The 576,716-nt window shown below is 45.8% G+C and overlaps 6 protein-coding genes across 41 annotated transcripts; 4 read left to right on the forward strand and 2 right to left on the reverse strand.

Annotated features, from left to right (window-relative positions):
• The first annotated feature begins 52,203 nt into the window (after positions 1 to 52,203).
• ZMYND8 (zinc finger MYND-type containing 8) lies at positions 52,204 to 162,020 on the forward strand. Of its 33 annotated transcripts, none has more exons than XM_081150095.1 (26): positions 53,055 to 53,147; positions 54,259 to 54,327; positions 62,169 to 62,239; positions 87,761 to 87,909; positions 96,471 to 96,689; positions 99,636 to 99,749; positions 102,291 to 102,383; positions 103,520 to 103,607; positions 104,762 to 104,817; positions 107,951 to 108,028; positions 108,955 to 109,070; positions 109,980 to 110,048; positions 111,881 to 111,958; positions 113,963 to 114,444; positions 123,352 to 123,495; positions 132,277 to 132,429; positions 135,092 to 135,601; positions 139,960 to 140,337; positions 142,475 to 142,665; positions 147,591 to 147,671; positions 149,951 to 150,029; positions 151,881 to 152,120; positions 153,611 to 153,771; positions 154,781 to 154,847; positions 158,598 to 158,668; positions 160,492 to 162,020. In XM_081150095.1, the coding sequence occupies exons 1-26, from the start codon at positions 53,134 to 53,136 to the stop codon at positions 160,714 to 160,716; spliced, it is 3,996 nt and encodes a 1,331-aa protein (XP_081006221.1). In that variant the 5' UTR covers positions 53,055 to 53,133; the 3' UTR covers positions 160,717 to 162,020. The 33 variants fall into 33 exon arrangements, with proteins under 33 accessions (XP_081006238.1, XP_081006244.1, XP_081006247.1 ...); XM_081150117.1 differs by having other exon boundaries at positions 96,546 to 96,689; XM_081150123.1 differs by having other exon boundaries at positions 53,057 to 53,147; positions 139,960 to 140,199.
• A 7,845-nt stretch (positions 162,021 to 169,865) lies between these two features.
• Positions 169,866 to 371,860, reverse strand: EYA2 (EYA transcriptional coactivator and phosphatase 2). Of its 2 annotated transcripts, none has more exons than XM_081149090.1 (16): positions 371,785 to 371,860; positions 302,493 to 302,608; positions 289,497 to 289,542; positions 286,496 to 286,638; positions 281,525 to 281,641; positions 240,771 to 240,838; positions 238,872 to 239,049; positions 233,283 to 233,425; positions 227,406 to 227,489; positions 201,535 to 201,624; positions 188,854 to 188,912; positions 184,176 to 184,336; positions 180,154 to 180,268; positions 179,777 to 179,898; positions 176,326 to 176,426; positions 169,866 to 170,618 (listed from the first exon to the last, which is right to left on the reverse strand). In XM_081149090.1, exons 2-16 carry the CDS (start codon positions 302,596 to 302,598, stop codon positions 170,538 to 170,540), a joined length of 1,614 nt encoding a protein of 537 aa, XP_081005216.1. In that variant the 5' UTR covers positions 302,599 to 302,608; positions 371,785 to 371,860; the 3' UTR covers positions 169,866 to 170,537. The 2 variants fall into 2 exon arrangements, with proteins under 2 accessions (XP_081005216.1, XP_081005215.1); XM_081149089.1 differs by lacking the exon at positions 371,785 to 371,860 and adding an exon at positions 371,512 to 371,645.
• Positions 371,861 to 461,124: 89,264 nt separating this feature from the next.
• Positions 461,125 to 477,141, reverse strand: SLC2A10 (solute carrier family 2 member 10; the record flags this gene model as incomplete). 2 transcript variants are annotated; one of them, XM_081149088.1, is made up of 5 exons in its annotated part: positions 461,125 to 464,523; positions 466,743 to 466,878; positions 469,483 to 469,605; positions 470,177 to 471,460; positions 477,021 to 477,141. In XM_081149088.1, 5 exons carry the CDS (start codon positions 477,022 to 477,024, stop codon positions 464,445 to 464,447), a joined length of 1,626 nt encoding a protein of 541 aa, XP_081005214.1. In that variant the 3' UTR covers positions 461,125 to 464,444. The 2 variants fall into 2 exon arrangements, with proteins under 2 accessions (XP_081005214.1, XP_081005213.1); XM_081149087.1 differs by lacking the exon at positions 477,021 to 477,141 and having other exon boundaries at positions 470,177 to 471,554.
• A 3,847-nt stretch (positions 477,142 to 480,988) lies between these two features.
• Positions 480,989 to 484,419, forward strand: TP53RK (TP53 regulating kinase). The gene is made up of 2 exons (XM_081149972.1): positions 480,989 to 481,309; positions 483,344 to 484,419. Exons 1-2 carry the CDS (start codon positions 481,027 to 481,029, stop codon positions 483,820 to 483,822), a joined length of 762 nt encoding a protein of 253 aa, XP_081006098.1. The 5' UTR covers positions 480,989 to 481,026; the 3' UTR covers positions 483,823 to 484,419.
• A 13,942-nt stretch (positions 484,420 to 498,361) lies between these two features.
• Positions 498,362 to 556,881, forward strand: SLC13A3 (solute carrier family 13 member 3). 2 transcript variants are annotated; one of them, XM_081149970.1, is made up of 14 exons: positions 498,362 to 498,538; positions 518,220 to 518,485; positions 521,011 to 521,174; positions 528,216 to 528,282; positions 530,038 to 530,103; positions 531,233 to 531,418; positions 533,492 to 533,617; positions 535,305 to 535,400; positions 536,274 to 536,378; positions 541,030 to 541,127; positions 544,697 to 544,809; positions 551,775 to 551,936; positions 554,337 to 554,474; positions 556,616 to 556,881. In XM_081149970.1, the coding sequence occupies exons 1-14, from the start codon at positions 498,428 to 498,430 to the stop codon at positions 556,793 to 556,795; spliced, it is 1,878 nt and encodes a 625-aa protein (XP_081006096.1). In that variant the 5' UTR covers positions 498,362 to 498,427; the 3' UTR covers positions 556,796 to 556,881. The 2 variants fall into 2 exon arrangements, with proteins under 2 accessions (XP_081006096.1, XP_081006097.1); XM_081149971.1 differs by lacking the exon at positions 533,492 to 533,617.
• A 7,706-nt stretch (positions 556,882 to 564,587) lies between these two features.
• On the forward strand, positions 564,588 to 570,324 carry OCSTAMP (osteoclast stimulatory transmembrane protein; the record flags this gene model as incomplete). Its single annotated transcript, XM_081148311.1, is given in 6 exon segments — positions 564,588 to 564,631; positions 567,305 to 568,295; positions 569,075 to 569,394; positions 569,396 to 569,558; positions 569,560 to 569,641; positions 570,317 to 570,324. Coding segments are annotated over 6 exon segments (1,608 nt in total).
• Between the last annotated feature and the right edge of the window lie 6,392 nt (positions 570,325 to 576,716).

The following is a 576,716-nucleotide window of genomic DNA, read 5'->3' on the forward strand; positions in this document are numbered from 1 at the left end:
TTTCCCCCCAGGCTATTTAGCTCTTGACATTAAAAACTGGTTCAATTTGCTCTTTTGTCTGGAAAACAATTGTGCGATCACATCAATGTCCTTTGATAGGTTTGCAACCTGTTCCTCCCTTCTCCTCATCAATACCACCAGTAGTATTATTCAGGTCTTAATTGTTGTTGGGATTTTAGGGGTCTTAATAAGCAACCTCTTCCCCCTTCCCTCACCCAAATTCAGAATAAACTGGAAGACAAAGGCTGATGTCAGAGAACAAAGATCACCATTATCCCTGATAAAGCTGATTGGAGAACATGGTTCCAACATGTGGACAAGTGGGCTTGCAAACATCTCACCCCTGAATGTGAGAAAGCTGTTATTAGTTACGGTAACTCCAGGGTAACTGATAGATAAGTCCCAAATCTTGGTGGTTTGGCACAATAGAAGCTTAATTCTTGCTCCCATAAATTCCTGAGCAGTGGAGCTCTTCTCCAACTGAAGATTCAGGAATCCATATTCCTGAATTCCCATTTTGTGGCTTCACCACTGTCTCCAACACAAGGATACACATCTGCACCAAGTCGGAGAACATGGGAGTCACAGGAGCTCTGGAGGGAGAGTGTTCTTGGCAGACAGAGGGTGCCACAAGTGCAAAGGCCCTGGCATGTGTGCAAGCCTGGTGGTGCACAAGGGGACAGCGTGGTGTAGGAGTGGAGGAGAGCCGGAGAGTGATTTGAAGTTTCAGGAAATTTTAGAAGTATAAGACAGACATGTCCCTGACTCCTCTCGAGGAAAAGACGGACACTAAAGAGTAAACATAAAGGAATGGAGTGGGCCATGTAGGGGCTGGGGTGAGGGCATGACTCCTAAAGGAGGCCCTCACTTCTCAGCTGAACCAAGAGTTGAAAGGCAGGACTGTGGGCCCAATAGAGACAGTTCATCTGATTTTTTTAAAGAATGGATATTGGGAGGAGACAGTCTCAGAAAGTCTTATGCATAAAATGCTCATGGGCTTGTGCTTTATCCTGTAATCGCTGGAGCCTGTGGGAAGCTGTAATATTTAGTGCAGCTAGCTCACTGCCATCCAGGCTCAGGTAGGCGGGCCGATGTGAGGAATTCTGGCCAATGAGTTGTAAGTGGAAGAGATGTGTCACTCTGGCTGGGGCATTAATTGCCAGTTCAGGACTCTCCAGACAGCTCTCTGTTCCTCTGGTTGCATCACCAGCAGTGTTCAAGTTGGTGGCTGCTTCATGATTCCAGGTCCATGAGTAACTGCAATTTCCAGAGCTAGCCCCCCCAGCCCCCACCACAAAGCAGAAATGAATCATCGAGATTTGGGGGTTACTACTGCACACCCCTGTGATTCTCCACCTGAGAACTGTCTCTGGCATGTATGGGCCTCGTTCAGGGCAGGCCCAAGTGCCAGGGACTGTCCCAGGAGCAGCCCTCAGCAACAATGATGATGCTCACCATTCAAATGGGACAAATCTGGTGTTTATGTGCCTCAGAATCTTCCAGAAGCCCCAGAGAAACCCTACTTGGTCACTGTTCACTAATACTCCTGGTGAGGGCTCTCTTCTCTTCCCTGCCTCCCTTGCCTCACAGGACTACCCCCCAAATGAGCTGTTGCACGGGAATCTTTGTCTGTGGTCGGCTTCTGGAGGAACCCAACCCCAGACACCATCTTCCTGAAGGCCCCCCTCCGACCTCACTGGGGGGCTGACAACAGGAGCCAGAGCAAGGCAGTGGAGCGGGAAGCAGGCCGGACCTTCCCAGCTCAAACCAGATGCTGTGGCTCACAGGGTGTCTCAGAGGTTGAGAGCAGCCCAAGCCACTTCCCTTTTCAAATTATGAAAAAGAAAAAGAAAAACAAAAAAATGCCCACACAGGGTTACCAGCATCATGGCTGACTTTCAAAGCTCGGGCCTGCCAGAGGTGAGCTGGAGGGGTCAGTGGGACCTGCCGCCTGCCCCGTGCTAAGTAGCGAGGGTTCGTATTTCTACTCTGTGCAGAGGGTTTGGTCTGAGCGGTGGAGAGGGAGGAGGGACAGGGAAGGTGCGCTGGACGGGGTGGCCCGGAAATCACTCCTGCTCCCCTCAGCTCCTAGGCCCCTCTAGTTGAGCAGTTCAACCCAATTTCTGCAGGGTGATGGAGTTAGGGTGCCCCTCTCTTCCTGCTGCTCGTCTCCCAGAGTGCATTTTCCTTGTGTGACAGGAAGGAAGCCCGACTGTGACACAGCACTGCACAGTGCCGGTTATGTGGACCAGCAAAGCCATCTGTGAGTGATCTCCTTGGTCAGGAGTTACACACTCCCCTATATCTCACAACATGAGAGAACATCTTAACCCTCCTTGAACTCACACCCAGAAAACCCAGCTTACCACTTACTCCCCCGCTGCCCCGGGAGCAGCCCCTCCCTCCGGGTGCTAACAGAGCACAGTGGTTTGGTTTTATGGCTCAGGTTTCAGAGCTCTGCTTTCTCCCCAGCACTGCCTTCCTTTCCAGCCCCTACTATGTGGGGACAATTCACACTTTAAGAGCTGCCGGCACTGAACAGTGCAGCGGCTGGGGACTGTGCAGAAAGGAATCTGGGAAGAAAGGAGGGAGGGAGTCCTGTCTGTATGTCCTTAGAACTAAGGAAGAGGGTGCAGGGAATTGGATGGAAAGTCACTGAGATCTCAGGAGAAAAAAGCATCTTGAGTCAGAAACATTTTGTTTCTGGATTTTCATAGTAAATGTGTATTACACACACAATGTGCATGATTAGTCCTGCTATTAAAAGAACGGAGTTCGCAGTCAGATAAGGCCAAACTGCCTCTTTAACAAATACTGTCATCAGCAATAGTAGGGACCTTTTGTTTTTCCTAATCCTGTATCTGTCCTTTGTTGGGGCCAAGGGGGGCCCTGGCCTCTGCTGGTCTTTAGCTGGGGACTGATGAGCATGCTCCAAGGAGTGTGGTTAGGTCCCATCCCAGGGCTTTCTCCTTCTGCTGCCCACGTCTATGCCGCCCAGTAATGGAGCCCTCCCTGAGTTTCTGCTACAGCCTCCACCCAGGCCCTGCTCAGTCTGCCCATCTCCACAGCCTTACTGCAGGGTGACCTGGAGCCTGGCCACAATCCACCCCATGGCAGGGAGCATGCAGGAATGTCTCGGGAGTGCTCTCTGGGCCTGTTCTCTGCCTGTCCATGCCTCTGTTCTGTCATCAGCTGGGGCAGCTATTCAGAGCCACACTGCAGAGTCTGCATCAGGCGGGGCTGAGGCCCTTCTCCCTGCTACCCGTCCATCACACGCTATCTCCCCTCGGGGCCTTCAGCCCTCTGATCAGCGAGTCCCCAGGCACAACCCACTAAGCCAGAAAACGACCTTCAGGCTTCCTCTTCCCCTCTCTTCATTGTCTTCCAGCTCTTTGGTCACATATTCTCAAGGCCTTTTCAAAAACTATGGGAATACTTGCACATTTGTTAAAAATCCAACATCTTAAATAGCTGAATAGGATGTACTGCTGGCATACTGTAAATACTGACATCTTACAGCAGTTCATCCCAAAAGAATATCAACAGCATAATAATTTGATTTCCACCATCATCCATTAAAAAGAACCCGTGAACAAAATAGAAATTTTATTTTGTCCCCTTTGTTTCTTTAATTTACATTCCACTCCCCCTGCTCTCGAAGTTTTATCCTAATGTATTATGTGTTTGTTTTAAAGTCTTTTAGTGATCACTCTTGTGTACTTCTTGGAAATAATACTATGTTTAAGAATTGATATTAAAAAAAAAAAAAAGAATTGAAATTAAATTAAAATTTTTAAAATTTCCATAAAGTGTTAACATTGAGAAGTTTTTATAATTTTCTCCTGGAGAGAGTAAAAGAGAATGATGGTCACCAATATCTGAAATTGGCCTTTTGTGTGGTGCCCTGGAAGCTTTTACATCTTGGGACAATGAATCCCAGTAAAAGTCAGGAATGGCAAGTGTGACTTTCTTTTGTGAAGGGAGAGAAGAGCCATTGTGCAGAGAGCAGCAGGAAAGCAAAGCTGGCGACAAAGGGACAAAGGGAAGTTGAGGAGCTATAAGCTGATTCCCTAAACTCTCTCTGGCTCCTTAGGAATACCTGCACCCAGGTTTGAAGCCTGCTGTTCTAAATCATGCTCCCACAAGGGGACTCGAACTGGGACATCAACTCTCCAGATTTTGGGCTTGTCAGTCTCCATGATCATGTGAGCCAATTCCTTGCAATAAATCTATATATATATCCCCTATTAGTTCTGTTTCTTTGGAGAATCCTGATTTACAGAGACTTTTTCTTTACATTTAAAAAATATTTTTTCTTTTTCTCCCCAGCTTTATTTGATATGCAATTTACACACAATAAAGTTCACCAATTTTAAGAGTACCTTTCCCTAAGTTTGGGCAATTGTATTCAAGTGTGTAACCACCAACACTTTCAATATTTTTTCTTTTGTTGTTGTTTTTTAATTTATTAGGGTAATATTGGTTAATAAAACTATAAAAATATTTTTATATGCATATATTTTTAAAAATTAAATAGAGTTAGCCCTGGTCGTGTGGGTAGGTCGGTTGGAGTGTCATTCCGTACACCAAAAGGTTGTGGGTTCAATACGCGGTCAGGGCGCATACCTAGGTTGTAGGTTCAATCCCCAGTGGGGGCGTGTAAGGGAGGCAACCAACCAATGTTTCTCTCTCTCTCTCTAAAATCAATCAAAAAAACATATCCTCCCATGGAGATTTAAAAAATAAATAGAGCTATGTATCAACTTAAATCTGTTTTGGCCATAGTAAAGGCAATGTAAAAGAACAGAGGCCTAAATAACATGAAGGAAGGTGTGAACCATATCAGGCACAATTCACAGTATCTTCCTTGGGAGGATTGATGTTTTAAACAAAAAAGCTAATCACTCAGTCTACCTGCTCCTAAAGCTCATTTTGGCAAAGTTTTCTCATCTTAGGAGCTTGGATACTTAATTGGCTTAAAGTATAATAAACTGTATCAAATTCTAGAGAACATGTCCTACGATCATCCTGAAAAGCACAGGTTCTGTGTGACAAAGTGAGCCCAGCTATTTTAAGGATGCTATACTCTGAAATGTATTACCTCATGGCTTATATTTTCAAATGTACCCACATCCTGCATTAATATAATTGTGTTTTGTTGTAGAAACTTTTGGCATTATTTTTGTAATTTAAATTATTAGATTATTATGCATTGAATTTGCTATTAGCCATCGCTTCTTGGCAATTACCACACATCACTTTGCTTGCAAAGTGAGACGATCTAACCAACAAATTGCTTTCCCTATGCAGGGGCATTTTTATGAAGGCTGAATCTCACAATTAGTAACGCTGCTACAAAATTATGTTGTTTTTTGTTTATTTGTGGGACATCAATTTGTTGTCCCACTTATTTATGCATTCATTGGTTGATTCTAGTATGCGCCTTGACTGGGGATCGAATCCACAACCTCGGTGTGTCAGGGCAACACTCCAACCAACTGTGCTATCTGACCAGGGCCTAAAAATTATATTTTGTAGTAGTCATAGTAATTTCTGTTTTATGTTTTTCTTTTTGTATTTTGCAGTCCATACATTTGCCCTTCTTTTTTAAGATCTCAGGCAGGGTCTGAAAAAACTAGATCCTGAGCACTGTGCACATGTATTAGAAATGCACTTGGGTGCAAGTAACAAACAGCTAAACATACAGTGGCCTCAACAAAAGAGAATTCTTTCTCTCCCAAGACAAGAAATGAAGAGGTGGCAGTCCACGGCTAGTATAGTGACTCAAGGAGGCCGTCAATGTCTTAGGCTCCTTCTACTTTCTTGCTGCCTCATCTTTAGCATGTTGGTTTTCATCTCCTAGTTGCAAGGTGGCCATGCACCAAAAGGCATCACCTCCATGTTCCAAACATAAAAATGGGAAAGGAAAAAAGGCCTTGCTAGTTGCATGTGTCCCTATTTATGTTGGGGAAGGGGAACAAAAGCTTTTCCAGGACCCCCTCGGCAGGCTTCCTCTTATATAGCCACCCCTAGCTTCAAGGGGAGAAAGGGTCTGGAAAACCTCCTGTTTAGCCTTCTGGTTTCTAGGTAAAGGAAAAGAGTTTTAAGAGTGAATGTTGAGAGAATACACCTGCAGTGGCTACTATAGAAGCTATACGAGCGACGGCATAAAACAACCTGAATGGCTAAGCTCAGTGCCAGAAAAGTGCTTGCTGCTTTTGTAACTAATGAGCAACTTGCTCTTATTCAAATTCCAAGTCTCTAAGAAAACGGTTTCTGGCCCTGGTCAGGTAGCTCAGATGGTTAGAGTGTCACCCCAATACGCCAAGGTTGCTGGTTAGATTCCCGGTCAGGGCACATATAAGAATCAATCAATGAATGCATAAATAAGTGGAACAACAAAAATTGATGTTTTTCTCTCTCTTTCTCTCTCTCAAAGGTCACTAAATTTTTAAAAAGTGGTTTCTGAAACTGAAGTATCCAATAGCTTTCTCCTGTATGACTAAATATTACTATATTCTAACCCAAGGATTCTCAGACTTATGTGTGCATCAGCACCACCTGGAGGCCTTGTTAAAACACAGCCTGCTGGGCCCACCCAATAGATCTAGAGTAGGGCCGAAGAATTTGCATTTCCAACAAATTCCCAGATGCTGCTGCTAATCTTAGAACTACATTTTGAAAACCACTGTTCTTGCCAATCTCTTAATAGACATTTGTGCCATTTTCAATCTTTTGTCTCTCCTGCCAGAGCTATGAAGAATAACCTTGTTGTCCGGTTGAAAAGTGGGAGAAGGGCATGGCATGCAAAGGGAACAGTACAGATAATGGGCCTGCCACGGACAACTTGTTTTTGCGAGCCAGCAGCCACTTTCCTTCTTCTGGTAACAGCACCTTGGTTTCCATTTGGGGAACTCCCTGACTGCAGCACTTGAGTTCCTGGTGGGGCAGATTCCTCCTCTGGTGCTGGTAAGAAGGGTGGAAAACATGAGACCAGGACTCACTAATCAGTGTATCTAACCATTTCTACACACAGCAGTTGGTTCAGGGTTGGTCACTTCACCCCAGATGATTCATTGATCCACAGGACCTCTGCAACTGGGAGGAAGTAAGGGGACTCCTTCCACTAGGGTAGCTAATTAGGATGCAAGCTTAGACACTCATCACCTCCCTTTGGGGAGACTGATAGTGAAGATCATACAGCAGAGACTAAAGGCAACCAACGGAGACTAGAGCTGTCCACTCCTGAATCTAGCCTTCTCCGGATGTTTTATGTTGCACGAGCCAATACACTGTCTTTTAGGCTTAAGCCAGTTTGAATTGGGTTTCTGTCTCTTGTAACTAAAAGAGTTCTGACTAACCCAGAACAAGACCGGAAAGGGCTTTGTGCAAGTTTGAGGAAGTGAAAGAAGGCACAGAGACCAAGGGGAGTAGCTAAGGGCCAGGTCACAGTCGGCTTATAGGCTACAGTAAGTATTTTGAATTTTTAAAAATATATGTTTATTGATTTCAGAGAGAGGAAGCGAGAGGGAGAGAGAGATAGAAACATCAATGATGAGAGAGTCATTGATCGGCTGCCTCCTGCACGCCTCCTATTGGGGATCGAGCTCGCAACCCTGGCAGGGAATCGAACCATGACCTCCTGGTTCATGGGTCGAAGCTCAACCACTGAACCATGCCGGCCGGGAAGTATTTTGAATTTTTAACTCAGTGAACTGGGAAGCCATTGGATGGTCTGAAGCACAAGTCATATAAAAATGACTTCTTTGGGGTTATAGGGCATCAAAGCCTGTGGTTATTAGCTTCTCGGAGCCAATACACTCGGTTTCAATGTGTTGACTTGAATGAAACTGCTGTTAAGGGCACTGGCTGCTAGAATTTTCGTGTCCAAACACCTGGGTTGGTCTCTTTGGATATGAGCCATCAGAAAGAGGGCAGAATAATACAAAAGTATTTCTGTCATAACAGCTACCGGAATAAACTGATCCCATTCTTAGGATTGTTTTTTGAGGTTTTTTTAAAGGAAGGTAGGAACTGTGTGTGTTTGTATTGATTGAATGGAAAGACTACACCAAGCTGGTAATGATTAAATGGAGGAGTGGGCTTTTTTCTTCATATACTTCAAAACAAGCACGTATAATTTTTAAAATTAATAAAGAACAAATATTCTAACTGCTGGGAGGTAATTATGTCAATACCCATTAAAATTTTTAACACACATACCCTTTTTTTTTAACCAGCATTTTCATAGTGGGGATCCTATCTTATGAATAGGGGTTAGCAAACTTTCCCTGTAAGGGGTCAGATCATAAATATTTTAGGCTTTGTGTGCCATCCAGCCTCTGTCTCAATGATTCAGCTCTGCTAAGGTAGTGGGAAAGCAGCTATAGACATTATGTAAATGAGTGAGTTTGGTTGTGTTCCATTAAAACTTTATTTACAAAAACATGTGCTGAGCTGGATTTGGTCTAGGGAATGTGGTTTGCTGACCCCTGCTATAGAAAAGAGAACATATAAAGATATAAGTGCCGGGATCTTTATTGCAGAAAAGTTTGAAGAAGAAAAAAAAAGGGAAAAGACCTGATATAAACATCCATCCATTAGTAGAATGGCTGGCAAATTGTGGTATGTTTATACCAGAGAATTAGACACAAATACTAGTAAGAACCAGCTACATCTATACCTATTAACCAGGATGAATGATATAAGGCATTAAGTGAACAAAGATTTGTAGACTAAAACAAACAATACCTACAGTAGCTTTTCCCTAACTCGTGAGAACCAAGTATCTCTGCAGGACTCCCACTGTGGGCAGAATACACTTCCCAATCTCACTGTTGTGTTTGGCCATGTGACTGGCATTGGTAAATGGAATATTAGCAAATGTCCTGTGAGCAAAGCCTTCCATGCGCTTGCACAGTTTGACTTGGCCTCTGGAGCTCCTGTGGGAGCCTTGAGAAGAACATGTCCCAAGTAACCACTGGCCCAAGGATAATGAGGAGCAGACCCAGCCCAGTGCACCTGCAGCCCAAAGCAGAACTGCCTAGCTGAGCCCAGCTGAGACCTGCAGACTCATGAGCATGAGAATAAAGGCTCATTATTATAAGATTTTGAGGTCATTTCTTATGCAGCATTAAGGCTAGAGTATAATTGATGGACACCTGTTGTTTTGCCACTCTAGCACCCTGATTTTCCTTTAAGAAACCACCCTTTTCTCACTGTCTGTCCATATGGAATGCATGGGTGGCTAAACTGCCTGGGCTAAAGGGGCAGCATGTGAGCCAGCAGTGAGCTTCAGTTGGCTCAAACAAGCTCACAAGAGCTGATGGTGAAATGACAGTTTTGCAAAGAAGTTGACGTCACGTTGGTAACTTGATTTGACTATGCCGAAAGTATTTACACCGCAGAAATTGGCAATAAAAGTTTTTATTTTCCCAAAAAGCCAGTTGTTAGACAGTTATCAGCACACCATTGCATGGCACTCATCTGGTTAATCAGAGGGCCACAACTCCCTGGCTATAGAGCACAGCTAGGCATGTAACCTGAGTCAGGCCATCAGAGTCAGCCCAGGTACTAGAAAAAAGGCATTAGGTTCTACTGGGGTTCCTGGACAGGAAGGATTAAGCCTGGAGCTGCCAGGAGCCGCCTGTGGAGATGAAAGCCAACAGAGTGTAATAAGAACTAAAAGTTGGTGACAACCCAAGTCCTGTTGGCATTATTTGAGGTCCTTGATCCAGCACTCCCTGTTCTATAAGCAATATATGTATTCTCTTTGTAGTAGATCTCTTGGTGCCCCACCCCAAATCCCACCAGGGGTCATCCTCAACAGAAGGGATACAGGACAATGGATAAGTACCCCTGCTTCTCAGTTCCCTGGAAGGACAATCCCCAGAAGGGTTTTTTCTTTTCCCACCTGCATCAAAAAAATGCAGGAAGCCCATGCATCACACCCTACCTTCTGCAGTTCAGGTTTTTTAATTTATTTTTTAAATATGTTTTTATTGATTTTAGAGAGAGAGGAAGGGAGAGGGGAAGGGAGTGAAACATCAATGGGCTGCCTCCTGCACACCCTCCACTGGGGATTAAGCCTGCAACCTGGGCATGTGCCCTGACTGGGAATCGAACCAGCAATGTATTGATGCACAGGATGACTCTCAACCAACTGAGACACACTGACCAGGGCATGCAGTTCAGAGTTTTTTAGACGGTGCTAAAACCCAAACGCATACCTGGTTTTAAGGCTTAGGTCTTCATGAAACTAAGCTTTGGTGTCCCACAAAACCCTGGTTCGTCGTGCAAGAAACATCCAACCTGGGGAGGATACTCTGTCAGTGGCTGATCTGCCCAGGAACAAATTGAGGCTGAAAATAGCAAACTAAAGTTAGCTGAGATGTTCTGTTTCAGGGCCTCCTTCAGGAACATCCTGTCCAGAGGAAAGGATATTTAAGGAGAAAGGAAGCAGTGTGAGTTCAACTCAGCCAAGTAACAGGAAGACTACCTCAAACACAAAGTAAGGTTCTGGTCTGTGGATGTTTGTACTGTGTATATCATTGTCTTCCTATGTTTTTAATTTTTCTTTTGCTTATTTTTCTCTCCTTTTTTTTAAAAAAAATAAAATATGTCTTTATTGATTTCAGAGAGAGAAAGGGAGAAGGAAAGAGAGAGATAGAAACATCAATGATGAGAGTCATTGATCGGCTGCCTCCTGCATGCCCTCACCTGGGGACCGAGCCCGCAACCCAGGCATGTGCCCTGACCAGGAATCGAAGCTTAATCTCCCAGACCCTAGGCCGATGCTCAACCACTGAGCCACACCCGGCTAGGCTACTTTTCTCTCCTTTCATTGCACTTTAAAGTAGGTTTTATTATCCCCCTTTACTGAAACTAAGCCTCAGAGCATTACACCACTTGACAACACTAAACAATGGCAGAACTGGGATTTGAACCTGAGCCCTTTCCTCCAGGTTGACAGGTGATCAATAAATACTGTGTATAAGTAAAGAAAGCTCCAGCTTATAGGAAGGGAATCTAAATCTATAAGGATTCTTGATCACATGGAATTCTCCTCAACTCCAATTTATAGCAAAAACTAATTAAGATAGGAATACTTAATGCAGCAACATTGAGAATCTGGTACTGTGTTTATAACCATTTTACAGATGAGAAGACTGAGAGTCAGAAAAGTTAATTCCCCCCTATTAGGCATGGCAATATTTTGTCTTGCTTAGGACTCTACATATTGAGCCTGATACATAGTTTATGCAAAGTTCTTTCCAATTCATTAATCTGTGTATAGCTCTTTTTTAAGTGAAAGGAATTTCTTTTTCCATACTTCACTAGTATACCCTCTCTACTCATCCACCATCAAGACAACCTGGAAATTCAAGGAAAATAAAAGAATATTCAGTTAAGTCTCTTTCAGTTGCAAATAAGAGAAGCCCAGCTCATACTGGCTTAAGCATAAAAGAGAGTTTTGGTAGTCCAGATGTCAGACTGAATTCAGGTATAGCTGGATCCAAGAGCTCAAACAATGTCATCAGGAATCTGTCTTCTCCATCCCTTGGATCTAATTTCCTCTGTTTTGACTCCATGCTCAGGGAGACTCTCCTCTTGGGGACCCTTGGAACACCAGCCTTATACTCACTTCATCAACCCCTGCAAAGGGGAAGTCACTGCTAATGGCTCCAGAAAAAGCCCAGGTCTGAATCTCAGTGGCTCTGATAGGCTCGATTTTGGTCACAAGCTTGTCTCCTGAACCAATCACCGCGGTCAGGATGACAGAATGTTCTGATTGACCAGGCCTGCTTACAGGCCCATTCCTAGAGCCAAAAAGTACGCTCAGCTCCTCTATGTGCATGAATTGAGAGTGAAGGAGAGTCTCCCCAGAGAAAATCAGGGTCCTGCTGATTTGATATAATTGTACTATGGATTACTCAAATTTTAGTCAACAGCCATCACCACATAATCTAAGAATTAGACTTGGACTTTCTAGTTCACTAACATAACCCCATCCCTCTGACTCGCTTCTCTCTCTCTCTCTCTCACTCTCTCTCTCTCTCTCTCTCTCTCTCTCTCTCTCTCTCACACACACACACACACACACACACACACACACCATGGAGCAGAAGATTGAATTTTAGGAAAACACAATGCATATTAACACTGTCACACCCTATACTGGGTTGAATAATGTCTCCCAAAGTAATATCTATCCAGAACCTCAGAATGTGACCTTATTTAGAAATAGGATCTTTGCTGATATATCAAGTTAATATAAAAGTGGAAAAATCTCTTTTCATTCTACCCTTCCAAATTTTCAGCTGGAGCCCTTATATTAAAAGACAGATTAACAAGAGAAAAGCATACAAATGTATTCAATAATATAAGTTTTATGTGACATGGGAGCCTTTATAAGGAAATGAAGACCCAAAGAAACAGTTAAAATTGAGTGTTTTATACTAGATTTAATGATGAGTAGAGAGATGTCAGAAAATGTGATAGGATAAAAAGGGATATGAACCAAGAGCAGTAAACTGGGGGAAACAGCAAGGCCTGCTCATGCAGATTCCTCAGGGACCCTCAATCTGCAGAGATAAGGATGCCCCTTTCTTCCAAGTAAAGGGAGGGCAGCTCTCACATGAGGGTCCTTGGACCTGCTGCAGGGAAAGATTAGAGAGTACTTCCTGGCCCTGGCCAGATACCAGTTGGTTAGAGTGTTGTCCCAAAACACCAAGGTTGTGAGTTTGATCCCGTCAGGGCACCTACAAGAATCAACCAGTGAATGCACAAATAAGTGGAACAACAAATCCATGTTGTTGTTTTGTGTTTTGTTTTCTCTTTCTCTCCCTTTCTCTCTCTCTAAAATCAATTAAAAAGGGGGGTGGGGAGGAGAGAGATTAGCCAAAGAACTTACATGCATGTATGCATAGCCCATGGACACAGACAATACTGTGGTGAAGGCCTGAGGGGGAGCAGGTCAATGGGGAAAAAATGGAGACATCTATAATACTTTCAGCAATAAAGAAAAATAAAGAGTGAGGAGACAGAGATGGGATAGAGACTTTCTACCATAAACACTTCTGTACATTTTGAATTTTGATTATGTATCTTACTTTTTAAAGAAATAAATGATTATCTTAAATGCTGCAAAAAATAAAATATAAGATAAAATAAAATAAAAAAGAAAGTCAGTCTTTCCTGCACCTGCGCATCTCAAATTCCTTCAGTTTATAATATTCAGTATGCCAGAATGCCATATTTTGGGGCAGCACATCTTGAATCCCACCATTAAAATGAAGTCATGCTGGCCCAGCCGGGCGTCGCTCAGCAGTTGAGCGTCGACCTAAGATCCAGGCGATCGGGGTTCGATTCCCGGTCAGAGCACATGCCCAGGTTGCCGGCTGCAGCCGATCAATGACTCTCTCATCATTGATATTTCTATCTCTCTCTCCCCCCCTCCTTTCCTCTCTCTGAAATCAATAAAGATATATTTTTTATAAATAAATAAATAAATAAATAAATAAAATGAAGTCATATTGGATTAGAGTAGGCCCTAATCCAAAGACTGGCGTCCTTGTAAGAGGAGAGACACAGACACACAGAGAAGGTTATATGACAATAAAGGCAGAAATTGGAGTGATACAGCCACAAGCCAAAGAACAATAAGCATCACTGGCAACCACCAGAAGCCAGAAGAGAGGCATGGAACGGATTCTCCCTCAGAGCCTCCAGAAGGAACAATCTGCAGACACCTCAGTTTTGGGCTTCTAGCCTCCAGAAATGTGAAGGAATAAATTTCTGTCATTTTAAGCCTCCAAGTTTGGGATGAGTTTTTGTTAAAGCAACCACAGGAAACTGATACACACCTGTTACAATTTCTAAAGAGGGAATGATGAATTCAGTCACATTCTTTTTAAGTTCGTGCAAATACATTTCCTTCCAAAAACTTTATTGAATTGATTTTTCAAATATCAATTCAAATTAAAGTTGAGTCAAATTCAGTAACATTTTTAAAAAAATTTTTTAAATGTTTTTACTGATTTCAGAGAGAGGAAGGGAGAGGAAGAGAGATAGAAACATCAATGATGAGTGAGTCATCGATCAGCTGCCTCCTGCAAGCGCCCTACTGGGGATCGAGCCCACAACCCAGGCATGTGCCCTGACCGGGAATAAAACCGTAACCTCCTGGTTCAGAGGTCGATGCTCAACCACTGAACCACACCAGCCAGGCAGGATCAGTCACTTTTTTCAATGCCCACTTTGGAGGCTTGGAGGAGGCTTAGCTTAATTCACCATTTATCATTGCAGCTCTCTTTCCTGGTCCAAGTGACAAACCCTTGAGTGCAAATTCCACCCCCCTCCTCTGCTCCCTTTGCTATGGTTAGAAATAATACCTATAAAATATGAAATTGAATCTACCCTACAAAGACAATTACACAGCAATTAGGTATTCATTTGGGCAGGGACAGGGTAGGGACACAGGAAAATGAAATAAAATATACAATAGGGAGGTGGACTATGGGTGTTGTTAAATATTACTATGGTCACCTTAGTGGTTAAGAACAAAGATCTTGAGTTAGCCATACCCACGTTCAAATCAGTCACAACTTACCAGAGTAACTTCACTTCTCTGAGCATCATTCCCCTCTGTAAATTGGGGTTTTTACTCTTGCTTCTCAGCATTGGGTTTAAATGAGATGATACATGAAAAGCCCTCAGCATAGAATCTGGTACTTAACAAGTGCTTAACATATTTTGGCTTGAAAACTTTTCTATTTAATTTTTTAAGAGAAAATACATTCATAAGGTTCAAAAAGAAAAATGATACAAAAAGGAAAACAGCAAGATAACTGACTTCCACCCGTTCCTGTCCACCCAGTTCCTCCCTCTCCCCCACCATTGGTAAACATCTTTGCTAGTTTCTTGTGCATACATCCTGTATTTCTTTAAGCAAATATAAATATTCAGCCCCCTTATACAAAAGGTGGCATCCTGTATAAATTTTTTCTGCACCTTGCTTTTTTTTATTTAACAATATATCCCAGAAATCATTCCCTATCAGTAAAAAGAGAGCTCCTGCCTGGTTGGGCGAGGCTCAGCCATTGAGCATCAACCTAGGATCCAGGAGATCGTGGTTCAATCCCCAGTCGGGGGTGTGCAGGAGGCAGCCAATCAATGACTCTCATCATTGATGTTTCGATCTCTCTCCCTCTTCCTTCCTCTCTCTGAAGTCAATAAAGATACATTTTTAAAAAAAGAGAGAGCCTGTCCGGGCGTGGCTCAACGGTTGAGCGTCGACCTAGGATCCAGTAGATCAGGGTTCGATTCCCGGTCAGAGCACATGCCCAGGTTGCGGGCTCGATCAATGACTTTCTCATCATTGATGTTTCTATCTCTCTCTCTCCTTCTCCTTTCCTCTCTCTGAAATCAATAAAGATATATTTAAAATAATAATAAAATTAAAATTAAAAAAATGAAGAGAGAGAGAGAGAACTCCCTCATCCTTTATTTCTACATACTATTCCATGTGTGGCTATGTCATTTCTCATAGATGAAAACTTTGGTTGTTTCCACTCTTTTTTTTTTTTTTTTTTTACTTACTGATTTGAGAGAGAAAGAGAGAGAAACATCGACTTGTTTCACTTATTTATGCATTCATTGGTTGCTTCTTGACCAGGGATCAAACTAGCAACCTTGGTGTATTGGGACAATGCTCTAACCAACTGAGCTACCCAGCCAGAGCTGCTTATTCCTACTCTTGCAATGACCAATAATGAATGCTGCAAAGAAAAACTTGGTACTCATTTCTCCTGTATGCGTGCAGGTGCATCTGTGATAGAAACACCTGAAAGTAGAATTGCTGGGTCAAAGGGAAAATGCCAGTGTACTTTGGACACATACTGGTAAATTATACCCATAAAGGCTGTATCATTTTACACTAGAATGTGTCAGTGTCTGTTTTCCTACAGCCTCACCAACACAGTATGTTTGAAAGGGGATTATTATTTTGGTGGTTGTTGCACTATTATTTGTGCAAAAACCTTTTTTAAACACATTTTGTCTATAGATATGTCATCTCTAACTTTATTTAAAGAATGCATCTCAGAAAAAAAAAATTTAGCCAAGTTAAGAAAAAAAACTTATAAAATGTTACCTCAGAAAAAAAAGGCGGCACCCCAGAACAAGAACAGTCTATAATTAAAGAGAAGCAATCAGAGAAAGAACAGGAAATGGTTCTTGGAACTATGGGTACTGGAAAACATTTTATATCCATAAATATGCTAGAAAATAGAATAAACATGGCCAAAGACCAAATTAGTGTTTGGGAATATCAGGGCAAGGAAATTCTTCCGAATATGGAGCTAAAATTTTTGAACAAAAAGTGCTTTAGACCTATGTTTCCGTATCAAACAAGCATAACTCCTCTAACAAAAAAGAATTCAAGATGTATGCCAGAAAAATAAAAATGGAAACTAAAACAAGCAGAAGACTTGGTATGCAAGAAATGATGGAATTAACCTAAGAATGCATGACATATGGGCAGCAGGCCCAGCAAGACATGAGAACAAGAAATTAGAACATGAAATCAACAAGCCCTACGACAAATGCCATAAAGAAGAAAGCTGATTTCTTTTCCACACAAATTATATTCTTAAAGATCTAGGATGTTCTAAAGGTAAAAGAAATGCATCTTTTTTGTCAACAAGTTTAGTGTCTTGTTAGTGAAGGCAGAATAAATACAGTGGGAATTTGGCGCAGAGAATTGGTTACACAGGTGAGGGAAGATTTGAGAAGCCAAGAGGAGACCAAGTCGCAGCCAGGGATTAGAAACAACAGTAAACAATGATGTGCTGTTAAATGCTCAACGCCTGGATCTTGGAAAGAAGCCCTGATTTGTCATATTTTTCAATTGTGGGCTGTAAATACTACTACCATTGCCAGCTTTGAGCTACCAACATGAGATCACTGAGCGTGGAGTTGGGAAGAGATATGTACAATCAGTTTCTGTGAGCTGGTCCTTGCCAGTTCCAGTACACATTGGTAGAAAGGTCCCTCCACACTTTGGGACAAAAAAAGATGTTACTGAAGCCCGACCAGTGTGGCTCAGTGATTGAGCGTCAACCCATGAACCAAGAGGTCATCGGTTCAATTCCTGGGTTAGGGCACATGCCCAGGTTGCAGGCTCGATCCCCAGTATGGGGTGTGCAGGAGGCAGCTGACCAATGTTGATGTTCTCGCTCATCTATCTCATCTATGTTTCTTTTTTCTTTTTTTAAAAATATATCTTTACTGATTTCAGAGAGAGGAAGGGAGAGGGAGAGATAGAAACATCAATGATGAGAGAGTCATTATCAGCTGCCTCCTGCACGCCCCCTATTGGGGATCCAGCCCGCAACCCGGGCATGTGCCCTGACCAGGAATCGAACCACGATCTCCTGGATCCTAGGTGGATGCTCAACTACTGAGCCACACCCGGCCAGGCTCATCTATAATTCTATCTCTCTCCCCCTCACCCTTCCTCTCTCTCCAAAAATTAATAGAAACATGCTAAAAAAAAAAAAGATGTTACTGGAGCCCTGGAACCAGGGCCACTTGGTAGATGAGACCACAGAGGAAGTCTCATTTTCCTTTCTGTTGGTCCAATAACATAGTTGTTCTACAGTGGAAAATATTTACATAAACATATTATTATAGATGCTGTTTATTCAAATTTAAAAATCAACAACCATCACAATATAATCGTATTAAGCATCCTACTGTGTGCCAAGCAAGCAATCATCCTAGGTACGAGGAATACAGAAGTGAACAAAATGAAGTCTCTAAGTTAATATACCACAATTTGTTTATCCACTCACCAACTAATGGACATTTGGGTTGTTTCCAGTTTGGGTAGCTATGATGAAAAGAGTTGCTATAAACATTGTTGTACAAGCCTGTGTGGTCATCTGCACTCATTTATCTTAGGGACATACTTAGGAGTGGAATTGCTGTGTTGCATGTTAAATGTATGTTTAAGTTTAATAATCACCAAAGAGTTTTCCCAAGTGGGTGTACCCTTTTATACTCCCCCCAATAATAGAGGAGGATTCTAGTTGCCCCACATCCTCACCATTACTTGTTATTGTCAGTTGTTTCCTGTTTGTTTTAAAGTTATCGGTTAATTGAGGTTTTACATATAATAAAACTCATCCTTTTTAGTTCTATGCGTTTGACAAATACAGGGGTGGGCAAAAGTAGGTTTACAGTTTTAATACAAATAAATAATACAAAAATTAGTAAGTAATAATACAAGAATAAACTCTGTTTTGCGTTCTCACAACCGTATTTTTGCCTACCCCTGTATATACAGTCATGTAATCACCATCACAATCAAGATATGGAATACCTAGGTAGGCTTACTGAGTTGGATAATAACTGTGTTTAACTTTGTAAGAAAATACCAAACTCTTCCAGAATGGTTTTGCATTTTGCATTCTTACAAGCAGTGATTGAGAATTCCAGCTGCTCCACATCTTTGATACCACTTGGTATTGTCTGTTTTTTAAAAAGTCATTTTGAGCCAGGCTGGGTGTGGCTCAGTGGTTGAGCATCAACCTAGGATCTTCTAGATCCCGGTGTGATTCCTGCTCAGGGCACATGCCCAGGTTGCGGGCTCCATCCCCAGTCAGGGGCCTGCAGGAGGCAACCGATCAATGACTCTCTCATCATTGATGTTTTCTCTCTCTCTCTCTCCCTTTCCCTTCCTCTCTCTGAAATCAATAAAGATGTATTTTTAAAAATTAAAATTAAAAAATAAAAAGTCATTTTGATAGATGTGTCATGGCATTTACTTATGGTTTTAGTTTGCATTTCCCTGATGACTACTGATATTATCTTTTCATGTGCTTATTGGATATTCATATACCTTTTTTTGAAGTGTCTGTTCAAACCTGTTATCCAATTTTTTGTTGGGTTGTTTATCTTTGTGCTATTTAATTGCAAGAGTTCCTTATATATTCTAGATACAATTGTCACATATATGTACTATGAATATTTTCTCTAAGCCTGTGGCTTGCCTTTTTCTTTTCTTTTTTTTAAGTGATTCATTTTTATTTTGTTTTTCAGTTGTATTGGCAATAATGTCTAATATTATATGTACTTGGGAATCCTAAAGTTTTGCAATCAAGCAATAGGATGCTCATTAAAATTTGTTATTAGCATAAAACTTACATAACATAAAATTCACCATTTTAATCATTTAGAGTACACCATCCAGTGGACTTTTTATTTTCTTAACAGTGAATTTTAAAAAGCAGAATTTTTAAATTTTGGTAAAATCCAATTTATAACTTTTTTTATTTTATGCTTAATGCTGTGGCATCCTAGCTAAGAAATCTTTGCTCATACCAAATGGGCCCTAAATTTTCTACTAGGAATTTAACATTTCAGCTTTAATGTTTAGGCCTATGACCTATCTTGAATATTTTCAATGTATGATGTGAGGTAGGAGTGAAGTTCATGTTTTTTAGTACGAATATACATTTGTTCTAGCAATATTTGTTGAAAACCAAAACTTTTTTTTCCTCACTGCATTATTATTTTGGTCCATTTGTTGAAAATAACTTGGCCATAAATATGTCCGTCTAAACTTGCTTCTCTATTATTTTCCATCGATCTATTAATTATTCTTACTTCTTTTACCTTTCCAGAATCCAAATTGGCCCAGGTTACTCTATCATACAAACAAAATAGGCCTTGTTCATACAAGTCTTTCCTGAGCCTAGTCTGTGCCAGGCTCTGGAAACATAATGGTGCTCCAGACCCAACACCTTCCCCTCCCTCATGGAGCTTGGGGCAGTGAACATACGCTGGCTTCGCCTGCTCAGAACCCTCTCCCCCTCTTCAAGCAACAGCTTCTTAATTCTTCACTGGGGACCCACTGCCCCTCCATTTTCATCCCATGTGGTTCGGATGGGGCTGACCTCAACATCCCCTCCCTAAGGTGGACCAGTGAGCATCAGCACTGAGACGTTTTTCTAGAACTGCTGGGAAAATTGCTTTTCTTTTTCCTGTGGTTTCTGAGGCAGGGGAGCTGAAGAGGGCGACTACTGCCTGAAAAGGGTGCCAACATCAGAGTTTACAGGTAGAGGCTGACAGCTACCGTCATTTGAGCAGCTGGTTCCAGCTGTGCCTGAAGCTTATAAAACTCCTGGGTTCTCCTATTCTGATTCAAATTTATTTTTTTTTTGTACTTAAAGAAATTAAAACAGGCAATAAGGGAAAAGGCAGGGTCAACATGGGCACCTCAGGGAATTTCCCTGGCCAACTTTTGAGACGATTCTTGCTGAATTCCCTTCTCTTGGTTACCTCGGTCCTGCCCCTCTATCCAATCTAGCACATCCTTAGAGGGCAGTATTTTTCACACTGACGATAATGAGCCACTAGTGAGTCATGAAACAAATTTAATGGGTTATGGCCAGCACTTTTTTAAATGAAATAAAATAGAATAGAAGGAATAGAAAATATCAGAGTATATTGCATGTTATAAGTCTAAATATTGTTTTATAAAACTTTTCTTTCTGATGTATGCATTGTGCAGTGTATGTAAAATGTACTTTTTCCTGTGGGATACTGTCAAATAAGTTTGAAAACCACACTATAGAGCAATTTGTGGCAAACTCTGGGAGTTGACTATAGAACCAACAGCCACTCTACTCTTTCTCCTTACTAAGACAACTGTGATTTTGTTCAGGAATGGAAGCAGCATGTATTTATAGGGAAGTTGAGCTATATAGAGTTAGGGGTAGAGGCTAACCCCTTCATAGCCCAGGAAGTGAATTTTGATTGATCTAAGCCAGTGTTTTCCAAAGTGTGCCCAAGAATCCCTGATGGTCCCTGAGATCCTTCCAGGGGGTCTATAAGGTCCTCCTTTTTGCAACAACATATCTATGTGAGGACGAAATTTCTTCATATATTTCAAGCAAAACAACAGACACAATGGATGGAAAGTAGAAGCAGAAATTAGAATCCAGCTTTTAATACTAAAGAGATCAAGAAAAATGCAAAATGGTGCCACACTTTTCACTAATTTTTTTGTTTTGGAAAATATAGCTATTTTTTATAAAAATTGTTATTTATGTTAACATGTAAAGAGTAATTTTAAATAAACTAATAAATACATATAATTAAATTTTTCAGTTTTAACTTCTAATACAGCAAATATCAATTGATATAACCATGTAAACTAAAGCTCTTTGGGGCCATTAACAATTTTTAAGAGTATGAAAACTACTGATTTAAGCCCCTCATGGTTGTTTCCTTCCCATTGCTAGTGATTTTATTAGGAATCTGACACAATTCCAGAAAAATGCAACTTGAAGTCTGATGACTTCTGAGAAAGTTTTCCCTCTTGAAAAAAAAAAAAAAAGAAGAAAAAAGAGCTGTGTGGGAGAAAGAGTCCCATGAGTCCCATGTTATTCTCCTCTACTGGGTTAATGTGCATGCAGTGTGATCCCTGGAGCAGTGGCAGCCATTTTGTTACAAAACAGAGGACAAAGTCTACACACTGAGGATGGCAGAGTGAAGCGATGGAAAGAATATAGGTCCTTAAAGACAGTGTTAAACCTCTGTAGCTACCAGCCCACGACCACCTATCTCTGAATTACTTGTTTTGTGATATAACAAATCTCTCTCCAACATATTTGCCAAGGATGTATCTGACAAGGGGCTAATTTCCAAAGTGTACAAAGAACTCATACTACTCAGTAAGAGGAAGACAAACAATCCAATTAAAAAATGGGCAAAGGACTTGTATAGACACTTCTCCAAAGAGGACATACGGATGGCCAAGAGACATATGAGAAAACGCTCAACGTTGCTCATCATCAGAGAGACGCAAATTAAAACCACAATGAGGTATCACTTCACAGCTGTCAGAATGGCTCCATCAACAAATCAACAAATGACTCCTGCTGGCGAGGGTGGGGAGAAAGGGGAACCCTAGTACACTGCTGGTGGGAATGCAGACTGGTGCAGCCACTATGGAAAACAGTATGGAAGTTCCTCAAAAAATTAAAAATGGAGCTGCCTTTTGACCCAGCGATCCCATTCCTAGGAATATATCCTAAGAATCCTGAACCACTAATCAGAAAGAACATATGCACCCCTATGTTCATAGCAGCACAGTTTACAACAGCTAAGATCTGGAAACAGCCCAAGTGCCCATCAGTAGGTGAGTGGAAAAAAGCTGTGGGACATTTACACCATGGAATACTATGCAGCTGCAAAGAAGGTTCTCATACCATTTGGGACAGTAAGAAGGGACCTAGAGAATATTATGCTAAGTGAAATAAGCCAGGCAGAGAAAGACAAGCATCACATGATCTCACTTATATGTGGAATCTCAAGAACTTAATAAACTGATGAACAGAAATGATTCAATGACATGGAAGCATGGAGCAGACTGAGGAATCTCAGAGGGATGGAGGAGGGTGAATGGGTGGAGGGGGAGAGAGTAACCAAAGAACTTATATGCAGGTATGTACAACCCAAGGACATGGACAATGGTGTGGAGAGGGACTGGGAGGGGTTGGGAAGGGGTGGAATAGATCATTGGAGAGAAAAGGGACATCTGTAATGAACAAAATTTTTTTTTTTTTAATATATCTTTATTGATTTCAGAGAGAGGAAAGGAGAGGGATAGAGAGAAACATCAATGATGAGAGAGTCATTGATCGGCTGCAGCCCACAACCAGGGCATGTGCCCTGACCGGGAATCGAACCCGGATTGCCTGGATCCTAGGTCGACACTCAACCGCTGAGCCACGCCCGGCTGGGCTGAACAAAAATTTTTAAAAATACATAAATAAATCTCTTTCCACTAGAAAATAAAATTCATGATGGCAGAATTTTGTTTCAGTTTTCATTTTTTGGTCTGTTTTAATTGTCACCATAGTGAATGATAGGTAAATATTTATTAAATAAATAAATGACTCCCTAAAGATAGTCCTTGTCAAATTTAGTTGTTACTTATAACCAAAGAATCCTAAGTATCCAATACTACTCCAATTTCCATCTGTCGGTATCCTTTTCAGGGATCCTCTTCAATAAGCCTTCTATCAATCAGCATCCCAGCCTATGCTGAGCAAGCCCTAATTTGTAGCCTTACAACACCATGGGGTTATCTCTATTATAGCACTTGTCACTTTTTTTTTTTTTTTAACTACCTCTTTATTGGCTCAAAATCAAGTTTATTTTCCTCTCACTTACCAATCCAGACTCAGGTGGTACTAGGGTAGTAGCACTGACAACCTTAATACAAAGCTTCCATCTCTGGGTCCAAGGTAGCTGTTCCAGCACCTGCCATCATATCTGTATACTGGCCAATGGGAAAGGGATAAAGAAAGGGCAAAGCCAGAACATATCCATTCCTTTTAATGAAATAACCTGGAAGGAGCATGTATCATTTCTGCTTACATCTCACATAAACTCACATGAACATCTCAGAACTTAGTCACAGAACACCTAGATCCAAAAGAGGCTTGGCCAGGTAGCTCAGTTGGTTAGAGCGTCATCCCAATATGCCAAGGTTGCAGGTTCCATCCCAGGTCAGGGCACATACAAGAATCAACCAATGCATAAATAAGTGGAACAACAAACCTCTTTCTCTCTCCCTTCCTCTTCTCCCTCTCAAAGTCAATAAAAATAAAAAGAATAATAAAATAAAATAAACGAATTTTTCAAAAGAGAGGCTCATAGAATGTACTTATCAACTGGACAAACACATGGCAGCTAAAAGTCAAGAGTTCCATTATTAAAGATGGAAGAGGAGATATTAGTGGTAAACCAGCTATCTCTGCCATAGTACTTGGTTTGATTTGCCCAGAACAGGACTTGGCACATAGTAAATGTTGAGGAAATGTTCAATGAAAGAAAGAACAAAGGAGAAAAAAACAGAACTCAAGATTCCTGCCCATGATGGATGTACCATTAATCTGGAGTGACAAAGGGAACCCAGATGAAGAGCTAATATACCACAAACAACACAAAACAACACTTGGTGACGCGTTAAATCAATTAACATTGTCCCTGTGGGATAGATCATTTTGTCTGGCTCCACAAGAACACTCAACCCCCTCATTTCCACAGGAGCTGACCCACTCTGTGGGGCAAAATTTCCATGGCTCATCCCTTTACCCGTATCCACTTTCTAATGGACAAAAAATGTAAGGACAACAATGGACAGTAACTGGACAATTGTAACCCTCATGAATTCAGGGACCCATATAGGTTTAGCCTTGGTGATATGTCACATTCAAGAAACACAGTTCAACAGCCAAAAGTAATTAAAAAGGAATCGAATTTCCCCCTCACATCTTTCGAGAACACTAAAAGAAATTCACAGCAATACTAATTAAAAATCCCTGTCCTTTTCTAGCCACTCTCCCCACCTGCTCTGCCTTGCCAGGCCCCTCATTCAGCCCCTAGCCCATTCTCTTCTCCTCCGCCCCCCCTCCCCAATCCTTTAGATGAGAGGTTCTCAAAGTGTGATTCACGGGCCAGCAGTGCATCTGGGAGCTTGTTAGAAATGTGAATTCGTGGCTCCACCCAGACCTATTCAATGGTAATCTCTAAAGTGGGGCCTATGTGAACCTTATGCACACCAAACTTTAACAAGCTCCTGACCTGGGTCAGTGATTCTCAACTTAGGCTGCTCGTTAGAATCATGTTGGGAGTTTAGAAAAATGTGGACGCCCACCCCACATCACAGGTCAACTAAGTCAGAATCTGTGGTGGAGGCACGCAAGCTCCGGTATTATGCAGCCAGGTTTGAAAACTACTAGACCAGGACTCAGTCCTTCCTCCTTTCTTCCCTTCTCTTAGGGCTCTTTCTCAGAACCATGAACCAATCAAACTCAAACTGGCTAAAGAGAAGAAAAAAAAGTTAGAAATTTCATGACTTGTAGAACCGAAATAAAACGTCCAAAGTAGTTCTACCTCCCAGCACTGCGGCTCCAGGTGCTCAAAGATGGCGTCAGAATCTTTTACTCCCTCGAGCTTCGCTTTCTCAAGGTGCCGGCAAAGACGGCGGAGGGGTTTCCAAAAAAGGAGCGTCTCAGACGTTTTCAGTAGAGTCGGTAGGCAGTGAATTCTCTGATTGGTCAGATTGGATCATGTGTTCAGCCCTGAACCAATCACAGTGGCTAGGTGAATGGCGTCCTCTGATTGGCTAGACCTGGGGCACATGTTCACACCGGAAACTGACGGACCCAGATGTGGACAGGAGGAACCAGGGAACGGCAATGAGGGCGGGAGCGTCCCCCGGAGGAAGGCTCGGCGGGTGAAACTGGGCATCTGCCGCAAAGCTCCATTTGCGGCCGCCTCCTGCTTCATTCGCGGTATCTTAAAAGTCCAGGGAAGCGGGTGGGCTAAAGCGGTCTTCCTGAAGGGCCTCATTGCCCAGCGGGCAAAGGCTGGATGCGCTTTCCTTTGGGGGCGGGGGTGCTGTAAACATTTATATTAATTATTTAATCACGTAAATTAATGTGGGGGATTCTGGATATACTTTAGGGGGAGATTCTGAATAATAAAAATAAATTTAAAAATGAGAAAAAGAAACAAATGTCTCCTTGTGATGAGAACTTACAGGATTTACTGTCTTAAAAACTTTCCCGTGTCTCATGGAGCAGCGTTAGCTGGAGGCATTCTGTGCATCACATCCCTAGTACTTATTTACTTTGTAACTTCAAGTTTGTACCTTTGGACCAACTTTCCTCCAATTTCTTCTCCTCCCACTCTCAAAGTCTTTATACATGTATGTGCACATGTATATAATTTTACCTAAAATTACAAAGGTGACCCTATCTTACGTATGGGGGGGTTCCTTTTCTAATGAAATATTTTTGTAGTTCTCTTCTTTTTTCTGGTTGGCTTTTCCCTTCTCTTTTCTCCTTTTCTTCCCCCTTTCTCTAATCTATATACTCCCGACTTCTTCTCCATTCCTATGTAATTTCATACAAATACACATACACACATGTATTTGGATATGTAGAGATATACAAATACATATATATAAGAAGATACACCTAAATATACCCACGTATACATACTAGATACACAAGAGTTTATATAAATAAGATCATGTGGACCTCATTTTTCTGCACCCTGCTTTTCTCATTTAACAGTGTCACGTACAAATCCCCCCAGGCCACCTGGCAGAGAGCATTTTAATGATTATGCAATATCCCGCAGTGTGGCTATACCATGATCTCTTCAACCCCCATTTTGTTTGCCCTTTTTGCCACTATAAACAATACTGCATAAGTCTTTTTGCATACATATCCTTACATATTGCTTCCTAAGAGTGGAACCTGTCCCATCAAATGTTAAAAGATATTGCCCAAAGGCCCTAACAATATACAAATGTAGAAGGATTTCCTCCCCATGGCCACCAGCAGTAACTGTTACAGCTCTTCCTTCCTTCTTTCCTTTCCTTTCCTTCCCTTCCCTCCCCTTCCCCTTCCCCTTCCCCTTCCCTTCCCCTTCCTTCTCCCTCCCTCCCTCCTCCTCCTCCTCCTCCTTCTAAATTGAGGTAAAATTCACATAACATAAAGTTAACCATCAGTGGTATTCAGGAGTCCCAGTGTTGTGTAACCATCATTTCTATCTGGTTCTCCTTTTTTGTCCACCCCCCATCTAGTTCTAAAACATTTTCATCACCCAAAAAGGAAATCCCCCCCATACCAATTAGCAGTCATTAATCTACTTTCTGTCTCTGTGGATTTACCTATTTTGGATATTTCATATAAGTGGAATCATACACTATATGGCCTTTCATGTGTGACTTCTTTCACTTAGCATGATATTTCCAAGGTTCACCTATGCTGTAGCATGTATCAGTACTGCATTCCTTTTTGTGACTGGATAATAGTCCATTGTATGGATATACCACATTTTTTCATTGTTTATCCATTCATCAGCTGATGAAAATTTGGGTTGTTTCTACTTTTTTGGCTTTTGTGAATAGTGCTGCTACGAACATTCATGTACAAGGATTTGCTTGAATACCTTTTTTCAGTTATTTGGGGTCTAAACCTAGGAGTGGAATTGTTCAATCATAAGGTAATTTTATGATTTTTTTTTTAATATATTTTTATTGATTTCAGAGAGAGGAAAGGAGAGGGAGAGAGAGAGAGATAGAAACATCAATGATAAGAGAGTCATTGATCGAGCCCACAACCTGGACATGTGCCCTGACTGGGAATCGAACCCCGATCGCCTGGATCCTAGGTCGATGCTCAACCACTGAGCCACGTCTGGCCAGGCTATGATTCATTTTTTGAGGAAGTGCCAAACTGTTTTGCACAGTGGCTGTACCATTTTACATTCCCACCAACAGTTTACACAAAGGATACCAGTCATTGGATTAGGACCCACCCTAATCCAATATGACCTCATCCTAATTTAACAAATTGCATCTGCAAAAGACCCTATTTCCAAATGAGGTCACATTTACAGGTACAAGAGTTACATTTTTTTATGTTTTTATTGACTTTTAGGAAGGGAGAGGGAGAGAGAGGAAGAAATATCAATTTATTCCCTTTCACATGCATCCTGACCAGGAATCAAACCCACAACCTGGGTATGTGCCCTGACTGGGAATCAAACCTGAGACCTTTCGATGTATGCGATGATGCTCCAACCAACTGAGCCACACAAGCCAGGGCCTATAATAGCTTTTTGTACACAGGAAATAGAAGCAGCTATTGAGAAGCATAACTAATTCAAGATAACACCAATAACAAAATGTCTTTTCCTTAAATTGTAAGAATTTCAGCTATTTGTGCAGAGGCAAGACCATCAGGCATTGAATGGCAGCCAGATGGACTTGGCAGAACACTGATGTGGATGTGTTGGCTAATTTTAGTTCATGAATACCAAATTTTAATAACCCTTACCAGCTCACGTCGTGAATTACTATTAAGTCTCCTGTGGATAGATACAGACATGAAAAATTATGACAATGTCCTTCATTCAGGTGCAAGAACTGAAGGAAGGATAAGAGATTTCAATATTACAAAACACTATGGCTGTTCTGATGTTTCTTGTAGCAGATACAGCCAAATGGCTGAGCCAGCTACTGTTCCCAGCCTCTGATTCTCTTCTCCCTCTTATTTTAAAAGCTGGAAAGCTTTTTTGCAGTCATGGTTGCCAACTATGCTGCTGGATTTCCAGGAATATGTTTGCTTTCTGATAAAAGGGACAAACACAACTGGTTCCAGCCCTTCCCCTGCCTCTTCCTGCCTTGAACATGGCCATGAAGCCTGGAGCTGCAGCAGCCATCTTCCTGCACCACGAGGAAAAGGCCACGATGATCACAGAGTAACTGGCTCTCCTGTCATTCGCCCAGCGACAGCAGCTACCTGATTCCTTGTTTGGGGAGAAAATGTAAGCCACTCTGAATCAAATTTTTCTGCTGTTCATAGCCCCCAAACATTCCTAACTGATTCATTTCTTATGCTACTTAAACACAACAGTACAATGCCATAATTATATCTATGATTTCATTTTGCTTGGCAATTCAAAAGCCCATTCCCCAATGTCAAATCTTAATGGGATCCTTGAGAGTTGGTACCTCCAGGATTTATTTTTTAATGAATTGGAAATTCAAGTCTTAAAAATAGAGATAAAAACAAATCAGACCCTCCCCCATCACAGAGGCTAATCTTCAAAGGGATCACCTAAGTGCCATGGGGGACCAGTTACACCAGCATTACCCAGGTGGCTTTCTTCTCTCCTTATCCAGGACTGTAATGAGACCCCTGAATTCTGTAGGGGTGCGCACAGGCCACTGGCAGTGGTTAGATGTTCTTAACCTCCTCCACAACCCTGCAGAGTATGCAGAAAGTCATTCACTCTTGGCTCAAAATCTTCCTCTTTATGTTCTTTGGGCACCTTGCAACATACAGTCTTCTGGGCTATTGTTAGAAGCATCAACTGAAATGATCTTTTAGAAGGAAATTTAGCAAGATATCTCAAAATTACAAATAAAGAGTCCTTTCTCTCTATCACCTGGACAGGCGGCACATGACCTGGGCAATCAGATGTCCCTGCCCAGGTGTTTCAGATCTTGAGCCAGTGAAGCTAAGCTAAATGTACAGTGAGTTTAGATTTACACTGCACGTGGTGGTCAGGAGTCAGCAGCTATGTGCTTAGTCAGAGGCAGTGTCTGGCTAAAAATGTCTAGTGGTGGCAGCAATATTCACCTGGACAGAATTTTCCATGCTTGGCCTCCCTCATTTCCTGCTTGCTCTTATCTTTCCTGTGATCCTGTAAGCTCCCACAGCTTTCCAATAGATCCCCTTGCTGCTAAGTTAGCCGGTGTAAGTCTCTGTTGCTTGCGATCTAGAACCTTGACTGATAGAGCTTATACATGCAGAGGCTCTCTGGGAAATGGCAAGAGAAACTGGTGATGTGGCTGCTTCTTTCTTTTATTTTTATTTACTGATTTTTTAGGGAGAAAGAGAAAGGATAGGAGAGAGAGAGAGAGAAACATCGATTTGTTGTGCCACTTATTTATGCATTAATTGGTTGATTCTTGTATGTGCCCTGACCGGGGAGCAACCCAGCAACCTTGGTGTATTGGGACAATGCTCTAACCAACTAAACTAGTCAGCCAGGGTGTGGCTGCTTCTTGAGAAGGCAACTGGGGTATTGAGTCAGAGGTAGAACGCATATGGCCTGGCATATATGCCCTTCTGTTCTGCTTGACCTTTGGTCATTTTAAAATCCAATATACAGGTAACTTTTTAATGAATAAAAAATTCAAATACCAAAAACAAATTTTATTTTAGTTCAAATCATTGTCAGATGAATGACACCAACGTGCTCACTCTTTGGGTTGCTCAGTACCTACATCATTGCACTTTTCATAAAAGTAAGCACAGCCCAGCCGGGTGTGGCTCAGCGGTTGAGCGTTGACCTGGGATCCAGGAGATCAGGGTTTAATTCCCAGTCGGGGCACATGCCCGGGTTGCGGGCTGCAGCCAATCAATGACTCTCTCATCATTGAGGTTTCTATCTCTCTCTCCCTCTCCTTTCCTCTCTCTGAAATCAATAAAGATATATTTAAAAAAATTAAAAAAAAAAGAAAAGAAAAGTAAGCACAAAGGAAAACATCCCTGGAAAGCTATGGAAGAGAGAGTCTTGTGCCTGCTTGTCTCATCTCTATCCCGCTAGTGGGAACGTGGCTGTTTTTAAGTTACCTTCCTATAGTAATAAGGGTTACCTGATTGAGCAGAAAAGAAACGAAACTGAACCACAGTGAATGAGTGTACACATGTCTTGTTTAGCTCTAGAATTTGAATTCAGCGAAAGGAATTTTTTAAGTCCATTTTCTTACTTATGGGACTTCCCAGAAGTGTTACTTCATTTAAACTCCTGGAGAGCTCATGTGGATATTTATACATCACATGTTTCTCACATCTCATTTATTCCCACACATGGGCTCACTTTTCATTCAACAAACTTTTGTCCTGTGACCTGCTGTGTGCTGGGCAGCAGGATGGGTAGGGCAGGAGCTGTGAGTTAGTTGAATTCTTTTGGCTGTGAGTAACCTAAACCCAACTCAAATTGGCTTCAGCAGAAAAGGAATTTATTGGCTTATGTAACTGTAAGCTTCAGTGCACATTGGGTTCAGGCATGGCTGGTTCCAGAAGCACATCAGGACTTAAAGTCTTCATTTCTCAGCTATGCTTTCTTCTGTGAAGGCTTCACCCTCAAGCAGCTTCTCCCCTGAGAGAGTAGCAATGATGGCCTCCAGCAGCTCCAGGCTTCCTAGCTTAGCCACCCCCAGGGAAAGAGAGAGCCTTTCCCCGATTAGGTACAGTAAAGGGCCTGTACTGACTCTAATTTGGCCTGGCTTGAGTCATGTGCCTTCACTTGATTGATTGGGAAAGGCAAGATGCTGACTGGCCACTGCTCAGTCACATGGTCAAGCCAGAAGTGAGAGCAAGGTCAGTCCCTTCTGAATCCCAGGCACTGAGAATAAGGGACATGTAGTTCCTCTAACAAAACACTAGAGTACATTGATCAGAAAAAGGAAGAATGGATATGGCCATGAAAAAACAACAGATGTCCAACTACAGGTGTAACCAAGAGGAATAAAATACCTTTCCTGGGACTAGAAAAGCCCATGGCTGCTGGAACCAGTAAAGACAGGGAGCAGCTATGCTAGAGAGTAAGCGGATGGTACTTGTCACCCACACGCATTATGACTGGGCATCTCCTCTCCTGGATATAGGTCCCACAGAACTGCTCATTCATTCCACAGGGGGCATGCAATGCCCAAAGATGCCCATTGCAATGCCACATGTGTAGGCAGGGAGCTGGAGGTGGAGGCAGGGATGGGGAGCCATTGCTAAGAGAGAGCATTGGTAAAATGTGGTGGCTGCACAGAGCACAGGGAAGCAGAAGAAATGGACTAGATGTTCACAGACACAGGAGTGGGCAAAACAGAGTGAAAATAAAACCCAAATGAACTCTACGCCACAAGATGATTTGTGTAAATGTAAAATATGTGCCTATACCGTGTGTAATCAGGATAAAGTTATCCTTGCAGATGTGACTACAAGAAAGCACACAGCTGCCAAATTAAAGAGTACATTTCCCAGCTTTGCTTGCAGCTAGGCGTGGCCACATGACAAAGTTCTGTTCAACAGGATGGGAGCAACTCCTGGATGAAGGCCTTAAAAAGAAGGGAGAGCCCTGGCCCGGGTTTCTCAGTGGTTAGAGCATCGGCCCTCTGACTGAAGGGTCTCAGGTTCAGTTCCGGCAAGGGCACGTACCTCGGTTGCAGGCTAGGTCCCTGGCCCCAGTTGGGGTGCTTGCGGGAGGCAAGCAATTGATGTGTCTCTCTCGTATTGATGTTTCTCTCTTTCTATCCCTTCCACTCTCTCTGAAAAGCGATGGAAAAAATATCCTCAGGTGAGGATTGAAAAAAACAAAGAGTTCATTAGATGTTGAGCTATGTTTAAAATGTTAAAGGTAATAAAAGACAACCCTAAGAATTTCAGAGGGGACAGAAAAATTTTTTTAAAAAATCTGGGCACTGAACAAGATCATCCAGAAAGAGGGCGGTACCCAAGAGCCAAATCCTGGAGCCATCCAAGATCAACATGCACATGAGTCTTACTATTTCTTATCCACCTGGACCCCTCCCCAGATGTCATTCCTAGGGACTGCCCATTTTTCTGCTCCCTTTTTTCAGTAAAATTTCTCAAAGGCTTGTTTATAGCTACTATTTCCCCTTTTTCACCTCTTGTTCTCTCGTCAATCCACCCTGATAAGACTGAAATAAGCAAGTTTTTGAAAATGACTCAATTTAATAAAAATGATTCCATTATAATAACAGGGTAAGTGGACCCTGGATAATAAAAATATATATCCCACTCTATTATCTAGAGCCTAGTCCAAGTCCTCAAATGTGCCAAACATGCATGCCCCAGGGCCTTTGCTCTTACCATTCTCTCTGGAACATTCTTCCCCCAAATAACTGCTTCTCTTTACCTTTCCTCCCTCTGACTTTTGCTTAAATGTCATCTTCTCAGTGAGGTCTGGAGACCACCTTCCTCATTTTTCTAAATGTGTTTTATTCACCCTGGTGGGGTAGTTCAGTTGGTTAGAGCATCATCCCGATACATCAAGGTTGTAGGTTCCATCCCCCGTCAGGGCACATACAGGAGAATGCATAAATAAGTGGAACAACAAATCGATGTTTCTCTCCCTTCCTCTCTCTCTCTAAAATCAATAAAAATTAAAAATTTATAAATGTGTTTTATTCATTCACACATTCATTGATCATTCTTGGGCAGGAGGGCATTCATCAAGGCAGGGGTACAGACCGTTCTGTTTATTTCTGTATTCTCAGCACCTAGAATAGTGCTGGCACATAGTAGGCTTTCAAAAATATCTGCTGAATGAATAAATGAATGAACAAACGGACCAGATGATGAAGCAGGCACTGGCATTCAGAGAACACGTGGCATTTTTATAACAACCCCATAAGGTTTAGTCCCGGAAATTCCTCAGCAGGAGTCCCTGGGAGGGTCAAAAGGTCAAAGTCCGGATTGTTCTCAGCTTGCGGTCACCGTCCTTATCCTTTCGCCTCAGCCCCCTGCGCTCCCCAGGGACGGTCCACCGCCCTTCCTTTACATTCCTCGGCTCCGAAGGCCCCACCCCCTTTCAACACCCTGCATTCCTTCTGACGAGGAATGGACTGAGTAATATTTTCCATGTTAGTGATGGGGCTGAAAAATGCTGATGGCTCAAAACAGCAGAGCGCCCCGCCAAGGGAGCGGAACGCGGTTCTCCAAAGAGCCGCGAGGGGGCGCCATTCCCCCACGGAGTTTAACAAAGGCCGTTTGCGAGAAGCTGCAGTTCGAGGGAAGGCGAGAAGGCTTTTGCCTGTAGTGCGTAGGCTTTAGCTGTGCAATGTGGATTTGCAGGTGATGGGAGCGCTTGCTTTGATGCCCAGAAAGAAGTCGATTGCACAGGTTCTCTCCTGCCTTTAGTTGGATAGACCAGCGTTCAAACCCAGACTTCAACAATTTTCTGGCTGTGTGACCCTGGACAAGTCACTTAATGTTTGGGAGCTTTGGTTATCTTATCTATAAAATAATGACAATAATGAGACCCTATTGTTGTGAGGCTGCAATGAGAAGCATCTTGCAGGTAAAACTGATCGAGGTTGTTAGTTACGGTAATCAACTACAAAGCAAGCAGCTCTCCAAGTGTATTCTCTGGGTGGCTGCAGCACCTGGAACTTGCTCGAAATGCAAATTCTGTCCCGAGTTCATCCCTCGGTCCCGTTCCACCCCCCACCCCCCACCCCCGCCCTTTTGATTAAGCTCTGGGGTGGATCCCTCAATTAGTGTTTAACAAACCCTCTAGGTGATTCTGATGTGTGCTCAAGTCCACTTAGAGAGGTAGAGATTTCCCACAAAGCATAGCTGTTTGAAGAGTGAAATTGGAATTGAAAAAAATTGTCTTTCTCACTGCAAAGCTACAACCCGGAGCTGATGTCTGCGTGCGCACATGTGTGTGCATGTGCATGTCTCATTAGCGTCTAAAATTCAGAAACGCCCCTTTGCGTTCTCTTTAGAACTAGTTTAAAGCTTTTAGTGCTCTAAAACAGTGATTTTCAACCCTGGCTTCACATTACAATCAGCTGGGGCTCTTTCAAAACTGCCAATGTCTGCCTGGCTGGTGTGGTTCATTTGGTTGGAGCTTCCTCCCCCACACCAAAAGGTGATGGGTTTGATTCCCAATCAGGGCAGGTACCCAAGTTTCAATTTCAGTCCCATGTTGGGGCGCCCAGAAAGCAGCCACTCCCCCCTCTCCTTCTCGCTAATGAAAAAAAAAATTTTCCTCGGGTGAGAATTTAAAAACCCCCAACAACTACCAAAGCCTGGGGTTCTGCCCTGGCCAGTGTGGCTCAGTTGGTTGGGCACAGTCCCATGCACCAAGAGGTCACTGGTTCAATTCCTGGTCAGGGCACATGCCCTGTTTGTGGGCTCTGTCCTCAGTGGGGGGCATATAGGAGGCAGACAATGATGGATGTTTCTCTCTCCCTCTCCCTTTCTCTAAAATCAATCAATTAAAAAAAAAAAAAAAGGACTATGGAAAACAATATGGAGGTTCCTCAAAAAATTAAAAATGGAGCTGCCTTTTGACCCAGTGATCCCACTCCTAGGAATATATCCTAAGAATCCTGAACCACTAATCAGAAAGAACATATGCACCCCTATGTTCATAGCAGCGCAATTTACAATAGCTAAGATCTGGAAGCAGCCCAAGTGCCCATCAGTAGATGAGTGGATAAAAAGCTGTGGGACATTTACACTATGGAATACTATGTAGCTGTAAAGAAGAAGAAGAAGGTTCTCGTACCCTTGGGGACAGCATGGAGGGACCTGGAAAATATTATGCTAAGAGAAATAAGCCAGGCAGAGAAAGACAAGCATCACATGATCTCACTTATAAGTGGAATCTAAAGAACTTAATAAACTGATGAACAGAAATGATTCAATGACATGGAAGCATGGAGCAGACTGAGGAATCTCAGAGGGATGGAGGAGGGTGGGTGGGTGGAGGGGGAGAGAGTAACCAAAGAACTTATATGCAGATATGCACAACCCAAGGGCACGGACAATGGTGGGGAGAGGGACTGGGAGGGGTTGGGAAGGGGTGAAATGGGTCACTGGGTAGAAAAGGGACATCTGTAATATTTTGAACAATAAAAATAAATAAATAAATAAATAAATAAATAAATAAATAAATAATAAAATAAAATAAAGGACCTGGGGTTCAAGTGCCTGGCTCAGCTACACTTTGAGCCTGGTTTTCTTTTTTTTTTCTTTTTTTAAATATATCTTTATTGATTTCAGAGGGAGGAAAGGAGAGGGAGAGAGAGAGATAGAAACATCAATGATGAGAGAGTTATTGATCGAGCCCGCAACCTGGGCATGTGCCCTGACCGGGAATCGCACCCTAATTGCCTGGATCCCAGGTCAACGCTCAACCGCTGAGCCACGCCCAGCCAGGCTGAGCCTGGTTTTCTTATCTGTAAAATCAGAATTGCTTCACAGGCTTCTCTTGTGTCTGTGAGGATGAAACTAGAAAAACCACAGAAAGTACCTGGCTCAGGACTTGGCTCTGGGAAGAAATGATAATAAGGGGCAGCAAACAGTTAAGCACTTGCAGTGTGACCAGCACTGTGTAAACCCTTTTAGAGCCACCATTTCATCTAATGCTCACTGAGATGCCTGGTTCATAGCTAAAGACCCTGAGACTGTGTATCAAATGTCATTGGGCCTGGCCCTCTCCTGATCAGTCACAGAGCCAGGACTCTTCAGCCCCCGGCTGGAAAGCTGGGCTGGGAGCAGATGAGGCAAGAAGACTCCCAGAAGACAGCAGCTAAGGAGATGCTCACACTCAGGGTTGTGCTAGCGCAGCGCAGTGTGGGCACCTGACGGAAAGCCCCTCCTTAAATATGGGGCTCAGGCCAGTTGGCCTCCCCCTCGTCTCAGCCGGGCCCAGAGGCTGCCTTCTAAGTCCCGAGGGTAGGTCCCACTCTGTAGAATGGAGGGGCAGGGAGCAGGCGGGCTTCTGTTGAAAAGCCTACATTTTGTTATAGCAACAGAATTTTCTTCCTTTTAAGCCAGAACAAATTAATATGTAAAAATATAAATGCATGCCAGGAGGTGAGAGAAGGACTAGGCCAATTACAGTGGGCCTATAGTGCAGCAGCTGGGAGAAGTTCAACTTTTCAAAACTTCAAAGCCTACACCCTAATGCTCCCAGAATGAATGGAGAACGAGTTTACTAAGCAGCTAGACGTGAGCTCCAGAGCAAACGGAGCAACCCCATAGCCGACGTCTACCCTCCAGAAATTGAGAGCCACTGGTCAGAAAAGCAGATTAACTTGGAGACCTCACATGCAGGTTGAGAGACAAAGTAGTGGATCCTCATTCTAAAGCCTTTTAATTTACCCAAATACATCGACTGGCATACTTTGCCCAGAAACCTAAGTGTGTTAACATTTTATTTTTAACTGAGTGTATTTTCTTAAATAGGTAATATATTTGCATAGTACAAAATCAAAAAGTTCAAAAGAGTAAATAGTGAAGTCTTCCCTCTTCCCCTGCAACCCGCCTCCCAGGGTCTCATCCCCATAAGCAACCCCAGTTGCCCATTTGCTTCTTGTGCATCCTTCTGGGAATATTCTATCGATTTTCACTAATTAAAATTTTGTACCTGAGTCTGTACACCATCTATCCCGCTTGAATTTGAGGAAAGGTGTGATGGACAGTCCCAGTGTCCCTCTCCCAGGGCGGCAACCTTTTAGGGTCACCAACTGTCCCAGTTTGCCTGGGACTGAGGGGTTCTTGGGATGTGAGATTTTTCAGTTTTAAAATTGGGACACCCCTGGCCAATGTGGCTCAGTTGGTTGGGTGTTGTCCTGTGCACCGAAAGGTTGCCGGTTTGATTCTCAGTCAGGTCACATGCCCGGGGTTGTGGGCTAGATCCCTAGTATGGGGCGTGCAGGAGGCAGCCCATTGATGTTTCTCTTTCTCTCTCCCTCTCTAAAAATCAATAAAAATATTAATAAATTAATAAATAAAATTGGGATAACCCCAGGCAAACTGGAAAGACTTGGTCACCCCAGTCCACTCCTTATACTAAGTGTGATTCTAGCAATTAAAGAGGCATGTTTTACCCTACCCATAGTTCAGTTGATTAGAGCATCATTCCCTATACGCCAAGGTTATGGGTTTGATTCCTGGTTAGAGCACATACAAGAATCAACCAATGAATGCATAAATAAGTGGAACAGCAAATCAATGTCTCTCTCTCTCTCTCTTAAAAAAAAAGGCATGTTTTGCATACAATTTACCTCTTAGCAACTGTTTCATCTGGAGCTCAAAGAAATAGTTCTTTTCTTCCAGTGGAAGAGGGAGTGGGAGCTGGCCAGGTTGGACCCACTGTGATGTCAGGAAGGGGTGTTTCAGGACAATCTTACAGTATATGATTTATGTTTAATAGGCCGACATCAGAATTGACTTGCCCATGTAAGTTTCTTTCTATAACAGGCAGTGGATTCATTAGGATAAAGCTGGATTGCTGTAAAAAAGAGATGCCAATGTCAGCTTTTGACTCCTCAAAGCAATAACCAGAAAAACCTGCTATTCAAGCACAAGCACAAGCATGTTGAAAGAGTCAGTAGTATCTCAGAAAGGGGAAGTCAGGGGAGAGGACTTACAGAGTTTTAGGGTCCTAACTGGGTGATTTCAAGACAGGTCTTGCAAGACAGGGAACTGGTTAGAATTGACAGCTTTTGACATACAGCTTTGGACTGGGGGGAACAGCAAAGCAAGGGTCTTAAAGTGAGTCTGGACAAGCAACTTATTCACCTTGATTGGTAAACTATCTTAGTTGGTTCACAGTCACATATTCCAGGAACAAGTGTTTCCTGGAGCAAGTAGCTGGCTCCCAGACTTGTTTAGCACAGAAGCAGGAAGAAATGTTGATCTCAGTTTGCCTGACAGGCAGCTCTGCTCCACATGGTCATTCAGGCACCTCAGTTCCTTCCATGTTCTTGCTCTGCCATCCCCAGGGTATCCCACTTGTCTGCATGGTCAGTGCCAGGCTACCCCTTGTCCTCACTCCAGCCTGGATACACTCACGCAAGAGAGCACCTTGATGCCTAGAAGGTTGTCAAGCAGGTTTCCTCCTACCTTGCTCAGGAAAGAATAAGACAGTCCTGGATTTAAAGCTAGCTCTGCTACCTTCTGGCTCTATGACCTGGGGCAAGTCACTTCCTTTCTAAGCCTAATAACAAAGTTGGCTGCACCTTAGTTATGTGGCCACACCTGGCTGCACATGTGCCATGGGTGGGACCTGTGTTAGGCCAGGTACTCCCTGCAAAAAGATATGCAAAAAGGTCAGTGCATGCCCTGGCTAATTTGGTTGGAGCATTGGCCCGTACACCAAAAGGTGGAGGGTTCGATTCTTGGTCAGAGCACATTCCTAAGTTATAGGTTCAATCCCCAGTCAGGGTGTGTGCAGGAGACAATGGATCCAGGTTTCTCTCTCATATCAATGTTCAATGTTTCTCTCTCCCTCTAAGATTAATAAAATTTAAAAAACAAACAAACACCTAATGGGTAGCAGATATGCATACTGGCATTCTTTTTTTTTTTTTTTTTTTATTCCTCACCTGAGGATATTTTTTTCCATTGCTTTTCAGAGAGAGAGAAAGAGAAACATCCATGTGAGAGAGAGACACTGATTGGTTGCCTCCCACACATGTCCCTACGGGGGCTGGGGATCAAGCCTGCAACCAAGGTACATGCCCTTGGCCAGAATCAAACCTGTGACCCTTAAGCCTGCGGGCCGATGCTCTAACCACTAAGCCAAAGTGGCTAGGGCCACACTGGCATTCTTATTGTTCTCTGGCTTTGTAATTTAATTCTCTTATGAGATCTGACTTCATCTCCTCCCACTAGACTCTCAGTTTTTTGAGGACTATCTCTTTGCATGTCCTAAGGGCTGAACACTGAGCTCATACAGTATGGTTTGATAAATATCTATTTTGCCAATGAATGTTTCAATCCAGTCCCTCCTGCTGTCTTCCCAGCAGGTCCTTCCCTGCTCTGTCGAAGGATGAACATGTTCCTTAGAATGTCCAGCCCCAGGCTGAAGACTCTCTTCAGAAGTACCCAGCACTCTCAGGCCTCAGGGATTGTGACCCAAAACTTGCCCCCACCCCAACACACACAAAATGAAGCTCCTAAAAAATTGCCTTCATGTCCCTTCTCTCATCTACAGCTGAGAAGCGTGCACATCAGTAATGTGGCATTAATGTCACATTTTAAATACACACAGACTCTTACATATATTTACACCAAAGCTTAAAGGTACCGAGACCCATTGACCCAGCAATTCCACTTCTAGGAATTTTCCCTCTGGATAACCCTTGCCCAAGACGGATGAAAAAGGATATTTATTGCTTTACAGTCCATAATAGCCAAAGGCTGGAAACAACCCAAATGTCCATCAATTGGAGATGGCTGAATAAATTATGATACAGCAGCACAGTGGATGATACTACTACACAACCATTTAAGAAGAACAAAACAGGTCTAGGTGGGGTGATAGGAAGCAGTTCTCCAAGATAAACCGCTGAGTTCAGAAAGCAAGGAGCAGAGCAGCGCGCGTGGCGTGTCAGTACTTCTTTCAATAGGAGGGGAAGGTATTGCGCTTGCTTTGCACAGGCACTTTCTGGGAATAGGTATTGCCTCGGGGAGGGCGTCAGGGGTCAGGGGTGGGAGGGAGACATTTCCCTGGACAAATACCTATGTCTCAATTCTTTATCACGTGCAGGCATTTCTTGTTGAAAATCATTTTAAAATTAACATAATATATGCCTTGTATCTTTGTCAGAGAGCAGCAAGGCTTTGGACTTCACATTAACAAGGACATACCTTTCTTGAAAGGTTGAGAAATCCCAGTCTGTTTTCTGCTGAGCGATGTCAGCAGAAGCTGAGCAACCTTGAGAGCTGGTTTCAGTGGAGGTGTCTTTAACCACAATGCTCAGCCGGCAACCATCCCTGGCCCACATGAGGCACTTCACAGTTTATGAGGCTGAGAGGCTCTTTACTTTTTATGATCTCATCTACCCTGACAACGTTGGGGAGTGATTAGGGTGGGCAGGAATTTGTCCAAGCACACACAGTTAAAAACCGTCCAAACCAAGCTTGAAGCCATATCTCTATCTCTGCTCCTTCCCCATGGTTTGAAACAAGTGGCAGTCTTTGGAGGTCATCTGAGACATTCCATCAACTAAGATTTATCAAGTGCTTCTGCATTCCAGTCACCTGTGACCACCACGTTGCTAAGTTCCAAGAATCAATTCTTAGGCCTTGTCCAACTTGAGTGGTCAGGAGCATTTGAGGAGGTGGTCATCCCTTCCTCCTACAAACACTTTTTTCCCTAGGGTTCTAGGATACCCCTGTCCGGGTTTTCTCCAACTCACTGGAAACATCTTGTCGTTTTTGTAGGTTCACTGTCACAGCCAAATGTTCTCACTGTGGTTCTAACTGTGTGGTTGGCCCTTGATCTGTCTCTGTCCCTAGAACGTCCTGTTGTAGGTGATCTCGTCCTATATCACGGCTTCAAATCCCATCTGGATGCAGATGCCCCCCACATTTATACCTGCAGCCCAAACTGCCCCCGGTACTCCATCACCCAACTGCCTCTCCGCTTGGATGATCAATAGTTCATCAGCCCTCACATGTCCTCCCCTCTTGCTCTTTACACTGCTGTCCCCATCTCAGCTGCCACCAACCCCATCCTCCCAGCTGCTCAGGCCAAAAACCTTTAAGTCACCCCTGCCACCCCCCCAGCCCCGCCACACACACATGAACCCTGCCAGCTGGACTTTCCAAGGAGCCCAAAATCTTGCCTCGTCTCTCCATCTCCACAAGTCTGAGCCCCCTTCACCTCAGGCCTGGAATATTCCACAGCCTCCTCACTGGTCTCCCTACAATCTGTTTTCAACCTCACAGCCAGAGTTAACCTTGCAGAACATATCAGTCTACGTCTCTTCTCTCCTGAACAGTGATTTCCTGTCTCATTTAGAATAAAACCCGAGCTCCCTCGTATGGCTTGAAAGGCCCCTGCCTCTCCCTTCCTGGGGCCCTTCGACCTCCACCAGTTTCCTCCCACAGCTGCGAAACCAGCCTGAGCTGGGCTCTCGCTCCAGCACCAACGCCCGGCACTCCCGGGGCGGGGGGGCCCCCTCTCCCCTCTAGTCTTTGGCTCCTCAGCTTCATGCTGTGGACATGGGGCTGGGTAACTCTCGGTAGTGGGGGCTGCCCTATGCACTGAAGGATGGTCAGCAGTGTCCCTGGCTTCTACCCACTAGCTGCCAGTAGCATCTCCGTAGCTCCCCAAACTGACAGATGTCCCCTATGAACCACTGCTCCCTGGAATGCTCCCCCAGACATCCCCAGGCCTCCTCCCTCATCGTGTTCCAGTCTGGACTCAATTGTCCCCTCCTTGTTGTATCCTCTGTCCACCCTGATTCTCACCACTGCCCACCCAAAACTTCCCATCTTCCTCCCCACTACATTTTTCTTTTTCTTTCTTTTTTTGTTGTTTTGTTAATCCTTACCCAAGGCTATTTTTTTTCATTGATTTTTGGAGAGTGAGGAAAGAAGGGGGAAAGAGAGAGAGAAACACACACACCCAAGACTTCCTTTACCACCCCCATGGCCATCCCATCCTTACCACCAAATAAAGAAAACATAAATGAGAAATAGAAAATAATTTCCTAAGTCAGACCCCAATGTTCATTTCTGACTTCCAGTCCAGGTGGGAACAAGTAAGAACAGGTACCATGAATGTTCCTGTTTACCATTAGGGAGGGTTCTCAGGCTTGGATTCAACACGTCTCTTCAAATACCCTAGAAAATCCTTTCCTCCTGGGAATTAATTTATCCCCTATTTATGGTGATTTTCCAGTATGGTAGGTGTTTATTTTATTTTTTTAAATATTTTTATTGATTTCAGAGAGAGGAAGGGAGAGGGAGAGAGAGAAACATCAATGATGAGTCATTGATGGGCTGCCTCCTGCACGCCCCCTACTGGGGATCGAGCCCACAACCCGGGCATGTGCCCTGACCGGGAATCGAACTGTAATCTGGATCATAGGTCGATGCTCAACTGCTGAGCCACACCGGCAGGGCTGGTAGGTGTTTAAACAAATGCTGAATGCAACTGTGTTGAATCAAGTTCTCTGAAGCCCCTTCTCCACAGCTAGAAAACCACCAATGTGGCTGTTCGAGCACTCCCATGGTCATGTTTCTTTCCTTTTCATGCTCCATTTTATTATTTTGTTTCACTTTTGGGAGAAAAGCCAGAAATTTGATTTAAACCTAATCTTACCTTCACGTAGTTGGGGCTAGAGAGAAAGCACAGGAAGACAGGCATGGGTTCAACACCCAGAATGAGGGAGGCAGAGAGAGAGAGAAAGAGAGAGAGAATTCTCTTACTATGTTACGGAGACTCTGGTGGGCTTGTGTTCACTCATTCCACGAATATATATATATATATATTTTAACATGCCCTTGCCGGGAATCAAACCCAAGATCCTTCAGTCTGAGGGTCTATGCTCTAACCATTGAGAAACCCGCCCAGGGCCCCATGAATATTTATGTAGGGCCTACTGAAACATTGTGCCGGGCCATAGGAGTCCATTATCAAAACCTGCCCTCCTGTGGCTAACAGTTTACTACGCATTCACATCTGATTAGGTTCAAGAAGAGCTTTAGCATGAGAGTCCCACTTTGTTTCTTGGCCTTTTCACTTAATAGCCATCCTCAGTTTTCCTCCGGTGAAATGAGTTCAGCCATCTATGACTTGTATCTCAGAAGGGTTTGTGGACAGGCCCCCAGGAGACGGCAAACAGGACAGTGAAGGATGGCCATACTGGATGTTCTTTATGGCATCTGTATTGAATACTAAGACCTGGGTAGGTAATTTTCTTGGAGTCCTTAACCCACCCTAAATGGCTGGTGCTGTTACCTCCTTTACCCAGAGGCAAAAATGGGTCAAGAGAGGTTTAACAAGTTATTCTTCGTAGGAGGCTCTGGATTCCAAAACAGAAAGGTAGCAGAGCCCTCTGTGGCTCAGTGGTTGAGTGTCGACTAGGTCACGGATGGATCCTGGGTTTTGGGATCGATCCCCAGTATGGGGCATGCAGGAGGCACCTTACCGATGATTCTCTCTCATCGATGTTTCTATCTCTCCCTCTCCTTTCCTCTCTCTAAAAAAATCAATAAAAACATATTTTTAAAATGTTAAAAAAAAGAAAAGAAAAGTAAGGTAACGGAGAAAACACTGCTGGGGAGAGTTTGATGAGGCCTGAGAGTCAGGGATGTCAGATTAAATACAGGATATACCTAGACTGAAAAATTGTTCATTGTTTATCTGAAATTCAAGCTTAACTGGGCATCCTGTATTTTTATTTGCTAAACCTAGCCACGCTTCAGGAGTTCTGATGTCAGGCTGGTGGAGGCCTGGGGTATACAGCAGGGACAAGAGGCAGCAGGGTGAGACCTGGTCCTGGGGCTGGAGAGCCAGGGGGTGGGTAAGAACAGTGAAAATGGGCAGAGATGGGAAGGCCCAGAACCCAGGCAATTTCTACAGCCTCCTTACCCCAGAGAAACACACCCCTTCTGCCTGGGACTTCAGCTTCGGGCATTTTGCCTGCAGCTCCTCAGCTACTCCTCTGAGTGGCTCTAGGTGAACACCAAGTAGGCTGACCTGCCCCTCAAGGGAGCTTCTTTGGGCCACTCTGAGTTTGCTTCATGTACAAATGACTGTAGCTTCCTTTTGTAGCCTGGTTACCACCAGTGGGTTTCAGTTTTCCTTCTGCCATAAAACTTGACTTTGCTAATTGGACTTGAAAACTGGGGATTAGGGCAAGCATCCTCAATGTTGATTCATTCAGCCATTCCCTGTTCAACATTCCCCAAGTTATTTTTGAGCACTTACTATGTGCAAGGAGATACAGAATTGACAAACACACTAAATAAGAAATCAGTTACAGGAATTTATACCCAGTTATTAGACATGTATTAAGTATTAACTTATGATTGCCATAAGCACCATGAGGGCAAAATATGTATAAGCAGGGGGATGTGATTTATTGGGAAGTGAGTCCAGGAATGCTACCCTGAAGAAATGAATTTTGTGGTGGGTTTTGAAGGAGGAGTAGGAGTTAACTGACAATAACAGTGATTGCTAGGTAGTGTCAGACACTACAAATAAGCCATTTTACTACAGGAACTAGTTTAATCCTGACTACACTCTAGATGTTATCCACATTTTACAGGCCCAGAGAGGTTAAGTTACTTACACAAGTCACACAGTGCGTGAATGACAGCATCAGAATTTGAACTCAGCCTTCCAAGACGTCTGGAGTCTGGAGCTCAAAGACCAGAGCTTCGTTGGAGAAGGGAATCTTGCAGGTCCCCCCCCCCACCCCCCAAGGCTTGGTTAGGAATTTGAGGCTGGCCTGAGAACAATGGGAAACCTTTGCAGGGTTTTTGATGCAGAGGTTGGGGGATGGGGGTGTGTCCTGGTCCAAATTGAAATTTCAAAAGATCCCTCTGGCTGCTGAGGGTGGGGGCGGGAGCTGACTGGGTCCTGGGGGCTGGTGGGAAGCCTGGTCCCTTCCTGCCCAGAAACACAGGTAATGGTGGCTCTGAGCAAGACACGAGCTCTGCAGAATGGTGCTACGCAGCCGGAATCGACAGTGGAAGACGCTCAGAAGGTAAATCCCACAGGGCTCCAGGACAGGAGGTGGGAGAGGGAAAGGTCAAGGGTGACGTCCAGGTTTGCGGCTTGTGGAACTGGATGGGAAATTCTGGGAGGGGGCAAGGTTTGGTCACCTGAGAGAGCCCCTGAGAGTTGAGTTTTCATCAAATGTGCCTGTGCCTGGGATTTCCTTTTTGCCTTGGTATTGTGTTTTTGCTGTTGTTGTTGAATGGGTTCCTGATCGCCTTTGCCTTTGCATGTTTCCCGTCAACTTTGGTCCCCTTTCTGCATAGTATTTGTTTTCTGGAATTTTAGAGGCTGAGAGGACTCAGACTGAATTTTTCTTATTAGTGTCATCACTTTTTCAGATGGGTAAATGATTAAATTTTTCTGCTCCTCAGTTTCCTCATCTGTGATTCACAGAGTTGCAGGGATGATTAAATTAATTAACATGCAAAATGTGCTTAGAACAGGGCCTGGCCTGCTTAAGGCTCCGGAAGTGCGGCCCTCGTACAGGTGACCAGGATGCTGATGTTGTAACAAGGAGGGAGATGGGGGCAGGGGTGGCTGGAAAAAAGGGTGGAAGCCCATAGAAGTCACTCCAGTTATTTAGCAAGTACATAGGAAGCATCTTTTTGTTCCAGTAATAAGCAACGTATTTTAAAAGGATGGACCGAAACTCAAGGAGTTTACATTAGCTCAAATGAATAAACATCAAGAAGCTCCCAAATGCTGCACCTGCTCTAGGCCTGGGGTTACAACCGTGTATAGGAAAACAAATTTCCTGCCCTGAAAAGCAAATACAACACCTCATTTTAGGATGTGCTAAGTTCTGGGAAGAAAAGGAAACCACTGTTGTGACATGATGTGATCCCCAGGGGCCTCCTGGAGGAGGTGACATTTGGTCCTGGGTCTGAAGCATCAGAAGGAGCAAGTGCAAAGGTCCGTAACAGGTTTGGTCAAGATGGCTGGAGTAAACAGTTGAAGGAGAGAATTAGCTGGTTATATTTCTGCATATCACCGTAGATGAAATTACTGCTATTCAAATTTTATTCATATACAAACGGAAACGTCATACAGTTCAACTTAATAGATTGTGCAAAATGGTGCTAAATCCATATTAGGGCCATGATTGATCTAGTGGAGATCTTGTACAGAACCAACTTTATGTAAGAAGAAAATGCCATTCATTGGACAAATATTTATTGAGCAACTACTGTGCCCCAGGCCTGTACTAGCCCTGGGAATACTGGCGAACAGATGCACAAAGTCCCTGTCTTTGTACACAGACAGAAGGTAAAGTGAACAAATAAGGTTCTTGTATGTGGTGCTAAGTCCTAGGGAGGAAATAACAGTGATGTCCCAGAAAATGTAAGGACGTTGGCCTCAGGTGGATGGTCAGTAAAGGCCTCTTGGAAGAGTGGCATTTGTCATGGGACCTGAGTCATGAGAGGAAGCTGCCATGTGAAATGGTGTTCCAGGTTGAGGATACTGTGGGTGTATAGGACCTGTTCAAAAACAATTTATTTTAACAGCTATATACAAATATAAAATGAACACATCAGAGATTTTACCTAAATGAGAGCACTTGTAAGATGTTATGACTGATTCACAGGTGGATTCAAAGGACTGCACATTTGAGGAATGCTGGCATGAATTTACAAATAGATGCAAAAACTGGCAAAACTTTTCAATATCCACAAGTCAATAATCCATTGCATTCCGTGGGACTATTTGCATTTCTATGAATGAGAGTCATTTGCATTACTGTAAGTCTTCTACAATTTATAGAATGTGAAATAGCTCAAAACCCTCCAGGGGGGCAGGTAACCCAATGGGGAAGCTAGCAGGGCTACACACTGATCTTTTTTTGCCTGTTTCATAGTCTTTCACAATTTCCCCAATATTACAGTTATTAATTTGTTTTTGAAGAAGTAATCCATTCACAGGATTGAAATTCAAAAGGGATAAAAAGTTATAATGGTGCAAATCTCCTTCCCACTCCTGACCCCTGGCCACCCAGTATCCCTTGATGCGACCATTGTTAGCAATTCGTTAAGTGCACTTCCAAGAGATTCTATGCATAATAAGCAAGCGTGTTAAGAAAAAAGATACATGCACACACACAGGGGTTTGCCTATTTTTAAAAAATGGCATTATATTCCACATACTGTTGTGTTTTTTTAACTCAACGATATATCTTAGAGTTTGTTACACATTAGTACATAAGAGTTCCAAGATTCTTTTTTCACAGCTGCATAGTATTCTGTCCTGTGGTGGGACCATGTTTATTTAATCAGTCCCTTATTGATGGCATGGTGACTTCCGAGTAACTAGCTAATCGAAAGGCATTAAGGAGTGGGTGAATACTGAGGCAGAGACTGGAAGAGACCTTTGATTGGGATGGAACTATCAATAGGTCCTACCTCAGTTTCCTCATCTGGGAAATGGGGTTGATGATTATAATGGTACGCATAGAGTTGGGAAGGCTAGTTCATGTAAATTGCTTAGAACAGTACTTGACGCAGTGTTTGGAACATGTTAGCTATTAGTATTTATTGGTATCCTCCTTTGCAAAGTCTGGTGGTGAAGGGAAGAAAACTGAGTTGGAAGCATTCAGAAAATACCATTTTAAGAGTAAGCAGAGAGGGAAGTAACGACAGCAACTAAATGAGTGCTGACTGTGCTGTGTTCTTGATAGGACTGGTCCATCCAATGTTTCCAGGTAGGTGTTATGATGGCTCCCATTGTGCAGATGAGAAAATAAAGGCACAGAGAATTTCGTACCTCAAGCAAGACTGCCCAGTTGGCAAGTGGGGCGGTGGATTCACACCCATCAGTCTGATGCCAGCAGCCACTCCCTCAACCATTGCACAGTTCTGCCACTTGATGTGGGGAAGAAAGGGAAAAAGTTAACGGTGTGAGAGAAAGGAGGTGGATTGTGGAGTCAGGGCTCGGCTGGGAAGGCATCTGAGAGCGAGCGGGGAGGAGATGCCGGGTTGGGCTGGAGAATCCTCCTTTCTGCCTTTCTGAAGCAGGTGAGAAGGCAGGAAGGAATATGCAGACACATGAGGCCAGAGAAGGGAAATGGCTTACTGTTAAGTGGTTTGGGGAAGTGTGGAGATCGCCTGGGAGGAGGGGCAGAGTGCAAGATCAAGTGCAAAGGCCTGGGGGAGGCAGGGAATGAGGCTGAATCAGGCGGTGGAAAGAACAGATGGATGATCAGAGTGGCGGGATGGGAGTGTCAGTCCCAGGAGCAGGGAAGGAGAGGAATGAAGTCACAGATCAGGAGGAGGGCACTGATCCTGTAGGGAGGCCTGAGGGCCATCTTTAGCACTTGGGCTTTTACTCTGAGTGAGGGGGGAGCTACTGATGGACTTTGTGCAGAGGAGGGATAAGAAGTGACTTGCTCTAAAAAGATCACTGGCGGCCTCTGTGTGTGTATGCAGTGTGCATGTGCATAAATATTTACAAGGGCAGAAGCAGGAGGCTCAGGCTGGAAACTACTGCAACCATCCAATCCGGGGGGGGGCATGGTGTTTCACTGAGCTCTAGTGCGTGTGGAGCACAATGTTAGATGCTGAGAGAGAGCACAACGGTGACGAATTCTGACAAGGCCTTTGTCTTGAACTCTCAGTGTAGTTCAGTGTTCTCAATCTGAGCAGTAGTGACACTTGGGGCTGACTAGTTCTTTGTTGTGGGTGGTGGTGGGGCATCCTGTGCATGGTAGGGTGTTTAGCAGCATCCCTGGTCTCTACCCTCTAGATACCAGTAGCATACCCTTCCTCCAGAGGTGGCAACTGGAACCGTCTCCAGACATTGCCACTGGTCTAGTGGGAGAGAGAAACAGAGCACATAAATATGTGCTCTTCTTTCCATAGTAACTGCTAGGGAGTAAAGAGAGCGGGGACGTGGAGGACCAAATCCTCTCTCTTCATTTTCATTTTGTTCCTGCATCCCTTACATTTCTCCCCACCCACACTGTGGCCATCTGCCTGATGGTCCTGTACCATCCCCCCATCCCTTCCCTTCTCCCTCCATTTGCCTAATCCTGCCAGCCCCTCCTAGAAAGAAGTAAAAAAAAAAAAAAAGAAGTAAAAAAAAAAAGGCCTTCCAGGGGACACCTCCTCTCCTCTCCAAGGTAGGGAGCCCTAATTGCCTCTTTGTGGCTGTAACATGACTCCTTGCTCTGAAGGTGAGCCCTGCTGTCACCCTGCCTGCAGCTGGCCTCAGTTCCAATTGGTCAAAAAGGAACAAAACAAAACAAGACATTTAAAACACATCCCGGACTCAGTCCGCATAAGGGACTGAGAGGCCTGCTGCTAGTTTGAGGCAGATAACTTCAAGCGTGCTCATGTTCATAGTCAGCCAGCTATCTCGGGATGCAGCTTGCCGAGGCCGCTCCTCCTGCCGCTGCCTGGCTGCAGGCCAGCAGGAATAGAGAGCCATTTCAGGGGGGCCAGGCGTCCACTAGTTAGGGTGCCTGGGGAAGGGAGCTGGGGCCAGCCCTTCCTCTCCTGGGAGGCCAGCTTTATCACTGAGACTCTGCCTGGCTTCCTATAGCCTGGTTTTGTCCCCCGATTCTCTCCGTCCCCTGGGAATATTAAGAGAGACAGGCGTAATCTATTTTTATTAGCTCATTGCTTATTAATATCACCACAGAACCTGCTTGTTTAGGCCTGTGCTGACTTTTCTATCCAGAGGCACAATGGTTGTATTTTTTCCATCCTTTTACTTTAAGCCAAGGATTCCCCACCATGGCACAATGGGGGGTGGGGGAGGGTGGATCACATAATTCCGTGTTGTGAGGACTGTCCTGTGCACTGTAGGATGTTTAGCAGCATCTCTGGCCGCTCCCTACTAGATGCCAGTAGTGACAACCCTCAAATCTACAGACATTGCTACATACCCCTGGGGGGCAAAACCACTGCTGGTTGAGAACTACTGATTTCAAGAAATATAAAAGCCTGATTTTAGAGATGGCAAAGCGATCCCCTTGACATCTTGCTGAAGATTTATAGGGAGAGAGGAGGTTTCTCTGGTCCTTTTGTTAGTCTGATCTAAAATTCTCCCAACTGCATCATTCAGGACTTAAAACTCACTGTCAAAGGAGTCAATCTCCTAAAGAAAATACTGATCATGCTTCTCTTTTCTTTCTTTAGAGGCAAGAGAAGGAACAGGGTTTATCGATGTGGAGTCCTAACTGGGTTGGAAGTCTGATCTCTGGCCCTTGCCAGCCGTGTGACCTTGGGCAGCTCACTTCACGTCTTTGGGCTGAGTTCCATGTCCGTCACCATGCTCCCTGTCTCCAGGAGTCAGTCTGTGTAAAGTGTTGATTTAGCACAGGGCCTGGCCCACTGTGAGCATTTGGTAGCTGCCAGGACCATTCTGTGCAGAGAGGGTTTGAGAAGGGCCACTGAATGATCTCTAGATGCAGACCAGCAACATTGGGCTGGCCTCTTACCAGCCATATTCCATCAAGCCCAGGAATGGCCCTTAGTGGGCCTGCCCTGGCCTTCCTTTTCGATCCCTCACTCTCCCAGGATTCCATCTGCTACCACCATACCTTTGTCTCTGTCCCCAGCCCAACTGCCGTTTTCCAGATAACCTCAGACCTACCCGAATGCCAACAGCATTCCTCAAACAGAGCAGAGCTGCCAAAATAAGCCTGCAGCTTCCTGCTCTTTGCCCCAGAAAACATTTCAAGTGATCAAGTGATCAGAGAGAGGAGGGGAGGAAGGGGGGGGATGCTGCAGCTGTTTATGCAACAAGCTTTAATCCCTGGGTAAAATCCACCACGCAGCACCAGTGGCATATTTCATTTCCTCATTGGGTCGAGAAGTTAGCTGCACATAAGATCCACCACAAACTCACAGTCACATTTGTGTCCCCTTTCCCCCCAAAAAAGTAGCACCCGCAGAGACAAACAGAATTCCTCATGGGATGGTGGTGGAGGAAGCAGAGTCCAATTAGCTTTGGCCTACGACTGTCACCCATTTGGTCTCCCTGTATGACTGAGCAAGCTTCCACCCCCAGGAAGGAGAGGCCCCTCCCTTCTGGTGAGGCCCAGGCCTGTTGTCCTGAGTGTTGGCCCACCCTGCATCTTGGCTTCTTTAGCCTAAAATACAACAACAGCAACAAAATCCCCTCCCTTTTCATAAAGCCTGGGCCCTGTCCCTGCAGTACAGTGTGTGTGGATTCTTGGCTTGTTCCCATTTGATAGAAGATTCCTCGGCAGGAAGAATTGAATTGACGTACACTCGGTGGGCATCTGTTGTCCATGTGGGGGTGGGGGTGGGGAGAGCAGGCCATCAGCTCTGTTTTCTTTGTGGGAACCAGTGCTGTGGGACAGGAAAGAAAGCCCACGAATCCTAATTTTAGGAGAGTCAGGACACTTTATTGGGCCATAGTTTTACCTCCTGGAATATGGCTGCGTTACCTTTGGAAGCTTTCTGCAGCCTCTAAAGAATGGTGTTTATTTAGCTTCTGTTGTTCCAGCTTGTTGTTTTTTAAAAAAATCTTGTTAATTAAGCACCTTGTCTTAAAAGAAAAAGGAGAGCAAGCATGGACATTTTGAGATCCTTTTGGGTTTGCATCTTCTCAGGATACAGGCCAACTACAAAGGCAGCTTTCAGGAGCAAACAGGCAAAGACCACCTAATTCTATTGAAATGGGTGGAATTATAAGCAGCTCCGAAAAACTAGTTAATATTTTACTGGGGAGCAGTGCCAGAGATTGGGGGGGGGGCTGCCAAGTGTAGGGCTGTGTGTGAAATAGCTGTTCCATCTGCCTTAGGGGACAAAAAGAAGCCGTTCTCTGTGGAAATAAATTTCAGCAAGAATCCTCATAAAGCTCATGGGATTTGTCTGCCCACCGAGGGCCCAGCTCCCCAAGTACATACATACAGGGGTGATTGTGACAGGAAGGGCTAAGCAGTGGGTGTAGGCCTGACTAATAATGGGGGTTCTTGTTCCCTCGCCGAGTTTGACATCTTTCTTTTTCCCTCTGGATTTAAATGGCTTCTCAGACCCAGAGGCACTGCCTGTGCCCTGGATTCAGAAGGTACACGCCTCCTTGGGAAGCAAAGGCGAGAGACAGCGGCTCACTCTCTCTCTCTTTCTGCATCTGCCGGGGGAGCTGCAGCTGGTATTTTTCCACAGGCCTTTTCTGCGATCTCGGGGCCTAGTCTTTCCCAGCCAGGCCCAGAGTCCGAGAGAGGGTTAATAGGCAGGAAGCTGAAGGCATCGCAGACTAATACGGAAGTCAGATTTTTGTTTAACTGACAGGTTTAGCAGGCCTCAGCCGTGGGGGAGGGGGCTGGGAGGGGAAGGGAAGTTTGTAGATCTAGGCATGTGGCCTGCTAGGAGCGCATTTGGCTTTTCTTAGGGTAAGGACGGAGAGGGGGGCCGCCCCTTGGCATCCTGGCAGGGAGGCAGGAACCCATTTTGGTTTTTCCTTTGAGTCCTGGCTGAGGGGGACAAGAAGACAGATTCTGTGCCGGGAAAAATGGCCCTCTGGCCTGCTTTTCCAGGAGGCATTTTGACAATGACTATGCAAACTTGACCACTCTGCTCCCCTCCTCCCCTCAGCAGCCCAAATCCTGTCCTCTGAGAAGTCAGGGCTGCTCTTTAGCGATTTCTTGGGGCTTGCCTGTCCTGTCTGCCTGCCCCCCAGCTCCACAGAGGCCTGCCTCCAGCCCCTTTCTCCTGCCCCCTTGGCTCATTTTCTGGGGCTCCCCACTCCTCAGCTTCACCTTCCCCCAGGGGGAACCATTCTGCTGGACTGTTCTAGAAAAGAGCCAGCCTTCCTCTGAGCAGAGAGCCCCTTCTGTGGGGGGCAAGCAAGGGTGAGCCCTGTCAGCTCACCCCAAAAACTCTCTTCCCAGTGGCATCTGGGCCTCAGGCTTTGCTGGAGCAGGTCAGGCTGGCTGCACTGGTTTGCCCGTACTGGGAAATCTAGCCAGGACGTGGGAGAAGTGCGTCTGGGGGCCCCTTTTCCAAGTTTTTCTTGCTGCAAAAGGCCTAGCTTAGCCTGTCTTTTTCTATGCACAGGATGGCTCTTGCTCACCAGAGCCTCACAAAGATAATCGCTCAGGAAGTGTTTCAGCCAATCCCGGGCCGCCTTACACTCCGATTTGCCGGGCCAGCCAATCGGGGATGAGCTCTTATTAGGCGGCCAGATCATCAAGCCGAAGTGCCAAACCCTTTTTCTGTGAGAACTAGGAGCCTGTCCTCCATGTTTTATAAGTATTGACATTACACAGTGTTAACAATGCATCCACAGAGGTAAGCTCGACTTTTTAACCATCTTTTCTCCCCCTCCCTCTGAGACATCCGAATTGTGGGCGAGCAGTGTGATTTCTCTGTGGCTGGCCGTGCCACACTCACCCCCACAGCACTTAGGTTAACTTGGAACTGTTTAGAGAGAATTTTTTTGCTTTCTTGGGTCACATGGCTAAGTAGCCATTAGCCATAGCTCGATTTTGCAAACTGGCAAGGGCCTGGCACACCTTTTCTTCCACCAGGACATGGTGTTTCTGGAATAGTTTGAAGTTAGATCCTGGTATGCCAAAAAAGAAGCTTTTTTTTTTTTCTCCTCTCTCCTCTTTCTGTCTCTCTCTCTCTCTCTGAGCAGTTTCCCCCCCTGCACTATTGTCTTCTCTTGTGTCACATGCCTGCTGGGGGAAGAAAATGGAAGGTGAGCAAGCAGGCTCCTCTCTAAGGAGAGCTCATGGCAGACAGCAAAGCAGGCAAGTTTTCCTCTCCAAAGAGGTTCTGGGAAGGCTGGACTAAGTTTTGACCAGAGAGGACGTGTGTTTTTAAACAGAACCAAGCCCTCAGCAGAGCAGGGCTAAGGAGAGCTCCTAGCTCCTGGGGCCTAGGTGGGTGGTGGTGTCTCTACATGGTCTTTTCTCTCCCTACAGGGTTTCTTCACTTGAAACTACATTGTTCAGCCTTTTTTCCTGACTTCTGTTGATAACAGAGTGTTCTTCTGCAAGCCAGCCTACAGCCAGCAAATGTTTCTGAAAGTGTTTTCTAGGCTTTGGAGGAAGTTTTTGGAGTAGGGATGGGGAGTGGGGGTGGGGGTGTGTGTGGGGGGAGATGTTGGACAACATCCTGCAATAAATCTGTGAGGACTCTTTTGGATCCCTTAGCTCTCTATTCTTGCATGATTTTCAATGAACTAATGCATCTTTTATCCTATCCCTTTTCCTTTCCCTTTTTTTTCCCCCCCTCATTGTATCATCCTCTGCCCCCCTGTAATAGTGCAGAGGAAATAAAATCATGTGTGTGGCTCATGACAGCATTCCCTATTCAGTTGTGTTGTGTTGTTGTTGTTTTGTGTGTTTTTAATAATCCCATGTAACTGTTTAAAAAAATTTCCTTTTTGATCAAGTCCCAAATCTGCCAGCCTGTTCTCTCTTCTTAACTCTGGAAAAATGAGACGGTTGCTTGAACATGTTGGGTAAGTAAAGCGATCCATTTCCTCTGTGACCATGTCTAAAGAGTTTGGCGAACATTTGGGGTCTGTTTGTAGCAGGGGGTCTTGGCTATAGCAGTGGAGGAACCAAACAAGGGCTTTTTAATAGTGTCTTATTTTAGGTGACTGTTTGAATCCACTGTTTGTCCTGAGAACCTGCAGCTAGGATTGAAGATTACACTTCCTGTTAACCCTCAGACTGGGGAGACATGTGCAGTTCATTGTGCAGGACTTGCCTGGAGACCTTTAATTGGGTTTGTTTGGATATTAGATAGAACTCTGGGTAGGTGATCTGCTTTTTGAAATATAAGAAAGTGCTTGTTCTTAGAGTCACAGAGCCTTAAGCAAGTGGTGGGGGCAGGAGCTGCTGGTGGTGGTGGTGGTGGTGTGTGTGGGGGTGGTGGTGTGTGTGGGGGTGGTGGTGTCAGTACTCAGGTTTTAAGATACTGACACTGAGTGCAGAATTCCACCCACCAGCAAACTTGATTTGATTCAGGACTGCATTACAGATTCGGCCTTTTCCAAGCCAGACCCACACACACATCTGTATGCATGCTTGCCTTTACTTATGAATTATTTCTTTTTACATTTCCCCTGATCTCTTAATGCTGCAGTTACAACTTCAGAGTGAAAAAAGTGGACTCTTGTTTAGTGTTAGCTTCAGAATTTCCCTAGAAGTTCACTGCATCAATTTCCAGCCTGGAGACCAATCCAGCATGACCGTAAATACTGGAAATATATTCAGTTGCTGTGTTATGCCAACCTGATGGAGTCAGTAATCTTTTTTTCTTTTAAATTAGTGTCTAGCTTTTAGCACCAATTGGAAAAAGGCTCATTTAATAGTGAGAAATGTACCAAATTCTAAGTTACAAAAAGTCTGTGGAAGGCCAGCTTCTTAGAGTATAATTGCTAGGAGTTAATGATGTTTTATATACTTAAAACTGAACAGTTGTACTGCCCCACACAAGTAAGTTCAGACACTTGGCTATTTTTCTTTGTTCTTATCTCCTGGCTGTAAATGGAAATTACATATTGAGGTTCTTGTGGCCTCCCTAGAAGCAGTATCTAATCACAAGACTCCTGGTTTGGTGCCTTCAGCGTTTGCGTAATGTTGTATTTGTTGGGCTGGAAGGAAACCTAAGGGCAAGGCATTTGTCCTCTAAAAGCTCACATTAAAAATGGCTCCCACAGGTTTGCAAAGCCAAGATCTGTTTTCACATGTGCAGCCAGCCCCAGCAAGTTCCCAGCCTGGACCAAGCTAGCTACTTTTCCTGGGCACTGTGGCCACCACCAAGCATGAGTCTGTAAAAAGTCAGTTGCTTTCAAAGTAGCATTATTTTCCAGTTTCAGTTAGGGGGTAAAAATGTCTGCATTGCAGCAGGACTAGGTAGGCACTGCTGGCTCACAGAGCAGCCCAATGGGGCTCCTCTCTCCAGCTTTTGAACCAATAGACTGGGAGGAAAGGTTACAGATTGACAATGGTAGTGGCCGAATTGAGACTGGGCCTTCTGGAAATTTCTACCATCTTTGTTCCTTTTAGGAAAAGCAGATCCACCAAGCTGAAGAGTCTCCTGCATTCCATTCCTAAGGCATCTCACCCTCCCCCACCTTTTTTACATCAAGGTAGAATGTTCTCTGCCACCGGTGCAGACTGCAGAGGGAGGGACAGCACATTGGGCTGTTTTCCTTTTTCCTTCTGCCTCCTCGGTCCCCAAAGAGGATGCACAGCTGCAAGGAACAAACACAAACACACTGGAGCTTTTGATTCCTCTCTCCCCCCTCCCTTTTTTTTCCTTCAAGACCCTCCAGGATGGATTCACTTTCTGCTTTGGGAAATTAAGTGGCATTCACGTGGGGGAGGGGGAGTAACTGCTTTTATTAGCTCCAGAAAATGGTCAGTGTTCTGTCTGTAACTAGGAATTAATTATATATAATCACTCAGTAAACTTTCTACAGAGTTTTTCTAATTGCTGTGCATGAACATGGTTAGCCTGTTGGAACCCCGTCCAGTTACTTTTATAATTACCAGCTCAAAGATTTGAGTCAGAAAGAAGGAAACAATGGGGCATCTTGAGTTATAAATTAGGGATGGAAACAATAGCTTTTCCCCCCCTTTCTTTCTTTCTTTTTTTCTTTCTTGTAACCCTTTTTCTTTCCCTGGGAGGACAGTGGTGAACTGCTCCATGTCTTAAATAGGAGAGAGGAAAATGAGTTGATCTGTAAAAAGCCAGGGCCACAGTAACCCAGAAAACCCTGAAGGCAGAGGTAGGTTTTTTGAGTCCAACCACTTCAAATGTGTGATCTCTTTGTTTCTTTTGCCTTCTTTTCCCTTCTCTCTCCTGTGGCAGAGGCAACAAACATTTGTCAGCTGAGAAGCCCTAGATCTGGCTTTGCCTCTGGTTGACCCTGAAAAGAAAGACACACGCAAAAGTGCCTTTGCCACCTCACAGCTGAGATTTAGTAAGGGAATATGTTTAAAAGCCCTTATGTTGCTCTGAAATGCAAAAACAAGGATTCACCCTTGGCTTTTCAGGTTGCCTAGGCTATGGCTGCCCTTCCCCCTCCCCAATCTCCAGATAAACAAGCAGGCGGGAGCCATTTCAGCCCCGCAGCTAGCTGCGCTGCTAGGCTGTCCCTCCTCATCAAGATTACCCACCTATCGGCCGGCGAGGAGCCAGCCGCCCGTCCTCGCCCTGGCACAGCCTTGGGCACCGTGCCCTCCTGTCTCCCCTGGAGCTAAAAAGCAGTCACCTTGAAACTCCCCACTCACAGCACCACAGTGCTGAGGCCAATGCTCAGACCTGTAACAGTAAATTACATTATCCACTATGAGGCTATTAGTTTGGCCTCTGAAAGCGGGTTTTGCAAAACCAGTTGTTAATTTTCAGGGCTCTGTTGGGGGTGGACAAAAATCTAATTTGTGAGTATCCTGTGCATTGGCTGAGCGAATGTTTTACTGTTGTGTCTCTGCAGACTCCGATTGTCTTTCCTTGCTGCTGTCTTAGGACCGGCTGGGTATTTGGTGGCCGTTTTCAGGCTTATACACAGCCTTTGGATTTTTACCTTGGCCTCAGACTGGGGTGCAGCCCTTTAGCTTGGCTTTTCAGATGCCTGCTGTCCTTGAGGCACTTTCATTTTACCTAGCTCCTTTTTGGTATGGATGCAAAGCTGGTTTTTAATATACCAAGGGGAAATGGGCTTCCTTCCTTCCCCTCCCCAGCCTGCTGCCTTTTAACATTTTTGTGTTTGGTAGACACCTGTCTGTCTGCAGCTTATGCCACACACACAGCTGCATATTTCCTCACCTTCACCCGCCTAATTCGAGGGCAAAGGGGGCCTCTTCTCAGAGCCTCATGGTGAAGGCTCAGGATCTGAAAGGGAAGGGTTTTCCTTAGGAACCTGTGACTTCACAAACTCCCCCTGTCACTGCAGGTTTTTTTTTTTTTAAGCTTCTAAACGTTGGGTTGTTGGTGTCCTCTGGTTGAGCTTTGCCTGGTTTTGATATTTAGGGAGGGTGGCTTTGAAAGTAGCAGGGCTGCTTAAACAAGAGCTGCAGCTATTGAACAAACTGCTACCATTTTAGCTTCAATCCAGGAATGAGGCAGTGTTGCCAGACGCCATTTTAAGAATCCTGCATAAATAGCTTAGCTACCGATGACTCTGCCTGTTTTAGGTGAGTGCTTATATAAAGCTGCTCTGCTAACCATTCCCTCCCCCCCACCCCCAATTAAAAAAACAAAAAACGAATTGCAGATTTAGGGAAGCATGGTTTTTAAAATTTGATGTTGGCTATTTTGTGATCTAGAAGAGGAAGGTGTTGTGTCTTGGGGATTAACTATTTCTTACAGCCTGGACCAGTTTGGTATTTTGAATGAAAGTAAAAAGCTGAAGGAAAAGTCCTTTGGAATGATGCATGATTCTTGAATTGCTGCGGGATGATCCTCAGCTGTAGAACCACAGAGTCTTGTGCATGCTGGTTGTATATTCTAGACGGATTTAGATATTCTTGGTTAAAAGTCAGATAGTAGGACTTGGGGAAAAGAGAGATCTGGGCATTGTGTATCCAGGCATTTTTCTGTCAAAAGTAGATTTTTTTTTTTTTTCTTTCTCTCTTGGAAGTGTGTTCAGGGGATGGGATTCCTGGGAATTACGGACCAGCCTTGAGTCCTCAGAATTAATAATCAGAAGACTTAAAACATCCTGGAGGTGCAGCAGTTCATCTACAACTTTTAATTGCTCTTTTTCAAAAGTGCATGCAGGTTAAGAGCTTAAGCATAGGTTTTCTTGCTCAGGCATTGGGGGAGAAATCTTTTATTCTTTCTGGGACCGGATGGGATGGTCTTGGTTGTATTTGCAGGCGCTGTTATTTCTTGAATTATCTGAAATGTATCAGTTTGTGAAATCCAGAGGCAAGTGACTTAGGGTAAATGTGAGTGCAAGAAGTGGTGGTGGTAACATTATAATGTATACAACTAGTTGATGGTGAATTTTCCTGTTGGGATGAGAGACTGTTGTTTGATTTTCAGCTAGTATTACCTTTTCCTTGTGTGGGGCCCCCAGCCTCCCCTGCAGACCTTAAAAGAAAAAAAAAAAAAGTAATGTCAGTTTAAAACAAATGCTTGTTTTTCATTGTTTTTGATTTAAATAGTCCCGGGTTGCTGGAAGCTCACAGATAGGGAAGGAAAGATGCTGTATATTTCCTAAGACTTTAATGTGTTAATGACAAGAGTTCAAAGTCTTTTCTCCAGATGCAGCTGCCTTTTCTTTTTAACAGTTATTGTTATTTGTTGTTGTTTTTTCTCCAAATGACTGCTGAATAGTTCTTAACCTAATTTGACCAAGATCTGTGGGGCATTCACACAGGTACAAATCTTTTCTCACCACCACTTTTGATGTAATATAAATAGTTTTTTCCCCTAATAACATACTAATACTTAAAAGTAAACCAAAAAAAAAAACAACAACCAAAAAAACCCTGAGTTCAGTGGTATAGAAAAAAGGAAGTCCCTTTAGATGTGGCTATGTAAAATGACTAATTTTGCATTCTGGTCTTTGCTTTTGTAAATGAAATTTTTTCCCTTTTAATGCATAGACACTGCAATTTCCTTTGGCCAAATACAAGTTATTGTGTGTGTGTGTGTGTGTGTGTGTGCACGCATGTGTGCATGCATGGGTTCCCTTGGAAAGGATGGCTTTGTGATCTGTGAAAAAGATGGTTTTCTGAAATTATTGTGCTTGAAATCCTTGCTCTAAAGCTGGTGGTGCTATTGCGAAAGTTAGGTGATTATGGTGCCCACTTGTAATAGTTGGAAAGATAAAACAGCTTAACTCCCCCCTTCTTTTCTGCTCCAGAATTGATTATCTTAAACTCAGCAGCAAATAGCCCCCACATCACTAGTTTGCATTTTCCTAGCCTCTCTGCAGCATTTCTGCCTGAAGTATTCAACTCCTCTAGGCTGTTACAAGCCAAATCATTGTTCTCTTGAATACAGCTCTCCTCCATGGTCAATATACCTTTGACTGTTTTCATCCCTGCAGAAATCCTTCAAGTGGGTTTTTGGGGCTCTATTTTGCATAATTGTTTCTTTCACAACCGGACATTTTGGTTGAATCCCAGATTAGCATTTTCCTCCATCCCTCTAAATAGGGGATTGGTGTCAAGAAGTTTAGGATTTCACATACTTCATGCTAGAGGGGGAAAGAATTCTAGTTGGTAGAAAGATCAAGGTGGCTATTTGTTCTTTTGAAGTGGACCATCTACCAGGCTCTGAAGGCTGCACGGGGCTTTTTGTTAAAATTTATTTCCCATCACCCCAAGCAAGAAACCACCACCAGTGTCTATTTGGACAACCTGTGTATGCGGCAGGCAGGGTGTGTTTCTGAGTTGAGAATGTGTGCCTCTTAAATTGGAGTAGAAAGTGTTAGTGCTAAAATCACCTTCCACCATCACCATTGTATTATTGCATGTTAGCGATGTGTTTAAATTTAAAAGGCTGCTTTCTTCTGATGAAAACCATTTGTGACAACCTGTCAGTTGTTTCTTTGGTGATTTGTGTCAGAGCCTTTCTCTACAGATGCAGTGCAAATGAAATTGTTAATGGGGTTCAGTATCAGAGAGCGAAAGGTGTTAATATTCTGATTTAAAACCAAACTACCTTTCTTCTCTGCTGGGACTAGTTAAGTTTGAGGCCTCTAAGTTCTTTCTAATTTAATTCTGAGCTATCATCTCTTCCTTTCTATCTAGTTCCTATTCTCATGAATCCTCTTCCCCCAACAAATGTGGAACTCCCCTGAACATATCTCCATGTGACCAGGCATTTTTGGACTTATCTTTTGTCATAGACAGTCCCAGAGCATGGAATACAGAAGGGACATTTAAAAAAAAAATCTTTATTGATTTCAGAGAGAGAGAGAGAGAGAGAAACATCAATGATGAGAGTTACTGATTGCCCCCTACTGGAGATAGAACCTGCAACCCAGGCATGTGCCCTGACGGGGAATCGATCTCTTGGATCCTAGGATCATAGATTGATGCTCAACTGGTGAGCCACGCTGGCCGGGCAGAAGGGAATCGAACCGTGATCTGGTTTCATGGGTCAAAGCTCTACCACTGAGGCACGCTGGCCAGGTTTTTTAGTTTTCTTTTTGTTAATTCTCACTGGAGGATATTTTTTCCATTAATTTTTAGATAGAGGAGACGGGGGAGGAGAACAGAGAGAGAAATATTGATGTGAAACATGTTGATTGGTTGCCTCCCACTCATGCCCTGAGTGGGGCCAGGGATTGAACCTGCAACCCAGGTTTGTGCCCACCCTTGACTGGGAGTTGAACCCGAGACTCTTAGGTGTGTGGACCAATGCTGTAACCACTGAGCACAGCAGTTGGGGCTGTTAAGCTTCTTACTATTTCACTGTCGGGAAAGTTCAGTACCTTACAACTGGCACCTATTGAAGCACACCTTGACTGGCTTGGCTTAGGTGTGTGTGTGTGTGGCATATGAAATGGCCTGCACTCTATTCAACAGGGAGTTCCAAAAGAGGAAGGGAGAGAAGATTCTGGTGGACCTTCCCAGCTTTCCTGCCTCTCTCCCCAACCCCCAACTCTCAGCCTCTCTTTCAAAGACTCCTTCCTCATTCTACTTTTGTGGTGGGGATAATTAGTCACAGCTCAAAAGAGTGCCGAATGCTTTCTCTAAGTCATTCCTGCCACCCAGAGGAAACATCCCGGGGGTGGGAGTGTGGAGACCCCAATCCTAGTTCCTGGGATAAATGCCGGTGGCTTGAATGTTTTGAGACCAGGCCTTTTGCTACTAGCCTGGGCAAACTTTTCTACTTTGAAATTCTGTACATTTTTTTCCTGTTCTTGCCTCATCTCGAAATTGTAAGATGTAGCAGGGAGGTCTGAGAAATGCCATTTGCCTTACAGAATTAAGACATCAGAACTCTGCCTACCCTGCAAACCACCTCCTACCTGAAGCCGGTGTTAACAATGAGAAACTTGTTTACTCCAAGGCTGGGTTCTCATTGGCCCATGGGGGCAGATTGTAATTGTGTGTCTAAAAAAAATGCTTTTTTGCATCCCCCACTTGCCGGATAACTGGAATAGTAATTTGCCTTAAAAAAAGAACAACCTGGTGTTTTAAAAATACTCCTTTAGGAGGATTAACACTTTGTTTGCAATCAAATGTAGGTTTCTTCCCCCCATCCCTACATAAGGATGGGGGGAATGTCTTAAAGTTGGGTTTGTTGTTAGGACTTCTAAATAACTACCCCCATGGGGCAAGTTCTCAGTCTACCTAAACCTGAACATAATTTGCTCTGTTTCAGCTTGGCTGAGGAGGAGATCAAAACAGAACAGGAGGTGGGAGAGGGCATGGATATCTCTACTCGCTCCAAAGGTGAGTAAAAATCTTGTATTATCTATTCCATCCAGATCAGAGGAGGAAATTGGATTTCTTTTTCTTGTCGTGGGGCAGTGAAGTGTGGCTCTGTGCGCCGAGGTTGTAACACTCCTCCGATTTTTGAGATGTGGGACCTTAGATAGATGAACCTCATTTATGGAGAAATCTCCCTTTGCTTTGCTTTCCCGTGCGTGCCTGTGCAGGTATCCCAACTTGTCTGGGATTGTCTATGACCTCAAATTTTATATCTTTACTGAAGGTGGCTGGCTGGCTGCCTCTCTGCAGGGTGACTTTCAGGAATCAGAATTTAAATGAAGTATGTTCTGGAAGCAGCCCATCTCCAGCTGCTGCTCGATTTCTGATTTTAATAAACGGCCTGTTTGGAATCACAGAAGTGGAAGAAACTGTAGAACTTTCTGGAATGCTGGGGCTAGTATTTGCATTTAGGACAAAATTGAGAAAGTTAGAGGGAACATAGTTGGTGTTTTCTAATACTGAAACCTGTTTTAGACGCCTCAAACTTCCAATTGAGGGATTGGTACTTTTCCTTTGGTGTGTGTGAGGTTTTATGAGGCTTCCCCAAAAGGGAAGCAGTTACTCACTTTTGCCTCCAGGGTGCATTTAAAAATGAGCTACTGGAGTATTTGTCATGTCTTTGGTTGATGAAAATGCTCGTCTCTAAACTTAATGGTTGTACCACTGTGTTATTCCTTCGATGAGGCGCTGAGTGCCTGCTCTGAGCACACAGCCCGGTGCTCTGGGGTATGGGGAAGGCGGAAAGGGCTGTGGAGAGGGTTGTTAACAGACTCACCCAGAAAGATTTCCATCTAGCTAGTTAGAGAGCTGCACAAAAAGTGGCTTCTTACAGGCATCTGGAATAGCAAAGCTTTTTGAGGATTTTTATAAACTTGTCATTTCGGGCAAAGATAGGGGTCAGATAGTCGTGACTGTGACCTGGGAGGTGGGAGCTGGCTGTTGCTGGGGCTGGCCTGACAGATGGGGGATTGGCATGGTTCAGAGAGGAGGCAGGAGGCACAGGCTGCTCATGTGGGTGGTCTGTGTCTAGGGGGTGGGGAAGGAAGAGAGCCACAGGGAGGCAAGGAAAGGTTGGGAGGTTGGGCGCAGTCCATGGACCCATCATCCTTCATTACAACCCCCATCTAGCCCCATCTAGGGGGGTGGTCATCAGCAGGGGAGTTTTGAGCAAGGAAAGAACCTTCCTGAAGGGTATTTTTGCAACAACTGATGAGGGGAGTGTGTGCTTCCCCCCCTTGTTGTGGTCAGAATGTGGAGGGAGAACCCAGAGAAAGGAAGCTGGGAGATGGGGGTCTCTTGTTCTGTTTCCCATGGGGCTTAGACATCTTCTGTCTCTGTGCCTCCCTTTTCTTATCTGTAAAACGGGGTGTTAAGTTGGATTCTAAAATTCCTCCCACTTTGGGCTCCTCTTGTAGAAAGAATACTTAGTATTTATGAAACTGTACTTGGACCAGGAGCTTTCTCTTACAGAATTCTTCTAATCCCTGTATGAGGGAGGTGTTGTTCCCATTTTGCAGATGAGGAAACTGAGGCTCCAAATGGTAATGTCTCACAGGTAGTAAGTGGCAGAACTGAGCAAGGCTCTGCCTTCAAGGAGGTGCGTCCTTCTTGGACCCCTCTGTGAAGACTTATCCAAGAGAGTCAAAGCCAGGGATTGTCACCTGGGGTGGGAGGCGTGCTCTGATCAGGACAATCCGCCCCCTTCCCCGAGCGTGTGGAGCACCCTGTTCTCTTCTTTCATCTCTCTAGATACTCCTAGCTCTTCACCAGGTGGCATCTTCCTCTGACTGTTACCTGAAGCATGACCATTCTTGGGTGACCATTGTCCCTCTTATCTGCCCCACTCCAATCCTCTTCCTATAGCAGCTAGGGAGATCTAAAAAGCAGAGATGAGATCTGTTACATCTTGCTAACTGCTTCCACTGACCTCCAGTGCCCTGAGGCTCAAGTCTGAGGTTACTATGTCCTACCTAGCTGGGCTGACTTGTTTACCTGTGACATTCTGTTTGCCTCCTACTCTTGCTCTCCCTGACTCCACTTGAGCTGCCTGGCCTCTTTCCCTTCTTTCTTGCTCCTTAGGGCCATGTGTATTCTGCGCCCTTTGCTGGGAACATGGCGCCCTGGGTCCTGCTGCCTATTTCTCATCTCTCAGATTCATCTCAAACGTCATCTCCTTTAGTGGCCACTCAGTCCAAAGGAACCATTTCATCATTTTTTGTTATTTTTAATAATAAACTTCTAATTTTAGATTTCCAGATAAGTTGTGAAGATAGTGCAGAATATTCTCATATCACCCCTCACACATACACACACAGTTTTCCTCCTATTATTAACTTCATGCATTAGTATGGTTCATTTGTCACAATTAATGAATCGATATTGGTATGTTATTACCAACTAAAGTCCATGCTTTGTTTAGTTTTCCTTAGTTTTTTACACTAAGGTCCCTTTTCTGTTCCAGGATTCCACCCAGGAAACCACATTAATATTTAGTTACATCTTCTTCAACTTGTTTTGGCTCTGACAAATTTCTCAGACTTTGTTTTCAATGACCTTGATAGTTTTGAGGAGTAATCATCAGGTATAGGGTGTCTCTCAACTGGGATTTATCTGATGTTTTTCTCATGATTGGACTGGGGTAGACTGGAATAATGGATTTTGGGGAGGAAGACCACAGAGTAAAGTGCTGTTTCATCACATCATATCAAGGGTACATATTATAACCTGGTGATATTGACCTTGACCACTTGGCTCAGGTAGCATTTGTCAATTTTTCCCCCTTCCATATGTACTCTTTAGAAGGAAGTCACAAAGCCCAGCTCACATGGAGTGGGGAGTTAGATTCCTCTTCCTTAAGGTCAGAATATTTATTATTTGGAATTCTTCTGTATGGGAGATTTTTCTCCCCCCCATTTATTTATTCATTCATTTATTTATATCATCATGGACTCAGTTATTTTCTACTTTGGGTTATATAGTCCAATACTACTTGTTTACTTTATGGCTCAAATTACTTCATCTTTGGCCATTGGGAGCATTTCAGTATCCCTTTGACGTCACTGGGTGGTTGATTGACTGATTGAATACTTTCTTACTTTATGCCACTAAAAGGTGCTCTAGGTTCATCTTGTATATTTTGTGTCACAGCCCTAGAATTAGATGTTTCCCCAAGGAATCCTACTTTTGTTTATTGGAGAACAGCATTAGAAACCAAGATCTGAGTGCTCAAGTGTGCTCCTTGCTACTGATGCGTCTTTGCTCCTAAGTCTTCTCGGAAGACAGCAAGGAAACGTGTTACTAACCCATCTGTATACACATATCTATAGATGTTTCTATCTTTATATCAAATTAAATGAGTTCATACACTTGTCTCCAGTTCTGATCCATTACCGCATGAATCATTCCAGCCTTCTCCCCTTACTTATCTGTAGCCTCCCACCATCTGCCATTTGTTTACTATTTTCTGGTACATTTTAAATCTTTGGTGTACAGCTTGATGAACTTCTAACACCTGTGCACTCATGGGACCACAACCCAGAGCAAGATAATTGAACATTTGTGGAGTTCCAGAACGTTCCTCAAAATCACTCCTGATTTTCTTCATATCCCTTGTCCATGACCTTGTAATTCTAATTTATTTGTTTGTTGATGGTCTTCTCTGCTAGGATGTAGGCTCCTTTTCTCCCTAGGTCCTATGCCCCCTTGCCCAACCCCTCCCTTCCATTTGAGATGCAGGATGGCATAAAGATTTAGAAAATCCTGGCTTTTAGAGCCAAGCTCCTCCGTTCATATTCTGGCTTATGCCTTGCCTAGCTGGGTTATTCATTGTGACTCAGTTTCCCCTTGTACATGGGGATGGTGAAAATAGAGGGTTTTGGTGAAGATTAAATTTGCTCACACATATATAGAGTGCTCAGAATGGTGCCTGGGACATAGTATGTGCTCAGAAATGTTAGCCATGATTAGAACTGGCATGAACTGGGATGAGCTTGTATTGGTAAGCATGTCAGGTAGAGGTCCTACTTACCACATTCTACTACTGCCCCCACTTATAACCTCTAGGAAGTGCGCTTAGAGGTAGATACGGAAGCTATGCCCAGATAATGAAGAATTGTACAGGGTGAGCTGGCAGGCAGGCTCGGACAGGATTCTTGTCCTGTTGGCCTCTGAGGTATTTGAAGAAAGCTGGACTGATTTTCCCAGGGCGTTTGGGGCCCCTGTTCTAGTGGGGAGTCTGTGAACAGGGGAAGGGGTCACCTGGTTTCCAGGGAGACCTTTTCCCCCAGGGGCTGCCTCAGATGGCTTTCTTTGTGTAGAACTGAGCTCCTGTCATCCAGGGGCTGCCTCTGTGTCTAGGGAACCTTTCTGACAGCCTCTTGGGTCAGGCAAGGAAATTGCAAACACACAGGCCTGGAGTTATGAGACTGGGTTGCTGGGATGGTCAAAATGTGAGGTTTGCAGAAGCTGATGGGATGAAGTCTTATCTCTCAGTCCTAATTATCCCCAAATCCGAGGTGGGATCTGGGCTCAGTAAATACACACTTAATCCTCCAGCCTGTTTTTCTCATGGTTTGGGAAATTCACTGATTCAGTCTCGGCGTGACGTCATCCCTGTCAGGGTTCTTCGGTTGTAAGCAGTGGAAGCCCCTGGTTAACTGGAGAGAAAGGGGATGGACAGGAAGGTGGTCAGTAGGCTCAGGGGAAGGCTGGAGGTCTGGGACTGCTCTGGGGAGTGAAACTGTGTACAGCTGCCTCAGGAGTGACAGGGCAGAGTCCTCAGGGAGAGCCTCACCCAGTGTCATGTGCCTGCACTTTGGCCAGGGAAGGGCTGGTGTCTGGACACCAAGACCCGCCAGCACAGCCCACATCCGGGAAGAGATAAATCCCTAAGAGAAGATGAAGTGACTACTCAGGCATCTTGGGAAACTGGCAGCAGTATTCCCATCTTGTAGGTAGAGAACAGGCCTTTTAATGTACTCTACTTGGGAAACTTAGAAATGCTGACAATAATTGGCTCCAAATTCTCAAATCCTATTACTACACCTAGTCCATATGACCTTCCAGGTTCTCTGGCTAAATTTTAGTGGGTACACCCTCTTACCCCTGACACATACTCACTTATGAACTGAGTAATTTCCAAGCTAGCCTTTGTTGTTGTGCCATCCTTGGTATTTACGGAGCATTTGAGTTCTCAGGAGACCAAGCTTTCGAGTTTCTAAGATGTCAGGTTGACATTTTTGTCTGAAGGTAATGATCTGCAGAAAGATGCTCAGGCATACTTTGGAGTACCATCTAGATGTCAAGTTTGTTTGCCTAGCTAATATTTTCCGAGTGCATATTAGGGGCTAGGTATTATATGCAAGTTACTTCATTTGATTCTCACCATAATGCGACGATATAGGTGTGTTGTTAGTCCCATTTTACAGTTAAGGAAACTGAGACTCGGGGATTAATGAAGTAGCAAAGTGGAGAACTTGGATCAGGTTTTATCTTTGGATTTAAACCTTTGGACTTGGTCATGAGCTGTGCCCCAAGGATTCCAAATCAGGTGTCTGCAGGGGCCAGCAGGCAGACCAGTGACTATAGCTGGCATCTGGGATTTCTGGGGTCTTTGGTGAATAGCATAGTGCTTGCACCAAAGGGGGAGGGTGCCTCCAGCTGACCCATCCCTGATCAGCAGGAATGTGGATCACCCAGTTTGCCAGCTGGGATATTTTTCTATAAAAGTACCTGATAGAAATATGGTCTATGCAGCCCATTTTCTGAAAGCCCATGCATGAACTCAACAAAAACACATCTCTGGGTCAGAAGTGGCTGAGGGTTGTCAGTTTGCATTCTCTGCACGAGACTGGTCACAGCACTGCTGGTTGCAGGATTTTGGCCACCCTTTGCATGAGTCAGAATAAGCCCTTCAGGGGCTGGGGACGTGAAGTCTGAAAAATGATGGACCCTGTGAGTTCACGTCTCTGTACAAAGGCTTCCCTGTTTGGGCTGCTTGCGTCTTGATCCCGCCATGTGTGCATTTTGCGGTAATGATTGTGGTGTGGGGATGCTAGGCTGCCAAAGCTGAAACCGTTTTTAAAAAATGTCTGTGTAGTATCACCCGCACAAGGGAATGAGCCACTTGGAAACATACACAGATGCAGCGGAAGCCCAAGATATTAAAATCTTGAACAGTATCATTCTTGCTGAGATTTGCCTGGGTATGGGTATGTTTTCTGAGACAGGATGCTGGAGAATATGCAATTATAGCAATTTGCTAACCAGCCCCAGACCTTAATTAGTACAGGAGCCTCGTTCTCACTGTTGTATGTAAATTAAGACTATTTCACAAAGGGATTGTTTATGAGGATGGAGATGAGCTAGAGACCTTCTGTCATTTTTTTCAAGGAAACTCTTTAAGAAAATATAACCATAAACACTCTTAAATCACAGTGTAATGCAGAAGTGCTGAGAATTTTTCTTTAAAAAAAAAAAAGAGCATCTGTATTTTTAACTCTATTTTGGCTCGGCTACATCTCCTACAGCCCTAGAAGTGCCATCCATGTACTGTGCAATGGAAAGAATTTATTTTCGAGTTAGATAACTACCAGATTGTTCCTCTCCCAATAAGGTCTAAAATGCCCGGAACTCTGAAGATGGCAGATAACGGCTTTCCAAATCTTTACCTTCTCTTGGCCGGCATAGCATCCACTGTGCATCTGTTCCCGGAGCCCTGTCGGCACCGTCTGTGCAGTTTAGCTCTGTGGTTCACTTGTGCAAAGCTGTGTCCTCGCCCCATTTTTGAAGCTTGACCCACGTTATGGGTTTATGAGACTCCTACTATTCTAGAATACTGGACTCTAAAATGGACGTTTTCCAACCTTAGTTTAAAAAGAAGTGTCTCTTGTTTTTCCTCTAAGTGCCCGTAGAATGAATGTTCCATATCTAAGGCCTTTTAGAGATCCTGGTACTTTTTTTTTTTTTTTGCCTGAGTGGTGGTGTTTTTTTTTAATATGTCTTTATTGATTTCAGAGAGGAAGGGAGAGGGAGAGAGAGATAGAAACATCAATGATGAGTCATTGATCGCCCGCCTCCTGCACGCCCCCCACTGGGGATTGAGCCCGAAACCCAGGCTTGTGCCCTGACTGGGAATCGAACCATGATCACCTGGATCATTGGTCGATGCTCAACTGCTGAACCACTCCAGTTGGGCTTTTTGCCTGAGTTTTAAATAGTAGTTACTTCATTTTGCTCCATGGAAGGTGGATCCTTGACTGTTGACTTGAGAGGAACAAGTTTGGAAAGGCTACCTCTCTTAGTGGGGGTGAATGCAATGTCACAAGCCCCTCCCAGCACTTCCCCCTCCCCACTCCACCCTGTGTTCCCTCCGCCTCCCCCAGCTTTCCTGGGAACCTAGAGATCTAGTAGTTCACAGACTTTTTTTTTTTTTTTAAAGCTCTATTGAGATAGTATTCACATATTGTACAATTCTCCATTTTAAAGTGTACACTTCAGTGGTTTTTAGTATGTTCATAGAGTTGTGCAAACATAATGACAATTTTAGAACATTTCCTTCATCCCAATAAGAAAACCCATACCCATGAGCTGTCACTCTCCTTGCCCCCTTACCTGAGCCCCTGACAGTCGCTTATCTACTTTCTATCTCTGTGGATTTGCTTATTTTGGACAATTCATAAAGTGGAATTATAGAGTATGTGGCCTTGTGTATCTGACTTCTTTCACGTAGGATAATGTTTTCAAGGCTCATCCACATTGGAGCACTGAGTACTCCATTTCTTTTTATGGCTGAATAATGCTCTATTGTGGGTATATCACAGTTTGTGTATCCATTCAGCTGTTGCTAGACATTGGAGTTGTTTCCACTTTTTGGCTATTATGAATGATGCTGATATGAACATTGATATATGAATTTGTGTGTGGATGTATGTTTTCATTTCTTTTGGCTATAGACTTAGGAGTGGAATTGGGTGGGGTCATTGGTTAACTCTGATTAACCTTTTGAGGAATGCAGTCTTATTTATTTATTTATATGAAATTTATTGGTGTTACTTTGGTTGATAAAATTATATAGGTTTCAAATGTGCAATTCTATGATATATCTTCTGTATGTTGCATTGTGTGTCTACCACCCAAAGTAAAAACTGCACAGCCTTTTGAACACACTCAAGTCTCTCCCACATTTATTCCCATGATCTGTTATCTTCCTGCCTAGCAACTCTCCTGTTGCTATCCTCTAATGCCAAACTTTTTAGGAGAAGTGTGTGTACTCCAGTTTTGGGTTCCTCACCTCTTGTTTTGTGCTGCCAGCTGCCCTGGGGCTTCTTCCCAGTTCCTCTCTATGAACAGTTATAGCTGAGCTTCCTGCAGACTCCATGTTGCTTTTTCTGGGATAGGTGTTCAGTACTTAATCCACCTTGATGTCCTAGAGGTATTGGGCATTGCTGATTGTTCTTATAGGAACCGTCTCTTCCTTTGGCTTTTTTTTGCCACTGTGGTCCTGGTTTTCCTCCTGTTTCCCTGGCACCTTCTCTTCTCTCCAGCCTTTAAATGGTGGAGTTGCTGAGAGCTTGGCCCTGTCCTCATCTCCCCCAGCATGTTTTTTCCCTGAGGGATCTCCCACATCTGTAGCTTTATGACTTATAAATTTTTTATTTCCAGTCTAGATTTTTCCTAAGTCAAAATGCAGAAGGCCAGCTGCTCACCTTCCCTCCCTACCTATTGTTCATGGGTGTCTCAAACTTGACATGTCTACTACCGATTTCATATCCCAACCTTCCCCCCTGCGGCCCCCCCCTAGAACACCTGCTTCTCTGTCACGATGAATACCCCAGGACTCTGCCAGTTGGCTAGGTCTGGGGATATGGGACTTATCCTCGATTCTTTTGCCCTTTTGTCTTTCTGTGCCACTTACTTAGAATATTATATTCTAAATGTCACTATTCACGCTATCACCATCGAACTGTAGTAGTCTTAGCTGGTCACGCCATCTCCATCCATCCCACCCTCCCAATCTTTCTGGGCAGTTATCTCTTCTGGCGAGCCCCTCTTCCTTTAAACTCTTAAGTGCTTTTTCTTGGTTTTGGGATGAAAATCCTAAAATCCTCATGTGCTGGTCACTGCCCACCTTTCCAGCTTCCCCTCTGCATGTTTCCCTTTCTCTCTGCTCGAGTCACACGGGTCTTCCAAATTCTTAAAAGAGCCATCTGGTTATCGGGCCTTTTTGCTTGTCTGGAAAATACTCCTCTCTCTTTTCTTCTAGCCTCCCACCCACCTTGATTCTAAGGCTGCAAATGAGGGTGGGTCCTGCCTTTTGTTTTTGCTCATCTTATTTTGCCCTGTGCCCTTTTTACTACCAGTGTGCCTGTTCTGGTTGATGCACAGTAAATATTTATTTTTAATGGATGAGTGAATGACTTGACTTTGTCTATCAGATGGATAGAACTTTTTTCCTGGAGAAGGAAGTAAAAGCTTTTTTGCTAGAGAAGATGGCTTTGTTTCCAACATAATCCGAGCCTGGAAATAATTACAGAAGCTCAAATGTTTGCTCTCTCAGAAACGATTGGTGGCCTGTCTCTCTTTTCCCCCAGGGACATGGTACTCTTTGAAATGGCCACCTTCCCTTTGATTTCTTTCCTTCCCCAGGTATTAATGGCACTTCTAGCAGGCTCTTTCTAAAACATAGTCCAGTTGTTCTGTTCCCCTGCTTTACATTTCCAGTGGCTCCGAGGTCTTGAGTGGAGATTAAGGCCCCTGCTCTGCTGCCCCTCCCACAGGCCGTATGTTGGTCCTTGGTGTGCCAGGGTCTCTCCTCCTCACCCAGTCATACTTTTGCAGATCCACACTTCTGTCCCTGAGGACCGCCTTCCCCTCACCTTCTCTACATTCTTGGGGACCCAGGCCCCCCTCTTCCTGAGCCTTCATTTATACCTCTTACAGTGGAGTTCTTTAGCTTCCAAAGTCAAAATCACCCTGGAAAGCCCCGTAAATTGCCCATGAATGTACACTAATCAGCTCTGATCAGACATTTTTATGCATACTAAAGGTGTGTGAATTTCCAGGCTAGGCTAAAGGAGGAATCACCGGCACATCCATATTAGGTTGCTAGGCATCAAATCATTGTGCCTAGAGGCATTTAGGATGGGAGGAGGTTTCTACTGTGGCCTGCTCCCTTGTCAGGCTTGCTTGCTTCATTGTCTGTTAAATATTGAGCTTCCACAGCTACACTGTCCAATCAAGTGGCCAGGAGAGCTGTATGTGGCTGTTTAAATTTACATTAATTAAAATGAAAAATTGGTTCCTTAGTCTCACTATCCACGTTTCAGGTGCCCAGTAGCCATGTGTGCCAGGAGGCTGCAGCATTAGGCAGCACAGGTGAGAACCCTGCCACCATTGTGGAAAGCTCTAATTACTTTAATACATTAATGCATTTGTTGTGAGTGCTGAGCTGGGTGCTATAGGTGAAAATATTGAATTAGCCAGGGACTGGCACAGCATAGAATGTGCTCAGTAAAGGATTATTGTATTGAAGTCTGAATTTTGCTTGATCTTGTTGGGCCTGCTCTGTTTTGAAAAATTCTGCAGAGAGCCCTGGCTGGTTTGGCTGAGTGGTTAGAGTGTTGGCCCTCGGACCGAAGGGTTGCAGGTTTGATTCCTGGTCGTGGACCTCGGTTGCAGGTTCCCCGTCCCCAGTCTCTGCTCGCGCGTGCAGGAGGCAACCAGTTGATCGACATGTGTCTCTCTCACATCAGTGTTTCTCTCTTCCCCCCAGCCCTTCCTTCCTTCTCTCTCTAGAAGTCAACGGAAAACATATCCTTGGAAGAGGATTTAAAAAAAAAAGTTCTGCAAGGAAAAAAACATGGCTCTCTTCTTGTCTTCCAAGTTGGCATTTCTTGTTGAGGCCCCACTGAACTGCCTTCCTGTCAGGCCCTTTGGCATGTTGGCATTGGCTGGGGAAAATACCATAGGATATGCTGGTTTGCCTTATCCCCAGCCTTCAAAGTGCTTTATTGTAAAATTTATTTACTTGTATGTCTCCTCACCTGGACTGATATGGAGACCAGGTCTCTGTCACGTCTTTGACAAACATAGGGCTGGTGATTTTTTTTAGTAGCTGCTCAATAAATGTTTTGTTTTAATACTCACCCGACGACATGCTTAGAGAGAGGAAGGAAGACAGAGAGAAACATTGATCTGTTGCCTTCCGTATGCTCCCTGGCTGGGGATCAAACCTGCAGCCCAGGTATGTGCCCTGACTGGTAAACAGGCAACTTTTCAGTGCACTGGATGGTGCTCAAGCAACTGAGCCACGCTGGTCAGGCTCAAATGTTTTTTGATTTTAAAAAAAATAAAAAATCTTTATTGCTTTCAGAGAGAGGAAGGGAGAGAGAGGGAGAGAATTGAAACATCAGTGATGAGAGAGTCATCATTGATCGTCTGCCTCCTGCATGCCCCTGACTGGGGATCGATCCTGCAACCTGGGTATGTGCCCTGAACGGGAATCGAACCTCGATTTGGATCCTAGGTCGATGCTCAACTGCTGAGCCATGTTCGGCCAGGCTCAAATTTTTTTGAATAAAATTATCTTCCAACAAATAGAAAGTAATTAAACCTAAGGGGGGAAAACGGGTTATTGGATTTTCCTTTTCAAATGATAAAATCAGTATATTTCCTTGCAATAAGCCAAAGTACACAAAGAAAAAACTAAAAATCCTCTCCTGCCAGGTAATCAGTGTGAGCAGTTCGCTATGTTTTTATCTATACTTTCCCCCTTCTGTGTATCAGAACATTTAAAACTCAAACCGTGATGGCATGGAACTTTCTAGAACCTGGCCATTCTAGCATCTGAAAGGTTATGGTTGGTGGTGTGCGGGCAGGCTAAGTAGCCATCTCAGACAGGTGAATAAAGAAAAATTAAATTTATTGAAAGAGGATGGGGATATTCACAGGGAAGGGCTACACAGTACTGAGTCAAGGGTATTGGGTCCATGACGGCAGCAAAATATACTTAGGATGGTGAAACAAGGAAGAGCATAGAAGCAGCAACAGGGGAACCTAGGCTGGGCTGCTTTGGCTCACGGAGAAGTCAGAGAGAGAGAAGGGGGCCTTGGAGACAGGTTTTGGGATGTTGGAGATAGGTTCAGGGGGTAAGCCCGGGGTGAGCTGTCACTGCCCATTGCTCCCCTGCTTGCAACTCTCATGGGGTCCCCTCAGAAGGATGGAGATGGTGCTGGCATGCTCCCCTGCTGGGGAACGAGCACTGGGTCCTTTTTCCTGAGTGTATTTCTCTCTTTCTTGCAGGTGGGAATCTAAGGGGAGGTCTCAATAGACTATTCATCAGCTTTCCAGGTGTGCTCTTTCAGGGTTGTGGTCTCCACTGATTGGTGGTGCCACGGAAGGGGGTCATTAGTCAGTGTATCTGGTCTTGAGTCAGCCAAGGTGGCACTTGTCTGGTTTCACTGCTTATCTGGGCCTGGAGCTGAAATACAACTGAGGCCTAGATGTTATCTTTAGGGAGGAATGCTCAGGGGGTCTAAACCGAATGACCAGTGATATGCTAGGGGAGGATAGATGACTCTGGGGACAAAGTTCTTGTTTTCCCCTGCTAGGCATTTGGGGCTTCCTGCCCTGGTGAGTTTCTGTACCCTAGTTTCCCTACCTGGGTCTCTGTACTTCGCCCATCTAACAGCATCCCTTATCTCTCACTCCTCTATTTATCTTATTGCCTTCTCCACTTTACTCTGCCTTTAAGAGATTTTCAAGGTTAGATTTAATTATCTGAAAGTTAAGAATAACAGAGACCTTGGCAAAGGGGAATATACCTTCCATCCAAAGGGGGCAGCCTGGAGTGCCGCAAGAATTTTAAAACATGCAATTCCTAACTATTTAGTCAGGCACTGACCTCTTTTCCCTTAGATTGTCAAATTAAAAAAAAAATGACAACAGCCAACACTACAATAGCTGCCTGGTGTAAATGAATCAGAATTATACCTGTTTTTTTCTCAGATTGGCAAAAAATTTATTTTTGGTGTGTTGCAGAATTTTAGTAATTAGTTTTTGTGTGCCATGAGATGACAAAGGTTGAAAATCACTGTCCTAGACTGAATCCTGGTGATTGCTTCCTTCTTGATCCCTGGACCATCTTATCAGCTGTCACTAAGGCCCTTTTCTGAATAAGGCTGACTTAGTTATTTGTCCTTCACCGCCTTAGCCACCCTCTAATAACTTTCTGTCTCCACCCGGTAATCGGGGACTGCCTTTCCAACCAGGTTGTTAATTGCTGGGTTGGTACCAGGTATGCTAGTAGTTGGTGAGAGTTGTTTGACAAATAGGAGTCTTTAAAATCTAGACTTCATCTCAGGGATTAAGGGAGGTGTTGAAAAGAGATCCTCAGATTTAAAAGGGTCTGATAAGAAAAAGGGCAAAGAATCAGGACTAAAAAATTTGATTAAAGGGTCATCACAGTGGGGAGTTTCCCAGTGGGGAGCACAGAGTGTTTTCTCTGGAGAAAGTCATTCCTCCTTTTTTTTTTTTTTTTTTTAAACACTAAGTGATCTTAAAACAATAGCTCTCCCCAGGAAGAATGGAGAGAGCTAGGAAATGGTTGGCCTGAAAATACCTCCTGAGTTTTCCCTCTTTGGTTCTCAGCAATTGTGCATAAGCCCATCATGTTTAGGATATAAATTCTTACTTAATTCCCTGCATTTGGGGAAATGGGTTCTTTTAGGCAAGAAACAAGAATGGCTCAGTACCTGTTGAAAGGGCATTTCCTGCTCTTGTTTCTTTTGGGCCCTGAAATGGCTAGTCTGCCTTTTGTATAATCTTCCCTGTTGACTTCGCAACCCTCCTGCCTTCTTGCTTTGCTGAGGGAAATTCTTAGACTGGGGAGGAAAAACTGGAGTTTCCTGTGAGTCAGGTCTGCTCTGTGCACCTCGCAGCTTTGTTAACCCTCTCCTGTTGCTCACACATTTAGCTGGTCAGATGTGCGTTTAGGAGCACGTTTGAGCCAGGCCACGTGCCAGGCACTGGGCCCCAGGAAAGAAAGAAAAACTGAGAGCAAGCTTACACTCTGGAGTAGACGCTATAAACAAGTGAACCAGCAAAAAAGAGCTTAGTTTTGGACTAGAGGTGACTGCAATGAAGGGAAAAAAAAGACTTCAGGATGATACAATAAAGTGACTAGAAGCTGGGTAGTTAGGGAAGGCTTTTCTGGGGAGGTGACATTTGAGCCAAAACCTGAAGTTGCCAACTATGGGAAAATTAGGCATAGAACATTCTAGAATGGAAGGTCTAGGAAGTGGAAATGAGTTTAGCTTATTTGACTGGAGGAGAAAAGGTGAGCAGGGCCAGATCCCTGGGGGACATTGTAGGTCTTGATAAGAGGTTGGGTGTCTAAGCCCTTAGGCTGGTTTTATACAGGGGACTGCTTATTTAGTTTTGAAGAAGGCTGCTATAGGGGTGCAGGGAGCTTGGATCAAGGTGGCAGCTGTGAAGGTTGGACTGAATCTGAACAGGCATAAGTGATGGGCAGGGGAGGAACACGCCTTTGCCGAGCACGTGCTACATGCCAGGCGCCACGTAGGCACTTGCTTTCATCCTAACCCTGCAAGGTTTGGCATTCTCAATGCATTTTGCAGATTACTGGAATTCTGAGGTCAGTTCCCTCCCAGGCTTCCTGAGCCTCTTTTGAGTAGGGAGGAGAGTGCCTTTGGAGGAGTCCCCGGGGTGAAGTTCAATCTGGAAGGGTGGAGCTGGCACTGTGGGCCACCTGGAGCCTGCTGCTTTGATCTGGGTGAAATCCTGAGCCCTAAAGGGCTTTTGGGCCTGGTTTGGTTGAACCTGTGCCAGCCTGAGAGGGCTTAAAAGTTTGTGATTCTCATCAGTGAACCCTTTCCAGAAGCAGGCCGGGAAGAATGAGGCTGATGTAAATCAACTTGAAGATACCAAAAGATTTGGGGAAACTGGTTTGAGATTTCTGGGTTACTGTTTTTTTCCTCTGCCCTGGCTCCTCCTTCCCCCACAGGGGAGTAGTATTAGTAATAACTGGTGGTGCTTTGTGCCAGACGCTGTTCATCGAGCATGCATTGTCTCATTTAATCCTAATAGCCCTTTTAGGAGTATTCTAACAGTTACAGCTGAATTGACTGAGGCACTGAGAGGCTGAGTAACTTGCCAAAGGACACACAGCTGGCAGGTGATGGGGCTTGGAGTCCAACCTAGTGGTGTGGCTCCAGAGCCCACACACTGAACAACGGTGTTGTGTTGACAGTGATCAACACCAAGCATGCCCCTAGTGGTGGAGAATTACAAGGCGGCACTCACAACCCTAGGGAAGCATGCTGCTTTGACCTGTGTGCCGACTTTGCCTGTCTGAGTCTCACTCATAAAATGTGTCCAAAAACGCCATTCCTACCTCGTGGATTCTTGGGAAGATTAGTAAAGTAGCTTCTTAGGAAACAATATCTGTGAATTGCATGAGCCCAGTTTGAGAAAGAAATAGAGAAATATTTTCCTTGCTGTCTTTTCTTCCCCAATACATATTCACTAATTCCTGGTATTTCTCCTGCTGCACTTTTTGTTCATCAGTAATCAGTTTCTTATTCTATGTTTTTATATTGAATATATTCTATATTTACTAGCCACTTCATCATGGGCTTGGTTTTCCCTGAGCCTCAGTTTTCTCATCAGTACCATGGGTATACATAGGCCTGATCTCCTTGTGGAACCATGTGGTGAGGAGTAAGTAAATTGATCATTGTATTTAGAACAGTGCCTCACAGATAAGTGGTCAACAAAGGTATCTATTACTACTATTACTTGTTTTCGGGCTGTCCCTCTCACAAGGGCAGGGACTTTTCCTACAGTTTCCAAGGTAGCCATGATGCCCAGTGATTATTTGCTGACTGACTGGTCCCATTGTTTTCTTCTCTTTGAAATCGGAAGTCAGGCTGCCAGGTGAAACATTGGGCATCATTTTCCTGCTTAATGGATGCAGATGCCTCTGTGGGTGTTGTACTTACACAAGGTTAGACCTGCCTGGCAGCTCACTGGGAGTTTCTTTACACCAGGGTTTGTCAACCTCATCTCTGTTGACAGTTTGGGCCTGATTATTCCTTGTTATGGGGCTGTCCTGTGCACTGTAGGGTATTTAGTAGCAGCCCTGGTCTCACTACCCACTAGATGCCAGCAGCAACGCCTCCTTTTGCCTTGTTGTGACAACCAGAAATGTCTTCAAACATTGCCAAGGGTCTCCTGGGGGACCTGGTTGAGAACTGCTGCTTTACACTGTTCTAAACACCTGAGCCCCTTAAAAGCAGCACCTGATTGATTTTGGGGGTCATGTTCTGAGCTCCTCCTGTGTGTGAGGTGCTGGGAATGCAGATGTGGGTCCCTGGCTGGGGCAGTGCCTGGTACATAGTGAGAGTTAATGTAGATATTAAATATTATCCATTTCCCCCATAGCCATTAAAAAATATCTTACATAGTTAAATATGTGAATGTGACCAGAAAGAATTAAAAAAGGAACTCAGTGTTTCCTGGTTTCCTGGGTGTTCCTGCAGGCCTTTGAACACCCAGAGCCCACGCTGCCTTGTTTCATTGGGGTTTGTTCTATGCACTACATAAAGATGTGATTCATTGTTACTCCATTTTATGGCTCTCACAAGTTTTTGCATGTCAGTCCCATGTTGATGATATTGAAGTTGCTTCCCAGCACCCACAAGGGTGCTGCAGTCGCTATACCGACAATCCTTCTCCTTCTGGGCACTCCCGGGCCTGTGGGCCACAGGACACATTCTTAGAATCCCCCCACTGATACCCAGGTGATGGTAAGCACCTTTTTGACCAGTGTAATTTGGATGCCATTGTGGTCTGAAATCTTTGCTTCCCCAAAGGAACAAGGCAAGGTGACTGTAGATGGCCTGTCCCTTCTTCCCCGGTTTCTTAGAGAATTTTCCTGTCCTCATCAATGAAGGTGGCTTTTAGGGTGGCCGGACCCCCACCCAGGACATATGGGGAACAGTGCCTGCTTATTAGCAGCACCTCTTTATTCACCTTCCCCCTCCTGAAGTCTCCCTTTTCTGCTTGTAGCCCCGCGTCTCTGCTTCAGCTGCTGCCATAGGCCGAGTTGGTTTTTTTGTGTTGTTTCTGAATTGGCCCTCTGATGCTGCAATTCCCCATTGCAATTTGAAAGCCACCTAGCACCTGAGCTTTCTAGAACCTGATCTGGGCTGGAGGGTGGGGCCCACCGCAGTCCCTGCAGCCTGGATAAATAATGCAGAACCTGCTCCTCCTGTGAAAACGTCCTCAGCCAGCTGTGATGCAAGGGCCAAAGGCAACCGGTTATTCCACATTTTCTTTATGGTGGTTTGACTGTTTTAAGGGCTTCAAATATGTACACATATGGGACAGGGACACAGCCTTTGGGGCTTGGGCCTGCTGATAGGGTGGGCAGGGTACAGTGGCTTCTTGTAGGGAGTTGAGTCCTGCCTCTTCCTTCTTTGCAAATTTTGAAAAAGCTTGGCATTCTTGAATCAGGAAATTCCTGTTGAGATGTTGTCGTTTTTTCCAGAAGGGCTTGTCCCAGCTGAGGAGGAGAAAGGACTGGTTGCAATTGCCTCTAGTTGTTGAGGGCTCAACAGTGAATTCATTTGTAAATCAGCCTCTTTTCCCTAGAGTGAAGCAATTTCTGTCCTGCCAGGAGGGTTTGGAAGTTCACCTTCTACATATGAATGTGCCCTTTAATCACCATTTCTGCATTATTCACACACACACACACACACACACACACACACACACGCACGCCAGAAACCAAGAGAGACCCTGCCACTGCATAATTAGTGGGAAGATGGTTTTCTCATTTCTAGGAGAGGCACATCAGAACTAAAGACAATTTGGAAGAATAAACAATTATTAAAAAACTAAAAACACCTTTGCAAACCACCGCAGCTCCCTTCTGCTATGCTCACTCCAGCCAGCAGAACAAATGAAAGTTGTGTTCATTCACATCCGGGGAAATAAATGGCTCAGTGCACTGAAGCCATTCAGCTTAGCGGAGCTGCTGTCTGTCCAGGGCGACAAATTAGAGCTGAAAGCCCCTGGACACGAAGGCATGTCACCCTGCCCCTGACTGCTCGATTGTAGAGAGGTGAGGGTGTCCTTGCCCACTGGGAGACCCGGTGCGCACAAGACCAGGGCTGGCCTGGTAAGTGGTGACTCGTAGCCTGTTCTCTGCTTCTTCCTCCTCCCCCTGGGAGAGGCTGCTGAGGATCCGGAAGCAGGAATGTCTGCGGTGTGTGAGCCTCTGTTCTCTTTCAAAGAGAGGCTAGGCCCTCTGAGCAGCAGAGCTTTCTCAATGGCAGGTAAGCTCCCCTCTTCCCAGGGCTACTTGCCCTTTGCTTGCTTTGCCTCCCAGGTACCTGGGATCCTTCGTACATGGACATGTACCCAAGTTGAGAATGACCCTTTTGTTCCACGGCCTCATTTCTATTCCAGCCCTCCTTTTCCTGAGCTGGATGAGAAGCTCACATACACATGCGGTGGGAGAGCCCTTCAGAAGCCCAGCTTAGGCCAGAGTGCAGCCTATCTGGAGGCTGTGGCTTTGTCCCCAGGATCCTGTGGGTCTAGGAGATAATTCCGTGTGTGAGCAAATGTTTTGATTGAGAGTTGATTTCACTTGTGTTCCTCGTGACGGGCATTCTCCACCATAAGAAAAAATATGCGCCATACCCCCATCATTTGCTTCTGATTTCTCATTTCTGCTCTGGGCCTGGAGGAAGTTCAGGGCTTCTGTTTCATTATGATGTAATTACTGGTTGGAGAGGGCCCTAAGATTCCTGGGGAGGGAGGCCTGCCTGGGTACCTGCTCTGTGTCTTTGGGAAATGCTTTGAAATGATTAACTGTGCTCTGCTTTGCTGCCTCAGGGAACAGCATGTGGTCATGTTTGAAGTAGACTCTGGTGAGGCCTGGCCATTGCACTTGGTGCTGAGCCAGTGCAGGCCTGTGCCTCTGACCCTGCCTTCGCAGTTTACCCGAGGAAACCTGGACTTTTCACAGTCCTGGGTTGATTCCCGTCTCCACTTTGTAGCCTGATGTTTCCATAACTTTGAAGCTGCGGCATTAACTTAATAGAAGCGGTTTGTTTTTGGAGAGGGTGGTAGAAAAGGAAGATGAGGAGGATTGTTGGTTTAAAAAAAATAGCTACCTTTTATTGAGTACACACTCTTTGCCAGGTGTTACACCAAGAGCTTCACATGAATTAACTCATTCAGCTCTTTAATAACTCCACAAGTACTGTGAGGTCCATCTTATGGAAGAATGGAGGCACAGAGGTTAAGTAGCTTCCTTGAGGCCACACTGCTGGGCAGCAGCAGAGCTAGGCTTCCGGCCACTGTGGCACCCTGCCTGTATCACCGGGACCAGGTCTATCAGAGTATGTGTCCCCTGACTTCCATGTAGGGTGACCAGCTCATCCTGATTTGCCTGAATCTATCCATCTTCGGCCAACCAACGGTTGGTCACCATACTTCTGTGGCCCGTGATACCTGTTGACCAAGTTTCTCTTTTCCTTCAGGCTATGGCAGCCTTTGCTGTTGACACGATTAAGGAAATTTACCACCCACAAAAACACCACAGGACTGCTCCTTGGGGAGAAGCACCCGGCCTTTCAGCTGGGGCCCTTTCCCTCTCTGGAGGACACAGTTCCCTGTAAAGATGTGTCATTTCCTAGACTCTGGAGAATGAAGAGTGCTGTGACTCAGGCTCCGGATGTGGGTGGGGCGGGGCGCCTGCTACGGCCTATCTGGGAGGCCTGGATGGAGATTGGAAAGAACTACCAGGGGGAGGGGAGATGGCCTTGGAGACACCCTCCAAGCCTATTTTGTGGCATAGGCCAGGTTCTCCTGCCACCACTGGAAGGTCGGGAGGTGAATGTGCTTCCTGGGGACTGCCTTTGAGCGACTGTTGTGCATCATCACTGAGTGACAAACATGATTTTCTCTCTTTCTCTCAGTTAGTTCCTGGAGCTCCTTATTGAACTTCCCTCTACCCCCCTCCTCTCCATACCACCATCTGCAGTGGAGAAAAAGGCAAAATGAGAGTATGCTCTTAAAACATAGACCTGAGTTAGAAAGTCGTCTTGCTACAGAGCTGAGACAAGCCTCTCCCTGGCATGAGGCCACGCGTGGGCCTCAGGGTCACGGCTGCCTGGGTTCAAGTCTCAGCCCTGCCACTTGTGTGATCTTGGGCGATGACTTAGAGGGAAGGACACAAAAGGCATTTTGAACACTGCCTGGTACATTGTATGTAATAGAAGAAAGTCTTAGCTGTTAATACTGTGGCTCAGGAAAGCTAAGAGGCTGGGCTATCTTGAAGTAAGGCATACCTAAATCAAGGGACATCTGGGAAGTGCTACGAGATTATTCCTGGGGGTCCACAAGACACCAGTTCCGGAACCATCTAATTACATGCTCGGTTCCTAATACCCATAGACCTTCCCATATTATTAAGATTTCAGTGAAATGTCACAAGGAAGGGGACATTCTGCTGCTTCCCGTTCTATGCCAAGCTGTTTTCCTGAGTCACTGCTCTGTCCTTTCCCTCCAGGCAGCTTTCCTCCCTCGCCCACATTAACTCCTTCAGAACCAGACTTATTTTTGGGAGGTGAGGGTGGAAAGCATAGGGTTGCCTGTAGGCCAACACAGTGGAATCACAAGGTCCTGCTACCTCACAGAAAGGTCTTTCAGATCAAGGGTGAACCATTTCCCTGGTGAATCAGTCTACAGAGGCTGTTCGTCGTCATTCCAAGTTTAGAGATGAAATGTGTTTAGCAATACATCCCCATCAGAATTAAATCATTAAAGAAGGAAAAAAATACTTTACTCAGCTTTCTGGAAAAGGTCCTTAAGGTGGCTTTGTTACCATGACTACGGCAAGGTCCGCAGCACCCACCATCTAATCACCACCAGAGGCCTGCCCCCTCCCCCCCCAGTGGGCAGGTTTTTATGTCAGAATGCTGACCTGCTGTCTCATACCTCCGAAGGCTGCCATTGCCCAATTTTTCTCCCTAAGAGCCTTCATTGAAAGCTGTTGCTGTTGATAGATGTGCCTGTTGTTTGGAATCTATTAAATTTCTACCCTTTGGATGCAGCCGCCGAAGTCTCATTAACTCTGGAGGGAGTTGGTGTATTTGTAACCAGGAACAGAACTGAGGTCTTTATGTTTGGCCTAAACTAGAAGGTTGGGATCCTTTGAGGTGCGGGCAGCTTTGGGTCACACTCCTTGTCTTGCCAAGCAGGTCCCAGTTTCCCCTTTTGTTTCCCGATGGGCTGCTTAGTTGTAAATTGCGTATGAGTGCATTCATCCCCTTATTTCCCATGGAATTAAAGAATTTGAAAGTTCAAAAGGGACTTTAAAATCCTCTAGCCCTATACATTTATTTATTTATTTAGAGCAGGGGTCGGGAACCTTTCTTCTGCTAAGGGCCGTTTGAATATTTATAACATCATTTGTGGGCCATACAAAATTATCCATTTAAAAATTAGCTGTGAGAAAAGCTCCTAGATTTATTGAGTTTTGAGTCCCACCTGTGGTTGCCTTGGCAGGGCCAGAACAAATGATTTTGCAGGCTATATATGACTCATGGGCCATACATTCCCCACCCCTGATTTAGAGAGAGAACGTCAATTTGTTGTTCACTTATTTATGCATTCATTGGTTGATTCTTGTATGTTCCCTGACTGGGGATCAAAACCATAACCTTGGCTTATCGGGAGGATGCTATAACCAGCTGAGCTACCTAGCCTAGCCCTGTACTTTTTAATCTTTACTGCTGATGACACCTTTGAGACGGTCAAGTAGGCATGGCCCTCTTCCCAGGAAGTTGCATCTGCGTATAGGACTGTGACTCCTGGATCATGGGTCCCTGAAGCACATTCATGGGCTCCAGGTAAGAAATTCTGGTTTGACTACTTTCTCTCCTCTCCTCCCACTTTATAGGTGTGGCCTAGGGCCCTGAGAAGGAGAGACTTGCCTGTGCTTGTCTCCTATTTAGCTGTTTTTATTCTCTTGCCTTGCCTCCTTGCTTGACTTTTATTTTCTCAGTCCCGGACCAAACCCACAGGTAGCGGTGGGAAAGAGAGGAGATTGGCCTATCAGGGTGGAAGAGAATTTTCTAGGCTTGAGAACTCAGAGCCCATCCCTCCAACACCCCCCAAGCATCTCAAACCAGGGAGCATCTGACTCCTCCAGGGCTTGTGAAACCATATGTAGCTGGGCCTGTCCTGGAGTTTCTGATTCTGTAGATCTGGTGTGGGGCCCGAGAATGTGCGTTTCTAGCAAATGCCCAAGTGAGACGGCTGCTGCTAGTCTGGGGACTCCACACTGGGAACCATTGTTGCAGGGATCGCAGCTGCAGGGGGAACTGCCCAAGGAACTGGTGCCGTCTCTGGCGTCCGAGGTTGACTCCGTGTGGGCTGGGCTGCCCCGTGTTCCAGCTCAGCAGTAGCACTCCTGGGAGTGTTTAGGAGATGTGTGGGGGCGCCTTTTGTTGTCAGTGTTTGGGAGTCCTGATGTCATTGAGTGGGTGGGAGGGTGCTGAGGTAGTCCTTGGGATGAGGAAGAGCTGTCCCTTCCAAAATTCAGCAGTGAGTATTCCACCGAGAAACATTAAAATACACTACTTAATTCCCCCCCAACATGCCCTAATTTTCCCATTGGTGTGTCTTTCCTCATGTACTTTTTTCCTTCAAAATTTATCCACAAATGGAGCAAAACACACAAAATCAAAACCTCTGCCCAATAGCTTTCAGTTTTTGCCTGGCCAGGATGCCATTTCTTCTGGGACACATCTCCTCTGAGTTCCTAAAACACCTTTCTTAAATACCCACACTCTGACACCTGAGCAGAGATACTTGGCTTATCAGGGCTGCATAGAAAAAATTCCGAACACCTTCCTTCGATCAGCCCCAACTTTGTCCATGTGGTGACTTTTTTTATTTTGAATCAGGCCTCTGTCATCCGCTCATTACTGGCTTTGGTTTGCACCTGCTGCTTTTTTTTTTTTTTTTTTTAAATGTGAAATTGAACCTCCTATTTCATTATTTTATTTTGATAAAGTTGTCCAGGGACATGGTAAATACCATACACAAGGGTTACACAGTGTAAAACAATCTCTTTTCCACACCCAAGTGGGGTTTCCTCCCCTGAGACCACCAACCACTCATTTATTTATTATTTATTTATTTATTTATTTTATTTTTTTTTTGAAATATATTTTTATTGACTTCAGAGAGAGAAAGGGAGAGGAAGAGAGAGATAGAAACATCAGTGATGAGAGAGATTCACTGATCAGCTGCCTCCTGCACGCCCCCCCCCCCGAGGATTGAGCCCGCAACCCAGGCATATGCCCTAACCTGGAATCGAACCGTGATCTACTGGATCCTAGTTTGATGCTCAACCGCTTAGCACACTGGCTGAGCAACCACCAGTCCCCATTTAGAGTTCTATCGCATCTTCATGTCCATCCAGGAATATTCTAGGCTTAGGCAGAGAGACACATATATTACATTTTTTGGGGGGTGGGTGGGGTGGGTATGTGTATTAGTCTGTTAATGGTGCTAGACATGTGTTGCTTTTTCGAACCTGGTTCAGAAGCTTGGAGATCGCCAGACATCAGTCCATGTAGAGGTGCCTCGTTTCTCAATGCTGCAGAATAGTCCACTGTGTGGCTGGAGTGTATTATTAGACCAGCCTTTATTCGTGGGCATTGAAATCGTTCCCAGTCTTAGGTATAGTATAGCACACAGCGCTGAGGTGGAGTCATCTTGTTTGTGCTTTGTCCCTCAGTGACTGTGTCTATGGACCTGTTTTTAGGAGGAGATCATTGGGTCAAAGACTTTGTGAGAGTTTTGATGGTGGAGTGGGTGCGGATCCCTGCGAGAATGAGAAGTTTTCTCTGGGGAATGTGCCAATCCCTGGCTGCACCTTTTGAGTGAGTTTTCTCATTAACTAGCTGCTGTGTGCCTCTGGGTCAGCCATTTGGGCTCCCCAGGCCTCCGTTTTGATGTCCATGGGATGATCCCCTAAACTCTGGGTTCTGTTCTCCCTCAAGGTGTCTGTGGTTAGCATTTAATTTCCTCTCAGGGCTGTGTCTCAGCGAGAGACCCTGAACATTGGTTCAGGATTTTCCTGAAGCCTGCCTGGTGAGACTGGAGAGTTCCATGGCGGGAACTGGATTTTGTCACAGCAGTTCATTGTCTTGCTTTGTGAGCCTGCCCCAAGATGCTCCACCTTCAGAACAAAGTAAATCATTGAGAGCCTGTGGCCGTATTGGACCCTGGTAATCTGCCCCCTAAGACTCCTGTTCAGATACGGAGGATGGTGGCACACGGTGCAGCCTGCATGCTGGGACTTGCCTAATAGTTAAAACTGGAGGAGGAACGTTGTCAGGCTGTCTTTGGGGATAACTATCTTTCTGGATTCCACGTCCCATTCCATCCCGTCACCTGTCCTCTTCCGCATAGCTCTTTCCTCTTCTGGTGCCTGTAGCCTTCATTTCTCAGCATGTGAGGTGTGCCAGGCCGTGCCATTATATCATCCCTAAGCTAACAAGACAGCTCTCGGGCATGGAATGGATTCAGTCTTGCAGGTGAAGATTGGATGGTGGTGGAAGTATATCTGTGTTTAAATGAGTTTCTGGGAGAATTAAAATAGAAAAGAGTGGATTGACAAAGGTGAGGTTGGCATTTTACAGATGAGACTCAGTGAGAAGGTAATTTGTGTTGATCTCTTTGGAGGAGAGTTGCAAACATAATGCCCACCAGTGGCTGAGCCATGAGGATTTCTGGTGGTGGCTTATATTTTTTTGCATAGTTGCGCGATGTTCGCCTGATAAACATGAATAAATGTTGTTGTCTTCCACAAAGGGCTATGTTTTCCTTTGTTTTCTTAAATGTGTGGCCTTCCTGGTCTATCTTTCACGGTTTCCTGCTTTTGCCATCAGGAACACATGTGGAAAAGAAATATTTCTTTGGGCTAAGGACGATACTGGTGCCTGTGTGACAACTCATGGTAGCTGGGTCATAGCCTCGTCAGCAGAGAACAGTAGGGAAGGGTAGAAATTGTGGCAAAATGGAGGGCACATTTTCATGTAAAAATGGCTGGCCAGTATTCAGATCTACTTGTTGCCATAAGGCCCTCAAAGACCCTGATCTGTTGTTTTTTTTAAGAGAAGCCAAAAATCTAGGTTATTTTGTGAAGTCTCCCAATTTTTATATTTTGGTAGCAAGTTAAATTAAACAAAAAGTTATATAGATCAAAGAAAGACCACCTGACCCCTGAGATAGGTAACAGAAAGAGGGGCCGGTGGGTGTATTCTAACAGGAGGAACACTAAAACGAAATGGGTTGTATCCTATCCTCCCCCCTCAAGGGGGCCTAGGCCTCCCTGACTGCTTTAAAATGTGTGGTCCTGTGTGTCTCTTTCAGATCCTGGCTCCACAGAGAGAACAGCCCAGAAAAGAAAGTTCCCCAGCCCTCCACATTCTTCCAATGGACACTCGCCACAGGACACATCAACAAGCCCCATTAAAAAGAAAAAGAAACCTGGCTTACTGAACAGTAACAATAAGGAGCAGGTAAAGGGCCACCGGGAATGTGTCCGCACCAGTGGGACAAAGGCTGTAGTGAGAAGTACTACAGCTCTCGGGGGTTTATTTAATGCCGGTGTTCTTGGCATTTAACAAGCTGCCTGACTCTGGCTGTCATTGGCATAGGACAGAAAAGGGCAGCTTAAAATGGGCCTGTGTTGAAATTTCTGGCAGGTTTTCAGATCTGTTTTGGAGACAGGGCAGTGACCCAGATGAGATGAAGACACTGTGCTTTAGGGTTTGGGCTTTTCCTTGGGTTTCTGTTTCACACTTTAGGACTGTTTCCCCCATGTGGCCAGAGGATATTTCCTTCTGTGCCAGACAGCAGGATGGTTCTCACCTCTGCCTGGAGGTGTTTGTATGCCTGAGGCATGCTCCCTTCTGGTATCATTTTTCTCATCTGTAAAATAATGGGCTTAGGTCTGTGGTGAGAGACAGCTGCTCTCCCCACTCATTGCTCACTGTAGACTTTGGTAATTAGTCACCATTCTTTTTCACTGTGCATAGACCTTGGCTGCAGACTCCATCTTCCCTGGGCAGCGGGAGCCAACCAACTAGATAGGAACATCTATTCACCATCTCGGATCACGCTAAAGAAACTTAGCTTTAAAGTTCTCTGATGCAGGTTAAATATATTTTCAATTTAAAAAAAAAGAGGTGCTTTAGTGGACCATGAGGCCAAATCCTGGCCCCGGATGAGACAGGGTGACCTGTGGTTCTGGTACCACTTAAGCAAGGAATCCTTGGATATGTTCATGCATTTCTTGCGTTACGAGTGCCCAAGTGGGCTCTGGGGATTTGAGGTTGAAGGAAACAAGATTATTGCTTTCACAGGAAGAGACCTAGCAGCGGTTAAATGCCCAGAAGTATGAGAGGGTATGTTGCTGCACACTAATCTATTTTCATTCTCAAATTATATAGCGAAATGCCAGCTCTGCTTTTGCTCTTTGGCTGTGGGCGAGTTAACCTCTTGGTGCCTCTTTTTCCTATCTACTGAAATGGGGATAATGACACTCCTACTATTGATTTCCTAAGGTTGTTAAGATGAATTGAGCCAAGTGACATAAATAATAAAAATAAAAATTAAGCGAGGCTCTACACTAAGTGGACTAAGCACACAAACTACATATGAAATAATTCAACAACAGCTCTAGAAATGTCCTAGACCTGTGCTGTTCAGTATGATAGTCACAAGCCACATGTGGCCATTAAGCATTTGCAAATGGCAAATGTGACCAAGGAACTGAATTTCTAATTTAAATTTATGTGGCAGTCTGTGGCTTGAAGCTGCCATGTTGGACAGTACAGGTCTAATCCTGTTAGAGGAGAGAAACTGGTGGGTCAGAAATAAATTTTGGGGGGGAATGCAATGTGAAAGACATACATAATAGTGTTGGTAATAATCTAAAAGTAGTGCTTACATTGTGCTATATGTCCTGTTGTAAGCACTTTCCTGGATTAATCTTTAAAATTTTTTTTCTTGTACTGAGCTATAATTGACATAGGACATTATATTAGTTTCAGATTTTTCCCCTTCGCCCCATTTTCAGGTGCCTATGTTAATGTTTATGATGACCCTTTGAGTAAGGGCTGTAATCATCTCCATTTTATAGATGAAAACACAGGTTCAGAATGGTTAAGTTACCTCCTTGAGGTCTCAGAGCAAGTAAGAACCTGCTTTTGAGCTTAGGTCTGCCTGTTGATATTAAAGACTAAGAGAGAAACATGAAGGCCACAGATAATCCCCAAACCTTAACTTAGCCAGTCGTTAACTTCCTGGGTAACACTTTCTCACCAGCTACCCAATCTGTGTCCCCCTCTGGAACTGTCGGCCTCAGAAAAGTGTCTGATGGTTGCTGTCTCCCCAGAGTTTGACCCAGGATGGGAATTTATGAACAAAGAATGTGCTCAAGATGTGGAAAATAGCAAAGCATGGGTGACGAGACATGGTGTGCGATTATGCTCCTGAGTAATCCGTCATCTTCAGTCCTGGTAGAAGAGCTTATAGGATCGAGGCTCTGGAGGGAAAGTGTTGCAGACCAGGGGACTGGGCTCTTTTTGCCCCACTGCATCTGGGGAACTGGCTGTGTGACCTTGGTATTGTTTTTTTATCTCTGAGCTTCAGTTAACGTTGTAAATAAGGGTTTAGACTGGGGACATTATTAGGTTGCTTGTAGGTTTGTTTTTTAGATCTAAAACTCCCTGGGGCTGAACAGCCAGGAGGTAGCAAAAGAGAAATTAAATTAGCCTTAGCTGTAAAGAGAAGAAATGGCTAACCCTTGACTCTATAATTCATTGTAGCATATAAAGTTTGCATGGTAGGGGCAATCTCTCTCATGCAGAGCCTGCTTTCCTAAGAGGAACTTAAATCCTTTGTAAAAAAAATTCTTCTGGACAACCCTCCCTTTCTTGGCCTCTTTCTTTCTTTTAGAATTTTGGAATTAAAACCAAATCATAAGTTGCAAATGCTGTGATTGACCAACATAATTCCTGTTAGTCACCAACATTTGAAAATGGTGAGATTTCAGGTAACAACTTATATTTCTAGGTTCCTATAAAACTCAGAATTCTAGCAACAGCTGGAACTGAGTAGATCTTGCCCCTTTAGACGCAGGACCTGTGTGCTCCGGTTTGCAGTACTCCCCACCCCCTCCCTATGGTGTTATACCCCACCTGCTTTGCTTGTTCTTTCTGCCTCAGGCTCTCTTAGGTGTTTGAGTTCTTTGCATATATCAAGGTTCTCCACCTCCTTCCTTTTTTTCTTCACTCTAATTTCTCTTCTGTATTCTAGTGTTCTAAAAAGAAAGCCATTCTGGCCTTAAAAAAACTAAAAAAACTCCACATTTTTCCAATTTTGGTAGTGACTTTTTATTACCAAGTGGAGATGTGGGTTGAGTTTTCAGGTTGGGAGCCTGTTTCACCCATTTTTCATATATTGGGGATTTGATAATTTTAGGGGAGTTTCAAGAAGAGCTTTTAAACATGCTTTATTTTTAGGGGAAAAAGTATTCTAAGGCTTAAAATTAATTTTTAATGCCTCTTGGTTCAATGTTTTTATCCCTTAGGAAAGGTGAAAACATGTAGGTGCTTTTTCTTGGGATTGCCAGAGGGAACATCCCAAAGCCTGGAAGGGTGCTCCTGGCATTTTGTGGAGGAGGGTCAGGTTGCCAAACATCTTGCAGTAGATAGGACAAGAAATACCTTGTCCCCAAGTGACATTAGGGCCCTGATTGCAAAATACCACTCTTACCTTTAGTTATTGGGTCATTTGAGTTTGAAGAGTCCTGTTGGAAGAACCAACCCTTCCTTCCTTCCTTCCTTCCTTCCTTCCTTCCTTCCTTCCTTCCTTCCTTCCTTCCTTCCTTCCTTCCTTCCTTCCTTCCTCCCTCCCTCCCTCCCTCCCTCCCTCCCTCCCTTTCCTCCCTCCCTTTCCTCCCTCCCTCCCTTCCTTTCCTCCCTCCCTGCATGAAAGGATTGAGAAATAACTGCTAACAGACTTGTACCAAATGGCCTTAGATATACTTTGATCAAATATGGCAGAGAAATCCTGGGTTCCCTCTTCATGTCTGAGTGCAGGGTATATACATATCATAAATGGATGGGCTAGGACTTATTTTGTTGGGTCCATGCATTGTCTTAAAAACTCGGATGTTTCACAGAAATCCTTTGTTGGGCAGGGACAGTGTATGAGCAGTTGAGCCAGTTCAGGGGACAGCAGGATTGCTGGCATTGTCCTGAGATCAGGCAGCACTGTGGTATGTGCCAGCCTAGCTGCCTTGGCCCTGGAGCTGAGTGGAAGTGCTCCCCTGTGGTGGGCGTGAGCTCTGCCCCTGCTGCTGTCTCCTCCAGGGTGAATGCTAGGGCCATTCCTCATACTCCAAGGCCAGGTAGTTTGTCTTATTTTGCAAGACCCATGCTTTTATCCAGTGCGGGAGAACAAAAGCTGGAGAAGGGGACTATATTTATTTAATTTATGTTATCTATGTCGCCCCTGTAGGAATTTGAATTTGTGTGTCCCCCTCCCCCCGACATGTACCCTGTGCTTACACAGCAGCCAGAGTACCCATTCTCTAGCTTAGGTAGACCAGGTGTCACAAACTATACTTGTTACATGATAGTCTAGGTGCAAACTCTAGTTATTACTATACTCTGAGCCTGTTTCTGTAAATAAAGTTTTATTGGCCTACAGCCACATTCATTCATTTACATACTGTAAAAAGTTTGCCAGCTCCTGGGGCAGACTAAGGTATTCCAGAAACGAATGAACAAGCCTGTCTATTTTCTTGTTAAGCTTACCTGTGGGAGAAGCAGGGAAATAAGAACGTTGCTCACAGAGCCTGCAATTATCCTGTAATAACACAGGTTGCAACCTGTTTGCCTTACCAGCAGGCTGGTAACACACCTTATACTTGTGGGGGTGAACCTGAAATGATTTGCTTTTCCTGTTTTAAATGTTCTATATTGGTTATCAGATGATTTTGATGGAGCAGGAAACATTTACAAGCAGCAGATAAGGCAGGTATCTGATTGACAAGGAGATTACCAGGGAGCTAGGCCTCAGCAACAACGTCACTGCTCCAGGAAAGGACAGAATCTCCTGAAAAGAGCTTGGAGCAGCCTGACACTCAACTCCCCATGATCCTCCCAGGATCACCTGCTCCCCAGCCAGGTGTGGGGCAGGGGCAAGGACATGGGGAAACCTAACTTCCTAAGTGGCAGTCCTCTGGCTCCTATGAGATAGAAAGGACTTGGGTTACCCCTTAGGGAGATTAGCTGTCATATTAGAATTTTCTTGTTTTCTTTCGATCTTAGTGATTCCGATTCTTTCTGTCCTATTAACTTACTGGGTGGAAGTCAGGCACTGGACTATAGCTTACTGCTGTCTTGCAAAAGCCACGAAACATCTTAGATGACCCTACTCAGGTTAGAGATAATTTCTGCTTGCTTGATGTGTATAGTTTATCTTTCTTTTTTAAAATATATATTTATTGATTTCAGAGAGAGGAAAGGAGAGGGAGAGAGAAACATCAATGATGAGAGTCATTGATTGGCTGCCTCCTGCATGCCCCCTGCTGGGGATCGAGCCCACAACCTGGGCATGTGCCCTGACCGGCAATCGAACCCTGGTTGCCATTCCTGCTGGGCATGTAAAGGATATGATTTTCTAACCACTATGGTGTACACCTGAAACTAACACGAAATAGCGTGACCGGGCGTGGCTCAGTGGTTGAGCGTCAACCTAGGATCCAGGCGATCGGGGTTCGATTCCCGGTCAGGGCACATGTCCGGGTTGCGGGCTCGATCCCCAGCAGGTGGCGTGCAGGAGGCAGCCAATCAATGACTCATCATTGATGTTTCTCTCTCCCTCTCCTTTCCTCTCTCTGAAATCAATAAAGATATATTTAAAAATAAAGAAAATCATATACTTTACAGAGTGATCCCCAATATTTCAAGTACCCATCTGGCACCATATATATATTGACTGTATTCCCTATGCTTTATTTTATATCCCTGTGACTATATATATACACATACATATATATTAATTTTTTTTATCCTCACCTGAGGATATTTCTCCATTGCTTTTCAGAGAGAGTGGAAGAGAGAGAGAGAAACAGAGAGAGAGAAACAGAAACATTGATGTGAGAGAGACACATAGATTGTTTGCCTCCTGCACTTGCCCGACTGGGGCTGAGCCTGCAGCCAAAGTACGTGCCCTCGGCTGGAATGGAACCTGGGACCCTTTAGTCTGCGGGCTGATGCTCTAACCACTGAGCCAAACCAGCTAGGGTGCCATGACTGTAGTTTTTAAAAATGTTTTTATTGTTTTAGAGAGAGAGGAAGGGAGAGGGAAAGAGAGAGAGAGAGAGAGAGAGAAACATCGATTAGTTCCATATGTACCCTAACCCCGACTGGGGATCAGATCCACAACCTGGGCATGTGCCCTGACTGGGAATTGAACTGGTGACCTTTTGGTCCACAGACGATGTTCAGCTGAGCCACACCAGCCAGGGCCCTCATGACTATCTTGTAACTCCCAATTTGTACTTATAAATCTCTTCACTTTTTCCATCCAGTTCTTCCAGATAAGTCTTTTTAACCTGGCTTTCTCACCTGTCAAGTAAGACCAGTAGTGTCTACCCTGTGTACCCCTCTGGGTGGTTGTGGGGATAACATGAAGATGGTGTGTGTGATAGTATGTTGAAAAACATAACATGGGAAGAATATTGTAGCAATGATGTTAATTTCTGGAAACCAAGTGAATGGTCTATCTCAAATGTTGAAGTGCAACAGGGACATAACTGGGCTCAAGAATTACATATTCCCTGGAGTTAGGTTTTAGAGCTCTAGCTTACCTGTGTCTCTGAGCTTGATGCCATTTTCTTAAACTAGTAAGTCTCTACTTTCTTTGCTGCAAACTTCTGTTTGTGTTTTATTGGGCTTTGGTGCATGCAGGCAAATGGATGCCATTAGCCCGGTAACAATTTTGGTGCCAAACTTGGGGCTATTTTGCCTGTGGATTTGGTGACCCCAGCTTGGGGCTTGCCACTAGGCCCCTGCCAGCAGGTGCCCAGACCTATTATTGGCGGAGGCTCAATGGCAGTCCATAACTGGGCGCCCCCAACCTATGGTGCTTTTGTTTGCAGCATAAGAAATGAGGAATTTAAAAGGCCTAGATTTGGAATTTGCTCTGGTTTTGGAAATGGAAGATGTCTTATGCCTCAGACCCATGAAAGTGGACAAATACCACCTACCACACTATCATTAAACTAGAGAGAAAAACTCCATGGTTGACATGAGGACCTGATACAATGATTAACCAATCAGTGTAGCCCCTGATTTTTATTTTCTGGTCAATGAATTTTATTTAATTTTGTTAAGTGAACAGTAGCCACGTAAGATTTATTAAACCAGTAATGAAAACATGTTACTGTTTTGTCAATAGACAAACAGACCAAAAAAAAGGTCAGACACTACCTCAAATACATATGGGAATTTAGGGAGCCAGTTTAATCAGAGCAGGTAAAGATAGATTTTCTACCTTGTTGGACCTTTAAGTTTTTATCATTTCACTAAATTTTTGATTCTTTTTTTAAAAATTACCATGATTAATAATTTTTCCTGTTTATAATCTATCCCCATGTAGGCCATCAGGGAACCAGGTTTTAGAGTACTAGCTTACCTGTCCCCAGGTTTGGTGCCATTACCTTAAAGTAATAAACCTCTACTTTCCTTGTCTCTCTCCGCCCCCACCTCCCAATGCAATCACTCAATAAACTATTAGAACTGTTTATATATAGGGACAATTAAAAAATCTACCCGCATTTCTATGTACCACCAATAACTATTTGGAAAATATAATAGAAAAAGATGCCATTGACAGTATCAACAAAAATTATGTAGTCTCTAACCAGTATATGAGATCTTTATGGAGGAAACTGTAATATTTTACTGAAGGACAGGGAAAAAGCTTGTTATACAAGGAAGTTTATTCAGAGGTGGTTGTGGCTAAGCTATTATCCACAAAATCGAGGTTCAACGTGGGTTGAGTAGCCTTCTTAAGGTCGCACAGTGAGTTACTCCAGGTCATTTTGATGCTTACCTCCAGACTTTCTCATCCTTCCTAAGCAGGATTTCTTACTGGTTTCCGGTACACATTTTGCTAATGAGTTTCATCTGAGTGATTTTATGTGTGTGGAGTGCGACTTTGCTGGATTCTATATCATTAGGGAAATAATTGCTCTTGATAGTTTGGGATAAGAAGGGGTCTGGCTCCTGTGAATTGGCCACCCATCTCATCTTTCTACCATTATTGGTTCTAAGTAGGTGATGTAGCTCCTGGTAGATGAGGACCTACCATGTTTAAGAATCGTGGCTTTAGGAAGCCTCTTGTTGGGTCAGAGTACTTCATGCATTCAGGAAAGACTTAAAAAACAGGTGATCATTTTTTGGTGACTCAAATCCAATTGATCTATTCTCCAAAAGCCTGATGTTGAAAGAATCCCAGGGCAAACTGACGTTATTTGTTGGCTTTGAACATTTAGACTTCCATATATTGGGCTCTTAACTATATCAGCAGTATTAGTAATGGCGGCACAGTGTTAAATGCATATATTGCACCATCCCATTTAATCCCAACCCAGTACCATGAAGTTCAGTATTATCATGCCCATTTATTTTACAGATGAGAAAATTGAAGCTGAGAGGTTAAGAGACCTGCCAAGGGTCATGTAGCTGGTAGAGCTAAAATTTGAACTCAGGTATGCCTGAGTTATGTAGCCATTAGGCTATCCTGCCATAGGACTGCCTATTGAGTCTTGGACATCAGCTTTTCAATCTATGTCCTCTTAAAATAGAAGCAAGAAAAAAGTCTTAATATGTAATGATCTGTAAACCCTGTATGTAGTAGAGTAACCCAAGATAGCTTTTTAATGAATGTATGAAATGCTGTAATTGTCTTTTGTTGTTATTGATGTATTTGTTCAAATTCCTTTTGAGAATGCACATTTGTTTTGAAACCAAACCTGTCTTTCTTGCCTACATTTCAGTCAGAACTAAGACATGGTCCGTTTTACTATATGAAGCAGCCACTCACCACAGACCCTGTTGATGTTGTACCGCAGGATGGACGAAATGATTTCTACTGCTGGGTTTGTCACCGGGAAGGCCAAGTCCTTTGCTGTGAGCTCTGTCCCCGGGTTTATCACGCTAAGTGTCTGAGACTGACATCGGAACCAGAGGGGGACTGGTTTTGTCCTGAATGTGAGGTCAGTTCTGATGAATGAATGCATTATCTGCCTCGTTTCTTCTCCTTTCTCTTCCTCCCTTTTATTTTTAACTCTTCAAATCATCCAGATTCAGGGAAAAAAGAAATTTCTTGCCTTCCACCTGCTCTATTCTGGTCATCTCCTTTTTGGACCAACGTTGGCAGTGTGGCCTCTTGGGAAGACATTTTCACTGAGTATTTTTGATTCTTCGTGGGTCTTTGGATCATTTTGAGATCTGCAACCTTCTCTGATCCTTTGGTAATGAACATTTCAGAAGTTAACTGATGAATCTTCACATATTTTGAAAAGATTTCATGCTATTTTTCCCCTTCTTGGATGTTGTCTTCCTGCTCCATCATTGAATCATCGGCAGTAGCCACTTTAGGAAGACCAGTTTTGGTTGTATGTTCCATGTGGTTGCCATCTGATGCTTCCATTCAGACCACACCTACTTGTGCACTTCTTAGGTGCTAGGGAATTGGCAGTAAACAAAAAGAGGCATGAGTCACATTCTTTTCAGGAAGAAAGGCCAAAAACCAGGCTAATGAAAGCTATATACAGTATGTTAGAGGAGGAGTGTTCTGGAAAAAATGAATTGAAGATGACAAATAGGGAGCAAGGAGGGTGCAGGGTGTTCCCATTTTAAACAAAGAGGTCCAGGAAGCCTTACTAAGATTTGAGAAAGACTTGAAGAAGAGGAGGAGTGAGTCATGCAGCCGGGGGGATGACCCTCTAGGCAGAGGGGACAGCAAGTTCAAGACCCCAGGCAGAAGCACACTGGCATAGTAAAGGGAATGTTATATTTCATTTGTAGCAAAGTCTATGAACACTCCTCACTAAAGCAATTATTGCGGTTTCCATTATCTGGCGACTTCCAAATATGATGCTTTTTCAAAATGCTGAAAGTAAGAATGTCCTCTACAAAATAATTTACTATGGGATGTCACCTGCATTCAAAGTATGTTGGAGTGAGATATCAAATGAGGGAAGCTTTCTATGTGTCAAATGGAAAGTTCTCCCAGATGTCATTAGTGGGGGGGGAAGCAAGCTATATATAGGACAGTGTCTATGGTACCATTTTTGTATAAGAAAAGGAGAAAAATAAGAAATATAAGAAAAGAAATTAGACATTCAGCTGATAGGATGATGACGTCTTAATGACGTCCTGCCCCTAAAACTGTAAAAGATGGCCTTTGATTCTCTGCGGGTTACTCTAGATGGAGAGATGTGTAGGACGTGTTTGCTTAGCTACACCCTCCTGTTCAGAGCCTCAGCTCATTCTTCTACGTTTAGTGTGGGAATTGGAGCCTTCACCTATTTCTTTTTGTCTTGGCCAACCCTTCCCTTCCTTAAAATTATTGTTTAATAATTTTGCAAAAAAGGTAGTGGTTCAGAGAGGATACTTTTGCTGCAAATAATAGGTCTTGGTAAAAGGTGACTGAAACAATAGGGTTTTGTTAGCATGGGTAGGAAAAACCCAGAGGCAGGGCCAGGCAAGAGCTTGTTCAGAGCCAGGCTTTCCATTCCATCGCTGAGGCCATGTTGTCCCCATGTGGCCCTATGATGGCGACTGGGGATTTTATCACAGTAGCTAGACAAAAATCCCCTAATAGGGGTGTCTCTCTTCACATCCTTTTTTATCAAACAGAAGGACTTTGCCCATCAGCCTCCAACTGACTGATTTGCCCTTGGGTTCATTGGTCAGGTCTGGATCATTAGTCCTTAATCAAAAAAGGCTTGAAAAATGCGTGTCCAGCACTTTTTAGTCTATATTGTGGGAACCAGGCACTGCCAGCCAGGAGGAAGGGATTGGAGATGTGGGGCAGAGAAGGCGAATGACAGTTGAATGACATGCAGCCCAAGTGTTTGCCATGGATAAGTTACCTGGAAACGAACAGGAATTCAGGCAAACAGGCGTGCTATGTCTAAGATTTCAAGCCCCAGTGTTCTTACGGGGTGACTTGGTAGGGCGCTCAGCTGAGAAGACGAGCTCTGTCAGGCTCTGGTAGCCAAGCAATTAGATACTTGCATCATGTACTGTTTTCGGCTTCAGAATGACTCTGTGTTGCCCATTTTCCTCGACAACCAGACACATCTGAAAGTTCCTTTTGGAGGATCCAGAGATAGGAAGAGTGGAAATGAAATCCAAATTAATTGGAGAAAACTTTTCTCAGCTCTCTCCCCACAGATGGCTCAAGAATGTTCCCTGCCATCATCAGACTTCGCTATTTTTGTTGTTGTTGCTGCATAAAGATTCTGAAGCGCTGACATATAGCACCAGATTTACGTAGCAGAATCCGAGTCTCTTCTTGGATGGGAGTTTCCCTTACAAAGTGACATTTATTGCCCATGGAGATAAGACAGCTAGGCTGTGCTCCTCGCGCAGTTGTCCTGAGTGGGTTCACATCAGTGGTGACAGAGAATTAAGTCATATTTATTATTAGTTCACCACCATCCCTTGGATTCTTCCTATCTTGAAGACGGTCCCTTTCCATCAGTGATGTTGCTGAGTAAATGCCTTGCCAGTTTCCTGAAAGATAGCCCAGAACCTTAAGAAGATCAAGATAAGTGGCTGATTCATTGTATGAAGAGATCACCCTGAAAGCATCAGTGGCCTTTCCTCTCATCCCATTCTTGAAATTCAAGATTGTAATAATGACTATTTTCAGGGCCCTGCTCAGTGGCATCTTTCTTAGATTTTATCATCTTCATGAGCATAAAACACTTCTAATAAAGTAATCAATGGATTGGTGTGCTTCTAACTTTTATCCACTGATCCAGTAAACGGATAAGTAGATTGGAGTACTTGTCAAGCGAAACGACTGGTCTCACTTGGAAATTATTATTTTTTATGTGTGAGCTTAATGGAAAATTAGGAGAAAAGGGAAATCAGTTTACGGATAGTAACTTTTTCTAACTGGCCATCTGTGTGATTTTGACTTATAGAAGATTACAGTAGCAGAATGCATCGAGACCCAGAGTAAAGCCATGACAATGCTCACCATCGAACAGTTGTCCTACCTGCTCAAGTTTGCCATTCAGAAAATGAAACAGCCAGGGGTAAGAAGAAAGTTCCTCTTGGTATAAAGTGTAAATGGAAGTAGTGACTTTTGTTCTGTTAACCTCTTATTCCAGGTAGCTTTAGCTTTTCAGACACCTGTGCATGCTGGTTAGGCCTTCTTATGTGCCGAATTCCAACAACTGTAAATGAAACGTAAGTTACGACAGCATTCAGTTCTCTATAGTGTGTACTGTGTGTCCTCAAGGACTTTAGTTGGGAAATGATGGGGATTTAAAATTCTGATTGGTTATCTAGTGAAACCACCCTCATATCCCATCAGGTAAGGGGAAGCTGACTCCTTCCCTTGTGAGTTAGTAAAATTCCATTGCAATGATTGCTGAGTACAACCCAGTTTATTTATAAACAAGGTCTGACCATGGAACCTTCAAGTAAAACTCAACCAGTGAGATTTCTCATAAAGGGTGAGAATTTGATTGGTTCCTTCAATGTTGAAATGGGATTTGAGGTACAGCCTGTTCCCCTTAAGGAAAATATTATTATTTTAATTTATTGATGAGAGAGATCAATTTATTGTTCCACTTACTTATGCACTCATCGGTTGATTCTTGTATGTGTCCTGACTGGGGATCGAACCTACAACCATGGTGTATTGGGATGGCATTCTCACCAACTGAGCTACCCAGCCTGGGCAAAGAAAATCTGTATGTGAAAACAGGGCTGCCACATTCTGCTGGCAAATTGTGTCCTTCCAGTGGTTTCCCTCTTGAGTGCCAGTCTGATCGTAGCCATGGTGGTTTTAGTTTTTGTGTGACAGTTTTCAGGAAGATGGCAGTAAAATGCTTTGCTTCTAAAAATAATCCATATGTTATGCCAATATAATCTATATATTATGACATTTTTTTCCTTTAGAAACTTGAGGCTGGAGTTCTCTTTTTCTGATTTGCACAAAGGCACTATATGGACCAGTAGTGATCCTTTGTGACTCTTTAGAGTTTGCTTTTTCTAAGTCAGATGCATCTATAGAAATGTAGAATCTCAGGGTATTTAGTAGCCCCTGTGGTTTGATTCTTTATAAAAGGAAGCTTTAGTTTTGAGATTATATAGTGGGATTTGGTATCATGATGAAAAAGATTGAGAGCATGCCAGTTGGGTATTGCTAAATTGGGAACCTATTTCTTTTTAATAAAATGCCCGTCAGTGGAAGCAAAAGCATAGCCTCAGTTTGGTTAAAACGACAAACTTTTAAAACTATGGAGTTTTCTATTTTGAGTGACAGAGAATTACTTCCTGCTTTTTGTAGGCTGAATCATATCTGCTGAGGACTGTTTACAAAGAGAATAGACTCATGTAGACTTGTCAACACTGTAGAATTATAAACCAAAAGGAAAAATCAGAGACGACGTTAATTTCTCACATAAATTCTTTGATATAAAATCAATCAGTGTAGAAAGTCGCTGATTTTGTGGTAGCATCTCTGAAACTTACAATGGCCACTCATTCATTCTGGGTAAAAGGGCTTGGCTGACTGTAAATGGTAACCCATTCAGATGCCTTGCTTGAGTATAATTTGGTGTTTAATTAAATCTTTTAGATTTTTTTTATTGATAAGTAAATACCACCTATCAATAAACCAGGCTTACGTTTTCAGCTGATTCATGTAGGACTTAAGAAAATGGATCAAGATGAAAAACTTTTACACAGTTCCTGTGTTGAAGGTAATTTGGCTTCTCAAAGAAGGAGCAAAACCTCACTATTTAAATTTTCCCCCATGTGTAAAATAGCTGTTGGCACTTTGGAGAACCTTATCTGGTGTTTCTTTATTTGGTATAGCCAGATTTTAGCCTCAGGCAGTTTTGATTATGGGCATTTGCAGTGTATACATAAGCTTCGTTCAGAGTTCAGGTCTAAAGGAACTGATAGAGTGTTGTTCTTGTCCATCTTAATACAGGGTTGGGCAAAAGTACGTTTACAGTTGTGAGTATGCTAAACACAGACTTCATTCTGGTATTATTATTTATTAATTATTGCATTATTTTTCATTTTTTTAAAAAAAATATCTTTATTGATTTCAGAGAGAGGAAAGGAGAGGGAGAGAGAGATAGAAACATCAATGATGAGAGAGTCATTGATCGGCCGCCTCCTGCACGCCCCCGACTGGGGATCGAGCCTGCAACCTGGGCATGTGCCCTGACCAGGAATCGAACCCTGATCGCCTGGATCCTAGGTCGACGCTCAACTGCTGAGCCACGCCTGGCCAGGCTGCATTATTTTTCATACGAACAACTGTGAATCTACTTTTGCCCCACTCTGTTTACAAGGACAGGACCTGTTATTTGTGTATGTCTTCAGAAGGAGACAAAACCAGAACACAGTTGGGCTCGTAATTATTGATAATCAGGCATAATTAGAAAGGGAACCTATTTGGAGAGCTCCTCAGGATCATTCTTTGTGAAAATTTTAAAAACCATATTGTCTGAAAAGTTGTCTGCATTTTAAAGTGCTTTGTTGGCATTAATGCTTGGTTTTCCACAGCAGTGATGGGTTTGTGTCTGTGTGTGTGCGTATCTTTTCTTTTATAGACAGACGCATTCCAGAAGCCTGTTCCATTGGAACAGCATCCCGACTACGCAGAATACATCTTCCACCCCATGGACCTTTGTACATTGGAAAAGGTTGGCCTCCATCAAAGAACCTCACCGTTGTTGCCCACAGTTGAGATGACTAAGGATCCTCCCTCATTTTTCATTCCCCATCTCAAGTTAGATGGTTTCTCTACATTTCCTCTGCACTATTTTTATTGGAATGGAAGAACTTTTATTCCCTAATGCCTTCTGTAACATTCTTTTAAGGATTGCAATAGAGTGTCGAAGTCCACTGATTAGCTCTAAATATTACTTCTGCAGTGATTCTAGTTCTTTATAGGAAGAAGTCATAGCTTCTAAGAAGTAGCAATTTGATGGATTTGAGCCTTACCTTTTCTTTCCTTTTGGAGATGCTAGTGAGAACAGCAGGAGAGAAGAGAAAATTAAGTGTCTGAGAAACCTTCACATTAGCAATACATTAATGGCTTCATAGAACTTGACTTACTCTACCGATAAGGGTATTTCTTTAATGCCCGGAGGTGTTTTAAAAGTTCATGCTAGACCTCTATGCTGAAAATGACACGTGTAACCCTTTAGATTGTGCACAACTTCTTGGTGCTGATTTTCAAATTGTTGGCACCAAAATCTGGATCAAGAAAGCATGTATGAGGAGAAAACATCACTTCATATTGTGTGCATGGATGAACCCCAAACAGTAAATCTCATTTGCTTTTGGAAAATTGCACACACTCTCATGGTATTCCAAAAAGACGGCATTCAAAAAAGACAGGGTTGGAATTCTAGCTTCCTAAATTAGTAGCTTTGAAACTGGAGAGATATGTTCCTTAACCTTTCCGTACCTTGGTCCCCCGTCTGTAAAATGGGAATGATAATGACTGCTTCATTGAATTCTCAGTCAGGAGGCTAATGGGAGACTATTACAAGTAACAATAAATACATAAATATATATAATGTCTGTTCACTGGAGTAAGCTGCTTGATAAAGGACAGCTGCTGTAAAATGAGAAAATTCAAGTTAGCGTGAGAAATTCAGTGGATATATTTTTAGAGTTATAGATCCTGACTATAATAGCATCTTGGGAAATGAGTAAAAACATTAATTAATTTGGCAAATGACTGCTAAGAAAATTATGTGGGGGACGCAGGTGCTACTGGCTGTGGCTTGTGTAGACTCACTGGTGATTATGCTCTGGCTTGTCTCCCCAGAACGCTAAGAAGAAAATGTATGGCTGCACAGAAGCCTTCCTGGCTGATGCCAAGTGGATTTTGCACAACTGCATCATTTATAATGGGGGTGAGTGGCATAGATGACATCTAGAAAAGAGAATAAGCTGTGTGTGTTGCCCATTCTTCCACTCTCCATAAAAATTCAGCCTCTGAAGAGCTTCCCTTCGTGACCCAAACCATATGATATGCTCTTATTAGGGGCTGTCACAGTACCTGTTTGTTGGATACAGAGTTATCAGTCTTCTGAGTTTTCAAGACAAGCCGGAAATCTAGAGTGTGTGTGTGTGTGTGTGTGTGTGTGTAATCTCTTTGCCAACAAACACAGTTTCTGAAAGTAAAATAACATATGAAGAAAACGTGGCTTTCTGACCATCTTGTCTCCTCTGGTTTATTGCAAAGGTAAGGGATTTAGAGTTAGATCTGGGGCCAGATCTTTAACTCATTAGCTAAGTGGGCTCGTGCAAGTGATGGCTCCTGAGCCTTGGCTTACTCATTGATGAAATGGGAATATTCATATCTGCTCCCTATTATGGCTTCTTGAGGGGTTAACAACAAAATGTATTTTGGCCCTGGCCGGTTTGGCTCAGTGGTTAGAATGTTGTCCCACGGATCGAATGGTCCCAGGTTTGACTCTGGCCAGGGGCATGTACCTCGGTTGCAGGCTCAATCTCTGGCATCACTGGTCAGTGCACGAGGCAACCAATCGATGTGTCTTTCTCACATCGATTTTTTCTCTCTCTTTCTCCCTTCCACTCTCTCTGAAAAGCAATGGAAAAAATATCCTTGAGTGAGGATTGGAAAATTAAAAAATGTATTTTGAAGCATGGGTACACAGGAGCTACGTAATTAAATGCCTTCTTTCCCCCATACTGTTCTTGGGTTGGAGTTTGGAACAGCGGGTAGAGTAGGACTCCTTTCCACTAACTTGAGCCTTTAAAATGTAAAAGCATCTTTCAAATATTAATCCATAACTTGTAGGGAAACATCACAAATTGCTCAGTTTCAGAAAAGATGGTATCAAGGCACCAGGGACTGGCTGACATTCATGAGAAACGTCACATAATTTGAACTGGCATTAGAAGCCAGAACCTTCTGGATTTTAGCCTTTAAAAGCTTCATCCTGGGGGAAAACAAGTTAAAAGGTTGTTAGTGGAAATGCAATTGAAAGGCTGGGTGTTACATGTTTTCATTAAAATTAATCCTGTTTTCTTATTCCCTTAGGAAATCACAAATTGACGCAAATAGCGAAAATAGTCATAAAAATCTGTGAGCATGAGGTATGTTTTTCCCACTGTTGTGTGTTAAATGTGTCCAGAGTGAGGGTTGGGGTGGAAGAGATTTCCATGTGCAGAACCTCCCAGTGGGTAGCCAGAGTGATTTTAGAATTTGTTTAGACAGAGATGGCTCCCCCTCTCTTTAAGGAAAAGTTAAAGTAACAAGGAGGGGACCCCCAATATGTTGTAGAGAACCCTCATCTTAGACATCAGCTAAAGGAGATGGAAATGACCATTTATTTTTTAGCTTTGAGTCATGGTCAAGCACCAGACATCCTGTGTTTTCTTGGTTGCATAGATAAAGTTCATAATTTTTCACCCCACAGTCCGTGACTTTGAGTCAGGTCCTATTCAGTCTCCCTGCAGATGATCTTTGGTTTTTGACATTGTTTGGGGGAAAGGTCCTGACTCTCTTACAGAGCAGCCCAGGTGTCCTGGAGAGTCTGTTCCTTTTGCAAATACCAATAGGTTTGATGGTGTGGATGAAACCAACCTCCTGGGCTGTGCACCCCAAGGCTCAAGTGGTTGTGCGACAGGCTGGTGGCAGAAATGGTATGAGGAAGGCTTTCTTTATTAGATCCCCATTGTAAGAGGGAAAAACTGATGTAATGGCCTTCACCCTGTCTGTGCATTCGTTTATTCATTGATTCGAAAACCTTTCGGCATCTTAAGGTATGCTTATGCCTATATATTTACATTGAAAGAGTTTTATAATTTACATTTTTCACTTAGTTTAAATGTTTTCCCAGGTAATTAAACACATAGGAAGAACAGAATTTTTCATGGCTGTTCTGATGGGTTCCTTAGTGTAATTGTTAGAAGTGTACCTACCAAGTCCAAGGTGGTAAACATGGCAAAGACTTTAGGTAGATAATTCCAGATCGTCTATTGGAAAAGCTGTAGCAACTTACACAGCAACCTGGAATGGAGCGTGGTTGTTTCTCTGCATTCTTTCCAATACTGGAAATTCTATTGAGAAAAAATACATGCACATAAGTTTCCCCTTAATGTGATCAGTGAGAACAGTGGCACCGCACTGTGATTTTGGTTTGCATTTCTCTGATGACAAGTGATCATGGACGGTTTGTAATACTGTTAATTGGTGATTTGGAGATTTGTGTGGGTGAGTTTTTCAGTTCTTTTCCCCTTGAGGAGTCATTTGTTTCCATGCATTTGGGAGCTGAGGCGTAGGCCTTTAAGTGGTGGGGTGCCCTGAGGTGGAATTTATTGAATCCAGATACTCTCTGTATGGCATTTTTAAGCAATTTTTTTTTTTTTTTTTTTTAAATTCTCACCCGAGCATGTTTTTCATTGATTCTAGAGAGAAAGGAAGGGAGAGGGAGAGAGTAAAACATTGGTTGGTTGCTTCTTGTATGCTCCCCGACCCAGGATCGAACCTGCAACCTACGTATGTGCTCTGACTGGGAAACGAACCCCACAGCCTTTTGGTGTATGGGACGATGCTCCAACCAACTGAGCTACCCTGCCAGGGCTCTGCTGAGTTTGCCTGTTGGCATTTTTGAATTTGCCTGTTGGCAGCATACTGTTGGTTTGTGGGCTCCAAGGCCAGGGCTGTCCTGGACCTTGTGTTATCACTTTGTTCTACCCAGTACCATAAGAATAGAAGTAGACTGGATAGAAAGAGGTAGTATGTCCTGGCATTCTTTTTTTTTTTTTAAATACATTTTTAAAATTTTATTTCAGAGAGGAAGGAAGAGGGGGAGAGAGATAGAAACATCAATGATGGGAGAGGGTTATCGGTCAGCTGCCTCTTGCACTCTCCCTGCTGGGGATTGAGCACGCAGCCCAGGCGTGTGCCCTGACTGGGAATCGAACTGAGATCTCCTGGATCATAGGTCAATGCTCAACCGCTGAGCCACGCTGGCCTGGCCCTGGCATTCATTTTTCAGTTATAATTATAAAATTACTACTTAATAATTAATTGAGTATCTGCTATATATTTGGCACCTTGTAAGATGCAGGACATAAAAATAAGTCTCATGGTGAAAAGAAGATGTAGCAACTAATAGGGCAATGGCGAAGTGCATGGGCTTTGGACCCCAACTGCCTGGGTTCAAATCCTGGCCCTGCCACTTTGCCACAGTGAGACCTTGGTTGGTCATGTTACTTGACTTCTTCTTGGGGCCTCATGCTTTTCCTCTGATATAGTGGAGTCTGAATTCAGATCCATGATGTTAGCTTCTGGGGCCCTTGGTTCTAAGACATGATGTTACTTTAGGGGAATACGCTTTCTCAAGAGGGAGAAGGAGCCCTGGTTGGTGTGGCTCAGTGGTTGGAGCATTGGCCCAGGAACCCAATGGTTGCAAGTTTGATCCCCGGCCACGGTTGGGGCATGTGCGGGATGCAGCCAATCAATGTCTCTCTCTCTCACATCGATGTCTCCCCTACTCTCTCTAGAAAATCAATGGAAAAAATGAAGTTAAAAAAAGGAAGGATAGTAAGTAATATTATTTTCAGATTGTTGTCAGTAAAATAGGGCAACATGGTGTTAACTAACCACTCTGGATAGTGTGAGTAGAGATGCACAGAAATTGAGTATTGCAAGTGGAGGCCAGAGTGGCAGGAAGGCAATGGGGTGGTCGGACAGATGGGTTGAGGCCAGATCACACCTGGCCTTGAAGGAACTGATCAGGTGTTTAGATTTCATTGTTAGTTTCTCAATGTTGGCACTACTGACATCCGAGGCTGAAGAATTTTTTGTTGTGGGGACTGTCCTGTACATCATAGATACCCTGCCAAAATTGTGATAACCAAGATGTCTGTTGTGATAACCAAAAATGTCTCCAGACATTGCCAAATATTCTTGGAGGTGTTAAACTGCCCTGGTAGAGAATCACTAGTATTTAGATCAAGATCTAATTTATGTTTGTAGAAGGTAGCTTTGGCTGCTGAGTCTATGTGGGGAGTGAACCATAGTCGAAGCTGGGAGATACGTTCCAGAGAGAGATGATGGTGGCCTGGGCTGGGTGGAACTGTTGTGGTTGGTGAGAGGTAGTTCCCCATTGTGTGACTTTGTTTAGCGAATATTATTTCCCAATATTGTCTTGCATTTCTCGAGGGCCTAGAAATGTAAGGCCCCTGGGATGCCACATTCTAACATCTTTCTGCTTTACAGATGAATGAAATCGAAGTATGTCCAGAGTGTTATTTAGCTGCTTGCCAAAAACGAGATAACTGGTTTTGTGAGCCTTGTGTAAGTTGGATTTCCTTTCCTTCATTTTCTGAACTCTGTGCCTGGTTGCCTACCCAAGACAGCTTTCTCTAGGTGGCTTATTCGACCAAACTTAGGATGACATTTTAAAATAATTTTTCTACTGATATAGTTAGGGCAGAGTAAAAGCAATGCAGGTAGGAAAAACCTCTTCAGAGAGAGTTGGGATTTACCAAAGTAATGTAGGTAATGACACAGTGTTAAATGAATGTCCATTTACAAATCTATTTTAATAGGTTTGGAAATACCTCCTTGGATTAAGTCCATGGTCTCTCCAAATGTGTTGGTGGTGGTGGGTTGGGGGAGAAAAATCACCCTTGTTTTCCCCCATGGATCTGCATTTACCAGACTGGGGTTCTGTGTAGAGAAATGCAGTTTAGGAGTGGGCTGGTGGTGGTGGGGGACTTCATTGGGGGCCAAGATCGGGCAGGTAAAGTTGAGAATGAAAACTCAGTTTGTGTTTCTCCTTGCCTTTGGAGATTAACAACTGAATCGTTAAGGGTTTGAGTAGCCCTCCATAAAGAACAAAAGTGTGGCTAATACTGTCCCTTATTACATGCTAGATGTAATGCACACTTAATCTTCCACCTTAACAGAGGCCGAGAGTATTACTGTGTGTTGCACAGAAAGGCCACCCAGGTAATAACAACACAACCTGGATTCAAATCTGGTTTTGTCAGTGCTCAGTTCTTAAGGGTTTCACCATTTAATCCCATTCCCATCTCCGCCCAGGCCTACCGGCCACATGCCTTCAAGGTACTCCACCTGGGGAGACTGTTTGAAACAGTTCTCTTTCACTTCGTGGCCTCTATCACCTCTGCTTTGCTTTATCCCCACACACCAAACTTTATGTGTGTATCTTGCTGTCAAATACATTCAGACTCTGGATTTTGTTTTTCTTTTCCTAGAGCAATCCACATCCTTTGGTCTGGGCAAAACTGAAGGGGTTCCCATTCTGGCCTGCCAAAGCTCTGAGGGATAAAGACGGGCAGGTTGATGCCCGTTTCTTTGGACAACACGACAGGTGGGAGTTAAAAACGGGCTACCAATGTGTGGCTTTCACTGAACCTTTGATAACGGTCAGTGGGTACGAGCAGGAGCGGACGGTATGGCTGTCATTTTGTTGATTGTCATGATACCCACCGGTGATCTTGTAGTTTAAAAATACTGTCCTGTGCTGTGTTAACCCTGAAAGGGATGCGTGGGCTTCAGTTTTTTCAGGTATATTAGAAGAGAATCTTGCTTTCTTGCTTTTGTTGATGAAACCAGCACCAGAATAAGGTTCCATGGCTGTTTCAAATGCTGCTGTTCTTTTTATTTTATTTTTCTGGAATAAATCAAACCGTTGTGCAAATTGGTTTTCAAAATAATGCTCTCTGGGATCAGAAGCGTTTTCCCAGATTACCAGTAAATGGATCTCCTATCATTGTGCTGAGTAGTTCCCCCTGTTCCCTTTTCTCTGAAGCTAAAATGGGAAATTATAAGGGGTTGTTGTTTTGACAGGTGTGAGCCCTCCCTCCCAGCCGTTCTGCCTTCCCTTTCCTTCGCTCACAGTGAAGTGAGTTATTCCAGCGATTAGCAGTTCCCTTTAAAGCACAGCCTCCCGCGTGCTTGAGAACAACGGGTAGACCAAGATGAGCAGCAGTTAATATCTTAGCTCTATTTTAGCAAGCTAAGTTATGATTAAATAAGGTAGAAGCCCTTTGGAAGCCCCACCAAGCAGTTTTACATAAGCGTGTGAATGTGTAGGGGAGAATATGTAAAAGACAGAATGCTAAATATTATGCACAGCCACAGAGTGTACAGACCATGCAGTTTATAATTTTATACAACACCGGAATCTGCAATACCGCTCTCTGTTAAATTTTGCCTGTCATCTTGCAAATCAAAGAAAAGAGTGAATTCCAAAGTAATCTACAAAATCATTTACTAGGAATCCAGGCCGTCCAGTGTCAGGAGGCGGAATGGAAGTTAGCCGAGATGATCGTGGGTTTGATAGGAGGTATTATCCTTTATTTGATTTTGACCGTTTTTGTTGGAACTCTTTTAAAAATTCATTTATTTGTTCATTCAGAGAAATATGTATTTGGTGCCTGCTGTGGGCCAGGCTGTGTGCTGGATGCTGGCGGTTTAGGGTTGGGTAGGCAGACACTGTGTCTGTCTGTCTAAAGGGTGGCATCCCAGTAGGGAAGACAGGTAATACACAATTAAACAGACCAATGCTCAGTGAAGATCTGGGTGGAGGGGCCAGAGAAAACAGAGACTCAGGACGGAAGGGCCAAGGCCCTTTGTGCTCAGGAAAAGCCAGGAACACAGTGTGGTTTGGACCGGATGAAAGAGGAGAGGATGATAAAGGGGAAGGGGTTCGGGGGTTGGGTAGGGCCCGGATCACGTGGGCTGTTGTCAGGAGTCTGGCTTTTATTTGAAGAGCAAAAGGAACTGGTGGCAGGTTGTACATCTTCCTGCCTCTTCATTAGAACATGCACGTATTAACCATCTTGATGATTTAGGATTATTCTTATTCTGCAGTACAGTGTAATATGGGTAGACTTAGGATACAGGTCCATATGCACCAAATGTTCCCAGACCCTTACAGTCTTGGGTTCTGCTTTTATCTGAGCCACTCTGCATGGACCTCTTTCTCCTACCGAAGCCCATTGAAGGTGACTAGGGGCATGAACTTTGCTGGCTCTGTTTCCAGAGGCTGTTTTCTCTGCAGCTAAAAAGACAGCAGCACAAGTCTGACGTCCATGAGGTTTTCTTGAGCCCCTGTGATAACCTCTGTCCCCTCAGAGGGAACGTGCTGAGCTGTTTGGCTTATTTTGGGTGAGGGATGTGCATTGGGCAAGGTGGTCCAGACACATGCAGTGGTGGAGTGACAGTGTGTTGGCCTTGTAGGACTGTGTCAGTTGGCCTTGGGCAGGGAGTCCTTGACAGCTTTGGGGGAAGCCACTCCTAAAAGGATGAGCGTTCCTCCCTTTCCTGAGATGCCCTTAAAGCAGAAAGGGGCGGGTTTGTCCACAGCTGGCTCTGATCAGACCCAGGAGCACCACGGGGAGACTACAGGGAGGCTGCAAGATGGGTAACATGCTGTCCCTTTTACAGGGAGTTTGCTTTGGGGGTTGTAGAGCCAAAACGTGACCCTGGACAGGTGTCAGTGAAATAGGTCCAGACAGCAGAGTAGGAATATCACAGACCATTAATTACATGGTCACCGTCAAGTTAATGAATACTGGAGCCTGGGAAGGCTCTTATGCAAATCAAGGCATGTTCTCAGGTGTCTCATCACGTGCCTTTTGTCCTTTAAAATACTTTGATTTTGCCTGGTTGGTGTGGCTCAGTGGTTGAGCATTGACCCATGCACCAAGAGGTCACCGGTTCAATTCCCGGTCAGGGGGCATGCAGGAGGCAGCCAATCGATGTTAATATTTCTCTTTCCCTCTCCCTTCCTCTCTCTCTAAAATCAATAAAAACATATTTAAAAATACACACACAACTTTAAATGCTATTTTAAAAAAATTATTAAAAATTTTGATTTTTTTGTGTTTTATTTCACAGACACACACAATATTATGTAAAAATACAGAAAATATTTTATTAAATTCCTGCAGAGCTGGCATTAACTGAGGGCCAACTATGCAGCAGGCACTGTTTTAAGTGCTTTTTGTAGAACCTGCTTTTATTCCCATCTCACTGGTAAGAAATCTTTGGCCCAGAGCTAGGAAGTACTTCAGCTGTGTGACTCTGTGGCCTCTCATGACATTGCCCCCCACAGGCTTTATATTGTTAAGCAAATCTAATTTTCCTTTAAATATTTCCTGGGCCTGCTTAAAGGAAAAGAAAGAGTCACTTTCCTGAAATCACTTGCCAAGCAACTTCATTGAAGGCACTTAAGAACCTGGGAAGAAACAGGTAAGGCCCTGATACCAGATAACAGTGTGGGGGAGACGCGGTCCCAGTGACCGACTGGCTGATCAGCTCCTGGTGGTACCGGGACTGGGGCATTTCGTTTGCTCCCCTTGGAACCCCTCCAGGTTGGGGCTCCTCTATTTTACTGATGACAGCGCTAAGGCTGGCTCAGGGAAGGGGAGTCACTTGTCTGCATACAGCCCTGGGGAGCTTGACTGCCCCATAGCTCTGTCCTGTCTGGTTCGGACTCTTGCCCACCCAGTTGTAATACCTGGAGTCCAGGTCGTTCCACCTGGCTGCAGATGTGGTTCCTTAGGTCTCAGCAGAAGGGCAGCAGCGAGTTGGAAAGGATGAGAAGCTGGTCACTTCCAGCTCTCTGAGAGAGCAGATACTTTCGGGTGGTCAGTTTTAGTTTGTGTCGCAATCTAGCATCACCAAGAGTTGCAAACACAGCCTGTGCCCTGAATTCTGCCCCATGCACATGCTTTATTTCCCCAGGGTTGCTTTTTCTTTTAAATACAGGAACAAGATGCCAACCATTAAAATTTGGGTAAAACATAATAGAAGAAACTCATATTTTGTTTCTCTTTGAAACCTTGGGATGCTTGGTAGTGTTGGGTTCAGATTCCTACATGGGCACTTATGATAGCACTTGGGTGGGTGGTATTTGCATTAGACTGGCTGTGAGTTTAATTCCTCCCCACAGTTCACTTTGCGTCCTACGTGATACCAGGCTTGAGTTTATGGTCTGTGAAATACAAAAGGCCTCCTTGGAAAGCTCACTCCCACCAGATTCCCAGCCGCAAACTGGGTTGAGGTTGGGGGATGAAATGTGACCCAAGTTACATCTTGGATGTTCCTGTGTCGGCTCTGCCTTCCCCAGAGTATGGGGGCTGAATGCCCATCTCCTGCCTGTTATCATTTGGGTCACTGATTCCAGGAAAGCAGCTCATTTTCTCACGAAGTCTGCAGAGCATTTGGGGGTGTGGGGTGATGAGGGTAGGAAGACGGAACCAGCCTGGGAAGTGGAGGACTCATACCTGAAAGCAAAGGGGCTGTTTTTTATTTTCTATGTGAATTTTCTCACATTCAAAACCATGCGCCTCCTTTTAGGGTTATGGTTTTCCAACATTTCCTCCTAGTTCCATGGAGAACCCCAATTTTAAAAGAGAAAGCTTTTTATTGTTTGAGTGCAAAAGAGTGGGCTCGGGGAATAATTTTCTCTTGGGAGGTGTGGTCTAGAATGCAGTGACTTTCTTATTCTCTGCCAACCCAAAGCCAAAGAGGCGTTATTATTATTTTAATAGATTAAAATGACTAAGTCTGTTGAGCCTTTTAATGTTTTCGTTAAGTTCATGTTCACATGCAGTCCTGATGACAGAACACGTTTGGTAAATGGATCATTTATTAACCATTCAAGCCAAGCCATTTTTTAAAAAAATGAAATGTGCATTTAAGAATCCTGGCAAGCATACTAGGCTAATTTGGTTTGCGTTAAGGAAAAAACAATTCTGAAAACAACCTGAATGTTCCATTGACAGATGAGTGGATAAGGGAAATGTTGTATGCGTACATAGTGGATACTATTCAGCCTTAAAAATCATGCCACAACATGGCTGAAGCTTCAGGACAATATGCTAAGTGAAATAAGCCAATCACATAAGGACAAATTCTGCATGATTCCATTTATGTGAGGAATCTATGTCAAATACACAGAATCAGAGTGGAATGGTGGTTGCCAGGGGGCAAGGGGAGGGCAGGTGGAGAATTGCTAGTTAACGGGCATAAAGTTTTGGTTACACTATAAATATGCTCTAGAGATCTGCTTGCTGTACAACTTGTGCCTGTAGCCAGCAATTCTGTGTTGTACACTTACATATCTGTTATGAGGGTAGAACTCATCTTAAATGATCTTTCTACAATGAAGTAATTTTTTAAAAAGTTAAAAAACAAGTCTTGGAAATGACCAAACTTTATTTAAACTCTCTTTCTCTTTTGCCCTCCTAGGGCCTGGGTTCCAATAAATAATTGCTACCTCATGTCTAAAGAAATTCCTTTTTCTGTGAAAAAGACTAAAAGCATCTTCAACAGTGCAATGCAAGAAATGGAGGTTTACGTGGAGAACATTCGCAGGAAGTTTGGGGTTTTTAATTACTCTCCGTTCAGGACACCCTACACGCCCAACAGCCAGTACCAAATGCTGCTCGACCCCAGCAACCCCAGCGCTGGTGCCGCCAAGATAGACAAGCAGGAGAAGGTCAAGCTCAACTTTGACATGACAGCGTCCCCCAAGATCCTGATGAGCAAGCCCATGCTGAGCGGGGGCACCGGCCGCAGGATCTCCTTGTCGGATATGCCTCGCTCCCCCATGAGTACAAACTCTTCTGTGCACACGGGCTCTGATGTGGAGCAGGACCCTGAGAAGAAGGCCATGTCGAGCCACTTCAGCGCAAGCGAGGAGTCCATGGACTTCCTGGACAAGAGCACAGGTCAGCCCTGGGCGGGAGAGGGTGGAGGGGGCCCCCGGACCCTGAGTTTCCCCAGGCGCCACACCTGGCGGGCCCAAGCTGACCATTGTCGCAGAATCAAAGGACCCTTCATGAGGTTTCAGTCTCATGGAGCAAGTTTTAAAGTTTAAATGAGTGACGCAGTTGGATTTTTGCTGTTGGGGACCAAAAAATGACAAAAGCATTTCCAACAGTCCACCTTGCAGGTCATTCCTAGAAGTGGGCAGAGATGGCTAGAAATCCTTCAGAGTTCAGCTCAGATGCCTCTTAGAGTAATCACACCAACTTCCCCTAACAGTTTTCCTGTCTCAAGAATTTTATTTTAATTGAAACATTATTTTTCTATCAAACCCATGCACTTACATGCTTAAACATCAGAGAAACATGCAAGGTAAACAATAATCCTCTTTCCCCAAGAGCTGTCTTGCTCCTTAAAAGTCATCTAGTTTGACAATTGTCTTGCATTTTTGAAACTTGCTATAGTTGAGTGGTTAAGAATGACGACACTGGACTCAAATTCTGGTTTTGCCACTCCTACTTATGTGGCTTAGTCAAGGTCCCTAACCTCTTATGCCTTAGCTTCCTCATCTGTAACATGATGATAGAAATAGGACCTGCCTCATAGATTGCTGTAAGGATTAAATGAATCAATATACACAGAGGGCTTAGAACAGCGCCAGGAATAGCAAATGCTAAAGTGTTGATGACTCTGTTATTTCTTATGGTTGCTGATCAAATGCCTGTGTGTGGATTCAGAGAGGTGATGCAGAAGAGGTACTCTGGCACAGAAAGTCATGGCGACTTGAATTCTTTCTACCCAGATGTAATCTGGTTTGCATGTTAAATACTTAAGAACTTGATTACTTCCATTTGAAAATGAGCTTACTGTCATTTTTCTTGAAACATGGCCTTCGCTGTTTGTTCGTTGTTGTTCTACCTTTGAGGAACTTGGGCACAGAGAGCTTCCACACTAAGGGGAGACTGTTGAGGGGGCTGGACCGGTGAACCCCAGGGCATGTGCCCTCTCAAGGGCTTCAGCCCATGGTGGCCATGCAGGAATGTGGACTCATGGTTTTCAGATCTTAATATTCTTCCAGAGACCTGGGAAATCTGCATTTATTACTTAAAATTTTTAATGTAAACTCCAATTATTAAATGTCAACTCAAAATATATCTTAGAATATTTTCCAGAATGAATGAAGCACCACCACAGGTTGGACCTTCTGCATTAGAATTTCTGCCAGAGCTTTAACCTCAGATAGCTTTTCAGGACCCCCCCTTAGTTTTTACATAAAAACTAAGGAGCAGGCATCAGTTCTTTAAGAGACCACAGAAGTCCCCAGAAGATAAAATGATAGGGACTTAATTGTGAACTCAATTTCGCCCATTTTGGTTGTGTTGTTTCTTGGTTCTGGTTGGTTGGTTATTTTCAGATACTGCTTGTAGCTGTTCCCAAAATGGCTGTGGGTGGAGTAGAGAGAAGTAACTTCCAGTGGCTTCTGGTTCTTGATAATAAAGCCTTGCAGTCTCTTTCCCCAGTTCTGATCATAGCCATGGAGTTGTAGAGCTTTGTTCTCAGACGACGTAACTTGTGTTGACGTAGTTTCAGAAAAAACTTCCCTTTTGCCATTTAGTTTCTGACCAGAGTCCTTAAAAGCTTCCTTTTATTCTGTGACCTGATTCCATATAAGCCCAGTTAACAGAACATGGTGCGTGACCACACAGGCTCCTCAGCCTGCTGCTTCCCATGGAGAACTCGCTTTTGAGAAAGGTTTTTAACCTGGGCAGCAATCCCGGGAAGAATCACTGTTGCCTGAACTTTCATTGCCATGATTTTTGCCGCATTCTAGTACCACCTATTTTATTACATTATTAAACATTAAACCTCCTACTTAGCTTCACCCTAAGCTGAATAAAATGTATAAACATGTGCTTAAATTGCTTGTATTTTTTTCCTAAAATACATGAAGTGAATACATAACTTGTAAAATAACACCTGTTGGTCCATGAACCCACTATCAGTTCTCCTGCACTGCATTTCAGAAAACAGTTTTATAGGAATATGAGAATACCTATAATGTGTTGAATTTATTAGCTTCTTCCCTTCGGAGGTACAGAGGTTGAAATGACATCAGGAGTCCTGACAAAATTTCTCATCATTTGAGTAGCTTTTGAGGTGCTAAGTTAGTAGACTTTAAAGTCCTCCCAAAATACAGTCCCCTTGCTGGTATGTGCTTGGGTCATTTTGCTAATCCTGAGTTGTACAGCCAATGAGTAGTACAGGAAGAGAAGGTGATATTCAAAATTGTTTTAATCTTACAAATTATCCCCTTTTTTGTAAGGAGCCAGATAGAAATATTTTAGGCTTAGTGGGTCTCTGTCACAACCATGCAACTATTCAACACTGTCATTGTTACTAAAACAGCCATAGGCAGTAGGTGGCTGTGACACTAAAATGTGAATTTCATATAATTTGTATGTTTTGTGAACTGTACTAATCCTTTTGATCCCCGCCACCCCCAACCATTTAAAAATGGTAAAATAAATACCCTTCTTAGTTTGCAGGCCATATAAGAACAGGTTGGTATGCTAGATTTGGCCCATGGGTCAGTTTGCCAACCTCTATTGTAGACTAAGAGAAACTGAGTCAGTCTCCCCATTTTACAGAAGGCAAGTTGAGGTCCCTTCAGAGAGTGTGGGGAGGTGCCCAGGTTCCCACTGCCCCATCCTGAATCTAGACCATCTGGTCTGCTTTTCTTTTCACTGCGCTTTACTGCCCTCTGCTGTTTGCAGTGATAAGAGCATTTATTGGAAGAAGAGGAATATTTATTGAAATGCTCCCACAGTCAGACAAGACGGTGATTTATCCAAAACTGTATAAAAAAGAAAGATTGCCATAGGAACAGAAAAACCATATAGTTACAGCAGTGAAAAATTTCTAACCAGCAACATAAAATTGAAATACGTTATTAAATAAAACTTTTATGAGAGTTTAGAAACCCTTCTTTGCTCGTGCGCGTGTGTATTGAGGAGCTCAGAGTCGTGTGTCTGTGACCTCAGAACTGGATTTAGCTTCCTGAGATGCATTTTACTCAGCCTGAAGCCTTGTCCTGGAATCTCATCGTCTTAATGGTCAAAATGGTTTATATTCTCAGTGATTTTTTTCTGCTTCCCCCTTTATCTAGATCACCGGGCCAGAATTGATGCCTTTGTCAATATTTGCTTGTGGGATCCCAGTTTAAGTCATTAATATGTATTAGGGTGAGAGTCCTGGGTCCTGTCTGTCACCATCCTGTGAGCTAATGGTACTTCAGTCTTTATAGCTCTGTATGGGTTACTGCTTAGGGAGAAGGGAAAACATTTTCATAAACTTGTTTTTATTGTGAAATCAATATGTATTTGTTGTAAAATAATTGTTATTTACAAAGACCAAAGTCACAGACGATACCATCTTCCACAGTCAGCCCTTAGATAATTTCCAAGACTTTTTCCATGTTAGTTTAAAAGTCTTACTATTACGTTGAAAACTCAGATACATTCAGAGGTCAGGCAGGTATGGAAGTGAGTGAGGCTGGTAGGGACTTGGGTGAACCAAAGCAGAAATTCATGACTCATTACATGTACACACATGTGCTTTTGTGTGCAACACTTCCCAAAGCAGTGCAGTACGTACAATCTGATACATGATGCTCTTAGCTGTGGCTTTTTTTTTTTTTTTTTTTAAATATGTCTTTATTGCTTTTTAGAGAGAGAGGAAGGGAGAGGGATAGAGAGATAGCAACATTGATGAGAGAGAAACATCATGGATCAGCTGCCTACTGCACACCCCCTACCTGGGGATTGAGCCTGAAACCTGGGCATGTGCCCTGACCAGGAATCGAACTATGACCTCTTGGTTCATGGATCAATGCTCAACCACTGAGCCTCACCAGCTGTGCTATGCCTTTTTTCTAAAGGGCACTGGGCCCTTTTCCTCCTCCTGGTTGTAGCCATTTGGGAATGGGGGTTCAACATTGCCTGATTTCTGGTTGTTCTAGAGAAGTCTCATGTCTTTTTAAATGCAAACTACCTTGACTTTTATATATTGGCTCAAATAAAGAAAAAAAACCCCCACACAATATGCTACGTCAAGTGCATCTGTGCACTACTTGGTTTCTGGATCAACTGTTTGCAATGTCTGGTATAGACTATTTGGAGTTTTTTGTTTTACCTTAACCTTGTGTTCTGAATACTTTTTCATGGTGGTCAGTAACCCTTCAACACAGCATTTCTGTCCCGTCAGAGACTGTCCAGTTATGTTCCACTTTGTAGCTCATCTGTGCGCATCACCAAGACTTGTGTAAGACTTGGCAATTTGAACACATAGGTTGTTTCCAAGGTTTTATAAGTAGAGGAAATTTAGCATGAATCAGTACCTCCTTCACCCCCACCCAGGGGGCCGGGGTGTGAGAGGGAGGAGGGAGATTTTTTTCTAATTCTAAGACTCATGTTTTATGTAGTCAGAATAGCACTTAGCACAGGCTAGGATTTTGTAAACGTAGATAATAAATGATGTGTTTTAGCCCACACCCGTGAATTGCACATCAAAGTATAAAATCTTATTAAATTATTGGTGACTTCAAAGGCTGTTAGTTCTTCCTTTGGGCAAGATTTATGGCTTTATAAAAGGATTGGCATCTGTTTCAAAGCTTAATTGAAACGAGCATTTCCCAATATCCTTTTGCTTTTGAAAATTCTTACAGTGATTTAAAACAGGGTTTCTCAGTCTTGGCATCGCTGACACTTTGGGCTGGATAACTCTGTGGTGTGACTGTCTTGTAACTTAACAACATCCCTGGTCCCTACCTATGAGATGCTGGTAGCACACCCTGTTCATAAGACAGTCAAAAATGTCTCCAGACATTGTCACGTGTGCCTTGAAGGGCATAGTCACCCCTCCAGTCCCCATTGAGAACTGCTGATTCAATGTCCCACGCTTTTGAATTTTAGCTCTGACAAAATTCTGATTGCTTCACATTTATCTTTGAAGCTCTTCAATATTACATTTAATTTTGTCTCATTTTTTTCTTGAACATAGAATATCCCTTTTAAAATTTAGTATTATAGAATTAATAGCACATCATTCTATCCTAAAAGGTGGCAACTGTTAAGAATTGGCCATTCTTTCAGATTTTTTAATGTGTATAATCACATTGATGATGATAAATTTTTTTGTGGTGGAATGCGATCATACTAAGTAAGCTTTTTGTTTCTTAGCAAAGTTTCTTTGACTTCTTTCTATGTTAGCGCATATAATTCTAATTTTCAGTAGTATATAGATTGTAATGTAACAGATGTTGGGGTTGTGACTGAATTTGGGGGAGACATTACTTGGAGGAAGAAACCTTGGTTTATGAAGTAATTTGAATACACATGTTTTAAATGGATATACCAATTTGTTTTCTTAATGTAAGTTTTACATATATACGTCCTTACTAACTTTCTAACGCCCAATGCTGTAGGCATTTTGGCAAGCCTAGTATTACATGGTTTCTCTAGGTGGCCACATACAAAGCCTGAATAAGTTTTCAAGAGCATATCTATTGAAGCTCACTGGAGTCATACAATTACAGAATCATTTCTTTATTTACATTTTTCTGTGCTACATATTTTTCCACCTTTGGACTATTGTGAATTGTGCTGCTGTGAATATTTGTGTACAGGATTTGCTTGAATACCTGTTTTGAGTATATACCTGGGAATGGACCTCCATGAAATGTAAAGTAATGTATATCTGCTTTTGTGCTGCATGTATTTCTCTGCTTTATACATAAGGTGCAAGATTTTTTTCACCTTCTAAAAACTGCTTTTTATCCCTTGAGGGCCATATTGCCCCCATTGAGAATGCGTGGACTAGGGTGATAGCAGTGGAGATGGCGGTCAATGGAGAGGTTTGGTGTATATTTTGGATGTGGTGTGCAGTGGCCTTGCTGAAAAGTTGGCTAAGTTGAGGCAGGAGGAATTGAAGTGGTCTTGAATTGCCTGGTAAGTGGTCGTAGCATTAACCGATAGGAGTTGAAGCAGGTACAAGGTCTGTTGCCAATCGGGCAGATAGGGCTCGTGGCACTAAGGGGTGGGCAAGAGCCCTGGCTTTCTCAGGGCTAATTTTTGGTGTGGGATCTGTGGCTTGCTAGGTGACTCCGAGGGGCTGCTCCTCTGTCAATGACATGGAGGATTGTGGTTCTAGATGCCTCTGAGGGTGGCCGGGGGGAGAGTAAGGCAGACCTTTCTCCATGGGAAACCAGTGTTCTTCTGTCACCCTTATTTTTGAGTGTCAAATGCTATGTTTTGAAGAAAACTTAAAACCTGTTTCTTAAACTTCAATATTGAAGTTTTATTAACAATGGAAACTTTATGTTCTGTGAAATTAAAGGTTTGCTCCAGTTATTTATTTTTATTACACACACACACAATTATAAAGATAACGCCTTTACCTGTGTCGTTGCTAAAATCCTCTACAGGACCACAATGGGGCAGGGCTCTGTTAGGCGCCTCCCGGCCTCTGCTTACTCGATCTGTTAAGCTGGGAACCGCTGACTCACATGGTTGACGTCTCTTGTGACAGTGCCTGTGTATGTTATTTTGTTCTTGCTCCCTTTAGAGTTAGGATTCTGTGTCAAAGTTCCCCGCAGTCCCCAGCAGTGCTTTGATAGTGTGCTAAGTGAGACCCCCTCTGCTAGACCTGCTTGTTAGTTTGTTTTAGAGAATATAATTAGAAAAGCCTGGTCTGTAGTCCTCATGGGAGCACGTTATACCGACCTTTTCAGCCACTGCAAATCTCTTGGAAGAAGGTAGAACATAAATGAATGGATTAAAAACAAAGCAAACAAACAAAATAAACCCCACAAAGAAACCAAACATCCTAACACTAATGATTTATTGGAAATGTTTAAGTCTTTTTAAATGCCTTTAACTTCACTTATTCTTGTTTCTCTGTGTAACAGGCGCTTTAGTTCTGCTTGTTAGTACAAGTGGTTAGAGTACCAGGTTGGTACCAGTAACAGCCTGCAGTTGAGAGAATGCTGGGCCAGGCATTCATTCATTCTGACAGTAAAACTGATTTAATTTAATATTTAAAAAAGCTGAATTCTCAAAATAATTTCAAATGTCTCTTGAGCACTTGCTAAACACCAGTTGACGGGATTACCTAATCTAGTCCCCACCTCCTCCCTTCATTTCCAGAGGAGGTGAAGGATTCCCAGAGGCACAGCTGCTTCGTCCCCGTGTGGGCTGATTAGTCTCAGCACTGTTGACAATTGGGGCCAGAGATAATTCTTTGTTCTGGGAGGTTGTCTTGTGCCCTGTGCACTATAGGATGCTAGCAGCATCCCTGGTGTCTACCTACTACGATGCCAGTAGCACCCTGCCCTTGGTCGTCTGACAGCCAAAAATGTCTGCAGACATTGCCTGTGTCCCGGAGGACACAGTCCTGGATGAGAACTGCTGGCTTAGATGATTAAAACCAAAGTCCTAGAGGTTGATGGGAAGTAACACTAAGAGCAAACAGTGGTATACAATATAGTATTTAATAGATGCCAGGCAACTGTCCAGACAATTAATTTATTTGGTCCTTACAACTTGATGAGGGTAGGTACTTTTACCCTCCCGTTGTATTATATTGTTAGTATTCTATTCCTCTTTGTGGCTTCCAGGAAAGGAGATTCAGAGACATCAGGTAATTTACTCGAGGTCACACAGCAAGTCAGTAACAAAGCTGGGATTTGTGCCCAGTCTGGCTTCCCATCTATGCTTGAGTTCACTTCTCTCTAGGTCTAGGGTCCTCCCCACTGTATTACGTCGAATACAGCATTGGCAGGTCCTGGCACTGGAGGTGAGCTTATCTCGTGTATATTGAGTAGCCAAGCTGGTGTATAAGTTATTGAATCCTCACTTTGAGCAGGTGAGGAAACAGGCAAGTGCCCACCCAAGTATCTGAGCACTTTTGAAGTCCCCATGATGTCTTGATACCTAATGCCTTTGCCATCAACAGATTTCTCTTAAGGACCCGATAGAGTCAGTGTTTCATGTGCATCTGAGTGGAGCTGGCTATTTTGCTGCCTGTCACACATTTAGCAACAAGGACAGCCCCAGTAATGTCGGGGCGCAGGATCTAAAGGATCCCTGGGAGGCTGTAGCTGGACCATCTGAACCACCTCCTTTTGTTAAATGGTTTGGTTTCTGGCCTTCCTCCCCCAACCCAGTGAATGAGGTTAGGGGAGCAGGATGCAGGTAGTTCTGAGGTATTTTTTAAAGCCCTGGGCATAGGTATGACTCTCCACCCTCCTGTTTAATTTTGAAACACAGTAAAAGGGAGGTAATTTAGTCTCATCACTCCATCTGGGGCTGAATTTAGCTTCCTTCAGTATTGCAGAACCTTTGAAATGGGCATCCCTAGCTCTCCCGACGGGTCACGTTGGCCCTCGGCAGGTGCAGTGCTGGCCCCTACGTCTCCCACAAGCGGTTGACATGCCATTTGTAGGCCTGGCTCTGGTCTCTGCCTCTGGACCGTGGCGGGGGCTGCTTTAATCACTATTTATTTTGAGATTTTTACACCCTTGAATGGGCCAAACCAATTTCAGTGGCAGCTTAGCCGATTTGTCTTAGAGCTTTGTGTTTAATAGAAGAACTGAGGAGGCCTCCTTCCTTTTTGGCTTGAACGGTTTAACACTGGGAGAAAGCCCTTTGCTTGGAAATAAATGGCCAGCCCTGCCCGCTCTTCCCCAGCTGTGGTGCTCTGGTTCCCTTTTGAAATCAAATATAATTCTCTGCTCTCCCCCACCCCACACCTACAAGTTTGATTTGTTTATTTCTTTGTAAACCTGTCTTTTAACAAGTGCCATACCTTTTCAGCGTCACCGGCCTCCACAAAGACGGGACAAGCAGGGAGTTTATCCGGCAGCCCGAAACCTTTCTCTCCTCAAGCATCCACGCCAATCACGACAAAAATGGACAAAACGGCCACCACCACTGGAAGCATCCTGAATCTTAACCTGGGTCAGTTGGAATTTTTGGAAGTCTCTTTCTGGGGCACCTGAATATTTTTCCAGGTTGTGATTTCCTTTTTTGTGTGTGGTTCTTGAATTCTGAACTCTTTGAGCAAACTGTTTAAAAGGTACAGTGGAGGAACATGAACAGAGATCAGTAAAAGGAACAAGTGAGGGATTTCCTGGGGTTTGTTGACATGCAAAGCTGTTCTATCTTGAAGTACCTTAGGCCAATGTTTACAGCCTTACTTGCCCTTGACCATAGTAACCCAGTTCTCATACGTCTAAATATATATATTTGAAGTTTTAAATATATTGTGTGTGTGTATACATATATATGTATATATATGCACATATGTATATACTTGATGTATATCAAGTATTATGAATCAGTATTTACCTTTACTATGTGCAGTATATTCTGATATATTGTTTCCTTAATTCTTTACTAATTTTTTTTTAAAAAGCACTATCTTAGCCCTAGCCAGTTTGGCTCAGTGGTTAGTGTGTTGGCCCACAGAATGAAGGGTCTCAGGTTTGATTCCTGCCACGGGCACATACCTTGGTTGCAGGCTCAGTCCCCCGCCCTGGTTGGGGCGCCTGCAGGAGGCAACCAATCGATGTGTCTCTTTCACATTGATGTTTCTCTCTCCTCTCTCTCCCTGCCACTCTCTCTGAAAAGCAGTGGAAAAAATATCCTAGGGTGAGGATTAAAAAACAAAACAAACCACTACCTTAGGCCAAAGTCTTCAGCATTGGAAATGCTAATTACCTAACTTTATATGAAATTATTATTTTACTGATTCATTCCTTCCCAGTTTTTATTGAGCATCTATTATGTGCCCTGTACTTCCTTAGGCATGGGGCAGAGTGTGGTGAGCAAGGGCGCTGCTCTTGTGGCACTTGGGTTCTAGAAGGGGACAGAGAATTATCAAGGTAGATAAACGGGACAGTTCATGCCATAAGGTAAAATGTGTTAATATGGTGAGGAGAGAGATGGGCGGGATGGGGGTGGGGAGAAGAGGCATTGGTTCACTGGGTGGAAGGGTTAGGGAAAGGCCTATCTGAAGTGGAGGGTTGCATGACAGGAAAAACCAGCCATGCCAGGACCAGGAGGAAGAAAATTCTAGAAGGAACAAGAAATTTACAGGCCCTAGGGTAAGGATGAACTTTCTGTGTTATAGGAGTGTCAGGGAGGCCTGGGTAGTGTGGGGAGGGAGAGGTGAGGCCAGAGAGCACAGGGATCTTAAGGAACCCTGGTTTGAGCAGTGGAAGGACGTGAACTGACTTAGCATTTTAGAAGGACCTCTTGGCTGCTAGGTAGAGACTAGCTCATGTCTACTATTTCCAAACTGGGGTAGTTCCTCCCTCCCCCCAAGAGACACTTGCAGTGTCTGGAGACATTTCTAGTTGTCACACTTTGGGGTGGGGGATGCTGCTGGCATCTAGTGGGTAGAAGCCAGGATGCTGTTGACCACCCTACAGTGGATAGAATAGGCCCCCACAACCGGGAATTACTGGGTTGTGCCAGTAACTGTTGACAGATATGGTTGTGGCAGGAGAATTAGGAGCCAAGAGTTCAGCTTTAGATTCTGTATGTTTGGTGCCCTGAGGCCAGGTCAAGGCAGGAGGTATAATTCTGGGAGTCTTGATTTATACACAGGATTGGGTTAGAGCAGTAGTTCTCACGGAGCTGGGCAGGGGGATGCCTGCTACTGGCATTTAGTGATTTAGTGGTTGCAGGTCAGGGGTGCTGTTACATCCTACACTGCCCAGGAAAGCCCTCTCCCTCCCCCCCCCCCAAAAAAAAAAACAACCCAGACAAACACACACAGGGAGTTATCTAGTCCCAGTGGCAGTAGTGCTGAGATTAAGACCCTGGTCTAGGGCATAAAGGAAGAGTGAAGGCTCTGGGACACTTGAGCGTGGAGACATCAAGAAAAGGGTACATCAGCAGAGGAGGTTGGGAAGGAGCGGTAGATGGGAGAAAGCCACAGTGTGTGTGTGTGTCTGTGTCTGTGGAGGCCTCTAGGACAGGGTTTTGGGAAGGATGCTCCACCGTGAATACAAAGCCTTTGGTGGCCAGTGCCTTCCGGGTTCGCCTTGTCCTGCAGTGCCCTGTTCAGGTGGAGAATCTGGGGTCTGGAGAGGTTTCTGGTGCTCAGAATTGCAGGGCCTGAAGGGGGTGGGCAGGCCTGTGCCTCCATGGGGGCCAGTGCCTTGTTTACCCCGGGTCCCCTGTCAGTGTAGCCAGGTGTGATTGAACCGTCGGATCGTGGGTTTAGGGGCTCCAGTTCAGATTCACGGGTAGGAATTGCTCACTTGAACCAGAGAGCGACCCATTTGCTGTCCTGGGGAATAGTCATCCTTCTCAGCAGTGTGGTTTGCTTTCCCATACTGTCCTCCACCTCCACACCCCGAAAAGAAATGCTGTGTGGAGGCGTTCTCACGGTCGCATTTCCTCTTTGCCAGTCATGCATGGCAAGAATAGCTCCTTCCCTAACCAGGCATTCCTCGGGCATCCTCGTGACCCTGTGGGTCTTTCAGTTCCGCCTGGCCCCGGGTGAGAGTGCGCGGTTTCTTCCTGTCCTGTGTTCGGGTGGTGGACACAGCAGAACCGGGCCTCTCCTGTGCAAGTGCTCCCGCTAGTTCTTCCCGTTCTGGGACACAGGCCTCATTTTGTCAGTGGGAACTAAAGCGTTGGGAATGTGGGAGTTTTAGGGTTAGGGTTTCAATTACCTACTGGAAAGAGGGTCAGATAGGGACCCGTGAAAAGGGTCATGGATAGGTAGAAAAATGGGAAAGTGGAGGGAAATGCTAAATCTCAAGCATCCCAGTGATGGGGCAGATGCTTTTTGGGGCTTGATTATTTCTATTGTCTGTGTGACTACTTTGAGCAGACAGAGATGAGGCAGTGTTAGGGAAAATGATGACATTATTATGCCTAACAAAATTTTAATTAAAAAATTACACTGGAAAAGGCAAAATTATAGAGATGGCAAACAGATCATTTTATTGCTGGGATTTGGGGGTAGGATATGGTTCGACTACAGATCACAGAGGGATTCTGTAGCAGAGGGAATTGTCCTGCACTCTGTGGTGATGGTTACACCAGTCTCTGCAGGTATTAGAACTCAGAACTATATTCCCCAAGATGTGAATTTTACTCTCTGTAAATGAAAACTGCTCAGAAATTATAAGAACCTTCAAAAGAAGGTAAAGCACCTCATTTTACAAAATAAGGTTGCTCAAGTCAATAAGCTACCATAATATTCTAACAAGGAACTACCAAAAGCCAAGGGGCTGTGATCAGGTCCCTGGTAATAGAAGTTCAGTTTAGCCAAATACAATTATTTTTCTGGAACTTTCAGCTGCATTCAACTCTCCTCTCTGCCACAGGGGGAAGAGAAGGGCTGCTCTCTCATTTAGCTCACAGTAGCTTAAAAAGTTTATTGGGTTTTTATAAGTAATGAATGCACATGGCATCCAGTGGGTGGAGGCCGGGGTTGTTGCTAAATATTTTACAGTGCACAGGACAGCCCGCCCTTCCACTGTCACCTTCGCCAACAAAGACCTATCCAGTCCTGAATGTAATCCTGGGCAGGTAACTTTACTTTCTCTGGGCCTTCTGTGAAAGGGGGCTATTACCTACCTTGAAGGTTCACACATGGTTCAAGGTTAAGTTTGGCCTTTAGACTGAGGCCTGTTTTGCTGTATAGTTTGGGCTCTTAACCAGGATACAGGAACTGAAATGCTTTAAGACAGGGCCCTGTTTTGACTTTCATGTGCCCTTGGACAAGTTGGCCAGCTGTGAGGGTCAGGGGTAAGGTGATGACTCGGAATGGGCAATCACACAGAGGACAGAGTGCTTTTTTTAATGGCAACTGCTCCCACCACTTGAACTAGTGTCAGCAGCTCCCACTACTTTGAACCTGAGTTGTCAATCAGATTCTGAATTTTCAAGAAACAGAAATCCAGTTTTTATGTGAATTCCAGTTTTTAAAATCTGGCATCTACTTCATCAAAAAACAAAAACTCTATTTAGACCAAATAAATACAACTAAAAATACAAAAACCAGCCTATGTGTCATCCATTGGTTACTTTAAGTATTCTTATGCTTTAATTTTGGTGCATGAACAAGAGGAGGTTTCTGCACAGCCAGCCCTCACCCTGCTGTGGACACATGGCCTCTTCTCTCAGCTCCAGACAAGGAGCTGAACCCTGGAGGATTGTCACGGCCCCTTCTGTGACTCTATGGTGATTATAAATAAGTCATAAATAAGAATGAGTTGGTGAGACTAGGAGAGAGGAAGAGGCCCCGATTCTTCTAGATTCCAGTTTTCGTTCTCTGCAAATTCTCATCTCTTATCTCGCAGAGGGTGTCTGCTTGGGGCTGAACACATGCGGCTGTTCAGCGCGCCTGGTAGTGACAAAAATGTGCCTTGCTCTCCCTGAGGTGCCGACAGCAGGGGGAAGTTGTCAGAATGGAGCATTTCTGCTTGTTTCTTTCTCCGCAGTGGCTGCTGGGAGGCGGCCTTTCTTTGTCCGCACAAAGCAGGCCGGCGGAAGCCAGGCATTCTTTGAGAGCCTGGATGCAGAGCAGGGGCCCGGGTTTCCCAGGGGTTGTGTCTTGATTTTTGTTTTTTACAGTGAGTGAAGCGAGGAAGATCTCTGCTAGTGGCCTTGACGGCTAGGAGAGCACCTGCCCGGTCTCTTGTCTGAATATTGCTCCCTTGAAGGAGCTGCCATTTTGCAGCCCCTGGAAGTCTAGCCGACAGCCTTTGAACAAAGGGTTTTTTTGTTTGTTAACTGAAAAAGAAGTGCCGGCATTGAGAAACCCCAAGAACACAGATGTATTCATATCTGTATTCCATTTCCTTCTTTCTCCCCCACCCCAATTTTGTTGCCTTTTTCATTAAAAGGTTGGCTGTCTTTGTAGCACAGAGATCTGCTACTGTTTAATTTTAGCAGCTGCGTTTTAATCCATTTCAAGGTGAACTGTACCTTATTTATCCAGGCACCTTATTTATGGACTCTAGGTGGTTTTCCCTTTTTTTTGCTATTGAAAACAGCTGCGATAAAGACCCTTTTGCTCACATGGGAGTGTGTATCCATAGGATAAATTCCCAGAAGTGGAACCCTGGGTCGGAGGCCACGTGCAGCTGACGTTTGGAGAGATGGAGCCAAATTACCCTCTAAAGGGGCTCTTCTGATCTAAGCTCCCTCCAGAAATGTAAGATCGTGCCTCCTTCTCTAGCGTGGATATTTTTTTATCCCTGGTTTCCATTTGTAGCCTGAGCTATCTTCATATCAGCTGAAAAGTGCAAAATGTTGGCAGCAAGAGTGGATTGTGAAGATATTCCCGATATAGAAGGGCAGGGGTGGAAAGAGCCCTGATAAGCTACTGTGAGCTAAATGAGAGAGCAGCCCTTCTCTTCCCCCTGTGGAGGAGAGGAGAGTCAAACACAGCTGAAAGTTCCAGAAAGATAATTACATTTGGCTAAACTGGAGTTCCGCTCTCAGGGACCTGATCCCAGCCCCTTGCTTTTGGTAGTTTCTTGTTAGAATAAACATTATGGTAGCTTATTGACTTGAGCAACCTTATTTTGTAAAATGAGGTGCTTTACCTTCTTTTCATTTCACTTGATTATCAGGTGTAGGTCTCTTCCTATGACCCCTAAGGTTTAGAAGAGTGGTTCTGTTACCACAGTTGCGCCAGGGTTCAGGCAGATCATGAGGAGTTTCCTACACTCACATTGGTCTAATACAGGGCTCTCAACCTTAGCTGCCATTAGAATCACAAAGGGAACTTTTAAAAGGCCAGTGCCCGGGCCGTACCTAGGCCAGGTAATCCAGAGTCTCCGGGGATGGTGGCCAAGGCATTCGGATTTTTAAAAAAAATCTCTATAGATAATTTCCGTGTGCAGCCAGGTTAGCAGTCACTGGGACTCATATGGGGGATGTCAGATTTTACAGCCTGCAGACCAAATCTGGACCCTCCACCTGTTTTTGTAAATAATGTTTTATTGGAACACAGCCGTACCCATTTGTTTACATATTATTTTTTTCCTGCTTTTGCACCAGAGCCTGTATAGTTCACACAGCCTAGTTTAATCTCTGGTCCTTTACAGAAAAAGTTTGCTGACCCCTGGTATAGTAATTGTGTTTTTTTAATAACTGCCAATGTGGAATCTGTTACCTGTATCGGAATGTTAGAGAGAGGAAGGAGGAGAGAGAGAGAAACATTAATTTGTTTTTCCACTTATTTATGCATTCATTGGTTGCTGCTTGTATGTTCCCTGAGCAGGGATCGAACCCGCAACCTTGGTGTGTGGGGACAACGCTCTGAGCAGCTGGGCTGCCTGGCCAGGGCTGCTGCCTCGGTGCTCAGAGCAGACGTTATCAGGCAGACCTCGTGTTCTTCCTTTTACTGCCGCATTCCGAGCTTCGCCGTGCTGTCTTTAACTGGGTCTGTTTGGCTTTGTTTCCCTGGTGGTTGTGGTCTCCCTCCGCCTCGCCCTCCTCGCTGTTTTCTCGCTGCTTCCCTCCGTCTTCTCTGAAAGGGGCTTCTGCAGTACCTTTGAGCGAACGTTCTGCCCCCTCCACAGTGGCCGTGCACTCACACCTGCGAGCGGCTTCAGTCCTGGTGCCGACAGGCTCCCAGGAGCCCCTGGTCGGCATGCGCGTGCGCACGGACACACGGACACTGATATTCTCTAGGCCCTTTTCTCGCATGACGAGGATGCTGCCTCTGTTTCCTTGGGGCACCCACTCCTGGAATCTTCCTGGCAGCCCACCCTGAGTGTGTTTTTGGGAAAAGGCCCTTCCTAATCTTACCTTGGCGGAGGCCTCATTACGGTGATAAAGTCAAGTCTGGGCAATTTGTTGCTCTGGTCGCCTGTGAGTGTGTTGGGTGGGGCATTTGGGAGGCCGCCTGTGGTCACTTTAAAGGAATGAGTCTGGGCGTGCATTGTGGGGAAGTGCCCTGTTCCTGGGCTGAGGAGAAGGTGCGTGAGTTGGGAAACAAAACAAGATAGGAGAGAGTACAGCCCCTTGTGGTCCAGCTCTCAGTCTGTATCCTGGGCCTCTAACAGCCTGGGAGAGGGAGGTGGTGTTTGGGTGGGTGTAGCAGGTAGATGGAGGGAATTTAGGGTGTGAGCTCTGAGCTGGTGTGAACAGATCAGAGGTAGCTATTCCTCTATGTCCCTGACTCGATGCCACATGCTTTCTGACTTTCTTGGATCAGTCCAGATAGGGCAGATGCCAGCATTGTCTGCTTGGGGCTGGTCAGAGAGGATGCCTGAGGGTGGCAGGCAGGGTGAGAGACGGTGCTCCTGCCTGCAGATCTCACGGCTTTCTGGACCTTTGCAGCCCCCTTCATTTTGTCTCCTCCTTATGTTTCCAGGACACTAGAGGAGGCAGCTGAGGAGGTAGGGAAGGAATTTAAGAAATGCAAACTCGCCCTGGCCATGTGTGGTTCAGTTGGTTGGGCCACATCCCATGTACCGAAAGGTTGAGGGTTTGATTCCCAGTCAGGGCACATGCCTGGGTTTTGGGCTCGATCCCCAGTAAGGGGTGTGCAGGAGGCAGCCAGTCAATGTTGCAGTGTCATGTCGATGTTTCTCTCTCAAAAGCAATTAAAAATCTTTAAAAAAGAAAAAGACTTATTAAAAGATCGGTAAAGGCAAAACATTTGCATTAAAAAAAGAAAAAAAAAGAAATGCAAACTCACGGAATCTGGTCCAGTTGGTAAAATAAAGAGCTCATAGGAGAAGTAGGGTGGGGGCAGGACGTCAGCCTGGGTCATCAGCAGTCAGAGGCCTTTGCCTGGGACTAGGGTGAGGAGCTTGGACTCTTACCTGAGACACAAAACACAGATTGAATATCCAGGGCTAACCTGTTTGCCTTTCCTCAGATGCTGTCAGCCAAAGGGAGGTACAGCAGGCTAGATGGAAGGAAGATCTGCTTCTTTTCTATTTTCCCTTCCTTTCTACTTTGAGCCCCAGACTAGGTTGAGTAAGAATGAAGAATGAAGCCTCCATGGTAAATGAGGAGCCGGGGGCCCTAGTTATCAGGATGTTCTCAGAGGGGCTCGGCATCTCTCTTCGATACAAGCCCTCTCTGATCTGGGCCTGGAGTTCAAAGCACAGCCTGGCCAGACTCGGTGTTACTTTATCTGCTAATATTGAGATTGAGCATATCACTGTAATCTTTGGCTTTCGAGATTCCCTAATGATGCTGAGTGCCGCAGACAACCATCTGGTTGGGACGGTGCATTTAAAATACCGAGTAGCTCTAGCCAGTTTGGCTCAATGGTTAGAACATCCGCCCAAGGACTGAAGGGTCCCGTGTTTGATTCCGGCCGAGGGCACATACCTCAGTTGCAGGCTTGCTCCACGGCCCCCAATTGGGGAACGTACAGGAGGCAACTAATTGATGTGACTCTGACATCGATGTTTCTCTCTCTCTCTCTGCTTTCCACTCTCTCCGAAAAGCAGTGGAAAAATATCCTTAGAAGAGGATTTAAAAAAAAAAAAGAATAAACCTCATTTAAAATAAATAAATAAATAAAATACGGAGTAAACCTGTCGAATGTTTTCTCGGGCTGTTATCTCCAGGTGAGCCCGTGTCGCTGAGCAGACGATATTGCTGGGACAAATGACAAAAAATGTTTTAGTTCCTTTTCTTCCCATGTTCCAAAATGTGTGTTTGTGAGGATGTGAAATCATGAGAGTTGTTTGCTCGTTCCTCCAATGCCTGCTCTTATGAGGATGTGATGGTGTCTTCCAGATCGAAGCAAGGCCGAGATGGATTTGAAGGAGCTGAGCGAGTCTGTCCAGCAGCAGTCTGCCCCCGTTCCCCTCATCTCTCCCAAGCGGCAGATCCGCAGCAGGTTCCAACTAAATCTTGACAAGACGATAGAGAGTTGCAAAGCACAACTAGGTATGTCTTTTGGTTTGCTTCATCATTGTCATCATCATCGTCGTCGTCGTCATCATTTGTAGGGATACCACCCAGGTGAAATCAAAGTTGGATCCTGGCTGTATTGAACCTTGAGTTGTTTGTTCAGTTAAAATATATTTTTGCTCATGGCAAAATATTTCGGATTTGCTAGTTAATTGTTCAGACGGGCTCCTTGAATTCCTCCAAGTTTATTGTTTGGTTGTGGCAGCCACAGGCTCGAGGTACAGGGCGTGAGATGCTTTAGAAGCAGAAAGGTCCTCCTGCATCTGCCTCTGCACACCCTCTCAGTACAGGGTAGTGTCCTGAAATCAGGATCAGGTCTGTCCCACAAGTGTCAAACACAAACCCTCTCCAGACTGGCCTTCTCCACCCGGCAGACCCATCCTGCTTCCTTACCTGTTGCCTCCCTCCCTCTTCCCCCATGCTGCCTGCCTTCATGTTGCCTACCTGAATCCTGTCCCTAATGCTGAACTTGGTGTCACCTCCTCCAGGAAGTCTCCTCTCACTGCTCTCCCCATCTGCCCACCTTCTTTGATACTTCATTGCTCAGAAGCAACAGTGGTCCCTTTGTTTGGGGGTATCCATCCCAATCTAGCCTAGAAGCTCATTGAGGGGAGGGAGGCTGCCTTAAAAGTATTTGCCTTCTCCAAGGCACTTGGTCTTGTGCATATAATAATGCTCTGGAATGTTGGTTGAATAAGTAAATAAAGACAGAGGGCATTTAGAAAGAAATAGGGGATAGCTGGGCCTCAGGAGAGAGAGCCGATTTCTGGAGAAGTTTGTGTGTTAGTGGGTGCTTTGGACCTTTGGGTGAGAAAGCAGCTGTAGTTCAGAGTCATCTGGGCTGTCAGAGAACATTCCTTGTTCGGTTGCCTGTTTGGTTAGGACACTGACTGGCAAGGATGAAGTCTTGCAGTCCATTTAAATGTCTCTTTTGGGTCCTTCCACACAGTTGGTCTAACTTCTTGATTTTTTTATTGTTGTTAATAAGAATTTTAATATTTCCATTTACTGAGTGCTTCCTGTGCACCCTGCACGGTGCTAAGTAAGCACCGTGCAGAGATTGTCCTGGGAGGTTGATACTATTATCAATTCCTTTTTGCAGATGAAGAAACAGGCTCAGAGAGGTACGTCCCTCACTCGTTCAGGGTTACATAGCTAATCAGAGCAGTGGAGCAGGATTTGGATTCCTATCCTTCGGGCTCCAGTACCCATGCGTTTTCTGTCACATGTGTGATCATGCAGTCATGCTGGTCCCCCTTATGTCTAACCATTAGCTACAGTAGCATAAGATCCAGGATCCAGAAATTATACCAGATCTGGGTTTTCGTATTTTTACTTTTCCTGTTTTTTATTGAGCCTTGGTAGAGGCAGATGTAATTCACCAATGATTCTAGTGCCCTGGGCTGTTCATGGCTCTGTCCTTCTGCGAGTTTACCTTCAGTGTGTCTGGGTCAGGTCAGTGAGCCCACTCGTGGTGTCATTGCTGTAGAATGAAGATAACTCAAAGATTGATTGGGATTTCCTCTTTTCAGGATTTTAGGATATAGTATTATTCACCTGCTGCCTGGTAACTCATTACTGGTAGCAGGAGGCATAAATGGGTGAAACTGAACTACTGTTAGAAATATGCTTCTGCCATTATCATTTGTGTGTGTGTGTGTGTGTGTGTGTGAAACACCTGTCACTTTGCCTGTTTCCCTTTTGATAGAGACATGGAAATAATGTGTTTTTCCTCTTGGCTCCATTATAAGTGGCCGAACAATACAAACACACGGCCATCCCCTCTGCAACAGTGTGGAGAGCGAGAGGGATGCGGCCAGCTGGGCCACCTGGAAACGGTGCTTCCCCACCTAAAGGGGCTGGTGGCTTCTCTGCCCCAGCCAGCCCTTACATTGCAGGCCTCTTGACCAGAGTGGCCAGGTCTGCTCTCTCAGCAGAAGCCTGCCATCTTGATTTCTATGTGAAATTTCCTGATTTGTGAATTGGGCAACAGGTTCCAAGTTAAAAAAGAAGAGCAAACAAGAAGCTATACCCTATGGGCCCAACCATTGCTTCCCAAATAAAATGTGTTGGCTGGTCAGATGTGGCTCAGGGGCTGAGTTTGTAACCTCTGCTTTAAGGCGTTGGCTTGTTTCTTTGGCCCTGGACACAAAGGATGAAGGCTTTAATGCTTTGGGGATGTGTGAGAACAGCACTCGAAGAGTCAGGATCCAGGGTTTTGGCCTTGCCTCTGTCTTGGTTTTCTTTGTATCCTAGGACAAGTGATTGCTCTGGGCCTCTATTTTCTACTCTGTAAAATGGATCCATTTTAAGTTTATCTCTGTTGTTTTCTTCTACCCCTCCCATTTTCTATATCCCAATTTTTATCAATATTGCAGAGATTTAGCTCCAGATAAATTCAAAATTAATGTTGTTTGGTCCCATGTTGCCTTTGGAACTCTCTCCAAACATACGTTCCATTTGTCAGCAGACCTCTGTGGCAACTTTAGTTCACTGCTAACTGCACCAGGCCAGTGTGATGCAATTTGAAATATATATTTTTTTATTTCCAGCACTTGGTGTGGGAAATGTTTGCTTCTTTGGTCCTGCTCATTATTTTGTGACTATGCCACATGCTGGGTTTTCTTTTTGAATTTAGGCATAAATGAAATCTCGGAAGATGTTTATACGGCCGTAGAGCACAGCGATTCAGAGGATTCCGAGAAGTCAGACAGTAGCGATAGTGAGTATATCAGTGAGGATGAGCAGAAGTCCAAGAACGAGCCCGAAGATGTAGAAGACAAAGAGGGCAGTCAGCTGGACAAAGAGCTGTCTGCTGTCAAAAAAAAGCCCAAGCTGGCCAACCCGGTGGAGATTAAAGAGGAGCTGAAAAGCACGTCACCACCCAGCGAGAAAGCAGAGCCAGGCTCAGTCAAGGAAAAGGCAAGTCCCCAGCCTGAGAAGGACTTTTCAGAGAAAGCCAAACCCTCGCCTCATCCCACAAAGGATAAACTAAAGGGGAAAGATGAGACGGATTCCCCAACAGTCCATTTGGGCCTGGACTCTGATTCAGAGAGCGAACTTGTCATAGATTTAGGAGAAGACCATTCTGGGCGGGAGGGTCGGAAAAATAAGAAGGAACCCAAAGAGCCATCTCCCAAACAGGATGGTAAGTGACTGTACCAGTTTCCAGTTTCTTGATTTGGTTTCGAATGCCACCATTCATATGTATGATCAAACGCTATGTGACCCTCTAATATCACCGGAGGAGGCAGAGCAGAACTCTGGCTCAAGGTCACCTAGCTGGTTATCCGATAGGACCAGGACTTAAACCGGGCCTGCCCACTTCTCACCTGCAGTCCTCAGCGTGGTTGATTTTGAGCACAGAAAAGTAATTCTCTTAGAAAGTGGTAGTCAAGTCATTTTTAGCCTAAGCAGCTTCTTGCCTGATACGTTTAGTCATCTTCATAAAGTGGTCGTCAAAACTTAGACATTTGACAAGGCTGAAATTGTTAAAAGTGTTCAGTTTGAAGATCTTGATAAGTTTAGCTTCCCTTCCCCTCATGCTGCTCATGCATCTCAAGGTGCGTTTTCTTGCTAGAATATGACACCATTGTGGTAGGTGGTACTAGAATGGTGAGCGCTTCTTGGCACTAGAAATCCGAGGGGCATTGTGTGGTGCCCTCCTGAGTTGGTAGTCCACCATATTTGCATTTAATCCACCTGATGCCAGGGTTTGTCAACACTGGCACTGCTGACATTTTGTGCTTGGTAATTCTCTGTCCTGTGCGTTGAGGGATGTTGAGTGGCAACCCTGGCCTCTCCCCACTGGATGCCAGTAGCACCCGCCCAGTTGTGGCAGTTAAAAAGTGTCTTAACATTGCCAGATGTCTCCTTGAAGGCAAAATCTCCCCCTCGTGGTTGAGAATTGCTGTCTGAGTCTCAGCAGTGCTCGTATTTCTGGTCTTACAGACTGGACCAGAGTAGCTGCCCTCAAGCCTGCCGTAGCCCAGCCATGTTGGCAAAACCCCCAGACGGAACGTGTGAATGATTTGAAGGGTATCCTTCCCATTGACAAAGCAGTCAGCACATTTTTCAGTTGATTTGGTAGGGTAGTGAGGGGAATCCAACACGCCCAAGAAAGATTGCGAAGAATTGAGGGCCCAGGAGAAACATTGCCTAAGGACAAACTATAGGTTGTAGCCATAAAATCTTATCTACTTTGTGAGTAACTTAAGGGATAGGCAGATTTCAGTTTTGACTATGATAGGAGCTAATTTCTGAACCAAACCCTCGAGAAGGTGTGATTCTATGACCCTTTTAGTCTGGCTGCTTGAAAGGCAAGTTAGGGATGGGCCTTGAGAATCTTTCCTCTGTGGTTATATCAACCTGAGCTGCTCTGGAACCTCCATCCTGCAGGTCATCAAAAGAGATGGAAATGTCTCTGGATGTTGCGATGGAGGGAGGGAGAGCAAACTGAGTGGGACAGGAAGGATAGACCACCCCACACCATCCCAGAGTCATCTCTTAGATTTATGGATGGCCTCTGAAAAATTTGATCATGTCGTGGAATGGAGTTTGAGGGACCTCCTCTAATGTTTCAAGGAACAATAGGAGTAGCATTTGTTCTATTTGTGGGACTATTTGGGTACAGATGTCAGTGCTTCTATGAATGATATATTTATACTGTCCCTTTTTGTCTGGAACAAATTTTTTGATTGGTTTTATATTCCTTCCTTTTCCAGAAAGGACTTGTGACAGATTGATAAGAATACACAATCATGAAACAAAATGCAAATGAAATCACAATAAACGATGGCGGGAGAGTAGTGAGAGGTTTGGGGAAAGTTTATATACAGAAATACATACTGTTTCAGCCTCTAGACTTAGCGAAGCTGGGCTTCCATTTTTGGCTGTGAGCTTCCCACCAGTCAAAGGAAAAAGAGAAACATAGTCTGATAAAAGATGTCATATTTTCCCAAAAAACCCAAAAAACCCATTCAGTTGATTAAATGAAGTAGAGCTCTTCCTTGCACTCATATCTGAGGGAAGTTTTTCCAGGAGACCCCAAGTGTGTGGTGGATTAAGCTGAAGGTGATTCTAAAACATTATTCAGTTAGAGCAGATTCCTAGAGCAGATTCCTAGAGGTTGGGGCAAAACTGACTAGTCTTAAATTCAGAGCTCCCTGATGATGGTTTGGGTCTTGAAGAATTGGCTTCATGTTAGACTCTGCAGTAGAGAGAACATCTTTTCAATGATGGGCTTTTACTTATAAACTTATTACAGTGAAGGGCATTTTGGAATGTGCTGTGGTGACCTCCAACTTACCTTTAGCTAGGAATGTAGCTTATGTGTAGAATATGAATCCACAGATAGTAAAACAGCTTTTATAGCTAGTGGTCTCAGAACAGAGGCAAAGGGAGCTCTCTTGGAGACCTTTGCTATGCTTACCTGTAACATCAGTAATTTCTACCCTTCTCTTAAAAGGTCCTCCTTTACGCACAACAGTGACTGAACTCTGGAATAAGTAAATTAATTTGATGGGGCAGCTTCTGGTGTACTGGCCTTTAAGAGCTTCATCCTTTGTTGGGCTATAGGTGATTGATCAGACACTCTGAATTTCTAGGACAAATGGAATTTTCCATAAGCCTTTTTTCTTTTTCTCCACAAACCATCAGAATCCCCTAGAAATTAAAATATTTTAGTTCTAAATTATAACCCCTAAAAAGCACTTTGAATCAAATCTTTTTGGATTGCACTCCAGGTTTTTATTTGAAAAAGTGGGCCAGGGATGATTCCGTATACAGAGCCCTCTGTTTGCTTTTATAAATCAGGAGAGAGAAAACGACCTTTTCGTGGTTGCCCTTTGCGCCAGGGGGGAATTAGGCTAGCTAATCAACAATAACAGTATATTTTTTGGTCACATGGTAGAAAAGGGGGAGGCATTTGAAGGTACTTCTGTGGTCTCTTAGAAGGGGCTGGTTTAAAGCCACCTGTGCCCCTGGAAGGGGCGGGGGCTCTATCCAATGTCTGGTAGGCCATCCTGGGAATGGATTGGGGCTCCTCACTGTAGGAAGAATTCCCTTCCAGCCCCACCTCATGCTATTGGCCTTGAACTTGGTTGAACTCTCCTCTCCAGAGGATCAGGAGGGCCAGCTAGATGTGAAAACCACCAAGAAAGCCCCCGAAGTCAGAAAAGTCAGCTTATCTTTTCTTCTCACTTTCCTTGGCGATCCAAAACCCACAGCTCACTGAAAATCTTCCCTAGAATAATCTAGCACATATCTTTCCCAGGTGATGTCAATCTAAAAAGACAGATGGAGTCCACATTAAAAGGAGTTTGATGTTCAGGCACATTGTCTAAGATCGGGGTGCTGACTTGCACCCATGTTTTGGTGTGAACCTCAGGGACTCCTTCCTGGGTGGAGGCTCCCTCACCGGTGGCTGAGACCTCTGCAGTGATAACCGACTGACACCCCTTTTACAAACGAGCCCTCACATGGTCATCCCCTTCTACAGTACTCAGTGCCTCTGATGCTAACCTGCCTTCTGGCCATCCTCACTGCCTACCCTCACTTTCCGAAGTGCAATGCTCCCTATTCCTAAACACATCTTGGCTAATGCTGTTTTGCTCCAAATTCTCACCTCAGCCTGTTGAAATCCTACCCTTACCTCCATAGCCCTGCTCCTCCCAGAAGACATTCTCCATAACACAGCTTTTTTCAAACCTGAGGCATTCATGTTTGCTATTTTTGTCACTCCCAAGTCCTGCTTATATAATTACTGACTTAATATTTTTATTTGAAGCAACCTATTCTTTAAAAAAAAAAAATTAACCCCTTTTTAGACTTAAATTTGACCACCACACAATAAGCTAAACCAGTATTGTGTGCCATAGCCAAAATACAAGACAGGAGTAAATACATTCAAAACAAGAGTAAGACTCCCAAATTCTAGACAAATACCACTGTGTTGGGAAGGTTCTGGTCTTTGGGCGGAAGTCCCTTTAGTGTTAGGTGTCAGGCCTCCACCATGCTGAGACTTTGTCCTGGAGGGACTCAGAAGAGGTTGGAAGGATACCTTTGTTTCTGAAAGATTTAATGTTATTCAGTGCTTTGGCCATTGGGCAGCCATCTGGGTCTTCCAGGCACCTGCTGCATCCAGCCAAGGGGTTTCTCTTCATCTCTGGATTAACTTTGGCTGGGTCTTTCTCAAAGCGCTTGCCCAGTTCTAACTTTGGAAAACGAGGCACTTGTGGTGATCTGTTTATTTCTGTGTAACCACCTCCTCATCCTCAAATCTGTGGGCAGCTCGAGGGCAGGGGCTGGGTCCCAGTCCCCCATTTCCCCCGGGGCCTTGACTGGTGTCTCACAGTGAGGTGCTCAGTAGTTAAGGTGAGAGTGTGTGAATTTGTTGGGCGTTCCTGGCCTTAGGTTGTTTCCCCCAGAACTCGCTGGCGTACAGACCCTGCAGCAATCCTGACTCAAGTCCACTTTTTGTTTGTTTTTCCCCTGCATTGGCTCTAGTTGTAGCTAAAGCTCCACCACTGTCCACTCTGGCAGGCAGCCAGTCTCCCCCCGAAACGCCGGTCCTCACCCGCTCGTCCTCCCAAACTCCCACGGCTGGTGTCACGGCCACCACCAGCACCACGTCCACAGTCACGGCCCCGGCCGCCGCCGCCACGGGAAGCCCGGTGAAAAAGCAGAGGCCGCTTTTACCGAAGGAGACTGCCCCGGCCGTGCAGCGGGTCGTGTGGAACTCATCAAGTAAGTTTCAAACGTCCTCCCAAAAGTGGCACATGCAGAAGATGCAGCGCCAGCAGCAGCAGCAGCAGCAGCAAAACCAGCAGCAGCAGCCTCAGTCTTCCCAGGGGACGAGATATCAGACCAGACAGGCTGTGAAAGGTACCGAGCTCCCCTTCTGCTCTCCGTGGCACCCGGTCCCTTTTTGCCACATTGACAGGAGAAACAACCCAAAAACCATTGTTTTATTTTTTTCAGTTCTCTTTTGTTTCCTGGCCTCTGTATCCCGAAGGCCATATGCATTCCACTTGGCATTATTTTTAAAAGTTGTTTCGCAACTCGATTTTTTACTTTAATTTTTTTTTCATTTTGCAAACAATACATGTGTATATTCTCCTTAGAAAGGGGGCAAGATAATTTACACAAAAGTCTATTGTCCCAATTGACCTTTCATTTTATGCTTCTCCCTTTCTCAGCGGCCACTGTGAACCGTAGAACCCTTTTTATGCATGTATGCATATATATTTATACATATATATGACTCTTCATAAAAATACTTTTTTTTCCTTTTTTCCTTTTTTCAAACATAAAAATGGTACCATTTTTTTTCACCCATCAGCATGTTTTGGAGGTCCGTCCATTCAGCACATACAGCTCTGCCTTATTCTTATAGACTGCTGCGTAGTATTCCATAGTTTATTTAAAGCATCCCCTACGGATGGGCATTTAGGTTGCTTTCAGTTTTACCCTGTTGTAAGCAGTGCTGCAACGCATACCTTTGCGTAAGTTTCCTGTGCACACCCGAGAACCTCTTGGTGTTATTTTGGAAAGAGCACAGTGAGAAGTTGGTAGCAAAGGCTACCTTAATGACTAGAACTAGCCACATCCACAAGAAGAGCCAGACTCAGGAACCAGTTGCTGAAGGTGCAGATTCAAAATCTCCAGCTGTGCAGGGGTCTCCACCTGGAGCTGACGAAGGGGCGAACCACTCATTGTATGGGTACCTGTTTGCCCAGCTTTTGTGAGCACTGGCATAGACCTTATTCCATGGGGAACCTGCATCTAGACCCTTGAAGATTGGGCTCCATGATTGAAACTCTCATGTAGTGAGTGCATCCTAGTGAGTAGTACTCTTTTTTGTTTTTAAGCTTCTCTCTTTTTTTAAAAAAAATTGATCTTAGAGAGAGGAAGGGAGAGACATTGATGTGAGAGAAACGTCAATCAGTTGCCTCCTGCACGCACCCTGATCAGGGATTGAATTTCCAGCCTGGGTATGTGCCCTAACTGGGAATTGAACCTGCCACCTCTGGTGTATGGAATGATGCTCCAGCCAACTGAGCCATACAGGCCAGTGCTGTTAGATCTCGTAAGAGTAGCATTAGGACAGGAGGTTGAAAGGCAGCCCAATCTTGCATTGGGCCCCCCATTGAAACCCTTCAAAGATTGGGGAGGCAAAGTTGTGGTACAGCTAGATTGATCTCACTATTTAAAGAATTGGGGGGGCAGAACCGAACCTCGGGCTCTGAGATAGGAACGACCAGTCTCAGGCTTCTATCTTCATACCCCATTAGCATTATGAGCCTCCATAGGGGAATTTAGGCAGGAAGAGGTTCCAGTGGTATGGTTCTCAATTTTCACGTTGTCTTGTGTTAAATATTAGCAAAGCTGGACACTAGTTAAAGTGGTAAGGATATAATTTAATCAGTAATATACTGTTGCAATAGGGAAAGAAGTCAATTGTGAACTGAAATCAACTTTTATTTGTAAAGAGGTGACTGGGCATTTTCAACAGAAGATGAAGCAAGGGGGGTGAGTGGGGACTCAATAGAGTCAAGGAAGTGAAATTTTACAAAAAATGGGAGGTTGGGGTTGTTCCCTGTAAAACCCATCTGGGTTTGCTGACTGATACCTATCGAAGTTAGGCCCCTACCTTCCCACAGAGGTTGGGAGACAGGTGCCTTATCTTTAGGTTTTGGCTTGAACAGTCAGTTATTTGGGTGGCCTCGAGTTCTCTCAGGCAGGCACTTTAAAGGGGGCTGGGGTCATCCTAGGGATGATGCCTTGAGCTGTTAGAAGCTATGTTAGTGTTTGTTCAGGCCTTTATAGGCCACGTTTGAGGATTAGTCAAGAAAAGGCTCAGAGGAGCGTGGCTAGAGTTTGGTTAAGGAGAGAATACCTATCACTTGAAAGTAGAAAAGCTCGCAGGGTGTTTATGGGGTTTCACTCCCTCACCACAGCTGCGTGTTGGGACGGGCCCTTCCTGCAGCAGTGTGGTGACCAGGACCCTTTGTTTCCCTAGCTGTCCAGCAGAAAGAGATCACGCAGAGCCCGTCCACCTCCACCATCACCCTGGTGACTAGCACTCAGTCGTCACCCCTGGTCACCAGCTCGGGGGCCACAAGCACCCTTGCGTCTTCAGTCAACGCAGACCTTCCTATCGCCACAGCCTCAGCTGATGTCGCCGCGGACATCGCCAAGTACACTAGCAAAGTGAGTGCCAGCGGGCACCTGGTGGGATGTCAGAAGACCAGCTTTCTGATGGGAACTGTTAGGGTCATGTCCTCACAGGTTTTAGGGGCTGTTTAGGAGGGAAGACCCTGTTTTTACTGAGGAGCTCCAAGACTGAATTCTTCCATTTGGGTCTGAAGTTGGATCTAAGCAGAGAAATGTACAATAAACTGAATCTTATTCTGAGGGGGCTTAGATTCTAAACTCTGTACCTAACCAGGAAGGTGGATGGCATAGAATCAAAATTACCCTTCAAAACTGAGTCACTCATTAAAGACAGGTTTTCCTTAAATGCTGGAACAAATTTCTGATCTTTCAGTTAACAATAGACCGAGGGGTTTGTGTTGCATTTAGAAGCCACGTGGAACCAAAGTGACAGAGACTTAAACGTGAGACTTACAAGGTATTATGCCCCCACCTAGGTTTTTCCAGGAACCATGATGGACTGGGGAGGCATGGCCTCTGTCCCCCAACTGGCCTATCCTCTGGGTCATAGTCTTTGTTGAGTGGCTTGGTGGGCAAGAGTCCCACTGTGTATTCATTTGTGGGTGTTCTCTCAGCATGGTTCTTTCTTTTCTCCCTTGATTTGCCACATGCTTTTATGCTCTTGTTGAATCGGGCAAGTAAAACATGGAGGTCTTGGTGACATACCAGTGTGCTTTGGAGTGATGCACAGGTACATTTTAATAGACCTCTCGGTGGTGCATCAGAATGTTAGCTCCGCAGGACAGGATATAGTTTGGAACAGCCTGGCACACAGTAGGTGGTTGATGCAGAGCTGTTAAATGAATGCATGTTTTCCCTAACTTCTTATCATGGGCGTATTACTATCAGTAACTATTAATAGTAGCTAATGAGTATTGATCTACGTATTTAGTAAATTACTAAGTAGGTAATAATAATAATTTACTCTTTAACAGTAAGTAAATGAATTAGTTACTAATGAGTAAGTGCTTAAGTTTTTAGAGAGAGTGGGTGAAAATAGTTAAGAACAGTTGTTTTTCGAATTTTTAGTCCAATTTATGGTAAAGAGTTGCTATTATATTGTGTTAAATGTAGAATCTTTTTTAGTTCTGGTGGTGTGAGACATATATACATAATTTAATTTTTTACCAGTGAGTTTTTGTTGGTCATTTGAAAAAATTGCTTCTGCTGAGGTGTATTAATTACCTGTTGCTGTGGAACAAATTATTAAAAATGTAGGAACTTAACACCGGCTTCTTAGCTCAGGTTTCTGTGAGTCAGACTCAGCTGGATCCTCTGCTTCAGGCCCTCTGGCTGAGTGCAGTCACGGTGTCTCCTAGGGTTGGGCTTTCACCCTGAAGATTTGACAGGGAAGGGATCCCCTTCCTCCGCTTCAGTTCCCAGCTGGCTGTTGCCTGGAGGCCACCCTCATTCCCTGCCATATGGTCCTTCCCAAAATGGCAGCTTGTTTCACCAAAGCCAGTGAGAGAGCCTGCTAACAAGATGGGAGCGACCGTCTTACCTAGCACCATCACAGACGTGACACGCACAACCATCGCCATGTTCCGTTGGTTAGAAGCAGGTCACCGGGCGGACCATTTTAGAGTCTGTTATAATAGCTAAGATGATACCAGCAGTAGCTTATGTTCGCGTGGCTTTTACTCTGGGCCACACACTGCGCTAAGTGCTTTATGTATGTTGCTCACTCAGTCTTAATGACAGATTGATGAGGTGTAGGTACTGTTACCACCCCCATTTTATAGAAAAGAAAACTGAGGCCCAGCAAGGTTATGCAACTTGTCTAGGGTCACACGGTTAGTGAATGATAGGGCTGGGATTTGAATGGTAGCAGCCAGGATCTAGACAGTGGCTTTGAGCTGGTTCGTGAATTCTCTTGCAGCCTGCTGATCACAGATGTCTGGTGTCCACAAACTGTTCTTACAGACGGCTTTTTAAAAGCAATCCTGCTTAAGATGCAGTGTGGCTCAAGAGATAATCAGAACCTAGGCTTGGGATGACTTTGTCTCTTCTTTAGTATGCCTGTCCCCCTTTTGACTAAAACGCACGGATTGTTATAGAGTCCCCAAGCTTCACAATAGGAAGATTAAAATACAAATTATTTTTGGCCTGTCTCAAGATTTTTGTCTTACCCGTTTACCCCCTGAACTATTATTGACTTAATATTTTTATTTAAATTAAATATTAAAGTTTAACCTCACCAGATACTGCTCCTCATCCATTCCTTTTGATTAAAGGAGAGATTGTCACCAAAGTGTTAAAGACACATAATGGCACCAATCTGAGACTTTCTTCCTAACCGGACCTGTAGAATTTCAGGAGAATTGAAAGGGGAGTAATTTTTTCATTATTGATTTAAGAAGATGCCTGGAATTGCTTAAATGATCTCTTTTCTGTTTGTAATTGACCCTTGTATCACCTTCCATTGATTTGGTTTAAGCTATTTGCAAATGAGAAAACTTAAATCCTGGATTTGGCAAGTGGTTCTCATCAAGTTGATATTCACAGCTCTTGCAGCTATTAAAAAAAAGTAAATGTTTTACCTGGCCAGCATGGCTCAGCAGTTGAGTGTTGACCTATGATCCAGGAGCTGGCAATTTGATTCCCAGTCAGGGCACATGCCCGGGTTGCGGGCTCCATCCCCGATAGGGGGCGTGCAGGAGGCAGCCGATCAATGACACTCTCATCATTGATGTTTCTCTCTCTCTTTCTCCCTCTCTCTGAAATCAATAAAGACATTTAAAAAAAAAAGTTTTTAATGATTTTAGAGAGTGAGAAAGAGGGAGAGGGAGAGAGGGAAACACTGATGAGACCATCAGCTGCCTCCTGCCTGCCCTCTACTGGAGATGGAGCCCACAACCTGGGCATGTGCCCTGACCAGTAATCGAACCGGCAATCTTTTGGAGCACGGGATGACACTCTACCAACTGTGCCACACCAGCCAGGGCCCCCACAGCCATTTTTATTGTTACCTTCTGCCTCCTCCTCTATTCTAATAGCAAAATTGAGGAATGAACTTTTTGATAGCCATTTTTTTGCTGTTAAGCAAATGAACACAGTGACATATTTTTGGAGCCGATGAACTTTCCTGTCTCCAGGGTGACCCCGAGTTGAAGACCCAGATTTGTGTGTTTTGGCAGAAGAGTGCTCTTGATTAACATTGAGTTCTTGGCTATATTTGGAAGTAAGAGTGAAAGTCAGTCCACAAATTCATGATTTCTTTAGAATGGAATGTAACTGTGGCGTTAGGAACGGATTGAATTTCATCTATTTTCTAAAGTTTTCACGTAAAGCTGTTTCAATTTCATATTTTAAGTCGACGTGGACGGTGCATTGGGGTAAGGAGGCCATGCAGAATGACTGACCGCAAGGCTGCAGATACTAGTGTTTTTGCTGGCAGTGTCCCAGTATGGCCTGTAACAAGTGGGGAGCCCCCCATTTTGGGGTGAGGTTGGGGTTACTGTTTTGGGGTTTGGCAGAAGTTTCACAGTTACATGCTCATGTGAGTTTATTTTCTGTAAAAACCAGATGAGCATCTATTTCTTTACGAACACCTACTCTGTGTGGCAGGGTCTGACGCATAGTCTGCATGTGGTTTTCTCATTTAATCCTCGTGCACACTCTACAAGGGGGCACTGTTGTTATCCTTGTATTCTACATGGGGAAACTGAGGCCCAGAGAGTGTGGGTGGTAAGAGGTAGTAGTGAGGACAGATCTCGGGCATCAGATATGAGGGGGCTCTTTGTCCTGCCGAGTCTCCCCTGCAAAACAGAGAGAAGACTCGGCAGCAGCCAGGCCAGGCCCCAGGCCTAGGCCTAGTTTGTTCTTCTGTCCTCTCTTTCTCCTGGGATGCTGGAGGCGTCAGCCAGCAAGTAGGAGGTAGGAGAGAAATTCATCCTGCAAACACTCTTCGTCATCAGCTATTTGAGTACCTGCTGTGTGGACCTGAGCTGATGTCACAAACTCTGACCCATGATGCCTTCATGGGTCAGATAGTTAAACAAACTGGAAAGGCAATGCGCTAATCAAAGGCATTAAAATAACAAACCAGCTATATCCACATAGTGGACTATATTATTGGTCCATAAAAAGTAGTGAAGTACTGATACACCCTCGAGAACAGATAAACCTTGAGAATAGTGTGCTCAGCCCAAGAAGCCAGTCCCAGAGGACCACATATTGAATGATTCCATGGATATGAACTCTCTGGATTAAGCTGATTCGTACAGATAGGAAGCAGATTAGTGGTTGTCGGTGATGGGGATCTTGGGGGGTTGTGAAGGCTAAGAGGGGAGTGTATTTTCTTATTAGGGTACGAAAAGGTTCAGAAATTGATTGTGGTGATGGGTGTAGGACTCTGAATATGCTAAGAGCCATTGAATTGTACACCATAAATGGGTGAATTGTAGGAGATAGCATTAATACCTCAATAAAACGGTTGTGTGTGTGGTTTTTTTTTTTTTTTAGAGGAAAGAATTATAAAACTACTGCAACAAAACAAAATAATCCCTCTCTTGAACCCAGTGTGCTAAACCACTCCAAACGGCTGGAGGCCATGTTCGGCCTCTCCAGCTTAGCCTGTGGCTATAGAAACTAGCTTTATGGTTGTGAACTTGTCCCAGAATATGAGACAGTGAACTGTGGGTGATCCTTCCCTGGTTTATATCAGGGTTTCTCACCCTCAGCACTAGTGACATTTTGGACTGGGTAATTCTATTGTAGGGGCTGTTCTGTGCATATAGATGTTTAGGACATCTCTGGATTCTACCTACTAAATGCCAGCGGCACCCTCTTCCCCCCTTCCTCCCTGGTCATAAGCCCCCAGGCGAGACCCTCTGCTTTATACAGGTAGAGTTTAGAGGTGTGTCATCCAGAAAAGCCTCGGGGAAGTGATCACCTGAATTGTTTCTCTTTTTATCTTTCAGATGATGGATGCAATAAAAGGAACGATGACAGAAATATATAACGACCTTTCTAAAAACACTACTGGAAGCACAATAGCTGAGGTTAGAGATGACATGTGAACTTGCTTTTTGCTATGAGTGTTTTGTGGGCTGCTCTAGGATGGTGCCATGAAAATGCTTCTCTGGAAATCCCTCCAGGGTCCTGGCCCCAGTCATCAGACTTGCTCAGCTGATTGGGGTTGTTGAGGAGGGTATTTCTTCATTGAGCCAGAAGGCTGATGCTGTGGGGACACACGCCGCTGTGTGTGATCAGTTCATTTCTCATAAAACAACCCAAACCAGAGCCTGAGTTAATCCGCTGGTGAAACTAGAAACCAGATCTTTGTGCTCCATGTAAAATTGGCTCCTTGGTCTTTGTAAGATGGGACATTTTTATACAAGAGATACTTGTTTTCTAAGAATTTGTGTACTGAGCCTCCATAATTTATGTATGACGGCCTAGGGAATTGAGTGGTGAAATGCTAAAAGGTCCACTTATGAAGTGATCACTTATTATAGGCCTCCCTGAACTTCTCTCTTAGGCTTATTCACAGCGAGCCAGATGCAAAAAGGATACCAGGCAACCATCAAAATGTTCTCTGTAATCAATGAGTCTGTTTCTGTTTTGCTTGTTCATTTATCTTGTGTTTTAGATTCATTTGATAGATATATATTTATTGCCATTTTATTGTTCATACTTTTAATCTTTTTTTCCCCTTCTTTTTCTTCTGAAAGAAGACCCTTTAACATTTCATGTAATACTGGTTTGGCGGATGAACTCCTTTACCTTTTTTTGGTCTGGGAAACTCTTTATCTGTCCTTCGATTCTAAATGATAGCTTTGCTGGGTAGAGTGATCTTGGATGTAGTTCCATGTTTTTCATCACTTTGAATATTTTTTGCCACTCCCTTCTGGCCTCAAAGTTTCTGTTGAGAAACCCCCTGACAGCTGAATGGGTGCTCCCTTGTAGTTAACTAACTGCTTTTTTCTTGCTGCTTTTAAGATTCTCTTTGTCTTTAACCTTTTGCCTTTTATTATGATGTATGTTGGTGTGGGCCTCTTTCGGTTTATCTTGTTTAGGACCCTCTGCACTTCTTGGACTTGTATGTCTGTTTCCTTCACCATCATTATTTTTTTACATAGGTTTTTGATTTCTTGCTCTTTCTTCTCCTACCAGCATCCCCATGATGCAAATGTTGGTATGCTTGAAGTTGTCTCAAAGGCTCCTTACACTATCTTCATATTTCTGGATTCTTTTTTGCTTTTGCTCTTCTGGTTGCATGTTTTTTGCTTCCTCATGTTCCAAATCACTGATGGTGATTCTCAGTGTCCTCTATTGTGCTGTTGCTTCCCTGTAAATTATTTTTCATTTCAGTTTGTGTACCCTTCATTTCTGACTGGTGCTTTTTTATGCTATTCAGGCTCTCACTAAGTTCTTTGAGCATCCTTATAACCAGTATTTTAAACTCTGCACCTAGTAGGTTGCTTCTATCCATTTTGTTTACTTCTTTTTCTGGAGTTTACCTATGCTGCCATCTTGACTGGAAGCCTCTTGTTTGTTCATTTTAAGAATAGACATGTAGTTGAAAGTATGGGTCCATAAAGTTTCACTTGAAATCTTGGGCCCTTGAAGATGTACCCCAGAATTTTTCAGATTTTGAGAGGTTATTATGCAGTCCCCGGTAGATGCCAGGAGTGCCCTCCCTCCCCCCCAAGATTGTGACAACCCAAAATGTCTCCAAACATGGCATCATGGGTTGGGGGGGCAGAAATCTCCCCAATTGAGAACACTGTGATTATTAAACACTGTAAAAAAACCTCATTATCACTTCATATTGAATTTATTTTTTTTCCTGCTCTCAATGATTTTGGCCCCAAACTTATCCCTCTTTCCCCAAATCCCCCTTGGTTTTGAGGGATTAAGCTTTGGAGTTTTGAGTGAATGACTCCACCTAAAATGTTAGGTAAGAAGTAAAATAAAGCTATCTTTATTTAGTTTCATTTTTGTAGACCGAAGTCCTAATCAAACCTTTTACGTTTTATTTATTGGAAAATATGGTCCATATTTTCGTTTTAAGTGGCTTCTCCTGGTGTCATTATTTCTTGGCAAAGGTGGGTTACTCGTATTTAGTTCTCTGAAACAATTTCTTACGAATTTGGATTAACGCACTGGCCTATCTCTCTGGACTGTAGCTGTGTGGATATCAGCCCAGATCCAGGCCGCCTGCTCCTTCTTTCACCATGTGATGTTAACCCTGACAGCCAGTGAGAGGTTGAACTCCTGGGCTCTGTTGGTGAGCAGCACCCAGACCTGCTGCTTAAGTCTCACTCTTTCGTTACAGATTCGCAGGCTGAGGATTGAGATAGAGAAGCTTCAGTGGCTGCACCAGCAGGAGCTCTCCGAGATGAAACACAACTTGGGTAAGGCCTGGTGAAGTGGGCAAGGTCTGGTGGGAACTTCTCTGCATCCCTGGAGTCAGGCCCAGATGTGAATTGAGTCAAATGTGCACTAGGGGTGGGTATACTGCTCCTTGGGAGACTACATACTCCTGGAGAGGCCAACCTGGAGAAACCAGATATAAAAGCAGGTATTAAAGCACCTCCTTTCTGCAAAATACCAACATCAGCAACAAAATGATGTTGCTGATAGCTCCTACTTATTAAACTTATTAAACTCTTAACTTTGTGCCAGGAACCATTTGAAATACTTTTTCATGAGTTAAACAGTTTAATTCTTACAGAAACCCTTATGATAAAGGGGTCTCCTGTCCCAGTTTTCAGGTGAAACTTAGGCACAGACATGTTAAAGCAGTTGTTCAAAATCATAACGCCATGACTTTCCCCCTTAACCATTGAATATTAAGTATTTTAACTAAGTTGAATATTGCCTGTGCAGCCCATGCTGGAGACAAAGCTCTTCTGTTGGTCCCTGGATTAGACTGACTGCTGTTCCACCTACCATTCTGTGTAAATAATTGTTAATGGTTTTTTTCTAGTGTAGTTAGTGGTAGTGGAGCAATCTATCAGACAGGGCATTGTGGTTCACCATTATCTGAGCAGGTCAACCTGGCATAGGTTGAACAAGTTTCTTTCAGACCCTCATGGTAATATAAGTCTTGAGTCAGAATACTAGAAACAAACTATAGGCTCTCTTTTTTGGGGAGACGTGCCCAGCTGTGTCCACCTGCTCACGGGATATATATGAAATCACACCTTGCAAACTTAAATCCTTATGAAGCCAGCCAGAGGAGGAGCCTTCCATTCTTTAGCTTGTTACCATCAGGAAGTTTATTTGCATGCTGTTGCTTCTTGTTTTTCTATTCAAGTGAAACAATCTCTTTTTATGCAGTGTCTCTCCATCATTAAATAGTGACTGTACATTTGGAAAAAAATACATGTGGGCCGGCCAGGGCTAGCCATGATTTGCAGGCCCCCAGTTACAGGGCTATTGTGAGTGATGGAAAGGTGTCTGGCCAGAAGTGTTGTCTTTACAAGGGGTTAATTTTCCTTACTTGTCTGTTTTGGAAGGTTCCTTTTTTTCTTTCAGAAAGATGATTCTGAGGAATTGAGGAACCATTTATTTTAGTGTACAGGTCTCTCCCAGGTGAACTGCAAGTGGACTTACCGTCTGAAGTAAAGTTAGAGAAATCTCAGTAGACTGAGCGGTTCGATCATTGACCTGTTGGCATAATGGTCAACCACAGTGCCCTTTCTGGTAGATTTCTCCATTGACATTAACCACACTAGAAAGAAAGCATGTCTGAGTTCTAGTCCCAGCTCTGCCCTTATTAGCTGTGTGCCTCAGTTTTCTCATCTGTGAAAAGGGTATTATAGCAGTACTTACCTCATAGGATTGGTATATGGATTCAATGAGTTAATATTTCCAAAGTGCTTAGAATAATGTCTGCATTTAGTAGGTGCTGTATAAGTATTTGACAGAAGAAAAGGCTGGTACTAATGACAGAGTACAAAGTGAGGTTAGTGGCACTTGTTTTGAGGGTTTATTTGAAGGTTTTCCACAGAATCACTGTGGGGCTGTTTTGATCGCTGTATTATTGAGATGTCCTGTTATTGTCATATATGATGAGGCAACTCTGTCATGTCAGTGTGACGAGCGCCCACTTTACAGATGGAGACATTGGGGCTCAGGGTGGGGAGTGTCACACAGCTGGGCCATCTCCGAGCTGGGATTCACATCTCATCTGGTCTGAAGAACCCCATGCCTTGTCCTGGGAATGCGTGATGATGCCAGTGTCCTCTCTCCTCTGCCAGAGCTGACCATGGCAGAGATGCGGCAGAGCCTGGAGCAGGAGCGGGACCGGCTCATTGCCGAGGTGAAGAAGCAGCTGGAGCTGGAAAAGCAGCAGGCGGTAGATGAGACCAAGAAGAAGCAATGGTGTGCCAACTGCAAGAAAGAGGCCATTTTCTACTGCTGCTGGAACACCAGCTATTGCGACTACCCCTGCCAGCAGGCCCACTGGCCCGAGCACATGAAGTCCTGTACCCAGTCAGGTACCGTCACACAGGGCGTCTCAGGCCCAGGCTGCAGCCGGTGGGTGTTTGGCTGCCCTGGGGACCACAGGGCCACAGAGGAGGCTGACTCAGCAGGGGGGCTTGCTGAGCCCCTCGTCACTCATACACACTGTGTCTCTTAGGCCCCCCCCTCCCCGAGTGCACACATAGCAGAGGCTCAAGGTACAGGTGTTTGGAACCTCTGGATTCTTTGCACTTGCCAAAGTGTAGGCGTGTAATGTCAGCCCAGATGATTGTAGTTTCATGTGAGATATAGTGGTTCTCAACGGTGGGGCAATTTTTATGTCCCAGCCCCCAAGATATTGGCAGTGACTGGCAGACATTTGTGGTGGCTTTTAATGGAGGGGCTGCTACCTGCATCTGGAAGGTAGAGGTCGGGGATGCTGGCAGTGGGTGTTGCCCACAACAGAGGATGATCTGGCCCAATATGTGAATGAGACTGAAGTGGAGAAAGCCTGTTTTTTAGGGAATCCTGGACTCAGGGCTTTAAATAATGATTCCCTGTTCCAGTGGGAAGGAAAAAGTCTTGATGTGGAACTAATCTAGTCCTGTAATCTCTAACACAGAGCAAGCAGGTCTCAGAACAGGAGACGCCAGTAGGAGACACTGTCCCTTAGAATTAATACTATTTTAAAATATTTTTACAGCTAACTTTTACTTATGGCAAATAATAGCTTTATGTGCTTAGTTTAGAAGTCTCCATTTTAAAGAATGTATGTAAATAAAAATCATAAATAACATGACAAGGTAGTGTGTCTGTAGATTAGCAAAATTTTCAAAGGTGATATATAAAGACCAGGTTTAAGAAGCACCTCCAATAATCTTCTGTTAAAAAGATTTTGTTATTTTTTAAAAGGCAAGTTTAAACCATACATTGCTGTGTCCTTCTTATAGCGACTTTGGATTGCCTAAGTTCTGAATGTGTCTGACGACCCTTTTGCATTGTTTCGAGGTGGCCAGAATGCCCTTTGGCTTGCCGTTCTCTGTGGCATCATAATGTCCACCCTTCCAAAATTCCTCTCAAATGCCCTAGTTTTCCAGTTGTCCAAGTGCTTTCCATTGCCTGAGGCTCTGTGCCTCCGACCATCAGGTTGCTTTCCACATGGATTTCCTGCCACCTCAGAAGGAAGCAAGTCCACGGGGCTAAAATAGGTCTCAAACTAGGCTTTATGAAGTTTTTAATTCATTCTAGATGAGCAGTAGCTGGGTCCTAATTTTGGCCTTCATTTGTCCCATGAACATGCTTTTGTCTCTAGAATCATTTAGTAAAACACAAATTACTATAAAAATTAATAGATTCTCACGAACAAGGTCTGGATTCCAGCTTCTGGAAAACTGGAGATCTGGCCCCTTTGGGTGTTTGGGTCATTGTTGAGCCGTAGCACTGCCGTGTGCATAGCTGTGATCCCTGCAGGTCCGGAAGCCACTGCACTCGGCTTACACGTGGCTCCTCTCCCCTCCACCCCCAGCCACCGCCCCTCAGCAGGAAGCAGATACCGAGGTGAACACAGAAACACTAAACAAGTCATCCCAGGGGACCTCCTCCAGCACACAGGCAACCCCTTCGGAAACAGCCAGCGCCTCGAAGGAGAAGGAGACGTCTGCTGAGAAAAGCAAGGACAGTGGCTCGGTGAGTGTACGCATGCCGTTGGCCAGTGACACCAGTCCTTCCGGCCAGGCAGAGCCTCAGGACCTGTCCCCGTGCCTGCCACCCCTGAAACTCACCCGCTGGAGTAGATTTGTCTGTCTTCACGGTGGGGCAGCCAGGCTGCAGGTGGGGATGAGTCTGAGCAGGTGGCCTTTTCACTGATGGGCACGCGGGCCGGGGCAGAGGAATATGGAGTCCAAGTTGACATTCGTGTGACCTGACAGCTGCTCCCCGGCGACTCGAGATTTAGAACAGCGTTGTCTACTAGAGCCTTCTGTGATGATGGGCGTGTTCTGTGTCTGCTCTGCCCAGTCTGTAGCCGCGAGCCACATGGGACGTTTGTGCGTTCGAACTGTGGCTGGTGTGATCAATTAATTTTAATATCCATAGTCACATGTGCCCCGTGGCCGCAGTACTGGACAGTGAAGACTGCATCTCTTCCTTTCCCAGTGTGGAATACATCATACAGATTGTCTGTCAACATGATTTTAGGTCGCATGTGGATAATTTTTTACATTTTTAGTCATGAATTTTATTTCAGTGTATATTAGGGAAAAAACAAGTCATTATCCCATCAGTCAGGACCCTTTGATTTTACTGATACCATTGCCTCGTTAGAGGTTAATGTGAAATAAAAGTGAATTAAAACAATTTTGGAGTAACGTACTTCCTTTTTTGAGATGGCAAAACTTTGGAGGATTGGTAGGTCAGTGAGTGAAGCTGAGGAAACGGTGAATGTTCTGGAAGCTGAGGCTACGGGGTTGAGTCTGGGGCCACCCCAGTGCTGCGTTCCAGCCTGTTCAGTCTGGGTTCAGCACATAGGTAGAGGGCCACCCCCGCTGACCTGGCCTCCCCTGCCTGCGCTCGCCAGGCAGAGGGCACAAAGGTGCTTTGGGGGCAGAAATGAGCACCCCCAAGGATCCCTGGGCTTCCCTGGGGGCTACATTGGCCCCAGTGCCTTGAGTCCATCTCTCTCTCTTTGTATTTCTAGACCCTCGACCTTTCTGGCTCCAGGGAGACGCCCTCCTCCATTCTCTTAGGCTCCAACCAAGGCTCTGGTACGTTGCCCCCTGGGGGGTGAATGGTGCTCTCATTCCACATGGGCAGAGGGGAAGCCATTTTCTTAGAGAGAATTTTAAGGGTTAATGGCAGTGGTTTTCAAACTACCGTGGATCCTTAGGGATCCTTGGGGGTGCCCTGGGCGGGTCAGTGGGGGTAAGGGAGTGGCTGGGCAGGGCAGCTTTCAGACACCTCTCTAATCTGATCAGTATTTACCTGTACAGTACGTCCTCACTTAATGTTGTTGATAGGTTTTGCAACTTGAAGCGAAATGAATATAACGAAACCAGTTTTACGATAGGCTAATTGATATGAACCAGAGTTAAGTTCCTACAGCATCTCTTCAGCGTTACAATGAAATGACGTTGAACGAAACAACGTTATTTGAGGACCTGTTGTATTTATTTACTGGGGACCCACATAAGTCTTCATCTGGACAAGAGGGTTCTGTTGCTGACCTGGGGTGGGGTAGGAGACGTGCTTTTGGGTCGGGCAGTTCTTCTGCCTTCAGGGAAGTGACCACAGTAACTGAAACTGAGTGAAATTTTATTCCCAGCACCTGCATTTGGTGGGTGAGGGCACTTGAGCCTTTAGGGAAATAAAGAAAAAATTTAGGTGGATGATCTTTCTGTAAAAACCTTTCCTCTTAGGGAGTAAATAACCTGGTAGGCTGTATTGGGAGATTTTCTGAGACTAAATTTTGGGTTTTCTCTTCTGTGAGATTTGAGCAGTCCTTTCTAGCCCAAAGGGTCTTTTTCCTATACCCTTCTAAACCTGTTTTGGGCCATTCCAGAAGGGTTCGAAGAAGGGGTCTTCATTGAGGACAATTCTGCTTAATCCAAGGTTTTTCAGCACTAAGATCTTTCTCTCTCCTGGATAATACAAAAAGTTTTATTTCACTTTTGCATATTAAGTGAATAGAGGGGGCAGTTATGTTCATTGTTAGTGTGGCATGAACTGATTTTAGGGAGAGTATGAACTTGGCATTGAATACAGTTGACACCTATTGAAAAAGTAACTCCCTTCCCACTTCCTCTTCAATTCCTGATTAAGTCTCTGAGAACAGGTTCAGTTTGGTGCTAAGATCTCTTTTGTATTTCTGTTATGTTTTCCAGTTTATCTTTCTAACAAAGAGAGCAGACTTTAGACCTGAGCAGCATAGTACCCACTTAAAAAATTAATACTACTATTTGCTTTTCATTCTGTTTATTTGTAGAGTTGCCTTCTATGCATTGGCAAATATGAATGATTTTCTGCTTTGGGTGGTGATACAAAAGCTTGTTTTATTTAAGTTTAAAAATGAGTTTGAGCTAAAAACAACAACTAAGTAATATGTAGGAGGATTGTGGATGTGTCAAAATTGTCCTGGGATATGAGGAAGGCCCAAGCTGGAGAAATGCTGTTTTTGGCAGGGGTGCTGTTGAGGTTGTGGAGCAGCAAAGTGGTGGGATCCACATGGCTTTGGGAATGACTGATGCCGTGGTGTATGGAATCTGCTGGAATAAGTGGGGTTGTAGACAGGAACGTTGGGAGCTGCATCGTCTTCCAGTTTGGAGGTGAATGAGGTATCGCCCAGCCCAGGGGTCGGCAAACTCAATGAAGGGCCACCTAGTAAATACTTTAAGCTTTGAGGGCCACATGGGCTGTGTCAGAACTGCTCAACTCTGCCATGGTAGGATGAAAGCACACGTAGATAATATGTCAGTAAGTGAGTATGGCCATGCTCCAGTGAAACTACTTGGAAAAACAGGCATTGGGCTGGATTTGGGCCACAGTTGGCTGACTCTAACCTAAAGGGGCTGGGAAAGAAGCTTCTGCTTTTTAAAAAATATGTCTTTATTGATTTGAGGGAGAGAGAGAGAGAGAGAAACATCAGTAATGAGAGAATCATTGATTTGCTGCCTCCTACACAGCCGCTATTGGGGATTGAGCCTGCAGCCCGGGCATGTGCCCTGAATGGGAATTGAACTGTGACCTCCTGGTTCATAGGTCGACGCTCAACTCCTGAGCCATGCCGGCCGGGCAAGAAGGTTCTGTTTTATATGAACTAACTAAGAAGCTCTGGTAGATGCTGGTGATTTGGCGCCATGTGGGTTGGGGGGAGAACATAATCCGCAGGAGTCTGTGGACTGGATGGGGTAGCAGGAGAGGGGAGAAGGTAAAGAAGGGGAGGGAAAGACCCCCAGTTCTACTTTAGATTCCTTGAGGGTGCATGGTACCAGACTTTTTGCAGAGGGTTGAAGTACACAGTTGATGGAGTGTCTCTTGTGCCAGGCACTGTGCTAGGGCTGGGAGTTAGTGGTGAGCAAGGTAGACAGTTTCCCTTCAAATTCCTCGTACGTCAACTTAACTTCTGCTAACCTTGCTATTGTTGACCATGCAGAGGAAATCTCGTGGAGGAAGGCGGGCTCTATAAAACATCTGGTACTAGGATGGTAAGAGGAGGAGTCTGGTTGGAAGGGAGAAAGGCTTAGTAGGGGGTATGAGCTTCCTCGGGGTGGACACAGGCTGGCCTGTTGTTTGTCTCTTAATTTGAAGATTTGAATAAAGCATTACGTGTATATAGTTTGAGGAAATAGAAAGCCTAGTCCCAGTCTCACTGCTGTGTGTGATACATCTGGAACTTGCCTTCTTATTTGTAAATAATGTTCTTCCCTGTACTTCTGTTTTTCTGGACTTTTTACCTATAGAAATTGCTCAGTGATTGCCAGCTTTAAAAGATGAGAGTTAGGGTCATAGATGACCTCTCCTACTTCGTCCCAAGCTACTTGTCATTATTTGATGTGCTCTGTGAGTTCCCCAGGTCAGATACATCTCCTGCCTTCAGTTCTTACTCTGTCAGCTAGAGGCAGTACTTCTTGGTCCCCCAGGTGGTCCATCTCCTCCACCACTTCTCCTACCCCTGTCCCATCCAGACTTCCCATCTCCTCCGCTCTGACTTGCCTTCATCCAGGTTGGGAACGTGATTTTTTTCTGTAACTCGAATCTTGAGATGTTGAAGTGTGCGAAGCCGTGTTTCCGTCGCTGGGGCCCGTTTGGGGGTCAGTGCGCTGGGATTCCGTTGCCGTTCCCTTACAGCCTTGCTTTTTCCTGGAGCTCTATTCCCCCCCTTGATTGTATCTTCGGTCATTTCCTAACAAACTCTTCATCATTTCCAGTTATTTTATGGAGACCCCTTTCATATCACTGCTTTCTGACTCTTCACTTTCAGATGTTGGTGTCCTGCCATCCTAGCTGAGAACGTGGCTCGCTTGATAGCTTGTCTGTAGCCCCTACTCAACCTGCGTCCCCGTGTGCACCTTCTCCGCCCTCCCTCCCTGTTCTGCGTCCACCCCTGGCCGTGGGGAGTTACTACCCGCCCTGAGTAATCTGAATGCCCTGGGTGCCGCCTCCCACCCTGCTGTGGTTCCGGCGCCTGTTTCCCTGGCTGAGTTAGGCTGTTGGCAGAGTTCATGGTTCTGAGGATTTTGCTTTCAAATTTTTGAGAATCTGTGGTTTAGAGAGTTGCTTCTATGTTCATGTATACCTTATTTCCATCTGTAATGCTGTGCCGTGTCCAGCGATCCTGCTTAGGGTTTAATATGCATTTTAAAAAAGCCTTAGTCTCCTGTGAACGCACTGATTGGAAAACGGTGACAAATGAAGCAGTTCTAAGAGCAGGAGCCTGTTCATGAACAGAAACAGTGAGCACCTGGGGGCATGTGGATTTGAGCTGATAGACTCTGAGGATGCCTGTGCTATCTCTTCAGTTAGCAACAGCCTGCCTATGTCCCAACCGCCACAGACCACCAGCCGCACCCCACCTACCCAGCCCAGAAGTGTAAGTATGACCCTGCCTCACGGGAGCTGCCGGGAGCTACTCCGGCCCGCCGAAGGCCCGCTGTGTGTGCCGCTTCGCTTCTCTCTCTCCTGTTCTTTCCAGTGGTGGGTCTTACCTTGGCTTGTGTTTCTTTGTAGCTGGGCCTCTGGTCACCATTGAAACTGCCAGAGCGTGTGGTTTGGCTTCTCAAGGGGACATCCTTGCTCTTTTCATAAAGGTCCTAGATTAACACTGACCCTCCCCCGTAGTGATTGGCCATCCCAGCCAGCCCCTGTGTCCTGTCCACATGAAGGGGTAGGCCCTGCAGAGGCTGTACTAGGCTCGGCCCTGCTCCCATTTCCTCTCTGCTTTCACCAGAGCCGGAGGGACTTGATGTGGCTTGACTGCATTGTTGCAGGATTTTCTCATGTATGGTGATGACCAAAGTCCTTCCAGAAGAACTAATGGTGTAGGCACCGCAAGTTGGGCAGAATGCTACGAAGAGGTAGATTCAGGATCGTTAAGCTAGAACCGGCCCTTGAGAAGTACAGATTGGTCCTTACAAAATAGTCCTGGAGACGTAAAGTACAGCATAGAAAATGTTAGCAATATTGTAATAACTATGTATGGTGCCAGATGGGTACTGGAAGTGTCGGGGATCGCTTTGTAAAGTATGTGATTGTCTAATGACTATGCTGTACACCTGAAACTAATGAAAAAAATTTAAAAAATTTTTTTAAAAAGAAATAGAGGGCCCTTGACCATACTGCCCCCTGCTGGTCACTGATGCAGGTGACTAAGAAGAGGTCCTCCTGCGTGACTGCCTCACTTTGGAGATCCTTCTCATTCTCCTCACTGTCATCTTCCAGAAACAGAGCTCATGACTAGCCAGGTGATAAGGAACATTACCCCCCCAGACGATGATATGGCCCCTTCCTCACTCATTTCGATTTCTGTCTCTAAACTTGACAGTGGACTTCTTTCAGTCAACTATCATCAACCCACCTCAAGAAATTTTATAAAGTTTTGTCCCAATCTGTCTGAGCTTGGTAAATGATCTCAGATATGACAGGACCTTAGTGGTTTGCTGCCAGGTCTCTCGTAGTCGACTGTCCAGGGAGCCCGCACGCCTAGACTGTTTGACAGCGTTACAGGTACCTCGTCTGGCTCTACAACTTCCTCATTTCTGACTCAGCCACTACTTGGCTCCTTGTGGTCTTTGAAACTGTCTTAGGTCTTACTCTGGTTCTGCACTCTTCGGTGACCCTCAAACTTGTCCTTACTGGGGGCCAGTGGGTCTGTGTTCCCGGCTGACCTTGGCCGTTCTGGTCCACATTCCTTCTTTATAATCTGTTCTTTTGGGTGGTTTGGTACAAGTCTGTTTTTGAGTTGCCTATAAATTGATTAAAGAAACAATGTTAATAAAAGTAAGTAGATCACATGTCACATTTTGGTGCCTTTTCCTGTGCCCAAGGTTGGCTACAAGTGCATGGGGTGCTTGGTGTCACATCATAAGGATGCAGTTATGGGTGCCACACCAGAAATGCCTTCCTTGGCAATTTTCTCTCAGATCTTTATTCTCTGTGAGCATGACACCCTACTGTTTTTCCAACCAGCTGTTGTTAAATCCTAAAAAAATAAGTTGTTCTGCCTTTGTACTCTACAGACCCACAGATTTCAGGAAGTCAGCAGTGGCAGCATTGAACCATGGATTGGAGTTGTGTGGGTGGGAGGGGAAGGCGGCTTCCCAGAGAGGAGGTGCAGGTCAGGCTGCGGGACAGTTGTGCTTTGGTGGAGGTGGGCAGGAGCGCTGACCGTCCCTCTCTGTTGCTTTTCCTCCCCAGACCATTCCCGGAGCAGTAAGTCCGGTAGCTGGAGCAGCAGCGATGAGAAGCGAGGGTCGTCGCGTTCTGAGCACAACACCAGTACCAGTTCGAAGAGTCTCCTCCCGAAAGAGTCTCGGCTGGACACCTTCTGGGACTAGGGACAAGTTGCGACACAAGCCATCTGTCCCACGGAGGAAAAAGAAAACAGAACCTAGGAAACCAGGAAACAGCAAAGAAACGTGAGGCAGAACCCCCACCTTCAGACTTGAGAATTCCAAACCTTGAGACTTGGCCTTTTCACAGAGGGTCCCTACACTACATAGCGTCCACTCAGCTTTGAGGACCGATCCACCCACATGAACTTACGCTTTAGATGTAAATAATGTACAATTTGTGGATGTTACCGAACCTAGAGTACCTTCCCCTTTTTATATTTGTATTGACTTTAACTTATAAAAAAAAATAAAAAGAAAAGCAATTAAAAAAAACACAATCCAACAACAGAAGGATGTTTTGGTGTTGGAGGAAGGGATGGTCCATCAGCCCATCTGTCACTTGGGGACTGGGCCCGGGGCTGTCTGTTGCACCCAGGTCCTCCTCCTGGGGTGCCCAGAGCAACGTGAGCTGTTTTCATTTGTATGTCTGGACGCAGCACACCAGGATCGTGAGTTTCGGCACAGATTCTGTGCTGTCGTGGGCACATCCCATCAAGCCATCGGCCCCTTTCCAATACTACGTTACGATGTTATCAAATGGAAGCTCTCTGGACCAGAAGGACACGTGCAGAAGCTCGTTTCTTTTATGTGACTTAAATAATGACTCTACTCCTAAAAGGGAAAACCTAATGTCCTTGTTTACAGAAGAGAAACAGAAATAAGCCCCACTCAGCTCAATTGCAGAAGAGAAGAGCATCGAAGGTTTCAAGTCATTGAAACAAAGAGATCTTTTCTTTGCGTTGTGGTTCCTTTCAACACACTCACACAAGCTTGGAAAGAGATACTGTGCTTTTCGGAAGGACTCCTGGGCAAGACGCACGCAGAGGACATTTGAGTCTGGGATGAAGCATGTCTGTAGTATTTATATGATGGAATTCTACGTTTTTATGTAAGCATGAAACCAAGGCAGTGAGAGAAAGCGCCCCGCCATGCTGTCTGTTACACTACGTATGCTGTAGTTCCATGTTGTATGTTGTGTAAAACAAAAAGCATTGAACAAGCAGAGGGTGATGTATGTATATGAGAAAATTAATTGTACGATATCATTCCAGTACATCCTGTTGTACATTTTAGTCTCGTTTACTGTTTCTTCATTGTTGATAAGAGGATGCGAACTGTACAGTTTCCAGCTAGTTACTCGTATTAGAGAGGAAATAAAAAGAGAGTATTAGAAGAAAACAGGAGAGAAAGAACATTTGTGAATTGCAGTTGTCAAAAAAATAGCCTAGCTGGCCTTATTTGTGAAGCATAATTGCTTTTAGCATATGGAAGTATTTTTTCACATTTTCTTTGTATAAAATTTGTATTAAACTTAAATATCTTTTTTGACAATGGTGTTTCTTTGTGACTAAGCCAGTGGACTCACACGGTATGCTCTTTTGGGTTCCTCCCCTTCCCGTCCAATTTTTTCAGATTCTTCACCTTTTTTTAATTAAACTGTTTTGGAAAATACAGCTTGGTCGTCCTCGAATTTGCAGTTTTCCATTTGGTCCAGATGGCCGTGCCAGGTTCACATGACTGAACACAGGAGGCCCGGCCGTGAGAGGGCAAGAACGTCTCCACAGGTGGGGGCACATTATGAATAAGGGCCCCCAGTCCAGTTCCTTGAGTTTTTTTGACAGGGATGTGAAACAGAAACCTTGGGTCAGTCTCAGAAAAGTGGGAAGGGAATGAATTGTCCTTCCCTGTCCGAGATGGAGGCCTGAGCTCATAGCCAAGTGGGCAGCACATGACGTCGGCACTGCTTAGGTCCACCCCAGTCGCTTAATTTTCATGTGTGATATTTTGGGTTTTTTTCCCAACCATTTAAAAATATAAACATGTTTAGTTCCTCCCAGCCACCCCCTCCCCTTCCCGTGCATCCCTGGATCTCTGCATTTACAAATCAATGCAGAGGACATTTTCTCATCTTTTCAGTGCACAAATGGCAGCATTTGATACACACTTTTCTGTCCTGTGCCCCTTTTTATGTAACTTTAAGCCTGGACTACTGTTCTATGCTGGTACTGGTCCAGCTAACCCTGGAATGTGGGAGAGGACAATGCCTGTCACGGCCCCCAGTTGATAGATACGCAGATTGTCACACTTGCAGGGCACACGGACCTGTGTTCGCGTGCAAGTCGAGCTGTGTGAGGGGCCCTGTGGGACTCATCCCAAGCGGCACAGGAGGCTCAAAGGGTGGCCACATAAGGGGCAGGACTTTGACGATCCAGACAGGGCTGTGGGGCCGTCTTCCTTTGACTTTAGTCTGGGCCCAGTGTTTCCAGATGCTCAATGTCTGATTCTATGAAGGAGGAAGGGGGGGGGGCACAGTGGGATTGCCATGGTCCTTGCTCTTTTTCTCTTAGCAATGGCCAGGCAGGGGACAGGACCCGGCCAGGATGGTCTAGAGGTGACCTTGAATGCAATTAAGCACTTTCGCCACCTGTTGGCCGCTATGCAGAACTGCACTAGAGAAGAGCTGGACCAGCAAGAAGGTGGGCTAAGGCCGCTTGTTCAAGGGACTTACCGAGCACTGGAGAAAGCGCTGAACAACACAGGTGTGGCCTCTGTTCTTCTGACATTCTCGCTGGGAAGCAGTCACACGTGCATATTATACAATCCAGGTGGGACAGACACGCTGAAGGTAAATGAGCAGGGTAAGGAGGGGAGGTTATGGTGTGATTGCTGACGGCCTCTCCGAGGAGCTACCCTGTGAGCAAAACCTTGAAGAGAGTGGGGACAGCTGTGATGTCCAGGGCAGTGATTCTAAACTCTGGCTGAACATTAGAAGCGCCTGGGGAGATAGAAAACAAACCAATAATCCACCCCCTTCCCTGAAGAATGACGTCGGTCTTTGGGCTTGGGCACCTGTACCTTGTAAAGCTCCTCAGGTGATCCTAGTGGGCAGCCAGGACTGAGCTACTAACCTGGTTGGAAGAACATCCCAGGGAGAAGGAAGAGCAGATGTGACAGGCCTGCGGCTGGGGCCTGGCATCTTCCAGAAGAGAAGGCAGACCCCTGAGGCCAGAGGGGGGCGTGGGGTGGGGTGGGGTGGGGCTGAGGCGCTGGAGAGGGCGAGTTCTGGCCGAGGTGGGAGGCGCGATGGGTGTATTTGGCCTGGCTGAGCCTGGGTTCCACGCGGTGCCTGACGGAGTCTAAGTACCGGGCAGTGTTTGATCGGCTGCGCCCGCGTCTGGGCCTATCTGGTTGGCGAGCGTAGTTCTCAGGCTTACGCTCTAACTGCAAGGGAGGCTGGGACCGTGAGACTGCCAGCTCCTGGTGCCGACTCCTGAGCTGGGACTTGTCCAAACGAAAACCCGCGGGCTGACAAAAACGGTGACAGCACCCACTGCAGAATCGTCCAAAGTTTCTGTCAGGTCAGCTGTGGAGAGCAGAATTCACCCCGCCAGTCACAGCAGAAGGGGTTGGTAACCCACAGGTGTGATCGGTACGGTGCCAATTAGGCTAGGTTGGAACTACATTTCCCAGAATCCCTTTCTTGAATGGTTCTCAGAATTGACCAAAAAAGCAGCTTGTGTGAGTTTTTTTTAAAAAAAATCCTCACCCAAGGATATGTTTATTTTGTTTGTTTTTTTTTACTGATTTTAGAGGGGGGAGGGAGAGAGAGAAACATTGATGTATGAGGGAAATGATTGATCACTGCTTCCTGTACATGTCCCCATCAGGGATCAAACCCTCAACTTAGGTATGTGCCCTGACCAGGAATCAAACCGGCAACCTTTCAGTGCATGGGAGGATGTTCCAACCGAGCCACACCAGCCAAGGCCTTGTGTGAGATTTTTGAAGGTGGAAAGGAAGCAGCAGCCTCTTCTCTTTCAAGGTCACTGTGGTGAGACGTGGCGACAGACAGCTGCAGACGTGCCAGAGGCTCCACCTGGTCCTTGCTGTCCTCTGTGCTGCGTCCAGGTCTTCTTGACCTCCGGTTATCAGTGCCTGGCCCACCCCCGGATGCTTGGCTGCAGAGGCGATGGTTCCCCATCGATTTCTCCACCACTGCCCCTCTGCAGACTCACCTGGGTGGCTGGACATGCCTCATGGCTTCTCAGATTGCCTGGTTGTTGACCCCTGATGCCCCCTTTCAGCCCTTCACTTCCCCAGCTCCTCCCCCCACTGTATAAGGTCCAATTCCCATCATAAATTACCCCAAACTCCTGGGCCAGATCTGGCTGCTTCCCTGATTGGATTTGATTGAAACATGAATATTTACAGAATCAAAAGGAGAAGCGAGGAAGCCACACTTTAGGACCGAGTCACGTGGGGGGTGGGGTGGGGGTGGGGGGGTGCTGCTCCCTCAGGGTAGGGATCCTGCCCAGCTTTGCTCTGGTCGGCACCTGCAGGCTGCATGCCGTGTGCAGACACCTTCTCCCCCCTGAACTCGGTACCTAATACAGTCCCTGTGAACACAGCTGATTGGTGGTACATGCTCCAGATCCTGGCTGTAAGGGAGTCTAGGGAACAGTTTTCAGCTTTCAGCCTCCTCAATTCAGGAAGGTACAAGAGAAGGAGGAGGGGTAGTTGGATGTTGAACAAGCCAGTTTTCACCCAGAGATGTGGCCGGGGATTAAACCCTTGGCTTTGCCATCTGGCCCAGGGCTCTACATGCCCAGGGCTCTTTTCAGGACATGGTGTTAATGGGAAACCATTGTTCCCCTGGCCCAGCAGATAGTCCAAGGCCAGGCCAGTTGGGCACTAGACAGATTGTTAGGACAATGGAGTACTGACCGTGGTTCACCTTGATAACTGAAGAAGGGAAGTCCATTTACACAGCATCTTTTACATTTCAGGCAATTGATATACATTGCATTGTAATAACCTGCATTTTGCAGCTGAGGACATCAGGCCCAGAGAGATTGAGAAAGCTGCCTGGGGTCATGTAGCTGGTCAGTGGCAGAAGCTGGACTTAACCTCAGTCTAATGACACACAAAAAATGCCTGCTCTTAACCATTACTATATCTTTGTATGAAAGCCACTAATTCATTCATTCATTCATTCATTCATTCATTCATTCATTCATTCATTCTTAATTAGGCACTCATTCTTGGTTGGACAGTTTCAGGTGCTGGGGACACAGTAGTGGACAAAACAGACAGAAGTAGATATAGGGTAGTGGTTAAGATGGGGATTTCAAACTGCTCCCAGGGCCAGGCATAGAATAGAAACCAGTGGAACAGGTTGGGGAGGAAGAACGTAGACATGTTTTCTTTCTAAATTAAACATGTTAGAATAGATTTGTGCATCAATTTTTCTTCTTGTAACATGTAGGTCCCTTGGTTTACTTTTAGTTTTTCCACTTTTGATAGAAAAATATTTCTCCACTATGAAAAACACAGCCAGCATTGTGATGCTAAATGGTAACTGATACTTGGCCTCAGTGTGTCAGGGAGACAACAGGGTGTGGTGGGGACTGTGGCAAATGGACAAACCTGGAAAGCAGTAGCTGCAGCCACGGTGAGGCTCTAGCTGATCATGTGTAAATACAGGTCCAGTGTTGCCAGACTGCCCACTTTTTTTTGGGAGAAATGTTGAAAATTTAGATTTTGAGTTACATCTCCCAAATTTTAAATAGTTGGATCAAAGTTTGAAAACATAATGCGAGTGCAATAAAACTCATCTGTGGGCAGATCTGGTCTGTGAGCCACTAGACTGCAACCTTGGGCTGAAGAGCATTACTTTAGTTGTCAAAGATGCTGGGTTGGGGTCTAAGCTCTGCCACCTTTCAGCTGGGAGGTCGTGGGTGAGCCACAATACTTCTCTGGGCCTCAGCTTGGCCCTCTGTAAAATGGGGCTTATCAACAGCATTGCTTGCCAAGCCTTTTTTTCAACTAGTATTTTCCAAACCAATGGGCTGCGAAATTGATTGGTGGATTTAGACTTGCACCATTTAAACTCAAAGAACAGGATGGAAAAAGGATGCATCGTGGTAGTGTGGGGAGGCATTGCTCTGTGAAACGTATTTTAGCTCCACACACGACAGGCATGCACTAGTATTTATACACACAGGCATGTCTGTGTTATGCTGGGTCTTGATGTAATTAATCTGCATTTCTTACTGAGGACTGTGGTCAACAAGTTTGAGCGCCACTGTTCTAAGTGTTGTTCATGTCTGAACACACTCAGTGCTGCCAACAAATAATGTGAAGCTGGTTCTATCGTCACCGCCATTTTACAGCTGAAAAGCTGGGCTCACAGAGGTGACGTCCCCGCAGGTAGTAAAAGGAAGAGCTGGGATTTGACCCAATGCCCACAGCTTAACCACTGTGCTATCCTTCCTCTCCAGACAGGGCCATGGCGGTTGTGAAGACGAAATGAGCTAATGCAGGTCAAGGGCTTAGCCCAGAGACACAGCAGGCGCTTAAATGTTAGAAGTTGGGCTTGTAATTGCAGCTTTTCATTTAATCACACCAGGTGGCCAGTAGGATCCCAGGGCTGAGGTGGGGGGAGAGGGAGAGGAAGGCTGGGTCTCTGCAGGCCCAGACACAGTGGAGTGGGGGCAGGGCTGTACGAGCAAAGGGATGCCCTCCTCGCCTACAGCCAGAGTTCACCAAATACTTGTTTTTTGCCAAATACTTAATGATGGAATTTAAAAGGCAATATTTGGCTGAAGCCAGTTTATCAGCATCCTCAAATGAACTTCTCTGGATATAAAAATATATTCCCAATTTTTTCAAACAATTTAAACTATTATTATAATCCCATTATTAAAAATCAGAGCAGGCAACTTTTAAAGTTGGACAAGTGCTTCCCAGCCCTGCAGTCCCGGATAGCTCCTGAGGCCACCAGTGCCTGTTTGCCTCCCAGAACACACTGCTCTCTGCTGGGATTCCCATGTGGCCGCAGCAAGTCAATTTATCACTGAAGCCCGGGCAGGGCCTGAAGGAGATGCTTTGGGAATCCTTTCAAGGGCACTGTTTCCATGCCGACTTCAGGTGGCACCTGCGGCCAGCTCAGGCGGGCTGCGGGGTCGCACTGCCCTCTGGTGGTGACTGGAGGGCACAGCTCCGCCTGCACTGAGCTAGCAGCCGCGGGAGGAATGGTCCTGGAGAGAACGGTCCAGCTCCTCAGCTCAGGCTCTCCTTTACCAGAATGAACTTCAGAGCAATGCCACAACCTGGAAGCATCTCAAAAGCATCATGAGTGAACGAAGTTAGGCACAGAGGGGAACATTCTGTCTGGGTCCATTTATATGGACTAGATCAGGCCACACTAGGTGACAGAACTCAGGAGCGTGGTGGAATGGGCAGAGGCTGAGAAGGGCCATGAGGGAGCTTTCTGGGGGCCTGGAAGTGTCTTCCATCTTGATCTGGGTGGCAATCACCCAAGTGTGACCACAGGTAAAAATACATCAAGATGCATACTTGCGCTTTGTGCAGTAAACTGTCTAGATTATAAAATAAAGCTAGACAATCTCTTTTAAGTTCACGGGGAGTCCCATGACCAGAGGCCCTGCCTCCATTCTTCCCACTCCAAGCCATTCTCCCCACGTCGGCCACTCTCCTGCTTGAAACTCTCTGGTGTCTTTTTCTTGGCTTTAGAATGAAATCCCTACTCCAATAAAATCCAAAATCCATGACCAGAAGGATCCAACCAGATCTGGCCGGGCCTTTCCCTCTGACCCCTGGCCTCTGTCCAGGCTCCCGGCCACTCTGGTCTCCTTTCTTTTCCTGCAGCGGGAAAGCTCCCTCCTGCCTGCCTGGGAACTCGGTACCTCCCGTGTCTCCCCCGGCACGCTTGCTCCGGCTCTTCTCATCACCCGGTTGAGCCCAGCTGTCACCTCCCCGACGCTGTTCAGGCTGCCTGCAGCCAGTGTCTGAGGAGGAAGGCAGCCTCCCTCGCTGACCGAGCAGCGCCAGGCCGTGCTTTATGAAAGTCAAAATCTCAACCAGCACGAAGACCCGCCATGACTACCCCTGGGACAAGCACGGGGGCCACTTTCGGGACCCTGAATGTTTCACTGGATAGACACTGTGGTCTCTTCCAGAGGGACACTCTCAGGACCCCTTTCGACTGGTCTTTTTGATGCTGGCCGACTACAGCCTCCAGACCCACCTTCTCCTCCCGCTGAGGGTCACACGGCCTGGCCTGCTCGCTCCTCCTGACCTCAGGGCAGTTCTTAGAAGGGGACAGAGGTGTGACTCAAGCGGGAAAGCAAGCCTGTGCGGGTGTGCAGGAATGGGGTGCCTGCTGGTTTCCTGCTCTGGCTGCCGGCCTCTGCCTTTCTTCTCGCGGGACAAGGCTGGTGAGCGAGAAAGTCTAGGTCTCACAGTTCATCTGCCTGCTTTCTGGCGGGTTCCCTGCAGGAACGTCAGCTCCACGCGGGTAGGGACGGGCTCTGTCCCTTTGCATCCGGAAGCCGAGGACAGCGCCTGGTAAATGGTTGACCCCGCTTGACCTGGGGATGAACGACTGGCTGCAGCACAGCCACACAGACCTGCCAGGACTTTCCCTGGTGTTCCGGCCCAGACCGCTGACACCACCATGGCCCTGCTTTGGTGGCAGTGGCTCTGGTGGCTCGGCTGGGGGGAGGCTTCCTGGGACAGGGCAAGAAGGAAGTCACCTGGTTCACAGAACTGGTTTCCTCAGCCTTCACACCAGTACTGTGAGGCCCACAGGGAAAGGGCTGGTGTCATTTGGGGGAGACTATGGCTAGAAACAAGCTCCATTTACCGTCCAAACATCTATCCAGTTATCCACTCACTCACTCACTCACTCATCCATTTTTCCTTAAACCACACAATCATCCACTCACTCAAACAGCCATCCATCCATTCATCTCACCACACAAGCATTTGGTCATCAATTCAGTCACCCATCCATCCACCCATCCACCCATAACCTATATATAGAAATTCATCCTTCTAGTCATCCCAACATAGTTATCCATCCATTTACCCACCCATCCTCCTATCACCCAGCTAGAAGATTCTTGGAGCCATCTTTGCCATTCAGGGAAGGACCTGCTGGGGAAGTAAGACCACACAGGAGAAAGTAACTTGGTCACCTGGATCCAGCTATGCCTGAAGACAGCTATCACCTAAAGTTTTTGAAGACTTTTTTTTGTCATTGGCTGAAGCAAGTTGGAGTTGGATTTTATTCCTTTGTAACTGAAAAGGTCCTGGAAAGACCAACAGATTCAGAAGCCTCAAGAGTGGTAATGAAGTAGTGACACCCTACCCACTTTGAAATGTAAACGTGGTTTTATTTAATGCCTTTCCTCCATCACAAAGTACCGCCTCCTCCCCAGGGTCCCCTCTTCCTAGAAAACAAGGTGGCAGCGTAAGGCACGTGCACTGTCCACATGACATCAGGTTAGGTCCTTAAACACGAAATAAGCAATAGTCTCCCCACAGCCCCGAATCGCCTCCCTCACCAAGTTTTAAAGATGATTGTCCCCCCAACTCACAACTTGGAGCAGATGCTTAAATTAGAACCGTGTACCGCCCCACATGCCAGTTTAGAAAACAAAACCAGACCAGCGACTAAGGAAACCGACAACACAGGTCTGAGAGCATAATACCGGAGTAATGAGATTAGTCCATAAATTAAAAAGAAGAAAAACCGAGCCTGTCCCCTCCTCCTCACCGGCCCTCCCCCAGATCAGCAAGTCCTTGCTTTTGTTCTGTGAGACTCATAGAAAAGTCTGGACTCCTAGTCAGCCCTTCTCCCCAAAGTTAAATGTTCCGAAGCCACTGTCGGGTTCTCCGCTTCTCAGGACAGCTTCTGAGATGGTCACCGGACTCGTCCGCCTGGCTGTAGGGACCCTGCCCAGCGTCCAGCGTCTGGCGAGAGGCGGGCAGGCGAGGGGCCTGGGTGGGGTGCCCCTGAGGGCAGGTGAGACGGGGGCTCTGCTATAAATACTCCAGCTCCAGGGCGTGCCTCAGCGCCTCCAGGTCGGCGTGGCAGGAGACCCGCCAGAAGGGCATGTTGTGCTGGAACACAGAACCCCGCCACACGGTTAGGCCGCCGCCCCGCCACACCCACGGAGGGCCCTGCGGGGTCAGCTCCAGGCGGCAGAGCGGGCGGCATTTTCCAAACTGGGAGATGCATCACCTCAGCACCCCCCCCCCCGGCCGGCACCCACCAGCCTGGCCACGCCGCCTTTTGGCCCCTCTGAGCCTGCTCTGATCTGCTCACCCAGCGCTGCCCGGCACGGGGACTGACCCTCTCCCCTCCACGGGGACCGCGTGGGATTGCCACACAGTGCAGCGAGGAAGCTGTTGCTTTTAAAACTTGTTCTCAATCCCGCTCCTTCAAGGAGCAAATCTCAGCGAGGCGCGGGCCTCCCCCCTACCCTTGAGCATCTCTGAACAGAGAGTGCGGGGCAGGCCGCGGTGAACAGGACCACGTTCATTTGCTTGCTTTGTCGCTTTGGTTTTTATCTTTTCGTTACAGCAGGTTTTGCTCGCTTTGCGTTACTGTCATGGGATCGAGTTTTCCATTTTAAAGCGAAGTGGGTCGATTGGCAGGAACACACTAAGTAGGTAATAGGACAGGGAGTACGCAGGTCGAACAGCAGTGGTGGCTGCTCCGGGAAGTGTTGAGTTAATACGTTGAAATCACTCACGTGAGAGGGAAGTTGGAAACTATTTCCACTGCGTGAGGTTGGAAGCAATGTCCTGCCCAAAGCTCTGCTCCACCGTCAGCAGCTATGGTTGACGGGGGACCTCAAGCCATCGACGCTGCTGTTTGTCAGACGGGGACAGTGTTCGCCCTACACCGCCACTGTGGCTGTTTGCAATGAGCATATACTAAGTGCTCAATAAATATTAGCTGCTATTGTGATTATGTCTACCTACATTGTGTCTTTTATACAAGGACATGTTGTATAAGACAGGATAAAGGAAGGATGCAGGACAAACAGTATGTGTATGTGGAGGCATGAATTTTCATGGGTTTTCAGCAGTTTAGAAAATAATAAGGAAGCTATGCAATGTTTTGATACACAATGTTTGAAATAACAGTCTTTTAATCGACTGTCTCTGAGCCAGACACTGTGCTCGGAGCTTTATTATCTCGCTGAGTCACTGAAACAAACAAAAAAACCTCAGAACAAAAACATCTTTTTCAAGTGAGAGGTAAGACCGAGACAAGAGAATTGATTTAACTAAAGTTAAATTAGCGGCAAGCTAGTAATAACTATGGTCGTAACCATAGTCGTAGTGCAATGCATTACTCCATTTAACCGGATCAGCAACCCTCCGCAAGAGCCATGCGTTTATCTTATTTTACAGACGAGGAGGCCAAGGCACAGGGAGGTCACGTCTGGCTCCAGAGAAGAAAGCTGACTGCATTTTTATCACTGGAAATGTAGCCACTGGCTAAAGTGGTTGCCTGGCCCAGCCACCCTCCCTTATCCCGTGCCCAGAACCCTGGATTTGGCAGCGCCGTGCCCAGGAGCAGGCGATGAGCTGTGATGATCTACGGGAGCTATGATCATCAGCTGATAATCAGCTGTGATAAACAGCTGTGTCCGTTTGCCAGGATTTTCCCGTATCCCTCCCTGCTGAAGCCAATGGGGAAGCTGGCTGGGGGCTTCTGGGAAAGGTTTTCCTTCGTGATTAGAGAGAAGCATCTGAGGAGAAGTCCTTCCTCCTCACTTTCCCTTCCTATTTGGATGCTGTCGTGTTAGTACGTGATGCCTGGAGCTGTGGCAGCTGTTTTGAGATCATGACACAACAAACCAGAATGGAAAAGGCCAAAAGTAGGTCAAAATGACAGAGAGGGAGGCTTGGTGAATCTCTGACCCCCTGGAGCATCCTAGGGTCCACCTACTTCTAATCTTGTCAGGTAAGCAAATGTTTTAAGTCCTCATTACCTAGGTTTCCTGCCACCTGCAGCTAAAAGATACTGAGCCTCTTCAAGACAGTCACTGTCCTTAAATTATTTCCTGAGTAGACAGATGATGCCTGATGAACATCTGGATGCCCAGAGTTCTTGTGGTCCTCCTGCTGCGTGTGAGGTTCTGTGTCCACAGGGTAGAAACTATGCAGATGTCCTTTCGGTTCCCGGAGAACATCAAACCCTTTCCTGCCTCTGGGGTCTCTGCACTAATTCCTCTGCCTGCTCTTCATAGCTCAGCTTCACCTTCCTGGTCTACGGTGGGCAGACTAATAGTCGCCCAGAGAGATGGGCATCCTGGTCTCCAGCACCTGTGAATACGTGACCTTACGCGGCAAAAGGGATTTTGCAGACGTGATTAAATAAAGGGTCTTGAGGTGGGGAGATGATCCAGAGGGCAGGGACTTTGTCTGATTGTCCACTGCTGTGTCCCCAACGGGGCCTTCTGGACAGGTGGCAACCACTCATGGGGCTCTCGTTGAGTCACAGATAGTAAGTCCATAGACAAGAAATGAACAAGATGATTTTATCTTATGGTAAGTGCTATGAAGGAAATAGAATGGGGGGGCAGTCGGAAAGCAGCTGTGGGGAGGTGTCTACTTTTGCTGGTTGGGTCAGGGAAGGCCTCTCCGGAGGGGGTGACATTTAAGCAGCCCCAGAGAGTGAGAAGGAGGCACCGTACAAATGTGTGGGGTGGCAGGGGAGGCAGAGGATTGCAAGCGCAAAGCCCTGAGGAGGGTTCAAGCTTGGAAGGCCATGTTTACTGCGTACGGCATGGCTCCCGGCACATAATAGGTGCTCAAGAAATATTCGTGGAAGGAAGAAGAGGAAGGGGGGAGGATGAGAGGGAAGGTGAGTTTGTCAAGCAAAGTCCTTGAAGAACACATCTTTCTCTCTCTTTCTCTCTCTTTTTCTTTTTTACAGAGGGAGGGCTGCTAGCTTCTGGCAAACCAACCTTCGACATTTAGCACCTTCTCTTTTGCTCAAGGGAAGCAGAATACTATCCATCATGGGCAACAGATGCCTCTCTGTAATGGCTTCTAGGGGTCCCAGCTCTCCCGACCCTCTCCTCACCCCGGCCAAGCCTTCCTTTCTCTGCAAGGCTGGACTCTGGTCCAGTGCCCCTCCTGTGCCCCTTTAAAGAGTGTAATTCATTTTTCCAGGAGGAAATGAGCAAAGGAGGGAGGGAATGCTTTGGTCGCCTCCATGCCAGGCCTGATGGCTCCAGAGGGCAGGTGGATTTATCACGTGTGGAGAGGTGGAGACAAATGACCCACTAAAATGGAGATATTAACAACACTGTCAGCCGAAACAAAGCCCCTTGTCCTGTCGCCATATTTCATGCTGCTCAGGTGTCTGGCGGCTGGGGCTAATGACTGCCATCCATCAGGCCAGGAGAGCTGCTGGCGCACAGCCTTTTTCACTAATGGGCTGGGCTGCTGCTTCGGGTACTGGAGAGGATTTTAGGGGAGTCGGTGTGTGGGGGGGTGTGCCCTAGTCTCCTTTGGTGGACTCCATCTCATCTGACAAGCTCAGGGGGGTAGACTGACAGTGTCTGAAACCCCTAAGTCTGTCTCCTTCCTGCCAGGTGTTTGGAGCAAAACATGCATCAGTTTGTTTGTACCAGCTGTGTGACCTTAAGTAAATTAATTAACCTCTCTGAGCCTCAAATCTGTCTCCTGTAAAATGAAGTAGAATGATACCCACTTTGCAGGGTGGTTTTGAGGATTAAATAAAATGACGATGGCAGTAATAAAGAGTAGTGGTTAAAGGCATGAGTACAAATGATTTTCCCTTTATTTCTCTAATAGAATCATTAGATATTGATCTTTTGCACAGTTATATGTTATACTATCCACTAGTATTTCATTTCAGGATAATAAAGGGGTCATTTTAAAATATCTGCTCCCTATTCAACTGGCATATGGCAGTGACTGGTCCATGGATGTCCCTGCCATTCTCCAAGTGAGAACCAGAAGGCAGGTATGGGTGCTCGGGGCCACAGGCCTAAGCTGTTCTCCAATCCAACTTTGACAGAAGCAAAGCTCAGTAGTCACTGTCACATGTTTAGGGCAGAGCTTTCCACTCTATCTGAACTGGGAAGACGGGAGAGGGACCCTCAATACTCCCTCCGGGCCCTGGCAGTGGGCTTCAGGAAGTCTCACCATACAGACCACACTCTGGACCTTGCATGGGCTTCTGGAACTCCAGTAAATCATGGGATGACTCATGCCACTACTTTGGCCATATCTTTGTGTATCACTTCTATTACTATCATTTATTTAATACTTTTCCCTCTAAATCAATTCATTTTTAAATGTGAAAGCAATCCGCTTTAAGAGGAAGTGCTCAGAGTAAAAGCTGAGGGCCTCCCAAGGGCCCCAGGTACCCCCCTCACTTCACCTCCTGCCACTCCCCACTTGCCTGGCCCACCTCTGTGGCCACACTGGCTCCCTGCAGGGACCTCCAGCCCTCAGACCGTCGAACTTCTTGGTCCCTCTCTTGCAATGCCCTCCCTCTGATAACCACTTGGCTCACTTCCCTTCCTTCTCCCGTCTTTACTCAGATGTTGCCTCGCAGGGAGGCTTGCCTTGGCCACTACCTACACTTGCAACCTGCCCCACCCCCAGAGTCCCCTCTGTTCCCATTCTCTGCTTTATTTTCCCCCAAAGCTCTGCTCACTACCTGACATGCATGTTACTTAGGTGTCTATTGCCTGCCCCAGTCTGTGAGCTGAGTGAGGGGTGAGAGCCCTGTCTGATCTGCTCACTGCAGGATCCCCAACTACAGTGGCTGGCACACAGTAGGTGCTCAGGTAAAGGAGCTTACACCCTAGTTGGAGGATTTGTGATTAAGCCAATTACACAGATAATCCTTTCATGACAAGTGGGGACAATGTTCTGAAGAAAGAATTAGGACAGTCGGGGAGGGAGTCCCAGGCAGACCTGATCTAGCTGGAAGGGTAGAGTGGGAGCCGGTCTGAGAGCTCGTCATGCAGGAAGTGCTGCTGAAGCCGAGACCTGAAGGATGAGCTGGGGAAGGGGAGGCGCCTTCCAGGTGGATGGAACAGTATATGCAAAGGTTCTAAGCTCCCCTCTCCTGAGCCCCTCTCTCAGCACCCTAGGGGGCCTTCCCTCTTCTTATGCGGTTCATCCTCTGAGGCCCTAAACATTTCTGCATTTTCTTGGAATTTGTTGCCCGGGAGGGAAGGAGGAAACCAGGTCCCAAAATTAAGCTCTGTGACATTAACAGTCCGCTTCCCAGGCCTCTGGGTGGGGGGTGCAGGCTCCCTGGGACGCTGTTGACAGGTCCAGACCTGGGCCTCTGGCAGCTGTTTCTTTTCCAAGAACAGAGCTGCGGCTACCAGAACCCCCTGCCCCTCTCCTCGTGGGCCTGAGATCACAAATGCGGGACTTTCTTTTTCATTAGCTTAATGCTGTCTTTATTAACTGGGAAGGGTTCCTGGAACATATGATCAGTAAGTATTAAATAAAACACACACGTGCACTAGCACCCCCACCAGCTTGCTCTGACAGAGCGTCTCCGGGCTCCCAAGCAGTTGTCCCAGAAACAATCCAGGGCTACCAGGGGCGGCAGCCAAAGGCACAGAGGGGGATTTGCAGAAGGAAATTACTCAGGATGCTTCTGCGATGTGCAAATGGGAATGGACCGGCCCGCAGAGCCTGGGAAGGGGGGACCCGGCCAGCAACAGGAGGCGGAGGAATCTGCACAGAGCCCTGGAAAGCCACAAGAGGGCTCAGGAGGGGAGGAAAAGCAGCTGTGAGATGGAAGAAGTACCTTTTTCGCTCCCTGCTCCTCTTCGACCCCGTCGCCGATCACGATGTAGACGGCCTTCCTGCCGAACCTCTGCATTATCCTCTCAAAGCAGCTCTCCTTCCCTGCACGCGGGAGGACAGGAGGGGGAGAAGCTCGGTGAGGGCCCGATCGGGGTGCTGAACGACCGCGACCCGAGCGGAGCGTTTGCTGGGTGCAGGGTCCTTCTAAGGGTCGGAGGTAATCATTTCACCCTCCAGCAAACTTTTGAGGTGCGTGCTGTCGTCATCCCCACGTGAGAGATGACAACGCCGAGGCACAGAGAGGTTAAGTGGCCTGCCCAGGGGCACACAGCAGAAGAGGCAGCACAGGGGTCTGCAGCAGACTCCGGGGTCTGCAGCTGTCCGGGGTCAGAGTGACGGACCCATTTTCCAGATGCAGTCATGAGGCTCTGAGTGGTGGGGTGATGTGCCCAGGGTCCCCGAGTTAGGAAGCAGAGGCGCCAGCATTCACGTGTCTACCTGTGTGACCGCCTCTCCTCCTCACCGTCTTCCCAGCGTAAGTCCAGACACATTGGACTCAGATCTTGGTTCATCCTGACTGGGTCAGCAAGCTTGGTAACCATAACAACCATGAAAACAGCACTAATAATAATAAGAGTCACTGCCGCTCTCTGACTTCACTATATGCCAGGCCCGCTGCTAAGTGCTTCACATACACCAGGACTTCTCGGTCCCGGCGTATGGCCATTTGGGCCGGACACGTCTTTGTTGTGGGGCATCTTGTGCACTGTAGGGTCAGCAGCACCCTTGGTCTATCCCCAGTGGCTGCCAGTAGCAACTTTCCCAGTTATGAAAATGAAAAATGTCCTCAGATGTCCTCTTGGAGGCAACTTGCCCCACCCCGCTACCTGTTGGGAACCACTGACTTACATTAATTTGTTGAATTAACAGCAATCCTTGTGGAATTGGAATCAACATAATCCTCATTTTAGAGATAAAGAAACTGAGGCTCAGGGTTGGTGAAGTGCCTTGAGATGAGCGAGAGGGGGAGGAGGAATGATAATCATCATAAAACAGCACCTATCTTTGAGCACCTATGCTCTCTGGGAACTGCTCAATGTTTTATACACACTATTTGTCATATGCTCAGAGGTATGTGAGCATCCACTTTATAGACGGGGGAGCTGAGGCAGAGAGAGGTGAAGTCACCTGCCTCAGGCCAAGTGCAGGGTCAGGATCTGAGCCCAGGCTGCCTGCCTCAAGCGCTTGAGCGCTGAACTCCTCTGTTAAACTGCTCTCGTGGGATTCAACTCTGTTGCAGACCATTCCTCCCTCTGGGCCTGTTTCCTCCTCTGTGGGAGCAGAGGCTGGGTCAAAGCAGGGGATCATAACTGTCTTCTGAGTTAACAGAGTTACACACCACTGCAGTGCCTCCCGCTAGAGGAGATGGAGCCTGTTTCCCACCCCAATGATGCTGGGTTGACTGTGTGACTTGTTTTGGCCAATGGCATGTTAGGGACCTGCCATGAAAAGTGGGCATGGTCTCCTTCACTTCTGCCATCTGGCATGAGAAGAATGTGGCCCCGGATGACCACAGGTCCCATGATGAGGAGATATGTGGAGCAGATCAGAACCAGAGTTAAGCCCAGAAGAACCACAGCTGACTCACCAATCCCGGAGTGAGAAATAAAAACTGGCTGCTGTAAGCCACCGAGTGTTGGGATGTTTGTTATGCAGCATTATCAGAGCAGAACCTGACTTGAAAAATATTATGATTTTTAAGTTAAAACAGGGAGCTGGAGACTAAATTCCTGTCCCATCTCAACTTTGACTGCCTCCAGTTCTTTGATCTGCAGGCTCCGCATGTGGGAAATAAAAGTCACTCTACCACTTCTCTGATGGCATTCGATTCCTCTGTCATAGGGGTCCTGCTGCAGAATCTCTAATGGCCATTTGGGGCCTGACTTTCTACAATTTCAAAATCTAAAGGCACTTTTATGTGATGGTCAGGCCTAGAATTTTAGTAAAGGCAAAAATTGCTCTAAGAAAATGCTTCTGTAGTACTATAAATTGGTTTTTTAACTCCAGAAAAAAAACAAGGGTAAAATTTCTAATTAAAAACATCTTAACTAGATTTATTTTTTACTTATTTTATTTTATTTTTTCCATTACCAGTTATCCTCTCCTCCACCCCTACCCCCACCCCCACAGATTGATTGATTGAATGATTTTAATCTTCACCCGAGGATATTTTTTCCATTGCTTTTCAGAGAGAGTGGAAGGGAGAGAGAGAGAGAGAGAAACATCGATGTGAGAGAAGAGAGAGACATCGATTGGCTGCCTCCTGCACGCGCCCCGACTTGGAGCAGAGCTTGCAAAGGGCCCTTGTCCAGAATGGAACCTGGGACCCTTCAGTCTGAGGGCTGATGCTCTAACCACTGAGCAAAACTGGCCAGGGCCCATAGTTTTATTTTTGAATTATTTATATTGTATTTATCATTTGGTGATATAAGAATAGAAAACCCCAGTTCCCCCACACATAAAAAAACCAACCAACGAACCAGTACTACTTGCCTCGATACTGTTAATTTCTAGTTACTAAATTCTCTTATAAAAGCTCTGAGCCTAAGTAAGGCTTCCTCTCTTTGTTAATAAGGGAGATTACCAAGTGTTAGAGAGGTGTTAAAGCAGGCTACCACTAAATGGAGACTCTCGCCTTGAAAGAGAATTTAAAAAACAATACTTTTCTCTCTGTGTGGTTCAAGGTTAAATTCAAGGTTATTTGATGACTGTACCACCTAAGTTAAAATCTCCTTATGGGCCATGCTGCAGTGGGAACTGTTCTCCTCTTCCTGAGTACTGGAATTCCACGAGTTTTACGTCCGGTCACTTAGCTACGGACTACATTTCCCAGCCTCCCTTGCAACTAGTTGTGGCCATGGGACTCAGGTGAGCAGAAAAGTAACTTGCACCCCTTCTGAGTCTTGGCTTTAAGATATTGGATGGGCATTACACCTTTTCCACCTTTTCATGAGCTGGAATGCCGACGCGGCAGGACCTGGTTTGACCACATCTGTGAGGATAAAACCATAGGAGATAGTGGAAAATAAAGTGGGAAGAGCCTGGGTTCCTGGGTGAGTATAAGGAGAGGTCACCCCACCAGCCTGGATCGCACCCCTCTGGTCTGTTGACATGTGAGAGAGAAATAAGCTTTGGCTGATGTAAGCCCTTGCATTTGGGGTGTTTGTTAGAGCAGGTTTGCAGTTATCCTAACTATGGGAAAATTGAGTTCCTAACCAATTTCCCTAGAAGCAGAGCTTAAAGCAAGTGGGTTGTAAGGGCTGTTTTGGGGATCTGAACCATGCCCTTGGACAAGTTCTTGAACATCACAAGTGCCGTCTTCTTAAACTTTCCATGCCTGGGATGGAACGCTAACCCCACCCTGCATCACCCGAGGTCTGGGTTCCCCTTACCTGTCTTGGTTGCACTGTAGATATTCTCAATAGGAAACACAGAGCCCAGTCCATACAGCAGGACTTTGGCCAGGGCAGGAATTAGTTGAGTGGTGGTGACCAGCACGTTGACACAGTTGGGCCTGAGGACAGAGGAGACTGTAGATCAGAACTCCAAGGGACCACAAGGCTAGCTCCTGAGAGTCACTGCAGCTACTTGCTCAGCTATGGCACAAAGTGTCTACAGAACCTTGCACAACTCAGCTTTATCAAATGTCTGGAAAGTGTGCAAGTGAGAATCTGGAGAGTCTATTCCCGAGTGTGGGAATGGAGGAGCCACCACCCGTGAATGGGAGAAAGTTCAGTGGCACAAAGCAAAAATGAGGGCTCCCACTTACCGGGAATTGATGAGGTTTAGTGCCTTCAGGGAGTGGGTCAGCCAGAGGTCGGTCAGAGCTTCCAGCTCAGCTCTGAGCTGTAGCCAGGTCTCTCTTTTGGGAGCTCCTATCAAGCCTATGGACAAAGAAAATAAAGATGTGGTAGCTATCATTTTAGAAAGGACTGGGAGGGGTTAGGGTTAGGGAAGGGGAGTCTAGCTACCTTGAGGTTTCAAATCAGATGACACCCAAAGTCAATTTGAATACAGTAATCTTAATCTTATTTTGGGATTCACTGATTGATCCATTCACCCACCCATCCGTCCACCCATCATCCATCCATCTGCAATCTATCCATCCATCATCCATCCATCCACCATCTATCCAACAAAAGTTCAGAAGTGCCTCCAGCATGGTTAGTATTGTGACAGGCACTGAACATACAGGGATAAACAAAGCCTCCCAATTATAGAGCTTACACTGTTACAATGGAGACAAAAATTAATAAAATAAAAAATACTAATGACTAACATTTATTGAGTGCTTACTGTGCACAGGGCCCTAAGCATTTAATGTGACATTTCTTTTTTTTTTTTAATTCTCACCTGAGGATATTTTTTCCATGCTTTTCAGAGAGAGTGGAGGGGAGAGAGGGAGAGAGAGAAACATAGACGCGAAAGAGACACATCGACTGGTGCCTCCTGCATGCACCCCGACCAGGGCCAGGGGTTCAGCCTGCAATCAAGGTATGTGCCCTTGGCTGGAACTGAAGCCGGGACCCTTCAGTCTGAGGGTCGATGCTCTAACCATTGAGTAAAACTGTCTAGGGCATGACATTTCCTTTTTTTCTCACAGGGATCCTAGAGGTGGTGACTATTTTTTTAACATTGAGATATAATTGACATATAATATTAGGTTAGTCAGGTAAAGAAACTGAGGCTTTGTGAGGCTTTGAGACTTGCTCACAGTAGAGAGGAAACAATGGAGACAGGTTTGGCACCCAGGCAGCTGACCTCCAAAGCCCACTTTATGGTGTTTCTAAACCTGTCATATCTCAGCCATCCATGCCCTTAAGATAGAGGTCAGACTCGATAGTCCATGACCCTGCTGCCCCTACTCATCTCTTGACACTGCCCTGATGTCCTTCCATTCCAGCCCTGGTGGCCTCCTTTTTGTTTCTTGAAGCACCAGATATGTTTCTGCCTCAGGACCTTTGCACGCCTCATTTTCTAACCTGAACCACTCTTATCTTTTTAAAAAAATCCTCACCCGAGGACATGCTTAGAGAGAGGAAGGGGGTGGGGTGGAGGAGGGAGAGAGAAACATTGATGTCAGAGAGAAATATCAACTGGTTGCCTTCCATATGTGCCCTGACTGGGGATCAAACGGGCAACCTTTCAGCGCACGGGGCAATGTTCAACCAACTGAGCGACTCTGGCCGGGCCCACTCGTCTTATCTTACCTTCCCTTTTTGCCTTGCTAGACTCTTCACACTCATCATAAATGTCATTAATTCTGCAAGGCGTACTCTAGTCAGTTCCTTCTATTTTATACTCTCCCAACACACTGTATCTCTTCTTCATAGCACTTCTCACAACTGTAATTTAAAGCGTATTTGTGCGATTATGTGGGTGGCATCTGCCTCGGCCATTAGACTCTTGGCTCTATGAGGGCAGGAATCAAGTTGGTCTTGTTCGTTGCCACAGTACCAGCCCCTACAGCAGGGGCTAGCATATCATATGGCTGGTGACAAGTCAGTATTTGCTGCAGAAAGAATGAATTCATTGGGACAAAGTGCTGCCTTGTGCCTGTGCTATTCAGACATCATCGCCTCCGCGTAGAAGACCCCTCCCCGTGGCCTACTAGGCCCTGTGCCATCTGGACACTGGCACTCTCTCATCCCATCCCTTACCACATGCCCCTCACTGCAGCCACACTGGCCTTCATCTTCCTGAAAATCACCAGCTCCTCTGTTCTCGGGACTTTTCATTTGCTATTTGTGGTAGACACTGCTAGTTGCCTTCCACTATCCATTTCTCTCTTTGATAATTAATAAAATAAAGCTATAAAAATCTCATTAGTAATAACTGTAATTTCTTAGCTAAGTACCTGGCCACCAGGCTAAAAGGCTACATTCCTCAGTCTCCACTGCAGCCCTCGCCAGGCTATTCTGAGATGCAGAAAGAGCTCGGGGAGGCTGGGGGAGGAGGTTGCAGAGGCTGCATGGGGGGGCTGCCCGCTGGCACCCTGCCAGCTGTGAGCTCCCTGCCTGCTGACACATCAGGTAATTTCCCCTCAGTTTATGGGAAAGCAAAGCAGCCTGACAGAAACCCTGGGTATTTCCTGGGGCTTAACCTGGATGGGGAGCAGATGGCCTCCGCTGGCTGACTCCATCCCTGTCTCCTCCACCCCAAGCATGCCTGCTCCCCCCTTTCTCCGTGAAGGGGTGGTGAGCAAGCAGGGCTGACCCTGAGGCTCTGCTTCACTCCTGTAGTCCATAGACTTGGGCGTGAGAGGTCACGACTATGGGTAGAGGTGGGGGAGCAGCTGTCCTGAAACTCCACGGTGGCTCTGCTGTCTGAGCTGTGTGATGCTGAGCAAGTTACTTAACCTCTCTGATCTCAGTTTCTACCCTCACACAACATTGATAATAAAACCACTTAGCTTACAGGGATGTTGTGAAGAGCAAATAAACTATTAGATGAAAAGCCCTCCAAACAAAGGCTAGTTTAGAGTAAGTGCTCAATAAACATTAGTTATTCTCAGGACTGCATTAGGCTGCGGCCACAGACGGGACAGAAAATCTGTCCTGAAGGGCTGGTAGTCTCTCAGGGAAAGTGGAAGACACAGGAGAACCTGAAAAACTCCAAAGCAAAACTGGAAGGAACTAGTGATAAATGCTACCATTTACTGAGTGCCTGCTATATACCAGGTACGGAGACAGGCCTTTTGTATATATTAACAACAAATCTCTCCATAACCCAGGGAAGCAGAACTATTTTTAGCCCCATTTCATAGACTTAGAAACTGAGGCTCAGAGTGATTATCTATCTTGCCTAAGTTGACATAGCTAGGAAGTGTCAGCATGGGGACTGGAAGTGGATTCTATCTGGTTTGAGATCCTCAATTCTTCCCAGGATTCGACTCTTTCTAGGGGTGGAGGAGGGAGCTCTTGGAGCTTTTGGGGCCAAGGTATACACGACAGACGCTATTAGCTGCCTACTCAAACATTTTCCCTTTATGGGCCTATAGCTGGTTCCAGATATTGGGACAATGAAAATACCCCAAATGCTCCTGGGGCAGGAGTATCATCTCTTGTTAAGATCCACTGACCTAGAGAATTCCAGAAACAGTGATCTAGGGCCTGGTGACTGCTGAGCCTACCCTGCCTCCAGTCCCTTCCAGACTTCTTGTTCAGTGCAATGAAGCATCGCTCTCCTGCTGCCGAAGCTGGTGGTTTTCACCTTTGCTGCACATTAGAATCACCCAAGGAATTTTATGTATCCCAATGCCAGGGCTGCGGGCAGACCAAGGAAATCAGGTCAGAAATCCCTCAGGTGGTGCCAATATGAGCCAAGTTTGAGACCCAGTGGCTTCCAGTGCTTCTTTGACTTGAATGCTTCCACAGATAACCTGGGCGTCCTGGTATCTGACACACACTCAGGTGATGCTCATGTGGCTGCTCCACGGACCACAAGCAGGGCAGCGAGGGCTGAAACCTCAAACTGGAGGGGGCCTCAGGATCGCCTGGAGGCGATGTGAAAACCAGATGGTCGGGCCCACCTCAGGGCTTCAGACCCGACAGGTCTGTGCGGGCCCAGGGAACCTGCAGGCCCTGCTGGTGAGCGGAGAGCCCCACTTTGAGAAGCAGCAGTTGTGATTAAGACATGGGGGGGTCAACCCCGTGCACCCCCCCCCCCCCATTGGTGGCTTCTGTAATCCTGGGCCAGAGGCTTCCTCTATTCCTCAGCTTCCTCCCCCTCAAAGTGCCGGTGACGCAGGGGACCTGGTGAGGGCCCCGGCCCCCGCCCCGGCCCACTCACCGCCGACGTTGTTCCGGTAGGTGTTGTACGTCTCCTTGACCCGCCGGTAGCGGAAGGCCAGCTTCCTCATCCAGTCCACGCCGCCGTGGACGCCGGCGCCCAGGCACAGGGCGGCTCCTGGCGCCGAGCTGTGGAAGCCGTCGGCAGAGAAGTTGTACGTGCTGGGGGGGGAGAGACAGCGTTGGTGAGGGAGGTGGGGGTTCCTCAGCGGGGGGCCACAGGCCCGAGGAGCTGCGGTGGGGCTCAGGTGCCCACAACCCCCCGACGTGTCAGGCTGCTGTGCGCGTGCAGGCCCGGGAGGCGCAGGGCCACAGCCTTCGTTAGCTTCCCAGAGAAGGCGGCGTCCTTTGCTCTTGCCTAAGCAGCATCCATTTTCCTTTCTTTTGGTATGAAATAGTCTATTTTCTTTTTGGGGGGGTTATCCCTACCCGCTGTGTGCAGTGGCCACACAAGGGAGAGCCTCTCTCTCTTCCTTTGGAACTTGTGGATGAAAAAGAATTATTAAAAGAAAAAAAAAAAAGGTTGGATTTGGTTCATCCTGATGGAAGAGTCCAGATGAAAACTCGGCTCCCCCTACTTTGACCCCAAATCTGCCCTGCTTCACCTCCCTTCTAGGGCCTGCCTGCTGACCCTTTCTCCGCATTCTATGAGCACCCCCATATCTTGCTACAGAAATTCCCTATTTTAATTTTTTATTTGTTACATTAGGTAGAGTCGATTGCTGGTGCTTTGCAGGTAGAACCCTCTGCCCTGCACGCAGCATCGCTGGACCAAGAAGTTCTACATGTGTGGAGACTGGGGCACAGACTCAGAGCAGCACCCCAGATTCACAGCCAGAGTGGCAGCCAGGGACCAGCGGGCAAAGACGGGGGACTCCCGCCGACAGCAGCTAGAGCGTGAGCATGGAAAACCCAGCTCTCCGGAGAACACCACTTTCTTTCCCCCACCAGAAGTTTTGGGAGTAAATCACAGGAGTAACACTCATGCTTTAATGTTGCAAGAAAAACCAGAGTGTAACAAGGGATGTATGCACAGTGCGCCCGGGAGCTTCTAAGAAAGATAGGAGAGAAGACCGGGAGGAAACCAGTCAATATGGTACAGGGCCGTCTCAGGGTGTGGGTTCCGCTGATTTTCTCTCTCTCTGCATTATTTTGCTTTTTCTGGATTTTCTATGAGTTTAAGAGTGAAAAAAGAAAGGCATTTTATTTTTATTTTTTAAAAAAAGATGCAGTGTTAATAGAAATGAAGCAACACTTGGAAATAGTATCTTAGGAACCTCCCGTTTAACACCACTGCTGCACAGAGATAAAAAGGAATCTGAAAAGTATGGAGTGGGAGCCAGAAGGCAGGGTGATGTGACAGCTGCCGTCACCCACCAAGCCTGGGGCTCCGCCTTACCCTGGGCAGAGGCCAGGCCTCCGTGCCCGGTTGTTAAATTCTTGCCCATTTACGGACAAGAAAAGTCATATGAACATATATCCACATAAACGTGCACACACCGTTCCCTAACGCTCGCATTCGCCTGTGTTGTCACAGACATGTGTGTGAATGCACAAAACTGGAAGCAAGGAAGTCCTAATGTCAGGAAGTGGCTGGTCCGAGGTGGTGGGGACGTGGCCGGTTTCAGTTTCTCCTCTGCTCTTTACTGAATGACTCACACGTAGAAAGACGTGACTGTTCTAACAACTCGTCTGCACAGAGACTTCCCTTTCCCATGAAAGGTTACAGACGTGCTGCTTCTTCATCTTTCTCAGCTCCTACCTTGGGTGGTAGGGACCAGGGGCTAAAGATAAATGAAATATACCCAACTAGTAAAAGGCAGCAGACAGCATCTAATCACAGGGGTGGGCAGCCATTTATCAAGGACTCACTCTGTGCTGGGTACTTTTCCAGCAAGTTCTTGCCCTGACGAGGAAGGGGCCCCATGACTTGATCCCATCACCGCCCCTTGGTTCCAGAACCTATCACCAAGTGGTCCTTCCTCTCTAGTGTAAAGGCTCCCGTCTTGCTCAATTCTTTTTTATTTTCCGTCAACCTAATTTCCATTTTCTGTTTAAGAGTTTGTAGAAGGACAGGTTAAGACCACTGTGGTTGTTCCTGCCATTCAGTGGCCTGAGCAGTGGGGGCTGCAGGCCAGCCCTCGGTGGGGAACCAGATAGGCATGGAGGGAACCTGCGCCTGCAGACCAGGCCACCACCTCCGGCTGAGCAGCAGTGAACTCAGGAGCTGGCACAGTCCATTCACCCTGAACTTCCCCCTCCTCCTTTTCAGTCTCTTCAGGATCTGTGTGGAGTAGAGAGCAGGCAGGACCTCCCATGGGTGCTCACAGAGATGGTGCCACATGTGCACAGAACTTCCCGGGCCAGCACCCACACCAGACCCACCGTGTGAGCCCCCTGGTTGCTGCTCAGGGATGGCAATGTCCACACAGTGCAGAGGAGAGATGCTACACAGAGCGATGGCAGGCAGGCCCTGAGGTCAGTACTCACGGGACATCTCGGCTCCTGGAATGCTATCTGGATCTAGTTGGTGAAGGTTCCAGGAGTGAAGCTGCCAGCAATAGAAGGGACCCTGGTGGCAGCAGTAAACTTCGGCACAGCCCTCTGGCCAGTGGTCCTGGAGGCTGTGGCACTGACCTGGGTTTTCAGAGGCAGCCAGGGCATGAGCTGTTCACTGAAGCTTCTCCCAGGCTCTCTTCAGATTTATGATGGAGATGCCATCCTTCTTCCTGTTGTAGGTGAACTGCTCCATTTGGAAGCCAAGGTTGGTGCCACCCAACTGGGTTCCTGTTGCAGGGAATCTGAGGACCTCCTCCGTCATTTGCAGGACATCAAAGGATCCAGACATTGTGAGAGTGTGCCTTTAAGTTCCGATGGGAACCCAGAGAAAGGCTGTCTGGCCCTCTCAGGGTGGTGCAAAGGGCTAGATAATTTACTTTTGAGAAAGAACACTGTGAACACAGAGGATACCCTGGAGAGCTGCCTGGATGTTTTGCCAAGAGATGGAGGGCAGAGAGGGCGTCCATAAATCCTGTTGCCCCTACTTACCAGCTGTGTGAGGTTGGGCAGGTTACCTAATCTCTCTGTGCCTCCCACTCCCCAACTGTAAAACGGGACTGATGATAAAAGTGTCTGAAGATGCAATGAATTAATCCATATAAACCATCTGGAACAGGGCATGGTGTAAAATAAGGGTGTTACCAAGGTTCGTTTTCACTGTTAACTGAAGAAAAAAACAACACAAGGGGCATCTGATGCTTGGTGCCTAGCACATAGTAGGTACCCAATAAATATTTCTTGAATGATGAAGTGGGAAACTTGTTTTTTAAGGGGAAAAACACCCTTAGATTGTGAATTCTTGGCATGAAGAACCAAACAGCTCAGCATGAGACAGGGCTCAAAGGAATATTGCTTTAAATTCCAAGCCAGCTACAGGGGAAACTTAAAAAAACCGAACTGCGGTTGCTCGTTGCCTTGAAAGGGAGAGGGGTTCCCAGCGATGACTTCATGGAAAGGGCACAGTTAACCTTGATCTAGGGTTTATTTACTCCATAAATTGAGATGTCTGGGCTGGCACAGGAGCCTTGCTCCTTGCCAGTCCTGATGGCAAAGGGATTCTCTGGATGGCTAATTAAAACGAAGCAGCTGCCTCCCCACCTATCACTTCTGATTGTGCTGGGCTTTGAAAAGACTTGCAGGGCTCAGTAACAGAAACTGATTTCTTTTTCTGGACTCATTGGAAGATACACACCTAGGAAGCGAATACTAAGCGAAGTTACGGCTGGCCCCATAAGCAAAACATAATTTGGTCTAATAATATTTTTGATGGGCCAAGAGGCGTTGAATTGTGATAATTCTGGATAAGCACAGATTAACTATGGTTCATTTTTATAGTTTCCCCAGGGGCAGATTTGGAACATTCTAGCTACATTCTCCTGAAAGCTGTCTCGTTCTAAGCGGCTGGGTACCTGATTTCTGGAATCCATGTCCTAGGAGTGTTTTTCCCTAGAAACCAGATAGACATACCACTTATTCACTCAATAAATATATATTTTTTGCTTATCAACTGTATTAACTTTTCTATTAAATAATATATGTTTGCTAAAGAATGCAATCAAACTTTTGAAGAATGTACCAAACTCTTATCAGGAGTGGTTGAATTAAAAAAAAATAAATGTTTTTATTGATTTTTTTAGAGAGAGAGAGGAAGGGAGAGGGAGAGAGAGAAACATCACGAGAGAGAACCATCGACTGGCTGCCTCCTGCACGCCCTCTACGGGGATCAAGCTTAGAACCTGGGTGTGCGCCCTGACTGGGAATGGAACTGGCAACTTCTAGGTGCATGGGATGACGCTTGACCGACCAATTGAGCCACACTGGCCAGAGCTGAATTTTTTATAGTAAGCATGTATTAGTTTAGTAAACAGGAAAGAGATAAACATAAGTAGGGTCACAGAGAATTTGTGGAAATCTCAGCCTCAGTGACTTCAGGGGATGTGGAAGAGGCTGCAAGGTGGGGCCATGATTTCTGGCCTCAGAGAAACACAAGTCCCAGCTGTGCTGGAGGCAGGTGTGTCTTGTCTTGAAAACCAGCCCGCCCCTCCTCTCTGCTTCCTAGTGAAAGGCCAGTCAGATAACCAATCCAGAGGGGCATACTTGGCTTCCCCACCCATTCCTACCTTAAATCTTGGCCATTGTCATCGGATGAGACATCATCGACGTGGATCTGGTCACAATCCTATGGAGAATTTGGCAAGAAGAGAAAAAGGGAGAAATGTGACTGGTTAGTCTGATGCCGCCTTTAAGAGTTGGTTTCATAAGTGATGGGTAGAATGAGCACTGGACTGGGAGTCAGAGCCCTGAGTTCTAGTCTGAGCTTTGCCACTCAAGGTCGATGACCTTGGGTGAAGTATCATCCCCCCTTTTATCTTTGGTTTCCTTATAAACAAATGGGTTGAGTATAAGAGCGGGGTGACCATATAATTTACCATGCAAACCAAGATAGTTTTGCAAGTAAAAGGGGCTGCTATTAATGTTACATTAGGACAGGCACACAATGGGACCACTCCCTCCACGCCCAGGTACACCGAAACATACGGTGGAAACCTATGCCTTGTTCCAGGTGTTTTCTCTGCCTAAAATGCTCTTCCACCTTCACCTGCTTAGTGAACCTTGTATTTTCCTAGCATTAGCTTTTGGATGTATCCCCTTTCCAAGTCCCCCTCTGTGTCCCATGATCTGTGATCATCATTTATTGAGCACTATGTGCCAGGCACCATCCCATGGGTTTGCCATTCAATGAACACCAGTGACAGCTTGCTGCTTGCCACCACCCATAAGTCTCTCAGTTCCCTTTGGGGAAACACCTCATCACATGTGGGTTAAGATCACAGGGAGAGGGACAACGAAGGTGGGCACATAATCCAGGCTCAATCAATCAGAGGGCCCTGGCACCTCTCTGGTCAAAATGAATGCTTCAGGGAGAGCACGCGGTCCAAGCTGGACCAATGGGAACCAGCCCTGGGACTCTGGCTGGGACTTCTGGGAAAGAGGGATGACATTGTTTGATCCCCTGGATCCAGCCATAACTAAAACCAGGCCACCCTGACAGTGGTTGGCTGAATAAAGGTCCCCCAAAGGTGTCCAAGTCCTAATCCCTGGAAACTTATATGGCAAAAGGGACTTGGCAGATATGATTAAGTTAAAGATCTTGAGGTGGGGAGATTATCCTGGATTCTCCAGGTGGCCCCAAATGTAATCACAAGGGTCCTATAAACAAGAGGGAAAGGGATATTTGACGACAGAGAGGATAAGGAATTGGAGTGATACGCTTTGAAGATGGAGAGGATGCCAGAAGCCAAGAAATACAAGAAGAAGCTGAAGAGGCAAAGGACAGATTTCCCCTCAGGGCCTCCAGGAGAAACCACCCCGCCGACACCTGTAGCCCAGTGGAACGGAGTTTGGACTTCTGGCCTCCAGAACTGTAAGAGAATACCTTCGTGTTGTTTTAAGCCACTAAGTGTGTGGTAATTTGTTACAGCAGCCACAGGAAACTGATACCTTTTCAGCTTTAGCTAGAGGGCTTGGATTTCTGTCACTTTGCAACCAGGAGTTAAGAGTGATGCTACACACCCCACAGAAGCTACAAGCAACACACACCAATCCTGTCAACTCCACCTCCATCAAAGAGCACATCTGGATGTGCTGACGTGGCAAAATCTGTGAGTGCGCTGTGCCGGCCGTTAGAGCGCAGGCTCTGGAGTCTGACGGCCTGGGTTTGGATCCTGGATCCAACCACTTGCCAGCTGTGTGACGTTGCTCAAATGACATAACCACCTGAACCTCAGACGTTGGGCTGGTACCTAGAGATAACGATGGAACCCTTCTCACAGGGTTGACGTGAGAAAAAGTGAGATGCTGGCACACAGTAGGTGCTACATAAATGTGAGTTATTGCAAAGAACATGGTGGATGCTAAATGGCAACCCCAGTTGAGAAACTCTTTGGAGAGTGCTGGAAAAAACTGGGGGGAGGGGCAGTAAGGGACCCCTCCTGAGCCAGCAGATAACTGACTTACACTAAACCTCTTATGCTCCTTATTTCATATTTCCTTTCTTTCCATGTACAGGAGTCTAACTGATACTTGGTGGCCTCAGATGTAATTTATTCTCCCCTCCCCAAAGTAGCTGAGCTCTTTGGTACACCCCAAATTTAAAAAAAATCTTACAGTCACATTAATATTGTAGCCATTAGCCACATGTGGTTATCTATAGTTATACTTAAATTAATTAAAATGAAATAAACTTCAAAATTCAGTTCTTTAATCTGATTCCCCCCTGCCCTTAATCTGATTTCAAGGGCTCAATAACCACATGTAGCCAGTGGCTACCGTACAGGATGGTGCATGTATTTCCATTGTCACAGAAAAGTCTATTGGGATATTGAGGGATAGAGGAACTAGGCTGACACAGTCTCTTCTATGCTGGTAAGTTCTATTAGGAAAGCTGGCCTGGAGACATAGCTTATTTAGCCACAGTGGGCTTAACATTTTTTTTTTTTTTAAACCATACCCAGTGTGTAAACGCAGGGAGTCCCCCTCCCCCCGCCCGATTTTCAGCTACTTTGAGAATTCACACGGCCTGGCAATGTAGGGCTTGGATTCCTATATCCCGACAATTGAATGCAGGGACATCCACTTCCAGTTCCCCTGTGTCTCCTGGGTTTTCTTCACTTTACATCACCTGGTCACTTGGCCCCTGTGGGCATTCGAGTTTGGGACCCACAGCCATCTGCCAGAGATGCAAGGATCTCAGGGACAGCGCTCCCGACATGTTAATGAAAACTGTATTTAAAAGCCAACACGGACTTCACAGACCCAGCACAGAGAAAACGAAATGAATAGCAGATTCCACCTAGTCCATTGCTTTGCCTGAAATTGGAAAAACACTTCCCTATGCCCTCCAGTCCTTGGCTGAAGCTCAAAAGCTGCTCTGGGGGTCACACAGGCCCGGGCCCCCCTGGGCAGGGCTCCCTGCTCTTTCCCTGATGTCAGGGGAAAGGTATGTGGGAGGCTCTGGTTTTCTCATTTGCAAGGGGATTGTTGGGGGCGCTAAAGTGTGACAACAGTGGCGATCACATTTCGGACTTGGTAAAATACCATGACGCTCAGCGAGACACTACCTCATACTCCACCAGCTGACCTGGATTGAGTTACCTGCCGAGCTGGCAATGAGGGCAGGGGGACAATGCTGAGGACGTAAGGACGGTGCTGAGCCCCCGGGGAAGCGGATCCTAAGCCTCCCAACTCTTTGGCATAGAGGACTGGTCTCTAAGGCACGGAATATTGGCTTTTCACAGCCCAGGGTGCTAATGGCCTCCCTGGGTCAAAGTGTGATGATCTTGGGGGCTCTGAGCAGAACCAGCTGGCAAAGACAGACGAAGGGTCCCATGAGACATGGGTGAGGCACAGTGCAATCCTGGCCTCAAAGAATTCACACTTTCTGACTCAGAGAGATACTCTCCAAGAGCCTGTGCAAGGATGTCCATCACCCCAATGAGAAACTGGAAAACACCTTAAGTTCCCACAACTGGATCACAGCTAAATGAAATATGGTCCATCCATTCAGTGGAATCCTACCCAGCAGTTCAGAAGAATAAGTAGATTTTCATGTTAGCACATGGAACTATTTCCAAGACACCCTACAGCGTGAAAAAAGCAAGCGCAGAATGTAACTGAGCTACGGAACAGGACCTACCGCAGAGGGTGTCGCAAGGATTCAATGAACCATACAGGTAAAGCACTTTGCAAAGGGCCTCTCTCACAGAAAATGCCACACACACATTTGGCATTATTGCTGTTATTAGCAATAATTGCTAATTATTGCTATTATTACTTTTTTGCATTCTATAGGCCCAAACTCTGTGCCTGGGACAGTCATGGTCAAATTAAATCGAGTTCACCATTGAGAGAGGCTCATGGATGGTCAGCCTGCTGATGAGGCCATTTAGAAGCAAAGCAGGAAACTGAGTCCTCAGCTCAAACTCTAGGCCGAGGTCTGGATGCTCTGCATTCGTGCATCTCAGGGAACCAGGCAGATGAGGACTGGGGCAGACACATTCAGGTCCACATGTCCTGGGCAGTACTATTGGCGTTCAAATGCCCCTCCCCGGGTTCCAGTCCCTGCCATTTTCTAGGTGTGTGATCTTGGGCGACTTGCTTAATACACTTGAATCTTCAGTTATTGTTGTTTTTTAAATAAACTCTTATTTTTAGAATAGTTTTAGATTTACAGAAAAGCTGTAAATATAGTAGAGAGAATTCCCACATATCCAAGCCCAGTTATCCTCATTGTTAACATCTTATATTAGTATAGGAAATTTGTCACAACTAATAAATAAATATTACTATGTTATTATTAATTAATGTCAGTTCTTTACCCTTCATTTTCCCACTAATGTCTTTTTTTCTCTTCTAGGATCCCACCCAGGGAACCCCATTACATTTAGTTATCTTGTCTCTTAACATTCCACTGAGTTGTGATAGTTTCTCAGACTTTTCCCTTGGGTTTGATGACAATTTAAATGAGTATTAGTCAGGCATTTTGTAGAATGTCTCTCAACTGGGATTTGTCTGTTTTTCTCATGGTTGGACTGGGGTTATGAGTTTTGGGGAGGGAGATCACAGAGGTGAAATGCCATTCTCATCACATCATATCAGGGTACATGCTATAGACATGACTTCTTTGTTGATGTTGGCCTTGACCACCTGGCTCAGTAGTGTTCGTCAGGTTTCTCCGCTGTAAAACTATTCTCCCCACCTTTCCACATTATACTCTTTGGAAGGAAGTCACTATGCAAAGCTCACAATTAAGCGTGGAGTATCTAAATAAATTATTTAGAGTTTTTCTGTAGGGAAGATATGTCTATTTTCTCCCACCATGTTTATTGTGTGTCTTTCCTGCTCCAGCCCTAGAATCAGCCATTTCTTCAAGGAGCCCTGGTTCCTTTTACTGGAAAATGGTATTAGCAACCAAGATCTGGGCGGTAGGTGTTCTTGTTGTTGCAGGAGTGTCATTGCTTCAGGGCCTTCTCTGGCCACAGAACGAGGTCTCCAGTTTTTCTTTTTTTAAAAAAATTATGAAACATGGGGCGCAGGCAGCAAAGCTCAGTTGGTTAGAGCGTTGTCCCAATACACCAAGGTTGTGTGTTCTATCTCTGGTCAGGGCACATACAAAAAGCAACCAATGAATGCATACGTAAGGGGAACAATAAATCAATGTTTCTCTCTCTCTCCCTCTCTCAAATCAATAAATGAAAATTTAGAATTATGAAACAGGGTGAATGCATCCACTTGCAGTTGTGTTATGAGGCATGTGGCAGGCCTACTAAATGGTCCCAGTTATGGTCCAGACCCGTCTTTCACCAGGGGTCTGAAACTGAGCTCAGACAGGGCCCAAGTGGAATTACATACAGAGTCACTGGGCACCAGTGAATTTATCTGAGGGATTGCAAGGATGTCCCACTTTTTAGCAGCAATGACACTGGTTTATCTATTGGTCATTCGCTCAAAGTCCAGATTTAGTTTCAGGGTGACACTGGTCATATAAAATGCGTGGAAGAGTAGCTGATTTTTTTCTTTGCTTCGTAGTTTGTGCAGGATGAGATTTATTCTTTCCTTCAGTGTTTGGTGGAACTCATGTTTAAAACTAGCTGGGCCTGGTGCCTTTTTTGGGGATCACATCCTTAACTATCATTTCAATTCCTCATAGTCACTGGTTTAATTTATTTATTTTTAAATTCCCCCTTGGGTTAATTATGGTAATTTATATCTTCCTGAAAAGTGTCTACTCATCTAGGTCTTCAAATTAATTGTTATAATATTGTACAGGGTATTTTCATAGTTAAAGAAAAAGGAGTCTCCCCTGAATCTGTAGTCATGTCCACCCTTTCACTACTCTGAATATTGTTTATCGATCTCTTCTTTTCCTTCTTCCCTTTCTCTATTTTTTCTTGTTTGTGCTTGCCAAAGGCTTAATGACCTTCACAGTCTTTTCCATGACCAGTTCTTAATAGTTTTCCTAGAAATGTAATTTAAGGCTGGACGTGTCTGTCTGGACCATCCTTCACCTGCATCCCACAAGTTTTGATACTTAGTATGCTCAGTGTTGCTCATTTCTGAACAGTAAGTTCAGTGACTAATATTTATCAAACAAAACCCATTCTGATTAAGCTGGTGACAGCCAGGGTTTCCCCAACCTGCCCTCCTGTGGTCCGATCCCATTACTTTTTGTCCTTGGCTGCTGGAGACACGACTGCAGAAAGGAAATTGTTGACAAATTTGCTTGAGAAAAATGACTCTTGCCAGAGCCCCGATGGACTCCCTGGCCACTCCTCCTTTGAGGCAAGTATATTTTTAAGTGAGACCGCTTAATGCTGCTTCTAAACTAGCCAGAGAGGGGCTGCTCCCCGGAGGGAAACCCGGGCCATCTTTCTTGTGTTGTCTAAATGTTTAACTTATCTGAAGAGCATTAAAGAGGCCGTGGGCCGCGCTGCGTTAATGGCCAGTCGGGCAGGACGCCTTGGAGAGCAGCGCGGCGCTGACACAGTGAAATATTACTCCCCCGGCAGCTCCTGCAGGACGAACCGCCTGCCCAGCCTCCAGCCCCTCCGCGGCCCCCGCAGAGCTCCGAGCCCCGGCCAAACGGGGAGCCGCTCCCCCTGCAGCCTGCCCGCCCGCCTGCCGCTCCTGGACGGGACCAGGGGTACCTTCTGCTGGAACCTTTAGGTTAACCTTGTTTCTTACGGAGGATCTTCTTCCACCCACTCTGCTGACCCGTGCGCTCCTTCTCTGCTCCGCAGTGCATCCAAAAACTATCTCCCGCGAACAATAAACGCCTCAGCTTAGAAGTGGGCTTGGCCTGGGATCAAATCTCCACACTAGCTAAGTGCCCTGGGAAAGCGACCTCTTTGGGCCTCAGTTTCCTCAGCTGCAAAACAGAGATTTAAAAAATCTCCCTTGCAGGGTTGTTGTAAGATTTCAGTGGGAAGATGCATGTGTGATGCCTGGCACAGGGTAAGAGCTCAATACAAGTCAGTGCTGGGCAAGTTAACCTCTTGGTGCCTCAGTTTTCCCAGCTATAAAATGGGGGAATACACAGTATTTCCCTTCTGCGGCTGTTGTGAGCTCACTCGATGACCGTGTGCAGGCAGGCCCCTGGGCGAGGGGCGAGCACCCCGTACGTGTCTCTTATTCCCCCCTGGACCCTCCACTCAGCTCCAACCGGTCCTTCTTTCCAGAAATGCCTTCAGATCCTTTGTGCACTGCTTTGCTCGCCTTCAGGGTGGGGAGCGAGGGTGCTGTCTAGGTTCAGTGTGGGGTTGGTTGCTATTCGTGTGACTTTCGTTTTGCATGTACCATGTGAAGGTGCTGTGCTAACTCAGGCGGAGTTCCCCACCTTCCACCCGTCCCCTCCGTTTGCCCGGGAATCTCTCCCCGCCTTGCGTTAGAATTGCTCTTCCTCTTCCAGGCTTCCAGGTGACTCCGTCCCTTCCCGCTCTTTTCCTTTGAACCCACTGTCTACAGTACTGTATGAGTCTAGGTGTCCTGTTGGGAATCTTCTTCCATAAGCCAGATGGCAGTGATTTTCCCCGGGAGAGGCAGTGTAGCAGGTGGATAAATCAAGACTGCGGAGCCGGGCCTCGTGGGTCTGAATATTGTCACTGCCAGCTGTGTGACTTTGGGCTGCTTACTTAACCTCTCTGTGCCTCAGTTTCTTCACTTGTAAAATGGGTGTTATGGACTGAATGTTTGTGGGCCCTCCTCCATTCATATGTTGAAGCTCTAACCCCTCAGTGTGACTGTATTTGGAGATGGGCCCTCTAAGGAAGTAATTATGGTTAAATGAGGTCATAATGGTGGGACCCTGACCTAATAGGATTAGTGTTCTTGTAAGAAGAGACGCCAGAGCTCGCTCTCTCCCCCTCTATCTGCACAGGTACTGAGGAAAGGCCATGTGGGGACATAGTGAGAAAGTGACCTTCTACAAACCCGAAAACCAAATTTGCAGGCACCTCAATCTGGGACTTTTAGCCCCCAGAACTGTAAGAAAATTAGTTTGTTGTTTATGAATCCAGTCTGTGGTCATTTTGTTATGATAGCCCGAGCAGATTAATACAATGGGGATACTAATGGTGGGGATTAAGTGAGTTAATATATTTAACTGCTCAGAACACCTAGTAAGTGCTCAGTAAATATCAACTATGATTACTGTTATCACCATCATTACTGAAAATACAGTTCATATCTTACAGATTAAAACTCCAAAATTGCACTGACAGAACTTTCTACAATGATATAAGTGCTCTGTTCTGTCCAATATAATAACCACCAGCCACACTGGCTATTTATATTAAAATTAGTTAAAATGAAATACAATTAAAAATTCAGTACCTCAGTTACACTAGCCATATTTCAAGAGCTCAGTGACCACATGTGACTAGTGGCTACTGCACTGGACAGTGCAGACTAGAACATTTACATCATTGTAGAGAACTCTATTGGCCGGCACTGCTCTAAAGCATTGGCTTTCAAATGGTTTTGACTGTGACCTTCAGTAAGAAATACATTTTCTATCACATGAAGACTTACATGACTAAAACATAATTTCTACTGCTGAAATAATTTTTAAAGCAATATTCACCAGTACTATTTGTGGTATACCCTATATTCTATTTTATCCATTACTCTTTAATTATTTAAGATATCATGCTGGTCTTGACCCTTTATGTGGGTCATGGTTTGTTCTACTGCAGTGCTGATATTAAATTATTGTAAAATAGGAGGTTCAGCAAGCTAGTTATATTCCTCTAACTTGTAGTAGAATAAATATCTAACAATGTAAATTAAACAATTTGCCCCTCTACCATAAACTCCTCCCCCCCCCCGCCCCCACCTTGCATAGTCCCTGTGGCACCTGTAGCCCTGGTGGAAAGGCCCATTTATTGGGCATGTAAAGTGTGCCAGGCTCTGGGCCGACTGCTCTCATCCATCTCCTATCATTATCAGAACCCTGGAAGGTAGGGGCTTTTCTTCTAACCATGTAACAGATGAGGAAACTGAAGCTCAAGGAGAGAGGGCCAGTTGCCCAGGTCACAGCCTGGAGATAGGGGAACCAGGACTCAAAGGCAGATTGTACTGAAGCTGAACGTGGCAACTACCTTGTCTTTGACCAGCCCTTAAGCCTCACAGACTTCTCCTGAGTGCTCCTGGGAGTCTGGGAACCACTGATCTAACGCAGATACCTGCTTCCACCCTTGCCGCCTTTGGCCTGTTCTCCACCCGGAAGCCAGAGGGAGCCGCTAAACCATAAATCAGATCATATCACTGCCCTGCTCAAAACCCTCCAGTATCTTCTTGTCACCCTTAGAATATTACCCAAAGCCTAACGATGGCACAAAGGCCCCATGGGATCTGCCCTCTAACCCCCACTGACCACCACAGTCCTTCCTGCTCCTTCTGCTCCAGCTGCCATGTTCGTGTAACCTACCCCAGGGCCTTTGCACTGCTGTTCTCTCTGCCTGACACACTCTTCACCCAGATTCTCACCCCTTTCACCTCTCTGCTCAGATGTCAAAGAAACCTTACCTGGTTAAGGCAAGTAAAATAACAGCCTGTGTAACCATCTCCTCCATCCCTCTGCTGGTCTCCCTTTGGAGCACTCATCTGATATTATATATTCAGTTGTTTATGGTCCGCTTCCCCAACTGGAAGGTCAATGCCTTGAGGGCAGGGATCTTGCTGTGTTTTGTTTGCCACTGAATCCACAGCAGTTAGAGTAGGGCCTGGCCGAGAGAGGGTGAGTTCTCAGTAAACGGCTGCTGCACTCGAGAGCTGACCTTTTATTTACAGGTGGATGACAGGCTCAGAGCAGAAAGGGTCTGACTTTGTTCCCTAAACCCAACCATCCCGCAGGCATCAGGCCTCTTCCCAATCCCAGCAGCCTCTCTGGAAGCCACAGGAGGCTGCCTTTAGATTTCCACAGGGCTCCCTGCACCATAAGCAGTATGTTTCCACTTGTGTGAGTCTTAACTTCTCCACCGTGTAACATGGCTTCAATCCTGCTGAGGTGCCCTGGGGGCTTCTGGCACTGGGGACCTTTTTGAAAAAAATTAGAGAATGAAACAAACTGGCTTCCCCGAGTAGCTCCAGCTGGTAATTAAGATCTTTCTCCAAGAGGTGCAACTTTGACTTCGGGCCAACGAGGAACAGCAGAGGGGACAAGACACTGGAAGCATCGCTTAAAACACACACCAACCCCGCAAAACACCTGCTCTGAGCCTCAGATTCAACCAAGATTGACAAAGCACCTACTGTGTGTCTGGCATTTTTATTGCACAGGAGCTTCAGACTCGTGTATCTGCCTGTTGATCTGGCATCTTCACTGGGGTGTCCCAGACATCTCAAACCCCAGGTGCCCTCAACAGAACGATGGATTTCCCCCACTGCATGCCCACGTCTTTCCTGTTTTGTCCACCTCAAAGAATGGCACCATCTCCCTGGTCGGACCAAGCCCAGGAGTCCCCCTTGACTCCTCTCTCTCTCGTCCCCACATCCAGCCCATCAGCAAGTCCTCTGGGCTTTCCTTTACCTCCATCCCAGAGCCCACATCTTCCCACCTCGAATCAACCCATCTCTCTTCTTTTGCTTGGACAACTGCAGTGATCTCCTGCTGGTCTCTCTGCCTCCACCTTTCCCCTCCTTTGCTCATTCTCCACGCAGCCACCAGAGTGGTCTTTTAAAAACACAAATAAGGCTGTGTGTGCGCCCCAGCCCTGTGGTTGTCCACAGTATGTAAATAAACTCTGATGTCTGTGACCATATCAGGCCCACGCCTCCCTCTCCAGGCATCATCTATGCCAGCCAACGCTGCGCTCCCTCATTCACTGCTTTCATGTGGCCTTCTCTCTGATTCTACATCATTTCACACTTGCGCTCACCTCAGGGCCTTTGCACTTGCTGATCCCACCTCCCTAGATCTCCACCCTGCTGGCTCCTGTTATCATTCAGGCCTTGGTTCAAGTGTCACCTCTTCCAGAGGCCCCCTTGAGAACACTGGCCCCCATCCGACCCCCTCTCACCCATCGCTCACTATCACATCTCATTGTTGTATTTTTTTCACATCCATTTCATTACCACAAACTCTCTTGTTTATGGGTTTGTTTGGTTGTTTACTGCCTGGGCCTGGGAAATTTTGGGTCAATCAGACAGACATGGTCCCTGCTCTCATGAACTGGCATTCTAAGGAGGAGACAGGGAAAAGCTAAAGCTACTTTTCCACTAAAAGGGCCAATAACTTCCATTTTTTTGATAAAGCGAGTTGGGTCTCGCTATTTGCAACCAGCTGTGCCTTTTACTATGTTGGGCTCCATAAGTACTTGCTGAGTTCAACTGCCACGTTTATTTTGTTTTGCTCTATTTTACTCTTAATTTCTCTCCCTCCCTCCCTCTCCCTCTCTCTCTCCCTCCACCTCTCTTCCCCCTGGACCTGAGAGGTCATTGTAAAAGAAGCCCGCACGCTGCCTCTGGCTAAAGAGGTGGTCCTGGGCCTCCATGCTACTGGTATTCTCTTTCTTCGTCAGCAAGTTTCTACCTCTCTCCTCTCTGGGAAACAGAGGGCGGGCAGAGAGCGATTCCTTTTCACAGGTAGGAGGCCCAAGCGGCTTGCCCAGAGCACAGGACCGATGCTTTCAGCGAGGCTTTGCCCCTCTGGGAGCGCGGGCTGCAGGCTGGAAAGGAAAACCTGTACCTTTTCTGATGATGAGCAATAGTAAACGCTCTGGGCTGGTCAGGATGGATATGGAATTCACGGCCTTCATATTTCTACTTCATAGTTTAGTCTCCAGTGATTTCCCAGATTCTGGGGACAAATTCCTACTAGGGTAAGTAGGCCTGTTCTTTCACAAATGATTTTATTTTATTTTAGGTTGCCTTTATTTTTCAATCTGGTAAACCAAGAATGAGAATATAAATTATAAAGTGAGAAGCTCCCTATATTACTCCTTGTATCAGCCAAAAAACCCTTCTTCACCTTGGAGAAAGCTGCTTGCTCTTTCATCAGAGGTAAGTAATGCATATTTCCCTCTTTGCTTTGGCTATCAGGAAGCTCAGGGATTAACTGAATTTAACTTCAGTAGTTAGCTTGAGCCGAATTTTTTTGGTACAACCCCTTACCCTAGCTTTCTATTCCTTTGCTTTAGTAGCTCCATTAAAATATGTTTTCCACTTGAAATTATGTCCAAATCTTTTTGACAGGCTGTGTATAAACAAATGAATTGAATTTATTTCTGAAGCTCCTTTCCCCCTGTTTACTATCTCCCTTGACGTTTGCTTAGGGGCACAGAAGCAGATACTTTAAATAAGCATAGTCCCTCTGCTCACTTGCTCTCTGTAAAACATGTTTTCAGGGGAATGTAAATTGTTTTTAAAAGCTTCCATCCTGGCCCACTACTAATTATTACTGACCCAGGAGGATGGGTACTAATTTGCCTTAATCAACTTATTAAATAGCAAATTTCAGGAGGAAGCAACTACACAGCCTTTATTGGATTAGTAGCACCGCCAGTGGACATCACCGCTACAGCACAGAGAAAGGCCCAGGGAAGCTGGGGAGATAACCCGGTCAAGTGTGTTTTCAATAAACTGTCGCTGGCCATAGTTTCGTGCCTTCTTGGGGGTTGCTAGCACACATTTCTAGCCCCCAAAGGAAAAAGAGGGGATAAAAAGAAAAGGAAGCATCTCTTGCCCCAAACCAGATGCAGGTGGCTAAATACAGCGAATAGGAAATGAAACAAGCAACTCCAAACCTCCAGGTCATTGAAGAAGAGGTGCGTGTCTGCGAGGTTGAAGATCATTTCTTCCATCATCAGCCCGATGCGCACGGACGTCGTGGTGTCCTGCAGAAGGAAGAGGGGAGGGTCACGTGTGAGTGAGCCTTGTCATCGCAGCCTCCCACGTGGCCCAAGTGGTGCCTCCGTGTGGGGTCAGGATGCTAGTGTACAACTCCTGAGATTTCCCTTCTAGTTTTTCATCACTTATATTTACCATCTTTAGTATTTCAAACTTCCCCAAGTGCCCCTGGAATTGCAACTGTGTGCAGTGTTGCAAGGACCAGAAGTGGCTCTAGTAAGGAGGGCCTCTTGGAAATGTGTGTCTTCACGGAGGCCCGAGAGATTTAGGGGAGAGCAATATCAACTATGTATAAGCGACTAGAGAGCTGGATGCTGGCTCTCTCTTTATAACAGTCTCTCTGTGGAGGCTGCCTTACTCCTCCTGGTGTTTTAAATGTCACTGGTATCTAATGATAGAGATTCATTATAAAAACAAACACACAAACAAAACCCACTATGGTGCATCCATACCAGGGAAAACAAGGCAGCCATTAAAAAAAATGAAGTTGAGCTAGTGCTACTGACATGAAGCTGTCATGAAGAAATACACTACTAAGTAACAAAAGCTAGTTGTATCCCAGTATCACGTGGGAAGCACACTGGGCAATCAAACAGTCCATTCTCTCTCTTTTCTATACACATGGCGTGTAGATTGCATCACTCTTTACCCATATTTGGGGGTCCCTTTCTGAAGAGATTCTCCCTGTAGGAGGGTGAGGTCTACCAGGGGTTGGCAAACTAAATCTCACCTGTTGCCTGTTTTTGTGTGGCTCACGAGCTAAGAATGATTTCTGCATTTTTTGACAGTGTTTGTCTGCTTTTGTGCTTTGAAGGCAGAGGAGAGTAGTTGCAACAGAGACCCAAGATGTTTACTATCTGGCCATTCCCAGTCTGCTGGCCCTGACACAGACCCTCCTTGAACTCTGGTGTGACCATATGACTTGCTTTCGCCAATGATACATGAGCAGAACTAATGTTCCGCTCCTGGTCAGAAGCTTTAAGAGTCAGTGTGCATAGTTCACTATGCTCTCTCTGTTTCCACTTCACAAGACGAAGTGCTCCAGATAAAAGCTACCCTGACACCCTGAGTTCCAAAGTAAAGATGATGTGTGTTGGGGCTGCAACAGCCACAATGGACCTGTACCATAAATGAGAGGTTGAGATTTGGGGGATGTTTGTTACTGTAGCATAACCTCACCTATCCCAGCTGGTACACATGGAAAATATGCAGCATAAGGTTTCTCAACCCTGGCCGTACACTGTAATGATGTGAGGAGCATTTAAAAATCCTGAGGCTCAGGTTGAACCCCACACCTGTAAAATCAGAATTGCTGAGGGTGGGGTCCGGGCATCAGGAATGTTTAAAGCTCCCCCACATGATTTTAATGTGCAGCCAAGGTTAAGAACCACTGGTCTAAAAGGATATACAACACTTAGTAATATTCCTGATTAATATCTATTATGTGTTTTCTTTGTGCCACTTTATAAGTATTAACATTTAATTCAGACAGAGCTCTCTGAGGTGAGCACTATTATTTCTCCATTTTATAGATGAGAAAACTGAGGCTCATAAAGGTTAGGTAACCTGCTCAAAGCCACACAGCTGGGAAGTGTTGGGATCTGAACCCAGGAAATCTGGTTCTAGAGCAGCACTGCTTTTGAGGAGGTCTTGGAGGGGGTCAGGGCTGGGGGCGCAAAGGGGACCGTGTACTGTCCCTCTGTATCCCTCCCTTCCTGTTTGAATTTTTTTTTTTAACTTCTATTATAAAAATAAATAATTAATGACATCAACCCTTCTTGACCCTTTAAAAAAAAAAGGGAAAAAAGTATAGCCGGTGATCTCAGCTTCACACACACAACTGTGAAGAATGAAGCCCAGGATCGCAGCCATTAGGAGAAACACCTCATCAGGGCCCAGCGCCAGGGCTCAGCGCTCCGCGTCCTGGCTGGATGTCGCGGCGTCGAGGACACGGTGAAAAATGAAGCGAAAATGAGGAAAACAAACTGCTCGGGGCCAAGGAGGGAACCACGGCGTGGCCTGGGAAAAGGTTCTGGGGTGTTTTCACGGGTTACTCGGGCCCAAGCCGTCCCCCCTCTGTATGACTGAGCGCCACCCCCCTGGGCTGCACACCCGCCGCTGATGCCCGCCCTCCGCCCGCGGGGCCAGCAGTGGGCACGGCTGCCACCAGCCCTCCGCCCACGGGGCGAGCAGCGGGCACGGCTGCCACCAGCCCTCAGCCCGTGGGGCGAGCAGCGGGCACGGCTGCCACCAGCCCTCAGCCCGCGGGGCGAGCAGCGGGCACGGCTGCCACCAGCCCTCAGCCCGCGGGGCGAGCAGCGGGCACGGCTGCCACCAGCCCTCAGCCCGCGGGGCGAGCAGCGGGCACGGCTGCCACCAGCCCTCAGCCCGCGGGGCGAGCAGCGGGCACGGCTGCCACCAGCCCTCAGCCCGCGGGGCGAGCAGCGGGCACGGCTGCCACCAGGCTCACCGCTGGAAGGGCTGACTGGGGAAAACAGCAACCCCCAGGCCAGGACATGAACAGGAAAAGCAGCTATTGGGGACAGAATGGCTTATCTGTGACACGTATTTGTGTCCTTATAAGAAGGCAAATACTCTACGCTGATAAAGCTGAAATGCTGATTGACACTGGGAGGAGAAAGCTTATGTGTGTGATGGGGCAAGGATGAGAAAAGGGAGCTGAATCCTCGCCTTCCAGCTTGGGAAGCCGGGGATCATGCCTCAGTAGAAAAAACACACCCAGATGCAGTAACTTAAATAAGTTACTTAGAAATTTGGAGGTAAATACCCAGAGAATCAGCAAGAGTTGACAGTTGTCACCTCTGGGCAGAAAAAAAGGAGTGGGGGTCACTGGGGACTGCTGTTTTCCATTCTACTCCCGTTTGGAGGACACGATGAGTTTTAAACTATATGCATATAGTTAGAGGCATAACTATATTTCTTGGACTAAAAAACGAAATAAAAAATAAAAGAACATTCTCAGTAATTCCACTTCTCATTATCTATCCTAAAAAAAGCCCTATACATATGAACAAGGGACATGTAAAAAGATGTTCCTTACAGAATACAGAATTGTTTGTAAATAGCAAAACACTGGAAATGATTTAGCTGCCCAGCCAAAGGAGGTTAGAGAAATAAAATATAGTAGTATATTCAACAGTGGAAAACTAAATTCAATTGAACGAAACGAACCTGATTTTCATGTATTAACATGGATACATACAAAAAATATTATTGCATGAAAGCAGCGCTCTTCTAAAAGTTATATACTGCATGTTATTACTACATCCTAGAAACACATAAAATGTTCCTACATATTTTTCATGGGCACTTATACATTTATAAATATCCTAAAGGATATACCCAGAGTCAGAACAGTAATTACTCCTGGCAGGCAGAGGCAGGGACAGGAATTAGAGGTGATGATGATCGAAGTAAACTTCAGCATTATCTAGAATATTCTAAAATTTGATAAAAGAGAAGGGATCCAAATAGTTATTGTATAATTAAGCCAGTCCTGGCCGGTGTGGCTCAGTTGGTTGGGTGTCATCCTGGGCACCAGAAGGTTGCTGGTTCTGCTCCTGGTCAGGACCCACGCCCGGGCTGCAGGCTCGATCCCTGGTAGGGGGCGTGCAGGAGGCAGCTGATCCATGCTTCGCTCTGGCATTGATGTTTCTCTCTCCCTCTCCCTCCTTCCTCCCTCTATTAAAAAAAAATTAAAACAAAAATTCAAAGGTGCCCAAATGTTTCTGAGGAAAACCTTAGAAAACCTATCTATTCCTTAAGCATTCTTGTAATTTCTGGTTTTCCTAAAATCCGCTTGCATGTTGCTTATTAGATTGTTTCTACCTGCAGAGGAGAGACCTCCTTTCAAGGAACTTGATAAAAACTAGTTGTACAAAGGCAGAAAAGTCTGGAATAACCCAAGAAAAGCACAACTGTCCCAGGAGTTAAGTAACACAGTGTTACCCTGGGCCAGGCCACTTTATCCAAGTAGAAAAATGTTTTTCCAGGGTTGCAGAGACTGAGAAACTAAGGAAAAATTTGTTGGAGACTCAGCATTAATAAATGTGAAATACATACGGGCAAGACAAAAGCCATCGGTTTCATCGTGAGCTGCCTACTGAATACATCCCTAATATACTCCAGAAACACACTGTCCTGGTCTGTGGGCTTCAGCCACCCTGCGCAGCTTGGAAGGCGAGGACCTTCTGTCTGACCTAGCACGTCGCTCAGTGAAATGAAGCCTAAATATGGGAGCCTTCACACCATGTTTCCCAGCCAACAAAAGGCCACTGACCCACTCAAATCCACTCTGATCCCTCTGCCATCTACCGTTGCCTGAGGATGACATGAGACAGCACATGTGTAAACACCGGCCTGATACGCAGCCAGCTCCGCACGTGCCGGTCACTGTCAGAGTCCCCCAGTCCCCTGCTTGCACCCTTAAGCAGAGAACCTGTTCCTGCAAACCCAGCAGGAACAGCCACGCAATCAGATGGTACCATCTCACATGAAATCCATTTTCTTCATCATTACATAGTCTTTGGAGTAAAGAAAAAACCCCAGCAGTGGTTAATTTCCTCAACAAGTAACAGCAGAAAGAGATTTGCTTTTAAGAAATGATCTGAGAAGAGGGAATTTTCCCAGAACAGACTTCAATCTGTAACTTGTCCGTCCAAGGACTGTGCTGGGGGCTCCAGGGAACATCATTTTCGAGAGTTTGCGAGTGGTTCTCTCCCAGTGAAGGGGCCAGTCAGACTAGGGCACTGCAGGTCTTTTCAACCTGCCCTAATGTCCTACAGGTCCTCAGGGTCGATTTTGATGATGGCGGGGTGGGCTATGCACCCACTCACTTAGGAGGCTTGGAGCACTGGACACCCTGCCCCAGCCAGGCCGCAGGCGGATGCTGAGGACCTGGGTGCAGCTCGGTAACCTGAGTATCATGCATCCTTGGTGAAGTTCTCTTAATTAGAGGTGGTGGGGACTTTCACCATATGGACCGCTCTCAGATGTGCCTTGGGGATCAGTAAGTTATCTTGTGACGTATGGTTGCATTTCCTGGATGGAGGGGAGAGGGTAGGAGTGTAAAAAAGAAAGTCTTTCTAAGAACAAAATTAATCTGATGTCACACACAAAAGAGGAAAATGGCATGTGGATTCCTGGAGGTTTCAAAACCCGAACACAAAGGTTCACCAAGGTTCATTAAGAAGAGAGCAGTTGTTTTCTATCAAGGGTCTCCACCATCTCCAACTTTACAAGCTCCCCAATTTAAGATGTATCCCTAGAGGTCTACTTCCCAATCCGCACAGATTAGGAGGCAATTGCTTTCATTAAAAAAAAAAAAAAGGTCCAAGATTTTACAAAAAAAGTTTTTCTGAGTTTTCCAAATTTTATAATAGATGGTTCTAAAGGGTGTAATTCAAAGAAGTGAGATCCACATACTGTTCGGCATCACAACCCTTTGAACAAAAGAAAGGCACACCCCACATTCATCTTGAAATTGGCTTCTATGGCTGTGGTCTTTCGGGTTCTTTCACAGCTGATTAAATAATAATAATAATAATAACAATAATAAAAAAACAATGATAATACCTAATCTTGATTGAGTGCTTTGGAGTATAGGTGAAAAAGGTGGGCTCTGAGCCAGACTGCTTATAATCCAGGCCAGTTCCACCTCTTACCAGCTAGATGACCTTATACAAGTTAATTAACCTCTGTGTGCCTCAGTTTCTCACCTGTGAAATGAGGTTACTTACCTCACAGGGTTATTATGAAGATTAAACGAATTTTTCAAAGTGTAGGTAATAATCCTTTTAGTAAAAGTTTACTTTAACAATGAGCATTAAAAAGGAAAAAAGAATGGAAGAAATACGAGAGGATCCAGGGGTCAGTAAACTATGGCCCACAGCCTGTGCTTGTAAATAAAGTTTTATTGGAACATAGCCATGCCCATTTGTTCATGTATGTTTATAGCTGCTTTTGAGTTACAATGGTAGAGTTAATAGTCACTACAGAGCATCCCTTTACGAAAAATAGTTTGCCAACCCCTAGAATAGATGACAAAATGTCAGAGTACGTTGTATGCAGTAATGGTGAACTTCTATTTCAGTTGGAGCGAGTGTGTGCTTATATTGCTATTTAAGAACTATTACTGTTGTTAGTATGAAACTTGTTCATGGTCACCTGTAAGAGGCAGTGTTCAGACTGGAGCTCAGATCTGATCTGACTCCAGATTCCACGTCCTCTGGTTACGCCATGATGCCTGTTCTGGTTTCCTTGCTTTGAGGGAGTGTCTGCCTTCCACGGCCCAGCTGCATGACAAGGCAGAAGAGCTCCCCTCTGGAATATCCAGATGTCCCAGGCCTCTATAGTATCTAGTGGTCTCCACTTGAGCTGAGCCATTTAGTTGATTTCATTTGCGGTCCCTGTCTGTGCAGGAAAGTGTTAACTCAGCAGGCTGGGGTTGCTAAACCCTGCACAATCCTAAGAAAGGCCTGTCTTCAAGACTGGCCCTTGGCTGGCTTCTGGTAGATGAGCTCTGAGCCCCGAGGCGACGCAATCCCAGTTGCTCCAATAGTTCATGCTAACAATGTGATTTATGGGGAACACCTGTTTTTGTTCTGGGGGGTTGGCTGAGTAGCTGAGGTCAGTCCCAAAGGCATACATGCCTATGTCACTGACCCCAACAAGACCCTGGACATCAAAGCTCAGGTGAACTTCCCTGGTTGGCAACACTTCCCACGTGTTGTCACACATCAGTGCTGGGAGAATGAACTGGAGTGTGGGTGCTCTGCTGGGAGAGGACACCTGGAAGGTTGTGCCTGGCTTCTCCTGGACTTCATTCCATATGCCTTTTCCCTTTGTTCATCTTAATCTGTTTTCATTGTAATAAACTGTAACTGTGAGTATAAAAGCTTTTCTGAGTCTTGCAGGTCCTTCTAGCTCATCAGGCCTGAGGGTGGTCTTGGGAACCCCACCAGTGTCTTTATCGGACACCTTGAGCAAGAGGTGGCATGATATTGTGGAGATACATAATTTCCCTGGAAATGAATTTTCATGTCTGTAAATGAGCAGTTAATCATTTTTAGTAAAGATAATACCCAGGATGATCTTACAAGGTAGGCCTGGCCAGAATCATAGTGACTGGTTCAGGGATGGTCACGTGGCCAATGGGAGCCAATGAAAACTGGCTCTAGGACTTCAGCTATAACTGTTGGGAAAGAGGAACCTTCTTAGCCCAAGGGTGGCTGAGCTGATAGAACCTAAGCTTGAGGGTGCTGGCAGCCATCCCTGTTACGAACACAGGCAGAGCCTTCCTCACAGTGCACACATATTCACATGAAAGTATTTGGGGATCAGATCCCACTGCTCCTGAAGTCTACTTCTGGACATTTCAGTTACATGAGCAAATACATATTCCTTTTGGGCTTAAACTAATAGATGCTGAGTTTCTGTTGCTTATAATCGAAAGATTCTTGACTCTGCCTTCCACTCCCCCAGGTCCTTAGAAAAATGAGTGTTTCCAACATTGGAAATGTCCAGTGGGCAAGCTCAAGTGCTTCTACACATTTTAGCAACAACCAAGCTTTGCCAGGCAGTGCTTCAGAAAGACTGAATGTCTTCTCTTCTAATGGCACCTCTAATCCCCCCACCCCGTCTGAGTTATTATTTTGCCTTAGGGCATGTCTGTATGCTGTTATTAAAAACCCAGTGGCTTCCCATGGCCTCTGAGTAAAGCCAGCCTCCTTCAGTGGCCACCATTTACTTCTCCACTCCAGCCCATCTCTCTGCTCCTGGAACATGCCAAACTTGCTCTTGCCTCAGGGCCTTTGCACTTGCTGTTCCCTCTGCCCAGAATTTCCTTTCCCCAGACACTTTCAAGGCTGGCTCCTTTGTGACACTCAGTTCCCACAAAGGACTTCTCTGACCATTCCATCTGGATGAACCCCAATGTTGACCCTCCACTCACTCTACATCCCATTATCCTGTTAGAGTCTGAAACAGCACTTATCACTGTATGAAATAACCTATTTACTTATGATTTTTGGTGCTTCTACCTCAACCAGAAGGCTCTATGAGAGCTTTTGCTATGTCTCTTGTACCCAGAACATAGTCTAGTACACAGCAGGTACTCAGCTAAGTATTTTTTAAACGAATATATGAATGTGTGTGAGCTTCATGTACATTACTACAGTTCCTCCTCAAAATATCTTTTCCCTATTTCACAGATAAATTAAGACTCAAAGCAATGAAGTGACTTGTCCAAGGTCACACTGCTAGTAAGTGGCAGAGCTGGGATTCAAACCCAGGACTATCTGCCGAAGAACCTCCCCCCCTAAATCTTAATAATTTTACTCACTGAATAATATGGCTTTGTAGGAACTAATAATATCAAATAAAATACTTTATTAGGGAAAAGAAGGTTAAGGCAGATTATCATCAGATTTTAAAAAAATAAATGCCCGATTAAAACTGTCTACTTTTAATGAAACGAATGATCCGTTGAACGAAATTACACTTCCATCGCTGGAAGAAATGACAAGCAGCTGGCATGTAAAACTCAGCCCTGATTCTCGACTCCAGTCTCTGGCTGGCTTTCTTTCCTAATAACTGCTGGGCTTCACAGAGGATATAAGGAGGGCCCGGGGATGGGAAAGACCTCCCTTATTGCCTCTGAGCATCTGTGCCTTTCATTTCCTGGACTTGATATGGAAAAGCCAAGCTCCCTTGTTAAACCCTCACTCCTCGCTGCCCTCCTCCCTGCCCCTAACACCAGGACTGGCTCTCCGGGAACCAGACACCTTGGTGAGATTGGAAATCAGATCACTTTAGCTGGCCCTGGAGGGCTCCAAATCCCTTCTCTGCTCCCCGGCCTTTCCCCCCACTTACTGGTAGCCTGTAACTTTTTAGGATATCATCTTGGGAGTCGAAAAGAGGTGTGATGTGGAAAGACCCATTTTAGTAATCAATTTTAGGGCCTCTCTGGGTCCATTAATGGTGTCAAATGCAATGTTTCCAAAGCAAACTTTCAGAAAGAAACCAACCAACCAACCAACCAACCAACCAGCCAACTAACCGAGCAAACAAAAAGCAAAACCAACTCTATGTAAATGCTTTCTCGTTCTCACAGTGACCTCAGGTCAGCTGCTCCCAGGCCTATGGCACCCTTGTCAGGGCTGTCTCGGGTGGAATGCCATGGTCAGTCCTTCGAGATGAGGCCAGGAAAGCCCAGAGTCTGTACTCCGAGATGCCTGAATTCTGACATCCTACACACTAAGCTCCCTGCCAGTTCTAGTGCTCTGAGCAGGCCCAGTCCCAGCTGCGGGCCCTCCCGGACCGTGTGCTTATCTTTCCCGCCCCGAATGCATCTCTGAGTTCCCAGAGAAAGGTCTTGGTGGCTCCAAAGAGGCATCCAGAGAGTCCTGACCACTTCTCAACACGAAGCTTCTTGGATGATGAACTTAGTTAACCCTGCTCTGCGCTCCTCATGAGGTTTTTCTGAAGGAAACTTGTATAACAAGTAGGGGTGGGTGTCTGGGAACTGGGAAGTGGTCGCCAAATAGTCCTGCGCTAGCAAGTTCATCCAAAGCTGATGTTTGGGTGGGAACTGTTAGCTCCTTAGATGTGTCTCTGAAAAACTTCTGGTGGCCTGGTTAACAGTCAAAATCACTAAGATAATTACTTAATTATTTTAAAGAAGCGGTTTGGCTCAGTTCTTTACAGGGTCTGATAGGTGGGTGCATTAATATTGCTTTGTGTGTTTGTAAAATGTCTCTCGAATGAAAAGTGTGAGCCTTCAATAAATCAAGGGTCTTCAGCCTCAGCACAGTTCACATTTGGGCCAGAGAGACTGTCCTGTGAACTGTAGAGTGTTGAGTAGCCTCCCTGGCCACTACCCACCAGATACCAGCAGCACCCTTCGCCCAGTCGTGACAACCAAAAATGTCCCTAGGCATTGCCACATGTGTTGGAAGCAAAATGACCTCCACCCCCTGTGGAGAACCACTGCTCTGATTTTAAAATAATGAAAAGGCTTGGTCCTTACTGTGAGTCAATCAACTTTGTACTTGCAGAATGGGCAACCTTATTAATGAAATTGGCTTTCTAACTAAGTGATGACCTAAATTAAAAAAAAATTTAATCTCACAACCAGCTGAGTGGGAGATGCTGTTTGCCTGTCTCGCAGGGCAGTGAGACCCAGTGAGTTCAGGACCATCGCTGCAGCCAGAACCTGTCTGCAAACCCAGGCTCTGCCCTTCCTGCTAGAAGGTGGGCGACTCGGGGCAAGTCACTGTGCCCGTTTCCTCGTCGGTACACGTGGGTGGCTGTAGTCTTTATCTCCTGAAGTGCTGGGGAGAGCAGGTGAGCTGATATATTACGGAAAGCTCTTCCTTCAGATGCGTGGAGGGCCCAGGGCAAGCAGTCCTGGCTGGTGAGTCCTTACTCACAGAACGGCTTCTTAGGGGCTCACAGGCCACGTCCAGCACTTGCACCTGGCTACCCTTCTCTCAGGTATCACCTGAAGGCAAGGTCGGGGGATTAGCGCAGGGTTGGGGCTCGGCCTGGCATGTTTCCATCCAGCCCTTGCTTGTCATCTCAGCGCGCAGGCTGCCGCGAGCCAGGCTTGTGTCTCGGTGGGGCCCTGTCTGGGCTTGCAGACTTTTGCAGCAAAGAGCAGACTTGCTTGCCCCGCTTTTCTTCTGCGATTACCCTGACACCCCAAACTTCAGGACAATGAGCTTCTGCACCTCCCCTGGAACGGAGACCTCCCCCCCCCACTTAAAGAAAAAACACGCACACATACAAAACCAATCAAAGCCATAACACCATGCAAGCCAACTGGGTCTTTAAAAAAAATCATTGCCAAGTAGCTGTTTACAAGCTGAACAAATAATTACTCTGCCACAAGGAAGAAAAGTATTAATTAAAGCTATTCATTAAACCAGCCTCCCTATTCTGTGGGGCTTATCTCTTGGAAGTGTCAGCCAGAGGTTAGGGATGGATTAACACACAATGGAGGGCTTTGCCAGTTAAATCTCCTCCTTGTGGTTAGCTTTGAATAATAAAGTTGTCATTAAAAGAGAGAATTTAATGGTTTTAATTGGGTTTAATTACTTGGAAACTCCTGGAAAACAGATCAGCTTGTTTAAAAGAGGAAGACAAGAAAATGATGGTTGTAAAGAAGAAATAGGCTGATTCACATGTTTGAACAGTCAAGTTAAAAAAGAACCACACCAACAACCTGGTTTCTTGAGCCGTTTCACAGGAGAACACAGAAAACAGAAAAGACCTTCTTAGCTCAGCAAATGGGTCTATTTGTACTAACAAGAATTTTGCCAAAAGAGCTGTAAGATAAATCCCGTCATCATGAATCACAAAAGAGTCAAGCTGACTACAAATGATAAAATCACGGTCAAATTCAAGAGAACAAAGAAAGATGTCTCAATGGGTTTCTCTTTGGGAGCTTTACACAACTGCTCAGTCTCTTAGATTTTTTTTTCCTTTGAAAAATGTTCTTTCAGCTGGAGGTATTGAGCAAACTTTAAAGCGTTTTCCTAGGATATAAATTTAAAGACAAAACCAATAAATAAATAGATAAACGGAGCTGTGAAGGTGGAATAGGGAACCAACTGTCCTGATGTGCCCAGCGGAGGGGGTTCTTGGGGACCTTGATTTTTAAAATGTAAAAGTTCCAGACAGACCCAGATGAGATGCTCACCCTAACATGTGCAGGACTGAGGGGCATTTCAGGGCATGGAGTTTAGAGAAGTTCATTCCAAGTGCCTAGAACAGAGCCTGACACTCAGCAAGCATTTGCTGAGTCTGTCCAGCATCCACACTCCTCATCAGCGCTGAGTCTACTGCTTATTGTTATTATTAATTATTAGTAGTGATACTTTGGCATACCTTTCACAGAGGGGACATTCTTACACAACCAGCAACATGCTTCTAAAGATGCAGTACTTTAAAAGACATTTATTTATTCATTATCATTTATCATGATATTTATTAATTTAGTTTACAAAAGCTGTTTACTGTGTACCAGGCATATTTCTAGCATGTCACATTAGCTCATTTAACCCTCCCCCATAGACCCTACGAGGTAAGTACCATTGCTATTACCCATGTTACAGACATGGAAACTGAGGCATAGGGAGGCGAAGTGACTTGCCTGAGGTCACCTGGCTAGGGAGTGGAGCTGGCTTTGAACCTGAGCATTCTAGCTCCAGAGCCCATGCTCTAGACCAGAGGAGGGTGAACTTCTTTACAAAGGGCCAGATAGCAAATACTTGAGGCTCTGTGGTCCATACCATCTCTGTTACAACTACTCAACTCTGCCATTGTAGTGTACAAGCAGCCATAGACCATATGTAAATGAATAGGCATGGTTGTGTTCCAATAAAACTTTATTTAAAAAAACAGGTGATTTGGCCCACAAGATGGATGTAGTTTGCTGACTGCTGGTGTAGACCATTATGCTAACTGGCTCCTTGCTCTCAGACATTGAAAGCCCTTTGCCGCAGGGAGCTTGCATTCTACTGGAGGGGGAGGGCCATGAAAAACTAAGACATTTCATTTCAGACAGTGACAGGCGTTCTGAAGAAAATGAAACATGAGGATTGCTGGAGCACGAGAGAGTCGCCTGGCATGGGGAGTGTGTCTGTTTGTGTGTTTGGTAGGGGACTACCAGAGAAGGGTGGTCAGGAAAGTTCTCTCTGAGGAGGTGACATCAGAACAAAGACCCAAATGAAACAAAGGTGCCAGCCAGGGGAAGGATCAGCCAGTGCAAAGGCCCTGAGTCGGGAACAAGCTTTGTGTGTCTGAGAAGCACCCCCACAGTGTAATGTCTGACACGGGGAGAAACAGGTTGGACTGAAAGTTTGAACTTGGGGGCCTTGTGATTGGCTGTGGTCAGCCCAGATGCAGAGGGCTCAGAATTGCCTCTGGAGTTCTGGGTCTGTTCTCTTCTCTGACACTTACTAGTTTGGTCGCCTTGCCAGGGCCTCAGTGTCCTCCTGGGTAGAATGATGATCACCATGTCTACCTGGTTGTTATGTCTTGAGGACCAAGGATATGACTCAGGACCCAGTACCTTACATGTGGGGAGAGATTTATAGTTTTTATCCCTATAACTGAAGGTGTCTAGATCTGGCTTATATGCTACTAACTGAAAGTCACTGTAAAAGTAAATACTTGTTTTTTGGCTCCAGACACATAAATTTGACAATGAATGAAATGGGCCAATTCCTTGAAAACCACAAACTGCTAAAACTCACCCAGGATGAAACAGCTACAAGTATTAAAGAAACTGAATTCTCAGTTAAAAACCTCCAAAAAAGAAGAATCCAGGCTCAGGTGGTTTCAGAAGAATCAGCACCAGCTCTCCACAATCTTGGCCAGAAAATAAAAGAGGAGGCCACACTTCACAACCTGTTTTATATGGCCAGTATTTCCCTAACACCAAAACCAGGTGAAGAGAGTATTAAAAAACGAACAAACGAAAACACCCTAGCCTGGAAGGTGTGGCTTAGCGGTTGAGCATCTCCAGGAGATCGCAGTTCAATTCCTTTTCAGGACACATGCCTGGGTTGTGGGCTCGATCCTCGGCGGGGGTGCGTGCAGGAGGCAGCCAATCAATGACTCTCATCATTGATTTTTCTATCTCTCCCTCTCCTTTCCTCTCTCTGAAATCAATAAAAACATATTTTTAAAAAATCCTAATTTTTCAAGTAAAAAAAAATGTTCATCTTTTTGGTAAAAGCTCTAGAAAGTTTGCGTTCCCTCAGCAGTATCCACAGTGCCCTTTGGGAAACATACAATTCTCAGGCTGGTCTTTTGAGGTCAGTGGGGCATGACTGGTTATTCCATTTTATAGATGTATAAACCTCTACCTGGTTCCAAAATATTTTCACCAGCTCCAAAAGAAACTCCATACCCACGAGGCAGTTGGTCCCCAAATGATCTCTATGCATTTACCTATTCTGGACATTTGATATAAATAGAATCACACAACGTATGACCTTTCGTGTCTGGCTTCTTTCACTTAGCATAACGTTTTTGGGTCTGTCCACATTGTAGCTTGGATCAGAACTTCACGCCTTTTTATAGCTGAAAAATATTCCATTGTGTGAACAGCCTATGATGTGTTTATCATTCATCCATGGATGGACTTTTCCAAAGGGATTCTTAAACTGTATATTTCTACCTTGAATTAGGCCCCCTCAGGGGAACTGCATGGGAGTTTCCCCCTCACCCTGCCATGAGAAGGGCCTACAAGTTCACTATTCACAGAGGAAGTGTGGGAAGCAGGCAAGGTGGGGGGAGACCTCTTATTTTGCTGTCAAAGTCAACCCTAATACAACCACCTTGACACCTTCCTACCATTCACCAAGTGACACCCTCATCCCCAAAGGCTCACGGGATTTCCAGCAATCTTTGGACAGCTCAAGAGCCCTATTGTTGGGAAATAAGTACCGTAAAAAGTGCAGGTGGGGCGTTGGGGGAGACAGCTTCTCAACATGCTAGTTAAGTGTAAAGGAAAATTGTTCCCATTATTTCAGTTTGCAGGGTGCCTGGGATATTTTTTCACCACTTACCATTGTGAGCAGCAACCCCTATATTTACAGAAGACAAAAGGGCTTCTCACTCCAACCCAACCGGCAATTTGTTGTAGGGTTTGCATAGGAGACTTAAATCCCTCTTATTACTCTTATTTTTTCAGATGCCCTTCAGCATTCACTGAAGGGTGGGGCTAGAGAAGGGAAAAAAAAATTGGCAGAAGAAGCCTGGGGAAGCGGTTGGCATGTGTTAGATTTGTGGGCGGGAAATGAGGAGCCCTCAGGAGTCTTAACTAGCCCGAAACTCTCAACCGAAGCTGAGCGATTCTGCGAGCTCCCTCTCCAAGCAGCAGAGCGCGCGGCGCTTCAAAGGAAATCTTTGCTAATGAGCACTTTTCTGACAACCCCAAACCATCTCTAAAATATATTTTATGTTGGAAATAATCCTTTAATGCTCTAAAATATATAAGCAGAGGCACTTGGCATGGAAGCCCCTGGCTCAGGGAAGTGCTATTACAGGGGATTAAATCTACAAAGGGTCCTACCCCCCATCCCCCAGCCTGTGGCCCCTGCAACTGTCATTCACCTCTAGGACATCTTTCAAAGCTTCCAGCCTCCTCCTCAGTCACCCCCGCCAGAATGACAACTGCAGATGTCTGCTCCTTGCCCTTCCTGGATGGAAAGAAGTGACGAGTTAAGTCACCAACCCTAGTCCTACAAAGCAAATAATCATTGCTGGAGAGGGCCAATCAAAGTCATCATTTCTTTATTAGCCACAAAGACTAAATGCCTTTTACTTAACCGAAAGAGAGCTGGAGGGGGGAAAAAAAGATTTAAATACAAGGTTTAACCCCCAGTGGGGGAAAGAAATCTCCGACTTCCTCAGAAAATCTTTTCCAAATTGTATTCATCTTGACTTAATCCACATCTACCGAGTGAATTAGGCAGTATTTATTTTGAAAATCTATTTTATAGAGTTCCAAGGACTCTGTTTTCCTTGGGCAGAGCTGGAGGCCGCTGCGAGGGAGGCCCGGCCAGGCCTGAACCTTCCAAGGTGCTCGCCTCACATGGCTAACACAATGTAAATAAACACAGCTGAGCCCGGAGAAACTGCAAGGTTTTCTCATTAAAGAAATAAAATAAACAGATGTCCTTAAGCACTTTGGCTTGTGTTTTGTCAAAGGATGGAAAGCTCTAGATGGCTGAACAGCAGAAGGGAATTAGAGCTGCATCTCAAGGTAGATGGGGGGGGGGAGGGAAGAAAAGGAAAGAATCTGCGGTCCCCCGAATTAACTAATAGTCCTCCAGAGAGGGCACTTTTGATTTGAACCTTAGCAACTTCTACAAATAGTTTTTAACTGTGGGGTCATAAAACCAGGGTTTTTTATTTCTTCTCAGTTTGTAAAGCAGTAACGGACAGGCCAGGCGGAGTATCGCCAACTGGATCTGATTGAATCCCGATGGCACTGCTCTGGGGCCCAGATTCCAGAACCCAAGCCGGGATCCCGTAATAACACCGCTCAGGGATGGGTGGTTCTGGAGAGGACTGCGGCTGGGGGCTGGTGGCAGGGGCACAGGAGCCAAGATCTGGCCAGGGGCTCCCTACCCAGCCTCTTCTAGGTACACAAGAGGCTGGCTGGGCCCATGAGCAAAGCTGTCACCAAGTGACTTCATGGCTTACATCTTGCTTCACAGGCTCATGTGTGAAGGAACCCCCTGGAGGTCAAGTCTACACGTCCATTCCAGCCCAGTACCTCTGTGATGGGACCCGAGACTCTGCGTTTCTAACAGATGCCGGTCCTGGACCACGCTTTGGGTATCCAAGGGAGCTTATGTTACCACAGGGGTCTGGCAGTGAGGAGGTTCAGCTCTGATAAGAGCCAATCATGAAGTCTGAGCATTCAGACCCCCTCGATGTCTTAGTCTGGGTCCCCCTGAAGCAGACCCCCCAGCCTAGGATTCAAGTGCAAGCAGTTTACCTGTGAGGTGACCCTTGGAAGGATTGGTGGCAGAGCATGGATGTAAGAGGGAGGGAGAGGCAGAAAGTCAACAAGGGTGGGTCAATGAGTAGGTCACTGCTGTGGGTGACATGTGGGAGACAGTGAAGAACATGCCAGAGTGTGACAGGTACCCAGCCATCATGTCTATGAAAATGGGGAGGCCACAGGGATAAAGGTGGGGCCTTAAAGACGCTGCTAACTGAAAATTCAATCCCAGCCTTTTAATGATGATGACGCTGGTGCCATTCGACAATCACGTCACACACCAGGAAACGAACACTTGCAATTGTGTTAGGCCAGCCCCATGGTGCCGTGAGCCACCAGTCGGGCGTGTGGACCTCGTCAGAAGGGTTGGAGGCACTTTGCTGAGGGTGTGACACTGGATGAGTGTCACTGCTTCCCTTCTATTTGTTGGAAGAGAGAGAGCTGGTGGCAGGGATTTAAACCACACTGAGTGACCAGGATGCCCAGCCATGACTACAGATCCCCAAAACAGATGATCTTTAGGAAGTTGATAGCCTGCATTTGGGGAGGATCCCAGAGGCATGGTTTGGAACCACCTGACGAAGCTTGGAATCCCACTGGAGGGAACCAGGAACACTTATGTCCCAGAATCCACCACACAGAGGACCAGAGGGCGAGGGGACCAGTAATCTCCGCCCCATGTATCCCACATACTCTTGGCACAACCTAGTCTTGGAGGGTCACAGATGTAAATGCCGTGGCAGGTGAAGGAGGCACTACACACGAGTGGGACAGCTCACGACCCCCAGCGGGGTAGTGTGTGGAAACTCCACCCCAGGGAGTGAGGGGGGCTGAGGTGAGCCCCTGGGCACATGTCCTTTCGAAGGGTCCCCACTCTTTGAAACTCAGGCCTGGTGTTGCCATACCTTCTCACTTTTGAAGTGTCCAGCTTTTTATATAAAATATTCAGCTTTAAAAATATTAGCAATGATTTTAGAACTTAAGAAAATGTCAGGGGATCCAGCTAAACCTGTGTTCAGACCAAATCTGGCCCTGGATTGCCAGTTTGAAACCTCTAATCTCTTCAGATAGAGCAGGGCACCTGGCCCTTTAAAAGCAGGATGTGGAAGGAAGCCCTGGAAAGGATTCTGCTCAGGTAGACAACAAAGGTCACCTGGCTCCATCCCAGGTTCCCCACCTGCTAAAGTGTCACTGGCCCGAAACCTAGAGGAGCCACTTGCTCAACACTCCATGGCCTCTGCTGAGCCCCTGTGGTGGCCAAGCTCTGAGTGAGGCCAGACCAGGTGGCACCCAGCATCCTGGCCCTCGAGAGATGCTGCCAGGCCCCTGTCTTGTCACAGTGTGGATACTTGTTCCCTTGAGAGCAGGCATCCTCTAATCTCTTTTCTGCAGTGCTTGCAATCATACACACTGAAAAGTCCCTATCACAAACTATTTATTTATTTGTTTATTGAGCAAATATTTGTCAAGTGGATGTGCCGGGCACTGCTGGGTGCCAGGGGATGAAGCTATGAACACATCAGCCCCAGCCCCTGTGCTCTCAGAGCTCACAGCCAAGCAGAGGAGTTCATTCCAATGCCTTTTCATTTTCAGCCCGAGGACATCCATGTGACTCCTGGGGATGCAGCTTAGACACATAGTTAAGAGCAGTGGGCCACATCCTGGCTATCATTCCTTCCAAGCTGGGTGACCTTGGCTGAGTCACTCTACCTCTCTGAGCCTCAGCTTCTCCACAAATGGGGATAGTAGGAGAAGCCATGCCTTATAGGTTTGTGGTAGGGATTCAATAAGAGAGAAGGGGTGAAGCTCAGAGTGGAACCTAAAGGATACTTGCCACACAGTTGTCTGTGCTGGTGGGGAGTTGGGGGAGCCTGGTGTACTCCCCGTGGGGACTGGGAATAAGGAAAACATGGAACTTTGGGTTCAGAGCAGCAGTTAGAGGCAGGGTTTCTTAATAGCAGCAGGATGGACATCTGGGGCTGGATAATTCTCTGCTGTGGGGGCCATCTGCGTGTGGCAGGATATTTAGCGGCATCCCTGGCTTCCACCCACTAGATGCCAGTAGCACTCCCCTAAGATGTGACAACCAAAAATGCTACTCCTGCATCTGAGAGCCGCTGAGTTAGAGCCATGGGGTTGGACATATGGCACTGTGGAAGGCTCTAAACCAAGAGCAGAGGGTGAACCGTGAGAGGCATGAGGTACTAAACCAAGGCCATTGACACATATACAAATCAATGCGCACAAAAGGAAAACGCACGCTTACAGGAAAGCGAACTAAAAGCTACACATTAAACCACAGGGAGGGGAGGGAGAAGAGCACGAATGGGTCTAAAAGGAAACACACACCTGTCCCTACGTGAAACAAGAAAGGGGCCTGTGCGGGCAGAGATGCTGAATAACTCGCTGTCTGCATTTGAGGTCCAGCTTGGAAGAACACTCATAGCAGAGCCCTTGGCATACAGTGGACACGCAAAAAAGGGGAGGAGAATTTGTCCAACAGGAATTTTCTAATTGGTAAAAGAGGGAGAAGAGACCACGTCCCTTCAGAGGGAGACCATGGACAGAAAACAGAACATCTCTGTGGCCCAGGGAGCGAGAATAAGGAATCACGTTGCATCTGTGGTTGGTTCTGCCTTCAAAATACATCCAGACTGCTGTACTTCTCACCACCCCATTGCAACCACTCCTTCCAAATGACTATCATCTTTCAGCTGGACTGATGCAGTAGCCTCCTCACTGGCCTTCCTGCTTCCAACCTTGCTCTTCTATTGTCTACTTCCCCAGGGGAGCAGCCAGAGGGATTCTTTACAATTTTAGCTCAGATCTGTCCTTCCTCTACTCCAAACTGCCATGGCTCCCGCTGCAGAGCAAAAGCCAGTTGAGTTACTACTCTTCCCTTTGCTTGCTCTGCTCTAGCCACACTAGCTGCCTTCTTGTCCTTCAAATCCACCAGGCAAGCTGCTGCCTCAGGGCCTTTGCACTTGCTGTTCCCTTTATTCTTCTACCAGATATCAGTTCCTCCACTTCCTTCAAATCTTTATTAAAAATTCACCTTCTCCATGAGGCCTCCTTCCATGGTCACCTTTCCTTAAATTTACTTTCAACCCCTTCCCCCTGCTATACTTCATACACTTCAAAGGACACTATAAGTAAAGTGAAAAAATAAGCTACAGAATGAGAGAAAATATTTTCAAATCATTTGTCTGATAATGGACTGGTACCCAGAATATATAAAGAACTCTTACAACTCAACAGACAAATAACCTAATAAATGGGCAAAGAATTTGAATACTATAACTATTTCTCCAAAGGTATTACAAATGGTTAATAAGCAACAGAAAACATCATTAGTCAGTCAACATAATTAGTCATTAGGGAAATACAAATAAAAATCACAATGAGATACCACTTCACGTCCACTAAGAGGTCGATAACCAAAAAGACAGACAATAACAAGTGATGGTGAGAATGTGGAGAAACTGGAGCCCTTATACTTTACTTATGGGCATGAAAAATGGTGCAATTCCTCTGGAAAACAGTCTGACAGTTCCCCAAAATGTTAACCTAGAGTTACCATATGACCTAGCAATGCCACTCCTAGGTACATACCCAAGAGCACTGAAAACGTACGTCCATGCAAAAATTTGTACATGAATGTTCCCGGCAGCATCGTTAATAACAGTCAAAAGTGGCAGCAACCCAGCCGTCCACTGATGAATGAGACAAAATGTGGTACAATGGAAAGTTATGTGGCAATAAAAAGGAAAAAAGTACTGATGCAGCTACATGGATGACTACTGAAAACATTATGCTAAGGAAAGAAGCCTGACACAAAAGACCACATAATGCATGATTCAATTCATAAGAAATGTCCAGAAGAAGCAAATCTATAAGGAGAGAAAGATCAGTGGTCGTTGGGCTGTGGGGAGGGGGAAGTAGGAGTGTTTGTTAATTGGCATGGGGTTTCTTTTTGGGTGCTAAAACATTCTAAAATTAGACGGTGGTGATGGTTGCACAACTCTGTGAATATACTAAAAACCACTGAGTTGTACACATTAACTGTAAATTTATGGTATGTGATTATATCTCACTAAATATCTTATTAAAAAAACATGCAACTGGACCTAGAGTTGAGTTTCCAATTGGTACTGAGCTGCCTGGAAGGCAAGTTACAAAGAAGGAGTCTGGGCTGCCCCACTGTGAACCCAGGACTGCTGATTAATCCCTCTTAGAATCCTGGCCACGGGCAGAGACTCCTGACCACCTTGCATTTGCCTAATCTCAGCTGGAAAAAACAGAGTTCAGGGACAGGGCGGGAGGAGGAGAGGTTAGGAAAGAGGTGGCAGTTGCTGGCTGCTCCAGCTCTCCAGGGAATTTCTAATGGATCCACAACATGTGGGAAGGTACAGACACCAAAGGGATGCTCTGGCTCTGAGAACTGGGTAGGACGAAATGGAAAGGAAGTGGAGAGATGACAGCCTGAGCAGCACATGCTCTGCCTGGGAACAGGAAGAGAGCCCAGTTTCTGTTTTAAAACTCAAACGCTCTGTTTCGAATCATTCCTTAATCATTTTAGCTCTGTTGGTCTTATTTCCCTAAGTAAACAGTGAGTCGCCCCTTTGGTTGGGACCACAATCGATATGATTTCTGCTTCCTGTACCGTGCTCAACACAATGGCCACAAGCAAATGGCTTCTGATCCTTGGTGTGGACGTACAGGGGTCTTGGCCTTCAGAGCCAATTCTGGACCTCCACAGTCCTCACTCTTCTGGAAAGAGCACTTCAGTTTCCTTTGGGGGACCATTCCTTCCTCAGTCCATTCATTTGGTAGGGATGGAGCTGACCTGATTCTCTACTCTCTCCATGCCAGAAGTGGGCTCTTGATCTAGGCTTGCCAATCAGAGGCACAGAGGTTGGTATATGGATGGGTATTTGACCCAGTTAGATTCGAGCCTGGGAGTTGTGTTGGAATCTGGGAAGCAGAATCTGCTTTTTTAGTTGGGATTGCTGAGAGGGAGTCACTATATGAAGAAAGTTGGCTGAGGGGTGCAGAAACACCAAACTGAGAATATTGCGTGAGATCCTGGATCCAGCCCAACCTGAATCCCACATGCCCCTGGGTTTTTCATTTCTTGTGATCCAATAAGTTTCCATCGTAATTTAAACATTCCATGCTTCAAAGTGAGAGTCCTGTTTTATACTAGCTATTTTTTCCTTTAATTTTTTAAAATTTTATTTTTATTGTTGATAATACTAGCTATTAATAATAAGCTCCACAGGACTGCAGCTACTGGAAAAGCACAAAGAGAAAGAGCTATGGGCTCATAGTCAAGGCCATGTATTTTAGCTCTCTTATAAATATCCTGACTATATAACCTCCCTGTGTCTTACTCTGTCTGCAAAATGGGGCTCACACTCTCCTGCTCCTTTAGATCTTTAACTTCTTTGACTTTCAAGTTTATAGCTATAGTCCAGACTTCTCTTTGGATTCTTAGGCCTACAAATCTAACTGAACAGAACTGATTTTATTTTCCCCACAATATTGTTCTTTCATTGTTCTTCCTTTTATTACATGGTACTTTGTGTTAAAAACTAGTAGCTGTCCTCCAATATCCATTCTTCCTTTCTCCTTCTGAGAATAATAGCCTCTGAATTTTAATGGGGCATTTGACTAGACTACATTTCTCAGACTCCCTTGCAGCTAGATATGGCCATGTGATCAAGTTCCAGCCAATGGGATGTGAGCGAAAATGATATGTGCAACTTTTGGGTCTGGCCCTTAAAAAAAAGGGACACAAAAAAATAAAAATAAAATGAAAGATAGAGGGGTGAACTCTCCTTTTCCTGTTCCCCCTTCAAATCGGCTGGAATACAGACATAGGGTAATCTATGTTTTATCTTGGCAATGAGGCCAATGCTCCAGGGATGGCAGAGAGTAAGGCGCAAGTTCCCTGGCACCTGGTAGCTTCCTTACCAGCTTGAATTGCTACAGCTTGGAGTGCTAGGCTAGGGGAATTTTCTGTCTTGTTTAATCCACAGTTATTTTTAATCTCTCTAAGGGTTGCTGGATTTAGTAAGCAAAAAATACTCATTCTTCACCTAAGAGAGAGATGGAGGAAGGAGTGGGAAATTCTAGAAGAGTAATGAAGATGGCACAGGACACCTGAGGGCTCCAAGAGATTCTGACCTCAATTTTCCCTGAGAGCACAAAAGGAGGCAAGTGAACTTGAAGTCTGACTTTCATTCTGTCCTGGATGATCTTACTCTCCTGAGCCTCAGTTTCTCTTTATGTACTATGGAGACTAATTGGGCATGTTGGTCTCCTAGGTCCTTCCAGCTCTGACATTCTGTGGCTCTGTAATTCTAGGATGAGTGTTGAAACTCAGATGCCAATGGGGGCCAGGAGGGACCCCATAAACAAGTTAAATAGGCCAGGTAGGGGCTGTGGATGGGCTGGAAAGCATACAACCCACTAAGAGGGCAGTTGCTACTCAGCTCCTGTTGCTTGCTACCTTTTGGGAATGCAGGATTGCCAGACTTTCTAATTTTTCAATAAGAGTCAGAAAACTAGATTGTTTTGGTCTGTGCAATCTCCTGATTTTTAAATGTTGGCGACAAATTCACATTTTTTCAAGCACTCTAGAGGCCAAACAAAAAATGTCTGCAGGCTGAGTGTGGCTGGTGGCCATCAGTTAGAAATTTTTTGTTTTGATATTATTTTCCTTCCTTCCTTCCTTTATTCAACAAATATTTATTTGATCCCCACTATGTGGGGACTGTTCTATGCCCTGGGGATAAAGCAATAAACAAAACAGGAGAAACCTGTTGTCATACAGCTTTCATTCTAGAGAATCATGCTGATTCATTCATGCAACAAATATTTATTGAGCAATTCTGGCCCATGCGTTGACTTGGGTTGATAAAAAAACGTTCATGGTCCCTGCCCTCATGGTACATATATCCTAGGAGGGAGAAAGAAAATAAGTGCAGAATTATAATTATAAATGAAAAATACAGTTATGGAGAGAGATGCAATTTAGATGGAGAGGAGTGGTTAGAAAAGTCGTCTTGGAGGAACTGAAAAGATAAATAAGATTTGACCTTGTAAAAGAACTTTCTAGATACAGCAAAGGCATCTGATGTGCCTCTTCCCCAGGTCCCCTGAGCTGTCATCATTCCTGTACATGCAGAGGCTTTCCCTGCCCTCAACCCATGATGGAAAGGAATCTGTAGATAAATATACCAGCACCCTCACTCCTTGGGTGGGTCAACTCTGAGGTAGCCTCCCAGGGGTCTTGGTGGGACCGAGCCCCAGTTACCACAGTAGTAACTATTTATACACGCTGCATGGGCTGCCTCCCCTTTCCTGTCTCATTTCCCTGCTCTGATTCTGGTGCTTTTTGGAATCTACCCCCAAATAAACGACCTGTACTCACAGTCTGAGGCTCTGCTTCTGGAAGAAGCCAAGCAGATATGGCAGAGAATGCAGCAGGTTCAAGGACAGAAAGCAACTCAGGATGAGTAGGAGGAGACGGGGCTGGAGAGTGGGGCAAGAGCCAGCTCGTGAAGGGCCCTGGAGGCTGGGGTTAAGGTTTGTCAATGGGGAGGCCACTGATGGTTTTTCAGTAGGGGAGTGATAGGACCAGGCTTGTGTTTCAGGATGAGTCCTCTGTAGGGGGCTGTAAAGGGCAAGAGTGGAAGCTGGGAGACCAGACAGCTGGAAGTGAAGGTAGCTGGGATAGGTGTTAGGGTTGGAGAGAGGTGGTTGGCAATGAGGAATCATATGGACCAGGTGGCATGAGGTTCAGCAAGCAGCTCTGGGCTTTGTCCCTGTCTTGAAGGAGCCCACAATTTGGTCTAAGGAGTGGTGGTGAGACACAGACACAAAAATCATCCTTAAGACGACAAAAGCCTTATACAATCCCTCAGAACCGATCGTTGCACAAGGCGTAGAACTTCAGAGTAGGCTATCTCTAAGGGCAAGAAGAAGGAAGGCATGCTTTTTAGGGAGGTGACTTGACCAGGGTGGGTAGAGAAACCATAGGACACCCAGACCCAGAGAGCAACTCACTACAGTAGCCCCTTGGAACAGCCCAACTTTTCGAAATGGTAGCCAACTCCACCGGGGTGTTTTCTGCAACTCCTGACTCTGCCCTCCTTTACCCAACAAGCATGCCGGATTTCCCGCAGGCACTGCTAGACATATTAACGCATTCCTACACTGTAAGAGATTTCTGCACCACCAACACCATTTTTATATTCTTTACAACATAATGGCAGACAATAAATCTACCTTGCTAATTGCACATCCAGCTTGTTGTACCTCCCATAAAAAACATGAGCAGCTGGAAAAGCCATGAGGTGATGTCAAATCATATTCCTGGTCTCTAAACAGAAACAGAAATATTTTCCAGGCGCTGGTGAGTCTCATGGTTCCTACCCAGGCGTGGAAGCAGCTGCCAACAGGTCGATGAGATGGTAACTCCCCAGTCCTCTGCAGCTCTGCCCCTCCACCCGCCCGTCTCCCTGGAGAGAGAGATGGAAGACGTCTGGCACATCCACATGTGGTTTGTTGGGAAGCCCTCAGAGTGCATGCAAAGAACTGGTAGGGTTTGGGTTTCAGCAGCTGGTCCACTTCTGCATTATTCAGGTGGTTTCAATGCTTCTTCCACTCACCACCGACCAGCCGATAGCATTTGCCCAGGACTCTAACTGGATGGCTCCCCAACATCATTTGTCGATGATACATTTGCAAAGCTGTTGCTAAGTTCCGTGCTGGAGCTGACAAAATGCCTCCCCCTCATCTCAGAAAAACGGAAGGAAAATTAAATTCATCTGCCGGAGACACTAAGATAAACAGCAGGGAAGGAGAAAAATAATTCACCTCATTTTATTTAAAGCTAGGGTTACTGGTTTGGGCTGCAGCGTACCCTGGCCCTCTTCGAAGGGAGAGGGCCAACGACCGTGAACTTCTATCCTATCAAGTGGTCGCTGAATGCCTTCCGAGTGGGAAGAAAAGGCATGGGAGACAATAGAAGGGAAAGCTAATTCAATTTTCACATGTCAAGGGAAAATTCCATAGGCTTTCTCCAACCCAGGTGGACCAAAGGGACAGCTTTTGTTAGAGAAACTGCCTCATAAACTGCCCCCACAATTCCCAGGACAAATCAGCTGCACACACAGTCATGCTGGAAAAAAAGAGAGACAAATGGATTCTTACCTTCCCGTATCTGGACGCAAAAGTCCCCGTGAGTAGGGAGTGAAAGATAATTATTGTCTCATCCAAGTCCCACACGAACACACGCTGTGATGAAAAGAGGAAGAGAATGGAGACAAATGGACTTGCTCGCCTCTGACTTAATGTCTGCAGGAATTAATTCCCTGGAGGAAGAAGAAGTCTTGAAAAACATTATCTTTAAGTTATAAAACATTCGACCTACTGACGAGTCCTTGCGTCCCCATGCAACCTCAGCTGTGTAAAGAGTATGCTGATGGCCGAGTTTTGGGCTCCTCTCAACCCAATCGATGCCAGAACCAAGAAGCCTGCTCTTGCCTTCCACATAAAAGCTCGAAAGAGGAGGAGTTCAGTCCAAAAACAGCAATAAAAGATGTATAACTCATTTGACAAAATGAAATATTACCATTTTACATTCACGGCTCCCCATAAGTCCAGCTACTTCTGACCATTTCTCTTTTTAGCAATTCTGGTGGTGAACTCTAAATAACAGGCTTATACCTTTGTTTATTGATGTGTCAACTTTGGACAGTATCTTTTCACTTGGCAATCTGAAAGATTTGGGTTTCTCTCTCACATATATGAATCCCTCTCTTTTCTGTTCAATCAGCTTTGGATACACTTTCTTGGCTAAAACAGTAAACCCAGTTGGGAAAGTATGAATACTGGAGTCCCTACCCTTTCCCCCACTTCCTCTCCTGTCTAATGTTTATCAGCTTTAGCCTTACTTTTGCATTGTCAATGTGGATAAACTGGTTTGTGCATCTGGTTTTATAACTACACATAAGACTTCTGTGCTCTGTCTATATGTTGCTTTTACAAGTTGGTAACCAGTGAAGAGCACTTACATCTTGTGAAGACTTCACTGCAGAGCCAAGCAATGTGCTAGAATATCACTTCTTTCTCTATATGTCCAATGTTCTAACCCCAGAGCCACTTTAAGGAGACTTTTCCTACTATCAAGGTCATATACATTCTCCTTTCTTGCACTCCATATGATTAAAATCATGCCATATATCAGTTTGTTCACATAGGAATCATGCCTGTTATAACTTTTTGGTTTTGCTGGAGTTTATTAATTGCTTTAATTTTTTTCTTGTTTCCAATAATGTGCCTTCATTGGAATCTCAAATTCAGCCATACCCTCTGTATCAAAGTTGTCCATCCTCTGTGACAGAATGCTCCAATATGGGCTGGCATCTTTAGGTTTGCTGCATAGCTAGCATTCTGAGACATTCCTTTACTGTTATTTCTGGGTCAGATCCGCTGTTTTCTGGATCCAGAATCTCTTTCTTTCTTGGTTTTCTACCTTGTTTTGCTTGAGTACATCCTTAAGTGTCTTCTTCTAAAAGGGTGCATGGAAAATAATTTTCCAGAATTCTTGCATATCTGGTGATATCTTTATTTTGCTCTACAGTTCCTATGGGTACAGAATTCCAATGGGAAAATAATGCCTTCTAGTTCTTTGAAAGAATTAGCTTGTAGTGTCCAGCGTGAGTGATGAGCAGTCCGATGTTTCACTGGTCCTCGGTGCTTTATAGGTTTTTCGTTTTTTCTCTTTAGAATTTTTTTTTTAAGGATCTTTTCTTTATACTTGGCATCCTCAAAATTCCATAAAGATATCCCTAGGTGTGCTCTTTTTTTCATTCACACTGTTCCCATTTCCAATCTTATTTCTTTAAATAATTTCCTTCCATCTTTTCCACTGTTCTCTCTTTCTGGAATTTCCAATAGTCCAATTAGACACCCTGAATTGATAGTGCTTATCTTTAAAAATGTATTTCCTATAATTTTATTTTTTTGTTGATAGATTTCTTAAACTTTTTCTTCCAACTCTTCTTTTAAAATTCTGATTCTTACTGTCACAAATTTATACGTACTCTTTCTTTGTTTCTGAATGTTCCTTTCCCAATAGCCTCCACTTCTTAATTTAAGAAGGCAAGATCTTGAATCTTTGTAAGAAAACCAATCAGAATTTTAAACACTTCCTGTCTGTTTCTTAAATTACCTTTCTTGACATTTATCTTATTTATTTATCTTGGACTTTATTTTTCATACTGTTGGTTGTCCTCATTTTTCTGGCGATTATTATTTTTAAGAACAAAAGGCCTAGTGATCACTTATATAGCTGGTCTTAGGTGGGGGTGGGAGGGGATGGGAGACAAATGCACCTACTCAGTGTGTCAAGTCATTGAGCCACCTTTGAAACCTCTGTGGAGATCAGTGGCTGTATTTATCCATTAGCATTTGCCATGCTTTTAAAGATAAAGAGAAGGGTGATATCTAGAAGTAAAAAGGTTAGTTAGTGTAGGGATTTTCAAACAATTGGCAGACCTGAGCGTTATTTTGTGAGTTTTTTGGTTTAGTTATATATTTATGTATATGTATGTGCTGGGTCATGATACTTAAGTATAGTTCTTACTTTGGTTCATGGTAAAAAAATGTTTAAAAACCACTGTTTTTGAGGGGGGCTTCTGTGGTTTAAATATGCCAAGTCCTGATTTATCTGAACTAGGTTGGATCAGTTAAACTTAGACATTTTGGTAAGAGAATTTAAAAAATCAGCAAATATTTTCAAATTTAATGCAGGCTCAATTAATTTACCTACTATATACCCTCTGAAAAAGACCTGTTCCTGTCCTCCACGAGCGTACGACTCTATTCCTCTGCCTTGGACCCTTAGTGGGTAAGTTCCTGGTGGCCATTCTGCAGGTGACACTATTTCCTAACCCACTGGCTTTGCTCTAGGGTGGATCCCTAACCCCAGCTGGGTCAGAGGCCTTTCCTTGGGAACTTGAAATTTGTGCCTAGAAGGAAATTAATGATCTTTGGGTGGTTGTTGGTAGCTACACATAAAGGCCAGGGAAGGCCAGTCTGCAGGGAGGGAGAAACAAAGGGAGGAAAGAAGAAAAGACAACACTTTTGCAGGACCTGGCTTCAGTCAGAAGCAGAATGAGCTGTGCCCAGTAACCTGTGCATGGGGCACTGAAAAGATATGATTGCTTGGAGCTTCTAGCACCTTCACTGTGGCACGTGGGGAGAGAAGGTGTAAATGCATTTCCTTGCCCTGGCTCCCTGTTGTCCCAGTATCTTGCTGATACTCTATTGTCCCCGCCCTTGGGTTCCAAAGAGAATCCGTGTATCCTTAAAATATATTCTGCTTTTTCGCTTAAGCTAGTTCAAGTTGATTTCTGGCACCTCAAGCCGAGGATTTAAACTAATACACACTCAGAATTTTCCTCCTTTCCACCTCTGTACATAATTTCTGTCTCATGGGCTTCAGTCATTAGCAAAACTGCCAAGACTTAGGAGGTGAGACCGTGCAAACCCTCCATGTGACATTAAGCACAGAAGTGAAACAGCTCACACCTTTTCAACTGTTCCTGCCCAGTGGTACTGACTCTGGAACCAAGAAGCAGATGTTTCCAGAATAATATCACCCCGTAATCCCCGACTTCCAGGCCACCTCCACTCCTTCTCAGTTTAATGGAAAAATGTCTCTCTACCCCCACCGTCCCCTACTGAGAGTAGAAACCCTGTTAGGAGGCCAAATCATTGTTTTTAAATATTAAAGTGTGCCTTGGTCCCGGTGGTTTCTATAGCTCTGCAACTCCGAGCTGGTAGAAAACCCTCAGGAACACGCAAGGGCAGAGAACAAGGACAACCTGGAGTCAAAGCATTGTCCTCTCGCCTTTTGCTGAAGGGACGGTGCGACATCTCCTCAAGTTTGGAAGGTGCGGGCCTTTAAGAATTAGAGGAAAAGCAAGGACAACATCCCCTGGATTGAGAATAATCCCATGGGGCAGGTGCCCAGGGCGGTCAACTCTCAGAGGAGATGGCTGCTGGAGGTTGACCAAGTGTAGGGGACAAGCATGATGTCCCAAACGTTTAACACCTAGGAAGACTGGAACAGGCACCGGCTGTAAACAACCACTACAGCCCTACTAGTGAACTCTGGCTAAGAAATACAGCTCTACTAGTGAACTCTGCCTAACTAGTACTGCCCTACCAGTGAAATCTGGCTAAATATCAAGTGCCCTGGCGGTGAGCATCTATTATTTGGGCCCCCAGCACACCCCCCTCCTGGCAAGAGCACCGGGCTCGCTTTCTTTTCCCACCGTGCGCTGTCTTGGAGGGACTATCAGTCCGGAGCAAGCGTAAGAGCCAAGCCCGGCCGAGGGGATGCTGTCTCCTTGGAATGGAACATGCAGTGAAGCGGCACTAGAATCAAATGGTTTGCTCTCCAGCAGGGGCTGGCACCCTGAAGGTTCCCTGGATTCCTCAGCATGGCCACAATTTGTGACTGTTCTTTCTAACCTTAGTTTCATGACTTCCTCCCAGTAAATTCCTTTTGGCTTGAGTAACTGGAACTGGATTCTGTTGCTTACAACCAAAGGACTATAGCTAATAGTCCAAGGTTCTTGTCCTCAACAAGGATTTCTATGCCCGATGTCACTTGACCACAGCGGGCAGGAAGGTAGCAGTGACCAAGCCACGCTCGACATTAGTTCTTATTTTGTTTTCTGAGACCACCTGACCCCCGAGATTCTCATACAATTCTGGGAGGAGAGGGGCCCCAATAATAAGGCTTTTCTTACCTACCCAGATGGGATGGGAACTGAGCCAAAACTACCTTGATTTTAAGGAAATGATGACAATGGTCTTCCTCAGCAGATCTGAATTTGCGGGATGAGCTTTGTAGCTTCTACATAAATCAGACAGGATTAGGAACAGGGATGCGATGGTGATGCACTTGGATTCCTTGGCACTGGCGCTGGCTTTGAAATACTGTGCACAGGCCCACGGCACACTCAAGCCAATGAATGGCTGCCTTTTGCAAAGAAGTACAGACTAGCGCACGTGCCCGTTTGTCTCCCTTGGTAGGTAACACTTCTGTTTTTTTGGCACCCTCTCCCTCTCTCATGCTCTTCTTCGTTTGTTTGTTTTTTTAGAAAATGTCAGTGCCTGACCAATAATCCTACACTTGCTTTACTACAATAAAGACTGGTGCATCCCTTAGACCAGCCATCTCAGCCTGGGGTGTATGCTGGAATCACCTCGAGAGGTGATGCCTGGGTCCTATCCTCAGGGAGTCTGATTTAATTGAACTGGGGTACAGCTTGAGAGCGAAGGTTCTGCAAAGCTCCCCAGGAGATTCTAAGGTGCAGCCCAGGTTGAGGACCTCTGTCTGAGAAACTCAGAGTCATAGAAACCATGTGCACTCATCCGAGCCAGCCTCCTGTCTCCAGGTAGATAAATGAGCCATATGAGAATCACTAGAGGAGCTTTTAGAACTCCCTGCGATGTCTATTTAATTACTCCCTGGGTGGTGGTGGTGGTGGGGGGTCTGGGCATCTATCGTTTAAAAAGCATCCCAGGTGATTCCAATGTGTAGCTAAGGTTAAGAACCACTCCAACCCAGCTGGGAAGGTCACTGCCCATTGTCACCTCTATTAGGGTCTCCCAGAGTGTGGTCCCCAACCCAACAGCATCAGCAGCATCTGAAAACTTGTTAGATGTGAATTCTCGAGCCCCGCCCCAGATCTGCCGAATTGGAAACTCTGGGGGTGGGGCCCAGCAGACCCGGCTTTCATTAGTCCCCAGTGATTCTGCTGCTGCTTTTGCTAGAGAGCCACACTGTTCTTTACATCTGCAGGGGCACTTTTCCTAGCCCGTCAACCAACAGTGTTTCCGTACGGCCAGCCGAATTCTTCCCTGCTTTCCCTCCAAGTGCTCCTTTTTCTGTCACTGTGCTTTGTGAACACAAGAGGCCATGCACTTGGACAGAGCTCTGCCCCCTGCCCTTCTGCTCTGGCCACAGATGGAGATTATATTCACCAAGTCAGAGGCAGCTGGAGTTACCTCGATCTCGTTGTCCCCTGCTGGGGAGGGGTCACTGCTCCGCTTAGCCCGGCCTCGGAGCTTCCCGTCGGAGGCCCGGTGCGGCCTGTCCGTATCTCCCTCTTTTGCTGGTGTGGAAGGTCCATTGTGTGTGTTATAGTCTCCTGGTGGAGAAAAGGGAAGCTTTGCTGAGAGTCTCCTCCAGGAAATATCACATTATAACTATCCAACCCCAAAGCGGTAAGTCCCAAAGGCAGCACCAAAGGCAAAGACCATGCAGACTCAAAATTACTCTTGAAAGTCGCTTAAATTGCCCATTCATACTCATTCATTCATCCAACAAAAATTTACTGAGTAAGCATGGTTCCAGGCACAGGTTCTCATAGCACCTAAATTCTAGAGAGAGGGAAGACATTAGACAAACAAGTAAATATGTAATGTGCCAGGGGGGGACAGGTGTTACAGAGAATTAATAAATTGCATGGGGGAACAGGGAGTGCTGGGGGTGTGTGACTAATTTATATGGGGCTAGTCAGAGAAGGCCTCGTGGATAAGGGGACATCTGAGCAAGGATCTCAGTAAAGTGAGGGTGGGGCCACCAGGGTAACTAACAGACTAATAAAGGAAGAAAATAAATATTTATATGTAGCTGGGCCTCAAATTCTTCTACCATTAAAGACCCGATCCCTTGGGGTTAATGGGGGTGTTGGAGAATTCTCTATGTTCCTGTCCCTATGCAGCTTGCTCCTTTAAGCTTTACTTGTTGAGAGATTTGTCCATTTGAGAATTAAATGAGATTATATACTCGAAAGCATCCAGCACAGGGCTGGCAATTAGCAGATGTCAATAAGTGATCTGAATTGAGTCTGGCTCAACTAGACCCACATACATTCAAGGATCAGTGAGAAGGTGCAGGGCAGAGGGCAGCTACTGGCTGCTTCTTATTGAGATGGTGTTTTTGGACACGGGGCTTTGAGACGTTTCCAAGCTCATGCCCTTGGGCAACAGTCTAAGGACCCTGAACAAGTGAGCAGCATCCTCCTGGGACTCAGATCCCCAAGCCAGTGCCAAGTTGAATTGTTTTTTAAGCACACACTTTTTTTTTTTTTTTTTTTAAATATTTTTATTGATTTCAGAGAGGGGAAGAGAGAGGGAGAGAGAGACAGAAACATCAATGATGAGAGAGAGTCATTGATCGGCTGCCTCCTGCATGCCCTCTCTGGGGATTGAGCCTGCAACCTGGGCATGCGCCCTGACCTGGAATCAAACTGTGATCTCCTGGATCGTAAGTCAATGCTCAACCACTGAGCAACACTGGCTGGGCTGAACACATACGTTTTAAACACATGGTTTTTAAAATTGTACTTTATTATCTTTAACTAATGAGGGAACTGAGGCTTAGCGAAGTGACAGAAGTCTGTGGTTTCCCTGCAAATTAGTGATAGAGCTGGAACTAAAACTTGGGCCTGCCCTTGTCACTAGAGTAACAGAACTGTAGACCAGCGTGGAGCCTTAGAGGACATCCCATCCCACTTTTCCATTGTCCAGCTGCCTATTTAGCTCCCAAATGTATCCTGTGGACTCCACCTCTCCTTCCATAATTGCCAGTGCTTGGATCATCAGCGGGAAATGCTTTTGTCTAAAAATACTTGGCAATGAGTTGAGTTTTTTCCCTACCCCGGAAGGACTATTTCCCTCCAAAACCCCAAGGACTGAACTTTATTTAATATTTATAAAACTTCTTAGCAGACTAAGAACACAGTAAGAAAAGACGTGATTCTGAGTTGCCAGGACTGCTGGGCCGTCTCCAACTCCCCATCATTTTCAGGATACAGCATTAGAGGTTCCCAAACATCGATCTAGCGAAGACTTTCTTCTGGAGGATGAGGAACAGCAGTAAACATATTCGCAGATGCTTGAGAATCATGTAAATCAAGTTTATACTCATTTACTTGGTGGTTCTAAGGATGGCGGCTTAGAAAATATTTGTAGACACCATTAAAATCCATGCAAATAGTATTAAAAAGTAGGGGAAACACCAGCTACCTAGAAATGTCTAAATAAGGTGTATGTAAAGTCAATTTATTAGAGGTGTCAAAATAACCAGCCCTTTTCCAACATTATACTGTACATTCTTGAGAAGCAAGGATCAAAGTTCAAGGTCACAGTCAGGTACACAGGCTAGAACAATGTATGTAAACCTTTCTTGGAGTCACTTTACTCTTTTTATGTCTCCCTTTTAATGTTTTTTACTTATTTAACGCTTTACTGAGATATAACTGACATACAATAAAACAATATATATGGTTTATTGTATGTCAATTTGATAACTTTTGACATATGTATAAATCTAGAAAACCATCACCACAGTCAAGATAAAAATAACAGATCCAGCACTCCAAGAGTTTCCTTATAATCCTGTTGTACTCTCTTACTCCTCTGCTCCCAGGCAACCACAGATCTGTTTTCTTTCAGTATAAATTAGTTTGCATCTGCTAGAATTTTGAAACAAATGGAATCACACAGAGTTCAAAGGCCTGAGAACCAGTGGAGCTGATGGTGTAACTCCCAGTCAGAGGCTGAAGACCTGAGATTTGGGAGGTCATGGATGTCAGTTCTAGAGTCCAAAGGCCAGAAAACCTAGGGCCCTACTGTCTGAGGTCAGGAAGAGATGGACATCCTACCTCAAGAAGTGAGTGAGTTGCCCTTCCTCTGCCCCTTTGTTCTATATGGACCCTCAGTGGATTAGATTTGGCCCCCCATGTAGGTGAGAGCGATCTTTTTTTATTCAGTCTACTGATTCACATGCTAATCTCTTCTGGACACACCCTGACAGACACACCCAGAAATAATGTTTTATCAGTGATGGGGCATGCCTTAGTCCAGTCAAGTTGACACAAAATTAACCACCACACATGGGTTATTAAAAGTGTATTATTTAGCTTCCAAATATTTGGGAATTTTCCAAAAATACTACTGCTATTTATTTCTAACTTAATTCTCCTGTTTTCAGAGAGCATTATTTGTATGACCTGAATCTTTTTAAATGTAATGAAACTTGATTTAAGGCCCAGAATATGTCTATGTTGGTGAACGTCTCATGTGTACTTGGAAAAAAAAAAAGTCTTTTGCTGTTGTTGAATGGAGTAGACTATAGACTGTCTGTAACATCGTCTTTTCTTTCTACTCTAGTTCCCTCCCCAGAGAAAATGTTAACTGTTGCTTTTGAATCCTTCCAGAAATTTCCTATGCAAATATTGGTATTAAATTATACTTTAAAAAAATCCCCCAGGATCATATTATATACATAGTTCGGCACCTTGCTTTTTTCTCTCTCTCATAATCACTCAGAGAGAGATCCATATTAATGTAGATATATCTAGCTTACTCTTTAAAAAAAAAAGATTTAAAATTGACTTTTAGAGAGAGAGGAAGGGAGAAGGAGAGAGAGGAACATCGATGTGAGAGCAAAACATCGACAGGCTGCCTCCTGCATGCCCGCTCCCAGGGATCAAGCCCACAAACCGGGCACGTGCCCTGACTGGGTATCGAACCAGGAACTTTTCAGTGCCCGGGACAAAGCCCAACCAACTGAGCCATACCGGCCAGGGCTGGAGCTTACTCTTTTTAAGAGATGTATATATGCCACTGCTGGATGCACCATAAATTATTTAACCCAACTCCCGTTAATGTAGTTTCCAGTCTTTTGCTATGCTGCTGCTGCAATAAATATTCTTTTCACTTAAGTCTTTGGACCTATGTGGGAATTTATCTTCAGAATAAATTCCTGCAAGGAGAAAAATTGGGCTAAAGAGTACACGTATTTTTAATGTTGTTAGAGGTTGCCAAACTGCATGGGAGAGCCTTCCAAGTTTCTTCCTCTTCAGAGATTTAAAAAACTTTTCTCCTTCCATTGACTAGAGGAAATGATCTAAGAAGTTTTAAAAAAAAATCCTCCCACTTCTTTTCAGATAATTTGTATCACACTTAAAAATTTAAAAAGGAAAAAAGTTCTTAAGCCACCACTACTGATTTGTTTTTCCTCTTGAGTAACGTCAGATGTTCAGGTTTTGCCCTCGACATCAGCAAATTGCCCTGCAATCATCTGCAAATTGTCGGGGCTTCATATGACTGGTGATGCACGTCCACGCGGACGGCACTGCGGCGGGGTGGGGGCTGGGGTGCAGACGAGCGTCAGGCAAGGCGGAGCGAGCGTGATCTAGCCACAATACTCAAACCTCTTGAGCCTCTGGAGTTTGGAACCGTCCTCTCAGGGAGATCCTGAATAATTTCAAAAGTGGGGTTTTTATGGGAAATTTTAAGAGAGTGAGTGTGTGCACGTGCATGTGTAATACTCTTCCTTTACAATGAACACCGGGGAAAAGAGACAAGAGAGCTTGGTTGTAGCTGACAATTATTTATGTCATTAGATTTTATGTGAGCTCGTTAGACTCACAGTAAAAACCAACTCAACCACTTATCATTGAACTTTAAACCAAGGGACAAATGAAGAACAGGGGGAAACAATAAAGAAAAATTTCAAAGAGACCCAAGGAACCTTTATGTTCGCTTCCTGATGGGGAACAAAAACGACCTTCCCACCCAACCCAAATTCTTGTGACATAAGTTTGGAATCCAGCTCAGCACCAAATTACAGATAGATGGGAATTTGCTTGATGATTTCCTGATTATATTTCCTTTCTGAACCCAGTTCAGGATTATGACAAAAAAAGTTTATTAAATTTCATACCCTTCAAAGGAAGCAATTTGAAAGTTGTTAAATAGATATGATGCATTCATTAAATACTCTGTAATGAGATCACAATGACCAAAACCAATGCTCAAGCCCTACATTTCCTCAAAAGTTGACTTAAAAATGCTTGGCCATGTTGTCTCCATATATCACCAACCCAAGGACAACTGATTCACCCCCAGGGAGGAAAAAGACAAGGTCTAAAAGCAACAACTGCACAGAGAACCCCAGGAAACAAAGAGGTGGGTGTTCACTATTGTTCTTTTTCTAACCATCAACCACTGGGTATTTACTGAAAGAATGTCCACGCACCGTCATGCTAGGTTAGCTCTACAGAGCTCCATAACATCAGCAGGTTTCAGACAAGAAAAAAATAAAAGAACAAAACTCTGACATTTCTTTCCATTTGGATGTTCTAATTTATTGCTGTCACGTCATTTCATGTTCATAAGTCCAAACCATCTCATAAAAGAGGAGACCTGTGTGCAGAAGGCTTGTGCAATGAATGAATGAATGAGTCCACAGGCTGATGAATTAGTTGCACAGGGATTTGCATCACCAAGGGGCCAGGGTGTGCCTCTCCCAAGTGTTGCTCATAATCTAGGTGGGTTCCATAGGTTGAAATTAGAATTTTTAGGTAAAAATTTCTGACTTTTAAATATGGATGCAATTAAATACACACACACACACACACACACACAGAGGGAGGGAGAGAAAGGCCAACAAAATATATCTGAAGGCTAGATTTAGCTCTTGGGTGACCAGCCCATTACGACTGAGACCTCCGTCCAGTCCCTCCTTCCTGCAAGAGCTCAGCCCACAGCCATGAATAACCACGTGACAGTGACTGTACATACCTGGAAGTGACTCAGAACTCTGGTTGGGGACGTTGTGCGATGCCTCCTGGAGGACATAGGTGGACGTGGAGATGGGGGAAGGGCAGATGCTGCTGGCTGGGACGTAAGGAGGGCTGTAGGACGAGCTGTAATACTGGGAGTACTGGCTCTGCGGGAAACCAGGGTAGGAAGGATAGTCCTGGGAAGGAAGCGGACAGGTGGCGTGAGGAAGGTGGGCTGGGCTGGCGCAGGCGAGGGGCCTGATGGCATGGGCCCGCGCTCTGTCTCCCATGGGAATAAGAGGGCAGGGGCTTGCCCCGGAGGACGCCCCAAGAGAAGGGTGGGGATGGGCGGGATACCAGCTGGGGAGCGGGGAAGGGAGGGAGGGAGTGGAAGAGGGGGAGGCAGCCAATCCAGGAGCTTTCAGGTGGGGCCTGGGGAGAATCCTCCCAAGGAAATGCTGGGATGGTATAAAATACATATCTCAAGGAGCAAGGGAGCCGCATCGTCCATACGTCAACTCCAGCCAGGCCCTGAGGGCTGCTCCCAGGGGATTTCAGTTCCCTGGCTCTTCCTGCCCGCCCTATGCATTGGTTCTAAAAAACACCCTTGGATCCAGGATGCAGAGATTGGCAGATGGAGGTGAGCAGGTGCACCTGAGGGGCATGGGTGTGTCCTGACAGCATCCATCTGCTGCGTGCCTGGGACAGTGACGGGCACATACGGGCGCTCAGTAAACACTGGATATTAATGAACAAATGAATGAGTAGTAAAGATTACACTCCAAAGTACCCAGGAGACTAGGTGACATTTTAGGTTCATAAAGGGTGCAAATACAGCAGCACCTATATGGCATTAGGGTTCCAGAATCTTCTATGAGGGAGTCTCGGAGATCAACTCAAAGAATGCCAATCCTGTTTTATCAAGCTCTGCTTAAACCAACCAGACATTCCAACTCTCCCACAGTGGTCATTGTTTCAAGCATTCTGCTTCATTGTCACCAGAAATCAGTGCTTCTCAACCCTGCAAGGAACTCGTGGGAAGTTCAGCTTCTCTGGCCCCAGCACGGACCTACTGAATCAGAATTTCTGGGGGTGGCATTTAGGGAGTCTGTGTTTTTTACAGGCTCCCATGGTGAAATAAACAAACACCCAGAGTAAAGAACTGTGCCTTAAAAAGTACTATTTTATTTACAAGTATTTAATATATGTGTATAGTATGCTGAAAATAATACAAAAATATGTGAAACAATTTTCACGTATTCCAAGGTTTAAGTCATTTAGGTTCTTCAGCTCACTGGAGAAGTAATGCATTCCCCATATTTAAATATGTTCAATATTCCTAAAGCCCATCTACCTCGGGTAGTTTTAACACTAGCCTGAAAGCATGTTAATCCTTTGTTTTGAAGTAATTTTAGACTGAGATCAAAGGTGCACAGATAGCAGAGCTTCCCGTACATCTTCTGCAGGTAATCTGGAATTCACTCTCTAAGTGAAACCAAGAGAATCAAACTATAAGCCAGCATTCATCTTTACAGAGTTGACTTAGTCCGACTTAACCAGCATTTATAAAGCCCTCACTGTGTGTCGGGCACTCCACACTGGGATGCTTTCACCCTTGAGAAGCTCATGGTCTGTGAAAGAGCAGACGCACTTGCGTTCCTACATTCTAGATTCTAGTCAATGGGTGTCTTGGGCTCAGCTTGGTATATAACATAATATCACCTCTGTCATCCAATTCTCTGCCTCTATACTGCATTTTTCCAATGGTCATTTACACAATCTCCTCTGTGGTATCCAAACCCAGGCAATAAGAGACTGGATTTCTGGTGGGGATCGTGGGCAGGAGGAGGCATTCTGGGTGCCCTGATTTAAGGGGACTCTTTAAGGAAAGAACCAAGACGAGAGCTGGTGGGCCTACCTGGTGCACACTTCCGAATCCCGCCGCACTGGTCAGTCCATTTGCTCCTTGATAGATCCCTGCCGTGCCTGCGGGGGAAAAGTAGGGGTACAGATGAAGTTTCTCAGAGTTAGATGGAGTTGGGGAGGACAAGGTTGTGGCAGAAAGGTGGGGTCTTTGAGGTCTGACAGGTTGGGATGGAACCTGTGACCTTGGCAAGTTCCCAGATGTCTCTGAACCTCAGTTCCCTCAATCCACAAATAAAATAAATACCTCATCAAAGAATTGGGGTCCTGGTTACCATGGCAACCCTACCTGCCAAAATTTAGGAACACACCTGCCTTAGGAACTCTCCTGGATGCAGTGTTTTCTCACCTGATTTCACTTTTCTTTCATGTCAAACGACACCTTGGGGCAGGTTTGGAAACACACAGACCAGGTCCTATCCCTCGGTGTTCTTTGTCCAAGACAGCCTCTCGTTTGTTTTCATTTTGTGACCCAGAGGCATCTGAAGAATGGCCAGCTGGACAAACTGCATTTTGCTGAGGGCAGTCACAGAGCCCCTGCAGTGAGAGCCATCCCACGCCACAGAGGACCAAGGGGGAAGAGGGGCATGGCCGCAGAGATCCTGTGCCACGTGTGCGGCCGCGGGAGGGCTTTGTAATGGACTCGTCTTGAGCTGGCATGCTGGACGCCGACTTCTTGCTTCTGTCTGGCTGGTGGCATGTGCACTGAGGACTGGGGAGGGCAAGGACAGGCGGAGGAGAACATCCTCTTTTAGGGTGATGGTGGCACGTCCTGCTAGGGGGTATCCCAATATCCACTCACTCCTCTCTCATGTGAACTATTTTTTAAAAAAATATATCTTTATTGATTTCAGAGAGAGGAAGAGAGAAAGATAGAAACATCAATGATGAGAGAGTCACTGATCGGCTGCCTCCTGCATGCCCCCGACTGGGGATCGAGCCCACAACCCCGGGCATGTGCCCCGACCAGGACTCAAACCCCGATCGCCTGGATCCTAGGTCGACGCTCAACCGCTGAGCCATGCCTGGCCGGGCTCATGTGAAATTTTAAATAAAAGATCCCAAACACTTCTAATATTAAACACTAAAATAAATATGAGCGATACATACACTTAAGAAAGATGAATAAAAACAAGAGAATTCTTTTCCAACCCACTTATTCCAGTTCAGGGTCAGGGGAGGCTGGTGCATATCCTGGCAGCTCAGGGTGCAAAGTGGGACCCACTCTGGACAGGACACCCTTCCATCAGAGGGCCACTCGCACACTTGCTCACACTGGGACAATGTAGACACGCCAGTTCATCTCATGTGCACATCTTTAGGATGTGGGAGGAATGTGGAGTCCCCCAGAGAAAACCCACACAGACATGGGGAGACCATGCAAACTTCACAAACAGTGGCCCTGGCTGGGAATTGGTATTTTTCTCATCAATGTTATAACAGCGTTATTCGAGGACCTGCTGTAACTGCGTAAAAGGGGGGCCGCCCGCCTGTGGGAACCCCTGCCAGCCTGGCACCAGGCTGTGCAATCAAGAGGGCGCTGCAGAGCCTGCCAAATTCCAGAGCAGATTTTACAGGGTGGGTTAGACAACTGGAAACCAGATGTGAATGGGTATGTTTAATGGCGAGATCCTACAGAAAATGCCAAGGAGGTGAGCGCTTTCTGGACGTTTCTCCTCGCTTCCCCGCGGAGAAAGCGCTCCCACGGTGGCTGGCCCCCGGTGGACAATTTGATTTCACTCCTTGCTCCACAGTGACTCCCACCAGGTAAGCACAGGTGGGCGGTGGAAAGCCAGTCCTCGATTAGGGGAGGAAGGCAAGCGTGTCGGGGCGTTTTGATAAACACTGGGACTTGTCCTCCCCTTGTCATGTTGGGGTCATGGACCCTGAGCTGGGATGCCCAGGTGAGCAGAAGAAATAACAGAAATGAGTCATCCAGCTCTTAGGTTCCAAAGTCTAGGTGGCAGAGTCTGGGAGAATTTAAGGAACAGGCTAATGTTTCTCAAACTGTCTGGGGGGGGGGGGGGACAAGTTTCTAATGCTTAACTTTTTGGGGATGAAGATATGGGTTTACCTTGCATGCCACAGGCAATTCACCATGTGACCTGACAACTCTCGAGCTGTCTACACCCTGTGCTAGACCAGTCCCTGAGCAGTTGGGGCAACATCTAATTGCTGTGAAAGTTTCTCACTCTTTCTCTTAGTTCCATATTTATGTATCACAGGCCAGTAACAGCTTGTGGACTGACCCCTGTTGGGAGTCTAACTAAGAATCAGATTGATGTAGGCAAATAGCTTAATAAGAAATGTAAGGAGGGAGCATTTCTTCTGGCTAGAGAAACGGGGTAGGGCAAGAGGGAAGGGAAAGGAGTGGGTAGAAAAAGCAAATGAGGGTGAGCATGTAGTCCTGGGCAGGGGTATTCTATTCTCTGTACCCACACAGAGCTGAGGAGAAAGCATAAGACCCCCACATCAGAAGTGGCTGTGTGTGCTCATCTAAGAAAGGGAGAGCTCAAACCTTGCAGGCCCAGCAAGTGAGGGAAGGAGCTGGTACAGGCACAATGATAAATGGCGACTGACACAGGGCTTCAGCGTTGAGGAACAATAGGGGATGGTGGAGATTGTGGCAAACTGGAATACACAGTTTCTATCTAAGGGGGTGGCAGTTTGTGGCAGACAGTATTTGGCATTTCCAATTCCTTACTCCCTTGCTAGCATCTTTCTTTGCTCTCCCAGTTTCCCTTGCAGCCCCAGGATGGCCATGTAATCTAGTTCTGGCCAAGGGGTGTTTTCTGGGACTTTTCTTTTTTCCCCTGCTGTCTCCTCCCCTGGATTATGTGAGGATGCAATGCATGGAGTTACAGCAGCTGTTTTGGAACATGAGGTCACAAGTATAAAAGAAAAAGGACTACATGTTGAGGTTGAAAGAGTAAAAGAATGAAAAGAACCTGGTCCTTGAAGACATAATTGAGCTGCCAAACCAACAATAAATAGCATTATAGTTTAAGCCAATGTTAGTTGGGCTTTTTTGTTATTTGCAGCCAAAAGCATTCCTAACTGATATAATGCTACTCAGCTCCAGCCAACCTCTGTCACCTAGAAATGTGAGTCAAATGTCGCCAGAGCTTCTGATTTTTCCAAGAGAAGTAAAAAATTTGGATTTGTACATGAAATTTCCCAATTTTTAAATGTAGGCAACAAATTCAAAATAGTTTGACAAACAAAAAACAAACAAAAATATGTTAGCAGGGTAGATGTGGCCTATGGACTTCCAGTTTGTGACTTCTGGTCTAAGCAGGCTGAACAACAAAAGATTCCTGTGCCCACCATGTGGCAGACACAGCAGTGACGGGAGGGGGCCTCATAGACCAAGAGAATGGATGACTGGGCAGCAGCCTGGGTCCCAATGACAGCTAGAGGGCAGGAGGAGCCCCTGGCAACACACATGCACTGAATAGGAGTCCAGAACCTTGGCCAAAATTCTGGAGAGTCTGGGGAAAGCCCCGAAAGACTAAGATGAAACTTTCCCACCAGCCCAGGGGATGGGTGGCTCAAAATAGAAATTATGTTGAAATGCCAAAAATAAAGTCAGTACTATTTTTTCACCCCCTTGAGCTTGAAGATTGAGATTCACACATTCTATACAAGAGACAGAAGAGTCCTTTATGTCCCTGGAAGCTTGCCTCCAGCAATATCAGGACCCCTGTGATGGCAGCCCATCACCCCCTATTGTTACTCTGTAGAACATTAGGTGCTAATGTTGGGTTAATTCAAGTTCACAGGCACATTTCCTCATTAGTCCACCAAAGATCCCTCTTTTTCTACTAATTTCCTCTCATTCCCCATCATCCACAGGTAAGAATTCTAGTGTCTGCACATATCCTTTTGCTTGTATGTGTTCTTAGCGGAGAGAGCGCTGGTGTTTTGTGGGCAGGTATATAATTTCTGTAAATTCTGTAAGTTACATTTCACATGGCTTCTTAGTTTTTTCGCCTAGCACTTAGTCCTTAGGCCCCATCCATGCTTCTGTGAGAATGCTTCACCTGCCACCCTGGCGGCTGCCCAGGCCTGCCTCGTGGGCATTCTCCGTCTCTCTCCTGCTCTCTTGTCCTGGAGATCATGTGGGATCCCTCCATCTCCTCCCACCACAAGGCTGCTGTGAACATCCTTGGAGCTGCCCCCTGGTGCACCTGTGAGTTTCCTCGGGATGTGTTCCCAGGAGTGGGACTGCTGATCCCAAGGTTGCACAGACCTCATTTCTCTAAGGTCTGGGTGAGAGCTCTGGGCATGGCTGCCAGGTGTGCGTTCCCACCTGTAGGCCAATGGTTCCTAGATGCCCCCGTTCCTCTGTCCCCCCAACAGTTGGCATAATCCCTCTTGCTGATTTCTGCTGTCTTAATAGGACTAACATTCTAGCTCATCTGTTGTCTTTAATTTATATTTCTCAGGTTAAAGGGCTCTGCACATCCACCCCTCCTTGGGCTTGTTGTCTCCTAGATTTCCTCCTCTTTTCAAGGAGATGGTGACAATCACCATGAAAACCTCTCCTTCTTTTCCTGGGCCAAGCTCAGCTTTAACTTAATCAAGCCCCTGGAAGCCTCTGTCACTCGCATTAGCAGTTGGAGAAATAACAACAATAGCCTCAATTTACTGAGAACTTATTACCTTCCCCAGGGCGAGTCATTTTACATGCTTTATCTTGTTCAATCTCCACCACAATCCTAGGAAGTAGGTCCTGCTAGGAAGTGGCAGGGCCAGGGTTCAGGCCCGGGTCACCCTGACTCCGAAGCCCAGGCTCCCAGCCGGCGTGCAGTCCTGCCTTTTGAGCAGCTATGGGAAATGGCACAGGTCACTGCCTGCCTCAGCGTTTTCAGGTCAACCTGATTGCACTGTCACCCACAGGTTTGACATGTCATCCCAGGCAGGACAAAGAACGCCTCACAGACAATCTCAATGAACAAGTGTTCCCTCTTCAATGTTACCTGCTTGGAATCCACCTAACAATTTCTTCCCTTACAGCAAAGGGACCTACTATACTGGGTCCATGGAGACACTCAAATGCACGTATTCATTCATCTTACTATCCATCTTACTGATGAATGAATGATCAGTCTTACTGATGCCAGGATTAAAGTAAAATTGCTTAAAACAACAGAGCTGCAATTGAAAAAGATCTGGATTTGCAACTAGGAGGTGATATAGAAAGAAGTCAGCAGTTAATGCATAAAATGAAAAGGCCACAGTGGGAAGAGAAAGGTGAGCCTGTTATGAAACCCCACCCGCTCACACACCCCAACCATGGCGCAGGTTCTGGAAAGGGACAGATCACAGATCCGCATAGGTCAATTTTTCTGTTTTTCTTTACCTAGAATACAAAGTGGTGAAGGCCAAGCCCTGGCCCTGCCATTTACCTACTGTGTTCATTCATTCGGGCATTCACTCATTTATTCACTAAATCTCTGCTGAGTGCCTAATATGTGTCAAGATTTCTATCTCGAGAAAGAGCTGGGTCCTGTCTTCTTGGGTCTTAGAGCATGGAAGGGGGTGGAAGACAACGGAGAATCCATATGTAATTGATTACTTGCCCTGGTGACCACAGACAAGTGGTTGAAATTTCTATGCCTCAGTTTTCCCACCTGTAGAACAGAACTAAGCATAGTTTATTTATTTGGTTTATTATGAAGCTTCTGTGAGATAATCATATAAGGGGGAGGGGCCAGCACAAAGCAAGCATTCAATAAATGGTAGCTGGGATTCTTATTGTTTGTGTGTTAGTAATCACCACTGGAGATGTCAACAACCCAGTATTTCATTGATTCACCAAATTTGTATATTCATGAGAATAAAAACATTCAGAGAAGGTTAAAATAAAAACACAAAACAACTTGGATAGGACCAAACAGCTGGCCCTGCATGAAAACAAGGATTTTGGGGACCCAGTCTGAGCTATCAGCTTTGAATCCAACAGTGCCAAATGGCCCATATGCCAGGAAGAGAGGCGTCCACATCCGTCTGGCTGACACTGAGTCATCTAGTCCATTTTGCTATCTTAACAATCCAAACACGCACCCAGAGCCCGTCCTGCATCTTTGCTCCACGTGGAGTCCAGCCCACATCTGTGTTTAATCAAATCAGTTGCTAAATGTCACAATGGCCTCATTCACAGGTAGCATAAAGCATATTTAACTGGCAATAAAACAATCCACATTCCTGAGAATGCCATTTCAGAGAGGCTGCCCTGTCACTGTGTCTCTGCCACACGAGTCGGCAGAGATGGGGGAGAAGGGGGCTGAGGGGGGCGATGCCGCTGCAGAGGAGAAAGTTATCGCGTGTGGATCCATACATACTGGTGTAGAAAGATGTCCAACATGCAGAGCTAGGTGGAAAAAGGCCAGTTGCAGAATCGTGAGGCTGCTCTGAGAGCACACGAGACTAAATGTTGCTATTTGTTAATTTCAGTTGTGCAGAGTGTTGACGAAGTTGGAGGGCCTCTTAGAGGAGGTGGCAGTTGAACAGAAGCTAAATGCATGGGAAGGAGCCAGCCACATGACGGTCTGGGGAAAGAGCATTCCAGGTTGGGGGAAACAGCAAAATGCAAAGGCCCCGAGGTGGGAGGAATAGGAAGAAGGCCAGTGTGAATGAAAGGAAGAGAAAGTGGGGAGGCAGTATCCACAATGAGGTCAGAGAGGCCTTCAGGGACTGAATCATTCAGGGCTTGGCAGGGGGGAGTCCCAGCAAGGCACTGGCATTTATTTCTAATTGCAATGGAAAGTTAGAGACTTTTAAGCAGGGGAGTGATATGATCTGATACAACACAGGGAAGGATTGACGGTGTGACTTCTTGACTCAGTGCAGTGGAAACAGATCAGGGGGTCACAGTGGATCCCAAGACCAAACACATTATTCTTACTGCCAAGGATTTCCTCTGGAGGGATTCTTGAGAATGGTGACCCATAAAGATCAGAGTTTCTGAGACAAACTATATATGTTGGAGAAAGATTTCACTGATATAGTGTCCAGGGAAAGCAGTGAGGTTAGACATACCTTACACTCTCCTGGTGGAAATCTGGCAAGGATGAAGTATGTGACCTGGACCAATCAGTGCAGCACATTCCCTTGACCACCATGATTGCTTTAGGGATGTGCATCTGCACTAAGCACATCCAAATGAAAGGAAATCTGCAGATGTTGTTTGGTAAAGAGTCCAGAGCTGCTGCAGCCGTGTGGCCACCACGAGGGCTCTTGGTATTTATATAACTGCCCACCTCACAAAAGAGTTAACATACCCATTTCTCACTGTTCAGAGATACCATAAATGTCTGTTGAAACAATAGCATGGATGATGGAATCATTATCCTTGATGCTCCTCCCCCCTCATAGATCTAAAAATCATCACCAATTTCTGTGAATAGGGCCTCTTAAATACCCTGCAAGTCTATCCACTTTTCTCCATCTCCTCCACCACCACCTCCACTTCCATGCCTCTGTCATCTCTTTGCTTGGGGTCTTCAGTCTCCTCATTGATTTTCCTGCATCTGTCCTGACCCTAGTTCAGTCATTATCCTCTCAGCCAGTAAGAGGTTCCCTGGCTTCCCATTGCATTTCTAACTCTTCCCTGTGTCCATGGGACTAGTGTGACCTGCTTCTTCTCTGACCTCAGTGAGCCCCACCTTTCCCCCTGTTGTGGGTTAAACTGTATCCCCTAAAAAGTTATATTCAAGTCGTAGCCCTCAGTGAATGTGATCTTATTTGGAAATAGAGTCATTGTAGATGTAAGCAAGTTATGGTGAGGTCATAGTGGATTAAATGGGTACTAATCCAATGACCTGTGCTCCCATAAGAAGAGAGAAATTTGGACACAGACACACAGAGGGGAAAATGCCATGTGAAAAAGGAGGCAGAGATCGGAGTGATGAATCTGTAGGCCAACGAAAAACAAGGACTGCTGGTAACCACCAGAAGCCAGGAGGGAGGCAAAGGAAGGATTTTCCCCTAGAGCCTCCAGAAGGAACTGGCCCTATAAACACCTTGATTTTGGACTTTTGGCCTCTGGCTCTGTAAGGGAATAAATTTCTGTTGTTTTAAAGCAGCCAGTTTGTGGTACTTTGTTACAGGAGACCTAGGAACCTCCCCTGCAACACTGCCTCCCTCCAGGGGCCCGGCCTTTTAGGATGTCTAAGTTTGCTCCTCTCTCTGCCCAGAATCCCTTCTGGTAGCCTAGCGTGTCTCAAACATTAGTGTGCACAGGAATTATCTAGAGATCTTGTTAAAGACCAGATTCTGCAGGATCAGGGTGCGACCTGAGATTTCTAACACTTTCCCAGGTGATGCCAATGCTGCCAGACTGGGGGCCACAGCTGGAGGTCCTGACCCCCGCCACACCGGCTGTCAGGTCTCAGCTCAGATGTGACAGTGCCTGGCCACTCCTCGCCCCACTCCAGCCACACCTTGCACATTACTGATTTTGTTTTTTCATTTGGCAGCACTTGCCACCCTCCGAAATCATCATATGCACTTAGATACACGCTGATTGTTTATCTCATTCCCGCTGGGTCGTGAGCTCCCCGAGAGCAGGGGCTTTGTCTTCTGTTTGCTATTTTATGCCCAGTTTCTGGAAGAGCAGGCAGCTCTCTGGAAATACTTTTTGAAAACAGAAAGGAATGTCTCTCTTGTTCTTGGCGCTGTTTTCAGCTTCTAGCACAGTACCTGGCATATAACAAACGTTCAGTAGCTATTTATTGAATGACTAAATTTAAAAAGTGAATGAATGGACCATGACAGTTTCTGATTATCGAGCAGTTACTATGTGCCAGGACCTTTGCTAATTCCCTACCTTGGTGATCTTAGTTTATCCCCCTCTGACAAAAACTAAACAAAGGCTCTACTGTGATCCCTTTTCAATCATTTTACCAATATTTACTGAGCACCTACTATGTGCCAGTCTGTCCTAAGCACCACGGACACAGCAATGGTCAAGAAGACGGCAATCACTGCTCCGTGGAGCTGACGTCCTGGTGGGAAATGGATGACAGGGACTAACTATGCAAAATAATGTTAGATGGTGATAGGAGCTGGAGACAACCAAAGCGAGGATGGAAGCTAGGAACGCGGGGTACATACAGGGAAGGCTCAACATTTCAGTAAAGATCGAGCCCAGAGACGTGAAGCCACTTGTAACTTACAACTCAGAGACTGAAAGTGGCAGAGCTGGAATTCGAACCCGGGACTGCCTGACTCTGGGGCCTGTTGTTTTTCATCTTGGTGTTCTTCTACTTCCAACCTGCTGGAATTTCCCCCCCACTGGAAGGTTCATAAAGTTTCCATGGGTGTTTGAATCACCTAGCTAAAAATTCCCTTTGCCCCTTCCCTGCAGTGCGCGCCTTGCTGCCGTAGCCCCCGCTCAGGGTTCTGATTCCTCTGCAGCAGGCGGCCGCCCGCTGGCTTGTTTCCATCGCGTTTTGCGGTGCCAGCCGCGCGCACGGTGGCCGCGCTGCACTGGCGAAGCCCTGCAGAGAGCGCGCTTACAAGTCCCTGGCGGCTGGACTGGGCAAGGAGGGCAGGGTCTCCCGGAGGCCAGGGGCTCGCCCTGGGCCAAAGAGGCCAGCATCTGGTTTGTGACACGGTGGCCATCCAAAAAGCCACAGGACAGCCTCTGGTCTAAAGTTTCCTGGCGGTAAAGACAAGCTTCTCCAAATTGATACTTTTTCAAATAAGGAGGTCAAGTGCTCACCAAAATGACCTCCCATGGCAATCCTCACATGCCTCATGAGATCACAAATCCTACATCTGTCCGACTTCACAGGCAAAGAGGCTCGTAAAATGGTGCCCCGTTCCCAGGTGCCCCTGCCGAAGCCCTGGGCTCGCCCTCTCCACTGTCAGCTCCGCCCTTCTACTTCCAAGGCCGCCCGTTTCAAGTGTTTACCATTAGGAGTAAGGTTCCTTCCGCAGACCTGTAAATTCCAAGTGGGTCCATCTAATGCACCCCAGGAGGATGTGGGAATAACTTAGGCAAAGACCACAGCTTCCCTTAAGATGTCTCCCACTTTCAGATCAAAGCCGTCTTGTCCTCGGTCCTCACAGCTATAATTCACTCCTTGCCCTAAAACCTCACGTTGCTTTTAAAGATTTGATGGTCCGAGCAGCTGCGGACCTTGGCTTTCATCTCGGCTGGATTTATTTCCCCTTCTCTGGTCAGTTCTTCCGATCTTTGTAGCTTAAATTATTCCCAAAGTTCCAGAATTTGGGTGTCATTCTTCCCCACTCCCACCAGCACTAGTGGGTGTTTTAAAACTCAGAGGGGTGGTCACATTTACAAAGCACATGCTATGTATGAGGTCTAAAGGACAGAAGAGGCCTGACCAGGGGCCTTGCTGGATATTGTGTTTATATTTCCCCCCCCTCTCCACACAAGGAAAGCATTTAAACCAAGGGGTATAGGGCATGGACTCTGCGGGTCAAGGTTAACATCACTGGTAATAAGAAAGACCGATGTCATGTAGCAGCTCCTGATAAGATGCACTGAGAGTATAAGATCACTTGTGTGGTCTCCTGGCCCCAAATGCACGACCTCAATCTAATCACGAGAAAGCATCAGACAAACCCAAATTGAGGGCCATTTGACAAAATGCCCGACCGGTATCCATCAAAGTGTCGAGGTCATGAAAGACAGGGTCTGTCACAGACTGACGACCAGAGAGGCACCACAACTAAATGTCATGTGGGATCCTGGATTGGATCCTGGAACACAAAATGGACGTTTGTGGAAAAACTGGTGAATTTCAAATAAGGTTTGTAGTTTGGGTAAGGTTCGCACCGCTATTAATTTCCTGTTTTGGATGGCTGCATTAGGGTTCTGAAAGATGTTCACATGGTACACGGGAGCTCTCTATACTGTCTTTGCAACTTTTCTGTAAGTCTAAACTTCTCTTAACATGAAAAATTAAAAAAAAACAAAAAACAGATTCTGACTGACAGTTTGAATCTGCTACTTACTGGCCACGTAACCCTGTGCAAGTTATTTAACTCCTGTGTGTCTCAATCTTTCTATCTGTAAAATGGGTATTAAAAATAGCACCCATCTGATAGGGTTATTGTGAGACTCAAGTGAATTAATACATGTAATGTGTGAAGAACTGTATCTGGTACTCAAAAATGCCAGAGCAAATGTCATCCACTGTTAGCATCATTTTTCTTACTACTCTCACACTGCTATTTCCCTTTTGCTGGGAGACAATGAGGTGAAATATGTACAGCAATTCAGTATCCTCTGTCAGCATATCAACCTGCTACATTTCATGATATCTGCTAGGGAACTGCTGCATAATATTTTAAAAATGAATACAAGTTAATAATTTTATATAAAAGTATAGACTGAACAAAAATGTGAGGGAAGCTCTGGAAAATTAGACCTATTTTCTCATAAGTAATCATACACAGCAAATGATTAGTGTATACTCATTTAGATGGAGCATATGCTCTCCATGCGACCATACTCCCCTTCCCTCCCTATTGCCTCCCCAACACTAAGGAAAAATCCTACCATCCTTGGCCTAATATCTTTCTTTACAGTTAAAAAATGTTTCTGTGTATCTGTGGTTGGCTGAATAATGCTCCTCAAAGATGTCTATGTCCTAATCTCCAGAACCTGTGAATATGTCAGTTTGCATGACAAAAGGGACTTTTCAGATGAGATCATATTAAGGATTTTGAGAAGGGGAGGTTATCCTGGATTATCCAGGTGAGTCCAATGCAATCACAATGGTTTTAATAAGAGGGAGGTAGGAGGCTATGCATGAGAGAGGAGATTTTACGTGGAAGCAGAGGTTGGAGTGATGTGCTTTGAAGGCAGAGGATGGGGCCACATGCCAAGGGATGAGGGCAGCCTCCAGATGAAATGGATTCTCCCCTAGAGCTTCCAGAAGGAACACAGCCCTGCTGACACCTTGATTTTAGATTCTGATGTCCAAAGCTATAAGATAATGAATTTGTGTTGTTTAAGCCACTAAGTGTGTGGTAATTCGTTACAGCATCCATAGGACATTAACACAGTACTCATGTTTCTACCAAAAATAAGGGAGAGAAAATACAGCAGAGGCCACCCAATTTTCTTAGGCTCAGCCCACTTTACCCACTTGCATGACATGTCCTGTTCCTATGGGCATTTGTGTTTGCTGTCTCCAGGCCAGGAGCCTCATATCATTCATTCATTCATTCATTCACTCATTCATTCATGCACGTTTTATAATTACTCACTGAGGATACAATGGAGAATGACATGATCCCTGCCCTTAAGGATCTTACAGTCTTAGCAGATATTCAAGGGGATTAAACATGACATTTAAGTTTCTAAAAGAAAAATCATATTCCTTGAAAGATACACAAAATAAATTTTAGAAAATGTGCAAGTTGCCCCAATGTTATTTAAGTTTTGTCTTCACAACAGCCTGGAGGAAACAGATATCATACCCTAACCTGACCATCTTAAAAGTAAGACGAGTGAAGCTCAGAGAAGTTAAGTAATAAGCTTGCACATATTTAAGGTTGCACAGCTGGTAAGTGGCAGGCTATCTCCAGTAGGAGCCTAAGCTTGTTCTGTTTCTCTGTCAGGAACACACCAGGCTGCTGAACGCTTGAACTTGCCTTAACGGTCTGCACTTAAGCAGTGGCACATTTCATAGTTACAAACCTGGTCTGGAGCTGGCCCTGGGCTGGGCTGTTTGTGGTTGTAGCCACTTCGTGACACATTATTAGCAGATGGAAGGACTAGTCCAGAAAAAGCAGAGTAGCACAGACTCCACACTTGGCTGGGAGGAGTTGGACCCAATCCACCCCAACAGGAACATTCCATCTAAGCTCACCTACTGGACATTTCTACCTAGAGTGGGCTGCGAATTCCAGTGGGCAGCCTGCAGCCGACTGCTCTGTGCGGAGATGACAACAGACTTGGTCACGGTCATCCTTGGGCGCATCCACATGCTGGTTCCCCTCATCAGCCATGGGTCGCAGAGCCAGATAACTGCTCCCAGGGTTTGTTCTTTCCTTCTCTCTTGTAGTAACAAAGCTGGCAAGTTTAAGTGGGGCCCATGACTATCTTGAGTAAATACATCTCCAACTTCCCTTGCAGTTAGGTGTGGCCAAATGCCTAAGATCTAGCTGGTGTCATGTGAGTAGGTGTGTGGGATGCAACATCTGGGTTGTGCTCTTAAAAGGAAGGTATGGCTCTTTCCTTCCCCCTCATTCCCCTTCCCCTTGGATGGGCTAGGCCTGATGTGAGCCATCCTGTGTCATGTGGTTGAGGGCAGCAACTAGGGATTTTGGAAGAGCAAGATGAAAGGGGTCTGGGTCCCTAACTCTATGGAGCTGCTTACACTCAGACTGTTACCTAAGAGAAAAATAAACTGCTATCCTGTTGAACCACCGTTAATTTTGATCTTTGTTATAGCAGCTGAACATACACCCGTGCTATTCCCAAACCCTCACACACCACTGAAGCCAAAGTCAACTCTCAAAGACAAGGTGCTGCCAATTTTTTGAAAAAAGTGTCTTGCTTCGACAGCAATTCCATTACTTATGTAGATGTCAAGGAAAAGAAGCTGGGGAACAGGACAGACAGGGCAGCCCCAGGCAAAAGTTTATTCCAGTGACAAATCCATGGGAACACTGTATTCCAGCTACTCTGAAAACTTAGGAAAAATTATTAAGATAGAATGTGGTAGGTTACCTTTAAATACAGGGTGGGGCAAAAGTAGGTTTACATTTGTGAGTAGGCAAAACACAGTTTATTCTTGTATTATTATTTATTATCGTATTATTTTTCCATATGAACTGTAAACCTACTTTTGCCGCACCCTGTACGGCTGTGAGGAATCCTTCTGAATCCTGTATATGGATGCCATTCCTCCCATCTAGGGCTCGGGCCTCTTTCCCTCCTTCCCTTCTCCTGAATCTGGGCTGGACTTATGACTTGCTTTGACTGATAGCATGTGGCAGAAGTCCTGTTCTGGAACTTCCAAGTTCAGGCCTTAAGAAGCTTCCACCTTTCTTTGCCTTGCAATCCAGCTGCCATGCTGTAAGGAGGCTGACTACCCACCTGGAGGAAGAGAGGCCACGTGGAGGAGAGTCAAGGTGCCTGGCCCATGCCAGCATCACCTGCCAGGTGAGCGAGGGCGACACATCTCAGCTGAATGTGGTGCCAGAGTGACCCCAGGCATCTCCAGGAAGAGCAGAAATCCACCCTGCTGAACTCAGTCAACCCAAGAGCTGTGAGGAATAATACACTGCTGCCGTTTTAAGCCACTAAGTTTTGGGGTGGTTTGTTACCCAGCAATAGCCAATCCATACATGGTAACTGTTTTATTTTTCGTTGTATTTCCCCAGGCTCAGTTATAGTTCTTCAAAGCCCCCTGTACTCTCTTCATAGCAATGATCACAACTGCAATAACTTAATTAGTGGGATTACCTGTTTAGTATATTTAAGTGGTAAGAAGTATGCACTTGGGAGTTACTCAGACTTGGATTCAGAACCAGGTTCTTCCACTCCCTGGTTTGTGACCTTCTGGCAGGTCACTGTGCCTCTCTGAGACTCATTTTGCTCGTCTGCAAAATGGGAGAAATATTGATACTTACACCACAAGATATTTGTGAGATGAAATGAGAGGATGTTAGTTAAGCACCTGGCACAGTGTCTGGTACATAGCATGCCCTTAAATAGTATTTGTTGATGAAGACATGAAAGAGTTAACAGAGTTCTACAAATACTCAGTGGCTGAATGAACCAACTGCTCACTGTCACTGTTTTAGCGAGACCTAGTCTGACCTCACGATGGAAAGGCGCAACTAGCTGTCCCTTCTGCCACATCCACAATCCTCCTGATGACTCCGTTCCTCAGCCACAGCATTTATCACCCTACAGCGTGATGTGCTTATTTATCCTATTGTCTATATTGGTTTTTGTCTGTCTTTCCCACCACAAAAATAGATTTTTTTGTCTATTTTGTTCCTTGTTGTACCTCAAGTGTCTGGAATCACACCCAGCACACAGATGTCAACAAACATTTGTTGAATGAATGAATAAATGTAGTAAGTTTTCATGGGGATCCTGGCTTTTGGAAGTGTACACATGAGAATATGGGAAGCAGCCGTATTAAAAGAAGGCCCTTCACTTTTTCAAGACACTTCAGAGCCATATGTTGAAAATGGTCCTGAAGACTAAGTCTTTGATGACTTTGATGCGAAAGGTGCCCCTGGGAGTTGTGTAAAACCAAAAGCAAAGCCCCGATGAGAAGGGCTATGCTGGTAAGCACTGCACTGCTCTGCTCTACACCAACAAGGTGCATGAACACCTTCCTAATGCCCTCTCAAGAAACACAGATTAGGTCTGTGGTTAAAAGGATTTTCTGTCTCTGGCCTTCATTGGGATCCAAAATCTCATAATGTTGAACTATTTTACCTGACCATTGCAAAAATGAGATAATTACTCAAATGCTGCCCAGTACTGACTGGGCAGGTGCCAACTTCTGTGGATCCACTTATGTGGGACAGTGATGATGCAGCAACAACCTTAATTGAAAAATTATGTGCCAGCCCGGCTGGGCGAGGCTCAGCGGCTGAGCGTTGACCTAGGATCCAGATCGAGGTTCGATTCCCGGTCAGGGCACATGCCCGGGTTGCGGGCTCGATCTCCTGCAGGGGTGTGTGCAGGAGGCGGCCAGTGGCTCTCTCATCATTAATGTTCTATCTCTCTCTCTCTCCTCCCTTCCTCTCTCTAAAATCAATAAAGATATATTTAAAAAAAAAAAGAAAGAAAAATTACGTGCCAGGAAAGTCTCTGTGAGCTTTATACATGTTAACTCATGTAACCCTCATAACAATTCTATGAAGTGGGTATTATCATCAACCCATTATACAGATGAGAATACTGTGGATCAGAGAGGTTAAGAAACTTGTCTAAAGCTACCCAGCTAGAAAGTGATGGGGAAAAATGCTAAGTCAGGCCAAGTCATAAATGAAAGGAGAAACACTGCCTTATGAGTGCAGCATTGTAAGAAGGGTGCTGGCAGGAAATGGACTTTGGGTAGGCAACCCGTGGCCATGGGCAGCTGGGAAGAAGTAAGACCAGCTCCAAGGCCACCTCCTGTTCTTGGCTATAGCTGGAAGGCACCTGATGCATTCTTCCTGAGACTTCTATGTGACCTCCCCAGACTGAACGTTTGCTTCCCCTTTTAAAACATTCCCTTTCCATGGGTTCCCTGCCTATGCCTCCTGTCGGACTTAAATATACATCTGCACCACGGTGAACTTTCATTCCCCTGGAATAAGTTTGCCAGTAAAAACAAAAGTGGCCTCAACATGTAGAGGTTCACAGAAAAGCCCTTTTATGGAAAAATGTAACATTCATGCTCTTGGGCACGGAGCTCGGTAGGAGAGAGGAGGTGAACATTTTTCTATCACAGCCCCAAAGAGCTGAAGGGGGTCCTAGGGGTCAACCCTCTCTTCCTCCCTGCCTTCTTTAAGCATTTATCATTGCCTAATGGTTGCCTACCCAATGTCCATTTTCCTAACCAAGGGACAATATGACCAATGGTGGCCATGTGACACAAACCTGGCCACTAAAACAAAACATGAAAACTTCTGCTTTCCTGATCATGGTTTTGCTCTTTCAGGATTCTCCCTTCTTCAGCCTGCCTGGAATATGGAGGTGAGGGTTGGAGGTGAAGCAGCCATCTTATGACTATTAGGTGGCACGAACTAAGATGAAAGCTGCAGGCTAAGGACAGCAGGGAAAACAGAGGGAAGCTGGGACACTGGGTTTCTGTTGCTTGTGGCTGGATGAACTCTAACAATGTGTGCCAGGGGCTATGGGCCCTGTGAGATAAGGGGTAGTTTCTGCCATCTAGAAGCTCAAATATAGCCTGATTCCTGTACTTTACAGATGGGGAAACTGAGGATCAGAGACAGAGACAGAATTACAACCCAGACTTATGTCTTAAGTCTAGTTTTGTCTTAAGACTTAAGTCTTAAGATTAGGCTTTCTACTAGCCCAGGGGTCCCACAGTGTGACAGGAATCCACAGTGGTGCTAGAAAAGATAATTTCAGATGACTCCCTTTTCAGTTCTCTTTTAATCTCTCTCATAGGCAGCCTCACTCAGAGGTTAAGAGCTTGAATTCTGGAGCTAGACGGCTTGGGACCAAATCCTGGCTTCACTACTCATCAGCTGAGTGACCCTAAACATGTTCCTGGCCCTCTCTGTGGCTCAGTTTCCTCCCCTATAAAATGGACACAATAATAATTTCTATATTATACAGTAGCTGTGATCATTTAATGAGGTAGCACCTGGAACACAGTAAGCATTAAATAAATATTAATTTTTAGGTCAGGGAGAAAATCTCTAATACCCACTAATCTCCCTTTTCAGCTAAGAGAGAACAGCCTTCAAGTTTGAAGCCTTGGCTAGAACTTGATAATACTGTTTTATTTTCAGTGATTTTATTTTTACTGATTCCTTCCATTTATGGAAAACAATGCTGGCTTTCCACTGAAGGCAGGGCTACAAATTTGCTTTTTAGTATAAACTTATTTTAAGCCAAAAGAAGTCTGTAAATTAAAAAAAAATAGTACAGTTGGTACTTAAATGTTACAAAATCACGAATACGATATTTGAGTGCCTGTGGTTTGGGGAGCACTTTCTGGACCAAGGGAGAAACATCTGCAGCACCCACCCTGCAACCCACCTCCACAGTATGGCCAACATCACTAATCGATCCCCGCACGCCTCCCCACGGCGGCCAACAAGGTGCGTGGGGATTGATTATCGGAATTTACCAACGGCTTCCTCGATGGGTCCACTTTTCTCTGACAGAAGCTGGTACCTGACACTGCAACTTGGTGATGGAAAGACCAGAGTGGGCTGTTGTCAGCAGCCGAAAGGCTATGAGTCCTGGTAAGTTTAGGATTGGGTTTTTACCATCCTCATAAAAAGCGCTGACTGTGACTTGCACAGACTATTTCTGGAAGGACACCCAAGAAATTGGTGACAAGGGGCCGCTCCTGGGTAAGAGTCATGAGCGGCTGTGGGGCAGAGGTATATTTGAACTATTCAAAACCTTAATATACCATGAAAGGAAAGGGCATGGGGTGAGTGGGAGGGTTCCGGTGAGTCATAGTTGCCTGTTTCTGACTTTCCTAAGAATCAGAGGGTCCTTTAAACACTGGAGAACTGAAAGCAGGTTTGTCTACAGAATTCCAGCTCCCAGGGCTGGGGGTGGCAGCTGAGCTCCTGGTCCTGTTCTGGCAGGTCAGGGGGTGTAGTGGCCAGGCTGGTTACCTAACTTCCCTGTGGGGGATGGTTATGCCTCCAACCAAGCCTAAGCTGCTTACCTGCGGAGCTCCCTGGCATGCTGGCCCCCTGCAGCTCCGAGCACACAGCCAGGGGCATATCAAGGGATTAACTGAACATGTGCTTTCAGTGATAAGCCCCTGGATCTCCCTCCCCTCTTCTGCCCCCCAGATACTTCCATTTCTAGGGAAAGTTCAACAGTGCTAACAGCATTGAATGTTGACCAGTGAGCCTGAGCTCAGATCCAAGCTGTGTGACCTCAAGCAAGTGACTTACAGTCTCTGTGTCTTAGTTTTCTCCTCTGTCACATGAGGCTGTGTTGGCATTGTTGTCAACCGTATAGTGCATCGAGAACAGCTATTGCTACACGGTTGTGACTTTTATTGTGTGATGAGAGTGATCACAGAAAGGGAAATGACAGAGGCAGCGGGGCTGCACATGCTGAGTGTCTCAGAGGCCAGGCTGGGTGCTGAGCCCTCACTCTGCATTTTCCCACTAGCCTTCAGGTCAGCTCTACACGGTAGGCACTGCTATCTCCATTCTATAGATCAGAAAACCAAGGCTCACATTGTGGAGGGGACTTACCCACAGACCCCCATTCAGGAAGACGTGAAGGTGGGTTGCAAATGGATCATATAATTCTTCAAAGACCACACTGTTCCCACTCCCCTATGGAACAGTATTGACAAACTGGGCAGACCCACCAGTGGGCCATGAAATGTATCCAGCAGATGCAACCACCACTGTAAATAGATAGACTTCAGTGCTTAAAATGGCTAACACTTGTCTGGTGCACGGTCTGCGCCAAGTACGGCTAAATGTTGCACGCTCCTAAGTAATTTAATGAAGAAGCTGAAGCCCAGAGAAGTTAAATAATTTCCCACGGTCACACAGCGAGCAGTAAAACCAAAATGTGAACCTAGGCATCTGGCTCCACAATCGGTGTCTTTTATCACTATAAGATACTCTGCAAAAAGAAGAGAAGAGAAGAGAACAGAAAATACTGGATCTAGTTCAGATGGGGGGTAAGTGTTATTTTGATACATTCCGTGAATCGTGTATATCCATGTCCATGGTGAGTGCCGGCACAGTGTTAAACTATAAACTGTACTTCTTGCTTGGGTCTAGATCAGGGGACTTGCAAACATTTTCTGTGAAGGGTCGGCCAGTTGATATTTTCTGCCTTGGCCATATGGTCTTTGTTGTAACTGCTCAACTCTGCCCCTGGAGTGTGAAGGCAGCCACAGGCAGTGTGTCAATGAATGGACATGGCTGTGTGCCAATAAAGCTTTATTTGTGGACATTGAAACCTGAATTTCAGATCATTTTTATGTGCCATGAAATATTCTTCTTTTGATTACCCCCCTCCCCAACCATCTGAATGTGTAAAAACCGTTCTTAGCTCCTGGGCTGTACAAAAATAGATGGTGGGCAGGTTGGGCCTGTGGGCCCCACGCCTGGTGTAGGTCAGAAATATTTGAAGCTCGCTGATACAGAGCTTTCACCCACACCTGCCCTCTTGTTTCTAGAAGTCTCTATTCTCTTCTTCAAAAGGCCGCAGGAGACAGAGACTGCACAATTCTATGTCTGCGAGGTACGTAAAGTTGCCAAACGCTTAGGAACAGGAGGTAGAACGGTGGCTGCCAGGGGCTGGGAGGAGGGGAATGGGGAGACGGTATTCAATGGATATAGTTTCAGTTCTGAAACATGAAAAAGTCCTGGAGATCGGTGGCCCGAGAATGTGCATATAGGTGACAGTACTGTACACTTAAAAATGGCTAAGATGGTGAATTTTATGTTATGTGTTTTTACCACAATAAACACACACACACCCCTCAAGGCCCCGTCTGGCCTCTGTGCATTTGTCCCAGGAGCATTCGTGTGGGCAGAAGCAATATGGCCCTTCCCTGACTTTTGACCCTCCTGCCTAGGGCCACAGGAAGCCAGGAGTCTCCCAGCCTCGGTCAGGACAGGGCCACTAAGAAGCTGCTCGCCCCCTCCTGCCCTTCCCCGTGGTCACTGCCCCTCCTCTCCCCTGGATGACTGAAGTCACCACCTCGCTGGTCTCCCTGCACGCAGCCCTCTCTGGCTGAGAGTCCTCTCCGCTTCGCAGGTCCTGCTAGAGCCTACAAGGTGTTGAATTGTTTCCTAAAACCACCAATTCGCGTCCACCCAGAACCTCAGGATATGACCTTATTTGAAAATGGGGTCTTTGCAGTAATCAAGGAAAGGACTGAGATGAGATCGTCCTGGGTTAGGGTGGGCCCTAAAGCCAATAAAAGACAGAAAAGCACAGAGACACAGAGGATGTGAGCATGGAGGCAGAGACTGGAGGGACGAGTCTACAAGCCCAAGAACTCCTGGGGGCCCTGGAAGCTGGAGGAAGCAAGAAGGAACCCTTGCCTACAGCTTCAGAGGAGCATGGCCCTGCTGCACCTCGGTTTCAGACTTCTGGCTGTCAGAACTGAGAGAGAATAAACTTTTGTGTTTTAAGCCACCCGTTTGTGGTAATTTGTGACAGCAGCCCAAGGAAACGAAGACAGAAGCCGATCCCATCCTGTCCCTCCTCCCGCCCTTCCCTCCTCACTTGAGGCGAAGCCACAGCCCCCACAGGTCCGGCCAACCAGGCCCATCGCCAGCTCTTGGCATCACCTTTTCCCTCCACCACCCTCATTGCCTCCACTCCAGCCACATTGGTCCCTTTGCGGCTCCTCAGACACACAAGCGCACTGCCCCCTTTGCAGGTGCTGGTCCTCCTGCCCGGAATGCTCTTCCCCAGACATCCCTGTTGGGTTCCGTTCCTCTCCTTTGGTCTTTGCTCAAACTCACCTTCTCAGCAAGGCTTTCCCTAACCCCTCCCCCCCCACCTCAAATAGGATCTGCTCTGTACCAGCTTCCTAATCTCTCCTGCTCTATTTTCTGCATGAATCCATCACTGTCCAAAACACTGTGATTTTACTTTGAAAAGAGAATCTCATCTGCTGTCTACCTTCCCTGTGAGAATGCGGAGTTTTTTTCTGTGTTGTCACTGCTCTGACCCCAAACCTGGCGCAAGGTGACTAGATGAATAAATGTTTGTTGACTGATGAGTGAGCGAGTGGGCTGAGCAGAACCCTGGAACTTGTGAATATGCTGGTTTACACAGCAAAAGGGAATTAAGGTTGCAGATGGAATTAAGGTTGCTAATCAGCTGACCCCAAAATAGGGAGAGCATCCTGGGTTATCCCGGTGGACACCATGTTACCACTTAAAAGTGGACGACAGAGGCAGGATAGAGAGTCAGAGATGGATGTGACCACAGAAGATCAGAGTGATGAGGTGCGAGCAGGACTTGACCCACTGTTGCTGGCTGTGAAGTCGGAGGAAGGGGCCACGAGCCAAGAAATGTAGGCACCTCTAGAAACTGGGAAAGGAAAGGAAACACATTCTCCCCCAGGGCCTCCAGTAGGAACGCAGCTCTGCCGACACCTTGATTTTAGCTCAGTGAGACCATGTTCGATTTTTGAGCCCCAGAACTGTAAGATAAATCGGTGATGTTTTAAGCCACTGATTTTGTGGTGATTTGTTACAGCAGTCACAGAAAACTTATAGAATAATACTCATCAACAATAACAATGCTCATGAAATGTGGTGTTTCCTCTGTGCCATGATCTGTTCTCAGAGTCTTACCCATACTGACTCATACAATCCTTATGCCAATCTTACAATAAAAGTGAGGAGGCGGAGACTCCTATGGTCTGAATCTTACAGATGAAGACACGAGGCCCAAGAAAGGGAAACTGTTTGCCTGTCACACAGCTATTAAATGGCAGAGCTGGGGTTTGAACTTGGATGGTCTGGGTTCAGAGACCGTGCTGTGAACCTCCATACTTGGTCATCAGGATTACCTGAGCTTGTGTGTGCAAAGTTGTAGAACCTACCAGAAGGGGACAATTAAGGCAAGGCCTTCTGATTCAGGCCTGGAGGAGAATCTTGGTTGGTGCTGTGGCTGAGGCAAAAGGGAAAACGCTTGTCCCTATATTCATTTACCAAAATATCCTCCCATATTTAAACCAAGTGGAAAAAGTTATTAAACACCCTACAATCAAAAAGCTTCACTATACATAAAGCCCGTGTTGCCAAATATTTGCACAACCTCACAGGCCCACCTGGCAGGACCCTGACGACGGGGCGTTTGGAAACAGCTGTTCCCCTTGCACCATAACGCAAGGTTGTAAAACAAACACACACCCACAGTCTGTCATTATTTAAAACGTTGATACTTTGTTCATCAGGGTTCTTTGGCACTGACTCGGACTATTTTAAATATTGTGTTATAATACTGATCTTGATACCTGAGTTTCTGGCATCCCCTTAAATTTTCCTCCTGGGAGAATGTCTTGCTTGCCTCACCTTAGTCCCGGCCCTAATCCTGGTTATACCACTTCCCAGCTTTGCGATCTTCCTTCCTCGGAGCCTCAGTGTTCTCATCTGTCAAATGGCAATGAACCTGCTACGAGCACTTCAGTGAGGACTGAGGGAGTGAACGTGGGCAAAGTGCTCAGCGTGGTGCCCGGCCCCAGAAACCCTCACCCTGTATTAGCTGTTCTCACGATTATTCAGCACCTGCCACTAACTTGGTACCATGATGGGTTGGGAGTCACTCAATATTTGTCAAGCAAATGCTGGATATTAGGACACACGATTAGAGTCTGCCCCAGGGTTCCAAGCTGCCATCGGGAGAGAACAGAGACACATGCTGCAAAGACATCTATTATGAAAATTTTTCCCCTTGGGGAGGGGTGGCGGATGGTGGCAGACAGAAGGGGCCGGTTTTAAAACAATAAAGTCAATTTGGTACGGTCTGCTTCAGTGTTTTGAGATCTTTGAAAGAGATATTGTGTGGCTATGGGAGGGGGGTGGCCGGGGACGGGGTTATATTTATACTGTAAAGAGTGAGCCCTGACCTTTGCTGGCAGCGGCCTCTCCTCGGTGAACTTGCGGGGGTCTGGGCCGCCTTTGCCGCCAGTCTTAGACTGAGACTAATGCAAGCCAGCTGAGCGGCAGGGGCCTTGACCTACCTCTTTCGCTTGGGTGGTTTCAATTTTTGCAGAGCCCAGCTATTGCAGGGACAGAACACAGCTCCCAGTCCTAAGCCTCTTGCTGCTCATGCAAGTCCTTGGGTGGGTGACATTATGGGCTGAATTGTGTAGCCCCCAAAAGGTATGTTCAACTCTTAACCCCTGGTACCTGTGAATGTGACCTTATTTAGAGATGGGTCTTTGCAGATGTGATCTAGTTAAGATGGGGTCATGCTGGGTTAGGGTGGGACCTAATCCAATGACTGGTGTCTTTATAAGAAGAGGGAGATTTGGGCACAGATGCCATGTGAAGACTAAGGCAGACATTGGAATGCCAGGGTTTGCCAGCTGCCACCAGGAGCTAGGAGAGAGGCATGGGACCCATCCTCCCTCAGAGCCTCCAGAAGGAACCAACCCTGCCCACACCTTGATTTCAAACTTCTAGCCTCCAGAACTGTGAGACAATAAATTTATATTCTTTAAAGGCTCGAGTTAGTGGTACCTTGTTCTGGCAGCCCTAGGAAACTGATACAGGCGATCTTGTTGGCCTGCTGGTATTTATCAGTTTTCTTTCCAACTCTGGTGGGCACAGGGCCATGGGCACAAGGACAGCCTGGCCTTTGAATGGTAAAATTCAGGAATGCTTCCTGGCCCTGCCACTGGGAAGCTGGGTGACCCCAGGCAGAGCTTGTCCCCTCTCTGAGCCATATCTGTGCAAGGAAGACATTGAATTAAGGTCGTGTATTCAGATTTTAGTCATCTCCTGACCCTTTATGCTTCTGCCATGCCTTCAAACAACCTGTTCTATTATTTTACCTAATATTTCCCTTAAATCTACTTTAGACTGACTCACAGTTTTGTAAAATCTAGCTTTTTCTTAAACAATAATATCCATAAAATTACTCCTTGTTTTTACTTAAATTTGAGAAGCAGACTTTACATCACTGTTGTAAAGAGAAAATCAATACCACTCACCATCAATAATAAAAACATAAAAATAAACAATACATAGAAAACAAATGTTCACCGTTCCTGCTAAATACTATTGTCTGCCAAAGAAAGGCCCTAAACCTGGGTTCTTTCTCTCATTTTGTTAAGAATAAATATTCGCAGGGATTGGAGGGCATTAAAGACATACTAACACTAAATAGAGACTTGCCTATTTGCTTTATTACTGAATCAGAAAGCCTGAAAGAGAATAGAAAGAGACACGACTTCCTCACTATGTGGACCAATGACTTTTATTGCCACTTTCATGTACCATGTAAAATAATCTCTGTGTCAATAAATCAGTCAGGATAGGTTATAATATGCCGTGGTAACAAACATCCCCAATATTTCAGTGGCTTAAATACAATCAAAGTGGATTTCTCTTTCATGCTGTATATCCCCTGAGGCTCAGTAGGGTCTCACTCTGTTCACTGGAGTTACTCAGGGGCATTCAGGGCATCCCCCTAATCTGAACACTGTCAGTGATATTGGAGGGTCTCATATTGGCTGCTGAATGCCCTGGCTTGGAAGTGACATGGTCATTTCTACCCTCAACTCAGTGGCCAGCATTAATCAGTTGCCCAGCCGTAAGAAGGGCCAGAAATGCAATCCTGCCATTCTAGGTCATTTTGGGACAAAGTAGGGACTCACCCAGACCTAAGGATGAGTTGACCTAAATCAAGCCACATCAGGAGTTGGCAAACTATGGCCTGTGAGATGGCCACTTGTTTGTGTAAATGAAGATTTCCTGAAACACGGTCACACCATTTGTGTTTATACTGCCTACAGCAATGTTCATGGTATAAAAACAAAGCTGAGTACTTCTGACAAAGACTGTATGGCCTACAAAGCCTCAAAATATTTCCTTTTTGGTTTTTTTCATTAAAAGTTTGCTGACCCATGACCTAGATGATCCCTCCCATCCCTTCTACAAGCACAATTCTGGAATCTTGAGTTATATTTAGTAGGTTTTGACATTAGATTTTTCTTGGCCTCTATTTCTTTGCCCTTGAGTGATCAAAAATACTCCACGGACCTGAGTCTCAACTGACATCATAAGACAACTTCCCAGAAAAGTACCACAGAATTCCTCAAACACAATGGCTTATGTTTATCAAGCACATACTATATGTCAGAGACTATTCTATGTAGTTCATAGACACTCCTTTCATCTTTACAACAATCCTATGAGCAGGGACAACTGCTGTCCTTCCAGCTGAAGAAGCTGAGGCACAGAAAGGTTAAGTAACTTGACCAAGATCACACAGCTTGTAAGGGGCAAAGTTGGAATCTAGACCTTGGCAGTTGGGCTCCAGAGGTTACACATTCACTTGACCACTGCTTGGCTTTGCTTCTTGAGACCGGAGTCAGTAGCACTACCAGTTAATGCTATTAATAGTGACTAAAACGCCTACCATGTCTATCAAACTCTCGGAACCTATATAAAGGATGAGAAAATTTCCCCAAAGAAACTTCAGGTGTGAGTCCCCCATCTCTGTTCAGTTTCTCCACAGTGACTTTATATATTAAGCATGTTTTATAGAGATTCAACAAGACTTAAAAATGGCTCTTCTTATCTAGAAAAGCCATATCCATTCATTAGCTCACTGGTAGACAGAAGGGTCTAAACATTGGCCATCTACTGCTTTGGTCTACCCGCCATGTATCCCTATTTCATCTTCTTCCAGGGGTGGGCATGTGACTGGGGGGGGGACCAATCATGATCTCTGACCATAGGGCTGATTGAAGAGCCAATCAAAGAGCTTCTATGGAATTTTTGAAACTAGATCTGGGAAAGAGTAGCCTCTTTTCCTCTGGGTTTCGATAACATGCAGAAGACCCGGGGATAGCTGACATAAAAACCAGAGAAGCACATTGATCTGTTCAAAGTCATACAGCACTTAATGGTAGACCAGGTCCCCAACCCTCTCTGGAACCATTTGAGCATGAGTTCTACAAGATTCCATGCATTCTCCATGGCTAGGCTGTGTCCTATGGACCCATGCCACCCTGTATTATGCTGTTGTTCTGGCATAATGTTAGTGGTGTTCCTTTCATGCTAAAAATATGTCCAGGTTTGGGCAATAAGTTATGTGGTCACTCCAACCATTGCACTATTCAATTAAAAAAAGTTTTTTTTTCTTCATTTTAACCTAATAATTTACATTTCATTCAAAGAAAGCCAGAAACTTAAGGGGCTTACTAAGTTACATTTAAAAAATATATATATTTAAAAATTTTTATTGATTTTAGAGAGAGAGGAATGGAGAGGGAGAGAGAGTGAAACATCAATGACAGAGAGAAACATCGACTGGCTGCCTCTTGCAACCCCCTCACAGGGGATCGAGCCTGAAACCCGGGCATGTGCCCTGGCTGGGAACCCAACTGGTGACCTCTCAGTGCACAGGGTGATGACCAACCAACCAAATCACACTGGCCAGAGCCCAAGTTAAATTTTAATCCATTTTAATATATGTTCTTAAGAAGGAGGAACTAGCCAAACATGTCACAATAATGGGAAGACAAATATGCTCTTTGTGGCATCATTTGTTAGACCAGGGGCAAACATTTTCACAGCAAACATTTTCTGTGAAGGACCAGATAGTAAGTATTTCAGGTTTCTCAGGCCATGAGTTCTCTGTTGCGCTTTCTCAGCTCTGCCTTTGTAGTGAGAAAGCAGCTGCAGACAATATGAACGGAATGGGTGTGGTGGTTCCAATAAAACTTTATTTGTAAATTCCGCTGCAGGTTGGTCAGCTGTCATTTGCTGACCCCTGTATGAGATGGAAAATGCTGGTAACTCCTTAAGTGCCCATCATTATGAGATGCATTAAATAAATTATGGCACTCCGATTCAATGGAATACTATAGGGTCATTCCAAAGCAGATTTGCAAAGAAAGTTCAATGAGATGAGAAAACGCACATAACATTTAAAACCAATAAAATCTAAATCTATGGATTCAGCATAATCTAAATTTGCTCCAGACTATACATATGCCAAATTAAAAACATAAAGGGAACTGGCAGAACTAAAGATAAAACAAAGTAGCTTAACTGAATGGTGGGAATACAGATTACTAATAAAAATTCCTTTACTGTACTTTTATGGTATTTTCTAATGATTCCACAATGAACATATACTTTTAAGGTCAAGCAGAAAGAAATTATTATTTAAAGAAAATCCAGCCTTCTTCTCATCAAGCCATTATCAGAAAAGACTTTATAGGTCAACTTGTCCAGAGTCCCAAATTGTAGGTTATAACCCATGAGTGAGATGCATATCAATTTATGTGTCCTGACCAGCAATGTTTTAAATGGAATAGAAGAGGACCGTGTTTTGTTTCTGTTTTTTTTTGTTTTTTGTTTTCCCCTTTAGTGAAACAGAAGAGAAAATATCAGAGTACAGAATAGGTCAAGTGGGTGTTTCTGTAGAACCTTTGTAACTGGCTGTGCATGCAAATATCCGCACATTAGGTGTGTACTGGGCTGTGGCGTAGAAAGTCTTTCTTAGTGTGGACTGTGATCACATAAGGCTGAAAGCCGCTGATTTCTAGTCCAACTCTCTCAGTCTCCAGATGGGAAAGCAGAGCCCCAGTGAGAGGGTATGTTACCCCAATAGTGTCCCGTGCTGGGCAAACACTGGAAGATGAGCCCACTTGCCTCTTTTAAGAGCTCTTCTCAACCTTCCAGGCCAGGGCAATGGGCCAGCCCTTCCAATTTGCAGTATCAAATGTCCACATGATTAATGACCCCATGGCAGGTCCCAAGGCATGACAGAAGTTAAAGCCTTAGCAACAGCAAATCCTAAAAATCTGGGCCTCCGAGGTCACAAATCCCACCCTCCCCAAGGTGGACTCCTCCTGTGCATCTTTTTAGCCACATCACTGTTTTGGTCCCAGGGGTCTATAACGAGACCGGTCAGAGAAGCCTGGAGAATTTAAAGGTCAGGCAGTTGATTGGGACCCAAGTGCAGCAGCAGCTGGGATGGCCCTGGGCTATGGTTTTGGGGTTGCACAATCCTTTTCAGCTGCTAGCTCTTGGAGACTGCAATTTAGGGCTGGAGTGGCAGAGATGGAAGGTCTGGTGAGGCTTACTGCAGAAGCTGGAAGGGGTCCCTGGTTGAGATAAACACACACAGAGATGTGGATCTCAGTACAAAGTAGGAGGGACAGCAAATGGCCCAACAACCAAAGTTCCAGTGCAGCAACCAGTCCTCTGGGTAATAACCATACTCTGGGGCAGAAGCCGTATAGAGACTGTGAGTTTCAGAGGAGGTAAAAATAGTGAGATGTTGGAAACAACCTAATTGCCCATCTGAATGGGAATGGCTAAATACCATGGTGAGTCCGTAGAATAATAAAAGCCAACACTAATGAAGAGCCCTGACTACTGTAGGCACTGTCCTAAAAACCCCATGCATGTATTACCTGGCACCCAGCTCTCCGAGAGCCCATGAGGTCGGCTACTCTTATAGACCCCATTTCACAGATGAGAAAATCAAGTCTCAGAGATGCTATTTGCCTGAAGTCATGCAACCGTAAGTGCTGGTGCTGGGATTCAAACCCAGGGGTCGGCTTTCTCTATGGAGGACTAGCAGCCAGAAAATAGAACAGAGAGGGTTTATTTGAACTGACTTTGAAAGATCTCCAAGATATGCTATTTAGTGAAAAAATATAAAAGGCAATTTTAAAAACAAGATGCACGGCAAGATATTATTTGTTAAAAAAAGAACAATTTCCCAGTTGTAGGAGGAAAAATACACACACACACGCATAGAGAAATTACAGAAAGGTACGCACTAATATTACTTATGTAATTTAAAAGAAATATATAAAGAATGTAAAAGAAATACAAAAGGGCAGGGGGATTAGGGTCTGAAGTTTAAGCCTGGGGCCTACGGATACTAATGAATGTGAAATAATACAGGGAGAGAGCTCCCTACCATGAGGTAATCAGAGAAATTCCCAGCAAATCCCCTTATTCCCCTTTATCAACTGAACTTTTAGGAGCTGATAAAATGAGATTTGCTTTAAGGGTGCAAATTATGTATCCCACAGCCTGAACGCGGCTTCTCTCTGAGCAAAGATGGATTTGCAGCGTCTGTCTGTCTGTCTGTGTCTCTCTCCTAATAAATGGCTCCTTGCCCGAGGCTGTTTCCTCCGAGCCCTCTCTGCCCGCCCCTTAATGATCCTTTTCAGTTCCTGAGCAGAAGGCCACTGCCTGGGGCTGGAAGCAGACTGCTCTCCACTTTTATTTCTAAATAATTACCATGCTGGGACAAGTACCTGGAAGAGGACCTTCCATTTCTGTGTCTGTAGTTTTCTGTTTTTGTTTTTTGGTTCATTGTTGTTCCCCCCCCCCCCAACATCCCCCGATTATCAGAGAGATTTACTATGCGACATTTTCAATAAATTTTGCAGACACAGATTTTGGTGTGAGCTCAGTTCCTATTTCACTGACATGTTAGAAATGAAAATGAAAACAAATAACATCAGAGCAACAACATCAAAGCCCTTCTCTGGGTCCTTGTTCCTTTGGGAGTGAAAAGATAAAGATGATTCTAGAATTTTTTGGACGGAGTCCTCAGGACCTTTGGTGGGTGTTGTTACAGGCAAGTTCTGCGAACGTTGGCTCCACTGTGTCCCCCAGAAGGACTGGAGGGAAGGGAGAGCTGAGGACGGGGTGGTCCTTGTCTCTTGGAGACCTTCCTCCTGGTTTCCTTGCATCTCCCGTGACCCTCAGACAGCTCACTCACCCCACAGCAGCCAACTGGGCTTTCTAAGATGCAAACCAGATCACCCTCCCTGTTTACAGCCCCTGATGGCTGTCGTGTTCTCAAGACAAAACCCAGGTGTCTACACGGCCACGAGGCTCTGCAAGGTCTGCCTCACCGTCTTCTCACCTCATCCTCTGCCTCTCTCCTCCCTGGTGACCAAGCCGCTCAATTTGCATCTGTCAGTTCTGTTGTCACCAGCTAGGAGACCCTGCCCACTCCCCAAATTAGACCCTCCTTTCTCAGTTTCTCTGGCTGCATTTCCCTGTTTATTTTCCTCGGAGCACTCCTCACAGCTGACATCATGTTGGCCTTTGTTCCTTCATTTCCTTGCTCACTGTTATGGACCCAAGTGTGCCCCCCCATTCATATGCTGAAGTCCCAACCTCCCAATAGGACTGTATTTGGAGATGGGACCTTCAGGGAAGTAATTAAGGTTAAGTGAGGTCATAAGAGTGGGGCTGTAATCCAATAATAGGACAGGTGTCCTTATAAGAAGAGAGACAACAGATCTCTCTCTCTCTGCCTGTCTCTCTCTCTCCTCCCCTCCCCTCCCCACCCCGTCTTTCCCTCTCTGGCACAGAGGAAAGGTCATGTGAAGACACAGTGAGAAGGTGGCAGTCTTTAAGCCAGGAAGAGAGTTCCACCAGAAATGGAATCTACTGGCAACTCAATGTTGGACTTCCAGCCTCCTGAATTGTGAGCAAATAAATTTCTGTTGCTCAAGCCACGCAGTCTATGGTATTTTGTTATGGCAGCTTGAGTGGACTAGTACACTGTCTGTGTCCTCTCACTGGGATATGCATTCCATAAGGGCAGGGCTTGACTGTCAGCTCAGCTGTATGACCTGCACCTAGCATGCTGCCCAGAACAGAGCTGGTGCTCATGAATGTTTGCTGAGTGAATGACGGACTGATTGCCACTCACTGGTGACAATCATTATGATGCCATTCTGGCCCCAAGTGCCCCCTGCCCTAGAAATATGGATAGAAGTCATGGCTGCCCATCAGGGTAACTGGGGAGCTACAGTATGGCCCTTTCACCTCCTTGCACCCTATCTTTAATGTGCTAACCTCCATCTCTTTCTCATTGTTTTTCAGTTTCTTTTAAATCGATTTAATAAACCATGATATTTAAGTATCTTAATTTGCTCTATGACCTTAGCCTCCTGACCTCTGGGATAATACATCCCTGGAGGCTGTCACTGCATCAGGGTGATTTCCTGATGACACCACCACCACTGTCCACAGAAGGATGGCTGTCCTTCGTTCGGCATATGCCGAGAGCTGTCTCCCATGATGGGAAGCCATGTTGCTGATGGCCACACTGCTGGTGATGTCTGTGTTACCTGCACAGCATGTTCTTGTGAGTCTTCACATGTGTGTCTCTGACTATTTCGTGATATAACCTCGCGTGGCCATGCCTGGGCAGTTACATGTTCAAAAATATAATTTATAAACCTCTTCATTTTACAGTAAGGGCATCCTGTTTCACTTTTAAAAAAATATGTGTAAGTAGGTAAAATTATATCTGAATTACATTTCAAGATAGTAAAGGGACTCTTTAGAGATGGCCACCTTCTCTGTGTCCTCACGTGTGCATGAGGAGAGAGAGCACTCTTTCTTTTCCTCTCCTTATAAAGACACCAATCCCTAATCTAACCCCAATCACCTCCCCTAAACCCTGTCTCCAAATACTACCACACCGGGGGCTAAGACTTCAGCACGTGAATTTTAGGAGGACACAAACATTCAATCCAAACACCTACTAGCTACCCTCCCCCTGCCCCAGCAGTAGCCAGGCTAGGAATCACTCTTTAGAGTTGTGCTGCCCAATACGGTAGCCACTAGCCACATTCACATTTAAATTATAATGAATTACAATTAAACAACATTAAAAATTCAGTTCCTCAGTCGCACTAGCAGATGTCAATGCTCAGTAGCCACACGTGGCTAGCGGCTACCACAGTGGACAGCACAGAAAGGCCTCCAGAAGCGTTGCCTTGGTGAACTGTTTACTAAACGCCCTCAAAACGAACTGTCAGTCTCTCCAGCTGTTTTCATCGGTCATCTCCTGTGGCTTTTGGAGATGGGGGCTACCAAATCAAACTAGTTATATAGCCAGAAAAACAGACCGCCCATTTAACCTCTATATGTCCTAAATCCAGAAGACTTCAGCTCAAGCAGGAGGCAGCAAGCCTGCCAACACACGTGAAGGTGACAGGAAGGTGACCACCAGGGGGGAGGTGCTGCATGGCACAAGAGTGCTGACATGTGTCAGAAAACCTCACCCACGTCATCGTGTGCAGAAGAGTTGCTGATTCACAGCAGGAAATCAGACCTCAGTCCAGGAGCCCGTGGGATGCCAAGCCCGGCTCCTGTCTTGACCGACGCAGTGAGACCAGACAGACATAGCCTGCTCAGAACTGGCTGGGCCAGGACAGCCTGAAATTTACTGCTGCCAAGAAGAAATAGGGAAATAATCTACTTCACCAGGAAGCCACTGGGTTCCAACTCAGTTCTAACCACACCCACCATTCAAGTCCTCTGGGACATGCCTCACTGTTGAAATAAGCCAGAGGTAAGGGGTGAGCTTTCTGGCTTCCCAAGTCACCACTTGGGAAGTAATTTTCTCCTTCCATTCCTGGTCTCATGACTGTGGTTCAGTTAAGAAAATATGGCTCTGGCCAGGTAGCTCAGTTAGTTAGAGTGTCACCCCGATACGTCAAGGTTGCGGGTTCAATCCTCAATCAAAGCACATACAAGAATTAACCAATGAGTGCATAAATAAGTGGAACAACAGATCGATGTTTCCCTCTCTCCCCACTCCTTCCTCTTTCTCTCTCAAAAATCAATAAAAAACGGGAAAAAAGGAACCAAATTGCAAGATAGAGGCATAAAGACTAGCCTTATACATGTTCATCTGCTTTATAAGGTATTTTAAAGAGAGTGTTTAAATCAGTTGCCAAGATAGAAAAAACCCTGAGATTTTACATTAAAATATAGTTTTGAGGATTACCTTGAAAAATGGAAAGATTTGGCCTCTCTGGGTCTCCATTCTGGTGGAACCCCTGACCCCCAACTCTGATGGGCCCCATGCCTTCCTGTAACATCAAACCTCCTCACTTCTCCCTTTTATTTAGAAGAATGACATCCCAGAGTAGGTTCACTCCATAGAACTGTAGAGGCATTTTTAAGAGTAGCAATTTGTTTCTGATTTGAGATGTAAATATTTCTTTGCAGTCTGCCATTTTTTTGTTTGTTTTTGTTTATTTGTTTTTGTTGTTCTGACTTTACTCCTGGTATTCTTTGCCATGTAAAAAAAAAAAAAATTAAAAAATGCAGAGTCAAACTTGTCAATCTTTTCATCAATGGCTTTTGGATTTCTGATTCACGGTTGGAAAAGCCTTTTCCACTCCAAGGTTATAAAAATTTTGCTCATTTCTCTTTCTAGCAGTTTTACAGTTTTACTTTTGACATTTAAGCGTTGATCCATTTGGATTTTTTTCTGGTATACAGTAATAGGAGTGGATCTCTTTTCCCAGATAGCCAACCAGTTATTCCAACTCCATTCATTGAATATTCCGTCTTTTCCCACCGACTTAAGATGCCATCTGCCCCATGTTCTAAATTCCCTGCTATGTTTGTCTCTTTCAGGATCACATTCCCCTCTTAGGCCATCAGTATCTGTTCGTACACTGGAGCCAGCTGTTCAGACTATTGTAGCTTTAGCATATGTTTAGACACTGGTAGGCCTAGCACCTCATCGCTCTTCTTTAACATTGTTTTCCAAGTCTAATCTCCTAGTTCACAGGAAACACAAATTGGTCAAAGATCTGAAAAGATGATCCACTTTGTAACACACAAATCAGTATTATGCTGAGAAGCCCTTCATGCATCAGATTGGCAAAAACTCCAATAATGAGGTGACACAGGGCTGATGAAGCAGTCACACTCAGACACTGCCGGTGGGTATTTAAACTGGCAGACTCCAGATGGAAGGTTACTTGGAACTATCTACTGAATTTAAATGTGGGCTTTCCCTTGACCCTGAATTCCACTTTGGGAAACTTGCCCTCAGATATACTTGCAGGAAAACAAAATGATATACAGACAGAGTTGATTCATAGACATATTGGTGGTAATTGCAAAAGACTGGAAACACCTAACGAGGAACTGGCAAAAGCATTTACAGCACATCATTCAGTGGAATAACAGGCATCTGTGAAAGGAATGGTGAAGTGCTTTCTATATACTGACTTAGTTCTCTAAGGTATATAGCTGAACGAAGCAAAGTGCAAAAGAGTGTGTATAGTATGTTACCTATGAAAATAAGAATACATACAAATGTTTCTGCTATAATGTGATATCTTCCGGAAAGGCCATGCATTGTGCAAATCTGTTCACTACAATAATAGGGGCTGTGCAGCTGATATGTGGCTCAGTGGTTGAGTGTCCACCCATGAACCTGGAGGTCACGGTTCAATTCCCCGTCAGGGCACACGCCAAGGTTGCAGGCTTGATCCCTGGTAAGGGGTGTGCATGAGGCAGCTCATCAATGATTCTCTCTCATCACTGATGTTTCTAGATCTCTCTCCCTCTCCTTTCCTCTCTCTGAAATCAATAAAAACATAAAAAAGGGGGGGCTTATGAGTAAAAGTAGGCTTGGGCAGATTTCTCAAAAGCAATGCAACTTTGTAACCAAGGCATTAATAAAAGCAATATAATCCCAATAAAAGTAACAGCCCAGCCCAGCTGGTGTGGCTCGGTTGGTTGAACGATGCATGAGATGAAAACTGTAATTAACAGCAGAGCAGATACAGCAGAAGAAAAAATTAGTGAACTTGAAGACATGAGGGTAAGAGGGAAAATATTTGAAGAAATAATGGCTGAAAAATTTCCAAAATGGATGAAAACTATAAACTCATAGATTTAAGAAGCTCAATGAACCCAAAGCCTTAGAGTCATGAAGACTACACAAAGGCACATCAATATTAAATTGCTTAAAACTAGTAATAAGGAGAAAATCTTAAAAGCAAATGAACCAATCCACCTTTGGAATTATACTGGTATCATTTCCTTATTTACGACTCACACGTGAGTTAATTCCTGTCATAGAAATGTGCAATATAACAGACTGTATTCATGTTTGCTTCTACTTGCAAAAGGAAGTTCTGGATAGGTCCAAAGAACCTGGTTCAAGTGCTTAACCGAAGGGGGTTTGGAAATTGAGTGAATGTAGGATGAGGGTGGGAGAGAGATTTCTTTGGATGTTTAGGTAAATGTATAACACTGCTCAAAACATTTATCTAAAGAAAGAGTAACTTTAAATGTATCTCCCACCCCCCCTTATTATAAAAGGAAATATATCGGCAGGAGGGGAATTAGAGAAGGATGGCTAGTGGGCATGGGGTTTCCTTTTGGGGTAATGAAAAAGTTGTGAAATTAGTGATAATGGTTGCACAACTTTGTAAGTATAGTAAAACCATTGACTTGTACACTTTAAAAAGATGAATTTTATGGTATGTGAATTATATCTCATTACAAAATAAATTAAAAATACAGAAAAAAGCAATACATACATGTTCCTCATGAAAAAAAAAATTAGAGAATCAAAGAATTTTAACACAGGAAGAAGCTTAAAGATCATTGCAGCCAGGCCTTCCCAGTGAGCCCAGAACATTTGTTTGGTGAGAGGGTCCCTGTTCAAATCTACCTGGGAAAATCAACTACTGAATTCCATTCTTGGACAGTCTCAAGGCATGTGAGTCTGCAAAGGCTCTGAAAAGTCCTGCAGCAAAGACATCTATTTAACTTTGAGTCACACACTATTTACCAAATGTATTTGATGTACATGACCAGGACCTCCTCTGACCTCTTTACATTTTCAATGAGCATTTGGGAACACTAGAGCTGTGAAACAGATATCATGGTAGTTCACTGACTTGTCCAAGGTCACACAGGTTTTTGATGCCAGAGATGGTGCTAAACTTCATAAATCTGACACAAACTGGCTCTGGAAGTCTTGGGCTGAGACCACTGGCTATAAACTCTGTCATGGCCTCATAATTTTCCTACACATCCTCAAATCACATACTTCTGTGTTGCTCCTGAGTGGCTCATTTTGGGTTCTGAGCTTCAGCATTAATGCTTCCTGGCCTTTGGTCAATACAAAAGGGATTTCCATTGAAGAGGGCTCCCACTGCTTTTAAGCCCCCCTAAAATGAGGAATTTATGCTGACATGATGATTCAATAGTCTCAAATGTAGATTCCTCTTTTCTTTGACCACAGCTACTAAAAACTGAGAGCTTGGGAAAGAGAAGTGAATTTGGGAAGAACGCAGACCATCAAGCCTGAAATTAGGGTAACAATAATAAATTACTACTACTACTACTACTACTGACAGCAACATCTGTAGAGCACTTAATTTGCACCAGGCAGTGATCTTAATACTTCACATCCATTAACTCATTTAATTGCACAGCACCCCATGCGTAGGCACTAAGCAGTAGCTTGGCTCACTGTCACATGCTGGCACATTGCAGAACTAGGGAGCTAATGCAATCTGATTTGGGAGTTACTGCTTTTAACTACCATGTTGCAAAAGGAGTAATAAAAAGGATACCAGCCTTTATGTCCTCATCTGATGTGCCCAAGAATCATTCTGTTTAGTCCCCCTGAGAGTCCCATTAGACCATCTCTCTTACTATGATGCCAATTCCACACGTGAGGAAACTGAGGCACAGAGAAGTCAAGAGCCTCACCCAAGTCATGCCATGCTGCGCGGGACAGAGCGGGGCTGACTGCAGCCCAGGTCCAGAGCTCTTAACCTCTTACAACACACTCTCAAGATGTGTTTTTCTTTTCTTTTTAATCTTTGTGGTCATTTCCGTGAAGAGCAGTGTTTTAGCAGGAGAAGCCAAAAAGAAACAACAACAAAAATCCAACCCATAAGAAATATACTTCAGCTATAAAAACCCCTGGGTGAACTTAAAAAAAGAAAATAAACAACCATGCAAAGGCGAGCGAGTGTTGTGAACTTTTCTCTTTTACGTTTATTGTACATTTGCCGGAGAGGCAGCGCTATCCAAACAGATACAGATCTCCAACCAGGGCCTTGACGGGTGATGGCTCTGCGGAAGTTTCTGGAAGTTTCTGAGATTTGGTATAAGACCTAGGGGTGGGCCTTGGGCTTATCTAATGTTTGCTTTGTGACCATACACACGCCACTGTGCTGCAGTGCCTCAGTTTACTCATCTGTAAAACAATGGGGTCATCCTTACTTAGGTCCTTTTGCTTCTACAAAATTATAATTTTAATTCTTAGGAAAGAAAGACCCATTTCAGCTTCTAAAGAGGGGCTGATTTCATTCCTCGTCAGTGCTTTCAGGCCTGAAACTCAGTCTCAGTCTCCTTCATCATCCCCTTCTTCGTCTGAAACACGAAGCTCAACCACCGCCTCCCACCCTGAAATGCGCACAGAGTAGTTGGAGAGTTTATTTCTCCTCTGGAGCAACTTGAAAAAAAAAGTTAATAGGAAGCACATGGGCATGGTGTGTGAGCGTTCTGTGTGTTTGTGTTTGAAAAAAATACTTCAGGAGGAATATGTCAGCCTTGCAAAATGCCTGCGCTGTCTCAGGAGCGGTTTATGGCCATTAGCATTAGATGGAAGGCACTTAATTGGGACAAAGTCCAGCTGCTGCTGTAGCCTTTCTGGCATCTTGGCCATAAGGAAGATTAAGAAAATAACCTGGATTATTCTCAGGGTGGGGTGGGTGAGACAGGGCAAGAGATGTTTTTTCCACGTGTGAGGGGCTGGCGGGGATTGTGGTGGTGACGGGGTGAGGTCTAGGCCAGGGCTAACCCATGGAGAATCATCTTCTAGAAGGATCTACAAGAGTTGGAGGGCTGGATGGTGTGGTGGTTATGTTCCTGGGATCTGGAGTGCAACTGCTTGGCTTTAAACGCCACTGCCACAGCCATGTGACCTTGGCCAAGTTACTTTACCACTTTGTGCCTCAGTGTCTCCACCTGTAAGGTGCGGATCACAACAGAACCTACGTCAGAGGGCTAATGGGAAGGTGACGGGGAGTGGCACATACAAAGAGCTTAGGAGTCCTGAAGGAGTCCAGGAAACAGCACCAGGAGGATCAGCATGGGCTCTGGAATTCTAGAAACCCGAGTCTGAATCCCAGCTCAGAACACTTACTGGCTCTGTGATCTTGGGCAAGTCACTTCTGAGAGCCAGTTTCATCATCTGTAAAGCAGAGCTGATGGTGCCCACCTCCCATGGTTGCTCCAAGGACCAGAGAGGAAATAACATTATTCTACACATCCTGGTCCAGGGAGGGCGCCTGCTTCACCTTCCAATTTCATTTCCCCTGCTCACTATACCCAGATTCCTGAGTCTCCTTTGGAGTCCTTCAACAATGAGAGCCTTTTCCTGCCTCAGGGCCTTTGCTCTGGCTGTCCCCTCTGCCTGGACTGTCCTGTCTCCAGCTGCTCACATGGTTGGATCTTTTTTATTGCTCAGGTGTCCCTAACCACCTACGTAATGTCCATCACCACTCCCCAACTCAATGCCCATCACACTGCCTTGTTATTGTCTTTCACACACTTTACTAATATTTGTAACCATCTATTTATTTGTTAATTGATTATTGCCCATCTCTCTCCATGAGAGAACTGTCTGTTGATTGCTGTACCCCTAGCGCCTAAAAGGGTGCCAGGCATACAGCTGGTGCTCAGTAACACAGAATAAATGATGAGTGGGTGGGGAAACATTCCTACATAACTTAACCCACTTATTACACAGTGGGCTGGGGAGGGAGGTGTCAACATGGGGGAGGGTGGACTGTCACTGTTCAACCTCTGCAGCTTTAGAGGCCCCGAGGCAGTAAGTTCTGTTGCTATGGGCAGAGCTGGAAAAAAGCTGGCTCGAGATTGGCCCAAATGCAAGTTCAAGTTCAGTGTCTTCACAAGTCTTTATTATTGGCATTGGTACCACAATTCACTCTTCACTTAGAGAATGGTCCCAGCAGCTTGTACCCTTCAGGGAAACTCAGGAAGGCTACTGTGGGGTGACAGAGGTGACAGCAGAGGAAGAGGAGGTAGGACAGTACCATGACAAAAAGCATGGGCTTTGGGCGAGGCTGGGGGTTGGGATTCTACCAGATCCCCAAGAGACCTGACTCAGTCTGTTTCCCATTGCATTTGAAGATCAGTCATTCCCTCTATGTCTGAGTTTCCTCTCCTGGAAAATGGGAATAATACCAGCATCGATGCTTTGGAGTGCCATGAAGGCTGTATAAGATGATCCAGCAACACCAGGGGGCACGTGGTGAGTGTTTGGCTAACGTCAGCTGATGGTGTCGCCAGCACAATCTGATGTAGACTTTTACATGGGAGCTATTCCAAGTGCTGGGCATCAGTGCTCATTGCCCCATTTCTCTTACATACCCTTACGATCATTTGCTGTCCTTTCACAATGTTTTTCCCCAAAAGGTTGCCCTTGACATCCATTTTTAAAAGGTAAAGTGACAATATATGCAAATAGTATTTTTTAAAAGTACAATCACTCATTAGCCCACCACCTTGTCATTACCCCTTCAGGTTTGCACATGACTTTTCAGACCCTCGGTGGTCATTTTTACCAGCTTTCATGAAGGAAAAAATGCCAGATGAAGAACTCCAAAATTACTGCCACTAGCCCTCTGTTCCGTGCATCAGCCCTAACATGCTCCCAATGGGCCACTGGAGAAGAGGAGGGGCCCATGGGTGGTAGAAGAGTGGAGGTGGCCACAGGAGGATCTAGCAGGCCAGTGTCTTCGTATATCTCAGGAGGGAGTTATGCACTGGAGTTCTTTCTTCCCCTTCTAAGGCCACCCTATGGGGATGCAGCCTTGAACCTCCTGCCGAAACAGCTCCTTTACCTGCCTGGCCACTATTCCCACCACCCAGCACTTCTCTGAGTGTACAATGGACTTCCTGTCCCATCACACTTAAAATCAAAGCCAACAGCCCCCAAGGCCTGTGTGATTCAGCTCTACCTTCTCTCCAAGACTCTCTCCTCTTCCTACCTTAGTGTGTGTGCTCCAGCCTTGCTGGCCTTAGTTCTGTGCCTCAAATATGTCAAAACATTTCCCTCCATCTGGCGTCTGCACTGTTTCCTCTGCCTGGAATGCTCTTCCCTAGGTCTGCACATGCTGGCTCCACCTTGCCCTCTGGGTCTCTGTCCAACATCACCTCTTCAAAGAGCCTTCCTGATGACTCTACCTAAAGTTACATATTCCACATCTCTTGATCACCGCCTCCCCCAACTGCTCATCACTCCCTATCCAAACACCACGCTTACTCACTTCATTGCGCTTAACTCCTCCCAAATTAGTCGATTTATTTGTTGCTTTGCTTAGTGTCGGTCTCTAGGAGGGCAGATCTCGTATCTGTTCTGTCCACCATTGTAACTCTACTACTTGAGATGAATCTTGGCGCATAGTAGGCACTCAATAAATCTGCGAATAACTGAGTGAATGACACCCAACTCAGGCAATGCCAGGGGAGGGCAGGGAGGGGCCCCAGCGCCACACTGACCGTGCATCTGGTAGGTGTACGGGCTCTGTCCGGTGGATGGGGTGCTGAAGCTGGAGCCGTAGCTGAGGAATCCACTCTGGCCCGGGGAATGGTTCAGGCTGTCTTCTGTCTTGATGCCTTGGAAGCAGGAAGAAGCACCAGAGACACCATTAAGATGCTTCCTTGTCACCTGCAGAAGAGCTACTGGGGCAAGACGGCCTGTAAGTTTATCAGCTTCCGAACCAGGAGATGTGAGCTGTTGGCTTGTGAGTCAAAGTTAGTCTACAGACATATTTTGCTAGGCCTGCATATTTTTAAGGAAAATCTGAAATTAATTGTTTTTGTTTAAAACTCAGGAGATTTCACTAAAAAATCTGGACTTATGGTTTCTCTTGAGCAGCGGGTTGGTGTTACGCCTGTATTCCCATGTGACGACAAGCTGCCTGCCCCTAGAGACCTCCCAATTTGTGTTTCCCAGGCCACTACGGATTCTGTGCTGTCTCCGAGACACTGAGGCTGGGTTTAAGGTGCTCTACTTTGCACATGTGGCCAGCTTCATGCTTCCTGCCTGGCTCTGATGGTAGTGAGTTTACAAACCCCTACTCCCCGGAGCAGCACCACATATGGCTTAAAGTTCATCAGGAGTTTGGGTGGTGTTGAATGAACCATCCTTTCTCTGTAAAGCTGATTCTACTGAATCCTAAGACACATTCTCTGTTTTTTGTGATGGGGGGTTACTGCTTATCCAAAAGCCACAGTTACAAATCTTCCTTCTGTTTTGGCCAAACTCTGACATCTCCAAAGCACAGGCTCCAATTCCATCAGCAACTGGCTAGAGAAGGGACTGTATCGAAGGAGGGGGGCTGATCCATCATCCAAAGCCCATACATTGTATTTTTATTGAAAATGTAATAAACTTTGATTATTTTGGTCTATCTTAAAGGTGTAAAATAGGATTTTGATACTATTTAAATTTGTGTTTTGAAAAGAACATTTCTAGTTCTGGGGATGGTTTTGTAAGTGAGGTTTCTCCCCTCCTCACCCATCCACTCCCATAAATGAAGAGAATGCTTAGTGGGGTAAAATGATGGATTTTGAGTCAAGGGTCTGTGTGGAGTCCTGGAAGTTTGCATCATTCCTTGGTGACTTGGACTGTTTCTCCTCCTTATGAAATAAGATACTGATACCTGCCTGCAGAGTTGTCGGGAGATTAAAGGAAGGGGAAACGATAAACATATCAGGTTCTGAATGAGCTACTTAGCAACACACATTTCCTTCATTCTCACAACAATCCCACAGAACTGGCAATATTGCTTTCCCCATTCTAAAGACATGGAAACTGAGGCACAGAAAGCCAGGCTACTCAATTGGGGTCTCACAATTGGCCAGTAATTTTGAACCCAAGCTTTCCCTTTCCTTCTCTTGATGCCTGTCAATAATGGGTATGAAAGGAGTTTACGCAACAGACGGTATAAGGCTTTAGAAACAATCGTGGTGACAGCAACGAGCAGTATTTACAGGCAACTTCTTCTGCTCAGCCCGCTAGGAAGGTTTAATGGTGTATTAGTGTGCCTGGAGTCAAATCTAAACTCCCGGGTGGCCTCAGGTCCTAGCTGGGCTCTGCTCGCCCCTCCGACCTTTGCTTTCTCCATGTTTCCTCGCTCACTCTCCTCAAGCTGTGGGCTCATTTGTCTTAGTGGCCAAGTGGAAATCCAAAGTATGAGCATCACTGCTTACTCAGCCAGCCCGCCGATGACGGACCCTGGGTTGATTCTAATTTTCTTACTATCGCCGCCTGTGACAGAACGGACACGCCTCCTCACGCAGTGTTAGAATGTTTGTCTAGCTTGGATGTGAGAAGTGGAATCGCTGAGTCCGAGAGTGTGTACATTTTTTGTTTTAAATAGATCCAGACAAAACTGCAAGAATATGCTCAGTCATTCTTTCATTCCACAAACGTGCAAAATAATACTCTCCATCACTGGTTGCAAACTATGGCCCACAGGCCAAACGTGACCTTCTGCCTGGTTTTGCAAACCAAGTTCTATTGAAACACAGACATATCCATTCATTTGCACATTACCTGTGATGCTTTCGAGCTACAGTGGTAGAGTTTAGTAGTTATAATACTGTATTGCCTGCAAAGCCAAAATTCACCATCAGGCTCTTTTACAGAAAAAGTTTGCTGGCTCCTACTGTATACAAAGAAATGATAAACAGAGGAATGAGAAACATCAATTCCAGGGCTGTGGGTATATCTGAGAAGAAAGGGAGAGAACCTCCATTTTCTTTATGTTTTTTAAGTTGGACAGTCAGTTCATGGGTATCTGTAGGGTTATTCTTTATTCTTTTATGTTGCATAATTAAATGTTGCATAATCAATTGAGAAAAAATAGTCCTCCTAACCTCCTTGTCTCTAGTTTACTCAATTGTGTTATTTCTCTGCAACTATTTAAACAAAGGTAATAATGCTATTTGCCAAGGAGCAGTAAGAAAAGTTTCCCAACAAGATTCAACAAGGGTTCTCTAGACCATGAGCAAACACTGCTTGCTCAGGCACAGGCATATGTGAAGGGCAATGGCTTGTCATCTCACCTGTCATTATCCAGTGACAAGGACATTCCCGGTGTACATAGCAGCCTGGCTTCTACTGCATTGATTGAGCATTTCCCTTGGGCCAGGCCGTGTGAGCTGAGCCCTTCATATAGGTCAGGGGTTTGGCAAATTATGGCCCATGGGCTAGATATGGCCTACTACCTGCTTGTGTAAATAAAATTTTATTGGAACACAATAAAAGATCGCTCCTATGCAGACGATCTCACTGAATCTTCACAGCAACCGCAAGGAGGCCGGACTTAGTTTGGCTCCAATGTATGAATGACGAAATTCACCCAGGGTCTTAGGACCAGCAAGGGGCAGCGGCGGGGTGTGAACCCAGGACGTGTGTGCTCTTAGCACCTATGCTGCGTTGTCAGAGAACAGACTCTCTGAAAGTAACTGAGACCATGAAATGACTTTGAACCAAATTAATTTCCACCCAATGCCATGTTTTGTCTGGGAACAGGAGTGGGTTTCTCTTTTATGCTGAAAAATAATATGGCTTCATTTTTCTTGGCTGTCGGCCAGGCGGGTAACTTACATGCGACTGTATCACAAGTCTTCTAGCACAGGAGGGACAGAAAGCTAAAAATGGTGCCCACACCTGTTGGCCAAGGTCTGTCACAGGTAATCCGCAGGATTTATGGAACGCGCACTCCGGCAACAGAGTGTGGTCTTGGGCTTGGACCTCTGAGCCAGGCTGTCTGGGTTTAATTCCACCTCTCTTACCAACCAGCTGGGTGACCTGGGGGAGTTATTTGCCTTCTCTGAGCTTCCACTCATTTATCCCTCAAGAGAAGATAATATGGGACCTTCCTCATAGGGTTACAGGGGGATTAAAGAAATGAGTGGACACATAGCACTGAGAACTGTGGGTGGCAGCAGGTCAACCATGCTGACCATTACCAATGCCTGATGTGAAGCCCATAGGACTTGTCACTGCTACCTCCAGAACTAGTCTTGAATCTGTCTACTTCTGTATGTCACTGCCCTGTCCCGGGCTTCCACCATCACCCCACTCAGGGTATCAGTCTCCCAACTGGCCTTCCTGCTTCTCCTCTGCTCCCCTGCAATCCGACCTCCCCACACAGCTTTCCAGTGGTCTGGAAAGCACACAGGCTGTGTCCTACAGCCTTCTGCTTATACAGTACCAATGGGAGTTCCTTTCTTACTTGTAATAAAATCCCAAATCCCTCCCAGGCCTCACAGGCTCTGCTCACCTTGTCCCTCACTGTGCTCCAGTTGACTGAGCTTCTTGGACTTGCCAAATGTCTTCCCTGCCCAGGCCTTTCCACTATGGTCCCCTCTGCCTGGATGTTCTCCCTCCTTAACTTGCACATGCTCATCTCTCAGTTTTCAGCTGACTCAGCCCCTCATCTAAAAGGCCAGCATGGCCTTGGAACCTCTACCTTGCATGTATGTCATGACACCACTGGCTCTCCTGGTCCCCAGCTTGCCAACTGCAGATCTTGGAACTTCTCAGCCTCCATAACTGGGTGAACCAATTCCTATAATCTATTATCTATTATCTATTATCTATTATCTATTATCTATCTATCTATCTATCTATCTACCTACCTATCATCAATCTCAAATATCTATTTCCATCCCATCAGTTCTGTTTCTCTGGAGGACGCTGACTCATTCAGACAGGTAAGCAGTGGATGGTGGGCCTGGTTCACTGAGTCTCAGTTCTTAGCAGCAGGGTTCTGACAGTCAAGGTCTGTAGCTCTGTTGATTTTGCCTTCTTGGCATCCATTTCTCCTTCTGATACCATCACTGTTTTCCTTGAAGAGAACCATCCCTCCCTCATATACAATCCATATACTTCGGCCTCCTTGTCTCTCTCATTTCCACCTTCTTGCTTTGCTCTAACTATTGTCACATGACCCAATTTGGGCCAGTGAGGGTCAGTATGGGATTCTGGTGGATCTACTGGGAAAGATGAGCTCTCCTTCCACTGGGAGTGGTGAGCCGAAAGGATGCAAACTCAGAATTGATAGGCACCATCTTTGCTGCCACATGGGAAGAACATGTGTGGGAGTAAAACCAACTCAGGGGAAAACATCTGAACATGGAGTGGGATGTATTCCTCCTGACATCAATTGAGCACCCGGATCCAGCCATTCCTGATGTCAGTTCCCAGTGTGTGAATCATTAAATTTACATTTTCCCCTAAGCCAGCCTGGGTTAAGTTTCTTACTCTTGCAATCAAAAGAGACCTTGAAATAGCCTGTAGAACTTGAACCATATTTGAAGCGTCTGTCCTTCTCTATCTCCAACACAAAATTAGGCTGGAACCACTTATCATTCTGCATTTAACTGAGGCAACAGGACAGGAGATCATGATGTTTGGGACTCAGGGGGAAAGCAAGGGCTTTGGCAGGTACTCACTGTAAGAAGGTATCCCGTAGGCTTGTGCTGGAGGTGGGTAAGCTGTGTAGGGGGTGGCCTGCTGGATCCCCGCACTGTACTGTGTCTGGCCGTAGGCTGCCATGGCTGCAGGAGGCTGGCTGGGTAGGACACGTGGGCAAGGTCTGTATAGAAGGAGAGAAGATTAAATCTCCAAGCCCAGCCCAGCATCCCTTCCCCCTTATTTTGGTATCAACACCACCATTTTCCTTTGGGTATTTACTCTTTCCTGGGCAGAGACAATGGGCAAAAACTGCAAGGGTTTCCCTTAAGATTGGGAACAAGGCAAGGATGTCTACTTTCACCACTCACTCAACATTACTGGGAGACAGGAACATGAAAAGGCTTGACAATGTACAGGTGATGTAATAGAGAATTGTACACCTGAAACCTATATAATTTTACTAATCAATGCCACCCCAATAAATTCAATAAAAAAAGAACACAGAAACCTCAAAAAAAGTCCTTTTGGGCTTACATCAGCTGGAGTCAATTTCTGTTACTTGCAACCAGTGAATGAACACAAATGGATTCTGCACTTTATGGGGAATGACAGATTCCACGAAGAGCTAGGATTTAAAGGGCTCCTTCCTTGAGACATCTCTAATATAATGGCTGCTACCAATCTTTGTGTTCTTACCACAGGCTATGAATTGTGTCACTTAGGCCCAATGTGTGCATGAAATCTCATCAGATCAATCTCGTATCAACTCTCAGGGGTGCGGGTCTTACACCTCTCATTTTAGAGAAGAGGAAACTGAAGGTCAGAGACCTGAAGTCACAGCTAGAAAGTGGGAAATCTAGAACTTAAACTCAGGAATCTGATTCCAGAGCCCACGGCTGCACTTGGAACCATGAAACTTGCTGCCTCCCACCTACAGGCAGCAGTAAGTAAAGCCAAGGGGGCTGTTCTAACAGGAAGGGGGCAAGACTGTGGCCCAGGGGCCATGTGCAGTCCCTGCATCCATGGATATAATTTCTTTGGCTAGTACGGTTATTTATTTGAATTCATTGCCAATATTTTAAAACCGCTCCTCCTTACTTCCATCTCCTCTTGCAAAGCAGAGGCTTTGGCAAGCCTGAGTCTGCACTCAGGTGGAGTGCCACCAGCTGGATTTGAGTAGCAGCCACCTCTCCAGACGACCACACTCTGTCTGCCACAGTCTCCACTGGGCCCACCGCATGATAAAAACAGCTAACCATTCTTGTGCCTTTCACATGCCAGGTCCTGTCCCAATGACAATGCGGATTGGCTCATTTAAACCTCACAACTGTGACAACCCTTGGAGGTAGTTATGATTCTTATCCCAATTTTACAGGTAAGAAAACAGGCAAAGAGAGACGAAGCAATCCAAAAGATCCCACAGCTGATACAGAGTTTGAACCCTGGTGGCAGAGGCCATGCGCTTAATCACTGCGCTCTGCCCCCTCGCCCTTCAGGTTACATACCTGGACACGAGAGCCATGTGTACCTGACACCCTGTATCTAACTGCTCTAACCGGCATGCTTGCCAGCAAATGTTAATGAGGTTCCCCAATCAGTATCTGATTCCATTTTGGATACGTCACTTAAGTGAAAACCTGCTTCGTTCCAGAGACCCTCCTACGTATGAAGCCTCATGGCAGGTGTGAGATGGATGCAATACTTTATGGAATGATAAAAAAGATGTTCTCGTGTCTGTCTTTCTTTTTGATTTCTCCTGTGATGCAGGGTTGGGGAACTGGTTCCAAAATGCATAAGAAACTCATCTGAGCTGGAGATGCCAGAACCAATACGAGAAGGTGTCTGATTGGCCAATGTTCCTTCTCTGGGAGGTGTCTGGAAATGCATCCAGCGGGTTGGGACCTCTAAGTGAACCTTATCTGAAATGTTCCCAATTGACACCCGTCCTTAGAAGTTGAAAGTGGAAATACAAGATGATCAGCTCCTGCTTCTCATTAAAACCAATTTACCTGACTTGGATTAAACTGAGGCTGAAATGAAAACCTGGAGAAAAGATGGGGGAGCTCTCTAATCCTGAGGCCATAAAGCAAGAAGGAAGGTTTAACAGACTTCAGTTGCTACTAACAACCCCCAAAACATCTGGAGGGAAAGGAAGGCTGAGAAAGGTGCTCCTTAGAAGCAGCTCCTTCAGGGTCTGTTTCTGGGAGGTGCAAGTCCTGATAAGATGCTGGCCATCCCTCCAGGCCAAACCCGGAGGGCTCCTCGGGACAGGCTGCTGAGGGCCTGGGTAAGCTGCGCCCATCCCTGAGCTCCCACTGTCCCTGCGCAGCCTCCGGTGGCGCGGTCATGCCACCTGCACGTAGGGTGGAGATTTCTGATTACTGGCTGGTCTCCCCACTAGGTTGGAAGCACTCGAGGGTGGGGATCTCCGAGGCTCCAGGGCTGTGTGTGGGGCTTGGTACCCAAGAGTGTTGGGTGAGTGTCGGAGCAGGAAAAAGGGGTGAAAGGCAGGAGGGAGAGGTGAGGAAAGGAAAGAGAAAGGGGTGCGGAGGGAGGGAGGAAGCGGAGGGAGAGAGGGACAGAGGGAAGGGCAAAGCGGGGAGGGAGAGAGGAAGGAGAGGGGGGAAGGGAAAGGGAAAGAGAGACAAGGGGGAGGAGGGAAAGGGAAAGAGAGAAAAGGGAGGGGGGAGGCACTGAGAAAGTCTAGTTGTAGGAAAGGGGGGAAGAAAGAGAGGAAAGAGGGAAAAAAAGGGCAAAGAAAGGTGAAAACAACAGCCAACACTCTCAAAACGCCATTCCAGGCCGCTCCTGAGTGCTTTTTACGTTTTAGCTCATTTCATGGGGCAGGCATCACGGCTGTCCCCCTTTTCCAGACGGTGAGGCTGAGGCCCGGGAGGTGGCCTCCACTGCTCAACGTCACTCAGTGCTGGCCTTGCGATTCCTCTCCAGCGAATCTGGCTCGAGGTGTCTGTCCTCCAAGAGAGAAGCAAGCAGAGGGCGCGAGGAGACAAGGCAACGGGCCGAGGCAAGGGTACTCACCTCGCCAAGAGCTGGGACACTCGTGGACGTGCCGATGTGGTGATGCCTGGAGGGGAAAAGACAAAGTGGAAGGGCTTTAGCTGTCAGAGTGATGTCCCACAGAGGCTGTGGCTTCAGACGCCAGCTTAAGTGGGGAGAAACTTAGAGAGTTGCTGCCAGGGACTTTCTCACTAACAAGAGTTTACCTGAGGCGCATCTTAGCACTCTCTTTGCAAAACTCTTTCTGGGTGAGCTCTGTCTCCAGGTACTAATTGAAGGACTACAGAGAAAGAATCTATAGCATTTCAAAACATCAGAGTGAAATCCATCCCCCCCCCCCCCCCGCATTGTACAGATGGAGAAATTGAGGCCAAAGGGACAGAAACAAGGTGATTGGCCCAGGTCACATGACTAGATAGTGGCACAACTGGGACCTGATCTTGGTTTCCTGACTCTCAACATCCATTTCCCTTCTTTCGATGATATCACTTTGATGTTTCTTCCCTCCCTCCCCAGTTTCATTCCATGGGGTTCAGGTGGGGCTGGCCCCAGCACTGAGGGGAAGGCATAGCTTGGATCATCTCCTAGGCTCCAGCTGGGTGTGCAGCAGGGACATGAAAATGGCCTGGGTTCCTGATTCAGCCGTATCCCTGGGCACCCAGCATCCAACCTTTGGTGGGAGACAATAATGCAGGAAGCGAGGAAAAGATGATAGAACTAAGTGGGGAGAGATGTTCGCAAGAAGATAGTTTAACAAATGGACAGTTCACTTCTATGTCATCTTTTACAACTCAGTGTTCTCACTGTGGATCCCTGGAAAATATTAGATAACACGTCTATTGATAGCACCAATCTGCCAATTCATGCTCCTTGGTATGTAAGGCAGTGGCTGGAGTGTCCTTGTGCCTCCTGAGAGATGTTCCAAGGTCCCCAGAGCTCTGAGCCTCTCAGTCCCTGAGCTGGAGGCTCAGATGACCAACTTGCAATTCCAACTCTACCAGCTAGTAGCAGAGACTTGGGCAGGCTGCCTAAAGTCTCTGGGCCTCAGCTCCCTCCTGTGAAATGGGGAAAATCTTTATCTCACCAGGATGTGTGAGGATTAAATGAGGAGATGACAATGGTATCCGTCACTGACCCTGTGCTGTGATGCACCGAGCTCTCTTCTGAATACGTTATCTGGGTTAATTATTTTAATCCTCATAATCTGCCCATGAGCAGGGTTCTAGTCACATCCTCCTGTTACAGATGAAAACCTGGAGGCACAGAGAGTATAAGTTGCCCAAGGCCACACAGGTCATTCGGGGTAGATCTGTGATCTCAACCTGGGTGGTCTGGCTCCAGAGTTTGTCGTCACAACCAGGACACTGCAGCCCACAATGATGGTCCTCATAGTAAGAGCAGCTCTCGTCCACTTAGAAGTTCACTATGTGCCAGGCCCGAGTTCACTGCCTGTACGCATGACCTCATTCAGTCCTCCCAACAGCACAAGACAGGCTATGGCATTCTCACCAATGTACCGACGGAGAAACTGGGGAAGGCTAAGTGCCTTGCTCAAGCCAAACAAGCTATGGGCATGGGAACTGGGCTTGAATCCAAGGGCTACTGGACTGCCGGGTCCGATCCCCTAATCGCCAGATGAGTTAAATTCTGTTCGAGTCCCAAATCACCAGGATTAGGGTTATAGTCCTGAAGTCCATTTAAAGAGCTACCACTGGAATTAAAGAATAGAAGAGACACTATCAGCGTGGACTGCTCATAGTAAGAAGGAACTGTGCGAAGTTTTTGTTCCAGCTATAGAAGTAAGAATGTGTTGTGTGTTGTGTGTGTGTGTTTGGGTACTGAATGGCAGTGTAAAAACAGATTTCTTACTATATGTCTTATTAAAAGAAAAGTTGGAACAGACTAACACCAAGGGAAGCCCCTGGCACACAGTAGGTGCTCATTCAATGCTAATTTCAATGCTGCTCCAGGCAGGGCCTCCTGCTTTCCCCTTTTCACCCTCCCACAGGACTGGAGAAAGAACTGTCTCATTCCAAAGCAGCCACAATCTCATTATTGGTAAAACCCCATGGTTTGAGTGTGCTTAGTACATAAGTTACTGAGTTAAACACTTTGAACATGTTTTCTTTAATCGATATGTAAATATTCATAAAAACCTGAATCTATGGAAACATTCCTACGGGCTGGCATCAACTTGGCATCCCATAAATCTGAAGTGAGAGTCTTTGCCCCACAGCCGCTCTGCCATGATCTGCATGTTCCCCTCACTCCAGCTTCCTCTGTTCCTCTGAACTGTAGAGAGATCTGCCCTCCTCCCTCTCCCGCTGTGCAAACCTGTAATCTCTCCCATCCCCACCCCGGCAAGCCCAGGAAGGCTGTGCAAGCCAGGCACAGGCATTCAGGAAGTGCAAAGAGATTTTCCTCTTGCAGATTGTGTGATAAGGGGAAAGCGCGGGCTTTTATCTGGGTTTTTTGGGTTGTTCTTATTTTTAAAATTGGTATCCCATTTAACTTTTTCATCCTGAGGCACTTGGGGGAATTGAGAATCTAGAAAATGAGTGGATTATAAATGGAATGATCTTTCCTCCCTTCCTTTTTTCCCAGCGAAGGATGGCACAGGTGTCACTGAGAATCCTGACAGTATGTGACAATATAAGGCTCTCAGACTCCTTCAGGTGCCTGGGCGGGGCCTGTGTTAAGGATGACGATGGGTGCAGAGGTGGGGCAGGGACTCCCAGGAGCAGAGAGCCTCTCTCTTCCCTGGTGCTCTTGCTGTGTTCCAGGGCTGTTAGTTCTTGGCATGGGGACTGGTAGGTTCACCTGCAGTTGTAGCCACGCACCTTCTGCATACCAGGAAGTGGGCATGTGGGCAATGCCAGCCGTGATGAGCAAGGTGGAGGAGTTGGCATCACTGTTCAACTCTCAGGTGACAACCTTGTGCTCAGTGTAGCCTGGGATGTCTCTCGGTGATGCCCCAGATACCTGCTTCACCACTTTGGGATGCACTGTTTTTGATGGCAGTCAGAGCCAGCCAGACACATGGAGGGGGACAAGGGAGCCGGGCCAGAGCACTTCCCATGCAGCTCGGGAGTGATCTTGCTCGTAGCCTTGGCAGCATCACTGGGTGCAGGCACGATGCTCTGGGCGGCAGCATGGCCCTCGGGCCTCAGCTTGCCAGTGGCGGTAAAGACAGTGTGGTAACGAGTCTCTCCACGATGCCAAAGTGTTACAGGCCCTGGCAGCAGGTGTGAGTGGGGCAAGCATGCTGGCAATCTAGGGGGAGTAGCCATACTGCTCCTGGGCACCCTATCAGAAACATGGGCACACAAGGGGCAGATAAGCCTCTGACTCCACTCTTCAAGTGAGCTCCACGCGTCTTCGGGGTGGTGAAGGCGACCATGTTCAGCAGCAGCAGCTCCTTTGGTGTCTGTGGGATCCGCTGCCTGGTAGATGGAGATGGACCTCCCAGTGATCACAGCTTCCTGTTCTTAACCTTGTCAGTGTCACTGAACTTGCTATGATGGGCGAGGGTGAGGTCAGTGGAGGAGTCACTGATGGCGACTTATACCCATGTTGCCAGTGGTGGAAGCAGCCCTAGGTGGCCTGGCTCACCAGAGCCACATCTATTTACTCCGGGCTTCCCCATGTGTCTCAGAGGGGTGGATGGCACATAAAATGGGGCAGGCAGCTCTCAAGTGGGGAGGGGCAGAGAACCTTCTCCATCTACTTCTGAATTTAAAACTGCTTCCTCCCCAGCTTCCTAAGGGTGAAGGCAGAAGGATGAGCTCAGCGGATGGCCAGAGCCTCTGGGATGGGCTCATTCATTTATTCGTTGCCTACCACGTGCCAGGCATATGCTAGGAACGGGGTTCCTGTAGTGAGCAAAAGTAGACAGGGTCCCTGCCCTCATGGACGCTCCTGTTTAGCGGGGAGATGGGTGGCAAACAAAAATTACATTAATAAGAACTAAATTATAATTATAGCAAGGTACAAAGAAGAAAGTGGACGGCATAGAGCATTGCACCTGGAACCTTAGTGTGCACAGCACTGGCCTGGGCATCTTGTTAGAATGCAGACTCTGGGTCTGCAGGGCAAGGCAGCTCTCAGGTGATGCTGGCACAGCAGGCGCACAAGCCACACTTTGAACAGCAAGAGTTCAGACCATGAGCTAATAAAGAACTGCAAATGACTAAAAAGTATCACAATTCTGGGTTCATAAAAATAAATCTCCATTCCTGAAGTTATAAACTCGAATGCATATTGGGGCCAAGAAAGTAATATAAGTGAGCAAAATACAGATCCAATTTTAATGTGAGGAAACTAAAGCTGGGGCCTTTGTGTGTAAGTGCACGCTGATGTGTGACTGTGAGTGTATGTGACTGTGTGTGACTATGAGTGTGAGTGACTGTGTGAAGTAGCTTGCCCAAGGACATGCACACACTGTTCATCATTCATCCATTCAACAAATGTGTATTATGCACCTGCTGTGGGCTAGATCTGCAGCCCAGATCTCAGCGTTTGTTAACTTAATATTCCTTCCGAAGGAAGCATGCGGGCAAGAAGGGGTCCGACTCAAGTCCAAATCCTGCTCTGCTGCAATAAAACTGTGTGAATTTGTGACCGTCACCTTCTCTCTCTAAGCCTCGGTTTCCACATCTGAAAACTGGGGCAACATCTCATTCCTGCAGGGCTGCTGCAAGGATTACACAGGCAGGTACCTGCCAAATGGTAACTGCTCAGCGAGCAGCAGCTATTATTAGCTTTCCATTCTCCTGGGGCCTTGCTTAAGCCACTTAAATCCAGGAGCCCAATTTGAATGTTCACACTTTTTTTTTTTTCTCACCGCTCACTGGGAGCATTAAGAAGCTAATGATTCTGAAAGCAGCAACCACTATCATGTTGTCTAATTGGACCCCAGGGGCCACTTCTAACTGATCCCTGTGAGATGAAACAATTTCTAGTGACAATTTCTGTTTTAAGGCAGGTCTTTGCCATAAAAGGTGCATGTCTATAAACTGTCAGCTCATCTCCCTCACGTGGGTGGTATAAATTGCTCCCAGACCAAGGACAGAGACAGCAGGAAGGAGCACTGTATTAGGAATCCAGAAGTGAGCACCCCAATTTCCACTCATATTGAGTGACCATGTGACAGTAAACATTCATTTGTCCATCCTGGAGCTGTTCCTGAGAACTAAAAGGAATGAGGCCAGCATATCCCAGAGTGTGGGGATTTGAGGGGGTATGTAAACACACGCTCTTCTATTTAAATCATCACAGATTTTTTAATGTGTATTAGAGTCATAACAAGACTATCAGAGTTGTAATTTTGCATTTCTGGAACTGGTCATAAGTCATCCTTTTAAAATGAATTTATTGAAAGGGACTTGTTTTAAAGAAAGATGAATAAGCAAATGACTATGAATACATGGCAGAGAGAAAGTGCTTGAGAATGTGTGAAGTTTGGAAGACACCACTGTAAGTGAAAGTCCTTTACCCATGGAGGGCGTTAGGAAATTCATAATGCTCAGTGCCCTTTTTCATAAAGAGGGAATTGGCGATTTCCTCAACACAACCAATCCTGTTCTGTGCAGGCAGGGGTCACTCTGGGTGCCAACTCACCCAGGAAGCCAGCTGAGAAAGGCTGAGAAGTGTGAAAGGGGAAGGTGACCTGTGGCTCCCCAGGTGAGGACCCGGGCAAAGCCCTGGGCAGCTCAGCCGGGCTTGGGTGAAATGAATCCAAATCTGCCAGCCCCAGGCCAGGATTGGAGGCTGAAGCTCACAGTCAGACCTGGTGAAGCCCAGGGCTGAGGAGGGCAGGAATCAGGGGAGGGACAGCCCAGGGGGTCCACAGGGCGGCTTCACCTCTGGAGGAAACACTTAATGAGATTATAGCCTCAGCTTTTGCAAAGCGGATCTGCATTTTAAAAGAAAAAAAATTTCTGGCCCTGGCCGGTTTGGCTCGGTGGTTAGTGTCGGCTTGAGGACTGAAGGGTCCCAGGTTTGATTCTGGCCACGGGCATGCACCTCGGTTGCAGGCTCGATCCCTGGGCTGCGCTTGTGCGGGAGGCAACCAGTGGATGTGTCTCCTTCTCATCTGTGTTTTTCTCTCTCTCTCTCTCCCTTCCGCTCTCTCTGAAAAGCAATGGAAAAAATATCCTTGGGTAAGGGTTAAAGAAAGAAAGAAAAGAAAGAAATGTCTCTATTCAGCTTTACTTTCTTAGTTCTGTAACTTTTCCGTCTCCTTCCAGAAGATGGGATGCGATTCCCTGGAATGGTACTGAAGGATAGCTAACATTTCTCGAGTGGTCCCAATAGGTCAGGCACTGCGCTGAAGGCCTGCATGGGCCTTATCACTTTTATTCCCCATAAGTTCCTATCGGTACTTTACAGACCTGGAAAATGAGGTGGGGAAGTAAAGGAAACTTTACTAAAGATTCAAAGCCAATATCAACCTGAAATTATCTGTGATTCCTCAGAACTGCTCTGTATTCATCCGCCTGCCCATCCATCCACCTATCCATCCATCCATCCACCCATCCATCCATCCATCCATCCACCCACCCACCCACCCACCTACCCATAAACAAACAATTTTTAGGGATCTATCACGAGCCAGAGACTGAGCTATGTACTTATTTGGAACAGAAATTTAAATACATATATAGATATAAAAAATTGTCCTTGTCTTGGAGGAATTCAGCATCTAGAACAATAGTTCTCAACCTTGGGTGCACAATAAACTCATCTGGAGAGCTTTGAAAAGTCCTGTTGCCTGGGTCATATTTCTGACCAATTAGACTCTCTGGGCGTGGGATCTGGACATTAGCATTAAATTACTATCATTTTTAACTTCCCAGGAGATTCCAATGTGTAACCAGATTTGAAACTAGCACTGGAACCTGGTTCTTAGAGTGTGGTTGCTGGACCAGCAGCATCAGCACACCTGGGACTTGTTAGAAATGCAAATGCTCAGGGTCCCTGCCCAAATCAGAAATGTTGGGGGCAGGGCTCTGCAATCTGCATGCTAACAAAACTTCCAAGGTGATTTGGATGCACAAGAAGATCTGAGAACCACCCAGCTAGCACCTTGCTACTCAGAGTGGCTGGTCAACCAGAAACATGAGCATCACCTGGGAGCTTGTTAGAAATGCAGACTCTTAGGCTGGATCAGAACCTGCAGTTTAACAAGGTCCCCAGGTAATTCTATGCACATTAGAGTGTGGGTGACATTCAGCTAACCTCTGCTGAGTGTTTTCTTTCTTTCTTTTTTAAAAAAATATATCTTTATTGATTTCAGAGAGAGGAAGGGAGAGGGAGAGAGATAGAAACATCAATGATGAGAGAGACATGGATTGGCTGCCTCCTGCATGCCCCCTACTGGGGATTGAGCTCACAACCTGGGCATGTGCCCTGACTGGGAATCGAACCAGTATCTCTTGGATCATAGGTTGATGCTCAACTGCTAAGCCATGCTGGCCGGGCACTGCTGAGTGTTTTCTAAGTGGTCAGCATTCTGCAAAGCCTTTAACATCACTTTCAAGCTTTTCTAACCTCTGGCCCACATGCAGGCCACTCTCCATCACATTCCTGCTTTATTTGTCACAGAAATTACCACCATCTGAAATCCCTTATTTGTTTAAAAATTCAGTACTTGTCCTTTTGCTAGAACATAATCTCTGGGAGCAGGGACGTGTCTGTCTTGTTCTCTATTATATTCCCAGCACCTATTCCAGTGCTTGATTCAAGGCAGGCATTTGGGGATAATTTACTGAATAAACCTTCTTTATCTAGACAGGAGGCTGAGGCTCAGTGAGGGGTAAACATCTGCCCAGGTTCACACAGTGAGCTGAGCGCAGGGCGGGGATACACATGTGCCCTGCTGAGCCCACACCCTGCAGGATGTGATGTGCAGTGACCCCTGGGAGCAGAGTAATGGTCACCAGGCAAAGTCCCTGAAGGCCGGCAGTGGAAGGGCTTGGATCCCCACCAGGTCTCAGTGCCTCGTACACAGTAGGTACATCAAACAACTTGTTGACTACATGATTAGAGAAATAAAGGAACAAAAGAGAAACTACTGACTCTCTCTGTGGCCCTACAGGCTGCAGATCCACCTCTCAGAGTCTTCCTAGAGAATCAGTGAGTGCATTTGTTCAAACTGCAGCCTGCATGACGATACCCCCGGCAGCATTGCTCACAAGAGCAAAAAATTTAAAAATAACCTCAGTGTTCATTTGTAGGGGAGTGGCTAAATGAACTGGGGGCACACTCATCCTTTGTTATACTATGAGTTTACAAAAAAAGAAGTAGCCCGGCCAGCGTGGCTCAGAGATTGAGCGTCGAGCCATGAATCAGGAGATCGAAGTTCAATTCCCGGTCAGGGCACATGCCCAGGTTTCGGGCTCGATCCCCAGTGGGGGGCGTGCAGGAGGCAGCCGATCAATGACTCTCATCATTGATGTTTCTCTCTCTCCCTCTCCCCTCCTCTCTCTGAAATCAATAAAAATATATTTATTTTAAAAAGAGGTAGACCATTAGTTAATGTATCCTGAGTGAACAAATTATAGAAAAAATATATTTAGTATGATAGCTTTGTGTTTTCAAATTTTTCTTCCAGCAAGACTATTATATTTCTACAGTAAATATACATTTATAAATATAATATATAAATTATATAAATATACATTTAGACAAATGTAATTTTAGTGAGAAAGGTCTTAAATAGCACCCATACAAAATATGATAACTGGCTACTTCTGGAGAAGAGAGGAAAAGACTAAGATCTGGTGATGCGGCAGAGGGGAGTTTGGCCTAACTTTTCAAGATTTTATAAGGATTGTGTACACAACTGATTTGTCTTTATGAAAGGAGGAAAGGACGGGCACTCCAGGCAGGGGTACAGCACTTGCAAAGGCTGTGCAGTGTGAAACCACCTGGGGCTTACAGAGGGTGGCGCTCATTCAATCATTCAGTCCCACAGTTCTGCAGAGTGCTTTGTCTTCTGTGTCACTCATTCAACAAATCCTTCTTAAGCACCTACTATGTGTCATACCCTGTTCTCAGCAGTGGGGATGCATAAGCAACTAAAGTGAGCAAGGTCCGCCCTCAGAGAACTTACACTCTAGGGGCGACAGCAAACAATAAGTGGGCACACAACTTCTGACAGAGAGGAGGAATGTGGAGGAAAGAACACAGGACGTGGAACAGCGCGGCTGGGTGTTCTGTTGGCCGTCCCCTCAGAACTGGCCCAGAATCTGACCTGTTCTCACCACTCCATTGCTACCACTCCATCCAAGCCACCATCCCTTCTCACTGGGTTATCGTGGCACCTTCCTCTCTGGTCTCCGGGCTCCCATTCTGTCCCCACTCCCTGTCATATGCAGCCTGAAGGATCCTGTCAATATGTAAATCAGACCCCCCATCTGCTCCAAACCCTCCCGAGGCTTCAATCTCACTCAGGATAGAAGCCGAAGTCTTTCCAATAGCTCACAAAGTTGGACATGGTCTTTCCAATAGCTCACAAAGTTGGACATGGTTATCCCTCTGATCTCATCTCCCCCATTACCCCCTTGCTCCCAGGGCTGGGCCACACCAGCCTCCTTATTACTCCTCAAGTGCTCCAGGAATACGCTGCCTCAGGGCCTTTGTGCCTGCTGCTTCCTCTGCTCATAAGGCTCTTCTTTCATGTCACCATGAAGTGCCCTCCCTTGTCTCCTTCAGGTCTTTACTCAAGTGCTACTTTCCCAGTGACATCTTTCCTAGCCACCCTAACAAACTGAATTTCCTGTCCTTCCCTGCTCTCTCCATAGTATGTATCACCATCCAATATGTGATACATTTTGTTTATTTATTGTTATTGTCATCCTCTTGCCCTGACAGCCCCAGAAGGCAGGCTCTGAGAAAATGGGTTTTGTGCTATCTTCCTAGTACTTAAAAACAATGCTGGGCACATGGCTGAGTAGACATCTGTTGAGTGAATGAACAGTTACTTTTGATAGAAAAGATCTCTGATGAGAACTGCAGTATGGGGATGGCCCTGCAGGTTGGGGGAAGACTGGTCCTGGTAGAGGGCACAGCAAGTGCAAAGGCTCTGAGGGCAGAATCATGCTTGTGAATTAGAGCAAAGGAAATGGGCCAGGGCCTGGGCCCAGTGAGCAAAGGGGCCAGGGGATGAGGTGAGTTGGAAAGGCTGGCAAAGACAAAGGCTGGTGGCCAGGGGTAAGGAATTTAGATTGTATTTTATAATTTTTTAAACACTAAATCCCCTCAATGTTTAATTCATTTCATCCTCACATCAATTCTGTGAGATCGGTGAAAGAATTATTCCCATTTAACAGATAAAGCAAGTGAACCCCAAAGAGGTTGTTAGGCCACTAGCTCAGGGACCCACAAATGCTAAGAGGTGGAGCCAGATGCCATGGGAGCTGCTGTGGGGCCTTCTTGAGCCCCTGTTCCCTGCAGAGTCCCCTTGGGTATAGGTCCTGTGGCTCACACCTCCCTCGGGTACTCCTTGGAGCTGGACCCTTGGAGCTGAGTTACTCAATAATGGCTCTGTAACAGGAGGAAGGGCCCAGGAGGAGGGAGACAGGGAGGCCAGGCAGGAAGAGCAGCCGGCCTGGCACTTGAGGCCACAGCTAGGGTGGAATGTCCCCTACAGAGTCCCAGAGCTCACGCCCATGTGAAGAGAAAGAAATGTGTCTCTGTGTGACCTGACCCCTGGGCCCTGCCTGCTTAGAATTAAGGAGCCACCTCTCTCTGCCCCATTGCTTCCACCCCCACAGCCTCTCCCTTGGCAGACAGCTTGCTCCAGGGCAGTGGAAAGGGCACAGGCAGATCCAAGTCACAATAAGGAGAGAGATAGTTTGTGGGTGCTCCTACTGTGGGGGGTGGACATCTGGGGCCTGGAGACTCTCCAGAGCTTAACAGAAATAAATTACTGAGTTTAGAAGTGGGGTCTTCGGAGCCAGAGTGCCAGGCTTTGATTCCTGGCCCTGCCACTAGTTGTGTGACTTCAAGCTGGTTACTTAACTGAACCAAGTCTCAACTTCCACACCTGTAAAATGGGATCCTAGCCTAATAAGAGTGTGATGATTATATGAGAAACAGTACAGTGTACTGACAGGAGAACAGACTTTGGAGTCAGACTCCCTAGGTTCAATTTTGGCTGTCACTTAACTGCACCATCTGGATCAAGTTGCACAACATCTCTGTGCCGCAGTTTCCTCACGTGTAAAAGGAGGTTAATAACAGTATCCGCTTCTCAGAGTTGTGGGGACAGAATGAGCTCAGACATTAATGTCTGGCACACAGCCAAGTGTTTGTGCTAATGGTGATGGAAGAGGAGGGGAATTAATCTAGATTTACATTGCTTTGAGCAGTGCCTGGCACAGAGTATGTGCTCACAAAAATTAAAAACACAAGGCAGGGGCTCATCTAAGGGACAACTGTCCCTAGGCTCCCACTATGGTAGCCAGGCAAGAACCCAGGATTTCTAAAACAGCATTTCAAGAGAAACCGGAAATCCAGATTTTCATCTGAACAGTCCCAAGTTTTATAACTTTTATTTAAAACACAGTATAATCCAAACAAAGGCATACCTGAGGGTCAGACTGGGCTGTGAGCTGCCAGTTTGCAACCGTGGCTTTGAACTCACTGTGGTTGTTTGATTCAGAGCACAGTGACAATGGGCTAATACGTTTAACCACTGCACCAGTCCCCAAGCTGTGCCAGGCACTGTACACAACATAACCTCATTTAATCCTTGCAAAAAGCACCCTGTGAAGTGGGCCATGATTATGCCCCCATTTGACAGGTGAGAAAATTGAGGCTCAGAAAGGCTCACTAATTTGTCTAAGATCATTGGGGTGGTTGGCAGTGGAGCTGGGACTCAGACTTGGATCTTCCTTGCTCGGCAGTCTATGCCTTGTCCCATCTCTGTTGGCTCTGAAGTGAAGACAGTCTTAAGGTGACTTGTGCCTCTATAGAAAGGAAAGGACGACTGTCTTTGAACAGGGCTCAATCCATCTTCTCAAATTCTCAAAGAGCCCAGGGGTGTTTACGCGCACGCTCCTAAGTGCCAGGAAGAATGAGGGTGTGTTCTCTGCCGTGCGGTTTGGGCAGGGGAGCCCAGCCCCTCTTGGTGGCACTTAGAGAAGGTTTGTTCCAGCTTCATGACCGGCATGGAAAGGAAATGTCATTGTCTGGGTGACATCAATAATGACTCCCAGAAGCCTGGAGTTGCTTAAAAACAAATTCCTTGTGATGTTATATATGACTAGACACACGTCTCTTTGGTTTTCCACGACAGTTACCAGCGTTTGTGCCCCATGAGCTGGCATTCAACACAGATGGGGGTGGGGGTTCCCAGAATACCAGCAAATCCCAAAGCTGGTCCAAAAAAGGGTTAAGCCCAATGGTTAAACAGAAGAGCTTAATGCCTTTTGTTAACTCCAGCTCTACCAGGAAGGCTGACAGATCCCAAACAAGCAAACAATAGCTGGAATTGTTCAAATGAAAACTCGTCCAGCCGCATCATTTGCCAATAATTTTAAAAACAGCTTAACTCTCCTCTGCTTCCTTGACTCCAACCCGACCTGAAAGCAAAAGGCGGACGAATTCTTGTCACAGCACCAACCCCCTTTGGACAAGACGCCCGCTTGGCTGCCACGACGGCAGGAGAGCGCTGAGGGACAGAGCGGACACCCCCGGCCGGGCCTGGACCACACCCGACACTGGCTATCATCTGCCGAGGTGGCAGCGTTTCTTGGGACTGGAGACCAGGACAGAAACTTCAGAGCAGGAATGAGCACACTTTCACCTCGAGTGACAAGACAAACTGTCAGCAACGCACGCTCAAGTTCAGGTTCAGAGGCAATGATCTAAACGGCCGGAGAAGAAATCTAGTTATAATGACAGGACTTTTGAAAGGATGGGTGTCTAAGGCCGACAGCCCCTTTCTATATTCCGTGGGGCAAGCGGGGACCACCTCCGGTCCACCAAAGCTCACGCCGGGAGGCCTACCTTCTGTGTCACTCAGAGTCCGGACATCGGCGTCGGCCGTGAGCTTCACTTTACCCACACAGGTGCTGTTTAGAGGAAGGCTGGGTGAGATCACTAGTTCTAGCATTTCCTTGTACCTGAAAGAAAACAAAGGGAAATGTAATTTATTCAGCAATTATGCATGCTTACTAATGATTTCTATTTCTCGCCCTAAGAGTATAAATATGAAAGCTGATTACCTAAACCCAGCCGTCTTATAAATTCTACATAATAAAAATTCACTAAACTTTTCATCAAAGGGAAATGAGGCATTGAAATGAAGTGCTCACTCCCCTTGGGAGAATACGCCCACTTGATTAAAACCTGCCCCTCCTTCCTACTGTATTTTGCCATGAGAAAAATTATATTTTGGTCTCTTTTTTAAATGTTATCTGAATGAGCTGGAGTGAGCCAGGGAGACGTCCCAGGAGAGGAAGGGAGAAACAGGTAGGGAGAGAGTGTTGGAATTTCGATTCCCAAACTCCAGAGGCAAGGGGAAGAGTCGGAGTTGCCTGTAGCTAAGAGGGAAAAACGGACGTGGTGTTACATGGTGTGACTTGTTCAGACAGAGAAAGGCTCTAAAGGCATCACTGAATTTAAGTCCCTCCAGGCAGCAAAACTCACAGCCCATCACTGTGCTCCCTCCCCAGAAAGAATACACCAGCTCCTGAATTACTCGAGATTTTGGTAAGATGTGATGGGGGCAGGGAAAGATAAGATGTGATGTGTGCTGGGTTGTTTTACTGAAAACTTTTCTAACTCTTGCACTGTGTCAGTACTTATTCCTCCCAAATTCCTACCGACTGTGGTTAGGAAATGAGGTTTCCGGTTAATGCGAACAACACTGCACACGGCAGTGTGCATGGGACTAAACTACAACCGACAACGTCTGGCACTGATTCAAGCTGTCCTCAGAAAAAGGTTAAGTTTACTGACTGCATATCCGTATCCAAGGTCAGGATCCGCTATCATTGTGTTAAGAAACGCAATGTACTGACCGATGGTGGAGTGGTTATAAACTCAGATTTCATCGTGAAAAGGTTGTGGATTCAAATTCCAGTGTCACTACTCCCTACCTTGAGCAAGTAATGGAACTGCTCTAAGTCAAAAGTGTTCTCACCTGGGCAATGGGGATTATCAAAGCACCTCCCTGACAAGGTAATGGTGAGGCGGAAAGAGATGATACATGTGAAGAAAAGTCTTAGTAGGTGGCAAACTAATGTCCACTCCCTACCACGGGAATGAGCAGCTCACATAATGGAATACAATACAGCTGTGAAAAAGGCTGAGTGAAGCTCCGCACAGCAGACAGATTGCCAAGCAAAGTACTGAGCAAAGAGGCAGAAGGGTGCCCAAGGTGTAATACTACTTCTACGAAGGGCAAAACACACAAACCAATATTGTATACTGTTTAGGGAGACAGACAATAAAAATAGTATGTATAGGAATGATAAACACCAATTTCAGGACAATGGTTAACTCTGGGAATAGTAGGGGGATGCACTTTGGGAAGTGGTCCCCTGGGGGTTTCAACCGTGTGAGTAACATTTTAGTTCAGGGGCTGACACTGACTGTGGCCCATCCAAATCCAGCCTACCATCTGTTTTTGTGTGACTCGTGAGGTAAGGATGGCTTTTACATTTTAAATGGTTGAAAAAAATCAAAAGAAGAATAACATTTCATGACATGTGAAAATTATGTAAAATTCAAATTTCAGTGTCCATAACTAAAGTCTTTTGGAACACAGCTCTGTTCATTGGTTTACTGAATTGCCCATGAACTACTTTCATGCTGCAACTTCTGAGTAATTGTGATAGAGACCTGCATAGCTGAAAATATTTAATATCTGGCAGAAAATATTTACCAATCTGTTTTAGTTTGTAAACAGGGTGATGGGCATAGCACTGTTATCCACTGTTATGTGCTTACTACACATCTTTGTGTTCCTGAAACACTAATTTTTAAAAAAAATATATCTTTACTGACTTCAGAGAGAGAAAGGGAGAGAGAGAGAGAGAGAGAAACATCAATGATGAGAGTCATTGATCGGCTGCCTCCTGCACGCCCCTGCTGGGGATCGAGCCCACAACCCCAGGCATGTGCCCTGACCGGGAATCGAACTGAGATCTCCTGGATCATAGGTTGATGCTGAACTGCTGAGCCATGCTCGGCTGGGCAACACTTAATTTTTTTAAAGAAAATATGTTTTTATTGATTTTAGAGAGGGAAGAAGAGGGAGAGAGAGAGAGAAACATCAATATGAGAGAGAGATATCGATTGGTTGTCTTCTGCACACATGCCAACCAGGGATCAAACCCAAGACCTGGGCATGTGCCCTGACTGAGAATCAAACCAGTGACCCTTTGGTGCAGGCGACAATGCTCAACCAACTGAACCAAACTGACCAGGGCTGAAACACCTAATTTTAAAAAAAGAAATAAATCACTTGTTCTAGGACTTACATATAAGAAGCACTTTATATATACTTTTTAATCTGATAAGAGAATTCCACACAAAACAGCATCTACTGCTTATATCTTTACATTAGTTTATACACATTGGGTTCCGAAATGTTCCCAGGTATACATGCATGCTATGTGCCCATTTTCCTGTCCCCCAAATGCCACAGGCACCCCAGGGGAGAGGCCTAGGAGTCTCACTCTTTTAATACTTCAAACATATTGTATGGAGCCCAGTAAATAGAAGACATTGAACCTACTATCTGACTGTAGGTGCCAGAAATTTGCATTTTATCCAAACTCATTCCCTTCATCCTTTCGGGTGAATGCAAATAATTCGAGGCTAAAAAATAAACAATGATGTAAAAAATAGCACTGGTCTCTAAATATCCAGATGCTGTAAGTATGTGTATTAGAGGCAGCAAATTGTTAGCTAAATGACCAAATCCTGTAAAAAACAAAATGAATTGTTTTTCTGCACCCTCAGGGTTTAAAAGTCATTGCCAATATTTTAAAATAAAGCAATTTCATACAAAAACCTAGATTTTCACCTTTTCTTGAAAATGGAAGAATAGTGACACATTTCTGCATGGCAACAATTAGGTGGAGCTGACTAGTGGCAGACCAACTTAGTCAAGGCATATGGGCTCCAGTTTGCCACAGTCCCCACCCCTCCCTAGTGTCTTACATTTGACCCTCCTTTTCCATTTATATTTCCTCCTGGTCTATATATAGGCCTTTGCATTTGAAATTCATCATATTATCATCAGGAAAGCCTAACAAGAAAAGAAATAGCAATGTGACTTCTGGCCTCAGTCACATAGCTTATTTATTTTACTGAGTGTCGCTGTCATCCTCAAGAGCTCTTAACACATCCAAACAGCATTTGTTGACATTACAGCAGAGCAGGAATGTGTTTGTGAGTTTTAACTCTGGGACAGAGTATTGCTGCTAAAGCTCTTGGTGTCTTCACCCCTTGCCTTATATCCTTGCAGGCCAAGCAACATGGAAATCATCTATATTTCCCCCACGGCACCTGACACAAAATCTTGTTCATTCTGTCATCTGCTCTTCATAATTTCTGTACTAGTCCAGATTCTCACCAGAAGTGCATAAGCATTCTAGTTTCATAAATCCTTGCTAACACTTGGCATTGTCCACCTTTGTAATTTTTGCCAAGCTGATGGGGTGGAAAATGATATCTTAGTTGTTTTAAGTTGCATTTTTACGATTACTAGTGAGTTTGAGCATATATTCGCCTAATTATGGGGCATATGAGTTTCTGAGAACTGCCTATTTATAGCTTTTATCCTTGCCCATTTTCCTTCTGCATTTTCTTTCTTTTCTTTTGTTTTCTTATTGAGTTGCTGGAATGCCCTGTAGAATCTAGGCATTGGTTCATTGTTGGTTTTAGATGCTGCACGTTTCCATTCTTAATCTTTAATGATCTGTTTTATTTATTTATGGTGTCTTATAGAATAAAAGATGTCTTATATATTTGCCCAATAAGTTCTTTTTTTTCTAAGTGCAAAAATCATTTCCCTAACCCTGGGATATTAAAGTTTGACTACATTTTAAGCTACTGACATGGAATTTTACCCTTCAGATTTAAGTCTTTAATTCATGTGAAGCCTTCCACTTAGTATAATTTAGTTTTGCATTTTCCTCCAATATTGAAGAAACTGAAAATAAGCCATTTTTCCTAATATGTATTCAACTCTCTAACTGACTTTACTCTCCAGAAATTCTGGGATAGTTTGTATTTTTGGTTCAATCTCATTACACAAACAAAAATAAAAGCTACAAAACATTGTTTTGAGGCATTGGAGGACAACCAAGGCAGGGCTTGAGGGCCCAGGATCCCAGAGTGATGAGAAATGAACTGAGTTAAGTCTGACCTCTATCACTTTTCCTTGCAAGACATTTGCCAATTTATAAGCATGGAGGGAGAAAGTAAGGGCTTAGAGTTTTCCTGTCTCATTGGGCTGAGGAGACAAAAACTGGCATTCAGGGTTACTGAATTAAGGCAGCTAGCAAAGATCCTAGAGATATGAAAACAATAGAGAAGTGAGCCTAATATTGTTGACAGTCACTACCTTTGAGGCATTTGCTGATACCTAAGCTGGGTGGGGTGAGACGCAGAGAAGCCAAGCAGAAAGGGGTAGCTAAGAAGGCAAGAAATGAAGCAGAGCTTTTGGCAATCTCCCAGTACTATGAAGGCAAATGTTGGAGTTCATGCCCATCAAGGATGAGAGGCCTTAGTAAACACACCAGGCTTTTATTTTTAATTTTTTAAATTTTATTTTTTAATTATAGTTTAACACATACCAGGCTTTTAACTGACACCCCTGAAGGGTTATTCTCTTGAAGTAAGGGCAAACCAAATAGATCCTGCCTTGAGTCATTTTAATCCCTGGCTGGATCAAAGTGATTTGCCTCCTACTATCACCACCTGCCAGAAGAAAAGTAACTTTCCTCTTGGGGAAGATATCATCTTCCAGTCTCCATAATTTTTTATACACAATGTTCAGCATTTAATAAAAATTACCAGGCATGCAAAGAGACAAGATGAAATGATCAAAAAACCAAGACAAAAATCCAAATTCATATAAGATTCAGATACTGGGATTATCAAACATGGAATCCCCATCAACTTTGATAATATGATCAAGAAAACAGATTTAAGGTGTAGAATGCTACTAGAGAACTAAAATCTTTAAAAAATCAAATGAAAATTCTAAAACTGAAAATACAATAATTGAAATTCAGAACTTAATAGAACATTTGAACCACAGACTGGACATAGCAGAAGAAAAAATTAATGAGCTGGAAGATAAGTCAGTAGACAAATGTCAGAAAGAAGGTTGGAAAATAGATTTTTAAAACAACATAAAAGCAACATGGGATATGGAGAAAAGATCTAACATACGTGTAATAGAGGCCACAGAAAGAGAGGAGACAGAGAACAAGTCAGAAACTATATTTAAAAAGAAACCGATAGAAACATTTTCAAGACTGATGAAAGATATCAAGCTAATGGAATAAAAAAGTTATTGGAATCCCAAGCAGAATCAACAAAGAGAAAAACACTCCTGGGCATATATATCTTAGTCAAACTGCATATGTGTGAGAACATTAATCTTAAAAGCAGCCAGAGGGGGAATAAAAGACAAGTTATGTTTAAAGACGGAGAAATAAGACTTTTCAACAGAAATGGTGGATATTGGGGCAGGGGGGAGGGGGAGAAGAAGGTATCTCATCTGCCAATGTAGAATTTTATGCCAGCAAGAAAATCCTTCAAATATGAAATAAGCCAATATTAAGATTATTTGCCACCAGTAGACCTACACTACAAAAGAATGCTCTGGAAGCATGAAAATTCAGCAAGGAATGGGGAACAACATAAAAAGGTGAATATGTGAGTAGAAGGGGGATAAGCAAAGTTAACTTGTTCTAAGGGCCTTGCATTTTCCTGGATGTGATAAAAGTACTAATTTATAGTAAAAGATTTACCAAGGATGCATGCTATGATGTTAAGGGTAACTACTTAGGGGGTAATAATTAAAAAATGGCTACTAACAAGCTAATAGAGGAGAAAATGGAATAATAAAAATACTTGATTAATCCAAAAGAAGGTAGAGAAAGAAAACAGAAGAGATGGAACAAATAGAGAAAAATTAAATGATAAATTTAAACTCAAAGTTATCAACTACATTGCAATAATTACATGAAATATAAACAAAACATATTAAAAGACAAAGATTGCAAGTCTGGATTTAAGAAACTGACTACATGATTATATAAGAGACCCTTTTAAATAATAAGATAAACCAAGATTCAAAACAAAATATTGCAAAAATCCATATGATGCAAATACTAATCAAAAGAAAGCAGAAATCATTTCAAATTGCCTTGGAAATAAAAACCATTACAGAGATTGAGAGATGAACATAGAGTAATGGCAAAAGAACCCATCCACCAAGTTATAACAATTAAAAGGTTTGTCCCCCCAATTAATTCGCATGGTACTGGCTCCAAAAGGAAATAAGCCAGTTGACCGAGTCTAGGTCTTTGGTAGGCAATGCAAGATCGAATCAAACAGCCCTACAGCAACTCAGGCATCATCCTTTGGAGGCAAATAAATATTACGAACAAGCTGAAGCAGTAGAAATGTTATGCTCACAAAGGAAGCAGGACCTTAATTTAAGAACCTGACAATGATTCTTTCCTGCTGTGGTTTAGGAGGCACTGCTATCTTGCAGAAGCAAACCATTTCCCAAAAGTATAGCAACATGAACAGAGCAACCAAAAGCATAGCAACATGAACAGAGCAAGAAAAACCCTCCCAAAAGTTCTAATCATAGCTCCTGTTTCCCAGGCACCTGCTACATGCCAGGCAATTTTCCTGATCACTTTTACAACATCTCCTTTAATTCTCTCAACCACCCGGGGAGATGATGACTACCCACCCTCTATTTCCCAACAGGCCGACCAAACACAGACTTAGGTCTGAGTAAAGCACAGGCACCAAGGACATGTGAATCGTTCCTGTTTAGTGAACTTGTGTTCTGCCATGAAGATCTAAAAAGAATCCTTGTAAACTTCAGCACAGGGTGAGTTTTATGTTTATGTTTTATGGGTAATATTGTTTTATTTCTGAATTACATGAAGCAATGGAGGAGGGAGGCTGATCTCTTTGGTTTTTTTTTTGAGGCCACTGAAGGTCTTAATTGGCCCTGATGATAATGCTCATTTTACAGATAACACTAATAAAAATAGCTAACACTTAATAAGCACTTACTCTGAAGCCAAGAGCTCTTTGCATATATTGGCTCATTTAATCCTATGAAGTCAGTAGAGATGAGGAGACTGAAGTTCAGAGAGTGACCTGGTGGTTAGTGCTGGAACCAGGATTCACAACCAGGTGCTCTGGCTCCAGGGTCTGTGATCTTAACTACAGCTTATAAGTAAAACTGGGTCAGAATTTGAATCCGGAGCCCATCCAGCTCCAATGTGTCCCCTAAGCCATCTGGTCAGAGCACGGGCTCTGTCATCTGCCACAGGGGCTCAAATCCTAGCCTTGTGTCTTACCATCCGTATGACCTTGGACAAGTTATTTAACTTCAATGAGCCTCATCTATAAAGATGGAGACAATAAGAGTGCCCTTCCTGCAGGTTATCCTACAGAGTAAGTCAGAGAAGGCATGAGTGAGTGGGTGCTCAACAAAGGGCGGCTACTTCTGACATTATTCGCATTCGCACGGACAAAAGCCTGAGACATACATTCCAGGTAGACACTGAGACCTGCCATGAAGATCATCCGACAACTACTGGTTTCTATTGTGGCCTGACGGACTGAGTTGAGCTCTCTTACAATTTAGGGGGAGGCTTCCTTCCTGTCTTCCCTTCTCCCCTCCTCACAATTACCTGAAATAGGAGACCAGCTTATCCTCTTTGCAGGGGGTGGGGGAGAAATCAGTCTAACAGAATTTGGGGGGAGGAGAAAGACTTAGCTTCTCTTTCATGAAGGCAGGGAAAGGAAGCAAAAGCATGGGATTCATTTATAAAAAAAGTTTCTCCCCTGCGCTGCATAGCTGCAAAACCCAGATACCCCGGCTGCTTCAGAACCAGGCCAAGAGAAGCAGAAAGAAAGAGGCATTCGAAAGCCCCCGCCCTCTGGCCTTTTCCTTGGCCGGCTGCTGCCAGCGGCTTGCACCATTTGTTACCCTTGTCACCACCCCTGTCCCCAGGGACTGAGAAGCACTGGGGGAGTGTGAGGCTGCTGGAGGAGCCTGAGAGATGACAGCTGGAAGGTGGGGGGTGGGGGAGACTTCAAAGGCTGGGAGGGATCAAAAGCAGATGGAGGGTCCCAGGCGGGTGGGCAGCTCACCTTTCCACACCCCCCTGAGCGCACTAGCTACCTTTGCTGAGAACAGTGGTCCTGCCTGCTGGATGGAGAGGACAGATGGCCAGTCGGCCAAGGGGACTAGAGAGAGGGCCAACTCCCAGCATCTTTCAAAGGCTTAGAAATCCAAACCTGCCGACAGCAATCACAGGCTTCTGGATAGACAGCAGCCGTGGCCCCAACCTGGACATTTCTGGCCGCCTCCACCACCCCCATTTGATTTCAATTCTTAATACATCTGCTAAGCACAAACTGGTTCTGCCCCAGTCTCCCCCATCTCAGGGGGAGAGTTGCTCACACCAAAAGCCCTCCTTCCTCTCCTTCAACTCTCATATCCAATCCATCACAAGGTGTCATCAAGTTTACCTCCTAATCATCCATGGAGCTCACCAACTGCTCTGCACCTGCATGGTCATCGCCCAGGGCCAAGCCACCCTCCCTCTCTGCCCTGGACAACTGCCGTGGCCTCTGTACTCATCTCCCTGGGGCCACTGGGGCCTCCCTCCCGTTTGTTCTCCTCACAGTGGTCTGAGGGACTTCAGACAACATAAATGAACCTGCGCCCTCACCTCATCCTTGCTTACAACCTCCAATTGCTTTCTGTTGTTCTTAGAATGAAGCCAAGACTTCTGAACACAGACGTGATCTGGCTTTCCTTCAGTCAATGCCTCATTCCAGCACCATGGCCTTTGCACATGCTGTTCCCTCTGCCTGGAACACCATTCCCTCCTGCTTGCCCTTCAGAAGTCTCAGCTCTAGCACGATTTCCCCAGGCCCTCCCTGAGTAGGGTCCATTCCCCTAAAGCAGCTTCCACATGTTCCACTCACACAGCAGTCAGTCACTATACCATTTTTTACACATGTGTGTAAGTTATTTAATTCCATCTGTCTTCCCTACCAGACTGTAATCAACCTGATGGTAGGGATTTTGTCTGTTTTGTCCATCATTACATTCCCAAAATCTTCTGCAGGCCTGGCCCTTAAGAGCTGTTTAATAAACATTTGTGGCATAATTGATGAATATGCTGTATGAATAAATGTATTCATTCAACTAATATTTATGGAGTGCCTTGCTCTATGTGCCCATCATTGCCACTGTCTCCACTCCAGGTGGGAGGCTCATTTACATTCCCCTCTAGGCATGAGTTTGAGACTTCCCAGGGTTAGCACTGTATGTAAGACATGGTAAGAAATACATGGATGTTGGATGCTACTGTCCCCAGGCCACCCCGGGAGGGAGAAGTGGTCCAAAAGCTCCTGTCCAGATGACACAAGGTACTTACTTGTTAATTGTGGTTATGATGCTATTAAGCTCTGCCTGGTTGTCATGTCTTTTGCAGTCCTATCTCCCCCCCAGGTTTATTTTTTCCAGCTTTACTGAAATATAATTGCCGTATTGTGTAAGGTTAAGATGTACAAAGAGATGATTTGATACTTGTATATATTGCAAAATGATCTCGGTGGTCCTGCTTTGAGCTAAGAAAGCAGGAGGAGAAAGTGGAAACTTCCAGAGCCACGGCATGGAGGAGAAAGCCATCACTTAAGAAGGAGCATGGCAGGAGCACTGGGAACCTGGGTTTGTCCTGGTGGATCTTGTGGCAATAGCATCCTTTCTTTCTTTGGGGGAACTGCCTCTCCCCCACTCTCAGACCATGTGGCTTGGGTGAGGCTGACTCTGAGTCTGGCAATTAGCATCTCCCATCCCTCGGTTTACAGTGACTGGCTCGGGGACAGTGATCACGAATCAATGGGGGCCAATGAGAGGCCCAGGATGAACTCCTGCAGAAGAGACGCTCTCTCCCACTGGACATGTACCTTAAAAGGTGTCTACTGGGAGCTGCTAGCAATGCAGACACAGTTTACTTTTGAGTAGCACAGTCTTAGAAGACTGTGACCCCCATTCTGATAACATATGCATCACATCTTTGGAGTTCAGTGTGAAAGTTAGAGTAGGAATAAACTACCTACCAGTGAAATTTGGGGGCCGCTGTCACTGTGGCCAACTTCTATATCCACAGGAAGACCCCACATGCTACAACGGTGTGGTCACAAGCCTCTCCTCCTGTCTACATCTCCATCCCCCCTCCCCATCTCCCTTATAACAGGGAAGGTGTCACTTAACAGAAGTTGTGGGGGCAGGGCTGGGATACATAGGCAACCATCTCCCCCGATGAACGAGGTACTTTCCATCTCCTCTCCAAAGGCGATGAAGAAGGCAGATAAAGTAGGGACACAGTCCATACTAAATTCACTCACTGATTCATTCACTGAGTCAGGCTGCCAATCATTTGGAATCATTGCCTTTATTCATATTGCATACCAAAAAAGAAAGTTGGCTCTTTTTTACTAACTTATTTTACTTTTTTTTGAAGGCCAGGGACTGTTCCAGGCATTGGGGATAGTGTCAAGTCAGACAGACAAGTTCCCTGCTCTCATAAGTCAACATTCTAGAGTGGGACTTGCTATCCAGTCTTAGGTGGCATTCATTAGTGGGTGGCCCCAGAGAATTGGGATATAGGCAGCCTAATTGCACAGATGTGTCTCCTTGAGCTGAGAAAATAACTGCATTAACTTTTCTTTCTTAAGATAAAATTTTACCCGCCCAGGTAATATCTCAAAAAGTTTGTAAATAAATTTAAAAATTTTAGGTAAAATTAAAGCTGCCTTTGGTCACTACATCCCACCAGCTGTATCCACAATTACTAACAAGATGAATAGCTCTGAAGACCTTTCTCTGGTCATCAACACACACAAACAGCCACATATGTCCTTATGTACAGTATTTGATTAATGTGTTAATCAATGTCATTGATCTGTATATCCTGTTCTAAGACTTTTTTCACTCTAATAATAAAAATATCTTGATGTTCTTTCCACGTCATGACGCAGAGATCTAGCCTATTCTTTTTCGCTGCTGCATAGCATTCCCAGGTATGTCTACATAGTTCCTTTCAGCCAGTCCCCAGGTTTCACAAGTTTTGTCATTATAACTAATGCCACACTGCTTGGGACAAGCCTTCTTAGGTGCACATGCAGGTAGCTCTCTTAGGAGTGATACCCCAAAGTAAAATTGCTGGGTCTACCTTTGAAATTATCAAGGATTTTGTCAGAGTGGCTGATTCAATTTCTATTCCTGATGGCTGTGTCCTGTCCTCGCCCCTTGAACTGTTTCTATTCCCTGATCTGAAAACTTTTATGCAAAACTCTCTTAGGAACACATAGCAATTATTTTAATAGGCCTCCATGGCAGTCCACTCCTCAGCACTACCCTCCAGCCTTATGTTGCAGGGAGCCCTGTCAGAAAGGAGAACCAGCCCAGGCTGAGGATCTTAGCTTCAGACTGAGCTCTCCCACTCAGGCTTGATAAATTCTCACCGTGTGAACCTGGTGGAGAATGAAAATGGCTGATGGGAGAGTTTTATTACGCTTCCCTCATTCTTGATAGCATATAAAACAAGGGTCCTTTGTTTTGGCTAATCCAGTTTTGGGGTCCATGGGATACATATATTTTTAGCTTTTTGTTTCGATTTCATTATACAGTCACAAGAAGTTATAAAAAATAGCACAGAGAGGTCCTGGGTACCTTTCCCTCAATTCCCCCCAGTGATTACATCTTACACAACATAGTACAATATCAAAACCAGGAAACTGACATTGGTGCAGTGTGTGTCTGCGTGTAGCTTGGCGTCATTTTATCACAAGTGTAACCACCATGGCAGTCAAGACAGAGAACTATTCCATCACCACCAAGGCCTCCCTGTGCTGTCTCTTCGCAGACACACCCAACCTCACCCCCCCCAAAGCCCCTACCCCTGGCAATCAGTAATCCATTCTCCAGCTCTAAAATGCCATTTTGAGAACGTTATATAAATGGAATACAGCATATGACCTCTTGAGATTGGCTTTTTAAAAAAAACACACACGTCTCAAGTTCATATGCCTGCATTTTACAATGCGTTTTCCCAATATTCACTAGGCCCACAGAGGCAACCTTCAAAAAAGTACCCAAAGTGCGGTGACCGACCAGGACAGGACCACACACATTCTGCTGATTTCAGGTTGGGTTCAACAGGGCCCTGGAGCGAGATGCAGAACTTTATAGAACATTTCTCATGCAGAGCCATAAAAAACAAGAAAAAGAAAAGGAAAAAAGAAACACGCAACCCACAACCATCAAAACAAGGCACAAAACAAAACACCATGACCTTTACTGTAAGGGAAGGCCTGCCCCTGCCAGGGATGGCTGGAGAGCGTCAAGCGCTGGAGGCCATGGGAGCCCCAGGACCGCCCCCTCCCAGAGACACACAAGCGAGCAGCAGGCTGGAGGCTGCATTCTCTCTGGTCACAAAGGCATTTTGCTTTGACTTCGCGGCCCCCGCCCTCAGTCGATACCACACAAGCATCTCTGCCAGTCACTGCTCCTCTCCTTGCTCACCCAACCGCAGCCAGCCGCAATGACCTGGACCCATTTTAAACATCTTGAACCGTGGAGAGACTCATTCGGAGACTACAGAGCAGGGCATTTCAATTCGAGTGACAGGGAATGGCTGGAAGAAAAACACTGGAGAAACGGTAAGAGAAACTGAATGCTAAAAACTGAATATGAGAGCATCTTCACTCTACCCAACCCTTACTTGTGCCCCCAGGAAGCAACGGCTGTCACAAAACTGAAAATAAGAACAGTCCACATGCAGTAAATGCCGTGTAGGGGCTAGAACAGTCCACATGCAGTAAATGCCGTGTAGGGGCTAGAACAGTCCACATGCAGTAAATGCCGTGTAGGGGCTAGAACAGTCCACATGCAGTAAATGCCATGTAGGGGCTAGAACAGTTCACATGCAGTAAATGCTGTTTGGGGGCTAGAACAGTTCACATGCAGTAAATGCCATGTAGGGGCTAGAACAGTCCACATGCAGTAAATGCAGAGTAGGGGCTAGAACAGTCCACATGCAGTAAATGCCGTGTAGGGGCTAGAACAGTCCACATGCAGTAAATGCCATGTAGGGGCTAGAACAGTCCACATGCAGTAAATGCAGAGTAGGGGCTAGAACAGTCCACATGCAGTAAATGCCGTGTAGGGGCTAGAACAGTCCACATGCAGTAAATGCCATGTAGGGGCTAGAACAGTCCACATACAGTAAATGCCATGTAGGGGCTAGAACAGTCCACATGCAGTAAATGCCGTGTAGGGGCTAGAACAGTCCACATGCAGTAAATGCAGAGTAGGGGCTAGAATAGTCCACATGCAGTAAATGCAGAGTAGGGGCTAGAACAGTCCACATGCAGTAAATGCAGAGTAGGGGCTAGAATAGTCCACATGCAGTAAATGCAGAGTAGGGGCTAGAACAGTCCACATGCAGTAAATGCCGTGTAGGGGCTAGAACAGTCCACATGCAGTAAATGCCATGTAGGGGCTAGAACAGTCCACATACAGTAAATGCCGTGTAGGGGCTAGAACAGTCCACATGCAGTAAATGCCGTGTAGGGGCTAGAACAGTTCACATGCAGTAAATGCTGTTTGGGGGCTAGAACAGTTCACATGCAGTAAATGCCATGTAGGGGCTAGAACAGTCCACATGCTGTAAATGCTGTCTAGGGGCCAGGCACTGTTTTAAACGCTATTCACGTTCAAGCTCACTTAATTTTCCCAGTAGCCCTTATAGGAGCGGCAGGACTTGGACCCCATTTTACAGATGAGGAAAGCAGGGACCGGAAGTTTAAGTCACTTGCCTAAAATCACCTATAAGTGGCAGAGATGGACTTAAAGCCAGAATGTCTGACTCAGTGTTCTCCTCTCCTGCCATCTGCCACCGACAGCAGCAGATGTCTTAGAGTTAATCTTCCCTAATGACTGATCTCCTCTAATTACATCGTTATCCTGAAATTGGAAGGCCCATGCAGTGATTCATGAGTTTTTAAATGTTTTTCTTCTTGTGTTGAGGTTGCCTCAATTTTATGCAATTTCATCCAGTGAGGTCTCTCCTCTCCCCCTTTTTTGGGGGTAAGATGCTTCATGGAGGGCTAGAAGGTTTTTTTTTTTTTAAAGAAAAATCTCAAACATATGCAAAAGCAGACAGAATAATAAAACGAATCGCAAACACCTATAACTCAGATTTAACCACTTTCAAGATTTTACCATATGGGTCTCTTCCAAGCTTTTTGGTTTGTTTACTTTTCTCTTCAGTGAAGTTTTTAAAATGAATTCGAACTTGAAGTCTCTTCTCTCTGCCACATAGCATTCGAAAATGTGGACACTTTCTACTATCACAACTAACAAATTTCACATTCATTCCTGTGCCATCTTAAACACGGCCCCTACTCAATCCCCCCAACTTCTCCACATGGCCTTTTAAATTTGGTTTGTAAGATTCGGGATCTAAACAGAGTCCACATGTTACATTTGCTTATTTACATTTACTTAATCGAGTATAACCTCCCCCTTCTTTTTATGCAGACTGTTGACATGTTGAAGAAACTAGGTTAATTGTTTTGCAGAGTATCTCATGTTCTGGATTTTTCTGTTTGCTTCCTCATGGTGGTGTTAACTTATTTCCCGTATTTCCCATATATTTACTTTAAAATTAAATTAGGTTCAGAGTCATTGAAGGGGGGGCAGTAGTGCCTCAAAGTTCTTCTCATGGCACCGCATCAGAAGGGGTACAGCTTCCAGGTGCCCCGTCTACCGACACTAACAGGGGTCAGTGGGTCTGGGTGGCTACACTCTCTCTTCCCCATAAACCTCTGATCTAATGGTTTCATCACTCAGGGGATGAATCAATCATTTCATTAAGTGTTTATAAATTTAAAATAATTAAAGGAGAGAGAAGAATATTACGAGAATATTAATACATCTTGTACATTGCTGTCACAAATCTTTCTTCGCTGCACTCCCCAACCAGCCTGTGAGGCGGGGGAGCTGGCAGGATCTGGGGGCAGTGGGGGGCTGCGCAGCCCTCGGGGGGCCTAGGCGCCTGGGTCAGATCCCAGCTCGGCCACTTCCTAGTGGGATGGGGTCTGGCTTGGTGTCTCTGCTGTGGCTTCCTCATCTTTCCAATGGGGATACAAACGGTAGGCACCTCCTAGGGCTGTTTTGAGGATGAACTGGCTTACAACTTGTGCAGTGCTTAGAACAGAACAGGGTCAGAGTAAACTCTTCTCCACCCTTACAAGTGAGAGGCCAACCTGTGAAAGAAACGTCCCCAGGTCTGCAGCTAATGGCGGGCAGAGCTGGAGCAGAAACCTCGGTCCCCTGCATTACGTGGTGTCAATGGAATGTTTTCCCACATTTGGAAAATAATCGCAAATAATTAGGAAAAACACCTTTCGACCATAATGACTTCTGAATGGCTTAATATAACACCTAAGCCGAGGCCCCACAGGATGTGGGCCTGAGCGCCCCTCCAATCTCATCTCCACACTGCCTCTCCTGTAGGGACACTGCCCTTTTTGCTATTACCAAACCATCTCATGGTTTTTCACTTGCTGTTCCTTCGGCCACAATTCCTCTCCTCCGGATCTTTCCCTGACTCGCTCTCTCACTCCATTTAGGTGTTTTCTCAAATGTCACCTCCTCAGGAATGCCTTCCCTGGTCATATTATCAAACCCATTCCCCCCCTCCCCACCCCCCACCACACCACAGCCCCTTGCTTTCCATCCCCTGACCCTGCTGTATTTGTCCTTTCGATATCTTAAAATATGCCGCATATTTATGTGTGTCACTCTCAGGGGTGGGGGTGGGGTCCTGCACGCTGGGCATCCAGGGCGGTAACTGTAATTGGCACTAAACGTGAGCCAATAAGTAGCAGTTAAGTGAATGCTGAATAAGGACCCTACAGCCCCATAGCCTTATGCACAGAATCACGCATGCTCCATTTATCAACAGCACTTTCAATATTTAACTCTCTGTTACAAAAGAAAAACAAATCCACGCCCATGGTAAAGAGCTGGATAGTGCAACATCAAGTGCCCGTAGTCCTGCTGGTCCGTACGTCTGAGGCACACTGCGGCAGGCTTGTTAGGTAGTCTCCGCATGCTTTCTCTTCGCCCCTTCTTCTGCCATAAAGGAATTCCTACTCTTAGCAGGACATGCAGCCGCCCAGAATGATTTTCCACCTTCCCTTGCAGTTAGGCTGTGGTTATGTGACTAAATTATGATCAGGATGGAATCAAAAGTGATGCATTCAACATGCAGGTCATGTCCTACTTGTTAATATGTGACGTCATGGGAGAGGCATCTTGGGCCATTGGGGACTTTAAGGATGATGTAAGGACATGGAAGCAGTCTGAGGTGCTAATGACCTCATAGAGCAGAGCAGCTGTGACAGCTCGGATTTTATATGAGAGGGAAATACTCTTCTATGCTGTTTATGGCACCGAGTTCAGTTCTCTGTTACACAGAGCCAAGTCTGTCTGTCTGTCTGTCTGTTATCTATTTATTTATCTATCATCTACCAGATTTTCTTCAGTGCATTTAAGTATGTGTTTGTGTAGCAGCTTGATGTTAATGGGGAATTCAGAACATACACAAAAATACCCAGACTCATCTAATGAACCTCCCTAAGCCCATCACTCAGCCCCAACAGCCATCATTAACTCATGGCCAATCCTGTCCTGTTTCCATACCATCAACTTCTCTCTTTATGGTACTTGGAAGCAAGTCCTAACCAGTATATACTTTCATCTGTAAATATTTCAGTATGAATCTCTAAAAAAATCAATTAAAAAAACCCCAAAGACTTGTTTTGAAAACAGTTATAATACCGCTATCAAGTCTATGAAATTCCTTAATATTACCAAAGGAGATGTTAATTTATTTTAGCAAAAACTATGTTGTGTATTTTTTATTCCCATTTAAAAAATACACTGTGGGCAATTTTCAGCATCAGTACACAAAGAGCCACCTAATTCTTTTTAATAGCTGCAGAGTTTTCCATTGAAATGATGTACCAAGGTTCATTTAGCCATTCGCCAACTATGGACATTCAGGTTATTTACAGGGTTTTTCTTTTTTCTATTTTAATTAACGATGCAATAAACCTCTGTCTATCTCAGGAGGTCTCAGCCTTGGCACTCCTGAGATTTTGGGCTGGACAATTCCTTGCTGTGAAGGGCTGGCCTGCAGGCTGTAAGCTGCTTAGCAGCATCTCTGACTGCCTCCTCACTAGGTAATAGGAGCACCATTCTCCCCCACTCATAACAACCAAAAATGTCTTCAGACATTGCCAGATGTCCCCTGGGGTTAGAATCACCCCAACTGAGAACCTCTCCTCTAAAGATACCCACTTAAGAAGTAGAACATTCTAATTTCTACAATGGAGGTCAGCAGAGAAATGGAAACGGAGAAATTTTCAACAATGGCAGCCACTTGAGAAAATATCAGTTCAGACCTGCCCTGGATTTTAGTAAATACTTTAGCTGTGCTTCAGTCACGCTTACCATGAAAAACCTGAGAATTGAGTCTTCACAAAGAACTGCAGTTAGCGTCTGCAAATTTCTCATGTCAACGAAAGACCCTGTTGAGTTGCTCTGTTTTTTAACTTCATGCCTCAGATTAGGATCTGATGGAAGAACATGAGATGTATTTTATAAAACTGGCTTAGAGATGGGACAACATCCTAACTTTGACAGTCTGTCATGCTTCCTATTGTAGGATTATGTTTCAGGGAACATGTGTGACCCTCCACATCCCCTTTCTCTCCTACATTTAATAATAAATTGTATTATCATGGTGTTTGTACACAAACGGGGGAGGAGTTTCCAAATTCTAAGTGAAAGCTAAAGTCAACAGTCTTAAGCACGCCCCCTCTGCTGAGATCTGCCTTTGGCCAGGTTTAAAATCCAGCCAGAACCTGCTGGGAAAAAATTAAACAAACCCCCAAAGGGGTGCATCGTGGGGCTGCAACAGGCCAAGGTGCTTTGGGGCCCCGAGTTAGGCTGGCTCATCTGACGATGCTGCAGCTGACAGCAGCCCTGAAGAACCCTGGGATCTGCCATTTCTGGTAGTCACAAGGATTTAAGTCATGTATTCATTCCACACGCACTACGGAGCACCCATGTGTGCCAGGCTCTGATCTAATGCCTGGTAATCCAGTGGCGGGGGTGGGGGGCAAGACAGATGGCACCGCTGACGCCCAGAATCAACATCCCGGTGGGTTTCACTGTGGGCCACGGGCTTCGCTGTTGCTGGTAAAATGCAGCTAGCAGTTCCCGTCAGCTGAACACGGACAGCACAGGGACCGCTGAGCCAGATCTCCTGTCGAGAAAGGGCTCCTTGTGTGCCCAGCACTGCGTTGGGTGCTTTACATCTACTGGCTCACTTAATCCTCAGAATAACCCAGGACATAAACAGTACTGTCTCCCCCTTTTGCAGAAGAGGAAACTGAAGAGCAGAAAGATGAAACAATCTGCACAAGAAAACCGAGCTGTGCGAATGGCGACACTGACACGTGTCAGAGCCGAGGTTCCCAGTGGGGGCTCATTTTGCCATCCACGGGTCACTTGGCAATATCTGGAGACATCCTGGTTGTCACTTTGGGGAGGGTGCTACTGGGATCGCATGGGTAGAGGTCAGAGATGCTGCTAAACATCTTATAATGCACAGAATGGTCCCCATGACAAGCACCTGGCCCAAAATGTCCTACGTGCCAAGGCTGAGAAACCTGTTTCTGAGGAATGTTTGTTCCTTGCCGCCTTGGCGTCTATGCACAGCCGCTTCCTTCACCCTGGATGCTCATCCTGCCTCCCTCACCTTTAGGTTTCTGCGTATATGTCACAATGTCACTGCTTCCAGGAAGTCTTCCCTGACCTTTACTTGCCACCACCACCCTCCCTTACTGGATTAGTTGTCACTGCACCCTGAGCTTTGCATTCATGGCGTTAATTAGCTGAGGATTTAGTTGTGTAATGCTCACCTCCCCCATTAGGCTCTATACAGTAGCCATGAACCACGTGTGGTTTTTGAACACTTGGAACATGGCTAGTCTAAACTGAGATGTGTCCCAACACACCCTGGATCCCAAAGACTTGGTACAAAAGAATAATAATGTAAAGTCATGCATCAGTAATCACAGAAATGTTGATTATGTGTTGAAATGATAATATTTTTCAACAATTTAGGTAAAATGAAATACATTATTAACATTAATTTCACATATATATACACTCACACATATATATTCATATACACATACATATATATATATATATATATATACACACACACACATATATATATGTTCTAATCCTCACTCGAGACTATGTTATTATTGATTTGAGAGAGAGAGATCGGTTGCCTCCACATGTACATGGACTGGGGATTTAACCCACAACCTAGGTATGTGCCCTGACTGGGAACTGAACCTACAACCATTTTGGTCTATGGCACGATGTTCCAACCAACTGAACCACCCAGCCAGGCCCTTTTATATTTTTTAACGTGTTTACTAGAAAATTTAAAATCACATATATAGCTCACATTTCGAACTCCCATTACATTTCTGTTGGACAGTGCTGTTTGAGACCTTAATATGTTCCACAGGAATAGAGGTCCTAACTAGACTGTTCCCACTCAATAGCCAAGATTTGAAAGCAGCCCAAGTGCCCATCAGTAGATAAGTAGATAAAAAAGCTACGGTACCTTTATACCATGGAATACTACACGGATATAAAAAAGAAGAAATTCTTGCCCTTTGTGACAGCATTGGTGGACCCGGAGAGTATTATGCTAAATGAAATAAGCTAGTCAGAGAAAGAGAAGTACCATATGATCTCACTTATATGTGGAATCGAATGAACAAAATAAACAAAACAGAAACAGACTCTTAAATACAGAGAACAGACCGACGGCTATCAGAAGGGAGGGGGGTTGGGGTAAAAATGGTGAAGAGATTAAGCTAAAACACTAAACAAAAAACAAACTCTCATAGACACAGACACAGGATGGTGATGATCAGAGGGAAAGGAGGGTGGGGGAGGTAGGAGAGCATAAAGGGGGGATAAATGGTGATAGAAGGAGACTTGACTTGGGGTGGTGAACACAATACAATACAGATGATGTATTATAGAATCGTACACCTGAAACCAATATAATTTTATTAACCAATGTCATCCCAATAAATTTAATAAAAATAAAAAATAAGTAAACAAAAGGGGAATGGTTGAATTAAAAAAAAAAAAAAAAAGGCTGTCCCCACCTACCCCTTGAGCTTACAACAGTCCTTGGCACAGAGAATGAGAATATTTGTTGAATGAATGAATGAATGAATGAATGAATGAAACGTAAGAGACTGTCAAGAACAGTTTGCATGTATATTGCATTTTAAAGTTCTCCAAACATTCACCAGGGGCTACAGTTCATTTGTCTGGTTCTAGTCAACATAGACACCAGCTTTCTCTTCGGACACAATCGTGACCACAGCCAGTCCCCTTGCTTCCTTAGCTGACTCCACATCCTAAGAGAGAAGATGAGGCTTGAGAGAAACATCCAAGAGAAGCAGCCAGAGTCTCCCACGAAAGTCAACAGACGGTGGCTTGGGAAGTCTGTCAACCCTGACTGGACAAACATGCTCTAGGAAGGGCCACTCAGGCTTGCAGGGAACGGTGTGGCAGACGGGAGCCAAGGAGGGCAAGGCTGTGCCAACCTGGGGAAGTCAAGAGGCCAAGAACAAGTGTCTGGGAGGCTGAGCAAGCCTGGGCCCGAACCAACCAGGTGGGGTCACTTGTCTCTGTCCTATGCCAAGGAAAATAGTTCTCCGAGACGAGATGAGAAGCCTATACACTAGGTGAGACTCAGGAGCCACGCAGCGTGGGGGCGCAGGCCTGGGCACAGGAGTGGCCCTGTGACTCTGCATCACTCTTGGAAGCTGCCCCTCCCAGGACCAGGGCCCGCAGCTCTAATTTGGACTCACTGTTGGGTGGAGAGAAGGGATTAAGCATTTGTGGGGCCAGAGGAGAAACCAAGCTTGGTGTCTTGGCTCCTTTTAAATGGGGTTCTAGTTGCTTAGGAGCAAGTTGGCTGTGAGCCTGAACCCCAGTCCCGGCGCTCGAATTACTGTTTGACCTTGAACAAGACCAACATCTCACACTTAGAAAGGGTTCAGAACTGAGGCCAGGCTCAGTGCCAAGTATTTGACATACAGCGCCTAATAACAAGAGTTAATTCTCATACCGCAGGTCAGCAACCCAGATGGCAAGTGGCGGAGGCAGGCTTTGAACCCAGGCAGTTCCAGTTCTGTTCACTCGTTAGGTGTGTTTGAACCCCATCTCTATTACTTACTTGCTATATCAAGTTGGGGAACTGCAGTAGCACCAATAACTATGATTTATCCAACATTTACAAGCTCCGGTCACTCACTGCTTTAAGTGTATTATTACTCACTGAATGTATTTCTCATTGAATCCTCAGGACAACCTTTGGCTATTATTGCCCCATAAATTCAAACTCAGGCAAAACGGCTCCCATGTAACCACTACAGAGGCTGGAGAACACAGGCTCTGGAGCCGCACTGCCTGGCTGGAGTCCCAGCTATGCAACTTGGTGGTAGCTATGAACTTATCCTCTCTGGACCTCAGTTTCCTCATCTGGAAAATGGGAGTAATAACAGCACATACCAATGGGGTTGTTGTGAGGGTATTAAATGAGTTAATACTTGAAAGTGTTTAGCAGAGGGTCTGGCAAAGAGAAAGTGTTCAAAGAAGAGCCCAATATCCATCACGCCTGCAATACCTGGTCCATAGGAGAGGTGACAAGTTGGGCTCCCCAGGGAGGGGTGGGAGGCAGAACCTGACACTTAACCCTTCAGTCCCTGCACTCCCCCAGCACTTCTTGCGGATACCTGCATCCCTTCAACAGCTACCTGCAGGCCCTCTGTGCACTAGACATCACTCAGTCTCCTCCTCAATCCCCGATGACTGACTCCAGCAGCCCCTGGGGTGCTGCCCAGCCTCCACACTCTTGGAGTGAGATTTTTAAACATAAATCTGACCTTGTCATGCCCCCATTAAAACCTCTTTAATGACTCCCCATCGCTCTTGGGCTCAATTCCAAACTTTCACAGGGGTTAAAAACAGTGGCTTTCAAAATCTTTGAGACTCACAGTAAGAAACACATTTTACAATGCAGTCCAGTGTACACCTTTATAAAATTTGAAATAAAAATTTCAAGAAACCACATTGAACTCATGTGCGACACACATGAGCGCTTTCTATTCTATTCTTTTTTTTATTTTCTCCCAGTGCTGGCTGTGGCTCACTAAATTCATTTCATGACCCACTGAGGCGTTAAGACCTGCAGTCCGAACAACACTGGCTTAAGAACTCTCAGACACAGGCCCTGGGAGCCCTCTGGCCTCATCTCTCCTCATGCACACCTGGCAGCCCAAGCTCTGGGCATGCTGAAGCCCGAGCATTAGATTCTCCCTTGCCACTGAGCCCTTGCACATGCTGTTCCCCCTGCCTAAAGCACTCTTCCTACTTGTCTATATGGCTTAGCCAAAAGCTATCTCCTTAGGGAGGCTGCCTGACCGTCACCTGTGACCCACCTTCAGGTCCTCTCTACACACTGAGTCATCCTGGGATGTTTTTCGTTTGCTTTTGTTTTTGATTTGTTATAGTTTTTTTAAACCAGTGCCCAGTCCCTACTTCAGATCAATTAAATCAGACATTTCTGGGCGTGAGGCCTGAACATCAGCATTTTAAAAAATCCCCAGTGAGTATACAGAGACCCGCCCCCCCCAAGTCCAGGAAGTCACCGTTCCATGTCCTCCACAGCACTTACGACCATCTAAAGTAGCTTATGTATTTGTTGATTTGTTTGCTTGTCTTAGATTTCTTGACATCCCTGTCTCTTCCCCCGGGGCTGAGGAAGGTACCCGCACACGCACCTCCTCAGCTGTAAAATGGGATCATAAGAGTATCTGCCCTCAGGGTTGCTGCGGGATGGAATGAAGGAATACATGCCGAGTGCATAGTAAGTGCTCCACAGCCAAAGTCCATAGTGCTGCATTATTCCACAGTGATACCGACAGAAAACCAAAACAAACTGAAACAAAATTTGGGTGTGTTGCAGCCCCTGCCCTGAGCTCGGGCTCCTGACCTGGCCTGAATCTGGTAGGTGCGGCTGGAGGGGCCCTTTTTAAAGTAGTTTTCTTGCAAGTCTTTCCACACAACCCTTTCTTGAGATTTCAGAAGGCAAAGAAAAACACAGGGCCGGCAGTTTCGGACACTCCCCGACACCACCCTGCTGCATCCGGAGTTCCTGCTGATTCCGATGAGACTGGGTGGTTGGAGACTTTCAGGGGAGAAGAATGCCCTGGATGGTGCTTGGGTTCAGGGTCAGTAATGAGGGAGGGCGAGGGTCAGAGAGAACGATCATTCTCTGACACTTTTATATGCAAAGTGGGAACACTGGAAGGGGTGTGTGTGCGCGCATGTGCGTGTTGGGAGTGCTTACAAGTAGCAGAGCGATGCGGGAGGGTGGAGGACACTCGGGGGTACGAGGATGCAGTCAGGTCCAACAGAGGGCAGTGCCCCACTGTGATCAGCTAAAACGGGGATGGGGCCGATTTTGACCCCTGGGCAATGTCTGGACATTTCTGGTTGCCACAACTGGGAGCATCTACCTGCTGCCTGGACTTGCCTCTGAAGCACTAGAGGCAGAGCTACACAATAAAAGGAGCCTGGCGGACTATATGCAGGACACCAGTCTACCAGGAACACTGCTACTGGTCTTTATGTGGTGAGAAATCAGTTGTGATAGTCGTAAGCTCTGAGACTATAGGTTTTATTTGTTACAGCAGCTAGCATTACCATAATCAATACAGATAGTCTATTCCACACAATGGAATCTTATGCAGTCATTGAAAACCATAACCATATACCGGTTGTCTTTTTAAAATATATATATATTTTATTGATTTCTGAGAGAGGAAGGGAAAGGGAGAGAGAGAGAGAAACATCAATGATGAGAGTCATTCATTGGCTGCTTCCCGCAGGCCCCCTGCTGGGGATCAAGCCCCAAACCCAGGCCTGTGCCCCGACTGGGAATTGAACCAAAATCTTCTGGATCATAGGTACATATTAGTATGGGGAAAAGTGTGGAAGATCAAAAAGGTCAGAAGTTGGCAAACTATGGCCCGAAGGTCACATCTGGTCCACTACCTACAGTGTAAATAAAGTTTTATTGAAACACAGCCATGCCCTTTGGTTCACATATTTCTATAGCTGCTTTTATGCTATGATGATGGAGTTGAGTAGGTGCAATGGAAACTGCATGGCCTAAGAAGCCATGAACATTAACTATCTGGCCCTTTACACAAAAAGTTTGCTGACCCTTGTACTAGGAGACCAGCATAAGAAAAATAAAGATTATGCTGTATCCATAAATGAATCACTATTAGTAATGAGACAGAATAGATCTAGATGTGCTGACATGGAAAAATGTCCACAACACTGAAATGGAAAATAGTAAGTTATGGGGTGCAAAGTCAGATCCTATTTTTGTAAAAAGAAAATGATATGAATTAGCAGGATGGTGTGTGTATATATTAAAACCCATCTATAAGTGCCAACATCCAACAATTAAAGGAAGTCCTGCTGAAGAGGAAACCTGGGGATCATCCACTTTTTACTTTATAAACTTCAGGGTCATATTAATGTCCAATGATGAGCATGTTAATTATTTTTGTAATTAAAAAGAAAACCAGTAAAGGAAAAAATAGTCACAAGAGACTTGAACCCCAAAGAATGTAAATGTTCTTGGTGAAGTAGTTTGTTGAGGGTGGTTGTTAAACCTCTTTAGAGTCTCTAAATGCCAGGCTGGGGCCTGGTTGGCACATAGTAGGTGCTCATTAAATGTATGATGCCTGCAGGAACAAATGTTAAAGAAAATGAATGAAAAAATAATGAAAAAAATGAAATAAGAAAAGGAAAAACCCAGCTCTCTTTGCTCACCCAGCAAGTGCCAGGACATCGACCCAGGCTGAGAAAATGCCCACAGGGCGTGCTGACATTCCAGTCTGACCTTTAGAATAACCAAAGTTACTGTCATTGCTTCTTCCTCACCCCCAAATCAAAGCAAACAAACAAACAGAAACACTGAGAATAAGTCCTCTGCCAAAAATGTTCAGCCCGCAGACCACCAGTCCCGCCTCCCCGTGGCCTCACGCACGCCTCTTAGCATCACCGGAGCCCACTGCCCTTCGGGCCCAGTTCAGGGTTGATGTGAGCTCACACTGTTCAAGGCTGAGAGTGAGATCACGAGGAGGGCACGGTGGCTCTGGGTGCTTCCTGGTGTTTGGGGAACGGCACCAGGAAACACAAGCTTCTTCAGTCGCTCTGCAGTTCAGAGGAAGGAGCATCTGTTTATGTTATTGCTGTTTTAACACAGGTCACTCATCAGCATGGTATTTCTGGAGAAAGGCAGCACAAAAATCACATTAATGTAATCCCTCACAGGGAGCTAGCTGCCCAGAGCCTGTCTGCTATGCAAGTCTTTTGTCCATAAACCACAAGTTGAAATGAAATGGAATTTAGAGAGAAACACAGCTGTGTGGCTTTCAGGATTGCTCCTTTACTGTAAGCTCCTGAATTTACTGATTTTATTTTTCTTAATTGTTCTTCTCCCTCCCTCTTCTCTTTCTCTCCTTCTCCCCTTCCACAAATATTTACTGACCTTTTACCATGTGCCAAGCATTGTTCTAGGGTTGGGGGATGGAAAAATAAACAGAACAAAGTCCCAGCCCTCCTGGAGTTGACATCCTGGTAGGAGAGATAGACAATAAACTGGGGGACACAAATATTCTAGACAGGGTGACCAGGGAAGGCCTCCTGGAGGAGGTGACCTTTGAGCAGACAGTTGACGTGGATTAACAAGTGATATGACAAGGAGATAGGGAAGAACAACCAGGCAGAACAACATGTGCAAAGGTCCCGAGGCAGAAATGAGCCAGGCATGTCTAAAGAACAGAAAGGATAACAGATAGTTGGAATGTGATGATGAATGAAAAAAGGGACAGGAAACAGGGTTAGGAGAACACGTCCAAGAAGCAGCCAGGGGCAAGACTGCACAGGGCTTTGTGGGCCGTGTCAAGGTTAAGAATATTGGGAATTCACTGGGAGGGTCTGCACAGGAGAGAGGCACGATCGTTCCCAATGAGAGGGTCTTTGTTTATTCATGAAATCCATGCCTATTAAAGGAAATTTGGAAATCACAGGAAAGAAAAAGGGAGGAAAAATGCCACCCGTGATCTTAGCAGCCACACCAGTGGTTCTCAACCAGGATGACTTTACCCCCCAGGGGACACTCGGCAATGTGCGGAGACATTTTTGGTTTTATAACCAGGGAGGGGCTGGGTGTGCTGGATGCTACTAGCGTCTAGTGGACAGACACCAGGGATGCTGCTCAACAGCCTACGACGATCAGGACAGCTCCTCCAACAAAGAATCAATGTCAGTATTGTTCAGATTGAGAAATCCTGCTTCAGGCCAATGTTTTGAAGCACTTCCCCTACCCCTAACCTCACTAATTCCTTTATATGTTTATTTTTAATGTAGATGAGCTCCCACTGAATTTTCTATGTTGATGTGCCCTTTGCACAGAATGTGAAAACAACTATTCCCAAAGATTTTTACAAATACCTATGATGGTATCACATTCATTAGGGTTAGGTATCATAGCTGGGTTACCATATTGCGGTGGTTACGGGCCTAGCTTCTGGGCCCCTCTTACCAGCTGGGTTAACTTGGGGAGTTACGGAGCCCTGTGACCTCAGTTTCCCCAGGTATGACATGGGATTAATAGTAAACCTGCCTCAGGGGGTCGTCATAAAGATTAAATGAGTTAGTATATGAAAAGCATCAAACAATGGCACATTATTAAGTATTGGAAAAACATTAGCTATTATCATTACTCAACTATTTCTCTTTTACTTTTTCTAAGTTTTAATATTAGAAACAATGCTATTAAAATTTTTTAAAAAAATAGAGCTCCAGGACTTCAAACTTGGGTCTTGTAGAATGGAATGATATTTAAAAATTGAATTACATGAGTTGTGCAAAACTGAAACAGAATGAAATGAAAATATTTTTGAAGTCCCATTTTCCATGCATTTAGACACAGAATGACTTACTTTCATTCCCATGGGGAAACCCCTTAAGTTTTGCATCTTAAAATAATTGGGACTGCAACCTCTTCCATTAAAGTCTTAGGATGGCCGGTCTCAGGCTGACCTGGCGTGAGGTCCTTTCAGAGTGAGTGATCTTATAGGGCTCGGTGGGGCTGGGCTGGCAGTGCGAGGACTTACTCTGTGCCAGGCACTGTGTTAAGCATGTTGCATGCACAGTGGAGGAAAACACGGGTTCTGGAACCAGACTGCTGGATACACACCCCGACTCCAGGATTCACCTTGCACAAGCCATCAGGCTTCTCTGTGTCACACTTTCCTCACATGTCATAAACACATTACGAAAGTACCTATTTCATCAGGTGGTTGGGAGGATTCAATAAGTTAATACGTGCAAACCCCTTAGGGCCGTCCTTCACTCTTGGTGAGCCATCAGTAAGTGGAAAATATTCCTATGACCGAGTTTGAACTAACTTCCTGGCAACTCTATGAGGTGGGTGCTATTCTTAGCTCCCATTACACAGATGAAGAACTGAAGCAGAGGTTAAGACCCTTGCCCAAAGCCGCACAGTGAGTGGTGCAGCCGGAGGCTGCAACCAAAGCAATCTGCTTCCACTCCTAACCTCTGTGCTTTACACAGACAAGTGCACAAAAGTCTGAAAATGGGTATCAACTTTAACACCTGAATAAAAGTATGAAGCATTTAAGCCAATCTCAAGCAGTCCATTCATTCAGTATTTACTGAGCACCTTCTGTGTGCCTGAGAGAATGTGGGGTGGAGCTGCCCCACCATCTAGCTCCTAGTGCAGTCTGAAGGTGGAGCTAAAAAAGTGGAGACCAAAATCAATAGTCAGAAAGCAACTGAAATCTTTTTTTCTCTCCTCAATCCTCACCCAAGGATATGTTTTTATTGATTTTAGAGAAAGACAAAGGGAGAGAGAGAGAGACACTGATGTGAGAGAGACACGTCCGCTAGTTGCCTCCCCGTACTGGTCCTGACCACCGGGGACTGAACCTGCAAGGATGACATCCGAACCAACCGAACAACCTGCTAGGACAGCAACTGGAATCTTGATTGCGTCATCTGAGCCCTGATCCAGCTACACCTGAATGCAGCCTCAACCCTGGACTTCCAGTTCCTTGAGCCCATACATTCTGTTGACTTGCTAAACCAGTTTGAATTGGGTTTTCTGTCACTCGTAACTGAAAGTCTTGACTGTAAGAGTAGTTTTGGCCCAACTTATTCTCATGTTTAGTAGCAGGACAGCTTCTAAAGCATTAAACTCTTTCTAACTCCCCAAATTTCCCCATTAACTTCATGTTTTTCCCATAAAAGAAGCTGGGTTATCTATGGTTTTGGTATCACCTTATGAAGCAGATTATAATACATTTCTGAGCTGACCCCTTAGCTCCTTAAAAATAGGGTCTCATGTGCCAACAGAAATTCAACCTTGTGTTTGGAGCATGGTAGACTCTGCTCCATTCCACACTGGTGCATGCTCAGGAGGCAGCATGAACGGCCTAGTGGTTAACATTTACACTCTGGAGTCAGAGAGACCTGCCTGAATCCCATCTCTGTCAATCATGACCTACATGACCTTGGGCACATTACTCTGAGCTACCGCATCCTCATCTGCACAATAGGAATAATGTTAGTTCCTACCTCCTGTACTTTTTGAGAAAATGAAATGAGATACTGTATATGAACCACCTGACATAATAAATAGTAAATTATATAATGAGCTGGGCTTCCAGAAGTATAGATTTCAACACTACATTTACGAAGTGATCATCTCAAACTTGAATGAAAAACATGAGTGTTCTCAGGGAAGTGAGGCTATACTTGTGTCTATAAGTTCAGAATTGACAATTACCTTGAAAGTAGGGTAAACGTTTTAAGAATTAAGCAAAATGTGTGTGTGTGTGTGTGTGTGTGTGTGTGTCTTGGACAGGTTAGCTATTAGCAGGAAAAAAAATGGAGAGGACTTTCAATTGCTTCTTGCACCAATGTTATTCAGCACCTCACCTGTGTTGGAAACTGAGGATAAAGACATAACAAGACATATTAGGCCCTCACCTCATGCAGCTTAAGAGTTTATTCAGTGTTTTGCAAACCATGGAGTCACACCCAATAGTGGGTTAATGAAATCAATTTAGGGAGTTGTGACCAGTGTTTTTATAAAATGAAATCGAGCAGACCAGAGGTCAGTAATTCACAGACCATGGACTAAACCCATTCCATGTTTTTATGAATAAAGTTTTACTGAAACACAGACACTCCCATTTGTGTACGTGCCATCTCCTGTCTATAACAGTGGAGTTGAGTAGTTGTGGCAGAGACTGTACGGTCTGTGAAGCCAAAAATATTTATCAGTTGGCCCATGACACAAAAAGTCTGTCAACTCTCAGGATAACTAACTAATATGGCAGTTATAAATGCTGTTCACCAAATATTTCAGGTACACCTCTGAGCCCAAAGTAGGACTGCACTTCTTTATCCTGTTTAAAGTTATGGTCATGTGAGTTGCTTTGGCCCAAGAGGTGTTAAAGGAGATGACAAGTGACCCTTCTGGACACATGCTTGGAGAGACAGTGCGTGATGTTCTGCTGATCTAAGTCACTCAGATTTGGGGTTGTTTGTCACAACAGCAGAATCAAGCCTATCCTGACTGATATTAATAGAAAATACAAAAGTGTATCGCATGTAGTAAGTATTGCTTCTTCAAACTCTCATTTACATAAGCATTTTGGGTGACATGTGTATGGGGGGGGTATGTCTGTGCTAAGCATTTTTTGGCATGTCATTATAAGGTTGTAATAAATATGTTTCTTATTGATGGTCATAGTCAAAACATGTTTAAAAGTAGTGGTATAGAGCTTCGAGATATACTTAGGGTCCAGAAAAAAGCATCTAAAATATTTGGAGAACTAGACAAGAAAGAGAACTTGAGAGAAAAGTTCTAAGGTGTTGAGTGTGGAGGGTAAGCTCCTCATGTACACACAAGAGTGCTTCCCAGCCATTCCCCAACTCTTTAGGGCAGAGGTTGCCAAACATTTTCTGTGAAGGGCTGGATAGTTAATATTTGGGGCCAAGAGTCTCTGTTGCAACTATTTGGCTCCATCAATGTAGGGGGAAAACAACCTCAGATGATACAGAAGTGAGTGGATGTGGCTGTGTTCCAATAAAACTTTATTGACAAAATAGGCAGCTGGCCAGATTTGATCCAAAGTTTGCTGACTCCTGTTCTGGGGAATCAAAGAAGTAGAAAGAGGCTGAAAGCGTAGGAAGGACTTACATTTTAGGTCCACACAAGAACTAAAGACATGTTCCTATTAGAACAAAGCCCTCATCATCTACATTAGGGGTCAGCAAACTATGGCCCGTGGGCCAAAGTCCAGCGGCTGTCTGTTTTCATAAAGTTTTATTCATGTATGCATTGTCTATGGCGACTTTCATGCAATGACAGTGAAGCTGAGTAGTTCTAACAGAGACCATTGGACCAAAAAGGCTCCAGTATTTACTCTCTGGCATTACAGAAAATGTTTGCTAATTTCTGGCCTACATGGCCTCATACATGCCCAGGTTCATATTCAAACAGTGGTGTTTAGGGGTTTAGGGTGGACCCAGGGCTATATCCAGAAAAATCCTTAGAACAAAGGGAGACCCAAGCAGAATGATATTTTTAATAAAGTAAATAGGGCAGAGACCAAAAACAAATCAAAGTAACGCCTGGCCCTGCACCCTGGAGAGCTTCTGACCACAGTGACGCTCGAGAAATGAGTTCACAGCTAAGATGTGTGCCATAAATGTTAAAATAACAAGAACAATAAATAGTAATAAAACACAAAGCCACGCACCCGTCTCCACGGGCAAGACCTCCCAGGGTTTGAAGCTCAGAAGTAAGAAGGGAGCAGCCCTTGCCACTGATGGTCGGTCTTGGCAGAATGTCTGACGGTCCTACAGGAACCCATCGGGCGAGGTACAGAGGAAGAAGTTCAAATACAAGCAGGCCCTGGAGAAAGATGACCTCAGTCATGAAGGCTCGGACTCCCACTGGGGAACAGAACCCAGGCCCAAGGTCAACACTTACTCTAGAGACCCTCAGTGCTCAGGGTCTGGCCTGAGTTTCGAGCCAGCTCTCAGAACACTGGCTTGCCCCGCTGCCAGCCAGAGTGGGACAGCTCAGTGCCTTCTGCACTGTGAGACCTTGCCAGGACCACTGTTGTCAGCTGATGGCTTGATTGGAATGTTCCAGCCCCTCCATCCTCTGCAGTGAAGCCTGCAAAAGGTCTGAAAAGCTAAACCAAAATGCACTGTCATATCAAGAGCTTGCTACAAAAGCTGACTAGGCAGATAGGAGCAACGATTCACTCCCTTCTGGCACCACACCCAGAAGGGCCCAGCAGGCCACAGAGGTGAAAGACAGAACCCGTCCAAAATCATCAAATGCCCTAATGACCGGATTGGAGTCACGAAAAGTCTATGCAAACCTGAGCTTCCCAAGTCCCCACTGAGCACTGGAGAATGTGGGTGACAATAATGGTACCTGTGGCGGCCTGCACGCCTGCAGGCTCCCAGGGCTCAGTAAATGCCCCACAGTGTATCTTGGGGAACTCGGTGGAAGGCAGGCAGAATAATTCCCCTTTTACAGAACAGAAACACTGAGGTTATTGAACTCTCAGAGATGTCTTGAAGTTAGTTAAAATCAGGGAGCTTGAGATTTCTAAAAATCCATCAGTCATGGAGCGTCCAGCCCAGCTGCCGTGGCTCAACGTGGCCTACACAGCACACAGGCAGTAGCAGGCACGTTACACGGAATATCTCGTTTAACCCACAATACCCCTCTGATGCAGATGCTGTAATTATCCCCATCTTACAGATGAGGAAACTAAGGCCCAGAGGCTAAGGACACCCAGAAAACGGGAGGGGGGCTTCCTACTGCTAACCGCACGGGGCATGCTCTTTTTAAAGAACCAAACGAACTGTCGGGAGACAGTAAATGTTGCATCTTTACCTTTTATGCTCTTCTTTTCCACCTCACACCCCTTGCTCAGTTTACAGTAGGCACGAATTAGGTAAGATCTGCGAAATGCTATGGTCTGAATGTTTGTGTCTCCCCCAAATTCATATACTGAAATCTAATCCCCAGTGTGGTGGTATCTGGAGATGGGGCCTTTGGGAGGTGATCAGGTCTTGAGGGTAAAATGGGATGTGAGTGGGACTAGTGTCCTTATAAAAGAGGCTCCAGAGAGTTCCCTTGCCCCCTCCTTTGAGGACACAGTGAGAAGGCGGCCGTCTTTGAACCAGGAAGGGGGTTCTCAACAGACACTGAATCTGCTGGCACCTTGATTATGAACTTGCAGCATCCAGAACTGTGAGAAATAAATGCATAATAAATAAATGAGAAATAGAAGCCACGCAGCCTGTGGTAATTGGTTATAGCAGCCCGGATGGACCAAGGCAGACATATACTTAACAAACATTTTTCTGAGCACAATTGTGTATCTCGTCCTACTGAGAGCTTTGTAGCAAAGAGCTTGTTGAATTCTCTCAACAACGCTATAGAGTGAAAGCTATTTCCCCCATCTCAGAAGTGAAGAGGCTGAGGTTCAGAAAGTACCCTGAAGATGCAGCGACGTCAGCAACTGGCAAATGCTCAGCCCTCACCATGCACTGCCAGGTGCCTGACACACGCTTCCCACCCCCCTCCTCACGGACCCCTCACCCCACACTCTGAACAGTGCCCTCACTCTCCCACTGCCCAGATGAGGAGACTGAGGCTGCCACTGGCCCGAAGCTAGTGCAGTCCTCACAAATTTGCCACAGCATCAGAGACGTCCATCCTGGCATCATGTCCCCAGCCCTGACTCCTGTCCTCAGGGCTGGAGTGAGCATTTCCAAAAACACACTTGCTCCCCTGTCTCAGCTGTTCCTGAGGTTCCCCGGGGCAGCCGGAGGAGATGGAACAGGGAGGAGGTTTCCTCCAGAGAAATCCGCTCAGGGCCGTGTTTGGAGGCGCCACACTAACCCCAGGAGCTTTCAGCATCTCCCCTGTTTGTTTTCAGCACATGCCAACTCCCTGTACTTGAGAGGAAAGGCATCTTTTTTATGAGAAAGAACAGGGTGGGGGGAGAGAGAGGGAAAAAAGATAAAAATGCAAGTGTGCAAAGAGCTTCAAACCACGAAGAGGGTTTATTACTAAAAGGTGAATTACATGAAAATGAGGCAACATGTGTGTTAAGTTTCCTAAACTTCTTACAGCTTCAGAAGTTCGCTAGGAGGGGAATGCCAGAGGCCAAACCCATTCTAGCTTCCTTCTGCTCACTTAGCTGCCATCCTTCTTTTGGTTTTCTCTGGGTGAGTCCTGCCCAAATCTGGGACCTGGCTCTGTCTGTGCCCCCTGGATGCAACATTCATTCAACAGCTGACAACTGGTACTGGGCCCAGAGAGGGCCATGCCTTGGCCAGGCACGTCAGTGGATTTTCCCCCTTGAATCTCATGACAAGTCTGTGAGATTTATATGTTCTTTCCAGGAGAGGCTACGACTTGGAGAGAGCAAGTTCATTCAGTCATTCAACAAACACGAGCACTCACTGTTTAACCGCACTGTGGGGAGGCCTGTACAGTAAGTAGGTCAGGGTTTCTGCTGACGTTACTAACATTTAGGGCTGGACCATTCTTTGTTGTAGGAGCAGTCCTGAGCCCTGCAGGCATTTAGCAGCATCCCTGGCCTCTATCTATGACAAGATGCCTGTAGCATCCTAGCCCCAGTTGTGACAAACGAGTGTCTGCAGACACTGTTGAGGGTCTCCTGGTTGGCTGGGAAGCACTGCTCTGCATGGGTTGACTTGGAATGCTCCTGTGAGGCATGCCTGCTGGTGTCCTCACTTCGTAGCTGGGGAGCCTGGCTTGGGGAAGGTAACTTGCCTGTCCTTGCCTAAAGTCACACAGCTAGTGTCAGAGAAGGAACTAGAGTTCAGTGAGCCTCGCCCCAGAGCCTGGGTATGGAGTTCCTCTCACACCTGACCACATGGGTAAGTACATCTTCGAGGCTGGTTGTTGGAGGCCTTCGAGATGTTCCAGTTTGCAGTTGGATAAACCCAACTCTCAGGTTCTCTCAACTACATGGAAACATCCCCCAAGTGTCAGTGGGCCCTTTGCCCCATTCTCCATCTTTTCTCTCAAAGGGTATTTCTGTTATAAAGTGGTGCCTTTCCTCGGACTGTCCACTGTACCCTCCTTGGTGAGGAATGTTCTAGAAAGAATGTTAATAAGAATGCTACTAACAATCACTTCATGATCAACAAGCACTTTCATAACATTAAGGGCCAATATCTATAGTGTACTCACCACTAAGCTCCAAGAGCTTTGTAATAGTTCATCTCTTCCTTATGAACAAGCCTCAGCGGTAGGGGCTAGGAGCATCTCCATGTTACAGATGAGGAGACCGAGGCACAGAGAAGGGAAGTAACTTGTTCCAGGTCACACAGCTGATAGGTGGCAGAGCCTGCCTTAACCACCATGCCAAACTCCTTTCTTACTAATGCTTACTAAAGTGTTCTAGGCCCTTTGTGCATTGCAGTGCACTTTTTTCTTACCATAGCCCTGGCATATAGGTACTATCGCCTGATTTGGGGAATTTAGAAACTAAGCCTTAAAAAAATTAGAGACCACCCAGGCCACACAGCTAAGGAGGAGCAGAGGTGGGGTTTGGACCTAGGAATTTGTGTGTAGCCTACATCATGTCATTAAGTTCTACTAGACCTCTCTGGGGGGCTCTGTGCCTACTTTACAGAAGACATATGTGGTAGGTGGGGTGACCTGCTCAAAGTCAGGCAGCTCTAATGGATTTGAATCCAGGCTTAGGGGATTCCAAGGGACAGCCCCTCCCACTGCACCATACAGTCTGCTGGCCTTTGTGCTGGTGCCCTGAGCGGCCTTCTCCGCCTAACACACCTGGCAGCCAGCAGGCTCGGGGCTTTGGAAAGATGGGATGTCTTGCACATCTCCTATTATTCCTAGTTGTTTCCCAGTTTACACCACAGGGAACAATCAGAACTGATACTTCCAGGTGGTGAGACAGATGGCGAGTCAGGAGGCTGAGGAGCCGGCAGGCAAGTCTTTCACCTCGGGGTCATGGGCTTGCTCTGCAGGTCGCACCATTGCCCTCCCACAGCTGCCAGGGCTTCACCCAGGAGAGGCCTGGGGTGCTCAGGCCTGGTCAGTGGGAGACAGTTGGCCACAGCCCCCGATGCCACCAGCTGCCTGGAGCTGTTCATCCCTCCCTCAGCTGCCTGTCACCTTCCCCTCCCAAAGTCCTTTGCTTGGGCCTGGCCACCCTCATAGAACAAAGCATTTAACCCCTTGGGGGACAGAGGCCCACAGAGCTGGGCCTGAGTCTGGGCTAGATGGGTGATCTTTGTGCCTTTTCTTTTAAATCCTTATCATCATTCAAGTTTTGTGCCTATTACTGTGTGACTTTAATAACTGCTTTTATTTTTACTTATTTTTTATTTGTAATAGTATTTGCAGAGTGGTTAAGATGCCCAGACACCACTGGGGGCAGATCTAATTATGGGTGAATCCTTGAAAGGCCAGATCAAGCCTTTCTCCTCCAGGAAGATTTCTGAGATCTCAGGGCCAGCATGTTATACTTCTCCTGTATCTTCTCACAAATCCATGCATAATATTGAACATGCAGATATTTCATCTATTAATAATTATGAATGGCTACATTTTACTGAGCACTTATTATATGCCCAGGACTGTCCCTATGCTGAACATATGTATCTTATTTTACTCTCCCCTCAAACTTTATGTCTTAAAAATATATCCATTTTTACAGGTAAGGAAACTGAGACTTACAGAGGTTAAGCGACTTGCCTGACATCTCAGCAATAGTAAGTGGGACTGGGACTTGATAAACCTGGAGGGGATGGGCAAACCCATTCCGGAAGGTAGGAAGGCTAGAGTATTTGTGGCACCATCTCTTAAAAATAGTAGGTGGGAAGCCAAGAACTCTGACTTCTAAGAATATCAACCCTGCTTTCTCATAGCAAACTTCTGCTACAAACAAATTAGTTTTTGTGGTAAAGATTTACAGTAAGTCATTCTCTTTCCCTGGAAGATGCATGTATTACTCACCAGGACCCTTTCCATTGCAACGGACAGGAAATTTGGCTCAAATTGGTTGAAAAGGGGAACTTATTGACTAACATAACTGGAAACCTTAGTAGTTGGCCTCAGATAAGATGCCCCAGTGACCTCTGTTCTCTGGTCTGTGTCACACCCCTGTGAAGTCCCCTTCCACATGGTACCAGGGCTGGTCTGTGTGACCAATAGAATACAGCAGAAGTGAAAATACATCACTTCTGAGATTAGATTATAAAAGACTGTGGCTTCCACCTTGGCACCTTATCCTGCGTCTTTCTCTCTTTCTCTCTTACCACTAACTTTGGGGGGAGCCAGCTGGTGTATCACGAGCAGCCCTAGTAAGGGGTCCATGCGGACAAGAACTGAGGCCTCCGACCAACAGCCACATGAGTGAGCTCAGCGATGGCCAACCTGCAAGCACCCCAGCTGACAGCTGGACTGCAGCCTAGGACAGACCCTGAAGCAGAGGATCCAGCTAAGCTGCATCCAGATTCCTGACCCACAGCGATATGATAGAATAAATATTTGCTTTTTAATTTTGTTTTTTAAATTTGGGGGTCATTTATTATGCAGCAATAAATAATTACTACATACATTGAAACATCTCAGGGCGAAGAATCAGGATATCTGCAAGTAAATAGTTCAGCAAAAATGTATTGAGACAGAGAGTGATTAAGCAAATGCTGTAAACTTTTAACAATTGGTAAACCCATGTGACAGACATGTGATATTCATGGTACCATACTGGTAACTTTTCTCTAGGTTTGATATTTTCCAGCTTATAAAGCTGGGGAGAAAAAGAAAGGAGTACAGACATTGCAGCCAGGCTACCTGAACTCTTATTTACAGATGTGTGCCCATGGGGTTACTTAACGTCTCTGTGCCTCAGTTTCCTCATCTGTAAATGGGGATGAAAATGGCATCTCTCTCACAGGATTGTGGTGATGGTTACAGGAATTGATGTGCATACAGATCTTCAATCAGGGCCTGGTTCCCCAAAGAGTCGGGTTTACTGCATCATTCTCACTCTGTGCCGTGAACCGTTCACAGAGACTTGGCAAATGGTAAGCCCACCAGAAATATTTGTAGGATAAATGAATGAAAGAGTCAATTTTCTAACCAGTAGTTTGCAGGCTTCTCTCCGTTTTGAAGAGTTCCTCTGTTAGCTGATGTGGCCAGAAAAATCTCTCTGGAATTCAAGAATTTCAAAAGGCCTTACTGGAAGCATGTCCTGAAAGGTTGGATTAAAAAAGAAAAAAAAAAAATCAAGGCATGATGAAATGCATGCATTGGACTCCCAGCTAGAAAACCAAGGAGGAACAGACAATTATAGGTTTCTGTTGCAAACAACAAGGCCATTCTCTAGACTGGCTCTCCCGTGTGCCAAGCCGAAAATCACCACCAACCCCCAAACAAAAGTCTGTATCGGGCAATAGTAACTAATTCTTACCAAGTGTGTCCACTGTCCCAGGCACTGTTCTAACTGCCTTACATCTAGAAATTCACTTAATCTTACAACCACCCTAGAAACTAGTACTATTATTCTGTCCATTGTACAGATGAGGCACAGAGAGCTGAAGTAACTCAGACAAAGGTCACACAGCTTTGGGAGTTGTGATCTCAGGCCGTCTAGGATCAAGTCCTTGTAAATTAAAAATGTGTGACAATGATAAAATCCTTTTCTCCCTGAAGCTCCTCCTATAGGTCCATGCACATGAGTCCAATCCAGTGCCCCAACCAGCAGAGATGTTTTTCCCTTGGCAAGGTGAGCTAGATATGTCTGTACTTTTTATACACACAAAGGGATCCATTACTTTGCAGTCAAACTGCTCCAGAGTAGTGTTGTCTTTTTCTTCACAGGGCATGACTGTCATAAATTAAAAGGGTTCCCTATTTGGCCTGGCACTTAGCTGGGCCACTTAAAATCACTTTGGACTTTGCCCTCAACTGACCTTTTCAAACTGCTCTTCAGGAGCCGCTGCTTCCGGGCCTGAGTGGGGAGTTGATCACAAGAGCTTTACTCATGTAAATGGAGCCACAAATAATCCCCGGCACAAGAAAGAGAAGATGTCTCCAAGTCACAAAACTGAAATGCCAGCTACAGTGGTATTCTGGGAGGGACAGGACTGTTGGGGCATGGGGGACACCCCTCCGGTTATGCTGGAGAAGTGGGCGGGGGAGGAACCAGCCTCATTCTGTCCTGCTCAAAGAGAGTTTGGGCAAGTTTTCCTCCATCAATATCTTTCATCCCACCCAAGAAGCAATATTTAATATCCACGTGTTCTGGGGGGAAAGACATATGCCTTTGTAGGAGGAAATCGTGTCCTTTTTGTCCCAAATGCTGTCATTTCCCCTCAAACGCTGTCATTTCCCCTTAAAGCATATGATGGGAAAATGATAACACTGTAACAGCCACTACTTAATAAGCCCTTATTATGTCATAACTTAATTATCACAATCACTCCTACTTATTAAAAATACACTTATTACTGCTCCTCATAATAATAATAATATCTATTTACTTGACATATATTGAATCTGTTCCATGTGCACTGAATATGATTTAATTTATAGCAGCCCTGTAAGGAGGTACTAATGTTAGTCCTATCTTTTCAAGTGAGGAATCTGAGGCACAGAGGTGATGTCATTTGCCCAAGGTCACACAGTCACTAAGTGGTTTACGTCTCCACTGAAGTACATGCTATTGTGGTCACCTTTTTCCAAGTGAGGGAGAGGAATATCGGGAGGTGATGCTCCTTGAAGTCAGTCATAGTAATAATGGGAATTAATAACATCACCATTTATTGAGATTTATTGAGCATTTCTTATGTGTCGAGCACTGCGCCAAGCACTTTGCTGCCATGGCCTCACAAGGAAGGTGCTATCATTAAGCCACTGAATGGAGGACGCCGAGGCCCAGAGAGGTAAGGCAGGTCACACAGCCAGTACCGCATGGAGAAGCCAGGATTCAAACCTATGCTGAGTAATTCTGTTGGTGGCAGCCTATGCAAGCAAATGCTACAAAACTGTCCCCAGCAGGCTGCCCTGAAGGGGCACCAAACAGGACTGAAAATCTGCCTCATGCACTCACTCTGTATAGCACATGCTTGGCTTAGGGTGGAGCTGTGATGCAGGGGAAACACGCTCCACACCCCAGCTAAGTCTTTCCTCTCCTGCCTGGACCGCTGCACCAGCCTCCCCCGGCGCATGCCTCCAGACTCACTGTCTCCCTTCTGGTCTCCTGTTGTTAGAACACAACTAGCGACCTTGTTTATTCACACACTAGGTGCTCAGCAAATGTGAATGAATCAATTCTGAAACACAAATTGGACCACAGCACTTTCCTCCTTGAGTCACTTGACATTCAAGGATGCTGGTCACCTGGGCCCTGCTCAATTCTCCAGCCCTGCCCACCTGCCTATCTCCCAGTCCAACTCCTTGTGCTCCACTCACGTGAGCTCCTTTATGTTTCCTAAACACGTCAGTTTATACCTCTGGGCCTTTTCTTATGCTGTTCTCTCTAAGTTTCCCTTCTCCTGCTTCAGTTCCCGAGTCCCATCCTATAAATGCTCATTCGATCCACACAGTCAGGCTCAAAGAAACTGTGTTCTTCCAGGATGTACTCGACACCTCTTGCCTGTACCTGCCCCCATCTGTCTTCTCTAGCAGAGTCCCGATTTTCCTTTGCAGAACCACATCACCTGGACAGAGCTGACCCACCTCAAGTTCCACACCAAGGTTTATAAAGGTCCACGTCTCAAGCCTGGCCAGAGACTTGCTACATCCCTGGACATTTCAATTGGTTCAGGGCCAAGCACGTATTCCAAACCTAGCCAAACTGAGCTTTTTCCCATGTCTGGCCATGGTGATGGGTTCAGAGATGGACATGGACCCAATGTTGACCAGTGAGAGTTAATCCTGTGACTTTGGAAGAGCTCTGGGGAAAGAGGAACCCTGGGGGAGGCAGGAGGCAGGAGCTGGTGTCAAGCTGACATTGCCACTGTTGGTATCTAAAACCCTGTGGGTGCTTAGTTTCCTTTCCTGCCAAGTTCACGGAGATGTGGCTAACCAACCGGGAGCTGCCCCTTAGGGACTGTGACCACTGGGCATTTCCTAGCGCCTCTTCACATGTCCTTCTGCCGCCCCCAGCTCTAAGGGGTCCCTTTCTGCCTCACCCTTCTTGAGCTAACATTTGTTGAGTCCTTACCACATGCTAGGAGCAGTCCCAAACACTTGGCATACCTTCTTTTAAGTCTAAAATGATCCTAGGAGGAAGGTACCAATCAGTCATCCCATTCTACAGGGGCAGAAACTGAGGTTCATAGGAAGTAAACCCTTTGCATATACTTAGCAAAGCTGGGGTTTAAACCCCATTCCAGGTCCCGCACCCTTTAAAACCAGGTATGATCTGATGATAAGGGGAGGCAGAGGGGTGGCACCAGGTTTGAAGGATAGAAGTATTTAGCCATGTGGGGGCAAGGAGGTGGTCATGGAGATAAAAAGAGGGTATACAAGGTGGGAGAATTAGAAGACAAAGGCCTGGAGGTGGGAACCCAAGCCGGGGGGGGGGGGGGGGCATACAACAATTCCATCTGGCCGATGTGAGGTGGGACAGAAGTAGGCTCTGGTTGTGGGAGGGTGAGTGTGAAATTAAAAACTAACTACTTAATCTCATCCCACCATCCTCAATTCCTGAGAGGTCTAGCTAGGCACACTGAATCGTTAAGGCAGCCCTGTGGCTTTTCTGGCTGCCGAGCTGGCACCCTGAGGAAATTTCTGGGGATAGAAGATCAGAGCGCTGAGGACACAGTGTTCGAGCTATTTGTGGCCACATGAATTAATAATCTCTTCCATGTGCAAAGATATTTCCATAATTCTACTGAGACTCCTATTGGTGGGGAAGGAAAATGCTTGGATGGCTTCTCCTCGGGACACTCAAGCCAAATGCGGCTACTCCTGCAGGCCGGAGATGATTGCTCAGTGGTCAGAGAAAAATCGACCCAAATTGCAACCCTTGGGCTCATCTGCAAAGAAGCAGAGTCAGCCACTTCAGAGACGGTGCCCTGAAATACATCACTGGGGCCCGAGTTCCAGGTCTGAGTATGTGAAATGGATTTAAAAGCTTGCAAATAAGAGTAACAGCTCATATTTATTGATGCTGAATACCTATCTGCCAGGCACTGTTTTACTCACATTATCTCATTTAATCCTCACAACAACCATATGAGAAGGTATTATCATTAGCCCCATTTTAGAGGGAAGAAAACTAAGGCCTGGAGATGTTAAGTAACACACCAGTGTTTCTAAGCTGCTAAGTGGATTAAATAAAGGCATTTGGCTCCAGAACCTGTGCTCTCAGCCACCATGCTACCAGCCTACTTTTCCCCCTCTAAAGACTTAATGTTTTTAGAGTAGTTTTAGGTTCACAGCAAAATTGACAGGAAGGTACAGAGATTTCCCTTATACTCTCTGCCCCCTACATATGCTTAGCCTTAGCAGTTCCCACCATCAACATCCCTCACTGGAGTGGTATATTTGTTACAACTGGTGAACCTACATGGATACATGACTATCACCCAAAGTCCACAGCTGGCATCTAGGGCTCACTCTTGGTGGTGTATGTTCTGTGGGTTTGGACAAATATACAGTCTAGAAACCATGTCACAAACTCCTTTTCTGTCTTCTTCTCTCTTCCAGTTATCTTCTGGTCCTTTCTGCAGCAGCATCCACCTCCCCATCCTCTCCTCAAACCACACAGGAGTCTCACCCTGGGCAGGAGACATCAGAATATGATGTATATGAGTCTGAGTTGGATTCTCAAATTTAAAAAAACCTGACGGCCACCCTCTCTGTAGAACAAAGCAAGTCACTTCAACTCTCTGAACCCGTTTCCTCATCTCTAAAATGGTATTAATTAAATACAATAATATAAAAAAAGCTCTTAGCACAGAATTCAATAAATGGCAGCTATTATCATCTGTCTTTTATTTTTTAAAGTTTTATATTTTTATCAAAGCTTATGTAAAATATACATGTAGTTTTTAAATTCATATAATAATTCAGAATTGATATTTAAGAGAAATCTCACCTCCAGCCCAGTTCTTGAGGAGTAACCACTATCAACTTTTTTAGCTGTTCTCTCTGGTAATGCACTCCACATCTCCAAATAATATGCTGACACAGTCATTCTTTTTTTCTTTTTTCATTTCTTGATGTGTCAGTTTTAAGTTTGATTTTACCCGGGTTCCCCTTATCCTGTTTCATCCAAATCAGAAGCATATTTTCACAGAATCTCAAAATCTTAGCAATGGAAAAGACTTCGACATTATCTAATCCTGATACTTCTAGACTTTTCCATTCCACAAACCGGTAATTTTATAAAGGACACAGGAACAGCCAAATATAGGAAGGGCATAGCCTCAAAGGACAATCCTTTAAATAAACATCAATTTAATTTTTCATATTAAGACTTCACTACTCAGTCCTCTTTGCCCTGACATGTGGGACAGTGTTTGTGAACCTCTGCTCCAGTCCTGCATCCTGGCTCAAAGCTAGAACTGCTGTATCATTATCACCCAGGCTTTGCTTGAATGCTTCTGTGGACGGTCCACTCACTACTGTACGAGGCAGCCTCCTTGCAGCATTAGAAGCTCTAACTAGTATGGGGTTGGAACTGTCCTTAGAACCTTTTATCATATGATACCAATTCATCTCTGAGAACTCTAATTTCCTCAAAAAAAAGTGTCTTTTCTCCATTATGCTCTCAACCCACAAGCTTATTCTCCTGCCTCACATCCTTCACTAAAGATCACTCCAATCTCACTGTGCCCCTTCCATCCTCTGGACGGGATTTTCCTTCTTCAAACATCCCCCACCTCCTTCAGATCACATTCCACGGGACTATGGGATCCTGACCCTTCGGCAGTTAGTTTTTAAGGCCCTCTCTTCCTTTCAGCTTTAAGGACAAACTTTGGGTGAGTATTATTATTATTATTATTATTATTATTATTGGTACAACTTATTAGTGATGGCAAAGCATGTCTCCAGGCCTGTCCCACCCCACAGTTCCCTGTGCCTGCTCCAAACCCTCAGAAACAATGCTTCCATTTTGCAATTTTCTCACGTTTCTCTCCTTCTGATGGTCTGCCCTTGCTAAAAGTAGCTGTTGGCAGCAGGATCCGCATTTAAAGTAGCCTGGGTGGGAGAGCGGGGCCAGAACACAATGTGCTCTTGTTCCAGGGAAGAGTTTGCTTGTAGTTCAGAGGCAGAGGCCCCCGACATCAGTGCAGTGCCACTTCCGGGCCACACAATCTTCTAGAACCTTTCCATATAGCAGTCCCCGAAAGCTGTCCTGTTCCCTCCATCCATACCCTGACCAGGCAGAGAAGGAAAGGGAGACCTCAGCAGCTGAGGCCAGTCTTGCACGAGCACATGTAACATCACCATCCCAAGCACTGGTGATTTTACAGGCTCCATTATAAAGGAATATAAAGGAAAAGCCTCTTTCCCATCCCACTATCCCCTCATGCCACTTCCATCAGTTTCCTGTGTATCCTTTCAAAATGCCTTTATGTAAATAGAAGCAAATATCAATGCATATTGCTATTTACTCCACCCCTATTTTTTTAAACAAATAGTAGCATGCTATACCACTTCCTTTTTGTAGCATTTTTCTGGAGGTTTTTACCAAATTCGCCCCTAGAGAGTATCGTCATTTGTTTCATTGCTGCATAGTACTCCACTGTGTGGACTGACCATGGTCTATGTAACCAGTTCTCTGTCTGTAAACATCTGGGTCTTTTCTAAACTTCTGTTGTCATAAATAGGCTACAATAAAGACTTACATGGGCTACTTTGCACATGTACAATTGCAATAAATTCCTAGCAGTGGATTACTAGGTGGTGGCATGTGTAATTTGGATAGATCCTGCTCAACTGCCCTCCAAAGGGACTTTACAGATACACACTCTAACCAACAATAAACGAGTGTTTCTTTCCCCACAGCCTCCCCCGCAGAGTATGCAGGCAAACTTTGAAGTTTTTGCCAATCTTCTGGGTGTGGTTTTAACTGTATATCTTTTCTACTAAGTGAGACTGAACATCTTTTCACATATTTCAGAGTCATTTGTGTTACTTTTTTTGTGAATTGCCTGACCACATCTTTCATCCACTTTTCTAACAGATTATTGTTACCGTTTCCTCATCAATTTCTCTCCAGAGTCTGTGCCTGCCTGGTGACCCCTTTTGTTATTCAATGAGAATCAGTCAGCAAGTGTTTGGTGTTAACAACCATCTAGCACCAATTTGAGACTTTCTTCTGGATTTAAACGAATTGAAAGTGAATGGAAACGAGGTTTTAAAAATCACAAAGTGATTTAATGTTATCCAATTGTCTACTGGCATGTCACCTAAAAACCATCACAGGGAAGGCTTCCCGTGCTTTGGGACATCCTGGGTTAGTAGATAAGAGTGGGGTCTGGAGAGACTGACTTATGTGAGAACACTGCTTTCTACTGATGGGCTGTGGGTCTTGGGGCACCTCCCCTCCCTGAGCCTCCACTTCATCTGTGAACATGAGCACGTTAACCGTGCCTGATGTGAGGGGTCTCTGAGGAGCAAATCACATAACGTGCCTGTGTCTCGGTGTTCAATAAACGTCATGTACTACTATTATTATGATATACAGTTTTTGCTGGTAGTAATTTTTTATACTTTTTATTTGGAATTAATTTCAAACTTACTAGTACAAAGAACACTTGCGTATCTTTTGCCCAGATGCACCTGCCGCTAGCATCTCATCCCATTTGATTCATCAATTGCCCTCTCTCTTTCTCTCTGTCTACACATACACATGTACAGGTACACACATGCATGCACATGCACATACACATCTATTTTTTCTGAACCATTTAATAATAAGTTACATACATCATAGACCTTTACCCTTAAGTACTTCAGTGTGTCTTTCCTAAGAATAAGGGCATTCTCTTAAGTAATCACAGGACAGTTACCAACATCAGTGACAATAACACCAGTACAATATCTCACCTAATCCATTCTCTGTATCACAACTTGTCAACTGACTCATGTCCCTGATGGCATTTCCCCTCCCGTGTAGGATCTGGTCTAGACTTAATTGCAGTTAGTTGTCATATTTCTTTAGGCTCCTTTAACATTCCTCCTGCCTTTCTCTGTCTTACAACATCGGTGTTTTTTAAGAATAAAGTGCCCTTTTGGAAATAGAACGTCCCACAGCTGGGTCAGTGCGCTGGTTTCCTCACGACTAGGTTCAGGTTATACATTCTCGGCCAGAACACTACTTGACTGACGGTGAGTCCTTCTCAGGGTATCACACAGCTGCCCTCCCCTTAAGATGATGTTAATACCCAGTCCCTGTATCATCTGATTTTGCCACTGCACACTGGCTATTTCCTACCTTGAAATTAACAAGCCATCTGTGGGGAGATCCTTCGAGAGCATGTAAATATCCCAGTCTTCACCAACACCGCCCACCCTAGATTTAGTACCTACGGATGATTCCCGACCGAACCAGTCTTTACCATAATGGTTGCCACATGACATGTTTCTAACCCAGCCCTCCCCCAACATTTCCAGCTGGTCCTTATCATTCTACTGTCAACAATAAACCTCTCTCCCCCCTGTTTATTGACTTATCTATTTATTATTGGTATAGACTCATGGATTCATAGTTTCTCAATGGTTTAGAAGTCACCATTTGATGCTCTAATTGTCCCAGATGAAAGCCAGCTGTTAGGTTTCAAAATTCACTTATTTGAGTATAAAACCATCCAGGTCCCTATAAAAGTTTTTAGAATGTAGAGTATATAGAGTGAAAAACAAAAGTCTCTTCCCCATCCCCATTCCACATCTCATAGGTACCTGCAGTTAATGATTTCCCTGCTATCTTCCAGAACTTCCTGTCTACGAATCTAAAATTCCTAGGGGTGTTACTCTTACTATGGCTTCTTTTTTTTTTTTTTAATATATCTTTATTGATTTCAGAGAGAGGAAGGGAGAGGGAGAGAGAGAGAGAAAAACATAAATGATGAGAGAGTCCTTGATCGGCTGCCTCCTGCACACCCCTGACTGGGGATCGAACCTGCAACCCAGGCATGTGCCCTGACCAGGAATCGAACCGCAATCTCCTGGATCCTAGGCCAACGCTCAACCACTGAGCCACGCCCGGCTGGGCTTACTATGACTTTTTTAAAGAGTGATGCAGTCAGGGTCTTCCCTGACCTCGCTTGGGTATCCTTCAAATCTCTTGGCACTCCCCTCCCCTGGGGTAGAGGTGCTCTGGCTGTTAAAAACTATTCTTCCAAAAACTGAAAACTAATGATGATGCTCCAAAGAGGAAAAAAGCTAACTTGCATTCCTTCCTTTCTGTGCCTCAGAGCCTTCATCAACAAAATTAGGCCAAGGCTGTCTACAAGAAATATGGGTCCAATCGCTGTCAAAGGGTTTTAGAGAGTGCTTTATAAGTGACAGAGAGTTTTACTGTGATTAACGGAAAGAGGGCGACTCAGCACATGGAACCAACTATATTAGTCTGTAGCAAGTGGGAGAAAAGTCCATTCAAACTTTCGTGAAGCAATTGAAAAAGAATTGAATAACCTGTGGCTCTAGCTTTCAGAATAGCTGCATGCAGGTGCTCAAGTGATGTCATCAGGAGCCCCTCGCTTTGCTCTGGGTTGCCTTCATCCTCAGGCTGGCCTGTCCTAAGCAAAATGGCCACATTCGGCGAGGCTAGCCAGCCAGAGCAGAGAAGGTACCTTCCCCCAAGAATTCTAGCGAAGTTCCCAGGCCTGGCTGCCATTCGACTCGAACCAAGCCCTGAGGGCCGGGGGACGGACTGCTGTGGCTGGCGGGATCCACACCTGGAGCTGGGGAGTAAGGTACTGTCCTGTAAGTGCAATGGGAACCAAAACGGAAAGGAAAGAGAGGAAAACCAGAAGGTGGAATGGAAGCCAGTCTCCACTCACTACAGAGGATTGAAAACAGAAACAAGAGAAAATAAGTTATGGATGTCCTTTTAAACTGTAAAGTGCTGGACAGGCATAAGAGATTACACTCCAGCCTGCAGCACAGGCCCTAGAAGCCAGTCCCAAGTAAGCATCTGGGCCCGTCTTGTCTCAATTACTAGTCTCTAAGTTCCTTGACAGGAGGGTGGGGGTACTTCCAGCCCCAAATCTCCATAGCTGTTGTCACAGCCTCCCCGCCTGGAGGCTCCCCAGGTAAAAGCCAGCCAAAGTTCGGTCACAGCTAGATGTCCTGGCAGGGTGTGGAGCAGTGGCACCTGGCCAGGCTCTGAGCTGGGAAGAAGTGATAGGGGTCCACAGTGGGACTTTCAGAGGTGAAACCCTGCTCGGCAGGTAGTTATGACTACGTGTTAGATGAGAGGGTTCTGGATTGGTCTAGAAAAAGCAAAGACAATCCACATTGTGCTAAAATCGAAACAGGTGAGCAGAGCTCCAGGACCGATGTCATGTCAACCACAGGCATTCCGACAGCTCCTGTTTCTCCCAGAGGAATGGTGGGTGCCGCCTCCCCAGACAACCTGCAAAGGGCAGGTTCCGGCCATCTGGACAGGTCCAAGGACAAGTCCTGGAGACATTGCTCCGGTTTCTGTCTTGGTGACATGGGCACTTGGAGTGAGGGAGACACACCTGCCCTCACCCCCGAGGAGGGGAAATGGTGAAGAGGGTTTGGAGAAAGTCCGAGTGGGGGTCAGGGACTTCACCAACTGACCTCATAACATCTCAAGAGGCAACTGAAGTTGTCTGAGGATTCTCAGACTCCAGGATTCCAGCAATTAGAATGTCTCAAAAACAAGGAAATCATTTTGATTTGCCAAGTAAAGTGTTTAAAAACAACAAATGAGAAATTGTATAGCCATAAAAAGAAAACATGATACCTTTAAAATGGAAAGAAAATAAAAATAACAGGCCATTCTTTAAATGGAACCTGTCTAGTTTTATAAAATGCTCGTATCCGCCTCCTTTCCCTCACTTTGCTATGGGCCAGATGCAGTGATCTGACCTGAGTCCCATGTATTGGTGTTTGGCAAAAAGTTCAGAGGCTGTGTGCAGCCTGGGAATCCTGAGTTCGAATCTTGACTTTGCCATAATCTACCGAGTCACTTGGCCCTCTGAACCTCAGTTTCCTCACCTATAAAACGGGACTGCAATTCCTGCCTGCACGATGTCCATGCACTCATTCGCTGTTATTTTGTGAGCACACTGCTGGATGCTGGGAATACAACAATGAAATGACAGGCACAGCTTTTAAAAGTCAGACAAGAATTATGCAAAAGATCTCATAATTATGTATTTAATGATGAGTTTAAGTGCTTTAAGGAAGTACAAGATGTGAGGAGGATTGACAAACTTCAGGGTGAGCTGACCCTCTGACCACTTCCGAGTATTGTGAGGGTTGAATTAAATCAATCATTCATGATTTTGTCATATCCCTAAACCACCTGTATTGTTTACATATTTTTCTTTAAATGGACTCCTTTTCTTCCGTAAGTAAACTGAGCCTTGTTCTAAGAAATACCACTGATTTATGCACTTGGCAGGTTATCTTGCTCTATTTTTCCCTGACACACGCTAAAATGAACATGTCAGTAGTCAAAGAAAGTTCCAAAGCCCACTTTGGAAAGCACAAAGATGCTCTTCACACGAAGTTCTGGCACACAGAGGTATTCCAAAAACGTTATTCTCTTTTCTCTTGATCAACAACTCCCCTGGAAAAGGAGTGATGGTCATTTTTTAAAATTTGGTGTCTTCAACTCTTCTCTCTATGAGCCTCTCAATATGCCCCAGAAAGTCAAGTTTAACGCAACCTTAACTCAGCTCATGGATACACCCTGGTTAAAACCACCTTGGTTTTGTACCCTGGCTTAAATTTGCTACAAAGTCCAGAAGTGGCCATCCCAGAGCCAGGGAAAAACCACTGTCGTCCAATTCTATTCAGGGGAAATCCCGCAAGTCAAGAACACATCACATAGGATCTTGCACGCACGCACACAAGTACACGCACGCATACTCATACTCACACTCTTTCTTGAGCAATTAAAGATTATTTAAACTTTTAAATTTGGTTTAATAGCATTTCAAGTTTCAAAGAAGTGGGGCAGATTAAGGTCAAAGAAGTTTAATTCTGCCTTAAAAGAAGTGGGAATGATGGCCCTGGCACGCGGGGCTTGCAGCGTAATGCTGGCAGAAAAGGGGGAGGCAGCGCCAGTGAGCGAAGAGGCCTGGCTCTCTCAACACTGATCTATTCTGTTTGTGTATTAAATTCATAGAAATTTTTTTCCTTACCACAAAGACATATTGCTCTGTACCATTTGGTTTTTTAAAAATTTATTTGAGAGAGAGAAAGCGAGAGAGAGGGAAACGTGGATCGGTTGCCTCCAGACCGGGGATCGAACCTGTAACCTAGGTATGTGCATTGACCAGGAATCCAACCCATGACCCTTCAGTGCACAGGATGACACTCCAACCACCTGAGCCACGCAGGCCAGGGTGGTAATATTAGTTTTTAAGCAAAGAGCCATTTTGGTTCGTCTTTCACTTCTTCATTTTTGACAAAGACACAAGATCACAAAATATTTTACTTTCCTCTTCATTCCACCATAAGAGGACCAGGAACGGAAGCTCTATGATGGCTACTGACATTCAGCCTCAGTGTCCAGGGATACTAGAAGGAGGGGTGGGGACTGTGGCAAATTGAAGACGTGCACTGCTAAAGGAAGTGGTCATTACTGAGATCCCCAGTTGTCACCGTGCAAGAATGCAGACCTCATTTGGCTGATCTCCCACTGGACCAAGAGAAGCCAGAAATCTGGGTTTTTATATGGAATCTCCTGATTTTTAAATGCTGGCAACTCATTCAAATTAAAACACTCTTGGGCCAACAAAAATACATCTATGGGGCAGAGGTGGCCACAGGCTGCCTGTTTGTGACCTCGGATGAAGGAGCAAGAAAACGAGCTTGAAATCCAGAGATCTGGGTCTGGTGGAGGCTTGCAGACCAACATAGTGTGTGGCTCTCCTCCCTGGCCTCTCTGAGCCTCAGTTTTCCCATCTGTATAATGCCAGGTGGGCCTAGATAACAGCCACGCTCTGCCATCTCGGTTTGTCTGCAAAAGCAGTAAATGGAAAGACTGGCGTGTGGACGCCATGAAAGCGGGGCATAATTTGACACCATTTCAAACACTGGTAATTCAACGAGAAATGTTTCTCTTCCCCGGCTGAGGTTTTTGGAGGCAGTGGGAGTGTTTTTAAGAAAACACAACACACCAAGTCAGGAATTTCATCAGGAAAAACGTGGCAGCCATGAATGGGCTCACATCTGGGGATTTGCTTGTTGAGAGAACATGCCGTTCTGTCTTCGACAAATGACAACTCAGGGCAGGAGGCTCTGCGGGGCCGAGGTCGGCTCCTCTGGGAGTCCAGGGAGCAGAAAATGGCCAAGGACTGGCCGCCTGGTGAGCACAGCAAAACACAGAAGGAGGCCTCCGATCTCCAGCATACCCGCTCCCCCCAAAAAGAAAGGAAAAGGCCAAGCCCCAGAGCTCTCAGTCACCATGTGCTTTGTAACCCTCGACTCACCCCAGCTCCTAAGGTAACTCAGCTTTTGTCTAAAATTAAACTTAACTTTCTAATTCCCCCTCTCAAACAGTAATAGTCCTGAGACACCAGCACTCCCTGCCCTGGCCCCATGTGCCAAGTGTGGCCGCTGAGCCAGGCACAGTGCTGCCCTCTGTGCATTATGTCACTTAATCAGAGAGGAGCCCTTTACTATGCCCACTCCACAGATGAAAGCATTGATACTCAGGCGGGTAAAGCTATTAAACGATGGGTTCAAACCTATGTCTGCACAAAACCAAAGCCTTCTAAGCTATTGACCACCCATTTTTTTAAAGTGTAAATTCTACTATGGAATATTAATCTTCATGGGGTTAATCAACAAAATTGTCAAGAAAGAGGCTGGCAATGGAGTCATTGAGCAGAACCAGCGTGTGCTTGGAGTAAGCGCTGGAGAGCTCTTTCTGAACAAGGGAGAGGGTTTCGATTCCTCCGTTATTTCCTTTTCAGGGTTTCTTTGCCTCCATGTCCTCAAAACAAAACGGAGGAATGGGGCTGGGAGAGCCAAGCAAACGTGGCAGGACAGCACAGCAATAGGGTGGTGGGAGTCTGGCCTCGTCATGCTGGCTAACCTCCTCGGGTCACTGTCGCATCCTCTCTAAAATGGGATAATGAAAGAAACCAGCAGTGAGGATGGGAGACTGTGGTGCATGTAAGCATTTGCTCAAGGCCAGGTTCACAGGAGGTGCTCCAACCTGCTCCTCTGCCTACCATCGCCATCCTCCCAAATGCTTGGGCCAAAAACCTTGCCCAGATCATTCCCTCAGCAAATGCCATCATCTCCACCTTCAAAATATATCCAGGGTCCAACTACTTCTCACCACCCTTGCTGCCACCCCCTGGTCCAAGTCACCGTCACCTCTTGCCTGAACAGTTTCCTCTGCCTTTGCAGTCTGTTCCCACGGCAGCTGAGGGATTCTGCTCAAGGTGAAGTCAGATCCTGTCCCTCTTCTGCTTGGAGCCTCTGAAGGCTCCCACCTCATTCAGAGAAGCAGCCAAAAACCTAACCACGGCATAAAATGCTCTGGCTACCTCCCTGACCACATCTCCTGCCCCACTCTCCTCACACTGCTTCAGCTGCAATGGACTCCTGGCCATTCCTGAACACATCAGGCTCTATCCCATGCAGAGCTTTGCACATGTTCTTCTACCAGAGAGTTTAGAAAGGCCTCTCTTGCCACCGACGTGTGGGAGCTGGCCTGGACCAGCTGGTTGTTAAACCACTGGTAGCTTGGAATCGGCCATGGTGAGAGTATTTACACAACAGGAAGTGGTAAACATTATAAATGAGTGCCTTTTCTTTCAAGAGACCCAGATTACCAGCACACCACTGCAGTGACCATCTTTTTAAACTAAAATTAAACTAAAAACACCACTCTTCCCTGTTCTCCCCCAACACTCCCTATTCACCCTTCCCTGCTTAATTTTCTTCATAGCACTTAACATAGTGTTATACTAAATATATATTTGCTTATGTTCTTGTTGATTGTCTGCCTCCCTTCCACCAAAAACACAAGCTCTAACAGGGCAAGGATGAGGTCAGTTTTTCCCTTAGCTTCCTGTCGAGTGCATGGAACAGTAACTGCCTCATACTAGTTGTTCAATAAATATGTGTTGAGTGGTTGATTGGCACCTATTATCATTATTAGAAGGAAACCTAAGCATGGGTGGTATTTCAGACACTGAATAGGATTTGGAACACTGGTAAAAGTAAAAAAGAAAACATCACGTGGTCCACGTACCAGCCTATGGGACTCGCTGTCCCTCCCTGGACATTCGTGTCTCCTTGGGTTTCCATGGCAGACCACCATTACCAGCTGCAACGATGCAATATGCAACGTATTGAACCAGTCTTGGGGAAATTCACTCTTGGTGCTGTAGCTTCACAGAACCAGAGCTGGAGGAGGCATCCAGCCTTGATAGCTGCCCATTCACCATAGTAAAACCTACTGTTTGCAAAATTTTTCAAAGTCGCGTCTACCATGGCCTCTCTAAGGTACAAGTTGAGAAATTCTCTAAAGACTCTAAGATTGTTCAACCTCTCATCCAATGCTGAATTCCTTCTCTAACGGGCTGTCATAAACGGCCTCAACGGTTGGCAAGTCCACCTATGATTAAGCCAAAATCAGCTAACTCATAACCTCACTGCCAATCTGGGCTCATGGGGACACAATTCAGATCAGTTTTTCTCACTTATAGTGAGACAACTCTTTTTACTAAATTGGTCGTGGGTACCTGGAGCTCAGGAAATGATTTACTTCTGAAAGGGGTAAGGCCCAGATGTGGACATGTTAAACGCCATCCTATAATGCACAGGATGGACCTCCACAGCAAAAAATTGTCCAATCCCAAATGCCCATGAGTGCCAAGGTTGAGAAACCTAACTTTGACTTACCCAATGACACATGCTTTTTTTCTCATTTTCTTAACACTAATGACCAGCGTGGTTTACAATTCATTTTCATATTTTGATGGGGACCTGGATATAGGAAAGATGTCCTTTTCCTCTTAAATCTACTCTAGGACAACCATCCCAGCAGTAAATGGCAACTGGTCCTGAGCCCAGGGTCAGTGAGACAATAGGGAGAGTTGGGGACTGTGGTGAACTGAGAACTGATCTATCTAAAAGAGACAGTCATTACCCAGACCCAGTCAACTGAAGTCATGTGGAAAAGTGGGCACAGTGTTGACAGATCTGATTTTTTTTAATGGAAGCCAGAAATCTGCATTTTTGTGTGAAATGTCCAGATTTTCACTTATTGGCTCCATTTTCTGTTCTAAATATTCCGCAGACCAAACAAAATGTATCTTGGCTGCTGGCGTGCAACCTCTGTGTTGCATCAGACATTGCTGCAGTGTCACTAGATGGAACGTGAAAAAGTCCAGTGGAGGCAAGAATGGAGGGCAAAGCTCAGAAGAGGAAAGGAAACATGGGCTGATCACCGAAGACCAGGAATGTAAGGCCAGCACAGCCCAGTTCACTCCTTCCACTCCAAGTGCTACTGAAGCATTTCCAATTTCTCTGCGGAAGTCCAGCGCATCTCCCACGCCGGGCTGGAGGGTCCCAAAGACCGAGTACAGATTTTGTACAAGACACAGCCATGAAAGAGATGACTCTCCCTGAATACCCTTACTTGAAAGAGATGACTCTCCCTGAATACCCTTACTAGGCCTGTGGGAACAGCAGCATGTCTTAAAAGTTCCAACCTTACAGAGTGTTTGAGGAGAAGAGCAGATGATACACCCAGAGTATAGCACGACACCTGGAAAAATGACAGATTTCACAAACGGCACCGCAGCCCAGTAGAAGAAGAGTGGAGACTACATATCTAGAGGTGCATCAGAATGCAGATTTGGGGTCCACAAGGAACCAGTCCACCCCCCCACTCCCAGAAAACGTTGCTGACTGTAGTTTGGAAATCTACCCCTTTCCTACTCCATCCCTAGTTCCAGAGGTGGCACATGACAAAGTACAGGATCCTTCTGAGTAAGGGTTAAGTAAGAGATGGGCATATCACCTACAAAGCCCCTGAACCAGCCCTGCCTGAACCCCAAACTCCCCAGAACTTTTCATTTCCCCATGTCAATAAATTTCCTTTTACTTAAACCATCTCCAAAGTAAGTTTTCTGTTATTTACATGCAGAACAATCTCGATGGCTATGTGGCCACTTGGCCGGGATTTTGCTGACCTGCAGCTTCGGGGTGGGGAAGGCAGACCCTGAATTCAGTGCCGTCAGCCTCGACATCTCTGTTCTTTAAAGCTCTGAGAGCTGAGCTCACTTCCGCACCCCACTGCCCCTGCCTAATTACTCAACTTTCCAATTTCCTGTGTGGAATCCTTCAAGGCCCCCCTTTTTTCCACTTTCATGTCTGTAGCCATTGGAAACTATCACCCCAGTCCTTGCAATGGGAACAACACAAGAAGTGTTTTGCCATTCTAAACAGTGGCTGACTAGCACTGATGAAACCTGCAAACATTTCACCACTCCTAAATCAACCCCAGATGCAAACTCATCATCCTCATGAAACTAATGAAACCCAAAGAAGGATGAATTTGGGCCTCGTTACCATTACCCATGATGAGGGGTGATCGGGAAAAAGTCTTGAGAAAGACATAAAAATGAAGCAAACTGATTGCTCCTTGGAAGAAGGCTCAGCCCCCAACCCCATGAGACTCAAGTCCTATTTTTTCCTGGAAACGATTTTTCAGCATCTCTTGGCATCTTTCTGGTCAGGAATTGGTAAAAAAGAAAAGAGCGAGAGAAGGTTCAATGCCTTTCGATGAAATTAGATTCCTAGCTATGGCCATGTTTGGGAGAGTGGTCACAAACCGTGAGCAAGTACATGCATTTCGGTGGCTCCTCATGATAATTTAAAAATCAAGACAATTCTCATAAAAATTCAGAGTTCAGTGTCTTTTGAGAAATCAGAATACATGGCAATATAGTCTTCATTCCTCACCCCCTTGCCCACTTCATTAACTTTGTTACCTGTCTGGCTACTTTGGGTATCTGAGTTTGCAATTATTGATTTCAGGCTTAGGTCCTGTGTATCAATTAAGAAATCATTTCAAAATTATAATAATTTCAACTTCAGACATGCCTGATTGACACAGAATGGCCGTTGGATTCGAGCACGGCCCTACCAGATCAGGCCCCTCCACCATGACCTCATCTCCCCCTGACCCTTTAGTCACTTGATCTCCCCCAGTCCCACCAGCCTCCAGGCTGCTTCCATCTCAGAGCTTCTGAACTTGCCCTTTCCTTTCTCTAGAATGTTCTTCCCCAGATATGGGCACCCTCCCTCCGTCAGAGCTGTGCTCAGTGGCTGCCTGCTCAGTGAGGCCTCCCTGCCCCAGGTACTTTCTATCCACCTTCTCTTGATTTTCCCACACAGGCTTCTCACCATCTGAGAGTCCGTGTCCTTTACATATTTATGTGTTTATACTTGGTTTTCCCGCACCCACCTGCAGCTCCACGAGGGAGCGGGTTTAGGCTGTGTTTGCTCACTACTGTATTCTTCATGCCCCCCACCCTGAGTAGTGTGCCTGGCACAAATTTTTTTTTTAATCTTCACCCGAGGATATTTTTCCCATTGCTTTTCAGAGAGAGTGTCTGTGTGTGTGGGGGAGAGAGAGAGAGAGAGAGAGAGAGAGAGAGAGAGAGAGAAACATCAATGGGAGAGAGACACATCGATTGGTTGCCTCCAGCATGCACCCCCACCGGGGTCGGGGTCAAGCCTGAAACCGAGGTATGTGCCCTTGACCAGAATCAAACCCGAGACTTTTCAGTCCCTGGGTCGATGCTCTAACCACTGAGCAAAAGTGGCTAGGGCCTGGCAAACATTTTGGAAAGAAGAAAGAAAGAGAGAGAGAGAGAGAGAGATGGAGAGACAGAAAGAGAGAGAGAGAGAGAGAGAGAGAGAGAGGAAGGAAGGAAGGAAGGAAGGAAGGAAGGAAGGAAGGAAGGAAGGAAGGAAGGAAGGAAGGAAGGAAGGAAAAGAAAGAAAGAAAGAAAGAAAGAAAGAAAGAAAGAAAGAAAGAAAGAAAGAAAGAAAGAAAGAAAGAAAGAAAGAAAGAAAGAAAGTTAGTTCAGTTTTCCATATTCAGGAGGAAATGGAGGTGGAGAGTGAGGTGGAGGAAGGTGGAAGGAGGCAACCCCAGGAAGTCTGCCCTCCTAGTCACTGAAAATCAGGCAGACCCTTCTAGAGAAAAAGACATTTTCCACGCAAGACGAAAGGGAAGGAAAAGAAAACTGAGAATCCTGAAACTGGAGCCTAGGGCAGTGTTGCAGTGCAAGGGTTTTGATAAGAGTTCTTCTCTACCTCTGGGCCACGTGACCCGAAGTCCCAACTCTTCTTGGGACAGGGTGGGGGTCTCTGTCACGGACTGGCCATGTGACTGTGGCAAACCCCTGCCCCGGGGGCCTCAGGGTCCTCATCTGCACAGATTCTAATCTGTGACGGCTGGGACTTTCAGGCTGCCTACTGAGGACTTGTCCCGGCAACGTCTCATGTGGGGACGCAAAAAGCCAGGGTCTCTGGCTGGGTCTTAAGTCATCTGGAAAAACCTGAGCTGTTTTCCAGCTTGAGCCTCATGTCCCAGGCACGTTTCCCTTCTCTTGCACACCAGACTGCATTTGTGCCCCATAAGAAGTATGATTTCTATCGCTGCTTTTCCCTCAGCAGGTAATCAACAGCATTTAACAATCACTTCTGCCGTGTTTTCAGGTGCTCTTCTCTGCAGGTCAGAGTTGTTAACTCTTATGATGTGGTTTCCCTTCATAAATTAGGAAACTGAGGCTGTAAAAACTTACATAAACCCAAGGTTATGTGGCTAGTAAGTAGTAGATTCTGGATTTGAACCTGGACAGACCAATTCTTAACCCCTGCATTATGCTGCACCTGAAGCTAACAGGACACGCGGATACATCCTTGTAAAACACCGAAGAATTACTGCTAAGACAAATGCTACCGTCTTTTCCCTCTCATGCCCATCACTAATTAGTTAATCAATTGTCCAGTTAAATGAAAGTGAAACAGAGGGTGATTTCATTCTTTCTGTGGTGGTTAAAGAGGCAGGGAGTGCAGGAGTTATAAAGACAACCTCTGGAACCATACTCTTGCATACAAAGCCTGGCTCTGCTGCTTACTCACTGTGTGACCTTGAGTAAGTGACTTAACTTCTCTGTGCCTTACTTTCCTTATCTAAAATGGGAATACTAATAGCGCTTCCTTTGTAGAACTGTTGTGAGGAATCAATGAGTTGGTGCTTATACTCATTCAGAACAGATCCTAGCATCAAGTAAGCACTCAGAGGTTATTTTTATTAACATCGTAGTCATCCAAGGGTAGTCACTCTTCTTTTAAAGATATGAGACACAGACTAAATGTATTCAGACACTAGTGTGCCCTGATACAACTTTACCAACATCCTTGAGAGACCTCACTGATTTCATTTTATTTCCCTGAGAACAGAGGACAGAAGTAAGTTCTGGTTAGGAGGATGGTCATTTGGACATTCATTCATGTAAGCAGCTTGCAGGGATGAGCTTTAGAAGCAAAGAATTTCATTTAAATGAACAGGTCTTGGGAAAATGTCACATTTTCAAACTTGTGTATCTCAGACTTCACTCATAAATCTGCCGTATCTGGGCACTACTTTTGCACAGAGGTTCTTAAAGCACAGAGGTTCTTAAAAAGACTGTCACCTAGAGAAAGATGTCACAAGCACTGCCGTCACTTTTTCCACTTGTTTTTCGAGAAAGAGCCCATTCATTCTCAATGCTGGGGCAGGTGAAAGTCCACAAAGACACAGATCAGGCTCACTGAGGATGAAGGACAGAAATGTCAGAATCAACGGTAAATAACCAACTGTGGGTCAGGGAGAGGTCTCTGCAATTGTCTGCAGGTCGTGTGGGGGGACGGGCCTGTGCTTTGGGTCAGAGAGGCCTGGAATGGAATGTCGCTGGACAGCAGCCACTTGACCTGCCCAGCCTCGGTTTCCCCATTCGTTAAATGGACACATATGTCATGGGATTTTTGTTGTGGTTGTTGATAGGATTAAATGAGCTTTGTGAAAGTGTCTGAGACATCATAACTCCCGTGGGAGACTTTTAAATCCACTCCTTCCCTCTCCAATTCTCCTCCCTGAATATTGAGATTATTTTGATTCAAAACTCTTAGATAAAGGCATACTGGTATACTTTAATTCTTCAAACTCCCAGAGGTCTGGAGAAGTTTCATTCATTAGATAATAACATAAGATCAGACCATCCACAGAGATATCTAACTCTTACACACTCTCATAGCCCTATGCAACATTTAATCTCCGTCTGTGAATAGGGAAATTGAGGCACAGCTAGGCGTGACAGAGCCAGGATCTGAACCCTGGCGGTGGGGGTCCCAAGTCCCAGCTCTCAATGATGTACTTCACCATCTATAAATCTGTGGAAGACCAGGATTTAGACCAGGTTAACTTGTAGAGCATATCAGATCTGGAACATTCTGAGTGGGTACCATTCAACACTGGGTTAGGTGGGGGCCACGCGTCTTTGGCAGGATAAGGTAGCAGGAGAAAAATGAGAAAACTTTTGTTTTTCTTTTTCAATTCATTAAGGTTCGTTGGGGTGAGCAAGAGCCTTATTTTTTTCTTCCCATGACTTCCCTTTTATTTTAACGGGGAAATGTGCATTTCAAAGCCTGCTCAATAGCTGCGTTGAAGTCTCAAGTTCAATCACAATGTCCCCATTGTGGCTGGGGGACTCCTTGGCCTTTAAGCTTGGGTTATAAAAATTTGGTCTGAGCCCAAAGTCTGGCTTTAATAGAATATTTTAATTTTGTTTAATGAATATTATTTTAAATCTGTTTGGCAGTTTTAAAATGTGTTCTTTTATTTTCAAATTAAAATTTACTAATGTTCAGTACTTTCTTGGGGGTGGGGGTGCAGCAAGGAGTGGGGGTGATAATAATACAAGCTCCCATTTATTGAGTGCTTACTATGTGCCAAACACCCCGCTACGTGCTTTATGTGTGCAACCTCTTTTAACCCTCCCAACCACCCGGTGAACAGCAGCCCTGTTGCCTCCACTGTCTGGGAAGCTGAGAGGGTCAACTCCTAGCCCACCGAGGCAGCACAGTTAGTGAGAGGTAGACTTAAGGCTCAGAGCAGATCTGAGTTCAGGATCTGTGCTATTAATGACAGCCATACATTCTCTTGATACTGAAAAAGGACTTTACTGACCAATAGCTTAAAGGCACATCACTGACCCAGGATGCAATTGCCTGTAACCTCAAGGGTAGTAATAGCTCACTTGAGCACAGTGGCTAGCTTAATGAGCACTCAGTGTAGACGGGCACTGTAGCAAAGTGAGGTGTTTTACATGTATTACCTCATTTAAATGCTCACGAAGGCCCTTTGAAGCAGTTATTATCATTATTATATTATTCTAATTTCATAAAAGGGAAACAGAGATCCAGAGAACCTAAGTCATTTTTCTAGGGTCACACAGCTTATAACAACAACAACAATAATAATGATAATATAAGCCAGTAACCGACACTGATAAAATTCATACTATTTGCCACATACTATTCCAAACATTTTATATTTATTAACTTGATCTTCACAATAGCTCTTTGAAGAAGGCATATTATTATACAACCTGTTTTACAGATGAAGAAACCGAGGCACGGAAAAGTTTGGTAACTTGCCCAATGTTAAGTAGTTGGTTAATGCTGAGCAGGGATTTGAACTCAAGTAGCCTGGCTCCTGGGTTCATGCTCTTCATCTCTAGACTATAAGTCACAGCCCAGGTTTAGAGTTGGGCAGTCTGACTCCTCCCACTCCTACCTGTTCCCTCCCACCTCTTAAGGAAAGCAGAAGGTTGTCATCGGTCTGAGGCAGGGAGTGGATCATGGCGTTGCTTGACACAGTTCTAGGCACAGAAACCGGTGTACTGCTCTTACTGACTCAGGCATTGCTTTACTGGGTGAGGGTGAGCAGGGTTGGTCTTTGCCTCTGTCCTGCTGCTTAAACATTGGAAAGCTCAAGAAATCATATCACTGCCCTCTGAAACCTCAGTGGGAAAGACGAGGCAGTGAGATACTGGGATCCTGCTATCAGAGGTGCCTGATTGGGTCCTTCTTGCCTCTGGATCCCCAGTAATTAGCCCAGAGCCTAGAACACAGCTCAATACATACTGTTGAAAAAAATGAGTGAAAGAATGAATGCATTTGTAATTTTCTCCCATAACCTGCAATGTATCAGGCATGTCGGAGGCACCTGGTTAATAATAAATCAGTGCAATGGTATATGAAACGTCTCAAGAGCATGTTTTTCCTTGTCAACAAAATTTGTCTTGTCAAATTGCAATACCTCAGGAGTGAGCAAACTTATTCTGTAAAGGGCCAGACAGAATACAGTTTAGGCTTTGCAAGCCATGTGATCTCTGTTATTGAGTTGAGTTAATTACTCTGTTATTTTAGCACAAACGCAGCCATAGGAAACAGTTTAGACCAGCTAACTGCAGTGACCAGCATTTCAATGGACTCCAATTATACACTTTCCTTAATTCCTACAAGGGTAGGCTGGAGATTTTGTGAAAATCAACAGATGTCTCATTTCTGAGCCCAACTTTTGTACCTGATTAGTACCTGGTTAGTATCCCCGAGGCTAAACCAGCTCTCCAAGGCCAGCATTCAGAGGAAAGTTAGCTCTTATAACACCAGAGTGACAGGCTGAATATCCTAGTGCTTCGGAATCCAAACAAGGTTCAATCCTGGCTACGACACAAGCCACATAGCCCTGGACAAGCTACTTCACCTCCCTGAGATTCACTAGTCGCATCTGTAAAATGGGGATAAGAATAAGAGCGCGCTCCATCCGAGGCTATTCGGAGACAAAAATATATGTGCTTGCTTCCCACAATGCCTGGCACATAATAAGTGTTCAATAAATACGGGCTACTTGTTATTTCCAAACAAGTCTTGTATTCTCTGAAAAACAAAACCTAATTCACTAACACACACACACACACACACACACACCAGCAAAGCTGCAGGAAAAGACAACATTTCCAAAATCAGCTTTCTAAAGACACTTCAGCAAGGCATTCCAGGGGTCCCAAGGTGTCAGAAAATTCTCCACTTTAGCTCAAGCTACCCAATCTCTTTGCCCCCCAAAAGCCTGCTTCTATGTCCTTTTATCACTTTGCTTTTCTTGTCAGTGCCAGAGCAATGCTGAAGACATGCTGAGCGTTTCGGCCATCTGCGGAGTTTAAGACATTCTTTCTCCTCTCCCCCTCCCCTCCACACCCCAACATGAACGTCTCCAGGGAGCGCGGTATCTTTAGCCAGAGGACAGCTCAGGCCCATGGCAGACCGGAGGTGAATAATCTTCTCGGCTCCATTCTTGTTCACGGCTGGATGGGACCAAAACTCTGTTTACAACACAAGGGGCAAGTCACAACTTGTTATGCCACATGACACCATCCCAGCAGCGAGTCGGCGTTTCCTGCTACTGTACCAGTCACACAAAAGGCCAGATGTGCGGGAATCTGGCCCCTGTACTCCTTCGCTGCCACCCCCTTTCCAACCAAGGACCCAACCAAGGACATTCAGATCTTTGCTAGAGAGACAAATGCTTCTAGAACACACTGTAACCGAAGTCCCTATACATGCAAATAGTGCACACCCACAAAAGAAAACAACCTCTCTGCATGGGCACCCTTTCTCTCTCTCCTAAAAAAATAGTTTTCTCCCTACGTGGAGAAACAGTCTCTCTGTCTCTCTGTATTTCAGGGAGCTGCCAATCAACGAAGACTTAAAGGTTGGTACTTATACGTTGCACCCCAAATGCAAAAACATGTACATGTTCGCAGGAATAAAAAACTGTTTGGGGAACTACTAATACCTTCACCATGACGTTACTACAGGAAGGTGCTGGAAAGTGAGGAAACTGACCAGAAGGAACACAAGACATTTTTGACCTTTGGCTTCTGTGCATCCAAACACCAGGAATGAAACATGTGCTTTGGAGTGAGGGGTGGCCCCTGATCCTGCTTTTTCTCCTGAACAGTAAGAGGGGTGATTAAAGGAGATGGAAATTCCAGCCCTCCTATCTCACTTTACCCCAAGAATGTCTTGTCCTCAGAATACAAATCGAATGGAGATTGTTCAAACCGTGGGCTCAGAAACCCCCTTTCTGTGTCCACTTCAACTAAACACGTCTATCAGGCAGGAATTTAGACTTGGCTGAGGTAAGGAGAACTGGTGATTTTCCCCCCTGTTTTGGTGACCTTCATAGGGCTTATTTATGCACTTCAAGCCCATGACCTAATACATGTTGGTTTGGCTTCTCTTCTCATAATAGCAGCCTGTAAAAAGCTTTTGAGAATTCCCCGTGTTTTCTTATTTTGGGTCAAGAAAATAAAATCGATATCTAAGTACCCTTAAAAAAATGGTCTGCACAATCTAAAAATTTGGAATGTTTCCACTAGGGCTAAGGATATCTCCTAAGCCTCAGAGATCATCAAAGTTCAGACCAACATTTGTCATTTTTAAGGTGAGATATTTGGTAACAGCATATGTGAGAATTAGCTAAGAGGGACTTTTTGACATAAGTCAAACAATGACATTTAAAACTCACGTTAAAGCAATTACCGTGCGGAATTTTCCGTGTTTTTCCCATTTCTTAAACAGAAGTGTATATGTTTTCAACATAGTTTCTTGCTGTAATTTTCTTTCTTGGCAAACCCACATCTTACCATGAAACCCAAAGAATGCACGCTTCAGGAACAATAATGGTTGAAACAGACTCGGCTGTCTCAGGCATGATTTTTTCTTTACGAAATTAAAATGTCTTTTGGCTAACACACTGTATATTTCAGTCATGAAAGACGATTCTTGGGAGATGACTAGAGAAGAAAGGGGAACTGGCAGATTCAGCCGATGTGAGACAAAAGTAAGCTGCTATATACACACAGTAGTCGGGCTCTCCAATGCCTCATTCTTTGGGGAAAAGAGATGTCGATTTTATAATTTTTCTTTAGTTAAATGCACAGAGAATTGACAACTGTCCCTCGAATGACTGTGAGCAGATATGTACGGATATGTTACATCTGGGAATGCACAGAGTTTTAAAATCTAACTTTACTACGTGCTCACAAAGAAAACGGTGAAATCCAAAGCCGTTGAAATCACACACATTTTCCTGTTATCGACACAACACTATTGATACTAAATGACAACAATTTCTAACCTCTTTTAAATGCTTTGCTCATTTAAAAATATGTCTAAAATTAGCATTATCAGGCCAAGACAGTCGGGCCATGGGCACATTCTGAAAATTGGTAAGAATAAAGCTGTCTCCCTGCCTAGCTGTTCATCGAAGTTCCTGTTGTAAATTTCCGTGTGTATCTGAAACAGGGAGGCTTTGCAAAGAGGCTTGAGCACACACATCTGTGCCCTAAATAGTATCATCAGAAGGGCGATGACAGCGATGACGAAGCCCCTGCTACAGCCCCGGGACTGTGTGCAGAGATCCTCTCATCCATCCTGCCAGGCTGTGTCCCACAGTGGGGGCCCTTGCAGCGCCCCCTGACCCTCAGCCAGCCTGTCCCAGATTCAGGCAACCGATGGCCTCCCTTAACCTTCAAAGTGGCAAAGAGAAATTATTCCAGTTACCTGACTCTTGGGGCCACCTGTTCCAAATTATTCTTCGCTCTCCAAATGTTTATAATCTAACCCTCAAACAACAACCCGCCCACAGCAATCCAGCACCTTCCAGTAAACTCAATTTGGGCTCCCTCCCGTAACATTTTAGGGCCTTGCCACTGCCGATAAATTTATTGACTCTTTTTAGGAACTGAAATGTGCGGTGTTACAGTATTGAAGGGACAAATCAAATTAACCCTTGTAAATGAGCAGTCATTTTCCTTTACGGACCCATATACACACAACCTGCTAAATATCACGGCTCACAAAGCCATATAGCTGTATTTTCCAAATACTTAATATGATTTTTCTTCTGTTTTAAAACAACAAAGAACTTCAGGGCAGAGTGAGAAAATAATTGTGTCCCATGCACATAAAACCATCCAAATTCAGCATCTCTCTGCAAGGGGAACTAGGGCAGAAATGTCCTCTGGGCCAAGCGTTCACAGCACATGGAGAAGGCAGAGGTCCGAAGGCCTAGATTCTGGTTTCACTTACTCTGTGGCCTCTCTCGAGCCATTTGACTTGAGACTCAGTTTTTTCGTTAACAAAGTTGGAACAATAATAATAATAATAATAATAAATGCCTAACTCAAAGTGTTGTTGTGAGGACCCATCCTAAAAACACATGTCCAAGAGTTGACTTCAGGCCTGGCATACAAGTGCTCAATAAATGGCAGCTACTTTCATCATGATCATTCCCACAAGGATATAATTTGCAAATGGACAGAAATGGCAAAGGCACCAATATGATGAAAGTGAGTGAAAAGGAAAAAAAAAAAGGCAGCAAAAATGAATGTAAAAGCCTGTGGCTTTTTTCATACTCTTCCCCTAAAGACACCTGGCAGGTACTTTCATACCTTGAAATTGGTTTTAAATCACACGCAATAAAGAGCAAGTCCCTGCCCTTCTGATTAATTTACAAGGAGACAAGTGGGTCGGAGCCAGTTACACTAAGTACTTGCCACCTGACTAAGGGGGTTGTCCTCGGATTAGAAGAGGTGCTAGCCAAAGGCCATTAGGCCAGTTAAGATCTTCGAATAGTGAAAATGAAGCATTGTCTCTCCACCAATTGTTTCTCTGCCAGAATCTTCTTTTTGTTTTGTGTGTTTGGGACTATTTGAACTGCCACAAATGATGGGGGTGAGGGGGCGTGGGCTATTCAGAAAGCTGTTATGATACTGGGGGAGGGGGCAGAGAGGAAGGTGGGGAGTGTGTGTGAGTGTACGTGTGTGTTTTCTGTCAACAGGCTGTGTTTTCTCAACTCTGGGGTTAATTCTCTTTAAAGAGATCCCTTCTGAGTGGAGTCCACCAACTCCTTTCACAGAGCAGCTAGCTGGGAGAAAAGTTTCCTTCCACTAACAAAACCAGACTTGGCAAGAGTCAGAGGGTTGAGCCTTTGGAGGTAACTGAATACCAGCCGCGTCACGTCCACAGACTCCGCAGATAAGGCTACGTAACTAGGCGAATTCCTCCTTCATATGAAATCTTTGGGGGACGAGGGTCCCCTCTCTTCTAAGGAATTTATGTCTTCTCACCCAGCCTACACACACCACTCAAGCACTCAAGCACACATCGCATGCACCTCTGGCCTGCGGCCACTGCCTGACACTGACCCTTTCCTTTTCCCCCAAGCATTTCTCCGTTGAGGAGGCCTACCCAGCCAAGGCAAAACCTAACCCCAGCTGTAACTCCCACCCCTCCCCGTATAGAAGCTAATGCTCTGCCCATGGTGTGCGTGGATATTTAAGGGACAAGCAAATATCGAAACAAGATATCTCCGCTCCCTTCATTTGCTCCTGACAGCCCCGGGCTCTCTCTCTACTGAGAGAGGCATCTGTCACGAGCTGCTGGGAACCTCACTTATGCACCATAACGGCCTGTGATTTTATTATACAAGGAGTTTATTGCTGGCCTAATTAGTTTCAAACTGGGCATTTCAGCTGAGGACACCTAAAAAACATCTGGTGAAAGGAGTGAGAAGGAGTCCTCGTTCTGAGCTAGTTATGGTTGGATTTCTGCATAACTCCAGTCTCCTGCGCCGGACACAAGTTATCTTTGGAAAAGTAACTGAAAAAATAAGGAAACGGTTTCTTCTTTGTGGGAACGGAGTCATCTTGTCATGGGGGAACCAAAAATGTCTTAAGGTGGACGTGCTTGGACTGTGTGTACTTTTTCACAAGCTGCCGGGATCTCAATAGCTTGCTCAAACCTAATTCAAAATGTACTTTGCTACACCACAGGGCATTTTTGCTGAGGACTTTTTCGTTTTCCCAACAGCAGCTAGCATTTTATCAATTTATCCGTCTGGAACACGGCTTGCAATCTCTTACATGCAATTGAAAGCAGAAGCGATACCACAGATTTGAAACAGCGAGTCTTGGGTGTTTTTTGCCAAATGGTAATCCTATAACAAGTCAACAAATCATATCTCTTTATATGTTTAATACAACACAAAAGGCATGAAAAGAAGATCCTAAAACTTAAGTGATTAAAGCATCTGTTTTCTAAAAATCCCAAAGTATTGGGATAACATCTTTGTTTTATTTATTTTATTTTGCTTCCTTTGGTTATTTAATATTTAGGAAAGAGATTTAAGTGTTTATAGAGTAGTCTCATACCCACAGCCACTACACTAGGTGAGCTATTTCAAGATGGAGGAAAAAATGTTAATTCCTTTAAGATAAAATAATAATATTGTGAAGTTTAAGTTCCAAGAGGAAAACAGAGTAACTATCAACTATGTATGGGATAAATCAACTCATTCAAAAAGTTCAGGTCCTTTCAAATGTAACCAGCATTGGTTGAAACTGCAAAATTTGGAGTTTTCTCCAAAGTTAAGGAGATTTTGAATACAAACACCATTTTATGGGTAGTCAAAAGCAAGATTCAAACCATCCTCATTTGTTATATAAAATTTTCGTTAACTTTTTTTAGTCTGAGGATGTCTATATGCAAGGAAGTATAAAGTTTAAGGGGTTTAAAGTGATGGGGAGAGAAAAGTGGGGGGAAATAGGGTAAAGTTGGGGGAAAGCTTTTTTCCACAAAGATTATTTTTAAAAGGAGGCTCCTCTCTCTCTTCCCCCAAATGGGCCATTGACGGGTAATACGGCTACTGGCTCAGAACTCATACTCTGGTAGCAGAAATTTCACTCAAGCAAGAAAAGAAGGGCTCATGAAATTAATACATTCGGTTTGAAATACAATTGTCCGCTGGTCATAATTTCCTTTGGAAGGGAGCTCCCTAACTCAAACATAATTCAGCACTCAAATTCTTACTTGATGTTTGTAAATCATTCTACCTCCCCTCTGCTCTGGCGAACAGCTCCCCACTCTGATATTCACTCATTCCACTGCACCTCGTAATTAAAAGGTACCTCCACCAGGAGTGATTTATACCTCCACGTTATAAAAAAAGTAATTAAAGATTACGTAGCATTTCGGGGAAAGGGGGAAGAAAAGAAAATAGTACCCATAAAAATGCGATCTTTTTTTTTTTTTTTTAAAATAATAATTCAGAACGCAGCCTCCTGCACTCTTGTCACTCCTAGCCGAGGCTTCGCTTGGGGGTGACAGGGACCTCGCACCGCCAAGGCGCCTCAATTTCCACAGCTGAGAAATGCGCATTGGGATTTTGTGATGCGAGTATTTTTACCAGTAAGCTTTCCTAGCATTCCTTGAGCTTATAAACTATTTATTTGGGGGCAGGAAATATACTTAAGGAGCTAGGGCCAGCACGGACGTTTAACCTCCAGACTGCAGGACTAAAAATTCCATTCTCTACTTTCTCCCATTACAACAAAACCCTCGCCTCCCTCTAAGCATCCTTTGGATGTAAAGTTTTTTCAGTTTCAACTCCAACTTTCAGCAAGTGCCAGGACGCCGGCTCCGGTACAAAGCCCGGACAGCTGGACCAACGCAGGCCGAGCGCAAACGAACTTTAAAACGCAGCCTCGAGGAGAAGGCTCAGGGGCCGTCCCTGCCCCTCCCGGGATCCTGGAGGCTGCTCCTCGGCTGCCCCACAAACAGTGCCCGAGGGCGCGAGCTGCCTTCCCGGCTCCCGGTGCCTCTTTGGTCCGATTGGGGGAGCGCCCCTCATAGGGAACCGCCGGGGCCGTAAAACTAAGCAAACGCAGCCAGTCCAGAGGCGTCCACACCGCTTGCGCGACATGCACTTGTCCCGCGCGCGGGAGTGCAAACTTCAGGGTCGTTGCTCCCCGGGCGCACGGAGAAACTGAGGCCCGGGGACTGGGACAGACTTTCTCGGGAGAGGGTCTGCCTGCTGTTCGGGCTGCCCTTGTGCCTGAGGAGCCCTGGGAGCCCCGATTCGGCCCGTGCGCCCCCGAGCGCCCCGACAGCTGCGAAGGCCCGGGCCCGGCAAGTGCCGCAGAGAGGCGCCGGGCGAGGGGGTCCGCGTCTACCCCGGCCGGGCGAATCCCGGCGGGCGGCCCGGGGTGGGCGCCGCGGGAGGTACTCACCGCGCGCAGAGGAGAGAGCGCCCCGGCGTGGTGCGGGCTGGCAGACCGGCGGGCGCGGGTCCGGAGCGGCTGGGCGACTGCGGCGGGCACGTTGCCGCCTCTGCCGCCGCCGCTGCCTCCGCCTCCTGGGCTGCCGCGGCTGCCTCCTCCGGGAGGACCGGCCCCTTCCCCTCCCTGGGCCGGGCCCTCCCTCTGCCCCCGCCCGGGTCCCCGCGCCGATGCGTGGGCGCGTGGGGGCGCCGAGGCGCGGCGCTGGGCTTGGCGGGCGCTCACCTTCGGCGCCGGGACGCGGGGCGCGGGGCTCCGGCCCTGCAGCTGCCGCCGCGCTGCTCTCGGCGCCTGAGCCCGGCCGAGCGCGCTCGCTGCTGCGGGTCCGCGAGGCAGGCGAGGGCCCAGCCTCCACCCCACCCACCGACACCCCACACCTCCTCCCCCTGCAGCCCAGGCACGGCCCCTGAAAACGGAAAAACGGCTTGGAGGGAACCTCAACAATTACACGGACTTCATTCATTCATTCATTCATTCATTCATTCATTCATTCATTCATCCACCCAGTCATTCAAAGTGTGTGTCTACCGTGCGGGGTAGGGCACCTGGGAAATTCAGCTAGACTCGCTTTCTGTCCTCCCAAAACTTACGTTCACACGGAGACACAGACCGTAAACAAACAACAAGTAAAGAATCAAGACGATTTCAGAAAGTTATAATTACTGTGGAGGGGGGAAATTATGTGTTGTGGCAAAGGGACAGTGATTTTAGCCAGTGTGGTCAGGGAAGACCGCTCTGGGGAGGTGCCACCTGCATTATGAGAAAGTGCCATTGCTGGTGATATCTCAGGGGTCTCCTTTCACCCATTTTACAAACAGAGAAACTGAGGCCCCCAAATTTAATAGGTTTACCCAAAGTCAGAGGTATAATCCCCTCTACATACACCCTCAAATTAAGGCAGACCACTGACTTGTCCTTTCATGGCCACCTCTTTCCATCTTTCCCACAATAAACTATCTTGAACAGAGTCTGTGTAGCGTTTTTCTTCCTCCCACCCACTTTCTAATGTTTATGAACCCTGTTGTTAGACACCCAGGATGCTTCAGTCCGAAGACAATACCAACCACTGTCATTTATTAAACTCAATAAAATAAAGGATGCCAAGATAAATCTGGATTTCTCAGAAACAAGGAATGAATTTTAGTATAAAATTTAGTATATGTCCTATGCAATATGTGGTACATACTTACACTAAAAAAGTATTCATTGTTTCTCTGAAGTTAAATTTAACTGGGTGTCTTATTTTAATTTTCTTTGCTAAATCTGGCAGCTCTAAGCCCCACCCTTCCTTATTTCCTTTAATCTCCCAAAGAGACAGAGAGGTAGAAGCTGTTAGCCTGCCCCTTTTACAAATGATCAAGTTTAAGTTCAAAGAAGACAGAAAGCAGCTGAACCAGGGTTGAAATTCAGATCCAGCTGACTCCAAAAGCTCTTGATTTTGAGATAATGATATAACAGCCTTCAAGTCCTGTTGTAGGGTTACCGGGAAGCTGATGAAACTTAAGCTCCTGCCCCCTCGCTTGCTGGGCCCCTTTCTAAGGCCAGGATAGGGGCCTAGAGATGTGTTCACATGGTCACTTGTTCAGTTAAATGTTTGTTAAATTAACAAAAATCATTTACTTTTGACATTTAACAGCAATCAGCAGAAACCACCATCTCTTTCTGCTTAGATTCCCTACTGTAGCACTTGACCTTGAGTAGGGTGGTGTGAAGAGGCCACTGGCATTTTGGGGATCCAGCCAAGGGAAAGTTGATTTGGGAGTTGTGGTATCTTTCAGCTTCTTAAAACCTGAATTTTTTGGGATTTCTTTTATTAACTCAAAGAGCTATTCACTTTTGTGCCTTAATTTTGGACTCAAAATTTCATATTCTTTTTCTTAAATAAGATCTCAAATTGTGTATGCAGCAGGCCCCACTATACCTGGATCCACGTCTGCCCATAGCTTATTCCAACCCCTTTCTACTCCCAAAACTTCAGACAAGCAAATGTATTCAGTAAGCACAGTCATTCTCCCAGGAGCTGGGTAAGGGTTAGACCTGCTGCTTCTGGTTGAAGATGACTCTTCTGCTGTCTGGATACAGACCAGACATAGGTACTTGGCCTTGATTTTATCACCTCTAAAATGAAGATGACAGTAGCCATCTTGTATTATTATTGTGACAATTTACTGAGATCATGCTCTTAAAAACACTTTCTACTGTGACTATTACTGGCACTAGCAATTGCTCAACAAATATTATGACTGCACATACAACGTTACTTCCCATCACACCTTTGCAAAAAGCTCCAAGTCATTATCAATAGAGTGCCTTAATGCTCTCCAGAGGTGTTTAATTTATTTTGGCCCATGAACCTTAATATAATGTTGTTTAAACAGTGGTAGTAGACAGATTTTTTTTTCCTTGAAGGAATAGAATGGAAAAGACTGGAATAGAAAATACCAAATGAATTCCATGCAATAAGAGTGTGTGTGTGTGTGTGTGTGTGTGTGTGTGTGTGTGTGTATGCGTGCGCGCGCATGTGCGTGCGTGTACTGGATCAAGATGTGAAATGTATTTATTCTTGCAGATCATGCAGACAATGTTGAAGAACATTTATTAACTACGGGTACTCTGTGGAATACAAAGAGTTAATCAGTTTCTGTCCAACCATTTTACTCCTTCACCAGAATCTGGCCCATTATCTCATACATCACGGCCACACACCCCAACCTCCTGAGAGATCAACAGGAGGCAGGTGCTTATTAATTTTATTTTTCCTTCTCTTAGGGCAGTGATTCTCAACCCCTGCTGCACATTAGAATCTCCAGGGGAGCTTTTAAAAGTCCCCACCCTGGGGCCCCACCCCAGACCAATTAAACCAGACTCTGGGGGAGGGACTGAGACATCAGTATTTTTTAAAGCTCCCTGGTGATTCCAGTGTGGAGCAGAGAGAGACTGAGACAATAAGATTGTCCTGTCTTTGAGACAATAAGAACTTGACCCCAGATTCACAGGAGATGAGGTGGAAGCTGAGATAAGACTTAAGGCTCCCAATTCTTATTCAAGACCTTGAAATCCATCCACCTTCCTATGCAGGAGCTCCCGCTTTTCGTCTCTCTTTCCCTTGATTTCTTCTTGTTAAGTACTTGGGCTCATTTTATAATGACCGGTATAATAATTGCAGGCAAAATTTGAAAATGCTAAACCATGAAGCAGATTCTTTGGAGGGTAGACCACAGGCACGCCTACCCTGGAATAGAACACTTTTCCCCCCCAGAGTCTTCCAAGTAAATGTCCTCTAAAGCCAGAGACCAGCCTAACCTTGAAAACTACAGCCTTCGCAACATATCCAACATGCATATACACATCCTACAAGCACACACGTGTATTCTCCATGCCTTGTTTCTATACACGTGCCTGATTTCTATATCACATACTCTCTATCCCAAAAACACAAATGCAGGCATATGTTGAATATGTCCCTAGTAAACAGATTCCCAATGGACTGCCTCTGCTTTTAATACCCAAACTTCATAGAAGGCACATTTCTCATAATCTTCAGACCAGTATTTATAAAGAAAAACTTATATTTGTATCCCCAAAACTCAGTGTAACATTTTTATCAAAATAACACACAGGGAAAGTAACTTTTCAATGACTATTGAGAGAACATCTGGACCACATTTGGAAAAATGCACCAAGAAGCAGAGAAGGGGACATGCAGTCGGATGCGGCCATGTCATCGCATGTGCATCAACTATTTGTTGAAAACTTTCAGAATCATCTGGTGATCGGGAAGCCGTGCTTTAAGCATTTCATATCCTAACAAGCTAGTTTGACACTTGGCAGGCATTTTAAGTGTTTACTTCCATTCTAGAAAATTATCTGGGGGCTTGGGTTGACGTGTCATACATTATAATTTTTTTCCATTTAAAATCACAAGCAATCAACTCTTGGACATATTTTTAGGCAGAGCATCAGAATTTCAGGATCACCAGTGTTCAGTCGGAGACACTTATTCCCATATGGAGAGGGACCTTTGAGACACCCACACATGCTGTCCCTCGGCTCGCACCACCCCTCCAGACTCAGTCCTGTAGATCTCACCTTCACTCCATTCAGGTCTCTGCTCAAATGTCTCCACTCCAGAAAAGTCCTTCCTGACCACTCTGTCCAAAACAGCATCCTCAGCCAGCACACGCATTTATCACTCCACAACACTACATCACATATGTTTATCTGTTCACTGTTTGTCTCTCCCACCAGAATATCAGCTCCATGTGGGCAGAGACTTGACTGTTTTGCTCATTGCTATGTCCCCGGTGCCTGGAACAGTGCCTGGCGCACAGGGAGGAACTCAATAAATAGTGGATGAATGAAGACAAAATACAAATGAAAGGGTATGGCTTTTGCTGCTGCCCAAAATGACCACAGTCATGCTGCCCTTTCTAATTTCCTTTACCGCCCACCCTGAAGTAAATAAAAAGGAATAAAGGTGATTGAGAAGCCCATTCCTTTGAAGAACCACAAAGAGCTGAAGATAAGGTCAAGGTTTCCTTCTCTTTTTCTTTTATGCTCTCTTTCTCTTTGTTCTTCAGCGAAGACCTGGAGGATCCAAATAGGAAACAGAGAGTAACCCAGATGGCTAAAGTCCACTCTTCCCTTCAGGGACTAGTTAGGAGGCAATAGAAGCTGCCAAATGAGAGGAGAATGAGATGAAGCTTTTGCCGGTTGATGGTAAAATCCAACAATGGAACAACTGCCTCTATGCAATGGCCCAGATCCTCTGGTTATGAACAGCTTTCCAATGGATTTGTATGTGAAGAGCCCTCACACTGCTCCAAGTAGGTTCTCTCTGCCAAGCTGGGGTCAGCTGGCTTTGCAATATTAATCCCCAGAATTTCTACCCCTTACCTCTTTGGCATTTCCTTCAAAGACATGCCACTTTTTGCTTTCTTTTTTCCATAAGGAGAAAAAGCATATAGGGTGGCTTTTAAGTACCTTTGCTTTTTGCTTTTAGTTAAATATTATGTCTAGTGGTGAACAAAGCTGACTGGTCTTTATATATCAGGGGAATGACCTTGGAAACTCTGACTGAGAAACATCAGAGGTCTCCAGGATCCAACCAGATATTGCTCTAAATTCTAAAAGAATTTATGGTCCTGAAGACATAGGGAGTACCAAAGAGGTTACAGAAGTCTCAAAGTTTTAAAGATCTAGAGACTTCCAGTCAAGATGGCAAAGTCGGTAAACTCTGTGCTGACCTCCTCCCATGACCACATCAAAATTGCAATTAAATTATAAGACAACTGCCTTGAGAACCACCTAAAGTCTAGCTGAACAGAAGTCCTGTAACTAAGGATGTAAAGGAGAAGCCGCACTGAAACTGGTAGGAGGGACAGAGATTTGAGAGGGGCTGGTACCACATCCACGTGTGGCAGCTAAAAAGCCCAAGGGATATCTTAACTGAAGGGCCCCTGAGGAGCGAGGGATCCCAGCCCCGCGCTAGGCTCCCCAGCTCAGGGCACCAGTGCCAGGAAGAGGAGTCCTCATACATGTAGCTGCGAAAAACAGCCAGGTTGCACCCCAGTGAGGTGGAGGGCTGCTGTAGTCCCAGGCCTTCTTCTTGAGAAGTTTGCCAATAGACTCGTTTGTTCACAGACTCATTGACTCTGAGCTCCAGTGCCAGCTTGAAAAGTGCCAGGAGCATACGGGAAATAACTAAATTGACTAGCTGCAGGGTGAGGGGTGGAGGGGCAGGGGTCAGGGCGGCTCTCTCTGGCAACAGAAGAGTGGCCCAGTGCCATTGCTCCTTTGTTCAGCTCTTCCCCATCCAGCAGCAGGTTCAGGTGGGCCCCAAATCTGAGCTCTCCATGTACCAAAGGCCTAGAGACCTTTTGAGAGAGGAACATTTTGAGAGTGAAAGAGACACTATTAATAATAGAGCATAAACCAGGACTGTCCCAGACAAACAAGGACAGATAGCAACCCTGCCTAAGCTGGATGACTTAGATACGTCCTGAGAACTAAAGACACGTCAAATTCAATCAAGTAATCACATGGGAGATAGTTGCAAACTTCCAGGAGTAGCCCTTCTTGCAGCTATGAAATTGACATAACAGTTCTCGTTATGGTTCAGGGCATCTCATCCACATCTCTGACAATCCTCTAGTGCCCTGAACCAAATCGCTGGTTGTTATGCAACCTCATGACACTGAGAAATGGTCTCCCCAGACCCATGGGATAAAATAATGGATTCCTACGTGAACAATGAAAACACTTTCCTTGGATATCTGCAGTTCCTTATTCTGCTCTGCTGGAATCTCTAGAATATGTGCCAGGCACTTCTTTGGCAGTCTGGTGAAGTCTAAGGACATCATCTCAAAACAATGTTTCTAAGTACACAAAAATGCATATAATGTACACATGGTGCAGGAAAACTGAATGTAGATAAGAAAAAAATTAACATAGATTCTTACCTCATGGTATACACCAAAATCAACCCAGAATGGACAACAGACCTAAAAAGGTAAAGTCTAAAACCATAAATTTTCTAGAAAACAACATGGGAGAAAATTGTTGCCACCTTGGGGTAGGTTAAGGTTTCTTATAACACAAAAGGTACAGACCATGAAAGGAAACATTGATAAGTTGCACTTCAACATAATTTAAGCTTTGTTCTTTAGCCTGGCCGGGCGTGGCTCAGCGGTTGAGCGTCGACCTAGGATCCAGGCCATCAGGGTTTGATTCCTGGTTGCAGGCTGCCGCCGATCAATGACTCTCTTATCATTGATGTTTCTATCTCTCCCTCTCCCTCTCCCTTCCTCTCTCTGAAATCAATAAAGATATATTTAAAAAAAAAAAAAAAAAAGCTTTGTTCTTTAAAAGACAAAATTAAGAAACTAAAAGGCAAGCCACAGACTGGGAAAAATGCAATACATCTATCAGACAGATATAAAAACATACAACAAATATATAACAAATACATGAAGAATTTTTACAACTCAATAGTAATACAACGACTCAGTTTTTTAAAAGGGCAAAATTTCTGAACTGTCACTTCAAAAAGGGATATATACAGATGGTCAATAGGCACAGAAAAGATGCTCAACATCATCAGCATCAGGGAAATGTAGATTAAACTGTAATGAAATATCATTACATATCCATTAGACTGGCTAAAATTAAAGACTTATTATAGCAAGTGTTGACAAGGATGCGGAGCAACTAGACTCTCATATGCTGCTGGTGGAAATGTGAAATGGTATAACCACTTTGGAAAATATTTGGCAGTTTCTTAAAAATTCCCCTACCATATGACCCAGACATTTGACACCCAAGAGAAAGAAAAACATAAGTCCACACAAAGATTTGTATACAAATGTTAATAGCAAGTTTATTTGTAACAGCTAGAAACTAGAAACAGTGTAATTGTTCATCAGCAGGTAAATGATAAATTGTGGTTTATCTATACAACGGATTACTATTCACAATAAAAAGGAATAAAAGTGTTGTATGATACACACCAGCATTGATGAGTGTCAAAATCATTATGTTGAGTGAGAAAGCCACTCAAAAAAGATTCATAATGCATGATTTCATTTATGCAAAATTCTCAAAAATGCAAACTCATTTATAGTGACAGAAAGTAAAGCAATGATCACCGGCGGATGGGTGTGATAGAAGGATAGATCATAGAGGAACACAAAGAAATGTCGGGTGTGGTGGAGAAGTTCAGTGCCTCAATTGTGGTAATGGTTTCATGATATATATGTCAAAAATGATAAAATATAACACTTTAAAAATTTTAAGTTTAGTATGCTTCAATTAAACCTCAATAAAAATATTAAAATATTGTGTTATAGTTATATGAATTTATTAATACATTAAATAAACAAGATCTAGCTGCAAATAGCTTCCATAACTTGGAAATAATGCTGAGTATAAAAGATATTTTAGGATATCTGTAAAAAAAGTAAATGTACTTTTTTCCATCCACATTTACAGATACCCCTAAATTCCATCCATGAACCCCAAGTTAAGAGTTTAGTTGGAAGATGCCACAGCTATCTGAAGGTAATAATCTCCCTGGAAGGTAAGCATCTTTAAACCCCAGAAATATTTAGAGTTAATTATAGAAATGTCCAAAATGAGAAAGAAATGTTATCAGTAAGCATATTTCAACTGAGATAAGATTCAAAAATAAATGTGGACGTATTTGACAGGGTCAAAAATCTTGATATTAACACTTTTGTTAAGAAGGAAGCTGTTATATTTAGTAATTTACATATTTTAAGAGACTTATGTGTAAGAGATATAAGACTATTAATGTAACATATTGGTCAGACTTGTTGAGTATAATTTAAAATACAATCGAATCACTGTTTAAACACTCAATTTTTAAATTAAAGTCTTACTAAGTGTATATGCAATCATTGGAATGCTGAAGAGAAAAGATTTGCTGTATAAGTGTGATTTATTGGATTCATAAGAATGGATTGAGTAAGTAGAAACAGTGGACGTTTGAAGTGCTTGCAAAGAAAATCCAGAATATCAAATTTAGAAAAGCAGTTTAAAATGTTTAAAAGCATTGAATTAGCTAAGCTTATAAGTGGGGCCAAATATTAATCAATGACTTCCTTAAGAACAATGGCTGATTTTGGTTTTCTATTCTTAGAAACGGAGCAATAGATTTAAAAGAAAACTTAAAACCTCAATCGGGAAAACTAGGTTTGGGAAATTGTCATTTTAGTAATTCCAAATTATTTCCTAGAATTTGTACACAGCTTATTCTGCTACAAATCCCTCTCAAACTCACTTAATATAGTTGGATGACTGAAAATGGGATGAGCCACATGAAATCCAGGATCCTTCTGTAATCCCGTGTTTATTTTTCACCTATGCGTCCCTCCTGTCCCCTTATTTGGGCCTCTGCCATTGAGGAATTAGCCACAAACACAAGAAAATTCTTTTCAGTGACCTGAGGAGAAGAAAGGTCACTCGTTACCCTGGGCTTAGGAACAAATTTAAATTACCGAACCACTTAATTTTTCAAAACAGTGGAATCTAAACAAATACTAAACTAGTGAACAAATGTGCATTCATTGCCAAAACCCCAGTTGGTTTGGACAGCATTTCCCCCTGGTTCCTTCAGCAGAGCTGAGTCCCAACAGGATTAAAGAAGTCTTACAATAAACATTTTTAACAATCTACAACATTAATGGTCGCTAAATGCCAATACATTAACTTCCCTTCTCACAGAAATACTGGGAAGATATAAAACAAAATAGCCTTTTTATGATCTTTCCAATTTGAGATAATTTCTTCCTTTACCAGATATTTCCCTTTCAGCATTCAGTGACTGTATTATTTAAGATACCAGTTTGGCTGCTGTGACAAACAGACATCTCTCAAAAGTGGCTTTTATTTCATCCTTTTGCTTTCCTCATTTAAAAGTCTGAGTAGGTGATCGATGGCTGGTTTGGTGGCTCCACAATTATCTAGGATCTAAGGTCCTTCTTTTCTATTGTTCTGCCATCATTAACAAGTGGCTTCCATCTTATAGTCCAAGATGACTGCCCTAGCTCCAGTCATCACATCTGCATTCCAGCCAGCAGGAAGGGGGAAAAGAGCCATAGGGCTCACTCCTTTATCCTAAAGGAATTGCCCAGAAGTTAAACGTATCCCCTCCATTCACATCCTATTGACCAGAGCCTAATGATATGAGCAGGCTTAGCTGCGTGGGAGAATGGGAAATGTAAACTTTATCTAAGCTGACAGACAGAGCCAAGCTAAATCCTGGATTACTATGGTAGGAAGGGAGAACGATACTGAGTGACGGCTGTCAGTCTCAACCCATTCAACATGAAACTCTACATGCCAGTGAATCTTGTGTGTTGTGATTTTTCTTTTGCAACATTCCCTGTAAGCACGAATTGGTGTGATTACTTAAGAGGGAAATTTGGAGATACCCATTAAAATGTAAAGTGTTACCCAGGAATTCTATTATCCCTCTTCTTTCTAGAGACACACATAAAGTAGTACACAATGAGCGTAGGCAAGCTGTTCATTGAGTCTTCTTTATAAGAGTAAAAAGATGTAAATAGATGGCAGTCAAAGAGAAATGGCTAAATGACCTGACGTATCCATATTTGAGAGTACTTGAGAAAGAGAAGAATCTGTATGTGTGGGAAATGTAGTTTGTAGAATGTCATAAACAGTATGAGTGACAGTGTTTACATATTTTAAAAAGAATACATGTGTACTCACATGTACGTGTAAATATTCACAGAACTGTCTGCAACTTTCGTATATTAAAAAGATCTGGAAAGATTTATATTTTTAAAAACAAACATATTCATATAAAATATGTATCTTTTATTTTTTATTTATCTTTATTGTTGAGAGTATTATAGGTGTCCTATTTTTCCCCCTCAATTGACCCCCTCCACTTCACTCCCACCCTGTCCCCAGGCCTTTTCCCCGTCATTGACTGTTTCCATAGGTTATGCATATATGCATATAACTTCTTTGGTTAATCTCTTCCCACCTTTCACCCCCCTTCCCTCTTTCCTCTGAAATATGATCGTCTCTTGCATGCATCAATGTCTCTGGATCGATTTAGTTTGTCAGATTCTTCTGTTCATTAGCTTCTTCTTAAAGAAGACCCTCAACTTTTTCTGTAGTGCTAGTCTGCTGGTGATGAACTCCTTTAGCTTTTTATCTGTGAAGCTCTTTATCTGACCTTCAATTCTAAATGATAGCTTTGCTGGGTAGAGCAATCTTGGTTGTAGTTCCATGTTTTTCATCACTTTGAATATTCCTTGCCACTCCCTTCTGGCCTGCAACGTTTCTGTTGGGAAATCAGCTGACAGTTGTGTGGGTGCTTCCTTGTAGGTAACTAATTGCTTTTCTCTTGCTGCTTTTAAGATTCTCTCTTTGTCTTTAACCTTTGGTATTTTAATTATGATATGTCTTGCTGTGGTCCTCTTTGGGTTCCTCTTGTTTGGGATCCTCTGTGCTTCCTGAACCTGTAAGTCTATTTCTTTCCCCAGGAAGGGGAAGTTTTCTGTAATTATTTTTTCAAATAGGTTTTCAATTTCTTGGTCTCGTTCTCCCCCTTCTGGCACCCCAGTAATACGAATGTTGGGCCTCTTGAAGTTGTCCCAGAGGCTCCTTATACTATCTTCATGTTTCTGGATTCTTTTTTCTTTTTGCTCTTCTGGTTGGGTGTTTTTGTTTCCTCATGTTCCAAATTGCTGATTTGATTCTCAGTGTCCTCTACTCTACTGTTGACTCCCTGTAAATTATTCTTCATTCCAGTTTGTGTAGCCTTCATTTCAAATTGGTTCTTTATTATGTTATCGATTTTCTCAGTTATTTCCCTAATAGTCTGCTTAAACATCCTTATAAACAAAATTCTGAACTCTGTATCTGTTAGTGTGCTTGGATCTATTTCATTTAGTTCCTCTTCTAGAGATTTCTTCTGTTCTTTCCTTTGTGACATGTTTCTTTGCCTCCCCATTTTGGCTGCTTCCAGGTGTTTGTTTCTATGTATTAGGCAGAGCTGCTGTGTCTCCTGGAATTGGTAGAGTGGCTTTGTCCTGTAGGGTCCAGTGGCTCAGCCTCCCCAGTCACCTGAGCTGGGCCTTCTAGGTGCTCCCCTGTGTGTACTGTGTGCACTGTCCTGTTGTAGTTGAGTCTTGGTTGCTTTTGGCATCCCTGGGAGGAACTGACCCCCAGGCCAGTCAGCTGTGAGGACCAGCTGCAACTACAGCCAAAGAGCTGCTGTGCTGGAGACACCCCTGTGAAGCAGGATTTACTTCAGTGGAGCTTTGATGTTCACCAAGTACGCCCTTGAGTGTGTCACTCGTGGATGTGGCAGGGTTGTAATCCAGCGTGGTCGAGTCTGACCACCAGGTGCACTGTCTCTGGGGCCTCTGGGGAGGTGCAAAGTGAGCCTGTGCCAGTGCCTTGCCCAGGGCCACCCAGCATGAGCTACACAGCAAACCGTAGTTGGCTGCTGCTTGTGCTGGGCTTGGAGGTGCCCAGGAGAGGCCAAGCTATGAGCCAGTGCAGCTGCTGCTAGTGCCAGGCCTGGGGCCACTTATCAAGCCGTATAGGGCCCGCTGCTGATTGTTTGAGAGATTTTAGGAAAGTCCTAAGCATGAGGCTGGAGAGGCCACTTGCACAGAAAAGCCCCTGGAAATGGCCTGGATGAGCTGCAGGTGGGGAGGGGCGGGGCCTCCGGGAATCACGGGGCGGGGCCGAAGGTGAGTCAGGTGCTGGCGATTCCAATATGGCGTCTGCCTGCCGCTGGGTGCGGGGAGGACTCGCCACAGGAGCCATGGCCTCCGCCAGCCCTTCTGCCTGGGAGGAAGCCGCCCTCCGCCTCTCGCCCGGATCTCAGGCAGGTTAGTTCCTCCCCGAGTGTCCCGGGTCCCTTCAGGCTGCTGCCCGGCGCTGGGCTCAGAGGGAGCGTCCGAGTGAGTCCGTGCGGGGCCCTTTAGAGGAGCTGCTGGGGCTCCCGCGGCCTCCGCGACCCTCAGGGACAGTCCCCGCTGGTTTCACAGCCCAGAGTTGTGGGGACGTCTCTCCCTGGCCCTGGAGCCCTGGGCTGGGGCCTGCTGTGGGGCTGGGGACCCCTCACTCCTCCGGGAACCCCCACCGCCGCGGTTCCCTCCCGGGTTTTACCCTGGGGCACCGAGTGTGGGCCCGCAGCCCTGTCTTTGCGATTCAGCCCCGATCCGCCCGCGTCTCCGCCCTCCTACCGGTCTCGGTGCTGCTTCAGGTCCCTGGTTGTGGGGCTTCTGTGCAGCCAGATCTCAGGAGGCTCTGAGTGACGGTGGTTCTGTATTTTAGTTGTGATTTTGATGTGGTTGCGGGAGGCGGCGGGTGCAGCTGTGACCTACGCCGCCATCTTGTTTCTCCAACTAAAATATGTATTTTTTGAAGAAACTATATATTCCAATATATAACATGCATGATACTATATACTATAATATAGTGTTATTATACATTAAATAATATACTATTAACAGAGCAGTTATGTGCAGAATGTCCCTCATTTAGGTTAATCTGATGTTTTCCCATGCTGAGGTTTAGGTTGTGCATCTTTGGCAAGAATACCATAGAAGGGATGATGTGTCCTTCGTAGCACATGTTTTCAATTTGTCCTATTGATGGTGATATTAACCCTAATAATTAAGGTGGTGTCTGCCAGGTTTCTTCACTATCAAGTTACTCTTTTCCCTTGTAATTAATAAGTATTTTGTGGGGATATATTTTGAGACTATGTGTATATCCTGTTCCTCATCAACCTTGCAATTTATTAACTTGCTTTTACTGTTTTATTCAGTGGTTATAATCCATTACTGCCGTACTTATTTTGATATCCACACTGCCCCAGACAGGGCCAGGGGACACATGCTGGCTCCTGTGCTCATTTGCCATGTTCCCGTCGTTCTGTGACCATGCCCTTCCTTCCTGTCAATACTGGATGTTCAGGTTCATCTTCTATTTGTCTTGACCCAGTCCTGGAATCAGCCATTTCTCCACAAATCTTTGGTTCCTTTTAGTGGAAAATAATTTTTAGGAACTAAGATCTGAATGCTAAGTGTGTCTGGCGTTGCTGTTGTGTCTCTGATTTCAGGCCCCTTAGTGGCCAGAGCTATATACACGTACAGATACAGACACTTATGCACACACAGACGCATGTACGCCTATACATAGAGATGCATATACGCATGCAGACACTCATAGCATTATTCCTTCTGAGAGTCATAGCTGATTCTATAATTCACTTGAAAGAGGAAATATCTGATAAGAGCATCTTGAAAACGAATAACAAATTGCTTTTGCAAAAATCAAAACAGGTAGTGGAGTTATAATATTTAACTCTAGGCACAAGCACGTGTTTGTGCAGATGTGTTCTGTGCAATGGGGAAAGCACGTGTTGCTCAGTGCTGTCGGGACAATCGGTTCTCCATGTGGAAAGGTTAGTTCCTACCTCTCTTCCATCATCAACAAATTTCAAATGAAAAAAACAAAGGACAGTTTAGAAGAAACATTTGCTAAATATAAAACAGATAAACTATTAATAGTTCAGAATACATTTATCAGGAGTTCCTACAAATCACTAAGAAAAAGACAAACAATTCAGTATAATAGTGAATAAAGGGTATGAGTATGTGATTAATAAACCATGAAGTAGAAATGACCAATAAACATTGAAAAAGATGCCCAGCTTCATTAAAAATCAGGAATATGCAAAATAAAGCACTCAAATATTCTTTTGTACCTACAGATTGGTCAACATGAAAAAGATTAGAAATAACCAGTTTGGGTAAAGTTGTAAGAAAATGGGTGTGCTCATAAAATATTGGGAGATATAGAAATTACTCAGCATCTATAGAGGAAAGTTCAACAATAAAATATATTTATATATTTATAAATTATACATTTATATTCTTTTATATTTAAAATTTTTTACATATTCATATAAATTTAAAGTGTGCATACCTTTCAACTTCTATTAACCTATGTCAGAAAAAAGAGTCATGTAGGGACCACGAGGAAGCATATATAAGGATCTTTATCAAAATATTATAATAGCAAAAAATTAGAAACCAGTTAAACCAACAGAGGTGTATGTTCATAAAATGTTCCCCTGATAAATCATCAAATGAAAAGGAATTACAAAACAAATATGTAAAATATGGTCCCACTTATGTAAAAAAAAAATCCAACAAAACACAACTCTCCCTCCCTCTTCCACCCCATCCATATGTTCTGGAAATGTCCACCTAACGCTAATACTAGTGGTTACTTAAAAGGGAAGGGGATTGGTTTTAGAGGAATAAGGGAAAGTTCAATTTAGATGTAGTCTTTGATTTTTTAAATGAATTACTGGGGTAATTAAAAATAAATTGTAAAACCTATCATTTTAAAAAGAGGAATTATTTTAGGTTAAAAGAAATAATATATGCAAACTGCATAGCACAGACCTGGCCCATAATGCAATGCTAGCCATTGTTATTCTATCTTCAGTGGGTTTTGACAAAATCTGTTTCCCAGGAGGCAGGATTCCAGGTTCCTGGCTCTATCACTAATTTGCTCTGTTACTGTTCCCATTTCTGATTCCCAGTTGCTCCTCCGTAAAATGCAGGGGTTGGACTAAAGTCTCTCTCAGCATTAAAATGCTGTGATTAGACACACTTTGCAAAAGTACACACAAATGAATTTTGCATTAGTTTTCTATTGCTGTGGAACAAATGATCACAAACTAAGTGGCTTAAAACAACACATATTTACCAGCTCACAGTTTCTGTGGGTCAGGAGTCCAGGCTCGGCTTCACTGGGTCCTCTGCATGTCTCCCCAGGCTGCTGTCAAGGTGTGGCCTGGCTGCACTTCCACTTGGAGGCTTAGCAACTAGGGGAGGACCCACTCCCAAGCTCATTTGGGTTGTTGGCACAATTCATTTCCTGTGGCTGTATGACTGAGGACCCAGCTCCTTAAGAGCCATTGGCTGGAAGCCACCCTCAGGTCCCAGAGGCTGCCTACACTTTCTTGCCATGTGATCTTCGCCATGGGCAGTTCAACTCACCGTAGGAGGCTCACACGCATCAGAGGGAGCTCACACTCACCTTAGTCAATTCACACTCACCACAGGGAGTTCACACTCACCTTAGTCAGTTCACACATAGCTGTTCACTTTTATAGGCCAGAATCTCTCTTACTCTAGCGCATGCTAGCAAGACAGGGTCACATACACACAATCTTTACATATATTTTTATATATAAAATTCCTGTGATTCGAAGATATACAAGTTAAATACATTAATATACATATATGTGTGTGTGTATGTGTGTATGTGTATAATCACAGGAATGACTTCCTTTGCCTTTGCCATAGAATGTAACCTGATTAAGGCCGTGACATTCTGTCACCTTTGCTGTATTCTACTGGCTTGAAGCAAGTCACAAGTGCCCCCACCCTTGCAATCTGCAGGGCATAACACCAGGGAGTGGAAATCATGGGACCACCTAGGATTCTGCCTTCCTCAACATCTCTAAGTTGCAAATTAAAAAACAACAATCTTCTGTCTTTCCATTGATAAAGTTACCTAGACAGTGGAGTAGGGGGAAGACAGAGGGGGTTTATCAGGAAGGTGAAATTTTATTTTCAAAGTGGAGTTCTGTAGCAAAGATGACAACACTTTACTGCTAGAAATTTTATTTATGATTCAGAGCCTCCTATATACACTAATTGTTAGTCGTCCCTTCAAGCCATAGAGCACTGAAAAATGCATATTTAAAGAGCAGGTGAAATTGAATCACCTCTAGACAATTATTTTGAAAAATTAATTCCTGCCTGATATTAAAAAAAAAAATCAAGTCCATCATTTAGATTCCATTTTTCCCATAATTTTTTGTACAATCATATTAAAAATTGAGCACTGGGTGATTGGCATGCTTGGAGGGCAAAGTTAAGATGAAAGAATCAAATAAAACGAGTCCCTTTGAAATGTGTGTTGAGGCTGAGATCATTTGCATGGAATTGTGTGAAGCGAGAAGGAGAGGAATTAACCTGATATGCTTTGAGAAATATGGCAATGTCAGCCAAGGAGCAGGCCCAGGAAATAAAGATGGGTGGCAGGAAGAGGAAGGGAGAGCTGATCTTCGCATGGACAGTTGTGTGTTAGGATCAAGCGGACTCCACCGTGATTATTGTGATTATCAATGCCTCCCCTTGGCATCAGGTGTTGAATCTGCAGCGCTGAGATGTAAACTCGCACCCTTTCTGTACAGGCGGGCATCTTCTATCCCTAGACAACTTTGGCCTCTTTTACAGAGAGAAACAAACAAATCTGCAAACGCTTTTCTAAGCTGGCCCAGTGAAATGTTTGTGGGGGGAAAGGTTTGGCTGTTCTTCTTGGCCTCCCAGCAAATGAACGATTTGCCACAACCGTTAAAACAAATGTTTCTGTTAGGGAGCTACTTCCCCGGCGAATAAACATCTTGAGCAGAAGTAAACATCAAGGGTATTAGAACAGAGCAAAATAAAGTACTTTCCAGCTAATGTTGCCAGTGAAGCTGAAATGTTGTTATGTGTGAAAGTGTCCTAAAGCAGCTGACTTCAGGGTGGATTTTGTTCGTCCATCACAGTGTTTCAAAAAAGAGTGTGTGTGTGTGTGTGTGTGTGTGTGTGTGTGTGTTTTAATTAGATGCCATCATTAATAACAAGAAAAGCTCATGTAATATCTGGATTCCTAGCTTTCCCTGAAAACAAAAAAATTTGTAACATCCGTCAACTCTAGGCTTATATTCCTGCCTAACTGGCATCAACTGATACTGAGTGGTGGTTATTCTCTCCAGTTCACTGCAGTCTCCACCACTCCCTATTGTCTCATACTTGGCCTCTTTCATTCATTTATCTTTACTCACTGCCCCCTGTAGGAATTTGCATTTGCTGCCCTTAAGTGGATGCATAGCTAAGCTTTTCAACTTGGAGAACATCAAGTCTAACTCTCTCATTTTACAAGTGGAAAACTGAGGCAATCACACAGTTAGGTAGAGACTGAACTGAACTAGATCCCAGTCTCCCTACTCCCCTCACCATATTTATTAAGATACTATTAACATATATAACACTGTGTAAGTTTAAGGTATGCAAGGTGTTGATTTGATACACTTATGTTACAATATGATTATCACTATAACATTAGCTAACACTTCTATTACGTCATATGATTGCCATTTCTTTTTGTGGTGAGAACATTTAAGATTTACTCTCTTAGCAACTTTCAAGCATATAATGCAGTATCATTAACTGTAATCACAGTACTGGGCATTCGATCTCTAGAAACTATTTATCTTCTAACTGGAAGTTTGTGCTCTTTGACTTCTCAGTGATCTCTTTCTGCTGTTGCCCTGCTTCTCTTGCTCCGTCCGCACTCATCAATAGGAGCTCACATTCCCTACATTTCTTTCCAACTATGGGACTAAAATGTTTTATTGAATTTTCTCCTTCCTCTTCCTTTTCCTCTCCTCCTCCTCCTCCCCCTCCTTCTTGAGACACTTTAATTGCTTGGCATCTGTTGGAGAGGAAAGTCTGCTCTGAGGCTCCTCAGTGACCTTTAATTGGAATTCATGACTTAGGGCAGTGTCACCAAGATCATCCATGGGACCTAGGAGACAATATACGACGTTCTATTTCTAATGTATCATTTTAATCTAAAATAATAATAAAGACATTCAGCTTTACTAATACTTAATATTACAGTTGGCAGTGGTGCCCCCCTCTGGCTGTGTTAATAGTCTTGGGTCCCTGGGCATGTCTGAGACATCCAGAGGGAAGAGTTGGAACTTTCCAAATGCTGAGCGGTGGGGAGCAACACACTTGTGATGTGTTGATGGTAAGTCAATTAATTTATGCTAGAGATTAACAAATGCTCCTTAGAAATGATGTGTGTGCCCTCTCCATTCTCAGACAATTTTTCATCCCCCCCCCCCCCCCCGCACCCATATTTTTAAGGAAGTCTTTCACCTTGGCAGTGGAAGTCATTAGAGGGGCCCTTAAAATGGATTTTCCAATTTTGGGAGGAGCTAAAACTTTTCTCTTTCCCAGTTCCCCAAAGAGAATCACCTCCTTTTGATCAGTCTAGACCTTCAGATCCACACCAGTCCACCATTCGCTGAGTAGGCTGGCACCCTGGTCTCTAACTGGGACAGCATAAATCCTGGTACACCGTCTTGTTGCAGGCCAGCAGCTGCCTAGAGACCTCAGGAACAAGAGCTCAAGTTAGAGTGTGCCCAGTGCTTTTATGGGAAAAGAGGGGCCCCATCAAATGGCCTCCTGAAGGAGCTGCCCATGTGAAGGAGGCATCGGAGTGACATCAATTTGTCCCAATCAACTGCCCCTATTGATTTGCAAGACAGTCAGTCATACAAACGGAGGCCCACTTACCATATGTCTAAGTGTCAAAGCATGTCCTAGCCTCCTACTTTTACAGATGTGCCTTCATGATGGCCCGGAGAGCCAGGTTCAGGTTTAGGACTCTTGGGCTTCTCCATGTTCTGGCTGGAATGTCACCCAGCCCACAACCCACTTGCCTTTTCTATCACCAGCTCCATCTTAGTACTTACTATGAGGGGCTCTATGCATATGCGTTTGCACATGCCAGCCTGAATGTCCAAGCTCTGTCCCACCCCCTTGGCCTTCCCTGGTACTGCAGGGCCTGCCTGTATCTTGCTGATGCAATCTGCTCCTGGGAGGTCAACCCTAGGGAGAAAGCTCACACAGCCCTGGAAGGAAATTCCAGGCCCCCAGGGTGCATGGTCTGAAAGACTGAGTGTGACTGTGGATGTGCACCTCCCCGAGCCTTGCTCACCCCTCCTCCATGAAGAGGGCACAGTGGAGACCTTAGTGGCCACTCTACTTTTAATTGAACCAACCTTTCCCAAAAGGCAATGGACAAGTGGCCAGAGAGATTCCTTGGGGAGAAGACGACAGGAATAATGTAAGCACGGGAAGAGGGCAGAGTTCACGTTCCTCCACTCCAGGCCCCTGGTTAGCCACACGCTTACTCCGGGCCTTCAGGGTAAAGGTGGCACTTGAAAAATGAGAGAGAAAGGGATTGCTTTTTAAAAGAAAATTGGACTATGGAGAGAGCAATGTGAAAACAGATGTTTGAAGTATCCTTGTTAAGGGTTGCTGTTGACATATTTACATTATTGAAAATTATGTAAATTACCTATAGAAATGCTCAAAACTGTACATAATTTAAAGACCTGGAAACAGAATTTTCTGATATAATTTAAATCACCCCAACCTAGTATATCTGTGGATTTTAAACTCTTGTGTTAGAAGCATAAAGATTCAACACTTCTCAATTTGTTTTCGAGAAGAATGTTTAACCTCTGGGAGGAGAGAAACAATCCAACAAATTTCAACATAAACCTTTGAAAAATTGATATATGAAATTGGAAGGTGGAAATAATCATTTAAAAAAAAATACAGCAAATGATACCCTTCCTCCAGTTGGAAGCCATATCTTTACGAGGTTACTTTTTCATTTACAACAGCCATTAAAATCAAATGTTGGTATAAACTGGACCATATAATCATACACCAAGAATTTAAAAATAATGAAGGATAGATACCGAGTCATACTGTTTTCAGTATTCAAATAGTAATAATAATTTAGTGAGTAAAAGTTTTTTTTTAACATGTTTGAGTAATGTTTCAAAATATCATTTATTTCTTCTTTATCACCCTCTTTACATTTTTGTCTTGCAAATGCTTTAGCATTCACAGAATATGTTAATACAGTAGAATATGTGTATGCTTAAATAAGTAAATAAATAAATATTGAGGGAGCTGTTGTAAAATACTATGTCTGATCAGAAGTTCGGAGACCCCTGATTTAGGGTAGGGTGTGATCCAGGGTAAAACTAAACGTGGCCCGCCCCTGTCATCGGCACCGTGGCGGGTCAGTCTGAGAGTGGAAGCTTTCTTTCATTTTCCTTTTAGACCTTTTCAAATAAATTCTGCCATCTGCTTCCGGGGGCGGGGGAGTGGGGTCGTTAGCCTGATGCATTCAGCACTCGGGAGCCTCTGGTTTCTATTTCATAATCCCAGGGATGCAGGCAGCCAGAAGGCACAGTTTGCTTTTGTTTAAACTCTTGGTTTTTAGGACTGATCTGCGGAATCCTGTTTACTCAATCCCAAACAGAGAAGTCACTGCTGAGGGCTGGGGCCGGTGGAAGCCATCAAGCAGGGGTGAGCATGTTGGTGCTACATAAGTGTTTGATAACAGATGGAAAGGCACTAGCAGTAAAAATTGCTATCGTTTTAATTTCAGAAAAATTGTGGAGCTAGTATAGAGAGTTCCCATTTACCCTTCACCCAGCTTCCGCTAATGTTAACAGTTTACATAACCATAGTACAAGCATCAAGCTCCAATCCCCCAAAATTAACATTGGTGCAATGCTATCAACTAAATTATAGACCTTAATCAAATTTTACCAGTTTTCCCACTCACCTTTTGTCTATTCCAAAATCCAGCCTGGAAACCCACATTGCTAATGTTTTGTCTCTTAGTCTCCTCCAACCTGTGACAACTTCTTTATCCGCCTTTTTTTTCATGGCCTCGGCTCTTGTGACAAGCAGAAGTCAGTTATCTTGAAGAATGTCTGATGCTTTCTCATGATTAAATTGAGGTTGTGCATTTTGGCAAGAACACTACAGAAGCGATACTGCATCCTCAGGAGGGCTAGCGGTGTGAATTGTGTCATTATTGGTGATGTTAAACCTGCATCACTTGGTCAAGGTGGCATCTGCCGGGTTTCTCCACTGTAAGGTTACTAGGTTTCCTTTTGTAATTAATAAACATGGGGGGGGGGCGGATATGATACTTCAAGGCTATTTGAGTCTCCTGTTTTCCTGCAAACTTTCGCCCACTGACTTTAGCATTCATGAGTGGATCATGTCTATAACAATTATTACTGTAGTGTTTGCCTAATGAAATTCACCCTCATTTTGTACATGAGGCAAGTGGGGCTCACAGAGCTGAAGTGACTTGCCCAAGGCCATCAAAACCGTGAGCCTCTTCTGGTCGCCGTTCTGCCATGGCCCCCATCTTGGGAAAAGTCAAAGTCTTGACAAGAATCCTGAAGGCCGCCCACAATCGAGCCCCTATTTATTCTTTATTTATGCCCTACTAATTCCCCTAGCCACTGTCCCTGGGCCACAGTGACTTCCTTGCTGTTCCTAAAAAATGCTCCCATTTCTAGACCTTTGAACTGGCTTTTCCCACAGCCTGGAACCCCTCCCCTTCGCCAATATCTGCTTTGCTCATTTCTTCACTTCCATGAATCTCTGCTCAAATGTCACGTTGGTGGTGAGGCCCTCCCTGACAACCCTATGTATCCCTCCCACAACACTGGCACTCTCTATCTTCCATCCTTGTTTTCATTCTCTGTGCCTGACATGCTATTTTTACTGATTTTTTTATGTATATGTGCAAGTAGATGATACTGATTGCCTGTCAACCCTCCTTGCTGTCATCTCTAAGAAGACAGGGAGTCTGTGTGTTTTGATCACTGCTGTATCCTCAGTGTCTAGGACAGTGCTGAGCACATAGTAGACACTTAATCACAGTTGTTGAATGAATGAATAAGCTTTGGAACACTAATGAAAGACTTACCTCTGTTTTATAGGAAACAAAAACACAACTCAAAGTGCCTTACTCTCAAGGGAGGTTAGAGACTGTCTGGAGGTGGGGCAGACTACAGGTGGATGCTCTCAGGACTCTGGACTCATGTCCCTGTGACAGTCTCAGCTCCCTGGGCCTTCTTCTGCATGTTGGCCCATTCTTGGGCTGCTCCCCCAGAGAATCTCTAGAACATCTTTTTCCGTCTTCAGCTCGATTTTGCCCGTGGAAGGCTTCCCTTTCAGGTGTATCCTCACCAGGTGGTGGTCCCTGTCTCTGTAGACTTACATCACTTTCACAGCTAGTGTTTCCAAAGGAAAGAGAGGACTTCTCCTTCCCAAGATTTCCAGCAAAATTCTGGGACTGGGGCTCATTGGCTCAGGTCGAATCGACTGCCCATCCCTGACCATTCACTGTGCACAGTGGACCAAATTCTCTGAGTGGCCAGGCTTAGGTCATGTGCTCAGCTACTGGGGAGGGATCATCACCCCCGTCCCTAATGGCATGGGCTGAGACTTGGTAAAGGGGGTTTCAGAAGGAAAACTTGGGTTTCTAGAGGAAAGGGAAATGTATGCTGGCTGGGAAAATTTATTACCATTCTGCATGTCAAATTTTATGTACCCTCCCTGGTCATACCCACAGGGATTCTGCTGCTTTAGGTCTGGGGAGGGGTCCAGGAATCTGTGTTTTTAGGAAGCATGCCAAGGGGATTTTGATTTACAGCCAGGATTGGGAATGACTGGTTTATGGAATTTGTTTTAACCTCCCTGGAGTAAGAAGGGGGCCCATTTCATAAATGTGATTCTAAAGTTTCTCAGCTGAAAGGCACTGACGAGAGTTCACATCCACTGTGTTGAGACTGTGGTAGGAGACACCAGTTAGTTTGTGGGCTCAGCATCCTTTCATCTTCCTATGTAGGGGCTGTCAATTTCATGGCCACCACCTACTCCCTTGCCCATCTCTCCCACCTTAGGGCTGACCACGTGACTCAGGAGGGCCAATCACAGTTTTCCATCTCCCTGGCTAGAGTGCTTGGTTCAAGAATGGGCACATGAATCAAGCCAGGCCAACAAGGGTCCTTTCTGGGCTTTGCTTAGAGCTGTTGGGGAAGTGTTGCTCCATTTACTCTGGGAACACAAGTGTGAGGACCACGTGAGCCCAGAACTTTACAACAGAGTTTATCAACATGGGAAGAGGCCTGCCTGTAACTAAAACCAACCTGAAAGAAAGAAGCGATGAGAGCTGGAGAGAAAAGGTAATAGTGATATATTTTTAGTGCCTCGGATTCAGCCATGACTAAAGCTGACATGACCACTGGACTTTTCAGTTGCATGGTCTAACAGATTTCCTTTGTTTTGTTTAAACCAGTTAGGGCTGTGTTTCTGTGGCCAGAAACCAGTTGAGTCCTAATTAACTCGGTATGAACTACAACCACCTCAATTTGAGACCTGTGGAGGTGAAGACTGGCATGAGAAAGGCCTTTTAAATGATAAAGAACAAAAATCCCACAGATTTATACAAACATTACATGCAAGTCCCCATGTATATTAAGTTCCCTCTATGTACAAGGCCTGACGTGAGGCACTGTAGAACAAGTAAGGAACATCATAAAGGTAAATAAGATATGGCCCTGCTCTCAAAGTCTATAAAATCCTATGTAGTCATTCTCAAACTTTTTTTGTGCATAAAAATTACATGAGGGACTTATTAAAGTACAAAATCCTAGGACTCAGTCCTAGAGTTTGATTCAATAGGTCTGGGTTAGGGCCCAAGAATCTGGGTTTTTGACAAGTCTTCCCCATCTCTCACCCTGCTAATGACTCAAAAAAATGTTTGAAGAAATAATGGCTGAAAATATCTCAAATTTGATGAAAGACATGAATTCACAGATTCAGGATGCTCAGAGAACACCAGGAAGGATAAAGATGATAAAGGCCAGGCCAAAGTCAACTTAAAGAGAAAATCATGAAAGCAACAAGAGAAAAACAACATGTTACATACAGGGGACAATTTGATTAATGTTTGACACTCCTTGAGAGACTGCATAACACAGAAGACAGTGGAACAACATTTTTAAAATGATGACAAAAAGGGAAATAAACCCTGTTAACCTAGAATTCTATATCTAGGGAAAATATCCTTTAAGAATGAGGGATATTATCAGGTAAAAGAAAACTAAGAGAATTTGCCTTGCCAGCAGACCTGCACTACAAGAAAAGCTGACTGAAGTTCTTCAAGCCGAACAGAAATGATGGAAACTTTGTGCCTCAGAAAAAAATGAAGACCACTGCAAGTGTTAAGTAGCTGATGAATACCAAAGACTATGTTTTTGCTTTTTTTTCTTATCATCTCTGATACATAGGACTGTTTAAACAAAAAAAATATATAGCACTGTCTTATTGTGTTTACAATGTATGCTGACTTGATACATATAAAAATTCTAGCATAAAAGATGGGAGAATGTGGACCTATATGGTTACAATATTTCTACATTTTATAGGAAGTAGTATAAGACTAATTATAAGTACAAGACTATGGAAAATTAAGGATATAAATTTCAATTCCTAGAGCAATCACTAAAAATAATGTGAAGAAATATAGCTAAAAGTTAATATAAAAATTTAAATATATAGTTATATAACCAATTGTTATGGGCTGAATTGTGTCCCCCTCCCCAATCCATATGCTGAAGTCTTAACCTCTAACGTCCCACAACGTGACTGTATTTGGAAATAAGGTCTTTAAAGAGGTAATTAAGCTAAAATAAGGTCATTGGGGTGGGCCCCAATCCAGTATGACTGGTGTCCTTATAAAAAGAGGAAATTTGGACAGATGGGTACAGAAAAAAACACCTTGTGAAGACATCTGTATATAAACCAAGGAGGCAGGCCTTGGAATAAACCAGATAATAATCGTTTGGTCTCCCACCAGCAGCTTGTGCCAACTCCTGTTGCTCCACATACTTATGAATACTTGGTATTTCCAAATAAATTATTTTATTTTATTGGAAAACTTTAGAGTTAAAGAAGTAATCTTGAAGTTAAAAAAAAAATTAAAAAAAAATTCAGAACTTATTTTATCATTGAATGATGCCCAGATAAGAGTCTAATCAGATTGTGAACTTGTCAAGGCAGGTGATTTTTTTTCTTTTAAATCAACTTTAATGAGGTACCTTTTACATACAATAAAATTCACACATTTTAAGTTACAGTTTGATGCGTTTTGACAGAGGCCTATACCTGTGTAATCACACCACAATCAAGATACAAAACATTTGCATCACCCCAAAATTTCTCTTATGCCCCTTGCCAGTCAATGCTGACACCCATTCCTGGTTCCAGGAAACTGTGGTCTGCTTTCTGTTATCACAGATTGGATTTGTATTTTCCAATGTTTCATATAAATGGAATGGTACAATATCAACTCTTTTGTATCTGGCTTCTCAGGTTCAGGATGCTTTTGAGATTTATCCATATTATTACATGGAATGGAAGTTCCTACTTTTTTATTGCTAGGTAGTATTCCATTGTATGGATATACCACATTCTGTCCATTTACCAGTTGATGGGCACCTGGGTTATTCTACTTGTGAATAATGCTATTGTGAATAATGCTGCTATGAACATTTTATGCACAAGTCTTTGTGTGGACACATGCTTTCATTTCTTTTGGGTAAATAAGAATGGGATTAGTTCATAGGGCAGGTGTGTGTTTAAGGCAACAACTTTGCTACCTATGTCTTAGTAGTTGTACTGCCTTATGCAGGACCCATCTGGATTCTGGTGGGTAGACAAGTGAGTTTTCCCCCAAGAGAAAGAAAAAAGGGAAGGAAATTTGGAGAAAGGGAAGAAGGAAGAAATGAAGAAAGAAATATAGATTTCTTGGACTCACCATCCTGGATTTCCAATCCTGAAATAGAATCCACACAGAAAAGGCAAGATAAGCATTTGACTCTTTTATTTATTAATTGGCAAAATAATGTGAGAGCACAAAGAGGGAATATAGATTTTAGTCTAATATGAGGAAGCATTCAAAGGGAATTGTTCAAAGGTAAAATGAACTCCGTAGAAAGATTTAAAGAGAGCAGTATGACCATTTGGTGGGGGGATGTTATGGGAGAGATTTAAGCCTCAAAGGGTGGGCTGCAGAACGATTAAGATAAATTGCACCCGTCAAATATCTGAATCATCACTTATACAGATAAGTGATGAGCCGTCAAGTGCTGGGAAAGGCCATGGGACACTTGATTGCAATCTTGATTTTAAGCCCTGGAACCCTGCTCTTGTCAATCTTGAGTAAATGAGACTTTAGAGTAAAGTCATCAGGAGGAGCTCATGGAGTTGTCAGGAATGCTGCAGAACTGGGGAGAGAAACAGGCAGAACCAAGGACACTCTGGAGGGCGGCAGGAACAAACTCACCTGTGTTTAGTCTTGTGGTCACTCTGAACTTAAATTCCAGAGAGGGAGTCCCCAGTTGTCCTAGCTTGGGTCACTCCCATGCCCTCTCTTAGGCCAGAGGAGAGTCACACCTGAATAACGACACCTCTATAGTCCCTAAGACACATGCAGTGAGGGAAATGTCATAGTTCTCGGACAAGAAATGGGAAGAGAGGTTAGAAAATCATTCATTCATCCATCCATCCACCCATCCATCCATCCATCCATCCATCCATCCATCCATCCATCCAGAAAATGTTTGATTTGCGCCTACCAGGAGCCAAGCTCTGCAATGGCGACCTGGGCCAGACCCACATAGGAAAGATAAGAGGAAGCAAGTCCTGTCTGGCAGGGACCTGGTGGCTGAATTTGTCCACACCTCAAGACAGGCGGTGCAGTAGAGCAGATGCTAGACAGACAGACTTGGGTTGGCATCTTGTCTCCGCTCCTCTCTAGCTGTATGACCTTGGGAAGGTCACCTTAGCTCTGTGAACCTGTTTCTCATCTGTGAAATCGGGGTAAGAATCTCTACTCCCAGGGAAGGATCCAGTTTTGTGAATTCTGAAGCTTATATAATGTTGGGGGTCCTTTTTGAAAGTAAAGATAGAAATGGTCTTACTTTTGCCAATAAATGCAACGCATGATCTCATGAGCTTATTTCAGGGGCCCTCCTAGGGCTTTGAAAGAGACCATGTGAGTGATGCCTACATTTCAATAGCCTCTTGCTAAATCCACATTTGCTAACCTGAAGCATTTTAATCTTCATTTTTTTAATGATGAAACTAAATAGGCACATATAAAACTAAGCACTGTGCCATAACGCAGAACAGCTAACAAGTAGCACTTTCCATGAGCTGGCAATGTTCTAAGCACTTGACATATATTAACTTATTTAATCCTCACAGTGAATTTCTGAGGTAGGTGCAATTGAAGACTTATTAGAAATTTTAAAATTAGAAAATTGAGTCCCCGAGGGTGATGATCCATGTGATGTCTCCCAACCTGTGAATGATCTGACAGCCTGGATCCAGCGCCCCTGCTCTTAATCACTGGACTTACTGGCTCTTGTTGAAAGGCAGGGATTTTTTTGTTACCTTTTCTTGAATATTGTGAGCATGACCTATCACGGGAAAGTCCCTATAAGCAAAATGAGGCTTTTTTCCTGTAATGTAGGTGAAAGCTCCATTGGGACCCCAGAAGCCTGTTTCTATCTATCTATCTATCTATCTATCTATCTATCTATCTATCTATCTATCTATCTATCATCTATCTATCTATCTATCTATCATCTATCTATCTATCTATCTATCTATCTATCTATCTATCTATCTCTCTCTCTCTCTCTCTCTATCTCTATCTCTATCTATCTCTATCTCTATCTCTATCTCTATCTCTATCTCTATCTCTATCTCTATCTATCTCTACCTCTCTATCTATATCTCTGTCTCTATCCTACTGCTTCTGTTTCCCTGGAGAACCCTGACATACAATGCAGGTGCTATTTCATGGCATTTACGAACACAAGCTACTGTACTAATGAAAGAGTTGAATAATTCCTAAGAATGAAATGAACAAGTTTCAGGAATTCCTAGGAACTTAATCAGTGAATGAGCAGGATGATGTAGGTGACCTCTTGGGTACTGCAGGGATTAGAAAGCTGCAAACCACATTCCCAAGCTGTCTGCAGGCTGACTTCCTACAGGTTCTACCGATGAAGGGTTAATGGAAGGTGGGAGAGGGGAGAGGCCATTTTCCCAGCTCCTGGTGATGCCTCTGACAGGTGACAGTGGCAGCACCAACAGCAGCAGTGGTGGCAGGGGTGACATGAGGCTTCTGGTCCTGCTCAGGCAGCTCGTTCTGATCAGCAGCAGACTCAGAGGGACCGTACTTGTGGACTCTGGTAACCTCACACCCCCCCTCTTGTCCCTCCAGCCCTTCCAACACCTTAGCAATAAATTCCTTGCATTAAATTCCGTCTTCGAAATCCGACATTAGACACTTACGGATAAAGACAACTGGTGTAACATGCACTTTCCCGGTATCTACCTAGCCCCTGATCCCATTCACTGGGAATAGCTTACAATGGCCAATGTGTATGGAGCCCTGAGGCTATGTGTATACTATATGAACCCCTCCCTCCTTGGCCATTGTTGATTCACTGGATTCAAACTGAGCCAATCGGATTTGCTCTCCAGGGAATTAGAATATGTGACACGATTACTGAGTAGTCTCTGTTATTGCTCAAATTTAAAACAAGTCCATCTGTGCAGAGTAGCAGGTCTCACCTGGCATGACCCTGCCTCTCCCAGAACAATGTCAATGGAGATATGTTTGGTCATCACACCTTGGGCAGTGCTACTGCCACCTAGTGGGTGGAGGCCAGGGATGCGGATGAACATCCTGCAATGCACAGGAAGACGGCCACAACACAGAATGATCCTGTCCAAGACGTCAGTTGTGAGGATATATGGGCTGGAGATTTGGAGGTGGCCATGCTTGCCCACATGCTGCTAGGAAGGGAAAACATAGCTGGAAGTGAAAGAGGAACTAATTCTGACTCATGCGGTGGGTAGGGCAGGTGGTGGATCATGAGTGTGGATGTGCAGAGAAATTATATTTATTTTCTAATTAACTGGTTCCTCGTGAGCCCTCCTCTGTGGGGAAAAAAAAAATTGATTCCTCTCTATGTGGTTAAAACTTTGTCTAGTGAGAATGAATGAACCACAGCTCTGTGAAACATGGATAAATCTTAGCAATAAAATGTGTTTGAAAAACAATTCCCTTTAAATATAGATGATATGATATCATTTTTATAAAGCTTCCACACAAGCAACATTTTTACAAATGTTGCTTAGGGAGACATACATATTTGATAAAACTATGAAAAAAAAGCTGAAACATAGACTTGAATTTGATGCGTTCCCCTTGGGACAGTGTGGGCAGGGGAGGCAGGGTCATGGGAGAAGGGTACAGGGTCAATGGTATTAGGAATATATTGAAGCGTAAGTTGGGTGCTGGGTTCACAGGTGTTTTACTTATTAGTATGCTCTGTAACATATATTTTGTATATGATTACTTGTATGAATCAAATATTAGAGGGCCAGCAAACCATGCGCCATTGGTCAAATCTGACCTGCAAGCTAAGAATGGTTTTTACACTTTCAAATGGCTGAAGAAAATCAAAAGAAGATTTTATGACACATGAAAATGTTATGAAATTGAAATTTCAGTGTCCATAAGTTTTATTGGAACTTGTCCACATTCAACACGTCTACGGCTATTCTTGCTCTGCAGCAGCAGAGCTGAATATCTTCAACAGAGACCATGTAGCTTGGAAAACTGAAAATATTTGCTATCTGGCCCTTTATGGAAAAAGTTTGCTGACCCCTAAATATCACATTAAAGAAGAAAAAAATTTAAAACTGTCTTACAAAAGAGTCAGTAATTACAATAGTTCTTCTAGGTAATGCTCAGCCTTTGGGTTAATAGGGTCCCCCATTTCTGTGCCTGCTCGGCTGAGATGACCTCCAGGTGTTTGGGGGCAGGGTGAGCGCAGGTGGCCTGAGTGATCTGGAGGGAAAGTGTCCTTGCACCCAGAGCTTGTCCTGCTCGGGTCACTGGGGGTTCTTGGGCCTCTGCAGTGGAGTCTGATGGCTGATGTAGCAGGACATCTGTTCTTTCTCAGCTCGGCCAGGACTCGACTAGTAACTTGCTCTCTCCTTAGCTTTGGGACTCTTTGAGCCAAACTCCTCCCTCCCCTAGTGGCTGCTACACCTTCCACTGGCCCTCTGGCCTGGACAGTCCACCTTTCACTCCAGGCTCTGCAATGGGTCACCCTGTCCTCCACACCTGGGGCCCATGACAAATGAGCTAGGTGTAGACTTAGCTGCCTCCTGAGCCCTACCTTACGAAACCACAGGGACTGCCAGTCCTCGTCCTTACAACATAGGAACTAGGAACAGCAGGGGAAAGCAAAAGCACTGAGGCTGCCCTTGGCCTCACCAACTTGCAGTTCAAAGTTCACTTCCATGTGACTTCCCCTGGGTGCAGACAAGTTGCCAGCGAAAGCCAGATAGAGGATCCAGAGCCTTACCCAGGGATTGAGGCAGGAGGTTCTCTTTCCTCAGGTTCCTCACATCTGTCTGATGAGAGGCCCCCATCTCCTGGCCAAAACCCAAGGTGGGAAATGAAGATGTTTGCTTTTCTCTCCTTGTCTTGGTCAAGCGATTCCTTGTCCTCAGGCTGTGATAAATCTCAAGGCTTTGATCCAAGGAAGGGGACTGTACATAGAACAAGATTTAAAGGGGAAAATCAACAGATTCTTATTTCTGCAGGAACTTGCAGAGAGGAAAGACTTGTGTTGCCCAGAATGAGAGGTGTCATCGTCTGGCCCCCAATAGACTTTCATTCTTGTCTTGTACCTGCTGAGGCCCGCCTGCATGTTTGGACTTTGGAATCCTTGGGACACCCCGATTCCCTGTAGCAAACTTCTTTGTTTGGTTTAGAAGGACCCCACTGCAATTTTATTTAAGTTTATCTTACTTTCAGTGAAGAGCCTACTTAAGCCAACCCACCTCTCAAAGAATTCAGTAATGCATTCACACCTTTTAGTAGATGTGTCCTTGATTGGGGGAGGGGAGAACAATTCTTCCTAAGCACAAACATTTCACTGTTGATTGTGTCTTTAAGCAGTCCCCTACCAACACATACATTTACTCAGACATTTAGTCCAAAAATGAAAATCAGCCTCCCCCCATCATCCTCAGCTCTTCAAGGGTGTTGAATGATGTTTAAAGTAGACAGTCTGGGAGAAACAATGAAAGAGATTAAAGTGTATTTATTCAACGGACTAACATGCAGACGAAGGAAGACAAACAAGAAGCCTGGCTCAGGGCAGTAAGTCACTATAGCAGCCACCTCTTCAGCAGATTCTACGGTGCATCAGGGCCCAGGCTGAGCTTGTCCACACGTTAGCTCATTTAATCCCATCAACACTGTGATCTAGCTATTACGATCCTTATTATACAGATGAGGAAACCCGGGCAGAGAGATGTTCTATGCAGAACTAGATCTTATAACTCATACTGGAACAGCCCAAATGGGAACTCAGGCTCCCAGGTACCAAACCTCAGCTCCTAAGCACGTGGCCATGTTGCATACTTAAAAGTTATATACCAGCGATTCGCAAACTATGATTCACTGGACACTTGTCTTTGTAAAAGGGTTTCATTGGAACACAGCCTCACCCATTTATGTAGTATTGTCTGTGGCCGCTTTTACCATACAACAGCCTTGAGTGGCTGCAATAGAGACGGTATGGCCTTCAAAGACTAAAAATATTTACTATTAGGCCCTTTACAGAGAAAGTTTGCTGACCTCTGATATGCACAATATTTTATCAAGTGTAAAAAAGCAAACCACAGAACTGGAACTATATCGCTGCCCCCACCAAATGATGTCCATGCATGATGATTAAACAAGACTAGAGAGAAATGTATATACATGTTTAAGCAAATAGATGGAAGATCTGGATTTTCCCCCTAAGGGATGGGAAGCTTAAAGTTGTCCTAATAAATAAAATTTCAAATTAAGAAGTTGATTGAATTTTTTTTTTTTGGTGCCGAAACCCGGGAAAGAATTGATTGGATTTGTAAAGACTGAAACAATAATTGGAACATCTCTGCTTGAGTTGGATGGTGTTTGCAAAACACACAAGTGTTTTCTCCTCGGGTTAAAACTCAGCACTCCTGAGAGATGATCTGGCTCTTGCTAACTTGTCAGGAGCGAGAAGAATTTCGAGCGTCTCAAAAGGCAAATCATTGCAAATTGTGGGAAACACTCAGATCAAAATCTTTTGTCTTCTGGGGAAATCTGGAAACTTTTACTGCCTTGGAATAGGACATTCTGAGTTTTTTGAGCAAAATCTGGGAGCAGGGCTGTGGGGAGGGGGGTAATAGGAAGAGAAATGGGTGAAATAGCCCCAAAAGGCTTATTCAGGCACTTCTTAGCTTGTATCGCTGTAACTTGGAAGGGGGTGTGCAGAGAGACAGGCAACGTAAGCAAGCTGCTGAGATCACAGAGTCTGCTACCGCCCAGGTGATTCTGTGAAGTGACATCTCTATTGTTGCATTGGAACAATGGGGGAAATGATAGGCCTTCCTTGCTGGATTGGCCAGGAGGAGAAAGTGGGGTCAAGCACGTAAAATGCCCAGAACAGGGTCTGGTGCAGATAATGCTTTTTATTATTTTTAAACTTGGTCAATCATAAGAAATAAATGCCAATAAACTCAGGTGAGCCACAAACTCAGGTGAGCAACAAATGCCATGTTTCTTCATGTTCTGGAAATCAATATTTCCCGAAGTATGTGAAGCTAAAATAATTTTAAGTGAGAGCAGTTTGGGTACATGGACCTGGCTTTATATAACATAGACTCACACGAGAGATATTTATTCTATCTTTAATTCTTCTATAGTCCTTCAAGGACAAAGTCTCCCTGGGGTGCTCGTCTGTCCTAAACGCTGTCCTTTCTAATTTTGACCATCTCTTTTTGTAACAGAGAGGAAAGACCTTGGGAAAGAGGGGAGCAAAGTCCTTAGCTAGAGTTTATTAACATCGCTTGGCTGTCATTGAATATCATTTTTTCAGTTATGTCTGTTATATTTTAAAGGGCTATTTCCATTTTGTATTAGTGACATAAAGTTCTTTTTAATAATAACTTAATCTAAATGAGAATCTGATATGGATTTAAAGAAAATACTAACTAAATGTTAGAACAGCTGGTTTGTTTTCATAAAATATATGAGGTGGAGTGTGGTTATGGTAACAATCTTGAAGGTGGGGCTGCTAGATTTAACAAATAAAAATATAAGATGACCAGTTAAATGTGAATTTTAGATAAAGTAATTGTTTAGTATAAGTATGTCTGAAATATTAGGGGAAGGTGGTCAGGAGAGGAAACACTAACCAAACAAAAAAGCTTGCTCAGCTAATTTTTTCTTAATAATGTTTGGGACATACTTATAATTAAGAATTTTTTGGCTACTGCAAGTGTTTTTACAGCCTGTAAATTGGTTACTGGGCAAAATAGCTCTATTAGATGGGGATGGCTATCCCCCTTTCACAGATGAGGAAAACGAGGCTAAGAAAGGTGTATCAGTGATCTGTTGCTATGTAACAAATCACCCCTAAATTAACTGTTCTAAAACAATGGTGATTTCTTCTTTCTCATGGTTCTTCAGGTTAGCTGGGCAGTTTCTCTGCTGATTTGCTAGCCTTACCAATGTGACTACAGGGCTTAAAAGGACCAAAGCCTCCCTCCTATGTCTGGCTGGCTGCTGACAGGGGCACCTCGATTTTCTTTCACAGAGTGTCTCATCCCCCAGGAGGCTATACCGACTGCTTTACAGTCTCAAATTTCCAAGAAGGTGAAAGCAGAAGCTTCAAGGTTTCTTAAGACCCAAGCGCTGGGACTTACACAGCGGCATTTTCACCACATTATATTGGTTAAATCAAGTCACGAGGTCAAGCCCAAATTCCAAAGGGTGGAGAAATAGATGGTACCTTTGGATGGGAGATGAAGCAGTCACATTGCAAAGGAGCATGCCTGCTGGATGGGAGGAATTGTGGACATTAAATAATCAACCATGAAAGGTGAGCTCTTTTGATGGGTCTATGGCAAGAAAGACATAGAAAGGGATAGGAAAGCCAGAAGCAGGCAGAGTCTCAGGGAAAATACTTTAAAGAAAAGGCAGAGGCTGGTGATTCAGTTACAATTCTGGGAGACACATCTGGTGTAATTCGTAGCCAGGGCTCATGGTTTGCTCTGGCCTAGATGCCTGTCTTAGTCTGTTCAGGCTGCTATAACAAAATACCAGAGGATGGGTGGCTTATAAACAATTGAAATTTATTTCTTACAGTTCTGGAGGCTGGGAAGTCCAAAAGCATGGCACCAGCTGATGTGGTATCTGGTGACAACCTATTTCCTGGTTCATAGCTGGTGACTTTTGCTGTGCCCACATGGCAGAGGGGGTGAGGGCTTCTTTTATGAAGGCACTAATCCCAAAACTTCCAAGGTCCCACCTCCCAAAACCATCTCCTTGAGGACTAGGATTTCAATATATGAGTTTGGAGGGGGCAGGACACAAACATTCAGTCCACAGCAGAATTTTTAGTGTTCAAATTTCCTTTTCAATGAAAATTTTTCTTCCCTCAGCAACCTTTAGTCATTCAGTAAACACTTTGGGGGCCTTGAATACAATCTTGACAGTGACAGCTCCCAGTGTTTATCTCCAGCCCAGATCTGGTCCCTCGCTGTCCTCTCAGCATCTGCTGTTATGTGTCTAATGGGCATTTCAAACTTTGCATTGCCCAGACTAAGTCCTGGTCCGACCCAAGCCGCTATACTCTCTCACATGGCTCACTGTATAGAACCCTAGTTCCCCCATCATGATCTATTCTAAGACAGAACATTCTGTTTCTTCACACAGAACCCTCCAGCTGCTTCCCATCTCATTCAGAGTCAAAGCCAAAGTCCTTATCGTGGATGGCCTTTCCTTCCCAACTCCTATCACCTCTCTGACCCCGTGTTCTCCAACCCCCTTGGTTCCAGCCACCCTGGCCTCCTGGCTGCTCCTTAGATACTGTAGGGTCACTCCCAGCTAAAGACCTTGGTCCTTGCTTGTCCTTGCTTGTCCCTCTGCCTGAATGCTCCTCCCCCTATACTATGGCCTGATGCCAAAGCCATGCCCAGCCATGATCCTCTCGTGGGGGAAGTTAAATTTGAAACTAAGATCATTGTTTGGTTGGGAGCAATTAAAATGGTGCTTCTGAAATTCTTTTATTTAGTCTTGAATAAAATAACATTTACAATCAGAGGTCACACAGTTTTAATAACACCTTAATAGAAAGAGAAATTTTGAACTGTTGATGTGAATTCTTCAAATGACAAAGCATTGACCCAGTCATTGCATTTGGTCATAAATAAGGGTGGAAGCTGCTAGACATTTGTAAGTCAGACCTTGAAGACTTTATACATATAAATATAAGCAGGGTGGATGGGGAGCTTCTTTCCTACCAGATTTATGCATAACTTGTCCTCATAAAATTCAATTCAACTATATGTTTTTCAATGTAACCTTGAGTTTGAATTTATAAACCAACCTATTAATATTTAACTCAACGACAATGACTTCACTGATCTTCCTAGTCTCTTTTCCATGCATAAATTAAGTTGTGATTAATAAATTAAAGCAAGTAAAAATAAGTATTGGTTATAGAAGAAGTAATTTAAATGATCTCAACTTTCCCAACCATGTTCAGTGGCATCAGTGGAGGAAGAGGTAGAAAGAGTGCGCAGTGGAGGAAGTCCTGGCCAGGTGGCCACTCCTGCTTCTGTAACTGTCCCCATGAAGATGGGCAAGTGTAGTGGGAACAAAACAGATTTCACATCCAAAAGGACTCTGGTTCAAATTCCTGCTACTATACTTTCCAGCTGTGTGACCTTTCTCTCAGCCTTTCTTTTCTCAACTGTAGAAATAATGTCCTTATTTCAAAGTTGTTGTGAGCCCCAAATGAGAGAATGGCCATAAAGTGTTTATTTAGCACTGAGTGTGGGACAGAGTTGTTGGGCTCTTTCTCTCAACTGAGGTCATCTGATGTCACCTCAGGATGTCTTTGATCCTTGAAAACATTCAGAGCCCAAAACAGCAATGAGTTCCAGACTGGTTGGCTCACCTGCTCAAGGTCACAAAGCCAGTGAGTGGCAAAGCCTGGATTTGAACCTACATATGTCTGACTCCATCTAGTGCTCTTTCCAGTACATCAGTATTTCTGTAGTTTCCTCCACCTTAATCTCTCACTTTTTGCCAGATATTCATACCACCTGCAATATTATTTTCTTAAAGTCTTTCTTTAAATCAACTGATTTTTATTACTGCAATAAATTTACTTAAGACACGTTACATCTCTACTCAAAATGGAAAACCAGCATCACTATAACACAAAGATAGTAACTGTAATGTTTTATATATAAGTCAGTATATATACATACATATTTTAAAAAGAAAACAAAACAATGTTGTTCAATCTCATCTAGATGTTGTGGCCTGCGGAGAGCTCTGAGCTTGAAGCTGTCTCTATCTTGGTTACAAAGGGAAATTAATGTCAGAGGGTGTTGAAGACGTCCTAGTCCCCAGGTGAGACTTCTGGATGTAACCAGAGTGATTGAAAGATAATTGAACAGGGATTACTAATGCTATCACTATGTGATAAAATGTTATTTAATATTGTATCCATGTACTGTAAGCATCCAAACATCATTTCCCATAACTTAGGGGAAAATGCCCTACGTTTTGCTAAACACTGTCTTACACTGAGGAACCTCCATAGAAGGTCTTGAAACACACTATTTTTAAAAAATTTATGATCACAACCTATGGTAACAAATACAAATCCACAAAAATATCCATATCTATACCTATATCTGTATCCTTGTCTGTGTCTGGAGCCATGCATAACAAAAGTATTTATGAAAATATGCACATTTGTTACTAAGAATTTGTGCTTTGCACATAGATATTATTTCCTTTCATTCCCTTCCCTTTCTTATCCTTGTCTATTTTGAAAAATGTTAATTTTGAAAAATGCTAATCAGGATCAGTAAAATAAATACTGAAGCTACACCACAAACCAATGACAGATAAAAGCTAAGAAGGTTTGGGGCGAGGGAGAGAGAGAGAGCTTAGTGTGTCTAAATACCCTAAGACAGCTATGCTCAAAGTGGCTTCAGTGACTCTGGGCTCCCCAGATCCACCAGGGAATCCACAAGATTACAACTATTTTTGGTTTGATATAACAATACTAAGGTGTCACTTGCCTTTGCCACTCTCATTCTCTCACAAGCTTGCAGTGGAGTTTTCCAGAGGTTACATGACATGTGATGATGTCATCCCCCTGATATTAACATGTAATGGGTTTCACATAAATTAATAAATATTTCAAAAATTTTTCAGCTTCAGTTTCTAATATGGTAAAAATCAATAGCTATAATCCATGTAGACAAAAATCCTTTGGGGTCCTCTATACTTGTTAGGAGTATGAAGGGGTCATGAGGCTGAAAGCCTTGAGAAGAGCTTTTAAAAAAAAGTATCTGTTGAATTAATGAATGAAGAATTAAGTAGGGTAGCAAGTTGAGGGAGAGAAAGAGAGCTTTTGTTGTACTGTGGTTCTCAGGGAAGGTTTCACATGATGGATGGAGAGCTCCACCTAGGTACTGAAAATTCAGATGGGTTTATTTCATCATGGGAGGGAGGGCATTCCAGGAAGGTGGCTCAGCATGTGCAAAGCCCAGGCGGTGGGAAAGGGAATTGGGTGGGGTCAGGGGTGGTAAGATCAGCCTTGTTTGGTTGGAGGTGCAGTTTAGAATAGACATTCTGGGATCGGTGTTGAAGACCCTTCCACCCCTTGGTGGTCTCTGAAGCTGACTCAGAGCCCCCTTGGCCAGAGAAAACCAAACAGTCTGGTTTGTAGTCCCTGAACGTTCCCTCCCGCTGCTCCTGGGAGCTAAGACCTCACCCACGGGTCCCCCATGTCGCATGGGTGGGAGCCTGCAGTCCACCACAGAGCGGAGCAAAACCTAAACTGTTTCTTTTCTTTGGAAGGCCTCTAGAAACAGGAAGAGAGGCTGTTTTCTAGGATTTGCCAAGAGTTAAGTCATTCCTCACTGATACAAACAATTTCTCAGGTTACTCTTTGGGGCCCAGGAACATTCACGAACTGTGCTGGGTTGAACTCTTCAACTCTGAACTTCAGTTCCCTGGGTCATCTGCCTGGGGTTGGGGCACTGCTCTCTGGCCCTGCCTGGGTTTTCAGAGACATGGCCCAGCTACCTCTGGGGTGGGACCACAGAGAAATTCTCCTCCAGAGCCGTTGTGAGGCGTAGGCTGACTTCAGCCTCCTCCTGAGTTAGACCCGTGGATGCCAGGTTTCCAGAAGCACGCAGCCAGGTGTGTCTAAGTGAACTAAGGCACAGATGTGGAGGCAAGCAACATTTATTGAGCTGGTCATTCATTGTGCAGTGCCCTGTCCTGAGGGCCTTGAATGTTTTCACTCATTTAATTCTCACAACCACCGAGTGAGGCGCTGTGTAGTGGTTCTTGGGTGGTAAAAAAAATAAATAAAATCCTACTCTTTTCTGCATAAAACACAGATATACAGTACATCTGTGGTATTAAAATTCCGTGGAGGGGAGGTGAAATTAGGGGGAAGATGTCTTAAAAAGGCTCTTTAGGGAGGCAATAACGAAAAATGGTGCAGTGCTGGTCTAGACATTATTGTTACGCCAAGATCTCCTCTCAGACGCCCCAGCCTCGGGAGAAGGCACACTTCCTGCCCCACCTCCTGTCTCCAGCGTGGTGCTCTTCCAAGGAAGGGTGGCCTGTGGCTTTAGGGAAAGCCGTTGCCGGTCATGGATAAGGCTCAGCTTCATAGGTGTGACACAGTCACACAGGACCTGTGCTGGGAATGGCCCTGCATTTGGGTTAATGCTCTGCTGTCACGATCTTGAAATTCTTAATAATTTTAAAATGGGACACCCCCCACCCTCCACTCCACATTTTCTTTTTGCACCGAGCCCTGCGATCCCGTAACCAGTCCAGCCTGGGGCTTCAGTGCTTATCAGTAGAAACCTAACTTTGCTACCCATCAGATATTTGACACAGACACATTAACTCACCTCTTCGAGACTCAGTTTCTCCACCTGTGAAAGAGGCATAACCCGACACTCAGTCCAAGAGTTGCCGGGAGTGAGGGTGGTTTGGGTTAATGCCCGTGGAGCGCCCGGCCTGCCCTGGCACAGGGGGCACTCGCTTAGCGCTCAGCGGCCCAGAGCCTGGATTCTACTGGAGCTCTGCTTAGCGAGTCAGTGGGTTTTGCCCGGGGACGGCTCTGATTGGTTTGTGTGTTGTTTACATTCGTTCTAATTGGTCGATGCCTGGCCAGTACTTGTTTGTAAACAATGGGGCGCTCTCCCCTGCTTACAAGTGTTCTCCTAAGCAGGTGACCCTCTCATATCCCTGACATTCTGGACCCTGGGAAGGTCCTGTGTCACCAGCAAACCATCCCCCACCTTAGGGCCCATGTCCTGCCAGTTTAGGAGTCATCCAGGCCCGTGGCAAAGCACTTTAACACATTTCACAGTTGTCAAAGTGCGATTTTGCTTACGATCTCACATCCATGCTGAGTATGAACTGGGTAGGTTTGGGGGACATTATATCCATATCGTCCCCCAGAAGATGGAGATTTGGGGTGCCTAGTACAACTTTTTCTGTTTTGCATTGAGGGGCATGTCTTACTTCTTCCCCTTACCCATGGAAAGGAGATCTGGTCCAAGGTAAGGGAAGGAAAGATGAGATTCTAGGATTATGTGTTTGCACAGGGGAGAGGGGTCAGGTGAAAGGCCACTTGTGGTCTGAAGGCAAAAGCAACAGAAGGGAATCAGGAACAAACTCTGTTCCAGCCATGCCACCGGCTCCCTGGCGAAAAGGACAAGTCATGCACCTTCTCTGGGTCTCTGTTTCCCTATTTGCAAAATAAGGAGTGCATCAGTGGCTTTTGGTTGTAAGTGACAAAAAACAAACAAACAACGACAACTGAAGCTCGCATAAACCACAAAGGGGATTTTATCAGCCTATGGAAATCTATGTGGCTTCAGGCACCAGTAGACCCAGGTGTCCTGTCCCTGCGACAGAAATCTCTTTTCTTCTCTTGCTCTGATTTTGCTCTCAGGTAGGCTTTCCCCCAAGTTGGTGGCAAAGATGGACCCAGCACTTTCAGGTTTACCTCTCACTAATTCATCATCCCCCCCCTTTGCTGACACTTATAGCAAAACCACTGAGTTTGACTCCAATTGTTTCTTCTCAGTCTTTCTCCTTGGATCACATGCTGGTCCCTCAACCATTCACCCTGTACAGGTAGAGGAAGTATTTTCGTTGGCTAGGCTTAGGTCAGCTGTCCACTCTTGCACTAATCACTGTGGCTGGGTGAAGAATACTCTGATTGGCTGAGCCTGGGCTAGGCTCAGCCCTGAGCTAGGACATGGGATCAGGGCTACCTAAACCATGTGGACAGAGTCTAGGTGGGAAAAGTTAAAATTATTTTATTGGGAAGAAGTTGGGATAGATCAATGGCTTATCGACTGGGTTCAGGGGAGACTTAAAGGGGATCTCCAAACATTCAAAACATTTTATGTTGAAATAATACATTCACATGGTTCAAAACTCAAACAGCATACTCTTTTCACTCCATACCTTCCCGCTCCTGCTCCTCAACTCACTATTTCCCCTTCCCAGAGGCAACAAATGTTATGAGTTTCTTTATGTGTATTAGTGTCCCATTGCTGCTATAACAAATTGCCACAAATATAGTGGCTTAAAACAACAGAAAGTTATTATCTTTTCCTTCTGTAGGATAGAAGTCTGACACAGATCTTATTGGCTAAAATCAAGGTGCCATGTATTTTCATTTAAAACCTAATGAAAAGCAGCTTTGTACTTTCAAATGTAGTATATACCTAATTTTAATCTACTGAAAATGGACAACCAACAGTTTCTCTGGGTCATGATCATCATTTATTTTTAAGGAAATAGAATGCATAGCACATAATAAAAGCAAGTATTGCTTTATGAAACTTTTGTTTCAGTCTTTTGTGGGTAAGTGCCTATGTGTGAACTGGGTCATGATATAAAAAGTATTTTTTACTATGAGTCACAGTCAAAAATGTTGAGAAGTTATTATTATATAGTTTAGTGGTTCTGTGAGGTTTTTCTGGGGTCAGACTGTCTGGCTCCATCAGTTACCAGCTGTGTGACCTTGAGTAACTGACTTAATCTCTCTGGGCCTCAGTTTCCTTGTCTCTAAAATAGAGATAATAATTGTACCCTGCCTTTTAGGGTTTTAGGAAGATTAAATGAGTTGAAATATACTAAGTGCTTCACATATTACTTGGGACATGATGGACGCTGCTATTATCTTTGTTTATATTATTGTTATTATTCCTTTAAAGGTGGAGAGGGGGTGAAATTTTCAGGGGAGAAAGAGCAGAGGTTAGACTGGGACTTTTTACAAACAGGAAGTGTGGCCTCAGCTCAGAGAAGGGAAGACAGCCAGGGGTGGGATGGGAGTGGGAGGTGTGCTTATGCTAACTCAGGCCAGATGACAAGTCACACTATAGAGTAGTGGTACTCCCTGTTCCAGCTCCAGAGGAAGATTTGGGAGATGCCTGATGACATGCTGATCAGTTCATAATCTGAGTGGGTGCCACCCATTAACCCATCAAAATTCTCCAAATCTGAGCACAAATTAGTTTATTTAATTCATTCATCAAGTCAGTAAGTATTGATAAAGTTCTTGGTGTGTGTCAAGCCTTGTTCTAGGGGTGGGGATTGACCTGAGAACCAGTGGGACAGTGCCTCTGTCCCCATGGTGTGCACAGCCTAGAGCTGTGGATGCATTAGACAGGTGGGTGATTATAGGTGTGTTGGATGGTATTAAGGAGAAATACTGAACATTAAGGGCTGGTAAAATGGGGACTCTGATGTACCTGGGTAGGGGGTGCATGGAGAATTCCCTGGGGCGGTGTATTGGGCCAGCTCTCTGCACAATGAGTAGAAACAAGCAAGGTCAAGGAGAACTTCAGGTGGATATCAGGGCATCTGCGAAGACCTTGGTTTGGGAGGTGACATGGCCTTGTGTGAGGACTGGAACAAATTCATTGTGGCTTGAGGAACCCAGAGGAGGGAAGCATCAAACAGAAGACAGGGAACATGGGCCTCAGGACAGTGGTGTTGAAAAGAGGCTGCAGAGAACAGAGGCTGCGGTCTTCTGGAGTCCCAGATGGACAAAAAGTAGCATTAAGGCCTTATGAATTTAAGAAGGAACAAAACAAAACTTAAGAGCTGTTTTAGAAGGAAGGCATGCCAGTGTTTAGGGAAAAGAGGGATAGGAGGCAGCTGTTCAGGGAGACACAGATTGGGGGCCCAGAAGAAGTGATGAGAAGGAGGCCCCAAGTCAGCTGTGGCCCAGCTGTCCCAGAAACTCCAGACCCCGTGGCACATCCTGGCAAAGTTCCAAAGGTTCTACAGTGTCAGAATCTGTGGGTGCTAATGAACAATCTAAAATTTCATTCAGATCAATGTCAAGGTCAGCCTGTGGAGTCATCCTTTCATTCAACAAGGGTTCATCAAATGATACTTTGAAATCAGAAAGGCCTGGGTTGAAATCTGGAGTCTGTCACTTATTAAATCCTTAAGAAAGTGTCCACTCTCCCTCTGTTTCCCTGTCTTGAGAATGATGATACCTACTTTCTCAGGGGGTGGGAAGCATTAATGTTGGGAATGAGCTGACACATTGTAGACTCCCAAGAACTGTTGGTTCTGGAGTCTAGACAGGGCTTAGAGGACACACAAATGAAAAAGGCAGGTTTCTAGCCTCAAGTAGCTGTAGTCTTTTGGGGGAGACAGACAAGAGAAGAGGTCATTACTATATATAGCCTGTGATCAGCGACACAGTGATGGAAGCACTGAAGGCTGTGGAAGCAGAGGGAATGAATACCTTGGGTTAAAAAATTGACTGCTAATGAATACATAGGTTACTCCTCAGAGTTACTCTCTTTTAGTTGTGACAGAAACTCAACTAAAACCGACTTTTATTGGTTCACACAATGGGTAAGTACAGGAGTAAAGTGTTCAGGCCTGGCTGGATCCAGGTGCTCATTGGAGGTCCTAAGCACTTGCTCTCACTCTGTATTTCTGATCTGCTTTCCTCTGCATTGGCTTCATTCTCAAGCAGGCTTGTAGTGGTCAAATGGCCCCCAGGAGCACCAGGCTTATTTCCTGCTAGTTTAACTACTCCAATACACAGAGAGCTTTTTTCCTCTCAATAATTCGAAACAAATTCCAAGGATTGAGTCTCATTCCATTGTCTTTGGTCATGTATCCATCTCTGAACCTATCACTGGGGCCAAGAGAATAAACTATGCTGTTTGGGCCTCCCTGAGTCACATGCTCAGCCTTAGAGCCAAGGTGGAAGTAGTCTGGGAAGAATTCAGGCCCACAACACCGCATGGTTCTGCTCTGCTCTGCTAGTTTTATTCTCAGGTATGCTGCCACCAAGAGGTGGCAAAATCACCCTACTGCTGTCCAGAGAAGAGAAAGGACAATGCCATTTGAGTAATTTCTCAAAGCAGAAGAGGGGGGCATGCTCCCAGAGCAGGTACGACACAACGTAACTGAGAGGCAGAGTCTTGGGGTGATGGAGAATGAACATAAAGATTGAAATAAGAGTTATTCTTGGCTAAATATTACCCCCCTACACCTCCAAATATTTGTTAGAGTCATGAGGGAAGATTGATATTTCTGCCCGGATGATGTTTTAGTAAATAGGACATGGTTCTCAATTTCAGCAATTCATGTATGTATATGTGTTATATATAGATTTCAAATGCTCCTCTTGGTTTCTTATGCCATGTCATGTGCTATGGCCAGTAAAGTGCACCCCCACCTTTCACACTCTCAGTCAGGTTCAGGAAAGGATGACCCTGTACCCAGCTTCCAGGAACGGACACGTGGTTCAGGCTTGGTCACCAGAACACTCCACCTTCTTAGCCAAAGGTTCAGGGATGAGCCAATGTGAGGCATCTCCAGGATGACTCTTGAGAAAGTGGTATTGTTTCTATGGAGTGTGCTAAGCTTTCACACTGGAAGCCTAGAACTGCTGGTGTTAAAACATGGGGACTCTGCTATAAGATAGAGAAAGAATGAGTTCTCATGATGTCATTGAAATACCCAAATTCTGCTTTGCCTAAACTCCATGTCTAGATACATATTTTTTAGTTACTTGAATCAATAATATCCCCCTTCTTTTTATTTCTAAGTGAAACATTTTTGAGATGAAGTCTGTCCCTTGCATCTGAAAACATCCTGCTTTATACGAGAGAGCTTGTCCCACCATACAGAGAATGACTCTCAACCCAACTCAGTGACTTCAGACGAATTCACTTTAACAAGTGTCTTTTGAGTCCCTACTATGTGCCAGTCCCAGAGCTGGTCTTATTGATACAGATACAAATAACACATGATCCTCTGCCCTCAGGAAGACACACCCACAGCGTATCATGGCAAACTTCAGATTGTGATAAGGGTAGAAAATCCATTTGTTCAAAGCCATTTGTTCATCTGTAATATGTATAAGTGCTGAACTGGTGAGACCCTAATGGTGACCAAGGCTTATTTCCTGCAGCTTAACCTGTCCAAGGAATATGCATAACATAGGGGAGAGGACTGATTGCAAAATAGTAAATAAATAACAACATACAATAAAATGAAATAAAAATAAAGTATGTTTGGTGCTCAGGTAGAGAGGCCCAGAATGCTATGGGAGTATATAGTCTGGGCTAGGTGATGCCCATAATGACTAATGTGATGTTAAATTTGTGTGTCAATTTGAATGGATCACAGGGCGCCCAGATATTTGGTGAAACATTATTCTGAATGTTTCCATAACAGAGTTTTGGATAAGATTAACATTTAAATTGTTAGACAGAGTAAAGAAGATTGCTGTGCCTAATATAGATAGGCCTCATCCAATCAGTCGAAGGCCTGAATTAGAACAAAAAGGCTGACCCTCCTCCAAGTCAGAGGGAATTCTTCCTGTGCAATCGCTTTGAACTGGGACATCAGCTTTTTCCTGCCTTTGGACTCAAACTGAAATATCGGCTCTTGTGCTTGAGCCTGCTGGCCTTCAGACTGGAAAGACACCTTTGGCTGTCCTGGTTCTAAGGCCTTCGGACTTGGACTGAAGCTAAACCATCACCTCTCTTGGGTCTCCAGCTTGTCAACTTACCCTGAAATTGTGGGACTTGTCAGCCTCTTTAATCGCACAAGCCAATTCCTATACTCATATCTATCTCTCTGCCTTTATTATTTATCAAAGCAAAGGACAACCTTAATGCCGAGGTTTATCATTCCCAGTACAATTAGGAAAGCTCTGGATCATGTTCGCTTATGAGCAGAGATGTTAAAATTCTCAATAAACTTTAGCAAATATAATTCAGTGGCATATTAAAAGAATAATATATCATGAGCCAATAGCACCTGTTTCGGGAGGCAGGAGTGGTTCATCATTAGAAGATCTGACGATATAATTCATTACGTTAATACATCAGCAAATTCAGAGAGGAAAACCAGAGGTTATACAGAAATATGCTAGAATAGCATTTGATAAAATTCTACAGCTATTTCTAGGAAAAACTCTTCATAAAACCAAGGATGGAAAGAAACTTTGAATAGAATAAAAATAATTACTGCAAACTAACAGTAGACATACTATGATATAATGAAATGTGAAATTGAGGCCCAGTAAAATAAGAAATAAGGCAGGATGTCTACGATCCACACTGCTATTTCAGTTTCTAGCTAATGTAATTATATAAGGAAATGGAATACATAGCATAAATATTGAAAATAAAGGAGCAAAATTAATCTCTTTCTTGGCAGATGATATAATTATACCATTTTACATTCCCACCAGCAGTATTTAAAAAATCCCCATATTGCCATATTTCTGCCAGCACTGTGTATGGCTCTTTTAAATCTTTCCCAGTCTGATTGCTTATTTTTTATTTTTTATTTTATTGATTTTTTTTTTAGAGATAGAAGGGGGTGAGAGAGAATGAGAGAGAGAAACATCAGTCTGTTGTTCTACCCATCCATGCGTTCATTGGTTGACTCCTGCATGTGCCCTGACTGGGGATCGAACCCCGAATCCTGGCACATCGGCATGATGCTCCAAGCAACTGAGCTACTTGGCCAAGGCGATTGCTTTTTTATTTAAAAAAGGGGAACCAATCTCAAGATTATTTTAATTCTTTTTTTGATCATTAGTAGAAGTCAATAACCCCTTTATTTTTCTTTATAAAACAAAAAAGAGGAAACGAATTTAGGAATTTATTTATTTCTTCAGGAGACAAATATTCAGAGCGTCCTTTGTGCCAGGCACTCTGCTCCTACAGATGAGGTCATGGAATTGCAGAGCGGGGACAGAACCTAGAGATCTGGTCCAAGTCCTTGGTTTTGTCGATGAAAAAACTGAAGCACAGAGGTCGGTGATTTGCCCAAATCAAATGCTGTATTAGTTGAAGATCTGGAGCCACAACTTGGATCTCTGCACTCTTTTCATGACAAAACGCTCCCTCGAAAAATAAAACAGACTACTGCAAACTATTTACCTGGAAAGTATGATTTGGGGCAAGGGGGTTGGAAGTGAGGCTTGAGTGAGGGAAAGTAGTTTAGTCCAACCTCAGTAGCTGTGGGGACTTGGCTTTGAGCTGTAGAGTGCTGCAAATGTGACATTCTGCAGTTGGTCCCCAGAGTTTGGCGAGCGAAGTAAACGTCAGGAAATTAGTTCTGTTGGCTGTCTTTGTCATTCTGAACCCCTTACCCCCACTCTCACCCCCTCCCCAAACCCATTTCAGAAATCCGGTCCCATTTTTCTTGCCTCTGACCCTGGTGGCTGAAATTTCTCTCAGTATCATAAAACCTGGGGTTGTAAAATTCATATTGTAACTTTAAGAGCCACATCTGTTTTAATCATTTTTTTGTTTGTTTTAAGAACACAACGGGATTTTAATGGCAGCAATAAAATGGAAAAGTTGAAGGAAATTATCACAGATTTGTAAAGCTATAAGGCAGGTTCCTGGGCTCATGTGAGCAGTCAAATTACAAAGGAAGAACTCAATTGCTTTTATTGCAGGCAGATTTCTGGGTTAAGCATTTCTCAGTTTAATCTATTGATGAGGATTAGCATTTTATTCACTCCGGCACTCCTAGCAGCTTTGGAACGTGGACCCTGATGGGCCGGCCTGGTGAGAACCACGCATGGCAGAGATGCAGAGGGGTCCAGAGAAAGGGCGTGAGGGGGAAATATTGGGTCTGGTGAACAGACCTGATTTTCATCCTGAATCTGCCACGTTTAACTGGGCACTTGGCTTTAGGCAAAGTCCTAACTCCTCTAAGCTTTGCCTCCTTCATCTACATATGGGACCACATGAGCAAGTTTGGCAGTGAAATTATACAAGGAAACCACGCAGCGCGATGCCAGGCAAACAGTAGCTGCCTGGTGAATGGGGGCTGCGTCGGGTTTTCCTCTGATGAGTAAGCCACGTGGAGCTGCGCGCGTAGGTGTCCTGTCTGCGTCCTCTGGCTCTGACCTCATCTCACCAAACGATGCTCACTGCACTGCGAATGCCTGTGGCTCTTTACCCGAGGCTCCTTTTCTGGTTGCGGCAGCATGCTTGGCCCATGTTTAGGGCAAGCCAGAGTGCCCATGAGCTCGCGCCCCCAGAAGCAGCCCTTGCCCAGCGGCGGGGGGGTCGGAGGATAAGTGCCTCTGCTCCCTCTCCCTGTTCCGTGCTGCCTCCCAGAGTGCCCTTGTGGGATGACGCTGTCTGCCTGGTGGTAACTTGCTTAGTAACAATCTTTTGAAAAATTAAAAAAAATTTTTTCAAGTACTGTTAACATTCAATATTATATTAGTTTCAGCTGTACAGTACAGTGGTTAGACATTTATATAACTTATAAAGTGACTGCCCTACCTCTCCCCGCCCCCCCATTCCCCACCAAACTTGTCCACAGAGAAAGAATAAGCTCTCTGCAGTCCCTTTCATAAAGGCGCTAATTCCGTTCATAAGGCCTCCACCCTCACGATCTAATTACTTCCCAAAGGCTCCACCTCCAAATACCATCACAATGGGGGTTAGATTTCAACATATGAATTTTGTGGGGCATTACAAATGTTCAGTTCATAATATCGAATGCACAAGGAGAGAAGGGACGAGTACAGGAGGGACAAGGAAATGGTCCCTGGACGCTTTAGTAGCTTCTAACCGCCAGTATCGCCATCTGTGCCTGGGAGGGCCATACTCTGAAACTGGAAAGCCTGCTGCTGGCAGGAAGAAGGACCCACAAGCTAACACTGTGCCTCCAGCAGCTACTAACCAGTGATTCTTAGAATTTAGTGTATAAACAGCTCAGCTCTCTTGCCCCTCGGGCAGAATAATTCTGAGGTGTGTACTCTGCCCCATTTTCCAGGATTTGTCCCAGAGAGGAGCTGCGGTCACCCATGTGGTCCCTGGCTTGCTAAGGCATGCTCTACTGGAGGCTTCCCTCTCCTGCCTCATTCCCTGCTTCCCTTTGGGTCCTCACCTCTCATCTCTCAAATAAACGACATACCCTCCGATCTTTGCCTTGGCGACTATTTCTGGGGAAGCCCAAATGTCAGGTGTCTGCTATTTGAGTGATGAGAAGAAGTCAGTTAAGAAAAGAATTGGGTAAGAGTGAAATAAAAATGGTGCCTGGATTTTTTTTTAATTTTTAAAAATTTTTTGGTGGTGGCATTTCTGAGATGTGGAAGACAGTAGGAGAGTAAGGAGGAATAGAAGATCGCAGTGTAGCAGTTAAGAGCACAGAGTCTGGAGCCAGGCCCCTGGGTTCATCTCCTAGCTTTGTTACTTATCATCTGCAGGAACTTAGGCAAGTGATGAAAGCCCTCAATGCCTCGATTTCTTCATCTGTACAATGGAACAAAAAAGTACTAATGAGGACTAGGTGCTGATGAGGACTGGGTGTTGATGAGGACTGAATGGGTTAATATACGTAAAGCCCTAGAACAGTCCTGGTGTGGTAAACACTCTGTCGTCATCATCACCATCATCATCATCACTTTATTATTATTATTATTATTACTACTATTACTACTATTACTGCTTTGACATAAGACTGAGATGCCTGTTGACATCCAATTATATCTGGCCCAAGTGTTTCTAACTCTCCAGGGGCAGTGCGGTCAGATAATAACAGACATGAAAGGGTCTTGGAAACTCTTTGTTTATCCTACCGTCTGCCCCTCTGAGCTCCAGAGACCGTGACTAACTCGCCTTGGTCCCAGGGTCGGACTGGGGGCCGCACAGAGCAGCAGCTCGGGGTGTCCACTGCGAGAATAAGTAAGTGAACCAACAGAGTAGCTCTTGCTGGCCACAAGTGAGGGAACATTAATGAGATGATGGCGGCAGGGGTCCCAGATCTAATCAATTCAGGAGCTGCTTTCATTGCCCCCAAGGCAGCTCCAGGGTTTTTAGAATTTGTCTGCCCTAGAGTGGAAAGGTTTTCCGGAGAATGAAGGGTGCAGTGCAGGGTCCTTGCAGACCTGAGGTAAGGCAGCCGCAGAGCCCGCGGAACCTGTAACCCGAGTTGCCCGGGCTTTGGCAGAGCTGCCTGGATATTTCTCACCAGTGAGCGAAGATAGGCCAGGCAGACTCGCCAGCTTCTGGCTCCCCTTAGACAAGGACTGAATGTGAAGATAATGAACCTTTGCTGAAAACATCTAAATCCCAAAAGATGCTTGAAAAACCGATTCCGCTGCCAGTGGGAGTGGTGGTTCTTACCACCCTTTGAAAAGGCAGACAATATACAGAGCCTAGTTGAGCCATGTTGGAGTCAGAGACCAAAGGAAGAATGTGCATCCTTAATATATATGCTTTTGGGTAACTTTTTCATAGTTAATTTCTTTCCAGAAGAATATTTTGAATATATTAGTAATGAGTTTGCTTCTATGGAAGCCAGGAAAGTATAAATTCTGTTTGGGGCATAAATAAAATAATATAAAATAATGCTGTGAGTTTAATATACCTAGCTTTCAACTTTTCAATATTTTTTTTCAAACACTTTAATGTTTTTGGAAAAATGATCATTAAAGAATACATAAAAATAGAGAGAGAAAGGCACACATTTCCTCTGGCCACAGGCTCCGATATCGCTCAGTATGGTGCTGCTGGATTATGTCAGTAAAATTTTGATATTTTATTCATTGGGGATTGTTTTTAACATTCATTTTGCTTTTTCAAAATATTGTATTCAATATGATTTATCTTGATTACTGAGGTTTTTTTGGTGTCCTCTTAAATTTTGTGCCTGGGTCAGTGCCTTGATTGCCTCACCCTAGTCCCAGTCCTGGTGGAGCCAAACCATACTGAACCTCACCCCAAAAGAGCTTTCCTAGGATCTGACACTACAGAAAAACCTCACAGCGCAGGGCACAAAGATGTGCATTCAGTGTTGTTCACTGTAGTGTTGGGGAACCAATCGCAAAGCCCCCCAGAGAAGGCTGCTTAATATGTGATGGTCCATTATCAGATGGCATATTCTACAGCTGTAAAAAAAAAAGAAAAAAAAAAGATTGACATTTCCAGCACGGAAAAATGTCTAAGAAATATTAAGAAAAAAAGTTACAAAATCACATCTACAATAAAGCTAATATTCCTATTTGCACTGTTTGAAATGGTTTGTGTGCATTAGCTCAGTGAAACTCACAACCTTCCTAAAAGGTTATAGATGTGGAAACCCAGGCCCAGAGAAGTTAAGTAATTTTCCTAGGGACACACAGCAGGGAAACAGCAGAAATGGGTTTTTTGAATGTAGGCAGTCTGGCTCCAGAGTCCAAGATTTTAACCGACAAGTTAAACTACCTCTCATTTGATTTTGGAGTCTATATTTATGTATATACATATAATGTAGAAAAAAATCATGGGGCAAACACAAAACTCTTACTAATGGTTATCTCAGATGCAGGTGAAAGATAGGAGACGTTAGCTTTGAATCTTTTTTTTTTTTAAGTATATCTTTATTGACTTCAGAGAGAGGAAGGGAGAGGGAGAGAGAGAGATAGAAACATCAATGATGAGAGAGTCATCGATTGGCTGCAGCCCGAAACCTGGGCATGTGCCCTGACCGGGAATCGAACCCTGATCTCCTGGATCCTAGGTCGATGCTCAACTGCTGAGCCACGCCCAGCTGGGCAGCTTTGAATCTTATATAATTTGATAAAGTGTGAATTCTTAATAATGAGTATGTGTTATTTTAATAAGAAGAAATGAGCCCGGCAGGGTGAAGCTCAGCGGTTCAGGAGATCGCGGTTCAATTCCTGGTCAGGGCACATGCCCGAGTTGCAGCTCGATTCCCCAGCCAGAGGTGTTCAGGAGGCAGCAGATCAATGAGGACTCTCTCATCATTGATGTTTCCATCTCTCTCTCCCTCTCCCTTCATCTCTTTGAAATCAATAAAAGATATATTAAAAGGAAGAAATGAGAAAAATACTTTATTAAGTACTTACTGTATAGCAGGTCCTATGCTAGACACCTTCAAGGCACTTAACTCTCCAGCAGCCCTGTTATTACACCATTCTACAGATGAGAAAACTGATGTTGGGAAAGGTGCAGGGACCTGACCAAGCTTGCTGAGCTCCAAAGCCCTGCGGCCAGAATTCAAACCTGGGTCCCCAGAGCAGGATTATACCAAATACTGTGTTGCTCTGTGCCTTGCTTGTCTTCTCTAGCGCCCTGCAGAACTGTAGTGCATGTTTTCTAGTCAATCATCTGTTGTCGGGCATTTAGATTACCAAAGGGGGCTCACGGTGTTTGCAGCTAGGGCACAGGGGACGTCACTTGGCCCGGGGCGCAGGGCGAGGTGAAGGGTCGAGGCCGTGGCTGGGTCCCACGGCTTGCACCGTTTTCTCCGCGGCCCCTTCCCCAGATTCCAAGCCCGGAAGGAGCCTCCTTGCGGTGAAGGGGCCGGGCTCTCCGCCCCTCCTCCCGATCCCTGGAGGACCCTCGGTGCCTGCTGCCGCAGGCGGTGCCATCTGTGCCGCGCAGGTGTGCCCGCCCCTGCCCAACCTGGGCCTGCGAACACTGGGCCGATTGTGGCCCCGCGAGCCCGGCCGGGCAGCTGCGCCCTGGCTGCCATCTGCCCGCACAAGGCCAAGGGGGAGGCTGGGGCTGGGGTGGGGGTGGGGCTGGGGCTGGGGCTGGGGCTGGGGCTGGGGGTGGGGTGGGGGTGGCGGTGGGGGGCGGCGCTGGGAGGGGCCGCCGGGACGCACCCTCGTCGGGCCCCATTCAAGCGCTGCCAAGGCCTAATTGATGAGAAATGGCCCCAAGCAGGTGCGAACCTGTCTCCGGAGGCGGCGGGGCGGGAGGGGGTGGTTGCTTAGTGCAAGAGCAGCTGTCGAAGGTCATTACCGCGGAGGCCTCCCCGGGGCATTCCAGCCCGGAGGGGGGGCGAGGGTGGAGCCAGAGAGCGAGCGGAAGGAAGATAGAAGGAAAAGTGGTGGCCAGGGGATGGGGAGGGGACCCCTAGCCTCTCTGTCGCACCTAGAGTCTCCTCCCGCCAGGACCTTAGATCTCCAAGGAGGTCATTAGCTCCTGTGACCTTTTTCATTGGAGAAGATTGAAGTCTGGTGGGACCAGCGTCACACCCAAGGACACGTGGCAAGTGGCAGTGCCACCGGGGACTCCCAATCCAGGGATGTCCCCAAGAGATTCTCAGTGGTACTGAGTGACCCCCTCCATTTATATTTTATTTATTTTGCTACTTCAGGTATGTATATGAAATGCTGTAGGAGGGTTTTGAAATTCTGTTCTATTTTACACGTTTATATTTACTGCATCAACCTTTTTGAGCATACCTTTTCCGCCAAATACCAATCAGAATGCAATCAAATTGTGCTTTTTCCTCAGATGTTTACAGGGCTGATTTGTACAACTATAGTCTGTAAGCCTTGCGGAGAGGTGGGCCAGTAATGTGGCAGAGTGCCCCGTTGGGTGGTGAGCCGCTCCTCTCTATGGCAAGCCTCCTGTTTGCATGAGTTGCTGCTCCTTGGTCCTTGTTACTGAGAAGAGGGCTCATTTAGATGTAATTTCCAAAGACCCAAGATATGATCCTTCTCAGCAGTGCAACTCAGGGACAAGGGATCTTCTGGATCCCATCCCTCACTTCTCAAAACACCTCTTCATTAGACTTCACCAGGGGCCAGTTGAATGGAACCCACATTCTCAGTGTCAAAGACACAGTGCCAGGTTTTCACCTGTAGCAGCATCTCCCAGCAGCAGTCAGAGTGATCTTTTCAAAATGAAAATCAAAGCTTGTCCCCCCCATTGCTGAAAACCCTCTAAAAATTCCCTATTCACAAGAATAAAATTTTGACCCCTACCATGGCCCATGGGTCAGGGTGGTCTTGCTTGAGGGCACCTCTTTTTTCTTGATATGTATTAATCCTGCCACATTCGGGCAGTCTTCCACAATAAAGTGCCCACTCAGTGCCAGGCACTGCTCTAAACTCTTGGAAAACAGCAGTGAACAAAACAACCAAAAGTCCCATCTGCACAAGGCTGGCATTTCAGAGGGAGAGACAGACAAGAAACAAACAAATTATAATAGTGTGGCTAACTCTCTGTCCTTCAAAATCATCACAGTTGCCCTTTCTTGGGGCCTTTGCACATGCTATTCCCATTGCCTATCACACTGTTCCTTAGAAATTCACATGCTTGGAATCTTCAGATCTTTGTCCAATGTTGCCTTCTGAGTGAGAACCTATCCTACCCCTCCCCATCCATTGCCAGCAGGTCAACACTTTTGGAGCCATTCACCCCCCCAGAAGGGCCTTCTTAGCCTCCAAACACCCAGAGCTGCTCCAATTTGGGCCCTATTTTCCTAGGACGTGAGTGTTCAGTGCAGAAGAGAGAGATGCATAATTGATGAGACTCCAAGCCTGGCTGGCTGAAGAGGTCAATTAATTATTAAATATAGACTCAATGGGGAGAAATTTCATTATGGGGTCATTTAATTAAGTGGGAGGCTAGAGGGACATTCCAAGATGGGATTTCACAGGCTCTTGTTTCTGAGTTTGGTTCTGGACCCAGAAATAGGCAATGGCTCTTAAACCTGGAGTCTTTGTATGAAGCCACCCTCCCCACCCCTTCTCCCTCCCTCCCTCCCTCCCTCCCTCCCTCCCTCCCTCCCTCCCTCCCTCCCTCCCTCCCTCCCTCCCTTCCTTCCTCCCTTCCTCCCTTCCTTCCTTCCTTCCTTCCTTCCTTCCTTCCTTCCTTCCTTCCTTCCTTCCTTCCTTCCTTCCTTCCTTCCTTCCTTCCTTCCTTCCCTATCTCCTCCCTCCCTCCCAACCTTCCTTCCTTCATTATTTCAAATATATTCATTGAGCATTTTGCATGAGCCAGGCATTGTTTTAAACATCAGGGCTACAATGGTGAAAAAACAGATTAATTCTACTAGGGAGACAAGTAGTAACCAAGTAAAGGAATAAATAAACAGAAGATATCGCATAGGTGTGACTACTCTGCCAAGCTGAAAAGCAGGCTGATGGGAGACCATCTAGCTCAGCTCGTAGAGATGGTCCCTCTGAGGAGTCAGTATTTGAACTGAATCCTGAATCATGAGAAGGAAACTGTTGTATGACAATCAGGCAGGAGAGCACTTGAGGCAGAGGGCACAGGAAGTGCAAAGGCCCAGCAAGCTGGGTGAGCTTCAATGACTGGATCGTAGTGGGAGAGGGAATGCAAGGTAGGATTTGAAGTTCAAAAGGTGGGCAGTGCCTAATAGATGACTGATGAGCAGGGGTTTCTTTTTCCATAGGCACCGGGGTAAACTGCCTGCCACTCATTGTACTAGTCAGGGCCCTTTTCAGCTGTATGTGATGGAAATCCAACTCAAGCTGTCTTATTTGAAACCGAGGAATGTACTGGATCATGTTTCTAAAACAACAAAAACAAAAACAACAGAGGTAATGGGCTTCAGGCATGGTTAAATCCAGCAGCTCAGAAGATGCTGATATAATAATGAATCTGTGAGTCCCCCTCCCCTCCCCTCCTCTCTCCTCTGCTCCCTCTTCTCCTCCTTTCCCTTCTCCTCCCCTCCCCCCTGTTTCCTTTCTCAAGTGGGCTTTCTTCACATCATGGCTAAGGTGGCCTCCAGCACTTCCACACTTTATTCTCCAAGCTCGGAAACCTCAGAAGAAAGAGAACACCTCTTCCTGAAAAGTTCCAGCTCCTATCCCGCTTACAGTTTTCCCAGATAACCTGGTCAGTTGCCCATCACTGGCAGTGAGTGTGGGTTACTCCGATGGGTCAGGACTTGGAGTGGAGGACAGATGGATCCCACAGACTAGGAGTGGGGGAGGGACGGTCCCCAGATGAAAACAGGGGTTCTATGGGCAGAAGAAGAAAAATGGATTCTGAGCAGACATAAACAACAGATGTCCGTTACTCCCCTTGGACAGACAGTCTCTTCTTTGTCCACAAAAGGCTGCTGTTTTGAAGAATCCGTCAGGAGGAATTACCCCATCTTGACAATGGGCAGGCGTGAGCTGCGGCCACTGACATAAATCCTGATCACACAGGATTAGCAGGCACGAGTTTTGAGTCAGAAAGGCAGCATGGAAAATTGGGAAGCACTTAAGCCTTGGGGCCAACAAACTAGAATTCAAGGCGAAGAGCTTTGAAGAAGACAAAGGGAAATCGCAAGTGGACGAGAGGAAAACCCACTAAAAGGAGTCATGGATTTGGGGGCACTTAACAATGAAAGCTCAGAATGTTGAAAGTAATTAAAAATTGATAAAGCAGTATTTTCTGGGGGGAGCGTACTCTGATGCAGCCATTCTGAAGAGTAAACAGGAACCGCTGAGCCAAAGGGTAGGACCCACCCTCCTCCTAGGTGTCAATCCCAGACAAATTCCTGTGGGGTCCATAAGGGCACCTGATTAAGGATGTCATCCCAGCATCGGTGGTGGTGGAGAGGAGAGGGAGGGTACCTGAGTGTCCATTATGGATAAAATGTGGGTGGAAGCTCATGGCTCTGAGCAGCCGTTAGGCAACGGCCGAGGCAGAAACACCACCACATGGCCGCATCCTGAGAACCTAGTCCTGTGTAGAGTGAAAGATGTGAGAGCTATACAGCACCACACCATTTACAGAAGCTTCAGATATATATCGATGCAAAATAATACAAATTGTGTAGGAACACATGTAAGCCAAAGAGACATCTGAAACACACCCAAGTGCTTGCCTATGTATCGTTGTAGAAGGGTGAACTTTAATCAGAAATGGACATTTGGAATTTTAGAAAATAAAAGGCAAATAGCTTTAATTTTTGGAAATGCTGGTTTCCTAGCATAGCGATTGTTGGAAAATTTGAGGAGAGAGCTCTGAAGCTTCCGGTGTACGGCTGGTCTCTTTCATCGTCTCCTTACAATGAAGCTTCAGGTGTTGGGGAAGGACAGGCAACCTGGCCATGGATGCTTCTCTTGAGCTACTTTCCAGCTACTTCTAGAAGCTGGTGTTTCAATGCACCCGGGCACTGTCCCGGATTGGACCATCCTTGAACTCCACATGAATTCCCCAAGAAGGACATTTGTCAACTCTGCCAATCTGGACAGTGTGGGCTTAGTCCAGGCCACTCTGGGTCTGGAGGGGCTGGTGGTGTTTTGTTTCCAGTCCTGTGTTTTCTAAAGTACAAAAACAATACATATTCATTATGAATTACAAACAAATAAACAAACAAACAAACACCCTTATCTTACCTCCTGCAGGCAATGACATCGACAGTTTGGTGTTTGCTTTCAGACCATTCTCCGTGCCTACACACATGGCTAATTTTACTTTTTACAACTAATGAGATGATACCCTGTGTGTCTGTCAAGATCCCGCAGGAAAAAGATGGCACATTCAGTCTGAGTAATAGAGGGGAGTTTAATGAATGAAATATTTACAAAGGTGTGGGGGCTGGGAAAGCAGTAAAGAGTGAGCCACAGGGATGCAGGGAGGGGGCGGTCACCAGACCAGACTGGGAGACTGTGGTCCTCAGTAGAAGGACACAGGGAATCCTTTGTGCCTGGCTGGGGGTAAGGGGGATAAAAATCCTGCCCTCACTCTGCTTCTGCCCCCCCATCACCTGCTGGGGCCTCCCCCCTCCATGGGTCATCCTTCAGGGTGGATTTGGAGGTGTAGCTGAGGAGGCCCATGTTACCTGCCTCCCTAGACCTCTTCCTTCCGTCCGCTTGCACAGGAGGGGTGTCGGGGCTTTGGGAAATAAGTTTTATTAAGAGCCAACATGATTTACTGCTGGCAAGACTGTGCGGTATGAAAGAAGGAAGGGACACAAGGATAACCTTGAGATTGTGGGACTGGATGTTGAGGCCGTCAACAGGTCTGGGGCTTAGGCAGAGGGGGTGGAATCAAGAAATCAGTCTGGCCCAGCCGGGCGTGGCTCAGCGGTTGAGCATTGACCTGGGATCCAGGAGATCACGGTTCAATTCCCGGTCAGGGCACATGCCCGGGTTGTGGGCTTGATCCCCAGTCGGGGGTGTGCAGGAGGCAGCAGATCAATGACTCTCTCATCATTGATGCTTCTATTTCTCTCTCTCCCTCTCTCTTCCTCTCTCTGAAATCAATAAAAATATATTTAAAAAAAAAAAAAAAGAAATCAGTCCTCTCTGGCTCTGCCCGGCAATGAGATGCATTATCTGCAGCTTCCTAAACCTTTTCTTGCATGAGCGTCTTCCCCAGACTTGTCCCGCTGAGGCTGGGCAGAGAGCCCCGGAGCCTCTGGGTGGGCCCGAGGGGGGCTCACCAAGTTGCTTCTCAGGGTGAAATTGACAAGGTCAGGTGCGCGAGTGCTGTAAATAATAGAGGGGACACATCAGAAATGACAGGCATAACCAAACCAGAAAATCCTCATTTCTAACCAGATACATTAAGTATCTGTTTTTCGTCTCTGCCCCAAGGATGTGCACAGCTGTCTGGCATTTGCAGACCGGCTCAGGCTGCTTAACTCCCACCTGCTTTCCTCGGGTCAGTCCTTTTTGGTGAACTTGGATGTTTGTGCCACTGCTACCAGGAGCCTAGATCTGCTGAGCCAGCGAGAGATTTCTGCAGAAGAGGGGTCCTGGTTTTGTTGAAGGGACACTGGAAGGGGTGCCCGATTGAACTGGTTCAAAGGCAAACCTAGGATCCACTGTCTGATGGAAGAGTGGAAAGAGTCCCCTCCTCTCTTCAGCAAGCTGAGGAACTGGGGCTAGGTCAGCAACAGCGGAGTTCCGAGTGGGAAGTAACGGGAAGAAAGAGCGAGCCATTTTTACCTGTTTGGTTGGTTTGCATTTTGGGGGTAGAATCCATAAGAAGTAAAAATGAAATAATTTTAATGGCAGATACTGTTGGTTGCATTGACTACCCAATAGCCATTCCCCTTCTTTCTAGCTCTCATAACTCTGCTTTCGTTCCGAGGCACTGGGTCCACTTCCATAGTATGAGTCAGTTGATACAAGCCAATCAGGGCAACTCAGTCTTCCTTGGACAGTGATTGGACTATGTGTGGACATGTGACCTTGTGTATGTGTCACTGGCCATGTAATAAAAGACATTTCTGTGACAGATAGATGATAGATAAATAGGTAGATGATAGATAGATAGATAGATAGATAGATAGATAGATAGATAGATGATTGATAGATTTTGCTGTTCCTACTTAGAATGATGAGTGTGATGCTCGGAGCCATGGCAACTATATTATAGGGTGGGGGAACCCAAGAAAATCACAGAAGCACAGACTCTGAGTCCTGACATTGCAGAATGATTGAACCAACCTTGAAACCACTTTCATTTAGACCAGGATTTCTCAATCTCAGCACTATTAACATTTTGGAGCAGATAATTCTTTGTTGTGGGGGCTGTTTTGTGCATTGTAGGATATTTAACAGCATTTCTGGTCTCCACCTACCAAATGCCAGTAGCACCCATATTCCTGTCATGACAATAAAAAAAGTCTCCACAGACATTGTCAAATGTCTCCTGGTGGGCAAAATAATCCATAGTTGAGGATGACTGCTCTAGAAATGTTGTAAAATGCTATAATTATATGGATCGCTTACGCCACTGCCGTTTGGGAATTTGGGTTTTTGCAGCCTCAGCTACAAGTCAGACATAGTCCTGGTCCTCATGTAGCTCGAAGTCTGGTAGTAGAGACAGAATGACTCGTTCATATTTTTGTTCGTGTGTTCATTTATTCAAACAGATATTTACGAAGCCCTAACTGTGTCTTACACCCTGATCTAGGGTCTGGAAATATCACAGGGAACATAACAAGGTTCATGCTCTTAAGAATCTGACGTTTCCGTGGGGCAGACGGTAAGAAAGCATGTGCAATGGTCAGGTGGTGATACCAGCGGGGAAGAAACAAAGTAGGGTGCAGAAATAGAAGGTGCCGCAGAGGGATCTTCTCTGACAGGTGACATTTGAGTGCAAGTGCCATTGACTGAGACGGGGAAAACTTTTGTGGGAAAAGCAAGTTTGGGAATGCAAAACGAAGAATTTTTTTCAGACATGTTAATCTGAGATGTTTACTAGATAATCAGTGGAGGTGCGGGGCCAGCAGTTGGAGATAGGGCTCTGCAGAAACACGCGCATTAGTCCCCACCTTATCCCCAGGGGATACCCCCAGTAGATCCCTGAAACCATGAATGGTACCAAACCCTATAAATACTATGTTTTTTCTATAAACACATACCTATGATAAAGTTTTATTTATAAATTAAGCACAGTATGAGATTAACATTAACTAATAAAATAGAACAAATATTGTAATAACAAATACTGTAATTAAAGTTATGTGGTCTCTCTCTCTCTCTGATGACAAATCTGATAACCAAGGCGGCTACTAGGTTACTAACTCTTAGGTGAGTGTGCTACACAGTCACCCTGAGCTCCCCAATGCGATTAAACTCCAATTGCCCACTGTGGAAACCTGCTGTATACCACACCCTGGGGGGGGGGTCACCTTCCTTCCCATGTCACTCCCCAACTCCCTTCCTGGTGTTTCCCATACTTCCCAAATACACTTCTTGCTCTAGAATCCCTTTCTCAGGGTCTGCTTCTGGGGAGACCCAACCGAAGGCACTCAAAGGTCCTGAGCACCAAACTGGGGCCTAAACAAGCATACCAGCAAATCAACAAGAAAATCGCCAGATAATGCTGATGCCGCTAAGAGATAAACAGAGTGACACTTTAGAAGACGTGTGAGGGGGGAAGGCTCACATAGTCAGGGTGGTCAGGCAAGGCTTCTCTGAGCTGGTATCAGCCACGAGGAGCTCTGGGGAAGGGTCTCCAGGCCCAGAGCACGGTTAGTGCAAAGGCTGCTGGTTGGCAAGGGGAAAGCTGGGCATGCTGGAGGAGCAGAGAGGAGTGAGTGTGACAGAGCCCTCAGATAAAAGCAACAGGTAAGAAATGAGGTCAGAGAGGCTGCAGTGGCCATAATGAAGAATAAGTGAGTGAGTGAGTGAGTGAATGAATGAATGAAAAAACAAGCAGGTGACTTAGAGCTATAGAAATTCAAGAGGAGACTGTCTGGGGCAGATCTATCCCAGCCCCTGACAGGAGAGGGGAGTCTGTTGTCTAGAATGGCAGCAGGAACCCTTCAGAAATGTTGCAGCTGGACCAGAAGTACTGCTTGTTGCTTTCATAACCGTTTGGAGGCTGGGAGGTGGAGGAAGGTTGCCAGACAAGGTGGGGAAAGGGAGAGGGGAACCCCCAACTGCCTGCCCCACCAGAGCCTGAAAATCTGACAGCATCTGTCACCAGGAAATCACATGTAATCACCTTAAGGAATAAAAATCTGGTTGGGGAAGCACTTAGAGCTGAGCAGAGTGGGTGAGTGGGAGAGCCTGGCCTGCTCCTGTAGGGGGAGGAGAGGCTGCTCCCAGGGGTTGGGGTGTCTCTGGAGACCCCTGCAGCCCAGCTGCTAGGGGCCCGGCGCGGAAGGGCGTCTCAGGAAGTGCTGTTTGTTAAATGATTTTCGGGGAAACCTCCTCACTCTGTGTCGCTGTGCTTAAACGCCCACCACTGGAGTCACGCCTTTGGGCTTGAGCTGTCCTACCAGAGACCCTGTAAGTACACAACTGCAACACAGAAGAGAGAAGCACGTTGGCACCTGCCAAAATCTTCATCCAGAATCTGTTGGTTGCCAGTGGAACCCATGAGGGGATGGGACACGGATATTTTTCGATATGCTAAAGGCATGTGACTAGAATTACCATGGACTTGCGATGGTACGAAGAAAAATGCAATTCAAACAGGCTTAAACACAAAAGGAATTTATTGGTATTTTTGGTAACTTTTTTATTGTAGTAAAAAATATATAACATAGAAATTACCATTTTAACCATTTTTAAAATGTGCAGTTCGGTGGCATTAAGTACATTTCACGATGTCGTGCAGACCTCACCACATCCATTTCCAGAACATTTCCATCGTCCCAAACAGAAACTCTGTGCCTGTTCCCCAGTGACTCCCCGAGGAATCCTTGGGGACCGAACAAGAGCAGGAGAGTGAGCGGGTTATTGCAGGTGCTCACGCCGGTTCAGTTCTCATTCATGCCTCCTCCAGTTGAACCTGAGGCGGGGCTTCCTTTGGGGTTGTCAGGATGGCTGACCGAGCTCCAGCCTGATATTCTCACAGCACCGAGTCCAGAGGGAGAGAGAGACAAGCACCCTTGACAGCTGCTCAAGCCAAAGCCGTGGGATTTGCTTGGATCGGCCTCTCTGGCTTGGCTGAATTCATGTCACTGTGGACTAAATGCTTGCGTCCATCCAAATTCACTTGTTGAAACCGAATCCCCGTCGTGATGGTGCTAGGAGGTGGGCCTTTGGGAAGTGATTGGGTCAGGAGGGTGCAGCCCTCACCACTGGGTTCAGTGCCCTTGTAAGAAGAGGCATGAGGCAGCTGGCTTCCTTTTTCACTGCTCTCTACCATGTGAGGGGGAGAAGATGGCTGGCTGCAAACCAGGAGGTAGGCTCTCATCAGGTATTGGATTTGACGGCATCGTGATCTTGGACTTCTCAACTTCCAGAAGGGTGAAGAATATATTTTGTTTAAAGAATGTTGTTATAATAGCCCGAGCTAAGACACATGTGATCCCCTGAACCAATCCCTGTGGTCAGGGGCACTGATGACCCCTTTGGCTTGTGGACTGAGAGAGCCGGAGAAGGTGGCTTCCCAGAGGAAAATCAGGGGTTATGTTATCTGGTGAAAGCCTGCTGTTTGGCAAAAATAACACACGGTCACTGTACCCTACACTTCAAGCCATCTTTCGGGAGTGAGCAGATGACTCCATCCAGGCCAGCAAGTGTCATCCCAGAATTCTTGCTGCAGTGCAATAAACTTGGGTTGCTAAGCTAATTGAATGAAAGACCCAAGGCACATGAGGCCACCATGCAAAGAAGGCCTCCCAGGTCTGAAGCCAAAACCAAGGAAATCAGAGCTAAAAGATGGAGTCCTGATAACATTGGTGAGTCCCTGGGTCCGGCCCAGCTTGAAGCTAGTTTTACTTGTGGGGATATTACAGTGATGTGAGCCAATGAATTTGCTTTTTGGCTTAAGCCAGTCTGAGGATTTATATTTTGTCACTTGTTATCCAAAGAGGATTAATGCTAGTTCATGACCACAAATCATTTAAGAAGCATGAAGCTAGATAATTTTTAAACTCCCCTCCAGCCAAACGTTCTAAAAAAACCTCCCTTCCAAAATTTGACAACAAAGAATTTTATATTGTCTGGGATATCTTGTCAAGCCTGTAAAATTTTTTTATAATCACCAACTCACTGTCCAACTTTAGCCACCACTCCAGCCCCTCTTCCTAGTCTGTCCTTCTGTCCCACCCCAGGGACAGAGGATTGGGAGTGCTGGGAGATGACTGGTGACAGCATCAGGAAATTCTAATAAGGTGACTTTGGAGCAGAGCCAGGAACGAGTGAGGGAGGGAGCCATGTAGGTTTCTAGAGGAAGTGCATTCCTGGCAGAGAGAACAGCATGTGCAAAGATCCTGAGGCAGGTGTGAGCCTGCTGTGTTCATGGAGCCCGGTGAGCCTGGAGGGAAGAGCATGAGGGGTCGAGGGGTACAAGGTAAGGTCAGAGAGGAAATGAGGGAGGGGGCAAACTGTCTAGGGGGTTGGGTATTTATGTTAGCATGGTGTTTGGAGTTACCCATTTTTTTGGTCCCATAAATTTCCCCCCCTAGCTTTATTGAGATATGATTGACATATCGCATTGTGTAAGTTTAAGGCATACAATGTGATGATTTGATCATGTATAGATTGTGAAATGCTTACCACAATGAGGTTAGTTAACACATCTTTCACCCCTCATAATTACAATGTTGTTAAGGTGAGAACATTGAGGCTCTACTCTCTTAGCAACTTTTAAAAAATATATACGTTTTTATTGATTTTAGAGAGAGAGAAAGGGAGTGAGAGAGAGAGAGAATCATTGATGAGAGAGAGACATCAATCAGCTGCAGCCCGCATGCCCCTACTGGGGAATCGAGCCTGCAACTCCGGCCTGTGCCCTGAATGGGAATCGAACCGACCACCTCTTGGTTCACAGGTAGATGCTCAACCACTGAACCACACCAGCCAGGCTCCTTAGCAACTTCTAAGTACACAGTTGTGTTGACCATAGTCACCATGCTGTAAGAATTACACACACTCATAATCACACGCATATACCCAAACTCCCACAGGCCCTTATATACCCAGTCAGACCTCACACACATTGGCCTATGGACACGTGAACACACACACTCACACATGGACACACATCCGCACTTTTCCCCACACAAGCACGCCTACATCCTTCGCCTGGGTACACATATTCCAATACACTTGCCCACATTCTCTATGACAAGTGCTCGTGCACACTAGCACACACACAGTCCCAAATACATGGGCACCCTCATTTCTATCCACTCACACACACTCAGCAGTATCAGCCTGCCCACACACTCGCCACACACAGCCCCAGGTCCCTGGCCTGACACTCCTGCACACATGTACACGTTGACTGCTCACACATCCACTTCGGGCACAGATCCAAACACACAAATAGCCACATTCTCGCCCGCTTACCACCATCACTCCTTTTTTTCTCCTTGGGGTTCATTAATCACGAGGTCAAGACAGGCGTTTAAAAATCATCCTGCTGTTACATTATCTCAGGGAAAGAAGGGGGAGGGGCGGTTTATTAAATTTGGAAGTGTGCTTCTCTGGGGAAACTCTGAAGAAGAAAGAAAGAACCCTCAACTGAAGATGGAAAGCTGAGCTCAGAGCATGGATTATGGGGATCAGCCGAGATCATCCCCCTGCTTTCATTAACCCCAGAGTTTATTTTTCCCTCTCCTTCTTGACAAGTTCACGGGAGACTGACAGCCACAGCCGTAGGCTGCCAACTTGACCTCCCAAAGCAGAGTTCCTGTGGAGCCCCCTGGGGGCTGGGCTTCGGGGAGACCTGAGTTTTTAGTTCTGCCAGCAGAGTGGTTGACTAGTGCCCTCCCCCAATTCATGCCTACCTGGAACCTCAGAATGTGACCCGATTTGGAAATAGGGTCTTTGCAGATGTAATTAATTAAGAATCTCATGATGGGCCCTAAATCCAATGACTCTAAGAAGGAGAAAGACACAGAGACTCAGGGAGAAGGCCTTGTGAAGACAAAGGCAGAGCTTGGAGGGATGCAGCTACACCCAAGGAACACCAAGATTGCGGGGGCCACCAGCAGCTGGAGGAGGCAAGAAGGGTCCTCCCCTAGAGCCTTCGGAGAGAGAGCAGCCCTACCGACACCCTGGTCTTATATTTCTGGTCTCCAGCACTGTGAGAGAATAAATTCCTATTTTATGCCACCAAGTGTGTGGTAATTTGTTTCGGCAGCCGTAGGATGCTAGTACAGATTTTAATTGACTGCGTGGACTTGGGCAAACCCCGCACTCTGCTGGTCCTCAATTTGCTCACCTGTAAAATGGAATGCCCTTGGACATTGATTTAGTCAACAAAGGTGTGTTGGGCATCTCCTGTATGCCTGGCACTGGATGTACCACAGAAAGCCAAACAGACAGGAACCCCTGCTCCATGAAGCTGACATCCCAGAGGGTGGAGAAAGATCATAAAATGAAAATAAGTAAAACACCTGGTCTGTCAGGACACGATGAGGGTGCCAGCTTGGCCTGGCCTGCAGGAAGCCACCCTCAGCTCCAATTCCAAGTAGAATCATAACCACAAAGCCGGGCATTTCCTTTGATTGGACAAATAAACTCAAGAGAAGGGGGCTGTAGAGACCACAGAGGGCAGAGATGGATGGGGTCTGGTGAAGCTGAGCAGGGGGGAATGAAGGGGTCCCCCAAACTTCCCTATGCAGAAAGAAACTGGGGTGGCAAAGACGCCTCTTTGGGTTCCTAATCAGCCACATGTCTCCCCCCAGGGTCTGACTCTTTCCTTCAGGTCACTGGGACACCGATACGGGGGGACATCTGGAGCATATTAGGATGGCATCAATCCCACATGGGGATGTTTTGACTGGACCCTTGGATGGGATTTCTTGAACATTAATGGTGTTTATTTTCCAATAAAGATTCTGAAGTCAAGATTGCCACCCTGGCCCCTTCCAGGGGGAGAGACGAGCCAGAAAGCCTGCCCCTGTGGCCCTGGGGTCCTTGGGTCTTCCAAAGAGGATGGTGGAAGCATCAAGACATGGTGTAGCACCTTGTAGATGGTCAGAACCCAAGGTTGAGCCCAACTTGCTCATGATACACAGTCTCTGTTGCAGTTACAACACTGCCCTTGCAGCACAAAAGCAACCACAGACAATACATAAACAAATAGGGCTGTGTTTCAATAAAACTTTATTTGCAAAAACAGGCGGTGGGCCACAGTTTGCCAGCCCCTGCCTTGTGGCATCCCAGTGCTTACTATGAGATATTGGACATGGTGTGTGGTCAATACATATTTGCTGATTTGATTAATGATTCTCCCTACTCACTAGCTGTAAGACGCTGAGCAAGTGACTTCCTCTCTGAGCCTCCATTTCCTCATTTGTAAAATAAAGAGATTGGAGCAGATGAGCTGTGATACTCTGTGGCTGGGAATTTCAAGGTGCCTACAGTGTTTCTGTATGATTTTACCTGAAAAGAGTATGCGGTGTGTGTGCATGTTGTGCAAGGAGCTATGAGTTTTCTCGGTCCCCTTCTTTGATTCAACTTTATATTACTATTCCTTTATCTGAAAGCTCTGGTCATAAATTACTGTCAGTCTCTGACCTTCTTGGGCCTACCTGTCTCCTAGTCTGGCTTCCACAGCCATGTATTATCAGGATATCCAGTCATAAGTGACAGAAACTTAATCTGGCTTAAGCATAAAGAAAATTTATTGGCTCATGAAACTAAAAAAACCCACGCACAGTATGGCTTCTAGAACATTTCGGTGCGAAACTAAGTTCAAACCTTCCAGACATAGTTGTCAAGTTAGGAGGAGGAAAACCATGTTTTACTTTGTTTATAGCTTTTACATATTAGAAATTTGGTATGTGGGTCTCCATTCATACTCTTGTCCTGGGCCCACAGGTGAGCTGGGCCAGGGGGGGTGACGTTCGGCCACCGTGGAGGGATGAGGGAGGCTGCTGGCAGCCCTGCCCGCCCTGGCTGTGAGGCCTGGATGCAAAATGAAGTCCTAGTCACAGGGCAGTTGTGAGAAGTGAGTGAGATAACGTGCACAAACGTGCTCTGAGAAATCCTATACAATGTTAGGAACTATTATTATTACTGGAAGTGATTAGAGGCGGACATGGTTTCATCACCCTCCTGCGAGATGGTGCCCGAAACCGAGAGGATCCTGGGGAATGTCTGACCGAAGGTGAACAGAGGAGAGCTGTGTGCAGACAAGAGATAAAGCAACAGGCTTAATGTGGCAGGAAATCTTAGGAGCTTCGTAAACATTTAGCTTGTCGAGCAGACGTCACCTGAGATCTACCTGTGCTAGAAGATTCTTGACGAGGCAAGCTGAGTGCCCTGGTATTTAGCCTGAAGCTCTTGGAAAAGGAGGGGTCTTCTCTATCTTGTCCCCTGTCCCTGGGGGAAAAATGATCGAGACAGAGGCTTGGAGCTGTGTGCAGAGGCAGGCATGTGGGGATGAGTATAGAGAGAAGGAAAGAGGACAGTAGAGGTGGAGGAGGGGGTAGGAAAAGAGGGGAGAGGGAGGACTCCTACCATTTTACAGCTGGAAGGGAGTCCACAGATCCTGCCCAACCCCCTCAGGAAGTGGAGGCTCAGAGTGGTCAAGCAATCTGCTGAAGGTCACACAGCTCAGTGTTGGCCTCAGAAAAGAAAGGTGAGCCAGCAAGGGAGAGCGATCTGCAGCAAGTGATAGCAGGGAGCAGCTGGAAGGTGGCAAAAGATACTCTCAGCAGACCCCCAGCCTGCAGGGTCGGCGCCCTATTGGGGTGATATGGCACGAAGGCAAGAATTTACTAAGCACCTTCACTGGGCCAACCTCCATACTGGCCACTTTTTTTACTGACTGACTATTATTCTTGGGTTATTCTTGGTCCATACACTCAGGTATATTTTTGCTTTGTCTTGTTTTATTTATCACTCTCTTTTGGTCTTCAAGCCACATGCTATCTCAATGAACGGTTGGGAAAGCCTAACTCTGGCTGTTCCCATCTAAGTCCTGTGCAAATATCCTGCGGTCTGGGGTAGTTGAGTCACGGGGGGCCATTCTTACCAGTACAGTTTCCTCTTAATGAGGTGTCCAGTTCCTACTTGATCCCTTTAGGGCAGGAAACCCCAGTCATTCATGCCACTGTTAGGGCATGAAACCTTTGTTGAGATTAGAGGCCCCTCTAACCAAGGCCTAGATTCCCTAGGTGCACTGAGCAGCCATCAGCTCTGAGAAGCAGGTATCAAGGGCACAGACTCTGGAGCCAGATCACCAGAATTTAAATCACAGCTCTACCGCATATTAGCTGGGCAAACTTGGCAACTGGCTTCACCTCTCTGTGCTTCTCTATGAAATGGAAATACAAAGTCATGGTATGAGTCCAAGACACTGAGTTCCTGGAATAGAGAAGGTGGAATAGGGAAAGAGGATAGTGTAGGAAGAAAAGAGAGGGGGAGGGAGGTCCGTCTCTCCTGTCTCCTGGAGTCTGGCCCTGCCTTTCCCCCAGCCCTCCCTTGCCCTCAGCTGGCCTTGCTCTTGCCCTCTGGACCCTCTGGCTGGCCCCTGGTGACTCTCTCATGCTCTCCTCTCTGACCTCCCCTTGATGTTGCTTCTCACTGACCAAGCCTCCCATGACCTTGGCCAGCTTCTTCAGCCAAGCCAGATTCTGAGTCCCAGTGTTATTGCAGCCATTTGACAGGTCAGGAAGCCAGGCCCAGAAAGGACTATGATTTGTCCTGGGTCCCACAATGAGGAAGGAGCAGGCTACAGACCCAGGTCTCCTGGTTCCCAGCCCCATGCTGCCTGCTGTTCCTGGCAAGAGAGACTGGCTGGGTGGTGGCTGAGCACCCAGAGCCTAGACCTGTGGGTCTCGATGGGGGGCAAGATTGCTCTGCAGAGAACATTTGGCAATGTCAGGAAATATTTTGGTTGTCACAAATGGAGGGGGCAGGGACACTAATTGGTGCCTAGCGAGTGAAGCTCAGGAATGCTACAAAACAGTCCTACAATGCACAGGACAGCCCCACACGACACAGAGTTACCCGGCCCCAAACGACAAGAGGGCTGAAGCTGAGAAACCCTGGTCAAGGGCACATGTAAATTTAAACCTGTGACACATTCTTTAACCCCACGTTCCTTTTCTGGTGATAACGGTGATAATAACACCAGCAAGCTCATAGAATTTGGGGAGGATTACATGGCCTAATGCATGTAGGGAGCTGAAACTGGAAAGCTGGGGAGGGCCGTGCACTCCTACAGTGTCCCATAACTAAACTCCGGGAAGTGCGACGGAGGACCAGGATCACTGAAACTGAGCCCAAGTGACACACCGTATCTAACAGAGTTTTGAGTTCCTCCCCGCCTCCCCTCCAGCAGCATTTGAGACTCCAGGTGTTAATTTAAAAGGAGAAACTGCATTACCTGTTCTCTGCGCAGATCGGAGCCTCTGTTTTAATTTGCCTTCATTATCTCTTTCTCTTATTAAGAACGGCAAATCTGTTTTGTGTTTTCATTATTTCATTAGCTCGAGGAGGCTCATCAGTAATGTGGGGAGCTGCCAACATAAATAGCATTATTTTCATACAGGCGATGCAATAATTGACTTAAATCGCTATCCTGCGGAGGCGCAGCTCACAATTAGAGAAAGCGTGTGATTTGAAAACGAGTTACAATTGATTGGATTTCAGGGGAAACCAGGTTTGGAATGTGTTAATTGCATTCCGCCTAAACACCAGGCCTAAACGAAGCAGCCGGAGATTTAGGGAAATAACAAAATCTTCTCTAGAAACGGCCCCAAATTGCTTAATAGGATAGGAGAGATCTGATTAAGATGGAGGGCTAATGGCCTCACTGTATTTCGGGGTAACTGGCTGAAATTCTCATCTTGGAAACTCGAGATAAGAGAGTAACAAACCTCAGCCTGTTTTATGGCCTGGCTGAGTTTGGGGGCAGATGGCAGTGGTACCTTCTTCCTGTGAGACTGTCTCACCTCTATTCAAAGCCCGCCAGTGGCTTCCATCTCATTCTAGGGACAAGCCAAGTCCATACAATGGTGCCAAGACCCTAAGTGATCTGTCCCCTAAACTTGCTGACCTCTTCACTCACCAGGGGCGACCAAGGTCCTTCATGGTGTGATCCTTGCTTATGTCTCCACTGTCACCTTGTCTCTCACTGTTTTCTCCTACTCCCACCACCTAGAGTACTGAAAGGTCCCCGAAGGTTCCACATTCTGCCTTGCCAGAACCTTTGCATATGTTCTTTCCTGCCTCATTTACCTGGTCAATTCCTAAGCTGCCCCCAGGTCTTACTTGGTTCATGCCCTTCCCCCACCCAGTCCTTCCTCTTAAATTTCCTAGGAACTCATAGGGAAAAATAAACATTAGTAGAAAACTTGTTTTATGTGACTAGCTACTCCCCGGGTTTCTGGACCTTTCCTCTCATCCCCTCACCTACACAGATAAAGTGGGAACAGGCATATTTATACCTGATGATTCTGCTTCCTGGTCACAACTGATTGGCCCAAAGGTGGTCTCTGATCCAAACTTGACCAATCAGAGTCCTTCCCTAGGAATTTGGAATGTGACCTATGAATTTGAATATCAGCCTGGCTGTACTTGTATGTCTTTCTCTTTTGCTCTCTCTGTTTCTTTCTTTATTGTTCTGCTTAATTTCCTTTCTACACACAATTGTACATAAATGGATAGATGTAATAATATGCATTTTTTAGTGCAGTACTTAATTTCGTTGTTCTTATTTCCTCTCACTTTCACCTACATCATCCCTGTAACTCAGCACTAGGTGACCCACATTAACAGCACTGAATGTATCCTTTCAAAATATTTTCATTTGTGCCTATATTTATATCTATGTTTATAATTATGTGATACATACAAAAATATGCAAATGGATCCGTTTTTCTCTCTCCAATTATTCTTTGTTTTATAAAAATGGGATTCTATTTTATACTCTTTTCTGCATGTTGGTTTTTTCTCTTATTCAAAAATATATAAATCTCTGCAGGTCAACTGATAAAGCTTTGATTCAGTCTGGCAAAAGTGACATGATGGTGTGGGTCGAGTCAGTGCCAGAAAGAATGGCTATTCTCAGAGTAGAAGTAGGGAAAGTGAGTCTGCAGATGGAGGAGAAAGAAGAAGGAACTCAGAGAAACTGAGATAAGCCCCAGAGATTGGTTCCCTCTGTATTGGGGCTGGCACAGCACCCCGGCCTCTCAGCCTTCAAGTCTGGGAGAGCGCAGGGCTTCTATACAGGAAAGTGGCCCTGCACGGGTTTAAGCCAATTCAGAGCTCATCAGCTGAAACTAGCAGTCTTAGCTAACACATGATGCTTTATGCCTACTTGGGGATTTTTTTGGACCTTAAGTGGTGAGAGTAGTGTTAGCCAAACACCTCAGGTAATGACATTTTATCATAATTGGTCCAGACAAGCCCCAACCCTCAGATGATCTGTCCACCTGCATATCCATTCCCTTTATTCTACCCTCCATTTCCACCTCCCGCCACCGTCAGCTGCTCAGATGTGTGTCTTCTACTTTGTGTAATTCTGCCTACAATAGGCAAGCGTTGCTTCCTGTGTATGAATTCTAAAATTACATATATGGCGTTATGTGATAGACAACTGTCCCTATTTCCTTTATTTTTGATTTGTTTGTTTTGTTTCTCACCCCAGGTGCAGAGGGCTGAGTCTGTCATCTCCCTCTCTGTCACACAGTCACCTTTGGCTAGGCAAGGTCCAGTATTGTTGTAGAAACCTATTTAGTTCCTCTAATCTCCCTTCCCCGCTCCCCGTCCCCCCATTGGCATGTCTGAGTGCATCCTTCCACGGGGATGTGTTTTGCAAAACACGCCTAATTGCTTTGCATGCGTCTGTGTTTGACTCTGTGCAATGGGGCTGCGCGGTGTGCTTAGACCTCTCCGCACTGCTGTGTGCACATCTGGGGCAGTGCCTGGAACTTGCTCGGCGGGTGCCTGGCATGCTTTACTTGCTGCCGAAGAATAATCCGGAGACATCGAGTTAGTTATTTGCATGCTGTTTCATTCTCACACAAGGAAGGCTCAACTTCCTAGTCTCTTTCAAGGAACAGAGGCAAACCCAGGATGCATAAGTGAGTGAAAAGAAAGCAAACTGCAGGCTGGAAACTGGGAATCTTGTTTTTGAGAAAGAATTTTGCAAAAAGCAGGGTATCTTGTGTTTTGTGGGGTGATAAGTGAATTATCTGGCATCTAGCAAAGAGGTCAGTTTAAGATTGTTGTTGAGTCATCAAGTTGAGGAAACAAAAGATCATTTGGGGTGTTTACAGACTTTCTGAAAACCTAGAGAGTATGATTGCGGAGCACCTGTGACAGGCTGTCTCTGAGCAATGACCCAGAGGTCTTTCCATCAGCAGCTCTGCCCTCACCCTGTAGGGCCAGGTGGGCCTCATCCTTCAGAGAACAACTCACACCTTCTGTCTCCTTGGACCATGCTGCTATGAGCATCCAAACATGTGTGTCCTTTGCAAGGACCTCTCTCGACCATGCATCCTGAACACGTATGATATGCCCCCGAGGGGCAAGAATTGATTCTTGGGGGCTGAAAAAATATGACTCCTTTTAAAAATTGTGGTGAAATACACATAGCACAAAATTCACCACCTTAACCATTTTTAAACATACACTTCAGTGGCATTAAGCACATTCACATTGTTGTACAAACATCACCACCGTCCATCTCCAGAGCAAGCTCTTCTCACTTGCAAAACTGACATGTGCAGTCATGAAACAAGAACTCCCCGTCCTCCCCCCAGCCCCTGGCAGCCACTGTTCTACTTTCTCTCTGGGAATTTGGCCGCTCTAGCTACTTCACATAAGTGGAATCATACGGCGTTTGTCTTTCTGTGGCCGGCTTACTTCACTCAGCATAGTCCTCAGGTTCATCCATGCTGTCGCATGTACTCTTTTAATGCATAAAGCGCAGCTTTATGTATAAACCACAGCACAAAAACAGATACACGGAATGTATGTCCAATGCCGCTATGGTATTAAAATTTCATTGGCTGGGGGCAATTAGGAAAAATGCCAAAAAAGGCTACTTCGGGGACAATGATTATTAACATTTGGACCAGATAGTTCTCTGTTGTGGGACATCCTATGCATTGTAAGATATTTAGCAGCATCCCTGGCCTCCACCCACTAGATGCCTGTTTTATGCCTCCAGTTGTGACAACCAAAAATGTCTCCAGACATTGCCAAGTGTTCCTTGGAGTGCAAGGTTGCCCTGGTTGAGAACCACTTCCCTGGGCTCTGGTCCTGGGGGTGGGTTGCCCTGGCAGAGAGTGTGCACACACTTACTTTCTCTGAGTGCAGCTGGCTGGCTTTCTGAGTGGCCATCCTCTGGCCAGTAGTGTCCGAGCATTGCCGTTGGGGAGAAGGCTTTGTGGAGGAGCCTGGGCTGAAGCACATGGTGGCCCAGAGACTGGAGGAACAGAGCCATGCCAAGTTTGGCACAGAAAACAGGATCTCTTGGCACAGAGTCCCTGTGGCCTCTGGGTCACCTTTCCCAGCTGTGTGACCAGAGACACCCGTTCCCGGGCGTCAGGCTCCAGAGGGTGCTATGAATGGACAAAGCTCAGGTGTTTGCTTCTAACAATACCCTGCCACTCCTCGCCTGCCACATGCTCACCCTTCCTGAGCACACCAGCCCTTTCACATCCCAGGACTTGGTGTATATGCATTCCTTCAGCTGACAAGTATTTATTGAGCACCTATTACATGCCAAGTATGGAGCGGAGCTCTGAGATATGACTGTGAATAGGACTGGCCAGCTCCCCAAGAGCTTTCAGAAGACTGGGTGCTTGGCCAGCTGCACCCCCTCCAGCTTGGGCAGTCAGGGAAGGAATTCTGGGGAAGGGACATCGAAGCTGAAACCTCAAGGGTGAGTCCCGCCTGTTTCCACAACCTCTGACTAATGGCAGCAACAGTGGTGGCCCTGCTGAGTTGCACACTTACCATATGCTGGCTGCTTCTTTCCCACCTCTCCAGGGGCCCCCCATTCATTGGAGGAGAAGCCAGGGTCCTCAGTGACTTCATCGTCCGCCCCCTGCCCTCACTTCTCTCCCAACTCACCTTCTGGCACTTTCCCTTCACTCGGCCTTTTTCAGCCACGCTGGCCTCCTTGATGATCTTTCAGACACCTCGGGCATGCTCCTGCCGCTGGGGCTCAGCATGGGCTTCTCGGGGCACCTGGAATATACCTTTCCTCGCCTCCATCAGACCCTTGCTCAGATGTCACCTTCTTGTCATTCTACCTAAGGGAGGGTCCTCCTCCTCCTCCGTGTCATTCCTGTCTGGGAGCATTGCTTTATTTTTCTCCCTCACGCTTATCACGATCTAACATATCCCATGTATTATGTAATTACCTTGTCTGTTTCTCTGTCTCTCCCTATTAGGTAAACTCAACAGTTAGGATTTATCCATCAGGTTCTCTGCTGTCCTTCCAGCATTTGCCCCAGAGCCTGGCACATAGTAAGTGCTCAATAAATATATGTGGAATCAATGAATTGCACGAACTCCTCATAAAAGCCCTGTGAATTCCACTAGAACTTCTCAGAACTGACCATGCACGCAAATCCCTTGGAGATCTTGTTAAAACACAGATTCTGGAGCAGCGGGTCTGGGGTGGGGTCAGAGATGCCGCAAGTCTATCGGCTCCCACGCCATTTGATCTGATGCCACTTGTCCTCAGCCACGGGGACCTGCATGGACTCCGCTAAGATGATCCGATGATCCGCGTGCATTTTACAGCTGAGTGAAACCAGATCAGAAAGGTTGATGCAATTGCAATGGGCCCCCAGCTTTAAGGGATGGGCTGGGTTTTAAAGTCTGTCAGACACCCAAAGCCAACATTGATGTTAAGGACCACCTAGCGGACTGCAGATCCCAGGGCTGAAAGCTGACCCTCAGGTGCTTGTAAAAGTGTCCCTGGTGAGAAAGGGGGGCGGGAAGAGATAAACTAAAGAACTTATATGCATATATGCTTAGCCCATGGACACAGACAATAGTGTGGTGTAAGTCTGGGGAGGGGGCAAGAGTGGGGAGGAGGGAGTCAATGGGGGAAAAGGGGGACATCTGTAATACTTTCAACAATAAAGATACTTTTTTTAAAGTGTCCCCAAGAGGCTATTGTGGAGGGCGACTCAGAGCCAGCACTGTCAACCCCCAGCCTGCCCTGCCCTAAGTCTCTCTGTGCTCTCCCTAAGCATTCTTGCAGAGGGCTTGGGCGCTTTCTCTGTGTGTTGGGAACCATCCAGAAAGCTTTCTTGGCTTATTGACAATGAAGGGAGCTCTCTCCAGGCCTAACCTTGCACTTGGTGAGTGTGAGCTGGTAAACCTGATAAGCAAACTGGGGGCAATTTGCAGCAGCATCTCATTAGAAGGTCAAGGGCCTTGATCTTCTCCCTCTTACCTGTTCCCAGAGCTCCAAAGGAAGCCCCAGAGGGGGGCAAAGGTGCCGTTTTATGCAGAGCCTTGTATTTCCTTGGTTTCATCTGAACTCAATATCACAGAGAGGCACTTCCACAAGAGGCTCTCAGGTTCCCTCTCCGCTCTTCCCGCCAGCTAATTTCCGAGGCCGAGGCCGCTAATTTGCGAGAGAGCTCCCTTCATTCCCAAATCTAAGTAGCCTCACCCACGATCAAAGCACAGTGGCTCCACCAGGCAGGTCTGCACCACGCCCGCCTCGCTGCCCCCGCCCCCCAGCCCCCGAGCTCATGGGCCGTTACTACTTTTCCATTACCTCCGATGTTGGCTGCTACCTGAGCTTTTTCCCCAGCCCAAGGGCGGAATCCTCGCCTGGTTTCTCTCAAGAGCAGCTCATGGTGAAAGGCAGCTGAGGTCTGGAAGACTCGAGAGGTCATAAACGCAACGCCGGGCGGGTGGTGTAAATATAAAGGTGGGTTAGGTGGCCTTGTGGTACTGGAGAGCTCAGGTCACCTTCTAAAAAGGCAACGGAAGCGTCAGCTCCTCTGTGCTGGCTGAGAATTGCCATGGAAAAAGGCCTGGTGTAGCCAGATCTAAACTTGGAAGTGAACATCTATTTACATGAACTCTCCCCATGTCGAAGGTTGCAGGCTCCTTTGCATGCATCAATTAAGCATGTGTGACAGTCACATTCAACCCATGAGGACCACTAGTTTGCAATCTGGGCTGAGAAAGCTGAGGAGTGAATAAATGTGAACTAATGGAGGTCTGTACCAGTCGGGGTCCAAGGAAGAAATGGGGTCATCTGAAGGGAGTTTTCTATTTACAAAGCGTGGGCAAGGTGGAGGGAAACCAGAAGGACTAGTGCCCCTGACATAGGGGTTCCATTATCACCCCAAGGCCCGGAGACGCGAGGGGAAAAGCAGGAACTGGAACCTGGGTAGAAAGCCAGGTGGAGGGGCCACTTCACAGAGCCATGACCTTGGGTAGAGAGGCAGAAGATTGTTTACATGTCCCTCCAATCCTGCTAAAGGTCCCCATTGGCCCAACCCACCCAGAACCCACCGGCCATAAAACCCTGTCGCCAGGTGAGCCTCTTGGGCAGAGTGTTGGGAAAAGGGAAGGAGGTAAACGGAAGACAGGAGCAGAAGCCCCTATGCCACGGTCACACCCGGCAGTTATCATAGCCACCGAGTCAACCACCTTTGGCCAAATGCAAAGAGCCTTTGTGTCGATGTCACCTCTCAGCGTTTCCATATCATTTACTCTCATGTTGCCAGCCAAATCTTGTCCTTTAGATCAGTCACAGCCTGTGTCTTCCTGGCCACAACCTTGGAGCCTTCTAGCCTGGAAAGGCGGTTTAGAAATACAAATGAGCCTTGAGGTCTGACATACTGGGTTGGGATGTTGGCTTTGCTGCTCACTAGCTGTGTGATGCTAGATGAGTCAACAAGCCTCTCTGAGCCTCAGTTTCCACTTCTGTAACAATAGTAAGGGAGGACAGTGACCTCCCCCCCTTACAAGGCTGTCAGAGGCTTAGACATGATGGTCATATGGTACTAGCATAGCGCTTGGAACTTCACAGGTACTCAGTACATTAAGACACTATTTTTTTTTAGATTTTTAAAATTTTATTTTTGTAAGACACTATTATTTTTAATATTATGATGGCTGACTCTCATCTGCTCCAATTTATACCTTGGTTGATACCATCTCCCTGTCACCCATACTCCCACCTGGCCCCCCTAGTGGTCAGGTTGCTTCTCCTTCCAGTTCATCCTGGAGTCCTCTCTCCTTGGAAAGCAGTTCCCAGCTGCCACCCCCAACCTCACTTCCAGGACAAACTCTTCCTTGGCCTTTACTCACTTTGCTAACCTGACACTGATTCCCTGGGTCCCCACTTGCAGAAATCTCCCTGATTTTGACAAGAAAGGAACCCGTAATCGAGTAAAGAGTATTGCACACGAAGGTGTTCATTCCTGAGTTTTTTATTATTATGAAAAATTGGAAACTAACCTCAGTGTACAAGGATAGGGGATGGGCTAGGTAAATGAGGGCATATCCTGATGGCAGATTATGTAGCCTTTAGAGATGATATTTATGAAGAGTTTTGGTAATGGCATAGAAAATAAATACCACATCATCAGGAAATAGCACCTCTTGTGTCTCGGGATACATGACTTCCACGAGACTTACCTCCTAAACACAAACCAGTGCCTCTGGGTAGAGAAAACCATTTGGGAGCAATTGAACAGGCTTTCTTGGGCATTTTTGCAATTTCTCTCCTTAGGCATTTATCTTTATAACCTAACCCTGTGTATAAGATGACTCCACTGTAGAAATAAAAACATAAGCTTATATGTAGAAAAAAATAAGAAGCAGATGTACCAAAGTACTACCAGAGGTTGAATGTGATGGAAAAGTGTGTGTGTGTTTTCCCACCCCCTTCTTCCACTCATTGTCAAATATACATTGAGCATCTACTGTGTGCCAGACACTCTTCTACGCACTGAAAAAAAATGCAGCAACTAGAGAATTTGTCTGGTGGGTAGAGATAGACAAACACCCAAATCAGTAAAATGTACAGCAGCTTGGGGATTGACAGGTGCCTGGGAAAACCAAATAAAGCCAGCAGGGGGACAGGGAGTGCCAGGTTTGAGGGTGGGGGTTGTAAGTTCAGGTAGAGTGATGATAAGGCCTCATTGAGAAGGTGACAGCTGAGCCAAGACTGGGAGGATAGGAGGGAGTGGGGATATTGGGGGGAAGAAGGTTCACGGCAGAGGAAACAGCAAGTGCGGGAGTGTGTGCAAAACACCAAGGTGGCCACTGAGCTGCATCAGAGACAGCGAGGGGACAGCAGCTTGCTGCCCTTCTGTGTTTTCTCTAATGAGAGTATAGAACTTGCATCATGGAAATAAAAGCCCTTCATTATCTTTAAAAGAATTGAAAAGGAGGCAGGGAGGGAAGATGTTGCCTTTTTCTGGCCCACGAACATCGCATGGCTTTCTTCTCTGCTACACAAGCGGGCTTTCTGGAAGACCTGAGCAGCTCTTCAAGGCCCCCTTCCCTGGTCATCGCGTGGTCAGTGTGAGAAGTGCCCCTCTGCAAGGGTTTGGTGCGGTGTGGCTTGTGGTCTCAGGACTGGGGCTGCACCCCCTCCTTCCCTCAACCCCTCTCCACTGCCCGCCGCCCAGAGGAGCAGAGAGAAATGTGAGCAGACCACGCTGACCACCAGGCCTCCCACGGGCCCTGGGGGCGATGCCAGCCCTGGGAAGGAGTCGCCAGTAAAGATCAGAGGTGCTCCTAAGGAGACGTCAATCCACTAACTTCACCCAAAGGGAAGAAAATAATTTTTCAATTACTGGTAACGGGAAACAAAATAATGGGAAATCGCAAATGACAATCTCTTTAAGACAGCCCTGGGGCCACTTCCAGCTGACCCTGTGCATTAACCTGGCAGGGAGATTTTTTACTCGGCTGCTCCCTCCTGTGTCCTTAATAGCATAAAATAAAAAGATTTTAGATAAGATTTCATTCTGTGAATCAATTGGCAAACCATACCAGGCTTCTCGGGGCATTCTGGCCTCAATCTAATGGAAATTATTATTTTTTAACAAGAATATCAATAGTAAATTAGATCCTGTAGCAGAAAGCATATACAAAGGATTTTTTTTTTTTCCCCAACTGGAAATCTCAGGCTTCTGAGCTTTGCTTAACCCAGCACCTGCCAGCATCTCAAGCAAAGGATGGGAAAATCTGCCAGGCAAACCAAATCCAAAATTCTTGCTCTGACAGCACAGCCAGAAAGTCTGGCCCCTCGTTGGTTTTCTATACTGGTCTTCGTTCTGTCTCTCAAACAGAGTAAATGCACCCTTGGGCCTTTGCACCTGAAGTTACCTCTGCTTGCAATGCTTTCTGCTTTTGCCCTCCCCTGGATTTCTCTCTGTCTTCAACTCAAACATTTTCAACTTAAAAAATCACTTGCTCAGGGAAGCTGGGCTTAACCACAACACTCCCCCATTATTCACTGTCTCAGCATCCTTCATGTCCCACCACAACCGAAATTATATACAAATTTATGTAATGCTTCTGCTACTTGTGGGGAGACAAGGGGACATAAACGTATTAGTTAATATCAATGTCCACTTCAGTAGTGACCAGTTATTCTAATCAGGAATTTATTCTCCTGGCTGATCCCCTATCATGTAATCAGAGAGACCACACCCTGGAGGCAGCGACTTCAATGGCCCCACCGGCTTTATGTTTGGTCAACACTAGAGGCTTTGCTAATTGGCTTGAGAATGTCAGACATAAAGGATAATTGGTAAAAGCCACAACTGAAGATTAGCAAAGTGGATGTGAGAGATGGGTGCTTTTGAGTGACTTCTGTGCTACTCAAGATAAGTGGATTGGAGAGAATATTTTAGAGCAGATCCCTGCCATTGCATGAGCGGGGTTTAATAAAGTAGGGCTGTGCTGTCTAATGCAGTAGCCACAGCCACACTGTGGCTATTTCAAGTTCAATGTAAATTAACCAAGGTTAAAATAAAATATATAATTCAGTTCTTCAGTCACACTAGCTGAATTTCAAGGGCTCAATAGCACAGAATAGAACATTCCAGCACTCCAGAGAGGTCTATGGGGACAGGGCTGATCTAGCAAATGGCACCTGAGATGTGATCCCTAAATGGCCTTGGTCCTGACCCCCATGGATATTAGACAAGTCCTGCTGCTGTAATACTGTTGCTTTGGCCCCAGTGAGCCCTTCCTGCAGAGCATTTTCTGAGCCTCAAAAAGACAGGGGTCTGGCAGCCCGCTGAGCTTTCAGATGGACTTGTGGGCTGGTTTTTGCTGCCTGTTAATAAGTGTCTATTTGTGTAAGTTGCATGTGGCCTGAGACTGGCTTTCATCAAAACCTGGATGCCAGCTGCCAGCTGCTCCATTTATTCTTGTATTTATTTAGTAAAGATTTATTGAACACCTACTATGTGCCAGATACCTTTCTGAGTGTGGGGGACATAGCAGAGCCCAGTACAGCTAAGTCCTTGCTGTCCTGCAGATTGTGTTTTTGGTGCATCAGGGGAGAGGGGTGGGACAGACAATAGGGAAACAAACAAAGTAATATGATTTTGCTGGCCGTAAACATGAAGACAATCAGGTGGCATGTGCAATAGAGGGTGGCTTGGCATGAGGGGGTAGAGAGAGGGTTGAATGGAGTACATAGGATACCACAGCCAAATCACTGTCCTCGATGCTGGAATTCCTGCATTCAAAGGCTCTCTACCATCCCCGGGGCTCCCAGATGCCCAGATGTCTACACTGGAAGGAAAGTGGAAGTCCCTTTGCCCTGGAACATGCTGTGTAACCTTAGCAAGATTATTAGCCCACCCTGGCTCTCCCTCAGTTTCCCTGTCTGTGCATTGAAGGCGTTAGTCCTGATGTTTTCAAACTGTGAGCTGTGGCCCTTCAAACAGGTTTGTAATCAAGTTGGTGGGTCGTAACCATCATTTTAAAAAGTGACGTGGAAAATATCAGTGCATTGCATGACTAAGGTAACTATAGTCTTCTACAAAGAGTGTGTGTGTGTGTGTGTGTGTGTGTGTGCGCGCGCGCGTGTGCTCGAGTGTATGCGGGTCACAATGTAAATTGCAGTTTTTACTGTGGGCCGCTGTCAAAAGGCTTGGAACGCTCTGCACTGGATCAGCTCTCTGGACCCTCCCACCTGAGTGTATGTGGGTCTATCATCTTAACCCGTGGGACCAGACAATTTAACAACATGCTCACGAGCGGAGTGGAAATTGAATCAGGGAGTATGTTCTGAGCAGACTTCGCCTACATTTTTATTACTCCCAATATGCAAAAATCACATTAAGGCTCCATTTCAAAACCTGTAATATTGCATGGAGGCTTGGTATTTCCTGGGGATCTGTTCCTACACTTCCATCCATCACAGTATGAAACTCTGAATCCATCTCTTGGGGAGGCAACTTCTCAGCCTCCCCTCACTCTCGTTCTCTAGCTCATGGATTCTTCTCATTCATTCATTCATTCATTCACACACAAACTCACTAATTCATTTATTAACGGCCCATTTCAGGATGGTATGAAGGGCTTGTTAGGCAATAGAAAAGCCTTCTGATACAACCTTATGTGAAAAATGCAGGCCACAAAGTCACATCTCTGGGCTTATTACACCTGCGCTAGAAGACATCAAAATAAAACAAAAAAGTTAAACAACTTTGCCTGGGGAAAAAATAAACAGGAAGAATCACGTTTTACATTTTTAGCTGTTCCTGGAGGTGGAACTAGGGGCAATTTATATTTCTTTGTTCTGTTTTTTAAAATAATTTCCGCATTTTCTTTAAGGCACATCTACTTCCTTTATAATGAAAGAGCTATAGGTGGAAAGGAGCGAAGGAATTCTTGCGCCCTCTGCTGCCCATCGCTGGGTGCTGTAGGGCAGTTCCCAGGATCTGCCCGAAGGGGAGCATTTGGGGGTGACAGGGAAAGGTGTCCCACCAAAGTTTGGAAGCAAGTTTTCCCTGTACTAGAAGTGGATGAGAAGAGGGATCATGACAGACTCCTTCCTCCTCCTGGGAACCTTTCCAAAGTCCCCAGTCCACTCATCCTCTGTAGAAGGCCCCTCCCCTCCCCCCCTCCCCAGCTCTGAATGAGCCCCTCCCTCCCAGGTCCCCCCTCCCTCCCAGGTCTCCCCTCCCCCCAACTTCCCCCTCCCCCCAGTTCCCCCCCTCCTCCCCCCATGAACTCTAATCGTGGGAGGCACAGGAGGACATCAGGGCCAGACTCTCCAGGTTGCTCTGGTTCAGTCTCCTCAACCACACAATAGGAGGGTGACAAATCAGGGTTCCTCAGCCTGGGCACTGTCGCCATCCTGGCCAGGGAAGGCTTTGCTGTGAGGCTGCCCAGTGTACTGCAGGAAGTTTAGCAGCATCCCTGGCTTCTACCAACTAACTGCCAGTAGCTCCTGTCTCCTAGTCATGGCAGCCCAAGGGGTCTCCAGGCCCCGCCAAATGTCCCCTGGGGGGCACAGCCGCCCCTGGTTAGGAACCACGGCACTCTTGGTTTCTATTTTTACACCCCACACTTCACTCGTTTCCTGCCGTTAGAAGATGCTCAGAAAATACCAACTTAAGGGGGAAATGGGGGACATCTGTAATACTCTCAACAATAATAAAAAAAAGAATTTCGGGATAATCTGCTCTGATAAGAAAAAGGGAGTAGAAAGATAGCCTAGGACTCCCTCCTCCCTGGGCGCACCCTCACCCCCGCCGGCTGCTGCCAGCGAGCAAGGCTAACACACATTCCTGGTCCCCGTAAACGTCCCCCGGCCCCTGCCTGAGCAGGCCCCGGGCTGCAGGGGCGGGACGGCCTCCCAGGCCCCCTTCAGGCTGGGCCTGTTGTGCTTGGCGCTGTCTGCAGGCCTCCACTGCGAGGAGAACGTATTCAATTAACCTAGAAAAATAATAGCACAAAGGGTCAGAGTTATTGTGAAAAAGAAAAGGTGGTGAAAAGATTCTGGCAAACAGGTCCCCGGTGGGGGTGGATAAGGCAGGCCAAAGAGCTTGGCTAAACTCAGCGGTGTGGGGGCACTGGTGTCCTCCTCAAGGGGACAGGGCCAGCTAGGAAAACAAACATTCGCTCCGTTCTTTGGCCTGTGGACCCCTCATTCTTGAGTGTGGAGGCAAGGAAAATACAGTGGGATCCAAGTCTCCTTGGGTTCCTCCTATGCTGGAGCAGAGAGAGCCCCAAGATTGGCTCAGAAAGTGCCTGCAGGTTTGGGGTCCTGCTAGGAGTAGGGGGATTCTTACCTCCTCAGTTTCTGGGGAGAGAGGATCTTCCTGTCCCCAAAGCCTGGAGCTGGGTGCCAAAGATCAGAATAGAGGAGGTGGCGATGTGGGGACTTAGACCCTGGAGAGGTGGCCTCTGAGGTTAACAAGACCCTCAGGTAAGGACCAGGCACTGTGTCAAGAGCGTTACAAACTTTATTCCATTAAATCCTCATGGCCCCCTGGTGTGATAGTCCCAAGTCACCCATTTAATCACTCAGCAAATATTTGTTGAGCACCTACTATGTGCCAGGTTCTATGCTTGGTGGTAGAGATAGGATAGTGAGAAGAAGACAGACATGGGGGTGTAGAGCAGCTTTAGTCTCCCACACTGCTTATGGGAATGGAAAATGGTGCGGCCACTCTGGAAAACAGTCTGGAAGTTTCCATATAAAGTAAAACATGCACTTACCATATGACCCAGCAATCCCACTCCTGGGCGTTTAACCTAGAGAAATGAAAACCTCTGCTCATGCAAAAAGCAGTACGTGGAAGTTTAGAGCAGCTTATTCATAATCACCCCGAGCTGGAAGCAGCCCAGATGTCCCTCGCTGGGAATGGATAAACAAACTGAGGCACATCCGCACAGTGGACTGAAACCCGGCAACAGAAGGGAATGAACTGTGGATAGGCCCAGCAGCTCGGGTGAACCTCAACAGCTGAACAAAAGAAGCCAGGTGCAGAAAGCTATTTATTATATAATTCATTTCTGTGACATTCTGTAAAAGGCAAAATTTCATGGCACAGAGCAGATCACTGGTTGCCAATGGGCGGGGCGGGAGGACGGGTTGGCAGAGGGGCACCTCGAAGATATTTTTGGAGGTGATAGAACTGTTCTGTATCTTGATCGTGGTGCTGGTTACACAACTCTCTGCACTCATCAAAACTTGCAGAAGTGTACCACAAAAAGAGTGAATTTTACTGTATGTAAAGTAAAAAAAAAACAGATATGGACCCTGCTGTCATGGAGATTACCTTCTAATAGAGAGAAACAGAACATAAACAGGTAAACAAATATATACTTAGGTGGGATATAGGGCAGCATGAGGCAGTGTAAGGGGGACAGAAGAAGTTGGATGGGGGTGGATCACTATGTGAGCAATCAGGGTGGGCCTCTCTGAGGAGGTGACTTTTGCACAGAGATTGGAGGGAGTGAGTCTCATGAATATCTGGGGGAGACTGTTCCAGGCAGAAAGTGAGAGCTTGTGTGACATATTTGAGGAACAGCAGGGAGGCCAATGTGGTTGGAACAGAGTGTGTGGAGTGTGGAGTGAGCTGAGGTCAGAAGGTACCAAGAAGCCAGCTCTCCAAGAGCCTTGAATGCCACTGTAAAACTTCAGCTCTTACTCTGAGTGAGGAGGGGCCTGTGGGGGTCCTGAGCAGAGGAGGATTGTGGTAAATCTTGGTTTTACCAGGATTCCTCTGGTTGTGTGTGAAGCACAGACTATGAAGGATGAGGGTGGAGGTAGGGGCCAGCGAGGAGGTCGCTGCTGCAGTCCAGGTGGGAAATGATGCCAACCCAAACCAGGGTTCTAGTGATGGAGGTGATGAGAAGTGACCTGACTCTGGGTGCATTTTGAAGGTAGAACCCACGGTTTTTTCAGACAGGATGTGGGGTGTGAGTAAGGAGAGCTCACAAAGATGACTCATGTACCTAGGGTTCAACTCCAGGAAGAACGGAGCTGTCATGTACGAAGCTGGGTGACTGGTGGGGAATCAGATTTGAGGAGAGCCCCAGGAGCTCTTTTATCTTCGCCAATTTAAGGGTGAGGAACTGAGGCCCAAGGCCACAGCCAGCGTGGGCTGGAGATGAGACTTGAAACTGATCTGCCCGACTCCCGAGCTTTGCCCCATCTGCAGGCTTCTGCTTTAGAGGGCTGGCTAATGGGGCACCTCAAGTGTGTCGGGCATGAGGATGGGGGCCTCTGCAATTTTCTTAATTTTTTTTCCTTGTGGTCACAAGGTGGCTGCTTCTGTTCCAGACTTCTGACTACATTCAAAGATAGGACAGACAGAAGAGAAGTTTCTCGTGTCCCTATCATATCACAAAGGAAAATTTCTTCCAGGACCCCCCAGGAGAAATTCATTTACATCACACTGACCAGAGCCAGTGCATATGCCCATCTATAAACCTATTGCTGGCCAAAGAGGATGACTTAGGCCATCACAATTGACCCCTTGGCCTACGGGTGGAGCATCTCTCCATTGAGCCCCTTGCCATCTGCTTGCTCTGTGCTGGAACAAAGTTCTCATAGCCGGGAAGAAGGGAGGACCCCTCTCAGGAAGACAAGCAATCCGTCTGCTGCAGGCCTCTGCACAAGCTTTTATGTGTTATCTTCAAATAAAGTTACACCCAAGTCACAGAGAAGCGCCCCCAGAACTGAAAGCAGAAGGGATTGTGAAAAATCATTAAACTTGGGTCCCATTATCAGACCATGTGAATTGCTGTTGTTACATTGTGTGTGTGTGTGTGTGTGTTAAGAGACATGGGTTTTAAAATCTAACCTTGTAAAATTGACTTCAATCTTGGTATGTATTGGGAGGATTTTTTTTCTTTTCTCTTTTTTATTTCTGGTTTCAGCTTCTTTTGATCTCCGAGAGTCCCCGCTTAATCCTGGCAACAGCCCTGCACGGTGGGTTCTATTACCCCTGTTGCATAGCGATGGGGGTTGGAGGAGCTCTCCTCACCACCAGCACCACCGGTGGAGAATGGAGCCACCCTGATTTCCATTAGGGAAGCGCTCAGGAAATGAGCCTAGTATTTCATTGAAAAGGTTGGCCGATTGGACCAAGATGGAGCCAAGATTTGACCTTGTCACTCAGAGCACCTCCAATATTTTCCCCCTCCACTGCTGTACCCTCAAATTTACAGCTGCAGAAGGCTGCTGCTGGGAAAACACCTCACCAGATGCCCGGTGCGCCCTCGTGTGTCTCTGTGGTGTAATACCTTATGGGAGTTCAAAACAGCACTTTACAGATAGTAGCAGTGATGACAATAGTGGCTGATAATGCTTATTGGGCGCTGATGGGCCAAGCAATGTGTTAAGAAATTTAAACACACCAAAGGTTTTCTTTGGAAGAAGTTATATATGACTACAGTCAAAAGAAAAATGTTCACACAGCACACAAAGGTAGACATTGAAAAGCTATCTGCCTCTCACCCCACCCCCGATGATGTGAAAGGTGTCTCCCAATGCTGAGCAGTGCACAAGCTGCCCAACCTTGCGCTGTGGTCCTGGCATGGGCCTGTGTGCAAATGTGTCTGTGGGATAACCTCTCAGACATAGAATTACATGTACGCAGTTGTTTCCAAGGGGCAATTAGTGCCACTGAATCATAGCCCTGGCACCGTGGTTGCAGCAGCAAACATTTTCCCCACTATTTCTTTTCCTTGATAAACTATGACTGAGCACCTACTGGATGTAAGACATTAAGTCCCAGAGAGACTGCAGGGTGAATCAGACTCATGGGGTCACATGGGCATAATTTGAAGGTTCTCTAGGAGGCAGAGAGGCTGTTGCCCACCCCTTTCCTGACAGGCCTTGTCACCCCCTGGGGATGACACAGTCTGTGCCCTGCTGCTCCAGGAGCTCATTCCTGGAATGTGATCCGACAGGCAGCCAGGCATTGGCTGGTAACAGCAGCGCGTCTCAAAGGAGGTGATGAAGCCTGATGGGAAAACCAGGGCTTTGGAGACAGGCACACATGGAGGTGAGGCCCTGCTGACACCCAGTGTGTGTGACACTGAGCAGGTTTTGTGTCCTTGCTGAAACCTGAATTTCTTTACCTATAAAGTCTGGAAAAGAACAGTTATTTCAAGACTCTTCAGAAATATTTGTTGAATGAATGAATTGATGAAACTCTTGGTGGGAGTTATGCTAAAGAGACATTTAAGACCAGGCAAGTCTCAAAGTCAATGCTTAATTATTTCTCCTCTTGGCATATGATTCCTCCTCTTTCTGTATCAGCCTGGTCTCTAGATTGCAAGTGACAGAAAAAATAGCATGAACTGGCTTAAGAGATCAAAAGAAATTGATTGACTCACATATCTAAAATGCTCACGGATGAGTCTGACTTTAGACAAGAGATGCGCAAATGATGTCATCGGGAATCTCTCTCTCCCTGTCCTCACGCTGCCTTCTGTCTTGGCCTCATTCTCAACCTGGGTCTCCTTGCTGGTAGCATAAAGGCAGACACAGCTCTAGGCACAAATCCCAGTCAGTCCCTCAGCAATCAGTAAAAAAAAAAAGTCTCTCTTATGATATTTAAAAATAATTCCCCGGATGCAGCACCCTTGGCTCTGATTGGCTCAGCTTCGCTCAAGCCCCCATTCTTGACCCAATCACTGTTTGGGAAGGTAAGTGAAACGCCCTCCCTGGCCAGGCAGGAGCAGGGGTAGGTCCCCAAGGAGAATACCCTTGAGAATATCACCTTGAGGGCAAGAGAAGTCCGAGCTTACGGCTGTTCAGCCTTTGCGAGATGATGGATTACGACCAGCGGCAGCAGGAAGTGGCTCTAGAGTGGGCCAAAGCTGTGAATTTTTCCAGGGACAGTGGGGGGATGACTTGGAAATGTGAGGGATCAAGTGAAGATGCCAAGGATCTGAGGGCAAAGCTGAATGTGGCCAGCCAGAGGAGACGCATCACCTGAGCCTGAGGAAGTTCATCAGAGGCTCCCAGGGAGGGAATTGCCAAGATCACCCCCCGACACACACACACACACACACACACTCTAACAAGAGGAGGAATGGGCTGCCAACACCCACCGAGCCTGGAAAGCGTGATGCTACATCCTAACAGCATCAGCCAAGTAAGGCCTTCATGCCCTTTACCTTTTCAGTCAGGCTGGGGTTGAGGGGGGAGTAAGAGTGGGGTGGAGAAGGGTATAACATGAATGAGGATTGAAACTTTGACATGGCTTAACATTTTAAATTACTGAACTGAGACCAGTGTTAGCTTGGAAGTGACTAGAAGACATTTCATTGTTCTAATCATCATATTGTCTTTTATCACTATCTAAGAGTGAGCAGAGCAGCCATGGGAACTGTCCAATAGCTCATGTGGAGTCAGAACTGTCCCACAGGTGTGTTTGAATGGGCGCTTGGAGGGAAAGAGAGTAGAGGACTGCACCTCTGACTTCCACCCATTCAATATACGGGAAGGTCCAGGCCCACAAGCAAACTCAAGGACGCAGCGATGGCAGGTGGGGGTAGTTCTTGGTTTCCTACATTGAGGCTTCAGATCAGGCAATAGGAAGGCTGAGGCTGGAAGGCTGGAAATCTCAGGTGCTAGCACGAGGGTCACATTGCAATTGTCTTCACAAAAATTAACCCACGTTGGAGTCAGAGAAGTCGGTGTGGTCATTTGAAGTTGATGGTACAAGAAATAATGAAGAGTTTCTTTGGAGCTAAAATCTTATAGCTCCTGCCAAGAGCTACTGACCTGGTTGCATGACAGTTGAAAACCTGTCAAGGATATAATGGGACTTATTGTGTGCCCAGCACGGTGCAGATACACTTCACGGAGAAGGCAACCAACCCTGGCATCCAGATGCAGCGTGACTGCCATCTCCCATCTCACGACTTGACATCTGATTGAGAGAAGGCTTCAGAGAGAGCTTTTTGGATCATATCTCAGTAACCACCGACCCACCCGTCAAACCCAGAGATGTAGGATGGCAACGGACCCCAGATCTGGAAGAACTTAGCAACTTCACAGTTGCCAAATGCAGGGGGGAAATATGCACACAGAGAAACCAGAAAAGCACAGAATGATGGGGAGAAAGAAAGAAAGAAAATGAAAACACTCTGTTTCCACTGGCAGATTCAGTCTTTGCCAGGAAAGCGAATATTGACTTGGTAAGCACATAATTCAATTTTCTACACACTCAGAAGTGAGGAAAAGCCAGGCATGGGGAGAAATTGCTGCTACGATGCTTAACATTGGCACAGGCAACGCGCATATGAACTAAGCTTCATGTGAAACGTGGAGGTAAATGCCTCCACGTTTTACATACAGTATGATCTCAATGACGTGAAAATATCTATCCATCCAAATACCCATCCTCATTTCTAAGCAGCTTTATATCATAGACAAGAGCATCAGTGAGGACACAAGTGTGCTCTGCTGAGAGCGGGGAGGGGTACACGGCCACTGAGCGTCCATCTGATGTACCACAGCTTCACTTTCGTCTTTACGGTTTGTAGTAATTTTTATTGAGGTTCTTTTAAATTTTTATTACAGATTTTATGTTTATCATTGAAAATTTTGACAATGCAGAAAAATGTAATGAACCTAATTAAAATTCCTTCTTGTTCCGCTACTCAGAGATAAACATTGTTGGTATCTGGTTGAACAGCCATTCGGAGTAGAAAATTCATGTACATCCAAGATTGGTGTTGGCTGTGGCATCAAGACAATAATGGCCATTAAGTGCTTGGTTTGGTTTCGGCTTCTGGAAAGTCAATGAGACAGTCGCCCACCGCGTGCCACAGCGGTTCTGTAATCAGGGAGGTTTCTCTCCATCCGATCAATGAAACACGGCATGTTATTTCCCTCCTACATGTAACTCAGAGGTTTAGAAAAGTCTGATTGCTTTAGATATTGGAATTGTATTGGTCAGCTTAAAAATAAATGTACATTTATTATTGCAAGAATAACATGCTCGAGAGAGAGCTTTTGGGATCACATCATAGGAATCAGCCACCCAGCCCATCAAATCAGGAGAGCTGGGATGGCATCGGACTCCAGATCTGGAAGAGTTTAGCAACTTTGTAGTGCCAAGTCCAGCGGGACACACACACACATGCACACACTCATGCACACACTCACACACACTCTGAAAGCTATTGTTACGGGCAATAACAATCGTTAAAGATTCTCAAATATTGTCACAGAAAAGAAAGAATTCAAATGAACAGCGAGAGGCTGTATTAAGCAGGTAATTTAGAAAGACCTAAATTTGAGTCAACAAATGTTTCAATACGATTTTAATACAAGGTAGACCTAAATAGATTAGATAATAATACTAAAATTTGTGTGATGTTTTGATTCACCTCATTAAGTAAAACATTTTGAGTTGTTTCATTTCATTTAGAATATGAAGCTTTCAACACAACAGCCTACTTGGGAACTTTTTGCATCTCGTGAGGATCAATTAAAAGCAGGATGTCAGCGTTTCCACTTCCAATGTCACGAGGAGGAAAGCTCCAAACCCATGTACCACCCATCCATGAGAATCTCTTCTACCCTGGACAGGACCCAGCATGTGGGGGTCTGGAAGCACTTTCAGAGTGTGACCCTGAACATTTTTGCCTCATGTCAAAATTCCATCGTCCTCCTATGCCATGGATGAAAGAATATTTGTGCTGGAAAGCAAAATGAACAGATATGGAAACTGGGTCTGGCCCTGGGTCAGAGCAGGGCCTGGAGGCAGCCACTGAGCGGGGGGAGCCCTGCCAATTCTGGGGAGAATTTCCAGAGGATCCCCACTCTCTATGGGTACACTGCCCTTTACAGCTTGGAAAGAGATTTCTCCATCTGGTATCTCAATTAATCGCCCTCAAACCTTTGAGGTAGGGCCTGCCGGTGCCCCATTTTATAGATGAAAAAACTGAGGCTCATAGAGGCAAAATTAGCAAGTAGCCGAGGCAGAACTCAAACCTGGTGTCCTGGCTGCACATGTTGTGTACTTTCTGGGCCCTCCCTCTGGGCCATGCCATCTCCTCTCTTTGTAGCCCATCCAAACCCCCACCCCTCCCTCCTGCAGTTCTTTTCGGATCATCTTTGTGCCAGGGAACTCCACAATCCTCAATCACATCAGAACCAAGACGTAACACCATGGTGAACACCAGGGCAGATTGCCCATGTGTGCAACAGGTTGAAAAGCAAATCACTTTAAGAAAAAGCATTTAATAAGTAGTCTGTGTCGTGTCATTTGGCCCAAAACAGGAAGGTGTAAGTGCTGGGCGCACCTATGAAAGGTCTGGGCATAGACCAGAATTTGAAGTGATTCTGAGGTTATCTGGGAGGAGAAGAATTTCCCAGTATCCACCTTGCAGATCAATGAACAGACCATGTCTCCTTTCTGATTGGTGCTAAAGATCTTTGAGTACCTAGTAGATACCCCAAATAAAAAATAATTTTTGATGCCCCCCCTTCTGAACTGCCACCTGGTCCTTGCCCTCATTGGCCTCCTCATGGGGGCCAGATGTCCCTGGAGGCTGCCCAGTTACTCAGCGATTCTGAGCACCTACTATGAGCCCAGCCCTGAACTAGTGATGGACACACAGCGTCTCTAAATAGTAAGTAGTATCATTCCCATTATACAGACGAGCAGTTACCCAAGTCACACACCTACGTGTGCCGGTATAAGATGTTTTAAAGTATGAGCCATTTGTACCCTGCGTGTCTTTTTCCTCCACGGTCAAAAACACCCCCTCCCACCTATTTAGATCAAGCTGCCTGGCTACTCAGTTTGCTTGCTACTGATTTCCAAAAGCCATGACTCTCTAAAGAGATTAAGCTGGGAGTCTCACTACCCCCGAGGAAAGGAGTATTTCAGAGGAAAAGGCATCGAGAACTGAGGCACAGACTAAAGGTCATAATTTAGCCACAGGTGTGTTTTGTTGAACTTAAAAGCTATTTTTCAATTAAGAATCAATCCAAACCCATCTCCCTTCTGCATGGAAGGGCAACCAGCACCATCCTGGAGACAGCTCCTGCAGCTCGTTCCAAGCGCTTGGATTTTAGTGCACATGATTCTGGATTTCTATTGACCTTTCCCCTAATAAAGCTCACATCGCCCAGAAAGATGACAAGCGACTTGAGAGCAGAGCCCATGTTGAGTATTTGTTGTATTACCAGCATTTAGAATTCCAACTCACTGGTGTCAGACCTTAAGAACCACCTGGCCCAGGTCCCCCAACTGTACATATGGAAGAAACTGAGGCCCATGGTCATACAGCAATGACACCAGCAGAATCAGGACTAGAACTCAAGCCTCTTGTCAACCAGTGAGAGTTGCTGGTGAATGAATGGTAAATATTCCAGGTAAGAGAATTGTAGGGGTGAACAAAATAAAAAGGCAAAAAGCAGGCTTCCCCTCGCTGAAAAGTCCCAGCCAGATGGGAAAAGAGAGCAGAGAATATGGTGTTCTCGGCTGTTTTTAGGGGTGATACCAGGAAAGATTTCCTGCCAGGTACCCCAGAGATTCTTTGAGAAAGCCCAAGCAACAGTGGAAACTTCATAAGATGTTCTCATTATAGTACTGCAGGGATGTGCAGAGTCAATATGGAAACTGAGGCCAGGCAGCTCCTCAGAAACCCTCAGAGCCTGAGACTGAACACGAAGACTTTTGGGTTCTCAGACTTTCATCCCTTTTACCCCAGCACAAAAGACCTCCTCTGGGTCAGTCTCAAAGGACCACTTAGAACTTGTGTTCTGGGGCCCAGGCAAGCAAGAAGCTGGAGACTGTCTGCTAAAACTGTGGTTCCAGCATTTTCCAAGCAGACGGACTCCTCAGGAGGCCACAGAGACCTTGATGCGACTGTACTGGACACCAGACGTGCTCTGCCTGTGGCCAAATCTCGGGGGGAACCTGTCAAGGAGAGAGTGAGTGGAGTCAGGGGCTGGCAGGGCCTGGGAGCCTGGGAAGGGACATCCCCTGGGACTCCATCCCATTCCCACCCTCACTCCTACCTGTCCCTTTTCTTCCTGCCTTAATATGCATTTCCATCTTCTGAATTACCCACTACTCCTCTTGGTCTCCCTGTGTCTGCTCTCATTGCCATGTGCTCCTGAGTCTCCAGCTCCAGCCTGACACTCCCCTTGGCTGCAATCGCATCCTGCCTTATCCCAAAGCTGGCTTCCGCCTGCTCTGCCCACTTTGCTCTTTGTCACAGAGAAGGGGCCTGGAATCTTCTCCCAAGAAAGCCAGTATGGTAGAGATCCAGGTGGCTCCTGGTATCTGTACCCCCTTTATGTCTAGTAAGAGCATCCTTGACTTTTAGCTGAGCACAGAGTTACCCAGATTACAGACCATGCTTCTTTTCCCAGCTGCCCCTACATGGAGGTGTAGCCAAGTTCTGGCCAAAGGGCTGTGGGTAAAAGTGCGTCTCTCAGGTTGGGTCCTCCTCTCCCCCCCCCACCTTTGCAGGAATGTGATGGTTCACTGTCATGGGCCATGTGGGAAAGGTAATATTGAAGAGACAGCAGAGCCAAGAGAGATGGAGCCTGGGACCCTGGATGACCTCTTGGGGCACAGCTGCACTCAGCCCTGGACCCCCACATTTGGACTGTTCCAATCAGCCAAACCTGTCTCCTAACTAATACAGCTGGGTTGCTGAGGGGTTTGCAGAAGGTGTCACCCAACTAACTGGGAGGGTTCAGCTGGCAGGGGACACTCTAGGGTGGGGTGGACTGGGTTAGAGGTTTTTACACTGGACTAGTTCTGTATCCCTTCAGGGGCCAGTTTGGGGTGAGGCTTGGCAGGTAGATGCAGGGAGGTAACTTCTAATTCAATATTAGAATGATTCATTTTTCCAATCTTTTAGGTCTTCCCAGAAATAGAATGGGCAGTCAGGAGCTGGTGACTCCCCTTACTACAAGGGCATTTGCTAAAATGCTTAGGATTATACTGCTTTTAGGTACCTTCCGATGCCCCCATTCCTGTCTTCTTTTATTTAAACAGCCCAAGGTCCCATGGTGCGAAGATTCTGAACTCCTCTCTATGACCTCAAGACCTGTGGCCTAGCTCTTCCCTCATTCTGTCCCAGCCACACTGGCTTCCTTATTGTTCTTTGCATATGCCAGACACACTCCCAACCTCAGGGCCTTTGCACTTGCTGTTCCCTCTACCTGGAATGCTCCTTCCCCTCATCATTACATGGCTGCCTCCTCCTTACTAACTTACATTGCCCCCCATCCCCCTCTCCACCAACCGGGCCCTCTCAGCCTATTTCATTTCATTACATTTTCTCCCAATTACACATCACTAAATAAAATATTCGTATTGATGCATATGTTAGCTTGTTTATTTTGTTTCCCTCTCCCACTAGAATGGAAGCTTTGTGAGGACAAGGGCCTTCCCCATCTTATTCTTAGCCATATGTCCTATGGCCCAGAACACTGCCTGGCACACAGTAGGGACTTAATAAATACCCACTGGATGAGTGAATTAAGCCCCAGTTCTTTGTGTGTGATTTTAAAAGACCACAATTATAATGTTTGGTTTCTCCAAGCTTCTGTGACTCTAAGATTCTCTGCTTTTAGGATTCTACTATTCTAACCTCCTGTGATTCCACAATTTCAGGATTTAAAAATTTCTCTCAGCTGGGCTTAACACCAAATGGAACTCTGTTGTAGGAAGGCTCAAAGCTCAAGGAAAACAGCTCCTGTATAAAGTCAGGACAAAATGCACACTGTCCAGGCAGTAAGAGAGGCAAGAAGAAAAGTGCTCTTATCCTGGCTGGTTTTGCTCAGTGGTTAGAGCCTCGGACTGAAGGGTCCCAGGTTCGATTCCGGCCAAGCGCATGTACCTTGGTTGCAGGCTGGAAACCCGGTCCCAATAGGAGCACGTTTGGGAGGCAACCAATCGATGTGTCTCTTTCACATCGATGTTTCTCTCTCTCTCTCTCTCTCTCTCTCCCTTCCACTCTCCCTGAAAAGCAATGGAAAAAATATCCTCGGGTGAGGATTTTTTAAAAAAAGAAGAAAGAAAAGCACCCTCTTGCAAAGGGAAAGTGGCACCTCAAGTCCTGCAGCGAAGTGCTCGGGTTGGATGGGGCTCTTCCCCCAGGCCCACTCTGTCCCCCTTACCGTCTCCTCTGGAATTGCTGGTCTATCTCTGCCAACGACTGGCCTTTTGTTTCAGGGACAAATAAATAGATGAAGCCCAGGCCAAGGACAGCAGTCAGCCCGTACAGCAGGAAGGTCCAGGACAAGCCGATAGTGCCTGGGAACAGGGGGTGAGAGTTGGGTAGGGGTGCAGCCAACTGGCTGGTTCCAGGTAGCACATTGAATGTCAGTTCACCCAAAGAAGATTCTCCAGGTGGTCGATTTGCAGAATGACCAACAACTGTCAGATAAGGACCTTAAAGCAGAAGTAGGACTGCTTGTCCCAGAGGCAGGCCGAAGCAGGGCTCAGATCCACAAACGCTGCCAAGGCATCTTGTCTTTCTGGGAAAGCCCACTCGCTCACATCTAAAACACTAATGGGTGGAGTGCATTCAGAATCTGAAAACCTGATCATTTACCTCAGGGGCGAAACAGCTGCAGGATGCAGCCTTGGGAAAAGCCCAGCTCCGAAAAACAATCCTTAGTGATTCCATTAATTGGATATTCAGTGAATTGAGTACTTAGGGAACTGAGTTTCAGCCAATTTGGCTCAAGTCTGATTGGTCTGGGAGAGATGACAGAAACCTTGGCACCCCAGCCTCTCCCTCTTCCTGGAGACTTGGGTGGGGGCCAGGGTCTCAGGGCCAGCGACCAGGACCCCTGTGATGACCCTGACTCCTTTGAGGTCAGTCAGCCCAAGGGAGAGAAAGGAGGCTGTGAAGGAGGCTGTGTTGAGCCAAATGCACAAATGATGTCTCGGCTGCTATTCTCACCTCTAACAGCCATGACCACACCTCCTTCAAGGCGCCTCCGCTGACCAGCCTGACCTCCACTGAATCCGTGTATCAGCTGGGAGAGAGCTGGGCTGGGAGTCAGGAGGGCTGGGTTCTCGTCTGCTCACTATCTGGCTGGGCTGAGGGAGGGCCTATTTCTCCATCTGTGAAATGGGATGATAAGGGTAGGATACAATTCTAATAAAGCCCTCCCATTCTTCCTTCTACTCTCTCATCCACTCATTCATTCCATTGAGGAAATGCTTGAAGATGGACGTAGCAGGGAGACGTCTGGATTCCCTAAGACTGGGGGTGGGAGACAGACACGGTGGGTGGGTTCTCCTACCAGTGTTTCCCACAGGCCCACAGTGGTGGCTGTGCCTTTGAGTACAAAATGCATGGCTGCAGAAAGTGGGAAAATCATTGAACCCTAATAACTTGGAGCCTCAATGTAGGAGCCCTGCCCACTGTGGCCCAGACAACCAAGGGCTAAATTGGGCCAGGTGCATCTCAGCATCTCAGAGACCCTTCCCCAGTGTTCTGCGCCCATTAATTCCCACCAGACTGGGTTTGAATGCTAGGTAAGAAGAGACCATATGCCCGGCCGGTGTGGCTCCGTGGTTGAGGGTCGGCCCACGAACCTGGAGGTCGCGGTTGGGTTGGATTCCTGGTCAGGGCACATGCCCGGGTTTGGGTCTCAGTCCCCAGTGGGAGGCATATGGGGGATAGCTGATTGATGATTCTCTCTCATCATTGACGTTTCTACCTCTCCCTCCCCTTTCCTCTCTCTGAAATCAATAAAAACATATTTTAAAAAAAGAAGAAGAGATGATGTCACCCAAACCAGATCTGAGAGCTTCCTGCTGGCAGGCGGGCAGGAGCCAGTCTGAGCCGGCTTAGAACAAAAAGGAAAGGTTGCCACTCCTGCACCCGCTGGTCTCAGACCAGTTCTCCCCGGTGTTGGTTGGACTATCACCTGCTCCGGGGCTCGGAGAATGTCACAGCGTGTCTGAGAGTTCTGGATGTCGTCTGGCACTTCCATGGAACTTGTGCACAAAGTTTTATTTGAAGAATAGTTCTGCTGCTACAAATAGGAAAAATTAAAAAACTCTCCCGCTGTAGAGTGGGGACTTTTGGGCTACAGAGAAGAGATTGCACTTGGTGGAGAGGGGGGAAATCAGACCCTCAGAGCCCTCTCCATCCAGAACTTGTACCCCTCCCCCCACCACACTAATCGGCTTCCTGGACCAGGAAAAATGGATGCCTCAGTTCTCTTTTGGCCTCCACTCCCAACTCAGCAATCAAGCCAGCCCACACACTGATGGGGCCTGGAATGAGGTAGAAGCCTCACAAATCCTATCTTCTGTTTTCTTTGTCTCCCAGCCCCTCTTCTCCCTTTTTCGGATACATTTTTCCTTTGGGGAAGGATTCCCCTCCAACTCCGGGCCCATGAGGTTGGGTGAGGCTGTCTACCCCCCTCCCACGCCGCACCCCCCTGCTCCGGGTGGGTATATGACCCAGGCCTGGAACCAGGGGGTGGAGACAGCCCGCCAGCCACAGTGACGTGGCTGTGTGATCTTGCTGAGCCAATGAGAAGCAGTCCCAGGTCTAGGGAGAGTCCCTGGGAAGGACATGCTCTTTCCACGGGCTGCCAACCTGAGACCTGCTGGCGGTCCCCTTTGCCACCAGGAGGCGTCTGCCTGAGAGTGAAGCCCGCAGCGCGGGAGGCAGAGTGGAGAGAGATGAGAGATGCCACAGTTGTGTTGGAGCTTCTGGGTCAGCCCTGGTTGAAGCCAACCGCCCTCTTTTCATCCATTTAAGACAAAAATACCCCCTTTGTTCATAAACTGGTTTGCATGGGATTTTCTGTCATTTATACCTGGACCAATAAGGAAGTTCTTCCTGGATCCAGAAGGAACTGGACCAAGGAATGAGGTCAGAGGACTCACCGATGACGTCGAGGAAGGAGAGGCTGATGATGAGGTTGGTGGCACAGTTGAAGCTGTTGCAGAAGGCGAAGGCCCTCCCTCGGATCTCCACGGGGTAGATCTCACTGAGGACCAGCCAGGTCACTAGGACAGGAGAGCAGGGAAGGCTCCTAGGCTGTGGCCAGGACAGGCTGGCACCCATGGTCCAGCAGGCAGCCTTCCATCAGTGAAATTCGAACAGTGTCAGGCGCCTGACACCACCTTTTCCCCTGCTGCTTCTCTTGCCTGGCTGTAAGAATCCCTTTAGTGTGACCAACAGTCTTGGTTTCCCCAGGACCGAGGGGGTGGATGCCTGGAACACAACACTTTCAGTGTCCTGGGCAAACCAATGGTTGGTCACCCTTTTCTTTAAATTCCCTTCAAGTAAAGTTTTCTTGAGTGAGTTATTCAGGAGAAAATTTGGGTTTTATGAGGCCTAAAGCTTAAACGATTTGGGGGCTTTTTAAAGTAAAAAATATTACAAACATAAAATCAGGCCCCTGCTTCCAAAAGGAGTAACCTGCAAATATGCGAGGAGCCCTGAAGCTAAAGCAGCATTGGCTTCATGGTGGAGCCCCCTCTAGTGACCATCTGAGACCCCGACAGGCACCATCCCCAAGCTTCCCACTAGGAAGAGTAGAAAGCTCAGAGTTACCTGCAAGGAACTCCCACCTACCTGGTCCGAATCCAAAGGAGAAGGCGCTCACAAAGATCATCATGCAGACCAGCGCGGCCCAGTGCAGCAGGGCACGCTCCGGGGCAGGAGAAAGGGGTGCTGGGGAGGCGGTGCTTAGGGCTGGCACAGGAGGGGCTGTGGGATCCCCAGCTCTGGGACAATGCTTGGTTTTCTCGTAGGCTGATGAGACCGGCTTCTCTTGGTTCTTGCTGGTTGTTGGCAGTGGGCGTGAAGACAAGCCCATTGGCAGGCCAGAGTCTCCAGGGAGGCTTGATAGCCTGGTGGCATTGGGTATGGCCAGGCAACTTGGGCCTGAGTCCATGGGCACCGCAAAGCTGATGAGGCCTATGCCGCTGACCGACAGGGCCATAAGGGCACAGCCAGCTAGTAATAGGGCCCTGCGGCCTGCTCGGTCCACTAGCCCTATGGCAGTCAGGGTAGCTGCCACCTTTACCGCACCAAGCCCCACTGAGGCCAGCACAGCTGAGGATCCCCCACGGAAGCCAACTGAGTGAAAGATGGTGGAGGCATAGGACAGCACATTGGGCTGCCCCGTTAGCTGCTGGAAAAGCACCAGCCCCAGCCCCACTGTGGTCCGGCCTCGCATGTTATCCCGCTCCCTGAAGAGGTCCAAAAAGGAGTATCTTGGCCTCCCCAGGTCCAGCTTGGTGGCCTCACCTCCCTGGAGAGGGATGAGGTCCCTCCGGGCTGCAGCATCGTCTGTGCCAGCAGGGAGGCCGAGGAGGCCGAGGGACTGCAGGAGAGCAGGTGCGGCGGCCCAGCCGAACATATGCCTCCAGCCCCGGGGGACGCTGGCCAGTGCGTAGTTGAGTGCGTAGGAGAGCAGGATGCCCACAGTGATGCCTGCCTCGTAGAGGGACACCAGCACTCCCCGCTGCCGTGGCCCCACCAGCTCTGACACGTAGATACAGCAGGCCATGGAGGAGAGGGAGATGGCAAAGCCAGCCGCTGAGCGGCCCAGGACCAGCCAGGCCAGGGAGCCAGCCAGGCCCAGGCTCAGGCTGCCTGCCAACAGCACCACGTTGCTCCCCAGGATGACTTGTTTCCTGCCATAGCGATCGATGAGGAAGCCCCCTACCAGAGACGCGAGGAGCGCCCCCAGGAGCAGGCTGCCCACCAGGAACTCCTGCTCCAAGCAGCTCAGCCCCAAGTCAAGCTGCAGTGGCAGCAGGGCACCCGATATGACTGCCAGTTCATAACCAAAGGTCAAGCCACCCAGCAAAGACACTGAGGCACACAGGGGCAGGAGGGGTGGTGGGCGGCCTGGAAAACAAAAGTGGCAGGGGCAGAGTTCAGAATGGTTCCTTGCTAGAGCCTCCGTCCATCCAACCTCCCCCCTATTTGTCAGCTGCTCCATCTGTCCATCCGTTCGCTCCTTCCTTCATCCAGCCACCCCTTCATCAATCTATCCATTCATTTATCTCTCCATTTATTGATCCATCTATCCACCCATCCACTCCTTCTTTCATCTATTCACACGTCTATTTATTGATCAATCTACCCGTCCCTTCATCATACACTCTTCCATTTATCCATCTACTCTGTCCACCACATATCCATCCATTTATTTGTCCATTCACATGCCTCTTAATTCACCAAAACACCCATCCATTTATTGATGCACCTATCCACAAATACATCCATTCATCCATCCATCTTTGTATTCCATCCCTTATGTACCCATACACACACGCATCCATCCATCCATCCATCCACCCATCCACCCATCCATCCGTCCAACTGTTCATTCAAAACTTATTTATCTGACATCTACAACACACCAAGCTGCATTCTTGGGGCTGGCATTACAGTGGTATTGTCAAGGACCTGACATTCTAGTAGAAAAAGGCAGATGGTGAACAAATAAATCTATGCTAGCCCGGCCGGCATGGCTTATTGGTTGAGCATCGACCTATGATCCAGGAGATCGAGGTCAGATTCCTGGTCAGGGCACATGCCTGGGTTGGGGACTCGATCCCCAGCAGGGGGTGTGCAGGAGGCAGCCGATTAATGACTCTCTCTCATCATTGATGTTTCTATCTCTCTCTTCCTCTCCCCTCCTCTCTCTAAAGTCAATAAAAATATATTTTTAAAAAATCTATGCTATATAACTTCAGGTCGTGATAGGTATCATTTAAAGGAGCAGGAAATGGGGATTGAGAGTGATGGGAGAGTTCTATTTTAAATAGGGTAGTCAGGTAAGGCCTCTCTGTAGAAGGAAAATTTGAGCAGAGACCCTAATGAAGTGAGGGTAAAAGTCATATAAAATCTGGGAGAAAAACACTCTAGACAGAGGGAACAGCAAGAACCAAGGCCCTGAGGCAGGGCAGTTTTTGGTATGTTGGAACAATAACTATTAATATTAATAGCTAGTGCTTATAAGGCACTTATTAAGCACCAGACCCTGTTTTAGGAGATTTACATGTATTTACTCGCTTAATTCCTCATTTACAACAACCCTATAACATATTATTATTAGAATCATCCTCCAAGGCACAGAGAAGTTAAGAAACTCTCTCATGGTCACACAGCAAGTAAGTGGCAGAGCTGATGTAGCTAGAGAGTGCAGGCTTTTAATCACTGTGCTATTCAGCAAGGAGGTCAAAGTGGCTAGAGCCCAGCGAGTGAGAGTGAGAGGAGATGATGAAGTAGGAGAAGTAGGCAGGGGCAGATCATGTGGAGCTTTGTAGGTCATGAGGACGATGAATTTCATTGTCAGTGAGTGGAAGCCGTTGAAGGCTTGAGCCCGGGAGAGAGATGATCTATGGTAGTCACCAGCACACATGGATATTGATCACTTAAAATGTGGCTAATGGGATTAGGGAACTGAATTTTAAGTTTATTTAATTTAAATTAATTTGCATGTAAAAATAGCCACATGTGGATAGAGGCTACCATATTCGCAGTTTAGTTATATAGTTTACTCTGAGTTTTTAATCCACATATTTAAACTTAAATATTTCTGGAAGCATCTAGAGTAATCTAGCAGTATCTATCTCACTCCATGCTAATTCTTAACTCCTTAGCATAATATCCTAGGCCCTTCATGAGCTGGCCCTAGCCAACCCCCCCAGACCTGACAACATTGATAACATTGTAACAAGATTTACTGAGTGTTTTCTCTGGACCAAATGAGTTATTGCACTTAAAGCACTGCTTTGAGAGCATAAGTGCAATAACTCATTTGATTCTCACCACAACTTTGTAAGGTGGGTTTTTATATTATTTATGAATGAATAAACTGATCATCAGAGAGGTGAAGTGACTTGACTAAGGTCAAAAGTAGTAGGTAGCTGTGTCTAGATTCAAAGCCAGGCTGCCTGGCTCCACAATCCATTCTCTTCACCACCTCATTAGAAAACCTTGTCATAAGATGATTTCACTCTGTTCTCTCTTATTTCTGCCTTTCCCCATCTGTGTTAGGCAATTTTTGTACAGGGGGAGGAGTTGCATGGGTGGAAACCCCCTCCCTTTTCTGCTAACTCTTCTTCCCATCCCCCCTGCCCCCCAGGGAAATAATCCCTTACCATTCCCTGGCTGGCCTTGTTCTACCTGTTCATGACCATCAATAAACACCCTGGGGAGATTATGTTGCCCAAGTCCTACCTCATGTTTACCTCCCTTTGCCCCACCTTCCTCGGTTCTTGGAATTTACTGCTAGAAAGGAAGGTTCTTCCAGGCTGTGTGAGGCAATCAAGTGAAAACACAGAATTTCTTTGCCGTATCCTGGTTCCTCTTGAGGTGGAAGGGAACCCAGCCAAAGGACTCAGAGGCAAATTTGACTGTGTACAGGTTTTGCTGGAAAACGCATCAGAACAGATTCCGGTCACAGTGGTAAGAGAACAGCAAAAATAAACATGAAATGAAATAGTCATAATAACCAGTGTCATTTATTGAGCATCTCCTCTATGTAATTTTAGATGCCTTCTCTCGGTTCATCTTCATAACAACGCTAGGTGATACCGCTACAGTTATCCCCATTTTACAGATGACGAAACTGAGGGTCAGAGTGTTCTCACAGCTGAAAAGCAACAGGATCAGGACTCAAATGCTGACCATCTGACTCCCAAACCCAGATATTTAAGAGCTTTGCTGAACTGACCAAGCAAGAAGGGCCAATCAGAGATACATGAGGTGTGAGAAAGAGCAGGGACACAGGGGCAGAGGTGGAAGGGAAGTAAAGCTCTCAGGAAAACCCCATGCCACAAAACATGATGCAATGATACTGTCCTGGGAGTCATGAAGGACGGTTTCAAAGGAGTCAGGGCCATTAGATATAGTTCCCGTATGTCTTCCTCAACTTTCCAAGCCTCATTTCTCACTTCCAACCAACTGCATTCTCCCTTCATGTACCCACACCATATCGTGAGGTCATTGATGTGTCCTTATTAAACTGGACAGGGCAGGATAGGATAGGATAGGATAGGACAGAGACTTACTGTCCCTCTGTCTCCAAGGCCCCAGCTCTGCCCTGACACCCAAGAGGGGCTCAATGAGGTTTCTGCAGAAAGAACCAGTGGCTGAGTTGGGGGCCAGGGTGGTATCACCATGTGGCATTCCAGAGGCTGTGTCAGGGACATTTGAACATAATCTAATGCTACACAGCAACCAGAGGGATCCTGTGAAAGCCTGAGTTGGACCATGTCATTCTGCTCAGAGCCCTCCAAGGCTCCCTCTTCTCTCTGAAAATAGCCCAGGCCCTTACAGTGACCTTCAAGGCCCTGCAGGATCTGCCTCCTCTCACTCTGCTCCTCCAGCCGCACCAGCCTCCTTGCTGTTCCTCCCGCACTCCGAGCACATCTCAACTCAAGGCTTTTTGTTGTTGATAATCCTCATCAGAAGGTATTTTTTCCATTGATTTTTAGAGGGAGTGTAAAGGAGGTGAAAGGGGGGGAGCAAGAGAGAAAGAGAAGGAAACATCAGTGTAAGAGAGGAGACACATCGATTGGTTGTCTCTGGCACGACCGGGGCAGAGGATCGAACCTGCAACCCAGGTACCTGCCCTTGACCGGGAATTGAACCCGAGATGCTTTGGTGGGTGGGCCAACGCTCTAACCACTGAGCCAAACGAGCCATGGCTCAACTCAAGGCTTTTTGCCAGCTGTTGCCTCCACTGGGGAAGCCTTCCCCTCCATTCCAAGGCTCTTTCCCTCCTTCCCTCAGCTCTTCGATCAAACATCACCTTCTCGTGAGACCTCCCCTGGCTCTCTACTTAAAACTGCAACCTCCCCGCAGCATCCAGCACTTCGCACTCCCCTTCCCTTCTTGTTTTTCTCCATGGTACTTATCACCACCTGAAATAGCTATATATTTTACATATTTATTGGTGTCCCCTATCAGAATGTCAGCCCCAAAGGAACAGGGATTGTTTGTTCAGCTGTCTCCCTAATGCTGAGGACAGTTTGTGGCATATAGTAGGCACTCAATAAATACTTGCTAAATAAATGGATGATTGATTGATTGCTTGATTGATTGAACGAACTCTGGAGGTGTAGGAAATCCAGAGAGAATGGATCTTGGCTCTTAAGCGTCTGGTGAGGTCCAGGGCCTAGAAGTGGCCATGGACAGGAATAGGCCAAATTCTGGGCCCCAAATTAGGGCTCTGGAGCCAGAGCTGGAGTTGATCACCATTACCCTGTGCATGAGAGGCTGGGTGGTACAGTGGTTAGGAATATAGACCGGAGCCAGAGTGCTGGGGTTCTATCCCAGCTTCTCTTCTTCACAGCTGCGTGACCTTGCACAGCTCACTTAACCTCTCTGAGCCTCCCCATCTATAAGTGAAGATGATAGTAATACCTACCCCATATGCCTGCCTACCTTATCGCCAGTGTTAGCTTATCCACAGAACAACCCAGAGTGAGTTTTTAAAACACAATTCAGATCATGCCCCACCAAAGTTTGAAATCTTTCTCCAGCTTCTCATGTTACTTGGAATAAAATCCAAACTTCTCACTGTGGCCTACAAAATCCCACATAATCTAGCCCTTGCCCTCCTGTCTGACCTCCCTTCCACTGCTCTCCCCTTGCCAATGTGTTCCAGCCACACTGGCCTGGACCACACTAGCTCACTCAGGGCCTTTGCACTTGCAGTTTCCTTCACCTGGAAGCTCTCTGTCAGGTCTTAGCAAGCCCACTTCTTTTGAGTGATATCTCAGCTCCAGTGCCTCCTGCTCCAGGAGGCACTCCCTTCCTGCTTACGCCTCCCTCATCACTATTGTGCTACCTTATTTTATGTGCTCCACTGAGCCCCAGGCCTGTAAACCAACGTTTGTCACACAGTAGAGGAGTGGATAACAGAGTGACCCTCTGAGGCTTCTGAATCCAGAGAAAAATATAAAATCCTTGGTCCCCTGTAGCAACAAAGAAATTCCCTACTCCCTCCCACACACAGTTCTGCATTCTAATCTCTTTTTCCCTCTGTTGAATCATCTCCAGAGCAGAGGTTTTGTCTGCATGCTCACCGCAGCATCCTCAGGTCTGGTGAATTAATTAATGAATTTGCTTCTTGGGGAGCCTCTATTTTTTTCAGAACAGAACAGAACAGTTTCGCTTGCCTGGGCTTAAAAGGCTTGAGACGGTCAAGAGAGGGCCTGGCCCCGAGTGAGCGCTCAGTATTAGGTGAGGAGCACTCTCAAGTCACTTTTTCCTGGGCAGAAAGGAAGTGCGCCCAAGTCCCTTCCCAGGCCCCAGCCAGGGCCTGGCGTGCGGGACTCGCCACCGCGTGGGCGGTATCGGGTCGGGGTGCGCAAGCAAGGGGCGGAGGGTGCGTGCACGGGTGGGCCCACGGGGACAGCCCTGTGGGCAGCGCCTGAGCGCGACTTACCCATGGCGAGCAGGACACCCAGGCGTGCTGCGGGCGCCCAGCGACCAGGCGGGCATCCCTGGGCTGAAGTCCCCGCCAGGCAGACAAACTTTGTGGCCGGCCCGCCTCCGTCCCTCCCTCTCCGCCCGCCCGCCCCCCCCCAGCGCCGCTGCCACGTAGGCCAGCCCGGGCCGAGTGCCTGGAGGCGTGACTGAGGGGCCCCGGCTGCGCCTCCGCTCACTGTGCTCCCGGGAGGGATGCCTCCCAGCGTCCTCCCCAGGGCGCTGCCCACCGCGTCCAACCCCCTCCAAGCCCCTGGAGGAAGGAGACTTGCCAGTCACATCAGTCCATACTAGTCTGATCACCAGCGTGTACACACACACACACACACACACACACACACACGCCTCTACACTGATGGGGACACACACACCCACTCAGCCACTCTCCCAGGACTCATCTTCCATTCACTGGACACAAGTCTGGACACCACCCAAGGAACACAGGCACCGAGCTAGGCCCTGGGGATGGGAGAACAAGACAGACAGATTTGTTTGTTCTTGTGCAGTTTGCGTTCCAGTGGGGGAAGCAGAAAGCGAAGTAACAAGTCAGAGAAATACTAGCTGGTGATAAAGGCTAGGTAGAGAATGAAACTAGGGTGACGGGGCAGGCAGGCACAGGGGCTGCTTTGGCTCGAGGGTCCGCAAAGGTTGCCCTGAGGCTGGGTGTCTGAGCTGAGACCTCAGGTTCCAGGCAGAAGGAAGGGCAAAGGCAACAGCCCTGCGGCAGAAGGAGCTTGGAGAGTATAAGAAACAACAGAAATGAAGCCAGAGTGCGTGGAGCACGGCAGGTAAGAGAGAGAGTGGAGGGCGATGGGGCCAGACAGTGGGGTTGGCAAGGGCCAGAGCATTCAAGGCCTTGGGGGGCCAGGGTCAGAAATGTGGATTTTATTCCAAGTGACATAAGAAATAATTGGGGCATTCTAGTAGGTAATAGGGAGCAAGGGTGGAAAAGGGGTACCTTTTGCAGGTGAGAGATGGAGTTGATTTGGACTAAAGTGATAGTAGTGGGGAAGGAAGGAAGTAGGCAGATCAGAGATAGACTTGATAAGGACTTACCGATTGGAAAAGGTACAGCTTGGGGGAGAAAGGACATCTAGAGTTCTGTTTTGGCTGTGTGATGTTTAAGGTGCTCATTCAGCATCCATGTGGAAATAGGTGGAGTGTTTGATATAAAAGTTTGGAGTTCTGGAAAGGAGCCAGAATGGGGATACTCCCACTAGTTCTCACTCTCACGCAAACACACATATACAAGCTCAGCACGCACATGGCCGCAGGCTTACCTCATCTCATGCTCATACACAGACACCTCACTTGACATGTGTCACATACCCTCACCCAGCAGGGGCTGTATGCCACAGACACAAATGGGCACCTTGGCAAAGAAGACGGCATTTGGCAAGACCCTCTGAGCCAGTTCTAAAAATAATAATAGCTGGGGCAGTTTGAAAACTTGGTTCCAAATTCTTTGTTTCCTCCCTTGAAATCAAAGTGGGCTTGTGACTGCTTCAATCAGTGCACAGAGTAGCACTGTGTGACTTCTGAGGCTGGGTCACTGGGACACTAGCACCCGGAGCCCCACACCTCTAGGAAGTCTGACTACTCTGAGGCCACGGTGCTGTGAGGGAACCCAAGGTGTAGAGAGAGGCCACATGCGGATGCTTCAGTGGGTGGTCCTAGCCTTTGAGTCAACCCAGCACTGGCTCCAGAATGAGCATTCAGATAATTCCAGCTCCCAGTGTCAAATCTTTCCAGCTGAGGCCCCGATCTTGTAGAGTAGAGACAAGATATCTCTATTGTTCCCAGTCTGGATTTCTGACCCACACATTTTATGAGTATATTTAAATGGTTGTTTTAAGGTTCAAAGTTTTGGGGTAAATTGTTATGCAGCAACTACTACCTAATGAGAAAGGGACTATTATAATTCACCCCCATGAATGATGTAACTGAGGCAAAGGGAGGTGAAGTAACTGGCTTGCATAATAAACAAATAACTAAGATAAACGGAGCTCAAGGACATCCTCTAGTATATAGCTGAGCTGAGAGACAAGCCCAGTCATGAGAAAGCGGGCACTTATCCATCATGCTCTGCTACCTTTCTGGCATGGAGAGGATCCCAAGGAAGTGTCTTGGCCGTTGCCAAGGGACAGTTCCTACTTCGCCTGTGAGTGCCTGGAGTTGTCACCGGGAGACTTGCTACAGCAAGTGTTCCATTAATGTGAGATAACCTACAGAAGTTATATGGTGGGAGGGAGCATGAAGCTCTCTGCGATCTCTGTGGCGTGCATTGCGTCATGAGGATATTTGCACACTTGCTGTCATGTTCCCTCTCTCCTAGAGAACAGAGAATCCCTCTTTGTTTTCCGAAATGAGAAGGCAAAAGTTCTAATCAAGCATTTCGGTAGCATCTTCACCAATGGCTTCCCTTGAGGGTCGGCAGGGCCTAGTGACTCATTTCTAACAAACTGAATACAGCAAAAGTGATGATGTCATCTTAGAGATTAGGTTATAAAAGATGGTGACTTCCTTTTGCTCATCCTCTCCTGATCTCTCATTCATTTACTCTGATAAAGGCGCCTGCTATGTCGTGAGCTGCCCAACGGGGAGGCCCACGTGGCAAGAGGCGAGGGGGATCTCTAGGCAATAGGCAGCAAGGAATGAAGGCCCGTGAAGATATAAACCCTGCCACCAATCAAATGGTCATATAAACAAACAAAAACAACATTCGGTGATAATACAAAAGAGAAGAGGTTCATGGGGACACCAGGGCTTATAAAAGTTGGATTTTCCCTCTTCTGAGAAGTCAGGAGGGCTTCTCTGAGGAAGTGACATTTGAGCTGAGAATGAAAGGATGTCTAGATGGGTCTAGGCAACAACGGGAGGGAAAAGCAGTGAGAAATAGCAGTTGCAAAGGCTCTGTGGCAAGAGGGAGCCTGGCACGAATGAAAGGCTGAGAGAAGGCAATTTTGTTTGAAGATCCGAGGGCAAAGGGGAATTTGGTGCGAGATGAGTCTGGAAGACAGACATAGTGGTCCCATGCAAGACCTTGTGGGTCTTTATCCTAAACACAGTGGGGAGCCAGTGAAAGGTCTTAAGCCAGGTTTCCTTCCACTGAAGCCAGAACCAGTCTGACCATAGCAAGCCTTGGACTTGTAAATACGTTTGCACGATGAATTTTTCAAAGGCGGGGTTCAGACAGATTTGGTAACCAAAGAAATACAAGGCTTATGTGGACACCAACAATTAGGATAATGAAGCCCACACACTTGGGAAACTCGGCGTTATAAAGTGAGTTGGTTCTGGGTGATCTCTGAATAGTCTGGGCTGTTGAAAGGTGCTGGAAGCCCCAGTATGCCATCACAAAGGGTCTGATGTTTGGAAAGGTGACCTGTCCTGTGATGAATGAAACTGCAGAGCTGAGATGGGCGTCACAGCAACCATAGGACCAAAGGGCCTTTCTTAAGTATTTCAGAGTCCCAGGGATAGGCGAAAGGGAAGATGAACATATGAAGGGTGTATGCTATTCACCAGGCACCCTCACGGGCAACATCTTATTTAATTTTAATAAGCAATTACCAAAGTAAAACTGATTGTCTTCGTACTGAAGATGATGAAGCTGAAACTCAGAGAAATGATGTGGATTTTTTTCCTGCATTACACGTTGCGCCAGGCACTTGTGGTTACCTCCGTAGCGGTAACGCCCAGCTCGGGAAAACACCCGAGATCCTGCAAAAGTTTTTCGCTAAAGGAGCCGCAGTTTTCCGGAAAGAGCCGAAGAGCTGGGAGGCGGGACCACGAGAGTCTTTTCGAGGGACTTCGGAAATAGTCGAAAGGTTGGGAGGCGGAACCACTCGCACTGGACGGAAGTGTCGGCGTTCGATTGGCCGAAGAGAGCCGAGGATCTTCGGAGAGAGCCGAAGCATCTCCGACAACCTCCGGAGAGAGCCGAGGGGAGCCGAGGCGGAGCAATGGCGGCGTCCGGCGCTGTGGCGGCGGAGAAGCGCGAAGAACCCGCGGCGGAGGCCGATGCGCTGGCCGAGGCCCGGGAGCGGAGCCGCCGCTTCTTGAGCGGCCTGGAGCTGGTGAAGCAGGGCGCCGAGGCGCGCGTGTTCCGCGGCCGCTTCCAGGGCCGCGCGGCCGTGGTGAAGCACCGCTTCCCCAAGGGCTACCGGCACCCGGCGCTGGAGGCGCGGCTCGGCCGCCGGCGGACCGTGCAGGAGGCCCGGGCGCTGCTCCGCTGCCGCCGCGCAGGTGAGGCGGCCCAGCTCGCGGCCCGGGCGAGGCCCGAGGCTCCGCGGCCCGGGCGAGGCGGGTGCGGGGCTCTCTGGCGCCGCTTGCCTTCTGCGTGGACTTGGGTATTTAAGAAATGTCATCTTTTCATACCTCTCTTCATTCATTAAATCTTAAGGAGCCGCTTGGCCTTGAAGCGACGAATTTTTGTCCTGGAGCCATTGAGCCTGGTTCGGTTCCAGGCTCCGCCACTGTTGCTCCACGTGGAGCACGTTATTTAACCGCCCTCAGTCTCAGCGTTTTAACATGATCTCTTCATTACTTTTAAGAAGCAGGTGTGCTTGCCCTGGAGCCGGGCTCTGGGGGTTCAAACACCGACACCACTGTAGCCATTCAACACGTTGTTTAACCTCTCTGCCTGTGTCCTCACCTGTAAAGGGACTTCACAGTTGCAGCATTAATCTCATAAGGATTTTGGGACCATTGGATGAGGGATGTATGCCATGTATTACTTTTGAATGTGTGACTGGCACGTAGAGCTTAATAAAATTAGATTTCATTAAATCGCTAATTTTTTTTCTTTTCATTAAACCACTGCTGTGCACCATCACCATAAACTTGTTCTCAGGTGAGAAACTGAGAGAGGGGAAGTAACTTGCCCAAAGTTACACAGCTAGTTAGTGACCCAGCCAGGCTCTCAGCTCATAGCCCTCTGACTCAGAAAAACTGGCTTTTCACTTTTACACTTCCTACCTTTCTTTCTTGCATTGATATTTTTTAGGCACCTGTGTACAACAGAACATTGTTAGGTACTGGGAGATCTGGAGGAAATTCAGTGATCAAGCACGTGTATCTCTGCCCTTGCTTGGATTTAATGAAGTTATTTGTGTGTTTGTATTTTCTTTTGCACCCTCTCTAGGATATAAGTTTCATTAAGCAGGGACTGTGGCTGCCTTATTTCCTCCTGAACCCCACCCCCCAATATGTTCCCAGTATCTAGAAAAGTGCCCTGAGTATGACTGACATTCAGTAAAGATTCGTTAAATCTTTGGAAGTCTTGTTCTCATGCTATGGAAGCAGAAATGGAAGTGTAGAGAAGTTGATGGGATTTTTAAGTGTAGACCAAGTGTAAATGAATCAGGAGGCTTTACTAAAATTGAAAATGACGAAGTTCTATTCAAGGGTCTTAGAATTTGCAAATTGGAATCACTACCAGGTAATGCCCAGAGCTTTCCAAAAAGAGAAAAGTTGAGAGTTCTTATAGTAAAAAGTACATTTTTGAGAAGACACAGCCCTGTATTCTTAGCCTCTGGATTTGTCTGAGATGGTAGTCCTCTAGATTAGTGATGGCCTGCATAATGAATGTCAGGCGGTCTAGATCCATGAATATTCTTTCCTAAATTCTTCAGGGGATTATCTATAGTATTTGTATATCTCTCCAGGCATTGATGCACAACACAAAAGTTCAAGTCCCCGGGCTAATGTGAAGTAAAATCTGTTCCACTCTTCATCCCATTTGGTCTGAACCAGTTTGGTCAGCTTGACTATGCAGACTGCATTTTAAGTCAACCTAGCTGCACTGATTTCATCTTCTTCACTCCTTCCTCACAACTAATAAGGAAGGAAACTGGGATTTGAATTTGTCCTTTCCGACTTTGAAGATGAACTATCTCTAAGCCAACACTGCTTGGCCTCCTGTTTGTGTCCTTGTCAGATCGGTAGTGCTTTACCTGGGTTGTGCTTACCCTTCTGGTGTTTTGGGGGGGTTTTTTTTAGGAAATAAGTATGAACGAAGCCCAATCAATCATAAAGGGTGGAAAGTTGGAGCTTTGGCGCTACTAAACGTAGTCTTGGGATGGTTTAAGGAGCAGTCATAAAGAGCATGAGCAGGGGAAACTTTCAGATGAGTTAAGTTGCATCATTCTACAGCATGTCTAAATCTTTTCCTGAAATAAGCAGATATACACTGTAAAAAAAATGAATTAATCTTTGAAAGTTAAGTTTACCATTAAAAAAAAGAATCTAATTCAGTAACTGGTTATATCTTGATTACAGGGATATCTGCCCCAGTTGTCTTTTTTGTGGATTATGCTTCCAACTGCTTATTCATGGAAGAAATCGAAGGCTCAGTGACTGTTCGAGACTATATCCAATCCAATATGGAGACTGGGAAAACTCCCCAAAGTCTTCTCAGCTTAGCCAAGACAGTCGGGCAGGTTTTGGCTCGAATGCACGATGAGGACCTCATTCATGGTGATCTCACCACCTCCAACATGCTCCTGAAACCCCCCCTGGAACAGCTGAACATTGTGCTCATAGACTTTGGGCTGAGTTTCATTTCAGCACTTCCAGAAGATAAGGGAGTTGACCTCTATGTGCTAGAGAAAGCCTTCCTCAGTACCCATCCCAATACCGAAAGTGTGTTTGAAGCCTTCCTGAAGAGCTACTCCACCTCCTCCAAAAAGGCCAAGCCAGTGCTCAAGAAATTAGATGAAGTGCGCCTGAGAGGAAGAAAGAGGTCCATGGTTGGGTAGAAGAATGCGTGTGACAACCACAGACAGTTAAGCCATTTACTTCAAAGTAAATTTGAAGGAATGCTAAGAGTATGGATTTGACCTAAAAAAAGAGTGTTGGGATATTTTTAAGTGCTGCCTGTGATCATGCTCGCTGAGTGTCATCATCACCTGCAGCCGACTTCTCAGGAGCTTACTATGTACATAAGCCATGTTCTAGACAGAACTGAGTACAAAATGAATCTAGGATAGGCTTCTGCCTCAGGTACATGGGCATGGCATTAAAAACATTGACCCACATAATGAGAAGATTATTCTCTTCATTCCTGGGGAGACAAGAACAAAGTCTTGGTGACAGTACGTCTAAACCAGCCCTTTAACCCAGTGTTCTTTGTTGTGTTCATGACATTCCTTTTGAAAGTAGTATAGTGGGATGCAACCAGCATTTTTAAAATGAAGTAGAATCAGAGACTAGGAAATAACATTCATATAGTATTGTAAATACAGTACTGTTTTATGAGACTTATTTATACATATGAATACACAGATGGGTAGGTGAGTTTTGGTATGAAATATGTTTTTGAGGATCATGGTGAAAACAAAAGATGAAAAATACTGCTTAACTCCAATTTCTCTTTCAAAAGCTTTTATACCACATTGTTTTTATATTTGTTTTTCTGTGATTTTTATAGTTATCTTCTAGTTATGACAAATGATTGATATAAAGTTCCTTTTAGTTTATATAGGTAAAAAAGTGAATTTGTATCACAGTAAGTAGATAGAGCGAAAATGGTGACATGGCTTGAGAATGATCGAAGTTTGATAAAGCCTGACTTAAGGGAAGGTAGAGGAAACCTGAATTTAGATGCAAAGTGCCATTAATAGCTCACATTTAACCTTGCCCAGCCTCAGTTTCTTACCCCAAAGAAGGTGTGTGTGGAGGGTACAGTAAAATACCTCTCTTCCTTGTAAGCTCCAACTAGCAAGTGAATATTTTGAGTGCTTTTGTGTGCCTGGCACTGTGGTGGGCAGTGGGTACAACCATGAGCAAGATAGATACGGCACCTGCTCTCTTGGAGGGAACATTTGGGTGGGACTGAGATCGTTTCTATTTCCTTCACCATAGCTAGCACCCTCCATGTGGCAGATACCCAGGAATGAAAGGAAATGGCCCTTCCTGGGCAGTGGTGACTAGTAGAGAGAACTAATATCATCACCTGGTTACTACATGTTAGGCATTATGCCAGGATCTAAAACAGCTCTACGTTAGGTATTGTCCCCATTTTACGGATGGAGAAACGGACTCAAACTGGGGGGAACTTGTCCAAGGTGTCACAGGTAGCAAGAGGTACTTTCACTTGCCTCCAAAGCCCATATTCTTTCCACTGGTCCTTTTAAGAAATGAAGTGCTGGCTATGGGATGTCTTTGTCTTTTAATGTGTATTGGCAGTATATAACATTTTCAAACATCCAAGGCTGGCAGTTTTTTTCAGTGAGTATTCACAATACAGAGCACTCATTCCCCAGCATCCTCATATGTACTATAAGGTTGATTAAGGCTAATGTCTGCCTTGTGGGGAGAATGAGTGAATTCCCACCTGAATATGTGCAGGTGTTAAGTCAGCAGATACCTAGCACTCACTGTGTGCCCGTACTGGAGATGGGAAGCACAAAGGCTGTCCTTGCTCTCCTGAGAAGCATGAAGGAGGTACCCATGACAGTTAGACAGTGATGCATGCTGTGAAGGGTGCTGAGATCCTGAGTGACCGTCGGGGGAGGGAAGAGTGGTCAGGGAAAAGCCTTTTATGAAGTGACACGGGAGCTAAGATGTGCAGGAAAACCAGGAGACGGCGTATGTTCCAGGCAGAAGGACCTTCATGTACAAAAGCTGGTGAAGGAACATCCTGGAGGGACAGCAAGCCAGTGGGGCTGGTGTGCATAAGCCAGGAGGAGGAACAGGGAATGAAATCAGAGAGGTGGGTAAGGGCCTGTAACAAGGTTGGGCTTTATTCTGAATGCGACTCGGTTTTAAACAGGGAGACATGTTTTGAAAGTATTACACTGGTAGATAAAGGACTAAAGAGGGCAAGAGTGGAAGCAAGAAATTGGTGAGAAGGCTATACAGCGGGCTGGGCCAGTGGTGATGGTAGCCTGGGTGGAGGTGTGGCCAGCATGCTCTAAACCACTTGACAGCCATTGGTGTGGGTGACATGGCAGCCAGCAGCAGTGGGGAAGCAAAAAATGATCTCCCGTGTAGGTATTGAGAGGGAGAGGGATATTGCAGACTGTATTGTCTTATCTGTGTACTCGGCCTGTGGCCCATGATGAGAAATAAGGGGTTAACAAACATTCCTAAGCAGCTGGAGGTTGATTCCTTCCCTAGTTCAGTGTCTCACAAGCTCTGAGTTGTCCTTTGCAACTCCAGATCTCTCAGAGTCCTCCTGGGGTTGGCTGGTGCTTTGTAGTGATGAGCCAATAGTACTAGCAGCTCTGTGTGAATTCCCACCTGGACCCTCCCAGGCAGGACTTATAACCCCCACTTTATAGATGAAACACTTAGCAATGCAAAATATTATGTCCTAATGTCACAATAGGTGGCAGAACTGGGATTCAAACCCACATTTTTAACAACAGCATTCATTTGTTGAGATATTTTAAGTTCTTTACATGCATTAACCCATTTCACAGAGGAGGCACGTGAGACACAGAGAAATTAAATCTTGACCAAGGTCACCCACCTAGTGAGTGGCACAGGGAAATGTGATGTGACAATGAAATGTGTCCATCCCTGAAAAAGTTATGGCCCACATCTAGAATATTTAAAAGAGGCTTGTGGGCAGTCCATGGACCACAGAATGGATTTACCCAAGCCTGGCATAGTGAGTGCCCTGTTCAGGCATGTTCTTACTAAATTAGATGGGCTGACCACACTAGCACCAGGTGCTGGTGAGGGGCTTTGGGCACCACCTACGTTAATGAAGTATGTGGGGTGTAATCTCTGCTGTAACTAAGGAAGTAAACCCTGCCCTAGCTGGGTTTGTTCAATGGTTAGAGCGCCGGCCTGCAGACTGAAGGGTCCCACATTCGATTTCTTCCAAGGGCATGTACCTCGGTTGCAGGCTCGATTCCTGGCCCCAATCAGGGTGTGTGCGGGAGGCAACTAATTGATGTGTCTCTCTCAGATTGATATTTCTCTGTTTCTCTCTCCCCCTCTTCCACTCTCTCTGAAAAGCAATGGGAAAAATATCTGCAGGGGAGTATTAAAAAAAAGAAGAAGAAAAGAAAGTGAACCCTAATTCTGACCCTGGTTCCAATAAAATTTTATTTACATAAACAGGCAGCTGACTTGTGGGCCATGGTTTGCCAATTTGATTTAAAAAATAACTACATTAAAACATTTGTCTTGATTACCGAGTTTTCAGGTGCCTCCTAAGTTTGTGCCCTAGTAAAACCCTCATTCACCTGGTCCCTGTCCTCACCCAGCCATCACTGCTGGAACCCATGTTCTTATAAGGGCCTGCCCCACACCTCTTTTTGGGAACTGGGAATCTCTCAGGTCCGGAATTCAGGGCACTGCGACTCCAAAGCACCGAATTCCCCTTTCCCAGGCCAGAGGAGTGGCTTTCTTTTGCCACCAGAGGTCGCAAGTTACTGTCATTCCTGGTGAGAGAAAAAAAAATGTAAACAGGAATCTTCCCTCCGACTCCTCCCCTTCCACTTCCTCCCCTCTCTCCCTCCATCCCACCACTCCCTTTCCTCCCTCTCCCTCCTCCTCTTTGCCTCTTTTCTTCCCACCTCCCTCTCTTGAACTTGTTCATTTATTCACTCAACGCCTTAGCTGAGCATCCACATGTGGTGGGCGCCGTGCTAATCACTCAGAATGTAATGAGCAAGACAGATGTGGGGGTGCCTACTTCCCTCCTGTTCTAATCTGTCATCCATCCTCGCACTTCACTCGTTCATTCACCAGGTATTTATTGAGCACCTTGGCTGTGTCTGCCTCTGAAGGAGACACAGTGATAAGAAAATCCAGCTACCAGCGGGAGTCCCCTCACCTCTCCCTGTACTGCTGCAAGCAGTGGTTGCCCCACTGCTCGGCTTTTGCCCTAGCCCCCTTACATTCTTCCTCACTCAGCAGCCAAAGGCCCCTTTTAGAGCCAGATTATGCCACCTCTCTATTGAGAAGTTTGATGACTTCCCACCCCATGTCTCCTTGCTTACCATCGGCATGGCTTGGGCCCCCTTGCTGCACCTCCCTGAGCCTCAGTGTCCTCATCTGCAAAGTGGGCTCACAACGGTGCCTATGTCATGGAGCTGCTGTGAGCGCTGTCATTGGTCAGAATCCCCAGGAAACACTGAGATGCAATTGCGCATATAGGAGCTTTACTAAGGCATGCCCTTGGAGTTAACCTCTGCAGAGGGAAAGGAAGGTGGCGGGGAAGGGCAGAGGGAGAAGTGGGACTGAGAGGCAGCCCTGATCACAGCCTTAGCTGACTCTACAGGGAGTTTTGCAGCTATAATGGCCTGCAGAGTTGTCCCAAGTTGAATCAAAATGACTGGGCCTTCATAATCCCACGTTACCCAGTCATTGGTGGGCCACCCCTGGGAGGGCATGCACTTGGATACAACGCCATTCTCCTACCTATGACTTGACCCCTGAAGGATAATAGCTGGAAGCTGCCTGCTGACCACTCCTGCATCTGAGGCAATCGGTTCTTTCCATGCCCACTGCGAGTATCAATGAAATAATGCATGTGGAGTGCTGCCACAGGGCCTGGCACATGGTAACAACTAGCTATTGTTATATAATTTATGTTGCTACTATTTCTAGAGACCAACAAACAGGCAATTTTAATATGGCATTATATGCTCCACACATAAGCCAAGGGTACACAGATGCACTTTTCCACATAGCCAAGCGCCAGCCCCAGTGTATTCTGAATCAAAAGGTTGGGTTGTGCTGAGAATTTGCATTTCTAACAAGTTCCCAGGTAGTGCTGAGGCTACTGTGCTGAGTACCACTGCCCTAAAGGAAATCACAGTATTTCATGAGAACAGGAAATGAATGCTGGGAGGGCAGAAACAGTAGTTATTTACTATAACCATTTTACAGAAGAGGAAGCAGGGGCTCAGAGGAGCTGAGCAATTTGCCCAGAGTTGTCATCCTGTAAATAGTAGAGATTGTGCAAGCCCCACCTGTACGCATTCCTTTTGGACAGAGCCTTGACTTGCTCAGGTATTTATCAGTGAAGATGGCTTTATCTCAGGGAATCTCAGGTTGTTCCTTGCCATAGGGGTGGGTATATGACCTTTATCTGGCCAATAACACACAAGAGGGAATCTGCATAGTTGCTTCTGGGGAAGATTTTGTTTCTTGTAGAAGGTGAAAGGGGGGGGTGAGAATTCTCTCCATGCCCAGACTCCAACACATGCCAGCCAACAATTTCTGCCTTCAGTGATGATAATTGGAGGTTCTGCAGCCATCTTGAGACCATGAGGCCGCTCCTGAAGGTAAAGAGTCAGTGAGCAGAGGACTATGGAGTAGAGAGATGGGCAGAGTGTGACTCTCTCCTTAGTGACATCAGACCTCAAACCTCTTTTCCTTGACTTACTGTGTGCATAAGCAAACATCTTTAGTGCTGATGCTGCTTTAGCCAGGTTCTCTATCATTTGAAGCCAAAACAGTTCCTAACCAAAAGATACAGATTCTACTCTCCCAAAGCCGTATTTGTTCCATGGCATCTGTGCCTTTCTGGGTCAGGTTAGGGCATATTGGGCAGCAGAGGCTTCTATTTAGGTCAAAGTAAAGGAGCAGTGACAGGCCGACTCTAGCACCTTCTCTCCAGAAACCAAGAACACTGGACTTATATTCAGCCTATTCAAGCCTTGGGCGATCTCTGCCACCAACTTCCTCTTTGAGTTTGGGAAAAATCCCAGACTTCTCTGTGCCTCAGTTTCCCCCTCTGTAAAATGAAGGGCTTGATCTGGATCAGAGAGATTGCCATACCTGTAGATATTTTTGTTGGGTCCATATAGTGTTTGGTTTTTGCTTGCTGGAGTTAAACAATTTTTAAATTTCATATAAAAATCCAGATATCTGACTTCTCTGAATACATTGTCAGGAGATCTGGTCACACTAGGCACTGTTCCAACACCTCTCCTTTTAGAGGAGGGCTTGTGCTCACCACTTTACCCTAATCCCCACTTTTCTGTATTGCTCCTGGACTCTGAGGCCAACTGCCAGTCACCATTTATCATCAAGCTTTTCCTGCTATTCTCATAGAGTTAAGAGGAAAGTGAAGTATTTCTTGCTCCCAGACCCCTTCACCCTCATGCTACTGGTCCCTGCAAGCATTTGAATTTGCAACTCCCAGATAAGATGGTCTGTGTCTTCTCCAGGGGTTGCACAGACATCTCAAATTCAACATGGTCAAAAACAGACTCCATCCCTTGGTCTCTACTTCAGCCTTCCCATCACAGGAAATGACAGCTCTGCAAATCCAATGCTTTAGCTCTGAACCTGGGAGTCCTCACTGACTCCCCTCTCTCACCTCCACACTCCCACCCAACCCTTATAGCAGTAAATCCTGTTAGCTTTACTTTCAAAATATAATCCTGAAATTAGGAGAGTGACTACCCTTGGGAAAGGGGTAGTGGCTTGGAGCAGGCTTCTGGGGGCACCTGGGAAACAAGATCAGTTCTATTTCTTGAGCTTGGTGCTCAATAGATGGGTGGATTCAGTTGTAAAACTTCATTGAGCTGTATATACACTTATGTGTACTTTTCTGTATGTCTGTTACATTTCTGTAAAAAGCTTATGAATACAGGATTAGAACCTATCGCTATGTACCCCCTCTAGCTGAGGCCACGTGATCTTTTGCCTGAACCATCGCAGCTGTCTCCTCACTGGACACCCTGCTCTGCTTTCCACACAGCAGCCCGGGGCATCCTGTTCTATCTCAATTCAGATCATGCCATTCCTCTGTTCAAAACACTCCAGTGTTCCCAGCTCACTAAGTCAATGTATCCACCTGCCCCCAACCTACCCTTTTCTGATCCCTGCTTGTCATTCTGAGTCAGCCACACAATTCTTCCCACAGTCATGCTCCCCACCTTATGGCTTTTGTACTTGCTGTTCCCTTTGCCTGTAACACTGTTCCCCACAGATCTTCACATGACTGGTTTCCTCACTTCCTTCGAGTCTCTGCCAAATACCACTTTGTCTTCCACGAGCACTCTGTGGAAAGGTAACACCCCCATCCCCAGCCCTCCCTAGCCATATCTCCAGCTTTATCTCCGTCCCATTCACAAGAAGCTACTACCGTTTATATTTATGTGCTCAGTTGCTTCCTGTCTGCTCCATGGGCAGGGGCCCTTGTTGGCTCTACTGCTCCAGCCCTAATTTCTATAATGGTGCCTGGAAAGTAGTGGGTAGTAGTGGGTGCTCTGTGAACATTTACTGAATTGAAATTAATTTTCTCATACAAGCCCAACGTGGTTGTTGGAAAGGAAATCAAGGAGCCATGTGAGTCTTCCTCCCACTACTGCACACACACACACACACACACACACACACACACACACATCACCTACCCTCAGTCTTCCCTGCTGGAGTTCAAAGCAGAGTCTGGTCCTGACTTGCAGCTTGGAACAAAAAACATTCAAAACCCTGGGGGTTTGGTTCTGATCAAAGGCGTCCTCGTGTTTATAAACCTTCGTTCTGTGCCCGGAATAGAGGGGGTAAGAGGATGGCCCAGAACCCAGAGCCAGTTGCTGCTCCAGGTCAGGGGAGTCCAGGGCCTGCCCCTTTCCCCAGAGTGAGGAAAGATCCTGCACGGCCAAGCTGCTTGACCACCCCCAGGGCATCTTAAGGGGTGACTTATCCCAACCCCAGCCTGAGGCCCACCTGCAGGGACTTGCTTCAAAAGCAATATTGCTGTTGGAGCTGCAGAGGCCTCCACCAAAATGTCACATGGAAAGATGCTGGCAGTGGTACAGGGCTCAGTGAAAAGAGTGGAGTTTGGGGAGGGGGGCACTGAGAGTCCCTTCCGGGGAGGTGAAGGAGAAAACTGTTGCCAATACTCTCCCCATGTTCTCTCCCTGCTTTATTTTTCTTCATAGCACCAAGCGCCATGTGATATGCTATATGTTTCACTCATCTCTGTTATTACAAAGCTACTAAAATGAAGCCTCAATAAGAGCAGAGGTTTTCGTCCAATTGCCAGCACCCAAAATGATGCCTGATTACATAGTAGGTGCTCAATTAAATTTGTTGAATGAATGATATTTAGAATTTTGTTTGATGATCATAATAACAAAATACAATCATTTAAAGTAGGTTCAATTCAATATTTCTTGAATCTCTACTATGTTCCAGGCTTCGTTGCAGGCACTGGGAATGTGGCCAGAAACAATTTGGACTCCTTGTTCTCATGGGGTTTAATCCAGTGGGGAGCAATTGCAAATGATGACCCATGTTTTGAAGGAAATTACTCAGAACAAGTGATGTAGTGTTGAGGAAGTCTGCGTTTCATCAGATTAGGCGATCACAGAGGCCCCTCTGAGGAGGTGACCTGAGTGAGAAGGAATCAGCCATTATAATACGAAGGTGAAGAAGGCAGAGGGAGCGGTCAATGCAAAGAACTTGGCATATTCAAAAAGCAGAAAAAAGGTCACAGAGAGGGTGGCACACAGTGACTGAGAAGATGGCAAGCAGGTCAAAGAACTGGGCAGGAACTGATCATTTATGTAAGTGCCCAGCACAGTGCTTGGCACACAGCAAGTCCTTAATAACTGGGCCAATAACTACAATCCATATGTAATGCAGAGTTTACATAGATTGTTATTTGCTTGTTAAAAATGGGCTTTAGGGGCGTAGCAGTGTGTATCATTGGAATTTCAGCTCTACCATGCACTAGCTGTGGACAAACATCTTAATTTCTCTGAGCCTCAGTTTTCTTATCTGTCTAATGGGCATATCCAGTAGGGAGTGAAAATAAATGGTAGTCAAATCATCGATTGGGGAAGTTCTTTAAGAATTCCCTCCTAAAAAAAAAAGAATTCCCTCCTACATTCTACTTCCTTTTCAGTGGCTAGGGGGAAGAAAGGAAGCCTGGGGGCCATGTTTTCTCCGGCAGTGTTCTAAACCATCCAGCTAGAGGATTCATGTCGTGTGGACTCTCCTTTCTCTAAGCTCTTCTGCAGGTGAGAAAAGTAATAGCTAACTATTGCTATGGAACAAATTGCCCTGGAACTTAATGACACAAAACAACTACTTATTATGCTCACAGATTATATGGGTCAGAAATTTGGACATGGCAGCACGGGGATGTCTTATCTCTGATCTACCATGTCTGGGGCCTCAGCTGGGTGGGGCTGGGGTCGGGGCTGGAATCATCTGAAGGCTGATTCACTCATACACCAGTTGTCGTCGCTCGCCGTTTGTCGGGAGCCTTGGTTTTTCTCTCTGTGTATTTTGTTTTTCCTTCTGGTTTAGTTTGAACATCAAATATGATGGCTGTTTCAAGGGTGAGAGTCCCAAGCGTGAAGGAACCAGGCAGAAGCCATCCCTTTTTATAGCTCAGCCTTGGAAATCTCTAGCATCCATCTGCCATGTTCTTTTAGTTGGCTCATCACAAGCCCCCACCCACTTTCAAGAGGTAGAGACAGAGACCCCCCCACCCCCGAGTGGGAAGACTGTTAATCACATTGTAAGTGGAGCATGTGGGATGCACATCTAGGATGGAGGAATACACTGGTGCTATCCTTGGGAAGTAGAATCCGTCCCAGGCAGAATCATAATTGTCCGTGAACACTTACTGTGTGCAGGTACTGTGCTGCACCCTGGCCTGTTAGTTCTCCCAACATCTCTGTTAGTTACATTCTATCTTCATTCCGTTTCAGATGGGAAACTGAGGCCACTGGAATTAAACCTCTTGCCTTGTGTTGCACAACAAGCAAGTGGCAGGGCCAGAATTGGAATGCAGCTTTGTCTAATGCAGAGTGCGTATTGGAAGGATTAAATGAGATCATACATGTAAAGTGCTGGAAACAGTGCCTGGCACATAGTGCAGTATATGTTCTTGCTATTATTAACAATAATATTAGTATTACTTTTGCGCCACCGGATTGAAACCTCTGCTCTATACTAAGTATTGCACGCTTAGTCTCAGCTGGTTCCAGAAGAGAGCCAGTCCAGAGGCCCTGGCTGCAATATACCCTGGTCCAACTGTCTCCACTTGGGGAATGGACCAGAGTTTTCTATGATGTCAGCTTGTCCAAAACCCCAGGAATAATTTTCCCATTTGGAATACCCCATCCTCCCCACTCCTACGCCTCAAATGTCCAAAGTGCTTCCTGCAGGGCCTCTCCCTCATCCAATGTTGTCTGACGCTAGCCGAACTAAAACCTTTGATGAAACCGGTTACTGGGCTGGTTCAAGGTCAGGCCCCCAGCCTGAAAGGACATGGGAGAAAGTTTCATCACAGCCTGCAGGGTCCATTGGGAAATAACTTGCCCTGGGGGTTCCTGGAATCATGGAAGCATGAACCAGCTAGGAAGTGAGCACTGTACCCCTTTCTGAGTCTTTCTCTTGCCACCTCTTAAGCTTCCCAGATTTCAGATCTTTGACTCCAGTTTTTGGAATTTTGCTATGACCATGAGCTCTTTGCACTGAGTTACTTAATATTTTTCTTGGAGTTGTTTCACATTGTCAACTTAAATAGGTTTAACTTAAAATGGGGATTTAAAAAAATAAATCATGGCTTTAATAAAATATGAAAATCATGTGCTCTAAGTCAAAAGTAAGTATAAGAATAAATAAAAGTCAATCATTACTGTCCAATGTTGTCCAAAGTCTCTGCACTAAAGCCTTCTCTGGCTGTTACAATGAGAACTGACCAAGTGCTGAGGGATTAAAGGGATGCTAACACCCAACTGAGACTCTCTCCATGGTGTAGTAAAGAGTTGAAGAAAATTGACACAGGGAATAATTTTCACCCTGTGGGATTAAATGTTATTATTTAAATGCCATGTAGTACAACATAAAATAATCTGTGTTTCCTCACTGGTATACTTCTCACACTATGAGAAATATTCCACCATCTCTTTAGATCCCAACAGCTCCTCTCTCTCCTAACCTCATCAGACTATCTGTAAGACCTGCCAGCTCTACTGCCAACATATATCAAGAACTGAATCATTTACGTCTGCCACTACTACTCTGGTTTCAACCACTATCATCTCAGCCCGAGGGACCTTTTAAATGAAAAGCATATCTACTAGAATAACCATGATAGGAGCGTTTACAAAACATGGCTAACATATTTAATGGTGAAAGACTGAATGCTTTCTTCCTAAGATTGTGAACCATACAAGAATGTCCATTCTCATAAGGAAGGTGCATAGAAGCAGCAACAGGAGAGCCTAGGCTGTGCTGCTTTGGATCACTGAGAAGTCAGAGAAAAAGTGGACTTGGAGACAGGTTTGGGGATTAGCCCAGGATGAGCTGCCACTGACCATTGCTCCTCAGGTTACAAGTCTACTCAGCCATAGTGCATGAAGTTCTAGCAAGTGCAATAAGGCAAGAAAAGTAAACAAAGGGCATACAGATCAGAAAGAAAGAAAGAAAAGTGCCTTTATTGTAGATGACATGATTGTCTATGTAGAAAGTCCTAAGGATTTGACCAAAAAACAAACAAAAAACCCCCCTAGAACTAATAAATAAACTGAGCAAGGTTGTAACATGCAAGATAAACATACAAAATTCAATTTTATTTTTGTATACTGTCAGTGAACATCCAGACACTGAAAAAAATGGAATACCATTTCCATTGCTCAAAAAATGTAACATGTAAATATAACAAAACATGTATAGGAAATTTAGCCTAAAACTGCAAAATGCTGATCAAAGAAATTAAGGAAGATCTAAATAAATTGAGAGACATACTCTGCTCATGGATTAGACAAGTCAACATAATAAGGATGTGCATGCTCTCCATATTGATATACAAGTTTAATTCCTATCAAAATCCCAACAAGAATATTTGTAGATATGAACAAGATTATTCTAAAGATTTACATGAAAATCAAAGGAATATAATAACTAAAATGATTTTTTTTAAAGAATAAAATAGGAGGAACCAGTCTCCCCAATTTAAAGACTTCTTATATACTTAGCTAAGAAAAGTTAGCTATGAAAAAATCTCCTAGATTTATTAAATTTTGAGTCCCACCTGCAGTTGCCTTGGCAGGGCCAGACCATATATGGCCTTTGGGCGGGACGTTCCCCACCCCTGACTTATAGTCATCAAGACTGCATGGTGTCATTACTGGCAAGACGACAAGACCTCAGTTCTTGTCTTCTTGAAGGATTTTAAGGGACAAAGTATAGCAAAGTAACTAAGGATGTATTAGCTGAAGCAAAAATATACTTAGGACAGTGAAACAAGAAGGAGCATAGAAGCAGCAGCAGGGGACCTCAGTCTGGGCTGCTTTGGCTCTAGGAGAAGTCAGAGAGAGAGAAGAGGGCCTTGGAAACAGGTTCAGGGGATAAGCCCAAGACAAGCTGCCACTGCCCATTGCTCCCCTGGATGCAGATCTTGTGGAGTCCCTTAGGGGGAGAAGGTGGGAAGGGAATGGGGCTGGCATGCTCCCCTGGGTGAGAGGGCTCGTGCTGGGTCCTTCATCCTGAGTGTATTTATCGCTCTCTTTGCAGGTGGAAATCTTAGGGAAGGTCTCAGGGGAGAGTCTCAATAGAATATTCATCAGCTTTCCAGGTGAGCTCTTTCAGGGTTGTGGTCTCCACTGATTGCTCAGCACCAGGGCAGAGGGTCATTAGTCAATGCAGCTGGTCCTGAGGCAGCCATGGCATCACTTGTCTGGTTTTGCTGCTTTTCTGGGCCTGGAGCTGAAATAGAACTGAGGCCTAGATGTTATCTTTAAGGAGGAAAAGGTCAGAGGGTCTAAAACCACATGACCAGAGATATGCTAGAGGAGGCTAGGTTACCCTGGGTGTGAGGTTCTTGTTTCCCCAGTTTTGCCTCTTGCTAGGCATCTGTGTCTTTCTGCCCTGGTGAGTTTCAGTACCTGGCCCATCGTCCTTGCTCTGCTCATGTCTGTCTGTCTATAACAGTATTGGTAAAGAGATAGACAATTAGATCAATGGAACACAACAGAAAATCCAGAAATAGATCTAGCACACATGCCTGATTGATTTTTGACAAAAGCAATTCAAGGGAATAAAGAAAACTCTTTGAATAAATGATGCTTCAGCAATTGGTCAATGATAGGAAAAAAAGAAAAATGAAGAAAAAACCCCTTAACCTAAGTCTCATACCTTATGTAAAAATTAATGTATGAACTTAAATATAAACAAAATTATAAATTACCAAACATCTAGAAAAAAAATGTGAGAAAATCTTCAGGATCCAGGGCTATGCAAGGAGTTTGACACCAAAAGCATGATTAAAAAAATGACAAATTTGATTCCACCAAAATTACAAATGTTTGCTCTATGAAGGCTGTTTAGAGGATGAAGAGGCTGGGAGAAAATATTTGCAAATGAAATATCTGGCAAAGGACTGCTGTCTAGAATGTATAAAGTACTCTCAAAATGCAACAGCAGAAAACAAACAGTCCAGTTAGAAAATGGGTAATGACAGGAAGAGATAATTCGCCAAAGAAGATATACAGATGGCAAACAGAGTCACGGAAAGATGCTAAACATCATCATCAGCCACTGGGACAATGCAAATTAAAACCACAACGCGGCATCTCTACACTCCTATCAGAAGGGCTAAAATAAAACTAGTGACAACACCAAATGCTGGCAAGGATATAGAGAAGGCAGGTCACTAATAGAAATGTACAATGGTGCACACACTTTGGAAAACAGTTTGGCAGTTTCTTAAAGAACTAGGGACGCTGCTACCATACAACCAGCAATTGTACTCCCCTGCATTTATCCAAGAGGAGAGAAAGGACTCCTCCAAGCTCCAACCTACAGGTGACTCACCCACCCTGGGAGAAAATAATAATACCGAGGGCGGTGGAAGTAAACACAATAATTCCCACCGAGGGCTTGCTCTGTGCCAAGGACGTTAAGTGCATTATCTCATTTAAGCTTCCCCACAGACTCTTGTCTGGTAGTGACCGTTATCATCGCACTCCCACTATCCGGAGGAGTAAACTGAGGCCCAGGGACCTCGCTCAAGCCCACGAGCTAGCGTGGGGCGGAGCCAGGATCTGAACCCTGGGAGGCGCTTTCGCCCTCACACCGTCATTATCTCATGTGTCTCCGGTGACTGAAGAGTGGCGAGAGGAGATGAAGCCCGCGGCCCGTCACCTAATTGGAAAGTCGTGGGGCTGAAACCCCAGCCAAGCTGCCTTGGGGACGGAGCCAGTTCCGTGCTCGCCTTGCGTAACTGCACCTAACTTTTCCCGGCGCCTTCCACCCAATTCCCGGCGGGGGTGCGGGGCAGGCACCCTCGCGCCGGTCCGAGAGGTGTGGGGGACAGGGCGGGTCCCCAAGCGCAGTCCCCGCCCCGGGCCCTGCCCCCGGCTTTAAGCGGGCGCGTGGCCCAGAGGCCCGCAGTCCCGGGCTGGCCGTCGCCCCGCGGTCGCACCGATGGCGGCGCTGGCGGCCGTGGCCAAGAAGCTGTGGAGCAGCCGGCGGCTGCTGGTGCTGCTGCTCACGCCGCTGGTGCTGCTGCCGGTGGTCTTCGCCCTCCCGCCCAAGGTAACGCCCCGCCCCGCCCGCCCGCGCTCCGCTCCCCTCCCGGCCGCGCCCCGGGCCCTTCCCGAGCCTCCGCGCGGGGGCTGAGATCCCGGTGCGGGCAGTTTTCGCAGACTCCCTGCACCCTCTCCTCTCTGTCCGCTGCTGTGAGCGCCCCAGCCCCGGCCCCTCTCCCAGCCGCCCCTGGAGCCCGAGTCCCCCCAGCTTTCTGATCTCACTTCTGCGGGAATGATGTCTCTGTATTGAGCTCTAACTACAGCCTGGGCGCTGTGTTGCACGGTTCACTTGATCATCGCGATGAGCACTTTATGCCGAGCTGTGTGACCTGGGGCGAGTCACTTAACCTCTCTGAAGTTAACATCTCGGGCGGGAAACGATAGTGCCACTGCGTAGGGTTGTAGAGAATATTAAACGAGGCAAACAGTCATGCTGAGGGTAAGCATAACGATTGTTTTGATGGCAAATACGATGGTGGTCCCCTAAGGTTCTAATGGAGCTGAAAAATTCCTATTGCCTAAGTGACTTGTAGCCACCCTGACCTTACAAAACAAGCCAAGTTTAACCAACACTTACTAGGAGCAAGGGGCAGCACTAGTTTGCCTTACGCGGTTCATCTCACTTAATCCTTTATTTTATTAAAATATTTTTAAATTATAGTTGACATATGATATTCTATTAGTTTCAGGTGCACAACCCAGTGATTAGATATTTATGTAACATTTATAAAGTGGTCACCCCAGTAAATCTGTACCCATCCTCATGCATTTGTGGTGATGCTGGTGTAAACAAGCCTATAAAAGTACAGCAGTCCTGTAAAAGTGCCAGTCCTATAAAAGTACAGCACATGCAATTATGTACAGTACATAATACTTGATAATAAACCACTATGCTACTGGTTTATGCATTTACTGTTGTCAATGTAAGAAATGTCTAATCCTGTAGAACTTTTTTAAATTGAATTTATTGGGGTGACATTGGTTTGCAAAACCATATAGGTTTCAAGTGTACAACTCACTAAAACATCATCTACACACTGCATCGTGCGCCGATCACCCCAGCAAAGTGTCTTTCTGTTCCCATTCCACACCCCCCTTTGCCCACCTCCACCTAGTCTCTACCCTCCTTTCCCTTTGGCTATCACCACACTGCTGTCAGTGTCTATGTGTTATGTTTTTTGGTTAATCTCTTCACTCTCTCATCCAGTTCCCCCACCTCCCTCCCCTATGACAGCTGTCAGTCTGTTCCATGCATCCATGCACCTGTTTCTGTTTTGTTCATCAGTTTATTTGTTCATTAGATTCCACATATATGTGAGATCATATGGTAGTTTTCTTTCTTTGACTGGCTTATTTCACTTAGCATAATAATCTCCAGGTCCATCCACACTGTCACAAAAGGTAAGATTTCCTTCTTTTTTATGGCTGTGTAGTATTCCACAGAGAATTTTTAGGAGTTTATTTGAGCCAAACTGACGACAATTGCTGGGAAAGAGGATCTCAACAGACTGAGAAAATAATCTAGAGAATGGTAAATTCATTGGTGGTAGATTAGGGAGGTAGGAGAGAGCAAAGCGGGGAAAGCTCTGAGACTGGATAAAGGCGGGTATGGGACAGTTAACATTTACAGCCCATAGAGATGGTGTTCAGGGAACAAGATAACATGAGGGGTTCTGTGCTCTTGAGCTCTGGTGGGAAATCCTGCCCTCAGGGGCCTGGTAAAAAAGGAATCACTCTGAATTCCAAAGGCATCTTATCATAGATGCAAAAAGACAATAATGTCTCACCTGATGTAAACACTGATCTTTATCAAGGAAGCTACTGCCCAGGATGTGATTACCTGCCATGACTCACTTTTAGTTAGGAATTTTTATGTTCAGAGCACCCTATGCGGTTATTTTCATTCTCTGAGTTTGCTAGCCTCCACGCCGGCTTCCCCTGAGCTTGTCAAGTTTGGTATGTGGCTCCTTTTTCCTGTGCACTAGACTGTACTTTTTACTGTTACTTTAGAGTGTACTCTTTCGACTTAGAGAAAGGAGTTTGCACCCTGGCCGGTGACTCGGTTGGAATTTCATCCCATACAACAAAGGTTTCAGGTTTGATCCCCGGTCAGGGTGTGTACGGGAGGCAACCTATGGATGTTTCTCTCTGGCATCGATCTCTCTCTTCCTCTCTCTCAAATCAATAAGGAAACATGTCCTTGGGTAGGATAAGAAAAGAAGTTTGCTGGAAACCGTGAGCCATAGGACACCAGCAGGGGCTTCATGCGCCTCGTAGCCAGTCTGTCGGCTGTGTTACACTCCCACTCCCACGTGCGTGATTTAATCTTGTGTCTGTTGGCGCGGTAACCGGCTGAGCGGGCCTGTAGCCTGGGAGCACTAGGCTGGCCCACGGACCTTGGTGTGCAGTAGGCCACACCATCTGGTCTGTGTAAGTGTCCTCTAAAGCTGGCACGAGGTGCATTTCTCAGGACGCGCCCCCCAGTAGTGTGGCTCATGACTGTATATGTAAAGCTCTTAGACCCGAGCCTGGTATACGGTAAGTGCCCAATAATACACCGGGGGACAGCCAAATTTAACAAATAACTTGCTAGGAGCAAGGTGCAGTGCTAAGCTTTGCCTTATGGGTTTCATCTCATTCAAACCTCTCTTTTATTAAAATATATTTTTTAATTTTTCAATTACAGTTGACATACAATATTATATTCGTTTCAGTTGTACAATCCAGTGATTAGACATTTATTATAACTTATGAAGTGACCTCCCCGATAAATCTTGTACCCATCTGACACCATGCATAGTTATTAGAATATTATCGACCGTTTTCCCTGTGCTGTACTTTACATCCCCAGGACTATTCTGTAACTACCGATTTGTCTAAATCCCTCCACCTTTTCAGTGCCCCTCACAGGGGGGAGGATTATTCAGCCCATTTTCCAGAAAAGAAAGTGAGGCTCAGAGAGAGGTGACTTGCTCAGAATCACACAACAGCTGGGTGGGGGTTTGGTCCAGAATGCGAGCTGTTTCCAGACTCTCAAAGAAAGTCTTGAAGATCAAAGGAGATCCAGATTGATGTCAAGAGTGTCGGATGAAATCACCACCAACGGGGGCTGGAAGGAGATGGTACCGCAGGTCCCTGTGGGGTGCCTCACCTGTGCCCAGTCCATCAGAGGCATGACTGGAAGGCACTAAATTGTTTCACCATCCCTCAGTGAGATATTAAATGTTCATAAAAGTAATGAGAGGGTGGCCCTGGCCAGTTTGGCTCAGTGGTTGGAACATCAGCCCATGCACTGAAAGGCCTCGGGTTCGATTCCTGGTCAAAGACACACACCTGGGTTGAAGGTTCGTTCCTGGTCCAGGTTGGGTGCCTGCGGGAAGCAACCAATAGATGTGTCTCTCTCACATTGATGTTTCTCTCTCTCTGTCTCTCCCCCTCCCTTCCACTCTCTCTAAAAAAACCAATGGAAAAAATATCCTCAGGCAAGGATTAAAAAAAAAGTAATGAGAGGGTGTAATTTAGTGGTGCATTACCCAGCACCCACCAGCAGAGACCAGGAGAGCTGGGATGTGTGTTCAGAGAGAGCTGCCTGGAGGAAGGAACCGAACCCTTCTTGGGCCCAGGGAGTGAGGAGGTGATACTAGGTGGTGCCAAGGACATCCAGAGCTAAGACACAAGTAAGTCCTTTAGTGTGTAATTATCCAACTAGACATTTCAATTAGACTTTTCTAACATAGAAAAGAAAAACAATAAATGCTGGAATAGGATTAGGTCACTTTTTCGAAAAGCATTCCATCCTAGGCCACTTGCTGACCGCAGGACCTTGGACTAACCTCCTTTTTTCTTTGGCTCTCACTTTTCTTGTCTGTAAAAGGGGGCGACCAAGGAAGTTGCCTCCCTTTGTGAAGTATTCCTGGTGGAAGGATGGATGGGTCTGTCAGGTTCTAGGCAGAGCTCCAGGGAAGAAGAGTTGAAGCACACAGACTCTCTCCTCAGCAGAGCATTCTGGAAGCGTCTCTGTCTCGGCTTTGCCCTCTAGCAAGATCTGTGAATCCAGAGGCAGATCCAGGTGTCATGGCGCCTGAAGTATGTAGTATTTGAGAGGCTCTCTTTACCAAAAAGCATACAGATTTACAAATGCAAGATTGAGTATGGAGTTTGGGAAGGGGGTGTGAAGCTTAAGCTTCATTAGCTGCACAGTGAGTCTGCTTCCCTATGGACTGCCTGCGATGGTGGCAGGGAAGATGTTTTATTGAGTGATTAACTCTTGCTATGTACCAGGCACCATGCTAAGAGCTTCGCAGGCATTGTCCTATGGCCAGTGAAGCAGCTGCTGTTAACATTGCTATTGAACAGATGAGCAAATGGAAGCTCAGCAAGGTTAGGTGACTTGCCCAAAGTCACACAGCCTGTACAAGGCTGGAATGCAAGGTCTGTACTTCTAATCATTGCACTTTATACTCTTCCCTTAGTTATAAATGAATGAAAACCTCTCCTGGTTCCCTACAGATCCCTGGTGGGGACTTTTTGGTGGCCCTAGATGTCACTACCTCTTTACATGGCTCACAAACTTACAAGGAGGCACATCTGGCTTTTTGGGAGATCTTAAACTCCTTCAAAATCTCTATCAGCATGCTTGATAAATGTATACATTTATCATTATTATATTTTTTGATGTTAATAACTGACATGTTTCTCAATCTAATGCACAATGTGAACAAAAGCATCCTTAGAGAACACTGAATGGAGAACATTGCTGTTTTTATTGATCTGTGACCTACATTTAGAGCAAACAGAGTGGGTTTGCTAGACAAACACAGCTTCAAGACAATCTGTGTAATCTTAATCACTGTTAACCCTGTGATACCTTCTCCAAAGTCTGGTGGTTTGACAAAAATATGCTGTGTGTGCAAATGTAGCTTCAAGGCAAGTGTCCTCAGCATCTGCCCCCACCCCCACCATCAGATTGCCGCATTCAGGCCTCTCTCACATGGAAATTCTGGAATCACCATGCAGGTTGTATCGTACACATGTTTTCCCAAAAACTTTTGCAAAATTGCAGTTATCAGATCAGGAAAAACTTTTGAGAGGTGCCAGCATTTGCCCTTGGCCCCTATTTGGGTCCTGCTTTTCCAGTTTGATGACATCTCCAGGCCACTGTTCCTCTGAGGCCCTAGGAGTCTGATTGGTCGGATGGGTTGGTTCTCACGCACCTGTCCACTGGCGACGGTGAGCTGGTCTGGGAGGCTGCGGTTAATCGGAAGGGCAGATGGGCGTGGGGAGGAACAGTTCTTACATTATGTCCTCTGGGCTCTGAGAGCGCCAGCAGGGATGACAAGGAGTGGGATGCACTTGTGGAATGCAGTGGTTGCAATTTCCAGCACCACTGGGGATCCGGCTCTTACTACGAAGAGTGCTAGAGACTTAGGAAGTCAGGACGCTGCTGGAGGGACCACTCAGCTTTCCAAAAATGGCCATCCTGGCAGCTGGAGGTTTGGGGACTGACCTTGGGCAGCTGGTGGGGACAGGTGAGACTATTAACACAGGCTTGCAAATAAGTGCCAGCCCCCGTGTGTTTGCAGAGAAGTCCTGCCCCCCTTTCCCGCCTCCCACCCGCTGAAAGCAAATTTAGCTGGACTGAGCATCTGGCCAGTTCTTACGGTGGCTACTCCCCGGTGACTCTTTCTAAGGATGCTGTGAGCAGGAGGAGTTCGGGGGTGCTCTAGGTAGGCCTGCTACAGGGTGTTGTGCAGGTCGTGCACTGCACAAGGGGCCTTGAGGCAAAATGAGAATAAATCAGCCTGCACTCCACAGAGCAAACCCACGCACCCTAGTGCGGCGCTGGTTCTGCCTGAGAAACAGCCCCTTCTCCTAATTTATACAAAGGTATCCAGTCTGGCTGGCAGCAGACTTGTTTTGGGGGGGGGGGCGGTTCTTTTTAGGGGATGGTAGTACACCTGTGAGATCAGAGCCCACATTTTTGCATTTGTCTAATTCTTGGGTGGGGGCATCTAGGGAAGGTGACCAGGAAAATGGCCATTTCGTTCCCAGTTTTGAGTCTTTGGGATCAGAACTGGATTCTCATTGTTCTGAGACCTTGGGCAGTTTCTTCATCTATAACATGGTCATAAAATCACCTTCCTCCCTGCTTATTACTTGGGTCCAGTGAAATCATATATTGTACCTGCACCATAACTTCTTACTTTTATATTTAATGCTCAAGGTAAGTTTTAACTCTCGCATTCTACAGATGAGGAAACTGACTCAGAGAATTGAAGTGATGGAAAACAGAGTGTGTTTGAGTCGAGACTTGGATTTGGGTTTTGGCTCTGAAGCCATGAGACAGGGGGCCTGGGCTGGAGACCTTGAATTTGATGAGCATCAGTTTCCTTATTTGCGAAGTGGGGAGACTCACACCCTCCCCAAGGGCTATTATGAGACAGAGGCCTGGCCTGCATGGCTCAGCGATTGAGTGTTGACCTAGGATCCAGGAGATTGTGGTTCGATTCCCGGTCAGGGCACATGCATAAGGCAGCTGATCAATGACTCTCATCATTGATGTTTCCCTTTCTTGCCCTCTCTCTTCCTCTCTCTGAAATCAATAAAAATATATTTTAAAAAAAAAAAGACGAAGCACAGAAATCATCCAATGCAGTGCCAAGCATTAGTGGGAGTTTATAGTAATTACTTCTATTTTTTCCCATATATCTTAGCTATTTTACATGCCTTTCACATTTCAATTTCATTTACTCTTCACATAAGCCATGAGAAGTAGGAATAGTAATTTTCCTCATTTTTACAGATGCGGAAAGTGAGGCACAGAGAAGTTAGGTAATGTGGTCACACAGCTACTAAAGATTACTTCAATCACCTCCTCTCTTCTCGTGGTCCTGTTTTGGCAGACAGGGTGGCAGGGTTCGGAGAGGCCCTCGAGTCTTCCCGTAATAGGGATTTCCCTGAAAACAATAACAACAATAAAACCACAAGTGCAGCCTTGTGGATGGAACACCTTCTCTGGCCAGGCACTGCCTAGTGCTTTTCACTTGCCTCCTCTCCTTGAACCCCAGAGAGCTGGGACAGGGAATTTGTCCACACGCACCCCCAAAATGGCATGTGGTCTGACTTGGTTTCCTTCATCCAAATACCTCTCACAACAAATTGCCAAATCCTTTTACCACTTAATTACCCATTCCTATCACTTAGCTATTTTTTACGTTAATGCCTTACAGCACCGCCCCCTTTTAAAAAAATCATAAATACAATGACTTAGAAAACGTATGTTATGTTGAATCGTGTTTGGAAAATCAGGATCATGAATTGTTTTAGGCAGAGGGGCCAGCACCAGCAACCTTGGTACTTGGGTTCTGGCTAGGAAAGAATTCAGAGCCAAGACCCAGACTGTAAGAGAACATTTATTTGGTAAATCTGAGGTGGAAGAAGTAATTCCTAGAAGAAAAGGGCCAGAGAAACAAGTAATAGATGCAAAGGAAGGGCCTGTGGAGCTTGGGAGTGAGGAAGGTAATGGTAATATGCCTGAGGGGGGGGGTCAGGGGGTCCAAACTGCATGACCATTGATATGCTAGGAGAGGAAAGGTCACCCTGGGGGTGAAGTCCCACCCTACAATTGTCATCTGCTAGGCACACAGGGCTTTCTGCCTAGTGACCTTCTGTACCTGGCCCGTCTTCCTTGCTCAGCTCATGTCTATCTAACTGCCTACAACACAATGACTAATAGAATAGAAAATTAGTGCTGCATAAATAAATATCCTGTGTTGGTTAATTCTGGCTACATACAGCCTGCCTGAAGCTGAGAGCCTGAGACCTGCCCTTTCTTTGTTATAAAGTGAAGGAAATGATCAAGAGAGGTGTTCAAGGCAAGCTAATACCAAACTGAGACTTTGTTTTGGAGGGAAATTGAAGGAAGAATCAGAAGGGGAGTAACCTTGGTGTTCTTTACTGTCTTATAAATAGTCCAAAGTCTTCCAGAGTTGGCCTCTTTCACTGCAAGGAATATTGGACTCGAAGCCTGTATATATATATATATATATATGTGTGTGTGTGTGTGTGTGTATATATGTGTGTGTGTGTGTGTGTGTGTGTATATATATGTGTGTGTGTGTGTGTGTGTGTGTGTGTGTATATATATATATATTCCTTATTTGGAGATTCATGAAGTTGACTGTATGCCCCGTTTCTTGGTTTCCTCATTTGTAAAATGAGGGGGCTACCTAGATGACCTTCTTTCCACCGTGCCACTTGGTGGCTGATACATAAAGGAAATCTCCTGGCATGTGCTTGACCAAACAGTGGTCCACCAAAGATGTCCATGTCCCACTCTCCTGAATGTGTGCATGTTACCTTACATGGAAAAGAGGACTTGTCAAACCTGGCAAGCTTGTTTCTGCCTCAGGGCCTTTGCACTTGCTCTCTGCCTAGAATGAGCTGGATCCTTCCAGCCATTCAGGTTTTAGCTCCAGTGGTACTTCCCCTGAGGAGCCCTTCCTCCTCAAGAACTCTTGCCCTCCTTACCCACAAAATTCCCTTTAAAACAGCCTCCTGTTTTATTTCCTTCGCTGCTCGTCCCAATCTGAAATGATCATTAGTTGTTCATTGTCTGCCTTTTCCACTGGGCTGTGAGCAACTTAAGGGCAAGGCCCATGTTTGTCTTGTTCCCTGCAGCTTCCCCAGTGCCTAGGACAGCATCTGACACATAGTAGGTATTCAGTAAATAAGTGAATGAATGAATATGAACTTGAATCCAGGTAGCTCTGAGTTCAGAAGACATGGACTTTCTAAAACCCCAGACTGCTACCAATTTGTGGAAGATTTGAGCTGGAACCAGTGTTTCCAGCCCTTTCGTTTTTCAGTTGAGAAGACTGAGGCCCAGAGGGAGCGGAGAGGGACTTTCCCAGCCTCCAAAGCCAAGTGGTCCCAGAACCCTCACCTGTGCCCCCACCATGCTGTTTGACCCATTGCTCACACAGACCCCTTGGCCTCGGAACGGCTCCTCTGAGGTCCTGCCAACTTTCCACTTTCTCAAAGCTCCAGCCAGGTGTGTAAACAGGCCAATGTGATTCCCCGTGACGTGGCAGGGACCAAGATCATGTGTTCTGACCGGACTCAACAGGACAGTGCCCTCTGGACTGATGAGTAGCATTTTCTGACACCCCCAGACGTTGAAGACACAAAGTCAGCACCCTAGCCAGGCTCAACCTGGCTGGAGCCTGGAGCAAGTCACTCACGTGTGCCCAAACCACTCTCTCCAGCCGAAGTCCATCGGGGAAGAGACACAAGGCCACACTACCTCCTGGCGAGTCATTGCTCTCCCCCAGCCTCGATTTCCTCCTCAGCAAAGTGGGCGTGATGACACCCACTTGCTGGGAAGCTGTGACAGTGCCTGATGCATTGTAAATGCTCAACAAAAAATTGTGGCTGTTGTTGTTATCTGCAAAATAGGAATACCAGGCTCTTGGCTCTGTCTACTTGTCCCTGAAATTCACAGGGGGTAGGGCAGCAATGGGAATGAACCTGTGCCAGAGGAAATGAAAATACTGGTGCATAAAACAGAACAGGGATCCCAGCTGGATAAAGATATTGGAAAAGGGCTCAGGAGGCCAACGTACCCCTGCCAACCAGCCCACTGGATCCCCTGCCCAGTTCCTTTTGCTCACCTCTCCCGTGGGGATCCTCATCAGCAGTCTGGGCCAAAAAAGGAATTGATTTCAACAGGATTAAGCTCTCTTGTAGAAATGTGCTGGCCCCTGGGAGGCTGCAGGAAGTGAATTCAAGTTTGTTGATGTCCTGGGCCACATGCCTTGCTCAAGCCCTCTCCTCTGTCCCCTAAGAGGCCCTCCTAAGAGCCATAGTCAATATCTCTCTAGCGCTTATTATGTGTCAGGCATGGTTCAAAGCACTTAGAACTTCCTTGCTAGCTCGTTTATGCTCAGCACAACTCCGTGGGGCAAGCGCTATTGTTATCCAAGTCCACAGATGAGGAAACTGAGGCACAGAGTGGTTTAGCGACTTGCCCAAGCTCCCAAGCTTGAAAGTGGCAGAGCAAGGATTCAAATCCTGGCATTCTAGCTCCAGAGTTGGTGCTCTTAGCGATGCTGTGGACACAGCGATGTCGATGGACCCATTTTACAGATGAGGAGGCTGAGACTCAAAAAGATGAAGCCACTTGCGTCACACCTCACAGCCATTGAATGAGCAGTGGGACTGGCATAAGAGTCTAGGTCCGTCTTGTTGAAAGCCCATAGTCCACCGTTCAGTGGAGGCTGGATGGAGTGGGGGACATCAAGGAAGGCTTCTCAGAGGAGACACATATCATTCTGACACTGTTTAGAAGTCTTGGGGAGCTCTCTGAAGACAGGAACTAACATGGGTGGTTAAGCATGATGGATAGGAGCTCAGGTTTGGCTGCTTGGGTTCAAGTTCTCGCTTTTTCATATGCTATGCGACCTTGGGCCAGTTGCTTAACCTCTCTGTGCCTCAGTTTCCTCATCTGCAAATGGGTCTGATAATCACTGATGATGCCTGTAAAGGGCTGAACAGATGTTGGCTGCCTTCATGGACAGATTGCCTATTGTGTTCTGCGCTCAGGGAAGTGCTTGCGATCAGTGGTTCGCAAGCATTTTGCTCTCTGGGGGACATTTGCCAATGCCTGGAGACATTTTTGATGGTCACAATTGGCGGGGGGAGGTTCTACTGGCATCTAGTGGGGAGAGGCCAGGGCTGCTGCTAAACACCCTACAACAAACAGGACGGCCCCACAGCAAAGAATTGCCAGGCCCCAGATGTCAGTGGTGCGGAGGCTGAGAATCCCTGGCTAAACGCTTTCATTTCTCTGATGCCCAGCAAGGCTGTGAGGCAGGCGCAGTCAAAGTCCCTTTTCCCGTCCGGGAAACCGAGGGCAGGGGAGGGACTTGCTGGCCTATGGGCACACCTGGCAGAAGGCCTCCCAGGGTGGAGACGATTTGGAGCGGAGGGCATCCCAGGCGAGACAAACCACCCTGGCCTGCCAGCTGGACTCAGAGACCAGCTTCGGGCTCCACTGGACAGAGCTGACCGTCCCCCCTGCCCTCTGGGCCCTCAGTGGGCGGGAACAGTGCCTGTCGTTTGCTTGGGAGAAGTAACAAGAGAAGCCCTTGTTCACTGTCACCCACAGCCCCCATTGTCCCTACGCTTTTATATGGGCTTGCTAGCACCTTTCTCTCGTGACAAGCTGGCTCTGGAGGTCTGGGGGTGAGGAAGAAGGGAAAGGAAAATTCTCCTGTTCCTTTTAACCATTTCCCGCCCATTTGTGCTGCCCCCTTGGACTTCTCTGGAAAGGGCTGGACTCAGCAGTTTCTTGTGGCGCCCGAGCAGGGTGTTTGGCAACGGAGTCCAAACAACGGGAGTGTAGGCAGTTGACTGAGATATGAGTCTTGGGAATGTGGTCTGCTGTGCTCACACCAGGACTAGATCATGGGGTGCCCAGGCCTGGGGGAGCCCTGCAGGGGGCGGATGCAGTACCCTGCCCTCAGCCCAGTTCCCACCTCCTGCTGGGGTGTTAGGGGAGACTGAGGCCTATTCTGAGAGGACTGTCTCACCCTCGCTAAACTGGCCATCAACCTGGGAGACCTGGCTCCATTTCCCCCTCCTGATCTTTTTCTGCTGTGGGACCTAGACCTCCTCTGGAAGAGGGGCCCAAAATAACTTTCTGAGGGGGAGGGGACAGAATCATGAGCATATGAACTCTAGTACCAGACTTCCTTGATTCCAGTCTTGCTCTTCCACTTCCTGGCTGTGTGACCTTGAGCAAGCTACTTAACCTCTCTGTGCCTCAGTTTCCTCCTCTATAATATAAGGATACTGATAGGACCTACCTCATAGGGGTGTTGTAAAGATTGGCTCATATACTGAAAATACTTTGGGCTATGCCCGGTGTGTGTATATATATATATGAGGTACTGGGTAAATGTTTGCTGTTAGTATTGATATTATTATTAGTAGTAATATTGTTATTTGCATTACAAACGAGCCCATGGATCCAGGGGTCTGGAGGGGCTTTACAGGGGCTGAGGCTTGTCTCTGAGTCCTCTTGGCGTCCTCCCTTTTCTCACTGTGTGGGTTCTTGGGTCTCTGAGGCTCCTTTTCCTTCACTATAAAATGGAATAAAGGTCATTATGAAGAGATGTTGGGAAAATTAAGTGAGATAGTGCTTATTCAGAGAAAAACCTCAGTGTAAGTTCCCTTGCCATTCTTATTCTTGGCCTGAAGCCTGGAGCCCCAGAGGCCTAAGAAGTGAGGGATTGTGGGCATTGGAAAGTCATTGTGGAGAGGGACTTGGAAACTCCATGGGTCAGGCCTCAGGAGCAGGGGCCCACCTCCCTGTCACTCACTAACCATATCAGGTCCCAGGATGGCTGGGGCAGGGCCAGCTGGACCAGAATGGGATGATGCTAAACAGTAGAGAATTGAAAATGTCAGGGACGAGGCAGACCCCCAGTGCCCGAGATCAGTTAGGTAGAGTGGTGGGCACCCATGATGTGGCCTCAGCTGACCCCGGATGGATCCCAGGTTGGCCAAGAACTAACTCTGTGAGTGGGAGCAAAGCACTTCCCTTGCCGGCCTCAGTTTCCTCATCCGTGTCAGGCCTGCCTACCTCATGGGGCTGCTGTGAGGAGCCAGGGAAACCAAGTGCTTTCTGAATAGTGAAGTGTCCTGCAAAGAGTAAAATGATAGAAATCTTGTCCATCTTGTTCCCCATTGTGCCCAAGCACCTGGCACATAGTAGGTCCTTAATAAATATTTCCAGAACTAATACAAAATCAAAGGGCTATTTCCTCAGTGTTTGCTGCAGGCATCGTCTACACGTGTTTAACACATTCAGTCAAAAAGTGTTCATCGAGCACTTACGGCACTCCATTTCCTTTTCCCGGGGGACGTGGCAGTGAACCAAACAGTCGCAAGTCCTTATACCTGTGGAGCTGACAGTTTAGGGGGAGGTATTAAAAAGAAACAGATAAATAAGTAGTACCTATGGCAGCTCTGATGATATACGTGCCATAGAGAAAAAAAGCGGAAGCGGGGAGTCAGGAATGGGGCAGTACAACTTTAGAGTCAGGAGGTTCCATAGGGAGGGAACCTTTGAACAAATTCCCGAGGGGGTGACATTTGACTTGAAGGAGGTCACGGAGGGAGCCCTGAGCACATATAAAGGAAGAGCATCCCGGGCAGAGGTCCTGAGGTGGGACTGTGGCAGGCTTTCAAGAAACATCAAAGATCTTCTTGGGTCCTCCTGATGGCCCCTCCAGGCAGATCCCACTCCTATGCCTTCGGACTAGATTTCACCTCAACCAGAGAAAGGCCCCCAAAGGTGTGTGTGTGGGGGGGGGAGCTGTCAGGAGCAGGGGGAGCTAGAGAAGCCCTGAGTGGGGCTTTAAATGTACCCCTCCCACCCCATGATGGGAACTGAAAGGCCCTTTGGAAGGGGACTCTGAGGCCCAGAGGGGAAGGAGCTGTTCAACATCACACAGTGAGTTGGCCTGTTTTTCTGAACAACTTGTTCTGCCCTCTCAGGGCTGAGCCAGGCTGCAGGGGGCTCCTGGGTCCAGTGGGGCTCCTACCTACCCCCACCCACCTCCACTGACCTACCTGGCTCAGGATTAGTGAGGCCTGGGAAGCTGTGGCATGTGAGCCACCCCAGGAACACTTTTAATGAATGGCCCCAAGAACTTGAAGTTGCACACCACCTGCTAATGAGTCCAGCGGACTAAACACTCCAGCCCAGGGGAAGGGTGGGGGGTAAGGGGACTGGACTCAGAGGTCTCCTGGGGCAAGTCACCCTCTCTACTTTCTCTTTTCCCTCTTGAGTCTTACGCCCAAATGGATACATGTGGTGTCTAACTGCTTGCTCAGAGTGTTTTCAGGATAAGGGGGAGCCCTGGATGGAAATCAGAGACCAGACTCCTGGGTTGCCCCCATTGTTTCCCTCTGAGTCACCCTGATCTAGTTGCTGGCGTCCCCTCCATGCCCCAGTCTCCTCCTCCAGAAAGTGGGCACACCAGTCAGCTCTGCTCATCTGCAAGACTGAACAGACCCAGAGGCGGTACGAAGGGGGCTGTAAAGTGCTTTTCTGTTGAGTGTCTGTCCTTTCATTTCCTTTAATAAAACCTACCAGACTGTGTGAGGAGCAAAAGTCACAATGCGTGTAAAGGGCTTAGCCTAGCACCTGCACATAGTAAGTGCTCAGTAAATGCTGGCGGCCACCCCCACTGTTGTCCTCATCACGAAGCCCACGACTAGCGTCCATAGGACTGGGACTAGGGCCCTGGGCTCAGACCACCACGGTGGGAATCAGGGCTTCATCCCTTGCTAGAAGTGCACATGAATAAATAAGTTGCTGAGCCCCTCTGTACCTCAGTTTCTCTTTTCTAAACAGGATTATGTGAGGTGTAGGTGAGCTCATGCATGTCAAAGGCATGGCTTGGGGCCTGGCCAGTGTGAGCCCTCAATAAATGGTTGCTTTGCTCTTCTCATCTACTGTTCATCTTGAAACAGTGTGACCTTGAGTAAGTCACTCAAGCTCTCTGAGCCACAGTAACCGAGCCACATGGAAACTGGGAACAGTAGCCGTAGCTGCCTCATGGGGCTCTGGGTGGAGTTTAACAAGGGGATCCATAAGAACAATGCCTGGCACATAATAAGTGCTCGATGTGTGCAGCCATCTCAAGTAGTGGTATTGCTGTGAGGCACGGAGGGAGATTTGCTTGAGAGACAGGGAAGGCGGGGAGAGAAGCTCCCAGAATCGCAGGGCTTTCGAAGAACCACCCGTGCACATTCCCTTGGATGTCCCTCCCAGCTCTCAGGGGGGTATAATATGCATCCTAATTTAGGGTTGAGGACACGGAGGCTCAGAAAGGGCACCTGTCCATCCAAATCTTGCAGCTTGTGAGTGGTAGACTGGAGTTTGCACCCACAACTGTGTGACTCCTAGTGGCCTTGTCACCTGAGCCTCAGCTGGCCTCATTTAACTCCCTTTTCTCAAGTGGAGGCCTTGTGCCTAAATGCTGCGTGGCCTCAGGAGAGACAGGTTCTCTTGCCAGGCTGGGTCCTTTGCCTGGGTCTGCTGTGTGCGTGCTCCAGACGCCTTTCCCTTTGGGCTCCATGTCTGTGTGCCACCTAGAATCATCATCTTCCTCCCCCATGGCAGGCCTGGAGTGCCTTACAGATCATTGGGGCAAAACTTCTCCCGTAAAAAGGGCAAGATGTGCTCAAAGTAACAGGGCCCATCAGTCATAGGTAACATTTTAAATATATATAGTTTACTCTGCCATGCATGGCTCCCAGCACTTTAGCTACATTCACTTATTTCATCCTTGCAATAACTCTATGAGGATGAAATTCTTATCATCATTATCACCATCTCCATTTTACAGATGAGGAAACTGAGGGGCAGAATTAAGTCACTTGCTCCAGGAAGCAATAGATGTAGGATTTGAACCCAGGTACTCTGGGCTGGCTGCCAGGTTCGTAACTCACAGGCCCCTCTGCTTCTTGGCCTTGGGTCCAGGTTTTCGCCCCCATCTCCCAGCTCCGTGTCCACTGATCCCAACAGCTCCTGCTTCCCTGGTGCTGGCCATCTTCCTGGTGCTGGCTCCCCGTGGTGACTCTGTTATGCCTCGGTTATCACTCCTCCGTTATCTATGAGCAAACTGAGGCTCCCAGCGCCGAAGCCATCTGGCCAAGGTCACTTCCATCAATAAGGGGTGCCTGAGCCATGATGCTTCAAACCCTGGGTCACTCTGAGGCTTTGACCTCTACGAGATACCGAGATAGCGGCGCTGGGCTGGGGGTGGTGAAGGGATGCTGAGACGTTTAAGGAGTGGCTTCTGCCTTTTTAGAGTTCAAAGTTCAGAGCCTCCCACCACCTGCCCTGGACTCTACTGGGGAACAGGCCTCTAGTGGGCAGCTGGCCACAGTCCTGCTCCCCAAAGGGGCTGGCATGGAGTCACCGGTGCCTGCGGAGAGCCTGGGTACAGCCCAGTGCCCTGACAGAAATGCCTGCTGCTGCCCACCAGGGAGCTGGGGAGGGGGTAGGATGGTGGCGGGTAAAGTTTCCAGATCAGGGCTCGGAGAACAGACCAGTTCTCTTTCTGTCCTGAGTGAGTGAGGGGGGCAAGTTTGGGGCAATGGGAAGAAAGATGCCTTGTGTCTGCCTGGAAGTCATTCCCCAGCTCAAAAATTAACCGCCTGATAAAGCATTTTCTTCTCCCCCCCTCACCTCGCATGCTTTGCCTGCAGACTTTAATCCCTGCTGTGATGGGCTCGCTAAGCCTGAGAAGCTGGGATTTCTTTGTGGGGGTGGGGATTATAAGGCTTCCTGTAAGAAATGCCCGGGTTGGGTTGGCATGGATAAGGCTGCTCAGGGACTGTGGGGACCTTCCTTTCTTGCTCCCAACCAGGGCCAGGGTTAGGGTAACCCAGGCAAGGCCCCTAAGGAACAAAGTTGGAGTTGGGCTCACCGTCAGGGCTGTGCACCTGCCTTACCCCAGTCTCAGCCCTGCTATCATCTCTGCTGCCTGATAAAGCTCAGGGCACCGTGGGCTTTCAAGGTAAAACAAGTCCTTACCTCTGACTCGCTGTGACTGCAGGCAAGCCCCTTTCCTTCTGCAGGCAACCATTGTCCTAGGGGTTAAATCAGACCAGGATTTCTCAACCTTGGCACTGTTGACATTGACACTATTGGGAAAGAAATTCTCTGTCTTGGGCACTGCAAGAAGTTAAGTAGCATCTCTGGCCTCTACCCACTAGATTTCCCCTCTCTAATCATGACAACCAAAAATGTCCCCAGGCACATGTCCCCTGGGGGGACAAAATCACTCCCTATTGAGAACCATGGAATTCAACGATCTCAAATTTATTCTAGCTGTGATAGTTTAAGACTTTATGTTAAGATTTAAGAAGAGCATTTAAGAATTTGAACTTGAATTATTAATAATAAAGTACATTAATATGTGATTATGAATAATTTATCCAAAATAACAATAGCTCATATTTATTGAGCATTCCCATGTGTTCATCGGTGGGTGAGTGGTTAGCTTACATGAAATAAACCACTCTCCGAGGTAGGTACTATTATTGTGTGCCCACAGTAGGTAAGGAAACTGAGGGCGAGGGCGTTAAGTAACTGGCCCAGGATCACACAGCTGGAGTGGAAGGCTTACCTGATTCCAAAGCTCATGCTAGTTCTGCGATGCCTGTTTATCGTAGAAAGATTAGAAAAAACAGATAACCGAAAGGAAATATAGTTCTTCCTGAGGACCAAGCTACCAGGTGGAAGGCACTTCTGGTTTAAGTCGGTGGAATCCAGACTTTCCCATCCCACCCATCTTTGTAAAGCAATCTGAAAACAGCGACCAAAAGTAATAAAGGGAGGAGGGAATGTCATCTTTGAAGAGAAGGACAGGCCAGTCCCAGCCCTGGTGAGTGAAGAGGTGACAGTGGCGATGGGATTTAGACCAAATGGCAGAAGGAAACCAAGAGCCGTACATGCTCTGCGGCTCCCAGGCGGGACGCAGACTTCTCCAGAAGTATTTTCAGCTCTATGGGCTCTTCCTAAGCCTGGTAAAGCCTGGAAAATACCCAGGGGGAAGGGACAGTCGCTGAGACGCACGTGACAGGACGGAGTTCCCGTGCATTGGAGGAGGCTCGGAGCCCTTGGTGAGATGCAAGATGTTGGAAGGTGGGTGGGAGACAGAGGATGGACAACGACCAGCTCTGTCATTGTCATACATTTCTATTTCTCTTTCTCTAAGTGACATGAAATCTCAAAGAGACCCCAAAGAACTGTGACATTCTTTTTTCTTTTTTTAAAGATTTTTTTAAACCTTAAAAAAGGAAGAGACAAAGGAAGGGGGTGGGGGGGGAGAGAGAGAGAGAAACATCAATGAGAGAGAAACATCAGTTAGCTGCCTCCTGCACGCCCCCAACTGGGGATCGAGCCCGCAGCCCAGGCATGTGCCCTGACCAGGAATCGAACCAGCAACCTTTCAGTGCACAGGACTATGCCCAACCAACTGAGCCACACTGGTGGCCTGGGCAGAGCTGTGACATTCTTGGGTCTTCACACTGAATCTCCACAGTAAGCCTAGTGCTTAGGGTGAGACACATTTTGGGGCAGCTCTGATGACCAAGGATTCTGAGAAGCCAGCAGTGCTAATGCTCAGGCACCTGCTGCCCCAGCCTCCTCCCAGCTCCTCTCCCCACACTTTCCTTTAAAAGAACTGGTCTGAAGAGAGTGGCCCCAATCCTGTGATGAATAGCCTGCACGGGACCCACAAAAAGACAGTGTGAGAAATAAGAAGGGCACATCAAATAAAAAGTAAAAAATAAATACTGGAGCTGTGTTATGAAGCTGGAGAAACTACTGGACAGATATTTCTCAGTGAAATATTTAAAATATATTAAAGAAAAGACTTCAGTGGGATCCTCTGTGATGTAGACAACCCCAGATTATTATTCCCAATTTGCAGATGAACAAACTGAGGCTCAGAGGGTTCAGTGAGTGATTTGCCACAAAAATTTAGTAGCAAAACTACTATGCCCAGGCTTCCTGGCCCCGAGGTCTGAATTCTCTAGAGCAGCTCAGTCCAACAGAACTTTCTGATGATGGAAATGTCCTATATTCTCTGTCCAGAATGATAGACACTAGTCTCATGTGGCTACTGAGCACTTGAACTGTGGCTCATCTGACTGAGAAACTGAAAGTCTAAATTTCATTTAAGTTGAATGAATTTAAACTTGAATAGCTCCATGTGGGCTGAAGCTACTGCATTTGGACAGCTCAGCTCTAGAGATTTCCTTGGCACTCTTTTCCCTTCTATTTCAGCCCTCACTGAACCCCACCTACATCAGGTTCTCCCCAAATCTGGCCCCTGGGGTCAGCCTTTAAAGTTAGGACCAGGCTTCTTGTTCCTGGCACCTGTCTTCTTGGGGACAGCCTCCTTTAGGCTCATCTGTCCCTGGAGGTTTCAGCTGAGTCATTCAGCTTCTGATCATCAAGGGGGTAGTCTGGGGAGTTGAGAAATGTTTCACCTGGAGCCAGGACTCCACCTACCCTGGGCCACCTTCTTGAAGTAGAACCTCTGGACAAAACAAAGTGACCAGGGGGCAAAGTGCTGACTCTGAGATGGCCCAGAAAGTGAGCCTGCAAGATCAGACACCTCCTCAACCTCTGAACTCCAGAAGTTAAAATTCAAAGGAACAGGATCTACACCATGTCCCAGGGTCAGATTAACCCCAGCTGCCAACAGTGGTAATAGCAACCTCATTAACACGCTCTGTATTGGCTTCCTTCTCTGTTTCACTTCCCCACTGCCCTTCTGGAACTTTCTGAGATCCCTGACTAAGTAAACTGTTTTCACTCTCATGCTCATCTCAGGGTCTACTTCCAAGACCGTGGGGTATTTCATAGAATTCTCAAAAAGTCACATGAACCGGACAGATACAGCTTCCCTATTTTAGAGTTGAGCAGAATGAAGCTCAGATAGGTGACACCACCTGCTTGAGGTCCAGCCTTGGGCACTTACCCTCGCCACGGCCCCCCCAAGGAATGCACCTTGATGGGCCTGCTGTGGGCCCCCTCCTCGCCCTGCACCCCCCGCTCTGCGGACCCTCCTGAGCCTGCACCTCTCGCCCCGCAGGAAGGCCGCTGTCTGTTTGTCATCCTGCTCATGGCGGTGTACTGGTGCACGGAGGCCCTGCCCCTCTCGGTGACCGCCCTGCTGCCCATCACCCTCTTCCCCTTCTTGGGTATCCTGCGCTCCAGCATAGTCTGCCCCCAGTACTTCCTGGACACCAACTTCCTCTTCCTCAGCGGTCTGATCATGGCCAGTGCCATCGAGGAGTGGAACCTGCACCGGAGAATCGCCCTCAAGATCCTGACGCTGGTCGGGGTGCGGCCGGCCTGGTAAGGCCAGGGGACGGGTCCCGCCCACAGGCGGGGAGGCAGAGGGACCCTATCTCTTGGAGCCCAAATTCACTCTTTCTTGGTACTCATGCAGGCTGACAAGCTCATGTCCCGCTTTCCGGTCACTTGGTCATTCCTCAGATATTTAATGAGCCTCCTCTGTGCGCCAGGCACAGCGCTGGCTCTTGGAGTGGGGATTCTCAAAAGTGCATACGAATCACTGGGAAATCACTGGGTTGAAATGCTGATTTCCAGGCCCCACCCCCAGGGATTTGTGTTCAGTAGTTTTAGAAGGGGCCACCTAGCAGTGTGACTGCTTGGGGCTGAATTCCACCTTTCCTGCTCTGGGAAATGACTGAACCTCCGGCAATCAATAGCCTAGACCTGCACAGCTCATGCATAGCAGATGCTTTCAGCCTAGCTTGCTGTTTACCAGCCACGGTGTCGGCAGGTGGGGAGTGGGTGACATGGCCTCAGAGAGGCAGGAGGCAGGGTCCACTCCTGCAGGCTGGTCCTCAGGCCCCTGGCTAGGATTTGGACTTTTATTTTAAGAGGATTGAATGGCCTTTCAAATAGGGCCATTGCTGTTCTTTCTTTCTTTCTTTTTTTTTTTTTTTTTGCAATTTGGTGACTTTTAAGGATTCCTTCTCAAATAATGTTTTTAAATCCTAAAGCACAGCACACGGCTTTAAAACAATAGCCACAATAATGACAGCAAAAGGCAGTCATTCAAATTTCTAAAACACATGAGTCTGTGATACAGTACCATATGTATCTCTTTCCAGTAAATGATAGGATCTAGCAGCTGGCCTGACAACTGTAGTTTTTTTCTAATTTCTTTCTTTTATTGATATTTAGAGAGAGAGAAAAACATCGACATGAGAGGGAAGTATCAATCGGTTGCTTCCCGCATGCATCGCGAACCCATAACCTGAGTATGTGCCCAGAACAGGAATTGCAGCCGCCACCTTTTGGTGTATGGAACGACACCCAACCAACTGAGCCACACCGGCTGGGGCAACGACTGTAGTTCTGAGGCAGTTTTGCATGTCAGTGATATTCCAAGGTGTCTGCGCCTGTTACGCAGTAATGCAATATGAAAATATCTGTGATCTTCGTTGGTGACCAAATTCCAGGCACTTCTAGTACCACTGAGCTTTGTGGCCTATGTTTATCACGGAAGGAAAGAATTTCTATGAGATGTTAGTAAAATAAAGATGGATTTTTCTCCTTCCTTCCCATCCTGAATGATATCCATGGCCCCACCCTGGTTATGAAACTCTTGTGTGTTTTTTAATCCTCGCCTCAAGATATTTTTTCCATTGCTTTTCAGAGAGAGTGGAAAGGAGAGAGAGAAACATCGATGTGAGAGAAACACATCAATTGGTTGCCTCCTGCACGCATCGAGCCTGCAACCCAGGTATGTGCCCTTGACCGGAATCGAACCCAAGACCCTGCAGTCCACAGGCTGATGCTCTAACCATTGAGCCAAACCGGCCAGGTCTGAAACTCTGTTTTAAAGTGTTCTAACCTGGGGAGAGACATGAGATTTGCATTAAAAAAAAAAAAAATCCCTCTTGGCTGCCACATGGAGAGCAGATAAGCAGTGAGAAGCCAGATGCAGCCCAGTTAGGAGACTGTCCTGAGCGTCCAGACAAGAGATGGTAACAGCTTGGACTAGGTGGTGGCAGTAGAGATGGACAGAATTTGAGAGCTCTTTTTGTGATGGGGGTGAGGGTGGGGGAGAAGGTGAAGAAGGTTCTGGACACCTTATAGGCTTTTAGCATCTGCTCTGGGCCACGCACTCTGCGAGGTTCTAAAGCTGTGTTTCCTCCTGGAGGAAATGTCAGTCCTGGAGAGAGATTCCATTTATAGCAGAATTTGATACCCAAGAGACGCCTGTGCCATGGGAGCCCATATGAGACGTAGGGGTGGAGTCCTGGAGGAGCTTACATTTGACCTCGAAGAATGGGTGGGGCTGCTGGCAAACATATTTTCAAGTTTTGACAATGAAGACAGTACGACACTAGTTCAGAAACAGATTTTAAGACACAGAATAAATAATCTAGAAGAAATCTGAGTCAGTGGGGAAGGGAAGGATTATTCAATAAATGGTGGGGCTTGAAATAATTAGTTTATTCTTTGAAAAAAGATCTACTTAGAGCTGACTTCATACTATACATCTAAATAATTTCCAGGTGGATTGAAAGTTGAATGTAAGAAAAAAAGATCACGAAACATGAATTATTGTTGGTGGGAGGGCCAAGCAATGGAAGGGAGGCAGGAGATGAGGGCCTGTTTGGGTGCTGAGAGGGAGGCCTGGTAAGAGTGGGCCGGGGGTGGGGGTGGGAAGGCTGCTTGGGGTGAGACGGGAGAGGTCTTGGTATCAAGCCAAGGCCACTTTCTTATGCAATCGGGGCCATCTGTAAAACGAGCGGGCTGTATGCCTCAGGGGTGTGAAATTCGGACCAGAGGACCTCCTGGGCCCCAGTTTCAGATCTGTCTCTAGCTCCCTCCATCCCCAGGCTCATCCTTGGAATGATGGCGAACACCTCCTTCCTGTCCATGTGGCTGAGCAATACTGCCTCCACCGCTATGATGCTGCCCATTGCCAGCGCCATCCTGAAGAATCTCTTTGGCCAGAAGGAGACTCGGAAGGACCTCGTCTCAGAGAGTGAAGAGAACACAGGTGAGGCTGTGGAAAGGGACTGGGGGCCAACCCCAGCAAGGTGGAGTGGGAGTGGGGATATCCAAAGGGTGTCGGGGAAGGCAAAGGGAATGCACGTATTGAGCACCTACTATGTGCCAAGTATTTTTAAAGTAATAATAATAACTGAAAATTAAGTCAAACCATAGTACTTAAAAATTTTGGCATTTATTGAGCATTTACTATGTATTAAGCAAAGAGTTAAACACTTTCCATATATTATCCCCACCTCTCAAAACAGTCTTGTGAAATAGGTACTATAATTAAACCTTGTTTTAAAGCATTTGAAGAGATGCTCAAATCACTAATGCCCACAAGAATGCAAATTGAAACAACAACGATATTGACTTCAATGAGACTGGCAAAAAATGAGAAAGCTGGATAATGCCAAATGTGGGCAGGAATGAGGGCCGCTATAACTCTGAGCACTGCTAGAGAGAGGGGAAACTGGGTTGGCCTTTCTTAAATATTTGCATTCTGCAAATATTTAATCAGATTATCTGTGTATATACCCTGTGACTCAGCAGTTTTGCTCCTGAATGCAAATGTTAAAGGGATTCTGGCACAGGACCATGAGGGGACACATGTGACGATGTTCACGGCAGCATTCTCTGGTGTGGCGAGTTGGTAGCCACATGGATGCGACCCCTAGTAAAGGGGACAGTAAGGTGTGGTGGGTGCACACCATTGAGCACTATACTGCTTTTAGGAGCAAGTATAGTTATATAAATGGATTTCATAAAACATAGTTGTGATTGAAAAAGAGCCAGATGGAGTTATAGAATATATCTCCATTGTGGAAATACCATTATGTAAATTAAAATTACACACAAATGACAAAACATTTTGTAAGAACATGAACAAATGAAGAAGTACACAGTAAACACATGAGTGCTTGTTCTGGGAAGGATGGGAGTGGGAACTGGAGATAAAAGGGACTGGCTAAATAAATACAACAAAAGAGGGGCCTTGTGCAACAGAGAGAATGTGCCAGGAACTGAGGGATTTGATTCATTCAAACCTCTGAAACTGTGTTCGAAATAAAACAAAACGCAAGGAGCTGCTATGTTTATAGATGATTAAATGAGGGCTCGGAGAGGGGAAGTGACTTCCCCAAGTCACACCCCAGGCTCATGGCTGAGCTCGACTTTGCACCCAGGCATCTGGCTCCAGAGCCCACTCTCTTTCCCGGGGCACGTGGCTGGGCTGAGAAAAAGCTGAATTTCCAGGCCTCCCCTCAGTTAGATGGGGCCGTGTGACTAAGTTAGCCAATGGGAATGGGAATGGGAATGGGAATGGGAATGGGAATGGGAATGGGATGGTGGGGGCAGAGAGCCACCTGGCACCCAGAAATGGAAGCCACATGTTGAAAAATGATCCAGTAGCTCTGGATCATTTACCCCACCCAACACACCAAACATTATCCATGAAACCAGGGGTTTTGTGTGCTAGTTATGTTTTTTCGAATATGCATTAAAATAAATATATATCTGTTGAAAATATACATATTCGTCCATGTCCCATCTCCATTTAATCTCATTTACTGTGGTATGGTTATTTCCCTATCATGCAATAAGGGGTCTTGCTTATTTTATTTCCACAGTGACCTTGAAATCAGGAAATGATTATAATAAGTACTTTATAGATGAGGTTCAGAGAGGTGAAGTGATACGTCCAGAATCAATCACATTGTTGATAAAGTAGCAGAGCCAGGGGCGAGGCAAGGTCAAAGGCTTCCATGTGGAAGGGAAGAGGTGCTCTAGAGCAGGGGTTGGCAAACATTTTCTGTAAATGATCAGATAGTTATTCTAGGCTTTGCTGGCCACTCCGTCGCAACCAATCAACTCTGCCCCTGCAGAGAGAAAGCATCCATAGACAGTACATAAATGACTGTGTGTGCGCCTGTGTGCCAATAAAACTTTATTTATGGGTGCTGAAATTAAAATTGTATGCCACTTTCACATCACGAAACATTATTCTTCTACTGATTTTTTTCTTTCTACTGATTTTTTTCCAGCCATTTAAAAATGTTAGTCATTCTTAGCCGGCTGGCAGTGGGCTGGATTCTTAGTTTGTGGATCCCTACTTTGTAGTATCTGCTTCGTCAGTTCTCAAACTGTTTCCCTGAGTCTTGGGGCTCCAAGAGAACTGCCTCGTAATTACCCTGGGGTGGCAGCAAACAGTGAAGGCTTCACTCCTCCCATTTCAACTCCAGCTGCCCCCACATTATCTGTTTTATACACCGAACTTCCAGCTAACGACCACAGGTGTTTATTGAGCACTTGCTTTATGAAGAGCAAGGACTCTTCTTAGGGCCTTACATCTGAGTGAGGTAGAGCTGGCGTTGACCCCATTCAGAGGAATGGAAATTAAGGAAGAAATAAATCAGAAGATAAAGCAGCCCAAGGCCACCCTACTTTCAAAACAGCTGCTCTGGTATTTTGAATCCAGACTGGCTGACTTCAGAGCCTGTGCTCTTAACCTCTGTTATTCTGCTTCCAACACAAGATTTTCTCAGAGTCTAGTGGCCAAAAAAAAAAAAAAAAAGGAAAGTCAAGTCCCTTATTACAAAGATGAAAAATCTGGGACCCAGGAAGGGGAAAGACTTGCCCAAGGTCACACACAATGTTGGGCACAAAGTGAAATTCAGTGTTCCCTTTTGTTTATGCTGCAGGGTGTCAGGAGGTAGGAGACCCAGGGAGGTTGGGCCAGAGACCTGCTTTTGTGGGTGGTGGGATCAGAAACCTGGGGTTGGTTAATGGTCAACCCTAAGACCTAGCTCATTCCAGGGCAAAGGGAGATGCTCCCTTTCACCTAGTTGCTGTGAGGTGAGGTGAGGACAGGGGTGGAGGGCATGGAGGCTGTGTTATGGGGCCAGGGCAGGGGCAAGGATGCTCCGGGGCTTTAAATCCATGAGAGACAGACACAGCAACGACAATGACACTGTGCACTTTCATTTTCTGAAGACCCTACCATATGCCAGACGCTGTGCTAAAATTTTCATACCCATTAGCTCGTTTAATCTTCCTAACAGTACTATGAGGTAGGTAATCCCCATTTTACAGGAGAGAGGAGAGAGGTTCAGAGGCAAAATGATTTGTCCAAAGTGACATGGTGAGTTAGCTACCGTGTACCCAGGGCTGCGGAGGGAAGAGTGAGCTAGAGATGGGTGGGGGCTGGGGGAGTCACTGGGTCAGAGTTCTTCCTGTCCTGCCATCCCCTGGGGAGCAACTCTGCTCCTAGGATCTGTGTCCTATTAACAGCTTCGCTTCCTGCTTCAGTGCCCTGGCCTCTGACCGGATGCCTTGCACGTGGACATGTATTCCCATCAGGGGAGCCCCTAGGTGACCCAGGGCGAACTGATCTATATTTAACCCTCAGGTCCTGGCTGGTGGTCAGCAGTGCCAGCCACATACACAGTAAAAATGGCACAGTCAGCTAACAAGGAATCCTGCTCCCTCCGGGCACCAACAGGGAAGGAGCAGCCCAGAGTGGAGAGAGGAAGGGACTCCCCAAGCCCCTGGGTGAGACAGGGAGGCTGGAGTCTAGACCCTCCTTCCCAGTCCACATGGCAAAGATCCCAGAAACACACCCACATTTGAACAGGTTGAGTTTATTTCCGTTGCTGCAGTGAAGGGGAGCACACACCCAGGCAAACTCGATCATCTCGGTGAGAGGGTGTGTGAAAGGACCTCTCAGAAGACTTGGGCTTTTGCTGGGTCATGTGGAGATCTAAAGGAGGAAGGTTTGCTCTAGATCGGGTGCTGTCAGAAATCAGGGGCAACTCAATGACTGGGGAAGGAAGTAGCAGCCATTCATTTAGCAAGAGTGGGGATGCTTGGTGTTTTGTGGGAGGCAAGTGGCTTTGTGCTTAGACAACTTTAGAGTCCTTGCTTTGGCTCATTTTATCAGAGTGACTTTGTTTGAGGCCAGTGATGTGTAAGATTATTTAGGTCCAACAAGAGAACAATGTAGCATATCTGGGTCAGACCAGTTCTAGATGTCAGGGGCCACTTTAATATTCAAGGGTAACCCATATTAACTAAATCTTTGCTGGTGCTCAGATTCCTGTGGAATTCTTTAAGTTACAGTCTGGCAAACTTCGGCCCACCAACTCTAGCTCACTACCTGTTTTATTTTTTTTGTGTTTTTTTGGTGAGTTAAGGACACTTGACATATTTTTAAATGGTTGAAATAAATCAAAAGAAGAATATTTTGTGATGTGAAAATTATATGAAATTCAAACTTCAGTGTCCCAAAATAAAGAGTTAGCCACACTTATTGTTTATGTGTTGTCTGTGGCTGCTTCCATGATGTCATTGGCAGGGTTGAGTAGTTAGCAAGAGACACCCTATGGCCTCCCAAACCTAAAATATTTACTATCTGGCCTTTATGGAAAAAGTTTGCCAGTCCCTGCTTTAAATGGTATCTTAGTCCACTTAGGTTGCTATAACAAAAATACCATAGACTGGGTGTTTATTTCTTACAGTTCTAGAGGCTGGAAGTCCAAGATCAAGGAGCCAGCAGATTTGATATCTAATGAGATCCCCCTTCCTGGTACATAGATGGCTGTCTTCTTGCTGTGTCCTCACATGGTTGAAGGGGCCAGAGGGCTCTGTGATGTCTCTTTTAGAAGGACACTAATCCCATTCATGAGGGCTCCACCCTTATAACGTAATTACCTTCCAAAGCTCCACCTCCTGACACTATCACATTGGGGATTAGGTTTCAACATATGCGTTTTAGGGAGAATGCAGACATTCAACCTATAGCAGATGGGTCATCTCCTTAACCCTCTTGACAACCCTAGGGAAAGTATCACTCCCATTTCATCAATTGAAGAATTGAGGTGCAGAGAGGTTAAGAGATTCATCTAAACCAATGTTTCTCAACCTCAGCATTATTGACATTTGGGGTGGAATAATTCTTTTCTTGTGGGGGGCTGGCTTGTGCATTGTAGGATATTTTGCAGTATCCCTGGCCCCTACCCACTAGATACCAGTAGCACACTCCGCACACCTCAGTTGTAGCAACCAAAATTGTGTCCTGACATTGTCCAATGTTTATGGGAGAATTGGCCCCGGTTGGGAACCACTCATCTAAGGTCACATGGTAAATGATGGAGCTATGATTTGAACCCAGAACCCATGTGTTCAACTATCAGTCACATGCCCAATACCCAGGGATGGGTTCTTTTGCCCTTGGTGATGATTTCAGCTGTAAGAAATTGTAATCCCTTCAATTTTTCTTGTCTGTAAAATACTCCCAAAGGCTCCTAGGGAGACTGACCTATCAAACAAGGGATACTTTTAAAATAAAGTCAGATCCTTTCCTGACTCCTCTGTTTAAATACTCCCTGCCTCTGCTCCCATGTGACTCAGAGGAGAAGCCGACGTTTTACTGAGATCCCCAATTTTTCTGTATGACCCAGTCCACCTCCTGCCACCCCCACTCCTTGCCACTTTTCTCACCTCACCTCCTGTTCCTCTCCTTCTCTCTCAGGCCCCTCCAGCCCCGCTGGTCTCCCTTCTGCTTCTGGACACACCATCACCCTCTCACCTCAGGGCCTCTGCACCTGCTCTTCATTTCCCCAAAGGTTTACATGGCTCACCCCCTCACCTTCAGGTGTCTGTTCAATCTTACCTTCTCAGTCAGACTTTTCTTGACCATCCTTTAAAAAAGGTGTCCCATTCCGGAATATTGGTCCCCTACCCTGCTTTATTTTTCTCCATGACACTAATTTCCATTTGACATACTGTATATTATACTTATTTGTTTTTGGTCTGTCTCCCAACAAGACGTAAGTTCCACAAGAACATGGATTTTCATGTCTTGTCACTCAGGAACATTATTGATGGAGTGATCAGCTAGGGTTCACATGACTGAGTTCTACCCTGGGCTCCAAGTTGTACCGAGCTCTTGTCTAAGAAGAACTGAAACACACTCACAACTTATTCATTTTCAACATCTCTATGGCCACTAGCCTAGTGTAGTCATCATCATCTTACCTGGAAAATGCAATAGATTCTGAGCTGGTTTCCCAGCCTCCACTTTTGCCCCGATATAGTCCACTCTCCCCTACCAGGCCCAGAGATGTTTGCAAAATGTCAACCACACGATATCCATCTTGGGCTCTAAATCCTGCAAGGGTTCGCCATCCTTGAATTGACATCTGACTTCTATTGACTTATGTGTACCCCACTCCCACTCCCTATCTCCCCTAGGCATTTCCTACTCACTACTTTCCCAGCACACTGGTGTTCTTATGGTTCCTCAATTCTGCTAAGCTTCTTACCCCAGGGCCTTTGCACTTGCTGTTCCTGTTGCTTGAAACTCTTTTCTCAAGGCTCTTCATGTGACTGGCTCCTTTTTATCCTTGAGGGCTCAGATCAAATGCCATCAGCTCATGGTATCTCACCATTGACTGATTACAGAAGGCCACCTGTTCCCCACGCTGCAATTGTTTTCCATCACATGGCCCAGTTTTATGTACCCCATCACTTTCATCACTACCTGAAATTTTCTTTCTGTGTTTATTGTCTGTCTCCTTTCTAGAACATAAGCTTCATGGGAACAGGGACCTTTTTGTATACTTTTCACTGTGTACCCCAAGTTCATAGTCAATAACACATTGCAGGTGCTCAATAAATACTTCTTGAATGAATGAATGGGAAATTGGGGTCACCCATCCCATTGCTCACCCATTACCAATCATAACTAGTCTTTCTCAAACATCCTTTTGGCAATGGCTGTTCAGGTAAGCCTAGGCTTGAGTTATGGGCTGTCAAGCAGTCTTGCAGCTAACTCCCTGCCCATCCGTCTGGGGTTATCCCCAATTAGAGATGGGTGCGACAGGAAGATGGAATGTTGAGTGACTTATTTTATTTATTTGATTGAATGAATAGTATGGGATCCTTGGCAAAGAGTGGAGCCTGAAGAAGCACTTTTGGCTGCCTACAAAAAAATGGGCACACTTCTGTCCCATTCACATGACACTAAAAACATCGTGCTTTCTTCTCCTAGCTGCTGTGCGGACAAAAGCCCTGCACACTGTGCCGACGGAGATGCAATTTCTTGCCAGCACTGAAGAGTGAGTTCCTGGTGAAAATAATAGAGGAGCCAGTGCTTGGTCCAAGAAGATGATGAACGAGAATTCAGTGTTGCAAGCAACCTACCTCCCATCTCTGAAATTTTCTCCAAATGACCTAATTGCCCAAGTTTCCACCCTTTGGCATATGCATAGACCTCCACAGGACGCTTAAAATGCAAATGTGGTCTGGAGGGGCGGGGGGGGGGGGGGGGGGAGTACCTTAAATCCCTAGAGTCCTGGTAAAGGGAGGGTCTCCTGGGTGGCCGGGAAGAGCAGGAGAGCACAGGCCACGTGATAATCAAGAAGGAGGGGGTGCAGACCAGGTCAGGAGGCGCAAAGGACAAAAGTGTCCTATGACAGAATAATAATCCTTCACACTTATGTGAGTGCAGAAGCACCTTCACATCACTAGCATGTTCAGTCTGTGGTTTACTTTGTACATGACAACATGGTTAAGATCTTGGGGCTTGGAGCTTATTAACTTTGAACCTGGCTCTGCCACTTACCTGCTGTGTCATTTAGACAGGTCACTTAACCTTTCTGAGCCTCAATTAAGTCCACCTACCAACTGGACATGATATTGGAACCCACCTTAGAGGGCTGCTTTGAGAGGAAATGGAATAATGTTGACAAAGCCGGTTGCCAGGCCCTACATGCACGATGGTAGCTCTTGTCATTAATGGCATCTTATCTTGATTTAACGGCAATGAAACAGTGCTCTCTTCATCGCTGGGCATCTTCCAGGTCTGTTTCATTCATTCAGCAAATAGTTATTGAGAGCTTAGGATGAGCCTGGCGCTACCAGGGATGCAGCGACGAGCAGACAAAACATTTCAGACCTGGGGAACTGACGCCCCAGTGACAAGGAACAAATACACAAGTAAAATCCAAAATACGTCCCATGGTTGTGAGTGTTGTGCAGGAGAACAAAGCAGTAAAGGGCTAGGGAGGAGCCTGGAGGTGGAAAAGGGAAGCTTTGAAACGGGTGATCAGGGAAGGCCTCTAAGAAGGCCCTGCCGAGCAGACGCCTGCAGGAGGTGACAGGTCATGGGGGGGCTGCCCGGGCTCTCAGCAGGGGGACCAGCGGGAAAGTTCCTGAGAGTCCAGAGCAAACAGGAAGCCCGTGTGTTCCCTGTGTGGCTGGAGTTGGGTGAGTGGTTGGTAGGGGACGATGTCGGAGAGCTTGCCTGAATGGCGAGAGGGTGGTAGTAGTGGGACAGAGCATGTGGGACCTCATAGGCCATCGACGTAGCGTTGACTTTGAATGGGAGGGGAGCTGATGGAGGGATGCAGAGAAAGAACATGATCTCCCATCTGCTTGTTTTATCCCATGACCTGTGCTCCTTCCCAGCACCACTTGGGAGCTTTGAGTCCAGCTCTGAGATTATGGGTTCTGTGAGGGCCCAGCCACTCACTACAATGCAACCTGGGAATCAGTTTTAACCACCTGCCCATGCGGTTTATGCTGAGTAATTGGAAAAGACCCGATGCCACTCTCTGGAACTCCATGTCCATTAGATGAAAATTCCATGTCCATTGGATGCAAGCCCCACCCCCTCTCGGCCTCAGTTTCTCCATCCAAACAAAGAAGGTTGTACTAGATGAACCCTTTCTGCTCTCTGTTCTCACTCTGAGGCTTGGTCTGGGTGGGTTCCCAGATCTGAGAGAGGCTACGGTTCCTGACCAGGCTGCTCACCTGAGAAGTCCGACCATGCGTGACATGGGTCTCCAGCTGCTTCCTTGTGTTCCTTTCAGACTCCAGATCATGTCCCCATTGCCCACTGGAGAAGGGGCCCCTGATGTAGCAATTAAGACCAGAAGGTATTTGAAGGATCTTTTATTCTTTAAAAATATTTGATTTGTTGCACAGGAGCAATTCTTAATTTCATTTGTAATTGCAAAGGTCAAAAAAATACTCTTAAACAAAAAATATATTCAGCATCTCGCTCCCAAGACAGATTAAAACAGTTAAGTGAATACCATTCTAGATTATTTCTTGATACCTCTTTATATACATAAATACATTTTCTTAAATAAAAATACTGACAATGGTATATATGCTGTTTTGAAACCTGTTATCTCACTTAATGGAGTGTAATGAACATCTTTTCACCTTAATAAATTTGAGTCAACATCATTATCTTTAATTACATAGTAAACAATTCTTAATTGCATTCTTTCCCAAAACTCTTTAACTGTGCAAGAACAACCCAGAAAATGCAAATAGAAAAAAAACTAGTTCAGCTACCTGTCTTTTCACTTTATAAAATGGACAACTTTCATCTTAATACACTCATCTAAGTCATCATTTTTTAATAGCTGCATTGGTGTTCCATCCAGAAAGGGGGTCACTTTTATTTAGCCAATCCCTCTCATCCTTTTTGAATTCTCACCTGAGGAGAGGGTATTTTTTCCACTTTTCCATTGCTTTTCATAGAGAGTGGAAGGGAGAGAGAGAGAAACATCTATATGAGAGACACATCAGTTGGCTGCCTCCCACACACGCCCCAGGGCCAGGGATCGAGCCTGCAACCGAGGTATGTGCCCTTGGGCAGAATTGAACCCAGGACCCTTCAGTCTGCAGGCTGACGCTCTAACCACTGAGCCAAACCGGCCAGAGCTAGCCAACCACCCAACAACAACAACAACAACAACAACAACAACAACACCCCTTTTTGATGATTTAGGTTGTTTTAAATTGAAATGCTATTTAACACCATGGTGAACTCTGGTACCCACACCTGAAGCACTTGCCCAATTATTTCTTTAGGATTAATGTTGGAAGAGAACACCTGAGCTAAAGGGCTGCACGTTTTTAGAGGTTTTTGATGCCGTGCCAAATTACCTTTTCCAAAGATCCTTGAGCACTCCAAGCAATGTGTGAGCCATTTCCCTGTGAGGCCCGGATTGCTGAGTGTTCTCAATGGTTTCCCTTTGGGTTTATTTAAAGCAAAGACTTCCCTGAGGAGGCAGAGGCTCCATTGGATCTTCCAGACAACTCCGTGAAGGAGGAAGAATATCGCAGAAACATCTGGAAGGGCTTCCTCATCTCCATCCCATACTCAGCCAGCATCGGGGGTACTGCCACCCTCACGGGCACAGCCCCCAACCTCATCCTGCTTGGCGGGCTCAAGAGGTAAAAGCACGTGTCCCCCACCTGGCACTGGAGTTTCCTTCTCCTCCTCCCCCTCCTTCATTTAACACCCAGGGAATGTGTGTCTTGAGTGCCTTCTCTTGGCCAGGCTCTGGCACAAAACCAAGCAGAGTCTCTGCTCTGTGGGGACTTTTATTTTGGTGGGGAGACAAGCAGTAAAGGAAAAAGCAAAAGGATATGGGATATGTTGGTGTGATAAATTGTGAAATAAAATAAAGCAGGATAAAGGGGTAGAAGGGACAGGAGTGAGTTCCATTTTATAGGTCGGTCACGGATGTACGATCTCTCTAATAAGGCGACATTTGAGCAGAGGCCTAGAAGTGAGGGAGTGAGCTACGTGGACACAGGAGGGAAGAGCCTTCCAGATAGAGGGGGTAGCGTGTGCAAGGGTAAATGGTGTAAGGGCTGGTGAGGCTGCAGCGTAGACAGTGAAGGGGTTGTGGGAGGAGATGAGGTAAGAAGAGTCCAGACTAAGGCAACTGTTGTAAGGACCCAGTGGGGAGTCAGTGCAAAGCCGAGAGCAGAAGAGTGACATGATGTGGCATCTGCTTGGAAAACACCCCAACTGGAGGCGTGGGTCTGTGGCTGTCCTGTCCAGCGAGAAGCTTTGCAGCCATGCACAGGCCAGTGGAGCAGTGGGTTCTGCCCGGAGGCGAAGTCTTCCCATCTCTGAAACTGTTCAGAGACCAGCATGGCCGTAAGAGAAGGGTTCTCAGCACGGCTTGTCGATTCCATTGTTTCAAGCCTCATAGTTTGAAGATTTTACAAATTCCTGTATTTCAAGATTTAAGGTTTTCAGATTCTAGGATTCTGAGAGGTTTCAGGTTCCTGTGCAGTGGAGATGTGGCCTGTTTATTTAATCTCCACGAATGCAAATGTAAGCATTTGGCAAATAGGTAACAGTAAAAAGTCTCTGATATTCAACACGGCCCCAGATGCTGACCAACTTCTTGACCTGCTACTCAACCAAGGAATCGGGGACCTATTAGGAGGGTGAGGGAAAGCTGGTGTTGGTCTTCCTGAGAGCAGGTTTGGCATACAGAAATCGGTACTATACTTGGTAATTGAAATTATTTTTATGAGAAATTTTAAGTACGCCTGTTTTGCCTCACAAGGTGATTTTAAAAACCTTAAAACTCCACTATTCTCAGGTTCTTAAACTCCTTGATTATACGAGTTGATGGTAGAAACAGGTGATTCTCAGCAGTAGGTGCTTGTTGGAGTCATTGGGGGAGGTGAGAAAATACACGTGGGTCTCAGTTGCAGAGACTGTGATTCGGGAGGTGTAGGATAGGGGCCAGGCATCAGTATTTTCCCAATTGATTGAAGCCCATTACAGACCTTTGGTGTCTTCATCTCCATTCTTTGAGCGAGACCTGGCTGTGACTTAGGTTTTTTGGTTAGCAGTTGAAACACCAGAAACCTAGATGGTTCCCGTTTCAGATGTGGGGACAGTCTGGGCTGGCCCTGTAGTCTCCTCAATCAGAAGGGGCTGGACAGGAAAGGTGTAGGTTCTGGGAGCCTCAGGGGCAGGCCCTAAGTTGCTGTCAGAGAGTTTTCAGGCTGCCTGCCCACCCTGACAAAAGCAGAACTTTGTCCCAACTTTCAAAGAAATTAGGGGAAAATTGCTGGAGCTGTAAGTAAAAATGTCAAACATGAGGATTTGGAGTAAATTGCACGCAAATCACATGCAAATGATATGCAATATTTAATTGCACATGCTTGGACCTTCTGGTCTGGGAGGAGGGGATTTAGAAGGAATGCTAAGTAAAATGGGGTTCTGATTCTCTAGCTAGGAGCCTGGGGAGACAGGGAAGTAGCTGCCTGAGTGTTCTCCTTGGGCTTTGCTCCCCAAATTCATTTTATTAGTTTATTCTGGTTATATGTGTAATGGGTACATTATAGAACTCTCAGAAAATATAAGAAAAAAACCAAAACTTTGAAATGCCTTTCACCCTACCGTTCATTTTAACATACTTCTAGTTTTTCTCTGCACATACGCACACACCCGGGCACGGCTGACCTGGCCGCGTCTCCCCGCCCTCTTGCCTCCAGCTTCTTCCCACAGTGCGACGCGGTGAATTTCGGCTCCTGGTTCATTTTCGCCTTCCCTCTCATGCTGCTGTTCCTGTTGGTGGGCTGGCTCTGGATCTCCTTCCTGTATGCGGGACTGACCTTGAGGTAGCACCTCGTGTTTAACTTGAGCTTTGAGTCACACTGAACTGTGTTTGACCCAGGTTCCTTCTCACTAGGGAGTGGCCTTCCTAAGTCTCAGTCTTCTACCTAAACTGAGGACTGTCTTTATAATGTCATGTTATCTTCTCACGTGGACTGGAGTAGACCTCACTTCCAGGGCTGTGAGGATAATGGGTGGTGTGCGACCTGCCTGCTACGCCCAGACCCTCAGTTAATTCACCCATCATCAATACTGATACACTAATAAAAACACATTTTTATCTTAATAGATATTGCCAAGTCATTCTCCATAAGAATTGTACTAAGTCATTCTCCCATTTACCACATATAAGAGTGTCTGTTTCCACACAGCAGAGTGGATTTTTGCCAATCTGATAAGAGAATAGTAATTTGCATTTGTTTTATTGAAAGTAATTTAGAGCAACTTTTAATGCTGAGGGGCGATATGAAAAGTTTTCATGTATTCGTGGAGACCACTGGTGGTCACTTTCCTGTGAACTGCTAAACTGTGTGTTTATATCCGTTGTATATTTTTCAAAGGGACTGTTGGTGTTGGTCTTTTTTATTTCTAGTACTCTTTATATAGTGAAAGATTAGTGTTTATTCTGCAATATGAGTTGCAAATTATTTTTCCTGATTTGCTTTCTTCCACATAGAATTTTTGAGAAATTTTTATGTAGACGAATTTATCAATCTTTTCTCATATGGCCTCTGAATTTTCCATTATAGTTAAACGGGCCTTCCCATTGAAGGAGTTATAAAAAAATAATCACATGTTTTCTTCTGATACTTTAATATCTTTTATATTTAAATTCTTTTTTTAAAATCTATTCGGAGTTTATCCTTAGGATGCTGAGGTTTGAATCCAATCTTATTTCCTATTCTAGATGACCACCCAGGTGTACCAACACCATTTATTGACATGCAAAAGTTTTAAATTTTGATGAAGGCCAATTTATCTACCTTTGATTGCTTAACTTTTGATGTTATATTTAAGAAACAGTTGACTAGTCCAAGGCCATGAAAATTTACCCCTGTGTTTTCTTCTAAGAATGTTATAGGTTGCTTGTACATTTAGGTCTTTGATCCATCTGGAGTCAAATTTGGTATATGGTATGAGGTAGGGGTTCATTCATTCTCTTGCATGTGTCTATCCAGTTGTTCTGGCACCATTTGCTGAAAGACTATTCTTACCCCATTGAATGGTCTTGGTATCCTTGTCAAAAATCAATTAACCACAGATATATGGGCTTATTTCTGGACTCTTAGTTCTGTTCCATTGATCTATATGTCCAACACCATTGACTGAAAAGCCCATCTTTTGCACACCAATCTGTGATATCAACTTTACCACAGACTAAATCTCCATTTACATTTGGGTATCTTTCTGGACTTTCTATTTTATTCCATTGATTTGTCTGTTTACTCTTGTTTCTGTATGATCCCCTAAAGGCCTCCTGGGAGTCATATGACCAGACTCGCATTTTTAAAAGACCATCTAGGCTATAGGCGGAGAGAACAGTTTTTAGAAACGGAAGACAGGGAGACCTCTCAGCAGCCATTGCAGCCTCCAAAACAGAGATAATGAGGCCTGGCCAGGTGATGGGGGGCTGGGGAGAAGTTGTCAGCCTTGTAAGGGCCACTCCTCTAATTACCACACTTTCTGTTTCAGGGGCTGGAGGAAGCAGAGCTCGGAGGTCAAAGCTGATGCCGAAGATAGGGCTCGAGCTGTGATTCGGGAGGAGTACCAGAATCTGGGGCCCATGAAGTGCGCGGCCCCGGGGTCCCTGAGGGTGGAGACAGAGCTGGGCATTAGACTTTCAGGAGAGCTACCTCCTAGTCTGAACCCTGGGTCCCTGGGGGCTGAGTCCCAGGGGAATATCAGGACCAATGGCCTGAAATGGGATACTGGAGATGGAGGGTAGGGAGATGGCTTAGGCAGTGAGCCTCTTGCCCTGGCGCTGGGGGAGATGTCCTGAGAACCAGAAAGCTCCTCAGGGCATACTTGAAATGGGGACCTTCCTCCTTCCTGCCAATGCACCCAAGGGCTGACTCTGCTACTCAGTGCCTGTGTGACCTTGAGCAAGGCACTAACCCTCTCTGGGCCTTGTTCTCCAATCTATGAAGTGGGCACATTGGGTAGATATTTGCCCCAACATTTGAGGACTGTCTCTCTTTCTACCTCTCTTCCTGTCCGGCCCTTTCTGGGTTTGTCCCACTCTGTGTTTGGGATCATCTGTCTGCCTCTGTGTGCGTGACTCTTCCTCTCTCTTTGCCTACCTCTCTGTTTCCTTTCTCTCTGCTTTTCTGACTCTCTTTTTCACTCCTTCTCTCTGTCTGCATTCGCCTCAGGACTCTGGGAAATTCCCAGTAAAAATGATATAAGCAGTTTTGGGGGGAGGGGGTGCTGATGCTTAGGAAGGATCCTGGGTGAGTGTGGCAGCCCCAGGCAGGGACCACTCACACCAAGGGACCCCCTTCTCCTCACTCTGGGGGCTTCCTGGGGAGTGAATTACGTCTTTCAGTTTCTCAGAGGCAGGGCCTGGGCGCAGTCGCTACGTGGGTACCTGCCTGGGCCCCCCCCCGCCCCGAGGCCCGCCCGAGCCCACAGTCACCATGTGCCCGCACATCTGTGCTGCAGGTTTGCCGAGCAGGCCGTTTTCGTGCTTTTCTGCATGTTCGCCATCCTCCTCTTCTTCCGAGACCCGAAGTTCATCCCCGGCTGGGCCAATCTCTTCACCCCTGGGTGAGCCTTTGGGGACCCGTGGGACGGAACCCAACAGGGAAGATCTGGGACGGGCCATGTGGAGCTGGACAGGCCGTGCGGTAGGGGTGACCTGTGCCAGGTTCATTCCTCTTGTCCCTGGGGGTTATTAACGGCTCCTTCTTTGGCTCTCAAAAGAGTTTTATTTGGATGATAAGACATTTGGGTTCTCATGTGTTAAGAGCTTTGGCTTTGAAATCAGACAAAACTGGGTTCCAGTGGCAGCTCTGCCACTTACAAATTGTGCAGCCCCGATCATGTCATTCATTCATTCATTCATTCATTCACTCACGCAGTCAACATTTATTGAGGGCCTAATATGGCCTAAGCATTATGCTAGGTGCTGGGGACACAGACATAAACAAGTAGTTAGGCAACAGAATACCTTATTGGAATGAGTGCAGCGAAAGGGTGAGAGGGTGAAATTATGAAAGAATGGAGCAAGGGCCTTGACTTTGGATAGTTCTGGGAAGAACCAAAGGTTCGGAAGAGTAAGGTAGAAACTGGAGACACACTGGGCATGTCTACTGAGAGCCTGAGGTAGGGACCAACTTAGGACATTTGAAGAACTGACGGAAGCCCAGGGTGACCAAGCCCGATGCCTAAGAGAAGGGAGGAAAGTAGGCAAGACGTGGCTGGACGGGAAGGTGAGAGCCAGATCACGGAGGCCTTGCGGGACATGTTAAGCATTTTGGTCTTTTTTAATGAGAGCAATGGGAAGCTATTGGAGGGTTTTAAGTTACTTAACCTCTCTGTGCCTCAGTGTCCTCATCTGTAAAATGGTATTGTAATAGTACACTTCTCATTGGATTGTTCTGAGGATAAATGAGTTAATACATATCAAACGATTAAAACTGCTCATAGGAAGAACTCAGTCAAACATTAATTCTATTTATTAGAGAATGGATAGTGGGGGCAAAAAATACAGGTGAGAGAACAATTAGGAGCTATGACACCTGTAATCTGCAAAATCGAAGGACAATACAGGGTGGGGCAAAAGTAGATTTACAGTTGTGAGTACGCAAAACACAGTTTATTCTTGTATTATTATTTATTAATTATTATATCATTTTCCATACAAAAAACTTACTTTTGTAAACCTACTTTTGCCCCACCCTGTAAGTTTACAGTTGTGAGTACGCAAAAGTTTATTCGTGTATTATTAATTATTGTATCATTTTCCATACAAACAACTTACTTTTGTAAACTTATTTTTGCCTCACCCTGTTTTTGCAGCACATGAAAATTATATGAAATTCAAAGGTCAGTGTCTACTCATTTACATACTGTCTCTGGCTGCTTTCATGCTATGACATCAAAGTTGAGCCATGACAGAAACCACATGGCCTGCAAAACCAAAAATATTTATTGTGTGGCCCTTTCCAGAAGGCATTTAATGACCCCAATCTAGGCGAAGGCTTCAATAGCTTGAATGAAACAGGTAGCGGAGATAGAGCAGTCAAGATATATTCTGAGTTAGAAATGATAGGACTTGCTATGGCTGGATTTGGGGGCACGAGGGAGAGGAGGACCCGCATAGATGGTGCTCTTTGGAGAGATTGGGGGTGTCTCATCAACAATTCTATTTTGAGCTTGGTTTAGATGTATCAAGTCTAATATGTCTTTCAAATATTGCAATGGACAGTTGACTGTGCAAGCCCGAGCACAGAGATGTCAGGCTGTAGATCTAAATCTGAGAGCCATCATATAATTTTGGAATTTAAATCCATAGGAACTGGTGAGCTCAGCTATGGAAAGAGTATATGGAGAGTGTAGTAGAATCTGAGGAACCCCAACATTTAGGAGCTGGGTAGAGAATGATTCCATTAGAGAAATGGGGAAGAAGCAGCCCATGAGATGGGCAGAAAACCTGGAGCCACGAACTAGCAAAGGCCGAGAGAGGGAGGGTTTTAAGAAAGAGCGAGTGGGCAGCTGTGTCAGATTCTGGTTAGAGCATGAGTAGGGGGGAGCTACGTTCTCTGGATTTGGTGAGATCTGATTATTTTCATCAGGTCTCATTCAATAGAAGTATAACAAGAGCCACAGGTGTAATTAAAAAATTTTTAATAGCCACACTAAAAAAGTCAAAAGAAACAGATAAAATTGATTTTAGTAATCTATTTTTTGTAACAGTATATTATTGCAACATGTAATCCATACAAAATTATTTTTGAGAGATTTTATTTTTTTTCATATGAAATCTTCAAAATCTGGTGTGTGCTTTTCAGTTTGGTCTTGCCACGTTTCAAGTTTCCACCAACCACACGTGGCCGCTGGCCACCATGCTGGATAGAGCAGCTCTGCGCACTTCACCTTGGAGCCTCAGTCTCCCTTCTGGTAAAATGGGCAATATAAGTTCTGATCTCATGAGGGTTGTTATGAGGGAGAAACAATACAATTTCACGGAGCCAAGAGAAGAGGTTCTTATTGCCATTCTTTTATTTTTCCAAAATGTAGGTACTTGGTTATTTTTTTCAGATGAAAAATGGGGGTTATAAACATTTCAACAATACAAAGAAAGTGGAAATCACCTAGAATCTTTGTCTCCAGATCTGGTGGACATCCTTTCTGACTTAAAAATAATGCCTCTCTGGGAACCGTTCTACAACTTGGTTGTCCTTCTGGTTACAAGACAGTACATTAGTCGAACTCATTTAATTATATCCCTAAAACAGGTGCGTTTTATTCCATGTTAATTACATATTTCAGTAAAACTAATTTTAAAAACACAGGCAAACTGACTAGAAAGAAACCTATCTAAACATAAACACAAGATTTTATTATTTTTTTAATATATCTTTATTGATTTCAGAGAGAGGAAAGGAGAGGGAGAGAGGGAGATAGAAACATCAATGATGAGAGAGTCATTGATCGGCTACAGCCCGCAACCCGGGCATGTGCCCTGACCGGGAATCGAACCCCGATCGCCTGGATCCTAGGTCCACGCTCAAGTGCTGAGCCACGCCCGGCCGGGCAATACAACATTCTTTTGACAGAAATGTGATTACAGTGAACATATTGTGTGTGACCTGCTTTTTTGTTTGTTTTGTGATAAAAGTTACGCTGACTCATTATAAAAAATTCAAACAGTGCTGGAGAGAAAAAGGCAAATTTAGTTGCCCTTTGTCTCCCCTCTGCCCCACTCCCCAGCGATGTTCACAATTAAAATTTGGTGTATAACGTTTCAGGTAGACACACACACACACACACATTAATACAGACACATAGACATAACAAAAATTTGGAAAATATAATTATAGGATCATGGACAACTTGCTATTTCATTCTTTTTAAACACTGCATGGTATTCTATAGAATGGGAGTGTCTTAATTTATTTTATCAATTCCTTTCAGATTGTGTCCAATACTTCCAATAAAAACTTGGTTTTTAAAAAATTTACAAGGTTTCTTGGTTGTATGTTTATGCCAATACATAAAGATTGATATTATCTTATATATTTAAAAAACAGATGCAGGGTATTTCATTATATACATATTATTGTATATATTATTAAATACAATTTATTTGAACATGTCTCTACTAAGCATTCCTATTTTTTTACTCATATCAAATGAATATCTCTGTATGTAATCTGTATACAAGAGTCCAGTTATTTCCTGAGGATAAATTCCTAGAACTACAATAACGGGGTCAAGGAGTATTCTCACATAAACTATTGAAACATATTGCCAGCTGCCCTCTGGAAGGTTAAACATTTATTTTCCCCCCACCCCCATAAGTTTCCTAATATCCTCATTAGGTGTTATCACCCTTTTCAAGTTTGTCTGTTTGCAGAGGTAAAAACAGAATGGTACTCCATTCGTGTTTTGATTTATATGTCTCTAATATAGCTATATTGACCATCTTTTCCAGTCTCTTGGCCATTTAAGTACTCTTCTTCCCAAATGTGTGGGCGAAAAAGCTTGTGTTAGTAATTGGCCCTGAGCTTCTTTGAACTTGGAGCTTGGAAAGTCTGGGTTCAATAGCAATCTCCTCCATGGACCATGGTCTGGCCTTGAGCAAGTTGCTGTGCTCTCTGAGCTTTAGATTCCTCATCTGAAATAGAAGATGCCTGCCCCATGCATCTCCACAGGACACCTTGTGAGCTTAGCATCTCCACAGGACACCTTGTGGATCCTTGAAAGGTGGTAGTTAGGTTTTGGGGGGCTATGAGTCTGGTTCCATCTGGGCTCTGCTGATGTAAATGAGCTCCATGTCCATGTAGTAAGCTGCCCATCCCAGGAGGAATGCAAACAGAAGCTGAACAAATACAGGGCTGTTATAGGAACCCTAGTTACAGTGATTCATGGGGGTTCCACAGACCCCAGTATTCTGTGGCTCTCAGATTCTTTCCTCCATAGTCAAGCCCCTTTACCTAGTGTCCTTGACTTGGGAGGAAAAGTGTTTGGCTCAAGCAGGATCTAAAAGCCCCAGGAAGCTGTGGGTAAAGGGCTTTTGTATCCATAGGGGGGGGGGGTCCCATCCATGCTGAGTTCACTGTAGGATAGAATCCAGAGGCTTCTGACAGTGGCCCTAATTCCCTCCCACAAATCCTCATTAGTAAATCTGCCAAGGCCTGGCCTGCTGAGATGCCCAGGGTCACATGCTGTGGGGCCTTGTCTGTCATTGTAGGTTTACTTCTGATGCTGTAACCGGCGTGGCCGTTGTCACCATATTATTCTTCTTCCCGTCCCAAAGGCCCTCTCTCAAGTGGTGGTTTGACTTTAAAGGTAAGGTGGTCGAGGCTGGGGTGTCGGTGAGCTCAGTGAGTCCTGGAGCCTGGAGCGTGGGAATCCTGAGGCGGGGCCCTCGCCTGGGACCCGAGAGCCCTGTTGCACGAGCCGGGAGCCACTCTGCTTCTTCCGTGTTCCCTGTCCCCCGTCTGAGCAGCTGCCTTGCCTGGGGACTGTCCAGGGCAGGGGCCAGCAACCACATACAGTCCACTGGCCAAATCCAGCCGGTTGTCTGTCTTAGCACAGCCCATGAACTAAAAATGGCTCTCTCATTTTTAAATGGTTGAAAAGAATCCAGAAAAAAATATGTCATGACACATGGACATTACATGAGATTCAAGTTTCAATGTCCATAATTAACGTTTTTAATTTCTTCAATAAGAAATGTGTGCACTTTAGTTATAGAAGTACCTACACAATAGCCTCTATGTTGCCCCTTGGCCCACAAAGCCCATAATATTTACTTTCTGGTCTTTATAGAAAAACTTTGCCACCCTCTGGACTTGCACCTCAGTTGTCTAAGGGCCAGACATGAAAGTCTCATGCTGGGTTTAAATGAGTAGGACGTGGTAGGAGTGAGCAGAACGTGCCAGAGAGCATTCAAATTCAACCTGAAGAGTCACTGAGCCCCCACCAAACCGCCTGTGGGCCGGCCTCGGCCTTCAGAGCTCCAGTTTGTGGCCCCCTGGATTCGCAGCAGGTGTCTGCCCGGGAAAGGTGCGGGCACCTGCCACCTGTCGCAGAGGCTGGGCCTGGCCCCGCTCTCTCTGGGGAGTGAGATGAGCTCTGGACCCGGAGTCAGGAAACGGGTCAGGCTCTAACTCCCTTCTACTGTTAAAAGAATGGAGTGTTACCAAGCACAGTTCCAGCTTTGGAGGGTGGGGGTCGGAGTGTGGGGAGTACAGCGGAAGGGTCAGGAGGGTGACAGTTTCACAGGGTCCCGCCAACAGTTAGTGGAGCAGGGCCGGCGCTGGGTCCGAGGAGCTTGGGCTGTGGGCTTTGGCCTCTGCAAAACCGAGCAGGGTCGCGTGTGTCGCGTGTCCCCCCCCCCCCCCCCCCCCCCCCCCCCCCCCCCCCCGCTTCCCCGTCTTGCCCCCAAATGGCTCTCCTCCCCTCGGGCTCCATGCGTCATTCCTGGGTCCCCTCGCAGTTTCTGCCGCTCCTTCGCTTCTGTGTCTTTAGAGCTGTGCTTCCTTCTAGTCCCTGCCTCTTGATAACCTCCGTCTTCCTGCAGTGTCCCCTCCCTGCTGGTGCCCGGCGATCGCAGTGCCTGCTCCCGGGGCCTCTGCTCCTTCCTGTCCCCTGTGTTTCTGTCCCTCTAGCTTCCAGTCTTACGGTCCCATGCATGCTCCTTCGAGTCTGTCTGTCCCTCGGGGCCTCTGCTCTCCTGGTGTCTGTGTCCTTATAGCTTCCACTTCCCCGCAGTTTCTGCTCCCTGGTGGGACCTACCTCCTCCCTGCGCTTTCCCGCAGAGCCTCCGCGCCAGCGCCCCTCCTAAGTCATGCGGCCTCTGTCCATTCTTTCCCCTTAATGATCACTTCTCTTTGCCCGGTTGTCTCTCTACTTCCCATTGATGCTTCTAAGAGCAAGAATCTGGTTGGTTTGGCTTATTTATTTTATTTTTTTGGTAACAGCTACATTGAGATATAATTACATACCGTACAAATCGCCCATTTAAAGTGTACAGTTCAGTGGTTTTCAGTATATCCACAGAGTTGTGATAGTCAACAATATTTTAAAACCTTTTTATCCCCCAAGAAGAAGCCCTGGTTCATTAGCAGTTACTCATGCTCCCCCACCCAAGCCCTAGACAACCAGTAGTCTGCTTTCTTTATGGATTTTTCTATTCTAGATATTTTACATAAATGTAATCATAGTTACATATGTGATCCTTTCTGACTGGCTTCTTTCAATTAACATGTTTTTAAGGTTGAGCCGTGTTGTATAACATGAATCAGTACTTCTTTATTTTTTTTAAATCTTCACCTGGGGATATGTTTAGAGAGGGAGAGAGAGAGGGAGGGAGAGAGGGGGAGAGAGAGAGAGAAACATTGATGTGAGAAACACCATTCAGTTGCCTCCTGCATGTTCCCTGACTGGGGATTGAACCCACAACCTAAGTATGTGCCCTGAACAGGAACCAAACCAACAACCTTTTGGCATAGGGACAAGGCTCCAACCAACTGAGCGGCCGGCCAGGACAGTGCTTCTTATTTGGGCAGATCTTCCCCCACCAGGCTACCTTGTAGCCTCATAGATTCCTGACCAGCCTGTGGACTGGCTGCTCTTGATTGGGTCCCTTCCGTGGTTCTGTCACCTGGAATTGGTCTCATAAGACCCAGAGCTTCCTCTGGGCTGGGGCTGTGGGAAGGGCACCATGACCTAGATGTCTGGTACCCCAGCTCTGTTACTGATTTGCTGGGTGACCTCCAGTGAGTTCCTATATTCTCTGGGCCTTGCCTTCCCACTTGAAAATGAGCAGGTCTCGCACCCTGGCTGGTTTGGCTCAGTGGTTAGAGTGTTGGCCCGTGGATTGAAGGGTCCCAGGTTCGATTTCAGCCAAGGGAACATACCTCAGTTGCAGGCTCCATCCCTGGCCCCAGTTGGGGCGCCTGCGGGAGGCAACTAATCCATGTATCTCTCTCACATCGATGTTTCTCTCTCTCTCTTCCTTCCTTTCACTTTCCCTGAAAAGCAATGGAAAAAATGTCCTTGGGTAAAGATTAAAGAACAACAACAATGAGCAGGTCCCTTAAACGCTCCTCACCTCTGGCTTTACCAGTTCTACAGAATGGGCGTTGCAAACTGAAAGGCCTGCAAAGAGGTGACATTTATGTAGGCAGCGGATTGGGTGCAGGACAATGTGTCTCAACAAACAAGGCCCTCCCTGTTCATCATTCCTTTCACATTTTTGAAACAGAGAACAGTTTCTGCATTACGAGAAAATAGCAACAAAGGTTGATAGTAAGCGCCAAGACCCCATGGGAAGTAGGATTTCGTGGGATGCCTGTTCATGTATGTTTTGTCCATGGCTGCTTGGTGCCACCATGGCAGCCTCGTTGCAACAGAGGCTGCAGCACCTAAATTATCTATCTATTCCCCAACCCCTTACAGAAGTGTGCTGGCCCCTGTTCTAACCACTGCACCACCGCTGCTTTTGAAAACATAAAAACCGTCCCATAATTCCACGGGCCAAAGATTCCCATAGCTTTTTTCCTCCTGAATATCCTTCCTCTTTCTCTTCTCTCTGTGCACATCCAGTTACAAGGAGAGCCTTTCATCCCATGTGAGGATGAAAGTAACACCCAGAAGGGCTGCTGCGAGGCCTAAGGGATGTCCTGCACGTGGAGGGCCTGCCTCCAGGACATTCTCAAGCTGCTGGAGCCATGAAGATTATTTTCATTCTGAATAGAGCAGACATCTTGATGTTGAGTGTTTTTCCCCTAAAGCCCCAAAATCAGATGCTGGAGCCAGATTGTGGCTTCCAGGAGAACCCTGAGCGCCACAAAGGTAGGGTGCAGGGACCAGTGTCTGCTCCTCAGAATGAGTGTCTTCTCTCTGCCCAGCCCCCAACACAGAGACAAAGCCCCTGCTGACGTGGAAGAAGGCCCAGGACACCATCCCCTGGAACATCATCCTTCTCCTGGGAGGGGGCTTCGCCATGGCCAAAGGCTGTGAGGTAAGAGCAGCAGGTGCGATGCAGGCCCGGCAGGCGTGGGCGGGTCCCCATCCCCGCTGCAGGCTCAGTGTAAGAGCCAGTGACGCCACAGACCTTGCAGACACCACCCCATTTGCCAGTTAGGATGATCATAGTTCCCATCTGTGTCTGGTGCTGAGGAGAAAGACAAGAATAAGGCATGACCTGGACCCTCAAGGAGCTCACGATGAACGTAATACTATTGCTGGTACTAATAACATCATGACTCGAGGGTTCTGTGAGCACAGAACACCACCACCATGTATTGTGCTCGCCTGTCCAACGTGCTTTACGTACAGTAACCGATTTAAACTTCCCAACAAGCCTATGCAGCACCTGCCACCATTATCCCCATTCTGTAGATTAGGAAACGGAGGCACAGAGTGGTAAAGTAACTTGCCCAAGGTCACGCAGCTATGTCCTCCACATTAGAATCCAGGTAGTTTGGCTCTAGAGTGTACAGTCTTAGCCACTATGATATAAATGTTAGATATTTTTAATATTAACTATTTAATTAGTTATTAATGTTATTCTAGAGGGTTCTGTGAGCTCAGAGGTAGGGCTGGAACTAGAGTGAGGCATGTGAGGCACTGAGGGTGCAGGATTTCAGAGGAGCTCGCTCTTGGGGTCATCAGCCCTGCTCAAAGGAAGTGTCAGGCATGTATCATAATGTATTATCTCTGAATCCTCACAAGACCCTAGGGTCTACGTAATATTTTTTACTCCTATTTTACAGGTAGGAAAACTGAGGCATGGAAAATTAAGCAACCCTCTTAAGATCATAAAATCACACTCTGCTTAGGAGCTGGGGTTCAAACTCCTATCGATGTAATTTCAGAGTCCAGGGTCCTAATGGCTCAGTCTCAAGACCTTCCCAAGTGCAAGGCACTGCTTGAAGCACTTTGCAAATATTGACTTTGTTAATCTTCACAAACACCACTGAAGTAAATGCTATTGCTGCCCCATTTCAAAGATGAGGAAATAGAGGCAACTTGAAGCTAAATAGCTTGCCTGTATTTGTGCAGACAGGGGATGGCAGAGCCAGGATTTGAAACCATAGCTGATGACGCTGGGCCCTGCCTCGCTCCTAAATCACTCCCTATAAGCTGATGCATTCAAAACCATAACCAGTTAAAGGTTAATCTGAAATTAAGGTAAAGGAAACCTGAAACTACTTCTCAGATTGCTTTCTTTTTAAATTCAATTTAAATTTTCCGGTTTGAATAGTGTTACAATGCAAGATACCTATTAAGATATATACTAGTCAGAAGACCAGGCTTGGGGATCTGAGTACCTGGATTCAATTCTGAGTTCTATCCCCCCTCGCTGGGGCCCCTTGGGCAAGTTCCTTAACCTCTCTGAGCACCAGTTTTCTCATCTATGAATTGGCTCAAAGTTCTTACTTATTGGGGGTAATTAAAGATAATGCTGATGCAACCCCCAGCAAATAGGAAGTGCTGAGAAGTCCCTCTGCATCCTCATGCCTTGGTTAGTGTAGGTTTGCTTCCAGGAAGCAGACTCTTCAATGGAGAAGTGAGCAGGGGATTTATTAGGTTATTCGGTGACATTGAGGTCACCTCCTGTGGTGGGGAGAGAAATACAGCTCTGAGGCAGACCCCGCAAAGCCTCCACCAGCCACAGAGAGTGCCGAGCTGAGAAGACCCTTCAGAGACGTCCCAGTTGGTCCGAGACGGCCAGGCCTTTATACCCTGCATCCCTCTGTCATCTGTGAACATGACCCTCCTGAGAAGCAGGCGTGACCTTGGGCAAGGCAACCCTTGAGTCAGGGGGTGACAGTGAAGGCCGTCTGTTGCCCGCACTCCCTGCGCTTGGGGCAATATGGAAAGTGGTCTGGGTGGCACATTTAGGTTCTCCACACAGCTACTCTTTTTTTGTGAACTATATTTTTATTTTATTCTTTTTCCCCCCCAATAAATATCACGGTTACAATGATACAGATTTCAAAAAGAGCCAAAGGGTGGATGAGCAAAAGTACTGCTGTTGCGTCCATTTTAGGAATCCCGAAGACCAGAGAGGTTAAGTGACTGACTCCAGGTTACACAGCTCATAGGTAGCGGAGCTGGGATTTGAACTGGTGCCTGTCTGATTTGTCTCACTACTGCCTCCTACTGGAGATGTAAGGAAGGCTTCCCAGAAGAGGTGACATTATCCAGGTCTTACGAGGAGCATGCAATACAATGGTAGAAAGCATGGGCTGTGGAATGAGGCTATCTGGGTTAGAGTCACAGATCTTCCTCTTCTTAGCTGTGTGCCTCAGTTTCCCCATCTGCAAAATATGCATACCAGCGGATCCCATCGCATAGCGTTATTACAATTATTAAATGAGTCCATACATGTGGAGAACTTAGAACCTAGCCAACATAGCTGGTTATTAGGGCTGGATGTTGGGGAGAAGGGGAATTCAGGATCAGGGATGACACAGAGGTTCGTGCCCTGAGCAGCTCTGTGGAAATGGAACTGTTTACTGAGATGCACCTAGTCTGACCCTGAGGGGGAGTCGGAGGGGTGACCCCACACCCCAGAGGCTCCTCAGCTCGGAGCGTGGTGGGCACAGCCTGTGTCGGTCAGGGCTGGGCGGCAGGACCGCTGAGCATGCTGGAGGCCAGCCTGGCTCCTGGCCCAGCCCCGGGCAGCAGGCTGGGATTTCTGTTCAACAAGGCCTTTGTGTGGCAGCTGTCCCCTTCCCCCAGCCCCTGCTGGTACCGTTCCCTCCCCGAGGGACAGAATGCTCATGGCACATCCTGCTTCCTAGTCCCTGCCCAGGGCCCTCGCCAGGCCACAGCGGCCTCCTGCCACTTAGAGGTCCTTGGTTGGGACCCAGGGTGAGTCTGGATGTGTGGACCCCCTCGTGTTGGTTCCGAAGGGCTGGAATGAGATCCCAGGGCTTACTCTGAGCTTGGGCAACTCACTTACACCCACTTAGTGTGCTTACCAGTTTTCTCCTGCTTCGAAACTGCCCGTGGCTCCCTATATGTTTAGACTCCAGTCTGAAGGCTTCCACCAGCCTGCACACAAACCCGTTAGCTCCATCTTTCTCCTCTCACTGGCTCCATTCCAGTCCCACTGGCCCCTTGCATTCCTCAGCCTCACTAGATTCCCTTGCACCCCAGGACCTTTGAATTACTTTCTCTCTGCTGAATGCTCTTCCCTGAAATCTCAGGGTTCTTACCCTTCAGGTCTCAGCTGAACACAACACAGAAAGGACCTCCTGGCCAGCATATCTAAAGTAGCCTCCCCACCTACACAGTCCCTCTCGCTCTTATCACCCTGCTCATACTATATCTACCCCTCAAATGATGCTATTTATTTGTTTGTTTACAGGTGTCTCTCTAACTAGATTGTAAGCTCTGTGAGGGCAAGAATCATATGTATCTTATCCACTGTGTCCCATGCTCACTGAGTAAATATTAGCTGGACAGGACCTATAAGATGGGCTGTTTTGAGGACTGATGACATGATGGGTGTATGGAAAGTGCCCAGCAGAGGGCCAATACATACCAGGTGCTAAAACAGGGGCCACTGTCAACCTTACTGCTTTTGTTGTTGTTATATTTTACTGTCTCCTGGATTAAAAACTGGCCTTTTTCTGGCACCTTCATGTTTAGCTCATTTAGTCTCCACCACAACCCACTTGTCTGCAAATATATTGAGGTATCGAAGCTCAGTGTTAAATGAGAGGGGAGCAAACCCTATGGGCAAGTAGAAATGCATGTCTTCTTCTCCATCCCTCATTTCCTGCTGGAGATGAGGTTTATTATTATAGTTGTTGTTGTTATGTTAATTGGAGAAGTAGCCTAATGAAATGATTAAGAGCCAAATTGCAAGCTCAAAATTCTAACCCTAGGGAAAGTCATCTCACTTAATTGGACAAATCACAGATTCTTGGTGCCCCAGTTTCATCAACCACAAGAACAGAGAGAATTCTGCTACTTACCTCATGGGGTTGTCATGAAGATTAAATAAGTTAATATTTGCGAAATATTTATATGTGTGCCCAGTACAGAGTAAACACTGTAAGTGTTGTTAAGTTAAATAAATAGTAATAAACCATATTCAGTGTTTACTATGTACAGGAACTGTTTTTATGAGTACTCGTTTAATCCTTACCACAACCCTTTGAAGAAATCACGGAACAGAGATGCTGATTAATTTGCCCAAGATCACACAGCTTGTAAGCATTCCCATGGCTTGAATGTTCACCTCACGTACGCAGCCTTCTCTTTTTTCTTTCTTTTAATCAAATTCACCTAAGAATTATTATATAGAGTTGTACACACACAGCTGAGCCTACTGTGTTTTATGAGTCTTATAAGAGATTTTCAAAGGTGTTTTCCACTGAGATTTCAACTTTAAACATTTAACTTAGATGATAACACCCTCCTTGTAAGATGCAGCCCTTCTGTTATAAAGGAGATCTAGAAGAGTGATTACAGTGGGAAAGGGGGAGGAAGAGGGAGCATCCTCCTGCCAGCTCAGCCTCCCTCTCCCATCCTGCACGGTGACCTCAGGCACCTCTTGGCATCTTCAAGGGTCACAAAGAACACAATTTGACAACCACTGCACTGGGAAATTTCTGAGTGTTCTGCCACCTCTGGCATATCATGACTTGGTGTTACTAATGACAGGTGGCATGTACTGGGCATGTACCAGGTGCTCACTCACTTTATTAAATGCTTCATAGATTAGCTTGTTTTCTCCCAATAATAACCGTCTAGGACAGGTATTATTATATCCCCATTTACAGATAAGGAAACTGAGGCACAAAGAGGCAAATTACTTGACCAGGATGACACAGCCAGAAAGGATTAAGATGGAGAACGTACTTCACCTGACTCCAGAGCCTCTTCTCTTCACCCTCTGGCCATACTGCCTCTGACCTTGCCTGTTGCTGATTCCAGTGTCCCTGGGACACTGTGTGGCTATGTGGTTCCAAGGAAACAGAGCTTCTGATTCCTGAGGGGATGGGAGTGGGCAGGTGAAACCCTTTAGAGTCCCCAAGAGAAGCCCGGGCAGTTGGGGGTTCTCTCTCATGAAGCTGCCAGGCCTCCCTGTGGCTGTGGAAGCTGAGCCAAGGGTTTGAGCGGCTGCTGGGACGGGGACTGGAAGCTGTCACCCAGAGGCCTGGCTACAGGGAGATTCCTGACTTCTCATTCATCCAAGTCATCAACATTCCCTCCCTCCAGCCTCTCTCAGCTTACTGCGCGCACTGCTCTTGGTCTCCTTGCCAAAGCTGTGGCCTCTGGGGAAAACCAGTGGCCCCATTTTTTCCAGTGAAGTTTCCCTGGGCCAGGGGAGAAACTGGGGTCTTGATTCTGCCATGTGCCATAATTTCTAGGCTATCAGACAAGTAGTGCAGATATAAAAGAAACACCTTAATTTTACAAGGCCTCTTTAAAGTCAGGTTGTAGGGACAAGTGTATTATTCTAATTATGGAAACACAGTGTGCTGTGTCCTAGAATCCATTATGAAATTTTAAGTTCTGGATAATCACTAAATTTTCTATTAAACACAAAAGAAATGTGTATAGTTTCTTTGATAAACCAAAGCGTACTGGCACCAGATAATACTGGGTTGATAAAGGGCTGTGGTGGGCATACACTTGATCCTAAACATTAGGGGACTAATCCAACTTGGCCTTGGGTCAGCATCTAATAAAAACAGAAAAACTGACCTGTGGGGTTTTTTTGAGATATTGCTGCATGGAACCACCAGGGGGCAAAGCAGAGCATACTTTTACATCTTCAGCCTTGCTGCTTTGGGGTCCTCAGGAAGGTGTGTTAGACTCCTGGTAATTAAGGATTCATTGGCTGGCAGGAGGGAGTAGCTGGGGGAGAGTGTACACATTATATACTTATGAATAGAGTGACTCCTAGAGGAGTCAGAGAAGAGAGCGTGGCATAATTCTGCAGTCTTGATGGCAGGGTAGAATCTGGAGCCAGGGAGGGGACACTCTAACAGGTCCTTTCTCTGTCCTGTTGGGCTCTGGTCAGCTCTGGGCAATGCTCGTCATTAAAGGGGGCAGCGACAGACTGGTGTGTCCAGAGGAGGGTACCCAGGTGACAGGGAGTGTTTCAGGAGCATGTTAGCTGACAGAAATCCGTGGCCCTAAGTGTGAAATACATCTCACCATTGCTTTTGGTGACTGTGGGCAACGCAAAAACTGCGCCAGGCTCATATTGCTCCTCTGTAACACAGGGACGAATGTCTACCTTATGGGAGGATTCAGGGAGCTGCGGCACGCAGGTTCCTGGCACCCTATAGAGCCACAGTAATGGTGACTGTTATGATAATGAATAACACAATGTTAATAATGTTAATATTTGTGCAATAATTGTAACAAATGTCCTTATTATTGATCATAAATAACTTTATTATTTATAATCATATTGATAGTGTCGTATTTAATATATACCTGATACATTTTTTATATTACAATGATATAGAGTATATCTGGTATGCATTATACATTTGAAGCATATTAATATATAATAATTATAAGATTAATGTTTTGTACAATACTTGTGTTCATATCATTTTAATTAGCAACTGTCAGTGGAGGAATGAGGGGATTTATCATGGAGGATCCAATTCCCCTCTCCCATTCAGCTTAGAGCTTAGGGGTGCAAGACCCAAATGGGTTGTTTGGAGAACTGAATGGGTTGTTTGAGGATCCAAGGCTTTGAGCCCCAGACCTATAGCACATGGAATAGAGAAGAATTCAGGAGGCAGAGAGGCTGGTTCGAGTCCAGGCTCAAATGTGTGACCTTGGACATGTCACTTACCCCCATCTATGAAGGGGTATTATTGTCATCATTGTGATTGATTCCAACCCTCCCCCCCCCCCGCCCCCGGCCCCAGCCCTCAGGCGTGGCAACTGGGGTGGGCTGGGGTGTGAAGAGATGCCCCTGCCCCCTTCCCTCTGCAGCAGTCGGGGCTGTCTCTGTGGATCAGTGACCAGCTGCACCCCCTGGAGAACATGCCGCCCATGCTGGCCGTCCTGATCATCACCTCGGTCGTCATTTTCTTCACCGAGTTTGCCAGCAACACGGCCACTATCATCATCTTCCTGCCCGTCCTGTCAGAGCTGGTGAGGGGCCTTCTGGGAATGAGGGGGGAGAAGGGGCGCCGGTCCCCCCAACCACACAGCTCAGAAATCTCCCCCTGCTGGCGGGAGCTCCATCAGGCAGCCCCATTAATCTCCTCCAGAATGCGTGAAAAGTGCCAGAACCCAGATTTTAAAAAAAATACTGGTTTTTCTCCTTCAAAAAATGCATAAACAAGGTAAATATTTTCAAAATGACCAAATTCTCTTCTTTGGAAAGTTTTCTAGGAAAATATAAATTACCAAATTTGGATTAAGCAGAAGTAGAAAATCTGACTAGCCCAAAAACCACAGGAGAAATTCTGATAGCAAAGCTCCAGCCTCCCTGTAAAGCCAGGCTTCTTGGCACTACTGACATTCTGGGTCAATGGTGGGGACTGTCCTGTGCACAGTAGGGTGTTTAATGGCACCTCTGGCCTCTCTATCCACTAGATACCAATAGAACCCCCTCTAAGTCACGACCATCAGAAATGTGTTCAGACATTGCCAAATGTCCCCTGGAGGGACAAAATCATCCCCAGTTGAGAACTACTGCATTGAAAGTCACCAGCCCTGGAGAGCTGGCTAAGTGAGAACAGGAACCGTCAAGGAACAGATAGTTCTCAACTTTTCAAGCTGTTCCAGAGCACAGAAAGGTAGAGAAAGCCACTCAATCCAGGTATAAGGCTAGCAAAACCCCAACACCAAAAGCAAACAGGGGGAAAAAAGGGGGGAAATGGCATAATCTCACATGTAAATAAAGATGCAAATAGCAAAATGAGTCCAGAATCATATGCAAAGAACAACATATCACAAACAAGAAGAGTTTCTACTAGGAATTTCAAAACTGACTAATGAGTTTTACATTTAAATAGATTAGAGAAGCCTAAGCCACCTTTTAACTTCAATACAACTCCAAATCCATGGAATTAAATCAATGTTGCAAGTGTACGCTTTGTATGCAAACAGTGACATGCCAGGCACACTTGTCTAGACCACTTAGTATTTGTTTACTTATTTACTCATCAATTATAATGGAGATCACGTTGTATTCACATACACAAAGGTACACTTTATCCTTTGTCAATGACTGGAGAATATTCCATTATGAATTCATAGTTGTTGATTTGTTAAGCCACCTGCTTCCAGCCTTTGCTATTATCCAGCAAGGCTGCCTTGAACTTGCCCTGTCTGTGCACCCTTGAGGACATCTAGAGGTACTTGTAGAATTGAGATCCCTGGATTAAAGAGCCTGGACACTTACAATTTTGTTAGGTGTGGGTAAATTGCCCTCCAAAGTGAATGTGCCATTTTACACTCTTACCCACCATTTGGGGTGGGGATCTCCCTTCCCTGGCTCAGTGTAATGGGATTTAATCACACCCTTCCCCAGGATCTGAGGGACCTGGCAATTGAGAGATATGGAGAGGCTACTAGGCGGGATGGAAGAGGGAACATAGAGCCTTTACTGGAGAAGACACTAGCAAACGATACATTCTTCTAAACAATACATTCTTATCATAAAAAACAAAACATTTTACACACAAGGGGACAATTTTAGCTCTTTTTGAGAAAAGGTATATGCTCTGGGTTGCAAAAATTCCTTAGAGGGTCCCAAAACGTCCTATCTTAAAATAAAATGCTGGAGAAGCAATTAACATGAATTGTAGGTGAATATGTCATTGGAGAGAAGAGGAGGACCGTTGGCCCACTGACTGAGGCCAACCCACAGACAGGTTTGATCCCTACAGTGTTAGAAATTTGGAAATGTTTGCCAACAGATGTCATCTAGAGCTCTCCTTATCCCTGAAGTTTAGTGAGGCCCCAACAAAAGGGTCCCAGAGCCCAGCTGTTTGGACTATTTGGCTGAGGGAAGGATCAGGCAGGGGGCTTGTTATTCTAGAGCATCTGCATCACTTCAGAGCTTGTTAGAAATGCAGATTCTTGGGGCCACCCCAGACCTGCTGAGTCAGCAACCCTGGGCAAGTGAGGGCCAGCCATCTGGGTTTTAACAAGCCTCCGGGTGATTTTCATGCACACTCAAGTTGGAGGAGTGTCCTAGGTAAATCTCCCCAGCGGAGCCTCCCTGAGGACCCTGCAGTGTGGCCCCAGAATGTCACTAACCTTGAGAATGTTCTCTCCATCTCTTCCTTGGTCCGGTGCTCTTCTATTTCTGTGTATCGTATCTCTCTTTTCTGTGTATCCGTATTTCTGGTTGCATTTCTCATTGTCTCTAAACCTGTCTTCTCATTTGTTTCCACTGCTTGCTCTCCCTCTGCCTTTCTCTATCCATGTGTCTTTGTCTCTGTTTCTGTCTGTACATCTGTCTCCATGTGGCTCTCCTTCCTCTTGTGATTTCTCCCTGTTTCTCTATGTCCTGGTCTCCCCACCCCCTCCTGGGCCCAGTCCATCCGCCTGAGAGTGCACCCCCTGTATCTGATGATCCCCGCCACAGTGGGCTGCTCCTACGCCTTCATGCTCCCAGTCTCGACGCCCCCCAACTCAATTGCCTTCGCCTCTGGACACTTGCTGGTCAAAGACATGGTGAGTCTGGGCATTTTCTAGCAGAGCCCAGAGAGGTAGGTGGACACCGGGTGGTGGGCCAGGCATCTGGGCACGACCCCTGCTCCCCCAGGTACCACCCCCCAATTTCTGCATAGGTCATTCTGAGTAGGGCCAGGAAGATACATTTTAGCAAACACTCAATGTTTCGACAACTTCAGAAAACACTGCCTAAGTGACTACTTTCCAAAGTTTGGGAAGGGACAAGGGACTTTCCCCTGTTTCTGGGCACTGCTCTCTGTTCTTGCTTTTTGGCCAACTGCTCTGTGCCCAGAATCTTTAGGAGAGGGGAGCAGCAGTCTACACCCTGGGACGTGGGGTAGCCTCAATGCCTGGCCAGCTGAGGAGTGAGACAGAAGCCCAGGGCTGTGGCAGTGGGGGGTACCCTCCAGCTCTCAGCAGGGCTCAGCCTTCGGGCAGCGTGTTCCCTCTCCCCTAAGCTCCCTGCTAACCCCCCCCCCCTGGCTTTCTACTGCCTCTCCCCCCTCCACCCGGGCCTGGGGTGTTTGTACACTGGACACTCAGGATGCAATGAACTCTTCCTAAGCTGGTGCAACCCGGAGAGGAGATGTGCTTAACCAGTTCATGGGGCTGGCTCCCAGGCTCTGGGACCCAGCAGGGTAAATGGTGAGAGAACCAGAGTGAGAGGCAGAAAGAGATTCTAGAGCAAGCAGAGTGTGACATATAGGTGTTACTTAACTAAGTAACTAAAGTGGAACTGAGCGGGCATTTTGAGCCAGGTTCCTAGGACCCTGGCAAAGGAAGATCCCACCCTCCTCCTCGTTCCCCCAAAGCTTTGGCTGGGCTCCTCCTAATCCTCCAAACTTTTCAGGGACTTTAAGGCTCCCTAGAGCAGAGGCAGCCAGCACAGGGCAGATTCCCGACCTCACCAGGTGGCCTCCTCCCTTTACCCTTTCCATGAACCATCCTGGGTAATAATCACTTCACAATTTTACTAAATCAGCTTACATTTTTTAAAAACTTAAATAAGAGCCCTAGCCGGTGTGGCTCAGTGGTTGGAGCATCGGCCAGAGCATCGAAGGGTTGCAGGTTCAATTCCCCGATCAAGGGCACATATCTGGCTTGCAGGTTCAAGCCCAGCCCAGGCCGGGGCTTGCGCAGGAGGCAACCAATTGATGTGTCTCCCTCAGGTCGATATTTCTCTCTCTCTCTCTTTCCCTCTCCCTCTCTTCCTACCTTCCACTCTATCTAAAAAAATCAATGGAAAACTTCCTCTGATGGGGATTAACAAAACAAACAAAAACCTAAATAAGAGTATTTAAAAAGAAGAGTTACCAACACATGTGTAAATGGGAAACCAGTATTGCATGCCATTGATGGCAAATCTAAAAATAAATGCAAAGGGGGGAAAAAGCAAAATAACAGAATTCTCCCCGCTGACGGTTGCCTGGAGAAGGGCCTGAAGCCCTGCTCGTTAAAGGGCAGCACCTCCGGCAGACTCGCTCCGAGGAGGCGACTGGAAAAGCGATTGAAAAGGGAGGAATTCCCCCCCCCCCCCGAGTGACTCCCAGCTGGACTGCCGGGGGGGGGGGAACCAGAAAATCCAGCTGGGAAACTGGATCTCAGCCCCCATTTGGACTGCACAGTACAGGAGGTCAGCCTGGGGAGGGAGCAAGTGGGCAACTCTTTTTAGCTATTAAAGAAGTAAAAGTTCCCAGAAGAAAAAAATCTTCCTAAATACACAAGTAAAGCCTTAACTGGATAGACCCGCATTGTGCGTGTGCTGTGGGGGTGGGATTGTTTAATGATCAGATCAGATTATTTTCAAGTATGTAGTCTTGGATAAGCCAACTTCTCTGAGCCGTGTTTCCTTCTTCTGTAAAATGGGAGTAATACGAATAACAATAACCCTTGTAGGGTTGCTTTCAGGATTAAATGACCCTATGACAGCTGCATGGACGGTACCTGGCTCCTAGAAGCCACTCACTGAATGAGGACATTTGCAGCACTTTGAGGGACAGCCTAGGGTGTGTAAAGATGGAAGGGTCTTGGGCATCGGCTGAACTGAGTTTGGGTGAATAACTTCGGGGTTTTTCCATGTGTAGGATGAGCCTCGGTTTTTCCATCTGTGGGATGGGCCTCGAGTCTGTGCTCTATTTCAGGTGCGGGCAGGCTTCCTGATGAACCTGGTAGGCGTCCTGCTGCTCAACGTGGCCATCAATACTTGGGCACAACCCATCTTCCAGCTGGGCACCTTCCCGGACTGGGCCCACAGCCACTCAGCCAATGTCACAGCACCGCCACCCACATTTGTGGCCAACGACACCTTACGGACCCTCTGAGTCCTCCTTGGAGACTCTCTTTGGGCTGGGCCCTCGCAGAAGCCTTTACCAGCACTTGCTCTTAGGATCAGAAAGATGATCACGCAATTCTCTGTGATCCAGTACGTAGCAAGCAAGGGTGACCTCCAGTGGTCCACTTGGGTCAACAAATTCATATCTAGGACACCTTCTCCTCGCTCATGCAGTTCAGGGCCCAGATATTTCCCAGATCTGCTGCCTGAGAAATAATCTCCTTTGTCTCTGAGCTGGAATGTGGTTAGGATGCAACAGAGCCCAATTGCAGCAACAGTAAGCAAATCTAGAATGACATTTTTCTTGAACAGTTGGGACGGGAAGCTACCCATCCCCAAGGGCACAGCTAATGTTCACAGCTGGTGTGCGTTCTCTACAGTCGGTGCCCATTCTGTGCCGGTGGTTTGACTAGTTCCCCTACTGAGACTCAGCAGTCAGGGGAATTTTCAATCCGGGGAGACGGAGGCGGGTGAGGAGGGACAGACGACTTCCTGAGTACGCGGACACTGTGCAGAGCCTCCATATTGCTTCTCTGTGTTCCCAGGCACACCAGGGGAGTTCTAGAAACCCTCACTGACATCTCTACCCAAGATTTTGGGATGCTCCTGTTCAATCTGATTCACTTTGGCTGTAATTCTGGAGTTAGGCCAAGCCTGGGCTGTGCCCGCTTGCAGGTGGCTCATGGCCCCTCCAGCCAGGCCCCTCCTGCACGTGGACCACAGCAGCCTTGGTGGCTGCCGGCTACTGCTGGCTCAGCAGCTGGTCTTTTCCTCCCCAAACCTACCCCAAGTGGCAAGCATGTTTGATTAGCAAAGGCCACATTTTTCAGAGGTGAGAAGAAAGACCAAAGATAAACTCGGGCCTTGTAAAGGGCCAGGGTAAAGTGCCTCAGGCAGCGAAGTAGCACAATCCTCTTCTATAGACAGGGACACTGAGGCTCCCTGGGAGCCAGCAGCTGATGGGTGCTCCTAGGGATTTGATCACTCCTGGTTTCAAGAAGAAGCATCTGGGCATCTCCAGTGAACAGCACGGCCTTGGGCCCTGTGGATGCTCAGGAAGCGTCTGTGGAATGAGTGGCCCAGCGTTAGCATAGCACCTGAAGGGCCCCAAAGCCTCCCCTCTCCCCTCTCCCCTCTCCCCTCTCCCCTCTCCCCTCTCCCCTCTCCCCTCTCCCCTCTCCCCTCTCCCCTCTCCCCTCTCCCCTCTCCCCTCTCCCCTCTCCCCTCTCCCCTCTCCCCTCTCCCCTCCCTGCACCTCTGAGGGATGAGCTCCCCTGAGCAGCAGCATGGGCTGGGAAGGCAGTTCCCAGAGACAACTCATCCTCAATACAGCAGGAGTGAGTCATGGATGTTTCCCTGGAAGTAGGGGAAGAGCGAGGAGAGGACCCCTGGTTGGAGGAAGAGCTTCACCTCCTTCCCACATGAGTAGAATGTCAGTATTTAGTCACAATGACAGCCCATCGGTGGGGGAAGGTGCGCTCCTGTGGGACAGAGGAGGAGAGAAGTTCATTCACAGAGAAACCCATGGGACTTGTAACCAGATGAATCATGATTTCAAATACTTCTGATTGAAAATGCTATAAAATAAAGAATGTTAATTAACACTGGCCCTGGAGATTTTTATTTTTTTATTTTTATTTTTTGCCTTTCTGGACATCAAAGAGCTTCAAAGCCCCAAATTCCTGAGCTGGGAGTCCCACAAAATTGACCTCCCTGACCTCACTTTCTTCCTTCTTTCTCCTCTCTGCTCTACTCCAGCCACACACTAAAAATTCTTCTGCCTCAGGGCCTTTGCATGTGCTGTTACCGCTGCCTAGAACATTTTGGTCCCAAATATATGCTTGTTTCCTCACTTTATTCAGGTCTCTGCTCAAATGTCACCTCCCCAGAGAAGCTTCCCTGACCATCTGGTCTAAAATATCATCCTCATTACTCTCCATCTCCTTATGCTGCTATATTTTTCTTAGTATTTAGTCAAGATATTGTATTATTTTATTTTCTTATTTATTAAATGTATCTCTCTCTAAAATAAAAACTTAAGATAATGCAAACTTTATTTTGTTCAGAGCTGTAACTCCAGTGCCTAGAATAGTTTCTGACACATAGTAGGTGCTCAGTAAATATTTGATAAATGAATCTATACCAGAATTTATGAGAAAGCAATCTTTCTCTCTGATCTGGGGTTTGTTTGGTTCATTTCTTTGCCCACTCATTCTTCCATTTATTCATTGAACAATATTTATTTATTATATGCTCATTCATTGTCCCCACCCACATGAATTTACATTTTAGCTGAGGAGACAGGTAGTAGACAGGTAAACAAATAAATAAAATGACTCTGGGTCATGATGCGGGCTAAGAAAGAAAATGAAATTGGCCAATGTGACAAACTGGCTCAGATGCTACTTTAGCCAGAGTAGTTGGGGAGGACTTCTCTGAAGAGGTGGCACTGGACTGAGACCAGAAGGAGTCAGCCATGTGCTCATGGTGGTGTGGGAGGACAGGGGATGGCAAGGGCAGTGCAGAGTCATTGGACATATACCAGGGACTCATGTCTGGAATATACAAGGAAGTCAGAAGAGACAAAAACGAAACAAAACAGTTGCTTTGGTTACCTGTGGTTACATAAAAAATCACCCCACAGAATCAGGGCTTTAAAACACAACAATTTATTGGCTCACATGTCTGCTTTTGGATAGAGTTCTACAGGGATGGTTTAGTCTTTGCTCTACATGGTGTGGCCAGGGCCACTCAGCTGGGAGTTTGGCTGGAGCTGGAATGTCCACCATGGCTGTGGACCCTCCAGGGTCATGTGGCTTCTCCAGGAGTCTAGCTTGGACCTCTTTACATGACAGTGGGCTTCTAGGAAGGCAAAAGCAGAAGCTACAAGGCTCCTTAAGATCTGGGCTTGGGAGTGCAAGAACATCAATTCTGACATATTCTATTGGTGAAAGCAGGTCACGGGTTGGCCTGGTTCAAGGTCAGGAAATAGACTCCACTCCCTGTTGGGAGGAGCGGCATCCATGTACAAGGGGATGGGTAGCCACCATCTTTGGAAGCCTTCTACCATAACACCCAAGAGAAAACGGAATGGAAGATACAAACATGTCATTCGGAAAAGGGATATCTAAGTGGCCAGCAGGTTATAAAGAGATGCTCAAACCCACTTGTAATCAGATAAATGCAAATTAAAGCAAGATTCAACAACATGCCAAGCAGATTGGCAAAAACTAGAAGAGTGGACAATAAGCGATGGCGAAATGGGAGGAAACAGAAACCCTTGTGTTCTGCTAGCGAGACGTTAAACCATTACTGTCAGCCTGCCAAGCAACTTGGGGGGATTTGTTATCTGCACTCCCTATGCCCCGTTACCCTACTCCTGGGTATCCCAGCAAAACTGGTCCCTAAGGAGATGGCAGAGGAGGATCTTTGTGCCACTGTTGTTTGAGGGGCCAAGTTGCTGGAGGCCACCTAGGTGACCATCCCTGGTGGGGCTATTTAAGTGAAATACGGAGGAAGCACACTGTGGAAAATACTACAGCACAGAAGTGATGAACAACAGGTACCTAGAGAGATAAGACATATATTCCAGTACGTGCAGGGTGGGGCAGAAGTAGGTTTACTGTTGTTTGTATGGAAAAGAATACAATAGTTAATAAATAATAATACAAGAATAAACTCTGTGTTTCCTGTACTCACAACTGTAAACCTACTTTTGCCCCATATCAAAAAAATTTACATAGAGTCAGTGGCAGAGGAATGGAAGCAGTGATGGTAAATAAAAGAAATAAATATAAAAGTCATTGAATGAAGAGTTCAGTAAGCCACACTGGACTCTTGGCTCCACCCTTAACACACTTGTGATCTTAAGCAGGTCCTTTACTGTTTTGGACTTTGGTTTCTTCATCTGAGGGATGAGAGTGTGTAGACAGGGTCTCAAAAGGAGATAGTAAGTTCATAAACTAGCTAATCTGAGGAAAGTTTAGCAAAAGATCTAGTAACAAGGTGTGGGCAGAGGATTGGCAAACCACAAGGGAAGGTGCAGGCCCGGAGGTGGAGGGAGGGCTAGTCATGGAGGAGCACCCCCCAGCCTGAGGTCTGAGGGAAAGAGGGGCCTAACTGGCATCTTCAGTCCTGGGACACATCTACTCTTAAGAACTCCATAGGGAAGGAGATGCCCTGGATCTTTCTCTCCTCTCACTCAGCTTTTCTGCTGGGGCTTCCTACTGGCCAAACCCAACTGTATTGGTCAGAGTTCTCCAGAGAAACAGAACTAACAGGATGTGTGTATATGTATGTATATCCAGGAAATAGTCCAAAAACAGCCTGCTGGCAGAATTCCCTCTTGCTCAGGGGAAGTCAGTCTTTTGTTCTATTCAGGCCTTCAACTGATTAGACAAGGCCCACCATGAATGGAGAACAATCTGCTTTACTTAAACTCCATTGATCAAAATATAAATCTCATCCAAAAACATGCTCACAGAAATATCCAGTATATATTTCACCATATATCTGGGCCTGGCCAAGGTGACACATAAAATTAATCATCACACCAACAGAAGCCTTAATGCAAGGGTCTCCTTTGCTGCAGCCCAATCAGGTCCACCTCTGGCAGCACAAGGCAGGGAGGAGAAGAATAAAGACTGGGTCTGGAGGGGCAAACTGAGAAAATGTGTCACAGAAGGTATAGACCATATCAGATCTTGCAAACTAGCAGTCTCCAGGGCTACCTCCAGCCCACAGTCATGTTCTGCTCCCCCACTTCCATAAATTTTAAACTCTTAATTTATTGCTAATATTTTAAATTCAGATTTCACATTAAAACCTGAATTTATGCTTCTCTTAGAAAAGAAAATACCAGAAGATTTTGTTGCTATCTGGCAACAATTGTTTAGAGTTGAGTAATTGTGGTGGGAGAACTTAAGTTGGAGGGTGAATTTCTTGTTTGCCATAATCCCCACCACTCCTTAATGTATTACACTGGCTCTCTTCATTTGATTCTGCCACTTTCCTGGCTCCTGAAGGCATTTGAATCTATGACTGCTGAGCAACATGATCTGGAAGGTCCATTTTAGCTTTAGTGATCACAGGTTCTAATGACCTAGAGCAACGCTCACAATAGAACTTTCTATGGTGATGGAAATGTTCTATACCTGCCTTGTACAGTAGCTACTTGCAACAGAAATGTGGCTAGTTGGAACTGAGATGAGCTGTAAGTAGAAAACACACACCAGATTTTAATTACTGAGTACAAAAAAGTGAATGTAAAATATCCCATTAATACTTTTTATATTGATTACATGTTTAAAGGATATTATTTTGGATATATTAGGTTGAGTAGATATTTTATTAGAATTAATTTCACTTTATTAAGTGGCTGCTAGAAAGTTTTAAATTATATCTAAGGCTCCCATTGTGTGTCTATGGGACACAGCACTGTCTATTTGGGAAGATTTTAGTCACCTTTCCATATTCTCAACCCAACTCCATGGCAGTGATGTTCTACACCCACAGGCTGTAAAATTCAGTGACTCCCATGTTGTATGGGCGTTTGATTCTGATTCCAGATCGCAGGGTTTACCACTTCCTCTTCCTGCCCTGTCTTATGGCTCTGAATCCTCTCTGCAGAAACTCCCCTCCACAACACTGATTCTATTTCGGTGATTCAGAAGCCCTTCCGGATGTTGTGGGCTTTGTAGTCAAGCCAGCCTTATATAGGCAGAAGTGGCTGCCTACATGTGCTGAGAAGTGCCAAAAATATCTTCTGTCCTTTCCCTCCCTGTTGCCCCCATCCTCCCAAATCTTACACACTCACCAGAGGCCTTTGGGAAATGACCAACATGAGCCTTAACCAATCAGCTCCCTGGTGCCTGTGCAGAAACTGGGCAAATGCTGGTGTCTTCCAGGACTGCTCCTCTCTGACCAGCACAATGCCCTGTAATTTCCTATGTGATGGGAGCCTGGTCAGGGATCTTGCTCAGTGAACATCACAGAGGCTTGCACAATCAGGTCTGAGCAGCCTGGGGCCCACTCAGGCACAGCAGTCAGCCCAGGTGAGGGGAGCAGAGAGGAGCATTGAGCTGTTGTTTACTGGGCGCTCTGCATACATTATTTCATTGAATCCTCAAGAAACCTCAAAAAGTAGGTACTAGCACTCTCATTACAGCAGAGTCCACACAAGTTCAGAGAGGGATAGTGTGTCGCCCAAGAACACACGGCACACACAGTATGTGGAAAATCTGGTGACGCTGGGCCTCGTTTTTAAGGGGCTTCAACCCTCAGCTGGAGCAGAGTAGAAGCTGCCCTTTGTGAAGCATCTACACATGATCAGGTACCGCTGTTTCCATCTGGACTGCTGTGCTCCTAATTTTGGCTGGGTGGCCCCGTGGGCACATGCATTCACTGCTCCTGGTCCACTTGGTGCCCAGTCTCTGCACACTCGGTGCCTGGACTGCCTTCCTGGAGGAGCTTGTGATCTGGGAAGAATGTTAGGCTCTCTGAGGGCCAAAGGTGTCTCATTTAATTGTGTCACCTCCCATGAGGGCCACAGGACATCCTTCTTCAGGCCTGAGCAAGTGACTCAGGCACCGTGTCCTTATAAGGAAAAATGACAGTGAGTCTGGAATGCTGCTTAAATGTCCCCTAACTGGCCCATCCTGCAGGGTGGAGACCTGTGGGCTCAGGAAAGGCCCCAGGCAGTGATGGGGCACAGAAATGCTGGGAGAGAACAGCCTGGAAGGATACCTTCAGGGTAATGGCTATAGCCAAGCACGTACAGGGAACACACATTTATTGAGTGCCTACTATGTACAGTGCCAGAAGCAACACAAGGTCCTCATGAGTCTTGTGACTCCTTCCCTCCACACTAGTAGAGCACAGTGGTTGACCAGTTGACTTTGGAGCAAGACTATTGGGTATAAATCATGGTTTTACCTCTTATTAGCTAAGTGGCTTGGTTAAGAGACTTAATTCTCTGGGTCTCAGTTTCCTGAACTGGAGAATGGAAACCCTACCACAAAGGATTGTTGGATGTGGGGATTCGACAAATTAGAATAGGAACTGTTTAGAAGTGTATCTGATGCATAGCAAGGGCTCAATAAATGTTAACTGTTATCACAGTCACTCTCTTTTAAGAGGAAGAAATTGAGACTGAGAGGGATGAGGTCATTTGCTCAAGGTCACACAGCTAGGAAGGGACAGAGCTGTGCTTTGAAGCCAGGTCTCCATTGGGTTAAAGACTGCAGGGGAGCTGGAGAGAAAGATCGGAGCCAATGACGGTTGGAGAAGAGCCTTAGCTGAAGTCCAGTTGTGGGTCCCCACACCCTAAGAGTTAGGATCAGGCTGCTCCTGGGACACCTAACTGGAGAAGGGAAGGGAAAGAGAAAGCTGAGCAGAGATCTAGTCCCAGCACTACCACTAATGAGCTGAACTGCTGCCCTGAACCTCAGTTTCCTCCTCTATGAAATGGGACTAATCCCACCTTCCTGTTATCAGGACTATCAGGACTAGAGACGTTGCTTGGGAAAGGCTCCTTCTCTCCTCCCACACCCTCTACCAGCCCCTGCCTACCCAAAGAGGATGAGGTGAGGCAGCTTGCCCAACCCCCTGGGAGGTGGGCCGGGCAGGGCGGGACAAGGCGACCTGGAAGGACTTAATAAAGGGCAGAAAAGCAGAAGTAACAGGATTTCCCAAGTCCTAGAAGTTGAAATTCCCCACACTTCCTCTCCACCTGCCATTGCTGCCTAAGGCCGCCTGGCTGGCTCCATTGCTATTCAGGAGGCATGAGGACCATCTGGGGGACAGCTGAGCACCTCGTCAGGACAGGGTAGGTCTGGAGACCTTGGACACTGGGGGCCACAGGCAAGAAACCAGTCAGCAGTCAGGCATCTGGGGATGAGTCTAGGTCCAAGCTCTGCCATTCCCTGACGGGATGACTTTGGGTAAATCCTTACCCCTTTGAGCCTCAGTTTCCCCATCTGTGAAGTGAGAGGAATAATAATGCCTACAAGCTGTTGTGAGAATGGAATGAGGGAATGCACACACAGGGCCTGCTGGTGTTCTTGGTCAGAGTGAGCACTCAATAAATGGCAGCTAAATTCTTAGTGGCCACACTTAACACAGGCCTTGGCACCCAATATGACTTAGAACTGGTTTTCCATTCCAATAGTGTTTATAGTAGCTATTATTTTTACAGCTACCAGATTTTGAATACTAATGATACAGTAGGAAGGTGTTTAGTCACAAATTAAAATGCCTTTAGGGGTTTGGGAAGCCATAATTCATTATCTCTGACCTCAAGTGGGTCCTCTGTGCTGCCCAGCATGTATATCATTTGCCTAATTCGTTTGCTTTCCCACTTTCCTGGACAACTATGTTATATACCTTCTCCTCTATCTTTAAGCTTTCATCGTCTCTTCCAGCACCCTTACCATCAATGCTGATCTCGATTCCCGCTACTCTGAGCAAACAGAAACAAACATACTACAGTCAACAAATACTTATGGAGCACCCACCACATGCCAGACACTATTCTAGGCACTTGGGACATATTAGTGATCAAAGGAGAACAAGTGTCTGCCTGGTGCTCCAGTAACAGATAATACCTGGCATGATACAAGTCACCAGATACAAAATGACCCTATCAGGCACTACTTTTATCACACCATTTTATAGATGAGAAAACTGAGGCACAGAGAAGTTAAAAAACCTGGCAAGCCCTATTGAGCATGGCTCAGCAGTTGAGCATTGACCTATCATCCAGGAGACAGAGGTTCAGGGCACATGCCAGGGTTGCGGGCTTGACCCCTAGTAGGGAACGTGCAGGAGGCAGCCAATCAATTACTCTCTCATCCTTGATGTTTCTCTCTCTCTCTCTGAATTTAATAAAGACATATTAAAAAGAAAAGAAAAGGAAAGAAATCTGGCCAAGACCACACAAATAGTGAGTGGTGAAGTAGGGATTTGACCCCAGACAGTCTGGAGTCATGCCTTTAACCATTGCTGTGTTTTGTGTATGTCAGACGATGTTAATATATAATTGCCCACACTTCGCCTGTCCATCCAACATCATCTGTATTCATTTCCTCTGGCTTCCCACCTGCTATTAAGAATGAATGGCCCCTGCTTCTTTCTAAGATCATCCCCATCTTTTGTGCTCTTGGTCTCACTCTTGACAGTCATGAAGGAGATCACTGCAGGGAGGCTCCCCTTCATCAGTGTCCCCTTTCTTGATTAGATCTCCCATCTGCACACCTGCCACAGCTTCTTCCATCTTACATGATCTCTCTTGGTCCCATCTTGCCCATTGGCTACTGCATCTTTCTTGATCCAGCAGCAGCATTTGACATAGTTGAAATATTTTACTTACCTGGCTGTTCAAGCACCACATTGCCTGGCTTCTCAGTGTCTTTGCTGGTTCCTCTTCATCTCCCAAACTGTTAACCCTGGAGTTTGAGGGCTCAGTCCTTGGCTCTCTCCTCCTCCTCCTAAACACACTTCTTGAGGAATCTCACCCTGCCCCTTGACTTTAAATACTATAAATCAGCAGCACCCAACATTATATCTCCAGCCTGATCTCTTCTCTGAATTCTTGATTCATGTTTCCAACCACATACTCAACAGCTCCACTGAATGGCTAAATTGGCAACAAATTTCAGATTTTACAGAATCCCTCCTCTCCCCATTCCACTCAGTCCTGCTTGAACCACACTTTTCTGTCTCAGGAAGTGACACCCCAATGTTTCCAGCTGCTCAGTCTACCAAACCCTGTGGTCATCTTTCTCTCACACCCACAGCCATCATTCTTGGCCAATCTTGTGGGCTCTTCCAGTAAAATGTATCCAGAATCCCCTTTTCTTACAGTTCCTCCACCGTCACTCTTTAGTGTAAGCTCTATAAGGGCAAGGATTCTTGTCTGTTTACTCATTCCTGTTTCTCCAGTGGGCGGCACATAGTAGTTGCTTCAAAAATATTTATTGAATAAATAGAGTAGAAAAATTTCTCAGAGGTCAACTGATCCACTCTCCCCTTTCCCCCAAATTATAGAGAAGGCACTGAGGTCCATAAACTTCTTTAATGTTCAATGTCACACAGTGCCAACAGTGAAACAGTGTCTTTATTTCTCTCATTCTTTCTCTTTCATCTGTGCTTCTCTCTTCATGATTCTTTCATTCCCTTGGGCCAGTTGCCTTTACAAAATTGGAATTATGGATGCAAGCAGCCCAGGCATTCATCTTCACATCCTCAGGAACTCCATGGAAACCGGGCTCTTCTCTGAGAACTCCAGTGAGCCGCCTGGGGAAGGCTCTGATTGGTTCAGCTTGGGTCATCTGGGTTTGGTGTGGGTTACTCCAATTGGCCCACCAGGGAGGAATGCCCACCCCTTTGGCTGATGGGGTGAAGCCTGTTAGCTGATGAAGGGTTTGTGGGGCAGGGACATGGGGCAGACACTCAATCCCTGACCCTCCTGATAAACGTTCTCCCAATTTCTTGTGTGCAGGTGGAGATTCTGGCACTTGGGGCTCTGCAAGGCTCTTGTACCACTGGAGGCGGCCTGGGCTGCCTTCTGTCAGCCTGTCCCAGCCAGCTGTGGCCAGCTGTTAATCCAGCTCCTCCTGTGTGGTTCTCTAGCTGTTGCTGCTGCAGGTCTGATCCACCACTGGCTGGTGTCCTCGCTGCTTTATCCTCTGGAGCCTTCGGCCATAATGGCCACTCTCTGTGGCCTCTTGGTCTTCCTGGGCCTGGGCCTGGTGCCTCCGGTTCGCTGCCTGTTTGCACTCAGTGTGCCCACCCTGGGCACAGGACAGGGCCGGCGCCTGCTCCTGTCCTGGAGTACTGCCACCTTGGCTGTCACCGTGGTGCCCAACGTCTTGGCTAACGTGGGTGCAGCTGGACAGGTGCTGAGGTGTGTCACCGAGGGCTCCCTGGAGAGTCTTCTCAACACCACTCACCAGCTACACACAGCATCCAGGGCTCTGAGTCCCACTGACCGAGGCCTGACACTCCAGGTCCAGGGTAATGGCTCTGTCTTCCGGCTTCACATGCTCAAGGTCACTCAGCAGGTCCTGGAGGACTTTTCTGGCCTGGAGTCCCTGGCCCGGGCAGCAGCACTGGGGATCCAGCGGGTGGTTACAGGGCTCTTTATGCTGGGCCTCCTGGTAAACTCAGCCTGGTATCTCCATGGCTACCTGACCGACCTGCAGTTTGATAACATCTATGCTACAAGGCAGTTGGCTCAGCAGCTGGAAGAGGCCCGGGCCACACACCTGCTGGCCTCCCCACCAGCCTGGCTGCTGAGGGCGGCTTGGCCAAGGTTGTCCCAGGGGGAGCTGCTGAGCTGTCTGCTAAGGCTAGGGCTGCTCACCCTGCTCCTGATGGCCACAGCTGTGACAGTGGCCACAGACCACGTGGCCTTCCTCCTGGCCCAGGCAGCCGTGGACTGGGCTCAGAAGCTGCCTGCTGTGCCCGTTACGCTCATGGTCAAGTATGATGTAAGTGTGGTGATGAGAAGTTGGGCATAGAGAGAAAGGGTAGGGCTTGTTAAATCCTTGACTTGTGAGTGAATTTTACTTGCCTTCAAATCACAGCCCTGGGCTAGGCTATGGGACCCTGGGGCATCCGCAGATGAACTTATTTAATTCCCACTACAACCCGACACAGTGGGTTCTGTTTTCACCTACCACAGGTGAAAATACTGATACCTAGAGATGTTAAAATAATTCCCCCCCAAGGTCTCTCTTTTCACACATGCCAACATGTCCTAGCCCCCTTTCTCTCACTTGTACAAATTGGGTCAGCCCTCCTTTCCCTATAAGGTTACTGTGAGCCTTAAAATATGATGGTCCCTAGAAGTACCTAGTAAGCACTATGACCCACAGGGGCTGTTTAATAAATGCTGGCTATTACTAACAGCTCACATCTGTGCATATTGGACTGGAGGAGGGTTCAGGAAGGGACTGGGTGAAGAGTCCACTAACTATGGCCCACTGGCCAAATCCTGCCAGCTTCCTGTTTTTGCAAATTAAGTGTCATAGGGGGAATAGATGGTATGGAAGGAGACTTGATTGCAGTGGTGAACTCGCAATACAACATATGGATGACGTATTATAGAATTGTACACCTGAAACCCCAGAAGGCAAGGGTTACTTCTGTGCCCATTTTGCAGATGAGGGCAAGGGGAGGGGAAGTTGACGCAGCCCTGCAGGTGGCGGGGGACAGGGGATGGCTGGAGCGTGCGTCAGCTGACTGGGCCTCTTTCTCCCTTGCGAAGGCTGCGTACAGCGTCCTGGACTTCCTCCCCTTCCTCTTCAACCAGCCGCCCCTGGAGAGACCCTTCCACTCGGCCCGCAAGTCCCTGCAGTGGGAGCTGCGCTTCACGCCCCCCGGCTGCCCGCTGCTGCCGGCGCAGCGCCCCCTCGCGGCCGCGCCCCTGGCCGCGGGGGGCCTGCAGCTCGTGGCTTGCTCCACGGTGCTCCTGGAGACCTACGCCCGCCGCCTGCGGCACGCCATCGCGGCCTCCTTCTTCAGGGCCCGGGAGGCACGGCGGGCCCGCCACCTTCACGCGCGGCTCCAGCGGAGACACGACAGGAACCTCCTGCGGGCCCCTTCCTGAGGCCCACGCGCGGACCCGCCAGCGAGCGCCCAGCTGGACAGACAGGCCTACCGCATACCGGACACTTGGAAGAACAGAGAGCCCCGGAGATGCGGGGAAAGGCCTTCGGAGTCACACAGGCCTAAGTTGTAACCTTGGCCCTTCTGCTGCCTCCCTGTGTGACCTTGGGCCGGTTGCTGCACCTCTCTGAGCCTCAGTCTCTACAGCCGCATGACAGTGATGTGAGTGAGCTACTTTCCACAAGGGAAGGTGGTGAGGACAGAATGAAATACTGGGCATGGAAGGCCTCCATAAACAAAAGCACGCCAAGTGGGAGGCAAGGAAGCGCAGAGAGGGCTCAGCGGGCCTTCAGGCCGGTGGGGGTCGGTCGAGGTCAAGGCTCTCACCTCATCAACTGCTTTACCTAGTCAATGGAAACTTCACCTCACGATGTGTCTAAATGCTCCTGGAACTTATTTCTATGCCCCTGAGTCCTCTGAACTTATTGATAGTAATCTAAAATTGTCATGATTTTGTAAATAAGTGTATTTATTAAATCCTAAATTGGGTTAGGTTACTCCTTCGCTTGGAATTCCTTTAGGGGCTTCCCATTTATGGCTGCCAGGTTTAGCAAATGAAAATACAGGATACCAGGTTCCATTTAAATTTTAGATAAACAATGAATATGGGTTTAGCGTCCTTGGGATATATTGTTCTTGTACTAAACATACTTAGAATATGCCCATAGTGGTTGTTTATCTGAAATTCACGTTGAACTGGCTAACCTGTAATTTATCTGGCAACTCTCTCCTCATTGAAATTATCATAAATTGCAATTCCCTACTCTGTAGGCTTGGTACCCCTTGTTTTTCCCTCCAGGTCATTCTCTGCCATTCTTCTGCCTGTTGTTGTCTTTCACAGGGGTCTGACCTTTGTGAGCCTATGAGTCATAACACCCTGGCTCCCTTGCCCTCTGTTGATTGGGCCCAGTCGATGGGAGGCACTGACAGGCTGTCCAAAGTGGGAGGGGAGAGAGAGGTCAGGAGATTTGTTCCTGCAGCCTTCTGGGCTGTTACTGGGCAGAGGTCACATTCCGTTAGCAGGAATTAATGGGCTGTTGCTTCATGGCATCCACATCTGGAAGAATTGGCTCTCCTTAGGCCAGGAGTAAGATGGGCAGCTTATTGGACCATCTTTCAGTGGCTGGCATTGACCGTTGTATAGGTGGCTCAATTGTAGTGGGCACCATTCAGCATCTAAATGGATGGATCCTCTGGAGTTGTGCAGTGCACGGCTTATGTGAGTATATAAGGCAGACCTTAATGGGAGTGGGGTAATTCCCCAAAGGAAAATTGAAGTGCTTGTTATCAGGAAAAGAGAGTATGGGTGTCAGGAGAAACAAAACACAAAAGCAACAACATATGTCCACCACAGATGAGCTGACCCAGGTCAACAGCAATGGGAGCCTTCTCCCTGGGCAACAGCGTTCATCCACCAGGCTGCTAATACTGTCACCCATTGGCCACAGTGGAAACTGCATGATCCAATATCTGCTGGCTGGTCTGCCTTTTCGTTCCTCTTCCCCAGCCTCCCTCCCTCCATCCAGTCTTTTCTTCTCTCTTCTCCTCTCCCTCCCCCCCTTTTTTAAATCTCCCCTTCCCCCCTCCCCTAGACTATCCTGACTAATTCATCATCCCTGGGGACCAGCCCCTGAGCTGTGTGCAGGCCAGGATTTAGCCCCAAAAGTGGGGACCTGGAAAGCTATAGAACTCAGACCCATCCCCCTCTATGTCACTTTCCCTGTTTTCCTCCTCTTTTTAAAAACTATTCTTTCAACAAATGTTTATTGGAGCACCGCCTATCTGCTGGAAGAGGCCTGAGGTCACTAACTTTGCCATAGATTTAGTGCATGGATTTCTACTCTCCCAAGACCCACTTACGTCATATTGCCCAAATAATTCTGAAGAGAGATGTCCAAAAACATATCAAAGTAAATATGAGGTCATAATTAATTTTATCCTAATAGAGTGATCAGGAAAATTATCCAATGGTGTTATACCCTCCTAAAAGATGTTGAAGTTTTAACCCCCAGTATCTGTTAATGTGACCTTATTTGAAAATAGGGTCTTTGCAGATGACCAAGTTAAGATGCGATCATTTGAGTGGACCTTGATCTAATACCATTGTGTCCTTACAAGCTAAGGGGATGGAAGAATTGAACACAGAGACAAATATATAGAAAAAGAAGATAGTGGGAAGACAGGAAAAATGCCATCTACAAGCTAAGGAGCTCCTGAGGCCCCAAGAAGCAAGAAGAAAGGCTTGGAACAGATCTCCTTGACGGTCCTCAGAAAGAACCAACCTTGCCGACACCTTGATTTCAGACTTCTGGCCCCCAGAACTGTGAGATGATACATTTCTGTTGTTTAAGCCACTCAGTGTGTGGTACCTTTTAACTGCAGCCCTAGCTAACAAATACAGATGGCAAGATGGCAGGAGTAATGATTTGAGAGCAGAGAGAAGTTATTGAAACACTAAGAAAAAATTTTAAAAAGAAAATATGTAACATCAAAAATAAAATTTACCTATGAACCTGTACCTGTAAGTGATAAATATTTAATATTTTTTATTTCAGTCTTTTCTTCAGTGCTCATCTCAGTGAGGATCTGTATGTGCATGTGTATTCTAATCGCTCTCTTTACAGACACACATTTGAAATTCAAATTCAATTAATAGGCTTAGAATGCCTTTATATTCCTCTTTCATTTTTTATATCTTTCATACACAAACTGGAAAAACTATACATTTTAATTCTTTACAGAAAACATTATGTAGATGCACAAGTGGAAGCCCCTCTTCCTTCTAAATAATTTGGGAGCATATGTTTCTAAATTTTATCTAAATTTAAATAGTCCTATGTATTTAAAGGTACATATCTTTATCTAATCATGTATATATAAAAGAATTATGCTTTATATATTTATTTGCCTTTCATTTTATTTCATTTAGGAGTATATCATGGCATTTTTATTTCAACATATAAATAACCTCATTCATTCTTAGTGCCTGCGCAGCGTTCTATTGTGTGCCTGCACCATGATTTATCTAGTTATTCAGGACCAACGTACATTTTGGTTGTTTCCTTTTTCTCTATTATAAACCATGCTTCAATGAACATCCTTATAAAAGTATCTATGTAAATGTAACTTGTATTCTGAAAAGCACCTTCTGAGAATAATTTTTTAACAACTTTATCTTCCACTGCTTTTTAAATTTCTTCTGAAGGAAGCTCCCCCAGATAAAATCTCAGCAGAATCCATGGTTTTTAAAAGGAAACACTCTTGGCCCGGCTGGCATGGCTCAGTGGTTGAGCATTGACCTATGAACCAGGCAGTCATGGTTCCATTAGGGGTCAGGGCCCATGCACAGATTGTGGGCTCATCCCCAGCAGGGGGCGTGCAGGAGGCAGCTGATCCATGATTCTCTCTCATCATTGATGTTTCTCTCTCTTCCTCTCCCTCCCTCTCTCTGAAAGCAATAAAAATATATTTATCCCTAGCCGGTTTGACTCAGTGGTTAGAGCATTGGCCTGCAGACTGAAAGGTCCTGGATTCGATTTCTGCCAAGGGCACATACCTCGGTTGCAGGCTCCATCCCCCACCCCGGTGGGGGCCTGTGAGGAAGGCAATCAACTGATGTGCCTCTTTCACATGGATGTTTCTCTCTCCCCCCTCCCTTCCACTCTCTCTGAAAAGCAATGGAAAAAATATCGTCAGGTGAGGATTATAAATAAACAAAAAGAAACAAACAAAATATATTTTAAAAATAAATAAAAGGGAAACCCTCTGGCCCTGGCCAGCGCGGCTCAGTGGTTGGAGAGCTGGAGGTGGGCAGGCACCAGGTGCCCAAGGGTCTCAGGTTGATTCCCTGTCAAGGGCCCGCACCTGGGTTGCTGGTTGGTCCGTGTTTCTCTCTCTCTGTCTCTCTGTCTCTCTGTCTCTCTGTCTCTGTCTCTCTGTCTCTCTCTGTCTCTCTCTGTCTCTCTCTCTCTCTCTCTCTCTCAAGATCAATGGAAAAAATATCCTTGGGTGGGGATTAACCAAGAGAAAGAGAAGAGCCTCCTAGGGAACAGGCGGAAGCACCCCGATTGCTCCGACCTGTTTGGTCGCTGGAACGTAAGCAGGGGCCCCGCTGCGGAGCCGGGGGAGGGGGAGGGGCAGCCGGGGCCTGGCGGAGCCTCTTCTGCGCCCGCGCCCTTGGGGCCTCTACCTGGGCGCCCCTTCGGGGTCCCCCGGCTGTCCCGGGGTGGGCGCTGCAGCCGGGGACCCCCTGAGCTCGCCGTCTCCTGGCCCGGCGCTGACGGAAGGCGAAGCCGTGCGCCCCAGTTAGAGGAGGGGCTGGGGCGGAGCTCGGAGCCCGCGGCCGGGTAGGGGGGGCTGGGCGGCACCGGCGGGCGCGGGGCCGGAGGGGGCGCTGTGCCCGCGTCCCTCGGAGAGAGTCGGAGACGCTGGCTCGGGAGCCGAGGAAGGCGGGCGGGCGGGGCTGGGCCCGGGGCCGCCCTCGGCTCCTGCGTGCCCCGCGCGGGCACCCGGGTCTGGCGCTGTGCGGGCGCGCGGCCTGCAGCCGGCCGGCCTGAAGCGCTGAGCCGCAGGGAGGGGAACAGGTGTCTGTTAGGAAAGTCCGATGCTGGCAGGTACTCGGGGTCTTCTACTTCGTCGCCGTTAGAAGCTGTGAGCTGCCGCCGCGGGGGATGGCCAGGGTGGAGGCTGGACCCCGAAGGTGTCGGGGAGGGGTCCGAGGGCGGGAGGGGTGCGCGGCGCTGCGTGAACTTTTTAGGAGCCTGCTGTGAGGGTTCAGATCGGGTCCTGCCCCCAAACCACACAGCATCCCGGCACGTTGTTGACCCTGATCCGGTTCCCTCGTCTGTAAGTGAGCAGAGGAATGAGACTTGCCTCTTGGGTTGTTCTGAGGTAGAACCGGATAACACTTGTGAAGATCAAGCCCAGAACATAACACATCCTCAATAAGCATCTGTGCCCTGCTGCCAACATTACCAAGATTTTGAGATGCCTCAGTCCTCTCGGCTAGGCTACATATATCCCCAAAAACCTATACACACTTTAACAGCTGATAACTCACTTAGTTTTGAAAATGAACTGTACGTTAAACACTGACTTTATAATCATTTAGAGTGTATATAATTCAAAGTGTGTATAATTTTTTTTGCTTAAACAGTATAATTATGTGGTTTTAATATTAAAATTTTCTGCTTAAACTTTTCGATGATAATGTCTTGAATAGCCTAACTTTGCATAATGGCTATTCTTTTATCCTGTTTTATATAATTGTGGAGACTTATGGCTTAAAAGTAGTGATAGCCCCTAGGAAACATGGCAACAGATATAGAAAGAAGAATATATGTTAGGGATCTTTTATTGGGATGTAGTTTTCTATTGAGTCTGCTCATGGCAACTTTGGAATACTAGTTTGTCCTATTAAGCTTCTTTCTCTTTTCCTTATAATACAGACTTTCGAATTAGCAGTCTGACCCCAATAGGAGCCATGGTGGAAAGTCTTAATACATTTGCCAAACATAAAATAGTCCCTTTTAAATTTTACCTTACCCCAGTATTTTAAGGACCAAAATCAGGAGTAAGCGATCTAGTGCACATTTTCTTTCCCTTTATTCCAATAACCAGTTCCATTTCCATGGTTGTATTGATAACATTTTTATACTCATTTTTAAACTTACTTCAATTGCATTTTTCACCTTATGTATAATCTGGAACATATAATATGTCTATTATTTACAAAAAGCCATATATACACTTTTCCTTAAAGAAAGCAGACAAGGAGGGGCCACATCTGGGGATTATACAACAATTTAGCTCTGTGGCAGCCACTGTAACATCTGGGAAGGCAGAGAAAGCAGAAAGAGGTGAGACTGACCCCTAGAGAAGAAACTTAATATCACCTTCCCATCACTCCCTATGGATTGAGGCCAGTTCTAAAGAAACTTATAAGACTATGGCCACCCTACTTGGCTGAACAGGGCTGCATTGCCACCAGTGATTATAGGAATAGATGCAGGGAAGTGTAATTAGATTTCTGAGATCAGGCCTGAATGTATTCAACATTACACACCAGTGTTTACGTATAACGGAAAACTCAGCATTTATTAAAAATACAGCAAGTCAACTTACTACAAATAAAACACTGCAATAGAGTCTCCGTGTCCGGAATCTAAGTCCTAGAAATGCTGTAGTTTCTCCATCTCCTCTTCATTCTCTAGCTACATCTAAGAATGGTGCCAACTCTTCAGGGAGGCTGGGGGGTCTCAGAATTATACCCATTTCGACGAGGCAGCAGAAACCATCTTATCCACCAGCCCATGACCTTTGGATCTCCGGTGTCTACCCTCTTAACTCTTTATACTTTAGCTTTTTGAACCATGGTCATCTTTTTTTCCATTAGTCACTGGCAAAGTTTCTGCTCTACTAGTTCCAGTTCCTGATTCCGAAGAGATGGCTGTTGTTTTCCTGACTTATGCTTAGATTAGGGTTGCATTCTCCCCTTGCAAAAGTTTACGACTTTAGAGAGCTACCTCTACTAAACATATGATTGTATTCATCCAGTAAAAATAGATGATGAACAGCAAAATAAATCTGTTCTTTTCACTATACCTTCCCAGCTTCCCCTTGACCTACTTCTCACAATAGAAACTTATCCAATTTCAAGTTTGGGCTGAATGTGTTCAGCCATTTCTGCTCCAAGAACCAAATCAATGCAATGTAGACAGTACATATCTGATCATGTGTCCCTGTTTCTTCAACATATATGTATTTATGTTTCTAAAATATTCCATACTGGATGAATTCATGCAGAAAAATTGAGCTTTGACTATAAACCTTTCCACATTGATCTCTTAGGTTTAAATTTCAAATTTCTAGTAAAAGGTAAGTGATTTTTAAATGCCTTTTTTGCTCCATGTTTAGGGTTTCTTTTTATCATGTGTTTTCTGATGTCGAGTAAGTTTTGAGTTTATGCTAAAAGCTTTTCCGCATTGATTACATACAAAGAGTTTCTCTCCAGTATGGGTTTTCTTGTGTTTATTAAGGTTTAAATGATTGTTAAAAACCTTTTCACATTCACTACATTTATAGGGTTTCTCTTGAGTATGAATTTTTTTATGTTGATTAAGATTTGAGTAATAGCGAAAGGCCTTTTCACATTCATTACATTTAAAGGGCTTCTCTTCAGAATGAATTTTTCGATGCTGAATAAGGTTTGAATGGTGTCTAGAGGCTTTTTCACAAATATT

Source organism: Miniopterus schreibersii (assembly GCF_964146895.1).
Source record: "Miniopterus schreibersii genome assembly, chromosome: 10".
Classification (NCBI taxonomy): Eukaryota; Metazoa; Chordata; class Mammalia; order Chiroptera; family Miniopteridae; genus Miniopterus; species Miniopterus schreibersii.

Bases quoted from the DNA above. Each gene is read 5' to 3' on its own strand.
- ZMYND8 (XM_081150095.1), top strand. The intron at 110,049-111,880 runs GTATTATCCTTT...GCCTGCTTAAAG, and splicing joins GATCGTGGGTTTGATAGGAG to GAAAAGAAAGAGTCACTTTC. The intron at 154,848-158,597 runs GTACGTTGCCCC...CTATCTCTTCAG, and splicing joins AGGCTCCAACCAAGGCTCTG to TTAGCAACAGCCTGCCTATG.
- EYA2 (XM_081149090.1), bottom strand. From the start codon at position 302,598: ATGCTAGAACTAGTGATCTCACCCAGCCTTCCTCTAAACAGCACCTGT. The intron at 239,050-240,770 runs GTAGGCCCACCA...CTTCCTTCCCAG, and splicing joins GATTCGGAAGTGTGCACCAG to GACTATCCTTCCTACCCTGG. The intron at 188,913-201,534 runs GTTTGGAGTTGC...AATTCTCCATAG, and splicing joins TCTTCTTCAATGACCTGGAG to GATTGTGACCAGATCCACGT.
- TP53RK (XM_081149972.1), top strand. From the start codon at position 481,027: ATGGCGGCGTCCGGCGCTGTGGCGGCGGAGAAGCGCGAAGAACCCGCG. The intron at 481,310-483,343 runs GTGAGGCGGCCC...TCTTGATTACAG, and splicing joins GCTCCGCTGCCGCCGCGCAG to GGATATCTGCCCCAGTTGTC.
- SLC13A3 (XM_081149970.1), top strand. From the start codon at position 498,428: ATGGCGGCGCTGGCGGCCGTGGCCAAGAAGCTGTGGAGCAGCCGGCGG. The intron at 528,283-530,037 runs GTGAGTTCCTGG...TGTTCCTTTCAG, and splicing joins TTTCTTGCCAGCACTGAAGA to ACTCCAGATCATGTCCCCAT. The intron at 536,379-541,029 runs GTGAGCCTTTGG...CTGTCATTGTAG, and splicing joins GCCAATCTCTTCACCCCTGG to GTTTACTTCTGATGCTGTAA.